This window comes from Podarcis filfolensis (assembly GCF_964270895.1).
Source record: "Podarcis filfolensis genome assembly, chromosome: Z".
Classification (NCBI taxonomy): domain Eukaryota; kingdom Metazoa; phylum Chordata; class Lepidosauria; order Squamata; family Lacertidae; genus Podarcis; species Podarcis filfolensis.
This window is the reverse complement of record NC_139617.1, coordinates 35,485,852-36,059,882: the sequence shown is the minus strand read 5'-3', so window position 1 is coordinate 36,059,882 and position 574,031 is coordinate 35,485,852. Positions and strand designations below refer to the sequence as shown.

The 574,031-nt window shown below is 45.0% G+C and overlaps 13 protein-coding genes and 4 long non-coding RNA genes across 49 annotated transcripts; 7 read left to right on the top strand and 10 right to left on the bottom strand.

Moving 5' to 3' along the window:
* Positions 1–5,100: 5,100 nt before the first annotated feature.
* RALGDS (ral guanine nucleotide dissociation stimulator) lies at positions 5,101–96,110 on the top strand. Of its 7 annotated transcripts, none has more exons than XM_083596339.1 (19): positions 5,101–5,817; positions 74,830–74,940; positions 75,888–76,081; positions 77,087–77,161; positions 77,852–78,045; positions 78,877–78,998; positions 79,782–79,997; positions 80,864–80,967; positions 81,750–81,834; positions 85,533–85,610; positions 86,446–86,532; positions 87,344–87,376; positions 87,898–88,019; positions 89,109–89,204; positions 90,554–90,758; positions 91,070–91,156; positions 91,274–91,519; positions 92,076–92,190; positions 92,921–96,110. In XM_083596339.1, exons 1-19 carry the CDS (start codon positions 5,797–5,799, stop codon positions 93,094–93,096), a joined length of 2,367 nt encoding a protein of 788 aa, XP_083452465.1. In that variant the 5' UTR covers positions 5,101–5,796; the 3' UTR covers positions 93,097–96,110. The 7 variants fall into 7 exon arrangements, with proteins under 7 accessions (XP_083452465.1, XP_083452467.1, XP_083452466.1 ...); XM_083596336.1 differs by lacking the exon at positions 5,101–5,817 and adding an exon at positions 19,959–20,323; XM_083596338.1 differs by lacking the exon at positions 5,101–5,817 and adding an exon at positions 28,194–28,683.
* A 1,256-nt stretch (positions 96,111–97,366) lies between these two features.
* Positions 97,367–112,006, bottom strand: CEL (carboxyl ester lipase). Its single transcript, XM_083596429.1, has 11 exons — positions 110,997–112,006; positions 110,436–110,586; positions 108,666–108,788; positions 106,776–106,973; positions 105,903–106,033; positions 104,651–104,758; positions 102,841–102,958; positions 101,483–101,669; positions 100,653–100,856; positions 98,527–98,724; positions 97,367–97,629 (listed from the first exon to the last, which is right to left on the bottom strand). The coding sequence occupies exons 1-11, from the start codon at positions 111,054–111,056 to the stop codon at positions 97,434–97,436; spliced, it is 1,674 nt and encodes a 557-aa protein (XP_083452555.1). The 5' UTR covers positions 111,057–112,006; the 3' UTR covers positions 97,367–97,433.
* A 149-nt stretch (positions 112,007–112,155) lies between these two features.
* GTF3C5 (general transcription factor IIIC subunit 5) lies at positions 112,156–128,504 on the bottom strand. Its single transcript, XM_083596446.1, has 11 exons — positions 128,189–128,504; positions 126,204–126,420; positions 124,961–125,159; positions 119,602–119,797; positions 118,583–118,687; positions 117,379–117,493; positions 117,085–117,165; positions 115,751–115,848; positions 115,182–115,264; positions 114,538–114,680; positions 112,156–113,695 (listed from the first exon to the last, which is right to left on the bottom strand). Exons 1-11 carry the CDS (start codon positions 128,366–128,368, stop codon positions 113,538–113,540), a joined length of 1,575 nt encoding a protein of 524 aa, XP_083452572.1. The 5' UTR covers positions 128,369–128,504; the 3' UTR covers positions 112,156–113,537.
* Positions 128,505–139,502: 10,998 nt separating this feature from the next.
* Positions 139,503–174,810, bottom strand: GFI1B (growth factor independent 1B transcriptional repressor). 3 transcript variants are annotated; one of them, XM_083596524.1, is made up of 9 exons: positions 174,705–174,810; positions 156,204–156,297; positions 153,158–153,544; positions 147,990–148,121; positions 147,521–147,682; positions 145,832–146,082; positions 144,867–145,004; positions 143,534–143,699; positions 139,503–141,721 (listed from the first exon to the last, which is right to left on the bottom strand). In XM_083596524.1, exons 4-9 carry the CDS (start codon positions 148,108–148,110, stop codon positions 141,543–141,545), a joined length of 1,017 nt encoding a protein of 338 aa, XP_083452650.1. In that variant the 5' UTR covers positions 148,111–148,121; positions 153,158–153,544; positions 156,204–156,297; positions 174,705–174,810; the 3' UTR covers positions 139,503–141,542. The 3 variants fall into 3 exon arrangements, with proteins under 3 accessions (XP_083452650.1, XP_083452651.1, XP_083452652.1); XM_083596525.1 differs by having other exon boundaries at positions 153,158–153,354; XM_083596526.1 differs by lacking the exon at positions 174,705–174,810 and having other exon boundaries at positions 156,204–156,695.
* Positions 142,005–143,085, bottom strand: LOC310754555 (peroxiredoxin-1-like). Its single transcript, XM_083596622.1, is given in 2 exon segments — positions 142,005–142,780; positions 142,783–143,085. Coding segments are annotated over 2 exon segments (597 nt in total). The 5' UTR covers positions 143,012–143,085; the 3' UTR covers positions 142,005–142,412.
* On the bottom strand, positions 168,404–169,986 carry LOC310753955 (nuclear ubiquitous casein and cyclin-dependent kinase substrate 1-like). The gene has a single exon (XM_083595287.1). It carries the CDS (start codon positions 169,759–169,761, stop codon positions 168,886–168,888), a length of 876 nt encoding a protein of 291 aa, XP_083451413.1. The 5' UTR covers positions 169,762–169,986; the 3' UTR covers positions 168,404–168,885.
* Positions 174,811–177,030: 2,220 nt separating the features above from the next.
* On the top strand, positions 177,031–209,444 carry TSC1 (TSC complex subunit 1). 8 transcript variants are annotated; one of them, XM_083596282.1, is made up of 22 exons: positions 177,031–177,735; positions 183,335–183,508; positions 184,936–185,039; positions 186,440–186,592; positions 187,887–188,031; positions 189,048–189,202; positions 190,448–190,521; positions 190,794–190,972; positions 194,291–194,376; positions 195,358–195,478; positions 196,056–196,156; positions 197,568–197,640; positions 198,229–198,333; positions 199,296–199,893; positions 201,388–201,431; positions 203,316–203,482; positions 204,241–204,423; positions 204,544–204,654; positions 205,032–205,154; positions 205,988–206,175; positions 206,527–206,685; positions 207,246–209,444. In XM_083596282.1, the coding sequence occupies exons 2-22, from the start codon at positions 183,403–183,405 to the stop codon at positions 207,718–207,720; spliced, it is 3,450 nt and encodes a 1,149-aa protein (XP_083452408.1). In that variant the 5' UTR covers positions 177,031–177,735; positions 183,335–183,402; the 3' UTR covers positions 207,721–209,444. The 8 variants fall into 8 exon arrangements, with proteins under 8 accessions (XP_083452408.1, XP_083452409.1, XP_083452404.1 ...); XM_083596283.1 differs by having other exon boundaries at positions 177,308–177,432; positions 198,229–198,312; XM_083596278.1 differs by having other exon boundaries at positions 177,308–177,432.
* A 4,144-nt stretch (positions 209,445–213,588) lies between these two features.
* On the bottom strand, positions 213,589–228,029 carry SPACA9 (sperm acrosome associated 9). Of its 6 annotated transcripts, none has more exons than XM_083596603.1 (5): positions 227,411–228,029; positions 223,769–223,924; positions 218,271–218,473; positions 214,972–215,119; positions 213,589–213,656 (listed from the first exon to the last, which is right to left on the bottom strand). In XM_083596603.1, the coding sequence occupies exons 2-5, from the start codon at positions 223,910–223,912 to the stop codon at positions 213,648–213,650; spliced, it is 504 nt and encodes a 167-aa protein (XP_083452729.1). In that variant the 5' UTR covers positions 223,913–223,924; positions 227,411–228,029; the 3' UTR covers positions 213,589–213,647. The 6 variants fall into 6 exon arrangements, with proteins under 6 accessions (XP_083452729.1, XP_083452728.1, XP_083452727.1 ...); XM_083596602.1 differs by having other exon boundaries at positions 227,733–227,989; XM_083596601.1 differs by having other exon boundaries at positions 227,623–227,975.
* On the top strand, positions 220,545–224,983 carry LOC310754579. The gene is made up of 3 exons (XR_014543886.1): positions 220,545–221,288; positions 222,605–222,753; positions 223,929–224,983. It is a non-coding gene; the product is annotated as an uncharacterized lncRNA (long non-coding RNA).
* A 29-nt stretch (positions 228,030–228,058) lies between the features above and the next one.
* Positions 228,059–322,751, top strand: AK8 (adenylate kinase 8). 6 transcript variants are annotated; one of them, XR_014543846.1, is made up of 14 exons: positions 230,332–230,492; positions 233,768–233,852; positions 247,883–247,932; positions 249,313–249,426; positions 256,722–256,790; positions 268,334–268,415; positions 270,130–270,201; positions 270,985–271,185; positions 272,337–272,468; positions 273,444–273,533; positions 293,905–294,046; positions 319,696–319,776; positions 320,899–321,825; positions 321,867–322,751. XR_014543846.1 is itself a non-coding variant. In XM_083596456.1 (14 exons), exons 1-13 carry the CDS (start codon positions 230,409–230,411, stop codon positions 321,152–321,154), a joined length of 1,458 nt encoding a protein of 485 aa, XP_083452582.1. In that variant the 5' UTR covers positions 230,332–230,408; the 3' UTR covers positions 321,155–321,177; positions 322,596–322,751. The 6 variants fall into 6 exon arrangements, 5 of the variants coding, with proteins under 5 accessions (XP_083452583.1, XP_083452585.1, XP_083452584.1 ...); XM_083596456.1 differs by having other exon boundaries at positions 320,899–321,177; positions 322,596–322,751; XM_083596457.1 differs by lacking the exon at positions 230,332–230,492 and adding an exon at positions 228,059–228,341 and having other exon boundaries at positions 320,899–322,751.
* On the bottom strand, positions 284,775–286,923 carry LOC310754590. Of its 2 annotated transcripts, XR_014543900.1 has the most exons (3): positions 286,801–286,923; positions 285,128–285,401; positions 284,775–285,039 (listed from the first exon to the last, which is right to left on the bottom strand). It is a non-coding gene; the product is annotated as an uncharacterized lncRNA (long non-coding RNA). The 2 variants fall into 2 exon arrangements; XR_014543899.1 differs by having other exon boundaries at positions 284,775–285,401.
* A 9,856-nt stretch (positions 322,752–332,607) lies between the features above and the next one.
* Positions 332,608–347,678, bottom strand: GTF3C4 (general transcription factor IIIC subunit 4). 2 transcript variants are annotated; one of them, XR_014543834.1, is made up of 5 exons: positions 347,214–347,621; positions 340,533–343,475; positions 338,917–340,408; positions 336,791–336,879; positions 332,608–336,032 (listed from the first exon to the last, which is right to left on the bottom strand). XR_014543834.1 is itself a non-coding variant. In XM_083596342.1 (5 exons), the coding sequence occupies exons 1-5, from the start codon at positions 347,619–347,621 to the stop codon at positions 335,968–335,970; spliced, it is 2,517 nt and encodes an 838-aa protein (XP_083452468.1). In that variant the 5' UTR covers positions 347,622–347,678; the 3' UTR covers positions 332,608–335,967. The 2 variants fall into 2 exon arrangements, 1 of the variants encoding a protein (XP_083452468.1); XM_083596342.1 differs by having other exon boundaries at positions 338,917–339,047; positions 341,652–343,475; positions 347,214–347,678.
* Positions 343,487–345,494, top strand: LOC310754610. The gene is made up of 2 exons (XR_014543922.1): positions 343,487–344,689; positions 344,897–345,494. It is a non-coding gene; the product is annotated as an uncharacterized lncRNA (long non-coding RNA).
* Positions 347,679–348,623: 945 nt separating the features above from the next.
* Positions 348,624–415,175, top strand: DDX31 (DEAD-box helicase 31). Of its 3 annotated transcripts, none has more exons than XM_083596389.1 (20): positions 348,624–348,906; positions 351,163–351,410; positions 351,953–352,028; positions 353,645–353,688; positions 355,105–355,175; positions 356,463–356,527; positions 356,977–357,021; positions 358,498–358,539; positions 360,258–360,322; positions 362,341–362,460; positions 362,799–362,905; positions 363,507–363,748; positions 364,697–364,858; positions 366,905–366,964; positions 375,155–375,205; positions 378,228–378,367; positions 385,951–386,032; positions 397,004–397,115; positions 404,391–404,568; positions 414,604–415,175. In XM_083596389.1, exons 1-20 carry the CDS (start codon positions 348,805–348,807, stop codon positions 414,743–414,745), a joined length of 2,154 nt encoding a protein of 717 aa, XP_083452515.1. In that variant the 5' UTR covers positions 348,624–348,804; the 3' UTR covers positions 414,746–415,175. The 3 variants fall into 3 exon arrangements, with proteins under 3 accessions (XP_083452515.1, XP_083452516.1, XP_083452514.1); XM_083596390.1 differs by having other exon boundaries at positions 348,671–350,672; positions 350,744–351,410; XM_083596388.1 differs by having other exon boundaries at positions 348,781–348,915.
* A 6,457-nt stretch (positions 415,176–421,632) lies between these two features.
* Positions 421,633–424,279, top strand: LOC310754613. Its single transcript, XR_014543925.1, has 2 exons — positions 421,633–421,744; positions 421,778–424,279. It is a non-coding gene; the product is annotated as an uncharacterized lncRNA (long non-coding RNA).
* Positions 423,274–456,631, bottom strand: BARHL1 (BarH like homeobox 1). 4 transcript variants are annotated; one of them, XM_083596533.1, is made up of 5 exons: positions 455,374–456,631; positions 447,790–448,012; positions 431,896–432,186; positions 430,233–430,377; positions 428,416–429,270 (listed from the first exon to the last, which is right to left on the bottom strand). In XM_083596533.1, exons 1-4 carry the CDS (start codon positions 455,834–455,836, stop codon positions 430,374–430,376), a joined length of 981 nt encoding a protein of 326 aa, XP_083452659.1. In that variant the 5' UTR covers positions 455,837–456,631; the 3' UTR covers positions 428,416–429,270; positions 430,233–430,373. The 4 variants fall into 4 exon arrangements, 3 of the variants coding, with proteins under 3 accessions (XP_083452659.1, XP_083452661.1, XP_083452660.1); XR_014543855.1 differs by lacking the exons at positions 431,896–432,186; positions 447,790–448,012; positions 455,374–456,631 and adding exons at positions 423,274–423,348; positions 430,966–431,826 and having other exon boundaries at positions 428,337–429,270; XM_083596535.1 differs by lacking the exons at positions 428,416–429,270; positions 430,233–430,377 and adding an exon at positions 437,112–437,254 and having other exon boundaries at positions 432,124–432,186.
* Positions 456,632–469,020: 12,389 nt separating this feature from the next.
* On the bottom strand, positions 469,021–563,444 carry CFAP77 (cilia and flagella associated protein 77). Its single transcript, XM_083596551.1, has 6 exons — positions 562,684–563,444; positions 509,363–509,462; positions 507,376–507,604; positions 488,352–488,457; positions 486,282–486,383; positions 469,021–469,329 (listed from the first exon to the last, which is right to left on the bottom strand). Exons 1-6 carry the CDS (start codon positions 562,867–562,869, stop codon positions 469,201–469,203), a joined length of 852 nt encoding a protein of 283 aa, XP_083452677.1. The 5' UTR covers positions 562,870–563,444; the 3' UTR covers positions 469,021–469,200.
* Positions 563,445–574,031: the final 10,587 nt, after the last annotated feature.

Sequence of the window (574,031 nt, the reverse complement as noted above, 5' to 3'; positions counted from 1 at the left end):
ATTCTCTTAATGCTTAATGGTTTCTAATGGGTTCCCCCCCTGTTTTCATATTTTATCTGTAAGCCACTTTGTGTCCCTGTCATGTGGAAAGGCAGGATATAAATAAATATGTATTCATCATCATCACCATCCCACTACCTGTCTGGCTATCTGCCTAACAGTGCAATCCTATGCTTGTCTACTAAATACTGCTGAGTTCAATGTCTCTCAGGTTGAAGGATATAAACAGGATCGCATTGCAATCTTTTGGGATCAGGGGAGTGGGGTTGGGAAAAAATATTATACTAGCTCCAATTGGCTAATGACCTTCTGATGGCAAATGTCTGAGATGCAGGATTGCAGAAGGAGGGGAACCGAGGCAGGTGATGATCTCACCGAAGAATGAGGAGTGGAATGTCAAAGATGACAGAATTAAGCAGGTCTTGTTTCCAGGGAAACGGCTCCCAAAAAGCATGGGAGGGAGGCAGGAGGATGTCGGGGGAAGAGGGAGATGGTGAGAAACAGAAATTCAATTAGGCAAAAGCACAGAGTGCAGAATAAGATGGTAAAATGGAGGCATGGTCAGAGTGTCCATGCCTGGCTACTTTATGTCAGTAAGAACCAGAATCCAAGACCCACACCCTGCCCCAAGTAAAATAACCACTGGAGCCCCCCACCATGTGTTATCAATGCTCAGCTGGATGACTGGGCCTGGCCACCTTTTATCTTTCCCAGAATGCCTGGATTACAGGTATTGTGGGAAAGTTTTATTTATTTTACTTTTTTTAAAAAAGAATTTATCACCTGACGTGTGTGGTTTTTTTTAAAAAAAATCTCTCTGTCTATGAAAAAAACCCCACTGAAAATACAAAATGCAAAATGTATGATCAAAACGTTGGAAACATTGGAACGTTCGCAAAGTGCAAAGCGTTCCTGAAAGAAAACCGTTTTAACCAGGCGCCTGAAAGCCAGTACGGCATAGTGATTAGAATGTCCTACTAGGACCCGAGGAAGACTATGGTTCAGATTCCCCCACTTGGCCATGAAGCTTTAACTGAGTGCAACTTTGCGGGCCCCTCACTGCCTCAGCCTAACCTACCCCACAAGGTTATTGTGATTAATTGAAGAGGGAGAAATATATATGGCATGCATATATATATATATATATATATATATATATATATATATATTGCAGCCAGCACCTCTTTTTCTAGAAAAATAGCATTGAATAAAACAATATTTGGAATGCATATATATATATATATATATATATATATATATATATATATATATAATGTATTTGGATAATAATACCATATATATACATATATACTTGGCGTGTGTGTGTATGCAATTAATGAATAGATACATAAATAAATAAGTTACAGATAGGTAGCCGTGTTGGTCTGCCATAGTCAAAACAAAAAATTTTTTTTCCTTCCAGTAGCACCTTAAAGACCAACTAAGTTAGTTCTTGGTATGAGCTTTCGTGTGCATGCACACTTCGTCAGATACCTGTATCTGAAGAAGTGTGCATGCACACGAAAGCTCATACCAAGAATTAACTTAGTTGGTCTTTAAGGTGCTACTGGAAGGAAAAAAATTTTTTTGTTATAAATAAATAAGTACATATAGTCAGAGCCTTCCCCACTGGTGAAATTAGGCTTGAACAATAAACTAACAGAGTGGCTCAGTCCAGCTGCCTGGTGCCTGTTCAGAGGGCTGTGTTGGATGCAGGGGGAGGCATAGGAAGGCCCTGCTAGGCCTCCGAGGCCCTCGCAACTGTGTGAGGATGCCAGGTGACAGCTTCAAATGGAACCATGATCCCAGTAAGCCACAACCCAGTACTGTGAGCATGAGCATAGCCAAGGGAGAGCCGGGGGGACGGGACAGGGAGGGGCACCTGCCCCCCCAATCAATAAAAATACATAAACGTACATAAATAAAAATACATAAAAGTACATAGCCAACTGAGGTTCTGCCCCCCCTCCACAAAAGGCCTGCCCCATGCAAAAAAAAAAATACTGGCTATGCCCATAACCGTCAGGTATGTGAGCCAGTGTGGTGTAGTGGTTGGAGGAGTGTTTGACTAGGATTTCGGAGAGCAGGGTTCAAATCCCACCTCAGCCATGTGGGTCACTGGGTGACTTTGGACCCAGCGCTGCCTGTTCTGGGGATTAAATGAGGGGGAGAACTATGTGCACCTCCTTCAGCTCTCTGAAGAAAAAAAAGTTGGGATATAAATGCAATCAATAAAAGCAAAATAAAGAGTATTGACGCTCACAGAAATCACTACCCTTAAGCCCAAAAATGCCGTGTGAGGCTATGACCAATATGTTAGGACTTTGGCTGGGGCAAGATCTGAGTTCAGATTCCCTGCATATGCTGCCCTTGGGCTGAAAATGATTCCCAGTCACAGGGCAGGAGTGCCAGCTTGGCCCCGTGACCATGGGTGCCCGGGGCTGTGGGTGCCATGCAGCGTGCATGGTCCTGGCACTGAAATTTGTGGGTGCCCAGCCCCTTCATGGGGAATTTTGTGGGTGCTCGGACACCAAGGGCCCCAGGGAGTTGGTACCTATGTCACAGGATTAAAATATTGAAAATATTGCAGTGTAGATTGCGAAACAAAAGAGACAGGAATAGCCTTGCAGCATCTTTGCCAGCAGATGGCGGACTATCCCTTGCAGAAGTCCATTGATGTTTGAGTTGTTTCTTTGCTGGCAGACCTCGCATGGGGGTGGGAATATGTTAATGTATGCTACCACAAGCTCATCCACGCTAAAGAGCAACAACACTGCATGCACTTATGGACCCAGAATCGCTTGTCTACTTGCAAGTAGTATATGAGGGTTCATAGGAGCCAACCCCTAGGACCAGAGGAGTCTTCAACACCCCCCAAAATATTTGAGTGACCCAGGCCCCTCAAAGTTATTGGAAATTCCCATTCAAATAGTGTGTGTGTGTTTGTGTGTCAGGGTTTAGCTGGGCCCCTCCAATATTTTATTCAAATTGGCACCCCTGTTAAGGATTCAAATGCCCACTGAGTGACCTTGGCCCAGCCTCTCAGTGTAACCTACCTCAAAGGGTTGGCGTGAGGTTGGCGTGAACCATGTACACCACCTTGGGTTGGCGTGAACCACAGGGTTGGCGTGAACCATGTACACCACCTTGCAGAAAAAGATGGGATATACGTGCAATAAAATAAATAAGGTGGGTGGGAATAGATGCTGACACCCACATCAATGAAAGAATGATAAGAAGGTGGTGTGGTGGGGGTTTGAGCTGCAGCCCACCCATACACTGGCCTAGTCTCCTGTGGTGGTTAAACCCCACCACCACCACGATTGCTGGCACCGGCTGAATCACGCTTGTCGCCATCCTCGACTCTTGAAACCCCAAATGCTCTTTTATGAAAAAAATAATAATATAGGCAGACTTCGCGTTACCAGAGCAACCCTCTCCACCATCGCCACCACCGCTGCTCTACCCTCTTCACTGCTGGCATGAAATTGATCAGGCAAGGCTGGTTCCAGGAGCTTCTGTTCACCTCCGCAGCATCCCCGGGGGTGCCTCAAAATGTTCAGGCTTCGGTGTGAATGGAGATCAAGCGGTTGGGGGCGGGCATTGCTTTATATGCCGTAGCCTTGCAGGGCGCTGGGGGGCCATTAATTGGAAGGGCCCTGCTGGGTCTTCTGTTCCTGTTAAGAGCACATGTTGCAGGCCCGGGGACTGAGCCTACAGTGGAAATATCCCATGCAGAGGACCTGGACAAAAAAACGTGTTCCACCTGTGGTGTAGTTGTTAAGGTAATGGTTCCTAAACCTTTTTGTGCTACCACTTTCTTGGTTCCATAAACTCGTCCCCAGTGCCCCTTACCCTACCCCATAAAAAGTATTAATCAGAATACTGGTTTGCATGAACATAGGAAGCTGCCTTATACTGAGTCAGACTTTGGTCCATCTTGTTCAATGTTGTCTACACTGACTGGCAGCAGCTCTCTAGGCATTCTCCCAGCTCTATACAAATTTAATAAATAATAATAATAATAACAGGAGTGACTGGTGTGCTCTGGTCCATGGGGTCACGAAGAGTCGGACACGACTAAACGACTAAACAATAACAATAATACCTGGAGGCACCACTAGGGATTGAACCTGAGACCTTCTGTATGCAAAGCAGATGCTGTACCACTGAGCTACAGCCCTTCCTCTAAAGATAAAGTAAGATTCTTGTGAGTCCTTACAGTTCTGCATTAAAGGCCGAATTAAAAAAGAAGCTGCCATCTACTGAGTCTTCGGTATTGTTCACACTGACTGGCAGCAGGTTCTCTGGGTTTGGGGCAGCGAACCTCTCCCAGACCTATATGGAGATGCTTCTGCATGCAGGACAGATGCTCTGCCACTGATCTATAGCCCTTCTAAGGAAGATAATAACAAAATAAAATTTGAAACAGTAACTATTAATTTATTCACAACCCAATTACAATTATTTAGTTTAATTACTTAAACAAAACATTATATATATATATATATATATATATATATATATATATATATATGCCTTGTGCCCATCTATATTTTGAAAAACAACAGAAACAAAAGAAAATTTCTGTATTTGCCTACATTGGTGCATCTTTATAAAAATCCAGTCAGGCACTCTGCACATGTTGAGAATAAATTTAGCCCTCAGATTATTTTTTTAAAAACCCTCCTTTGTTCCATTGTTGTTTGGCTGTTCTGTCCATGCTCAGAATCCTTTAGATCCCTACAAAACAACCCCTTTAATTTTCTCCCTGTAGGCCTGTCTGCAGCCAGTCAGGGTGCAGTCAACCACCAAGTCAACTGGAGATGCCTCCTTATTAGGCAAGCTTTATATGGGCTATATAGATTCCCCTTCGAGGAGGGGAAAGCACTCTGCACGCGCTCAGGGGCCTCCCACCCAACGATGCCTTGCGGTTTACTGTGTTTTGGAAACGCGAGGTGGCGTTTGCTAGCTTGGAAAAATATGTGGGAGACGGGGAGCAGAGTAAAAGCGAAGAGGCGATCTTTTAAAAGCCTGCTGGCGGCTGTTTGAGTCATTTCAGTCCCCCCCTCCCCTTCGCACGCTCACTACCCCCGCCCTTTGCAAATTGTTGCAAGCTGCGCGCAACGTTCAGAGCGCTGTCTCTCTCTGTCTCTGTCTCCAGACTCCCCAAAAGCAGATCCATTTTTTCCCTTCCTCTTCCTGCTTTCTCTTCACCCATGGACCTCTTTTTGCAGGAGAGCGACCAGGAGGGAAGAAGCGAGGCGCTCCTCTCCCCAAGCAGCGCGGGGAGACAACAATAGGAAATTGAAGAGGCCGGGGGAGGCGGAGGGAAGCGAAATTGACTAGCAACGAGACTGTGCTGGTGGCGAAGAGAAAAATAATAATTCCTCCTTTGCTGGACGCAAAAAGCGGCTGCCGTGTATAAGAGAGTTTTATGGAGCCGCCGGCTGGGAATCGCCCTAGTTCCGCCCGGAGAAGGAGATCAGGAAGACGGGATTATTATGGGCTTGCCAAGAAGACGCTGAGCTACTCCCGGGTGGTGGTGGCAGGGGTTGGAGCATCGCCAGGCTCGCTGGAGACCTGCTGCCGCGGCCGCCTTTCTTAACTGGGCTAAGCCAGGCAGCAAGGACTCTTGACAAGGCGTAAAAGAGGGAGAGCCCTTTCCTGAGCTGGATTTATAACCGCATGGCAAGCGACCAGTGAGTGACCCGGCGATCAGGGCAAGCGACCCTGCGTGGATTCCTCTTCTGCGCCTTTTCTCCTCAAACAGCCTTTGGGAACGATGAGCGGGAGATGATGATGTTGGATAGCCAGGTAAAGGACGCGCGCTTTTGCAAAGGCTAGAAAATAATAATCGTGATGGTAGAGGTGGAAGGGGGCCCGAAGGGGGCATCTAGTCCAACCCCCTGGTAATGCTTTGCAGCGCAAGCGAAAGAGCAGCCACCCCCCACAAATGGGGGGAATAATAGGCAGGTCTTCGCCCCCGAGAGTTTGCGATCTGGGGTTTGCCAGCAGGTGGAAATCGGACAGGTGGCTTATTTAGTCAGAACTGCTTCTTGTTGTTGTTGAAAGGAAACTGCCTTATATAGCTTAGTACTGTCTACACTGACTGGCAGCAGATCTCCAAGGGGTCTCTACCTGGAGGGGCTGGGGATTGAGCTCTACCTCTCTGCTATGACTTTCCCCCCTAAAAATGAATTAAGAAACTATTAAGAATGGCTCAGAATTAAAGGCTGAGATAAATAGGAATATAGCAAGGTGTCTTATACTAAATCAGCACAATCTATGCTGTCTGACACCAGCTCTCTGTGATTTCAGGCAGCAGTTATCACCCAGCCTTACCTGGAGACAACAGGGATTGAACCCAGAGCCTTCTGCATGCAGACCAAGGGTTCTACCACTAAGCTTTGGCATTCCCCCCTAAAAAAGGAAGTAAGATTCCAGTCCTCATGATTCTGAATTTAAGGAAGGGCTGGGGAGCTGACTTCTGCTGAAGTCAGTCCATTGACCCCTCTTGCTAAGTACTGCGTACACCGACTGGCAGCTGCTATCCAGGGTTTCAGACAGGGACTCTCCCCCAGCCCTACCTGTTGATGCCACTGGGGATTGAACCTGGGCCCCTCTGCCACTGAACTATGGCCCTTCCCCAGCTTATGCTGTGTGTGGCATCTGACAACATAACATAAATGAAAATGCTTTGGTCTCTGCCCCACAGTGCTTCAGTCTACAGTCGGCCAGGATATACAGAAGCTGATTGAATCCTTTTATGAGGAAGACCTTATCAGTCACCTCCCTGCCTTATGTTTGAGCTTCTTGGAAAGGGAGGAGCTAAGATGGACCTTTGGCCTGATCCAGCCCTTGTATTCTTACAGTACGATTAGAGAGGAGGAAGACAGGCTGACTGGTGGCTGTATGAGCTATGACAGCAAAATAGAACCTCCATTTTCAGGAGCAGTTTGCCTTTCAGTACAAACCAAGGGTTAGGTGATCATGAAAGGCTATTCCTCCAAGTCCTTGGTCCTGAGCTCTGTGATGCTTCTGACTAGCTGGTCTCAGATGGTTCCTCCCCCCCCCCCCCACTCTAATCCAGGAAGGCAATTCTCGAGTTGACTGTGGGTTGGGGGGGGAGTGGAGACCAGATGAAACTAAAAAAAGATGTACATGAACAATTGCAATTTCAGGACATTCTGGAAACGAATATATATACACAAGGGCTTCCACTTTGGAAGTGGTGAAGATCACATGAATTAGAAGGGGAGGCAATCTCAGAGGATGTGTCGAGTGCTTCCCACTAACACAGCCTTTGCCAACCCTCCAGAAGTTTAGAACTGGAATTCTAAGCAGCCCTAGCCAGCATGCTGGTAGTTGTAGTGCAAAACTTCTAGAGGGTGCCTGGTTGGCAAAGAAGGTGGCATCCCTTCCCCCAAGTGTTCTTAGGATTTAAAGCACATTACTTCCCCTCAATAATCCTGGGAACTGTATTTGCTGAACAATTGATAAGAATTTGGAATACAGAAATGGGAGGTATGAGGAAGTCGGGGAAGGAAGGTATAAGAAATTAGGATACGAAATGGTACATGTTTTTTGTTTCGTTTTGTTTTTGTATGTCTATGTATGTCGTGTTTACATGGAAAAACTTTTGAATAAAAATATTTAAAAAAAAAAAAAATAAAATAATCCTGGGAACTGTAGTTCTTTAAGGCTGCTGGGAATTGTACCACTGTGAGGGGGTAAAAGCTACAGTTCCCAGGATTCTTGGTGTGTGTGTGTGTGATGTGTTTTAAAACATATTGTGTTTGTTGCAACCTGCTTTTCAACAGGCCACACCAGTGGTTGAGTAGCTTCCTTGCATGTAGATTAAATCCTTGGCATCTCCAGGTAAGGCTGTGAGAGATCCCTACCTGAATCCCTGAGCTAGATGGACTCATACTGAATACTGAGCTAGATGGACCTGTGGTCTGTCTCAGTAGAAGGCATATTCTTCTGTTCCTAGGAACCAGCTCCAGGACTCGTGGATTAATAATGCTGATGATATAATTATAGAATGCCTCTGAGCATGTGCCGTAGGCCTTCCCACACCAGATGTACTCATCTAAATTTGGGACTGGGCTTCCAGCCAGCTCTGAAGCCCTGGCACTTCTAGCTCTCCCCCACCCCTTCCAGTTAGCCCACAAAAAAACATTTTGCGTAATGGGGTTGTTGATGCTTTTGTGGGTTTGCCAAATTATCACCTTCACCTCTGCCGAGAGGACGTGCTCTTAGCTGTATTACGCCATCCCTGCTTTGCTAGGGGGTGAGGGAATTCAATCTCAAGAATTTCATTTAATTCCCACCATGAGAGGGAACCAGGAGTTGCCTAGAAAGAAGAAGGTTACTTTCAGGAAACCTGTCTAACATGGTTTGAGATCCCTGTCATCCCTTCTCATGAATCCTTGCAGTGTTTGGAGGATGCTGGAGAAGTCACTTTTGTGGAGTGGGAAATTTGTGTCCCACCATGATCCTCAGCGACATAGGAAAAGAATATTCACTAATTTGGCCAGTTCAGGAGTATCCCAGAGCCTGAGATTTGAAACCTGAGATCTGGGGCGGCCCCGATGATGTCATGGGGGGAGGCCTCCTAGTGATGTCACGGGGTGGGCTTTGGAGATGGAGGTTAATTGGGAGAGGAGAGCAGAGGAGAGCCACCCCAGTGTGTCCCTTCTATAATTTGCAGTCAGCTCCTGCTGGGCTGAAGCTTGCAAGTTGTATGCACTGTCGTCATCATCATTTTTATTGTCATTATTACTATTATTAAAGGCCACCTCGCATACCTGGAGATTCATGCCAATCAGTTGCTGCCTGGAGACGGCCAGGCAAACTGGGAGACTTTGCGTCAGACCTGGAGGTCTGACAACCCTAGTAGGAAAGGATATTAACTTGTCTCCTACAGTTGGTCTGAGCAACCAGTGTTTCAGGAGCAGTAATGGTTTGTGCCTGTTTGGCCTGGTGGGGCAGAAGGCAGTGAGCCCAAGAAGTAGATGGGGCCAGTAATGAGTGGAGAAAGGGCCAATGGCAAGTGGAGGCAGAGCCAACTAATTATGGTTTTGTTCCTATCCTCCTCACTAATGAGTTCTGCAAGAGCAACTAAGAAGGAGGAGGAGGAGGAAGCTGGCAGTCTGTGCCACTTGCTGGACTGGTTGTAAGAAAGCAAGCCCATGCCAGGAGGGCAGTCAGTCGGGTACACTTGCCCTGGACCTCAGAGGACTAAGCTGGCTGGGGGCCCCACCAGGGACCGGCCAATTTTTTGCTTGAGTTTATAACTTTATTCTAACAAGACTCCCACCTTGGGCCTCAGATAAGCTCTGCACAAGGCTGAGAGAGGATGTTTGGCTGAGGGCAGACTGAAGTTCATAGGGCAGTGCCCATTTTGTCCTAATGGACCAGCCTCCACTGTTTGGCACAGCACCAGTACTGGAAATTCTCTCCCTCTTGTATATGTGTGTTACTCAATGCTCACTCTGTACAAGCTCAGAGGCCCCCTCTGTTCAATTCCAGGACAGTGTCATTGCTGGAGGACAAGCCTCTTTGGGATTTTTTACTCTCGTTTTAAGCCTTACGTGACTTAAGTAGCCAAAGGATCCAACACATTTTCCCAGCTGGCTGCTGGAAAACCCCCAATCAGAGCATGAAAGCAATATTCCTACTCAGATATCTGTCCCCACCAATGGTGCCATCAGGGAAGGATTTTGGGGTCCAGGGTCCAGAACTCCACTTGGCAAGGGAGATTCCATTTGGTGAAGGGCTGGTTTTTTCATATTTTGAAGCACAGAATACACATTACCATCTAAATAGCACCCCCTTCCATAATACCATTAAGTCCAGAACACAAGAAGAAGACGGCCACCAACTTGGATAGCTTTAAAATAGGATTAGACAAATTTGCAGAGGATAAGGCTAGCAATGGTGACTAACCCCAGTTGCTATGTTCTACCTCCTCTTTTGAAGGCAGTAATACTTTGAATTGCCAGTTTCTGCAAACTGCAGGAGGTGAAGAGTTGCTGTTGCGTCCCAGTTCTGCTTGTAGCCTTCCTTTTGGGGCGTCTGGTTGGCCACTGTGAGAACGTGATGCTGGACTAGATGGGCCACTGGCCTGATCCTTCTTATGTACAAAACTATCCCACAGGTGCCCAGTATTTCGTATGTTAGAGAGAGACTGCAGCTGTACCTGGAGGTTCCATTTAGCTATCGATTCTATTTCAGGAGAAAGGGGGTGCCATACTTGCTTTGATTTAAAGCCATACTGTGGAAATGAATTGGAAATGTTATATATTCCCCCCCTTCCTTTTACCTTCCTTTATGGGTATCTAAGAGGAGTATATTTAAAATAACCTTGGCAGGCTTATCAAGAAATATCTCTCTTTCACATCCTGCCTCTTATGAAAACATCTGGCAGTGGGCATGAGAGTCTTCTTTCCTTTTCTCTGGTGTTTGGTCTAAGGAAGTGTTTGTTACAAAACCTTCACTTTATAGAAGCACCAGAGTCTAGCCACAAGTTATCAACAGCCCTTATTCTGAAGGAAAGCGCCTGCCCTACTTGCCTTTGATGCAGATATGGTTGTCACAGGTGGGTCCAGACATTTAACTGTTGAACTGCTTCTGTGCTGCAGAAGCAGATGGTGTTCTGATTTATATGATCTGCTGTTGTACAGTAATGCGGTTGTGTAGGTGGTTGTATGTGTGAAGAATCAGTTTCATTCTTTGTGTTTAAGTCTTGTGGTTTGACTACAAGTCATGAGATCTAAATGCACTTGATTTTGTGGAAGTGTGGAGTGTTCAAGAAGGCTGGGGTTATGTCAGGTTTAAGGGACTGTGTGTAATGCAGAAGTGGAAGAAAGTCCTGATATCCAACACAGAGACACAAGTCTCAGAATGTGGTACAGTATTGGCATTCAGAGAACCTCAGCTTTCATTTGCAGGGAATCAAGTTTCTAGTTCTCATTTTATTTAGGATGCTGCCTTCTTCTGAGTCAGACCATTGGTGCACGTAGCTCAGTATTTTCTACAATGACTCCATGCTTTTCGTACCTGGAGATGCCCTTGGGGGTTTAACCTCGGACCCTCTGCATGCACAGCACTTCCCCAAATTAATTTATCTGTCAATTATAGTTCCCAAACCCCCTCCCTTTCTCAGCTTTCTCTTTTAGGTCTGTAAAATGGTCCTAGAATATTTTAAAGTAGATATTCATTTATGTCCATGTTTTTTGAAAAATAGCTTTAATATCTGTTAAAAGCAGCCATATTCTACCTTTCCTCCAAGGAATTCATGGCATACAGGCTTCTCTCTTTATCCCTGCACAACAACCCTGTAAGGTACCGTAGGTTAGGCCTGGAGAGAGTGACTGGCTTAAGGCCACCCAGTGAGCTTCGTGGATGAGAAGGGATTTGAACCCCACTCTTCCAGGTTCTTCACCTCTGCTAAGAAATGCTTGTGCCAATAATAATAATAATAATAATAATAATAATAATTTATTATTTATACCCCACCCATCCATCTGGGTTTCCTCAGCCACTCTGGGCTGCTCCCAACAGATTAAAAACAGAATAAAACATCAAACATTAAAAACTTCCCTAAACAGGGCTGCCTTCAGATGTCTTCTGAAAGTTAAATAGTTGTTTATTTCCTTGACATCTGATGGAAGGGCATTCCACAGGGTGGGCACCACCACCGAGAAGGCCCTCTTCCTGGTTCCCTGTAACCTCACATCTCACAGTGAGGGAACCGCCAGGAGCCCCTCGGCTCTGGACCTCAGTGTCCAGGCTGAACGATGCGGGTGGAGACGTTCCTTCAGGTTTACTGGGCCAAGGCTGTTTAGGGCTTTCAAAGTCAGCACCAACACCTTAAATTGTGCTTGAAAACGTACTGGGAGCCAATGTAGGTCTTTTAGGACTGGTGTTATATGGTCTTGGCGGCCACTCCCAGTCACCAGTCTAGCTGCTGCATTCTGGATTAGTTGTACAGTGGTACCTCATGTTAAGTACTTAATTCGTTCCGGTGCTCCGTTCTTAACCTGAAACTGTTCTTAACCTGAAGCACCACTTTAGCTAATGGGGCCTCCTGCTGTTGCCACGCCGCTGGAGCACGATTTCTGTTCTCATCCTGAAGCAAAGTTCTTAACCTGAGGTAATATTTCTGGGCTAGTGGAGTCTGTAACCTGAAGCGTGTGTAACCTGAAGCGGTACCACTGTAGTTTCCAGGTCACCTTCAAAGGTAGCTAGGGCTATGTCTGCTTAATTTTTTATTACGCATACAAGCCTTAAATAAAGAAAATCATCCACTTTAACCTTTTGCCAGCTCTGATCAGCACCACCCTCCCTGATCAAGGATTACGTCCCAATCAGCAATGAAATATGAGTTTCATTAAATGATTTTTTCTCCTTAGGGCAGGCTGCACCTGCCAAAATCCAGTCATGCAACAAGTGTGCAAAAGAGACCTTCCTCTCTGGCCATGCACAGTATGTATGTGTGCACTTTGTGTTGAATGCTTCGGACAATCCGTTCCCTTTGAGAGAAAGAGCTGGAGATTCTCTTGGAACAACTCCCAGGAATTATTCTGAGCCAGGAGTGGATAACTTTTGTAGGTTTACGGATGTTGCTGGACTCCAGCTCCCATCAGCCCCAGCCAGCATGGTCAACAGCCAGGGATGATGGGAGTTGGAGTCTAAAGATCACTAGAAGAACACAAATTCCCCAGCCCTGATCTGAGAAACTGCCTACAAGAGATGGAGGAATGCCTCTTATTTAAAAGAGGCCTTCCCTCATAGGAGAGAGAGGGGACAATGCCTCTCCTTAGATTAGAGCTGGGGAATCTGTGCCCCTCTATATGGTGTGGGACTCCAACTCCCATCAGTCCCCATCAGCATGGCCAACAGTCAGGGGACAATAGGAGTTGCAGTCCAGCAACATCTGGAGGCCTCCTCCAGCGGTCTTCCACTATAGATCTCCAGCTGTTGTTGAACTGAAACCCGCATCACCCCTGGCTGTTGGCTAAACTGGGTCTGGAGGATGAGATTTGTAATTCAACAACAGAGGGGGAAGAACACTGCTCCAAACAGAGGTCCTTGCTGCATTTCTGCCAGCCAGAAGGGGGAGCCTTCTGCTTTGTTTATATTAGGTTGTCCCTCCCTTCTCTTCTCACCAGGTTAAAGCAGTGAAGAGTCTTACGCCACTTCAGTAACTAACACATTGACTGTGTGGTGTAAGCTGTTTTGTGTTACAGTGATTTTGTATTCTTGTGTTCCCTCTCAAAACACTTCAGAATTCCAGGCAAGACTAGGCCTCTCACAGCTTACAGCTGAAGCCAAAGCAGAATTTCCCACCTAGACATTTTCAATTTGGCAAAATGTCACCGTTCTGATTTTGACATGCGCTGGCCTTGGTTGCTTTATGTTGCCTAATTCTCCTCTCAAGCAAGGCTTCACACCCTGTGTTTCCACAAGAGTGAGGACGAGTTATTAAGGGGGGGGGGGGAATCGAATTCAGTCCTCATTTAAAGGCAGTGCAACCTGATTTGTGCTTTCTGAATTGACACGAGAACCAAAACTCAGCCATCTTTCAAAATTCACACATATATGAATGTTACAATGCCAGTCTCCAACCAAAGAGTGTTTACAAAAATGCATATATTGAGGAGAAGTGACCATAAAAATGAATCTTTTAATGAAAATTGCATACGAATGTGCATTCTGTATGGGGAAATGGCTGCAAAAAAGTGTTATTGAGTCAAAGCTACATCCAAACATAGGTCCCTCTCTCTCTCTCTCTCTCTCTCTCTCTCTCTCTCTCTCTGTGTGTGTGTGTGTGTGTGTGTGTGTGTGTGTGTTAGGAGAAATTTGCACTAAAATGCTAATAAATTTCATGAGGATTTGGCCCTTTAAGCACCACGTCTACCTCTAGTTGAGTGTTATAACTTCTGCTTGGTGTGCAGAACATTCCCTGTTCAACTTCCAGCATCTCCAGATCAGGTGGGCTTCTGCCTGAATGCCTGTCTGCTGGCAGTCTGTGTAGATGACACTGAGCTAGATGGACCAATACGCTGACTCAGCAGAAGACAAGTTTCAGTGGGACTGTTTAAATCAGCCTTCACTGTATAGTTGTTGTAAACTGCTCTGGGTGTTTTTTTTTTAATGAATAGTGGAATATAAATATTTCAGAATCATGAGGACTGGAATCTTGGATTTTAGCTGTTTTACTTTTGGATCAGAGGTTCAGTGCCTAGGGAGGAGAGACTCCTTCCTGAAACCCTGGGGAGCTGCTGCCAGTCAGTGTAGACAATACTGAGCTAGGTGGACCAATGTTCCGATAAAGCATATTCCTGTGTAGTCATGACTTTAGTCCTGTTGATTTAAATGAGAACTCAGTGCAACTGATTTTGCCTGCAATAATAAAGCAGGGATAGGCAACGTGGTGCTCTCTAGATGTTGTTGGGACTACAACTCCCATCAGCCTCAGCAAGCACGATCAGTTGTTAGTGATGATAGAAGTAGTAGCCAAACAACTTCTGGAGGGCACCACGTTGGCCATCCCTGCACTAAAGCAACTCCACACGTGACATCATGTGCAATCAAACGTCTTCACTGAGCTTTTGTTTTCTCTATTGAATCTTCTCCACATCCATTTTCTTTTGTCCTTCCTGCCTCGTGCACCGTTTGGCCAGCGGTCAAAGACAATGTTTGTGCATGTAGGCTTGACGTCAAGGGTGACGGGCTGCATCCAGGATAAATTTCTTTTTTTCCAAAGGTTGCCGGGGGTGGGGGTGGGGTAAAAACACTTAACTGCAAAATAATACCAGCACCCTCTCTGATGGATAATTTGATAAATGGGTTGACCTTCTAGACAGGACTGAGCTCACAAAAATGGACAATACTTTTTTCTTTTTAAGTTTCTTGTGATTTGTGCCTAGGAGGAGCTGGTTATCTTTCTGCCTGCATCTCAAGTCCCTCTTGGAACTGGGCCTCACCTGTTCCGCAGGATGTCTGGGGCTTATTTTCGTTCTCTCAGTGGGAATGTCTGGACATCTTCATCTCAATTCTGTCAGTGCTGGAGACAGGAAATGGACATGATGAAGGTTGCCGTCTGACACCAAAGCATCAAACTGGCAGGCCTCATGAATTTGTTGAAGGATTAAATGGCAACGCTAAGCTGTGGTTTATTAAACCCCAAAGCAAACTTAATTCATGTTCTGTTCATGTGGCAGTTATGGGAGCTACTCTCAGGCATAGTTCAGATATTCTGGGGCCACATTCACGCCACATGTTTATGGTGCTACAACGGCACTTAAAAAAGTAATGGCTTCCCCTAAAGAATTCTGGGAACTTTAGTTTGTTTAGGGTGCTGAGCATTGGTAGGAGACTCCCCTATTCCCCCTCCTATTGCTATAATTCCCAGAGTTCCCAGGGAACAGGGATTGACTGTTAAATCACTCTGGAAATTATAGCAATAGGAGGGGAATAGCGGAGTCTTCTACCAACTCTCAGCACCCTTAACAAACTATAGCTGCCATGATTAATTTGGGGAAGCTGAGACTGCTTAAAGTGGTATCATAGCACTTTAGATGTATGGTGTGAATGTGGCCTGAGCTAGTTTATTCCAAGTACTGCTACCATCTAGCATTAATCCATCTAACTTTCCATTGAAATTAGTGGGTTTAAGTTACCTATGTTTGTTAATTTCAATGAGTCTACTAGCATTGGAGGACTAGCATTGGATATAGATCATAGTCTTCTCACTGACATATAAATTGTGTTCACATTCCCACTGACTCACCATGTTTCCAGTCCTGGGTTATTAATCTGTGTTCCCATGATGTTATCCAAACTGCATATGTATCCTGTACTTTGTTATAAAATACAACTGTGTGTTTCATTGTTTTCTCAAGCCAGCTTCACACTTACTGCAGTCTTCAAGCCGTTCCTAATTCATCTTCAGCCAAGGTATGAACACCTTTGCAGACGGTCAAGATACGCACACCCGTCAAAGACCCCTGGTGTGTAGACAAATGGGGAAAATCTGACTCTAATGAAGACATGCTGATGTGAACAGCTTGGAGGGGGGAGAAATTCGGGGGGACGGACGGACCTAACCCTGAATCAATTTCACTATGCTCTAATGTCGCAATGTGAACATGCCCCTAGTTTTCTGAGGGCTGTTCGATCACTGCAGTCATCTCCAGTAGCCAAAAGTGGTTGAACATGGGTTGTTGTACAGCTTTGTAGGCATATGGAACACTGTCTTATACAGAGCCAGCCCATTGGCTCATCTAGTTCAATACTATCAACATGGACTGGCAGAGGATTTCAGGCATGATTCTCTCTTGGCCCTATCTGAAGATTGAACCTGTGACTATCTGCATAGCCCTTCGTCCCTCATTTGCTCCTTGGGAGAAGCCCTTTACTCTCCCAGTGTCGTGATGAGTGATCCAGGCCTGAACTATTTCCTTTGCAAATAGCAAGTGGCAATAACTTGAGAATGGCTCTTGAGGGATTGGGTTAGAAAACGCCTTTCCCACCAAGGAGGACATTTCCCAATAGCTGTGACGCATTTGGCCCATGGGCCATCTCTGGAGACTTGACCCTGAAGTGCCACTGAGTTTTCAGGGAGTAGGATCTTGGCTTTCTTCTCAATCTTTCTCTTTCCCTTTGGAGGAAAAAGAGAGAGGCCATTTTGCTGTCAACACTGGATGGGAATCTTGAAGATGATTTATTTATGCAAACTCCTCAATGTATAGTAATGTCCATTGCAGATGTTTTGGACTATGATTCCTTTAATCCCTTACCATTTGCATTGATGGCTGGGGCTGATGGGAATTGGAGTACAAAACATCAGGATATTTGGGTGCTTGTATAAGCAAAGAGAGATAAGTCTCTGCTCAAAGGCGCTTGCAATCTAAACTCTGAATGTAACAACAAAGGAAGGGAGAGACGCTGGAGTAGTCGAGAGACTTCAGCTTATCGGCTGGTTATCTTTTTGGCCCTGGGGGAACATTTGGACTTTAATTATGCCTCTTGCTTGCCTGGGAGAAGGATCAAGAGGGGTGTGTAAGTATGTATAGGAACTAGCCAAATTAAATTCATGGCTCTGTCCCTTGTTTGCCTCTGGCTCTGCCCACCACTGGCAGGTGGCCCTCCAGATGTTGCTGGACTACAACTCTCATCATCCCTGACCCGTGGCCATGTTTGCTGGGGCTGGTGTGAGCTGTAGTTGAGCAATCTCTGGAGGTCCATAGGTTACTCATATCTGGTTTAGGCATTGTTCTCACAAGCTCATGTCCCGGTGGTGCGGGAATAGCTGTTGCATTCTGGGCCTCGCCTTCATATTTTTAAAAAATAATAATTCAGATTCCACCCTTTTCATCTATGTCCCGTGTACATTATCTGTAAAGATATGCCATGGGGCCATATCCCACATTGCCCTGGGGCTGTGGTCACAGCACTAGTAATGGCAGGGTGTTCTGTCTGAAAAGGGGCTCTGGCGTCACCTCCAGGGACCTATTTTTGCAGGGCAGAGGCTGGAATTCGGAGCAGGCCTCAAAGCCTGTCCTAGTTGCCATGGCAATATAGTGGGATTTTTTTTTAAGTTCGGCAGATGCATTCCGCCTTCTTCACAGCACTGACATGACAAACCTGGCAGAAGGACCTGGGGGCTTTGGGTATTGCGATCTGAGCTCCCGTTTGCCCCCTTGAATGAGGCCTGAATGTGCTCACAAAAGCTGCCTCGCCATTGTATGGTTGGTTGGCTGGGGATTCAACATGACATTGCCCCTTTGACTCCAAAATGGAAGCACAGACACTTGATTGGTGCTAAACCATGAAGCAGTGTTGTGCACCCATTGAATGTGTAGAATTCCTCCCAATTAATTAATAATAGTTGCCCACACAAGACAGTTTCTTGGTTTCAAAGAATTTAATGTAGTATACTCAGTGGTAATAGCATTTGCTTTGCCACAATAACAGCCATACTTCCAACATCTCCAGATCAGGTTAGGACTGTCCCCTGCCTGAATGCAGGTAGGCCCTCCTTTTTCTCACAAGTGAATGAGGCAATAACAATGCTTTCAAGTTTATGAGACACTAGCATAGAGGAATGTAGGAAGCCGCTAACAAACTGCAATTCCCAATATTATTTGGGCTAGGGATGTGCTTTAAATGTGCAATGTGTGCACAGCCTTGGATTCGTCTTGAGGGGCTGTTGTTGATCACTATACCTCTGGGATTTAGCCCCTTTAAAAACCAGCCACCTTTTCTCCCCAGCGACAACAAGGCCTGGAATATCTCCTGCCGTTTTCCATCTCTGAGCAGCTGAATTTCCTCTCTCCATAGTTCTGAGCCTCTAGCACCTTGAGTTTTATTCCAGGAATCCGGGCAGAGCTCCAGAAAGGGGCCCAGTCTCAGGCAAAATGTAGTTGATGCCGACCCATTAACAGGGAGGTCAGTCGAGGGCCTTTCCATGGCCTGGCATGTGTCCATCAAAGCAACGGAAAGCTCTCTGGGGATCCTGACCCACTTTCATCCTGAACACCCACCCCTCACTTTCCTTCCTTGTAAGTGAAATGGTGTGTAGAAATCCAGGCCAGCCCGGGGACAGGGAAAGGGATGTATATACCCTTGAAATGAACTTCCCTCTGCTTTCATTTCCCTCCCTGTGGGACAGCCAACTTGAGTTGGGATTGGAAGGAGGCCTTATGGAAGCAGTGGGGAGAGAGGCTGCCTTCCTCAAAGTTGAGGAAATGGAGGTTGAGTGGTTTCCTTATATAGCTATTTGCAACAATCCCCCTCCCCGCCAGGTAGCAGATAATACACCACAGATACCACTTTAAACAGCCATGGCTCCTATTCCCCTCACAGAGCTGTGATTCTCAAGAGTTCCCTTGGAAGAGGAATTGATTGTTAAACCATTTTGGAATTGTAGTTCTGGGAGGGGAATAGGGGAGTCTCCCAACCACTCTCAGCACCCATAGATATATTACGTACAGCTTACAGAATTATTTGGTGTTATCGCAGTGGTTTAATGCATGGTTTGAATGTGGCCATTCTCCAGCCACACACACATCCATACGTTCACACACATCTCTGTCCCTCTTTGAATATTAACAACATAAGAAGAGCCTTGCTGGATGAGGCCAGTGGCCCATCTAGTCCAGCATCCTGTTCTGAGTGGTGGCCCAGATGCCACAATGGGAAGCTTGCAAGCAGGACCTGAGCCTGACAGCAACTCTCGCCACTTGTGATTCACAGCAGCTGGTATTCAGAGGCATGCTCTGGGGGTAGATAAAACCAGCAGCGGATCATATGCCAACGCTACCCAGGACAGACGCACTCCTGAGGGGGGCAGGGCATGCTACCGAGGGTCACGGGGCGCAGAGGGTGCCCTCCCAGGCACGGGATAGCTGGTCAGGTGCATGGAGCGGCACACGCGCCCTGCAGCTGGGGGGTGGAGCGAGCCACCCACGGGGGGCAGAGTAAGCCGCCGGTGGCGGACATTCGGCGCGCCACCTGCCCGCGACTCCCAAGCCTCTCCCAACTCCAGAGCTGTCAAAACGATCCATCGAGGGAAGATGGGGAGCTGCGCCGCTTTCCCAGTGGCCTTCTCTCTTCATTTTGACATTTCAGGACTCAGGGAGGCTTGGGAGTCGCAAGCGGGTGGCACACCAAATGTCACCCCCCTCAGGGATGACACCTGGGTCGGACCACCCCCACCTTCCTCCGCCACTGGATGGAACAGACATCATGGCTAGCAGCCACTGACAGCCTTGTCCTCCTCTGTAAATTTATCAACTCCTCCTTGGTGGTCATCACTGCCTCTCATGGGAGCAAATTCCATATCTAAACTATGTGCTGTGTGAAGAAGTAAGGTTCCCCCCTCCTTCCCCCTGCACTTTTAAACATGTACCTCTTGCATTTAACGCTTCTGGAGCTTTTAGCTGGAGGGTTATGTTGTTGTGATAAACAGCCAGGTTGCCTAGTTCCTTAGCTCCTCCCTTGCCTGACTCCACGTTCCAGGTCACGGGGAGGGACATATTAAGCATGCTTCATCCAGGTGAGGCCATGTCTGTCAGGGAGTTTGAGTGCCGCGGTGGGGAGGTGGTGTTACTCATTGTTTTGGAAGGAGCGAGGCATGAAGAATGTGAGCGAGCTTCCTCGAGGATGGAAAATATCCAGGGCCAGGGCTACCCCACCAAGGAGGCAGGCATGTTCAAGAAAAGGGTCTTTTTGGAGGCGTTTCGTGAAGGGAGAGGAGACTTCAGTTTCCGTGATGTTCCTGAGGAGCTACCAAGGCAGAAAGAAGGTCAGATGGGCAGCTGGGAGATGGGTGTGAGTGTGTGTTTGGTTGCTCTATGTCATCATTTCCCTGAAATGCTGTCTTCAGGGTGTCTGGAGGCTATAATCCTATCAGCCCCAGTTAGCATAACTTATGGCAGCTGTGGTCTCCATGTATCTGGGGGGCAACATTTTGGGGGATGCTTCTCTACCTTGGATTTGAGACTTTGGGTTTGAATCCCCATACTGCTTAAATCCAGTTGATCCTTCTGTGGATTGTCCCAAACAGTTATGTGAACATCTGCCCGCCCCCCTGCAAATAAAAAATGGGGAAGGTAATTTCTGTTGGACCTTAGAAAGAGCTTCCATCTCTGCTACTCAGAAAAACCCTTAAGTGCTTTTCTATCAGCTGTTGGGGTAGGAACTTGGGGGAGGAGACCACTGTCCTCAGCACAATGGTGGATAGTCTCATCAAGTGCCCAGCAAGGGCGGAAAGGATTATGGTGGGAAGCTTAGCACAGAGAGCAAGAATGGCTGATTGGCTAGGGCAGGATTGGATCCGTTCCGCTTCTTACATAGGTCTGGTGCCGGAAGCCTTCAAAACCTCTATTCTGTTTTAGGAGTTGGCTGATAGCACAGCTCCAGCTCTTAGCCCACCGAGAGTTTATAGTTCTCAGCGTTGACAGTGGGGAAGAGGAGGGAAGGGGATGGCTATTCATCCTTCACTTCTCCATTTATTTTACCCTAAGGCTGGTTAGGTTTTATCAGCCTTTCCAGTGACTTCTGTCATCCTCCCACAAGTTCTCTGGTGTTGAGTCCTGTTGTTCAAAAAAGGGGTATGATTGAGAGATGTTCTTTTGTCTGAAACTCCCTCCTGAATTAGCGTGAATGAGCTGAGACCTGGACATGGATCTCCTCTGTGGGCAGAAAGCTGATCAAGATCTAGCAATAAATCTCTGAGTGATTTGAAGTAGATCAGCAAGTATTCTGAGCAGTGCTATTTTTCTAGGAAAAGAGGGGCCAGACTAATTCTGACTAATTTGTTTTGGCCCCTCTAGACTGGTGTGGGGTTTTGTGTGTGGATCTATTCTTTTATGAAATGTTATTGGCACAATAATAGCACATTAGTGGTGGATTTATACTGGACCATCAACACATCACCATCCACTGGTTGGCACCATCCACTGGTTGGCATCTCTAGGTAGGTGAGAGTGCCTTCTCGAACAATAAAAACCAATTAAGAAGACTGTGCATGCAGCCCAGCAGAAGCTGGTTGCAAATTATAGCCCACCCACCACCACATTAACCTTCATCTTGAAAAGCCACCCCATTACATCACAAGAGGCTTCCATCCATGATGTCACCAGAGCCCACCCTAGGTCTCAGGTTTGGGCCCTGAAATCTCACTGTCTGGCATGCTCCTGATGTGACAACCCTGTTCCTTACATTGGTTGTGCTATTTCTGTCCAAAGGGGTACTCTTGAGCTATACAGCATAATGAAACCAAGACAGAATGGATAAACTGGAACATCTGTGGGTTTATTGATTTAATTTTTTTAAAGGAGAAAATTAGGAGGAAGAAGAAAGCTTATTTTTTTAAAAAACCAAATCCATTGTGGCAATAAAAAAAACACCTTAGGAAAACTATGAAGGAGAGGTTGCAGAGTATTCTCAAAAGGTCGCAGAATAATGGCAGCGTCAAGCTTTTGTTCACACAATAAGGTTAAGGCTGAGACTATGATGCAGTCACAACTCTCCCTTGAAGATAAATGGATCATATACGCAAGGCACAGCATAAACTTCATGACACAACCTGTTAAGTTGCCAAGCATTGTTTTGACTTTGTTTTATAGGGCTCAGGCTGCAAAGGGTTGGCCTGGGTCATTTGAGTGCAAAGTATACACCTTCATCATGGAGATCTTTGGGGCCCTAGGGGGAGTCTCTAGGAAAGGGGTGGGAAATCTTAGGACTGGGGGCCCGATGTGGCCCTCGCTGCCTCTCTATTTGGTCCTTGGGACTCTCCCCAGGCCACACTCCTAAACACTCCTGCTCTGCACCCTCCTGGAGTGCTTTTGGCATGGGTGGATTGTGTCCTTGAACCATAACAATACCGCTCAATCTGCATGGTTCAGCTGAGGAGGAGCATTGTGGTGTAATAATAATAATAATAATAATAATAATAATAATAATAATAATATAAAAATAATTTTTTATTTATACCCCGCCCTTCCCGGTTCAGGAAACTGGGCTCAGGGTGGCTAACAACAAATTTAAAACACTCAATTGATGCTACAAAAAACAAAACAAACAAACAAAAAAACCAGCATAAAATATGATTTAAAGTGTAAATAACAATAAAATCAAGAATCAAAAATCAATTTAGGGGGGAAATCCGTCCAATAAACATTAGATGATCACCAGGGCTAGCTGGCTAAATTAGTCCCTCTTGGGCCAGCGAGGAGACCAGGGGAGAACCAGCTGTGGGATCCCAGAGCAGGCAATCTTCACAAAAAGGGGAGGGGGAGGGAAGGAAGGGGAACAAAAGATCAGGCCAGGTTCAAATTGAAAGCCAGGAGGAATAGTTCTGTCTTACAGGCCTTGTGGAAGGAAGTTAAATCCTGCAGGGCCCTGGTCTCCAGGGACAGAGCATTCCACCAGGTCGGAGCCACCACTGAGAAGGCCCTGGCCCTGGTGGAGGATAATCTAACTTCCTTAGGGCCCGGGACCTCTAAACTATGGTTATTCATGGACCTTAAGGTCCTTTGCGGGGCTTACCAGGAGAGGTGGTCCCATAAGTACAAGGGCCCTAAGCCACAAAGAGCTTTAAAGGTCAAAACCAGCACCTTAAACCTAACCTGATACTCCACTGGGAGCCAGTGCAACTGGAAAAGCACTGGGTGAATATGCTCCCATGGCAGGGACCCTGTGAGGAGCCTCGCTGCAACATTCTTCACCCGCTGGAGTTTCTGGGACAGTTTCAAAGGCAGCCCCGCATAGAGCGAATTACAGTAGTCAAGCCTGGAGGTGACCGTCGCATGGATCACTGTGGCCAGGTCAGGGTGGGAAAGGTAAGGGACCACCTCTTAATGCGGCGCAGGTGGAAGAATGTCACCTTAGCTGTTGCTGTAACCTGCACCTCCTGTGTAGTGGTTAGAATGTCAGATATGGACTTGTGAGACCAGGATTCAAATCCCCACTCAGACGTGAAGCTCTAACCTACAGCACAGGATTTTGTGGGGCTTAAATGGGGGGGGGGGCAGGAAAAAGTGTCACAAAGTGACATCTCTTGGGGTCAACCCCCAGTGGCTCTAATAGCACACAGCACAGTTTTATGTCTGTGTGTATGTGCCTGCCTGCCTGCCACAGATGACGTGAGATTCCTCTCTCCACGCCTGGAGGCCAAAGACATTCCTCAACATCAGCTGTTCTGCTAGCAAAGGCTTTCTGGATTTCCCAGCAAAAGGGGAGGGGAGTGGCTATGAAAACTTAACACATTCGGCATTCAGGGACACCTCAGGTGAAAGTCTGCTGAGTTGAACTGGTGTTATCAGGAAGGATGCAAAGAGATTGTGCTTTGGCTGCATGCTTGCCATACATTTAAACCATGCGGTTCCCCACAAAGTATCCTGGGAACCGTAGTTTCCCCCCTCATGAAGCTGCACTCCCTAGCAACTTCAGTTCCCAGGATCCATCAGATTGAAATAAGCAAGAGTGGGACCAGCCCTTGCCTTCTGAGATATGATTTGTTTATTTATGTGCCATGTAATTGCCAAGGTGACTTCTAAACTTTGCTCAGTTGTTCTAAGAAACCAAAAGATCAGTGGTTAAAACCAGCGCAGTTGATTCAGAATGCTATCCGACTGTATCCAAACACAGATGAAAAACTGTGTCTTGATCTCAGGAACAATCACACAAAAGTTGGTTAAAATCAGTGCGGTTCTGAAAGGTTCAGTCTCACATCTCGATTCAAAATGGTGTCTAATGGTTCTCTCCTCGTGTCATCCCGAGAACAACCACCCTGTGAGGTAGGTTAAGATGAGAGAGGCAGTGACTGGCCTGAGGGAACCCACTGAGCTTCGTGGCCGAGGGAGGAAGATTTGAACCCTGGTCTCTCCCATGTCTTAGTCCAACTCTCCAACCACTACACTATACTGGCTCTTTTTTCAGTTTGTTCCCATCTCACCTCTGATGCTAAACTGTACTGCATATGGTGTGCAGGGCAGCTGTGGCATGGCTTCTCTGAAGCTGCCTTGCGGACCAAATGCAGAAGCCTGGCAGGCCTGAGATTCACCATAGCTGATCTACTGATTAAATCCATTAAAGCCTGGAAGCCTAGTCATTAGAGGTGTTAAACGAGGAATTTAGCTGCTGGCTGTGCTCTCCAAATCAGCATCTTTACAGCCTCCTAGAGATTCTCTACCACCACCTGCAAACCAACTGATCTTATTGTGCACAAGGGGGCCGTATCCTGCATTGTAGTGTGCTCCATCAGCACAGCAACTTTGCATGTGGCTGTCTCCATGGAGACAGTACGTGGTACTCGCCTGGCGGATGGAGGGGAACTGGGGAAACCCAAAGCCGTCTGCATTTTTTTCTTTCCTGGAGCTGAAGCAGCAGCAGCCGCCAATGTCTGTAAGATATTTTGGTGCTGGTTGGCTTTGGATGGGGGTGGGTAAAAAGCCCCCCTCCTCCAGCAAGTGCTAATCATGCTTCTGAATCCTTGAGAAAAACCTAATGTGTTTCCCCCCTTCTTTAATGGTCGTTATCTGTTTGTTTTGCATTGCTAATTGGTGTCTGTACCTATTAAGAGGCCAGCCAGCATTGTGTAAGGTCTTGATTGCAGATTAATTTTGCATGCATATTCTGGACAGCATGGCAGTATTCCATTGGGGATTATGACTTGGAGTGGACTAGCAGATCTATTTGGTTTCCCACTCACCCTCCACCCCCTTCCTCTGCCCTTGAGAAAGGCCCAGTTCACACACAAATGCACATCACTCAGCAACCTACTGACAGTTGAGCGTGTGAATTGTCTCCCACTTTTGTGGGAGATCCAAAACTCCACCCATTGTCATATAATCATAGATTGTAGAATTTGCAGGGACCCCAGGAACCATCAAGACCACCCCTATGCAATTCAGGAATCACATCTAAAGACTCCCTGAAAGATGGACACCTAACCTCTGTTTCATAGTCTCCAATGAAGAAGAGTCCACCACCTTCGGAGAAAGTCTGTTCCACTGTGGAAAGTGTCTTGCCACCAGGAAGCTCTTCCTAATGTTTACTTAGAATCTCTTGTCATTTGAATCTCTTGGTTCAGCTGGAACCTCTGGTAGCTGTGGAACCACCATAGAGAAGGACCTTTCCCTTGTTGGCCACCCAGCCACACCAACCTAGGGGATGGGCACACTGGGAGACCATCTGAAACAGAACTTAAGGTGCAAGCAGGATGGTGTGGGAGCAGGTGCTCTCTGTGATGGTTGGTACCCGTTGCGAGGGAGGTAGGGCAGAAGGCAGGGAGCCCAACAGTAGGCGACACCAGGGCCAATGGCAGGCAGAGCCAACTAGTTCTAGTTTTCTCCCCATCCTCTTTCCTCCTGAGAAGTTCAAGGGGCAACACTTACACTAAGGAGGAGGAAGCTGATAGGCAGGGCCACCCCCTGGACTGGTTGTAAGAAAGAAAGCAGGCAGGTGGGGGCTGGCTGAGAGCAGACTAAGGTTGGTGGGGCAGTTCCCTCAGTTGTCCTAATAGACCAGCCTCCACTCCAATGAATGGATTGGGCCCATTAATATACTATACAAAAGGTTTGTTGCTAACCAAACTGTTTACCATGCAGAACAGTAGTTATAACAGAATAGTGACTGAGTGGATTCCGTGCCCAACTACATCTTTTTATAGCATGTTCAGGTCAGACAATGAAAAACAAATTTGCCAATGGCACTGCTTGGCTCCTGGACAGGATTATGTTCTATCCCCTTCCCACTGACCCACCTTGGAAGAAGGATGCTTAGAACCTCCAGACAATTCAGAAGGGGTGGGGATTTCCTCAAAACAAGTGCCCCTTGTTGCTTTTGGCCAAGTTTGTTTCCATAGCCCCCTTGCTTAAAAACCTTTTGATTCTGCCCTCTGACACGAGAGTATGTAACAGGGAGAGGAAACAGCCTGTGGATCATAACAATGCATTTGATGATGGAAATCCGGCAACATTCTCATTAAGACTACAGTCCTATACAACCACTTTACCTGGGAGTTAGTCCCACTGAAACACAATAGGAATCGCTTCTGAGCAAACAAATTGCGCTTTCAAGTTGTGGGGAGGCATAATCAGTAGTTGGGATCAGAATTCCCGTTCTGAAACATGCACTAAGCAAGTCACTCTCTCAGCCTCAGTTTCCCAGCTGGGAAATGGGTATGCCAATTACCTATTGTGGTCTAGTGGTTAGAAAGCCAAGTCTGTAGTGGATAACATCGAGTACGAATCTTGAGAATCGCGAGTGGGGAGAGTGCTGTTGCACTTGGCCCCTGCTGGTTGGTCACTGCGAAGGCAGGATGCTATCCTCTGTGAGTTTCTGGCCCAATCCAGCAGGGAATTTCTTAGTTCTATCTCCTCTGTATACCAAATTTAGAGAACTGCAAATAGGAATGACACTGTTGCAGTCAGGTTCTGCTTGCAGTCTTCTCACTGGGGGCACCTGGTTGGCTAGTGTAAGAACAGGATGCTGGACTAGGTAGCCCATTGGCCTGATCCAGCAGCCAGGCCGGTCTTCTTATGTTCATGGCTAATGGTCTGGGATGATGGGAGTTGTAGCTAAAGGTGGACAAATATGTCAATTTCAGCTTCTCCTTTTTGCAATCTTAAGCTGAGATCGCCACGTTTTTGCATGTTTGTGAATTCATTCTTTTCTAAAACTGCCAGCATTTCATTGCAATTTCTCTTAATAAACATGTTGCAAGTGATTTCTCCTAATGCAGCTGGTGTGTAGGGACCCGTTAGTGGGTCATAGCCTGATCCAAGGCTGGGCACAGCAGGGGCATTGCCACCATGCAAATATATGGTGGAAGATTAATAAATGGGTCTCCAAATACATGTTTGGGTTAGAAGTGGGTCCTAGGTCTGAAAAGGTTGATGACTGCTGCCTTAATATACTGCATTTTATATGTTATTTTAACTAATATAGTCAATTCTATGTCACTTTCCCCTAAGATGAGGCATTTTTGTAAACATTCTTCGGTTGGCAAACCACACTGCAAAATTTGGAAGAGTGTGAATTCTGAAGGGTTGCTGAGGTTTGGTTTGGTTTGCATATTATTTGAGAAACTGTGAATCCTTGTAGCTTCTCATTAAAATTCAAACTGAACTGAATGTATCCCTAGCCATAATCTGGCAACATCTGGAGGGCGATCAGTTCCTTCATCCCTGCTTGAGACCGAATGATGAAGGCATCTGTGCCATTTGCAAATGCAGTGCGTGTTTACAAAACTGGGTGCAAATAACACGTACATTTTTTTTTGGTGGACAATGCACCGTATTTGGGAATCTCCCTGGCCTTGAACAGGTATGAATTATTCAATCTTCTCCTCTCCCCACTCACCATGGTGCCCTTGGGATCTAAGGATGTGATCCTTTGGAAAACAATAAAAGGATGCACTGCGGAGAATGGAGGGGGCCGCGGGTGATGGTGGCTGCGTCGACCACCCCTCCCCTCGACCCCCTTTCCAGCTCTCCTGCTTTTGCCTGCAACGGAGGACTGCGGGGAAACCGCTGGGTCTGTTGCCGCAGACTTCCAACAGCCAACTGAAGGCGGGCGGGTGGGGGGACACCCAAACCTGTTGTGCCTTTGGAGGCAGACATTGCAACGTCTTGGTGCGATGCAAGTGCCAGGCATGTAGATGAGTACAGGGAGCTGCATGCAGTAGGCGCTTGAGCGGTAGCAGAGCGAAGGGACGGCAGGGCAGCCGGGAAGTGGGTGTGAGACGAAAGGGGAGCACCCTACACGCTTTGCCCAGAGAGGGGGCTCTCCCTCTCTCTCTGCGTGTGTGTGTCTTTGCGCCTGGACACGCACACGGAAACCTCTCCCTGCTGACTCCCCTTTGATTTGCCAAGGAGAGGAAATAAGAGGAAACCTTCGCTTGCAGCAGTTACAGACACAGCATATCGTTGATGAAGATGCTTCCACGGCAGTAAGGGTATCAGCTGCAGGGACCCAGAGGACTTTGGCTGGAGAAAAGCCATAACTCTGGGAGGTGGACAGGAGGAGGAGGAGGAGGAGAGTCTCTCACCCTGCTGGAAGATGGAGGCCAAACCTTTGTTCAATATGCAGAAGGCGCTTGTGCAGCCCTTCCAGATGTGCATGCTGGATATTCCCCTGAGCGTGCAGGACGACGACGTGAGTATTGCCCACGTGCTAGGTGGGGGAGCTCTGGGGTGGTGGTGGCGGCAGAGTTTGGGCTCCAGAGACTCTGGATGCTTTGGGGTGGCAAAGGGCTTGTTTGACTGCCTGGTTTTCTTTCTGTCTCAGAGGGTTCCTGGGTTCTAATAGTTGAATGTTGAAAGATTCAAGACAGATCAAAGAAAGGACTTCTTCAGACAGCTGTAGAACTCACTCCCACAGGAGGCAGTGATAGCTATAAACTTGGATGGCTTTAAAAGAGGGCTGGACAAATTCGTGGAGGAGAGGGGCTATTGAAAGCTGCTGTTCACAATGGCTGTCCACCGTTAGATGCAGCAATGCTTCTGAATACCAGTTCCTGGAAACCACAGGAGGGGAGAGGGCTCTTGCACTCAGATCCTGCTTGCTGGTTTCCTATGGGCATCTGGCTGGTAGCTGTGAGAACAGGGTGCTGGACTGGATGGGCCATTGGCCAGATGCACATGGCTTATGAATTTTGGGTGGAGTGATGGAAAATCAAAATTCCATACACATATTGGTGGATGTGCATCATGCTCTTGGGCAAAAGAAATTCCCTCTCACTTAGATCCATCCCTGCCCCATTTGCCTTGCTCTGGTGCCCTATGCAGCATTTGCAATCTGTTGCCCAAAGCACCTTGCCTCTTGGCCAACATTAACTTAGAAAATTACCAAGAAGCTCTGAGGGGTAGCGTGGACCTCTGTAACAGCAGGTGTCATTCTGCTTTGAAGTGCCGTCGTATGAGAGATATGGCTTTACTCTCTTAGAAAAGAAAGCCACTGGGAAGATTTCTCCCAGAGTTTCCTACGTTTGTAGTCACTACCTGAAGTGTGCCGTAGATTATGGAAACCAGGAATGTGCTTTGCACCAAGTCAACCCCTCATTGGTCTGCCTAGCTCAGTCTCTTGATAGCTGTCACTGGTAGTGCTCGTCCAAGTGTCAGACGGGGGGGGGGGGCTCTTTCCCAGACCTAGAGATGCCATTGGAGATTGAACCTGCAAAGCAGATGCTCTGTCATGGAATACAGCCCCTTCCTCTAACAATAGTGAGGTTCCAGTCCTCATGTTTCTGAAATTGAGAGCTGATTTAAGTAGGAAGCTGCCTTATACGAAGTCAGACAATTGCTGCATCCAACTCAGTACTGTCTACACTGACTGGCAGAGGTTCTCCAGGGTTTCAGGCAGTGGGTCCCTCCCAGCATACCTGGAGATGTCATTGGGGTTTGAACCTGGGATCTTTTGCATGCAGAGTAAATGCTCTCTACTACCTAGCTTTGCCTATTTCCCCCTGAGCGTGGCAAGTGTCACTATTTACTTCTGCAGCACTTGGGAGCATTCCCGTTTGAGCTGCTTGGAGATGGGCCAAGACAGGGTGGTTGAGGGAGTAGAATTTCAGAAGTGGAATTCTGTCCTCAGAGCAGAATTGTCCCTCCAGGCACAGCTATAAGTTACTTTCTTTTTGCTGGATCCTCTGCTGGACTCTTCTCCAAGCTTTGCTGCATTCTGCTGGTTGCTGCTGTATGACTTAAGGTGGGGAGTGGGGCAGGAATCCAGTTACTTCCAGCCCCAGATCTATCATGGTTATTAACTTGCAAGAATCCATGTCATTGTAATGGTGGGGGACAGGTGTCAGGAGGTGGTGGTGGTGACAGAGGGAAACCATGCATTTCAGTAAACTTCGGGAAGGGGGGAGTGCAATATGACTCCATGAGTGCTATGCATAAACACACATAGTGTGCTTTTCAGGAAAGGCATGGCCAGCATCAGGGTAGGAGGAAGTGAATGTGTCCATTTCAGTTTCTCGTTTTTCCAATCTGAAATTCAGTTTTTGATTTAAAAAAACAAAACAAAACCTAGTGGCTACGATTCTTTCTTGTTCCACTTGCCAACCCCATCTCCCCTCCAGCCCCTTTGCCAACTGCCTGTCCCCCAAACCCCCTCCTCTTCCACCCCCAACCTATCCCCTCACAGTTTCCCACAACTGCAACCCCTTTTAAAGGAGGGGAAAGTACTTTACAGAGCAGTTTGCCAAACTGCTTTGTGGAGCACCTTCCCCAGCTGTTAAAAAGCTCACTTGGGCCACCTGTAGTGCAACTGTAGCATGATGACAGCCTTACATTTCTATGTATACAGGAAGAAGAAGAAAATACTTTAATCAACATTTTAGTGTGAATTCTTCCTGGTATACCCTTTTTTGTATGGAATTTTACTGAATACAGGTAACTCGCAATTCAGCTTTACACACTTGGCAAAAAAGGAGGTAGCAGAAAGAGGGTGGGTGTCCAGGAAAAAAGACTTTGGCATTAGCAGTCCCACCCGCTATTGAACCCAATGTGTTTTGACTTTGTGCGATTCTGTCTTTACGTGCTATCCTCAGAATGTAACTCCCATTCGCCTGTATACACATTTTTGTATGACATTTCCCCAAATATGACATTGCTACTTTCAATAATATATGCTTTTTTTAATGCACACTTTACTTTACCATGTGCATTTTTTAAATGCATGACATGACTGGACAACTGCATTGTAAAATTCAGAGAAGGAATTTCAAAGGATGACTGTGTGTTCTGATTCATGTATTGTTTTGGCAGGTGAAAATTAGAAAGATGTACCTTTCAATGTGAATGGAAGCGAATATCTCCCCCCTCCCCCGCCATCAAGAGTGGAAGCACTAAGATTTCCATGCACCTATTCAGAGGGAGGGCAATTATTCTTGCCCTCTCTCTGAATTGGCTCTGTGAAAATACCAAGTGAAATCTGCCAAGCAGCCAACGCAGGACAAGATGAGTTTTGGCACAGGGCATATGAAAACATTTGACTTTTGGTGTGGCTGTACAGAGTTCCCTGGAAAGAGGGGTTTATTGTTAAACTACCCTGGGAATTGTAGCTCTGTGTGAGTAGGGAATAGCTGGTCTCCTAACATTTCTCAGCACCCTGTACAAACTACAAGTCTTAGGGTTATTTTGGGGTGGCGCGGGGGGGAGTGGGAAGCCATGACTCTTTAAAGTGGTAATGATACTGCTCTAAATGTATTATGCAGGTGAGGCCTGTGTTTTGCTACGAGGGTCCTCCTTTAATAAATGAAATTAGAGGAGTGAGAAAAATATACAGGCAGAAGGAGCTAGATTCAATGCCTGGCATTTCCAGTTCACTGGAAAGGGCAACAGGGACACCCCATACTCCCACTTCCAGTTAGAATAGATGACAGTGAGCCAGATGAGAAAATAGTGTGACGTCATAAAAGGAAGCATCCTATTCCTGCAGGAGCACTTCATCATGCAAGGGTGGGGAAAGCTGGCAGGACAAACAGAGGAGAAACGTCAGGCCTAGGGGCCAATGTGGCCATCAAGGCCTCTCTCTTTGGCTTTTTGGGACTGTCTATAGCCTATGCCCCCTCTGGAGCCACGCCCCTCACCTGCTTCATAAATTCACATTACTTGCTCCGCTCACTTTTGCCTCTGGCCCTGCCAACCACTATCATGTGGCCCCTGGAAGGATGCATGCCTGGATGGAAGATAGAGAGAAAGCTGTGTGTGCAGAAATTTACATATTGTACAAGAGTTTAAAAATCGCATTAGCTGTTTGGCCCACATGTGCCTTCTCTTCTGGCCTGCCACAGGTCATGTGGCCCCATGGTGGTTGTCCACAAAGGAATGTGGCCCTTAGGCATGTAAAATGTCCCAGGTTCAATCCCCAACAGCATCTCCAGGCCCAGGGGTGGGAGAGACTCCTGCCCCAAATCCTGCAGAGCTGCTGCCAGACAGTGTTGACAGTACTGAGCTAGATGAGCTGATTAGTTTAACTCAATACAAGGCTGGTTCCTATTTATATTAGCCCTTTGTTTAGAACCATGAGGCCTGGAACCTTATGTTATTTTTGGAGGAGGTCTGTGGCAGAGCAGAAGGTTTGATCCCCAGTGTCATTTGCAGGTAGGGCTGGGAAAGAGACGCCCTGTCTGGAAATCCTAAGGAGCTGCTGCCAGTAAGTGTACAGAATACTGAGCTAGATAGATGAATGGTCTTACTCCATCTATAAAGAAGCTTCCTATGTCCTTCTGCAATTCGTGTTTTTGCCTCCCCTGCCCGCCCTTCTCTGTAAGACAGAAACATAATGCATAACAGCATGACATCACTAAAAGCCCAACGAAGAGTTAATTGTCCCATAACTCCCTGTTTTGGAGACAGGGTGGTTCAAGCCCTAAGCCACCCAAAGGGCTATCAAACACCACACAATGAAACTGTTACTATAAATAAAAGCAACTTTTACAAAAGCTATCATTAGCAATACCTCTTGGGCTCTGGCTGGCTGAGATCATGGCAGCTGGGAGGATACCTGGCAAGCTGCTGATGACAGCACACCTGTCTGGCTTCAGTGTGGCTTGGCTATGCCTTTCTTACCACAACATTGAATGGTCTTGCTGCCATAACAAAGTGCTGCGGCTTTCTACACAGATAGATAGCTAGAGCCAGAGACCATCCTTTTGGTTTGGGATCAGAATGTGCTGGGTGGTATATTTACAGCATGTGAATTCACAGTCAAGTAGGGCAAGATCATCATTAGTTTGTGGGATGTTAATTCTCACCCAGCAAAGCTCTGGAGCCAGTTAAGCCTGGTTCAGTGCCGGAGCCCACAAATTAATGCTTAGGTTTTCCAGGTAAACCATGCAGGCTTTAAGAGTCATTTGCCAAGGGCGAGCAGAAATTACCTCCAAGTGATCAGACAAGGGGATATTATGGTTCTATGAGAATAGCTGCTGCCAACCACTCACAAATTATTCCAGATTTCCATGTTGAATATACATGGACCAGTTCCATCTAAAGATGGTTGAGGAATCCAGCTTTCTATATTCTGATGCTAACTGATCTGATCTGTGCCTACTGAGCGGATCAAAACCTACCTAATTACTTCACATATATTTCACATTCCTCAAAAGTTCCAATGTTCAGAGTATCTCAAAATAAATATTAAAAATGCATATCTTGAAAGAGAATGTATGGATAACTTGCATGCATGGGTCCACACATAAACACAAAATCACATAAATCCAGGAACACCCGGAAACACACAGCCCTACCACCAAGAAGGAGGGCTCTGGGAATCTTGTGGGAGGTAAGTGAAAAGCCTCACTTACTGGGCTTTGAGAAGGAGGTGCAAAGGCTCTAGGACAGGGGTCAGCAAAGTTTACCTCACCTGGGCTGGTTCACTCCTGCGGAGATCGCTCTGTGGGCTGGATCGCATCTGCGCAGATGCGGTTTTTGGCATCTCTGCAGAGGTGATTTTTGACGCCTGAGTATGTGCAGACATAATTTCCAACACTATGCAAGCGAGTCCCCGCTCCGCACTGTGCCGGTTCAGCACAGCATGTGGGGACTTGCCAAGCGGGTGGCTCGGTTCAGGGGTGGCTCGTGGGCCCTTTAAACGACCCCCGTGGGCAGCCTGTGGCCCACTGGCCACAGGTTGCCGACCCCTGCTCTAGGACCCTCCCAGACCCTCATGTCACCTTCCCAAAACCAGGTCCGCAAAGCGCTGCCTAAAGGAGCATGAGATTCGCGTTACCTGTATTCACACACACATTTTTCTAAGGATTATTTTTAAAATGCAGATTAACGTGGAACGTGGAATGAGACCAACCTTTGGTTGAACTAATGCCAAAAGCTGGAATGAGGCTCTTTGCTTCATCCATAGTCCCATTCTTCCACATGATGAGGCTGGTAGAATGCCCCAGAAAGAGAAAACGGTAACAGCTACACCCTGAATCATACGGACATCAAAAAAGCCTGGCTGCTGGATCAGGCCAAACACCCATCTGGTCCAGCATCCTGTTCTCATGGTAGCCAACCAGATGCCCGAAAGGGAAACCTGCAAGCAGCAGCACTCTCCCCACTTGTGATTCCCAGCAACTGGAATTCAGTGACTGGCTGCCTCTGATAGTGCAGGCAGAAGACAGCCATCCTGGCTGTTCAGGATGGGAAGGATAAGGGAAGAAAGAGTGTGAGTGTGTGTGTGTGTGTGTGCATTCTTTGGGAATCAACCCTGACAAAGTTGGTGTTGCAGAGACAGGATTTGACATGAATCCTTCCATCCTGAGCTGGTGGAAGTTGTAACTTGCTTCGCTGCGCTCCCAATAATAGGTGATTATACAACTGTTGTATAAAGATGTGAGAGGACAAGATAGCAGGAAGGGGGACGGGGAGGAGGAAGAAATGAGTGGTGAAGCCAGGAAGAGATCATCTTTTCTCGGCAAAGCCAGCACCACTAGAGTGCTGTCTCAGCAAGGAGCTCTCTGCCAGCTGCTGATTCACCCTGCCATGTCATGCTCCTTAGTTCCTGGAACCTTTTGGGAACATTGCTATGAATCTCTCTTTCTCTCTCTCTCCCTCTCTCTCGTAATGAGATGTTAACTTTTTGAGATTGTATTAATTATTTGTAGGATTTATTTACTTTTTGTTTAAGGCCATGTTCACACCCTGCGCTTAAAGCACGATGATGCCACTTTAAACAGTCATGGCTTCCTTCAAAGGATTCTGGGAGCTGTGGTTTATTAATGGTACTGGCAGTTGTTAGGTGGTCCCCTGTTCCCCCTGCCAGAGCCATAGTTCTCTGAGTTCCCTGTGAAGAGGGATTGGCTGTTAAATTGCTCTGGAAATTGTAGCTCTGGGAGCGGAGGAGGGGTCTCCAAACAACTCTCAGGATTTAAGGCGGGGTGGGGGGGGAGGAAGCCATGACTGTTTACATTTAAAGCTCCATGATACCACATTAAAGTGCAAATGTTATATTATTTAAAGCTCTTTTTTAAAAGAAAAAAAAGCACCAGTACTCACCATGAAGTAAGTGCCACATTTTTATCATGGGGGGGGGGGGGAAGGTACCAGTACTGTTATCCTTTAGTACCCCCGAAAAAAGCACTGGCCCTATTGATAGAAAAGCAGAACACAGATATTAAACAAAAGCAAACTTCTACACACACACACACACACACACTCCTTTCTATCTTTCATCCAAGGAAGCAGGAATCCTTATCAAAGTTTAAGAGCACATTCCAGCCAGGCAAACACACTCAAGGAAGATATGGCTTGGGGAAGTTCCAGGGGCTAGACAGAGAAACTTGGAGAGCCAGATTTGGCCCTCTGGATCAGAGGTTCTTCACTCCTGCATTATTTCATTCAGGTAGGTACATAATGGATTGTGGGCAGTACAAAGCAAAAGGCCCATGGAGCCACACCCAAGGCCACATCAGATCCAGAAGCAACTCATGTGACATTTGTTATTAGTGGAGCTATCCAATGTGGGCAGGGTTGATATTTTGTGGGCAGAATTATATGTGGACAGGGATCTAGCCAATTTCTGGCAGAAGCACTTCCCATGCCACATGCCATCCAATTGTATCTCGCAAGGCAGAGAGGGAAATTGAAGGATGTAAAGAAGAGGAAGATGTCACAGGAGGTGAAAGACTGTTTTAAAATACACACAAACCAGCATAGGAATCTACCTTGTAAGTCTGTTGGTGCATCTAGCTCAGTATTCCCTTCACCGATTGGCAGCAGCGTCAGATGGGTCTCCCCCAGCCCTATTTGGAGATGCTGGGAATTGAACCTGGGACCTTCTGCATGTAAAGCAGATGCTCTGCCACTGAGCTACAGCCCTTCCTTCAGCAAAGCATGAGTTATTTTAGATTTTCGTGCTACTTTCCTCCTTGTGCAGGCAAGAGGGAGTGGCAAAATAATTGGGGTGGCCTGGAATCTTGTGGATTTGCTCTCTGGCTGTACTTCAAAGGGCAATTTTTATCAAAAACTCATTCATCCTACATGTCTCTCTCCCCCTCCCCCGCTTGAAACAGTGGCCAAGCTTGGGAGAGAGTAGTTAGGAGAGTTCCCTGATCCAATAACTTGTTAAGGCAATGGATCTGGGTTTAATCTTGTTGAAGTCAGTGGACTAAGCTGCTTTAAATCCTAAAACTGGGGCTTATCTCCTTTGTGGAATCACCTAGAGGAGAGCGCGCAACTTTGGCCTGATTTTAGTAACTGTTTAAGGCTGCATACACACCAAATATTTAAAGATTTCTCTCTCTCTCAGAATCCTGGGAACTGTAGTATATTAAGAGTGCTGGAGATTTTAGTTCTGCGAGGGGTGAACTGTACTTCCCAGGATTCTTGAGGTGTGTGTGCTTTAAACGTGTATGTTGCCTAAGACAGTTCAGATCAGTGTATACAGTATAAAAATTCAGAATGTCAACTTTCTTGAGATAACAGAAAAGAAATGGTAAAATTTGATACAGGGAAGGGAGCCTATGATAACACATAATTCCTAGGCACATAATTCCTAGGAGTGGAAATTTGAACCCTGATATCCCAGGTCCTAGTATGACACTAACCGCCACACCCCACTGCTAGGGAATGCTACTGTCTAAGGCAGGGGTAGGCAAACTAAGGCCCGGGGGTCGGATGCGGCCCAATCGCCTTCTCAATTTGGACCACGGACGGTCCGGGAATCAGCATGCTTTTACATAAGTAGAATGTGCCCTTTTATTTAAAATGCATCTCTGGGTTATTTGTGGGGCATAGGAATTCGTTCACTCCCCCCCCCCAATAATCCGCCCCTCCCCCAAAGTCTGAGGTACAGTTGACCGGCCCCCTGCTTAAAAAGTTTGTTGACCCCTGCTCTAGACCAGGGGTCGGCAACCTAAGGCCCATGGGCCACACACAGCCCACGGGGGTCGTTTAACCAGCCTACGAGCCGCCCCTCAACCAAGCAGGCAGCTCAGTGAGTCCCCCCGCATTGCACTAAACCGGCGCCGTGCGGAGCGGGGACTTGCTTTTGTGGCCTGCGCATGCACAGATGCCGAAAATCACATCTGTGCAGGCGCAGGAAATCGTGGGTGCGCACGCGATCTGGCCCACGTAGGGATGTCTGCTTAAGTGAACTGGCCCAGACAAGGTCAACCTTGCCGACCCCTGGTCTAAGGTTAGGAATGGGGGGCTGGTGACCATCCTCCAACCCCATCCTCTCTAACCATTGCAGCGCAGATGGGAATTGGAATCCATTATCCAACCTTGCTTTTGCCCACAGACACCTATGCCACAACAAACCCAATCAGTCTCTAAGGTGAGCACCTTGTTAGAGACCCCAGCAAGACGCAGACTAGGGGAGAGGGTCTCTAGATCCTTCAGTAGCTGTAGGGATTAGCTGCTGGCAGATCGCCTTGCTGAGGGCCCCTTCCCATTGTCCTCTTGGAATCTGCAAACACAGGGAAAAACAATGGAGAGATTTCCTGCCTTCATCTCAGCAGGCTGCTAAGTTTCAAGATCAATCATCATTACTCAAGCGGCAGCTTGGTTAACTCTTTGCCTTCCCAACTCTTAACTCTGGTGAGTCTGTACCTCACTAAGAACAGCCTTGCAGCTAGATCTAGCCCAGGATCCTGTTCTTGTAGTGTGCATCCAGTTCCCTGTGGGAAACCAGTGGTTTGGCCTTTCTAGAGGAGCGGCTTGTTTTTCGATACATTCATTTGGCATTTATCAACATACAAACAGTAAACATAGATAAGCAGACCGTGGAAAAACGAGAGGGAAATAATAGTACACAGGCTCGGCGGGAAATCCCGAGGTCTGCAGAAGAAGAAAATATGTAGACAGCCATAAGACGCGTGCTCCGCAATCACAGAATGCTGGAGGGGCGAGGGGAACTAGGAAATACGGGAGTGGAATGCAGTGGAATGGAGCATCTTGGAAGAGGCACGACTGGCTGGCTGGCACCCTGAACGAAGGCATCCCACGTTGTAACATTTGGTTGAAGTTCCTATTTGTTGTTAATAATTAGTAACAATAATAATGCCAAGCAGTTAACAACAACAACACATGCTTCCAGTAGGGTTGTCCTCATAGCTGTCAACATTTCCCTTTTTTTAAGGGAAATTCCCTTACTCTAAATAGGATTCCCCGCAAGAAAAGGGAAAAGTTGACAGCTATGGTTGTCCTATTAGTCTGCTGCAGATCAAGTAACAAACAGCCGTGTTGTACCTTTAACGACATCCAGATTTATTGTTAGCATCGTCTTTCTGTGGCTTAAGAATCCAGGCTTCTCTGAGATGTGAAATCTTATCCTTAGTCTCACGGTTATAGTGGGGGGTGGGGGTGGGGAGAAATTGCAAATAGCAGCCCTGTTTTTTCTTTATTTAAGAACTGCTTATCTTGTATACACTTGAGCTTTGCCTACACGTGTCACGGGCCTCCCCTCCGTTGCATCTGATGGCCTTTCGGCCCCTCTGTTTACCCTCCATCCTACTTCCCAATAAACCCGTGTCTATTTGCCAAGCCACAGTGATAACCCTTCAATTCATCTGCGCGCAAAGCAGCCGCCGCAATAAATCCTTGAGCCTTTTAAAGTGCCACAGCTTCTGTGAGTGAACGAGTGAGGTTGTGGTTAATACTAATATTAGGATTATAAACGTTTCTCTCTCTCTCTCTCTGCAAAATAATAATAATAAAGTTCCAGCGGCGCTCTCCTTCTCGGCCTGCAGAGGGCACGCCTCTGCTTTCTTTCCTAGCCTCTTCCAAGCGGGAGGGGAATGAGAAGAGGAAAAGGCTCTGGTTCCGCTTTCGCTTGCCTCCCTAGCATCACCACACCGCCTTTTCAATCTTGCTCTCTCACTCTATCTCCACCCCTTTCCAAGCGGGTGACATAAGGGCTTGTGAGTGGGCGGATCAAATTTCCCCAGTGTGGAGAATGATGACTGAGAAGGAGCCGCTTTGCTGCTGAGCTCCAGGCGTAAAGGCGCAAAGAACGCGCTCTCTCTCCCAAGCCCAAGGTGCGCGTAGTTTGGAGAGGGGACCCTCCGAGCTCGTGAACTGGCGCCCCTCCTCCTTTAGCTCAGTATAATGGAAAGTTAGCAGGAGTTGAACCCTCTATTCTCGCCGCTCCATGGTGAACCTCATGTGGTCAGAGCTCCTGCAGGATGAACGCCCCAAAGCAGCCGCTGCCGCAGCCACCGCAGGAGGCGGCGGCGGCGGACGCGGCGGCATCCTCAGCCCGGAGAAAATGTTCGAAGGCTCCCGCCGGTTCCGGAGCTTGTGGGACGGGGTGAAGCTGGAAGTGGCGGCCGAGAGCACCAGCCCCGTCGTCTTGCACAGTTTCACGCAGCTGGATCCGGACCTGCCCCCGCTGGAGGTAAAGCCCAAAGTGTTGGGGGTGTGGGGAGCCCCATGCGCCGCGGGGATGGAGGTGGCGGGTTGATTATACGGCGTGTCTCGCTCGCTTTGCATGAATTTCAGGTAAAAGAAATTCCGCCTGTGCGTGCTTACTCGGGTGTAAGCCTCCGCTCAATGGGGCGTGCGCCCAAGCAAAAGCGTGCAGAGGCTTGTAGTAACGGGCTCCCAACCAGACGACTAGTTCTCTTCCCTCCGCGTCCGCCGTGTTTCCAAGACATGTTTAATTTAGGGGTGAAGCCTGACCGCATCTCTCTTCGCTTTTTTATACCGCGACCGCAAACTCCCAAGTTTTCTAGTTCTGGTGTTATGCGTGGGCACGCGGAAGGGTGAATGTAGCGCTGGGGGTCCCACCAACAAAGCTGTTTGAAAGTAGCTTCTCTAGGAGGCGCCTTACTTTTTGTCTTTCGACTGGTAAATTAGGTCCGTTTCTGATTCCACTCCATATACATACATTTAAAACCTTTTTGAAGCCGCTGGCTGCTCACAAAGAATCCTGAAGATTGTAGTTTAAGGATGCTGGGAATTGTAACTTGGAGAGGTTCTCGGGATTCTTTGCAGGAAGTCCTACGTTTTAAATGAGTGTTGGATGGGCTTTAAATTTATGGTGTTAATCTGTTTCATTACTGGTGTGCATGAGTGAGTATATGGGTCATTCTCTGCCTCTTTCCCCATTTCATCCTAACAACAACCCTGTGAGGCAGGTTAAGTGGACTGCAACTTCTTTTCATACTACTCGTTGTTTTACTCACGCCACAAAACGATGGTGCTTCCAATTTAGATTGCATTATTGAAAGATTTGGCAGATTTCAGAGGTAGTTTCGGTGGCTTTTTGCCATGACAGCAGTGGGTACTTCCAGATTGGGGTGTGTTGTGTGTGTTAATATAGCCACTCCACTTACATTGGATATTGAAAATAGGCCACTAGCAACAGGATTTTATTTTACTGTATAGGAATTCCCATGGAAAAGTAAATCTAAATTAATGGGGGGGGGGGAGAGATACAGGTTAGTATTTTTAGGCCAACAGTGTTTTGAGCATGCTGTGAAAAATGTGCATGTATAAGGAGCACTGATCCCATAATATGTACAATAAAATGCAGCATTCATGGTAGTATACCATTGATTATTATATGGCGAGAACACTATTTTGCATGCAGAAGGTCTCTGGTTCAATCCCTGCAATCCCTAGGAGAGATTACTGGTCTGAAATCTCAGAGTTGCTTCCAGTCAGTGTAGACAATACTGAACTAAATTGTCCAGTGGTTGAACTCTGTATACGGTATCATCTTATGATGTTCTCAGTGAGAGAGCATCTGCTTTGCATACAGAAAGTCCCAGGATCAAACCCTGGCATCTGGTAAGGCTGGGAATAACCCCTACCTAAAGCCCTGGAGAGCTGCTGCCAGTCAGTGCAGACGATACTGAGTTAGGTTTACCAGTGGTCTGACTCTGGATATTCAGAATGATGAGGACTATAACCTTACTCTGTTCTTAGGAGGAAAGGCTGTTGCCCATTGGTAGAGCAGCTGGTTTGCATGCAGAAGGTCCCAAGTTCATTCTCCAAGTAAGGTTGGCAAAATGTCCCCTGCCTGAAATCCTGGACAGCTGCTGCCAGTCAGAGTAGATAGTATTGAACTAGATAAACCAACGATCTGATTCTGAACAAGGGAAACATTCCATGTTCCTGTCCTGTACAATGTCACCTGAAATTGCGGCACATCATACAAATAGGGTGGGGGCACTTTCCCTACATTTGGGTTTCGGGTTTTAAAAGAATGAGGGAGGATATGATGGAACTTCGTAACCTTATGAATGAATCAGTGAACAAATGATGTACGTAGTACAGGCAACTCCCCATTTACATGGGGGTTAGCCACCGTGCATTGAATTGATGGAAAGGACATGACTTTACAGGAGCAGGAGGAACTAACTGAACTGAGCTTTCTGCATGCAGAGCAGATGCTCTACCACTGAGCTACAGAAATTCCCCTTTACAAAAAGCACAATTGGTTTATCTCTGTCTCTCTCTAATAAAAACACAGGGCTGTCATCATGCAGCTCCCACTGGAGGATTTGTAATGCCATATCACAACCCTCAATTTGCATGAATTTCAGGTAAAAGTGAAGACAGTGAAACTATAATTCCCATGGTTTTTTAAATATATAGAGAGAGGTGCTTAAATGTGGTGTGTGTGCAGCAAAAGGGTCACTGGCCAGACAGATGATCTTTGTTGTTCCCTTTCCATCTTCCACAGATATCTGCAATTCCCTCTTGCTCACATGATCACTTTGGGCTCAACTGGTCAGGCAATTATCTGTGTGGCTGGCAAGCTGCCAGGTTTGAGCATCTATTAGGAGAGGCGCTCTCTGTGGCGAGAAGCGCAGATCTGGCGCCTTTAAAGGATTTAATGAATGACAGCGAGCTTCCTGTTGCGAACCATTTTTGTGCCTTCTGTTCTCCTTGGAGCTGCTTGCCTAAAGCTCTCTGACCTGGCCAGGGATTTGGAGGGAGCCTGTAGCATCTTCTTCCAATGCAGAGAAAATCCTTTGCTGGGTGGGTCATGACTTATGTCCAAACATCTGTATGCATCGACTGTGGGAGCACCACAGTCTCTCCGACATTCCATTACAGGACAGTCAAGGCCCCTGTCAATAGCTCAGTGTACTTTGTGTAGCTCAGCTGTAGAGCATCTGCTATGCACGCAGAAGGTCCCAGGTCAATTTTTGGCATCCCCAGGTAAAGCAGGGAAGGTCTCCTGCTTGAAGAACTTGAGAGCCACTGCCTGTCATTGTAGACAGTACTGAGATAGATGAACCAATGATCAGATCCTATTTAATTTAGCCTGTTTAATATTTCAAAACAGTAAGAATTAGAATCTTACTTTATTTTTAGGGGATAGGCCATAGCTCAATAGCAGGACACATTCTTTGCAAGCGGAAGGTCTTGGGCTCAATGCGTGTCATCCCTGTGTTAGGCTGGGATGGTTGCCTGCTTGCAACTGGAGAGCTGCTGCCAGCCAGTGTAAAACAGTGCTTACAGCAGGTCTCTTCCTATGACACTGATGCTATATTGAATGAGCTTTTTTCATTCTTGGGACACAGGGCTTTTATCTTAATTGCTTCCCTTCGCCAAACTTTTTGCAAAGAGTTAATAAACCAGATCCAGTTTCCTATGCACACAAGGCTGCCACCCACAGCCCCTGGTTTCATTCTCTTGGAGATTGGAGCAAGAGAGATTGTTGCTGAAAATCCATCATCTGTTTCTCATTTCGTGTCTGGCAAAAAAGTATTTCAACCTCCCAGATTTCCTTCGCTGGGCTAGGAGGAGCCTTGAGAGGTGTGGTTTCAGAAGAGAGGCCAGGAAAGTTGGGTAGGGTAGGGGGAGAACCTGAGCTTTTCAGCTCCCTCCATTGCAAGGAAATAATGATTGAAAGGGTGGTGCAATCATTCCAGACCACCATACCTCCTTCTCCTTGCAGGCAGGAAAGAAACTGTGTTTCGCTAACCTTGGGCAAGTCTAGAGACACATTCATACCAGACATTTAAGGCACTATGATACCATCTTAAACAGTCATGCCTTCCACCAAAGAATCCTGGGAGCTGTAGTTTGTGAAGGGTGATGAGAGTTGTTAGCAGATCCATATGCCTCTCACAGAGCTACAATTAATTCCTAGCATTAATTGTTAAGCCACTTTTGAGAATTGAAGCTCTGTGAGGAGAACAACTCCTAACACCTCTTGGCACCTTCAATAAGCTACAGCTCCCAGAATTCTTTGGGGAAGCCACGACTCTTCAAAATGATACTGCTTTAAATGTATGGTGCAGATGTGGCCATGGTAGATGGTAGCTACTTACGGTTTTTAAGAAAATCATGTTTTGTCTTGGGCTGTGTACACACCATATATTTAAAGCACATTTCTCCCACACCCAAGAATCCTGGGAACTGTAGCTCTTTGAGAGATAAAATACAGTTCCTAGGATTCCATGGGAGGCTGCTTTAAATTTCAGTCCACCTGAACTCTTCCTGCCCCAGCTGTGCTTTGCACTTTTCAATTGTGCTTTCATGGATTAAGAAATGCCTTGCTGGATCAGACTTAGGGTTCATCAGCTGGCCAGAAGCTCCCAGAAAAGCTCACAAGTGGACAAAAGGCAGTAACTTATTGTCTGCACCCTCCCCTTCACCAGTGTTTTGTAGTTGGAGATATACTGCCCCTAAATGTGAAGGCTTGATTTAGTTATCAAAGCTGAGTGGGGGGTTTGAACCTGGGTCTCTCAGCTCCCAGGCTGGCGCTCTGACCTCTAGACTCTGCACTGCTGATAAACTTTAATTAGTTCTTTAACTCCCCTCCCTCCTAATTTTTTTTGAAACTGAGAGTTTGCTGCCTATCAGCACGTAGGGCTTAGTGGGCTAGGCATGGAGGCAGACTCTCCCACATGGCGGAGAGGCAACAGGTTATTTTTAAATAACAAAAAGCTCTGCAGGCCTCAGATGGAAATTAAGAAAAAGGAAAAAAAAATAAAGCACAAGTAATCTGTCCTGTTAATTACCAGGGATGCAGGCGGCAGAAATTGCCCCAGGGGCCTGATCTGCACAGGCTTGCAGCAGCTTTTTGTCAGGAGTGTTCGCAAATAACCTCTTCTTCTTTTAATAAATAAATGCAGAACCAACTCCGTTGAGTACAAGCTGGAACTGTGATGAGTGTTCAGGATTTCCCCTCTGTGATAGTCTCCTCTCCCCTTTGCCACCCTATCCTGTCATATTTGATGGATGGTGTGTGCTGTGTATTTAGTATCAGGGAGCTTTGTGGGGGAATACCCAGTTCCAGGCTGTTGGGGGGGGGGAGGGAAAGCTTGGGCAAAATGTGGCCCCTGCTTCCTCTGTAAGTTGCCCCTGGTGGCCAAGAGTACAGCCACCTGAACAGCAGAGAGTAGCCAGGCTTTGCCACTCTTTAAATTTCCCACAATGCCCCAGAGCAGGATGGGCAAGAGTGCAGTACTTTGAAACAGAATCCGTGGGCCTCACAGACCATTGTCAATTAAAGTGTTCCTCACATAGTTAATATTATTTAATAGGCACAATTAATATATACAATTGAATGTGCATAATTAATAGATTGAGCCCTTTCAGGGGCATTGAGTCCATGTCAGGATAAAAAGATGGGATATAGATAAATATAATAATAATAATAATTTAGAATAGTCAAGTGAACTCTCCAAAGGGCAGCCCACCTGCTCTCCAGAGCCCCAGGCAGCAGAGAGGCCTCACCAAGTCGTGCCAGCCAGCCAGCCCACCAATCAAAAGGCGGGGCCTCGAAATTTGGCACCTGTCTCTTCCCACTGGTGGGTTTTCAATTGCCCCAGCCCCCCCTCACCCATGTACTCTCGCCTTGTGGGCAGCATGTTGGACCACCCTGCCCCAGAGCAATGCTAGGGGTGTGTGGGATTGTCATGGACAGAGGCATGAATTATTTTTTTCGCAGAGTCGAGAAGTACTTATCTAAGCTTGGCAAAGATACAATATACGTATATACAAACAGACCCACACTCTTTCTTTGTCTCTCTCTCACACACAAGAAACAATCTGTTTTGCAAATTTGAATTCAAAACCAATCAACCTTCCACTGTTTCTCATATGTATTTTTGTGTGAAAAATCTGACATTAAAAAATCTTTCTGTGAAAACACACACACACACACACACACACACAGAGAGAGAGAGAGAGAGAGAGAGAGAGAGAGAGAGAGAGAGAGAGAGTTGTATCCATTGTTAGTCCTACACAGAATAAATGCATTGAAATGGATGGATATGGCTGGCTTAGGTTCATTGATCTGAATAGGTCTACTCTGGGTAGCACTTTGTTGGATACAACTCACTCTATGTTTCTGTGTGAAAAATCTGATGCAATTGCAACTTCGAATTCAAAATCTCTCATATATTTACACATTCTTACAAGAACACATTTTTAAAAATTATTTATTTCATAAAATTAAAACACTGATTGATTGTACAAAAAAACCCCTCAAATGGGTTTACAGAGAAAAAGGGGGGAAATGAAATTGTAAAAACAGTTTAAAAACAACTTTTTTAAAAATTCAGGAAAAATTAAAACCAACAATGAACTAAGATGAGATTAAAACATGCACATCAATGTTCTACATATCTTTTGTCTAGGCTAGCGTAAAGAAAAATGCTTTTAGCACTTCCTGACATTGATAGACACACAAAATATACATTCAGACACACTGTGTAAGAGACGGGGGGGCGGGGAGAATGAGAAAATATGACATCAGAATGCAAATGTGAGTTTGAAATATCCTGTTCAAAGTTTGGCTAGCAAAACTGACAGACTGAGAGCATCCCACGTATTCACCTTGGCTTCATAATCTGATAAGGGTTGATATTCTTTACTTGCACTGTTCTTTTATTGCATGTGCAACTGTACTCATTTTATAGTTTTCTTTTTCATCTTTTGATCTTTTAATAATTGCTCTCTCTGTTTTATATTCTTTATAAAGTGAAATATAAAATAAACTCTCTCTTTCTCTCTCTCTCTTCATTTACCTTGGGGACATATTCATAGTTTTACCAACCTACAAGTTACCCTCTCTCTGTGTCTTTCTCAGATATAGGATTTCCTTTCAGGTGTTTTGACATCTGTGCTTTTTTCTCTGCACTCTTGCAAATGGATGTGAGAGGTCAAAATAGGTCTATGAGCTTGAAGTGCAGAATTGCATATCAAATTTCATTCCTGTATCTCAGTCCTTGAGAGAGAGATTGTTGTTGTTAATATCGGGTTCATATCAGGAGGTCCTTAAGGTATTGTGGTTCTGAGCCATTTTCACTTTATTGGTGAAAACCAGCACTTTGAGTTGGGCCCAGAAGCTTAATTGGCAGCCAGTTGGGTCAGGATCAGTGTACTATGCCCAAACCGTCTTCCCTCGGTGAGCAGCCTGTCCACCAAATATTGCACCAGCTGAAGTTTCTGAACTGTCTTCAGAGGCAGCCCTACGTATAACACGCTGCAGTAATCTAACCTAGAGGTTACCAGAGCATAGACAGTTGTTAGTTTATCTCTGTCCAGATTACCTATCTACACACACAAACTCTTTGTCACCCGAACAAGGTAATCCAAAGCCTTTGCTTTGCCAAATAAGTCATTCTGATTTTCCTGCACACACAGTCTCCTCTGAAGGATTAGGCGTATGTAGAAGATTAAGACTGCCTGTTTTGAAACAAGCTAAGAAGTTGAACTCTGAGGACTGAGGCATTTTAAATCTGGATGGCATGACTATACAAAGGAGCGGCTCCTTAATCTGTGTGATCCTGCTTTTACTAAATGGATACCCTAGTTAATACAGATTAAGGCACTGTTTATCTACAGAACCATTTATCTTCCCACAGCTGAGCCCAGGGTGCTGCGAGTGCCACAATTTCATGTTGGCGGGAAGACACAGAAATGGATTCTGAGAATAATGGCTTTCATTTTAGTTTTTAAAAAACAAGTTTGTACTGTAGTCCTTAAGCTGTGACTTTAAGAGCAGCCAAAAAAGTGTTTAAAATTTAAACTCTGTCCTACTGCTACTGTGTTCTACTTCACACCTCAAATGTATACTAAATGGGTTTGGGGTGGGGGATTGACTAGTTTTACAGTAGTTTTCTCACTTGTTGATTCAAAAAGAATCTGCTTCTGCAACACATCCCAAAGGAGAATCACCCACTCTTGTGCATTTCTGCATGATTTGCTCAGTTTGGGTTAGGATTTGCTTTGGGTTTAGGAGGAATTCTGTATAGCAATGACTCATGAAGAGACTTTACAGAAAGTCACATCTGAAGGCAGGTCATGTCATGTCTCCTTGTTAGGAACGATTGAACAATCCCATTGTGGAGATTCAACAGGCTAACCCTCATCTAGCAGAGGCTGATTGGAAAGGAACATGCCTCAGGGCAATACATCAGACAGAGACACAGCGGGAAACCTCATGGGTAGACTCCCATCTGCCTTTGCTCGTTGAATTAATGCCCTTTTATTTTTCAGACTTATCTGCCCTTTCATGGGTGGCTTGGTGCCAGGAATGCTTCTCAGCTCCTAGACTCATCCCCACCCAACTCCAGTTTGCAATCCAGAGAGCAAATGTCACCTTTTGACATTTCCTAGATGGGTAATAGTGCCATCTCATTAGGGGCAGGACAGGGACTGCACTGAGCAAACTGAGCAGGAGGGTCCCCAGGTGCAGCAGGGTCCAGGTAGTCATATTTTTAAAAAAGATGAATTCTTGCATATAAACAAAGGGTACCCACCCCAGTAAGATCATTTAAATCCAGACTCTTAAAATCCCCTTAGCGACATCACAGCCCAGTGGATGAGGAGCTGGCTCCTTCTTCCCAAGAAAGCTGTGCCAAGGGAGACCTGTCACTCACAGTGAGGAGTTCCCTGTCAAGTTGCTGGGCAGAGTTTGGAGGATGGAGTTTGGAAGGAGCTTTTGCATCATCCTCCTGTTTCTCGACAGTTGTCCCCGCTAGGTGTCCATAGAAGTGCACAATACCTTTCTGGGTGTGCTAACTAGGTTTGAGGTTTTGTTTTTGTTTCCAAATAGGATTTATGACTGGATCGGCATCCCTGGGAACCAAACCATTTCCCCGATCCCTTCCTTGGTACTTTTCCAAATGCAAACAGGCTTTCGCCTAATCTGGGACCATCCAGAAGTCTTAGTTTTGGGTGCTCAGGAAGTCTAAATAATGAGTAGGAGAGATGAAACCTAAGGTGTAAAGGCACCCCCACAATAAGAGCCAGCGTGGTGTACTGATTAGCAGACTTCCATGCTTCAACATTTTGTTGCAGATCCCTTTGGTTGTTTTCAAAAGTATTTTAGTTCTGTAAACCAGTGTTTGCCAGAAGGGGGAACTCCTTGGCAGTATCTAACCAAAAACTGTCCAAAGGTAGATCAGCAAATCTTAGCTTGAAACCACGATTTTGTCTCAGTTCAGTTAGTTCCTCCTGCTCCTGTAAAGTCATGTCCTTTCCATCAACTGATGCTGAGCTATAAGGGTCCCTAACCCAGTCAAGGCATTCAGTGGAGACTGAAGAGAAATAAAAAGACAACTTCTCCGGTCCTCATGGTGACTCGAGTCGCGACGTCTTCTTCTCTCCGCTGCTGCGCACACTGTGCTCGGGCGGGAAGGAAGTCGGAAGATGATGTCCTACTGTGATAGGTCCAGGGTGGAGTCTGAAAAGTGGAGGGTGCCCCCCTGAGGAGCGCCAATTGGCGCCCCTGCTGGCCGAGGGTGGGGTCAAAAACCCCACCCCACCCATACCCAGGACACAGTCCGGCGCCCGCCTAGTGGGCGAAAATTTGAATTTATTTTTTTAAAAAAATCTTTCGAATTTTTCAATTTTTCCCACGGCACACCAGGCAACATCTCGCGGCACGGAACAGTGGTTGAAAAACACTGCTGTTAACTAAAGTGGCTTTGCAGATTTGGTCTTGAGAGGCAGCAGCTTCTCGCCTCTCCTTCCCACCCCCCTTTTACTGGAGATACCCTGCTCCAAATGATAGGACTTGCCCCACTGTTTAGGAATGAATCTAAGTGTTGTCAGCATAGAATCATAGAATTGGAGAATTGGAAGGGATTTCAAGGGTCACCTATTCCAATTACTATTACTATGGTCATCTAAAGCATCCCTGGTAGATGACCATAGTAATAGTAATAGTAATAGTAATAGTAATAGTATTAGTAATAGTATTAGTAATAGTAATAGTAATTTATTATTTGTACCCCGCTCATCTGGCTGGGTTTCCCCAGCCACTCTGGGTGGCTTTCAACAAAGATTAAAAATACATTAAAATGTTACACATTAAAAATTTCCCTGAACAGGGCTGCCTTCAGATGTCTTCTAAATGTCAGGTAGTTGTTTATCTCTTTGACATCTGATAGGAGGGCGTTCCACAGGGCGGGCGCCACTACCAAGAAGGCCCTCTGCCTGGTTCCCTGTAGCTTTGCTTCTTGCAGTGAGGGAAACACCAGAAAGCCCTCGGCGCTGGACTCAGCGTCCGGGCAGAACGATGGGGGTGGAGATGCTCCTCTGCTTAAAAACCTCCAAGGAAGGAGAATTCACCACCTTCCGAGGGGGTTAATTGTTCCAGTCTAACCCATGGGTAGGCAAACTAAGTCTGGGGGGGGGGCGGATCAGGCCCAGTCGCCTTCTCAGTCCGGCCCACAGACGGTCCGGGAATCAGCATGTTTTTACGTGAGTAGAATGTGTCCTTTTATTTAAAATGCATCTATGGGTTATTTGTTGGGCCTGCCTGGTGTTTTTACATGAGTGGAATGTGTGCTTTTACAGTGTTTAAAATGCATCTATGGGATATTTGTGGGGCATAGGAATTCATTCATTTCCCCCCCTTCAAAATATAGTCTGCCCCCCCCCCAAGGTCTGAGGGACAGTGGACCAGCACCCTCCTGGGGGACCAACCCCCGCTGGCTTTCAGTGCCATCTTGCAGCAGGAACAGGTGCAGTTTTCAGATTTTGCTGTAGGAATGAGGGAGGGACAAACAGAATTTAAGATTGGGGGGAAAGTGTAAAAAAAATCCACCATCCCTCCCCTCCTCACAGATTACTCTTTTGGGTGTGTGGATAAAGTCCTCCGCCTTAGAAGATCTCCTCTCTGCCTGTATTTCTGTTTGCTTTGGAATTCTTATTTCTGTCCTGTGGGGGACTCCTGAGGCCAAACCTCATCTCCTAAAGCTGGGAAGGGAGGATGGAACGAGATGTTTACTAGGCCGCAAGCAGCACAAGATATCCCTCAGTGGAGGAAACAAAAGGAGCGTTGTGCTGATTTGGTGCAGTTGTGTGTCAGCTGTTGTGCGCTTCAGCTCAGGGTTAAGAGAGAAAAAGGGGGGGTTCTTGGGCATGGAACAGGAAAATCCTCAAGTAGCATCCTCGGTCTGCTTGGAAATAGTGTACAAATCTTTATCCTGTGTTATTCAGTGGCTAGAGTGTTAGACCATGACCAGGGAGACCAGGGTTCAATCCCCACTCAGCCATGAAGCTCACTGGGTGATCTTGAGCCAGTCACTTGGTCTCAGCCTGACTTACCTCACAGGGTTGTTGCGAGGACAGAATGGGACAGAAGAAAGCTATGTATGCCAGTTTGAGCTGCTTGGAGGGAAATAATTGGGATATAAATGCAAGCAGATAAATAAATTCTGTTTTAAATGGTCTTGTTTCTATTCCCACCCCCACACCCCCAAGCAAGTTTAGCATTTTGGAGAGGTTGCTGGTTTGCTATTTCAACCAATTAGTATTTTGGAAGGGTTGCTGATTTCCGATTCCATTGCATGGCTGTATTCTGCTACCCCACCCCCATCCTTTTGCAAGGCTGTTGCTCTTAAAAGCTTGTTGCAGCTCTCCGAGATCCAGGAGAAAAGAGGGGAAGCGTGTTGCTAAGAAACGGATTTTGGATGCAATGCCGGCTGAGCTACAAGGGACAGGGTGTGCAATTCCCCAGGAAGCGTTGCATTCTGGGAAGTGGAATTCCAGCCAGAGTCATGTGTCACTGATGATATTGTTATCAGAGGACAGGTTGTAGCTTAGTGCTTAGAGCATCTTTGCCTGCAGAAGGCCTGAGGTTCAGTCCCCAATTGCATCTCCAGGTAAGGCTGGGAAAGACCTCTTCCCCAAACCCAAGAGAGCCACTGCCAGTCAGTGTGGACAGTACTAAGCTAGTTGGACCTAGTGGTCTGAACACTTATAAAGCCAGTGTCCAGTGTTTTCTGTCTCCTTTCACTTCCCCACTCTTATTTAGGAACATTGGACACTGCCTCCTGCTGATTCCAGAGACCACTGGTCCGTTCAGCTCAGTACTGTCTGCACTGACTGGCAGTGGCTCTCAGGGGTTTCAGGCAGGGGGTCTTCCCAGTCTGACCTGGAGGTGCTGAGAATTGAACCTGGGATTTTCTGCATGCAAAGCTTATGCTTTACCTCTGAGCTATGGCCCTTCCACTAAAAATTAATATTCTAGTCATAAGGACAAGAAACATACCGTATTTTTCCGTCTATAAGATGCCCCCATGTATAAGACTCCCCCCATTTTTGGGGATTCAATTTTCGGAAAATGAGGGGAGATAGCCCAAAGTTGTTGAGCCTCTCCCCCTACACAGCTGCGGGCAGCAAACACTCCCTAGATCATTTTCCATGCACAGCAGCATCGGGCACGCACAGGGAGTGCCCACCGTGCAGCGGCATCGGGGGAAGTTGCACTCCCGCCAACGAACTGGCTGGCGGTGCGCAGCTTCTCCCCCCCACAGCTGCAGGCAAGAAACACCCCCCAGATCACTTCCCGCTCGCTGCAGCATCGGGGGAGGCCGCACTTCCGGTGCGCCACTTCTCCCCCCCCCCCCATGCCACTATCCGTGTATTGGATGACCCCAGTTTTTTGACATGATTTTTGAGTCAAAAAACCCACGTCCAATACATGGAAAAATACAGTAGTTGTTGGGTTTGGTGGAGCCTTAAGACATGCAGAGAGGAAAGGAGGAAATAAATGCAGAGCAACAAATAGAACTCTCCCCCCTCCCCAGTAATTTGTGTGTGTATAAGACAAATGCCATGCCATGGGCTTTGTGAACCACTCCAGTGTCTTTGAATTCACTGGCCAGGACAACCAGGAAGCAGAAGCAGCTTGACTCCTTACCAAGGTGGGATACCATACCAACTGCATTCTCTCCCCCGCCCCCGCCCCCCAGTCTCAATCACCATATTTTTTGGTTTGGCTTAAATGAAAGCTGAGCATTCAGGGAAGGGGCCTTAAATATCCAAGCATGCAGGTCTGTACTCCAAACAAACCATCTCATATTGGGGAATGTCCAGCATGGTACTGAAAAATGTGTTGTGTGAAGTAGCTTGCAAGCCTTGCTTTTTATCCCCTTTTGAGGGTGGGTCTTTTCACCTCCTGGTGGGTCTGTAGTTAATTTCCGGTGTGGATGGGTCATGCGTTCGCTCCTTACGTTCTGGCAACAGCAGCAAGTCAGGCTTATAGAGAACTGGTCTTCATCACTAACAGCTGGGAATGGATTTCTGTTTCTCAAGGGGTGAGTGGAAAGAGGAGCAGAGGGGAGGGCCATTCCCCGATTTTTGCTACAAGATTTTGCTTATGGTGGGAGTGCGAGGTGTGGTCTGCCGTTGCTATGATGCCTTGATTTGTTGCCCCCTTTCCTTCTTTAAAACTCGCCTTTTCATGATGCTTTTAGCCTGGAGCACTGTCCCCCAAATTTTGTTAGCTGGTAGGCACCTCTTGCCCCACCCTGGATGAACTTAGGGACTGTTGTTATTCATTGATCTATTGTTAATTTAAATCAGTGGTCCTCAAAGTGGGTGGTGATGCTAGGGGGATGCTAAGATAAAGGGGGTGCCAGAGGTGCAAAGGACCATCAGGCTTTGAAAAGCTGGATCAAGTCCATCAGTTTTGGTGAATGAATTAAGCTAAATTGTTTTAATTGGATTGTGAATAAATGTGCACTTAATTGTTACTCTTTTGAATTTTATTGTGTTAATATCATCTTCCCTAGTGGGTCATGCAAACCTCTGTTCTTAATCATGCTTTTAATAGGGTAGGAGGCACCAGGGATGAATTGAAGGAACAAAGTGGGAGGCATCCGGAAAAGGCTTGGGAACCACTGATTTAGATATTGATTAATCAAAGCATATCTGTTTGAAAGCAGCCCCTGGCGGACATAATAGATTTTATAGGGTGCCAGGTCATGAGCACCTCAGATCCTGGAATTTTTCATTCAGCTACAGTCGTTAAGAGTAGGTCATTCAACTAAAAATTAAAAACCCAGAAAGTCTTAACAGATGAGCAAATATGTCACTGTATGGAAAGAAAGATAGAAACCGTTATTAAATGAGATGTTCCCTTCTCAGCAATGCAATGGGGATAATACCAGTCAATGTTGCAACACAATTTTGTTTATTGAATTTATATCCCGCCCTTCCTCCCTTGGGAGCCCAGGGCAACAAAAAGATACTCAATTTAAAAGCAAAAGCATTTTGAAAGTGATTAAAACATTCCAAAAACAATGGCAATTAAAAACATGAAAGCAATTACATTTTAAAACATTCCATCCAAATATCTCGGGTTGCCAGGAATAGTATTCTCCAGCCACCAAATGCCTAGGTAAATGGGAATATTTATGAATCTCTTCTGAAAGTTAATAATGACAGTAGGAAGTAGGGTTGCCAGACCTCCAGATCTGACCTGAAGTTTCCATGTTTGCCTGCACCTGACAGGTGGTCAGCTTGCATGGGTGAGGAGAGGGCCTTATGAAGACTGCATGAAGCTTACAAGCTTCAACCCAGCATAGACATTAGGGAGAGAGCACGAGGGAGGGGACTTCACTCCCCTCACCCAATTAACCAACGTCTCCAAGGCCTGTCCCTGTCATATAACCAGTGTCTGTTCTATGACATCACTTGGAGCTTCCCCTTGTGTCATCACCAGGGCAGCTCCTATGTCCCAGGTTTGGGCCCTGAAATCTCAAGGTCTGGAAGGTCCCTGACCCATCAACCGTGGGTGTAAGGATTGCTGAGAGAAGTTTAAAATATTAAAATACAGGTGCCACTTTTTGTCTCTAAACTGCCATCAAATCGGCTACCTAACAAAAAATGTCGAAAGACCTAAAGTGAAGTTGCAAACAGTATATCAGATAAAGATTAGCAGCATTTTATAATAAAAAAGCAGCAAAAGGCATCCAGCCCAATGTGTGTTTCCAGTTCTTCTTTACAAGTATTATTATGTAATCTCCAGGTGACTCAAACAGGTTGTAGTCTTGCAACCTGGTTGGCCTGGGTAACTTTGCAATGGTCACACCATGTATGTTTGCCAGGCCTGAAAGTGCTGGGTCATTCCTACATGCCAGGTGATTGCTAATTAGCTAACGAACATTGTGATCCCTGCTGCCATGGCAGTGTTGCCCCAACAGTTTTGACGGGGCAGTTTTACAGGGCAGTCTCTGTGGAGTTATGTGAGTTACCGGTTACCGGTCATAAGTTACCGGTTGCACTTATGAAGCCATACAAACTTGTAATCTTGTATGCAAAACTCCCAGAGTTCAAACCCTGGTGTGAAGGGCTGGAAATGTCCCTGACCTGAAACCTTTGAGATCCTCTGCCTGCCAGTGTTGACAGCAGTGAGCTAGATGAAGTAGTGACCTGGCTCGATTTAAGTCAGCACCCTCTCTTCCTGTTTAAATCAGCCCCTTTATTTGGAAACCATGAGGACTGGGATCTTAACTTTACTGAAAACTCAGGGTCTGGGATGCTCTTGATCTGGCAACAGTGATTTGTAACACAAGGGAAACAAATGAGCTAGATGAGTGGTTCCCAAACATTTCCGGGCCACCGCTGTCTTGGTTCCATCAACTCATCTCCAGTGCCCCCTATTCCACCCTATAAAAAGCAATATTCAGAATAGTAGTTTGCATGACCCACTAAGGAAGATAACACGTTAACGTTCAAAACGGTAACTATTAATTGCACATTTATTCATAATCCAATTGAAACTAATTTAATTATTTCAACAAAGTTGATTAACTTGATCCAGTGATACTAGCTTTTCAAAGTCTGATAGTCACTTAGGGAAGATATGCATCAGGTACAAGGGGGGAAAGAAAGATGGATCTGCTGCCCAGGTGGATTCTGCCGCCCAAGGCTGTCACCTCACCTTGCCTAATGGGTGGGCTGGCCCTGCTCTTAGCACCTCCCTAGACAATCCCACTGCCCACTTTGGGAACCACTGAACTAGATGGACTCAGTATAAAACATTCATAATGATCTGTTTCTCTCCCCAAGCTTTTTAGTTTTTTGTTGTTTTTTGTTGTTGTTATGGGGCTGGTGTGTTGGCTTTGTTTCCAATCCAAAGCATCAAACCTTGTTCCCCGAAGGAAGCAATGGACCATTTTCTTGCTGGTTGATGGGCACCCTTCGTGTTCTGTATCACGGATGCAGCTGTCAGCCCAGTTCCTATTTCTTCCTGAGGCCTTTTCTGCCTGTGCTTGTTCAAGGAAGCAGGAGTGTGTGTGTGTGTGTGTGTGTGTGTGTGTGTGTGTGTGTGTGTGTTGGGGGGGGCAGAGAGCTCAGCTTGGATTCTGCCAAACCAGGCCAAGTTTTGTGTGCGGTGTGCCGGATGTTGGCACGGGGGGGGGGGAGAGGGGAGTGCGAGAGAGTTCATCTTTGCTTTGACTTGCAAAAATTATAGAAGAATAGGCACAGGCGTCTGGAGGGGAACAACTGGAGGAGACTTAATCCGGAATGCCGGCTCCTCCTTTTATTTTTAGAGTGCGAGTGTTGACTACATTTTAATACCTAGCAGCTGAACAAAGTCGGAGACTCTTTAATGGGAAGGGAGAAGTCCTCGTTTGTAACTTCTTTCATTCTGTTTGTGAAGTTGAAAATATCAGCGTTGAAGCAAAAGGCACGCACACACATATATAAAATATCACAAACACACACACTTGTTTTCTTCCCCACTCCCCACCCGCTTTGGATCTCTTTCAGCCTTGCTAAACAAGAAGGAGAAAGGATGAATGAAGCATTGTGCCTGCTGGGTGCCATCATGAGGACTAGGAACTTGGCTTAAGTGGGAGCTGGGTTTCTGTAAACCTTTCCCAATTCTGCTTCCTGGGCAGTGAGATTGATGGGATGGTCCTTCATGGTCATAGTTTCTGGAACAGGCTTTGTCAACGCAGCACCTTACAGAGATTGTTGGACTACAACCTCTGGAAGGTGCCAGCTTGCCGAAGGCTGTTCTAGACTAGCAGGAGCTCAGTCATCTCACTTATGCCCACCCCCTACGCCCGCCGGAGTGAGGAATTCCTCTTTCAGAGAAGCAGCCGGACAGGTTTCTGGGTGGTGGCAGCACCGCTTCCATGCCCCTAGCAACAGACTTACGCTTCCTTATTGAATTCTTGTCTCTTGTGGTAAACTGTGTACCTTTTGTTAGAATGTTTGCTGTGAACTGGTAACTTAACAGGCCCTTTTGAGAGCTTTTGACAAACATTTGCCATACTGATCAGTAGCTAGCAGCCTCCGAGGCTGAACCTGACCCCCCTGAGTAGTCCCTTGTGGTCCCTTCGGGCAACCAGCTTTGGAGGTAAAAGAGCAAGGAAGAGGGCAACCATCCACAGCAGTGAGGTTTTTGCAGCTGCCTTGGGGGGCGGGGGATAGTGCAGCCCTTAATTCCCCCTTTCCCTCCTTTTGTCTCCCCTGCACACCTGTACACACAATCGCTTTTGGGTTCCCAGATGGCACTCAAAGCCCTTCATGCCTAGAAAGCTAGCATGTCAGGAAGAAGGCTAAGCCTCACTGCCTCCTTGATGCACTTAACCCACCATGGGAAGGGAATACTGCATGAGTCCTGCAGCTCAAATATTTTTGCGTGGCTGGAAATGTGTCCTTAAACTCTGACAAATGTCTCTGCCTTGCCAGGATGGAGGATACAGAGTGGGGTGGGGTGGGGGGGTGTAAACATGTGTATTTACCTAGAAAACATGTTTTAAAAAATGCATTCATTTCCCTGCCCTCTGTTTTCCCTGGCCCTTCCCACAGCTGGCATTTGGCCCTCTGAAGCTTGTCCGGAAGGGAAAGTGGCCCCTGGCTGCAAGCTAAGGTTCCCAATCCCTTGCCTAAAGTTGCTTGGTTTTATTTATTTGGGGTGCAGAAAAATATTTTGTATTGGTTTGCCCAGTACAGTATAAAGATGTTGGAATGTGGATGGCAAATATTGGCTACGTGTCCAGCATATTTGAAAGAAAATTTATTGGGAATGTTTCACCCTGGAATTCAAAGGGGGGATGCTCTTAGGGTCTGGCGGGGGGAGGGTGCGTGGGAGAATTTTGGAAAAAAAGCAAGCAAGCTTTGTCCCTGCTGGAGAAGGGACCTCACGTCAGCTGTGGCCGCTGTGGGTGGCTGTGTGGGTGGAGGAGAGATTGAACGTAGCCAGCAAACAAAAGCTCCCCTCTTATTCCCCTTGGTCTTTTCCAAACAGCTTCATGCTGGGTGCCTCAATCTATTCCTTTCAATGGAGACTGTTCTTGTGTGTTTCCTGCTTCAGCTGTTTACTGGGTCACCGTACTAGGGGACGACGACGAAGAGAGCGAAATCCCTTCCTCTTTTTCTGATTGGCCGGTCCATCTGCACAATGAGCTGCTTCTCCCATAAACGGAGGATTCGAACAGAGGAAACATTGAACGGGGTTACCGCCGTTCACTGACCCGTCTCTGCTGCACGGATGTCGGGACCTAGGTGTGGAAAAGAGACTTGGAAGAACTGACCCCAAATGACACCCATCTGCTCCAAATGAAGGAGTACATTCCAGAGAATAACGCATACCCACATACTTGGGAGCAGTGACCCAGTGGGGCCAACGCCCAGTTTGAGAAGGCCTTGGCCCAAGAACCCCTCCATCAGTGGGCCCTGGCAGGCTTAGCTGCTCGTGGTGACCCACCCACCAAGCTCCTTGACCCCAATGTGGTCAGCTGAGCATAGCTACCCTTCTAATACCCTGCAGTGACCCATCAAGACATTTAAACTGTAGCCTTGGGTTGGTATTTACGTTTATTATAATTATTACTAGTTCCATTTATGGGTCACTTGACACATAAGCTTGGGAGAGCCAGTGTGGTGTAGTGGTTAGGGTGTTGGACCTGGGAGACTAGGGTTCAAATCAGCCATAAAGCTCACTGGATGACCTTGGGGCCAGTCACGGCCTCCCTCAGCCTATCCTACCTCACTGGGTTGTGGTGGGGATTAAATGAGGCTGGGGGAGGGGGGAGAGAACATCGCATGCCATCTTGAGATTCTTGGAGAGAAAGGTAGGATATAAGTCTTAATACAAGTCTTAGCTTCCTTAACAAACTACAGTTCCCAGGATTCTTTGTGGGGGTGAGTAGAGCCATGACGCTTAAAGTAAAGAACTAGAGTGTTTCACACCATACATTTCTGGCTTTCTGCAAAGAATCCTGGGGGCTTTACTTGGGTTTAGGGTGCTGGGAATTGTAGTTCTGCAGCAGAGAAACTCTACTTTCCCATTATTCTTTTGGTGGGAGCAGCATGCTTTAAATATGTGATGTGGATTCTATTAGGTCAGATTGATTGCCTTGCTTCTCACTACCTGAGCCACCGTCCACAGTGGGACTGAGGGAACCTTTTTCAGCCTGAGGGCCACGTTACTTTCTGGGCAATCTTCTGGGGGCCACATGCCAGTAGTGGGCGGGGCCAGAGGCTAAAGTGAGCCAAGCAACAAATGAAAACATTGCCCTTGTAGAGTGTTCCAGTTTCTATACCCACCAACTCACACCCCTCTCTCTTCTCCATCCTTTGTGGTCACATCCATCCCCTACATTTTAAGCACTCTGGTGCCACTTTTAAACAGCCATGGCTCCCCCTCAAAGAATCCTGAGAACTGTAGTTTGTACAGGGTGCTGGGAAAGGTGGCCTCCTACCAACTTTCGGCACCCTTGAAAACTGTCGGTTGTCATAATACTTATTATCTCCCTCTTTTGGCCAATGCCTTGGGCTGGTGGGGTGGTCCCAGGTGAGACAGTGCCCATTCGATGCCCACGCCCTGCTTCTGCCAGGAAGACTATGAATGGCTCTGTGCTTTGAAAGAGGATGATCTGTTGGTGCTGTTGTAAAAGTGCTTTGCTGGCAGCAGCGGAGGAGAAACTCAAGCTTGCTGCACTGAGTGCTTCCTCTGAATTTCATCACCGCAGGCAGGGAGCGGTTTCTCAGAACGTGTGTCCTTTAAGCTGGAAGTGTGGCAGAAGGCTGTTCTTCCAAAAAGCGACTTGTGTTGGGGAGGTATTGGGAGGGGGGTGTCACCCCCCCCAGTACCCATGGGTTCAGCCTGGATGGCTACAATAACCCAGGCCCCAGTTTGTCAGTCAAACAGGACATTTTTATTAAAAACATTGCAGCGGATGCCACTTACTTCCTCACATCCTTTAGGCAGATAGGAGAGTGCCTTCCAGGTGAAAGGCAAAGCAATACATATTTATACATTTGTAGACAACAACTATTCTGTCTGGCTACGTCATGTGGTGCAGCTGTGGTCTTCTGACATAGTAATGGCCGCCACCCTTCTTCCTTCAGCCTTTCTGCTTTCTCCTCCAGCACTTTCTCCCGCTGAGGTGCTACTTTGCCTGTCTGTCACGATCCCCTTGCAAACACAGCCCACCTGCTGTACCCTTCTCACACACATTTCAGTTTCTGTTCTATAATTTCTGTAGTGTTCAGTAATTCTGCAGCACACGCGCCGAGATCTGTGCAGCTGAGTGAGCTTCACTCCCTTGCCTTTATTATCTCTGTCTCTCTCTGATGGGATTCCAGCTTTAAATTAAATGGAGCGCAATTGATGTCTCGCTTAGTCAGCGCGTGTGAATTGAAGGTCACAGGCGGGGGAGTCAAGGAATTTGCTTCTCTGTGGCTTACCCTCTGCATGCCTGGGCTGAATTTGGGGGCAGACTCACATGCAGTTGCTGGGTTCTGAACGGTGTATGTGTAAATGTGTAAATTTAAAATGCCTATATTATAGTCCTTAGGAGTTGTAGAGGTAGGACCTGGATAACCGTAAGCTGCTTCTCAGAAATAATTTCTGACTCCTGATGCAGTTTTCTGCCCACTGTCCCCTTAGTTGCCTTGATCTTCATTCTGGAAAAAAGTGCCTTTATTTTGAGCCGGATGTCTGCTCCATCTACCTCAGTGTTGTCTACACTGACTGGCAGCAACTCTCCTTGGTTTCAGGCAGGGGGCATTCCTAGCTCTACCTGGGATTGAACCTCGTAACTTTGCCACTGAGCTCTGGTTGATTTCTTGCACTGTTGCCTAGAACATCATGTGCAGAGAGTCATGATTAGAAGCAAAGAGGAGCCAACAGGGTCCTCTCAAGCTTACAAGCTAGCTAATGTGTAAATGTGCTGATAAGGCCTGTACTTTCCCCTTTTCAGAATGATCGTGCTGGGATCACTTTTTTTTACAACTAAAGCATAGTTGTGAAATACAGAGTTGGTGCTCAAAATCTGGCCTTGAGCTTGCCACCTCACTTTGTCTCGTGATACCAAAACTGAACTTAAGTTGTCCCAATTCCCCAAAAGACATGACATGTAAGGAAAAATGGGTAGGGAGGGAAAAGAAAAATGTGAACTTAGGCACCAGTTCTTTAAAGTTACAGTTCTTACTAAAACCATGTAGCCTAATATGTTTTAACTGTTTTGAATTCTGAATTTTACATTGTTGTAACCTGCCCTGGGGTCTGCTGGTGAAGGGTGGGCGCTTTAATAAATTAAAACGAACTGGAATTTTCAGGGTGCATAGGAGGCTGAGCATCTTTTAAAAGTAATTGCCCTTAGGTATGATGATGGAGGGCTCCTTTTGGTGGGTTTCATTTCTTTCGTGCTATGCCATTGCTTACCCTCTTGAATGGGCCTTTAAAACTCAACCTGACCAAGCTCCCTTAAAAATCCAGTTTTATTTTCCTCCAGTTTGCACCTGCAGGGAGGAGATTTAGCTCCTAATCCCTCTCTTCACTCAATGACTCATTTGATGTAAGATCACACGACTGCTTTTTTTTTAAAATAATCTGGTTTTTAAAAGGCCCTTCAGCTGCTGAATTTTCGCCCACCAAAATGAGAAGGGATGAAAGCATTGTGGGGGGGATGTTTATTTTCTTGTATACATCCGTGTGTGTTTGTTTGTGGTTGTTATAAAGTGTGGGGACAGGTCCAAATCAGCCTGCTGATATCACTCATAACATCATCTGACGGTGTGGGAGGGCAGAGTTAAATCCTGCATGTGGCTATCTCCCTGCTGGGAACTGGGGTGCACAGCAAAAGCAGGATTAAACCCACCTGCTCATCAACTGATGAGCAAGGGTTGAATCCTGTTCAGTTCAGCAGGATTGCATGCAGACCCCTTCCAGATGCAGAAAGGGGGTTGCATTGGAAACCCTGCTAAAGCTAGGGGGGAACCCCTTTGTTTTAGCAATGTTTTGTGAGGTGCTTTGAGACCCCAAGGTTCAGCAATGGCACATCCAGGTAAAACTGCCTGAAACCATGGAGAGCCACTGCCAGCCCGTGTATACAATACTGAGATTGATGGACCCAGTGGTCTGCCTCGGAATAAGGCAGATTCCTTTGGGGAAGGAGAGGTCAAGTTTAGCAGAAGGTGAATGGCAGATCTTGACTCCCACAGGATCCCTTCCCAACCCCGAAACGCGTCTTGAAAGAAGTGATCTATTGTGGTGCAATACTTTCTCCAGTTAGCTACTGTGCTCAGGGCCCCCCAAAACATTGGTGACACCCCCTCCCCCCGCGCCAGCTCATCACACCCTTGGATGAGTGAGCCAGCTGCATTGCGTTTGCAACTGAGCTCTCAAATATGCTAGCTGACCCCCCCCCCTTTATTCTGCCTTCTAAGCTAAAACATTTTAATAGGCCTTTTGGACTCTTCTTTCTTGGCTCCCAGGGCAGGAAGGAAGGCAGAACTGAAAGAATTTCCTGCTCCTATTTTGTTTAAAAATATGAAAGCCTTTTATGACAATACCCCCCGCTTACCTTTCTGTAACTTATTTCAAACCGTATTTTCTTGTCACGATAACAACATCACATGCCAGCCTTGATCTGGTTTGATTTAGCTTTTATGTGTTTGTTCCAAGAAGTTCTATTTTGCTATATAGATAAAGTTCAATAAAAATCCACTGTCTCTCTTTCTCTTTCCCTCTGAAGGCTATTAGCTCGGGGTGGGGGGTGGGGAAGAGAGGGGCTGCCAAGATGGAACCATGTATAATTCTGCAACGTTTTGGGTGGTGATATGGGTTTTGCCCCCACAGTCTCTTCTTGCATGTGCAACCAGCGTTTGCCCATAATTCTGGGTCTAGCTGGGGCTCCTTAATGGATATGCAGGTGATTTTCCAAGGACCTCCCCCTCATTTGCCAAGTCCTTCGGTGCTTATTGTGGCTTTTGTGTTAGCATTGATATGCTGCTACTGTTGAAAGATAAATGGTGACTGCTTGTTACCAAAACCCACCACAAACACAAAGAATAGCATCTTCCTTGCATGCGGAAGGCCCCAGGTCTGATCCCTGGCATCTCCAGGTAGGGCTGGGAGACATCCCTATCTGAGACCCAGGGAAGATTGCTCCTCAAACTACAAAGGCCTGGAGCAAGAGCAGCAAACCAAACCTTGGAGAAATGAACTTCGTTTGATAGTCTTGGGGAACAACTCATGGTTTCTGTATCAGACTAGACTGTAGTTTGTATGGAAAAATGTGGGTGGTTTTCTTTTTCATTTTTGTCAACACTGCAGGCTTGTTCCTATTTTGAAAAAGGAAACTTAGCAAATAGTTCTCTTTTTCTCTTTTCTCTTTAAATTTCTGTCCGAGAGAAAACAGACTGTTTTTTGTAAATTGAGTACACATTGTGTGGGTATTTTTGAAGCTATAAATTGAGTCATGTCACAGCTTATGTAAGAGCTGCTGCTGCTCACTGAAGTTTTCTGTCTCTGCGTTGAGTGAAAACTGAATCAGAGCTGAAGGAATTAGGGATGTGTGTATATCTTCCTATATACATAGAAATATATGGTGTTGTCACGCTTTGCAGCGTGGGGAATAGCAAGCAGGCCCAGATGAACTGTTCAGTGGAAGGGAGGAGGGATTTGTGAATTTGCAGCCCAGGAGGATTTTAAATGTGTGGGTTTTTTTAATGGCTTTTCGATGGCTCCGATCATTGTTACAGTTGGCATCACTAACTCCCTACACAGAGTGATGTGTCATCCTAAAAATACTGTCGCCGTAGTAACAGTCACTGCAGCCTGCAGCCATAGAGTAACAGCGGATGAAAGGTGCTAATCACAGTGATGGAAGCTTGATGGAACTTGTGATTCATCCAAGATGGCTAAGCCTTCTTTTCAGGGTTTTTCCCCCTCAGTGTCAAGGTGTTAGGAAAACAGAAGCAATACACACACAGTCTCGCAGGGGTAGTTCTGTCTCAATCCAAACAGGTGTGCATGTGTGATTTGAATCTTCCTGTCTGGAGAAAGCTATTCATCTTGGGATGTGTGTTTGAAACTACTAGCTTTCCACATGCAGGGAGGTTTTGACACACAGAGAAAACTGCTCTCAAAGGAGCAGTTTTCACTCCACCCCTTCCACATGTGTGTCTAAAACAGTACAGTGGTACCTCGGGGTTACATACGCTTCAGGTTACAGACTCCGCTAACCCAGAAATATTGCTTCAGGTTAAGAACTTTGCTTCAGGATAAGAACAGAAATTGTGCTCCGCCGGCGCGGCAGCAGCAGGAGGCCCCATTAGCTAAAGTGGTGCTTCAGGTTAAGTATAGTTTCAGGTTAAGAATGGACCTCCAGAACGAATTAAGTACTTAGTCCGAGGTACCACTGTACACATACACCTTTTACATTTGATTTGGCCTGTATCGACTTCAGGACGGAAGGAACAAACCTAATTGCAGCAAGATTTCTGTCTGGGTTGCTCCTCCACTTAAAAATAACCTCCCTAAGCACCTCTGTTGCCTGCAGGGTAATAATATTTCATTATTTGTTTTGGTGACTAATGGGCACTTAAGCAGAGCTCCAGCAAGGCCCACAATTGTCCCTTTAATAGCTTGCTTTCAATACACTGAGATTCTGGACAGAATCCACTTTAAAACCGCAGCTACCGCACCTGTATTACCTAGCCCCATTCCAAGCTCTCTCTTCAACATCAGCCATGTAGCCAAAATCGATGGTAATTATGTATACGGCCCCATCAAAGTACAGGCACATTGGAAAAATCTGGATATCTTTGCATTGTAGATCTAAGCGTTTAGGTCAGACTTCAAAATGTCTTCTAAACTCTAAAACTCTGTGATAATCCTTTTATGAGTTTCTGATTTTGGAAGCAGAATTCTCTTAAGTCGCATTCACTTAGAGAAGAGGGGGAACCTCGGCCCTGGGGACCAATATATCTGGCCTTAGCCTTGGTGGGATATGTCCTTGTTCTAATCATGCAGCTTGCTTGCCTGGATGCAGAATAGAGGGTGTGTGTTCACTATTTTTGCTCTCCCCGCATCTGCCTCTGGCCTTGCACACCACTGGTACGTGTCCTCCAGAATGCTGCCCGGAAGAGAATGTGGCCCTACGGTTGAAAAAGGCTCCCGCATCCTTGACATACACACCCACAGCCTTCTGAAACGCATGGCCTGTCAGCTGCAGTTCTTGGCTGAGACGTGTTGCCCTCTCTTTGTGAAATGCGCCTTGTGCTCAACATGCAAAGAGCTTTGTGTGGTTTATGCTGTTCACACCTACCAAACCCTCCCATGGTGAACTTCTCGCCTCTTCTCCTCCCCATTGAAGCTCTCTGGGAGAGATTGGGCAGCCACAAAGTGGCTAATGCCTTTTTTGCTAAAAACACTCTTGTCCTTCTGCTGCGCTGTGAAAAATTGAGGGAATCCTTGGCTGAGGCAGAAGAGACTTTAACTGGCCCAAGACTTTTGATCTTCCACCTGATGTTTTCTACATGGTATTTTTTTTTAAAAAAAATTATTTTTATTTTTAGGATGGACACTGTTTTCTTCAGCAGTGGTGAATGCAAACTGTCAAGGGGCTGAATTCAGAGTGATCCTGAAGTCCTCTTAAAGTTAACATGCCACCTGTTGGTTGTGACTAACTTACCATATAGGAAGTGCTAGGAGGTGGCTAAGTGGGTGGGTAATTTACCCTGCGAATTTGGAGCCTGACACTCATCCCCTAAGTGATGTCCCTGAGGGCATGGCGTCAACAATATAAACATTATAAAGCAAATTCTGGTCGTCTTACCTTAAGAAAAAAAAAAGGATATAGAGTTGGAAAGGTTTCAGAAAAGGACAACAAAAATAATCAAGAGGATGGTGCAACTCCCTTATAAGGAGAGGTTGCAGCGTTTGGGATTTTTTAGTTTAGAGAAAAGGTGACCAAAAGGTTACATGTAGGAAGTTTATAGAATTGCATGTGGTATGGAGAAAGTAGATAGAGAAAGGTTTCTCTACTCTTACAACATTAGAACTCGTGGGCATCCAAGGAAGATGAATGTTGGAAGAGTCAGAACGGATAAAAGAGCACATTGTTAAACTGTGGAACTGACTCCCACAGGAGGCATCGATGGCCACCAACATAGAAGGCTTTAAAAGAGGATTAGACAAATTCATGGAGGAGAGGGCTATTGATTGCCATTGCCCATGATGTCTGTGTTGTGGCTCCATGGTTGGAGGTGATAATGCTTCTGAATAGAAGTTGCTGGAGGTACAGGAAGGGAGAATATTATTATTGTGCTCAGATTCTGTTTGTGGGCTTCCTATTGGGGCATCCAGGTGGTCACTGTGAGAAAAGGATGCAGGACCAGATGGGCCATTAGCCTGATCCAGAAATCTCTTCTTAAGTTCTCAAGTGCGTAGGATTCACCATTACGAATATGAGCAGGACCCCTCACCCCTGTTGGCACAAAACCATCACAAGGCGACAGTAAGGGCAGAAAATAGTTCCTTTATGGGCAGTCCCAGATCAGAAATATTATCTCAGAATTGCAACTCAATGGAAAGCTGCCCAAAATCTTACACTGGACACTTGGTGCCGCTGACTCTGAAATAGAGCTTATAATGGAGAAAATTAGACATAATTTGAGGTTTTGACAAGGACTAGAACCTCCAAGCACTTCCTTCTATATCATTTGGCATTCCTTTCTTACATAGACAGCGGAAGGATCATTTTCAAGATGGCCTTCGTCATCAGCCAGGCGAATCTGGAACTACACTTGATAATCCAATAGCACTAATATTCTTTATATGCGGATAACATGCATCGTCACTTTTTTTCTCTCATGACTTGGATATTGTTATTTTAACCCCATGCCAGTTTTATAGTTTTGTTTTTCATCTTTTAATTTTCATCCATAGCTATAACTTCTATTTGTTTTATGTAAGTTATAAAATGACTTAAGGGGGGGGGGATCTTTACCCAGAAATATTATCTCAGGTGCCAAGCTGAGACTTCCAGCTGTTCCTGTTTCTCCTTTGTTTTGATTTCCCCATTTCTGGGAAGGAATCAAAGAACAAACATGCTCAGCAAAAGAGTTTTTGCTTGGAACAACCTCCCAGAAAATGAAGAGGAAAAACCCCAAGGCAAGCAATGAGTTTTGCCAGTATTGCGTGATGCTTGGCTTTCTTATTTTTCTATTGCTCTGTTCATTAACTTCTGTTTCCCCTTCCCTCTCTCTCTCTATATATATATGAATGAGCTGTGCAAATTTTGCAAAAGGGGAAGGAAACGGAGTGAGCACTTTTTCCATTCTGGGGCTTTTCCTCGCAGCCGGGGACCTCGTGAGGTTGAGCCTGCATCATAACTGCCGAGTCAACTTTCCATTCTTGCTTTCAAGTTCCTTGATAACGGCCTTTGCCAACTAAGCATTTGCCACTTCAGAGTGGCTTTATTAATAAGAACCTCCTTTTTAATTTCAATTTTTGCAACTCTATCAAGAAAAGGAAGAAGCGTTGTCAGTGGACACTTGACAATAAAAAAATAACTAGTTGATTCTGATTTATGTGTGTAAGTTAACATAGGCAGTCTGTATGCCCAAATAGGTGTCTAAATGAGATTGACAGTTGTGTGTTCAAATGTACAAAGGGCCACAGGATCTTCATAGCTCTAATAGGTGGTGGGTGTTTATCCTTCCAAACTTTAAATAGCTGTGATCCTGAGCATTGCAGGGGGGTTGGACTAGATTATTCTAAATATAAGTCTCTTTGCAACCAATGGGGTTCATAGAACTTTATAATTGGAAAGGACCCAAAGGGTCATGTAGTTCAACCCCCTACAATGTACGAATCTCAACTAAAGCATCCATGACAGATGGCCATCCAACTTCTGCTTAAAAACCTCCATTGAAGGAGAGCCCAGAACCCCCCAAGGGAGGTTCCACTGTCAAACAGCTCTTACTGCCAGAATGTTCTTCCTGATGTTTAGTCAGAATCTCTTTTCTTGTAACTTAAAGCCATTGATTCGAGTCCTACCCTCCAGAGCAGGAGAAAACAAGCGTGCTCCACCTTCCATGTGACAACTCTTGATATCTGATGGTGACTATCATATCTCCTCTCAGTCTCCTCTTATCCAGGCAAAACAGACCCAACTGTTCCCCATAAGGCTTGGTTTCCAGACCCTTGATCATCTTGGTCACCCTCCTCTGCAAACATTCCTGCTTGTCAATATCCTTAAATTAAGCTGCCCAGAACTGGACACAGTATACCAGGTTTGGTCTGAGCAAGGCAGAATCTAGTGGTACTATTACTTCTCTTGATCAGGACACTAGACACCTAGAATAGCATTTGCTCTATTTGCTGCTGCTGCATCACACTGTTGTCTCAGGTTCAGCTTGTGGTCCACCAAGACCCCATAGATCCTTCTCTCGTGCTGCTTCAAGGCAGGTGTCCCTCCCCCCGTCCTGGGGCCCACTTTCATTGTCCATCTCTTGGTCCTCACACCACACGTATAATTTAAGAATGCTTGAACCTCCACAAATATCAAGGATTTTTCCAAAAGCGAGTTAATGTGAACGCTACCACAGGACACAGGGACTAATTGCCAGGGCTGTTGTTGAGATAGGAACATAATAAGCTGTCCTCTACTGAGCCATTGGTATCCATGTAACTCAGTGTTGTCTACACTGACTGGCAGCAGCTCTCCTGGTTTCAGGCAGGGGTCTCTCTCAGCCCTAACTGGAGATGCTGGGGATTGAACCTGGGACCATCTGCATATAAAAAACAAGACACTCCACCTTTAAGTCAAAATGGAGACAGCGACTTATTGGGGAGCATGTTCCTATCTCAGACCTCTGGTGTGCACTGTATTGTGAAGTCATGGGTGATTTGAATCTATAACTTTTGGAATGCAGTCAGTTTAGACCAATGTGATTTGTTTACACAGTGTGGCTATACAGGAAGCTTATTCAGATTTTGTTCTGGAACATGTAAAAGCATTCAGAGATATTCAAGCTGTATCACAAAACCTTAGTTGTCTTTTCCCCCCTCTACAGTCTGTATTGGAGAGAGGGAGGGAGAGGGTCGATAAACACAATGAGCTTCCCTTAGTGACGACTTCATTTTGGTAACTGGGACCTGACCCAAAGGGACTGGCATTTGTCCAGAGGGTGGGGCCTGGCTTGTTGATTCAGCTTGACACCCACCCACCCACCCCAGATGTCTGATCACGTGTCTGTTTGTTTTTCCCTTTCCTGAACATACAAAGGCAGATTGCTGATCTGAGTTAGAAAAACAAGAACCAAGATGGTCTAAGGGTTAGAGCAGAGCTTTCCAAACTGTGTGTCGCGACACGTTAGTGTTTTGGCTTCAGTGTGTAGGTGTGTCACATAAATGCTCCCCACGCTGGAAAGGGATTAGTTTACTGTGTCACGAAATGATGCATGTCTAAAAAGTATGCCACCAACATGAAAAGTTTGGAAAGCTCTGGGTTAGAGGTTCAGACTTGGATGTGGGAAAGCCGGGTTCAGATCTGCCCTTCTCAGCTGTGAAGTTCACTCAGTGACCTTGGACTGGTTACCATCTCTCTCTCTCTCTCTCTCTCTCTCTCTCTCTCTCTCTCTCTCTCTCTCTCTCTCACACACACACACACACACACACACACACACCCTAACCTACCTCACAGTGTTTTTGTGGGGGTAGAAATGGAGAACCATGGATGCCACTTGACTCTGTTTAGAGGATACAAATGGAACACAGTAGAATACAGTGGTACCTTGAGTTATAGACACTTCAGGTTACAGATGCTTCAGGTTACAAACTCCGCTAACCCAGAAATAGTACCTCAGGTTAAGAATTTTGCTTCAGGATGAGAACAGAAATCATGCAGTGGTGGTGCAGTGGCAGCGAGAGGCCCCATTAGCTAAAGTGATACCTCAGGTTAAGAACAATTTCAGGTTAAGAACTGACCTCCAGAACGAATTAAGTTCTTAACCCAAGGTACCACTGTAATAAACTAGAAGTCCCCCATGACAGTTTTTGAAGCCAGCAAGAATTCCCTTTTGTCTCATTCATGTCTGTGTCCCATGAAGATTTACAGCCTCCACGATGGAAATTCACAGTTGGTGAAATGAGGGTTGTACAAGCAGCCTGCAAGTTCCTTCCTTCCTTCCTTCCTTCCTTCCTTCCTTCCTTCCTTCCTTCCTTCCTTGTATTTACAGACCACCTTTCTTTCAAGGAGCTCAAAGTGGTGCACATAGTTCTCCTCCTCCTCATTTAATCCTTATAACAACCCTGTGAGGTAGGTCAGCGTGAGAGTGAGTGACAGGCCCAAGGTGAGCTGCCTGGCTGAGTGGGGATTTAAACCCTGGTCTCCAGGTCCTAGTCACACACACTAACCACTGTACCAAACTGTTGACGCCAGTGATGAACCTGTGAGATGCTCTGATTTACTGTACCTGCAGCCTTGAGATATTGGCTAATGCTGGGCACTTTTAGCACCCTTGACAGCGGGCAAATCCTGGGTTTCTGATGTCAAGAGGGGGAAGTGATTGAGGCAAGAGCAGGTTTCATTTTCAGGAGTAAAAGATGATGTCGTGGTGAGTTGGTTTGAGAGAGATAGAGACCATTTCCCATCTGCCAACTCATCTGCGTTCTGCAGCTTGTGAGTCAGATTTTGTGTGGTCTCTTGTTTCTCTCGGTTACTCATACTGTATTCCAAATCTTCAGTTCACTCCTCCAGATTTCCACATCAATTTGCGGTATTATTTTTAAAAGTCCTCATTAAAACCCAGCAGCGTTTTTATGAAAATTGCTTCTACCGTACACATTTTTGTATGCAGTTTTCTTCTGAATACAGACAATTTTGCAGAGCTTCATTTCTTTCTCTCTTTTTTTTGCATTTATATTCCACAACTCCCCACCCCCGCCCCGCCCTCAGGAGCACAAGGTGGTTTACACAGTTCTTCACATCTCCATTTTACCCTCACAGCAACTTTGTGAGGTAGGTTAGGCTCATATTGAGTAACTGGCCCAAGGTCATAGGATCATAGAATTGTAACCCTGAGAATAATCATTCCAGTCCAACTCCTTGCAATGCAGGAATATGCAGCTGTCCCATATGGAGATCAAACTTGCAACCTTGGTGTTATCAGCACCACACTCTAGGCATAGGAGACCTTCAGCCCTCCAGATGTTTTGGACTACAATTCCCATCATCCCTGACATCTGGGCCTACTATCTAAGGATTGTAGGAGTTGTAGGCCAAAACATCTGGAGGGCTGAAGGTTGCCTATGCCTGCTCTAACCTACTGGGCTATATTCACCCAATGAAATTAATGGCTGAGTGGGAATTTCAATCCTGACCTCCCAGGTCCTAGTCTGGCATGCTAACCACACTCTTGGGGTTTTTTTAAATCAGGCTTTACATTTCAATTTTTACCTGTTTGGGATTTGTCATTAAGTATCTTTGACTTTTTAAATATATATAAAATGACTCCGCAAATGCTGCTGTGTATCTGTCATATTGTCATTTGATAAGAGGATATGGTCTGGACCCGGCTCAAGCTGCCACCTGCTTTTGTGCCTTCTCTAGAAGATAAGGGTTTTGTTTTTGTTTTTTGTTTGCCTTAAATGAGAGGTTTGTGTGTTTTCTGCCTTGGCCTTCCAGGAAACTGCCCACCATTCCCGTGGTTTTGGCTTCCTTCAACCTTCCTCCTCCTCCTCTGTCAAACAGCGCTCAGGGAACAGTTTTGTAACTTTCCCTGCTGTGGGGCTGATTCTTTTGCTATAGATGCATACTCAGTTCCTCCTGACGAGGTCTCCACCCCTCCTGTCAAGGGGTCATTTTTACTTCACCACTACCACCTTCCAGGACCTAGTTGAGCTCATACAGCGCTTTCCTGCCCAAGGCATGAATGTTTATGTTGTTTGAGAGATGCTGGCACCAGGGGCACTTCTGAGCATGGGCAGAGTTCCTCCCTTAGGGAAACATTTGCTTACTCCCACCTCTAAAGACATGAGGGCGGAGTGTGCATACACTGAGTTCATTATTAGGGAACAAACATTTTTTAGTAATTAAGTGGCCCTGTGGGGTCTCTCCCACTCTTAAGACTGTAGCTCAGTGGTAGAGCATCAGCTTTGCAAACTTTTCATGTTGGTTTCAGGTAGGTAGCCGTATTGGTCTGTTTTAGTTGGGGGGGGGGAAGGTCCAGTAGCACCTTAGAGACCAACTAAGTTTGTTCTGGGTATAAGCTTTCGTGTGCATGCACACTTCTTCAGATTCTTCAGTATCAAACTTAGTTGGTCTCTAAGGTGCTCCTGGACATTTTTTTATTTTTCATGTTGGGGGCACACTTTCTAGACATCCTTCATTTCGCGACACAGCAATTCAGTTTTACTAGCAAACTGGAGGTTAAACTAACTCCTTTCCAGCCCTGGTGGTTGTGCAGGGAGCATTCCAACGACACACCTACACACTGCAGCCGACACACTAACGTGCCGTGACACACAGTTTGGAAAGCTCTGCCATAGAGAGCCGCTGCCAGTCAATACTTAGGTGGACCAGGTGGTCTGAGTTGGTTGAAGGCAGTTTCCAATTTCCCACTCCCCAAAATCGCATCATCTATAAACTGGAGAAATAACACTGGAAAAGTCCATACACACATACTTTCCCAGTTTTATGTTCTGTTGAGGCATGCATGTAATTCATGCAGGAGGAGGGAAAGAATGGAGCATCCTGGAAGAGGGTGCGCTGTCTGGCTGGCATCCTGAACGTGAGCTCTCGATGCTGCAACTATTTGTTGCAGATTCCACTTCTGTGCTGTGATTTCTTCTTCTAAATTTACAAAAACTAAGCACAACACTTAAGTTTGTACGGATACATCAAATATAAAGACAGAGTGGGAGTGACAGTTTGATTACATTTAATGGCATTCATATAAGAAAGGATATTGTTTGATATATTTGACATAACCATTAAGATATTTATTCAAAAAGTTTGCTGATTATCTGTTAAAGGGTGAGGTTTTATAATGGAAAGAGAACAAATTTATTGTGGGGGGAATCATATAGTTCTCATAATAAACAGCTATAACTATATGTCTATAAACAAAGCGCTGAAAAAAATATAACAATCTTATCATTCCACTAATTTATAAATAAAGTCACTTTTTCCAGTGCACTTAATATCTCATGTGTTTTGCTGCTTTCTAAAATGTTATGTAAACTTTGTAAGATGTGCAGCTTCCTGTTGTTGTTGTCGTTGTTGTTTTAAAAATGCTATTTGATTGTTTTCCAGTTATTTTGCAGTGATTTTTGCAGGCATAATCTTGTGGTGATTGGTAAACTTAGATCAAGTTGTAGATTAAGTTCTTAATAACAATAGCAAGCTCTGATGCCGAATTGTGACAGCTCTGTTTCCAAAATGGAGCAAGGAAGAAATATGAGGAAGGTGTGTGGCATGCTCCTGGGAAATCTCAAGGCTTGCAGAAGTACAATAACATACCTTGAGGGAAACCCCCTCACACACAAAAACAGCCCAATGAGAACTGAGTATTCTCGGTAACCACAAAATGCTGTTTGCCCAAGGGGAAGGGGACAGAGAGAAAATTGAGTGGCGAGTAAAAGCAGAACAAAGTATCCAGGAAAAGGGCATGGTTGATTAGTTAGAAATCTATCTGAACAGAAACAATTCACACAGCAACAGTTTATTGTAGTCCCTGCTTTTGTGACATGTAACCCCAACCCCTGTTAAGTGGCAGTAGGTCATTCGCAACCAGCTTCCACAAATGAAAAGCCTCTGTGCGATACTTCTTTGCAGCCTGGCATATTGAGAACATGCAAATGATTTTTTAATTTTAATTTTTTTAATTGTAATGAAATTTATACACTGCTTGATGGCAAAAAAAATCATCATCATCACCACTGAAACAGTTTACCAAAAAAAGATAGAACAATAAAATTACCAATTAGCAACAATAATGTAAGACTTCTTAAACATTAAAATAACAATAACCTAAAACAGTATCCAAAGAAGTGTGTATACACACGAAAGCTCATACCTAGAAAGCTTTTACTTAGTTCGTCTTTAAGGTGCTACTGGCACATCTTTCTATATATATATATATATATATTATCTTTCATCATTGTTATTTACTAAAAACAGATTGAACTTGTTTCTGCTTCCTAAATATGTGGATAGGCTCATCTAAACAAAGGTGTTTTAAGCAGGTGCCAGAAAGAGTACAGTGAAGACACTTGCCTGATGTCAATAGGCAGGGAGTTCCAAAGTGTATTTTTTCCCCAGTCCATGAACTCAGACACTTATCTGTTAAAAGGGCATTTAGTGGTGCCTACCAGAGTTTTCTTAGATTTCCAAATGTTCTCCCAATTCCCCCAGCTCTGTCCTGGTTTGAAATTCAATGGCAGTGAATAGATTTTAAACTTTAAAAAATGTAGGCATGTCAAAAGCTGTAGCCCCTGTACCTCAGGATTTTTTGGGTATTTCAAAATAAGGGACATCCACCATGTTCTGTGGAGCTCTTGCGATCTGGACATTCTCTTGAAATATGGCTACCTTTTGGCTTCGGAGCCTTGAGATGGAGAAAACAGCTAATCCAGGCATAGGCAAACTCCAGCCCTCCAGATGTTTGGGACTACAATTCCCATCATCCCTAGCTAACAGGATCAGTGGTCGGGGGTGATGGGAATTGTAGTCCCAAACATCTGGAGGGCCGGAGTTTGCCTATGCCTGAGCTAATCCCTTTTGGACTGCCATTTTGTACCCATGAAGCTGACAAAAACAGTGCATACGCTTTATTTGCTAGGCCCACTTGCCCATCTCTTTCTGTTTCTTTGATCCCTTTGCAGAGCTCCACTCAGGAGATCGGAGAAGAGGTGGAAGATGGCGTGATCTATAGCATTTCGCTCCGGAAAGTCCAGCTCCACCACACAGCCAACAAGGGGCAGCGATGGCTGGGGGTAAGTGAAGGCTTCCAGCCTTTTGTAAGAACAGACAGGGCACTGTGGCCAAAAGTGACTTTTTTATGAGCTTGCAGGTCGCTAGTTCTGATGTGACCTCAGAACCTGTGCAACTTCCTGTCTCTGGTGTGGAGGCAACTAAAGTTGCCAACCTTACAGGGCTGTTCTGAGTGTTTGACCAGTGGAACAGGACTGTTCTTTGCTGGAGGCATGTAAGCAGAGGCCTTGCCTCTCAGATAATACATGGAAGTTGGACCTGAGATGCACTTACTCCTAGTGATGTTACCCGGTGCAACATCTGGAGGGGTAATGTCTCCCCCCCCCCCCACCTTCACAGCTCAATAATAATAATAATATAATAAATTTTTATTTATACCCCGCCCTCCCCAGCCAAGACCAGGCTCAGGGCGGCTAACAACCAATAATAAAAACAAGTTGATTAAAGTACAATTTTAAAAGATTAAAATACAACATTAAAACATTAGAATGCAGCCTCTTCACAGGACGAGAAAGGAAAAAGAAAGAGGGGGAGGGAATCAAACTGATTCTAAGCCAAAGGCCAGGTGGAGCAACTCTGTCTTACAGGCCCTGCGGAAAGAAATCAGATCCTGCAGGGCCCTGGTCTCATGAGGCAGAGCGTTCCACCAGGCCGGGGCCAGTGTTGAGAAGGCCCTGGCTCTGGTTGAGGCTAATCTAACTTCCTTAGGGCCCGGGACCACTAGGGTGTTGCTATATATGGACCTTAAGGTCCCCCGTGAGGCAAACCAGGAGAGGCGGTCCCGTAGGTACGAGGGTCCTAGGCCGTGAAGGGCTTTAAAGGTCAAAACCAGCACCTTAAATCTGACCCTGTACTCCACCGGGAGCCAGTGCAGCTGGAAAAGCACTAGAACGGCTTCCACAACTCCCCTTGAAGCAGCGGCTCATGTCATTCTCTGTCCCTTTCACAGTTTGAGAACGAGTCGGCCTTAAACCTGTACGAGACGTGTAAGGTGCGGACCATCAAAGCCGGGACCCTGGAGAAGCTGGTGCAATACCTCGTCTCTGCATTCAAAGGCAATGATTCCACCTACGTCACCATCTTCCTCTGTACATACCGTGCCTTTGCCACGACCAAGCAGGTCCTGGACCTCCTTCTGAACAGGTAATTTTCTGCCTTTTCTCTCCTTGTGGGGCTCTGTGGGGTAAGACACCAGTTCCTGAGTCCAAGCTACTGTCGGGAAGAGCAGTCAGTGGTGTAGCATGGTAGTCGCTGTGGACTCCTTCAGATACCTAAAAGATCTCCCCATACATATGCCCCCTGGCATAGTGGTTAGAGTGTCAGCCTAGGACCTTGGGGGGTCCAAAGTCCAAATTCCTATGGAGTCATGAAGCTCACTGGAGTGACCCTGGGCCAGTCACTCACTCTCATCCCAACCTACCTCGCAGGGTTGCTGTGAGGGTAAAATAGGAAGGTGGTTGTACCATGTACACCACCTTGTGCTTCTTGAAGGAAAAAGTGAGTTATAAATGCAATAATAGTAATAGTCAGCCAATCACTGCATTCTGCAGGAGAAGGCATTCTGCAGATGCCATCCTACCAGGAGGCCTGTCCATTAAAATTAGGCCATTAGTGGGGTGACACTCAGCTTTTGGAACCCCATTTCATTGCATATCAGACAAGTGCCTTTCCTACTGTCTTTTTGGCACCTGCTGACGATGAAAGCCTTCCAAAATCTTGAACCCCACTGGATTGATTTTTATGGATGAGCCATGGTTTTAAACCACTTTTATATTCATAATTGCTTTTTTGGTAAATCACTTCTGGATGAGGAGGAGCAATTTGTTGGTGAAATAAACAGTGATTGATAAAAATGGCAGTTATTACCTCAGAAAGGTTATTCTAAAAGCCCTGTACAAAATCCACTATGGATGAGGATGAGAGTCTTTATTCTTTTTTTACCCAATGCAATGTTGTTTTATTCTAAATTGCTTTGTGGGACAGCTCATGGGGGGTGATTCATAAATGAAATGAAACAATAATACAGTTTCCACCAGCCTGACCATGCTGGTAGTTGGAACTGTTTGGGGGGCAAGTGGGCGTCCAGTAATCCCTGAAACGTATATGTATGCATTGCAAAGCTTTGATTGGCTTTCCCTGGTCCTCTAGATATGGCAAACTGCACCTCAACGTCAACGGAGACCACCCCAGGCATGCAGTGGACGAGAGACTGGAGCTGAAAAAGTAAGTGTCTGGCCTGTGAGTGATGGCGCAGGGGGTAGCCAAGGTAGTACTCCCCAGACATCATTGGACCTCAACTCCCATCATTCCCTCACCATTGAACAAACTAGTAGGGGCTGATGGGAGTTGTAGTCCAACAACAACTGGAGGCTGCCATCTTGGATACCTTAGCAGGGATGGAGTGCTGGGCAACTTCCTCAGGTTTCTAAACAGCATGGCAATATTTTGTGTGTGAGAGAGAGACAGTAAAAGATTCAGAAGTGGTTTACCCCAGGACAGGGGTGAGGAACCCTTCTTCAGCCTGGATTCTGGGCATGGAAGTGGGGGTGAGGGATTGGATCCAGCCAGAGGGCCACAGATCCTCAACTTCCCATGCCTCCCCCCGGGGCTGCCAATCTGTCAGTCACCTGATACCAGCCCGATGTCAGATGCCCATGTGGACAATCAGCGACCATTGCCTCCTTTGGCTCAGTTGCAGAGTTACCTGCCCCCATACCTGGGGTGTCACATACATAGGGCATGGGACTTAGTCAAAAGGGGAGGAGCAATTAGGTCCATGGGCCGGAGGATCCCCACCCCTCAAGGCTAAAGGTCAAACCCCCCCTTTTTTGGGTGCAATGCAACCCTCTGAAACGCCCATTGGCCTGGCTTGTGGAGGAAGCCCAACTTCTTATTCTTCCTCCTCCTCCTCAGCACCATCTCGTCCATCCTGGGTGCCTGGCTGGATCAGTACTCCGAAGACTTCCGCAAGCCTCCGGACTACGCCTGCCTGAAGCAGCTGATAATTTATGTGCGGCTCAACATCCCAGGCTCAGACCTGGAGCGGAGAGCCCGCATCCTCTTCACGCAGTTCCAGCAGCAGGAGCGGGCCGAGGTGGAGGCGGAAGGTGAGCAGGGCTTCTCTCTCTCTCTCTTTCTCTCTCTCAGCTTAGCCTACCTCACAGGGTTGTTGTGGAGATAAGATAGTAAGCAGGAGTGGGTGGGGCAGGCTGCCTGAGCTCCATAGGCAAGAAAGGCCAGATTAAGATTAAGCAGCTGCATTCCAGTGCATTGGCCAGTCGTTCCACATACCCCAGGGCCACTAACTCTGACTGGCAGCAGCTCTGCAAGGTCACAGGCAGGCAGAGAGGATTCTCCCCCACCACCCCAATTCCGTTTATCTGGATATCCCGAGGACTGGACTTGGAGCCTTGCAGATGCAAGACTTTTGCCCTACAGCTGAGCGATGGCCCCCTTCCATCATACAGGCTAAACTTCACCAACCTGGTGCCCTCCAGAGATTTTGGACTACAGCTATCGTCCAAAATGGCCATTGGTGGGTGGGGTGGGTGGGACATGTGCAGGCAACCCTTGATTTGTGCAGGGGATGCATACCAGGACATCATGGAGCACACATAAGCTCGTTACGCCCCCGTTGTGGCTGATCCAAAAACGGCCCATGCATGCATAGTCACACGTTCTTTGAACACATGCAAAATCAGGAGTGCCTATAGTCTCTAGTTTGACTGGCAGCAGCTGCCTTCAGCTTTGGAGATGGTCTCAGCCTGACTCCATGAATTCTGCCTGTGAAGGGTGTTCTCTGCCACTTCCTTTTATAGCCCCTCTGATCTGTGCTTAGATTGGGCTGGGGGTCAGGGAGCGGTGGCAGATGCCCTGTCCTCTGCTGGCCTTCCAGCCGGTTGCTCCATGCCTTGACTCTGTCCCCTTGTCTCTCCCAGCTGTGGACCATGCCAGCTGCACCCTGCGGCTAGAAGAGGAGAATGGGCTAGGAGAAGGCAAGCTAGATTTCCTCTCTTTCTCGCCGGAGATGGTGGCCGAACAATTCACACTAATGGATGCCGTGAGTGTCTGATTCAGCCTGGGCGTGCTTTCTGTGACAATCCCCCCACCCTCTCTCTTATATAAGATATTACTCTGAGTTAGATTGCTGCGTGGGGCTGGCCTTGAAGACTTTTTTTGGAAACTGCAACTAATGCAGAGTTCAGCAGCCAGATTTCCCACTAGGACTAGATGGAATGAGCATATGACATGGGTACCAACCTGGCTGCGCTGGCTATCAGTTTCTTCCAGTTTCAATTCAGTTTGGGCTTATAAAGCCTTAGGCAGCTTAGCCATGCCTCTGGGTACCAAGTCGCTGGAAACCGCAGGAGGGGAGAATGCTGTTGTGCTCAGGTCACCCTTGTGGACATCTGGCTAGTCGCTGTGTGAAAAAGATGCTGGACAAGATGCATCCAGTAGAATGTTCTAATGTGCTTATGTTCCTCCTCCTCCAAAACCCTTGGAAAGGGCATTAAATTTCTAAATACAGTCATACTTCGGGTTATAGACGCTTCAGGTTGTGCATTTTCTGGTTGCACACTGTGCTGAACCTGGAAGTACCAGAACGGGTTACTGCCGGGTTTCGGCACATGCACGGACCCTCTAAATCACTCTTTGTGCATGCACAGAAGCGCCGAATCGCAACCCACACATGTGCAGACGTGGCACTGCAAGTTGCGAACATGCCTCCTGCATGGATCACGTCCGCAACCCGAGCCTCCACTGCAAATGAATGACATCTTGCCCTCTTCAAGCCTCCATCCTTGCTTTTCCTGATCCTTGTCTTAATGCCTCTCTGTTGCAGGAGCTTTTCAAAAAGGTGGTTCCCTATCACTGCCTTGGCTGCATCTGGTCCCAGCGGGACAAGAAAGGCAAGGAGCACTTGGCCCCCACCATCCGGGCGACCGTCTCCCAGTTTAACCGTGTCACCAACTGCATCATTTCAACTTGCCTTGGGGACCGGGCCCTGAAGCCACAGCAAAGAGCCAAGGTGGTGGACCACTGGATTCAAGTAGCTCGGGTAGGTTGCTTGGCTGTAGACCCCTCCAAAAAAATAAATAAATAGTATTGTGGTTTGAGATGGGACTCAATCCAAAGTATGTTTTGGAATGGGGCATTTCAAGAACATGGGTGGTTGTTGTTGGTTTTTTTGGGGGGGGGTGTTTCTTTTCGATCAAGTTTCTAGTCCTCACCACAGAAGACAGTGACTGCCACCAACATGGGTGGCTTTAAAAGAGGATTAGGCTGATTCGTGGAGGAGAAGGGCTACCAACAGCTACTAGCCACAATGGCTATGCTCTGCTTCCACTGCCAAGAGGCAGGATGCCTCTGAACTCCAGTTGCTGGGGATCACAAGCAAGTCCTGCTTTTAGGCTTCTCAACAGGGTATCTAGTTGGCCAGTGTGAGAACAGGATGCTGGACCAGTGGCCTGATCCAGCAAGGCTCTTCTTACATTTTTACGTTCTTCGCTACTAACGCTGCTGTTAAGTGCAGCAAAACTCAACATAGGCAACAGGTTTTTAGTTTGTTACCTGTAACCGGGGAGTTTTAATTTGCATTTCCTTTTGACTGCAATATTTGGGTCACCTGAATGCAAATCTCTCTCTCTTTCTCTTTCTCTCTCTCTCTCTCTTTCTCTCTCTCTCTCTCTCTCTCTCTCTCTCTCTCTCTCCCACACACACACACACACACACACACACACGTATATGCCACAGAACTTAATCCATTTCAGGAAATTAAGATAGCAGTTCAAATGCTGGGCAGAAGATCCAGGAAACAACTGCCTAGCCCTTAACCCACAATAAGGGTTTTTTTAAACCTCTGTGTGTGTATCTCCTCTTTCTAGCTCTTTCTAACGCCCACTGTTTTTCCTTGTGCTCCGCCAGGAATGCCGGATCCTAAAGAATTTCTCTTCCCTCCGGGCCATTCTCTCTGCCCTGCAATGCAACGCTGTTCACAGGTTGAAGAAGACATGGGATGAGGTCTCCCGGTGAGTAGGGTATGAAGGAAGAATTTGGGTGCAGGGGGAGAAAGTGCATGCAATGCAAATCCGTCTTGGGTGTTAGCACCACCAAGTCTTCCATCTCAGATCTTGCCTCTGCTACACATTCACTGAGCGGTTGCAGGCAAGGCAACTGTTATTTCAAACTCATACCTGCAGCACAGGGATAATAGCATCGGCTTGCTGCACAGTGTGATGGCTGTTGTAAGGATTTGTGAAATCCATGCATATCGAAGTGCTTCCTGGGAAGCATCTTGAAGCAAATCCACAATATGGTGGTGTCTATAAAAAACAGTGACATGGGAAATGTAGGAAGCTGTCTGATACTGAGTTGGAACAGATCCATCTAGTTCAGTGTTGTCTACACTGACTGGCAGCAGCTCTCTGGAGTGTCGCATTAGGGTTCTTTCCCAGCCCTATCTGGAGATGTCATTGGGGGTTGAACCTGGGACTTTCTGCATGCAGAACAGGTGCTCTGTAACTGAACTATGGCCTTCCTGTAATTGACTAGAGCAATCATGGACTTGTGAAATTGTGGAGTTGGAAGGGATCCCAAGGGTCATCTAGACCAACCCGCTGCAATGCAGTATTGTGTTATGTAAAAGTGATTTAAAACATTATGTGTATAAAATACAGTTAAAGCAATGGCATACGTAAAAATGTTTTCGAAACCAATATAGATACCAAGTGGGATATAAATCTCCAGTTTAGAAGACTTGTTGAAAGCAGAAGTACCTTGTTTTAGTGATACCCTTGTTCCCTCTTGACAGAGAAAGCTTCCGCACTTTCCACGAGCTGTCAGAAATCTTCTCAGACGAGAACAACCATTCCTTGAGTCGGGAGCTTCTCATTAAGGTAAGATGCCTGCTTTTAAAATACAGTGGTACCTATAGTTACAGACACTTCGGGTTACAGACTCTGCTAACCCAGAAATAGTACCTCGGGTTAAGAACTTTACCTCAGGATGAGAACAGAATTTGTGTGGCAGCAGCAGAAGGCCCCATTAGCTAAAGTGGTGCCTCAGGTTAAGAATAGTTTCAGGTTAAGAACAGACCTCCAGAATGAATTAAGTTCTTAACCCGAGGTACCACTGTACCTGCTAATAATAAAAAGTAAAGAAATCTGCAAGACACATGTGCTTGATCGGTTTGGTCCCACTGATGCCTGAAAGCTTTCTTTCATTTGCCCTGGGCAGGAATGTTGTGAAGTGACTGATCGATGAGATCCGTTACCCGTTTTGGGGTGAAGTCAGGTGGAAGATTTTATTGGGTGACAGGCATTCATTTGGAATATGCTTTTCTTTGCTGGGGGTGGGCAAGAAATGATGTCTACAGCTTCACCCTAAAATCCTCCTATGTGCAGCACTGATTGGTCAGTATCTGTACTGTTGGCATTTGGCTGTTTGCTTTATACATCCGTTGTCATGGAAGTTGCTAAGTGAGACTCCCACCCTCTTTCCATTACTCCTGTCCTCACCTTTAGAGATGTTTTAGTCTGGCAACCACTCCTCAGGGGTTTTTTACTCCACCAATTAATGGATTAAATACAAAGCAGCTGGATTCTGCAAAGACATAGCGAAGTTGTCTCTTAGAGGATCCGAAAGGGTTTTTCTAAAGAGGTAGGCCAAAAATCACCACTCACTTCTGTGGTCCATTTAGCCTCCATGAAAATGGAGTGGTTGTGTGATTTTTCCTCTCTCTCTGGCCAACTTGGAGATAGGTATCAAGCAATGGCGTAACTAGCTGCTCGGGTGCCCAGGGCGGCACACGGGCCCTGCACCTGGGGGCGGGGCATGCCACCTATGGGGGCAGGGTGAGCCAGGGCAGAGCGCACTGCACAAAACCTCTCCGCCGCCTCCCCCTCAGCTGTAGGGTGGCTGGGGGAGAGGCGGTGGGCAGACGCAAGCCCCACACTACTGTTTCAGGCAGCGCAGAGCCTGCAGGCACCCAAGCCACCGCGTCACTCCCAGGAGAGAGGCATGGCTCAGGCACACTTTAGGCCCCGCGGTAAGTGCCGGCCCCCGCAGTGTGGCGCCCAGTGCCAGCCACATTTAGTTGTGTTTGTTGACTGAACTAAAAAGTTTCGTGAGCCCAATTTTTATTTATTATTTTAAAAACTCATATTTTTGCCATTTTATCACACACACACCCCTCAGTGATGACACCCGAGGCGGCCCACACCCACTGTACCCCCCTTCCTGCACCACTGGTCACAAGGTAGATCAGGATTTCTTGGGAGAAATCCCTGGGTTGTTTGAAGTAGATTAGCAAAGATATCAGATAAAAAGACAGTTGTATAAAAAGATTAGCAAAGATACCTGAGTGTCTCAGACTAGGGCCTGGGAGACCAGGGTTCAAATCCTCCCCACTCAGTCACGAAGCAACCTGAGTGTGACCTTGGGCAAACTTCAAGGAGTAACTCTCAGTAAATAATGGACGGCATAATGCTCGGCAAAACAGTTATCTTAAAAACTCACAATAACTTGGTGCGGACAAATCAGGATGAAGGCTTAAGAAACAGGATGTCTGGAAGTGACCTGAGAACCAGAAGCCTTTTGTTGATCTACTGTAAATCCAGAGAGAGATCTTCCCATCCCCCTCTTCTGCTAGGGAATGGGTCGTGCCTCCTTTAACGCTGTTGCAGCAAACTGGACAGAGACAGCTGTTTTTAAGTTCTTCACTGCTTGGCTTGGACACCTCCTGGGCTCAGCTGCTAAGGAGTCCCCTTGTGAGGATGATGAGGGTGAGAGATAAGTACCAGGGAGGAGAAAATCATAGAATCGTAAAGTTGAGAGGGACCACGAGAGTCATCTAGTCCAACCCCCTGCAATGTAGGAATCTTTTGCGCAATGTGCAGCTCAAACCCATGGTCCTGAGTTATCATCTGCTTCTCTACTGATTGAGTCATCCCAGAGGGATTCCCTTTTCTTATCAGCAGACTGCAATCAAAGCTTTCCCAGAATTACTGCTCATCCATCTAAGCGATGGGCAGGGTTTGCGACCCGGAGCCTGGGTGACACCCTACCCTGTAGTCAGTTTTTAAATGCTCTCCTGCTTCCATGATTCCATTATTCCTGCAGTTGATCCAGGCTTTTCTTGCACAGAGTTTCTGCAGAGCGTAGATCATAATCTGGCCTCTGATCATTTGCTCTGATTTAATGGTGGTGTGCTTACACATAAGTGAGCATTAATCTGCTTGCACTGTGCGACTATGCATCTTAGAATCATAGAATTTTAGAGCTTAAAGGGTCATCTAGTCATACCTCCTTTAATCAGTTGTCCACACTTTTCAAAGCATTTCCCCATCACTTCCCTAACTGCAGAAAGCCTGATTCTTCAAGCCTGCAAACACTTTAATCTACTTTAAACGTACATGAACAATACAATTGCGTATATAAAAACTGTTGCATAGGAAATATAGGAGGCTGCCTGATACTGGTTGTAAGTCAGACCGTTGATTTATCAAGCTCAGTATTTCCTACGCTGACTGTCAGCAGCTCCCCAGGGGTTAAAGCAGGAAGCCTTTCTACCAGGGCTGTCCAACTTTTCATACTGGGTGGGCGGCAATACTATTTTGACATGGGGGTAGGTAAAGGTTAAAGGGACCCCTGACCATTATGTCCAATCGTGACCGACTCTGGGGTTGCGACGCTCATCTCACTTTATTGGCCGAGGGAGCCGGCGTACAGCTTCCGGGTCATGTGGCCAGCATGACTAAGCCGCTTCTGGCGAACCAGAGCAGCGCACGGAAACACCGTTTACCTTCCCGCTGCAGCGGTACCTATTTATCTACTTGCACTTTGACGTGCTTTTGAACTGCTAGGTTGGCAGGAGCTGGGACCGAGCAACGGGAGCTCACCCCGTCGTGGGGATTTGAACCACCGGCCTTCTGATCGGCAAGTCCTAGGCTCTGTGGTTTAACCCACTGCGCCACCCGCATCCCGTGACATGGGGGTACCATGGCCAAAATTTGAAGCCCCCAGCCCTCGTGCTACCTTCTCCAAACCAGCACATTGCTTACCCGGCTTTGGGAAGGCAGCACAACTTTTGGGGGGGGTGTTAAATGTTGCCAAGGGCTTCCAGAAAAGGTTTTGAGGTCCACCTGTGGCCCTTGGCTGTGCTTTGGGCCACACTAGCCCTACCTGGAGAGACCATTGGGGATTGAACCTAGGACCTTATGCACTCACAGCATATGCTGTAGCAGTGAGCATGGCCCTTCCCCTAAAAATGAACTAAGATTCTAGTCCTCGTAGTTCTGAATAAGAGGTTGAAATAAATAAGAAGCTGTCTTCTACTGAGTCAGATCCTCATTATACGGAATCAGATGCTCAGTCCATCTTGCTCACTATTGTCTACACTGACTGGCAGCACTTCTCCGGGGTTTCAGGCAGGGGCGGCATAGTCTTTTCCAGGCCTACCTGGAGATGCCACCAGGGACTGAGGACCTCCTGCCACTCTGGTTTATTAATAATTACTGCAGTCATCTCAAAAGAAAGCTGTTCACCCAGACTCTCATATTAATGGTTCCCTGTCTCTCTTTCCTTGGCAATGCAGGAGGGGACCTCCAAGTTCGCCACCCTAGAGATTAACCCAAAGAGGGCTCAGAAACGGCAGCAGCAGCAGCGGGAGATGGTGAGTCGAATATGGTGTTTTATAGGACACCGCTTTCTACCAGAGAGGCTGTGTGGTGTAGTGGTTAGGGTGCCAGACTAGGACTTGGGAGGTCAGGATTCAGATCCCCAGGCCACCCTAACCCACCTCACAGGGTTGTTGTGTGGGTAGAACAGGAAGAGAACTATGTATGCCACCTTGAGCTCCTTGGAGGAAAGATGGGATATAAATGCAATAAAGAAATACCCAGCCAGATTCATCAGTCTGTGCTATTTGGAGATATCAGCAGACTTTCAGATTCTTGGTTAGAGAAATAGGTTTTTCATTTCACCTTCTCACTTGATCCTTCTAAGCCAGGGGTAAGGAACCTCTGTGGCCCTCCAGAACTCAAACTCCCATCAGCCCTTGCTGCTAGCACTGGCCAATAATCAGGGATGATGGGAGTTGTAGTCCAGCAATGTCTGGAGGGCTGGAGGCCTGCTGATCTAAGTTGCAGCATTCCTTTCTGCTAGCAAAAGAAGGAAGGCTGCCTCTATAATGAGAGTGGAGGGAATACCTCTTCCTAGATCAAGCCCAGGGGACCTTGGTGCACTCCATATTTTGTGGAACCTTTGGTCCTGATGTATGGTGGTGGAAATCCTGTTTATTACAGGCGGGGAAGCTTTGGCCCTCCAGACATGGCTGAACTACACTTCCCATCAGCCCCTACAAGCATTGCCAGTGACCCAGAAACATAGGGAGCTGAATTCCAGAGGGCCAAAGCTTCCTTATCTCTCATTTTTTAACCATCCCATGTTGGGCCTTTCTGGACACGGTGGCTCTCTCAGTGATCTTAACCCCTCGGCTCCTGTTACAGGGCGTGATGCAAGGCACCATCCCTTACCTGGGCACCTTCCTCACTGACTTAGTGATGCTGGACACAGCCATGAAGGACTACGTGGATGTAAGTATCACCAAGCCTTTCCCCTTCTCCCTCTTTCAAGCAAACTAATCTTTCCTTTGCCACATTCCCTGTTGCGCTGATTTTTTTCCTGTAAAGAAATGGCACACCACTGCATAATGTTTCCATGATGGAACCTTATAAGGTCTCCCTAAGAGTCTCACATGAGCAGATATTTTTACCTGTAGTCACACTGCCCCCTGGTGGACATTTGTTGCTTCCTACAGCTTTTAAAGGGGTGCCTAAATGCATTTTTTTGTTATTGGGAAACCATTTCAACTGCAAGCCTAAACAGCATCGCCAAAACAAGAACAGCTGAAAATCTGAAATGCAAGTGCCATTGAGAAATGAGTCTTGTGGTTTTCTCCGTCATCTCTGACCATTACACAATGCTGCCTGGGCCTGATGCGACTCCAGCAACATTTGGAGGGCCATAGGTTCCTCACCCATGTTAAACATAGCACAGCAAAGGCTTGTGGCTCATTGGTAGGGCATCTGTGTTGCATGCAGAAGGTTCTGGGTTCAATCCCTGGCATCTCCAGGTTCATTTCATAATCCTTCTTTTTTACGAATCACATCATGCTATCATGCTTAGAACGCACTCCACTCTCCCTTCTAAAAAGCAACAATCCAGTGATGGTTGCAGAAAAGTAGAGTTTTCTGATTAGGTCCTTGAATCTGTTGTTTTTGCTGCAAACTTACCTATTCTTAAAGTTTTTCCACATTTTGGATACTCAGAAATTGAACCGGTGGGCAGCTGGGGACAGGGTGGGCAGTCCCTGGGTTTTAACAACCTGCTTTTCTTTTCTTTCAGGCTGGCCTGATCAACTTTGAGAAAAGGAGGAAGGTGAGAACTGTTGTTGTTTTTAACCAACTTTATGATGAATAGCAAACGTTTTATAGGTGGCTTTAAATTCTCAATAAAGTGCAGCAGCCATAAACAAGGGATAGAATAAAACCAGCATACCAAACTGAGGCTTTCAAGCACTGAGCATTCTCAATGGCCATAGAATTGCTCTATAGCTCAGTGGGGTTGAGGAACCAGAAAATGGAGGTGGGTAGGGGGATGGAATGGAGTATACTGGGAGGAGGGCATGGCTGGCTGGGGGATGGAACGGAGTATGATGGGAAAGTGGCTGGCAGGCACCGTAAACGACAGCACTCTGCCCTGTTTCATTAATACTTTTTATACGCTTTGTGACTTATCAGCCAGGTCTGATAGGAGTTGTAGTCCAGAAACTCTGGAAGGCTGTAGGTCAGTGAAGGGTGCTATAGGACCCCTTACAATGATATTTCTGGGCTAGCAAGGAAGTGTATGGAGAGCCAAGTTTAACCCTGCTTTCCCCCACCCCCACTCTCCACCTGCAGGAGTTTGAAGTCATCGCCCAGATCAAACTGCTCCAGTCAGCCTGCAACAACTACAACTTCACGCAGGAAGATCGCTTTGTGGTCTGGTTCCATAGCATCAAGCGGCTCAGTGAGGCAGAGAGGTGAGCCCTCTCCTTCCCCCTCTCATCTCAAATATTAAACCACATGGGGCTGCCCCCGATGTGCTTCCCCATTCCAAGCAAGTACCTTTGCTGAACACTAAAGATCACAGGTGGGGAGAGAATGGGATGTTGGACTAGATAGGCCATTGGCCTGATCCAGCAGGACTCTTGTGCCCTACCTCCACTGTCAGAGGTAATACCAATTACTGTGAATCACAAGTGGGGAGAGTGGCCGCTGTGCTTAGTTCCTGTACTGGGGCTTCACACTGAGGCCACTGTTTGGCCTGATCCAGCAGCCAGTCTCTTCTTACATCATGCTTAGTTGGGGTGCTTTCGATAGGAGGCTCCAGTTACAGCTTCGTCGCTGTTCCTCTTGAGGACCAGAAACTTGTCCTTTTTTTAAAAAAAGGATTACGTATCAGGTAGGGTAGGGGTGAGGGACACGGGTGGCGCTGTGGGTTAAACCACAGAGCCTAGGACTTGCTGATCAGAAGGTCGGCGGTTTGAATCCCCACGAAGGGGTGAGCTCCCATTGCTCAGTCCCTGTTCCTGCCCACCTAGCACTTCAAAAGCACCAGCTCCCTCGGCCAGTAAAGCGAGATGAGCACCGCAACCCCAGAGTTGGCCATGACTGGACCTAATGGTCAGGGGTCCCTTTACCTTTACCTTTAGGGTAAGGGTGAGGAACCTTTTCCAGTCAAGTGATGTGTATGATCATTATCAACCTCCCAGGGATAGCAGGTCAGTAGTGGGCAAGGCCAGAGGTGAAAGTGAGTGGAGCAACAGGTACCACTCTCACCTTTTACACTGTAGGCTATGCCCACCCCCACATCTCTCCATGTAGGCAGGCAAGAGGCATTGCCCCCTTTCCAAGAGCAGGGCTGGTGAGAGCCTGTGAACGGGAGGGCAGAGCCCAGGAAGAGAGTCTGGAGGGCCGGACAGAGAAGCCTGGGAGGCCACTTTGGAACCCCTGGGCCTGAAGTCTCCCCCATCCTGCAGGAGGGTGAAGAGAACAGCTCTTGAGGCAAGAAGCTCAGAGTTGATGCAAACACCAACCAGTGTCCTTCCCCCCCCCCCCATTCCTTCCAGCTACGGCCTCTCCTGTGAGATTGAGCCCCTGTCGGAGTCAGCCAGCAACACCTTGAAGGCGAAGAAAAACACAGGGATCATCAAGCGCTGGAGCGAGTGAGTCCTTGTGGATCGATCCCAAAGTGCAGTGTTGCTCCAGGGGCATCTCTGAGCCCTCATTTTAAAAGCCAGCTTAAAACAAGTTGGGGCTAAAGAGCAGCTTTCAGAGACACCCTGGCTGCAGAAATTGTTTATTATATATGTCTTTATTTAGAACACTCATACCCTGCTCTTCAGCCAAAATGGCTCCCGGAGCAGCTTATAACACAATGAAAACAAGACAGTCCCTGCCCACAGGTTTCCAATCTTCTTTAAACAAAAAACAGCCCTCCACAACACATAAGGAAAAAGGGACAAGGAGGGAAGAGGAAAATAAAAATCTAAACTCAGGCATAGACATTCCTATAATGACCATTTGGCACAGTTCAGGGGCAGGAGGTGCCCAGTGGAGCTGGCATCTCACACCAGTGTACCACTGCTGCAGTGGCTGCCTTCAGGTGAAATGAGGAGGCGTCATCAAGAACTTGAGGAGACAGGAAGAAGCTGCCTTTATATTGAGGCTAGCAGAAGTCTCTCTCTCTCTCTCTCTCTCTCTCTCTCTCTCTCTCTCTCTCTCTCTCTCTCTCTCTCTCTCTCTCTCTCTCTCTCTCTCTCTCTCTCTTTTGCTGCATGAGGCACAAGCCAAGAATGTACATTGGCCCCTTCCAGAAGCCAACTAGACTGGAGTTGAATTTTTCCTCCAACTTTGGGGATGGGCTAGCTTAGAGGGATAACTTGTAACAGTGGGTTGTCGGGCGTTGTTGGACTACAACGCCCATCATCCCCAGCCAGCTTGGTCATGGATGATGGGAGTTGCAATCCAAGCACATATGGGGACCCAAGGCTAGTTAATGCAATTTTAATTAACATCCTACTGGCTTGAGTACACTTGTTTTATTTTAAGCCCAAGGCCAGTAGGGATTGAACCTGGGACCTTCTGAAGGGGGAATATAAACCTTGGTCTCCCGGGTCTTTGTCCAACACTCCAACCACTACATCACCATGGCTCTAGCCAATATTACCTACACTGACTGGCAGCAGTCTCTGCCAAGCCTATCTGAAGATGCTGGTGATTGAGCATGCAATTTTCTGCTTGCAAAGTTCTGCATTCTAGAGCTCTTCCTTTAAAGACAACATAAGGTCCTAGTCCTCATGGTTCTGAACTGAAGCCTCATTTTAATAGACTACTGGCCTGGCTTAGAATGTTCCTATTTTGCACAATACGGTCTACACTGATGGGCAGCAGCTCTCCAGGGATTGAGGCAGGGAGCGTAGATGTCACTGGGGAGTGAACCTGGGGCCTTCTGCCTTGAGCCACCTGGGCCCCTTCCTGAAAGCTGCTTATTTGCTTTCCTTGTTCTTCCCAGCCGGCAGGCCCCCAGCACTGAATCTTCCTGTGCCAGCGGCAGCTCCCACTCCAAGTCCTTTGACCAGCTGAAGTGCGGTCCCTACCTGTGCAGTGGGGACATGGCTGACTCCGTCAGTGTCACGTCGGCCGGCTCCAGCAGCTCCGATGTAGAGGAGATCAACATCAGCTTCATCCCTGACTCTCCTGAGGGTCAAGAGAAGAAGGTACAAGACAGCGTCCCACTAGGCCCCGCTTGCACCCAGGGGGGCAGGTGGCAGGTGCGCCCCGTTGTCAGGGGAGCGGCCGACTTTCGCTTTGGGGGCGGGGGGCAGGTTTTGGAACGGGCAGGCCTGGAAATCCTTCTGTCCCAAGGCAAACGCCTGTAGGGAGCAGGCTTCAGAGGCTGTTGGCGGTGGGTGGGGCAGGTGGGCGGAGCTGATATGAGCCCCTCCCCCTCCCGCACTTGAGGTGGGAGGGGCCTGTGTCTTGCGAGGCGCCGCATGTTTCTGAAATGTAATTTATCCCGCCCCATTAGTGTTACCTTCCCGCCCTGGACGCCCAGACGTTCAACTCCGCTTCTGGCCAGGAGGGGGTGCCCCTGAGCACTGCCTGTAGTAGAAAGGTGATTTTTCTCAATAAGGAATACCTGGGGAGGCAGAAAAGGAAACACCCGCTCCGTTGAAGGAGGCTTAAATAAAGCCCTTTAATTCTCTCCCCTCTTTCTCTCCTCCCTCCGCAGTTCTGGGAATCCACCTCGCTTTCCTCCCTGGACACCTCTGGAATCGGCTCGAGTTCGAGCAGCGCCTCCTCCTCCTCTGTCTCTTCCACGCCAGTGACGGCCTCTCGCACCCACAAGCGCTCTGTCTCAGGCATCTCCAGCTACTCCTCTCTCTCCTTGCCCCTCTATAACCAGCAAATTGACGACTGTTGCATCATCCGGGTCAGCTTGGCCGTGGAGAATGGAAACATGTACAAGAGCATTCTGGTGAGGGTCTCTTGACGAGGAGGGGTCTTTCTTTTCTGTGAGGTGGGTAGTTGGGTGCAGTTAGAAATCCGGAGGGTTTTTTCGGGAAGCTTTTTGGGAGCAAATGTAAAGAGCTAGCCTAGGATATCCGTTCACCAAATGTTCTGTGCTAGTCCTTAGGAAGCTGCTTTAAACCAAGTCAGACCATCGGCTCATCTGCCTTTGTACTTCCTACACTGGCCAGCAGAGGCTCTCTAGGATTTCAGGCAGGGAGTCCTATCTCAGCCCTACTAGGGGATGCCAGGGGTTGAACTGGGACCTTCTGCATGCAAAGCAGATCCTCTGCCCACTGAACTCTAGATGCTCCTGATGGACGTAGGAAGCTGCCTTATACCGAGTCAGACCATGGGCCCATTTAGCTCAGTACTGTGAACACTGGCAGGCAGTAGCTTTCCAGAGTTTCAAGGAAGGTTACCTTCCTGGAGGTGCCATGGGCAAGTGAACCTGGGGCCTTCTGCATTCAAGAGTAGGTGCTTGCCTAAATGTGGGTTTTTGTTTTTACATTAATATTTTCCAGGTAACCAGCCAGGACAAGACCCCGGTTGTGATCCGTAAAGCCATGGCCAAACACAATCTGGATGGGGATCGGCCGGAGGACTATGAGCTCATTCAGATCATCTCAGAAGAGAGAGGTGAGGTGCCGTGGTTGCTTAGCCATGATTACGGCTATGTTTTCCCTCCACTGTCAGAGGCAGTGGGCCTCTGAACGCCAGTTGCTAGGAATCGCAAGTCGGGAGAAGTGCCACTGCAGCTAAGGGTCCTGCTCGTGGCTTCCAATTTGGGTACCTGGTTGGCCATGCTGACCACTGGCCATGCTGGCTGGGGCTGGTGGGAATTGGAGCTGTTCCCCTCTCTGTAAAGGTAAAGGGACCCCTGACCATTAGGTCCAGTCGTGGCAACTCATCTTGCTTTATTGGCTGAGGGAGCCGGCGTACAGCTTCTGGGTCATGTGGCCAGATTGACTAAGCCGCTTCTGGCGAACCAGAGCAGCGCACAGAAATGCCGTTTACCTTCCCACCGGAGTGGTACCTATTTATCTACTTGCACTTTGACATACTTTCGAACTGCTAGGTTGGCAGGAGCAGGGACCGAGCAACGGGAGCTCACCCCGTCGCAGGGATTCGAACCGCCGACCTTTTGATCAGCAAGTCCTAGGCTCTGTGGTTTAACCCACAGCGCCACCCGTGTCCCTCACCCCTACCCTACCTGATACGTAATCCTTTTTTAAAAAAGGACAAGTTTCTGGTCCTCAAGAGGAACAGCGCCACCCGCGTCCCCTCTCCGTAGCATCTCCTTAAAAGCCCAGTCCTTGAACCTGACTCCTCTCCCTCTCTCTCGCTTCCCCTCCCCTTATCCTCCTAGAACTGAAAATCCCGGACAACGCCAATGTCTTCTACGCCATGAACTCTGCTGCCAACTACGACTTTGTGCTCAAGAAGAGAGGCTTCTCCAAGGCCGTCAAGATCAAGCATGGATCGAGCTCCACGCTGCCACGGATGAAGCAGAAAGGCCTCAAAATTGCCAAAGGCATCTTCTAACCCCTGGGGCAGAGGGTCACCTGCCCCACCCACGGGCTTTGCCCCCTCACCAACTCAGTGCTGTTCCACTCTTGGCTACCAGTCTGTCTTAAACGCCATGGGGTTGGGGGCAGGTGTGTGAGAGATGATGTGATTGATCTCCCCAGCCCGGCAGCCTTGACCCGTTCCTCCATCTTGCCAAGGAGGTGCCCCAGCCGAAACCCTGGAAATTGGAAGCGGGATCCCTTAGCAGCAACGCCGCTCCTGCACGTTGCTCTTCGCGCTTTCTCTCTCTCTGCGTTGGCAGCAGCTGGCCCCCCTTGCCTTTTAAATCAGGTCTGCATCTCGTCTTTTTTAAAAACAACAACAACGAGGAGGACATTTTTATTTTCCATTTAAAAAAACAAAACACCTTTCCATGGTGCAAGCCAAGCTTATGTGGCTGCCTGAAGCCGTAGCCTGCCTTAGGTGTCTACACCGATCAGCGTGGTGCTGCTAAGGGGGTCTTGCTTTCTCCGTTCTCTGCTAAGATGCACCCGAGCAGAGGCTGGGGACTGGGAGTTCAGGAGATTGGGGCAAGCCCATGTGTGGGGCAATGACTGTCTTCATCTTCCATGCTCCTGGATACAGTTCCTTCTTGGTTGTCTTGGTCAAGCGAACTCACTGCCTGGAATTGGTCCAGAAATGCACTTTTTTGTCCTCAACAGGAGTCTGAAACTTTCCCCCACCGCTGCCTGTCCACATGGAGGGCCCTGTGGATTCCTCGTGTGGATTTAAGGCCACCAGCGAAGGTGGATCCTGTGCCAGAATAGGGTCAACCCACTCAAGACTTTTTTGAACTTTTCCAAACTCCTTCCCCCTCCCCTTTCTATTAAGAGCCTCCACCAAAGATCAAAAATGGCAAGCGTGTTTCTATGACAAAACGCCTCCGCTGGCCAACAGAGGCAGGAGTTGAAGGAAGTTGGTTTCTGTACAAAACACACTGTAAATAAGGACTTTGGGTGGAGAGAAGGATGAGATGGGAGGAGGGCTAAGTGATTTGCTCTAAAGGGTTGCAAGGAAACTGCCCCCCTCCCTCTTGGGAAGTGCCACTCCAGTTTTTTTCTTGTGTGTGTTTTAATGGACTAAGAACCTTTGACAGTGAAGTAGGGTCTGTGGACTATTGTCTGATGTGATCAGATTTTTTTTTTGTAAAGAGAATCTCAAAATGAATTTACTAATGTTCCACCCCACCCCACCCCACTCCCAATATTTATTGCTTGTGTAAATAGACTGGTTGGATTTGTACATTTTACTAACACTGTTTAAATATCCGTTAGCATGGTCAGTTTTATGTTTTTGAATTGTGTGAGACCTTTTGAGTGTGTGAATGGGGGAATATGCTACATACTCCTTTGGACATTTCAGACAGGGTTTCTTGGGTGGAGTCAAAAGTGCTTTAGCACAAGGAGGGTGAACCTTTGCCTTCCCCACCCCCCAAAGTTGCTGGACTCTTAACTCACATCGTTCCTGACCACTGCCTATTTTATCTGCAGGTGTCCTGCAACCCACCTCTGCCCCCTCCCCCACATAGCAAGGGAAAATGTCTTCTGATTTTATCTTTACCACTAAAATATTGCCACGAGCTTTTCACTAAACACTACGAAGAGGCCATGCAGATGCTCTTCAAGCTCCAAAATTCTGCTGCCTCCTTTGCGCTCTTTGTGAGCTTGCGTCTGTCTGTGTCACTGTGGTTATAGGCCTGGAGGGAGCAAACAGACCCACAGCACACTCATAATCATAAAAGTGACTAAGCTAGAGTCCTCAACACCTCAGGACTTCCATTGGAGCAGCCTTGGTGATACACTTGGTACAATCGACTAATGGGAAAGTTGTTTGTTTTAAAAAGAACCACAATGAGCACAGCTAGAAACATGGGAGTGGATGAGGTGTAAGTAATTGAGAATCTGCAACATCTTTCTCTGTGCAGGCTTTGCAATTTCTGGTTCTAGAGCTGGCCTATCTAAGGTGGTGCCATCCAGGTGTGGATTGGAGTCCTGCCTCCCATCTAGAGGTTGGGAGCCAACCATCAGCTAAAGGGCACCTTCTTGGCTTAGCCTTATGAGAGCTTCTCTTAACCTAATCCTCAGAAGTCATCTGCTTTCTTGCTCAGGATCTCATAGAAAAGAGGGCTGTTAATTCTCCAGTTGCCAGACCTGTTTTTATAAGCCCAGGGTTTCTGAGATTCTTTTAAAACACCCCACCCCCTACACCAAAACAGCATTATCTAAAAGGCAATCGGCTTTGCTCTGCCTATGAAGGGAGCGGATAGTCTCCTTGAGGGCAGCAGTGGGCTGTCTTATCTTTATCCCACATTTACTGTCCAATCTGCTTCTGGTGTTGATCCTGTAAATAAGGTTTTATTTCTTCTTGTTTAGACAAACGCTGGAAGATACTCCCCCATCCGTTTTGTAGAACAGCGGCTTCCTTGCGTTTTCGCTCTTGGTGGCTTTAAGCAACAGAATAGCTTCCTTTTTGTCTCCATCCCCTTTTGCTGCCGGCTGGGAGGATGGGGATCTGTGGCCTTTGTTGCCAGCCATTGTCAAGGACTCTCTCTGTGGATCAGCCAGTGCAGAACTTTTTGCTAGACCTGCACCAGGTTTCCTGTTCACCCACAAAATCCTTGTGCACGCAAAAAAAGGCCTCAGGCCTGGAGTTGTGACAGCTTCCCTGCTAGGCTTCCACTAAATCCTTTTTATACATGTACCTTTTCCAGAAACTTCCTCCCCACACCCAGTTCTTCCTCACTGCACAAACACTTCTTCCTGAAGCTTTTTTCCTTAACAGCTGCTGCTTCTCCCTACTTTTCATTGGAGTGTGACAAGAGTCCACAGCTGCTAGGGTGTGTGTGTGTACGTGAGTGTGTGGTCCATGTTGGTGACTGTAAATGAGGTATATTTTGTACCAATTTCCTTGAAGTAGCACACTACCTGGTGTGATTGTATACAGCAATGCAATTAGCCTTTTTCAATAAAAATGCTGATTTTGAGGCAAAGAACCAAGTTGTTCCCAGCTTCTTTGTGCCGTGAGCAAACAATTATTCCCCCCCGAAAGGATGTTATTGAACTGGAAAAACAGGAGAGGCTTTAAGAACTGGGATTTGGGTGCTTCCCTGCCACGTACGTAAGTTCATTCACTGATGCTCATGTGAGGTTTCCACAATGTCCTCTACAAAATGCTGTCCTGTATCCCCCTGCACTTAACATGGGAATAGGAAAACAATAACCACCAGGATGGTGTTCAGATGAGGGTGGCATGAACCACGCTGAGCCCACAATCAATTCTTACCTGGAAGCACCACTTCATTTAATAGAGTGGGGAGAGGCATGCTAGTTTTTAAAAAACTGCATGGGGTAGGTAGAAAGGTGTTATTTTCCTCCCCTCTGGTAACACTGTTAATTCAGGTGGGCTCATCCAGTGAAACTGATTAGCAGGAGAACGAGAAAAGGAACTGCTACTTTCTCTTATACTGCATAGAAATTGAAACTTTTGGGCTATAGATATATTTTTAAATTTTCAACAGTCCTGAAGTTAAAACAACAGTAAGAAATATGAAATAAAGAAAACAAATAATTTTTCATAGTTTCCTACTGGAATGTTATTGTAGGGTTATAAATAACCAGTACTTTTTTTTCTTTAAAAAATGTTTAGGGGTACTCTCATTTTCTTACTCATACTGAAATACTCCCCCTCAATGAGGCCAAACTTAGATTCACCAAATGCTTAGGGTTTTGCGTCCCCCTAGAAAAAAAGGACTGTAGATAACTGAAGTGATGCTGAAACAGACAGAATGGAACTAATGGGCCTAAGTCTAGGGACCCAGCAGACAACTCCTCTTTCAGGGTGAGAGTGTTGGATTTGTGTGGCCATACAATGGTCCTTGGAAGAACACAGATTGGCACATTCCGTCCCTCAGATATCAGAGATGTAGCCAGTTTACTTCCCTTCAGAGGGGCTGCTACTCTGCTTTCTGTCCATGAATCCCCTCCCTCCAAATAATGTGACTGGTGTGTGTTTTGTCTTCAGTGGGGCACCTCATTTGGAGCCAAGCAAGCAGTCATGTACAAGCATGGATTAACTCTTGCAGAGAGCAAGAGGATCTACTGGGGCTGGTGTCATGGCCAGAATTCTAAAGGTGAGACACAATCCTTGGAAGTTTGTAAGCAGAGGTTGGATAAATGGTCTATGAATAAGGGCAAAGAACAAATAAACTCACAATCTCTGCAAAGAGTTAAGATTTATTTATTCATTCTGAATCTGGGTTGGTTGGTTTGTTTTGGTTCTTGGACAAATGGAAGTGACTGTTTCCCAAGTAGTTTCTACTTCTCATCCAAGGTGACGGGTGCGTCTGGCAGGCTCCTGTAGGCGACAGTCCAGAAATTCACGAAAGGAGCTCTCAGGCCTTGCTTCGCTGACTCATAGTTGATGTCCTTGTTGATCTCCAGGTAGTAGCCATGCTGAATATCATAAGGCACCCACCCAATGGGGACTTCCGATTCCCCTTTGTTGGGGTCACTAGGAAAGGGTGAAGAATACAAACACACACTCAGTGGAAGGTTTGTGACTGGCACAGTACCAGCTTAAGTAATATAAGTCGCTAAGCATCTCATAAGATGAGGCAGGGAGGGCTATAACTCAGCGGTAGAGTCTTACATACAGAAGGTTCCTGGTTCAAACCTCAGTGGCATCTCTGCTGATAGTCAGTATATAGACAATACTGAACTAAATGGCCCCAAAGTATGATAATGGTATAAGGCAGCTTCCTGTGTTCCAAATTTAGAACAGAGGCAGCCAACATGGTGTAGTTGTTGAACTACAACTTCCATCAGCCCCGGCCATGGTTGGCCAGTGGTGAGGGAGGATGGGAGCGGTATCTTGGGGGCACCATATTGACTATCCTTGATTCAGACAAACAGGGACAAAGGTGTCAGAAATATGGGAAATAGTCCTTAAGCAGAGAAGGCTGAAGGGACTAGGTCTGTTCAGCCTGGATAAAAGGAGACATGGGACATGATACCACTAAGAACCCAAGAGCCTGACTGCTGGATCAGGGCAAAAAGGGCCCAGCATCCTGCTTTCACTGTGTCCATTGCAGGTGTCTCAATGGGAAGCCTAAAAGCAGCCCCTTTCCAGTTGCTCCCCATCATCTGTTATTGAGAGGAAGTCTGTTCTTTTTTCTGCCACCTGAGGATACAACCAGTTTAAATGGGCTTGTTACAGGAGGAGATATTTGGGTTGAAGATAGAAACCGCTCAGCAATGAGGTCAGTTGCATAGAGTGGTCTGACTTCAGCAATTTTCAGGTGGTTCGCAGTGGAGAGAAATAATAGGGTTTTAAAAGCTGGACAGGACTACGTCTCGTGTTTAGGGGTTTGGGAGAAAGACACTGGCAACAAAGTCGAGCAGGCCTTACCCTGTTCTGGCAAAGTTTGTCCAGTAAGCTATCATGTCCTTAGAAACCTTTCTGTGCTGAGCTCTGTAGCCCAAAGGAGTGGCAAAAGGTTTCCCAAAGACATACTGAAGGTCATCAGCATGGTCTGCACCAACCCAGCTGGGATAGACAGGCATTCGCGAATCCTGGGAAAACAGGTAGCTGTAAGTCTTGGCACTCCTAAAATGAGGGGGGGAGAGAGAGAGAGAAAGGCATGGTGAGTAAGGAAAGAAACAGCAAAATTCACTGGGACTCAAACTCCTAACATTCTTACTGGACATATTTTATATTATTTTAGCTTTCTATATTTTATCTGTCTTGTTTTTATTTGTGTAAGCTGCCTTGAGTCCCAGTCTGGATAAAAGGCAGGATATAAATAAATATAATATAAATAATAAGTCTTGCCCATTACTTTAAGTAGGTCTCCTGCAAGTTAGGACTAGTATCCAATACAATCTTCTTCGGTTTTGTAGTCAATGTTAATTCTGCTCAGGATTAACCCACTGAAATTAATATCCATGACTAACTTATGTCCATTAATTAAAACGGGTCTACTCATTAGGAGGACTGACACCCTTAATATTCATGTTGCTTAATGGACGTCAAAATTAAAATACACAATAAAATAGCCCCACTAAAAACATTAAAATATCAACACTTGTGGTTAACATGTTTAAACAGCATAGCAATTAAAACAGGAGACTTGGGGTCAAGAAATTAAGGGGAATGCAAAGAGGTACATCTTTAAAAGATGGCAGAACACCGGTGCAGATGGTACATCATCTTGTACATCAGCAGGGACAGCGGTCCATAACACTAAACTAATAATAATAAAAAAAACACACAAGCTAATAATAATTGGGCCTTGAAAAACTAATGTTATTAATTCATTTCTTATGCTGCAACCATCTCACTGAGTTGCCCCAACCACTCTGGGCGGCTTCCAACAAAAACACAGAGGGAAAGGAGAAAAAAGCTTCCTGAAACAGGGCTGCCTTCATATGTCTATGACAAGTTATACAGCTGTTTTAACTCTTTGACATCTGCCGGGAGAGTGTTCCACGGGATGGGCGCCATTGCTGATAAGGCCCTCCGCCTGGTTCCCTGTCACTTCACTTTTCGCAGTGAAAGAACTGCCAGAAGACTCTTGGAGCTGGACCTCAGTGTCCAGGCTGAACAATGGGGGTGGAGGGTTTCATTTGTTGATCTTAATACCCTCTCCGGGAAATGAAGAGGAAGTCTGCCTTTCAGAAAACCGAGGTTGTTATGCCACCCAGAAAAAGTGGTTTACATAAAGCAATGTAAAATATTCTTCAGAAAACAAAAATTTGTTTCTACAGTGTAAGTTGGTTTGAGGCACTTTAGTGGGAGGAAAAGCAACAAACATAATAAATAAATACTGATCATAGTACTGTAGAGTTGGAAGGGGCCTTGAGGATCATCTAGTCCAACTCCCTGCAATGCAGAAATATGCAGCTGTCCCATACAGGGATCGAACCTGCAAGCTTGGTGTTATCAGCACCATGTTCTAACCAACTGAGCTAAAGAAACAAGCTGACATAAGAAAATGTTAATCCAGATATAGGTAAAAATATATGTATTAAAATTACATGTCTGCCTAAACAAAAAAGTTTTGAGCAGGCATTGAAAACCGTACTGTGAATGGGTCTGCCTAATATCAATAGGCAGGGAGTTCCGGTGAGTAGGTGCTGCCACACTAATTCCATGAAAGTGCAGAAGAACCCCCCTAAAAAGGAGGACACAGGATGGAAATACAGTGGTACCTTGGTTTAAGAACAGCTTAGTTTATGAAAACTTGGATTAAGAAGCTGCAAACCCGGAAGTGGGTGTTTTGGTTTGTGAACTTTGCCTTGGAATAAGAACATGTTTCACTTCCTGTTGAGTGTGTTCCATTTGTAAATTGAGTCCCCCGCTGCTATGGGAAAGCATGCCTTGGTTTAAGAACGCTTTGGTTTAAGAACGGACTTCCGGAACAGATTAAGTTTGTATACCAAGGTACCACTGTAAGCAGAGATAATGACTGACCAGCAAGTCTCTCTCTCTGAAACCCTAGCTACCAACTCATTCCACCCTCCAGAAACACTCACTTGGCATTTTGGTAATGGAGACTAAGTGTCTGCTGGGTAGGCACCAGAAATATGTAGTCTGTCTCCAGGTCTATCACAGATCTTTTCATGACTTCCTGGTTTGTGTGGTCAGTCCACACCTGGGTATAGAGGGAGAAGGTTTCATTGGCTCCTTCCACCCCCTTCTCCACAGTCAGGCCCTGGGCCACACGGTACATGTCATCCCTGCAGAGAGGAACAAAAGCATCAAACAGCACATCAGGCAAGTTGGTTCTGGATCCTGGTAGGATGCAGTTAAACCCTTAAAAAAAACTTTTATCTATTAATTACAGTGACTAGCAAAACAGAAACTTTCAAATTCTTATAGCAAAATGTTTGAGCTTCCACCTTCATCAACTGTTCTCAGAACTGTTGAGAGCAGCTTCCAAGGTGGCAGTCCTAGAGTTTTGAGGGTGGACTGCTCAGGGGGGCTTCATTTGCTGAAGCTGAGCAATGGCTGGCACAATCCTCCAGGTGTTTGTGCGCCCATCCAAAAGTTCTCCCTTTTTGCTAATGTTGGATCTATTCCAACATAAAACCTGTCCAATAGGTTGCGGTTTTCAGCATTAAAGGGTTCAGCAACAAGTTGATTCACTCTTTTTGGTCAAAATTTGTGGTTTCTAAAACATGTGTGTATCAGTAGTTTTATCTACATACGGGATATGACCACCCCCCATTTTTTGCATTCAGTGATATAAATTAGGAAATTAGGAGCAAGGGTGTTCCCCATCTCTGTCTTATGCCACAGGACAAGGCTGTCCTCTCCTCCACCCACAGATAATCAGGTTTTGCTCCCCCACCCCAACCCTTACGCTGTGATCTTCACTAGCGGGCGGTTGAGAGCAGGCATGTCAATTGAAGCAAAGAAGTGCCCATCCATGTTGTTCACCCCTGCGATGTAGTCAATGTCAGCGGCATTGGCAAAGAGATTTTCTGGGTTATCTGGGAGGAAATCTCCGTCAACCACTGGGGAGAAGGCAAGGTAATGGACGAGAGGATCTGCAGGGGGGGGGAGAGAACCAATTGGACTGTTTAGGATAGGAAAGGGACGTCCTGCAGGTGGGATGTCATATGCTATACTACAGCAAAGCTACTAAACTGCAGAATTCTAGTCCTCATGATATATAGGCTATGGTGGTAAATATAACATGATATATAGGTGACTGGGGTTACGTTCCAGGGATCATGCCTGAAGTCAAAACAGAGTATAGTCAAAATACATTGGGTTTAACGGCAGGTGGGATTGCCAAAGTTATTTCTCCTGGACCCCCACCCTCACTTTCTACCACCTGTTAATTAAAAATAAATAAATAAGGCCAAGCACATGAAGCCAGATGTGCACAAGTTAAATGTAAGTTAACTGTATATAACTATCAGAATACCCATTGCTGGGAATCAAGAATTGGGAGAGAGCTGTTATGCTCAGATCCTGCTTGTGGGCTTCCTATAAATGGCATCTAGGTTGGCCACTGTGAATTCCTCCAAGGGACCTTGTTGAAAGAGCAAATCTTACACTTTGGGATGGGAATTAATACTCTGCCTGTAGCACTCATCTTCTTCCTTTTCTTATTTAATAGTAATTCCTATTTGAGCATGCTAGGTGACCTCCCAGTTCCTCTCCACTTTTCAAATCCTATGTGCTATCTGTGCATTTTTTTGTGTGTGTGTTGCAGAACTGGCCTTGTTACAGGCGCCACATAACGTTCATTCCAGATTTTTCAAAAATCAATGTTAAAACATGAGGGGACGGGGACCACACCATGAAACTCCCTGCCCATTGACAACAGGCTGGAGCCTTCGCTATACCCTTTCCAGCACCTGCCAAAAAACATTTTTGCTTTGACAAACCTATCGACAGACACGTAGCATGTTGGAATGTTTCTTAATCTGGTTTTTAGCTTATCATTAGTTTTAATTATTTGCTGAAGGCTTTTAATTGTTGCTTTTAACGGGGTTTATTTTTTAAGCATAATTTCATATATTTATTCTTTTCATAAACTGCTTTAAAAGTTTTGTGATATATAAAGATTTTACAAAATAAATAAATAGCATTCATTTTTAAAAGACACTTCTGTTTAGCTTTCCGAAGTGTCTGGAGAGACTGTTGCTCCTCACAGTTTACAGAGGCACCCATTCTCAGCCCCACCTCACCGCTTGAAGTCCAACTTACAGCGCAGATTAAGCACCTCTAGGTGGTAAGCAAGCGTCAGGGCCTTGGGGTCGGTGACCTTGAGGCAGTTTGCTAGCTTTGTGGTGTTGTCTGTTGGGCAGCCGACTTTCTGAGCTACCTGCAAGAAGAGTCAGAGGAGAAATTCAGGCAAGTTCACGTTCAAACGAGACCACTTCCCAATGGGCTTTTTCCGAAAACCATGTACAGTCATACCTCATGTTACGTTTGCTTCAGGTTGCATGTTTTCAGGTTGCGTCCCATGGTGACCCGGAAGTACCAGAAAGGATTACTTCCAGGTTTCGCTGCTCGGGCATGCGCAGACACACAAAATGACACCACGTGCATGTGAATCACGACCTGCGCATGTGCAGACGCGCAGACGTGGGTTTTATTCTCTTCAGGTTGCGAACGGGGCTCCAGAACGGATCCCGTCCGGAACCAGAGGTACCACTGTACCTCGCGAGCCAAAGAACACAGCCTATCCCTTCAAAATCCATAATTCTTCCGCCCGATAATAAATGCTGGAAATGTAAGGAGGTTGAAGGTACATTCTTTCGCCTTTGGTGGACGTGCCCAAAGATTAAGGCTTTCTGGGAAATGATTTATAATGAAATGAAAAAGGTATTTAAGTATACCTTCTTGAAAAAACCAGAGGCTTTTCTCTTGGGCATAGTTGGCCATTTGGTGCCAAAGAAGGACAGAACTTTTTTTATGTATGCTACAACGGCAGCAAGAATACTTATAGCAAAGCACTGGAAGACTCAAGATCTACCCACTCTGGAAGAATGGCAGATGAAGTTGATTGACTGTATGGGACTGGCAGAAATGACTGGCAGAATCCGCGACCAGGGAGAAGAGTCGGCAGAAGAAGATTGGAAGAAATTTAAGGACTATTTACAGAAACACTACAAAATTAATGAACTCTGAAAAGATGTTGGATTGAACTTTTGTGGTCTCTAGCTGTTATGATAAAGACAATAGGGATTAAAATTGTTTAAGTCATTAAATTTAAAATGTTGAGTGGAAAATAAGGCGTTACTTTAAAAGGAATGTTAAGAGATTAGGATTTGCTGGATTAACAAGTTGAACTAGAAAACAAGAAGGGGAGGTATGAGGAAGTCAAAGAAACATGTTATTGAAAAATTGTTACTGAAATTGACTTGTTCTTAATATTTTTCTTTTTTTTCTTTTTTCTTTTTGTGTTTGTATAAAATTGGAAAATCTAATAAATATTTATTAAAAAAAACAAAAAAAATCCATAATTCTTCCATACAACATGTAAAAAGTGCTGTGCAAAGGTTTAACTGTTCTATTAGTGACTCCTGCCCAACTGAAGATAGCACAACACTGGAGGCATCAGTAACCTTTTACTATCCAAGCCTGGGGAAATAAAGTATGGAATCAGGCACTATCTGAGAAAAGAACAAGAGCACAACAAGCAGGCCAGATGTGTTAAATCTGAAGATTATTTCTCAGTCACCTGGTACCTTTTCATTGAGTTCATCTTACGTTAGGAGAGCGAACATCTCCCTCCAGGTTCACAATGCCCATTATGGGGAGATACGATTCCCAATGAGTTTTGTTCCCCTGGCATAGTTGTTTTGTACACTTGTGTCTGCTTTGTTATCAGTTCTCACCATCATAAAAAGCACTCCATTTTATCTATAATTTTTCAGAATTCAATGCATCATAATTTCTTGTTTTGTTATTGTCACGCTACATGGATGTGGTTTTTGTGTTACTCCGGAAAAAAATTTGAAAAATCATTTTGAAAAAAGAAAGAAAACTCTCCAATTTGACATTGCATTACCTTGGTAGCCCAGTAGAGGGGGTTCTTCTGAATGGCCCAAGAGCAGAGGCCGACTCCACTCTGGCTGATAGCCCGCTTGATCAATCCTTTGTTGTAGGGCGACAGCATCTACAGTGCAGGAGAAGGGACAGAAGACAGTCATAGGAGATCATAGGAAGTTGCTTTATACCGAGTCAGACAACCGGTCTGTCGTGATGCTCGGCAGAAGAAGGACTTGATGATGATGATGATGATGATGATGATAATAATAATAATAATAATAAAAATTTATACCCCGCCTATCTGACTGAGTTTCCCCAGCCACTCTGGGCGGCTTCCAATCAAGTGTTAAAAACAATACAGCATTAAATATTAAAAACTTCCCTAAACAGGGCTGCTTTCAGATGTCTTTTAAAGAGAAGATAGCTGCTTATTTCCTTCACATCTGAAGGGAGGGCACTGATATCCAAGACAAAAAAAATAAAGCTCAGAAGGTGGTACTTGGTAAGAGGTTAGCATTCAGAAAATTTCAGCTTCCCTTTGGGGAGGGGAATCAAGCTTCTAGTCCTTATATTGTTTAGGAAAATAGGAAGCCGCTATCTAGGGTTGGCATACAGTGGTACCTCGGGTTAAGAACTTAATTCGTTATGGAGGTCTGTTCTTAACCTGAAACTGTTCTTAACCTGAGGTAACACTTTAGCTAATGGGGCCTCCCGCTTCTGCCGTGCCACCAGAGCACGATTTCTGTTCTCATCTTGAAGCAAAGTTCTTAAGCTGAGGTACTATTTCTGGGTTAGCGGAGTCTGTAACCTGAAGCGTATGTAACCTGAGGTACCACTGTATTTCAAAAAGTGAAAATCCGGACACAAAAGTTGTTGAGCTTGTTTTGGCGAAGTTGTTGAACCTGGGGCATTCTGAATGCAAAGTATGTGCTCCACACCACTGAGCTTTGGCCCTTTCTCCTAAAAATATAATAGGATTCTAGTCCTCAAAGTTCTGAATAAAGGGATGCTCTATACCGCTGAGCTATTACAGCCCTTCCCCAAGCTGATGTTTCCCAGCAGACCCTCTTCCCCTGTCCCTTGCTCCTCCCAGCATTCCACCCCACTCCCTGACTGCCACTCATTCTTCCAGTAGCTCTTTCCCCACAATAACAAAACCACATATTGTGACTCAACTCCTGAACCAATCAAGAGCCCCACACCTAAGAAAAATTAAAATTAAATTGAATTAAACCCTTAACAAAATGAAATAGAAAGAAAGGGCCCCGTACCTGTAAGGAGACACTGACGGCCCCAGCAGACTCTCCAAAGATTGTGATGTTGTCGGGGTCCCCTCCAAAGTTCTTTATGTTTCTCTTGACCCAGGCAATGGCCATGTGCTGGTCTTTGAGGCCATAGTTACCTGAAAGAAAAGAGCTGGAGTCACACACACACACACACACACACACACACACACAGCCCTAGGAGTAAGCCTGCAGGGCTGTTGTCAAGCAGAAAAGTGGGACATAAATATTTCAGTTAAATAAATACGCAGCTGGGCTTTTCTGAGCCAGACCACTGTGAGGCCAGACCAGGAAAAGCAACTCAAAGAACCTTTAGTATTAAAAAACACCACAAGATTTTGTAGATTAGATGTATTGTGTGTGATTTTCAGTTGTCAGGTACATATACACATGTAGGTGTAGATCAGGGATGGGAAACCAGGAGCCCTCCAGATGTTTTTGGACTCCAACTCCCATCGGCCTCAGCCAGCAAGGCCACCAGTCAGGGATGATGGGAGCTGTATTCCAGCAACATCTGGAAGGCTACAGATCCCCCTTCCCTGAATTAAGGAGGAACATTTCCTGCCGCATGCAAGACATGAAATGATGCCTCTGAAAAAGGCATTCCCTTATTAAAGAATCCCTCTTCTTAGATCAGGGATGGCACTCCAGATGTTGCTAGACTCCAACTCCCATCAGCCTCAGCCAGCATGACCAGTGTTCAGAGGAATGATGGAGCTGCAGTCCAGCAGCATACGAAGAGTCACAGGTTCCCAAGCCCCCAATGCAAAGGTTGGAGGGAAACAGCAAAACAAACGTTAACTTATGCAAGATGACTGTAGCTGTGGGGGGGGGGAATATCCCCCCAAAGAAAGGTCTTACCTGGAAGGCTAGCATCTCCTGTGCTGAGGAAACCCAGGGGTCCAAGGCGGTAGTTGAGCGTCACCACAATGACCTTTCCGCGGGTGGCAATCTCCTCTCCGTCGTAGAGGTAGTTGCTCAGGAAGTTGGGTCCCTGGCCGCCACCCCAGAGAAAGGCTCCCCCATAAATCCAGACCATCACCGGCAAGTTGGTGGAGACTGAAGCAGAAAGGGGAAGGGATGAAGAAGCAGAGGCGTGAGCCAGCAGGAAGCCAGAACTCAAAGATCTCTGCCTAAATATCCACTGATGACTGATGGGGGCACATTTAAAGCAGGAGTGCCGGAGCAGTTTTTTAGCCCAAGGGCTACATTCTTTTCTGGGTAACCTCCTGGGAGCCACATACCAGTGGTGGGCGGGGCTAAAGGCAAAAGCGGACAAAGCAACCAATGTAAATTTTACCTTTTGTATGGCAAGACTAGTTTCTGCACACGCTCACACACTGTTCTCTGTTCCCTAACCAGGAAAGCAAGATGCATTGTCAGAGGGTGCAAGGCAGGGTTGGTGAGGGATGTAACCGCAGAGTTTCCCCATGGCCAGAGAGAGGGAGGGGGCTGGAAGGCTGAGGTCTCCCTCCCACCCCAGTTTAAAGGATACAATGCCTCTGTGAGGAGTCCCAAAGATGCCACTCCTCCTCTCAATAAGTGGAGAGTGGGGAATGATACAGTCATACCTCATGTTACGTCTGCTTCATGTTACGTTCTTTCAGGTTACGTCCCGCGGTGACCCAGAAGTACCAAAAGGGTTACTTCTGGGTTTCGCCGCTCACGCATGCACAGAAGCGCAAAATGACATCACGCGCATCCGCAGAACCGGTGAATCGCAACCCGCGTGTGTGCAGACGCACCGCTGCAGGTTGTGCTCTTTTCATGTTGCGAACGGGCCTCTGGAACGGATCCCGTTCACAATCAGAGGTTGTATACCGATTTTGGCGCAGCAAGAAATCACATGACCCCACACCAGCTCTCATGCAAGCTGTTGTTCATTCAGTACAATGAAAGTCAAAAACAATAGCTCTCCCTCCCACAAATTAACACATGCCATTGCACAGCGAGGAAAACATCTGCACAAGGCCCCATGCTCTGCCCCAGCTATCAGCTAAAGAACATTGGAAGAGCCCTGCTGGATCAGACCAGTGGCCCACCTAGTCCAGCATCCTGTTCTCACCGTGGCCAGCAAGCAAATGGGAAACCAGCAAGCAGGACCTGAGCCCAAGAGCCCCCTCCTCTCCTGTGGTTTCCAGAAACTGGTATTCAGAAACACTGCTGCCTCCAAACATGGAAAGAGAGCATAGACATCACGGCTAGTAGCCATGAACAGCCTTCTCCTCTTTGCATTTGTCTAATCCCCTTCGAAAGCCATCTAGGTAGGTGGCCATCATCACTACCTCCTGTGGGTTCCATAGTTTAACGATGTGCTGCATGAAGAAGGACTTTTCTCTGCCCTGAATCTTCCATCATTCAGCTTCATTGGATGCCCATGAATTCTAGTGTTACAAGAGAAGATGGGTGTGTGTGTGGAATTGTCCACTTTCTCCATGCCAGGTGTAATTTTATAAACATCTGTCGTTTCACTTCTCACTCACCTTTCCTCTAAACCAGTGTTTCCCAAACTTGGGTCTCCGGCTGCTTTTGGGCTACAATTCCCATCATCCCTGACCACTGGTCTTGCTAGCTAGGGATGATGGGAGTTGTAGTCCAGAAACAGCTGGAGACCCAAGTTTGGGAAACACTGCTCTAAACTTAAAAGCCCCAAATGCTACCTTTTCCTCATAGGGGAGTCGTTTGATCACTCTGGCTGCTCTTTTCTGAAGCTTTTCTAACTCGACAATATCCTTTTTGAAGGACACTGACCTTCTTTTTTCCCTTGGGGGACCCAGATGTTGAGATAAAGACAATCTTGGGTGCCACGCACATCTGTCTGGGTGAGTGTGGACTGCATGCAACGATTCTTATACTCCTTGGCCTGCAGGGTGCCTGAGAGAGAAAGTGATGAACACACGTACAGGACTGTCAGCTTGGCATCCGGAGGGAAGCTTGTTTTGTTTTACATTTTAAAATAGTTCTGGTTGAGCTACACACACACACACAAAAACACAAAATCACAATACAGCAAAAGAAATATCAAAACAAAAGTGGGGGATTAACACAGAGAGAGGTAAAGCCAAAGGGCATGTAGTGTTTGACACCCTGGCAATTATCACTTTGAGCAGCCTGTTAATGTTGTTGCTCTTAAGTCATAAGAACTTAACAACATGCATGGCCGGAATGCCAAAGAAGTGCAGCCTTTCTAGGCGAGTTCAGTATGACAGCATCATACACACATTTAACTCGCATGACTTCAAGGCGGGCTCGTTGAAATGGCACAAATTAAATCCAAGGGAGGATTTTGGGATTACCTGGTGCAAAATGAATTTTCAAGTTCTCCTCTTCGCTCGTGGGGGCAAGGCCTGCCCAGTTCCTAGCTCTGGGAGGCTTCCATGAAATCTTGTAGGGCCACCCAAGTTCCCGCAAAATCTCATGCAAGAGTTCCAGAGTTGGTGCAACTAATGGGCCTTGCCCACCTTCCCACAAGAAAAGCAGAGAGCTTAAAAAGCTCTTTTTAAGCTGGATAACCCAAGCAGACTCAGCACAAAAAAGAGGATTTAAGCTCTCTGCCTTGCTTGTGAGAGATGCCTGCTCAGTGCACCAGCTCCAGGAGGCCAGAAAGTTCTCTTTGGCTCCAAAGGTTTGGGTACATGTGGTTTTTGTGCATGGACAGAACTCTTGAAACCAGCACTAGTTGCAATTATATTGTTTATCCTCTGATCTAAAAGTCTTTATTAAGCCGGAGATTGTTATAACACCTCAATTAACAGAGCCGAATCTGTTTCCGGGACCAAACAAGACCTCAGAATTGTATGGAGTTTTGTAGCAACTTTGGGTAGTGACAACTTAAGCTTGGAAGACAACGGGACAGGTCTCTCTGGAAAAATGCGACGGCTATGTTTGGCAAATCGCCTCATTAGAAAAATTAACTCAGACCCTGAATGCGGCAAGAGTGAAGCACACACATATATGTGTGTTTTGAATTATTTTATAGAGGTCAAATTGATGACCCAAGTCCTCCTGCATTGCACTCCTTTCCTCATAGGGGAGTCACTTCAGCTAGGCCATATGGTTAAGCTCAGGGTAAAAATGAGTTTAGGAACATTGGGATCTTCCTTGCATTGCTTCAAACCATTGGTTCATCTTGCTCAGTACTGTCTACACCAACTGGCAGCAACCCACCAGGGTTTCAGGCAAGGAGACTCTCCCAGCCGTACCTGTATATGTCACAGGAGATTGAACAGGTGAACTTCTGCATGGCAGCTCCAGTTGCTGTTTTCTCAATCTGAGCCCCACCCCACTGTAATTATGGACGTAACAACACTGGGGAACCGTACATGGTTCTTGTGAGGATTCCTAATATAACGATGTAGAAACCATTTTCAGCATTTGGAATGTTCATAGGGGGCATTGTTAGTAGTTAAAAGTGCAGACATAAAAAATAACGTAAAAAAAAAAGTGCAGACGTAAAAAATAAAATACATTTTAAAAAATGTTAAAAAAGGAAGTGCAGACATCCCCCCGCTCCCTCTTTACCTGGCCAGCCTGGGTGAGGCTGGGGGTCTTCAAGAGTCTTGGTAGGTGCAGCAAAAGGGATTCCTTTGAAGATGTCCACATAATCCCCGAAAAGGCCCAACTTTTTATTGACGCCTTCCACAAAACCTCCTTCCGTGTTCACGATGCCCAGCTAAACCAACAAAAAGGGAAGAAATGTATTTGAGTTTCATGTGCCATTACCTATATAGCCAAACCACACAAACACAATTTTTAGTTGGGGCCAGCAGAAGGAAATGGACACTTGGGCAGTGGAAACCCTCTAAGACAGCCAAATGAGGACTAAGCATAGTAGGGAGAAACAGAAAACTATCTAAGTGGGGGAGAATGGAATGGAACCGTTGGGAGTCTCAGACAGAGAATGCTCCATGCTGCAACACTTTGTAGTAGGACCCACTTGTATAACTCTATAAGAACACTTAAAAAAAAATTAAGCCCCTCTGATCCTATGGATTTAAGAGAAAGGTTCTTTGGATCCTGATTCCTGATTAGCAGCAGCTTGGTGGTGGTCCCTTAAGCAAATATTTTGATGCCCATGCTTACCTTTGCTGCCCCCACTGCGCCCAGGCAGAGGGCAAGGCACATTACTTCCCAGCGACCCATGGTGTGCTCCAAATGGGGCTTATTCAGTACAGGTAGGTCCCTTTATACCCCAAACCTGACTCAACTTATCTCTGCATGGGACAAGGGAGTGGCACTATCGTCATGGAAGGTTCCATGGGGCTGCCAAATAGATGGTGTAAACTTCCAAGGTAAATGTGGGGTGACTGGGGGTAACCTTGAGACTTACCTTGACACAGGCTGAGTTCTGTCCCCATCCATTCAACAGCTGGCATTTCTCTCACATCCAAACCTTGCTGTGAGTTATAAATGAGGAGGTGAGCACAGATGAAAAACTAGGATCAATCCCCACCTTTATGTTTCTCAGAAGGACTCAACTGGGAATTCCAACCTCAGCATACCCTTTAAAGCAAACATTTAGAACATTCCAAATGTGATCCACACAAACCATTCCTAATGCATGGAAAGAGAAGGCAGGACTCCTAACTCCTGCACTGTCCCCTCTGGCAGCCCTCGCCTCCCACCCACAATTTCACAACACTTCTTGACAATTTTATGTGGCCAGATGGAGAACAGAAGGTCTATACCAGTCATGTGACTTTTGTAACAGAAATACACCACTGTCGGACCAAGAAATATGGACTAAATAAGGACACTTACAAACCCCTTGGCTGCTACTTCTCCAAATCTGCACTTTTTTTGCTAAGCCAGTAAGCAAACTGTCACCACTAAGGCAGCCGCAAGGCCAATGGCCCCATTTGAAAGACTTGTAATAGCCACAGAAGGACAAGGCCCAGGTATAACATCCATAATCTATAGCATTCTGCTCAGTGCATCGGTGGGTTCACTTGACCCTATTAAACATCAAAGGGAATGTGATTTCAGCTATGAATTTGACCCAGGTCAATGGAATAGACATTGGACAAAAAAACCCTTTAAGTCTACATTGGCAAGCAAGAGAATTACCCTAAAACTCATATATAGGTGGTACCTAACACCCAGGAAGCTGGCAATGATCCATCCTGGCACCTCACCACTTCGCTAGAGGGGCTGCCCCACACTTGGTACATTGTCCATAGTCCACATGTGGTGGAGATGTAAAAAAATCCAGCCCTTCTAGAATTCAATTAACAATTGGAAGTCAAATGAGAATTAGTTTTATTAAATATATTACATGATCATCTGAATTTACATAATATAGAATTAACAAGCCATTTATTACAAGCAGTGAGATGCAACATAACCAGACACTGGAAAGAGCTTTCTGGCACAATGATGGACCATTGGTACAAAACACTTTGGGAAGCAACCCTCCTTGAGAGTGTTACAAATAAACTATAGTTGACACATGGAGGGATCAAAAAAGATGGCTTTACCCCAATGTGGTTTAATTTCATAGCAAATGCCAGTATTCCAGAAAATGAACAATTCCCCTGATCAGCATTTGGCTCAATTTGGTTGATCTAAATTTAAATTCAAACATAAATCATTATCTTCACTTTGAACCCCACTCCCACATTCATCAGTATACAAATACTTTATACTCTTTCATTGGCAACGTAAGAGGAAAAATTACTATTACTCAAACTTAATCTATGCACAGTCACAAGGGCTCCTGGTCAGGTATTTGGCCTTCAGGCCTTTGACCTCATCAACCGAAAAGGTAAGATGGCCACCTAAAGTCCACAAGGGAAGAAGAAGAGGAGTTTGGATTTGATATCCAGCTTTATTACTATCCTAAGGAGTCTCTTTGGCGTCGTCTTCAACCTGTTGTTCTCATATGCCTTCAGTTTGATTGAAGACAGTGTGTGCTGTGCGTCCATTCAAGGAGTGGTGGGAGTCCATTCAACCTGGCACATCTCCATGCCAAGGCAGAAGTGTGGCAAGTTCTTATCCAATATATATTGTTCATAGATGACACAGCCTTGACAGCACACTCCAAGGAAATTCCACAGAAACTCATCAAACATTTTGCCCAAGACTGTATGGAGTTTGGCTTCATCATCAGCCTGACAAAAGACTAAAATCTTAGGTCAGGACATCACCAGCACTCCATGCACCAGCCCTGGTGACCACACGTTTGAGGTGGTAGAGCTGGACAGGTGTATTAGTAAGGTGGCTACGGCAATGGCTTGCCTCTCCTAAAGGATATGGGAGAATGAGATGCTAACCAATGCCAAGATGAAGGTCTACCAGGCTTGTGTGTTAACCAGTTAGCTAAGCTTTCATTAGAGGAATATTTAGCAAAACCTCTCAGGATACAGTATCTCCAGCCCCATTACTTGCACATTTGCCATGTCTGCAGAGCTCAAGGATAAGCAGCCTTACTCATCACAATCTTCACCCCCAAATCAGTATCAAAAAGGCACACATAGGTGTCTATAAAGAACAGAACCCAAAGATGTGTAGAAGAGACATGGATGAGTTCTTGTCTCATTAGGCCTGGCTTCCTGTCTTGCCTGTAGGGACAAGAGAAGCAAAGGTCCTCGCCAGGAATAGGTCCACAGTGCCAGTTCTGGTGCATTACACGTAGTCCAGAATCTCTGTCTCCATCTCATTCTCACTTCCATCAGATGGTTCTTTGAACTCCTCCTCTTCTTCCTCCTCCTCCTCTTCCTCTCCGGACTCGAACGCCAGCTGCTCTTTCCCCTCTTCTGTGTTCGAAGTGCTTGTGAACAGAGCTGGAGCAAAAGATGGGGAAAGAGATGAAGATAATGTCAGGGATGGATGAGTGGAGGGATGGCTGAGGAATTCCACTGGGGCAAAAGGGGCGGGGTGGGGTAGCCAAAGGTCAGTCAGAATTACTCCCTCAGGGGTCCCATCTGTAGGAAACAGAGAGCCAGCAGTGGCAGGAAGAAACTGATTTCCATTGTAATTCCAAAAGCAGTTATTTCTCCCTCCAACAAATATGTGTATCTAGGGTTGTTAGTTGATTTAGTAAATCTTAATTGATTATGTACTGTTATTATTCAAATTTATATCCAGCTTCTCCTCCGAGGAGCTCAAGGTGTCTATTATCCTAAGACAACCAATGTGTGACAGGGATTAAGCTGAGAGAACTAAAGGCTGATCTAGTCCACGACTCTCTTTCTCACAATGGCCAACCAAGTGCCTCTTTTAGGAAGCCCAGAAGCAGCATCTAGGCACAACGGCACTCTCTGCACCTGTGATTCACAGCAACTGGCACTCAGAGGCATCATGCTGAGAGTGGAGACATGAGCTTTGGTAACCAGCCCAAGGTCACCTAGCAATGAATTTCAGTCAATCAAATGGATTGATTTCTATAAGCCTAAGCTACATTAATAAAATGAACTTGGGTGGAGGACTATATGTTTTCAATATATTGAAAAGACATCCCTAATCATACTTTAAAAAAATAAAAAACCCAATACAAGTAATTCAAGCTGCAAGTGGCAGGAGCTATCTTAGAAGAGCCACACAAGCTGTCCCAGGTCAGGTTAACATTTGTAAAAACCTGGATTCATTGCCAGGTTCCGACCTCCCTTGATTAATAGTATATTACCAGGCCTTTTGGAGCGGATGATCTGCTTTATCATCAGAGACATGGTATCCCGCAAGTCATCACTGGTCTTGGGAAGACACCAGCCGTCCCTCTCTGTACACACCATCTCCATGCCATCGTTCCGGCGAATGATCTTCTGCAAGCTGAACAGAGACTAGTCTCAGATTCTCTCTTCCCCAAAAGAACTGAACAAATTAGGTCTGATTGCCTTGTGAAGGTCGACCCTGGTCTCAAAAAATAAACTGAGGACAAAAAGACTCAGAGTCTGGATGTGTCAAATCATCAGTGGAAGAACCAACAAACCCATTAAATGTGGATTTTAAAAACCCTGCTCCCTGGTAATTGTGGGTTCCTGTTTCAAAGGAATGCTGGGAACTGCCTAAGAAGGGGAAACAGAGGTACTCTCTCCTGAAGGTTCAATGTTTAAGGAGTGCAAGCCTTCTCCTCCCCCTACAGTCAGCTGAATTTTCTATTATTGCAAGGGTACCCATGGAAAAATTCAGATCAGGTTTTGCTTGCAGGGCCACCACAGCGGGGAGCATACCTTTGAGGTTCAGACAGACATACAAAAGACATGCATGAACACAGACATAAATTGCCCCCCCCAAGTTACTTTAGAGCCCCTTTTGATCAAGCACAAGTACCATTCCACATTCAGGTCACAAAGCTGGTAGAACATCTGTCGATAAGGAGGCAGGGAACCTTCTCGGAAGATGTAAATTGAATCCTGAGAGAGGAAGAAGCAGAGGGATTGAAGACACCAAAAGACAATGGAACTGAAAGTAAAAATGTTTCCACAACAGGACCCTCTGTTGCTGACTTGACTGTTGGAGAAAACGCTTAGCTCCTCCAAAGTCAGATTGTCACCCCAACTTCCTCCTCTTCTCCAATACAGTCCTCATGGTTGTTATATTCAATCTCTTCCTCCCCAAACTACCACATCTCCATTTCCCAGAGCAGCCCTCTGGACTTGAACAGGGCAACTGGGTCTCTCTTGCATCAATCCCAAGGATTCCCACCTCCACAGTGGCTAAAGACAGGAGGATTAATTTATACTATTTTGCCTTTAAGCTGCTACCCATTTCTTTCACGTGACCAACTCTGAATTTCCCCAGAGGAGACAAAGTGTCTGAAGACAGATCTTCCTAGTACCCCACAAGAGGAGAAAAGGGTGAAGTCAGGAGGAAAAACAAGGAGGAAGTCAAATACCTACTTTAAGTTTATACTTGCTGAAAGCAGATTTCCGTGGACTGGACATCCCAGAGGTGCTCAGTCCTTGCTTAAGGTCCTGGATGCCAACTACATGGCTCGCTGCAAAGGGCAGGAAGAGATTCCCCAAATCACATGTTGCACAGTAACTTAAGAGCCTGGCTGCTGGATCAGGCCAAAGGCCCATCTAGTCCAGAATCCTGTTCTCACAGTGGCTGACCAAAAGCCTCTTCTAGGAAGCCCCAAAGCAGGACTGTTTGCAACAGCAACTTTCTCTACCTGTGATTCCTAGCAACTGGCATTCAGAGGCATATTGCCTCTGACAGTGGAGAAAGAACATAGCCATAATGACTAGCAGCCATTGATTAGCTTTATTCCTCCATGAACTTGTCAAATTTTCTTTTAAAGTCATCCAAGTTGTTGGCCACCACTACATCTTGCTGGAGAGAATTACATACTCAAACTATGTACTGTGTGAAAAATTACTTTCTTTTGTCTGCCCAGAACCTGTCAAGATTCAGCTTCATTGGATGGTACCCAAGTTTTAGTATTATGAGAGGGGGAAATTTAACTTCTCTCTATCCACTTTTTCTTGACTGACACCAAGGATGGAAGAACAAACTACAACATGACAACCTGTTGATCCTGTTTTATAATAATAAATAATAAATGCCCTGCAGCACCTGATAACTACTGGTTCTGTGTGCAACTGGCAAAGGAATATATGAAGCTGCCTTCTATCAAGACAGACCACAGATCCATCTGCCTCAGTACTGTCTGCAGACTGGCAGCAGCTCCCCAGGATTTCAGACAGGGCAGTTTTCCAGCCCAACCTGGACAGAGTGGGGATTGATAGTGGGGTCTCCTGCATGCAGAGCACGTGGTCTACCACACAGCACAGATGTCAGCATTCAAGAGGCAAGTATCTCACAAAGGCTGATGAACTGGCCCACCCACCAGAGGCCACTTTTGACAGGCAGATGAAGCCACCTACCTGTCAATCACCTGGTGTCATATGATGTCAAGTGATTCAACTTCAAAGGAAGAACTGAGAGTGAAATTCCTTTCTTCCTTTGCAACCCCAGCTTTAATTTCAAGCTGCATCTGAAAAGATCCCTGCTGAAAGCAGGACTTGCAATCAGTGCTGACAGCAAGCCCTGTTTTCAGCAGGCGTCTGCTCAGGAGCCGCAAAAGGGAGGTTCATCTCATTCAAAAATTGTACCAGGATCAGAGAGAGCCATAAGACACCCCTGCAAATTTATGGAAGAAATCACAATTGTTTAATTCACTAAACAAGATAAAGAAATATCTACCCACCCTCTTGCCTGTACCACATACCTGGTTTTTTCACGGTGATGGGCAGGCTGTAGTTGTAGGTGCTGCGTTTAGCTTTCACCGGCATGTCATTAGGGGCATACCCTAGGGGGAAATAAAACACGTCTGTGGAGGCAGAAGAGATGATGGAGAAGAGCACCTCTCAAAGAGAAACAGATTATACCAGGAATTTTAAATAGATATATATATTTGGCAGCTTGGTCCTTTTGTAGCCTAGACCTTTCCTCCACCCCCCACCCAAAAGGCACTGATAGTAAAGAGTACAACAGTACTCGGATGGCCTGCTTCCATTTTTACCGTATTTCATTCCACAGCGAATTCTGAAATCCAGGACCTGGTAGAACTTTGCTTCTGGGTGTTCCCTGGGATCATAACCAAAGCGGACCCACAGGCTCCTCCAGGGTCCAGTTAGCTACAGGGGCACAAAGAATTACAAGAATGTGAGGCTCTGGTTTGGATGCTTTTTTTTTTTTAAATCCTTACATCCGAACATAGGATTGAAATAACCTTTTTATTAAAAAGCACTCTCAGATTAAAAAACATTGCAACACCACAATCATTTTAACAACAGCTGCAAAAAAATGTACCACGATTTTGCTGCTATCAAGACCTTAAAAAGTAGCAAAGCTTTAGATTTTCAGGTTTAGGAAAATGGGAAGGAAAGGAAATTGTGCACAGAAAGGCCATTTATGGCTGGTCCCTGTCATTGCCACCATCTAGATTTTACTTCTAGAAAGTGGAGAAAAATGTCTCATTTAAAAACTTTATTTCAACGTTATTTCAAAACTTCCCAGAACACCAACTCTCGCACCACAGCAGAGGGGGTCTGTGGGCAATTTTATGAGTGCTGAATAAAGAAACTACTGTCCTGGCCTCCTTTGGGAGGGTGGGCAGGATAGAAACTGAATAAATAAATAATACAATTTTTAAAAAAACTTTTGATTCCTATTTCTTTTAAACTGCATGCTGTTTGTATTACGCTGTTTGTGCTCTGTTTACTTGTTATCTGCTCTGAGACCATTAAGTAAAGAAAAGGATATAAATGCTTTGAATGATTGAATGAGAGCTTTCTTGACAATCAAAAAATAGGGGGGAAATGACAATACCCCAATAAAAAAATTGTCCTACAGTTCCCAGCAACTTCCACTGACTTTTGCCACTGGCCACACCTCTTTGCCTCAGGCCCTGCCCTGCCCAGCACTGAAACGTGGCTCCTAAAGAGCTGCCTGTGTGCTAAAGTGCCCCCTGGGCTGAAAAAGGTTCTCTGCCTCTGATGTAAGTTGCCTAAGAAGGCCAAAAAAATGTTTACATTCTGGAATATATTACTGAGTGCCCCCCCACCAAAAATAATTCTTCCCAGCTGCATGCTTTCTGACAACTACATTTGATGACTACTGCATTTACTAAATAGTGAACATTTCAATCCATTGTCACTATATGAGCTGTTGGGAACTCTTTTTAAGAAAGCAACACACACACACACAAAACATAATGCACTCACCATGTAGTAAGCTAAGTAAGGCAGAAGGAACTTGAGCTTGTCAGGGTGGATGCTTATATTGGCTTTCACAGCATTACGAGACCAGACTGGGCGGACCTCAAACAGCTACAAAACAGAAACACATACAAGAAAGGGTCTAACTATAACCCAAGGCTGGAAGGATGAGAAGTATCAAAAGACTCTGTTCATTGTTTCCTTGGAAAAGTTAATTCATGAACTTAAAGCTGCCAAGATTTCTGGCTCTACCAGATCGGGAGGTATGTGTGAGTGTTCCATTTGGATAATAACAGTGCATCAAATAATAATAGCAACAAAACCATTAATGACAAATTAGGTTCCACAGACATTCTATACAAAAATAGAATGTTTTCCACATACAGTAAAGTAAATCGTTACTAACATTTTCAGCTTTGCCTTGTCTCACCATAAAGACATCATGCGTGTGAAAATTGTGAATACACTTTCTACAAAGCAATCTGAGCCTGCAGAGCTTGCAGCAAGACTCAGTCCTTATTAACACAGGTCAAGAAAAGACCGCAAACACTTTCAAATTTGTCTGCTTTGGCAATTCTTTTGCACTCGATGCCAATATGCCAAGCATTCAGGAAGAGCCATGTCCCAATATGGGGGCCTTTCTTGACTCATACAATGGATTGCCTCGTTCCAGCCAAGTATGACTTTATTTGAAAGAATTGCTGGACTGATCTAGCCCTTTGTCTCCCCCTTGGGGCCCTTCAAACTTTTTCTTTTCATGCTGTAGTCTCGTTTTTTGATGATTTGGTGTTGTTAGGGTTTCGTATGGCTTTTCTACAGAATATACTCTTTTGTCCTGATGCCCTTTTTATAAATGTTCTGTACATGCTATACAAATAAAATTATTGAAAATGGGGGTAAAAGATTTGCTTCTCAACCAAGAAAGGTACTCTCAACAGGGAGTTCCAGGCAACCCTGGCTCCGATGTCCCATGTTTCCAAACATGTCTTTCAGTATGTGATCGGACCCCAAAAAGGTGTGTCTACCTTCCTCAGCTCCTCTTCTGCTTTGTGATCCACTGCATTGCTGCAAACTCTCCTCCAGGTCTGCTCTGCAGCGTCCAAAGGCTTCATGGGGATCTCTTCGTCCTCAAAGTTGATAAAGATGGCGTTGTGGGGCCGACGGGCCCGGCTGAGACCTATCAGGTTTTCGCTGGACAACGTGGGGTTCTGATATCCTTCCCTGCAGGGGAGGGAAACAGAAATTACAAAAATGAATCCCATTCGACTCAGTTGTGTGAAATTTGGATAATGTTTGATTTTTTGTTTATGACAACTCAAATTCTATAAAAATTCAGTGGTGCCCCGCAAGACGAATGCCTTGCTAAATGAAAAACCCGCAAGACGAAAGGGTTTTCCGATTTTTAGCGGCTTTGCAAGACGAATTTCCCTATGGGCTTGCTTCGCAAGACGAAAGCCCATAGGGAAATCTCCGGGGACAGCGGGGAAGCGCAGCGCGCCTTCTCCTCTGTTCCCGGACCTGTCCTGAAGGCTTGCGGTGGGAGGTCCGGGAACAGAGGAGAAGGCACGCAGCGCTTCTCCTCTGTTCCCGGGGCTTGCGGTGGGAGGAGGGTTTTTCCTCCCCACTGCCAACATTCAGAACAACATTCAGCGCTTCTCCTCTGTTCCCGGACCTGTCCTGAAGACTTGCGGTGGGAGGAAGGTTTTCCTCCCCACCGCCAACATTCAGAACAGCATTCTGAATGTTGGCGGTGGGGAGGAAAGCCCTCCTCCCACCGCAAGCCTTCAGGACAGGTCCGGGAACAGAGGGGAAGGCGCGCAGCCTGTCCCCGGACCTGGTCTGAAGGCGGTCTCCATAGGAACGCATTAATTGATTTTCAATGCATTCCTAAGGGAAACTGTGCTTTGCAAGACGAAAAACTCTCAAGAAGAAGAAACTTGCGGAACGAATTAATTTCGTCTTGCGAGGCACCACTGTTTTTTGAAAAAAAGGTAATTTTCTTTCTATTTTTCTTTTCTGATGCCCCCTTTTAAACTGCTATCTGAACAGAGAATTTCTGAAGAGGCAACCATGAATCTGTTCATTAAAAAGACATGGGCTGATTGCCTGCATTTATATTTATTTGCTTTATTATTATATTTATATTGCACCTTCTCTTCAAGAACTTTAAGGTGATGTACACACTTCTACCACCTCTCCATTTTATCCTCACAACAACCCTGCGAGGTAAGTTAGACTGAGAGTGAGTGACTGACCAAGGTCACACTGCGAGTTTTATGGCTGAGCAGGTACTTGCACCCTGCTCTCCAAAACCCTAAACCAGCACTCCAAGCTCCATATCACACTGGCGTCTTCAACTGTGGAGCTAAGGATGGTGAGCATGGAGTTGCCATGTGTTGATGAGACTCAGAACTCCGCCCTTCCCAGATCTGGAACTTATGACCTCCTCAGAGGAAGAGCAGGGGTCAGAGACACACAGACCCCACTTCAAAGGATCTCCATATGATCAGTAGTACTGAACAGCCAATAAATCTTTGTCTCTATGCCCCAGGAGGCTCCCATACTAGTTGCCTGGATTCTCACACAGCTCTCAGAACCCACGCCCCGCCTTGACCACTTGGCCACAGGAACAGAGGAAGTGAGGCAGGCAGGAACTTAAGCACTAGCTAGTTCCATGAGTGGTCACTCGAAAGTAGGGGAAAGTGCATGTAAGCACATGCCTGGATCAGAGCCTGCCTGACAGCCAGGAATGGGTTGAGCCTTCAGCTCCCATAAAAGCTTGGTCTGAGCTGCTTCACTTCTAAAAAACTCCAAACTCGCTTGAACTGAGAAAATGGACACAGACCTTGTTAATATCAAGAAGACTGTTGTATCCATTTAGACAAAGCTCTGAGGCCATAAAAAAAAATCTTACACAACAATAAATCCACTGGGTCTTTAAAGCATCCTTAATTAAGATGTACAATCATACAAACAATAAAAAGCTTAACAACTAAAACAGTAACAAAAACCAGTTTGAAAAATAAAATCACAAGTTCTGTTCAGCATTTAATGTTGGATTTTGTCATTAAAGAACTGGAGAGAATCTGTTGGTCTTTTATACTGTAATTTGTTCAGGTTGCCTAGAGAGTTTCACTCTTCAATTATTAATAACTCTACCCAGTAGACCCACTAAAACTTGATAATTTTCTTCCCTTGTATTACTGAAAAGTTAGAGCTATATTTCTTCAACACAAATTATGAAGATACTCCTCCACACTGCCCAATGTAACCTGGGCCCAAAGGTACAGAGCCATGCCAAAAAGCACCAGAAACGAAGATTGAATAAGAGGAAACGAGAGATTTGAAATTTGGCCCCAACTTCCTATAAACCCTTAAACAAATCTACTCCAAGTCTTCAGCATTGTTCCCAGCCCTATCCTGGTTAATCCCGCTAGCCTACCACCCACAGTTCCACCATGCATCACAAAGTAAAGGTATGGCAAGCCTAAAAGGCTATACCGCCTAAAAGACTTGGCAACCCCACACCGTCACAAGAAATACAGAACAAACTAATGGACAACTAAATAGCCTGACTGACCTATCATCAACTACATGCATTCTTAAACAACCCAGAAATGAAGTCAGCAACCACTAGGCGATTGTCAACAGAGGGACACAGCAAAGGGACGGTATCAGCAACATATAAAATACAACTCCAAGACACTACAGGTTCCTCACCAAAATCAAAGACCAATGGGAACATGACATAGGGTACAAAATAAACTCAACCCAATGGTTGAGGCTGTGGACCAATCCCCTCTTTAATCCCTCAAAGGGAACTCACTTTGAAAGTTGTTTACAGATGTCCATTTCAATGGATCTACTTTTATCACCCACTGCGTTCGTGGGGCTTACTCCCAGGAAGTGTACATAGGATTGCAGCCTTATTCTGCCAGCCCTAAATTTTATTGGTTTATTACCATAATTCATTCATTCAGCTAGTTAAGGCAAATACCTTGCTGGATCAGATCACAAGCCACCTAGTCCCTCCTATATCCCTTCCCATAATACAGCACTTGAAATGGGTTCAAAACAGATACTGGAGGAGCAATCCTCACAGTTCCCTAGGAAGGAGGACTGATTGTTAAACCAGAAACTATTTAAATGTATAGTGGATATGAGGCTAAATAGATTCTCCTTTTTTTGTCAATTTGTGGGGAGTCTGGAGGGACCTAATAATGGGAATCTTGTTATCGTGAATTAACCTTATTTAAAGAGGGAAAAGTTGAGCTTTGCAATCTTGAATTTATCTGAAATCTTCTACAAGCAGTCATGGTTCAACTGAAAGCAGGCTGGGTGGGAAGACTACTGCTCCTATTTTTCAAGGCTCTTTGGAAATTACTTGACAGATAGCTGAAACTGGCAAGTTATATAACAGCCAGGGAAGGATGACAGCCAGATAATAACTGGCTTTTACAGCTAAAGGCACTTTTTATTTAACACAGGAAAGGGAAATGTAATGACAGTGTCCAACCATATGTTCTCCTTATTGTGAAAGGGAAAACCAAGATAACATTTTTATGTATGTTGTAGGTATTATTTATTGCAATAAAAATCACAAAAAGCAATCATCGCTTTAACTGTTTTTATACAAAATTGTTTTTAACTGCTTTTATATTAGAAATTGTTTTGATTATTGATGCTTTTATTGTTAAATTGCTTTCAGATACTTTATAGAAAAGTGAGCTATGAAGAATAACAGTGAGAAAAATCAAAGGTGTTAGCATGAGAAGAGTTCCAAATGTTACCTCTAATGAACTGGAAAGCACAGCCACCTCTTGTCAAATGTCAACAATGTGGCTGTCCCAACCCTGGGATCTGAACTGCACTGATGAATATCTAAGGAACACATGGACATCAAAGAGAAGTATGTATTTCACTCTCCAATACCTTGTTTCAACTCCTTTGTGCATGCAAACCCAAGTGAAATGAGAGCTGGGTTCATACCTCAATGCCACATATCCAAAAGCCTCTGCTCCTCCCTGCTGCCAGAAGAAGTCAGGTGCTGCATTGGGCAGGTAAGCAAGCCAGGAGAGTTACCAAGAAGGGTAGATAGGGGCTCTCTACAGGTGCCTGTTGCAGCTGTCAGAACCAATTGCCACTACAGTCAACTTGAGACTTCTGGGTGTAACGAAGGTTGCTCCCAGGTACAACAGGTGTGGGGCACTCTTTTGGTCTATGTGAGTAGCACTCTAGGGACTACATGCTAGGCAGTGGTGGCAGGGCCAAATCTAAAAGAGGGCAGGGCCTGCTGGTTGCAGCATGCTTGGCAGCTGAACAAGAGTGGAAGAATGTAACCAATATCAGTCTGGACAGATAGTTTTAAGAAGTTCTTAATTTTGCTGCCTCTGAAAAACTAAAACACCATCTGAGAGTCTGGAAAGATGAAGTGGAGCCTGAAGACTTTGCAGCCATCTGGTGAATCTTTATAATAAACAGGAACAGGCAGCCTTTTGCAGAACTTGGGCCAGCTGAATATGACTTTTATGTGGAGATATCCATTATTATTCTATATCTTCTTTCATTTGTACAGGGGACAATGGAAACAGTGTGTGTATCCCTTTGTCAATCTCCCATAGAGCTTCCTTTGTTATACTCTGGACCTACACTGCATAAGACACTATTTATTTTTATTTGGTTCCAATATGGTTATATTGTACTATTGAACATGAAAAAAGCTGTTTGTTGCCCCCCCCCAAAAAAGAATAGGAGTTCCCTTAACAGGGGAATACCACTTCTTAGATCAAGGGTTGCCCTCCAGATGTTGTTGCACACAGCTGAGAGGCAGGGTTGTGGAGAGGACAGAGCTCAATAAGCTAGTTAGCTGGATATGCATGCCAAGAAGGCTATGTCTGGCCTGAGGACTAGAGGTTTTTCCCCCTACCGTCCAAGTCCAACCCTAAACTGCAACTATATTCAGTCAACATAGTAGCTGGTACATATATTAATCCTGCCACAAAAGACCCCACCCATTGCTCAGCAGGTGGATTTGCCATCAACTACAAAAGAAGGTCGGCGGTTCAAATCCCTGCAACGGAGTGAACTCCCATTGTTCAGTCCCTGCTCCTGCCCACCTAGCAGTTCGAAAGCACATCAAAGTGCAAGTAGATAAATAGGTACCGCTCCAGCGGGTAGGTAAACAGCGTTTCCGTACGCTGCTCTGGTTCACCAGAAGCGGCTTAGTCATGCTGGCCACATGACCCGGAAAAACTGTCTGCGGACAAACGCCGGCTCCCTCAGCCAGTAAAGCAAGATGAGCGCCGCAACCCCAGAGTTGTCTGCAACTGGACTTAACGGTCAGGGGTCCCTTTACCTTTCACCTTTACAAAAGAAGACACTGACCTATGTTGTGTTTCTGGTCGATAGTAATAGTCCACAGGAGTGTCCAAGCGTGAGAAAATGGGTGGAGGGATATAAAGCGGAAGGTCACTCAGGAAGAACTCCTCTTTCTCTGGTTTGAGCATCAGGACTTTGTCATACATGGAGGTCTGCTTGCCATCTGGTCCAGAGTGCACTGCCAAATACTGGAAATCAGACATCCCTGGAGAGAAGAAGGCAAAAGTGTGCAGATCACCACAACATATTGTTCCCTCACTGCACTACTTAGTGAAACTTGCACAAAAGAAACAGGCATCTCATTCAGTACCAAATGAACATCTATTAATTTCTTTAAAATGATTGAATACTAACATTCTTTGGAACATACTGCCTATACTGAGTCTGACCACTGGTCCATCTACCTCAGTATTGTCTGCATTGACTGGAAACCACTTTCTGGTTTTTCAGGAAGGACTCTCTTTCAGTCCTACCTGGAGATGCTGGGGATTCTGCTTTGTAGCAACCCAAGAAGCTCTCAAAGTGGCAACTTGCGGAGATTTGCACAATGCAATCACATTCAAAATGCTTTGCACATGCAATCAGAAATAACATGGTGCCTGGTGTAGTGAAAATTATAGCATATGCTTTGATAGAGAGCCTACATGTGAAGAGATGTAAAAACTGTGAAATAGTGTGTGGAAGTGTATTGTTGTATTAAGAATGTGTCAAGAATGTGCAGGGGGGAAAACTCAGCACTAAGCCAGCTTGATAGAGAGTAGACATCCTGTTCTTATCGCTGAATCAGGGACTCAGATGATAATGCAGGCATGCTTTTCCTCTGAGTGTGTAGCCTAATTTCTACATCTGTGTATAGCCAAGTAGAGATAATGCCTCTATATAAACCCGTGTAATTTATAAGACTGTGGATTCTACTTTTGTGTGATCCCAAGAGGCTGCTGTTCTGATCACAATGGTGTGTTTACTGAAGAAATCCCTGGTTTATTCAGGCAGCCCCCCCCACCGTATTCATGGGGTCTCCTTGGTGGCACCAGACAGCACACCCAGTGAGAATCCCTGAGGCAAGGAAGTAGGGCTGAACTGAAATTTACAGAGCCTTATGATGGAAGCAAATCTTTCCTTACTGCAAAGGGGGTGAGATCCTCCAAATGTTGTTGAGGTACAACGTTCATCATCCCTGGTCCTCTCGCTATGCATCTGGAGGACCACAGAGGTTCCTCATCCCTGCCTTAGAGAAAGGAATCATTACCTTGAAACTTATAAACTGTGGTAACAATGCCAAGAACTTCTACTTCAAAACTGACATCTTCCTCAAAATCTCCTGCTTCTGTCCGTTTCCTCCTCGTTTTCTTTTTAACTTTCAGCAACATGGAAGATGTCGGGAAGCGGTTGGCACACACAGGGTGGCAGTAGGGGTCCTTGGGGCGGAAGTAGAGCTCGAGTCTTCGGCTGGGGTCAGTGTAGATCTGAAAAGTATGCACACAACCAATAACGTAAATAAAGGATAGGTCATTCTGGCAGCACATGAGTGAGGAGGAAATAGGTTTTGTTTCCTCCCAACCCAGCATGGTAATGCAGCAGGCTGGGGGCTCTCAGACAAGAGAGGGTGGGCTGGGCTGAAGTGAAGCTGTGGACCAAATGCACAACAAGCTGACCCCCAGGGGCCAGCAATTTCTCACCCTGAGTTGGATATAATCCAACCCCTACAATGTAGGGTTGTCATATTTCAAACAGTGAAAATCAAGACAGAAAAGTAATTGAGCTTTCCAGTGGTACCCCTGGTTACGTCCGCTTCATGTTACGTTCTTTCAGGTTACGTCCCGCGGCCACCTGGAAGTACCAGAAAGGGTTACTTCTGGGTTTCGTCACTTGCGCATGCGCAGACACGCAAAATGACGTCATGCACATGCGCAGAAGTGGCGAATCGCAACCCACGCGTGCACAGACGCGCCGCTGCGGGTTGCGCTCTTTTCATCTTGCAAACGGGCCTCCAGAACGGATCCCGTTCGCAACCAGAGGTACCACTGTACAGTCATACCTCGGGTTAAATGTGCTTCAGGTTGAACGTTTTTAGGTTACACTCCATGGCAACCCGGAAGTAACAGAGTGCGTTACTTCCGGGTTCCGCCGCTCACGCATGCGCAGACACTCAAAATGACATCACACGCTTGCCTGGAAGCGCAGGCGCGGGTTGCATTCGCTTCAGGATGGGAATGGGGCTCCGGATCGGATCCTGTTCGCATTAAGAGGTACCACTGTATCTGGAAAAGTTGTTGAGATGTGATTTAATTTTTTTGCCAAAGTTGCTGGGCTGTATGGTATGGGCTGACATACGTCTGGAGTTCCCCAGGCGGACACTGCTGCCGACTGCTATATTCTGTATATGGCTGGGAAAATCCAGGTGTACGGCAACCCTGTATGGCTTGCCCCCTCTTTCCACAATCACCCCCACCACGCAGAACAGCAATTCAGATCACCCTTTCCTTTTCAAAATGAGAGATAAAGAGAGTGTGAAGGGGATGTTAAGTATGAGGCTCCCTCTTGCCCCAGGTAGCCAGAAGCCTCTTCCGAGCTGAATGAGCTTCTGTAGGGGAAATATCTCAACAAAGACAAGGGACATTTCTGGAAAATATTCATTTATGATTAGCCATACACAAGCAAGATCCCCAACCTGCCACTTCTTTAAACTGTCATTAAGTTCTTGGAAGACAAGGGTTCAAATCCTGCCCTAGGGGGCAACCTCCCTCCCTGAGTTGTTCTGAGGAAATAACAGGAAGAGGGAGAATCATGTATGCCACCTTGAACTCCCTGGCCTGGGGGAAGGTGGGATATAGATGTGGCGATGAAAAACTGATGATGGTGATGAGCTATATGGAAATGGTGTGCCTGCTAACAGTAAAAGCACTCCTCAACTCCCATGGGGTCCAACTTTTCAGCCCTGCCTCTGGAGGCTCTGAGCAAGAAAGAGAGAGAGAGAGAGAGAGAGAGAGAGAGAGAGAGAGAGAGAAAGAGAGAGACTGACTCTGTGTCATGAAAACTCCCTGGGAGAGAAGAGTTCCACAGGGAACGTGCAAAGTGTCCGATGTAAGCAGGCACGGGTGCCGGGGCATCCGAATGCAGGCTGGTTTGAGACCACCACCCCCACCACCACCCCCGCCAGCACGGCAGCTTTGCCTCTCAGTAACCTGAGCAGGAAGAGCCATTCTTCAGAGGACGCCCACTCCCCATCCTTACCCTAGAGACCCCTTCCTCTCCGCCCAGCGTCAGCAGCGTCTTGTCCACGTTCTGCACAACGCCTGGGTACTCCACGCACACCAGCCTCTTGTCGCGGTTCAGCTGTGAAGTCGCCGCGTCCGCCCCGACGGTCGGAGAGCAGCAGCCTGCGCCTCCCTCAGCGCTGTCTCCCCCGACCATTTTCCCCGCCAGGAACCGCCGCAGTCGCTCTCTTCAAAAGCGTCCTCCCCTCCGCGTCGCGTAGCAACACGGTGGCGATCGCGAAGGTTCCAGGGAAGAAAGGTTCCGCCTATACATATACAGTAGATTCTATTTTTTCTTTTTCATTTTGGTAGGGGGTTCTTTTTTTGGGGGGGGGGACGGTAGCCTGCACGATGCCCGAGTCTCTTCTAATTTCTGGGGTCGTGGATCCAGCAAGGGATCTAAAAGTATTTCTTTTGCTGCCCTGGTGCAGAAAGCCACTTTGGCAAGAAGCAAAGAATGTTTGTTTTCTCTTTTTTTTCTTTTCTGAGGATTAGGAGAAGCAAAAGTGGACATCAATTTTTAAAATTAGTTTTGATTAAAGACCTTTTCTGTGGGGCTTCAGACATGTGGTTTATATATACAGTTATGAACATTTATTTTTATATATGACCTTAAAATTATTATACTGTAACACGGGTACAAGTTGACACCCTAACATCCAACTTTGTATGATCCCCTCCAAACCAATGCCCAAGTTTTGTGCTAGTTTTGTGCCATAAAGTAAGTGCTGTTTTCTGTGCCGTTTCCCTCCAACCTCCCAGGATCCATTTAAGGGTATTTAAAGATTAAAGGCACAAGGAGAAGGTGACAACAGAGAACAAGATGGTTGGACAGTGTTCTCAAAGCTACTAACATGAGTTGGACCAAATTGCAGGAGGCAATGAAAGACAGGAGTGCCTGGTGTGCTCTGGTCCATGGGGTCACGAAGAGTCGGACACAACTAAACAACAACAACAACAGAACTGCATCCACATAAAATCTGAAAAACGTAAGCTTTTAATTTTTAAAATTTTCTTACAACTGCAGAAAGAGTATTATATGGAGCCGGTTCCACATATCAAAGCAGCCAAGTTGGCAAATACAGTATTTCTGAGGGTCTGATAGTGTTGGCACATTTACTCTGCAGGAGAGAGAGGAAAAGGGTGACATCAAAGGAAGCCCTTTCTATTGGAGAGTTGATTTGTTCCCTTTTTAAGTCTGTTTATTCACTTCATGAACACCAGGGTGCACTATTTGACAACTATCAGTGACACAAGAGGCACACTATACAAGGGTTTTGTTTATTAAATACAGCAGTTGTTTTGCACATTATTTTCTGGTGCTGGTTCCTCATAAGTTTTTCAGGGGTCCTCAATTAGTAATGGCAGGCAAACTTACCGTACTTTACCCACTGTTACTGATCTTCCTTGAAAACCTGCTGAAACTGAGGGTGAAGAATGATGTAAGAATTCAAATGTAATGGGAGGGTTTGAGCACACATTTGCTAACACTGCACTTAAAATATAACAGTGGTACCTCGGGTTAAGTACTTAATTCGTTCCGGAGGTCCGTTCTTAACCTGAAACTGTTCTTAACCTGAAGCACCACTTTAGCTAATGGGGCCTCCCGCTGCCGCTGCGCCGCCGGAGCACAATTTCCGTTCTCATCCTGAAGCAAAATTCTTAACCCAAGGTAATATTTCTGGGTTAGCGGAGTCTGTAACATGAAGCGTATGTAACCTGAAGTGTATGTAACCCGAGGTACCACTGTATATCTATCTTCACTAGAGCTGATCATAAGAGCATAAGAAGAGCCCTGCTAGATCAGGCTAAAGGCCCACCCAGTCCAGCCTCCATAGGTGCTAACTCTCTGGGGCCCTGGGTGCCCAAAGCACCAAAAAAAATTGGTGCCAGGGCCATGCACGCTGCGGGCACCCATGGTCGCAGGCCCAAGCTGGTACTCCTGCCAGCATCTAGTCCCACAGGGGCCAACTAGATGCCTCTGCCCCTGGAGGGAGAACATAGCCATCATGGCTAGTAGCCATAGATAGCCTTATCCTCCAATAATTTGTCCAGTCCTCTTCCAGGTGTGTTCAAAAATGTGGCCATCACTGCATCTTGTTGGAGCAAATCCTGCCATTTTAACTGTGTGCTATGTGGTGAAGTACTGTGGTGTGAAGCTCTGCGAGGGGGCAGCTTTCTGGAATTCACCCTATATATGAGGAAGGAGAAATTTTACAGTTTTCTGTCCGCAGTGTCTGATCATTCTGCATAGTGCAGAAGCACTATGTCAGGGACCCAGAGACATTGTGGGGGAATTAAAATGGTAGGCTGCAGCCACAGCCACCAGCATACAGAGCAACTCAAAGCCCATGTCACTGTAGCAGCAGGGAAGGTGGTATCCTCTCCGGTGTATGTATTATTCATAGTTAATATAATTATTTCTTATTGTACACTGCTTCCATATATGCAGACTGTAAAGCAGTTTCTAAATGTGTAACTTAACAACAATTAACAATGTTTGGCCTGCTGTTTGTTTCCCATCTGCACAACCTGTCCCAGGTTCAATCCCCACTGCGATCTCAGGGCCAGGCTGGGAATGTTCTCTGCCTGAAATCCTGGAGAGCCACTGCCAGTCAGTTCTTAGCCAGATGGACCAATGGCCTGATTCAGTGTAAGGCAACTACTTACATTCTTAATTGAACAATTTATTTCCAGAAACATCAGAAGTCTCCAGTGCTCTCTTCCCCCACCCAAAAGGAAACCAACGTTATAAAAGTCAACCCCTGGAACTAGCTGCCACTTGAATGAGTTGTGTGCATGATAAGGTAAAGTGACCCCTGACTGTTAGGTCCAAACGCGGACAACTCTGGGGTTGCGGCGCTCATCTCGCTTTACTGGCAGAGGGAGTTTTTCTGGGTCATGTGGTCAGCATGACTAAGCTGCTTCTGGCGAATCAGAGCAGCGCACGGAAATGCCATTTACCTTCCCGCTGGAGCGGTACCTGTTTATCTACTTGCACTTTGACGTGCTTTCAAACTGCTAGGTTGGCAGGAGCTGGGACCGAACAATGGGAGCTCACCCCGTTGTGGGGATTCAAACCGCCAACCTTCCGATCAGCAAGCCTTAGGCTCAGTGGTTTAGACCACAGCGCCACCCACGTCCTGTGTGCACGGTACAATATTATTAATAAGTCTTGTTAGTCATGGTGTCCTGACCACCTAACTGCCCCCTTTTTGTATTTCAACTCTCCTCCCTTCCACCTTGGCAATCTGACCTTGTGATTTGTTCAATGTGGGGCTTCTGTTTCTTTCCTCAGAGAAGATTTTGCTGAATCACCAGGGGCGGAGAATCCAAGGGACAAAAAGGCAAATGGCAGGGAGCGATAACACGGTGGCCTTGAGGCTCAGTGGATAGCAGGTTTAGGGCTCTCAGAAGGATTTCAGCTTGACAGCTGAGGAGGCAGAGCGGGGATTTGCAGAGAACTGCTTCACAGCACATAAAATAAATAGTGCACCAATGATATATATATCATTGAATTGTTAACAAAAAGACTTGCAAAAGTAACAAAAAGAAAGAAAATAACGAGTCAAAAGATTTAAAGCATAGAATGTCACAGCCTAGGACAAAAGTACAAAGACACAACACAGCTCCAAATGGATAATAAAAGTTTTAGCTCATACAAAGATTCACTTTACAAGTAATAAAGATTTATAACAAAAAAGTATTCTCCGCCTATGAGAATAAAGGTTCTATGTAGACTTAAATGAGCCAGACATTTGCATACACTGAAGGCACTGAGTGACCACATGCCTCCTCACGTGTTTGTGTAAGAAATAAAATCATGTCATATATATTTATAAAAATGCTTGTTCAAGCTCTGCCCTTTAGTTGCTTGTAGTTTATGGGATATCTTGTAAGGGCAATTTCATTTTCTCATTTATTATTTATTAATTTACTGTAATTTATACCCCACCCTTCCACCCCAATAAGCCCAGGGTGACAGACAAAAGAGACACAGTTTTAAAACACATTCTAAATTTTATTTATTTATATACTAGCTTTTCCTCAAAGAAGCTGAAGGTGACCTACATTGTTTTCCCTTCCCTATTTTGTCCTCACAACAATCCTATGAGGTAGGTTAGACTGAGAGACAATGACTGGTCCAAGGGCACCTAATGAGCTTTAAAACTATCTAAAAACAGTTTCAGTTAAAAACATTCTGAAAGCACTTGTTATAAAGGTTATTCCATCCAAGGATAGCAGAGTCACCAGGAACAGTATTCTGCAGTCACCAAATGCCTAGATAAAGAGGAATGTCTTTAAACAGAAAGGCACATATTGCAAGGGAGGGCATTCCACAACCAGGGACCCACCACTGAAAAGGCCTTGTCAGCTGGGTAGCCCCCCCAGTGGTGGCACCACCACCTAGTCCTCACAGCTAGACTGGTGACTGGGAGCGGCCGCCGAGACCATATAACACCGGTCTTGAAAGACCTACATTGGCTCCCAGTACGTTTCCGAGCACAATTCAAAGTGTTGGTGCTGACCTTTAAAGCCCTAAACGGCCTCGGTCCAGTATACCTGAAGGAGCGTCTCCACCCCCCTCGTTCTGCCCGGACACTGAGGTCCAGCTCCGAGGGCCGTCTGGCGGTTCCCTCATTGCGAGAAGCAAAGCTACAGGGAACCAGGCAGAGGGCCTTCTCGGTAGTGGCGCCCGCCCTGTGGAACGCCCTCCCATCAGATGTCAAAGCGATAAACAACTACCTGACATTCAGAAGACATCTGAAGGCAGCCCTGTTCAGGAAAGTTTTTAACGTGACATTTTAGTGTATTTTTCATCTTTGTTGGAAGCCGCCCAGAGTGGCTGGGGAAACCCAGCCAGATGGGCGGGGTACAAATAATAAATTATTATTTTATTATTATTATTATTATTGAGATGGTTGGTATTTGAAAAGGGGCTCTTTTATGTACTTGGGTCCCATGCCATTTGGGGCTTTATATGCTAATACTAATACATTGAATTTGGTCTGGTAGTTCGCTGGCAGCCCCAGTAATATTTTCATTATTGGTGGTATATGGTCCCATCAGGCTGACGCAGTTTACAACCTAGCAATTGCATTATTCACCAGCTGCAGCCTCCAGTCTATCTTTAAGGGCAGCCCCATGTAATAGTTCAAGGAGAAGGTCAATAGAGAGTGGACAATTGAGGCTATATTTCTGTATACATAGGTCAGCTCCACTCATTAGTCCCAGAAGTGACAGTAAAATCACACCAGTAGGGATGAGGGAGAAATTAAATGTGGTTCACATTTAAAAGTGAATATTTCAAATTTGCACTTTCTGAAACCATATGGGAACCGAAATGCAGCACCTTTGAAATCCACACTTACCCTAATTTTGCATTGCAATTCTCCAAACAACCAATGTTTACAATCTGCATACACAAGTGGAATGTGTCTGTAAAAATTAATGTATTTGTGAAATCATAGTACATGAATGCATTGTTTTAGGAAAAACTCTGTGCAAAAATGTGTATTTTAGACAATACCGCTTACAAGAATGTGTTTATTAGGATAAATTTACACCATGTGGTCCCTAGAAAGTTAATTAGGAAGGAATGCAGCCCTCAGGTGGCAAATACAGTGGTACCTCAGGCTACATATGCTTCAGGTTATATACGCTTCAGGTTACATACGCTTCAGGTTACATACGCTTCAGGTTACATACTCCGCTAACCCAGAAATAGTGCTTCAGGTTAAGAACTTTGCTTCAGGTTGAGAACAAAAATCGTGCTCCGGCGGCGCGGCAGCAGCAGGAGGCCCCATTAGCTAAAGTGGTGCTTCAGGTTAAGAACTGTTTCAGGTTAAGTATGGACCTCCGGAACGAATTAAGTACATAACCAGAGGTACCACTGTAGTGTGTTCTCCAAGGTGTTACTGCACTCTTTGGACTTATCAAACACACGTCTCAGTTGTACAGGAGTGAGTGAGTCAACAGGTGGCTATGGGAAGCCGCCACTTGTGGAGCTGCTGTATTCAGCTTTGGTGGTGCAATGTTGCTCTTTAAAAATATGAAGAGACAAAAAAACGCTTTCTGCTCCAAGAGATAGTTTGCACTGAGCAGAAAGGAAGGGGATTCCGGCTCCTCAGCCACAGCCAAAAATGCAATGAAAGCTCCAAATAGAAAACAGTATAGGAGAGAAGATAAGCTGTCCAGTTTTTGAAATGACATGGAAAAGGAAGTGGCGGGGGTGGGGGGCTTGTCATTTACTGGGAGCAGCTTCCACATCAGCCAGTTTGCCATGGTATTCAAGTTTGTGTGTTTTGCAAAGAATTATGGGATATGCTCTATGACACACACACAAACACACATAGTCCGTGCAGACATATTTATTATGTCTGTTTTTTTAAAAAAAGATTTATAAACTTATTTGTCAAAATGAATGGTGCATGCATAATAAAACTGTACACAAAACTCGCTAAAACAATTAAAAACTAGTAATAATTATAATAATTTTTATTATTTGTACCCCACCCTTCTGACTGGGTTGCCCCAACCACTCTGGGCCCCTTCCAACAGATATAAAAACAATAAAACATCAAACATTAAGAACTTCCCTATATACAGAGTTGCCTTCAGATGTTCTCTAAAAGTTGCATAGTTATTTATCTCATTGACATCAGATAGGAAGGTGAGCACCTCTGCCTGATTCCTTGTAACTTCACTTCTCCCACCTACTTTATTTCTCCTGTATTATGTTTTGTCATGTTAATAATTTGAATGCTTTGGAATTCAGAGAAACAGGAAATAAAAGGATATATACAAATTGGTTCTCTGGGAGGGGAATGGGTTTGTGTGTGCACCTCCTAACAACTCTCTGCACCCATAACAAACTACAGCTGCCAGAATTTCACACGAAACCAGTTACAGTTTATAGTGGTATCATAGTGGTTTAAATGTATGATATGAAGGAAGCTTTAAAGAGGATCCAGTCTTTTTGTAATAACTACTGCTCTAAGTGTCTCCCGTCCAAGACTTTCCATGTTTCCCTGTCCTGCAGATTTTCTCACCATCGCCTTCCATTTTGCAAAGTTCCCCAGTTGCATAGTGGGCCCACTTTGGAAGACTTTCACCTCTTCCTACACTCCGTTCCCATGTCCTCCGCCTTGCCAATCTGCCTTTTGTTGTGGGGTGGAGAAAGCCCTTTTCTGGATCTCTGTGTTGTGAGACTGGGCTCTGATAAGGCCTAGGGTGACCTATCTTGCCCTGGTAGATCTTCCCCCTCCCTAACAGGCCTGCTTGACAGCCTTGGCAGTTGGCAGCTGGCAAACCCTGATAAACTTATCACCCCAAAGCTGAGCTCCACAAGCTGCCCTCCTCAACCTCAGATTTCCAGGCTCCCGTTTTCCAGGCAAACCCGTTTACTTTGTGTCAGGGTGAGGGGCATAAAACCAAAGGTTGCTTTAAAAAAAAAAAGCTCTCTCTTTGTATCCTTATTTTTGATTAATTTATTGCATTTATTTTCCAAGGAAGGGTGGTGGGTGAGGTTCTCCCCCTCATTTAATCCCCACAACATTGGGAGGTAGATCAGGCTGAGAGACAGTGACTGTTACTACTACTGCCTTTAAATTATTGTTATTATCATTATCATTATTTTATCATATTTATAGTCCATCTTTTCCCCCAATTAAAGTTGGTGGGCATGGTCCTCCCAATCTTCATTTAATCCCCACAAGCACCTTGTGGGGTTGGTTAGGCTGAAAGGCAGTGACTATTAATGCTACTTTCTTTAAATTATTATTATGTAGTAGTTAACCCTTCACAGAGCTACAATTCCTAGCATTCTTAACAAACTACAGTTCCCAAAATTCTCTTTTTGTGGTAGGAGCCATGTGATGTTAAGGTGTCCACTACAGTGTAACCTCTGGTTACATACTTAATTCGTTCCGGAGGTCCGTTCTTAACCTGAAACTGTTCTTAACCTGAGGTACTACTTTAGCTAATGGGGCCTCCCACTGCTGCCCGCGATTTTTGTTCTCATCCTGAAGCAAAGTTCTTAACCCGAGGTACTATTTCAGGGTTAGCGGAGTCTGTAACCTGAAGCGTTTGTAACCTGATGCATATGTAACCTGAAGCATATGTACCCTGAGATACCACTGTATGTGGACTTGCCTCAGGCAGTTGGGCCACACTGCCAGCCTCAGCAGCCATCCTAGCTGCCAGTCAATTAGGAACTAACCTAACATCGAAATCTCAACAAAGCTGGAGGAATGAAAAGCCCATTGTATCCTCTCCTGCCCTATCTTTCACCCCTCCCCACCTTAACACCTTCATTCCTGTGCTTGGGGGGGGAGGGGAGGGATATTTGGATTGCTTTGGTTAGCAAATTAGGGGCATGCAAAGCACTCCCTGCAGGGTTCTTCCAGGAGGGGCTGGGGGGGGGGGTTGCACGTTTGTGTATTCTTCCAGCTGTCTTCAACCAACAGATCTTGGGCTGATTATGAGCAGGAAGAGCAAAAATGTGCAATCTCCAGAAAGGTGAAAGCATTTTGTGTGGTGGCGGAAGGGGAGGACATGGGAAGCTGCCTTATACTAAGGAAGGCCAACATTCCTTAGCTCAGTAATGTCAACTCTGATGGGCAGCTACTCCCCAGTGTTTCAGACAAGGGGTCTCCTCTAGCCTTACCTGGAAATGCCATTGGGGATTGGAAATGCCTGGGCCTTATGCATGTAAAAAGGTGCTCTGCTCTAGTCCTGGATAAATAACTGATTTAAATAGGAAGCCTTCTACCAACTCAGATCATTGGTCGAGCTACTCAGTCTTGTCTACACTGACTGGCAGCTGCTCTCCTGAGTTTCAGACAGGGGTCTCCTCTAGCCCTACCCAGAGATGCCGGGGATTGAACTAGGGACCTTCTGCATGCAATTTTACAGAGTCAAAGCATTGGGTCCGTCTAGCTTGGTACTGTCTGTACTGACAGGCAGCGGCTGTCAGGATTGAATCTGGTGGGGATTGAACCTGGGACTTCTGCACTGAAGGTATGACACTGTTACTGAGCTGCAGCCCTTCCCCAACATCCCAGGAAGCTTTTTGTAGATGTAACTGCAATGGCCTTGCAAACCCCAGGTAAATCTGTAAATATCCATAAAAAGCAAATCAGACACCTGGCTTCTCTCCTATCTTGTGAAACAAAAGGCTTTGCGTCAATGACATTTCCATCACTATCAGTTATTCACATTACCTGGCTAGCCATGAGGCTGACTTACATAGCCCTGCTTTTGAATCTGTGTATCCTGAAACATTCTCCCTCCCCACCTCTTCCTGTTTTTATTTCCCCAGCCTCTCCTTCCATTCTAACTTATTTAGAGTGGCAGCAAGAAAACGTAGGGAGTCATGACTTCTGTTTTAAAACATCGGAGTCCAGGCCTCTCCCTCTGACCCATGAGGTTGTCCCCAGGCAGGCCACATCCCCATACCTAAGCCATGCCTCTCAGGTGGCCTCAGCTTTGTTATAAGAATTTAAAGTCTCAAATATATAAATTAAATGTACAAGGCAAACACGTACAGTGGTACCTCTGATTGCGAATGGGATCCGTTCCGGAGGCCCGTTCACAACATGAAAACAGCAAAACCCGAAGCACTGTATCTGCGCAGGTGCGCAGCGCGATTTAGCGCTTCTGCGCATGCGCGAGCGGCAAAACCCAGAAGTAACCCTTTCCGGTAATTCTGGGTCGCCACGGGACGCAACCTGAAAGAACGTAACATGAAGCAAACGTAACATGAGGGATGACTGTACATGAATACACAAACCACATGTTTGAAACAGTACAGGAAGACAGTCCTGAAACCGTTTTGACTCTCCCAAACTGATCAAATATTTCTCTGCAATGAGGGAGAAATAGAGAAAACCTCCCCATTGTCTCTGTGCTCACAAATCCTGCCTTAAGGGCACATTTAAGGTGTGAATAGGGTGAACCTGTGACCTGGATTCAGGAATTAAGTAGTTATAATAACAAAAGAGTGGCCAAAACCCAGATAATGCAACCAGGTAACCTGCCAGACAGGAGATAAACAACGCACTCAGATTTCTGTTGTAGACCACCTCTTCTGAGATGTAAGTATGATGTTTCTGGGAACGGTCTGGAGTTTGAGGATGGGCAATTTAAAAAGTCTATATAAGGGCGGGCACACCTTTGTTCTGGGTTCCTCTTCTTTCCTGCCTGGGGTGAGTGAGGAACTTGTTGCAACAGTTTAATAAAGATCAGGCTTAATAGCTGCTTTGCTTCTCAGTATTCTCTGGTTGGCCTCTGTTATTTCTCTTACCGATAGGGAACCCACTTAAGGACTCTATACAGGCTCTTGGATACCCCATAAGGTAAAAAGGGCAGATTTTGTTTACAACAGCTTGCCTCACAGGACAAATGGGGTGACCTGCCCCATGGGGCCACAGGTTCCCTACTCCCCACTCCTAGAGATAGTCATTTATTTTTATTTATAAAACACTCTCTTTGAAAGGTGTATTTATCTCCTCTTACCATTATCTGAGAGAAAGTCTGTTTACCCCCCAGCTCACGTGAATGTATGCTGTTTGGTAGAAGAATGTGGAATGAAAGTTATTGCAGACCCTCCAACTGTCCCTATTTTCCAGGGAGGGACCCGAATTTACAGAAGCCATCCCGATTTCTGACTTGATCCTAGAATGTTCTGTTTTTCATTAGGACGTCCCTATTTTCATCAGAAAGATGTTGGAGGATATGGTACAATGTTTTTATATGTGGGAAGCCAGCTAGAGTGGCTGGGGCAACACAGTAGGACACCCCTATTTTCTTCAGAGAAATGTTGGAGGGTATGTTATTGGCCTCTGTGTGGAGTGACAGCCAAGATCATAGGAGCCAATTCCTAGGGACCGAGGTCCCTTCGCCCCCCATAAATTATTTGAGGGGGCAGGTCCCCCCAAAGGTGATGGGCCATGGTTTGTGTGTGCACCACGACTTGTGATCAATTCTGTGGAGCAGTGCTTACCTGCCCCCCCCCATTATTTTATTCAAGTTGGCACCCACATGGCCTCTCCCCACCCTGAGAACTAATGTAGGAGTATCTGCAGTACCCCAAGAGATAGAAAGGGTGAGGCCCCTGGAAGTTTGAAAATTGAGCTTTTGGTCCAAACTCTAGGAAATCAATGTATCATGTGGATGATTTCTATACTTTTTACTTCCGTGTTAGGCGTTATTATCTCTCCTGTTTAATTCTAAGCTGTTTAGTTAGGTTGGTTTGTCTGTATTGTTTTATACAAACTTGTATGGATTGATTTTTTAAAAAAAAATGCATTTATTGATATTATGTACTGTATCATAAAGTTCATACAGTTTATACACCACTTATAAAAAACAACAACCTCAAAGCAGTTTACAAAAAAGGATAAACGATAGAATTATCACTAAGAAAATAATTTAAGACACTCAAAACGTTAAAATAACAATAGACTGAAAACAGATTCAATCTTGCGTCATGTTTCTAAGCATCCCGGTGGACTTGTCTAAACATCGTTTTTTTGCGGGTGCCAAAAGAGAGTACAATGCAGGCGCTTGCCGGGTATCATTAGGCAGAGCTCCAAAGCGTAGGTGCTGCCAGAGTAAAAGATTTATTAGAAATGTGGAATGCGTATTATGTGGCACCTGTAATAGTGGCAATTCCACTGATTGAAGCATTCAAGTGGACATGTGATAAGACGATCTCATAGGTTGTTTCTAATATATATTTTGAATTGTTATACTTGTTATACTTGTTCTGCTGGTATGTTGTGATCCACCTTGGGCACAATTTTGTGGGGAAATGGAGTACAAATAAACAGATGATAATTATATTAGTGGCATGGGGAGTTGGGGGTGTATGAATACTCCAAAACAGAGAGCAGAGAACCTCAACGCAAAGGTTTGTCCTCCAGTAACTATGTGCTCATAGGTGCTGTGTAAGGCATCTTTGCTAAAAACACCAGGGGTGGCATGATTAATTCAAAACAATATATACAATAAGATAAGCATAAATACATATCGACAGTGTTCTCTGAGAAGGCAGGTGAGGTTTTGCCGGGGGGGCGGGGCAACAAGGAGGGGCTCAAGCTTAGCCATTATGCTCTTCTTTTTTGCAAATCTTCTTCATGCAGCCTATCAGTGTTCCATGCTTAAAGTGGTTTTAACTGTTGTTCCTTCCTCCTAGGGCATCACGGGTACTGTAGTCCTGTTGGGGAAGACTACAGTGGTACCTCAGGTTACATACGCTTTGGGTTACATACGCTTCAGGTTACTGACTCTGCTAACCCAGAAATATTAGCTCGGGTTAAGAACTTTGCTTCAGGATGAGAACAGAAATCCTGCAGCAGTGGCGCAGTGGCAGCAGGAGGCCCCATTAGGTAAAGTGGTCTTCAGGTTAAGAACAGTTTCAGGTTAAGAACAGACCTCCGGAACGAATTAAGTTCTTAACCCAAGGTACCACTGTAGTAGGAAATGTCCTACTCTCAGTAACCTACATTTCCTAGGATTCTTTGGAGGAAGCCATGACAGTTCAGCAGATAAAAAAATTATCCCAGAAGGGCCTTAGCTCAGTGACAGAGCACTTGTTTTGCAGGCAGATTATATGGAACAGACTTAGGCTCCATCCGCACTGTAGATTTAAAGCTGTATCATACAGCTTTCAACTTTCATAGCCTCCCCAAAGAAATTATGGGAACTGTAGCTTGTTAAGAGTGTCAGAGTACTTGGGAGATCCATTTTCCCTTCCCACAGCTACAGTTTCCAGAATGGTTGAATAACCAATCCCTCTTAACTTTGGGATTTGTTGCTCTGTTAAGGGAATACTACTACTATGCACCCTTAACAAACTACACTTCCCAGGATTCTTTGGAGGAAGAATTCCCACAGTGGTTTAACAACTAATTCGCCATCCAGGGGAACTCCGGGAATTGTAGTTCTGTGAAAGGAGTGGGGAGTCTCCAAATTACTCTCAGCCTCCATAGCAAACGACAGTTTCCTAGAAGCCGTGGTACGAGACAACTTTAAACGTACAGTGCAGAGAGGGCCTCAAATCAAGTAAGGCTGTTGAGCTGTCTAGCTCAGTACTGTCTCCATTGACAGGCCTCCCTTGAAGGAGAAGAAAATCTACAGGTGGGGGAAACTGAGCCTAAGCAATGGGCCCTCTGGAGGAGAACAATGCTGCTTCTTCCTCTTCTCTCTCTCTCTTGACGGAGAACAGGATGAAATTCATCTTGGGCACACTCTCCTCTCTCCGCAAGGATCTCTCCTGATGTCAGCCATCTCCCCTTAGCTGAGCTCAGAAGGCTGCTCTCCTCATCTCACTTGAGGCTATGCTGACTCTCCCGGTGTCGCCGCAGATCCACCTTGCGCTGGAAGCCCTTGCCGCAGAGCTCACAGCTAAACGGCTTGAACCCAGTGTGCTTGCGGCTGTGCGTAATGAGGTTGGAGCTCTGGCTGAAGGCTTTGCCACAGACCTGGCATTTGTGTGGCTTCTCCCCTGGATGGCAAAGAGGAGACGACAAGAAGTAAAAATATATCAGCAGCTCTAATTAGTCGTATGGTCTTAGGAGCTCGAACAGTAATTGTAACTCAATGGGAAAGAGCCCAAAGTCTTACACTGGATGCTTGGTACTATTTACCTTGGAATATAGCTATAATGGATAAAATTATGTTTGACAAGGACATTCCCAAAACTCCACAGGTGCCCACTGGCCTAAGAGGTGTGGTGAACCACTACAGGGTCCCTGGGAAGCCTGTTACGCTTACATACCAGGAATAACTTCTTTTTTTTCCCGATTTCCCCCGAGTTTAATGACAGTACAAAACATCAGAAAAACCGACTGTTCTACATGCATCCCTGAGCCAATCATATACATGGTACTGGTCCTTTTTATCCACACTAGCACAAGGAGCAATTTCCCTTTCCTGGTTCTGATCAAAAGGACATATACTCTTAACAATAGCTATTAAGTACTGACCAATGTTTCAGTTCATAATACATTTACTCCAAAGCTGTCCTAGTAATGTAAATTGGATTGATCCAGAATAAATGGCATCTGAACTATAAACCAGTTAGCTCACAATAATTTTACTATTAAAAATAAAGGGAATTACAAGTACACGTCTGCTTTTACTTATACAGGTTACAGAATAGATGCCTTGTACAAAAAAACAATCACACAGCACATTTAGTTCTGCTTGGAGAAGTACTCTCTACTCTTCTGAACATCAGGCTTGATAGTGTCTTTCCCAGGATGCCAACCAGCAGGACACACTTCTCCATGTTTGTCTGTAAACTGAAAAGCCTGAACTAGCCGGAGTGTTTCATCAACTGAGCGACCAACAGGGAGATCATTGATTGTGATCTGGCGCAAGATTCCTTTATCATCAATGATGAAGAGGCCCCTGTAGGAAATGCCTTCATCTTCTTTTAATACTCCATACTTTTTAGAAATTTCACGGTTTGTGTCAGACACTAAGGGAATACGCATGCAGCCTAGTCCACCCTGTTTTTTGGGTGTGTTGATCCAGGCAAGATGGCAAAAGTGAGAGTCGAAGAAGCACCAATCACTTCACAGTTGATTTTTCTAAACTCCTCAGATCTGTCACTGAATGCAATGATCTCAGTTGGGCAGACAAAGGTAAAGTCAAGTGGACAAAAGAAGAACACGACATATTTCCCTTTGTACTGAGAGAGTGAGATTTCTTTGAATTGCCCATCTGGCATTACAGCTGTGGCCAGAAAGTCTGGGGCTGGCTTCCCAATGTGAGCATCTCCTGCTGACATTCTGACTGGAGCTAATGTGAAATTATCCGCTTCCTCAAATATCCTCTTGCCGCTCCCGGCTCGAAACAAAAAAAGATCCATACCAGGAATAACTTCAAGGCAAGGGAGAGACCAAACTGGCTTCTCTCCTGGATGGCAAAGAAAGGCGGTCAAAAGGAATTATTATATGTATTCATTAGGTCCCCAACATGGAACTCAGGGGCTCCAATGTAACTTCCAGTACCTGTGGATGTGGGTTCAAATCCCAACTTCTCCATGAAGCTCACTGGGTCATCTATTACTTTGTCTCAACCTAAACCTATCTTACAGGGTTGTTGTGAACATACTGGGGAGGGGAGAAACCACTTTGAGCTCCTTGGAGGAAAGGTGGGTCTAGACATATAATAATAAACAAGTAAAAAAAACCAAGTATTGCACATGCATGTGCAATAGACACATGCTGCAATAGACACATGAGTGAAATAGGCTGAACCAGCATCTCCCCATCCCACCAGCGGAGGGGGAGGGCACTCCTCCTCTCACCTGTGTGGATGTAAGTGTGTTTCTTCATGTCTGACTTCTGGTGGAAGCGTTTCCCGCAGTACTGGCAGGGGTACGGCCTTGTGTCTGAGTGGATCAGCAAGTGAGTGGAGAGGGTGGAAGAGCGTTTGAAAGTCTTCCCACACATTTTGCATGCAAAGCTTCTCTCCTGTAACAAGAAGATCAAGAAATCAAGACCAGAAGTCAGGCCAGTTGTCCAGAGATGGGAAACACCAACCCTGGAAATCATGCAAGTGAATACAAGCTGCATTTGCTTTTGTTGGGGTTGTTTTAGGTCTGCAAAACCTAAGTAAATGTTATTTCCAGTTTATGTCTTCCAGGTTTTCCTCAGGTTGAAATTGATCACATAACTAATGACATAATTAATTTTGCTTGTTTCAAGTGAATAGTGACTAGCGAGAGAACAACAATGTAGGTACTTTTTGCATTTGGAACTTTTTAATTTAGAGAAAAAGCAGGGAAGAGGTGACATGACAGACGTTTAAAGTTCAAGGACAGAAAAAAAGGAAGAACTTCTTCGCACAGCTCATAGTTAAACTATGGAATTTGCTCCCACAGGAGATGGCTACCAACCTAGATGGCTTTAAAAGAGGTTTGGATAAATTCATGAAGGGTAAAGCAGTTGATAACTATTAGCCATGATGGCTATGCTCTGCCTCTGCAGTTGAAGGCAGCACTGCTTCTGAATATCAATTGCTGGAAACCACAGGAGGGGAGAGGGACCCGGGTGGCGCTGTGGGTTAAACCACTGAGCCTAGAGCTTGCCAACCAGAAGGTCGGCAGTTCGAATCCCCATGACGGGGTGAGCTCCCGTTGCTCAGTCCCTGCTCCTGCCTCCCTGCTCCTGCCAACCTAGCAGTTCGAAAGCAGAGGTACCGCTCTGGTGGGAAGGTAAACGGCGTTTCCGTGTGCTGCTCTGGTTCGCCAGAAGCGGCTTAGTCATGCTGGCCACATGACCCGGAAGCTATATGCCAACTACCTCGGCCAATAAAGCGAGATGAGCGCCGCAACCCCAGAGTCAGTCACAACTGGATCTAATGGTCAGGGGTCCCTTTTCCTTTACCTTTACCTTTACAGGAGGGGAGAGGGCTCTTGTTCTTGAATCCTGCTTGTGGGCTTACCACTGGGGTCTCTGGTTAGCCACTGTAAGAAAAGGATGCTGAACTAGATGGGCTATTGGCCTGATCCAACAAGGGATTATTGTGTTCTTATGTTGTAGGTTTTCATGGAAGCCGAACAGTAGTGGAATGGAAACAGATCTGATTGTGAGAGACACGGGACAGGATGAATATTATTGCCTCCTCTCACTCCTGACCTGAGAGTGAATGTTGGCGTGTTGCTCCAGACTCACAGCGTGCCCAAACGTTTTGCCACAGGTGTCGCAAGCAAAGGGTCGTGTGCCGCTGTGGGATCGTCGGACGTGGACCTCCAGTCCATGTGGGGTAGAAAATATCTGAGAGGGCAAAGAGATGTTTTTAGAACTGTGGCAGTTCAGTCTGTCTCACGTTCTGCTTTTCTGCCTTTCCTTCTCATGGAGCAGGCTTTCCCCAACATGGTTCCAGCACCACCCCCACTGGTGTTTTGGACAACAAGTCTCATTAGCCTGTAGCAGGAGGCAAAGAGTTAAAGCCCTTTTCCATCCACCATACAAAGTTCCCACTCTAGATTAGATCTCCTTTACACCTGCAAATTTTTAAAACTTTTTTTTTTTAGCCATTCAGCAGCATGAATTATGTCTGCATCATCTAGGTTATCATGGCAGCTGGGTCCATGGAGACTATGCTGCCTGCTTGCTTCCTATCTGGTCAGCCTGTAGATTGGTAAATGAGCAATTTGTTTCAATGATGTAAAACAAACAACAACAACAACAAACCACCCTTGTGGGATTCTCTCCTTACAATGAAATAGGCCCCTATATTTGTTCTCTCATGAGAGAGAGGAATGCCTTTTCTTAGATCAGAATGGGGAACTTTTGGTCTTCCAAATGCCCAGCTTCAAACCTTTCTAGCCCAGATGGTCGTTAGATGAGCTGGGAACTGGGAATGTGATCCTAAGCTTGGTTATTTCCTCCTTCTTCCCAATTCATTTTCCTTTTGTGTCATGTCTTTTTAGATAAATGATCGGTAAGCCTCCATGGGAGCTCTCTTGGCCGAATGGTGGGGGTAAAATATTTAAATAAACTCCCATCAGCCCCAGCAGGTATGGCCGAGGATGATGGAAGCTGTAATCCAACATCAAAAGGGCCACAGATTTATCACCGATGGTCCCCGGGGAACTCACCTTGTTACAGATCACACAGTGGTATGTCTCCATGTCCGGTGAGAATCTCAGGCTGTAGTCAAGGGGTGGCTCTGAGGCTGGGAGGAGGTGGCTCTCATACAGGCTAACGGAATGTTCCAGAAGGGTAGAAGAGGTTGGCCTGTAGCTGTATGGAGGACGGAAGGCACTCCAAGCAAAATTGGGCTTGTAAAAGGTGGCCACACTTTCAACTGAGCCACTGTCTTTGGATTTCAGAGCTTGGACAGGCATCTCTGAGGTGAAATAGGATGAATCATATTATCAGCCTGCTCATAATTTACTTTTTTTGAACCTTCCAGGGCTGTGGGGAGCCTTTTTCAGCCCCAGGGTCACAATCCCTTCTAGGCAACCTTCCCAGGGCCACATGCCAGTGGCAAGCATGGCCTGAGGCAAAAGTGGATGGAGCCATATGTGTAGTGCTTTTTTCCTGGGGGTACGCAGGGGTACGCATACCCCTAAACATTTTGTGAATCTTTGTACTTTTGTCCATTTAATGTATTTACTTTTCCCGATCTGAACTATAAAATGGGGATTTTCTTGAGTCAAAATGAGAGTACCTCTAAACATCTTTTTTTATATAGAAAAAAGCATTGCATACATGTAAATTTTATCTTTGTAGAGCAAAGAAGCATACACACCCTCTCCATCCTCCACCGAGGCAAACAAGGGCACATTCCAGCCAGGGAAAAACACTCGAGGTACAAAGCAAGGGCTTAAATCAGCAGGACAGAAAGACTGTTTTAAACTCATTTCCCCATCAATACTTCTTCCTACATATCCTAAAAGCAATGGTGCAAATTTGACCACTGGGCGATGCTGATGTACAGCTAAACAGAGCATCACATACCGGCCTCGGTCCAGTATACCTGAAGGAGCGTCTCCACCCTCATCGTTCTGCCTGGACACTGAGGTCCAGTGCTGAGGGCCTTCTGGCAGTTTCCTCGCTGCAAGAAGCCAAGTTACAGGGAACCAGGCAGAGGGCCTTCTCGGTAGTGGCACCCGCCCTGTGGAACGCCCTCCCACCTGATGTCAAAGGGAACAACTACCAGACTTTTAGAAGACATCTGAAGGCAGCCCTGTTTAGGGAAGCTTTTAAGGTTTGATGCATTACTGTATTTTGATATTTTGTTGGAGGCTTCCCAGAGTGGCTTGGGAGGCCCAGCCAGATGGGCGGGGTATAAATAATAAATTATTATAATTATTGTTATTGTTATTGTTATTGTTATTCACTGATTCATTCTGACCCCCAGGCTTTGCAGCTCCCTGGGGCTTTCTCCCGGGCAAGTGAGTACAGGACCGCAGCCTAAGTATGTGAATATTGGAAGCTGCACCCTGGACTTGCATACCAAAGGGAAGACAAGGGGCACACGGCCACTCTATCCAGCAAGTTCAGCACTTCCTCTTCTCAGATTTCCACTCAAGCTGAACTGGAAACTTGACCCTGAGCTTGGTTATTTCCTCCTCCCAGTCAGTTTTCCTTTTGTGCTGTGTCTTTTTAAATAGTGATCTTGCTGCTGCTCTGGGAGCCTCTCTTGATCTCTCTCTCTCTCTCTCTCTCTCTCTCTCTCACACACACACACACACACAAATTTATTTTAAACAAAAAAAAAAGAGCACTGATTCTTACCCAGCCTGCTTCAAATAAAGTGCTGTGACCCACAGCTTGCTCACCTGATATTGGAGGCCCTGACACTGTTCTGGTCATACTCTGGGCAGGGAGAACATACTCTTCTTTGACTCCTTTGGGTTCATTTCCATCTTTTGGAGCAGGGCCTTGTGGGCAACCAGTGCTGAGGGCCTCGCTGTCCTTGGGGGTGTTGTGGCCATGAATAACTGTGATCAGAATGCAGGCAATAGTTTTATTTATTAAACTCGAGACCATCTGCATGGGAACCAGATGCTCTGCTGCTAAGCTGCAATCCTTAGCAGCTGAGGCAACCCAGTCAGATGGGCGGCATATAAATAATAATTGTTGTTATTACTATTATTATTATTATTATTATTATTATTATTATTATTATTATTGGAAGGTGACCCACAAATCAAACAAATAAATAAATATAGTGTCGCTATGATTAAACACTGGAGGCTTTCGCATAACCAGCGTGGTTCCTAGACAACCCAGAGTTGTCTGACCCACCTGCAGTGGAGGGCACAACTGTTGCTGGGTCCCATTTCGGAACCAGGAGGCCGTCATCCACAACTCGGTGCTGGTGATAAGAGTTTGCCTTCTTACTCTTCACTAAGAAAGACCTTGGCATTTCCTGTTCACCTGGGGAAAACAGATCCAGAAAGATAGGAGAAAACATTGTAAAACCAGAATTACACATTATCATCATCATCATGTGTTTTTTTCTTTAAAAATGTTTAGGGGTATTCTCATTTTCCTATTCGTATTGAAATACTGCCCCTCAATGAGGCCAAACTAAGATTCACAAAATGCTTAGGGGTATGCGTACCCCTGTGTCCCCCCCCCCAGAAAAAAGCACTGATCATAATTAAAACCACATGTGTGGATAAACTGCCATGGGTGACAGAGTAGCCCCTGATGCATTCCATAATGTTATGCAAATTTTATTTGCTGCTGCTGCTGCTGCTACTATTACTACCACTACTACTACTAATGTTGCCTCCCATCTGCTAAACCTGAACTCATGAAAAACCAACCCTGGGAAAAAGAACTAGCCTGGGGACAATACAAGCCTGCAACGTGAACATGTGTGCAATAGCACTTTCCTCTCCTGCGATTGATTCCAAGTAACTTTTATTCAGAGGCATGATGGCTCTGACAGAGGCAGTAGAACATAGACACTGTGGCTAGTCTGATGCTCGTTTAACAACAACAACAATAACAATAATAATAACAATAATAATAATTTATCATTTATACCTCGCCCATCTGGCTAGGTTTCCCTCGCCACTCTGGCCGGCTCCCAATCAAATATTTTTTAAAAAATACCGCATTAAACATTTAAAACTTCCCTAAACAGGGCTGCCTTCAGATGTCTTTTAAAAGCAGGATAGTTGCTTATTTCCTTGACATCTGATCGGAGGTTGCTCCACAGGGCAGCCATCCAAATGAACGCTCTTCTCTGCCTTCTGTGGGAGAAGGTTCTATAGACTAACTATACACTGCATGAAGAAGGACTTTATCTTATCTGTTCTGAATCCGCCAACATTCAGCTTTTTTGAATGTCCCTGCATTCCTAGTGTTATGAGAGAGGGAGAAAAACCTTTCTCTGTCCACTTTCTTCTTGCCATACATATTTTTATAAACTTTCATCCTGTCACCTGTTACTCGCCTTTTTTCCAAACCAGAGAGTCCCAGTCGCTGCAATATTTCCTCACAGAGGAGTGCCCTGCCTGAAGCTTTTCCAACTCTGCAACATCCTTTTTGAGAAAGGTCACAGAATTATGCCCTGATTGAGACTTACTACTAAGGGAGTGATTAATTCTTTACAGGAATCTCTGTGCAAAGAGCCAAATAACAGTACATGAGCCACAAATTTAGGCACAAGAGATTATTGTCTATTGAAAACTTCAGGAATTATTCCTAATTTTGCATCCGTACATAAACATTAGCCATATGCAAAGTTTATACAAATCTGTGCCCTCTTTTCTGGAGTTCCAAATGTCCTCCCTGGACACTGCATAGCTCTTATTTCCCACATACCTCATAAAATATGCACAAGCAAATCTCTTCTCCCCCCGCTAAACCCAGCTGCCTTGTGATAAGTAACATAATCCATGGAAGAACCTCAAGGTAACATACTGGAAGGCAATCAAGTAGTCTCTCATTTGCATGGTTGTTTGCATTTTCTCCTCCAGTTGCTCCGTTCAGTAACCGTACAAACAAATGTTATATTTTGCCTTGGGAAATATGTACTCAATCCAGGCTCTCAAGATTCTCTCTGCTCCCACCACTCCTGTCTCCCAGGTCTGTTTAACTGTAAAGATATTTTGACTGCCCTCGAGTCAATATGGATTGTAGCCAACTTAGACATCGTTCACATTATACATTGAAAGCACTTTTACACCAGTTCAGACACTCGTGGCTTCTCCCCCAAAATGCTGGAAGCTGCAGTTTGTTAAGGGTGCTGAGAGTTGCTCAGAGGCCTGTATTCCCCCCTCAGACCTAAAGTTTCCATAATTTCCTAGGAAGAGGGGTTGGGAATGTAGCTCTGGGACAGGAAATGGGGTCTCCTAGCAACTCTTAGAAAGTTAACAAACTCCTTCTCCCAGAAGCCATGACTGCTTAATTTGGCAATGTATGGCGTGAATATGCATTCTACTCAGAGTAGACCCACTGGAATGAATAGACCTAAATCAGTCATGTCCATTAATTTCCATAGGTCTACTCTGAGTGGAATTGGCATTGGATACAACATTTTGAAACAGCCCCATCTGGTTAATTTTTGTTGGCTTTAAAAAAAAAATACAGTGGTACTTCGGGTTAAGTACTTAATTCATTCTGGAGGTCTGTTTTAACCTGAAACTGTTCTTAACCTGAAGCACCACTTTAGCTAATGGGGCCTCCCGCTGCTGCCGCGCCGCCGGAGCATGATTTCTGTTCTCATCCTGAAGCAAAGTTCTTAACCCGAGGTACTATTTCTGGGCTAGCAGAGTCTGTAACCTGAAGCGTATGTAACCTGAAGCGTATGTAACCTGAGGTACCACTGTACTTATTATATTTATAGCTCATCTTTCATCCAAGGATCTCAATGTGGCATATATGGTTGTTTCCTCCCCCACTCCTTCTTCCATTATATCCTCTCAACAACCCGGTCAGGTAGGTTAGGCTGAGACAATGGTACTCAAAGGCACCTTCTCGTCCTCTCTAGCAATTGGCCTAGCAACTCACAATTCTGGCTGTCCCCCACCCAAAGTGTGAGAAAGACAAGAAGCACAGATTGTGGGTGAGTGTGGTTTTTTGAGAGAGAAAAGATACTACAACATCATAGCACATAATTGAGAATTTATCGGTGACAGGAGGTCATCTATGGTATGATAAGCAACAAAATTTAGTGTTGCTAAGTCCTGGTTTGGCAGGAGAGGAGAGCAAGTGTACTTGGAAGATTCAAGAACCATCAAAGAAACATCTAAACATTTCAGTGTAGTATAGTATACTTTCAAAATAACTTTTTTATTTGCAGAATATGGATAGCTATTTCTTCGTTATAAATCAGTTGTTGTTTATTTTTGCTTTCCTATTTATTTCTTATCAGTTAAAAAAAAAGGTGTGTCATGAACAAATATTTATTATGAAATTATGGCCCAGATAAAAAAGTTTGAGACCTATTATTAATTGCCTTTCACACATATGTCTCAAGGCTATTTACACAGTCACATCATGAAAAAGTTTTTTTAAGTATTTAAAACTAAAATGGTTTTAAAAGCAGTATGCACAAAACAACAACTGAAAATAGAATTTATAACCAATATAAAATGAGCAGAGAGAGGACCTTTTCCTTTTGCACTGAAATCCTCTGACAGAAAACTGTTCAGTGGCAATTACTCACAGCTGTTGACTAAAGGAGGGCAGCCTTAATTCTCTTCCAAATTTCTTTACAGTAGGTTAGGGTTACAATTCTTTACCTGCTTTACCTGAGACCGTCAGAGGAATTGCGCTTCCCAGCACCATCCTAGCAGTCCAACACTGTTTCCCAATAATTCCGTAATATGGCTTATAAAATCATAGATTTGTATAGTTGGAATGGACCAGGGGGACATCACATCCAACTCCTTGCAATGCTTTCTCTTAATTATTTTGTTATTTCATGTTTTTCCCCAAGCAGTAAAACTCAGGGCTATTAGGTTATTTATTTAAATGAAGGATCAACCTTATTTCTCCTGTGTTAACAAGGCTTAACCCTGGCCAGGAACATCTTGGGACAGTTGGGTAAAGTCCCAACCAAATTTATTGCATTTACTTCCCACCTTTTTCTCCAATTTACTTAAGGTAGCCTACACAGTTCTTCTCCCACTCTTAATTTAATCCCCACAACAACCCTGTGAGGTAGGTTAGGCTGGGAGGCAGTGACGGACCCAAGGTCACACCTATTGAGCTTAAAGGCTAAGTCGGGATTTGAATCCTGGTCTCTCCCAGGTTCTAGTCTAAAACTCTATACTACACAAATTCTGTACACAGGGCGGACCCATTGAAATCTATGGCTTGGAACCTATGAAGTCCTCCTCAGAGTTACCAGTACCTAAGTTAGTTGTGCCCATTAATGTCAATAGGTCTTGAGTAGAATTGAAGGTAGATTTAACCCAGTGTAGAATTATAGAATCATAGAATTGTAGAGTAACCCCACTTACCTGGGAGTCAGACTCATTGAATTTGGTATTTATTTAATGTCACAAGATTTACACACCTCTTGGTTGTAATAAAATCTCAAAGCAGTTTAGAAAAATAATAAAATAAGATAATTACCAGTAAAAAAAGAGATCACATTAAAAACAGGTTAAGCTAAAAAAAAAAAAAACCCAACCCACCTAGATTAAGATACATGTCAGCTTTCTACATGTCTGAATAGGCTTGCCCAAACAAAAATGTTTTAATGCAGGTTCTTTCCAGAGTACATTGAGGGCACCTACCTGAGGTCAGCTGGCAGGGTGTTCCAAAGTGTGGGTACAGCCACACAAAAGTATTGAATTCCTACAAGCGTGGAATGAGTATTATGGGCCAGTTCTGCAGATTGAAGCGATTGAGTGGGCATATATGGGGTAAAGTCATCTTGCAGGTAAACTGGTTCCAAGTTGTTCTAGTTTTATATACTTAATGGCAACACCTTGAAACTTGGACTGGTATCAAATTGGCAACCAGTGCCGGTCTCTGAGCAGAGGTGTTGTATGCTTTCTGCAGTAATTGCAGCTTCTGAATCCAATGCAAGGGAAGCCCTGCATGACCCTACTGAACTCAGTGGGGCTTTTTTACTGAGAAGACATGGTTAAGATTACCGCTGCAAGTTACTTAATTCCATAGATTTCAATGAGGTCTACTCTGAGTATGACCAGCATTAGCTCTCACCCATAACTTAAAAACCCCCACCATATAGTAACTTCTATCTGCAACCCTCTTCCAGCACAGCTTTTCAGAAGATTTAGTTTCTATTACATCAATACAAGCTTTAACCTAGCTCTTAGAAGTGAACTGTAGGTCCTACTCAGTGTTGGTCCTACTTAGAGTAGATCCACTGAAAAATATGGACATGACTTAGGCCCATTAATTTCAGGGGGCTACCTGGAAAACTTTGGATACAATCCTTTACAAAATTATTATTATTATTAGTGAAGGGGGGAAATTACCTGTTATTGCAGAATTGCTGAAAGTAGACTTGTTTTTTTCCTCAGGGACGATCCTCACAGTGAAGTTTCCTTCTCTATGACTTTTCCACAGTCTTGTTGTCAGCTGAAGTTAGACACATCTCCCTCTTTCTTCCCCTTCTTCACTTTACCTCATTCTCCTCCCTGATTTTTCAATCTGATTATACTCATGTCAAAATCTGGTGGTGAACCAGGCAGCCAATGAGGAACTAAACCCCTCCACAGAATTTGCTTATCAAACCCTCCCAGGCTTCATGGCCTTGAAGAGAATATTGTGTTGCTCAAGTCCCAAATGTGACACCCTTTCACAGACGGTTGGTGACTTTTTATTTTTTATTTGGCAGAGTGTTCTTTCAAGATACTGATTTTCTAGAAATGGCAAAGGAAAATATAATTTGCCCAAACATACACAACTGAAAAACATGCTGGGCTTTGTGAAGGAAAAGTAGTATTGCTATTTTTTCACTTAGGGCATTTATGTTAAACTCATGTCAGTCATGATGAATTTATTGGGCGGCTTTACAAAATCCATCCATTTCCTCAGACCCCCACCCCCACCCCATAACTAGCAATGTGGGGAATTATAATAATACCGCCTTGCCTTGCAAAGCTGAAATAATAAGAAGATAATAAGAGCTCTGCCGCAGCAGGCCAATGGCCCCATCTAGTCCAGTTCTCACAGTGGCCAGCCAGGCACCTGTAGGAAACTTGCAAGCAGGACAACAGCACTCTTCCCTCCTGTGGTTTCCAGCAACTGATATTCAGAAGATTGGAAGCAGAACATAGCCATGGCTATCTGTCTAACATTCAGTGTCATTGAATAATCACAAGTTCTGGTATTATGAAAGAGGGATTGGTCAAGTGCTTTGAACCCTCTAAATGGGAAACACTCCAATTGTATCTAAATACAGACTTAAAGCCGCTCCACAATGTCAAGGACCATTGTTCAAATTTGCTTGCAATCTTTTAAGAGGTGTTTGCATGCATAGCCATCAGACAAATAAACAACTTTCCAAAATACATAGTAGATTTACTACTACTACTACTACTACAATAATTTATTCATATATTGCTTTTCAACACCCCAGAAGTCCCCCAAAGCAGTGAACTACATATTAAAACAACAAAATACAGAATGGAGTACAGTGGTACCTCAGGTTACATACGCTTCAGGTTACATACGCTTCAGGTTACAGACTCCACTAACCCAGAAATATTACCTCGGGTTAAGAACTTTGCTTCAGGATGAGAACAGAAATCGTGCTCCGGTGGCGCGGTGGCAGCGGGAAGCCCCATTAGCTAAAGTGGTGCTTCAGGTTAAGAAGTTTCAGGTTAAGAACGGACTTCCGGAATGAATTAAGTACTTAACCCAAGGTAAAGATGAAGGGACCCCTGACCATTAGGTCCAGTCGTGACCGACTCTGGGGTTGCAGTGCTCGTCTCGCTTTATTGGCTGAGGGAGCCGGCATACAGCTTCCGGGTCAGCTTCCGGGTCATGACTAAGCCGCTTCTGGCGAACCAGAGCAGCGCACGGAAACGCCGTTTACCTATTTATCTACTTCCACTTTGACGTGCTTTCGAACTGCTAGGTTGGCAGGAGCAACAGGAGTTCACCCTGTCATGGGGATTCGAACCGCAGACCTTCTGATCGGCAAGTCCTAGGCTCTGTGGTTTAACCCACAGCGCCACCAGCATCCCTTCTAACCCAAGGTACCACTGTACAATAAAATGGCCTAACAGACTGATTATCAAGTGCAACAATTTTAAAAGAACAAAACCACACATATACGAGGGCCAAAGAAAAGCCCTCCCAAATGATGCTCCCACAAACTTCTATATCCCACTCCCAGGGCCTTGAAAAGATTGAACTGCTGCTTTGCTCTAGAGCAGGGTAGTCCAACTTTTCATAGCAAGTGGGCTGCAAGAGTTCTTTGACAGGGAACTTGCAGGCTGCCTTGTCGCTTTCGGAATGAGACATTAAGTTCTGACAGGGTCCTAGAGCCCTTCCACCTCATTCCCAAAGCCCAGTGCCTCACACCTGCGACCCACCCCCCACTCCCCAAATTCTTATTCAACATAGCTCTCATCTGGGCATGTACAATGGGTGTCTGAAACTTACGCATGTCAACTTAAGCATGGCTCAGGTTTTCAAATCAGATGGAAGGTGGGTTCGTGGGGGAAATGCATAAAACAACAGTATTTCTGAAGGAACTGCTAGATGCCTATGGATTGTGACTAATGTCATGTGGACTCAGCTTGAAACACCAGAGATAGGCACAGGTAATGCATACAACACAACCTAAGTTGTTTTTTTTTTTAATCAAGTAGCTGTCGCTACTGCCATCTACTGACAGAACGAAAAATTTCACATTTCTCATTTTATTGTTATTACAGTGGTACCTCGGGTTACATACGGTTCAAGTTACATACGCTTCAGGTTACAGATTCCGCTAACCCAGAAATAGTGCTTCAGGTTAAGAACTTTGCTTCAGGATGAGAACAGAAATCGTGCTCCGGCAGCACGGCAGCAGCAGGAGGCCCCATTAGTTAAAGTGGTACTTCAGGTTAAGAACAGTTTCAGGTTAAGAACGGACCTCCGGAACGAATTAAGTACTTAACCTGAGGTACCACTGTATTATTATTTTATTAAGGATTTTCTTGATTTACAAAAGTGTGTGCAATGTCTCCATATTATTGTTATTGATTGTGGCCCTCAGCCCTCAGACACATCACCTTCAATGCCCCCCCATAACCTAGAAGAGGTAGGATTCTCTCATGTTACATATGATCCTCTAGGACAGGGGTCAGCAACCTTTTTCAGCCGTGGGCTGGTCCACCGTCCCTCAGACCATGTGATGTGCTGGACTGTATTTTGAAAAAATAAATAAATGAACGAATTCCTATGACCACAAATAACTCAGAGATGCATTTTAAATAAAAGCACACATTCTGCTCATGTAAAAACACCAGACAGGCCCCACAAATAACCCAGAGGTGCATTTTAAATAAAAGGACGCATTCTACTTACGTAAAAACACGCTGATTCCCGGACCGTCCGTGGGCTGGATTGAGAAGGTGATTGGGCTGCATCCAGATCCCGGGCCTTAGTGTGCCTACCCCTGCTCTGGGATAAGAACATAAGAAGAGTCCTGTTGCAAAACTGTTACCACTGTGGCCAATCAGCACATTACACACCTGACGCACTGATGAGGTACCAAGGCCACAGCCTTGAGAGAGGTGCCTGACAGGTTTCAGGGCCTTTTCTGTCATCTGCCTCTGTCTCTCTCTTGCTGCTGCATCTCTTTCACAGCCTTGACATTTCCCTCTCTCAGGGAAGAGAGATGCAGCAGCGAGAGGGGCAGTTCATACCTAACTATGCCAACTTTGAACCAACCCCTTCTAAATTCAGTGACATTTACTCCCAGGTAAGGACTTTCAGGATTCCATGAAAATAAAGGAAACTGCTCTTACTCTGAAGTAGATGCAAATGAGCTCAATGGACCTTGCTCTGCACCCTTAAAATACATACATTGATTCCCTTTAATGATTTGAAATTTTATCAATAAATATTACAGTATAAATTTGTGAAGTCATCGTGGCACTTTTGCACGGTTGTTTTCTGCTATAGCACAACACTGCTACCCTTTTGGGATAATAAAATGATAGTAATAATTACAAGGCACACATCCAAGATGGGTGCACTGGATTATAGCCACAAATTGCATGCTGCAGTAAATCTACAAATCGTAGCTGTGGTTCTTGCAGTGCAGGGGGCTGGAATAGATGACCTTTGGATTCACTCAAACTCTACAATTCTACGAAGCGGTAATCTCTTGCAGGATCTCCCTTTTGGCTGTTGTGTTGATTGCTTTTTTCTTTTTGCCCAACATTGAAAAGTGTCCTTGTTTAGGGGAATTAGCAGCTGCCTAATCAGCCTGGAAATCAGCTTGCTTTCCTTATAAGGAGGGTTGATGTTCAGGGCCAAGCAACAGAGGCCATGCTAAACTAATTCCTAGAAAATCTTACATGCTTTTACTTTTTGGTCAGGCTGACCCTGCCTCATGTTCCCAGGGCTGCATCCTTGACTGGGGGCCTGTGGGAGGTAGCTGGTAGGTGTAATGGGTTTGCATTGGGGGGTATTTTTAATCAGAATTGGGAAGTCAAACTGTCCTATTTATTTATTTATTTATTTATTTATTTATTTATTTATTGTTATTAGGGGGCGGGAGGAGACAGTGCTGTTCTTTTTCAAACACCATGGGCAGTTGGAGGGAAGCCTTGAAGTAGCCACATCTGTGGGCGGTGCTGACCATCTCCATCTGCCCAAATGTCCCAGGCTGCAGGTTAATGGAAAGAGCTCAAAAAGCGCCCCCTTCAGCTCCCAGCTAGTCAAATGTTTGTTTTTGGTAAAAGTGAGAAACGGCAGGGCAAGGGGGCGCCATTTTATGGTTTGCTTCAGGCTGCAAAATGTATTTGGCCAGCCCTGGCACTCTAGCACTCTCTCTGTTAAGTTGTGGGTGAACATATCAGACGACACAGCGATTCTTCAAACAGCTCTTGTTTATTCGCAAGCCAGAACAGAACTGAACAGCAAACAGCTCAGCCGGACTGCTTTTATAGGCAGCCGGCCGTCAACATTGTAGCAACAACAACCCAGGGTTTCCCGCCTAAAATAACTGACGTGGACCTGAGTGAAAACTATCTACACGATACTCCTGGTGGCCAGGGTGAGAACTTCAATACATAACACTCTCCACTTATGAATCTCAGCAACAGGCATTCGGAGGCATGCGGCCTCAGGCAGTGCAGTGGAGGAGCCTCTGTCATAGCCACTGCGGCTCATAGTCATCGATAATCTGTATGAAATGGAAATGGAAACATTTGTAATCCACCAATATCTGGAGGGCAAAAGTTCTGCACTCCTGCACCACAACACTAGCCTGATGTTCAAGTCAACAAGGTATGCCATATCCACACCATACATGTGGTGCTCAGTTCCCCCAAACAATTCTGGGAACTGTGGTTTGTGAAGAGTGCTGGCAGTTCTTAGGAGACTCCTATATCCCTCCCAGAGCTACAATTCCCAGAGTGGCTTAATGATTTTTTTTAATAGGGTTTTACATTTATAAACATCAAAATATCACATTATATAACAATAACATCATTCCCCAGTTTCCCCTTTCCTCCATGCAACTTCCCTCAACTTCCTCTTCTGGTTTATTTTAACATAATGTCTTCTCCTGCTTATTCTACTTTTTTCTCAACTTTTTGGTATCTTTAAATCCTATTCTTACTGTTCTGTTCTCATATTAACGTCATATTTATAATTACTATATTTATTTTGTTAATTGTCAGTGTTTATTCAAAGCCTGATAGTATGTCCAATTCTTTGCCTTGTTTCTGTAAATATGCTGTAAATAGTTCCCAATCTTTTAAAAAATCCCTGTTGTCCTTATTTCAGAGTCTTTCAGTTAGTTTTGCCATTTCGGCATATTCCATAAGTTTTTCTTGCCATTCTTCTTTAGTTCATACTTTATCACTTTTCCATCTTTGTGCTAATAACATCCTTGCTGCAGTTGTAGCATACATAAAGAATTTTTGTTTTTGTTTTGGCAAATCTTGACCTAAAATACCTAACGAAAAAGCTGATGGATTTTTAACAAAAGTTATCTTAAACATTTTTTTCATTTCATTATATATCATTTCCCAGTAATCTTTAATTATTTTACAATTCCACCATGAATGAAAAAAGGTGCCTTCCTTTACTTTACACTTCCAACACTTATTGGTGCTGGTTTTATACATTTTAGCTATTTTCAAAGGTGTAATATACTATCGTACATCATTTTCATATAATTCTCTTTTAACAAAGTACAATCAGTAAACTTCAGATTCACTCTCTTTTTTTAAAAAATAAATTTTTTATTAATTTTCCAACATATATTAAAACACAATACAACTGACAATACATAAACAAACAAACATATAAACACGTATAATTTCATAACCTCTTTTTCTTAAACCTTATTTCAACGACTTCCCCATACCTCCCTTTTCTGCATCCCTGTTTTAAGATTCACTCTCCATAATTTCTCCCAGTCCTCCATTTGTATGTTGTGTCCTAAACCTTGTGCCTACTTGAGCATAATAAAAATAAATAAAAAGGGGTTTAGTTACACAGTATCTAGATTCCAAAAAGAAATTGTAGGCGAAAACACTAAGCTTTTAAAAAAGATGTGTAACATATTATTAGATTGGGAGACCAAAGACGAAGAGGTGAAATCTGTTACGATCAGAGTGGCTTAGTGATCAATCCCAGGGAACTCCGGAAATGAATTGCAGCTCTGGGAGGGGAAGAAGGTTTTCCTAATGGCTCTCAGCACCAGATTCCTGGACCTAGGATTCATTTGGACCATGACGATTTAAAGTGGTACCATAGGCTTTAATGGTATGGTGTGATTGTGGCCCAGATGACACTACTGCGTGGTCTGATCCAGCCAGGTGGTTCTTAGCGTCTTACTGGCTTTTGATGCACACTGCGCCCTCTAAGACATTACAGGCAGAATAAATAAATCATTAAAGGCCGTGGACTCATAAGAGGAAATAAGGGTAATGATATAATGGGGGGGGGGGGTTGAAATATTTTATGCATTGGGATTCTAAACCCACCCCTCCACCCCGTCTCTTTCCATTAACAAGCCCCACTTGCAAATACCCCTCCCCAGAATGGTGCGCCAATTTATTTATTCCGATGTAATGTTATGCAGATTAAGTCAAGGAGAAATAATATTACTAATTGCTTCCATCCATTCCTTTTCTGAAGCCCCATCCTAATTTAAGTTTCTCCCCCCCCCCTTTCTCTTCCCAAGGGAAGATTAAATAAACATGCCTCCAGCACAGCGGGGGGGGGGGGGGAGACTGAAATAAAAAATAATTGTAATTCACAAAGTGGGACAGGATTAGAAGGCAGTTCACATCAAGAAACTGATTCCCCCCCTCCCTCTGTCTGAGATGGGCTGACCTCTCGCAGGTGAAACTTCAAGGGAAACAAGCATGGAATCCCATGTGAAATATGCAGACACAATCCCAGATTGCAGAACCATCTTCAAAGGCTGTTTATGCTAGGTTTTATATCCTGAACCAATACCCTTCTGGTGATAAGAAAGAGCAGCAGTTCTGCAGCCTGACCTTTTGCAGAGTTAGGGCATGCCACTTAGGGGAAGGCTAATGATGGCTACTAATCATGGTGGTTGGAGGTAGTAGTGCTTTTGAACACCAGTTGCTGGAAACCACAAGGGGGGAAGCTCTTGTACTTGGGTCCTGCTTGCCAGTTTCCTGGCAAGACATCTGTTCGGTCATTGTGAGAACAGGATGCTGGAGCAGATGGGCCACTGGTGTGGTCCAGCAGACCTGTCATGTTCTTATGGGCTATAGCTCAGTGGTAAGGACCCTGACCATTAGGTCCAGTCATGGCCGACTCTGGGGCGTTCATCTCACTTTATTGGCTGAGGAAGCGGGCATACAGCTTCCGGGTCATGTGGCCAGCATGACTAAGCCGCTTCTGGCGAACCAGAGCAGCGCACGGAAACGCTGTTTACCTTCCCGCTGGAACGGTACCTATTTATCTACTTGCACTTTGACGTGCTTTCGAACTGCTAGGTTTTGCAGGAGCAGGGACTGAGCAACGGGAGCTCACCCCGTTGCAGGGATTCGAACTGCCGACCTTCTGATCAGCAAGTCCTAGGCTCTGTGGTTTAACCCACATTATTACCTGCAGAAGGTCCCAAGTTCAATCCCTGGCATTTCTGGTGTGCCCGCTGCCTGAAAACCCTGGAGAGCCACTGCTGATCAGCTGAACTACACATTTCCATCATCCCTGGCAATTGGCCATACTTGCTGGGCCTGATGGGAGTTAAAAGCCCATCGAATGTTCAATCAGCCAAAGGCCCGGTTATAGAGAAACATTTTTACCTGCTGCCCAAAGGTATGTAACGAAGGTGCTAGGCAAGCATCCCTGGGGAGAGCATTTCACAAGGTGGGAGCCCCCCCAAAAAATGCCCATTCTCATGTTGCCGCTCTCTGGGTCTCTCGCAAAGGACGAACACAAAGAAGGGCCTTGGATGATGATTGCAGCATCCGGGTCAGTTTATATAAGGAGATGTGGTCCTTGAGGTACATTGGTACCTCAGGTTAAGAACTTAATTTGTTCCGGAGGTCCGTTCTTAACCTGAAACTGTTCTTAACCTGAGACACCACTTTAGCTAATGGGGCCTCCCGCTGCCGCCACGCCATTTCTGAAACTGTTCTTAACCTGAGGTACCACTTTAGCTAATGGGGCCTCCCGCTACCACCGCACCGCTGCAATTTCTGTTCTCATCCTGAAGCAAAGTTCTTAACCCAAGGTACTATTTCTGGGTTAGCGGAGTCTGTAACCTGAAGCGTCTGTACCTCCCTTTTACTCTCCATTATGATTCTTCTCCCAGGCAATTTCCTAAATGGGAAACTGGTTTGGCTTGTATTTTAGCGCCTTGCTAAATCCAGTGTCTGGCAGTCCATTTCAGTCCATTGAATAAACCCCAACACTCACTAGACCCAGGAATTTAGAGGAGGATCTGGCACCCAGGAGTTTAGGGGAATCAAGCCCCGCCACAGACTCATAACAATATGAATCCTGAGCCAGAACACATCAGCTGTTTTTCCTGCATTGCTATAACTAGAGTGAAGTGTACTTCATCTTCTCCTGCCTATTCTGAGTGTGATGAGTCAACTTTACCATCATATCGGAAAGGATAGGAGGAGTCCTTGCATCCTACATTTTGGAGAGATATACCAAGGCAATTAATGATTGCCTCAAGTCTCTTGGAGAGATGGAGTTGATTATTCTCTGCAGTTTCAACTTTTCTGAGCAGCATCAATGAAAATCTACATTTCAGCTTCCACAGCCATTGCTGCCACTGAACATGAAGCATCTAGAATCCTGATGATGAACTCTTTATAAAGATCGAATCTATATCAGGCTCACAGGACTGTTGTTTCTACAACCAGAAATATTGTTTTAATGTCATTTATAATTTCAAGCATTGGAAAAAAAGTATTTGTATGGGTGGGCATTGTATTTTTATCATTTTCAATCATTTAAATACCTAATCTCATTTATTTATTTATTAAGTTTACAACACAAACACACACACTCATAAAACAAAAAATGAGACAAAAAAACAGGAGAAAACAATATCAAGGTAATGTACAGAAAAATTTCAATTCTTCATTTCTTCCAATTGACTTCCTCCATCCTTATGACGAATCTGTTTTCATTTGGTAAACTGTTTCCTTCTTATCTTCTAATCTCTCTTTTTTTTATTTGGCGGCTATTTCTATAACTATAGAAAGTGATTCAAATTGTAGGAAACAAACCAAAACAAGGCTTATGTTCTCCAGAAACAAATAAAGAAAATTATTGGTTATGCTTCGAGTGCAGGTGGGTAAAGAATGGGTATACAGCGGTACCTCAGGTTACAGGCGCTTCAGGTTACAGGTGCTTCAGGTTACAGACGCTTCAGGTTACAGACTCCGCTAACCCAGAAATAGTACCTCAGGTTAAGAACTTTGCTTCAGGATGAGAACAGAAATTGCAGCGGTGCGGTGGTAGCGGGAGGCCCCATTAGCTAAAGTGGTACCTCAGGTTAAGAACAGTTTCAGGTTAAGAACGGACCTCCAGAACGAATTAAGTTCTTAACCCGAGGTACCACTGTACATGTGTGTGAAATAACTGCTTGTTAGTACTACTGAGTCAGTTGGCCCATAATTTGTTATACGGGGCTCACCATCTGTTGTTGATACTATACTACACTTTGACCAGTGTGATCAGCAGAGTATGCACAGCTCCTGCAGAGTCTTCAAGCAGACATTAGAGTTTTCCCACTTTCCAGTACAGTGGTACCTCGGTTTACGAACTTAATCCATTCCGGAAATCCTTTCTTAAACCAAAGCAGTTCTTAAACAAAGGCGCGCTTTCCCTAATGAGGCCTCCTGCTGCCAGTGCCCTTCCTCCGTTCAGCTTCCGTTCTTGGACCGAGGTAAAGTTTTCAAACTGGGACACTATTTCCGGTTTTGTGGAGTTCATATACCGAATAGTTCGTAAACAGGGCTGTTCTTAAACCGAGGTACCACTGTAGTCAGCCTTTTCCAGAGTTCTGGGTTAAGAAAACACCTTGCCCACACGGTTCAGTTTTTTTCATTTTGGCCAGAGGTTTTTGTTTTGTTTTGCAGAAAGGGTACTTTGCATAAATAAGTGCCAATGTGGTGTTTTGTGTTTCATTAATGTCTTGAACAAAAATATATCTTCCATTTTAATCTCTCAATAGTTTTGTAGACTGAAATTTAAATAATGAATGTATTAATAAGGTAGGGTTGCCATATTTCAAAATGAAAATCTGGAAACACGTTGAGCAAATTTGCAATTTTTTTTGGAAGTTTTCCAGCTATTTTAAAGGAATATCACCAAAAACGACATTCCTGACATAGGTTGCCATACATCTGGATTTTCCCAGACACTTCAGAGATTTCTGCAAGATGCTGTTAACGAGGGCTGAATTCCTCCTATGTCTGGGAAATCTGGACATATGGCAACCCTAAATAAGGTCCACCCCTCTAGCTCTGTGGAAGCCACTTGCCATGAACTTTTGGCCAACCCATGACTGTTACACAACGGTTTTTTTTCTATCTGCTTTATGGGTTTCTTGAAAAAAGGCTATATATAGATCCATTTTGAACAAATAAGTTTTCATTCTGGTGCGTTTTATTGGATCTCCCAACCCCTTCACTGTTAAAGAAATTACATTAATATCTGTAGCTCATTTTGGCCATTAAGCAATAGTGTCCTTTGCCAATCTAAGCTTTCCATGTTTTTGAATTAACCCAAAACCTTTAGAACAGAGGTCAGCAAACTTTTTCAGCAGTGGGCTGGTCCACTGTCCCTCAGACCTTGTGGGGGGCTATATTTTGAAAAAAATAATAAAAATGAACAAATTCCTATGCCCCACAAATAACCCAGAGATGCATTTTAAATAAAAGGACACATTCTACTCATATAAAAAAGTGCTGATTCCCGGACTGTCTGCGGGCCGGATTTAGAAGATGATTGGGCCAGATCTGGCCCCCAGGCCTTAGTTTGCCTACCCATGCATTAGAACAGGGGTAGGAAACCTAAGGCCTGTGGGCCGGATGCGGCCCAATCGCCTTCTAAATCCGGCCCGCGTACGGTCCGGGAATCAGCACGTTTTTACATGAGTAGAATGTGTCCTTTTATTTAAAATGCATCTCTGGGTTATTTGTGGGGCATAGGAATTTGTTCATTCCCCACCCCCCCAAAAAATAGTCCGGCCCACCACATGGTCTGGCCCACGGCTGAAAAAGGTTGCTGACCCCTGCTTTAGAACTTACACCCTGGTGTGTGTCCTCTTTTAACAGTAGAGGGCACTCCAGTGCTACTATGGGTATAGAGAAAATCATAAGCATAAAAATCAAACTTATTTTAAACAAGTAAATGATGAGGTACATTAAAGTGGATATTTTCTTGTACATATCATGTCCCAACCCCTAGGTACCTTCAATATATTTATATTTTCCGGTCATTCTAGTTTAATTGCTTTCACTTCTATAGAAAATGAGCCTTTTTTCTCTTTTAAACAGCATTCGAGCTTTAGTTTCTGTTTAAACATAGTTAATAAGTTAACCATTCAAAGGTTTCTCCAAAGTTTCAAAACGTTTGGCCAAAGGTGAAGAGTTCTTTTGGATTCAATGGCAGTAACAACACAAGTGGAGGGAAGTTAGCTGCTTTTATTAAATAGCAGTCTTGACTACAGCACAAAGAAGCAGTGAAAGAGTCTTTAGCAAAATAACACAGCGTGAACAAAATGAAGCTAATTCTGTCATCAAGAGCTGACCAGCCTATTATCTAAATAGCTCCAATCTGTTAAACTAGGCCAATATACTGTACCAGGGAGGGACCAGGGGAACATGGTTTTATAGATTTGAAAAAGGAGCCTCCCTAAACCCTAGAAATTAGCAAATAGTAGGATTTTATTTGGAGTATTGAAGGGTAGATTGGAGGTCAGTGGAAAAGTACAGGTTAAGCTTCCTTCCAAGCCAGACACACACATGGGACAGAGGTGTTAGCATGACAAAAAGTGGCCCCTCTAGAAGGAATATTGGGCCTGGGCAGACAGAGGTTGCCATGCTGATGGTGTGGTGGTGGCCCAAAGGGCAACAATAAATGTGATAATGGCTTAAAACAATGGGAAGTGTGTTTGATGTGACAGGAAAAGAGAGGTTTTTAGAGCAAGGTGTACTGAACAGAAGTAGGGGAGAGCAAAGAGGGATACACCTTGAGCAGGCTGGAAGTCTGACATGGAGAGATGCCTTTGACTCCGGTGCTGTACTGCTTTTGGAACAAGCCCTGCTTGAGATGACCATGCTATAAGATCTGGACTCCATGAAGACTGAAGGTGTAAATATGTGAATATATCATATTTATTAAAGCTATGACAGTCTCCTCCACATCTTCAATTCTCCAAAGGGGCACAAACCCTGGGTGAGTGGAAAGTGGAAATCTGCCCAAAAACTTGCTCCGACCATAACGCTGTAAGGATGGAGATGAAGCAAATATCAACTGGCTCCTTCAGATGGAGGATGAATGACACCTTATTCTGAGATGAAGAAGTGTATAAAAAGGCCCAAAAAACTTTGAGAGATTATTTTGAAATAAATATGAACACTAATGTAGAAAAAAGAGTAATCTGGGACGCAAGCAAAGCTGTTATGAGAGGGTTTTTGATACAACAGAATGCAATAAAGAAGAGAAGTCAAAATGAGAAGAAAGATAAAATTTTGGAGAAAATAAAAGAAAGTGAGAAGAAATTGAGGGCAAAACCAAAGTCGCAGGAGATCTTGAGAGAAATAAAACTATATCAAGTACAATATATGGAAATGATGAATCAGGAAATAGAATGGAAAATTAAACAAATGAGACAAAAAACATTTGAATCAGCTAATAAATGTGGGAAATTGTTGGCTTGGCAAATGAAAAAAAGACAAAAATTAAATACTATTACAAATTTAGAAGTGGAAGGAAAGAACATACATAACCCAAATGAGATTAGAAATTGTTTCCAGAGGTATTTTAAACAATTATACTCACAAGGGCCACAGAAAGAAATGGACATAGACCGATTTTTGAAGACAAATGGATTACAAAAAATCTCTCAAGAAAGTAAATTAATGTTGAACTATAAAATATCTAAACAGGAAGTAGAAGATGCCATTCAAAATATGCAATTGGGCAAATCTCCAGGACCGGATGGGCTGACTTCTAGATATTATAGATCTTTGAAAGAGTGGTTATTACAACCTTTGAAGGAAGTCTGCAATGAAATTCTGGAAGGGAAGAGGGCACCAGAGTCGTGGAAAGAGGCGTATATTACACTTATACCGAAAACAGAGACTGAAAAGACTCAGCTTAAGAACTACCGCCCTATATCGTTACTTAATGTGGATTACAAAATTTTTGCTGACATTTTGGCCAAGAGATTGAAAAAAGTATTGATGGAAGAGATTCATAAAGACCAAGCGGGCTTTCTCCCGGGAAGACATTTGTCTGATAATTTGAGGAACATAATTGATATCCTGGAAAAACTAGAAGTGAATATAAACACTAAAGCAGTTCTGATATTTGTGGACGCGGAGAAAGCTTTTGACAATATCTCTTGGAGTTTTATGAAAAAGAACCTACAGGGGATGGGGGTAGGCCAAGGTTTTGAAAATGGTATAGGTGCAATATATTCTGAACAAAAGGCTAAATTAACTGTAAATAATGTGGTGACGGAAGAATTTAAGATAGAAAAAGGGACACGACAGGGGTGCCCAGTCTCCCCATTGCTTTTTATATCGGTCCTGGAGGTTCTGCTGAATATGATTAGAAGGGACCGGTTGGTTAAAGGTATACAGGTCGGAGCCAAACAGTACAAATTGAGAGCATTTGCAGATGATTTAGTATTGACGTTACAGGAGCCAGAATCTAGTACTAGAAGGGTTTTAGAACTAATTCAAGAATTTGGTCAAGTGGCAGGATTCAAACTGAACAAGTCAAAAACTAAGGTTTTAAAGAAAAATTTAACACCGATTGAAAGAGAGAGGTTTCAGAATGAGACAGGTCTGACTGTGGTCAAGAAAGTGAAATACTTGGGGCTTAACATGACAGCAAAAAATGGGAACTTATTTAAAGATAATTATGAAAAATGTTGGACGGAAGTGAAAAAAGACTTAGAAATTTGGTCAAATTTGAAGCTTTCCTTGTTGGGTCGAATTGCAGCTATAAAGATGAATGTATTGCCTAGAATGCTGTTTTTGTTTCAAACACTGCAAATTGTGGACAAGATGGATTGTTTCAAGAAGTGGCAGAAAGATATCTCTAGATTTGTCTGGCAGGGCAAGAAGCCCAGAATAAAATTCAAGATATTAACTGATGCAAAGGAAAGGGGTGGATTTGCCCTGCCAGACTTTAAACTTTACTATGAATCAGCAGCATTCTGCTGGTTGAAAGACTGGCTGCATCTTGAGAACACAGACATTTTGGATTTAGAAGGTTTTAACAATGTCTTCGGGTGGCATGCATATTTGTGGTACGACAAGGTTAAAGCACATAAAGCATTTAAGAACCATATTGTCAGGAAAGCTTTGTTCAATGTTTGGATAAGATATAAGGATTTATTGGAAAATAAAACCCCAAGGTGGCTGTCACCAATGGAAGCAAAAGCCCAGAAAAAGCTCAATATGGAGGCCAAATGGCTGAAATATTGGGAAATTTTGGAACAAGAGGGAGATAGACTAAAACTGCAGAGTTTTGAGAAACTAAAAAACAAAGTGCGAGATTGGCTTCATTATTATCAGATAATGGAGGCATATAATTTGGACAAGAAAATTGGCTTCCGGGTGGAAAAATCAAAATTAGAAACAGAACTGTTAGAACCCAAAACTAAGATTTTGTCAAGGATATATAACTTGCTGTTGAAATGGAATACTCAGGATGAAACGGGGAAATCTGCTATGATTAAATGGGCACAAGATGTCGGACACAACATTATGTTTGCTGACTGGGAACAGTTGTGGACCACAGGTAGGAAATTTACGTCATGTAATGCCTCAAACCCTGGGTGAGTGTCTGGAACTTAAAACCCATGATGGATTTCAAACTAATTCATATACTAATTATGTCAAAGGAAATGCAATGTGCAATAATATATTTGTTTTGGATTCAATTAAGCAACAGTTGCCTTAGAAGAATTTCTGCAGCTTTGGAAAACCTATACCATTAGTTAACTATGATTTCCAGCCTCATCCTTATTGCTTTACAACTGCAGTAAGCCTTCAAAAATATATCTTTAGTATGCTGTTAATTTAAATCTAAATGGCTTTCAAATTTGGTTGGGGAGAACGGAATGGCCAGTAGAGACTGTGACGTCAAATCATTATTGTGTAAAGGTTCTCTTAAAAAAAGAAGAAAGTACTGTACTATTAAAACAGCTAAAGTAAAGGTGGCATTCACAGCCCATGAGTCAAGCCACAACCAAAACCATGTTCTACCCCCTAAGTATATTCTCTTTTCCTTACTCTCTCTCGCTCTCTCAAAAAAAGTTTCTCTCCCACACCACCATTTAATCTTCACCAGAGGGGACGTCATCTTCAGACCCTTCATCCCCAGATTTGTCTGGAGGAGGACTAACTGATTTCTTCTTTCCTGGAGGACTTTCAGGCTCTTCGTCATCATCTTTTGGGGATAGGGTCTTTTCTTTTGATGTCTTTGAAGCTGTGGGACGGCCTCCCTTCCCTTTGCCCTTCACTGGACTAGGTGTAACTGTAGCCTTTAGCCTTGGTTTAGGCATTTTCTTTTCTTTCCTTTCTGGTTTGGATTTCTTAGCCACTTTTTTGTTCTTTTTTGAACTGCCATAGACACTATCATCATCATCTTCCACAAGGAAGTCTTCATCGCTGCCAGACTCTTTTTCCTGAAACGATGCCTCCTCCTCTTCCTGGTCTTCCTCCTCACTGCCCACATCATCCATGAGCATTTCTCGCTGCTTGGAAGCAGCTTTGGATGCTGCCTGTCGCTGCTGGCGCACATTTTTCTGATCTTCTTTCTCATCCTCACTGTCCTCTGCAGCCCTTTTCCTGGATTTGGAAGTTGCTCTTTTGTTCTTGTCAGGTTTCACTTTTTTCCCTTTTTTGTTCTTTTGAGAACTCTCATAGTCACTATCAGCTTTGCCATCATCTGCTCCTAAGTCATCCTCACTGCCAAAATCTTCATCCGCTGAGTGAGAATCATCTCTCTTTGTCTTCATATCTTTTTCTGAGTCTTCACTATCCTCCTGAGAATTCTTTCCAGACCGCCTCTTATTTTTTGCTTCCCTTGGTGATGAACGAATTTTCTTGGCTGGAGGGGCTGAATCTCTGCCATATTCTTCATCTGCATCATCTGACTCCTGAAACTGTGAATAGTCCACCACTTTTCTGTTCCTGACGGGCCTAGACATCTTGGCGGGTTAAATGGAGGCCCTGAGGCAGGCACCGGTGCCTAAGGAGACGAAAGAACCGAGCCCGGTCGGCACCGTTCTCACTCGCCCTCCCGGGGGCCGTCAGTCCCCGGGTCCAGCGACTCAGGCCGCCGCCCCGCACCCCAGATCTGGCTCCTGTGCGCCGTCAATCGCCACCACTCGCCTCTCCCCCCTGCAAAATGGTCGCACTTCGTCCAGTAGAGGGGATGCCGGGTGAGTGTCTGGAACCCCCTGGAATCTTGCTACCACTTAGCAGAGAGTGGGGGTGGTGTCCAACCTTTGTAACACTGGTGTCAGACGTGGGACCTGTGCTTCTGGAGAGAAAGACGTAGGCTAAGGGTCAGCAACCTTTTTCAGCTATGGGCCAGTCCACTGTCCCTCAGACCATGTGGTGGGCCGGACTATATTTTGAAAAAGAAAAAAAAATGAACAAATTCCTATGCCCCACAAATAATCCAGAGATGCATTTTAAATATGTAAAAGCACACACGCTACTCATGTAAAAACACCAGGCAGGCCCCACAATTAACTCAGAGATGCATTTTAAATAAAAGGACGCAATCTACTCAGGTAAAAACACGCTGATTCCCGGACCGTCCGTGGGCCAGACTGAGAAGGCGATTGGGCCACATCTGTCCCCCGGGCCTTAGGTTGCCTACCCCTGACGTAGGCGCAACGTCCACCTGAAGTAACAATGGAGGGGAGAAACAGTAACACCTTTTGAGCACAGATAGGTAGCCGTGTTGGTCTGCCATAGTCAAAACAAAAAAAATTTTTTCCTGCCAGTAGCACCTTAAAGACCAACTAAGTTAGTTCTTGGTATGAGCTTTCGTGTGCATGCACACTTCTTCAGATACACGAAAGCTCATGCATCTCTGAGTTAATTGTGGGGCCTGCCTGGTGTTTTTACATGAGTAGCGTGTGTGCTGAAGAAGTGTGCATGCACACAAAAGCTCATACCAAGAACTAACTTAGTTGGTCTTTAAGGTGCTACTGGCAGGAAAATTTTTTTTTTGTTTTGACCTTTTGAGCAGTTCGAGTTAGACTGGAAAAGCACCAGGAGCAGTGATTTGATGAAATGAGGCAGCTGGTGATATAGTGGGGGAGAAGTCTCCTTGCACAGCAAAAACGTGACTCCATCCCAGCAGTCAGCGGTAGAAGAAAAAGAGAAAATGGAGGTGCCAAAGAGCAATAATTACTACTAGTTTAATTCTATACCACATGTGAGGAGAGTGCCCTGCTGCGTGGTGAGATGCTACAAGGGTCAGGGAGTGATCTGGGAGCCTAGCTGCCAGACCGCCCAGGGTGGCCAGAAAGATCCAGAATGTGGGTGGGCAGTTGAAGGGCTTGGACTGTGAGGAGTTGCAGCCTACAGCTGAATGCAATGGAGACAAGTATGAGCTGGCTGGAGTGGGGGAACAGTTGGCTCCCACTTAGTTGGAAGTTGTTCCTGAGGAAATGGGAGAGGCGCCAGCACCTGTGAGGAAGGCAGTAGATACTGGTCTGTCTACCCATGGAAGAGGCAGCAGCTTCCTTTGTGCTCAGGGAGAAGCCAGAAGAGCAGTGGATGACTGCTGGATTGATACTTTCAGGGGGTACCAGGAGAAAGGGGATGTAATAAACGAAAATCTGCCCTTATTCCCTTATGGGGGACACAAGAGCCCTTACAGAGTCCTTTGCAGGTTCTCCATCGGTCAGAGAAAATAACAGAGGCCAACCAGAGGATATTGAGAAGTAAAGCAGCTCGTAAGCCTGATCTTTGTTGAACTGTTGTAACAGGGTGCTCCCCTCTCACACAGGAAAGGAGGAGGGACCCAGAACCCAGGTGTGCCCGCCCTTATATAGACATTTTAAATTGGCCGCCCTGGAGTCCAAGACCCACCCCCAGTCCACCCCCAGAAACATCATACCTACATCACACAAAGGGCAGTCTACAACAGAAATCTGAGTGCATTGTTTATCTCCTTTCTGGCAGACTTGTTAAGGGTCACTTGATTGGCTACCCTGGGGAGCCTGGCCAGTCTTTTGTAATGACAAATACTTAGTTCCTGAGCCAGGTCACAGGCTCACCCTATTCATACACAGACATACCCTTAAGACAGGATTTGTGAAGGAAAAGACAATGGGGAGACTTTTCCATTTCCTTCAACCTTGCAGAGAAAACATTTGGTCAGTTTGAGAGTCAAAATGGTTCCAGGGCTGTTTTCCTGTGCTGCTTCAGACATGTGGTTTATATATTTATGTACGTGTTTGTTTGGTACATTTATGAACATTTATTATACATATAAGACCTTTATTTTTTTATTTCAGGGCGCAGACAGCTGAATCGGAACAGGAGGCTTCAGTGCCTGTTGGATTTGGTGAGGGGGGAACGTTGGGGCTTTTGTCTCTTGGATGGCTCCAAATGGCCTTGAGTGGGAGAGGAAATGACCCAATGCTAGAAACAGTCCTTAAGTGGACTCTAGCAGTCAGAGCTGCCAAGAGCAATGCGGTCTGGGGAAGAAAGCCACTGGGGAAGTTACATGTCTTTGTTTAGCAGCAGGAGCAGGGCCAGATTTAGGTCTGATGAGGTCTTAAGCTACTGACGGTAATGGGGCCCTTTATATGTCCAGCTGTCCTTTGTTAACAACAAATTGTTGCTTTTTTTCAGTTGCATATATGCTATATGGTAATTTATGGACCTAATAGGTATCTAAAGCCATTTGCACATAACAAAATATGTATTTTATCAAAGTAATTGTTGAACTATATAAAGAAATGAGCAAAGCAGTGATATTTTAGGGAGCAGGCTAGCAGGCAGGGTCCATTACTTACGTCATAGGAGCCTACACAACCCAAAACACTGTTGCTGTATGTAGGTTTTATTTTATTTGTTATCTTATATTTTGGAAATGTACATCCAGGGGGTTTTTCCCTTTAAATTTTTTTGGGGCCCCCAATAGAGTGGGGCCCTAAGCTAAAGCTTGTTTTGCTTATACATAAATCTGGCACTGACCAGGAGTATGCAAAGAGGGTTTTTTTTCTGGACATCTGTGTGGGTGGGGCGGGTCTGGAGATTCCGAAGAAAGTACCCCCAGATAAAGCCTGGTGGCAAGATTTAGATTTGGAATATGGGGCAGGAGATGGGGTGGACTGGGCCCCAGGGAGGAGATTCCACATGTGCCAGAGAGGAAACAGCTGGGGGTCCTGGAATTGTGTTTCAAGCAGCTGCATAAATTGTTTTGGGGCTGCAGGTGTAAGTTTGGAAGCCCTGACCCACAACCCAGAAGGGCCCCAGGAAGACTGAACCTGTGGATTAACCAACAAAGACTGAGAACTTGGTTTGATTTACTCAATAGTAAGAATTCTGTGGAAACCCCAGGCAGGGTATTGCAACAAGGAGAGGAGGATGGGTTGCTGCTGACTGAACAGATTTACAAAGGGACTTTGCCTGCTGCAAGTTCAACAAAGGTTTTGAAGCGCTGTGGTGTGTTTTGTTTTCTTGAATGCAGTTGATGGTGGTGGAGCTAGTAAGTGTTTTGTCTAAATTACTCTGTTCAGCTATGTGCTTTTGCATGCTTGTGATAATGAAAACTGTTAATGATGTATAGGAACTGTGCTGATAAGAAATGGTGAAAATGTTGATAGTGATGACGAAGAGCCTCTGGGTTGAGACAGCTCTGGTTCTGAGGCTGGCATCATGACTTAAACATGCTTTGGAAACTCATAATATTGGCTGCCAAGTGTGGGTGACTGGGTAAGCTGCACTGGAATGGTTATCAGAGTATACCTCAAGAGGAAAGAGAAAGCCTGGAGGATTCCAGGGAAGCTGGAGGTCACCTGGATATTAACTGTTCTTGTGTTTTTAAACATGTCACTGCACTATTACCTGCTTTGATATGTTGCTCTAAATGCTGTAACTTTTCTGTTATTTCTTCTGCACGCCTATGGAAAGCTGATCTCTTTTTCTAAAAGGGTGGTAGTGTTATAGATTTTGGGGGACCTGCCTAAACCCTAGAAATTAGTAAATGGTAGGATTTGATTATTTGGCGTTTTGAAGGCAAGGCTGGAAGTCAGTGGAAAAGCACAGGCTAAGCTTCCTTTCAAGCCAGGGCCTCATCTGAGATAGAGGCATTGACATGATAAAAGGTGTCAATGACCCATCTAAGAGGAATCTTGGGCCTGGGCATACAGAGGTTGCCATGATGGTGGTGTGTGTGTTTGAGGTGACAGGAACAGAGAGGTTTTTAGAGCAAGGTGTGTTGGCCAGAAGAAGGGGAGAACAAAGAGAGATCCATCTTGGGCAGGTTGGCTGAAGTCTGACAAGGAGAGAGGCCTTTGACTCCAGTGCTGTACTGCAGTGGGAACAAGCCCTGCTTGAGATGACCATGCTGTAAGATCTGGACTACGACAGTCTTTGCCACATCCACCCTTCTCCAAAGGAGCACAAAACCCTGTATTCAATTCAACACGAATTTACTATCTAACGAGACCATTGATCCATAAAATGAAGGCAATAATCAATGTACTGTACTATAAAATAAAGAAGACAGTATTTTAGATGAAAAAATTTATCATTTTTTTTCCTTACGTGCACTGATGATAGTCAGTTTGGATGGGGGGCTTTTATCCATTTCTGAAGTCACACAATCAACCAGTAGCTGAAGTGGGTTCCACACAGTCACAAAAACAAGTCACAAAAATGAAGTCACAAGCCACAGTCACAAAAGCAAAGTCACAAGTCAGTCCCATAAAATAAAGAACAAGTCACAGTAAAAAAACCAAAAAAGCCACACAAACCAAAATACAAAAAGGAACCAGACAATGAAAAGTGACCCCTAAAACAGCAATTTTACATGAATTTTACTATTTAACAAGGCCATTGATCCATAAAATGAAATCAATAAAACAGTACAAAATGAAAATGTGATTTTTTTTCTTACCTACACTGATGATAGTCATTGTTTGGATGGGGGCTCAGGGTCCTCTTTCACAATCACAATCTACTTGGCTCCTGGCATTCACGGAGGCCTCAGAGAACTCCCGCGGCTGGAGCCCAGTCATGGAGCCTCTGCAGGCCCCGCGGATGTCGGGGCTCGGCTCCCGGCATTTGTGGAGGCCTCAGAGAGCTCTGTAGGCCCCACAGATGTCCACGCTTGGCTCCAGGCAGTGGTGAGGCCTCCAAGAGCTCGGACAACTTACTTCCGGGTTACAATAGTTTGTAACCCGAAAAAACGCAAGTTGAAGAGTTCGTAACCTGTTGTACCACTGTAAAATCTTTTGGCTACATTTTTCCAGTTACATTTTTCTATTCTAGTTACATCTTCTAGTGTAAGAAAACACTTTTCTGAAATATACAAAGAGGTGATACATTTGATAAGAAAAACACTTTTTAGAAAGATACAAAAGGGATACCTTTGATAGAGTCAACGGTTGGATTGCTCAGCTACATTCTTTAGTGGTATGACAGTGGTACCTCGGGTTACATACGCTTCAGGTTACATACGCTTCAGGTTACATACGCTTCAGGTTACATACGCTTCAGGTTACAGACTCCGCTAACCCAGAAATATTACCTTGGGTTAAGAACTTTGCTTCAGGATAAGAACAGAAATCGTGCTCTGGTGGCACGGCGGCAGCAGGAGGCCCCATTAGCTAAAGTGGTGCTTCAGGTTAAGAACAGTTTCAGGTTAAGAACAGACCTCCGGAACGAATTAAGTACGTAACCAGAGGTACCACTGTACAGTGACACAGAAGTAAAAGATACAAGTAAAAATATACATTCTTTTGTTAGCATAGAAATACGTAACACTGAGAGGTTCATTTATTAACTACCCTCTCTGAGCATGGTTTCTCTTATGACAGCTCTCAGTAGGTCTTTCCTGTGTCTAGCTATGGTATCTCCAGCTGCTGAGAGTGACCTATAAGTTCCTTGTCATGTACATGTGGGTTATTGTCCTGGAATATATTTAATTGTGCTTGTTCTGGAGTTACTTCTATTACCTGTTTCGTTATTTTTTATATTTCTTGCAATATTGGGCCACTGGCTTATAGCTGTCAACCTTCCCTTTTTTTGCAGGAAATTCCCTTATTCCAGCGCCGTTTCCTGCTGCTTCCCACTGCTATCCCGGATTGTTAGATATCCCGTAGACTGTCCCTGGAACAGGTGAGTCTGCTGATCCCTTATTTTCAAATCTGAAAGTTGACAGCTATGCATTGTGTCAGGGAACTGCCATCAGTGCCGGAGGGAGAGAGCAAAATCCAGAGGGATTCCAGAGAGCGTCCCGGGATTGGGAGAGGCAGCCCATCTTCTGGGGAAGAGAATCAGCATAGCACTAGTGGAGAAGGGGGGCAGATGGGGGAAGCGGCGAGGTGGTCCCATGACTCCTTGCCGGGGACCAGCGGGGAGAGTAGAGGTCCTCCGCTGCCTACGCCCTCCTTGCGCAGAAGGCTTTCGCGCAGAGAGAGTAGGAGGAGACTAGGCGTCAAAGAGCTTCTTTGCTGGAAGAAGTTTAAGAAACGCCCACTGACGGATTCTGCCAGCGATTGAGACAGCCATGGGTGAGTGGCTGTCCGGACAGAAAAGGTTCACTCAGGCAATACAGCCAGGTGTTTGCACCGGCTTACATACAAGCAACCCCTAGAACCATCACACATTGGCTTGATCCACCTGGCTCTTCCTAGGTTCTTATGCTGATATATACAGTGATACCTTGGGTTAAGTACTTAATTCGTTCCGGAGGTCCGTACTTAACCTGAAACTGTTCTTAACCTAAAGAACCACTTTAGCTAATGGGGCCTCCCGCTGCTGCTGCGCCACTGCTGCATGATTTCTGTTCTCATCCTGAAGCAAAGTTCTTAACCTGAGGTACTATTTCTCGGTTAGCGGAGTCTGTAACCTAAAGCGTATGTAACCCGAGGTACCACTGTAATAGCGATGAATGTTCTTGGAATAAATGTAGTGTTTTAAAGCAACCGTGTCTGCTTTCATGAGACGAATGGAAACTCAGATATTGCATAGAAAGACCAAGGGGTCTGCCCTTGTAGCTTTCCCCTCCAGTTTGCTGCAGGCCTATTCCTAGTTCTGACCATTTTCTAATTACGCGGCAGGCCGGTTCAAGTTGTCCAGGCCGCAGTTGCTAACGTAAACAGGGTGGGCGTGGCCCCCAGGGCCGAACCCGGTAGCACCTCCCTCCATCAGCCTTGCTTGTCCGTTTGCAAAAGTTTCCTCCCGCCTTGCTCCCCCACAGAGCGACTTCGCATCACATGACCCACCCCTAGTGCTGGAACCTTTTTCGCCGCGGGCCTCCCTCGGAATCACGAGACCTCTTGGTTGCTTTACGCATTGCCACCCTGTTCTGATAACCGTCCGCCTCCGCCCTAGAGCAAAGGACACCGGAGACGGCACACACCCTGCTCGGGTCTCAGTGTCCTAAGAGAAGGGGTCTTGGTTGAGGCGGCAAAAGGATGTGACACCGGCCGGGAGCGGGGGTCGCTTGTGTTGGGTGGGAGGGGGACTATTTTCTGAAGGAGGGGGCGAAGAAGAGAAAGGCGGCGGAGGGATATCTGGGCGGGGCAAGATGGCGGCGCCCTGTGGGCTTTAGGAGTCCTGAGTGGTAAACAGCTGAGCGTAGGCGAAGGAGGAGCAGCTGCCGGAGCAGAATCGGAAGGGTGAATATCTAGGTTTGGGGTTCGGTAAGAATGAATGGATGACAGTGGGGAAAGCAGGGGGGAAGGAAGAAGAAACGGGGGTAGCGATGAGAGGAATAAGGGGCAGTAGGGAAGGAGTGGTCCATCAGGCGAGAGGAAGCAGGGAAGAGGATGGAGCATGGGGGCAGGGCTGTCTGTGTGTGCATCGGAGCAGAAGGGAGGCGAAGAAACAATAAAGGGGCATCGTGCATTTAAATTGGAGCTTTTTGGTTGAGGGACGCCTTTTTGCCATTGCAACTTTATCTATAACAACGCCCCTGAGAGGTAGGTCAGGGAAAAGTGGTGTATTGATGGGGGGGGGCGGGAAGAAAGAAAGTGGCGATGCGGAGGGAAAGCTAAATATATTGTGGGGGAGGGTCCTGCGGGCAAAGAAATAATAGAGGTAATGCTTCTTTGAATTGAAGCTCTTGCTGCGGAATAGTGTTTGCCTAAAAACAGGGTGGGGAGAAAAATCGAGAAGATGAGGGGAAGATCAGTTCTAAGTATTATTTGGGGTAGGGGCCGAATGAGGAAGGGACACGGTGGGGGCGGTGTAGAGAAGCAGAATCATAAGACAGCTGCTAAATAATAGTTATAGTGCTTGTTTTGTGATCACATGCTTCATGTACATTGGGGTTGTAGCCAGTGCTAGTTCTATTGAAAGCAGACCTATTGATATTAATTCACCTAATTTACCCATGCATCTTGGGCATCAGTGGTTCTACTGAGTAGGACTAGCAGTTGATGCAACCAATTGTTTATTGTTTTAAAGCTATGAAGCAAGCCTTTAGACTGAGAAGAAATGGAGAATAAGGTCCAAAAAGGGGGAGGGAAGCAAGGGTAGATGGGCTGTGTTGTTATGTAAGGAAGGGTAAAGGAACAATACTTATTTCAGTTTTATAGCTTTTAGTGTTATTTGTGTGCTATTCCTGTGAGGTGGGCAGGGCTAAGTAGAGGTGGTAGTTGGTAGAGGGGAGGAATGGGGGGGGGAGGACAAAGACGTGGGTGAATTGCCTTTGTGAATATTCCCCAGTCTTGTGTTTAAGCTTGTTTTTGAAACGTCCTCTCCCTGCCCCTTGAACCAGGAAGGGCCCCTTTATCTGAGATACATTTTAACCAGTGTTTGGCAAATCTTGACTAACCTGTTTTTGAAAATGGAAAGTTGGCTAGTGTATATAGCCCCCTTTGGATCCTACTTGTGGGCTTCTCATAGGTATCTGTTTGGCCACTGTTTGGCAGGGTTTTTCTTACATTTTTTGGGGGGAAAGAAAATGCACCCTTCTCCTCTGAAAAACATCCTGTTGACTAGCTCTAATTCAGAGGGACCCACAAATAAAGGAACAAAATAGTCTTTTGTTTTTAGCTGGATTATTTCTGTTGCAAAGCTTTCTGTTTTTCAGGCACAGTCAGCTGGCTTGCTTATCCTATTGTTGTGGATCTCTGGCTTAGATTGAGAGGAAAACCACTCTTCCCAGGCATAGCTGTCAGTAGAGAGTATTCAAGGTGGCTGCATGCACTTAAAAATTCTCTCACATTTGTTTCTGTGTGTGTGGCTGGTGATGACTTCTGTAAAATTCTACTGACTAATACCAACTATGGCTAATTTGTCAAAATGGCAGGCATACTTGAAATACCTCAGGCTATCCTGTCTAATGAGCTTGTTACTAATAATACTCTCCATCACTTAAAATAAGATTAATTTTTCAGAGTTTATGAAAGTTATTCCTTACAGGCATTGATTGTCTACAGGCAGGGAGAAATTGTGGACTGCAACTTCCTCCAGCTGTAGCCAGTATGGCCAGTAATCAGGGCTGATAGCAGTTGTACTCCACACTGCCTGGAGGGTGCTATGTTGGTTCTGTGAGTCACTTTGGTCCAGCAGGTTATTCCCTGGTTGGCTTGGATGTGAAAACTGTCTTGAGCTTTCAGTCTATTTACTAGGTTTTTTGGGGGAAGTCATCTTTGAGGTCCTTGTCTATAGCAAGCCAAAGAAGAATCCACTTCAGCAGAATTTTACAGGAGGCTTTATGATAACTATTGTAATGTGCAGACTAAACTTTGTGTCCTGGTTGACTTGGCTGTGTGTGAAGGGAGATGACACCCTAAAAGTCTGCATTTTAAAAAAGAATGCGCTTCTGGATCAGAGTACCTTAAGGATCGCCATAGCCCTTATATTGCAGCTCAGTCACAGGAGTGCTGTTAGTAGCCCCCACCCCCCGTGTTACAGAGGCAAAGCTGGCCTCAACTAGAAGTCAGGCACTTGTGGTCGGTGGGTCCACACTGTAAACACCCTTCCAGCAGAGATTCGTCCAGCTGTCCTTTGCAGTTGCTTAACTTTTATTTTTGTTATTTATTGCATTTTTATCCCACCTTACTTCCAAGAGCTCAAGGTGGCATATGTATTTCTACACCTCCCTCTAAATTTTATTCTCACAACAATCTTGGGCTGTTAGGCTGATAGTGACTGGCCCAAGGTCACACCCAGTGAGCTCTGTGACAGAGTGGGGATTTGACCCCAAGCCATCGTCCAATACTCTAACCACTATACCACATTTCTAGTTACAAGTAGGTAGCCGTGTTGGTCTGCCGTAGTCAAAACAAAATAAAAAAAATCCTTCCAGTAGCACCTTAGAGACCAACTGAGTTTGTTATTGGTATGAGCTTTTGTGTGCAAGTGTGCAGGCATTACTTTTTTGAGCCATGAAAGAAGAAGCTTTAGATTTAAGTCTTACAGTTAGGTCTGGCTCTTTTGAGAGAGCCTTGATCACCAAACATGGCTTGAAATGACATCTTCATTCCTACAATTGTTCCCTGGTCATGGCTTCCTCCCAGAAATCATGGGAGCTCTAGTTTGTCATAGACTTTGAGGGGTAAGAGACACTGTAATCACCTCACAGAGCTACAATTCCCAGAGCTCCCTAGGAAGAAGGATTGATTTTTAAAGCACTCTGGAATTTTTAGCTGTGTGAGCAATATAGGTGTCGCCTAGCAACTCTCGGCACCCTTGCCAAACTACAGCTCCCATGATTCTGCAGAAGAATCCATGATTGTTGCAGGTGGTATCTTAGTGCTTTAAGGATGTGGCACCTGTGTACAACTTACTATTGTAGGGCAGGAGCAGTGGCCCTCTGGAAAGTCTCAAAATCAATCAATCTTTATTACGGTCCAGAGACCCAACAAATCATTACAAAGCAATGCACAATTCAGACAGCTTACCTCCAGATTAAACAAGCATTTTGTTCAGACTTAAAGATAGGGATCATTGGTTCTTGCAACCACTGATAAAAACTTTGCCACTGCTAATGTTCTAGCGTTTGTCCGGTCTTAGGGAGCCTCTGATTTTCCCAGGAAAGGTACCAGCAAGGGTAATATCAGTTCAGCCCTGGCTTGCTGTGCAAAATATGTCTTATAGAATCGATGTCTTGAGCACCCGAGCAAAGTCTGTCCTGGTAGGGGGCTCCTCTCCACCTGCCGTCCAACACTGCAGAAGGAAAGATGTTTAGTCTGGCTTTGGTGAATAACCTTTGATAATTTGGTACTACCAGGTTTTTAATGTAAGGTGTTAACTTAAAGACATGCCCATATTGTACTCCTACTGCCAGCGGACTACAGATCCGTTTGATCGAGATTGCAAGTCACTGTGTGTATTATCCCATAATCTTTGATTTAACGTCTTTTGGGCGCCTGCATAACCCAGGTAATAAAGTTGTGGGGGGTGACAGACCAATAGAGGTGGCTTTTTTAGCCATGGTTTTCTGCCATTTGCTGACTCCTCATTGGTCAGGTGTTGGTACAAACCCTTCCCTAGAGCAAACACTGAGATCCTGAGCCAATGTTTTAGGGCAGCCCACCATACTTTAGTTGAAATTGGGCATTCACCAGCTTCTAACAGTAGTATGGAGTTGGGGACACAGTTGGGTACCTGCAGCAGAGATCGTAGAAATTTTTCCTGAAAGTCATCTAGCTTAGGCAGGTCCCCATTATGCCAGACATTTGCAGTGTACAGGAGTTGGGAAACAGATTTTGCATTGAAAACCCTTAAGGCTGCTGGAACATATTTGCCGTCCTTTGTGAAAAAAAATCTGAGTATGGCTAGCTTTGAGATTTCCGCCTTTTGAAGGGAGGTTTGTCAGTGGTGCTTCCAAGATCCTGTATGATGAAATGTGAGCCCTAGATAACTGAAGTATTTAATCTGTTCAAGTCTTAAAATACAGTTTGTGGTTTTAGTTGGGGCAAATTGTTGAATGTAGGAGTGCTCAACAGCTATTTACTCATCATCCTTTATCTTTATTTTTCCTATCCACTGGTGTTAATGAAAAAAGTCAGATTTTCTAGCAGTGGAAAGAGAGTCAGCATTACAGTTAAAGAGTTCTGAACTTTTGCATTTTATAGATGTTTAAATTGCAGCCTGTTTTTTTCTGGAATGCTATTAGATGCTCTGCAAGTGTTTGGGATTAAAAATAATAATAATTGCAAATTTGATAGTTCTTCTTTGGTGTTGAGTGCCCTTTACTAACCCATATATATAAAAGCTGTATTTGATGTTGGATGGCAGTTGCCAAATGCCTTAAGGATGGTTTTGGGTTTTTGTGCTTGGGTTTGGCTTCTGCTTGTAAAATGGCAGCATTGCCTGTCAGCTGTCACAATCTAAACAAATCTCATATAACTTCCTTTTCTGTTTTCCCTGACGGTTCCAAGACTCTGGGAAATGGCGGTTTGGTTCTGCAGCAACAGCTCTTTTGTCAAAGAATTATTGACGCTGGGTCTATCCTGAAATTAAAGCTCTGTGCAAGATGTTGTGTACTATTGCTAGTAGAATATCAAAATAGCAGTGAAAAGGAGGTGATGACACTGGAGATGAAGACAACAGTGGCAGGAGTCCAGTTGACTTGGCACCAGCCAGCATGACTTGGCTTGAGGCATTCAGCCCAGTTCTTAGCATTAAAAGAAAAGCTAAAAACCTGCCCCCCCTTTTGCTGTTTGCTAGAAATCGGTGTGTTTGCGAAAATAGAATCCTGTAGGCTGTGAGGATTTCAATCACATTTTGAAAGGCAAAAATGGGAAATGTCCAGAAAGTCTGTTTAAAATGCTTTGTTAGGGGTAGTGGGACAGCTTTACTTTTTGAATCTCAAGACGGGCCTGGGTTCAAATATCAGGCCTCACATACAGATTCCTGTACAGTGGTACCTCGGGTTAAGTACTTAATTCGTTCCGGACGTCCGTTCTTAACCTGAAACTGTTCTTAACCTGAAGCACCACTTTAGCTAATGGGGCCTCCTGTTGCTGCCAGGCCGTCGGAGCACGATTTCTGTTCTCATCCTGAAGCAAAGTTCTTAACCTGAAGCACTATTTCTGGGTTAGTGGAGTCTGTAACCTGAAGCATATGTAACCTGAAGTGTATATAACCTGAGGTACCACTGTATTGTTTTAGCCAGCCTGCGATGTATCAAACTCAGTTTGCCTTCTGCAAAATAATAATAATGCCCTTTGTAAAATCAGGATAATCACCCTCAAGCTGACTATATAATCTGCTGGAAGCTAACTGTTAATTGGTGAGAACAGTGTACTCCAGTTATACTGGGAACAACCCCTGTATAAATAAAACGAGTATTTTTTGAACCCCACTGATTTTGCTGAGAGGGATTTAGGCATATGTTTAACTCATTTAAAGTGTTGAAGGACAGTTAATAATAATAACAAAATTTGCTGCTGGTGTACACCAGAATACTGTAAGTTTATTTCAGATAGTAGTAGTTTTCGTTTTCTGAGCATGCATATACATTGAAAGCATTGGGGGTTGAGGTGTAAAGAAGTCAGTATTTGGCTGAAGGGGAAAAAAGAACCCATTTCAAAAGCAGGGGTTTATTTATTTCTCTTGCCTCAGTAAGACAGAAGCAGTGAGAGTCAACACAGCCAGTGTGGCATGCACAGAAGCACTTTGTGTGAAGAAGAATGGCTCAGCATGGAAATATCAGCCATCTTCTGGCCGTACTGGATTCCCCACATCTGCCTGTCCTGGAAGGTGTAAAGACTGAGCTTAGAGAAATCCTAAACTCAGGTAAGTATCAGTCATGTCTCCAGTGATGTCCACAGAATTTCTGAAGTTCCTCACATTTTATTCTGAAGCAGCTGGCCCACAACTGCTGCTCAACCTAAGGTGGCCACGGAATACTGCTATTTTAAATTGTTGTTGTAGTAATAATATACCACCCTCTTAGAAAATATCAGGGCAGCATACAGCAGTATAAAAGCCATTGCAATCAGTAATGTAAGCCATTGCAATCAGTACAGAACAATCATTGAAACAACTGGCTTCTTGAGATTTAAACTGCATAGGCCTGCTGGCATGAAGTCTGCAAGAGACACCTGGAGAGTCAAAAGCGAGGGTGCATGCTGCATCTCTGCTGAAAGAGTGTTCCACAGCATGGGATTGGCTGCACCAAAAGCCGTACTTGTAGCTGAGGCTAATGGCACCTCTCTGATAAGGGGGGGGGGCGGGCACTAACAGTTCTCCATATAATCTCAGTGAAGACTGGGATAGAAATGCTCAGGAAGTTAAGATACCATGGGCCCAAGTTTTTCAGGGCTTTGTATAGCATCACAAGAGCCTTGAGCCTTGCTCAGAATCATAGAGGCAGCCAACAGATGTTTTAGCAGAGGTGTCTCATGTTGCTGGCCACTCAGTCTTCAATTAAATCTTACAATCCCCACTGAAAAATGTAAACTTGTCAGGTGATAATATTTTAAATTATATAGCAACTATATGGGGTATGGATCAGTGTAGATAAGGGGTAGTCAACCTTTTTATACCTACCGCCCACTAATGCATCTTTCTTGATGGTAAAATTTCCTTACCACCCATCAGTGCTCGATAGAAGGAGGATTCAGCTTGTGCTGTAGAACCCCCTACTGCACACCTAGAATCCTGAAACACAAACACCCACTAATGGGCAGTAGGGAGCAGGTTGAAAACCCCTGGTGTAGATAGACTTTCTGTGCCCTTCTGCCAAAAGACTGATACTTATTCACTGGAAAGATAATATCATGGCCCCCCTCAGTCAATGGATAGAAGTCATTACAATGCTTGCAGCATACAAGTGGATTGCTTTTAGACAGATTGTGTATGGATAAATAAATTGATATTTTGAATCCATTTATGAAAAATATAATTTAATAATTTTACATTTGGTGAAATAATTGTATTATTTATACACCCATATATTGTATTGTATTTCAGTTTCAGTCCCCCCTTTCTTTTCTTTCACTTTACTTCTTTACTGAAAACTTTCAGTAAAATATTAAAAATAAAGTAAATCCTATAATCCCCACAGGATAAATGTTAAATTGCATAGTACTCAGTGGATTTATTCTGTAACCTCCTATATAAGTTTCTTCAAATCATTTCTAACCAATACATCTTTTTTGTGTATGAGAATGCACTGATCTGTAATTGTGTTTTCTTTTGGTGGCCAATAACCACATCAGACCGCGGGCCAGTGCATGTAAATACCTTGGTGGATTCCTACTTGGAAACAAGTTCAGAGCAAGTCTTGCACGCCCTGTGCACTCTTCAAGAGCCGCACGACAAGGTAATGCACACGTATATTGTCATAAGAAATGTTTCTCCAGAAATTGAGAAAACACTAAATGGAAGAAGGGATGTTTGAAAAGTCTGCCATGTGTAAATTGAGCTGAAGAATTGCTGAGCTGCTTTAAAAAGCAACAAGACTGGGGCCCACTTAGATCAAAAGATGAGTGCGGCTGAATGAAGCCAGTAGCTCATCTAGTCCAGCATCCTGTTCTCGCAGTGGCCAATCAGATGCCCATTATGGAAAGCCTGCAAGCGAAACCTGCGTGCAGCAGCTATTTTCTCATTTGTGATTCTCAGCAACTGGTATTTAGGAGATGCAGCCTGTGACAGCAGAGGTGGAACATAGCTACCATGGCTAGTAGCCATTGATAGCTTTATCCTCTATGATTTTGTCTGATCAACTTTTTATTTATTTAATAAAACTTATAAAACTGCTTGATGGGGGGGGGGAAGATACATCAAAGCAGTTTTAAAAGCCATTGAAGTTGGTGTCCATCACTGCCAATCACTTCCCATGTGACTGTAGGTGCCTCTGAGCAGCTTCTTCCATGGTCCAGTCTTGAGCATGTATGAATGAAGCAACCTTGTGAATTGAGCCAGTTGTGGGTCTTTAATTGTGGTACTGTTCTTGAACCACAACCACTAGTTAAATGAAACTGCTGTGGGGTGTGTATGTTTTACATTTGCACTTGTTTGTATTATTTTCAGAATGTTTCTGAATGCCAGCCAACCATGTCCCTAAACCGATATTCTCAGCATTCAGCGGCCATTGAGTCAATATTGGACTGTTTTGGAGTTGTTGCCCTTTTATAACCTCCTTAATGTCTCCCCCAAAGATTGAGTGACTGTTCTGCAAACTTTGGGGTTCCTTCTGAACATGCTAATCTCCTCATGCTTTTCAGTGCCCTCCTTTTTACTATAATCCTGTTGGCATTAATTAGTTGCATTGGTTCTTGGAAGGAGAGATTTTTTATATTGTAAGCCACTTTGAGTTTATTTTATAGTGAAAGGTGGGATGTAGACAATTAAATATTTATTTCATTCAGTTTATATATAATATGATAAAAAAGCAGCTTTAAAAAAGAATAAAGCAAATTAACAGTAAAAACATTCAAATAATAACTGAAATCAGTGATAAGCTAAAAACAGGTAAAAACACATATTCTGCTTTCAGAATGTTATGTGGTAGCCAGTTTTGCAGATGGAAGTGGTCAAGTGAGCATATTCATGGGGTAAGGTGATCTAACAGGTGAACCAAGGCCGATGTTGTTATTTAGGAGTGCTTTGAGAGGCCTATGAAAGAGAGTGAGAGCAGGTTCAGTTATATATTTCGGCTTCCCTCCAGGTAAATTCTCCATTTGCTTTTATCACAAGTTCTCTCTTTTTTATTTCTCTTAGCACCTTCTGGACAAAATCAATGAATGTATGAACAGGTCAAGTACCCGTCTCTCCGCTCTCTCACTCCTTGGGCATGTGATAAGATGTCAGCCATCTTGGAAACATAAGCTTTCTCAGGCGTCTGTCCTGGTTACGTTGCTTAAGTGTCTTAAGGTACGGGTGCTGTGTAGTTGCAATTCTTGTTTATTATATGTTTCTGTGGAATGTGATGACATACAGTGGCCTCTCACAACTTGGTTTCCTCCAGATGTTCAGTGCTAAAACTTGCATCATCCCTGACTATTGGCTGTGCTAGCTGGGGCTGATGGGAGTTGTAGTCAAACAACATTTGGAGGGTGCCAGCCTGAGATACAGAAACAAAACCCTTTTGGACAGTTGTCACTGCACACTGTGGCTGCAATGCAAACCTTTATGAATGGCATCCAACCTAGAACTATTCATCAGGTAGGGCACATTCACATAACACCTTTACCACTTACTGATTTCTCTTCGATCATGCTCCTGCCATAGTGCAAGGACAGATAATGAGTCAAAGCCTCTTCCTATTCATGCAAGTTGAATCAGTTCCCCTCATTCATATCAGAATTTTCTCTTTTCAAGGGATGTAGGCTTTAATTCTGAAATGGATCAATAAAATCAGAGTGGTAAAGTCTCCATTATAAGAGAGAGAATCTCAAAACATGGTGAAAATAAATAACACCTCTTTCTTCACAGCTGGGTTTGGGGTTTTTTTTTGTTTTCATTGGGCTGTGTCCTACTCAGAGTAGAAAAGTTGAAATTAACAGACCCAAGTTAGTAACCTCTTACTGTTTTTAATGGGTCTGCTCTGAGTAGGACTAATATTTGATCCAACTCAGTGTGTTTTTACTATTGTCCCATTGTCCCAAATAGGGTCTTCACTGTTGGCTCCCCCCCCCCAGTGTAGCTTTGGCCAAGCCTCTCAAACATTGTTTCACATTTTAAATTTGGCACTTAACTCATATTCTGTTACTTTTATTGAACCCTGTTTATGTAAAAAGGAGAGTAGGGAAATTAAATAACCCTTTTTTAAAAAGGGAGTTTGTGAGAAATAAAGATTGCTTTAAATATGGTGGAATAATTCAAAGTCTCCTACAAGTAGAAAACTAGGTGTTGTGCAGAGGGACCTAAACCTTTCTACCTGACATGCTGCTTTATATGTAAAATGTTGGGTTTCCTTCATCTGTAGGAGCATAAAAGCATGTGACACTAGTGGTGGCGAAGTACTGCATTTCAGGAAACCATTTACCACGTTGTAAGGATTGTACAAATGCAGTCTCTGCTAAGGAGCGTTGAAAGAGCTATTGATATCCTAACTGAACCTACAGAAACGAAGGCAGTGGAGGAGAGGGCTTTCCTAATACTTGTGATGCATCTGTCAGGAAATCTTAAACCTCTGGATAACTGTCTCCCCCGCCCCCCTTTGCAGAGTGACGCGGATGTAGTGGTCCTCATCACAGGTGTGCTAGTGTTAATAACGATGCTGCCAATGATCCCCCACTCTGGGAAGCAGTACCTGCATGACTACTTTGGCATCTTTGGTCGCCTTGCTTCCTGGAACTTGAAGAATCCAGGTGAGATGCTAGAAAAGGTCTGCTGTGAACAAGCTTATCCTTGGGAACGTCTGTAGCTCAGTGGTAGGGCATCTGCTTTGCATGCAGAAGAGCCCCTGCCAGTCAGCATAGATCAGTGTTGTTGAACCTTGGGTCCCCAGATGTGAGTGAACTACAACTCTCAGAATTCACAGCCAGCTTAGCATGATGGTCAAGGATGGCGGGAGTTTTAGTCCACCCACATCAAAGTAACCCAAATCGAATAGCTCTCAATGTAGCCCATACTGAGCTAAATAAACCAAAGGCCTGGCTCAGAATAAGGCAGTTCACTAATTCTCCCAGCCTTGCTGAAGGTCCTAAATTCAGACTACAATTCTGGCCATGGATACACAACCCCCTGAAATTATGGCATTGTGTTTTCAGAGTGTTGGACCTGGGAGACCAGGGTTTAAATTCTGACTCTTACCTTGAAAGCTCATTGTATAACATTGTGTCACAGTCATTGTGTCTCAGCCTGACATTGTGCTTTACAAGAAGCAGCCCTTGAAATTGACTGGAAACTTCTATCAGTGCAAAATGCAGCAACCAGATTACTGGGGCTTCATTTTGATCTTTCATTGTCTGGGTTTTAAATCGGCTACATTGAAGACACACTTGCATTCTGACCTCTGACACCCGAGATGTAAATTTTCAGGACACACCACATTTTTGTGATTGTAGGTTATTTTTAATGTTTGCATTTTAAATTGTTGTAAAGATTGTCATCTAATCTCCATTTTAACAGATTGTCCCAGAGTGAGCCATGGAGTTTAAATCAGACTTGCACACAGTTTTCTAAAAATGAAGCTGTATTTTCCTAAGGTGCTGAACTCACAGCCAGTTCTGTTCAAAATTATTCTCTCCCCGCTACCTTTGTGCACCTATATAATTGTGGCACTTACTATGATAATATTTACAACACAGCAGTATTTTTAGGGGGATGGCACATGTCAATTATAGGAGTTATTGTCACCTGTTTCACGTCTTTCCCTCCCTAGGACACACGGCTGAGATCTACCTGGTCCACCTCCATGCCAGTGTGTATGCTCTCTTTCACCGCCTTTATGGAATGTACCCTTGCAATTTTGTCTCCTTTCTGCGCTCCCACTACAGTATGAAAGAAAACTTGGAGACCTTTGAAGAGATAGTCAAGGTAAATCTTTTTCTTTAAAGCACGTCTTGTTTGTGTGTACCTGTAAGTCAGAAAGACCTGGCCCAAGCTTCTTTCTCGGAATTGCATGATTGCTGGTATTTATTTATTTTTGTATTGGCCATTCACTGTACCGAAATGAATAACTAGTTGAACCTGCATCTGAGGAAGTGGGCTTCTAAAGAGAAACCGGAAGTCCAGCAATCAATTGGAACTGAAAATTAATACCTGCAATCAGGTGTGTATAGGGAACGGCCATATATTTGCATACAGAAGGTCTTGGGTTCAACCCCCATTGACATCTCCAGATGGAGGTGGGAGAGAATCCCTGCCTGAAACCCTAGAGGTCTGCTGCCAGCCATGGTGGACAGCGCTGAGCTAGATTAGATTAATGTTCTTAAAGACAAAGGGATCCCTAGGTGGCCAAGTCCAGTTGAATTTGCCTGTGGGGTGCAGTGCTCATCTCCGCTTTCAAGCCAAGGGAGCCAGCGCTTGTCTGCAGACAGCTTTCTGACTCATGCCCAGTATGACTAAACTGCTTCTGGTGCAACAGGACACCATGAGAGAAGCCAAAGCGCATGGAAATGGCATTTACCTTCCTGCTGCAGTGTACCTATTTATGGACTTGCACTGGTACGCTTTCAAACTGCTAGGTTGGCAGGGGCTGAGACAGAACACTGGGAGTTCACCCCATTGTGCAGACTCGAACTGCCAACCTTAAGATCGGCAAGCCCAAGATCGGCAAGCCACAGCGCCCCCTGCGTGCCACCCCCAGTCCTATGTTCATCACGTTTGTTTACTGCTACCCGGAAATAACAGAATTGTGTTGTAACAGTCAAATAGTCGTCTAGACTTCTGATGATAGAAAAAAGAAAGTATTCAACACAACACACAGCAACAGGATTTGCTTCCACAGTAGGCAGTGATGGCTAACTTAGATGGCTTGACAAGTGTTTTAGGCATATTCAAAGACAATCAGACTGTAACTGGCTACTGACCCTGGTGGATATCTTCGGCCTCCACAGTAAGAAGGAAGTATGCTTCTGAATACCAGCTGCTGGGAATCACCAGTGGGGAGAGATGTGTTGGGCTTGGGTCATGCTTGTATGCTTCCCATCATGGGCATCTGGCTGACCAGTATGAGAACAGTATGCTAGTCTAGATGGGCCTTTAGTGGTCTGATCCAACAGAGCTCTTTTTATGATATACCAAGATAAAATACCCATTTTCTCTCTCTGTTTCTTCCAGCCAATGATGGCACATGTGCGCATCCACCCGGAGCTAGTGACCGGATCCAAGGATCACGAACTCGACCCTCGGAGGTATGTACATTCCCATCCCTTTTGAAAGAGAGGCTGTGATTGAACATTTAGCTCGTCCCTTCTGAAATAAAAATACTACATTCATAGCATTCTTCAATGAACCCTTTCTAAAACCATCCCTAGGTTAGACCATAGTGACACCCATGTCACCCTAGGGTTGGCTTTCAAAAATCTTTTAAATGTTTTTGATAAATATTTCCTGTAAATAGAGATTGTATCATAAATTCTGTGACGTGGTGGAAATTGACTGGTGGTGCTTGGACCTAAAACAGGTGGAAGAGGCTAGAAACCCATGATGTTTTGATAGAATGTGCCCGTATCTCCCTGGACCCAGCCGAAGCTTCCTGTGAAGATGACTACTATTCACCTTCCCAGCAGATGAGCTCTTACGTTCAGCATCACTCCTCTGATTTTGTTTCCAATTCTTCTGTTGCTTTGCAGAGAAACTTTGGTAAGGTCCCCCAGCTCTTCAGAATGTCTATAAACAGCAGGCGCCATCCTTGAAGCACCTGCTAGGAGCAGATGTATTGCTCATTCTAGCAAACCAAGTTTACTAGTTCTCTCCTCAGAATGCCATTCTCTGGGGCTTCTTTTTTTTTTTTTGCCTTAACCATGTTTTCCTGTGACACATGCCCTGATGCTAAGCAGACCCTGTCATAAACTGGTTTTGCTAACCTTATCTAAACTGGAACCTGGCTAGTGTTGGTGTGCATGGTAAGTGAACTCATGTATGAGGCAGCAAGTGGAGGGATGGAAGCAGACACCGTGCCTGTGGTTGAATCCTGGTTTTTGCAAACCATGGTTTATTGCAAGCCAGAGTAATGGTTGCAGTGGGCAACCATAGCTTGCTCAAGACTGCTCTGGAATCTGTATCTATGTGTCTCATGTTCTGACATGCCACTGTCTTCCCTGTACCCCACTTGAGTTGCTTATACTGCTTTAAAGCAGTGGTTAGCTCTCTTTTGCTGAGCCCCTTTCAGAACTTCATGCTGTGCTGTAAATTTCCATTTCCAGCTGGTTCAAGAAAGCCCACCCCCATGTTCTCCATCCAATGAAAAAGGCTACTGCCAATCAGAGTATATAGTACAAAATGAGATTGACCAAGAATCTGACTTGGTATAACACAGCTTCCTATATTCCTGGAAGGGGCTGTTGCTCGTTAATAGAACATCTGCTTTGCATGCAGAGGGTCCCAGGTTCAATGCCTGACATCTCCAGGTAGGGCTGGCAGTGTCCATTTTCCGAAGTCTTTGAGTGCTCCTGGTAGTCTGTGTAGACAATACTGAGCTAGATAAAACAATGAACTGTGTATGCAGTTCAGGGGATGTTTTATCCCATGTTGATGGCCTTTCAGCTGATTTCCTGGTGGCCTGCTGGAATGTGGAGATAACCAGGGCTATTGACTGTTTGGCTCTGAAGTGCCCTCTCCAATTGCGTGGAGCCCGGACAGCCCCGTGGTTTTCCACGGAGCTGAGGACAATGAAACAATCGCTGAGACTGCTAGAGCGCCGGTGGCGGATAACTCATTCTGAAGCTGACCGGACACGGGTTAGAGCTCAATGTCAAGCCTACCAAGTGGCGGTAGCGACGGCGAAGAAGACTTTCTTCACCGCCTCTATTGCATTTGCAGAAAACAGCATCAGGAGACTCTTTCAGGTGGTTCGCAATTTAGCGAAACCACCTGCTACATCAGGGCCCAGTACGGGCCACATGATCTCCTGCAATGATTTTGCACGGTGTTTTTGCAGATAAAGTCACTCAGATTTGGGAAGAGGTAGACTCCACCGTGGGAGCAGGGCCAGGGTGGAAGAGTGCTAGAGTCCTGTCTAGTCAAGTTGTGTGGGATCAATCCATTCCAATCTGTTACCTCCGAGGATGTGGACAGGCTGCTTGGATGAGTGAAACCAACCACCTGTCTCCTTGATCCTTGCCCATCCTGGCTTATAAAAGCTAGCCGGGAAGGGCTGGGCGATGGGCTTTGCGGGGTGGTGAATTCTTCTCTCTGTGAGGGAGCCTTCCCAGACCTGCTAAAAGAGGCGGTTATCAAACCGCTTCTTAAAAAAACATCTTTAGATGCGGCCAATATGGTCAACTATCGTCCAGTCTCAAATCTGCCATTCTTGGGCAAGGTGATTGAGCAAGTGGTTGCTGAACAACTCCAGGCACTCCTGGAAGAAGCGGACCATTTGGATCCCTTCCAGTCGGGATTCAGGCCTCATCTTGGGACTGAAGCTGTCTTGGTCGCACTGGTCGATGATCTCTGGCGGGCTAGGGACAAAGGTGAGAGCTGTTTCCTAGTTCTGCTGGATCTCTCAGCGGCTTTTGACACCATTGACCATAACATCCTTCTGGACCGTCTAGAGGGGCTGGGAGCTGGGGGCACTGTTATACAGTGGTTCCGCTCCTTCCTCCTGGGCTGTGTTCAGAAAGTGGTGGTGGGGGATGAGTGTTCAGACCCCTGGGCTCTCACTTGTGGGGTGCCCCAGGGTTCTGTCCTCTCCCCCATGTTTTTCAACATCTACATGCAGCCGCTGGGAGAGATCATCAGAGGGTTTGGGCTGGGTTTTCATCAGTATGCGGATGATACCCAGCTCTACCTCTCTTTTAAATCAGAACCGGTGAAGGTCCTTTGTGAGTGTCTAGAGGCGGTTGGAGGATGGATGGCGGCTAACAGATTGAAGTTGAATCCTGACAAGACAGAAGTACTGTTTTTGGGGGACAGGAGGCGGGCAGGTGTGGAGGACTTCCTGGTCCTAGATGGCGTAACTCTGCCCCTGAAGGACTAGGTGCGCAGCCTGGGAGTTATTCTGGACTCACAACTGTCCATGGGGGCGCAGGTCAATTCTGTCCCCAGGGCAGCTGTTTATCAGCTCCACCTGGTACGCAGGCTGAGACCCTACCTGCCCGCAGAATGTCTTGCCAGAGTGGTGCATGCTCTAGTTATCTCTCGCTTGGACTACTGCAATGCGCTCTATGTGGGGCTACCTTTAAAGGTGACCCGGAAACTACAACTAATCCAGAATGCAGCAGCTAGACTGGTGACTGGGAGCGGCTGCCGAGACCATATAACACTGGTCTTGAAAGACCTACACTGGCTCCCAGTACGTTTCCGAGCACAATTCAAAGTGTTGGTGCTGACCTTTAATGCCCTAAACAGCCTTGGTCCAGTATACCTGAAGGAGTGTCTCCACCGCCATTGTTCTGCCCGGACACTGAGGTCCAGTGCCGAGGGCCTTCTGGTGGTTCCCTCACTGCGAGAGGCCAAGTTACAGGGAACCAGGCAGAGGGCCTTCTTGGTAGTGGCACCCGCCCTTTGGAACGACCTTCCACCAGATGTCAAAGAGGAAAACAACTACTAGACTTCTAGAAGACGTCTGAAGGCAGCCCTATTTAGGGAAGCTTTTAATGTTTAATAAAATATTGTATTTTAATATTTTGTTGGAAGCCACCAAGAGTGGCTGGGGAAACCCAGCCAGATGGGCGGGGTATAAATAGATGATGATGATGATGATGATGATGATGATGCAGCATCTTCCTATGTTCCTAATGCCTCATTTTTATAGCATTCCAAGTTTGTGTGTGTGTGTGTGTGTGTGTGTGTGTGTGTGTGTATTTAGACACACACGCACACACAAAAACACACTCTACAAATTTTGGGAGGGGGAAATCCTGCTGGATAGGAAATAATTTTTATACAGCTTTATTAATTTTGGGAGAAATAATTCCCTTTTACCCTTTATTTCTCCATCTTCTTTAATAAAAAATACAGGAACACCAACTTCTCGGCTGTCGCGAATGTCAGGGCAGCTACCTCAGATCTCGAAGTTTCAGTCCTCGTTTCTGGCAACTGAGCAGGTAACCCTGCTTGTGTTGTGACTGTTACATTTTTCTTTTACTGGTTACAGTTATGAATTGTTCTCCAGAAAGATCTCAGGAAAATGTATAATAAAAGATAACAGAACAAAATACATCAAATGAAAGAATGCATAAGCCATAAATACTGATCACTTGCAGTGGTAGAGCATTAAGCCAATTAAAATCTCAAATCTGTAAAGCCCTGGGAAAACAAGAGCATCCTCAAACTGTGTCTCAGTGTAAAAAGTGAGGAGGACAGACACTGCTCTAGAAGGGAGCTATGAGGAAGGGCCCCAGCTCAGTGTTGGAACACCGGCTTTGCCTTGCAGACGGTCCCAGGTTCAATCCCCAGCATCTCCAGATAGGGCTGAGAAAGACGTGTCTGATTCCCCTGAGAGAGTCACTGTCAGTCAGTCTTCATAGTACTGAGCTAGATTGACTGCATGGTCTGACTTCAGTGTATGGCAGCTTCCTGTATTGGGAGTGCCAAAGCTTGGGTGCCACCACAGAGAAGGCCCTGTTATGCATCCTTGAATCACAAATCCTAGCAGCGTCAATCAGCAGACACACACACCAGTCAAAGTTAATGATTGAGTTGGCTGGCCTTGTAGAAGGTGCTTCTGCAGAGACTTGAGTCTATAGCCATGCAGGGCTTTATTTAATTTGATACCAAGACTGACTGACTAACAAAAAATTTGATACCAATGCTTTAAATTGGGCCCAAAACCACACAGGCAGCCAGTGCCGGGTTAAAATGCTCTTGCCTTGCTGCCCTAGTTGATGACATGTTCCCGTCAGCTCCCCAGCCTTGTCAATGGGAGTTGGGAGCCCAAAGCATCTGGAGGGTACACCAGGTTGGTGAAGACTGGAACAGAGATGGAAGTTTAAAGTGGTGATGGCATTGAAAGTGGATGCAGGAGGTCTGATTTTCCCTCCTTTCTATTGGGTACACTGGGAGAAACCCTGCCACTCTTTTTCCAGGTGACCTTCTGGAGCCCTGCCGTTGCTTGTGGCATGACCACTCCCCCCCACTCCCCTGGAATTGTTTTGGAGACACCTTATACCACAGCCCAGACTCTCAACAGGACCTTTAACATACCAGGTAGGGCCAGCCATATTGGGGTTTTCTTTTCAGCACCCTGGCAGGTTTGTCAGCAACAAAAACTAGTTAAGTGCCAAACCATTGGCCTGTGACATTATTGCACAAGCCCCCGAAGCCTCTAAACGCTAAACTCTCATACGTGGGGGCCCAAAGCGGCCCTTTTGGCCTCTCTGTTTGGCCCTTGGGCCTTTTCCTAGGTGTGCCCCAGCAGCCTTGCTCTGTGCCCTCTTTGAGTACTTTTGGTTGGCCAGAATATACCCTTGGTTGCCTGACTGGAGGATGGATAGAGGTGAGTGTGTTTGGTGGGAAGAGAGATATATGTGGGTGTATAGAAACCTCTTAAATTCTGTATGGCTGGTACATAACCTGTGGTACAAAGGTAAAGAGTTAACTTTGCTCTACCTACTTTTGGCCTCTGGTCCTGCCCACTGGGACACGACACCTGGAATGTTTGCCCATGAGGGAGCATAGTCCTTGGGAAGCTGAGAAGTGCTCTCCCCAACCCTTGCTTTAAAAAAAGGGTCATGCATTAACATTTGTAACGGAATATTTTTTTCCCTGTATTTCTTTTAAACAGTCGAGAAAGGTGCCCGCCCAGAAACTGCCATCTCCCCACCTCCCTCATGCAGTTCAGAAGAAGTTGCTCATGTTTCAGTTTCCACTGCACCTCCTAAAAAGGTACCGTCAAAATTGATAACGTTTGGCAAAATGGGGATTCCACTTTTGAACTTGGCCTATGAGCAGATTTAAAAAGTAATTGATTATGGCTGTCTTTTATGAGACTTTCAAGGTGATTCTGATTCCCAGTTCATCAGAAGCAACCATAACATGACTTTCCCCACCCTACATTATGGTGCTGAAATGAATAAAGCTTTAAGGACTAACCATGGAGTGGACTTTTGGATGAAAGGACTTTGAGTACAGTGCTGGTTCTGAAAACTAATTCCACTACTCAAGAGGCATCCTCTTGTTTAATTTTAAACCGTATGTTCCTTGCACCTGGTTTTGTTTCATAGAACTTTGAAATCTAGTTGTTAAAAAAAGGGGCCACTACTAGCTCTGACCAGTCTGAAGTCTGCATAGCCCTGTCCAAAGAACTCTGCTTTAGGTAGGAGGCTACTTGCTGTTTCTTTGCAAGACTTACAGGCATTCCCCGCCTCCCCACATACATGTTCTACTAACGTGTGCCCTTGCATATGCATGGCACCAGGAAATTAATAAATAGAATCATACCAGGAAATGGGAGAGAGCTGGAGAGTTCCACCCTGGAGCCAAAAAAGGAGATACAGTGAGGGTGGAGGAAGAGACTGGAGGTTTTGTTTAGGCTGATCAGCCTCCCCACCTAACAGCTGACACACGGGGTAGCACAGCAGCAGCCACTACCGCTTTCCCACACATCTTCCAGCCTCCAGCCAGCCTCAGAGCTTCAGCTGTAGATATTTTGGTCTGGATTGGAGAAAGAGCAGGAAAGAGATCTGGAAAGCAGGGGAAAGTAGGTATTTCGAGGCCTTTTAGAGGGTGAACCCCACTTTACACAATTTTGCTTGTGTGCACCAGGGCCCAGAACGTAAACCCGTAAGTGGGTGGACACCTGTATTAACAGCCCATCTTTTCTTCAAGAAGCTCATGGTAATGTACATGGTTCTTCCCCACAACAACACTGTGAGGTGGTTACACTGAGAGTTGGTGATGGGCCTGTGATCACCCAGTGGGCTTCATAGCTGAGTAGGGATTCGAACACTGGTCTCCCGGGTCTTAGTTGGGCACTCTACACCATACTTGCTGCTGAGTCTCCTTCTTTCCCATCAGTCTTGGCTTGTGGGGGGCAGTCATTTTGTCAGTTCATTCCTAGGCACGGGCTGAATTACCTGCCCTTGGAGGAGGCACACCCGGAGCAGTGACTTGGGTATATGAGGGAAGCTCCTCCAGAAAACATGTATTATATTTTCCCTTGCACACACTCTTGGTGGTCCTGGTTTTAATTGGTGTGTGTGTGTTGGGGGTGTTCCTTTTCTGTTTGATTTTGGGGAACATGTGAAGCATTGTGATGGAGATGTGTCTGTTGCATGGAATTCTTGCTCTCTTCTAGGAGGGCAGAACCAATCCCGCAAGGTCTTCGTTGTCCCGACAGCCAAACATCACCCAAAGTTCTCAAGCTGTTGGTAAGCTTCACCTGAATTCCTACCTCCTAAATCAGAGGTCACCAACCTAAGGCCCGGGGGCCAGATGCGGCCCAATCGCCTTCTCAATCCGGCCCCCGGACAGTCCGGGAATCAGTGTGATTTTAATGAGTAGAATGTGTGCTTTTATTTAAAATGCATCTCTGGGTTATTTGTGGGGCATAGGAATTCGTTCATCCCCGCCCCCCAAATATATAGTCCGGCCCACCACATGGTCTGAGGGACAGTGGACTGGCCCATGGCTGAAAAAGGTTGCTGACCCCTGTCCTAAATCTTTATCCTCTATCATCTCTTACAAATTGGGAGTGTCATTTGCACATCATGTCTCTGCTAGTTCATTAGATGGCAGTCGATAAGTGTGGAAGTTCTTCCAGAGTGTGTGTGGGTACAGCCAAATTTTGTGATAATTTGGAGAAGAGGCCTTTTGGTGTGGTTTGAACTTGCATTGCAACAATGTTTGCCATAGCAAACAAGTTAAAATATTTTGTTTTCTCTCTCTCTCTCTCTCTCTCTCTCTCTCTCTCTCTCTTTCCCCCTCTCTTTCCCCCTCTCTCCCCCCTCCCATAAAAGATTCTCACAGCAGTAAAAGTTTGGTAACTTTAAGTGACCTTCCTGGCATCTTGGGTGACCTGGAGGCCTCTTCTCAAGACAGCGGTGAGAAGGACCGAGAGGAAGGTAATGGGGTAGGGGGCATCGGGAAGTTCAAGAACATCATGGCCAAGAGGGTGGACTCTGTGCTCATGAGTCTGCTTGTTGGGATCTCACCTTGTGTGGCTCCAGAGGGAATTGTATGCCTCTGTCCAGCTTTGGGTAGGAGCCGAATGAAAACAGTCTTTTTATAGACTAGCAGTTTAGGCATGGGCAGGGCAGTATGTGTGTGCACGTGTCATGGTTTCCCTGGGGAATGCAGAACTTAATGTTAGGCACCAGCTTCAGCTGCTTGAAGAAATCTCTCTTTTGAAAACAAGTAGTAGAGCATCTGCTTTGCATGCAGAAGGTCCCTGCTTCAATCCACCAACGTCTCCAGGTAGGGCTTCGGAAAGGTTCGCTGTCTGATACCCTGGAAAGCCTGCTGCTGCTGCTGCTGCTGCTGCTGCTCAGTTTGGACAATACTGAACTAGATGAGCCAGTGGGCAGACTTGGTTTAAAGCAACTTCCGCTGTCAAGTTTCTATCTGTCATGGCTGTAAAGAGACTGTTGAAAGTATGTAGGGCAATGCCTGCTGAAATCTCAGAAAGCTATTGGGCTGCATGAACAGGACTGCCAAGGGGCTAGAGCTTCACTGTCACATGCCTAGCAAACCCAAAATAAATTCTGCAAAATACCAAATGTGGCATTTTGTCCTGAAAAAACTTTTTTTAAAAAAAGAAATACTGGAATAACGTACATAGTTAGAGAATCCCAAGTGTTTTCTTTATTTGGAGTATGTATTGTCTTGGCATAGAATCTGCCCTGGCAGGTCTCAGACCCTAATAACAAAGTGATTCCTCAAGGAGTGATAACACCAGAAGGTTAAATTATTTTCAGTGCTTCACCTTTTGCAACAGCAGCTAAGGCGGGTGGATTTCCTGCCACTGATGAGCAAATATAGGGCAGCATGTCTGATCCATCCACACTTTGCTTTTCTCTGTCCTTAGATGCCATATCAAGAGAGATCTCAGAGATCACCACAGCAGACGCGGAACCTGTGGTGCCTCGGGGAGGTTTTGACTCCCCTTTCTACCGCCTGAATGAGGGTCTCCCCAGCTCGAAGAAATCCCAGCTGGCTGCCTCAAGTTCACAGGGGCATAACCTGGACTCCAAGCCCCTGGCGTTGTCACCCCTTGCAGCATCGACACCAGGTGTGGCCCAATCTGGGCTCAAAAGGTCACTGGATATGCCTAAGCAAACCTTCACGCCTATTGACCTACCCGGCCGATACTCCGAGAATCATCCTTCTGGTCACCAGCAAAACCAGGTGTCTCTGGAGTCAAACATTGTTGCCCCTAGCCCTTGCAAGATTCCTGCACGCAAGTGGATGGGGTTTGGGGATGAGCAGCCCCCTGATTATGAGCACCTCTTCGAAGTGGCTTTGCCAAAGACGGCCTACCATTTTGTAAGCAAGAAGACTGAAGAGCTTCTCAGGAATGTCAACGCAGGTCATGACAAAGTGAACTCTTCCTCCCCATCCCCCTTGGAAATGCTGGATCAGCTCATACAGCATGGAGCAGATGCCCACAGCAAACGGCTTGACCAGTAAGTGACGGCAGAGCTTGTATTCTTAAGGCTGGAGCTAGTGTGGTGACAAGAACAGGACTGAACCACCGTTTCAAGTTACTCGTCTGTTCCCTGTAGTGCTGAGGACTTGGGGCCAAATGCAACTCTCCAGGGTACTCTGGTTCTCTCCCCGCCCCCAAATGCTCCCTGGGCCACTGCCCTCCTTGAGTGTTTTTGCATGACCAGAATGTAGATGGTTCCTCTTGATTGTCTGAACAGAGGGTAGAGAGAGTAGTATGTAGTGTGTAGAAACTAGCCTGCTGTAGAAAAGTTGTGTGTGTGTGTGTGTGTGTGTGTGTGTGTGTGTTTGTTTTATATATACAGTAGGCTAGTTTCTACATACAACAGTCTCTATCCTCTAGTTACCTTTTTTCAGGAAAAAGAAATGCTAAGCGACTTACAAAAGAACAAACAAAACCCTGAAATATGCAAGTAACATATAAAAAAATATCATAAATGAACTTCACTAAAATATGAGCAAAAAGCTAAGATCCAAAGGCCTATTTGAATAAGAATGTTTTTGCCTTGTCACCTAAAATAAAATAGTGTGATGGTGCTAGGCATACGTCCCGCCTGGGGTGTGACTGTTCCATAAATGGGGAGCCACCACTGAGGTTCATTTGTTGCCCTATCCAGTTTTGCCTCTGGCCCCACCATTGGCATGTGGCTCTTGGAAAAATGGGATGGGGCTGTGGAAAGCTTGAAAATAGCTGTGTGACCTTCCTCTCGTCCTTTGGTCTCCTTCAGCACAGCTCCCCCCCCCCCCCTCGCCAAACAATTCAAAATCTTAATCACATTATGTAGAGATTGGCAAAACAGTGCATATAACCTGCATGCTCCACTTTAAGAACTTGCTCTGATTTTTTTGCCTTTTTTAAAAAAATTATGGCTTGCTAATTGCTACATTTCCCACGAAAGGTAAAGGGACCGCTGACATTTAAGTCCAGTTGTGACCGACTCTGGGGTTGTGGCGCTCATCTCACTTTACAGGCCGAGGGAGCCGGCGTTGGTCCGCTCCGCAGACAGTTTTTCCAGGTCATGTGGCCAGCATGACTAAACCGTTTCTGGCGCAATGGAATACTGACACCAGAACAGTGCATGGAAACGCCGTTTACCTTCCCGCCAGAGCGGTACCTATTAATAATCTACTTGCACTCTTTGGTGTGCTTTTGAACTGCTAGGTTGGCAGAAGCTGGAACAGAGAAACGGGAGCTCACCCCGTCGCGGGGATTCGAACCGCCAACCTTCTAATCGGCAAGCCCCTGGACTCAATGGTTTAGACCACAGCGCCACCTGCGTCCCAAATTTACCACTACATTGGTGTAATTGGTCACTCACGTAGTCCTGTACCTTAGGACAGTGAGAGCAGTAGGGTGATGCTTGAAACCACCTGGGGTTTATTGTTGCTTTAAAAAAAAACCAAACATTTTTTACTGCAATCCAGAAAACCCACCATTCTTATTTGTTCCTCAGATTACCTTTGTTAAGCAAATCAGCTGACTGGACTCACTTTGGAGGTAAGAGGTTGTTGTTTCTTTGAGGCATGTATTTTAATCCATGTGTTGGAGCAAAACTTTGCTCAGCTTTTATATCAAGCTGCTGTGCATCTTTCCTCACTGCACTGGCATCTTGCATTTGATGGTGCTCAATAGCTTCCAAGAGTGTAAATGGTGTATCCTCTATTCACTGGCATCTGGTAATCCATTGCAGTTTCTTCATAGACTTCATGAACCTGAGTGCAGTGGCATTTAACCTAGATGTTAACCAGAACATGGGAAAACTGGCCAGATCACACTTTTCCAAAACAGGGCTGCAGAGCACACACCAACCTGGTTCAAGGTGCTTTATGCTGTGGGCAATGCTTGGACATCCATCTCTAAGGCTGGATTGGACAGTCATTTCTGCTATGAAGAAACGTGGCAGCATTTGGGACAGTTTAGCTTAGAGAAAAGGCGAGTAAGAGGCAACATGATAGAAGTTATACATAGCATGGAGAAAGTGGATAGAGAGTAGTTTTTCTATAACTCGTGGACATCCATTGAAGCTGAATGTTAGCAGATGCAAAACAAATAAAGTTTTCCTTCACACAGCACATAGTTAAACCATGGAACTCACTACTACAAGAGGGAGTGATAGTCACCAACCTAAAGGGCTTTAAAAGAGAATTAGACAAATTCATCAAGGATAAGACTATTGATGGCAGTTAGCTTTTATGGCTATGCTCTGCCCCCACAGTTAGAAGCATCAATGTTTCTGAATAAGAAGAGGAGTTTGGACTTGATACCCTTCTTTTCATTCCCCTTAAGGAGTCTCAAAGCGGCTAACATTCTCCTTTCCCTTCCTCCCCCACAACAAACACTCTGTGAGGTAAGTGAGGCTGAGAGACTTCAGTGAAGTGTGACTAGCCCAAGGTCACCCAGCAGCTGCATGTGGAGGAGCAGGGAAGTGAACCCGGTTCACCAGATTACAAGTCCACTGCTCTTAACCACTACACCACACTGGCTCCTGGAAACCACAGGAGGAGAGAGTGCTATTGTGCTCAAATTCTGCTTGCAGGTTTCATACAGGTGTCTAGCTGGCTACTGTGAGTACAGAATACAGTGGTGCCTCGCAAGACGAAAAGAATCCGTTCCGCGAGTCTCTTCGTCTTGCGGTTTTTTCGTCTTGCGAAGCAAGCCCATTAGCGGATTAGCGCTATTAGTGGTTTAGCGGGCTTAGTGGATCAGCTGATTAGTGGCTTAGTGGATCAGCTGTTAAGCGGCTTAGCGGATCAGCTGATAAGCGGCTTAGCGGATCAGCTGTTAAGCGGCTTAGCGGATCAGCTGATAAGCGGCTTAGCGGATCAGCTGATAAGCGGCTTAGCGGATCAGCTGTTTAGCGGCTTAGCGGATCAGCTGTTTAGCGGCTTAGCGGATCAGCTGATAAGCGGCTTGGGAAAAAGGGGGGGGGAAGGGGGAAAAAACCGCAGGAACTCGCAAGACATTTTCGTCTTGCGAAGCAAGCCCATAGGAAATTCGTTTTGCGAAGCACCTCCAAAACGGAAAACCCTTTTGTCTAGTGGGTTTTCCGTCTTGCGAGGCATTCGTCTTGCGGGGCACCACTATACTGGCCCAGATGGGCCGTTGGCCTGATCCAACAGGCTTTTCTTACATTCTTATTCTTCAGCTGCAGACCTAATCCTTTAGGAGGAGGAACTTTAGTTTAAGAGTGCTGGGAATTGTAGCTCTGCCCAGGGGTAAACTGCAGTTCCCAGGATTCTTCAGGGGAAGCCCATGTGCCTTACGCATATTGTGTGTATGCAGCCTTGGTTGTGTGTCCTGTTTGCAAGGTGTCTTAGGCCTGCTGGTTGAATGGTGCCAGCATCTTTGCGTACCATTGTCTTCTTTCTGCCTTCCCCTCAGGTGCTCCTGCACCAGATGATTTCAGTGTTCTCAGAATCCAGCTCCTCCTGCTGCACAATGAACTGCTGTATGAGCGCTTCAAGAGGCAACAGCATGCACTGCGAAACCGGCGGCTCCTGCGCAAAGTGATAAAGGTGACGGCTCTGGAGGAACACAACGCTGCCATGGTGAGTCAAGGTTTCTACAGGGAGCCCCTACACTGCAGGCGGTTTACCACCTGCTGTGTTACTACTGGGGAAGGGGGATGGAAGGCAACTTTGGGTCTGGGAGTGAAGTGCAGGATTCCAAGACTTTCTTATGTGGCCCACATAATTCTCACACATTGCCCCATACAGTGGTACCTCGGGTTACATACGCTTCAGGTTACATACGCTTCAGGTTACAGACTCCGCTAACCCAGAAATATTACCTCGGGTTAAGAACTTTGCTTCAGGATGAGAACAGAAATTGCACGGTGGCAGTGGGAGGCCCCATTAGCTAAAGTGGTGCTTCAGGTTAAGAACAGTTTCAGGTTAAGTACAGACCTCTGGAATGAATTAAGTACTTAACCTGAGGTACCACTGTATTTCCAGGCCGTGCATTTCACCAACTCTGCTTTGTGGCTTCCTTGAGTGTTTCTGCACTCAACCTTTACCCAGATATTTAGAAAATTGGTATGAGTTTTAATCTGTTTCGAGTTTTGAGTTATTTTAACTTTTGAAAAGTCTTAAATTATTATTTCTATTCTTTGATTTTGTTGTTTCATCTTTTTTTTTTTTTTGCAAACTGCTTTGAGGCTTTTAAACAATGTATAGATTCTATGAAATAAAATACAGACTACTGACATGCAGCAGGCATGTCACATAAACACATTTACACTTTGCGTTTGACAAAACTTGCCCTTATTTGAAGTGGGCCCTTTTGACTGGTCTCTGCTTCCTGGCAGAAAGACCAACTGAGGCTCCAGGAGAAGGACATCCAAGTCCTGAAGCTCAGCCTGAAGATGGAGCAGGCCAAGTTCTGCAAGTTCCAGGAGGAACACGACATGCTCATGGCTCGGCTCCACAGCCAGATCCGCCAGTTGCAGCAGGAACGGGAAGAGTATTACAATCACAGCCAGGAACTGAAGGTACAAGAAGTGACTCTCTGAGTTGGGGGTTGGGGCCGGCAAGGGCAGGGGGAGGTGTCTCCCAAGGATATGGTGCCACTAACCAGCTTCACTAATATTGTTTGGGTTTCTTTTTACAAGATCAGACTGGAAGACTGCCACAAAATCATCGCAGGCCTGCGGCTGGAGTTGAACACAGCCAGCAGCAAGATGTGTCACACGGAATTGTTGCTGAGCCAGGTTTCTCAGAAGGTAAGAGCTAAATTTTCCTGTGGGGTTCCACTTCCCCTATTTTGTGTGCATAGGTGTGTGTCCTTGGTTTCAATAAGACTTCTTCCAGCTGCATCCCAGTATTGTGGACCCTGCTCTGTGTTTGTTTGTGTGTGTGGTTGGGGCTGGCGGGAGTTGGAGTCCAGTAACGTGGGGGAGGGGGGGTCTATTGGTTTGTTTTTGTTTTAGTATGCATTTTGTGTTGTGAGCAGCCCTGTGATCTTTGAATGAAGGGTGTTATATAAATTTAATACAAAATAAACATGAAGGGCAGCAGGTTCCCCATCTTCTGGTATAAGCAGTACTTTTTAAAAAAGATAATAGTTGTGTAGTCTCTAACTAAAACTTTCTCTTTTAAGCTTTCTAACTGTGAGTCGGCCCAACAGCAGATGGAGATGTTGAACAGGCAACTCCTAGTCTTTGGGGAGATGAAAGAGTTGTGTTTGAAACAGCTTCAGCACAAGCAGGCTGGCACAACTAAGGTATGCCTCAGGAGAGATGTGTGCCAGCAGTGTTGCTTGTGGCTCACATTGGGCAAACACAACAGGCTGGCCCTGCAGATGCCGCTGGACTCCAGCATTCATGAATCTCAGCCAGTGTGGCCTTATGGTCAGGGGTGCTGGGGAGTTAATCAGTGCCATAGCTACCAATGGGGGGGCACTAGCCAGGTTTTTTACTCCAGGTGAAGCCTCCAGAGGGTTGCCATTGACATTTTAAGCCTGTGTGTATGTGCACAAATGCATGTGTGGGGTGTTGGTGCCAAACTGGGTCTTTGAAATAAAGCCTAGTTTTGCAAATGAGCATGCATCAGATCAATAGACTGGGTGCTTCAGATGTTGTTGGACCCCTTTTAGCCCCACCGATCAGGGATGATGGCAGCTACAGACAGGCCTGCAGCTTGGAGGACCATAGGTTAGCCACTGCTGCACTACTTTGAACCCTGCATACTTTGAAAAAAGCATGTACTTAAAGAAGTACAGTAGTAATATTTATTTCCAATAAGAAAATGATGGCAGGCATTTCAATTTTCATCAAATTATCTGTGGCTGGGAGATTTTAAAAATACTTGCCAATATTTCAGCACCTGAAAATCTCACACCTCTAGGAAGAATGATAGGGTTGAATTGAACCCCAGGCATCCTTTGCCAGCGCCTACGATGAGTTAGTGGTTTCGCTAAACCCAGATCCAAGGTCAAAAGCAGCAATTCCTTAATTAGTTCTGTCATAATTCTGCCTGGCCTCTCTTGTTCCCTCTCAGTCTTCTCTTCTCCCGTCTACAATCATTTAGCTTTATTTAACCCCCTCCATCTTCCAGGAAGTGGAATGCCTGCAGATGGCCTTTCAGAAAGAACTGGAGAAAGCACATTATTGCATTCAGCAGCAGAGCCAGGAGCTGGAAGCTTCTCAGAAGCGAATAGGCGAACTGGAATATCAGCTAGCAAAGAGGGACCACCTCTTGTTGGAGCAGAAGAAATACTTGGAAGATGTTAAAATCCAAGCCAGGTAAACCCCCCCCCCCGCCCTTCAGCTCATTTTACCAAGCAAGGGAGTACAGAGGCCTCCCCCAAATCCCAATTTCACTCCTGTCAACCTCCAGGAATGTTAGGTCTTTGAGGCAAGCAAAGGTCTCCTAACAGCTCACAGCATCCTGCACAAACTCCATCTCCCAGGATTCTGTGGGGAAAGCTGTGACTCTTTAAAGTAGTATTATAATACTGTAAATGTATGGGGTGAATGTGGCCATAGCCTGGAGGGGAATACGTCTTTTTCCCCCTTGAAAGAGAAATGCTTTTGTACACAGAGGGGAAATGTAATGACATAAAATCCAGACACAGGTTTCTTTTCTTTTTTCAGTTTCCAACTCCAAGCAGCTGAGGGCTGGTACAAAATGCAGAAAAATATTACGCAGCTGTTTGAGGTGGAGATATTGAGTCTGCATGGCCAAGTGCAGAATGAACGGCTGTTGAAGAACCGTGAAGAAAACAAGGTGGAACAAGCTGAATCCAATGAAAGGTAAAGGGGCCAAGTGCAGCTGTGAGGCTTGCTGGCTGCTCATAATAAACCATTTATGTCTGATGCAGGCTTTCAGAGCTTAGGGGTTGCAGCCAACATTTGTCATATTCAGAGTAGACCCATTGAAATCAATGGGTTTGACACATGGGTCTATTCTTCATTGCATTTATAACCCCACCCCAACCCTTTCCTGCAAGGAGCTCAATGTGGCTTATATAGTTCTTCCCCTCACAACAACTCTGTGAGGTAAGTTAGGCTGAGAGACTGCCCCAAGGTCTCCCAGTGAGCTTCATGGCTGAGGGCGGTGGTATTAGAATCTTGCTTTCCTAGTTCCTAGTCTCTAACCACTATACCGCACTGGCTAAGTTTCACTAACTGAGAACAGGATGCTGGACTAGATGGGCCAGTGGTCTGATCCAGCAGGCTGTTCTTATGTAGGGGGAGTGAAATCTTTGGGTAGGTGGGGCAGTTTCCAGCCCGTGTGCTGCTGCTTCTGAAGGCAAACCTTTGGTCACTTGGGCTGACTTGTCTCTCTCCTCTCCCCTTGGCCCCCACAACAGGCTGCCTGGAGCAAATGAAAGCAGTGCTGACCCTACTATGGGACACAGTGAGGAACCACTGGAATGTAGCAGTGAGACTGAACTTCCCAGCACCCGGGGCAGCAGCAGCGAAGTGTCCACCCCTGAGAAGCCCAGCCAGCGCACTGGGCAGCTCAACAACCGCAGGGAGTCGTCTGCATTGCTGGAGCCCTCCTCTGGCAGCGTCCCCCCCACAGTGGGCTCCTTCCCAAGCTCTGAGAGTTTCCTAGGGATGAAGGCCCAAGAGCTGTTCCACAACAAGAGCAAGGGTCACTGCAATGAGGATGGGGTGGCCACTGGCAACGTTTGTGAATCTTTGAAGACCTGCAAAGATCCCAGCCTGGAGGTCACGGAGGCAGCCCAGGCACCCTCCCCTAGCCCCGAGGAACTGCCTCCCTCCCCCAGAACCCAGGACGCCAATGTTGGACAGCTTCATATCATGGATTACAATAGCTAGAAATGAGGAAAGGAAAATCAAAATCAGTATTAACATTTTCATATTTTTGGCATAGAACAGGGAGGTGTGGCTGCCCAATTTAACTAAAAGCTTTTGGGTTTTGTCAGTCCAGCACCCTACCAGCTTACACAGGCGGCAGTTCTTTTGTTGGACTTGTTTGCCGTAAGTGGATTTATGGGATGGCTGAGTTTCTGGGTCTAGAAGTGTAGGTGATCAGTCAAGGCCTTCCCTGAAACACTTCTGTCCCTCTTGAAGCCACTGTGTAGTACACACTTTGACGCAGCAGCAGCTAGGATTTCTCCAAACTTTTTGTCAACTCATCCACTTTTTTCTTGCCCTACCCCCCTGCTGAGAGGTTGGTTTAAGTGAACTTGTGTGCAATATGGAGCAGAGCCTCCCCCAGGGAATACTCGGGGTGTGCTCATCTGGAGAACTAAGCATCTGTTGTCTCCCCCTCCTGCAAGCAACTCAGGGTTACTCTTATTGAGAAACCCCTGGATTTGTTTTTCTCAAAGTGTTATCATATGATGGCAACTCAGTCTTTTCCCCGCCTTCAGCCTTCCCCCTCCCCATTCCCCCCCCACTCAACTTTTTGCATTTTGTGCATAGACTGGACTTCACTCTAACCGTGAAATGAGATAGAGTCCCCTCCAGCATTGAAAACCATACCCTCTTTCTCTCATCTCCCCTCCCCACAAATTTGCTTTTGTTGCTGGATGAGATGGTACTGAGCTGACCTCCAGTTGTGTGGGTGTTTATTTTTCCACCCTGAGTGGAAAAGAAAGCTGAGGCTTTTCTGTTGGAAACCTGTCCTGTGGAGATTTCTGGTTAGTACAGTGGATGCAGAACTTCCCCAGCAAAGCAAATGCCTCACCTTAGCTGAGACAATTTTTTCTTTGTGTTTGCTGCTGTGTCTGTCTTAAGAGAAAAGGGTGAGCTGATTTTTTTCTCTTCCACCCCTTCCTAAGGAGTGGTAGTCCTGTTTCTCATTGCCTGCCCAGATGCCACCCTGGTCGTCCCCCCCCAAGTTGGCCTATTTACATTTCTATTGGGGGGGAATGCTTCTGAATTCCCCCCCTTGATTTAAAAGCAGTGGGATTGGCTATATTGTGTCCTCCCCCCTTGCAAACTGTCCCCTTGTGGTTCATTTGCAAAATGGGCTTTATTTTCAACAGCAAAAGTACCCCTTCAGTTGAGAGAGCCTTCTCTCTTTTAAAGAGACAGCATTTTTCACTAAAAGGGCACATGATCACCTGCCAGAATCTCCCAGTATGTTCTCTTCCCACTGCACCATGGACCACAGAAATTATGGAGCATTCAGTAAATCTCTTGAATCATGAATGCAGCACATGAAAAGGCAAGGGGATGCAGGAAGATCCCGGTGGTAAAGCTGGAAATTATTTTGTTCCCTTAACAAACAAACAAAAAACCTGGCTGCTTTTAGTTAACCGTTTGTCAGAGAGCGATTTCTCTATTTAGATTTAACATTGATTCCTGCCTTGCTCTTTGTATAAGTAAATATTTTACATTTATAAAATGTAAAATGCCGTAAATATGAAATTGTAAGTAAGAAATGGTGCAATTCAAGATAAAGGAGTAAATTAAAGAAGAAAAAAACCCAAATGGATGAAAATTTGCTGTCCTTGCTAGGATGTTGTAATATGTCACAGCAGTTCCTTGTGTTTTACTGTGAACAAAAATAAAAAGAATTCTTTTGTACTATATTAGACTGAATGGTTTTTGCAAGTAAAATCATAAAAGGATCCTGTTGGGGGACCTATACTGGCTAACTGTTAATAGGAGTGTGCAGAAACTCCTTTTGTTTGAGAGAGTGGGCACTTTACTGAACAGCTGGATTGATTTTCTAACCATAGCAAGGCAGGGTTAAGGAAAGTGTAACCCTCCCAGAGATTGAGTGACAACTCACATCATTCTGGAGATTCCCACAATGTGAGAAGTGAAGCTACAGGGAATCAGGAAGAGGGCCTTCTCAGTAGTGGCACCAAACCTGTTGAATGCCCTGCCATCAGATGTCAAGATGATGTGCTTTTTAAGGCTTAATGTTTTACTATGTTTTTATATATGCTGGAAGCTGCCTAGAGTAGCTGGGGCAACCCAGTCAGATGGGCAGGGTACAAATAATAAATCTTCATCATCCTTGACCAGACTAGCTGGAACCGGTGGCTCTTCAGATGCTGATGGGACTCCCCAATTCCCTGTCTCCTAAAGAAAGGATTTTGGCATTTCACAGTGCATATGGTTTTGAGCATGGAGGTGTAACATTGCTTCCTCACAGTGTGTGACTTTTGGTGGGATTCATTAGACCAAGATCTGATTACTCTAGTTAATAGTTAATGGCAGCTTAATGGAACATCTCTTCTTCCCAGTATTCCTTGCTTCTGAGTTTCCCAGAGGCATCTGCCAACTTTTGGAGAATACTGAACTAGACTTACTCTGTTTAGTGTGTGTAGTATGCCTGGGGTATAGAATCTTAAATGTGACCCTCCAGGCCTCTGTATATGGCCCTTTGAATGTTTTCCTGCTTTCTGGCCCTGCTTTGCACCTTGGGGGTGTGGGGGTGTGTGTTGTTGTCAAGCATTGTAAAGAGTTTTCAAAGACAGGTTAAAAACTCTTGACAATGCTGCTTGCTTGTCTGGATGAAGAATAGAGAGATTTGTGTGGAGCTAGCCTGTGCAGAGGAATGATTTACATTAGTTGTTCTGCCCACTTTCAACTCTGGCCCAGCCCACCATAGCATGTGGCCCTTGGGTGAAAAAAGTTACCACCACCCTACTCTGGGTGCAAACCTGCTCCCCCCCTTTTATCAAAAGCCCTCAAGGCATCTCAAGTGGCCTGCCTAGCGAGATGATTCCTCTGTCCAGGGGTCCTTCTAGAAGCTCTGTGGCTGCTGTAGCTTTAGTTGCTTCCATTTTGAATGAAGCTCTGCCTGCCTTGGAACTCTGTGAAGCAACGTCTCAAATGAATCCCAACTTTTATGTACCTGTCTAGTAGGGATCAGCTACTAATAGCCAAGCATTGATCCAATAAGCACCAACCCAGAGTTGGGGGTTGGGCAGTCGGGGCAAAAGGCAGCTGGCCAGCAGTTCTTTTGGGTATGGGTTTGTGTATAAAATCTGAATTATGTAACCTGGGATTTTGTAAACCGCTAAGGAATTTGTAACTGGGAAGGGGGTTGCTGTTAAGAGATTCTGCAGGTGGCTTCCAGGAAAAACATAGAAAGCCCTGCTGGGTCAGGCCAATGGCCCATCCAACCCCCGAATCCTGTTCTCACAATGGACAACCAGACAAGATTCAAGCACAAGAGCACTCTGTTTCCAGAATCCAGGTTAATCCTCCTTCACCCTACCTCTCAATAATTACGGGTTTTTAACTCAAGAACCTGCGTGTGTGTGTGTGTGTGTGTGTGTGCACATAACTATTTACATGTAGCAAAGTGCAAATTTCCCATTTTTCACTCATGTATGCTGGCTAGAAACAGTCTCTTGTCAAGATTAGCCTTACCTTAATGGGGGATTTAAAATAAATACAGGCAATAAGGGGTGTTACAGGAAGGGTAGGACCTCTGGGAGGGGATACATTGTGCTTCTGCAGTAATTTGTCCACCTTGGTTCCCATCCTGCACTCAGCTCTCATCTGTTGCTCCTTGAAGCTGTCAGCATGCGACAGCAGCCACACCCTGGGAAATGGCTTTGACTGCCTGACTAAACCAGGTAAGAGTAGCTGATGGGTCTCAAACCCTCAGTAGGTTAAGGACTTCCCTGCATGAGAAGACAGGCTCCAGCATATTGAGCGGACGAGATAAATAGTGGGTCCAATGATCAAGAGGGGCGTTTCTGCATGTGTTGCAGAGGAAAGTGAGGGGCAGGTGAGGCTTGTCAACCTGGGAAGGAGAAGGAAAACTGGTCCTAAACCTTTGCTGCCTTGCAGCATGTCTTCAGAAGCAGAAAAGGCTACACATATCTGGAGAAGACGGTTGGATGGCCTGGCAACTCCTGCAGCCAAGCTGATGCAAAACGTATTGCTCTGTTTTCCTTTGGACCACACCAGTGAGGCCGAGGGGGCGGTTCCTGTCATCTGGGCAGCCCAGGACCACCTTACATACTGTGTCCTGGGGAGGTCACTTCGGTGCTGCTTACACAGTGGTTTGACGTCATCCCTGGAGGCATAATCCATTCTCTTGAGACAGATGGATGCCAATGCAATAGGCTATAAATGGTTAATGCACAATATTCGGTGTGCTATTGAAGCAATAAAAGGGTACTACTCTATATGTTGGGGTGTGTGAATGACTTGATAGGAATATGTTGGATTTCTTGCATAAATCATTGGCTGGGATGGAGGCTGGGTTTGCCTTAATAAATACAGAAGAAATTTGGCACTTGGAAAAATAACTTTTATGGTTCACTGCTGATTTAATATTCAAGGGGGGATGCTTCCCTACCTGGATCAAAATGATTAAATATGTATTATATCAGAGAAAGGAAGCCAGCAAGATAGAAAAAGAGAAAAATAAATTACCTTCCAGCGCTTTCTAGTGCTAAGCAAGAATGCTTTGGTAGGTCTATAAACACCACCATAAATAATAAACATTTTATGCCGAAAGAGTTGGGGATGTAGGTTGAAAGGGCTCAATTATTCATTTATTTTACTTCCTGAATGCAGAGTAGAAACTCAAACCCCACAGTGCATTTTAACTTGCTACCACTACAAAGGTGTTGGTGGAAAGTGATAGCTATCTTATCTTCCTCTTCTTTTTTCTATTCTTTAAAGAAAATTAGAACTCATCTGACATCAGAGGACCAGTGGTGGCTGGTGCTCATTGGGACTGGTAGGGCAGGAGGCAGGGAGCCCAACAGTAGGTGGCGCCAGAGCCAATGACAAGCAGAGCCAACTAATCCTACCTCTCCCCATCTTCCCTTAGCTGAGTTTTACAAGAGCAACACACAGAAGGAGGAGGAGAAAGCTGACAGGAAGTGCCACCCCCTGAACTGGTTGCAAACAAAGAAGACAGCTAGGTGGGGAGTGGCTGAGGGAAGACTGATGTTGGTAGGGCAGTGCCCCATTCACCCTAATGGGCCAGTCTCCCCTGCAGAGAACTGGGATTTGTTTCTACCATTCTCCCACTATTGTTGCAGCTTTTAAACCCACCTTTCTGCTCAGACTATCCCAGGCTAGTTTAAAGTCATGCAGTATTCTGAAAAGAATAACAGAATATGTTAGAATAACAGAAAATGTTAGAAGAGCCTGGCTGCTGCATCAGGCCAGCGACTCATCTAGTCCAGCATCTTGTTTACACAGTGGCCAACCTAATGCTCCAGTGGGAAGCCAGCAAGCAAGAACTGAGCACAAGAGCATTCTTGCCACTTGTCACCTCCAGCAACTGATACACAGTGGTGTACATATCTAGTAGTCATGATAGCCTTGTTCTCCATGATCTCATCTTTTTTTTTTAAGCCATCAGAATTGGTGGCCATCACTGCCTCTTGTGGGAAGGAGTTCCATAGTTTAATGATGCACTGTGTGATGAAATTCCTTTGCCTGTCTGGAATCTCCAAATGGGACAGTCAAAAAGAAGTAGAGGGAGGGTGTCTGGGAAGAATCTAGGAACTGGATTCGGGCCTAGATTTCCAATGTGTACCTTGGGGAGATGAAAAAAGTCAAGTTAATTAGAAGTGGGGGTACCATGTTGTAGATTTATAGGTTTAAAATGTGGGTGAGAATAGTCCTGGGTCTGGGGTTCAAGTTTGCCTGTCCCTTCTCTACCACCCCCATCCCCGGGCTCAGCATAATTTTCCTTTAGTAATTTGATCACGAAAACACCTCTATAATTCTAGCAACGAGCTGCACTTGCAGGGGAAACAGCTTTATTCAGAAGCATCTTCCGGCAAGAGGCAAAAAAACAGGAGCTAAGGATCCTGCGAGGAGGGGAAAGAAAAATAATCAGACAAAAGGAGTTGAGTTGTACTGACAAGATCTAATGTTAAAATGCTCCATTTCTTGAAAACAATGGACACTCCCTACCCCACCCCTGGCAGAAGTTGGTGTGAGTTTGCAAGAGGGAGAGAGAGCCTGGCATGCTGGAAATGTGTTTCCCCCCCCCCTCTTTTTTATGTTTCTGTGAGAAGTAAAGCCCTCATTTTTCCAGAGGTGCTTAATATTTTTTTTTAAGTGCAATTCTGCCTTGAAAAGTGGTCCAAGTCTCCTGAGGTGACCTGGAATCTTACTTAAGTACAAAAATACTCCTCTCCTGCCCTGTGCTTTTCCTTCTGTGTGTCAAAAAGCTTTACTCAACCAAATTCAGTTCTTCCAGAAACTCAGTGTATCCTGGTTTAACTGGTTCCAGGTAGTCGTGAGCTCTAAGTGGGTGTACAAGTTTTTTGTTTCTTTTAAAGGGTATTTCCACCCTCTCAAAAATGTCTGTGTGGATGGATCCTCCTTTCTCTGGTTGTTTTACCACCTCTTTCCCCCAGCTAAATAAGTAATCCATGTTAGAGTCATGATTTGGCCAGAGGTTCACACTGGGCAGACATGTAACACTCAAGCCTATAAGAAGTGCAGAAGAGGGGCAGCTGTCAAGGTGAATCAAAACCCTGTGCTCTGATATGGTGGCCCACTAAACCTTCCCCTGCCTCCCCACAACTTGAGGTATCATTAAGTGCCTGGCGGACACCACACCAGTATTTGGTGGTGGCCTAATTTCACCACAGTAGGCCATTAATTCTGTAGGCCTAGTCTGCTCTAAAGCTGGGATTACTCGAACACTGTTGAGTAGGCTAAAGTATCTTCATCTGAGGGTGACCTGCTCCAAGAAAGGGATAAGATAGATCATGCTTGTCGCTACCAAAGCAGATGTATCTCTTTCTTTTCCCCCTCAGGAAAGGGCATAACTGAAGCAAATATAGGGAGACTGTTTTAATCGCCGGATGCTAAGCGAGCAGGCTGCTTTCTTTTTCTTTTTTTGGTCTTTACTCTCTCTCTCTTTTTTTAAAATGCGTGTTTGCCAGGCGGTCTCCAGGGCCCGTCGAGAAACTTCCGGATGGCCCTGCCTAGGCCACCCAGTTGCTTTAGCTTAACCCTCCTGTCCTCCCTCTCCCTGGCCTTTTCTGTCAAGCTAATGTAGGTCTGAGTGCCCTCGGTGATGAAAGCGGGCCGGCCTAAGTGGTCGCGGTCGCCCACACGGCGAATGGGCAGCTCTGCCTGGTTGTAGACGGCGGCCTTCCGGGCACTCACACTGTGTAACATGTTCCGCGGGAGCTTCTCAGTGTGAGCCACCCACTCCTTCATGCTGTCGAGGACGATGGGGATGAGGCTCACCACACCGCCGTAATGGTTCCGGGCTTCATCGCAGCTGAGGTGGTTCACAACATCGTGAGGGTACCTGTTGGACATTTGGGGGTGGCGGGGAGGAGAAGGCCAAAAGGCATTGGTACAGTCAATGGCAGTTCAGTGGTTTGGGGTCGTGGGCAGGGCCACTGAGAGAAGATTTGGGCCCTGGTGGTTTTTTTTTTAATTTTTGATTTATTTTTATTTTTTGCACAGCCTCCAGCAAGGGCAGAGTGGCTAAAAATCTTTACAAGGGATATAAAAATAAACGTGTGATCTCATGTGTGTGTTAATAATAAATACAGTGGTACTTTGGGTTACATACACTTCAGGTTACATACCCTTCAGGTTACAGACTCTGCTAACCCAGAAATAGTACCTCGGGTTAAGAACTTTGCTTCAGGATGAGAACAGAAATCGTGCTCTGGCAGCGCGGCGGCAGCAGGAGGCCCCATTAGCTAAAGTGGTGCTTCAGGTTAAGAACAGTTTCAGGTTAAGAACGGACCTCCGGAACGAATTAAGTACTCAACCTGAGGTACCACTGTATAATATTCATGTGCCAGCTGAGAACATTAAGGTCCCAACAGCTAATATCAGTAACAGAAGCACCCACGTGATCTCAGCTGAATTAACCAAATACTTTAAATGTTAAACTTGTACAGGTAAGGCAACATGATGTGCATCACGCGACAACTTTGTTGTATTCACACAGAATTCACTTATGAAAACATACAGAGGTGACTGTGCATAATAAGATGAGGCTTTGTCGTCCTACTGTCAAAGCACAGAAGCTAATGTTCATACAGAGTCAGAAATAAGTGGGAATGCTTGGTTCACAAGCACAAGTTTGCAAGCGGTTTTTCAATGGATGTCAGAAACAATGGATAAATAATGATACAACCAAGACAAAAATATATGCAATATAGTCAGGCCCTGGGTCACCTTCTGACCCTCTTGTACTGGCTTCCCCTCCACCCTGGTCATGAGTGGCCCTGAAACCCATTACTATAGTCCTTGTCTTCAGCATTCTAGAGCTATCCAATCAGCATAAAAGGGGAACTTTTCTGGCACTGATAAAAAGCCTCTTTGTGCTGCTGATTGGAGGCCAATCAGAGTGAAAGGAGGTGAGTCAGCTGCTGAGGATGGTCTCCTAGGGTCCCTCTGGATAAGATGCACTGGAAGGACACCAAGGAGTTGTCCTAAAAGCTGAGCATTTAGGAGCACTGGGAAAAGGTTCCTCAGTTTTAAGAGAAGGATGTGCTAGTTCTGTTATGTACAATGGAATGTCAATAAAAACACAACTTAAGTCACTCCAAAATAAGATATTGAAGCACTCAAAATCATTTGGCTGTGTTCATGCACAGAAAACATGGAAATCTGCCCTGACTAATGGAATGCATCCATTATTATTATTATTATTATTATTATTATTATTATTATTATTATTTAATTTTACAAGATAATTTCATAATCTTAAAAGGGGATCCTGCATGAAGGGATCCTGCACTTTTTAATTTTCCACTACTCTACTGTGGCGGTTACAGAACAGTCCCCCCCTTCAACTATTTGTAGGCCTTGCTCCTTGGATTGACAACAGGTCGGAGTAGGGGAAAGCCAGGCCCCTTCTGTGTGATACACCTCTTCCTCCATGTGTCTCAAAGTTAGATCTCTGAGTGAAGCTCTTCAGGTAGTTCTGGGAGAGCTGCCTATATGGAACACTACACAGCCACTGCCAGTCAGTATAGACCAGCCTTTCTCAATCTTGGGTTCCCAGATGTTGTTGGACTATACCTCTCATCATTCCTAGCTAGCATGACCAATGGTCAGGGATGATGGGAGTTTTAGTCCAACATCATCTGGGACCCAAGGTTAAAAGATGCTGGTGTAGACAGTACAGTACAGTACAGTACAGTACAGTAGACAGTAGATGGACCCCAATTGTCTGACTCAATGTAAGGCAGTTTCCTACATTCTTATATAATGGGGAAGGGCTGTAGGGCAGTTTGGGCAGAAGTTCACAGGTTTAATTCCTGGTGTCTCCAGGTAGAGGCAGGAGATATCTCTACTTGAAAAGCTGAAGAGCTTCAGCCAGTCAGTGCAGACTGAGCTATATGGAACAATGATCTGACTCGGCAGACAACTTCTTCTTTACATGATCCTTTTATTCAGAACCAGGAGCACTGGAATCTTATTTAATTATGGGGGAAGGGCTGTAGTTCAATGGTAAAGCATCTGTTCTGCATGCAGGAAGTCCCGGGTTCAATCCCCACTGACATTTCCAGCTAGGGCTGGGGGAGGCATCCCTTCTGAAACCCTGGAGAGGCGCTGCTAGTCAGTGTAGGCCAGAGCTTTCCAAACTGTGTGTCGGCTGCAGTGTGTAGGTGTGTCATGTGAACACTCCTCGCCCTCCTCCTGGGGCTGGAAAGGGGTTAGTTTAACCTCTGGTTTGCTAGTAAAACTGAATTACTGTGTTGTGAAATGATACTTGTCTAAAAAGTTTCTCACCAACCTGAAAAGTTTGGAAAGCTCTGGTGTAGACAATTCTGAGCTAGATGGATATTCAACAGAAAGCAGCTCCCTACATGCCTATTTAAATCATCCTTTAATTCAGAACCATCAGGACTGGAATCCTGGCTTTCAGGGGAAATGCCACAACTCGGTGACAGAACATCTTGCTTTGCATGCAGACGATCCCAGGTACAATTCCTGACATCTCCAGGAAGAGCTGGGATATACTCTTATCTGAAACCTGAGGAACCTCTGTGCATCAGTGTAGACAATACTGAGCTAGATGGACCAAAGGTCTGGCTCTGTATAAAGCAGCTTCATGTGTTCATCAGGAGCACTTACAGCTCAGTAGTGGAGCACCAGCTTTTCATACAGAAGGCCATAGGTTCAGTCTTTGCCATCTCTAGCTAGGGCTGGGAATGTTTCCTGCCCAAAATCGTGGGGTGCCACTGCCTGCCAGTGTATACAATACTGAGCTAGATGGATCAATGGGTCTGACTTGGTTTATAGCAGCTTTTTATGCTGCTATTCAGAATAATGGGGACTGGAATGTTGCTTTGTTTTCAGATGAAGGACAAGACATATGGCAGTTTCCTGTGTTGCTATGATGGCATTAGCCAACTTGGCTCCCTCCAGATATTTTGGGTGATAGTCCCTACCAGCCCCAGCCAGCCCATGCTCTACAAATAAATACCTACTTGGCTCTGATCCCACTGAGGTCATTGCTGTGGCTCACCAACGTTTTGCACTTGTCCAAGAGGGCGTTGGTGACACTGTTACCAGGGTGTAGGGATTCCAGTCGTTGGCAAAGTTTGTTCAAGTCGCTGCAGATGCTGAGGAACAGGAGCAGGATACGTTTGTCAGTGGAGTTGTTGCAGTAATGGTCCGTGTAGGTCTGCACCTGCCGGACACACAAGGGGGAAGGAAGGCGAGTTATACCAAATGGCAAGGGCAGGGCCGGAACTAACATGGTGGAAGTCTATATGAATTTCAGAATCAGCAGCTCTTTTTTTTAAAAAAAAATGTTAACGGAAAAAACAAGTGCAAAGTTAATAAAATGGAAAGAAAACAAAGTCAAAAGTGTAAAACCATAAATCATCACAGCCTCCAAGGACAAAAGTACAAAGACACAGCGCAACTCCAAAGGGATAGTAAAGTTTTCACTTATACAAATATTCCCTTTACAAATGATAAAGATATATAGAGAAGAAAGGTATTCTCCACCTGTGAGTTCCATCATTATTGAGAATAAAGGTTCTATGTAGTCTTAATTGAGCGTGAGGTTAGGTAGGCAAGAGGCTTAGGTTCAGAGTAAAAGGATGCTTTTATGGCCAGGCGAAAGCATTCAAGGAGGATGCAAAGCAGGGCTATCGGGGAGCATGCTCGGGGGGGGGGGTGTCCAAGGGGCAGATAGAGTGGCCTAGGGGGCACACCTGGCCTCCAGGCCTGAGTTCCATACCCCTGTCCTAATGGGCTTTGGAAAACGTTCCTGGAACACACAGCCAAAGTTTGTGTGATTCATCTCCTTCCTTGTTTGGATGGGGCTTAACCCAGCCTTCTCTTCCACTGTATGCATGATGGCTGCAGCCAGAGATCCTTCGTCTCTCCGAAGAAGCTTGCAGTTTTTCTGGTTTTAGTTTGTGTTTGAATGATATATCTATATTAGTGTATGCATTGCTTAGAGATTTTTGAACAATTAAGCTTTGGGGAAGGACTGTAGCTCAGTGACAGAGCATCTGCTTTGTCATGCAGAAAGCCCCTGGTTCAATAATCAATAGCTTCTCTAAGTAGGTCTGGGAGAGACTCCTGCCTGAAACCCCAGAGAGCTGCTGCCAGTCATTGTAGACATACTGAATCAGACCTATTGGCCCATCTAGCTCAGTACTAAGTCAGCTTCCTATGTTCCTAAGCTGTATATAAATGCTTTTAAATAAGCAAAATAATCTAGGTGCCTTGGATAAAATGATCCTCAAAAAAACAATAAAAGAGAGTTATACAGTTCTACCTAAATCCAGGACAACTACCAGGAACTAGGACATTGAACCTGCAAAAAGGAGTTATTTCCTAGTGCTGACAATCATTTGGAGACAAATACTGTCACCTCTTGTGCTTATATTTTTTTGTTACTTTGCCTTTTCCACGCAAGAGAATGCAAACAGGGTGGGGTGGGGGGGTTGTTGCAGGGAAAAGATAATGGGGTGCAGAGGTTGCTGGCTTCAATCCGGTTCAGGCCGGTCACCTGCTGCAAATCTGTATCCTCAATTGGCTGCTTGGCAGTCTCGGGTCAGCCGTTAGTGGACAGGCAAGCTCACTGCGCAACAGAAGCCACTCGCAGTGGCTCTGCTTAATTGAGTCCCGGGATGACAGACTCAGCGGAAAAGGGCCAAGGTTGCCCAGGCAGGTCTGAGTGAACTCCCCTCCTCCTTCCTTTTTAAGTGGCCCCACCAGATTTTGAGCTCGGCCACACCGCCAAGATGGAGAGCTGTTGCCACGTATATTCCCTAATGGAAGGAATAGATCAAAATAACTGTGCATGTTACTTGCTGGAGGGTCTCTGAGGATGCCCGTTCCTTCCCAAAAGGTGGAAGGCAGATGCTTGAACCTTTGACCATTCCTGGTTGTTAAAGAATCCTTAGCTGATTCCTCACACCTGTGCTTTACTACTACTACAAAGTGCTTGTCTGAAGTACCTTATTTATCTTGGGGAACCTTATTACGACAGCCCGGCTTAGTAGGCCTGTGAGTGTGTGGCCCAACTTACAAGTGGGGAGTTGAAAGGACAGAGAGAAGCAGCACTTTAAGGCAGACTTTCCCCAACCTTGGGTCCCCAGATGATGTTGGACTACAATTCCCATCATCCACGTTCAGGGCTAGCTCCCTGATCACTTACCATGCTGGCTGGGATGGGTGGGTGGGGCTGATGGGAATGTAGTCAATAACATTTGGATGGCGCCACTTTGGCTACCTGTGACTTAAATACATATGTATTACATGTTAGGCCAGTCTTCTGCAACCTGGGAAGGGCTGTGGCTCACCTGCTTTGCATGCAGAAGGTCCTGGGTTCAATCTTTGGCATCTCCAGGCAGGGCTGGGAACCCTAGAGAGCCACTGCCAGTCATTGTAGGCAATACTGAACAAGATGGACCAAAAACATGATTCAGTGAAAAGGCAGCTTCTAATATCCCTGTTTAATTCAGCCTCTGCTGCAAATGACTTGAAGCAACGGAGCAAAGGTTCAGTCCCCGGCATCTCTAGGTAGGGCTGGGAGAGGCTGACTGTCTGAAACCCTGGAGGGCTGCTGCCAGTCTGTGGGGAGCTAGACAGACCATGTGTTTTTAACTTCTTAGACTCATTCGGCCTTTAACTTAAAAATATAATAATTTTGGAGGGAAATAAGCCGTTCACATTCCACTGTATGCGGGTGTTTTAATTTTTTTCTTAATCTTAAGTATATTTAATACTTTGGCAGATCAGCTTGCAACATTCTGAATATCGTTTTTTCTTCTTTCTGCCGAAGATCATTTGGATGAACTTGAACTGAGCTTGCTTGTTTTGCAAAGGGATGAAGATGAACAGAAATTAGTTCCTGTTTGGACATGCCACACCTGAACAAGAACTACTTGGTTTTCAAAGAATTACCTTTCCAAGTTCTGGACATCTAGAGTATGAGTATACATGGAGCGATGGAAGGCGAAGAAAAAAATGGATTTGAGCAGGTAGGAGGGGACAAATATACATGGCGACCCAGAAAGAAACAAATATTTGGATTTGGTTGGGGTGCAGGGAACAATATGCTGTTGCTTGGTACCTCCTGTCTGCTTGTTTCTGCACTTCTGCCTTAACTGTACATTTGTAAATAAGCAGATTATCACAAAGAGAATAAAGGGCTCCGTAGCACTTTCCTCTTTTTTTTTTTAAAGACTACTCTGTAAACATTGTAAAGGCTTCCCTTGGGAAAGGGATAACTTTGAAATGACTAGCAAGAGATCAGCCTGCTTTTAAAAAAGCATGTTGTTCAAGTGGAATGCTTATTATGTGACTCCCCTTCCCCAGGTCTAAATGTTATTGCGAACTGGAAGTGTGAAAAATGAGGTTGTTTTATTTATTTATTTTTAAAAGAGAAATATTCCAAGACTGATCACTTAAGAGCTGGCACATTTTTCCACGTTAGTACAACTCAGAAAGAATCTGTGTGTCCCCCAAGGAGGGAGAGGCAGGGTCTTCATTCATCATTCCACTTTTGACACATAGCCATTATTTTTAATAGGCAGTTTCCAAAGTTATAGTTACACCATGGGGACGCACACTGTGGGGTGAGGGAAAGTGGTGTGTGTGTCAGAGAGAGAGAGAGAGAGAGAGAGAGAGAGAGAGAGAGAGAGAGGTGGGAAAAGGCTGTTGCTATAATACATTATGGATTCCAGATTTACCAAGGAGCAGCGAAGGACAGTATGTCCTCAATCATCTATGAAAAAGAGATGGTTATGATGGATTAACTGCATTCCTTTCAATGGGCCAAAGGATTTATTAATTGCACTCAAGGATAGGTGAACCCAAAATCTATGTTGCTGGATACGGTTCCCAAACACTACTGTTGGTTGCTGGTTTGAAAACGATGGTTGTTGAGAAGAAAACAGCACATAGGGTTTATAATTTTCACTGTGAAGATGTGAAACTGTTTCCAACTCTCTTGCTTTCATTGTAATCAGGGGTCAGCAAACTTTTTCAGCAGGGGGCCGGTCCACTGTCCCTCAGACCTTGCGGGAGGCCGGACTATATTTTGAAAAATAATAATAAATGAACGAATTTCTTGGCCCACAAATAACCCAGAGATGCATTTTAAATAAAAGGACACATTCTACTCACATAAAAATACGTAGATTCCCAGACCATCCGTGGGCCAGATTTAGAAGGTGATTGGGCCAGATCCGGGACAGGGGCCTTTGTTTCCCTACCCATGATTGTAATGCTAGAGTTTGTGGGTAGACACCAAGTCTATGTTTTGTTTTAGTTAGCATACTATGTTTGTTCCTAGAATCAGAATTGTAGAGTTGGAAAGGAGCCCCAAGTTTCATCTAGTCCAGCCTCCTGCAATGCAGAAATCTCAACTAAAGCATCCCTGACAGATTGCCATCCAACCTCTGCTTAAAAACCTCCAAGGAAGGAGAATCCACCAGCTCCCAAGTGAGTCTTTTCCACAACCCTTACCATCAGAAAGTTCTTCCTAATGTTTAGTTTAAATCTCCTATTTTGTAATTTGGGTCCATTGGTTCAGGTCTTTATTTTGTGTTTGTATAAGTCCTCCCCCTTCCCCCAAAATCCAGTAAGGATATATAGGAAGGTTTGGTTGACATAGGCTCTCCTTTCGTTCTTACATGATTACGGTAACTAAAAAAGCAAACAATGTTTGAATCTTTATGTTAAAACCTTGTAATTTATTTTGCACTCAAACATCCATAATAGATATGTTTTAGAAATGGTATACACTACAGAAGTCTTGATTTATTGGTTTTTTTGTTTTGACAGCTGTAATTTTTTCTTTTTATGTGTTTTAAAATTTAATAAAGATTAATGGGGGGGGGAATCAGGGGGAAGAGAAAAAAACTAGGATGGGCGAATCTGTCCATTTCAGTGTATCTGTTTCAATTCTCACCATCAGTTTGCGATTATTTTTTTTAAGTCCTCATGAAAATTCATAAGCATTTTAGTGCAAATTTATCCTAATATATATGCAATTTTGTCTAAATATATGAATTTCCTCTAATGTGATGCATTTTGCATGCACTTTTCATTTATATAATGTACATTTATGCACTCTTCACCCTAGTTATGTCCATAATTTCTTGGCACATTTTTGGACCTGCATCACACAATTCAGAGAAGCACAGATTTTGAAGGGAGGCTGCATTTCAGTTTTCCAAAATTGCACTGGAAAGTATGCATTGAGTAGAGTCACCTTTAAACACTGAGAAACCTAGGAAGCTGCCTTACACAGAGTCAGGCCCTTGGTACATCACTGTCTATACTGACTGGCAACGACTCTCCAAGGTTTCAGGGAGGAATCTCTGCCAGCCCTACCTGGAGATGCCATGGCGGATTGAACCTGAGACCTTCTGTAACCAAAGCAGATGCTTTACCACTGAGCTATGGCCTGAACTGGATTTCTCCCTCATCCCCTAGTTCTGGGATCTCTCCATACCTGTCCGATGCTTGACACAGGCTTGATTTTGTCATGGGCATTCTCTCGGGTGTGTTCCAGTGCAGTAATGAAGGTGAACTGCTGTTGCTGGAAGATCTTGTAAGTCTGTTCGATGTTCCGCAGGCTCTCCTTGATTTCATTCATTTTCCCCTGCTCCTAGGATTTAGAAGAAACAAGGAGACATTTGTTCAATCTCTTCGCCCAGCTGTGAGTCGTAAAGGGCCTCTCCCTGCAAAGCCCTTTCCATCTGGCTTAGCGAGTGGGGCCCAGACTCACCAGCTCTACTAAAGAGGCTCCTGTGAGACCAGAGGGACATCACTATACCTGACAACAACTATTGGATTCTTTTGCCCCATCTTTTTGTGCCTGCCTAACAGCCGTGTCATGCTTATAATATTTTATTCTCTTGTTAATTATGCTGTTTTAAATGTGCATTTTATATTTGACTTTCCTTAGCAATGCTTTCTTTTGAAATGTTTAAGGTTTTTTTTGTTAACTTTGTTTGTGTTAAATATGTATTCTGTAGTTGACCTCCTTTGTAGTTTTATTTTGAAATCTTCAAGATATTTTAGTTTTCTGTTAATTATGTTGCTTTGACTGTATACTCTAACTTTTACTTTCCTCAGATTGTTTTATTGATGTTTTAATATTCTGTAAACCGCTTTGAGATTTTTCTTAAAAATATTAAGTGGTATAGAAATGAAAAAACAAACAAACAAACAAACAGGCTTTTATAAAGCCAGTACATGCCTTATAGTTGTGATCGCTATTTCCTTACATAATTACCTGCATAAATGTTGACACCTGCATTGTCCTCTTGCACTATCTGAATGGAATTAGACCTAGTACTTTTTATTATCTATTTGTTCATTGAATTATTATAGCCTATATTCCCCCTTCCCCACAAAAGGAACTCAAGATAGCATGCATGATACTTCCCCATCTCATTTAATCCCTACAGTAACCCTGATGGGGATGGATTGAGGATTAAATCCGTAAATAAAAATTTAAACCCCTTGTCCCATGTGTGTGGAAGAAATATGAGAGTAAACAGGCTATGAAGCCTTTTTAGCAGAGTAAAAGCACTTATGTGCTTTTGCAACTTACTGGAAGATAAGGATTTGACAATTACACCTATTATCCCTGTTTATTTTTGGTTTGCTGAGCATTCTTTCCTCTCTATCCCCATTGTTAAGATTGATTAACATTGTTAAGATTGATGTTTTAGTAAAAACAAAAAGGTTTACTTACATTTCAATGCAGGCAGCAAATACTTCAAAGTGGTATGCAGGTAATAATACTTAGTTACAAAATACAAAATAGGTTTCCAAAATGGAGTCAGTACATTTCCAAGCACAATTTAAAGTGTTGATGTTGACCTTTCAAGCTCTAAACAGCCTTGGCCCATTATGCCTGAAGGAGTGTCTCCACCCCCATCGTTCAGCCCAGACACTGAAGTCCAGCACCGAGGGCCTTCTGGCGGTTCCCTCACTGTGAGAAGCAAAGTTACAGGGAACCAGCCAGAGGACCTTCTTGGTAGTAGCGCCCGCCCTGTGGAACGCCCTCCCATCAAATGTCAAAGAGATAAACAACTACATGACTTTTAGAAGGCATCTGAAGGCAGCTCTGTATAGGGAAGTATTTAATATTTATTGTGTTTTTATATTTTTCTGGAAGCCACCTAGAGTGGCTGGGGCACCCCAGGCAGATGGGTGGCATACAAAAAAATAAAATTATTAGTCTACCTTGCAGGGTTGTTGTGAGGATAAAAGGGGGTAACTGTGTACACTGCTGAACTTCTTGGAGGAAAAGTAGGGTGGAAGTATAACAACAAATAATGATAACAAACAGCCCCATCCTGAGTTTTGTCTGTTGGTCATGCTAGAGTGTGACCGAAATGATAAAGAGTGTGGAATAGGCTTTTCCCCTTTCCCTCACATGCCAGGTTGCCTCCCGTAACTTCTGAATATACAGTCAGCAGATTGCAATCTTCTAAAATACTTAATATGTGTTTGCTTCATATCCCACCCATCTTCTCATTTGATGGAGAAGCTTGATCTTAACACTAACGACTTTCCGGGTGGTTCGATTATTGGTGCTTATCCATTTGCGGACACCCGAAGCTATCTTGCCATAGAAGAGCCCAGTTGCAAGATGTGTGTGTGTGTGTGTGTGTGTGTGTGTGTGTTTAAAGGGAGAGTGGGAAAGATATATCACAATCTAACTCTGCAGCCCCTGATCCCCAAGCAGTAAGTCAATATGGTTGTAATGATACAGCAGAAACAGACCTCCAGTCCAGAAAAGACTGACTGACAATCAGGTGTCATAAACCCTAGTGAGTCGATTGTAAACATAATGCGGCAATGCATCAACTGTGATGCCATGAAAAGACCGAGGGGACAGAAGCCTCCTCTCGGCTAGCATAAAACAGTAGCCCAAGTGACTTCAGATTTCCTCTTGGTCATTAAACGCAAAGGCTAGCTTGATGAACGTTGGAATGAAGGGCCCCTGCAGCTGATGTTAACCTTTGCTTGCTTGCACCTATTGGGGGAGACAGGATTCTAGAAGTGGTGGTGGCTTTTCTAGCATGGATCATGCACATTTCTAAGCTGAGACTGTGTTGGGGGACATTTATAGGATGTGCTGTGACTCCCTATCTAGACTGGTCTGGGGTTTAGGTTTGCCAGATCTTTGGGTCTGACCTGGAGTCTCCAGGTTTCACTGGCACCCTCCAAGTGGAAGGCGGAGAGGGCATGTGCATGTGTGTAGGTAGGTAGACAGGTAGGTATCTGGTGACACAGGGCAAGAAAAACTTCCTATTCTTCAGGATGGGGGGATGTAGGGAATATAACCTTGGCACAAGGGCCAGGGTTGCATATCAACTCCTTCAAATGTAGGCAGATCAGAAACTGAACACTGATGCCCAGAATGGTTTGTATAAGAATTAGCCAGTCTCATTCACTTACCTCCTTCCTGAGAGGAATGTCTAGGAAAGGTATGGGACATTGAACTGTTAGAAATTCAGACACACCAACAGAGTCTTTAATGGTGCATCTAAAATAGATCACTTCTATTCAATGTGGGATGTTTATTCTCTTATGTAAACTTGACTGGCACAGCCCACTGAACTCCCTGTTTTACAGGTAAACATGCAGAGAACTAAATTTACTGAGAACTAAGTTGACTCTTCTTCCCTCTACATGCAATAGTTGTTCTATGCTGCACTGCACACTATGTTGTTTCCCCCTCCCGTTCTTCAGTATCCTTAATTATTTTTACCATCGTTTTTGCTGCATTTTGCATTTGCTTATGTCTGCAACCCTTCTGTTATGAAAAATGACAATAAAAGTTAAAACTTTAAAAAGTTTTGTTTTAACAAAACAAAAGTTAAAACAAAACAGTAAAACAAAAAATAATAAGTTGCTGTTTTGAACATCTCCTGCCCCTGATTTGAAGGAGGTCAGCCCAGAGCAGTGACTTGTACAGAGACACAATAGACACCCACCTCTTAGAGCAAGCAAATCTGCTTTGTTCCTGCACCAGGAGGTATTGAATGCAGAGATATACCTGGTTCAGGGACCCAGCAGAGTTACCTAGCCCTAGCAGACGCAGACTGAATGTCAGCCCAGAGCAGCAACATACCCGACAGCCTTTTCGTTATTCCCCGGATTCCCAGGAACCTTTTGTTGTTTAACTTGTTTAGATTTACAGTTCTCTTCTGGCACACAAGTTTGAGAACTGGAGACCAACTGAATAAACTGAGTTACACCAGTAGGGTGCCCTTCTGGGCTTTGCAGTTCTTCCCAAAGAGATGGGTCTGTGTGTCTGTGTGCCTTAGATCAGGCTTCCCTAACCTGGTGCCCTCCAGATGTTTTGGACTGCAACTCCCATCAGCCCGGCAGGGGAGATGCTGGTGGTTGAACCTGAGACCTTCTGTCTGCCACGACGCCGCTCTGACACTGACCTCCGGCCCCTTTCCCGTTCAAACGCCGTTTTAGAATGTTCTCAGCGCAAAGCGCGCGCGTCAACTCCGCAGCTTTCCCAAGAACCCTGTGAGGTAGGTCGGAGACAGGAATGTCATTAACTTGTCTCTCCGACTGCAGCTTCAGGCTTCCTCCTCCCTCCGCTCCTTTCCCCGATTGTGCATGTCCCGAAGCCGCCTCCGCCGCGGGCGCTGGCTGTTGTTGGCACTCGCCGGCTCCCTGCTGGAGGCAAGCGGCCAGAGCAATTGTTACACGCGTCACCCCGGGTAACCGGGGTGGGTGTACGCGTGTGCACGTGGCCGCGGGAGGCTCTGCTGACGCAGCCGGCACGCCTCCCTGTCCAGGGCCACCCAACCCCTTCCTACCCTGTGCCAGTCCCATCCGACCCACCTACAGTTGGGAGAGGAGGGGGTTGGCTGCTTTTTCTGGAGATATTTTAGAGCGCGAGGAGATAGGATTTGGACGAAGCGCCGCGCTCCCAGTGGAGCCTCCACGCTCAGACGTAGTCTACCTGTGGGGACAAGCGACCGGGAACCTCTTCTTCCCCGACCCGCTCACCATGTGAGCTTTTTTTAGTCTATTGCAGGAAGGTAATGTGAAATTACAGTACAAAATTACAAAAAGTGATAGCGAAAGGGTTCGTGCGCTGGGAGCCAGCCAGCCATCCCTGCTTCCTGGACATTCCATGCTCCACGTTCCCCATCTTTTTGTGGCCATGGAACATTCTTGTAATCATTAGACTGCTTTGGGAGGTGGGGTTCCTCTCCTAAAGTGTATAATAATTAATAATTAATGCAGAATAAAGATTTGTTCGATTTCCATAATGTTGAACAGTCAGGAGAGGGAGAAACCATGGCTGTTTAAAGTAGTATAATTAGGGTTGCCATGTCAAAGGTTGTTGAGCTTTTTTTAAGGAACCCCCCTAAAAATTTATTGAGCTTTTTAAAGACAAAGCGCCACCCTTCGTCCCTCCTCTACATCAATTCCGCCTTTGATACTGCTTTAAATGTATAGTACGGATGGGGCTTGCCAGGATCAGAGACCCACTCTATCACAAAACTCATATATGACCTTGATCAAAATCTCTCAGCCTGACCTGCCTCAAAGGATGGCTGTGAGTATAAAATGGGGGTCAGAAGTACCTGCTGAATCTTCTGTCCGCCGTGGATCAGTCGGGATGGGGGGGAGGGGGAAAACTTGGGTGCCCAGCCAGAAATAAATTATTTATTCTTTATTTATTTCATAAAGTTTTAACACTGCTTGATTGTAAAAAACCTCAAAGCAGTTTACAAAAGTTAAACGGTAAAATCAAGAAAAACTCAGAACCATATTTCATAACATAGGAAAGTTAAAATACTAAAACAAAGTAAAATTACCTCAACTTTCAAAGCATCTGGGTAGACTTGTCTAAACAAGAAGGTTTTTAGCAATTGCCAAAAAGAGTACAGTGAAGGTGCCCACTTAATATCTATAGGCAGGGGGTCCCAAAGTGTAGGTGCTGCCACTGTAAACAATTGAGTTCTTACAAATGTGGAATAGGTATTATGTGGCACCTGAAGTAGTGCCAAAGCAGTTGAGTGGGCACATGTGGGGTAAGTCAATCTCATAGGTAAATTGGTACCAAGGTAAGGATTTTATATTAGTAACACCTTGCCCTGGTAGGAAGTCAGCAACTAGTGCTGCTCTCTGAGCGCAGGCCTCACTCCTGTCAGCAATCATGCTGCAGCATTCTGTACCAACTGCAACTTCTGGGGCAAGTGTGAGAGAAGCGCCACAGAGTACATTACAGTAATCCAGTCTCGAATGCATGAACAACTGTAGCAAGGCTTTCGTGGTCCAGGAATGGCTGTAGCTGTTGAACCAGCTGCAGTTGGTATAAAGCAGTTCTAGCCACTGAGGCTACCTAATAAAAACATTTATGGATATCCGAGGGAGTACTTAGACACCACACCCAGCAGGCACAAAGTCACCTCAACATGGTCTTTCTTATTATTTTGAGATATTTCTTCCGTAAACATAACCTCTAACCAACAGTTGGTTAGAGCACAGTGGTGTTAACACCAAGGTTGCAGGTTCAATCCCTGAATGGGGCAGCTGCACATTCCTGCACTGCAGCGGATTGGACTAGAATGATCCTCAGGATCCCTTCCAACTATACAATTCTATGATATAGTATTTATGTCTAAATTTGCATTTATACTAATGAATTAACATATGCAGATATGTGCCCTTCCCTTTCCCCTGTTTTTTGTGTGCGCACATTTTTTCTTTGTTAGTGATGCTTTAGTTATCCTAGCAGAACGATACATATTACACACACACGTATATCTATCTATCTATCTATCTATCTATCTATATTTATGCGTTTTAATGAGTAGCTGAAATTTCATGTGTAGTCCTTTATACACGATGAGGTAAATGGCCCGATTTAGAAACTATCTCAGTCTTGTAACCAGTTAGCCGTTACTGTCCCTTTAAAGGTTCAGGGAGTGTGATAGAGAAGATAGCTTCGTCGCTATCTGATGACATACACTGCCTTTGCACGAACTAGCAAGCCTAGATCTATACGAGGGGGTGATGCCAAATCTGGCGGCCATGGGTTTCGTCACTCTCTAGTGACGTTCTTCCTTTAGCGACGAGCTGTTGCTAGGGCAGCCATGGACGCCACTAAGAGACCTATACATATCCCTCCGCAGATGGGGCTGTACGCGGAGAAACACCGCCTTCACCAAATTATGCAGGTGAGGGGATGCTTGGCGCAGGCGACTTGAATAAACGGCCCGCAGAATATAAAACTTACAAGGGAGCTGTCCGAGCGGGACGGGATATGTGAGAGTTCGATAATTCCCGGCAACCACCGAAGGAGAGGGAGCCTATTAGACTACAGTTCCCAGCATGCTCTAGGGCAAAAGGGGAGACGTTCTACCTATGTTGGACTCCAACTACCATCATCCCCAGGTGGCATTGGTAATGGTGAGGGATGATGGGAGTTGTATTTCATTTCCCCCATTCCTGCTCTGGGGAAATGCAGTAGCTAGATTAGCATAGGGTATTTGTCCACCCTGCATATATAGGTCAGAGTGAGCGCTGGTGATTTGCTCTTTCATTTTTATTTTATTGAAAAAGTGTTATGAGCCTGAAGGTGGTGATGTGATTGTTATAAGCTGCACCCACAAAGGATATTGGGAAGTGTAGTTTTTTCTTCACAGAGCTACAGGTCCAGCTACCCTTAATAAACTACACTTTCCAGGATTCTTTGGGAAGGGAGAAATAAGTTTTAAATATATTGTGTGGATCTGCCTATAATATCCATAAAATATAAAAAAGTTAGAGAAATATAAGTCATCAAAATATTCAATATATAATAATAAATAATTGTACAGGCAATGGCCATTTCGCACAATGGTTCCATTCCCAGCCCCAACACATGTCAGTGGAGTGCACATAACAAGGTAAAAAAAACAAGGACGGTTTAGTCCAATCAAAGGTGACTGTGGGGTTGCGGCGCTCATCTCGCTTTCAGGCCGAGGGAGCCGGCGTTTGTCCACAGACAGTTTTCCGGGTCATGTGGCTAGCATGACTAAACCACTACTGGTGCGCAGAGGACCGTGATGAGTGCCAGAGTGCAAAGAAACGCCGTTTACCTTCCCGCCACAGCGGTACCTATTTGCACTGGCATGTTTTTGAACTGCTAGGTTGGCAGGAGCTGGGACAGAGCAACGGGAGCTCACCCCATTGTGGAGATTCGAACCACCAACCTTCCGATCAGCAAGCCCAAGAGGCTCAGTGGTTTAGACCACAGCACCACCCTGCTACTCTTTCTTTCCTCTTCCAGGTCCAAAAGGACTCACATGTTGGTAATCGCTCATCATTTGGACATGCCTAAAATGATTGCTGCCTATATATAAAGCAGAAGCATGTGATCTATTGTTAACTTGTGGCTCCCAGCCACAATAAGGAGAAAGGATAATGAACTTTGGCTAATGAACTGGAGCATCAGGGCAGTTATAATCCAGTGCTGGGAAACCTGTAGCCCTCCAGATTTTGCTCCAACTCCCATCACTCCCACTCAATATGGCTGATGCTCAGGGATGATAGGAGTTGTAGTCCGACAATATTTGGAAGGCTACAGGTCCCCATTCCTGATCGAAGAAGTAGCACGCAATAGATGGAAGAATCCCTTCATTTAGAAGAGTCATTCCCTCACGAGATGAGGGAATGCCTCTTCTTAGATCAGGGCAGAGAAACTGTTGACTCTCCGTACATTATTGCACTCCAACTCCCATCAGCCCCAACCAGCATGGCTGATAGTTAGGAATGGTGGGAGAGAGTCCAGTAACATCTGGAAGGTCAGAAGTTCCCCATTTATTCTCTCTTCCTTTCAAAGTTTACAGGCTAGATCTCTGGGGATGATAACCAATGATCCTGGTTTTATTGGCAACCTGGTGGTTTTAATAGTAGAAAATAAAATGCAAAAAAAAAAAAAAAAATAGCAGCTCCCCACCCAACTGCCTTACTCTCTTCATGTTGTTTGGAAATTGTAAACAACTTCCAAGAAAGGGGTGTTAAAGTGACTGCGGGTGAATGTGGAGAGAATGCAGCCTTAAACTGAGGAATAATGACATTAGATTATATGCTTGCAGTGCTGTCTTTGCCAACAAATTTGCCAATAAAAAGCTCAACAGCTTTTCTGTCTGGATTTTCACTGATTGAAATATGACAACCCTACTGTTTCCCCCTTGTTCCTTCCTTCTTCATGCAACTGAATCCAAGCAGAGGGAGCAGCAGGGTGACCTGCAGAGTTGTGGCTAATTTGGCAAGGCCACAGTGGCCTCTGCTGGCTATCAGCCACAGTTGCAGGTATAGCCTTTGTGATGAGAATGAATAAGGTGCAGGCACTTACTATCTAAATCCAATCCACCTTTTTCCTGCCCAGTCAAGAAAACCAGATCCAGAGTGTGGATGGGCCAATGACATATTGGAACTGAAGCCCTGAACCGCCACCCCCAATTTAATAGCTTAGGACAAGGATGTTGAAGTCTTCTAGAACCAAAAGACTGGGAGTCATCAGCACCCAGTGCTATTTTTCTAGAAAAAGAGGTGCCAGAACTCACCACGAATGCCTCCCTTGCTCTCTTATCATGGTAACGTTGTGCACATGAGAGGTGCCAGAACAAAATTCTGGTGAGTTCCAGCTGGAAAAAAAGCCCTGTCAACACTACTTTTGTCAGTTCATGCAGGGAGACTGCTGGATAGTGAGGTGGGTGGTAAACCAGCACCTAATCTGTCCTGATGATCCACTGTCAGGGACAAACACTCTAGATCTCCGCTCAACTGGCAGAGAGCCTGGAGAGAGAGATGGATTTTCTATGTACCACAGCTGTTTGGAGGAGTAAGTTCTTTTGTATGTTCTTGTGACTTATGTGTGTTCTTTTTTAAAGGAATGTTTTAATCGTATAATACGTTTTATGTTTAAACTCCAAAAGTTGCTTGGAGACTTTTGTGTAAGAAATGTTTAATGTCTAATAAATACCAGTAGTAATATTGACTGCATACTCACCATTAGCATTTAAGCACACACCTCCCCCCAATAATCCTGGAAACTGCAATTTATCCCTCACAGAGCTACAAATCCCAGCACCTTTAACAAACTACAGTTCCAAAAATTCCTGGGCAGGGGAAGTCATGCACTTCAAATGTATGGAGTGTATGTAGACAGTAGCAGTATTAATAATAGTAGTACAGTGGTACCTCAGGTTAAATACGCTTCAGGTTACAGATGCTTCGGGTTACAGACACTGCTAACCCAGAAACAGTACCTCGGGTTAAGAACTTTGCTTCAGGATGAGAACAGAAATCGTGCTCTGGCAGTGCAACCACAGCAGGAGGCCCCATTAGCTAAAGTGATGCTTTAGGTCAAGAACAGTTTCAGATTAAGAACAGATCTCCGGAATGAATTTAGTACTTATCCCGAGGTACCACTGTAATAATATTTCTTTTAATTTTGTTTTTAAAGGAAATGCTTCAAGGTTTGCTTATCCATAAACCGGAAGAGCCTTTAGACTTCTTGATCAAACAATTAAAACAAGACAACTATGATGGTGAGTAAAAGGAAGAAATAATTTTAGTTGAGGAATTGGGCAACTAGCAGCTCCTGAGCTGAATCCAGCCTATGAGAGGCAGCTCCTGCCCTACAAGTTGTTGACCTCAAGCCTGTCTTTCCCACCATCCTTTTTGTCTTATTGCCTACCCTCTTCCTACACATTTTCTCCTTTTATGGCAGCCACCAGAACATTTTGATCAGTTTCTCTAGGATGCAGGACATCAAGACAGCTGATCAGCCACCAACTATATATTCTGGCCTCCTCCCAAAGTGCAGGCAGTCCCCCCCCCCCACAATTTCTCTTCCTCCAGTATGGTCCTTCCAGCAGATTCCATCACCCCATGACTGAGCAAAGCATAGAGGCACAAGTGGGAAGCCAAAATAATAGGGGCACCTATCTCAGCTTTTAGTTCCCCACTTCCACTATGCTTGGCTCAGCCCTAGGGTCATGGGATCTGCTGGTAAGGCTTAGTGGTGATGGCTTAGTTTCAAGGGGTTGCTTCATGTAGAGATTTGGCTGACCAGCCCTAATCAGTACCCAGCAGTACCACTTTGCAGGGGCGTAGCTAACTGCCCCGACACCTGGAATGGTGGGGGTGGGGTGATCTGCGCATGGAGGTGCCGCAGCGATCTGCCCATGGGGGCTCTGGGGCGATCTGCCCAGGGGGGTGGCACGGTGAGCTGCCCACAGAGTCCGCCTGGTAGACGCAAGTCCCACGCTGCCGTTTCAGGCAGTGCAGGGCCCCGAGCCACCGTGTCACTCCCAGGAGACGTATGGCTCGGGTGCACTGCTGGCCAGGCCCCATGGTAAGTGCCACCCCCTGCAGTGTGCCGTTTTGTCACCCCCCTCAAGGATGACACCTGGGGTGGACCGCACCTCCACACACCCCTTCCTATGCCCCTGCCACTGTGCATGGAAACCAGAGGTAACATAACTCTAACACGTAACACCAACACAACACAACATAATGTGAGCCTGCTGGATCAAGCCAATGGTTCATTTAGTCCCACATCCTGTTCTCACAGTGGTCAACCAGGTGTCAGTGGGAAGCACACAAGTAGGACCTAAGCATCATCTGCACGATTGAGATGAAATTGATTAGGGATGGCATACCAAGAGGGCTATGCCTTTCAGACCTAACAATTATTTTCCAGGAGCACCTAGGTACGGTGGTGGCTGATGCCTGTTTTGACTGAAAGGGCAGAAGGCCAATGGGGGAAAAAACTAATTTCAGTTTTGTCCCCATCCTCCCTGCTGAGTTCTACAATGTCCACACTGAAACCTGGGAGGAGGAGAAAGCTGACAGCCAGGGCCACCACTCCCTGGATTGGTTGTGAGTAAGAAGGCAGGCATGTGGGGGCTGGCTGAGGGGTTGGTGGGGCAGCACCTCATTCAACCTGATTGAAAAGCCTTCCTAGATCAGGGTTTCCCAAACTTGGGTCTCCAGCTGTTTTTGGATTATAGTTCCCATCATCCCTAACCACTGAGCCTGCTAGCTTGGGATGATGGGAGTAGTAGTCCAAAAACAATTTGTGACCTATGTTTGGGAAACCCTGACCTAGATATTAAGAAACCCCACATTAAATACTCATAAAATAGCCATCAGTTTTGAACTTGACTGCATATGTATATATCTATATATCTCTAAGACAAGTTAATTGATCCTTGCTGGAAATTGTGTCCCACTATTGTAATCTCATAGCTCCCCTGTCCTGAAACCTCAAATGGCAACTTTGAAAACAAGGCTAGCTTTGTACACAATGTACATGTTTGTCTGATGCTGGCAGCAGAAATCATGCCAGTGAATATGAGTGGAATTTGCTATGGTCTCTCTTTTTCTTTCTGAGTCTGCAAAAATGTGATTTTCTGCATTATTTTTATGTTTCCTTTACATTGAAATGCATAGAAATTAATTATGTAAATAATTGTGTTAGTTTCAGACATAATATAGTGAGACAAACAGGATTTAGCAGGAGCCAAACTGTAGCAGAATGTAAACAGTGCTGATTGTGGCAAGTAGAGGACAGGACGGAAATCACTGCCTCCTTATGTTCCTACCTGTAGCCCACCATGTGCTAATTTCTAGGGTTTGTAAGATGCTTCAAGTTTCTTTTCCTGTGGAAAGCCAAAGAGAAAAGCGCATTAACAGATCCCTTAAAAAAAAAACAAAAACCAAGATGCCTTTCTTGGGAATGGCAGGAGTTCTTGTGTATCCATTATTTATACTCTCTGTGCCTCCGTCTGATAACTTCCTGATGTCATTAAGCTTGCTAATTACTCCTTTTGTCAAGTGAAAATTTGGCTTCTCAGCTCTGGCAGCTTTTGCCTGCCATTTATTTTTATTTTTAAATTACTTACTTACTTGCCACAGCTAATGACTTCCACAGCTCAACAGCTTCGCAGTCGGGGAAGCTGCAAGTGGGCTTCTTAACATGAGTGTGTGTTTGTGTGTAAGGCAGGCTGACGAATCGAACAGCCTGCGTTCCTGCCACAATGAAGAGCCGTGTACCCTCAATCAAAATTATTTGATTTACAAACTGTTCACCCTTAGGCGGATTAGATTTGGCTATGCACAACGGCACTCTAATTTTTCATTCCACATGAGCTGTCAAGGCGAGAATGGTGTCATGTTGCTTTGATGTTTCTGTAACGGTTTACTCTGGGTTGTTGCTTTTTTAAAACACACACACACACACACCAGACGTTCTGTTGTGTCACATCAATAAAATCTCTGTCACTAGAGACGTCTGGGGCTCTTTATGTTTTAGGGTTGAGATTCATATCAAGGCGAATTTGAAGCTAAATATTTGGGGTTGGTGAGTGAGGGGAGAAAAAAACAATTTGCATCCAGAAGCTGTTTCTGAATGTAGTTTGCACCCATTCTGATCTGTTTAAGAGAGGGTTTTTTCGTTTTGTTTTTAAGTACACCATAGAAAAGTTTTCATGTAAACCTTTTGGCTGCTGAAGCAAGGGCATGATTCAACTGATGATAATGATTGCTATTTTGATTTAGGGCATAATCGCTCTGGCCCCCAGCTCACGCCATGGCATGCCCCGCTCCCATGGTGTAGTAGGGTGTGCATGCACCTGCCCCAGGTGCCACCAGGGCTTCCAATGCTGCTGGTGAAATGTGACCCCTTTCACTTCCCCAATCTGCTCTGGATGGTTAGGGGAGCGATCAGAGAAGATTTTGGAAGGCGCGGGGGGGGGGCGGTTTCCTGCTCATGCAATGCAAGCCTCTCTGGGGAGAGCATTCCACAAATGTCTTGTGTTTGAAACCCTGGGGATCCACTGTTAGTCAGTTTAGATGATGTTGCACTACGTAGACCAGTGAGTGATGCAGTATAAGGCAGCTTTTTTTGGGAGAAATTCATCATAGTACTAAGGAGATTGCTCCAACATCCTGCTTGTCTGATGGAATGATCTTCCCTCTTCTCCCCTGTGCACTGTTCTGGAGTTTCTCCCAACCCCCCTGAGCCAATGTGGGGTGTGTTTAGGGATGGAGGAAAGCCCCACTGTGCTAGCAAAAGTTCTTTTAGCGGCTCCTGTTAGTGGAACCAGTTAGCTGAACTGTGTTTTTAAATTCTTGAGCTGAACATCCTAAATGACCAAGCTACAGTTTGTTCCTTTTATTTTTCAGAGTGGGATTTGAAAACAAAGCAAAAAGCTCTTGATTTTGAGTTTCTAGTAAAAGAGATTGTCTTTGGTTTAAATGAAGCACTGCTGTCTGCTCAAGTTCAGAGTATTCTTATTAAATAATGGAAGGAACAATGCTAAAAAGAGCTGTTGAGAAAAAAAGAAAGAATAGCAGAGGAGGAATCTTTAGCAATCTTGGTTTCTTTGTGTGTAAATGTGTGTGTGTTTTAAACAAATTTCTTGATCACAGAAGAAGGTACTGACTGAAGAGAGGGAGAAGCATTACCTTATTAAAGTCATCAGGAAAGCTATGAATTTTCATGATCTCTCCTTCCAAGGCAGCTTTCGCCCCAGAGAAAAATTCAAACAGAGATGTGGAAGGAAAAGAAAAAGAGATTGTATTTTTCCCAGGTGTGAAGGCAGAAAAGCTTTTAATTAATAATTGGTTCTAAAGTACTCCTTTAAGTAGTGTGGCGTGGGCGCGACGACGCTATACACAAAGATGCTGGTAATTTATAGCTCCAAACGACAACAGGCCTTGAGAAACTTTTTTAAAAAAATAAAAAATGAAAAACCTTTTATTAAGTACAGTAGCTAGAATGTCCATCTATGTTTATACAATGAAGCATGCAAAGTTAAAAACAAATATTCTTTAAGCACAGCAGCCTAGCAAGGTTGCACAAAAGAAACCATCAAGTAAGGCAGAGATCCCATCTTTGTAGGGAAAGCAAGACTTGCTCTGCTTGAAGGAGGAATTCCATTTAAAACCTAGAGGAGAGAAGCTTAGTCTCTTTTGCTATTTCTAAACAGAGCCTGTCGGACTCGTGAAACAAATTCCTGCTTTCTTCCGAAGCTCACAGGTACCAGGCACTGCCACTGTCCACCCTTTGGGCTCTAAAACTCAAAGTTCCCAAACTGAGATGAACGGTTGTTTAGTTTGGGCTGGGATTTGTAGCTAATCTGGTCATGTATCATCTGCTCCCGGCTCTTATGATCAGTGTTGAGAGTCCCAGCGTACCTTCACCATCCCTAGCTCCCACCACGTCCACCTCCTTGCGCTTCCTAAGACTCTCAAGTTCCTTGCGGGTGCCGTCAAACTCCTCAATGTCGTCCAGCTTCAGTTCCAGCTGAACAATCACTCAGAAAAACCCAAGGACAATGGGGTTGTATCCAGTGTCTTCCTCAGAGTAGACCCATTAAAATGAATGGGTATAACTAACTTGGGTCCTCTCTGAGTGGATACAAACCAATCAAAATTTATTTTTATTTCTTAAATATATACATTGCTGTTAAAAACCCCCCTCAAAGCAGCTTACAAATAACAAAACAATAAAACCATTAGTAAAAACAACTATTTAAACATTAAAAAAATAAAATCAGCAATAAACTAAAAACAGGTTAAAACATAGGATACGTGTCCTCTCTTCCTACTGGGTATTTTTGCTTTTGAAAGAAAATGGCACTTGGAGACTTAGGGAAGTTAAAAAGGTAAAATATTTTATTTTACAGCAAAATAGGCAAAAGAGAAGATGTGTCAGGGGACAGAATTATTTCAAGAAACAGTTACCAGTATCTTATCTATTATCGATCGATCGATTGATATCACAGTGGATGTCACAAGCTTCTAAACAAGATGGTAAATGCACAGATTATTTTCACTTTGGTTCATAGCTGCCAACGTTTCCCTTTTTTAAAGGGAAATTCCCTTATTCCGCATAGGATTCCTCGCAAGAAAAGGGAAAAGTTGACAGCTATGCTTTGGTTCATTAAACTAATTGCAGCGCTGTTTCAGTTTAGGTCATAAAACTAGGGTTCTGAAAATTTGACACTTTCTGTCAGTTTCTCCAACCTTTTACAAATCTCACCCCTGAGGCTCCTCTTTTGGTATACTAGCCCAGGGGATCAGCACACACTCCCCTCCTAACTGGTTTGGGATTACTTCTCTCTTCAGAAGGTCTTTCCCCTTTTTACTGAACTTGAGACCCAAGTAGAGTGTTTACTCACAACTCCACTTCTCCTTTTTTAAATTGAGCTTCCTGGTTCTCACTAGTCTATATATTCTTAAAAGACACCAGCCACTTTATTTTAATCTAACACCCAGCTCAGAGACTTCCTTCTCTGGCTGTAGATACTATTCTCAGGGCAAACTGCACACATTTCAGAGGCTATACCAGGGGTCAGCAAACTTTTTCAGCAAACTTTTTCAGAGGGACCACTGTCCCTCAGACCTTGAGGGGAGGGGCGGACTATTTGGGGGGGGGGAGTGAACGAATTCCTATGCCCCACAAATAACCCAGAGATGCATTTTAAATAAAAGGGCACATTCTACTCACGTAAAAACATGCTGATTCCTGGACCATCCGCGGACCGGATTTAGAAGGCAATTGGGTTGGATCTGGCCCCCAGTCCTTAGTTTGCCTACCCATGGGCTATATTATCCAGCTGAAATGCCAGGAACCCAGACTCTCAACTGCTATTCTTTTTCCAGTCACAAAGTTCTGTCTCCACCCACCTTCTGGCTAGCTGGACCTGCAGCCAATCAGAGTGAGTCTTCAGCCCTGCACTCTGCGAGCTACACCTCTCCTGTGTAGACCAGAATAATAAATAAAATCACTTATAAACTAAAAAACAGGTTAAACATACATAAACATGTCTGGGTAGGCTTCTCTAAACAAAAATATTTTAGCAGGCACCAAAAAGAGTGGTTATGTCAGGCAGCAGGGAGTTCCAAAGTGTGAGGCAGCCTGAACAGGGGCTTGTAATTGTGGAGGTATACAGTGGTACCTCGGGATGCGAACGGGATCCGTTCCGGAGCCCCGTTCGCATCCTGAACAGAACGTAAGACGCGTCTGCGCGTGTCGCGTTTTGCCGCTTCCGAGCATGTGCGTGACGTCATTTTGAGCATCTGTGCATGCGCGAGCTGCGAAACCTAGAAGTAACGCGCTCCGTTACTTTCGGGTTGCCGCGGAGCGCAACCCGAAAGTGCTCAACCTGAAGCACATTCAACCCAAGGTACGACTGTAGTTTGTTGAGGTTTCTAGTTATTTGAACCCCTAGGTACCTGAATTTGGTGTGGCCGAGGTTTTTTTGTTTTGTTTTTATGTTGGTGAATTCCTTTTGGGTATGCGGGGGGGAGGGGGGCAGTGTTGAAGCACATAGTCTCAGATTTTACTTGTAGGCCCAATAAGAGTTATTATGACTAATCATTATTTATTAGTATTCTGCCTTCCCCCCACAGAACCAGGACTCAAGGTGGCTTACAATTTATTCATTTATTTTTTAAAAATCGCAGAACGCTAAAAATATATAATGGTTAAAAGGTAAGCAACCTATAACGGAATTAAAACAATATAAAATATATTAGTCTGAAATTAGGGTGGGTTGAAAGAATTAAGAAACACTGAAAGTTTTTTAAAAGCCTGGGAGAATAAAAGAGTCTTGGTCTTGTGCCGGAAAGAGTGCAGTTAGTGTTAGGAAGCCCTTATAGGGATGGTATTCTACATTCAGGCAGGGTTGGGCAAATCTGTAAATTGTGGCTTCTCTCAGTTTTTCAGTTTTCTGTTTTTAGGTTCAGCTAGTTACAGTTCCACATCAGTTTGTGGTGTTCTTTTTTAAAACTCTTTGTGGAAATTCATCTGTGTTTTGTGCAAATTTCTTCTAATATTAACATTTTTGTATGCAAAGTCCACCAATATATACATGATTGCAAAGCAATTTCCCCTAACAGAATGCATATATGACTTCCACAGATGTATGCTTTTGTGCACACTTTACCAGGGCATGTACATTTTTTGGCATGCCACTGGGCTTGAGAACTGCACTGTAAAAATTAGGAGAAATGTAAACTCGGAAGGTTGTATGTCTGAGTTTTTTCAGAAAGTGAGAATTAAGCAAGTACATCTTTAAATGTGATCCAAATCAAATTTCATCCTTCATTCAATCCCCGTCCCCCTTTAGTAGTCACCCACCTCACTACATTTGGCAGCGGCATTCAGAAGGTACATTTTAGAGTTTGGATAGGAACTCACTTGCAGGTAAACTGATCCCTAGGGCTACTTTAAAGATTAATACTAGGAGTTTGAATTGGACCCAGGAGAAACAGCAGAAACTGTAGCACTAATCTGAATGTAAATTAGCTGTGAACAAAATAAAGATGATGATGATGATGATTATCAAAGCTGAATCTTAATCTCAGAAAAATGAATGAAGTGCCGAGAAGCAGAATCAGGTAGTGGTTGGATAACTGAACATGGATTGCTTATTCAACAAAGTCACACCTGGTTAGATAACAGAAATTTTGGAAGCCAAATCCTTGACAGCCTTCTGTGTTAAAATTTCCATCTTGGAAATGTATAACACTGGCATTTTAGCAGCTGCTTGGGGGGTAGGGGTGGTGGTCATGCCATAGCCCTAGTCCAAGAAGGAGTTAAGTACACAAAAATCAGTGGGATTCAGCTGGCATAACTCTCTGTTGAATGGTGGACTGTTGACTGTATAAAGGGATCGGTGTGCAGACCAGAAGGGTTAAACAGTCCATTACAAAGTTGCCCTAGAAACACTCTGCCACCCATGTGGTACGTTTAGGGACTGAGCCCCAGATGATTTTTACCGGTGTGCAGATGAGTAAATTGGCACATTTCTGCATTGGCACGTCTTCTGCCAGCTCCTATGCAGAAGGAAAAGCAGATTTAGTACAAAGTGAGCATTTACAGTAGCCCTGGGCAATATTAAAGCGTGATACGGTGTGTATAATGGTACGTTTCCTTTTTCTCCCCCCTCCTATCAAACGTTTGTCCAAAAAGCTGTGTATTAAAGCTTCAGTACCTCAGGGTTTTCTTGTGAATTTTAAATCGTGCTCCTTACTTAAACCTCAAAAGGATCTGTAGATAGAAAGGTTCGTGATATATATATATATATATATATATATATATATATATATATATATATATTGCTTTGAAGCGGGTTGAAGAAGTTGATTAGTGTTGGCACCACAGCACATTTCAGTGGCTCTGTTTATAAATAATTCCTCACTTACCAGGCTGGAGTTTCAAGGTGTTAAGATTTTTTATTTTTTTTAAAGGGGGATGGAGGAGAAAAAAGCCACACAGGTTTTAATCACATTATTTTTTTGAAAGAAATTAAGTGACAAAAACAGCTTGATGTAGCCTTTTAAAGCATTCTTTTCCTGATAATGTATAGCCTTTTCTTGGTGCTCTTACAAGAGCCAGTAAGAGCCCTTCCTTTAAACCTCCCAAGTCAAAGAACTTTGTAAAGATGAATTTGTAATTTGGGGGGTTCATGCATGATTTAAAATTTTCTACTGCTCAACTCCATACTGGAAAGCGGTTGCAAAGCTTTGGGGTGGACGGTGGGGTGGGGAATACACTTCTCTCTTTCCCTCGGCTCTCTTGCCAAGATCAGAGAGCATCGCTCCCTTTTGGATAGCAAGATCCAGCGAGGCTTGTCATTTTTTATTTGGGCCGGCTGGAATCTTCGACTGAAATTATCTCCACAGGTACCTTTGGAAAAGATGTGAGGGGTAGAAGGGAGCAGGCTTCCAAGAAAATGCACTGGGAGACTAGCCATCACAGTGCTTGTATATAACATGGCAGTGGGTGTGTGGGAGGGGGCAAAGGGGCAACCTCAAAGGGCATCGTGAAAATGGCAGGTGTCCAAATTTCAGATTTTAAACAAAGCTGAAAGATTTCAGGAACAGAGGGCAACAGAGTGAGGTTCAAAGGATATATTTGCTTGTGGATCTAATTAAGATTCAGTTGCAAACAAAATCTCCAAAGCAAGCAGGATTTTTAAAAAGTATTTAAGGTTGTTATTTTCTGTCTGTTTTATACCTGCCATATAATGCTTGTTCTGCACTTGCAATAAATTGGTCCTTTAGTGTAAGAGCACCTACACTTTGGAACTTCCTGCCCATTTATGTTATTACCTAATATCAATACACCTTCACTGTATTGTTTCCTGTGGTGCCAAAACCCTTTTTGTTCCAACAAGCTTACCCAGGCACGTAACTTTAACATGTCATATTGATAGATAGTTTTGGCTGGTTGCTTGGTTGGCATCTGTTTGTCTCGGGAGACGATGGAAGAATGTGCCTTTGAGGGTGAAGTCAAACCATTGGAGGGTTACAGCTCCTGCTGTGGTGGTAGAGACCGAAATGAAAGAGACATGTTTTGCTGCAGCTTGGGCAGATGATGGCATCTGGCTGTGCTGATGCAGGTGTACCATGGCATTTCTTCTTTCTGTGCTCCTCCCAGTGGTCATTCCTCCTTTAGTCACTGCTATGGATAAGCAACCTTACTGTCTCCAGGCATTGCGGTCATCTGCAAGGGATTCCCAAATGGAGGGGGTGATGTTGCCAACCTTCATGTCATGTTTACAGACATCTTTGTAACAAAGAGTTGGTCTGCTAACAGGCCTGGTGCCTGAAGCCAACTCCCCGTAGAGCATGTCCTTGGGGATCCCGCCATCTTCCATTCTGTAGACATGACCAACCCAACGTAGATGTCGCTGCGACAGGAGTGCAAACATGCTGAGAATGTGGGCTTGGGAGAGCACGTCTTTGTTTGAGACTCTGTCCTGCCATGTGATGCCCAAAATCTTCCTGACGCAGCACTTATGGAAGGCCTTGAGGATTTGCTTCTGGCGGGTATAAGTTGCCTACGACTCACTTCCATAAAGCAGTGTGATGCAGCACATCTTGGCATTGGTCGTTAGCATCACATTTCCCCATACTGTTTTGGAGAGGTGAGCCATTGCCATAGCTGCCTTGCCAGTATACTTGTTGAATGTACCAGGTTGGGGAAGGCTGCATTAAAACAAAGCATCAAAGGAGATATTAAAATAGTAAAGTTTAAAAGGGTGTGTGGAAACAAAAAATGTTTTTGTCTTTCCATAACCAAGCCCTGTCTCTTGCACTCAGGGAACTTTGAAAAGACTGACTTATACCAATAGTTACTCAGCCAGTTGAGTTGTACCCCAAGATATCTGTGTTTTCAAAGAATCGTCACAGGTGGGCTGAAATAAGAACATTAGACAAGCCTGCTGGATCACACCAAAGGCCCATCTAGTTCAGCATCTTGTTCTCAGAGTGGCAGACAAGATGCCCCAGTGAGAAACCCACAAGCAGGGTCTGAGCACAGAGACCATTCTCCTGACTTGCAGTTCCTAGCAGCTCTGATCCAGAGGCCTCTGACACCCCATACCACACCTCCTGAAAATGGGCATGTACACACTAACTCAGGCAAAGGCAAACTCGGCCCTCCAGATGTTTTGGGACTACAGCTCCCATCATCCCTAGCTAACAGGACCAGTGGTCAGGAATGATGGGCGTTGTAGTCGCAAAACAGCTGGAGGGCTGAGTTTGCCTATGCCTGCCCTAGATATTTAAAGTGCGTTATTTCCCTCAAATATTTCTGGGCACTGTAGCTTACCCTTCGCAGAGTTACAATTCCCAGCAAATCTTAACATACTAAAGTGCCCAGAATTCTTTGAGGGGAAAGAATGCGTTTCAAATGTGCTTTAAAGGCCTAGTGTGTACACAGCCTTAATCTCAGCCAAGAACTTCCCCAAGGCTTCCTGCCCCCTACACTCTCAACCCTTTGTTTCCCCTTTATGTCCACCTCCCCCTGCTTTTGCTAGACCATCCTTTCTGGTAATCCACCTCAACTTGATTGCCGTTTCCCAGCACCTGGGCCTCCTCTCTCCCATATTTTAATCATTAAAAGCCCGCAACGGTGCTTGAGATGGAAGGGCCCATTAAAACCCCGCACACGTCCGCGTAACGAAGAAGATGCGGGGACATATGTGCCGAGGGGGAAGGCGGCTGGCGCGCCATCCCTTTCTTCTTCTTCAGCTCCCCTTGCCTTTAATCTTGCTCTGAAACCAAAAGAAGGTTGTGCCACGGACAACCATGGACTCGAGGAATGAACAAGAAAAGAGCAGGGAGGAATCTGATATTAATGCTGTCCAGGGGGAGAGCGAGTGAGCAGCGAGACAAAAGGACTGAGGAGGGTGAAAACACACATGGAGTAACTTGTTTTTTCTCTCTCTAGCGGCTGAAGGGGGGGGGGGAGTTTTTGCCATCTTGCTCCAGAAGGAACCTGGGAAACGCACCTCGTGTCTCATCTTCCCCAGCTCTGCCCAGGAGGTAGCTAGTCTCTGGGTCAAGGAGACGTGAGGGGAAAGTGAAATGAAAACTATCTTCTTTATAAACTAGCAAAATACCTGCCGTGGTGCTGCTCAGACATCACACACATCTAGGAGGGGTGTGGTAGGTCTGTTCTCTTGACACAGAGAGTACATTGCACACACACACACCCCAGCACACACACACCCTGCCCCTCAACTCCAGATCTTTGTTGGTCGAGCCGGGACTGGCCAGGATGAGGCCTTGGAAGGCCCGCTTCCTCTTACAACACTGTTACATATTCCTTTTTATTTTTTCTTCCTTGGGAACAAGTTGCAGCCATTAATTTTTTGACTTATTTTTTAAAAAAGAAATGATATGCCTTAATACACCAAGCAAGGTAACTTTAACAAAAATCAATCATGGCTTTAATTAAAAGATAAATAAATCCATAGTCCACACTCTTGTTAAGCAAATAGTGTCCCGATTAAAAACCATGTAAGAGCATAAAACTAATAAGAGCATAGGACAAATAGCAATACAGCAAGCCCTCAAATTGTGCTTGCTTTACTTATATGATCGTAACCTTACGTCAGGCTAGGGTGGGGAATATATTAATAAATGGAGAGCCAGGTCCATCTCTGCTCTCCATTTATTTATTTTCCCTGCACTGTGCACCCACCAGATTTTGCAGGAGGACTCTGGCACTAGCATTCCAGGGTCCTTGTGGCACCTTCCCAAAGCTAGGTAAGTGAGGCACAGGGCTTTGGGAAGGTTTCACAAAGGCCCTGGGAAGCTTTCAGGACTCTTCCACAACCTTTCCAGACCCTAGTAAGCTGCTCTTTATCTTGCAGGGGTGGGAGGCAGTTCCAGGGGTTCCTGTCTCTGTGCGTGGACTCCTAAAACCGAACCTTGCGGAAGTGGTGGGCCCACTGTAATCAAAACAGCCATGATCAGTCACTGTTTAAAAGCATTGGAAGTGGGGGCAGTCACTCCATAATACAGGCAACATGACTGATCCAATCTCTGCCCCCTGAATTTGGAGCATGTAGAGGACTCTTGACCTGGATCTTAAATTCTAAGCATTTCTCAGAAGGTGTCCCAGGTGTTCAGGGCTTTGAAAGCCAGAAAAGTCAGAACCAGCACTCAGGGACACACAGGCAACCCGAGTGCACTCAACAGATAGGCTGCAGGTCTCCTGAAGTAGTGGGGAGGTCCCATATATGTTTTGGAATAGCAGCTGAACCTGTCTTTTACCCTAGGCCATTAGGTCCTCCCCACTCTGCTTGATATTGTAGCCTATCTCCTCAGAACAGTGACCAAAGCTTGCTTTTCTTAATACGATCTGTTGTTTACCACCTTCAGATACTATTGGACTATAACTCTCATTGTTCCCAGCCATTGGTCACATAGGTTGGAGCTGATTGGAACTAGGTCTAGCAGCATCTGGAGGGGCACCATGTTGCCTATCCTATGTAAAATAGCAGCATTCCTTCCCCACAATTACTAGTCCAAACTTGAGGTCTTCGTTGCTAAGGGGGTAAATTGTTGGCATCTTGAGTTAATCCCTGCTGGAGGAGCCTACTTTACTCTTGATTACCAAAATTATAAGAAAAGAGATTCTGACTAAACATTAGGGGGAAAATTCTGATGGTAGGAGCTGTTCAATTGTGAAATGGACTACCTGGGAAGGTTGTAGACTCTTGTTCACTGGAGGTTTTTAAACAGAAGTTGGATGGCAATGTGTCAGGGATTATTTAGCTGTGATTTTTCTATTGCAGGGTTTGGAATAGATGCTCTTGGGGTTCTTTCTAATTTTATGATTCTATGTATATAATCACACTGAGACTCTTTGAGTTTGGGTGGGAGGAAAGCTATGTTCATTGAACAAACTGCATGATTGATTGGAAAGGTCTTAGTTCTATCTAAGGTGGAGAATGCATGATCTTGCATCTTGGATGGTGAGAGAATCAAAAAGGTGTCTCCTCTCACCAGGGAGGCATGGAGAAGATGGAAGAGGAATTGGGTATCAGTCTAGCACTGGATAAAGTTCAATAGGTCAACATAAAAAGGACAGTCTAGGAAGGGGAATAAGCCTACAGTGCATCCCAGCATTTCCAACATTTAGACATATGCTAGTAAAAGGAACTGGAATGGCAATGGATATTGCAGTTATCTTCAGGAAATTACAAGGATTCTTAACAGCTACAATGTTGTGACATTCATGTTTTTTTCATTTCATCTACAGTTCCAAAGATCTGTATACTTGGACCTCCTGCTTCTGGGAAAACGACTATTGTAAGTGGATTTTTGTGCATGCATGGAAATGTTCTTAATGGATAGCAGATGTAGGACTCATTGCCTTTATTAAAGTCTATATTAATACTTAGCATTTTTCTGGACCTGGACAAAAAGCTCCAATATAGGTAAATTGTGGAATTTACTCCCATGAGATGTGGGTGACGGCCACCAACTTGGATGGTTTTTAAATTATACAAATGGAGGATAAGCCATGATTGCTATGTTCTACCCTGCACTATCGGAGACAGTGTGCCTCTGAACAGCAGTTGCTAGGAATCACAAGTGGGTAGAGTTGCTGTGCTCAGGTCCTTCTTGCTGGCTTCCCATTGGGGCAACTGGCCAGCCACTGTGAGAACAGAATGCTGGACTAGATGGGCCACTGGCATGCTCCAACAAGCTTGCCTTATATTATTATGGTGCTTCAAACCACCTGTGATGTTTCCGTGAAAACGCAGACATCTTGGCCTATGGCTTGACATTTTTAGTAATCATTGGTATAAATCAGTCTTTCCAAAGTTCCTTGAGTGCCTGTGATAGGGCAGTTGGCCGCAAGAGTCAGGAAACTCCCAGTTCAAACCTTTCGTCTCTTCCAGATTCTCAAAAGTAGCCTTAGACAAGAAGCCACTGTATACTTTCAGATTCTCTTCAGCCCACATCTTTGCAGCTATTCTGTTCTACCTCACAGCGGGGTTGTGCAATGTATGGGAAAGTGTTGGAAAACTTTGAAGCTGCGGTCCTCTACCCATCTGTCTAGGTATAGGATTGCAAAGTCAAGCCCTTCATAAACATAAAGTAGTATGATTAACACAGGCCTGTCCTTGCACTAAATCATTGCTCTCTCCTACTCTGCCTAAGGCTGAATCCTTTAAACTCTTTACAGATTAATTTTAATTTCAATAAATTTCTTTATTGATTAATTACCCTTCGTCGGAAGGAAACAGGTTAAGTAAGATTCCCTGTGTGTGTATAGGTTTTGCTGCTTATTTTTTCATTCCCTAGCAGTCTTTGAGAAAATCCAGGCATTGGGCTCTTCCAGAGGGAGGGGGCAGAAGGAGCACAGGTTTTAAAGTGACATCGTAAATGAAAACATTCCAGATCTCCATTGTGCTGAATTTCAAAATGGTCACTATATTCCTTTTAAAAGTGACAGATAACATATTTGCTGTTCCCCCCTCTCCTGTTACAGATGGTGCTTTCTTTTTCTACTTTCCACTTAAGCGTTACGAATTTTGCACACTCCGATGGAAAAACTGTGAAAATGCTGGTGTTATTTGTTTTTAAATTTTCTTCAAATTCACTTTCATTTCCTTTGGGAAGATACAGCTCTCTCTTATTCCTTCTCTCTCCCCCACCCCAAACACCTGCTTTTCCCTCCAGGCAATGTGGCTTTGTAAACAACTGGGAACTGCACGGATTTCTCCGGAGACTCTGTTAACCAGTGCGTGGTCAAACCTCACAGACAAAGTACAGGAGTATCAAGACACAAAACAGGTGCGTGGGCAGAGGTAACGATGCTATCTCTGCATGGAAGGGAAAGATAAGTTGTGGCATTTGCCGTTTTATTTTTCTGCAGACACAAACGAGCGATCCAATTATCGCACCTTGTTTTGTATCTGTGGTGATTTCAGAACAGACTTGTGAATTTGTGGCAGTGGGCTCCCTCCATTCTAGGGATGAAATAGCAAAGGGAGCTTTGCCATCCTCAGCTGAGAATAAATATTGAACTTTTCTGAATTCACAATCTACCCTATGCCATAGTTGTTACTAAAAACAAAGTATTAAAAACTCCTCCAGGTGGATAGAAATTCATGAGCACAGTGTGTCTGAATGTAATGCAGTCCATAGCTACGATGTTGGAGAATTCTTTTGGAAATGGGAGCAGAAATCATGACAGTTTGCATGCTTGACCAAGGTCAGGAACAGAAATCACACAAGCAAATATGAGCAGTATTCACTATTGTTGGTTTTTTCAGTCTGTGCCATTTTGTGCACCATTTTTGACATTTCCTTTCCACTGAAATTAATTACAGTACGTAATAACATTAGTTTCGGCCCAAAACAGATGAATAAACCGAGTTTTAGTGTAAACAGAGCGGAAACAGCACTGGTTCTGATGAAAGCAGGATGGGACAAAAATTGGTGCCTTCTTACATCCCTATTCACAACTTTCTTTTTTAAGGATGGGGGAGGTTAGGGTAGGGAGAGTGTCCTACTTATCACCCCACCCACCTGTTTGGACCATCCTGCAACCAGGTGGGGACTTTTTCTTAGGTAAAGGTAAAGGGACCCCTGACCATTAGGTCCAGTCGTGGCCGACTCTGGGGTTGCGGCACTCATCTCGCTTTATTGGCCGAGGGAGCCGGCGTACAGCTTCCAGGTCATGTGGCCAGCATGACTAAGCTGCTTCTGGCGAACCAGAGCAGCGCACGGAAACGCCCTTTGCCTTCCCGCTGGAGCGGTACCTATTTATCTACTTGCACTTTGATGTGCTTTCGAACTGCTAGGTTGGCAGGAGCAGGGACCGAGCAACGGGAGTTCACCCCATTGTGGGGATTCGAACCACCAACCTTCTGATCGGCAAGTCCTAGGCTCTGTGGTTTAACCCACAGCACCACCCGCGTCCCTTTTCTTAGAGGAAGACCCTATTGTCAGTTCCTAGCATATTTAGAAATGAAGTGAACAGAGCAGACCCTGACAAGCACTCCAAAGATCTTCTCCTCTGAAAGATGCCTCACCTGGTTTGGTCTCCTGCAGAGTCAGTGCCAAGGAGGGTGGTCCTGGGAAGACACCAAAATCAGTAGCCTTGAACCTGTAGAATAGGGCATGGGAAACCCTTTTCAGCCATGGGCAAGGCCACATGATAGGCAGGGCCAGAGGCATAAGTGGGCAGAGCAAGGGATGTAAATTTCACCTTCATACAGTAGGCTAGTTTCTACACACACGTTCACGCTTGCCCCTCTGCGTTCTCCATCCAGACAAGCAGGCCACATTATCAGAGTTTAAAGATACATTCCAGCCAAGCAGGAACACTCAAGGAGGGTGCAAAGCAAGGCCAATGAGGGTCGCTGCTTGAGGGGAATTCTGAAGCCTGGAGAGCCTGAGGTGTCTCACTCCTGTTGTAGAGTCCAGGGATCAGACCCTAATTGTTTATATTTTCTCTCTTCTCTTCTCTCTCTCTTCTGACACTCTACATTCTACAATCATTCCTGGAACTGAAAGTTACAGACCTTAGATTGAAGGTACACAGATTAAAAGGTACAGAGCATGATGACATCCATCTGTGATCTTTGGCCTTGGGGAGGAATGGTGAGCCCATGTTCACTGATTAGGGTCCTACGGATGCTCCAGGAAGAGCAGGACCAGGAATAAAGTCTGACTGTTGCTTGTGCAACTCTTCCTCTTCTGTCTCTCCTAGTCTTTTTCTCCACTTCTCACACTTCAGTTAGACAGCTCCCCTGCTGCCCACTCTTTTCGCCTTCCTTCCTTTCTCTAATTTAAAAGAGGTGAACTTGGTTTTATATATTCCCTAGCAGTGTACCTAGCATTTTCCCCGGGGATTCTAAGATAGCAAAGAATCAGTACAGTTTTGAATCTGAGGTTAAAATCAGTGCAGTTTTGAAAGATTCAGTCCGCCATCTTGATTCAAAATGGAATCCAGTTGTATTCAGACATAGACAAAAGTCTACTCTTTGATCTCAGGAACCACCATGCATAATTGGTTATGATATCTTCAGAGGTGTCCAAACACATAGCAAATGAGCATGTTTTGAAAATATAGATATACATTTGCAAACATTTATGTACTGTGAATGTCATGGCAGTGAACAGAATAAAACCAACAATAAAACTGCATTCATAAAACAAATGCGGAAATAAATCCTAAACTTTGTTCATTTTGTCAAAGATTATTTTTATTCAGTTGTGCAAGAAAAACCCCCACCACTGATTTGGAGGGAGAAAAATAGAAAGGAACACAGCCTCACGCACAAAAATCCCCTTTGGTTTAATTACTCTCATTATTAGCATACTTCAGGCTAATCAGCAGCACTTTCAAGGGGGCCCTGTAGGGTTTCCTTGATTATTATGGGGTGGGACATGAAAGTCAAGGAGATCTGGCAAGGAATCAGGCTGTATGGGGAGGGGAAGAAAGAGAGGGAAGTGGTGAAATCAGTGCAGTGCTTTACATGCTCTTTCGAGTTGGCAGAGTGTTTGCATAAGAAGATGTTTTTGGTTAAAAAGAAAACAAGTGTATTCTCTTTTTTTTTAAATGCAAGGTTAGCCTCAAGAGCCAGAGAGTAACCATGGTGGATAGGGACCATTGAGACTGGTGGAGCAGAAGGCAAAGAGGTCCTCAGGAAGTGGAGCCCATCTAGTTCAGCATTGTGTTCCTGTAGTAAACCAGCAATTAGGATTCTAGCACAAGAGCACTCTCTCCTCCTGTGGTTTTCAGTTCAGAAGCATTACTGCCTCCAACTGTGGAGGCAGAGCATAGCCATCGTGGTTAGTAGCCATCAATAGTCCTCTCCTTCATGGATTTTTCTCACCCTGTTTTATAGCCATCCACTTGGTGACCATTACTGCAGGGCTGGCCCAATAGATTTTGGCACCTGAGGCAAACCTCAAAATAGGGCGGGAGGCCCTCCTTGCCAGGGAAGGTGGGGTGAATGAAGATCAACATCAGGAGCAGTGGGTGGGGGGAGGACAGAATCTGCTGCCCCTAGGAATCGTGCTGCCTGAAGCAGTTGCCCCTTCTGACCTCATGGGTGGACTGGTCCTACATCCCTGCCTCTTTTGGGAGTGAGTTCCATAGTTTATGTGCTGCATGAGGAAGTACAGTCTTTTATCTGTCCTGAATCTTCCAACATTCAGCTTCATTTGATGTCCACGAGTTCTAGTGTTATGAGAGAGGGAGATATTTTCTTCTCTATGCACTTTCTCTATGCCATGCATAATTTTATGAACTTATATCATGATGGGTGCTCCAGGTAGGAGAGGACTCTTCTTTTGTGCATCATTGGAGAATCTGCAAATATTTAAGCTGAAAGTTCATTGAGTGATTTTTGCCTGGCCAGCTCCTGGCCACCGCTTATCACCCTGCCACCGTTAGAAGAGGAAGGAGCCAAATAGGTTTAAGTGGCAAGAGGGCTCAAAGATGCTAACCATATGGGAGGGGGAGACGGCGGGAGCTGACTGAAGAGGGACCTCCCATCTTACAGGGCAAAAAGTCTGGGGCTGGCTCTATAAATGGAAAATGGAGGAAAATTGACTCTGTGCCAAGCACCTGCATCAGACCCTGTGTTGCTGAGGACAAAGTACTGTGGCTCTGTGGCAGAGCACATTCTTTGCATGTAGAAGTTTTCAGGTTTGATCCCTGGCATTTCTAGGGGGGAGCCCTGTCCAAAACCCTGAAGAGTGGCTGCCAGTCAGTGTAGACAGTACTGAGTTAGGTAGACCACAATGGTCTGGCATTCTATAAGACAACTTCCTTTGTTACTGAGGTGATATATAGCAGGAAAGGGCTGTAGCTCAATGGCAGAGCGCCTGCACTGCAGGCAGAAGGTCCCAGGTTTAATCCCTGTTGTCTCCAGGTACAGCTGGGAATGTCTCTTGAATGAAGCTTACTGAGCTGCTGCCAGTCAGTGCTGACAATATTGGGAGAGTTTGACCAGGAGTCTGATGTGGTATAAGGCCGCTTCCAGTGCTCCTAACTTTGATGGAGGGTTGCAGCTCAGTGGTAGTATGCAGAACTTGAGTCAGAACAAAAAGCACTTAGAAGCCAAAGCTGGATCTGGGCCTTTGCAGTTTGAAAGAGCGGCTTTGCTCAGCAGCCCCTTTGCATTGTCTCTAAACGCCCCCTTGACTACTCCCACCCCCCAAACTCTGGTCAACAGAGGTGCTCTGCAGATTGCTCAGATTGCAAGGCTGCTAAAGGATCCTGTAGAGGACTCCAATTTAAATTGGCTCCTCAAGCCTTAGCCAGGTGGACCCCCTGGCAGCCCACTAGCCTCTCTTGAAATGACACATCAAAGAGGGAAGTGGGAGTCTAGCTGTTTCTGAGAGCAGCATGAGGCACCTTTGTAAAATGACAGCCTCAAAGCTGCCAGTCCCAGCTCCAGCCGCGAGAGGCTGCATGAGGCTTTGACGCATCTCCCTGCGGGACCTGCAGACTTGCAAGGAACACGTTTTATTTCCTTTTGCTCTTCTTTCCCCCTCACCTGTGTGTGCGTGAATGCGCCTGCTTTTGAGTGGGATGGAGCTCAGGAGATGTTTGAGAAAAGACCTAAGTGGGTCATTTTGTTGCTCCCTTGCCTGCCTGTCATCAATTTTCCGTTAGAATAATATAATAATAGAATTGTAGAGTTGGAAGGAACTCTGAGGGTCATCTAGTTCAACCCCCTGCAATGCAGGAATCTCAGCTAAAGCATCCATGACAGGTGGACATCCAACCTCTGTTTAACAACCTCCAATGAAACAGAGTCCACCACCTTCCAAGGGAGACTGTTCCACTGTTGAACAGCTCTTGCCATCAGAAAGTTCTTCTTGATGTTGCATTGAAATCTCCTTTCTTGTAACTTGAAGCCATTGGTTCAGGTCCTACCCTCCAGAACAGGAGAAAACAAGTTTGCCCCGTAATCCACATGACAGCCTTTTAGGTATTTGAAAATAGCTACCATATCTCCTCTCAGTCTCCTCTTTCCAGGCTAAACATACCCAACTTCCTCAACCGTTCCTCATAAGGCTTTGTTTCCAGACTGTTAATCATCCTGGTTGCTCTCCGCTGCACACATTCTTCTCAGGCCCTTCTTCATGTATCTCATCCACAAGGTCCGGAAGGTGGCAACATGAGTATGGGCCTTTTCTGCAGTGGAATATTCTCCTCAGGGAGGCTCAGCTGACGCCTTCATTATACTCCTTTAGGTGCCTGCCGGGTGAAAACTTTCCTCTATAACAAGGCCTTTTGACATGGATAGGCAAACTAATGCCCGGGGGCTGGATCTGGCCCAATCGCCTTCTAAATCCAGCCCCCGGACAGTCCGGGAATCAGCTTGTTTTTACATGAGTAGAATGTGTCCTTTTATTTAAAATGCATCTATGGGTTATTTGTGGGGCCTGCCTGGTGTTTTTACATGAGCAGAAAGTGTGCTTTTATTTAAAATGCATCTCTGGGTTATTTGTGGGGCATAGGAATTCATTCATCCCCCCCCAAAAAATATAGTCCAGCCCCCCTCAAGGTCTGAGGGACAGTAGACCGGTCCCCTGCTGAAAAAGTTTGCTGACCCCTGGCTTTTGACATGCCTTTTTAAAACATGTTGTGGAAGGGGATATTACTGGGCTGTCTTTGTTTTTGTTCTTATTATGTATTTTCTGTTGAATAAAAAAATAACAATAATTTGTTGATAGCCTCCATTAATTGTGACACCTGTTTTCTTAAAACCAGTCATGGAGTAGGGGCCTAAGCTGTCAGCTTCCTCCTCCTCAACCTCTGTATTCCCCTTATTGAACTAAGTAGGAAAGAGGATGGGGGCAAAACTGGAATTAGGCCACATTCTCACCATGCATTTAAAGCCATCTGGTGTTGCTTTCTACAATCATAGCTTCCCCTCAAAAAATTCTGGGAGCTGGAGTTTGTTAAGGGTGCAGAGAGATGTTGGGTGTCACCCTTGTTTTCCCTCTTAAAGCTGCATTTCCCAGTGGCTTGACAAGCAATTCCTCTGCCCAGAGAACTCTAGGAATTGTTGGTCGCTCTGGGAGAGGATTAAGGGGTCTTCTCACAATCCTCAGCACCCCAAAGAAGCTCCCAGAATTCTTTGGGGGAAGCATCGACTGTTTAAAGTATCATAGTGCTTTAAATATATGGTAGGAATGTAGCCTTAGTTGGCTCTGCCTGTCATTGGCGATTTGCCTGGTTTGGCAGGCGTACAAGGAGCATGGCCTTCTGTTCTTGCCTGGTCTTCTGAGCAGGACTCTGATATAACAGAGTTCAGTTTCCAGCTCAGATCTCCAGCTCCAGTTCCAAAAACTCACTTCAGGGGGACATCCAGGCCTGGAAAATGCACACTCCATACCTGGGGAAGGGCCATAGAAATGTGCTTTGCATGCAGAAGATCTCAAGTTCAGTCCCTAGCACCTGGAGTTGCCAGCATCTCCAGTTAAAAAACAAACCAAGCTGTAATCGACATAGGAAGCTGCTTTAGTCCATTGGTCCATCTAGCTCAATACTGTCTACACTGACTGACAGAAACTCTCCAGTGCTTCAGACAGGGAGTCTTTTCCTGGAGGTGCCAGGAATTGAACCCGGGACCTTCTGCACCCAAAAAAGCAGATGCTGTGGCTTTGAGCCACACCCCTTCCACGAGGCAGTGCTTAAAATTGTGTACCACTTTAGAGTAGGTGTTCCCTATTGTGCTAGAGGCAAGGAAGATTGCCTCTTTTATGATGGGGCTTCCCACCTGCAGTTTTTGAAAATACTTAAATTTAAAATAATGTGTGTGCATTTTATATAAAAATGTTGCCTGATTAGTCAAGAGTGTTTTTTAAAAAACCAGTTAACCCCACCAACTGTACATTTCAGTTCTACTGGTTGGCTGACAATGTGTTTCTTTCACTGGCTGGAGTGGTGGAAGCTTTCTGTTTTCCTTTTGTGTGTCATTTTCTTGCAAAGGGTTTGATCCCTCCAGCTGTTGTTTTTTTTTAAGGGGGGTATTCAAACACAGAAAGTGCAGTAATTCTCTTTGAACTGCTTTGTGGATATTAAACTCACCGTATTTCTTTCTTAATTTTTTTAGAAAATCCCTGACGCTCTGTGGGCTGAACTGATTGTGGAACGTTTGCAGATTGAGGACTGCATTCACAGTGTAAGTGTGGCTCTTGCTGGATGAGATTGTTCATGGGGTGTGGTGGGATAGGTGACGTGGGAGTTTGTGCTGTGGATGGGATTGATTCCCCAAGGTTGTTGCAGGGAATTTGGAGTGTGATTAACAGCATAAATGGGGAAGCTGAAGGTACACATATGTTAATTGTCTGGCTACCAAGACGACCAAAAGGGGAGCAGCCGTGTAGTTCTGTTGACTGCCGCAGGCGACTGGCAGAGTCCTGAGTGGGCAAACCTGTTACAAACAGGCAACATTAAGAAGCAAACAAGCAAACAAACCAACCATTTCATGGATCTTTCCCCCCCAAAATTGTGCATTCATTATAGTGTTGTTTATTTATTTATTTTTAATTTCATATCCTGCTCTTCCTCTTCAGCAAACAGATTTATTTATTTATTTATTTATTTCATAAAATTTATGCACTGCTTGATTGTAAAAAACTAAAATATCAGTGCAATTAAAAATTTAAACTTGCAAGACTATTTGGTACCTCCATATCTGGTCCTTGATCTGTGGGGTGCCTGGTCCTTCCTTCAAGGACTCAGTGTCTGGCATCAGGTCTAGGCTGGGCATGGCATTACTTGTGATTCCCAGCAACTGATATTCAGAGGCATACTTCCTCTGACAGTGGAGGGAAAACATAAGAAGAGCCTTCTGGATCAGACCAAAGGCCCATCTAGTCCAGCATCCTGTTCTCACAGGGGCCAACAAGATGTATCATGGTAGCACTCTTCCTGCTTTGGATTCCCAATAACTGGTCTTCAGGGGCATACTGCCTCCAGCGATGGAGGTAGAACATTCCTAGCTGTACTGGCTTCACTGGTCAGATCTGTGTGTCTCTGGACACACACACCTTTTAGAGGCACTTCAGATCCACTCCCGCAGGAGATGGCCACCTTGCTTTGCCTCCTGGTAGGGGCTGCTGTCTCCCTTTGCTCAAGGAGCCCTATTTAAATCAACACCAGTATCTTTGAAGGTATATTTATGTAACATGGTATGAATTAATAAAGATGTTTATAAATACCATAATGCATATTTAACTAAAGGTATGTTAATCAAGGAGATGGGATTTGTGCCAAGAAAAGGAAAATAAATAAGAATTTGGGGGGAGACCAATCAGAATGTTTATAATTAGTTCCTGCCATGACTTTCCCTCTCTGTCCCTCTAAGAGGTGATTGTTACAAAGAGAATCTAAAACATGAAGGCACCACCTTGCAAAAGGTAGTAGCCATTTACCAGCATACCTACCAATTTTGGAACAATTAAAATAAGAGGCTGTTCCTCTTTCCCTCAGCCTTACCCCACTCACCTAAGACCTCTTTGACTGTCCTTGAGTCCCAGCAGCCCTCATGAAAGGAAATAGGAAGAGGCTACTGACTAGATGGGCAGTCGGCGTATCCGTGTGTGTGTCACAATTCCCTGGTATTTCAGGAACATCAGTGCTGCTGGCTGAGGCCACTGGCCCATCTAGTCCAGCATCCTGTTCTCACAGTGGCCAACCAGATGCCTTAAAGGGAAATTTGCAAGCAGGACTTGAGCACAACAGCAGCTGTGTCTACTTGTGATTCCCAGCAACTGGCATTCATAGACATACTCCCACTGACTGTGGAGATTAACCTAGCCATCATTACCAGTAGACATTGATAGCCTTATCTTCCATGAATCTTTCCTCTTTTAAAGCCACACACATTGGGGGTCACCACTGCCTCTTGTAAATGGATGGAAAACGGATGGAAAGAGAGAGTTGAAGGATGAATTAAAATATTGGAAGGATAAGAATATTAGAAGAGGATAAAGAATAGAATAATGGGTGGCAATTTCTTTGATGATATGCAGCATAAAAAAGGGGAAATAGGAAGCCATGGGGGTGGGGGGCGGGGTCTAAAGGGAATGGATGGAAGAAAATATGTAGAACATGTATGTGTTGAAACTTTAAAAAATAATAAAGGGGGGGGGGAGAATATTAGAAGAGCCTGCTAGATCAGATGAAAGGCCCATCTAGTCCAGCATCCTGTTCTCATAGTAACCAGCCACAGTGACCAACCTTATCCTTGCACAACAGAACATTCTCTCCCTCCCACACCACCTAAATCTGTCCTGAGGGTTCCTTCAACCCTCCGGAGCAGATTTTGGCATGGCAAAGTGCACGGTGAGGGGAAAGAAAGGGGGAAATCCTGTTGGGTGACCCCTAACCCTTGGGCTACCTCAGGAATTTTGTTGAATTTTGCCCTGAGTCTCCCTGATCATTATTTAATACTCTAACCACTACACCACACTGACGTTTATTTTTACTTCATTTACAGATATTCATTTTGTAATAGGCTGCATCAAAGATATAAGAAAGCTAATTCTTTTTAGCTCATTAACTTTTAAAAGCCTTTTTCTTATCATGTGCTTTCTGTTTTAAAATGGCCAATCATTACATTTTTAGGGTGCCATTTTATACACATACACTCTCTCTGTCCCTCCCTTTCTATCAACTACAAGAAAATTGCATCAGTCCTTTTGAATTGTTCGAGGAAAAGGGAGGTGAGAGATTTGAAGGGAAATCTAAATGACTGGAAAGTGGTTGTCAGTTTGCCCGTACAAAATACCGTGCACCTTAATCCATAATTTATCTGCTCATTTTGAATTTGCAAAGTAGAATTAAACTTTTGCATTGCAAATGACTTGCGCTTGAATTATTTGGGTCTGCCTGATTTCTCTTAGAGCTCTTTAAAGCTGAGCTGCTTCAGTAATTTATCTGTTTATTTATCCTTCTCCCCACCCCACCCCTTCACTGATGATGAATAGATAGATATTTATCCCACAGGGCCAAATATCTAGTGTGGTTTTCTTGTATTTGCATAAATGTGTATTAATGCACACAGGAATTAGACCTCTGAGGCTTCATTCAGACATCATGCCAAACCATGGTTCAGGAAGCTTAATGATGGTTTGACATAATGTTAAGATTAATAAAAGGAGGGTTGCTTTGTGATACACTGGCAGAGCAGAATTAAAAAAAAAAATGGGTTGGCAAATGTCTGAATTGACAATTGATCCAGATTCCTAGAAGCCACCACACTCAGAGATGGATGGGTCGTTCAGATGGCAAACAAAAGGAGATAGACTCCTCTAAACCATGGTTTGCTTGGGAACCTGTGACTATAGTTTACAACTTTACATTCTAATCCATGGATACAAAACTGAAAGGACAATACGCTGCAGTGCTCACTGACGCAAAGCTCTTTCTTGTAGCTCAACGCAATTCAGGGCAAAATACTTCTTCAGGAACTATGAACAAAAACAATGGACTTGTTCTTCTTATTGTAGTGATGGCCACCAGCTTGAATGGCTTTAAGGGAGGACAAATTAATGGAGGATAAGGCTGTCTCTTACCAGAGGCAGTCTGCCTCTGAATAACAGTTGCTGGGAAGTGGGGAGAGTTGCTGTTGCATTCAGGCAGGCATCCCATAATGGACATTTGGTTGACCAGCGTAAGAACAGAATGTTGGATTCGATTAACCTTTGCCTGATCTAGCAGGGCTCTTCTAATGTTCCTACAATCATGGGTATCTGGCTCAGCCAGGCCTCAGCCCTGTTCAATATCTAGTGTGGTGCTTGTGACCTCAGCTCATGCTACCACCCCTGCCTCCTTGGACAACAGCTGTAGCACATACACACAGGAAGCGTCTTGGTGATTAGTGCCTTATAAGTGCAATTCTTTTTTGATAGCACTTTTTAAGTGTCCACCTTGAAGGGAAAACACGCTACATCTGGAGCTTGTGCCTTTCTGGAATAGAAAACCTCCCCCCACCCCACCTCAAAATATTTGAATCTTGCAGAGGCCGTCAGCTTGCTTCTTGAGCCAGATTTATGCTGCTGTGGTTCATAACACAAGTCAGTATATTATCCTGGAAAAAAATGTTAATAGATTGCCAGGAGTGGGCCACCAGCCCACTGTACTACCAGCTGTTTGTTTTATTTCTCCTGGTGGTGTCATTCGGCTGGCATTAATTGCCCAGCTTTCATCCTGCCGATGGTAGGAATGCCGGATTTTGTGTGCCGTTGTTTTGACACTCTCAGGTTTATAGATGTCGCTTGTGTCCTCGGAGGAACACGGTTTTATTGATCAATGGCTCTTCCGGGACCCCGTAGGGCTTGTTCTGCAAATCCAAATGCAGTTAGGGTGCTGAGGGATCATGCAGGGAGTGGTGGTGGTCTTAGCAAACCGAGAAAACTTATGGCAGGCATTATGTTCTAGAGCAAGCTATGTGTGGGAATGGGAACTGGGGCTGCTGTGCCTTACGAGGTTCACATAAGGTCCTTGCAGCCCCACTGGCTGTTCCTTGAAGCCACAGCTGTGCTGGTTTAGTGTGGTAGCAGAGTTAATTTATAGGAGCTGAAGAAGCCCTGGTGAGGAATCATTTGAAGACCTTCACACAAAACCTTGCCGAGTCCACCAGCGTAGTTATGGCCTGCTCAAAACTATGCTGTGAGGAAATAAATAGGTCATGTTCACACTATGCATTTCAAAGAACTCTTATATCAATTTAACAGAAAAAATATTGGGAACTTTAATTTGTTAAAGGATGCTGAGAATTGTTAAGAGATCCTCTTCACAGAGCTACAATTCCCAGTACCCTTAATTACATTCCAGTTAGAAATCTCTTCCCATGAAGCATCTCCAATTGATTTTACCATACAATAAGAAGTATGAAACAATTACATATATAAAAAGCATGTTTTTCTACAATTCTTATCTTTTCCTTCATTTGAGAAAAAGAAAAGAAATTGTATCCCAAACTTTCCAAAACGATGAACTCAGTCACCCCGAAATTGTGAAATGGAACAAATGCAGTAACTCGGAGGTGAGGTAGCTGCCCCAAAGAAACAAAGCATGGTGTATGTGTGTGTGGTAGAAGCCCACCCCCATCCTGCTTTCCCTAAGCTACCCTGCTTAGCTGAGGTGTAGTGGTGGTGACCAAGCTGTTGTCAGGTTGAAGTGGAGTCAGCTGACAATTTGGTTTGATTCTGCATGTAGGATGAGTGAGTGGCACTATTTTTTCCTTCATCTCCAGCACCAGAATGTCTTGGGTCTGCCCTATACACACAAGTGCCCCCCCCACCAGCTGGGTCCCTGCTCCCAACAACATGCAAGTTCATTCTGCCACACGCCATTGTTGCAATATTAGTGCATATCTTGCCTGTGGACTTTCCATTGGGGCATCTGGTTGGCCACTGTGAGAACGGGATGATGGACTGGATGGACCATTGGCCTGATCCAGCAGAGCTGTTCTTATGGTTTTCTCATGTTATCTCCTTTTTTGCAGAGGGATTGGGATGGGGGGGGAATCCAGATTGAGGGTGGGGAAAGTGTGGGGAAGACACTGACTTGGAGGAGAACACCATGTGTATAACGGAAAAATTAATGGAGGCACAGGAAGCTTACCATTCACATTAAACCACTATATGGATGATCTCTTAAATGACTGGGGTACTTGCATGGTGCCCTGTTTCAAAGTAGATCAAATGGGAGAGGCAGACAGACATGTGGGACCAAGTGTGAAGGATCTTTTATTCCGTTTATTCAAGCGTCTGGGGATTATTTGCCTGTGTGGGGAAGCATTCTCTCCCTCCCAATTGCTTCGCAAAGAAACAAATCCTTAGCTTGTGAAGGTACTAATTAGCCTTTAATGGCAGTCAGGAGGGCAGGAACGACCAGCATTTGCACAAAGCCTGACTTGCCTCGATGGACTCTGCGCTGTTCCTTCATCCTTGGCTCCCAAGCCACAATCCTTCCCCCTCTCCCCTCCCCCACTGTTGTCTTCTTATCCTCCCCCCTTTTTTTTATCGTTGACATCTGTTTGGAGCTTGTCCCTTCTGTGATACCATCCTACTTGCAGCTGTTCCAGACCTCCGGCTCTGAGCCATGTGCAAGGGGGGGGGGCGCCCTGAGCATACGGCCCTTTTGATGTGTGATAAAACAGAACTGAGCCACTGGGGGCATGGCGAAGGAAATGCAGCGGAATATCAATAAACCCTGTGCCGAGCGGAGCTGCACCTCGGCGGCAGGCTAGACATTTCACTGAAGTGTCAAGCCGACGGATAATGTATTCTAATTAGGGATTGGCTGGGGCCTTGGAACTGGGAAACCTTGGGGGGGGCTGAGGTGGAGAATGACCCATATATCTAACTGTTTTAGAGAGGGCTTATTTATAATGTATTAGCATGGCGCCTTAATTACAAGCAACTTGTTTGTTGAGCTACCTTCTTGGATTATTATTATTTAGTTATTTCATTTCATTTGTTGATGCTTTGCTTAGAGCCTTAAACTGTGAAATCACAAACTTTATAGACTGGGATGTGGGAACCAGCTTCATATGTGATCTCAGGGGTGGTGTGTTTCTACTTGTGGGGTAGCAAATGTGTGTTTGTTTGCGTGGAACTTAGTGGTCAAAAATCAGTGACCTCAGCCACGGAGAATTTTTGCAATCTCCAACTTTGGTCTCCAATTCTGAATTGAATGGTCTTTCGGTGAGTATTAGCCATGCTGACTTGGGACTGATGGGAGGGAGTTGGAGTTCAACAATAACTAGAGAGCTACAGGTTCCCCATTCCTGTGCTAAGGTGCATTACTTTGCTGATTTCAAAATGTGGTCAGCCAGCCCTGATGGATCTGGGAGCCCTCCTGTTCTGTTAGATGAGGCTGGGGACATTCACCCTAAAATCTTACACTGATGGCATCACAAATAAGAATGTAAGAGCCCTGCTGGATCAGACCAGTCTAGTCCAACATCCTGTCCTCATGGTAGCCAACTGGATGCCCATTATGGGAAGCCCGCAATCAGGACCTGAGCACAACAGCACTCTTCCTACTTGTGATTCCCATACTGCTTCTGACAATGGAGGTAGAACATAGTCATCATGGCTAGCTATTGATAGCCTTCTCCATGAATTTGTCTACTCATCTTTTAAAGCCATCCAGGTTTTTGTCCATCACTACCTATTGTGGGAGTGAATTAGAATGTAAGAAGAGATTCTTGCATGGCACGGGGTTGGACTAGATGACCCTCAAGGTCCCTTCCAACTCTATGATTCTATGATTCTGCTGGATCAGGCCAATGACACATAGTCGAGAATCTTGTTCTCATAGTGGCTAACCAGATGCCCTAATGTGAAGCCTGCAAGCAATGCCTGAACGCAAGAGCACTCTCTTCTCCTGTGGTTTCCAGCAACTGGTATTCAGAAACATTTACTGCCTCCAACTATGGAGTTAAATTAATAATAAATTAAAAAGTTTAATTATGCACTGTGTGAAGAAGTACTTTCTATTGTCTGTCCTGAATCTTCCACCATTCCACTCCATTGAATATCCACAAGTTCTAGTATTATGACAGAGGAAGAAAAACTCAATTGAAAACCTTAAAGTCAATTAATCACAGTAATAGTTCAGTGTTTATTTACTAAATCATTTCCTCCTTCCTTAAAATTACTTTGATTTATTTCTTAATCTACTACAGATGCTTGTGTGCTTGTGCTTGTACAGTTGAAATCAAACACTACAAAGATAATCTCAAGTGAACTGGAGCTGAACCAATTTGATTGCACAGGCTGAACCTTTATTATCTTGAACCAGAACCAAACTGGGACACCTTCAGTTGTGGCTGAACCAAAAAATAAAACAAAATTAATGGTTTGATTCCCTGATTAATTCTCCCCCCCCCCCAATGAAGTAGGTTTATAAATTTGTATTCTGTGAGAAAGTGCAGTAAAAGATATGTATTTAAACATGAAATCTTCACACAGATTTTTTAAAAAACACATATCAATGTGGAAGTGGGAGAGAACTTTTACAAATTATCACACAAGGAAATGGATGCAGACTGGAAACATCCATCCATCCCTACTTACAGAGAATGTGCTCCGTCACTGAACTGTGATTCATCTATGCAGTCTTATAAACAGCCATTTTAGATTGCTTGATACTATTTTCCCTCATCTAGCTGGTTCTGCTTGTCATTGGCTTTGGCTTCATCTATCTTTTGCTGTGGCTAAACCTGCTCTTTGACCTCCCTGCCTTCTGCCCTGCCAATTCCAATGGGCAACAGTCACCACCACCTGTCAGCCATATAGGATATGGACCATTCTTCTCCCCCACCTCTTTCAGATACTAGGACTTCCTTAATGTAAGTGCTGTTTGGTTGCAGACACGATGCTGGGAGGTGCAGTGGTGACAGTGGACAGTTTCCATGATACCCTTGCCTCAAGACTGTACTGTTTTCCCATTTCCTGAAGAAATCTGTGGCATAGCATGTTAGTAAAACTGGGCTAATTAGGGAGTTGCCAGCAGACAGTTGTGTTTTCCAGTAATTAGAATGTTTTGGTTTCTTCCTCATGGGATATGTTTCCCTTGAACAGTTCTGCAGCTTTTGGGGTCCCCTATTGATTACAGATTCAAGTTAAGGCAGGAACTGGTAATTATCAATGGCTTAATGCAATATTAAATATATATTGCATGGTACATGTGCACCCACACACAATTTTCTCCCATCTTCCTCTGAAGATTTCCTGGTAGTAATGCAACAGCAGGGTCAAGTCACCAAGCAGAGGGAAAAGTTTGGCCAGATTTAGCAGTCTTAAATGCCATCCTCCCCACTGCTCAGTGTTGCTATGGAAGCGAGCTGTGTTTCTGGGAGTTGAATGGGGCTGGCTTGTCAGGCATAAGTGGGTCCTTGGTATATAGCCACTGGTGCACCCCCCCCAGCAGTCCCACAGATGTTCATCACTACTCCTTTTCTGTAGCATTGCCTTTTAGCAGCAGACACTCATTCAAACACAGTTTGGATTTTCCCCCAAGAGATCTTTTGCAGTCACCATAGGAGGTATTGATGGAGATACTGGTGCCTGTGGGCATCATGCTGCTGACCCCTGAATTATAGGAAATTAAAAATTGAGGCTCATTCTAGTAAGAAGCATATTAGCACCACCAGGTAAGGCTGCATGTGTGTTAGTGACCCAGGTAAGTGGTGGTGCTGTCACCTGTAAGCATGGGGGCACTACTTGTGGCACCCACCACTATTGTAGCCACATGTTCTAGTTTACAGAGGACCATCTATTGCTGTGAAGAGCTGATCCTCTGAAGATGGCCTCTGTTTGAGAGTTATCCAGTCCCCAAGTCTGGTCAAGGAGCCATAAAAATGGCACATAGGAGCTTATCAGCAGTTGGGCTTACTTGGTTAGTAGGCACACAAGTCAGCTGGTGTGTGCCCCCACTGCAGCTTGAAGTATTGTGTTTCTATTTAAAACATTATTTCTAAAAGTGCATTGATACATATAAATTAAAATGTTATGTCAATTGAACCCCTCTTTTGTCCTTTTCGTGATGCGTATCCTCTTTTTTTGGAAATGTATGACTGACCACCCTACCAACTATGAGGAGCCCCAGTGGGCTCTGCCAGCACATGGGCCCCACAGCTGCCCAGCTCCAGCTGACACTGGTGCAACTTAGTCAGGCGTCAAGCCACTGAAGGATTTAGTTCAGCTTAGATTTGTGCTCAGCTACAATTTGGAATTGTCCTCCCTCAAGCTAGTACAGTCATACCTCGGGTTGAAGTAGCTTCAGGATGAATATTTTTGGTTTGCGCTCTGCGGCGACCCGCAAGTAACGGAGTGCGTTACTTCCCGGTTTTGCCGCTCGTGCATGCGCAGACGCTCAAAATGACGTCACGTGCATGCGCGGAAGCAGCAAAACGTGACCTGCACATGCGCAGACACGCAGTCACGTGTTACATTTACTTCAGGATGCGAACGGGGCTCCCGAAGGGAACCCGTTCGTATCCAGAGGTACCACTGTAAAGGTTCAGTAGGCAAGCATTCAGTAAGCCTGCAAACCTCCAGGACTGATTTGGTTCTCTTTGAGAGACACCATTCTTCTAGTCAGTGAGTTGTTACGATTTATTTTGAAATGCTAACCATTCTCTCCTCTCCACACCCAAGTTGTGTCTTCGTCCACATTCAATTAGCAATTCAAGATTGATTTGGTTGGCTTTCAAATAGTGATTCCAGTTGGTTTCCGATTCAGGGAGGTGCAGGGAGAGAGGTTTGGTTCAGTATTTGGCTCAGGTTCAGTTTGGCTTCCAGTCGGGTACAGTGGTACCTCAGGTTACAGATGCTTCAGGTTACAGATGCTTCAGGTTACAGACTCCGCTAACCCAGAAATAGTACCTCGGGTTAAGAACTTTGCTTCAGGATGAGAACAGAAATTGTGCAGTAGCGCCGCAGCAACAGCGGGAGGCCCCATTAGCTAAAGTGGTACCTTAGGTTAAGAACAGCTTCAGGTTAAGAATGGACCTCCAGAACGAATTAAGTTCTTAACCTGAGGTACCATTGTATTGCGTAAACCAGCTTTTGCCAACCAGGTGCCCTCCAGATGTTTTGGACTACATCTCCTTTCAGCCTCAGTCAGATCAATACAGATTCATAAGTATTTGTGTTTTTTTCCTGTTTTTTGTTTCGTCTTGTTTTACATAATCATAAAAAAGATCTTCAGTCCAGCACTTAGCTGGTTATAACAAGGACTTTAGGGAGCAAACAGCCCTTTTCATATATAGATCTCTTTAGCTTGCCTGCTTCGTTAGCTCTGGGGGTTTGGAGGCTTCCATTACAGCACATTTTCCTGTATAATTTGGGGGGTGGACATACACATATCTTTCCCCCTTTGTCCTCTTAAGCTTGGTTTCGCTTTTAAAAAGTTGGCTGCATGAGTTCACATCCTCCTGAATATTTCAAAAATACCTAGACTTCTCCTTCTCTTCCCATTTTTTTAAAATATTTCAATAAAGACTTATGTGCAGATAAAAATGGTTTAAGAGTTGCAAGGGTATCTGTCTCTATCTTTATATCTCTATCTCTATCTGTGTTCCTATAAAACAAGCATTCTTCCCATTGTACTGGGAAAAGTTGCTCAGAGGCTTGAAACTAGGGGTGGATGAGGATGTTATTTTTGTTTCTCTCTGTTTCTCTTTTTCAGTCTTTGGTTCTCCACATTGGGCTGTAAACCACTTTGAGGTATCCCCCCCCCCCCGCCTTTTACGAGGTGCATAAGTTTTATGCAATAAATAAAATAAGTATATTGGTCTGCAATTTTTAAAGAAGGTCTCATGAAAATTCAGCAGCATTTTAATGCAAGTTTCTCCAAACATGCACATTTTTGTATGCATTTTTCCTCAATATACTGCATTTCTGCAAAGCTATTTCTCCTAAGAGAATGCATCTCTGTATGTTATTTTCATGGATATAATGCATTTTTACACACCAGTTTGCTGGAAACATTCACTGCAAAATTATGAGAAGGATGGTTCTGTTTTGGTTGGTGTATTATTTCAGGAGGTGCAGATGAAGTATGAACTGAATCAAGTATCTCCCGCATCCCTATCCAGCAGTCACAAACCAGAGACCTTTCCTTCCATCACTCCCCAGCAGCGCGACCCAATATGTGCTTCATTTCAATGATCAGCTGTTATATGTCTTATTTCACCAGGGCTGGATTATGGAGGCTATTCCCCAAAGTCGAGAACTTGCCCGGGAGCTGCTGGCAATGGGCATCATTCCCAAGCACGTTGGTAAGAACATGTTTAGTTCCATTGTGTTTTTACAAATTCTTTCTGACTTTCTAATTTCTCTCTTCCATTTGAGAAAGAGAAAGAGAATAAGGAAGAGGCAAAGAGAACATCAGGTCAAACACAACAGACTGCCCTACCCCCTTGCCCCAGGGCTTCTTTACAGGATACATAATTTATTTCTTTAGTGTTTTAAACTTGTAAGCCTCATTGACAGAAATGAGGTAGAGAAAGTAGTATAGTGGTATAGTGAATATCATGGGGCAGAAGAGCACCCATGACTGATGAAGCTGGGCATTTCCTAATGCCCAATACTATAAAGGGGTCAACATCAGTGCTGAGCTGTACAGGCCTCATTCTGGAGCCAATCCAGGAGTCGCAGCTAGAGAATCAAGCCAGGAGTCAGAGCCAGGAAAAACTTTCACTGCCCAAATCAGAAGAATCACTCGTGTGGGTGGGAGGAGCCACTGCATTTCCATGGATTCCATTACTGTGTTGAGCAGTGGTGGCTAAACCACTGCCCAGGTCTACTAAGTCTCAGTCAACTTTCATGACCCCCAACTTTGTGCCCCAACACAGCCCAGAGCTGGTATCATGAGTCCTATGGAGGCATCTTGGAGAGAGTGGTCAGATTATGATGAGGAGGAGGAAAGTTGGAGGAGGCTGACCTGGGGGAGGATCTTTGTAAATTGGGGATGAGAATTTGGGGCCTCAGGAGTAGTCTGACCTGTGGGGGGGGGGCCCAGAGCTTGAGAGATAGAGAACTTCAAAAGGAAAGCACATGGGAGGGGCTGTCAAATTCTGCTTCAACCTAGTCATGCATTGTAGGTCTCTGCTGTGCCTTACCAATTTGAAACCTGTAGACCAATTTTGAGACTCTATGCTGACTTCATAAATATAAAAACTTCCAAGCATGGTGATACTTTGAGTTCTGATTCTGATGGAGAACCAGAACAGCTGGAAGGAGAGGTTCCTCTTCTCCTGGCACAGTGCCACTTCTCTGCCCCTGTGCCACTGAAATTAAGACCGGGGAATTTTGGCCAACTTTGACTACTTACGTGTCAATCATCTGATGTCATATTGACACTAGGTGACTGACAGTTGTGGTGTCCCACTCACATGTCAAAATTGCCCTGCTGGGATGAGGGAAGATAGTGCACAAAACTGGGTTGAACTCCCTGCAAACCAGCTCCAATCCTGTTTTCAGCAGCTGCATCTCCACCCACCTTATATTCCTATTCACATATGGCATCAGGTGTGAGTCAGATGAGTGTGGTTTCAGAAAAAACAGCCTGGTGGGCCAGGTTCGACCTGCAGGCTGGAGGTTCCCCAACCTTGCAATAAGGGTTGTGTGAGATAATTCCCTGGAGGAATTTGCCTCATGCAAATTAGTGTGATTGTAAGTCCAGCATAGCCTTTCACAACCTGCCAGCCTTTATGGGACTAATAGCAGCTATAGTCCAAAACATCTAGAGGGCAACAGGTTGGCACCAGATCTAGGAACTTCCCTGATACCTGAAGAAAAAGGAACACACACATATACAGAACTATATGTTTTAAAGTCCTCTCTGCACATCTGGAATGCATACTTTTAATTGTTGTTGTTGTTGTTGTTGTTGTTGTTGTTGTTGTTGTTGTTGTTGTTTTAATCAGGCTTCCAGAAAGCCAAATTAACTTCAGTTGTATTTGCAATTCTTTTTCCTTTCTTCCTTCCTAGTGGTGCTTTTCGCTCCAGATATTGTGCTGATTGAGAGGAATCTTGGGAAAAGAGTGGATGTTTCTACTGGAGGTGTGGCGTTGTTTTTGTTTTCTTGCTAACAGAAATGGGGAAGTGGTGGCTGAGAATGGCAGGATAAAGGTGGCGGAGGCCATGGAATCTTTAGCTCAGGGGATACAGTAGATTAGGATATCATCATCACCACCACCATCATCACATATTTATTAATCATCTCCTAAACTACTGTTTCAAGCCAATTTACACAAAAGATAATTAACAGTTAAAAGCACCAAAACAGCAAATACATTTGAAACAAGACTAAAACGCTAGGGAGTGGACACTTCTGATTAAAGATCCTTTTCATCCACCTAGGAAAGCTCATGGAACAAAAATGTCTTAATTTGTTTCTGGAAAGTGCAGACTGTGGGTGCCTGTTGTATCTCAACACAGTGGCGGAGCTTCATGCTCTGGCACCGGGGGCGGAGAGCAGACAGGGGCAGGGCTGGTATGTGTCCTGGGGGGGCATGATGTGTCATCCTGGGGGCGTAGCCACGTCCTGGGGGTGAGGCACCCAGCATGGGGGGACAGCCACAATGGCACCCTGCCGGGATCGTGCTGCTAGGGGCGATTTGCTCCCCCCGCACTCCTCTTCCTCCACCAGTGTCTCAACAGAACAGGGGCAGCCACATTTATGAGCCTGTTCCAAGTTACCCATGAGGGGATTAATTACAGTTCCAGGATGCTTCATTAGACAGGCAGAAAGAAGTCATATGCTTTTAATTATGCTTTGAATGTATGGCGTGGATGCAGCCCAGTCTCTGTTCAAGTGAATCTTTTCTGCCAACCCATTTCCAGAGGTGTACCATACAACTTTTGATTGGCCAACTGAGGACTACATACGGCAGCGCCTGAAGGTGCCGCATGGCATATCTGAAGTGGAGACCGCAAGGCGGATATTGAAATACCATCAAGACTACCCTGGGATTCTTCAGTCCTTTGGGAGTAGCATGAAGTTGATCAACGCTGACCAGCCATGCGCAGATGTTTTTGCACAGGGTAGGAAGAGATGGACAGCTGTTTGATTATGTGGTTTTGTCAACAGGGTCTGTTTCAGGTCCATCTTTTTCAGAGGGTGAGCATCATTTCTTTCCCACTTTGAAAATTCCTCTCCCCAGATCTCCTAAGATGAAATAGCCTAAAAGCCCTGTTTTGGAGTGGAACAATTCATGAAACAAACCCTCATCTCAACACAAATATATTTGTGATGTACCCTCATTTCTTTGGTTTGCTATCATGACTTTGTATATAAATGATTCCTTTCATTTGAGCTCTCCGTAGGGAAAATTGAGAAATTGACAGCCACAAAGCACATTTCTTCTTCTTTCTCTTTTGCTTTTTAATTGTCCCCTTTCCCAACAGTCTTTCAGTGGCCTGTTTTTATCACCCTGCTAATATTTTCATTTGGAAAAAGGGCCTTTCCTTCTAATCACGAGCGCCACACTTTGAGGTAAACAAGTTGGAGGTTTATATCCGGAATTTACAAAATTAATTACCTCTAAATTACTTAATTACATTTAAAAGTTCACATCATCATTCATAAACAATTCATGCCTTGAATTGTAAATATATGTATGCAGGCTGAATATTAATTATTATTAATTAATAATGCAGTGAAATAAATTGAAAATTGGAATGGAAAAAAAATCCTCTCCAGATCATCTCCCCCCATCTTTTTCTTCCAGTTGATGCATCAAGCAGCCAGATTTTTTAAAAAGAATAATTAGATGTGGAGACTGTCTGGGGGATCATTACTCCTAATTAACTTGGTTATTTACTGCAAATTAAGCATCATTTGTAAGCAGGCTGCTTGGCCTGTTATGTTTCTGCTGCAGATATGCTGGGCTGGGAAGAACAGCTTAGAGCTGTCTCTGGTTAGCTGATATTTATTTGGGAATAAATTATGTGCAAATGGACTGTTTCCCTCCGCTGTGAGTAGGGTTGGTTCTAATATTTGGGTAGCCCCGCTACCCGGCATGAAACCAACAGCAAGTCTCCCTAACCTGCAAGGTGCAAGGGTCCTACTGTTAGGCAAAGCAAAACAAGCAGATTTCAGAGGGGGGGCAGTGCTACCCACAGCTATTCCTCTGTGCTTACCTTTGGAAACCCTTTGAATATCCTAATTTTCCACCACTTCTATTGTTTGTCAGTCTTCACCCATGTCCAAGCTCCTCCTCGAACACTCGCCCCGTTTTCACCCCGGATTCTCCTTTGTGGACCGCCAGGCTCTGGGAAAAGCATGCAAGCATCGTTACTTTCTCGGAAATATGGCATCATCAATGGTTTGTTACCTTCTCTTTCTTAAATCCTTAGTTGGTCTCAGGCTGTCTCTTTCTCTGTCCATTGCTGAGGATGTAATATTTCTCCAAACCACCCCGTGCCTAAAGTGGCCACCACCTGTATAGTAGGCTAGTTTCACACACTCTCCCACACTCCTCTATCCTCCATCCAGATGAGTAAAAGGCACTATCAAAGTTCTGTACCAGCTGCTGGGACGCCAGTTGCTATGAATAACAGCTGTTGGGAAGCACAAGTGGGAAGAGTGCTGCTGTTGTGCTCCTGTCCCATAATTGGGCAGCCATCAAGCACTGTGAGAACTGGACCAGATGGCCCTTAGGCCTAATCCAGCCACTGTGCACTCCTTACATTCTTCCTATTTGTTTGCTCTTGGGGCGCTGAATTAGAGGGACCTCTTGAATCCTTTCCAGCTACTAACGTTCTGACACTGGCACCCGACAGCCCTTTGGGTCAGCTTTCCACATGAGGAAGCCAGGAGCTCCTCAACACCTCCAGCAGTAACATTTGGATGCTGTAACTTCCTCCTCCAGTAATTATAAGTTTATAACCAGTCAGAAACCCATAGACTCTCCCTTGACTTGCTGTTTTCCATTCTATATTTTGATTAGTATATTTTTCTTTTAAAATAAAAATGTTCCCAGCCAAATGTATTCTTTATTATCCTATATTTTTTCCAGCTTTTGTTTGGCTAGGGCAAAAAGAGGTGTGTGTGTGTGTGTGTGTGTGAGAGAGAGAGAGAGAGAGAGAGAGAGAGAGAGAGAGGTGAGATGGAGAAACCAGCTCAAGCCCCCATGTCTTTTATTTTATTCAGTGACCTTTTTCCAATATGCAGCTTCTTTGCCATTTCTTTCTCTCTCTGCCCTCCCCACAATCCACCTTTCCCCTCCCCTCTACTTTTGCTTTCTTACTTCCTTTTTAAAAATTAACCTTATGTCTTTTTTGTTCCTCGTTCCTCTCAGTTTGCTGCGGGCAATTGCTAAAGGAAGCTGTAGCCGACGAGACAAAACTTGGAGAACTCATTAAGCCGTATTTTGACAGTGGTTGGCCAGGTAAGGTCACATTTCTGCACTTCCCATGCAGTGCTTACAAATCTGTGGGGAGGCGGGGAAGTTGGGGGGGACGGACGACAGATGCATAATCTTGGGGTTTGGAGGGGGGTATCTTTGTGGCATGATTGGAGCTGAGGGTGCATCTCGTAAGGCAGGGGAAGAAATTTGGTTCTGTTCGCGAACTTACGTAGTTTACCCTTTCTGAAATAATGTGCTAACTGAAACCCAGCTGTCCTCTGAAGCCCTTGTACCCCTAAATTTTACTGTCTGGTTCTGTAGTCAAGTTGTGTGCGCAAAAATGCTCTTGCTAGAGAAAAGCATCCATGACAGTACTTGTAAAAATGATGTACAAAAAATTAGTTATATTTCGGGAAAACGCTTTGCAAAAATATATGTATACTAGGAGTTGTGCCCCTGCTTGATTCATTTGCCAGCCCTGCTACCATTCTCCCCACAGATTTCCACTTTGCTCCCCTATCTACCCTTCCCAATTCCTTCTCTTTGCCTCCCACCCATCACCAGAGGACTAAAACTCCCATATTAACCTGCCCTCTCCCTCCCCTGCTCATTTGTCACACTGTTTTCTCAGAGCCACCCCACTCCACTCCTGCCTTTAGAACCCTAGAAAGCAGCTAATGAAAACAGAGTGATAACACCTTACAATTTTATTATGCAGTAAGATTAGTCAAAATTATACTTGAAATGTGTGTTGTGTATTAGGAGAGATTAGCACTAAAATGCTGTTGAGTTTTCATGAGGGAAAATATTTTTTAAAAAATATTGCAAACTGATATGGATATGTGGAGCACCAAACTTAAGATTGGAACAATGAGAATCTGAGAGAAAGTGAAATGGATTGATTTGTCCATCCATGGCATCTACACGAGGCTTATTGAGTACCATCACCAGTCATCAAATAATAGGGAACTCTGTTCTCTCAAAGGAATCCCAAAGTTTTCAGAAGTAAACAAATAACCAATTTTTGGGGTGTGTGGGGACCCTAAGAGAAGGGGGAATTTGAAACAGCCAATGAGAACTGAGCATGCTCAGCAAACATAGAATGTTGGCTGATTATCAATCAGGCGAGGGCAAGAAAACTGGAGAGCAAATGGAATAGTGTTTGCTGAAAAGTGTCATTGCTAGCTGGCTGGAGCTGTGAACAACACTCCTCCTAGCTACCTTTTCTTGAAATGCCCACTGGTGATGGTAGTAATAATAGTACAGCGGTACCTCAGGTTACAAACACTTCAGGTTACAAACTCCGCTAACCTGGAAGAGTTACCTCGAGTTGAGAACTTTGCCCCAGGATGAGAACGGAAATCGTGTGCCGGCGGCACAGCGGCAGCAGCAAGAGGCCCCATTAGCAAAAGCACACCTCTAGTTAAGAATAGTTTCAGGTTAAGAACGGACCTCTGGAACGAATTAAGTTCATAACTAGAGGTACCACTGTAACAGTAATACCATCAACATCTAATAAAATGCTCATCAATATACGAAAGCTAGGATATACACAAGGGAGGGTTTTGCCTACTGTCGGGGGCCATGGAGGGGGCTGCAATGCCTGTGAGCTGTGCACACACAGTGGCATTTCCCCTCACTCTGGTATTATCCATCAGTGGTGGCTGAATCACACAAGGGTAAGAAGCAAGGCTTGCGTTTGCTGCATGTGTGGCTGCATACATACCATAAATTTAAAGCACATGTATTCTCCTATTCTCCCTTCACTGTTGGAGACAGCATGGCCCCTGAATAACCATTGCTGGGAATCACGAGAGGAGAATGTTGCTGTCACACTCAGGTCCTGCTTTCTGGCTTCTCATTGGGGCATCGGTTTGGCTGCTGTGAGAACAAGCTATTTGGCTGGATGGGTCCTCCTTTGGCATGATACGGCAGCCAGGCTCTTCTTATGTCCTTGCTAGATCAGGATGCAAGGGCTATCTTGTCTAGCGTCCCTGTTCCCCAGTGCTAGTGCCAGGCTATTTTGCACCCCTGACAAGGCTAGCAATGTGCACACATGCACACACCCCAAATTTCTAACTTCGATTTTCAAAAACAGATTCTTGTAGAAAAAAAGGGAAAGCACAAAACTTGAAACTGTTAAATTTGTTTAAAATTGCAGGAATAAGTAGTACAACAATCTTTTATTATCTTTCTCAAAAACAAAAGAAAGTGTTTTAGCATACAAATCGTTTTGAATAATCTTGTGAATTACGAAGTTAAAAATGAATCTCTTAAAAGTTTCAATTTCAGGCACATCAAAATCTCACTTTGTGTGCAAATTTTGTGACCAATTCCTTCTGGTCAAGAGCTGATGCTTGGGCAAGTCCAGTTAATATAGTTACGAAGCCAACTAATCTCTTTTGCAACATTATGTGTAAGTTTTTATAAGTTTGAGCTTTGAGAAACTGGAAGTGTGAAAAGGATCCTTAGAGCAACAGAACCATTAGGCACATTATCCAGGTGTTTTTGTTGTAGTATGAAGAGAAGTACTCCTTGTGGTGGTATCGACTTTGGAAGTCTTTGAGATATTGCTGTAAGTTCACAGCACAAACCTGAACTTACAAATTGCATCAGCAAGGGCCTTAGCTTCAATTCGGGAAGCATTTCCAGATAAACCTTTTAGGCTTGTGTCATCAAAGATCTCTATTAAAGCATCATATATACTTCTAAGATTATATCTCGGTGGTTTCAAAGCATCAATCTGACTCTCCCATCTTCTTTCGCTCAGCAGCTTAACAGTTATACCTAAGTCTGATACATGGCTAGTTAGAATTTGCCAACGCTGAGTCGATGCATAGAAATAATTATAGATCTGTTGATCTAAGCTGAAGAAACTTAATTGCTTTCAGACAACAGTGGCATCACTGACAACCAAGTTTAAAGAGTGTGCATTGCAGGGCACAAAAAAGGCACATGGGTTTATGTCCAGGACTCTCTTTTGTGTGCCATTTTCTTTGCCTTTCGCATTGCTGCACATTGACAATACAGATTCTTACTTGGTAATCCCATTTGCTCAAGCTGTCCAAAAGAGTTTCTGCCATAAAGGCACCTGTAGTCTCCTTTAGTGGAACAAATCCTGAGAAATGTTCTCTTCTTATAACCTCGGGCTCAGATATCTCATTATCTGATGGTTTGATTACATCAACAAAACATACAATCATTGTCATTTGTACAATATGACTAACATCAGGTTTGCAGTCCAAAATAATTGAATAGTATTGGGCTGCGTTTTCATGTGCTCCCCCCCCCCAGCTTTATAGTACCTGCTAGAAGCTGTATAAGCTCATTTTGGACATCTTTTCCTAGGTAGTGAACCATTGTTTCTTGATCTTTAACTCTGTGCAAATGTTCATTCATGATGGGATCAAAAAGGGCTAGATATTCTACAAACTTCAAAATATTTCCGCTGTGCAACTAGCACCATACAACTTTTTAGTTGTACCATGGAATGCCACGTTTTGCATGCCAAGAACTCTGACCAAAGCAATCAAGTGTTCCAAGATTTGCTCTCAATAATGTTCTTCTTGTCTAATTTTCTTCATGTTAATATCACCAATGTTTTTTCTTTAGATAAGTACAATTCAAGTTATTTCCAGGTCTGATAGTTTTCTAAATGGTCAGTATTCCTCTCATGTGAAGACAGAATTGCTTCAATGTTCTTCCAGTCTTTTGAATCTGTTTCTTGTAGAGGTAGTGCACGATATTTTTGCCGAACAACTTACACACACCATATTTTGAGGTTGAATATATCAACCTCAATTGATACTTCTGCACCATTTGCTATTCTTCTCTTGTAGTGTAAAGGAGAGAATTTATTCTTTTTTCTTTTACTCTTTGGGGAAATCATGTGATACAACCTGCTGTGGTCCATGTTGTATTATAAGCTGTCACAAATTATCACTACAATACAGTGGTGCCCCGCAAGACGAACGCCTCGCAAGACGAAAAACCTGCTAGACGAAAGGGTTTTCCGTTTTGGAGGCGCTTCGCAAAACGAATTTCCCTATGGGCTTCCTTCGCAAGACGAAAGCCCATAGGGAAATCTCCAGGACAGCGGGGAAGCGCAGCGCGTCTTCCCCACTGTCCTCGGACCTCCTCCGAAGGCTGGCGGCGGGAGGAGGTCTCTCCGCCCCACTGGCAGCCTTCGGAAGGCTGCTCCGAAGGCTAGCGGTGAGGCGGAGAGACCTCCTCCCGCTGCCAGCCTTTGGAAGTCTCCTCCGAAGGCTGGCGGTGGGGCGGAGAGACCTTCTCCCCGCGCCAGCCTTCGGATGGCTGTCCTGAAGACTTGCGGTGGGAGGAGGGTTTTCCTTCCCACCGCCAACATTCAGAATGCTGTTCTGAATGTTGGCGGTGGGGAGGAAAAACCCTCCTCCCACCGCAAGCCCCGGGAACAGAGGAGAAGCGCTGCGCGCCTTCCCCTCTGTTCCCGTACCTGTCCTGAAGGCTTGCGGTGGGGAGAAAAGCCCTTCTCCGCACCGCCAGCCTGGCAAGCGGTCTCCATAGGAACGCATTAATTGATTTTCAATGCATTCCTATGGGAAACCGTGCTTCGCAAGACGAAAAACTCGCAAGAAGAAAAAACTTGCGGAACGAATTAATTTCGTCTTGCGAGGCACCACTGTAGTTAGACCAGTTAGCAGGGTCACTGTAATTCAAGTCAGGCACAGTACCATCTTCTTTTACAGACTTGATGGTACTCTCACTTTCCTTGACATCCTATTTTTCCACTGTGTGTTTTCCATAAATATTTTCAATTTGTGAAACAATTCCAATGTATCAGTTACTTCAAAAATGATAAAATTCTTCAGAATTTAAAATAAAAGTAAAATATTATCAGAAATATATAAGATATAACAAAAACTAATCTCCATAAAACTGTGCTCCTCAAAGGTCATTACTGTGTCCCACTATTGTGTCCCACTGACACAGTGACCTACCTTGCCCCATCCTAAAGGGAAGCACACATGCAAGAGCTTAAGGCAATAGAATTTCCCTGCTAATTCTCAGCATCTCTTATCCAGAGGATGATTGAGTAGATCCTCCTCCTCCTTCTCCTCATCTATGAGCCCAGGGCAGCAAATACACAAGTAATAAAACAATCAAAACATCTGAAAAACAATTCCAATGCAGATGAAGGCTGGGAAAGATCTCAACTTTGAAATGCTTGTTGAAAGAGGGATGTTTTCAAGAGGTGCTGAAAAGACAACAGAGACCTGATATTTAAAGGGAGGACATTGCAAAGAGTAGGTGCCATAACACTAAAAGCCCAACAGACCTCCTGATAAGTTGGTACATCTGCAGAGGCCCTCACCTGCAGAGCGCAGTGATTAGTTGGGTAAATGGCCAGGTGTGCAGGGAGAGATGATATTTTAAATAGTCCTTTGGATCCTGGCCAATCCCCTTGGTTTAAATGTTAGGGTTCTCTATTAGGCAAAGATACTGTAATGTGGTCATAACGAATCCTAAGGACACCCATTGGAGCTTTATCTTCTGTCCACATGACCAATAAGTATCCCAGAGTTGTTTTTCTCCAAGTTTGTTTTGATATTTTTTTCATCTGTGTGGCTTTATGGCTTAAGTGGGGCATATCTTAGCAGAATGAAGGGATGCATTCTAGCCAATATTTATGCTGCAAGACAAATAATAAGTCTGATCATTTTGCTAATCCATTCCTCCTCAGGATAACAAAGCATGAATTTGCATGAGTAAACACTAACAAGAATTCATTAGTGGCTTTGCAGAAGACCTTGGGGGAAATGAAAGAGAGTTAGGCTACTTGGTGAACCTTTTTCTTTTTTTTAAAGTTATATTAGTCAAAGACTGTAGTACTCCTAACTTCAGTGCCCCTTCTTCTGTCACTCCTCTTCCACTCTTAAGAATTTTCCCCACACCTTTTTTCTGATTGTTAAGATCACAGGCTCCTCCAGGTTGCTCCCCCAGGTGTAGGTAAACATTTCTCAGCCTGAAGGCTGCATTCCCCTTTAGCCAGCTTTTCAGGGGCCATATGCAAGTGGCGAGCAGAGCCAGAAGCAAAAGTAGACAGAGCAACAAATGTTAGATTTTACCTTTGCAAGAGAGGCTAGTTGCTACACAATCATGCCTCTCACTGTCGCTCTTCCAGAAAAGCAAGAGACAAGAGCAGAGTTCCAAGGACACACCCCAGTCAGACAAATGCATCCAAGGAAGGTGCAAAGTGGGGCTGGTGAGGGGTGTAGGCTGGGGGAAAGGGGGCATGAAGGAGGCTCCCAAAGGCCAGAGAAGGTCTGGAGGGCCAGAGTTTGCCTCACTAATTGTGAGGTTTCCCAGCCTGATGTCTATTCAGAACCGATCTGGGGTCTATTCACCCTCTTTTTTCCAGTCGCTCCCCATCACTGGAGCTCGTGGACAGGCTGGGGCCTTGGCATGCTCTTAATTGGTGCTATTCACTTATGGTCAGAACAACTTTTAGTCTGACAAGAGAGATGAGAAAGGGTGGTATACAAATTTAATAGACAAAACAAAACAAAAGCAACAAAAAGAAAGATAAGGTCTCCCCCCATTTTTTGTCTCAAGCCCCATTGAGCTAGACACAAGCCCTCTGTGTTGGTGTCTTCCCCACCTCTGCTACTCTCCATTTATAAAATAGTAATATTTGAATCCATCCCAGTGGCTTTCTCTTCTTGCTTCATTGCCTGGGCGGAGGGAGAACAGGGAGGAGTAGAAGAAGGGGGTTTTGGGAATCTCCTAATTTCTGCTATTACTAACAAAAAAACCCTCAGTCTTTACTATAACAACATTAACTTTTCTTGTAGAAAAAAATGAATAAACTGGGATGTTTCCGCCCCTCTCCTCACTCCCCAATGATTTACTTTATTCTCTCTCTTCGTTTTTGCAAGTTTGGATGTCATGGTGGCCCCAAGATCACAGCTTTTCTTCCCCACCCTCATATTTATTTATTTTTGACAGTGAAATTAACATTCTTATCTCTAAAGTGGCAGCTTAAAAAATTGACAATAGAGCCTTCTTTCTCTTTCTCTTCTTATGAAGGAGAGTTGGGGGGTGGTAGCGGATCGTTTGCTATCCGTAAGTTGCAAATAATTTCTCAGTTGAAAAGCTAGGTAAATCTTTCTATCTGAGGAGATAAGCTCGGTTTTATTTCTTATTTTTTCAAAAACACACACACACCAGCCAGCCATCCTGCAAGCAGCCTGCAACATTGCCGGAGCATCCTTTGGGGGACCCTCCGCTGGTTTTTTTCCAAGCGCCTCTTCTCACACGTGTGTTTGTACTAGCTGAAGACGCGCACGCATGGCTCTCTAAATAATTTACAAGTTGATTAATAAACTCACAGGGGTATAATTAGGAGAGAGAGAGACAGCGGCTACGGTAACGGGCACAGCACTTGGGGGAGCTGGAGACTCTTTCCTTTTCCTGTCTCTCTCTCTCCCTCTTGCTCTTTTTCTCTTTTTTTCAAGAAACTTTCGAGGGTGCTGGGCGTTTGAAGATAAGTTGGGAAGCGCACAGTGCCTCTCCTCGTTTGATGTGGAAATAGGACAGTTTGAATCCGTCGACTTTAATTTTTCACAAGCTGTAGGGGCCCTGCAGAGAGCTACTTTCTCTTTTTTATTATTGGGGGGTGGGGGAGGATGGAAAATCCCTCTACATTTTTCTTTCATTTTTCTTTCTATACACACAAGTCCAAACAGGAACGAAAAATCAGATTAATTTCCTCTTCTCCTAAAGTTCTATTTATCCACCCGTTGACCAGCCCTCTTCGAGTCTCCTGGTGACGGGGGGTAATTTTGCGATGGAGTTATCCTGTAGCAAATGTATATATTAGGGGAAAGTGTACCTGAAAAATGCATATAATTCATGAAAAGGAAATACAAGAGTGCATTATATTAGGGGAAATCATTGCAAAATCATATATACGTCAAGGCGTTGAGGCCTTGTGGGGGGCACTGCCCAGTGGTCTTAGACCCATGGCAGGGTCTCCTCTGTTGGTTCCCTGTTTGTGGAATGCTCTGCTTTTTATGAGGAAGGTTCTTGGAAACTCTGAAATCACTGGTTGAGAGAATGTGGTTGTTTTTAGTTGGTTTTAGAATGTTTTTGGGGACGCGGGTGGCGCTGTGGGTTAAACCACAGAGCCTAGGAGTTGCCAATCAGAAGGTTGGCGGTTTGAATCCCCGCGATGGGGTGAGGTCCTGTTGCTCGGTCTCTGCTCCTGCCAACCTAGCAGTTTGAAAGCATGTCAAAATGCAAGTAGATAAATAAGTACCGCTCCGGCAGGAAGGTAAATGGCGTTTCTGCGCGCTACTCTGGTTGGCCAGAAGCGGCTTAGTCATACTGGCCACATGACCTAGAATGCTGGCCTCCCTCAGCCAATAAAGCGAGATGAGTGCTGCAACCCCAGAGTCATCTGCAACTGGACCTAATGGTCAGGGGTCCCTTTACCTTTACTAAAATGTTTTCAAGGGTGTTATTATTAATGTGTGTGGTTCCTTGCGCTCCTCTGGGAGGGCAGGTGAGATGATGATGATGATAATGATAATAATGATAATAATTAATAATGATGATGACGAAGACGACGATGATAATGATAATGCCAACAACAACAACAATAATAATAGAAATGTGCCTTAAAAGTCTGGTTGGCAAAGTCTCATAAGGGCTTTCTACAAAAATTTTTTTGAACAGAACTGGAAAAGTGGTGAGCTAATGTAAGTTGGGATGATCAGAACCTGAAATGGATAGGATGCTCCACCTTTAGCTCCATTGGTTGTTTAGCAGTGCTATAGAAGTAATTCCTTGCCCCCACCTGCTATTCGCTATTCTCACATCTGACATTTTGCACTAGGGAATTACTACAGACTTTTCTTCATGGGGCTATGTCCGTCCTCCAACCCTGGAGACAAAAACTGAGGGTTAGAGGAACAAATAAAGCATCTGCCAAGGGAACTTCCCTTCTCTCTGTCTTTATTTCTGTCTCTGTCTCTGTATCTGCTTCTCTCTCTCTCTCTCTCTCTCTCTCTCTCTCTCTCTCTCTCTCTCTCTTCAATACAGTACTAGCTTGCCTTAACTAGGCTGTTGCAAGGGTAACGAAAGCATTGTCTAAAATATGTGTTCCCCTACCCTATCCTATAGAAAGCATTATTCAAAAACAGTGATTTGCACAGCTCGCTAAGGACAATAATAGCACAATATAATTCAAACCAGTAACAATTAATTGCACATTTATTAAAAATTCAATTTAAAGTGTTTGGTTTAATTAATTCAACAAAACTGATGAACTTCATCCAGTAATGCCAGCTTTTCAATGTCTGATAGTCATTTGCACCTCTAGCACACTACCTTGCCTTTTAGTACCCCCTTTGTAATCCCACAGGGATGCGGGTGGCGCTGTGGGTTAAACCACAGAGCCTAGGACTTGCTGATCAGAAGGTCGGCGGTTCGAATCCTCGCGATGGGGTGAGCTCCCGTTGCTCAGTCCCTGCTCCTGCCCACCTAGCAGTCCGAAAGCACGTCAAAGTGCAAGTAGATAAATAGGTACCGCTCCGGCAGGAAGGTAAACGGCGTTTCCATGCGCTGCTCTGGTTCGCCAGAAGCGGCTTAGTCCTGCTGGCCACATGACCCGGAAGTTGTACGCCAGCTCCCTCGGCCAGTAAAGTGAGATGAGCGCCGCAACCCTAGAGTCGGCCACGACTGGACCTAAGGTCAGGGGTCCCTTTACCTTTACCTATGTAATCCCACAGCCCTACAAGCAAAGCGGTACTGTCCACTTAGGGGAACAACTGGTCTGAATGCTAAGAGTTGTTACTATGAACCAAATGCTCTTGTTGTGACAATTATTTTATTTTATTTTGTATTTAATTTCTATCCCATCTTTCCTCCAAGAAGCTTAAGGTGGCTTACATTTTATCCTTACGCATTTTATCCTCACAACACCCATGTGAGGTAGGTTAGGCTGAGAATGAGTGATTGACCCAAGGCGGGGATTTGAACCCTGGTCTCTCAGGTCCTAGTTTAGCACTGTAACCACCATACCACACTGGCTCTCATTGGGTGGGATTGTGTGAATAAAGGGTGTTCAGGCCAGAAGGGCCCCTTGTAGGGAAGGCCCAAGTGTGCCTTTACATGGTGGGAAATACTCATTGCCCCTCTCTTCCCCCATCAGAACATTACCTATGAAGGCCACTAGCCGAGGGCAGTCTCAGCATTAACCCTGAAAAGGGCAACAAATGGACACACTACCACCCACTGCAATATTTTATCAGTTAATGTCGGGGCAGGGAGCCTGTGGCCCACCTGAGTCCCACCTTTCCCAGATTAAGGCCGGCTCAGCACTGAAGCCGATATTTAAAAACATACTTAAGAACATACCAGCATCCTGCCTCACAGTGCCCAGCCAGGGAGAAACCAGCAAGCAAGAACACTCTCTCCCTGTGCGGTTTCCAGCAACTGGTTTCAAGAAGCATCAGTGCCTCTGCTTGTATTGACATTATGGCTAGTCATCACTGATAACCTTCTCCATGAATTTGTCCAATCCTCTCTTAAAGTTCATGGCCATTACTGCCTCCTGAAAGAGCAAGTGCCTTAGTTTAACTACGTGCTGCAATGCTGGGTAGCCATAGCTCTGATGTAGCAGCTGTAACTGTTGTCTACTCAACACACACACACTCTCTATCCCCTCACACCCTGTCTTGGGTAGAGGCATCTATTCTATTCTGTAAAATTCAGCTTTGCACCCAAAAAATGCACCTTTCTTCGGCGAGCACGGCTCCACATCGCAGCAACCATGTATCACCCGCAGGTGGCGCTGCTTAATAAACAAACTCACTTCGCCAAGAGGTTTGCCTCTGATCACCACTGTTCTGTTTATTAGTACATCATAGGCAAACGTTAGCAAGCTACATAACCAGAGCCTCCATCGGCAGGACTCAAAAGCTGTAAAAACAGCGGTGGTGTTAAGGAAATAATGATTGTCTTAGATGCCTCCTGTACTTATTATGTTAGCCACACTTTGAAGGGCCTGGACCTCAATTTCTAATGGAAACTGGAGTTTACATGAATTCTCATAATGCAGACTTTAGACCAGATGCAGCCTTAGATGTCATCTTCAAAGTGGGAATCTAGAAAAATCTTCAGACAAGAAAAAAGAAACACCCACACGTGAAGAGACAGAAAGTGGAGAATAAAAGGCAGCTGGACACGGGGGCAGGAAGTGGGGGGGGGGAGAAGAAAAACCTTGCAGACTAAAAGAGGTGCAAGTTTATCATCTTTATTCATGCAAGATAAAATCCCCACACTTAGAAGCTGAGGAGGAAGAGGAAAGGAATGCTTCACCAAGAGATTATTTCAGGCGCAAGGATGATCCAGACTTGGGTCTGTGAGAGGTGCTCTTGCCTGAATGCAAAAACAGACTTTTCCTGACCAGATGGTCTCTTGGAATGGAAATGGCGATGATGGATCACTGGATCACAACTGCCCTCCATCCCCAAAGCAATTCTATTGCGGGCTCCTCAATAACCTGGTTTAAAATAAGGTTCAACTTTTTAAAAATTGCTCACGATTTCCCTTGTAAGGAAGAGATGCAATGGCATTAGTTTCACACATACTTTTCTTCTTCCTTTTGAAGCATCTCACATCCATCTTTAGATATATGCCTCTTCAAGTTTTCTCTATTGTTCTCTGTTTTTTGCTTCTTGCATCAACATAGTTTTAGATTGTTTATCCATCGCATAGGTGGTTGTCTCCTTGGTCTTTTGAAATCGTATGGTCTCAATTTGACACAACTTTATTCAATTGGCCTGAAGGAAGAAGGGCCCATTCCAACCTGCAGTTTGGCCAGTTAAAGCTTTTTCATAATACAGTAGGATAAAAGAAGCTAATCTAAATAAAAACAGAGAAAAGAAAACACCAAAGGAAAACTTAAAAAGAGGAATAAAGAGAAGAACAAAAATAAAAAGGACTTCTGATTTTCCATCAGTTACATAAAAATAAATTATTCAAAATATTCACTCTAGAATGACACCCAACTGATCTACTTTCTGTTAGACAATATTTTCCCAATCTTCCAATCCAAATAGATTAATTCATTTTGGTTTTTTCCACAAAAAATTCAAAAGGGGTTCTCTAATTATTAATAATAATAAATGTCAGCAATAATTTTTCTCTAATCCAACATATCAACTTTATCTCCAGTAACTTCAACATATTAAACAATAATAAGTCTTTTCTGTCTTAGTCCATACAAGATTCTTTCTGCTGTGATTATACAGTATATTAACTATTCCATAGTTCTTTACTTATTATGCGTTTCTTAATTCACACCTAGTTCCATATCTTCCGTTCCCATTTCCTGTTGTATTTGCTGTGGTGTTCCGTCTTGATTTTTTTTTTTAATTCCTTTTCCATTTATGCTTCTTCCATTCTTTTCCCAAGGAAAACACTTAAGGTTTGATAGCTCTTTCCTCTGAATTTACTCCAAGTTGTAAACAGAGTCCTTTCTCTCTCTCAACTCTATCTCAGCCAGCTCAGGATGTCTTTTCATCTCTCCATCCATGGCTTCATTCCACTCCTCCAACATCTCTGCTCAACCATTTGGCTGTTTCAAATACCTGTATGGAGGACTTCTCCATTTCACCATCCGTTGCATCCATTTCACCCTCCTGTTCTGACAATCCTTCATCCATATTTTTCTCTGAAGTCCCTGTGTCTTCTTTAATGCCACTTTCCATTTCATCCTTCTCTGGTCTGCTTTCATTCACCATTTCATCAATCTCAGCTCTAATCACTCTTATTTACTCATCAAACCAGTGGCGTAGCGTGGGGGGTGCAGGGGGGGCCAGCCACACCGGGCGCAACATCTGAGGGGGGGCGCGCTAATCTAGTGGAAGAGACTCGAGTGCTAAAATCCATGGGTTAGGGGGCGCAAACTACTTGCCTTGCCCCAGGTGCTGACAACCCACGCTACGCCACTGCATCAAACAATTGCTGAAGGACACCAACAGCCAATGGAATGTCCAACAATTTATCTGCCATACTGAATGTTCTTGATATTAACAATTCAGTCTCCACTTTAAGATCTTCACAGTCTCCTGTCTTGAATCCCCTGTCATGACCTTAAGATCTATGTAACATTATCTGCTATCAAACCACATTTCTACAAAGGAAAAAAGAAGCAGCAACATTAGTTTTGATTTCAAGGCAACACTTTCACTGAGAAAACAGATTTAAATAAAATAAAAATTATTAGCATTCAAAACTCCCTTGATCGTTTAAAACTTACTTGGTTCAAACGGAGCATGCTTTTTGTTCTGGCTTCAGCCCTTTAATGATAATCTTTTCTTAAAGCCAGAAAGTAGCTCATACAACAGTTGTAAATTTCAACTGGCAGACAGAGAAACCTCTCTCAGGCAGGATCTAGACACACCAAAAAGGTGATTCAGTTAAACCTGTTGTAAACTTTATGCAGGGAAATCTTGTTGGCAAAAGATGGGACTCCATAGCGCCATGTGGTGTCACAGTGTTATAACACATATAAAGCACTTTATCTTTATGCATGTAGCTGAGTCCTCAATGGTAAATTATAAACTTCTGAAAGATAATTAGAGAAATGGAGGCTTTTGCAGACCCTATGCCCTTCAGGGCTGCTACATGGCTTTTGGGTACAATGTTTATTCCTGCGCTTTAAGTCACTCACCCCCATCTGGGTTCCCAGGAGCTGACAGCTTCTCAGTCTCTCAGTTTAGAAAATGGCTTTTTCAGAGTGTCAGAGGTTATTTCCCTGTTCACACTTTTCTGCAGAGTGAATTTGATAGCCAAGATTTATGTCATGGGTATCATTAATCACCGTGTAATTATTTCTGTTGGCAACCTGCCAGATGTGCCAACGTGAACAAAATATTGTTGGGGCCCAGGCAAGCCCCTTCCCACATAATTGATCACATGACACAGTCCATACACCATATGAATGGGAATGCCCCACCGGCCCCTAGGAGTTGTCTCCTTTGCAGCCTGCTGACAGAAGATGTTCAGTCCACCATGTTCCTCCCCTGGAAGTCAAGGCCTAATAACTTCAGTAAATTTTCCATCTCTCTCTCTCTCTCTCTCTCTCTCTCTCTCTCTCACACACACACACACACACTTCCATGACGATCTCATGCACATTCTGGAAAGCCAAGAGGGCCCCTATTCATCTATCTGTGGACAGATGTGCCATGCAACTCAACTATTTTTCAGCCCTAGCTCCCAAACTGACTATAACTGCCATGTTCCCACCACCACAGCTGTGTGGCTTAAATTGTGGTGCCCACATGGACCTCAACTCCCGTTGGCTCCAACCAGCATGGCTAATGGTCAGGGACTATATGGGAGTAGTAGTCTATGCCATGTTGACCTCCCCTGACTTAGATTTTCCTCTTAACCACAAGAATGGAGATTGGCCCAACTGTCCAACGATAGGCAGCTAAGCTAATTGATGTGTTGCAATGGCTAGGCACCAACCAAGAGGCTTTATAGCTGCCCCTGGTGCCTCATTCTTTCCTGGTGCATCACAACGGCTGTACTCAAGAGTAGGTTTCATTCTGGCTTCCTCTGAAGCAGGACTAGAAGGATGGCCTCATGCTACCATTAAATTGGCGCTGTGCCACCATTTTTGCTCCTGGCGGTGACGTTACAGTTTCTACAGCTGGAAGGGGACACACCAGTTAGCACGTTGGATTCCCTGGATTTGTCACATCCCTGAGTGGGGCACCTTCCTGGATAGTAAGTTCAGAGGGGTTTTCAGTTTCCACTGTCTCCTCTTTGAGCCCCTTATGTGATAAGAACCAGCAATGGGATCTTCCTTCTCTGAGGAGGCCTTGTCTGATTCTGGATCTGCTGCAAGAAGCTGTTGGGGCGTGACACTGCATACCCTCCTGAGCCAATCTTCCCAGATCGGTGGCTTCCATGGAATGTTCCAGCCCAAAGACTCATAACAAGAACAGAGTTTGGCCATTTGATATCCACTGGTGTGTCAGGGCCCATAAATGAGCCCTGGATTGCACAAGCAACATCACCACTGGCATATATATATATGTTCATTTATTTATTTTTAGGAGGAGGGCAATGGAGGAAGAGAGAAAAGAGAGAAAGATAGACAGAAAGAGTAACTCAGTCTCCTGTTGCACATTAGGATTATAAAATTAGGAAGACCAGTGGTCTGCCTCAAGGCTTCTGCAAGTATGAGGCTGGCCTCCCTAAGAAGACCCTATAAGCCTTTTCTCTGAAGATCCCCATTGTGTTGAAATGGATTGAATGGTTGAAATGGAGACCTGAGCTTAGGAAGCTCACTGGGAACATTGAAAGCTGCCTTATACTGAGTCAAGCCATGGATCCATATGCTCAATATTGTCTATCCTGACTGGCAGTAGCTGTCCTGGGTTTCAGACAGGGGTCTCTCTCCCAGTCCTAATCAGATATACTTGGACTGATCCAAGAGGGCTGGGCTTAAGCTTCCTCTAGCAGAGAGCCTTAGAATGAGCATACTCCTGAATGGCCACCAGAGTCTGGGTCATGAGAGCCAATGGGAAATTGCACACTCACCAGTTTGTGGACCACTAGCCAGTAATAGCTTCTGCCAAATGTGATATTCAGGTTGTTAATAAGTTTTGCTTAGTGAGTGTTTGTGTCATTATTCCAAAAGCTGAATCTCATGTGATGCAGCAATGGAAAGGTATCCAATTGTCTGCTCCCATGCTGTGCCTACTTTAGATTAGGCCAAGTGTTTACAGGGTGCTGGGCAAAGTCTGAGGGTGCTAGACTTGGAAGACAGCAGCAGTTATCTAAAATCCTATGAATAGCTTTCTGGATCAGGCCAATGGCCCATCTAGTCCAGCATCCTGTTCTCACAGTGACCAACCAAATGCCCCAAGGGGAAGCCCCCAAGCAGGACCCAAGTGCAAAAGCACTCTCCCTTCCTGAGGTTTCCAGCAACTGGTATCTAGGAACTTGCAACATAGCCATCATGCTTACCTGGTAGCAGAAAGATTTCTATGCAACAGGTCAGAACCAGGTTATTCAGGACCTAGGATAGCTCCCAGGGGTAACAGGTGTTGCTTCAGCAAAGGTCAGAACCCAGGTCTTGTCTAGTTTTGTCGCTCTTGGCTGGCCACATACTGTAACCAATAGACTATCCCTTCCTGAAACCATTTGTTAACAAAAAGAAATAACTCCTGCGAACTTCATGGTCAGCAGGAAAACTGGGGATTTCCCTGGAGGACTCAAATAATATTAAACCAATTTGACCTTTGTGGAATAATAAGGTATTCTGCTCTCACACTTTGCTGAATTTAGGGATGACAGGCCGATCCAGGGAAAGTAGCCGTTGGCGGTAGCTGGTATTCAGGGCAAGATGTTAACTGTCAAACCCTGAGATCAACCCTCAGGCATCTGAATTAATGTTGGAAGGCTTTAGACCTAATGGGGGAAGGAGGGAGAAAATATCTAAGAGGAGGGAAAAGGGTAAGTGGACAGCACTATCAAAGAAGCTTCTAACTTTCACCTGCTTAGAATGGAGAGCTCCCTGGACCTCCACCCCAGGAACGTAGTTATGTGTCTCTTGGATATTAAGGATTTATAGGTTTAGAGTGTAGGTCAATATATGTCAGAAACCTTTTCCTTTTTTTTCTAAAGGAGGCAAAGATATTGGGATAGGAAAGCTTCACATGTGAATGCATGTGAATTTTAGAAGTTTTGCATCCCAAGAACATTGTTGTATGGTTTTTGGATTATCAAGGATTTATGGATTTAGAGTGTAGGTCAAGAAGTGTCAGGTTGCTTCTTTGCTTTCTCCTTCTTTTGCAGGAAAATATATTAGGGTAAAGCCAGTGGGGTGTAATGGTTAAAGCAACAGACAGGGACCCAGAGGAGACTAGGGGTCAAATATTCCACTCAGCCATGAAACCCATTGGCTGACCTTGGGCCAGTTACTACCTCTCAGCCTAACCTACCTCACAGGTTTATTGTGGGGATTAATATCCCCCCATCCATTTTCAAGATGTAGTGATGACCACCAACGTGGATGACTTTTTAAGTGGATTAGACAAATTAATGGAGGATTAAGCTACTGGCTACAATGACTAGTATGATCTCCCTCAATTGCTGGAGGCAGTATGCCTCTCAGTGCCAGATGCTGGCAATCCCAAGAAGGGAGAACACTGTTGTGCTCAGGTTCTACCTTTCGACTTCCCATAATGGGCACCTGCTTGGCCACTGTGAGAAATGAATGCTGGACTATGTGGGCCTGTGGGACCTGATCCAGCAGCCAGGCTCTTCTTTCTGATCTTACATAGTCTTGAACATCTGGAGGGCACCAGGACAAAACAAGCTGCTCTGGGAGGTTGGTTTTTTTCTGGCCAATTTTGTTGCCACTTTATATTTGTTCAGGTCACACAGCTGAGGTCCCACCCATTTCTGCAGGGCATTCACAACTTGACAGGTAGCCCTATTTGTTTATCCAAGTATTTTATGCTTCTTCTTCTTTACAGTGGGTTTTTTAGCTTTCTTTTTTAGCGTCCTATTTCATCCTTATTATTAGCCACTTGGTGCTCTGTTTGAGGAAGAAAAAGAGAAAGGAATTGATTAATTAATTAATAGAAGGAGCATACAGAGATAATAGATCTAGGTAGCTGGCTTATAGAGTAAAGAGAATTTGGCAAGAGCTTAAGTGGTATTCTTCAGAAATTATTGTTGTTACTACATTTATTTATATTCCACCTTCAGGGAGCTCAAGGTATGGCATACATGCTTCTGTTCCCTCCTTATTTTATCCGCACAACAACCCTGTTGGGTAGGTTAGAGGAAGTGACTTCATAGCTGAGTGGGGAATTTGAACCCTGGTCTTCTGGGTCCTAGTCCAATAACCCAGGGGTGGGGAATCTCCAGACTGCAGGCCTCATTAGGACTTGCAGAGGTCCCAGTTTGGCTGAGGCCATTTTTCCAAAACTCATGCCCACCTGCCCCACACGTGACATTATATGTGGCATCAGGTGAGGGGCAGGTGGAGACATGGCATCTAGTCGGAAGGTTTACAGTCACTGCCAATCAGCTGATTGGTGGGGAGAGCAAGCCTGCTGGGATTGGCTGCACTACAGGTGCTGGCTTCATGCTCCCTGGGAGCTGCAGCCAATCCCAATTGGCTTGCTTTCACCACAAGTGAGCTGATTGGGCAGCCTCTGTGCATGGTAAGAATCAAGCATCTTGGGGATTCCCACAAGCCAGGATCCTATTCTTCAGTTTGGCTCATCTCCTGTGCACACACTCCTTTAAGATCACCCCTGATGAATACTCTCTTTTTATTTTTTTAACCAAACATTGCCAGCCATTGGGCCCTTTCCATTAGAAATCTACCTTTGGACTTCTCCAAAGACCAAAAACCTCTGTCTGTAGAGATTCCCTTACACACACAACCCCTCTAGCTCCAAGACAGAGGCTGAAGACTCGCAGACATTTAGGATGAAAGAGAACTGATGGTTTGAAATTCTCATTCATCATAATCCCCTTAAAGCAGGTGGATTGATGACTTCATCAGAAGGATTGTGAACTCAACTTTGCTAGCTAGTGGTACACTTGAGGCTGAGAGATCTAGGGCTAGCTTTTTAGTCTTACCCTAATGGCAATTACAGAGACTAGCCAATTTTCCCGACAAGGAAGCCCCATGTGAGAAGATCTACCATACATTACTGCCTCCTCATTTGTTTTAATCACAGGGAAATAGAAGTGATGTAGATTTCATCTCTTCTTCATCCTGGCCTTTTGAAAACCTGCTAAGATGTTTTCTTTAATGCAGCTGTTCTAAGTAGTGCAGTTCTCCAAATTCTCAAAAGATTTGTTCCCCTCTGAAAGTGGATTCTAGGGTTTTTATGTTTCTGTTTTATTTGGGGTATTATCTCATTTCTTTAGCAACCCTTATAACAGCCTTTTAAGGCAGGCTAGTATTTATTTATTTTGTGGATGGCCGGGCAAGGGGGAGAGTGGGTGGGAAGAAGAAATTTGATTTGGTTCACATTTAAAGTTGCACCTATGAATCTGCACTTTCCAAAACACGACTGTTCTTCAAAACATACACTTCTCTGAATTTTTACAATTCTCTAACCAAGTAATGTGCACAAAAATGAATATATTTGGGGAATGTGTGCATGAACAAATATGTATATTAGTGAAACTAACAGAAGAAAATGAATTCTATTGACTGATGGGAAGCCTTCAAGCAGGACCTTAATGCTAAAAGGAGACCTTGTTTCCACAAGTAAGGAGACTATCACTAAAAAGCATCTAGTCACCTGCCATCTTATCACATGATCCTGAGTGCTGGTGAAGCATTGTGTCCAAGAGTGTGAGTTTTTTCCCCGGGTTTGACTCTCACCCCAGGAAGTCCTGGGTTCAGATCTCATTCCAGTCACCAACGCAAGCCTAGTCTTCTGGGTTCAGTTCCTTGTCCCCTTGTACAGTGTGGGGATAAAAAATAAATGCTAGCCTGGCAGTTTGCTCCACTGATGATGATGATAATTCCAAAATAGCAAGCTATTTCTAGGCTCTGATCAGGGACAGATTAAGATGTGTTGAGGACTGACCCAGCCCTCACCTGGCACTAGTGTGGTTTGACACATTATGGACACCTGGCCTGATGAAAATTTGGTACAGGTATTTCTGCACAGGTTTATAAACACAGTATGACAAGAATATAACCACTAAGAATATTTTTGTAATATCAGAACGCTAATGACTGCTTTAGGGTCTGTTTTCTCATTTCCTTTATTTTTTAACCAGCTACAGCGGTACCTTGGGTTACATATGCTTCAGGTTACATACGCTTCAGGTTACAGACTCCGCTAACCCAGAAATAGTGCTTCAGGTTAAGAACTTTGCTTCAGGATGAGAACAGAAATCGTGTGGCAGCAGTGCGGCAGCAGCAGGAGGCCCCATTAGCTAAAGTGGTGCTTCAGGTTAAGAACAGTTTCAGCTTAAGTACGGACCTCCGGAACGAATTAAGTACTTAACCCGAGGTACCACTGTATATAAAACTTGATATTTAGCCATTTATGTGTGTTTATAGGCTTCTCACAATTCAAGCCCCTAAACTGTAGCTCACTTAGCTTGTGTATAAATTCATTACTTCCTCTGATATCTAGCCAGGTAAGGCTCAAGCAAATTCTAGTAACTCCAAAGCAAGGGCTTTAGTTAGAACATTGGTCTCTTCTTTGCTTTCATCGGTCCGGGGAAGGATCCCACCTAATTCACCTTCTCTTTTATCAACATAAGGTGCTTAGCTAGGACCCTTAATTAACTCTCCTGTGCTTTCATTTCCATGATGTCAATTTCCAGCATGTTCTCCCCAAATCTTTCCATCCAGTTGCAGACAACATTGTTGTAAAGATGCTGTCAGAGCGTTTGAACAGGCTGGACTGCCACATCCGAGGCTGGGTGCTCCATGGATTCCCTCGGGATGAGGACCAGGCAAAGCTGATGCAGCGTGCAAATATTAATCCAAACAGGTAACAAAGAAACTTTTCTTCAGGGACCTTCTGTGTGTGAGTAACTCAGAGGCAGAGCAGTGATCTTTCCTTCACAGCCTGCCCTGAGGCAGTGGTGGGTATTTGTGCTCCCATAAGAACATAAGAAGAGTCTGCTGGTTCAGGCCAGTGACCCATCTAGTCCACCATCCTGTTTCTTACAGTGGCCAACCAGATGCCTGTAGGGAACCTGTAAGCAGGACCTGAGCACACATGCAACCTGTCCTGTGGTTTCCAGCAGCTGGTATTCAGAGACATAATGCCTCTGACAGTGGAGGCAGAGCGTAGCCATCATTAGCCGTCTCCTCCATGGTCCAATCCTCTTCTAAATACACCTAGGTTGTTGACCATCACTACTTCTTGTCCTGAATCTTCCCTCCTGCCCTGCCCCCAAATCTCTATGTGAATACCCTCTGTTATCCCCACACTTCTTCCCTGCCCATGACAACCCTCCATAAGCCATGGCCCTCCACAGGCCACGCTCCTCCCCAGCATTGCTCTGTCTCTGAACTGTGACCATGGCTCTCGCTTACCTGTGTGGAGAATGGAGATGTGGGGTGGTGCTGGTGGGGTGGAAACCTCTGGATTCTGATTGGCTGGAATGTCAACCATGTTACAGGATGTATGAGTGGCAACTGTTGATCTGTCTGCTTTCACCTGTGGCCCCACCAACCACTGGCATGTGGCCCCTGGGAGCTTGCCCATGAAGGAATGTAGACTGAAAAAGGCACCCAGGCCATTCTCCAAGCTGTCATTCGTGTATAGACCTGTGAAGCCTCAGGAGAATAAGCCTTGCATGTGCAGAAATGGGACATCTAGATCCTTAAATTACAGCAGTCTGGATGTGCCTCTAGTTGTAGGGGGCACCTTTTGCCACAGGTAGGGATTATTGATGTGAATGCAGTGGTGTAATGCTGTGGGGTCAGTGGGGGCAGGGATTTCAAAGGCCTGTAACTATTTCCAGAGCATGATCCCTGCCTCTAGTATCCTAGAGCCACCCCATCAGCATGAAAGGGGATCCTTTTAGCCATTTTAAGCTCCAAAACTGAGCATTTAAGAGTACTGAAAATACAAAGCACTTAAGTTTCCAGAGAATGGAGTGCAAGTTCTGTTATGTAGACTAGAACTTCAAGGGAAATAGATCTTAAGCCACTCTGAAAGAAAATAATCTGAGCACACCAAATCATTTGGCTATGTACGTTCGCAGAAAATAGCAGATCTGGCTGAAAAGCAGCACATGGAAACCTGCATTTGTTGTTGCAATGCTTCTGTAATTATTGTTGTGCAGTTATAAGATTATTGCATCATCTCAGAAGGTTGTATAATCTTAGAAGGGGGCGTGGCTACGACTCCCACGAAAGGTCCCTGCACTTCCGAATTTGCCGCTACACTCCTGTATGAGTGTGGAAATTCCTAACTGAGTATGATGGGAGGGGTGTATGTGTTTTATTAGGGGACAGAGAAACTGATTTGATTCTGAGACTGATGCCTTCCACATACACACGCAAAGCTGTTGACAAGCACTGGGCGAGAGAGAAACAATCGGTGGAAGCACAGCTAGCGGCCTGGTGGAAGCTGGGCTGTAAATCAGTTGCTTCTGGCACAGGTTATAAAACACACTGTCTGCAATGGAGTGTGATTTCAGCGGGGGAGGGGCTGCGGGAAACCTAGATAGAATTAGTGCTTGGAAATCAATCTGGGAATGGAAGTGGAAAGGTATAAATCACAGCCTGAACCAATTGCATCTCCCCTTCTGCCTCCTCATTTTTAGGTGGGCTCAGGTTGATGAAATTAGATTAAAATAAATTTACATATATATCAAGTTTTATTATTAAAACCCCGTCACATCAGTAAACAAAGTTATTGGCGGAAAGGTCCGTTACTCTGTGCTGGGAACTCCGAGTAGACCTCTCTGGTTGATCAAAAGGCAGAATTATTGTCGGGACATAAACTTGTGAGTCTGTTTCTTAGAAGTAATAAATGGTTTAGTGTTCAACTACGATGTTTTATCTGACTTCCATCTCATAAACCTGGTGCAAATAATACTGAATTATATACCTTTGAGCAGTATCAGTCTCTTGGCTCTCCCGTCTTATGGAAGAGTAGAGGAAAGAAACTCAGTAATTGATGGCAGGGAAGAATGAAAAATCAAGTTATTTGAGAGGGTGGGGAGGAACACCCCCACCCCCCAAACTACAAGGAGCAAATTGGACTATAAAGTTCCTTAATATGTAATAATAAAAAAGAGAGATCTCTTGCAACCTCAAGAACAGCACCCAGAGATCTGCCCTTAAAGCAAAGAAGGAAATAATGTATTTCACACTGCCAACAGAGAAGGTATTAAATTTTGTTTAAATCAGCGTTGGCCCCCAAAGCAAGATGAACAGCGGCAGGCTCACAAAGGACATGCAGGCAACCCACATTTTGCACGGGGGTTACATTCCAGGTCATTGTGCACCTCGGTGGAGCATGCATAACCCCCCCTTGCCCCCGTTATGCCCTGTTATGCCCTTGTCACATCCTCCTTCTGGTCCGAAAACAGCTCGCGCATATATTGTCACCTGTTTTTGAACATGCGCAAAACAGGAGTTGGCTGTGCTGACAGACAATCAGGGAAGTACTTCTTCACACAGCAATGTAATTTTTAAATTATGGAATTCACTGCAATACCTGGTGATGGCCACCTGCCCCAAGGGCTTATAACAACGATTATATAGACACCTAGAGGATCAGTCTATCAAGCATAACAACAAAATGGAGCATCCCTATAAGGAAGTACTATTCCACTGAATGGGACTGGAGGAGGAATATGATTCAGTTTGCATTTAAAGGCGGCCTTACCAAATTCTCACTTCCCAAAATGAAACTTGAACCGATACAGAGCTATCCTTCAGGATTCACACTTCTCAAAATTTCCAAAGTGCAGTACTCTGGCCAAGTAATATGTGCAGCTGCAGCCATACTTCTGGAAGTGTGACCTGGTTTTTGGAAGTACGTCTGCAGCCGGATCTGGCTTCAGTGGATGCTTCGAAGTGGCAGTGGAGACCTTGGTCTAGTTGCTGTGATGGTGGCAGAGCGCCAGCAGAAGGAAGGTGCTGGGTGGCTGGGTGGGCAGGTGGTGGCATCAGTTCGAGGCAGTCTGAGCCACATTCGTAGGTAGGGGGTGATGGCGGCAGGGCATGCCACGTGGCACACGCATTGTCAGGATGAGGTGCACATCGTTGGAAGGAGGCCTCGTCCATCCCCTCAACATTGCGGGGGCTTCGTCCCCTGCTACAAATATTGAGGGGGCTGATGGCACCTATGCTTGGATAGGAGATGAGTTTGGCTCATATAGAAAAGCGGCACTGCCACTAAAAAGCATGAGAGGGGCCAGTGGAGAATGGCAGTGCAGCCAGTGAGGGACCCTTCCAAGCTCTTGGGGGCACTCAGCAAGTGCCCAAATGGGCTGGCAAAAGGCTCCAGGCCCAATTCCAATAAAATGTAATTTGTCTATACTTCTCTCTTAATATTTCACAGATTGAGCCAATATTAAAAGGCTCTGGTGGGTCTCTCTAATTGGATCACTCCCCTAACCCCCAGCATTTCTGCTTTGTTGGTAATATGTTCCACTTTCCCAAAACCAGATATAGGATGAGTGTTTTAAATTTTAAGAACAAATTTTAAGTGGTGAGGGAAGAGTGGGAATTTGGATGATTCTCCCTGCATTTTTTCTTTTGGTCATTATTTAGGCCTTCATCTTCCAGCATCTGATTTTCAGGTTGGATTAGGGATAATAAACAGCCTATTAATGGAGGCCTGAACTAGGAGATGGAGTTTGAACCAGCAGCAAAATTCAATGGCTGAGAGAGGTTAATAACTCTATTACTACCAGCTCTATTCTTTAGCCGTTTGAAGAGCTAGGTATTAGCCCTATCTTACTCCTCTATTAATTGAGCTAATAGAACCCCAGTGACCTTCACATGGTGCCATTATCCGTGAGTTTGCCAGACGTGGGCAGGAATACTTATAGCTGAATATGTATTCTGCGGATGCTCCCGTTTCAGTTGGAAGAAAGATTTTGGTTAAAGATCACCTAACTTCAAATCTTCTGTTCTTTCCTCCTCTTAACATTTACCTGCTGCTTTCCGTGGCCAATCGAAATAATAAAAAAAAAAAGTGGAGAGATGAAGGTACGTGACTTAATTAAGATCCCAACAAGTTAATGAGGGAAGTTTTTGGAGTCCAGAGTCAAAAGTGCTCGTGTGTATGTGAAAGAGAAAGAGAAAGAGAGAGAGAGAGATTATTTTTGATGGCTGGATTAATCAACACTTGAATAAATTTAAAACACTGGGCTCTTATCCCATGCTGTACGCTTGCTTTGCAAAATGGCACCACACAAAGATCAATGAAGAAAAGGAGAAATCATTAATTTTATAATTTACTGAGTTTGTAACCTGACCTTCCTCCTCAAGGATTGTAGGGCAGTTAATGGAGATACAATTTTTAAAAATGAAAATGAAATAAATTATAAAACAGATTTAAACATTCTAAAAACAGTTGCAATCAAAAGCATCTAAAAGCAGTTAGAGTTTTTAAAAAAAACATTGTAAAAGCAATTTCAGTTAAAAACATTCTTCCATCCTATGACCTCATGGTTTCCAGGACCAGTATTCTTCAGCCACTCAATCCCTAGCTAAATGGGAATGTTTTCACATTCTTCCTGAAAAGTTACTAATAACGGACACATGCACATCTCATTAGGGAAGGCATTCCATAATCTTCCATTATTGTTGTTGTTGTTGTTGTTGTTATTATTATTATTATTATTATTATTATTATTATTATTAATTATCCTGCCTTCCTCTCCAGATGGGATTCAAGGCTGCATCCAATATTTAAAAAACAACCTTATAAAATACAAAGTATAAAAAGAAACTACCGTAGTTAATAACAATAGTTAAAATACATGCAAATACATTTAGAGCCAGCCTTTCAAATCCACTTTGCCCCGACCGTAGCCCAGTGATCAGCATCACCTGCACCTTAGTTTCCAAAGGCTGGTCTCAACAGGTAGATCTTTGCCTGCCAGCAGAAGGAAAGCAAAGAGGGAGCCAGTCTGACTGACTTCTTTTGGGAGAGAATCCCACAATATGAGAATAGCCACAGAAAGGGCTCCCTCTCTTGTCTACTACTGAAAAAGAAAGAAACGAAACAAGAAGAAATGTTTCCTGATTGTAATTTTTCACCAGTATCAAAGAAATCTCTCCACTTTACAGTTTTTCTTTTATTTAAGAAAGAGAGGATGTGGGTCTTCATACCCACAAAGGCTTGTTACATGGCATTTGGGCATGATGTTGACTCCTCAGCTTGCCAGCTCATTCTAGCCCCCATCCAAGCTCCCAGGTGCAGACTCCAAAAAATGACCTTGATCAAAGCGTTTGAGGTTCTATCTACCTGGATCACTCTTATTTCTAGAGTGGTTTATAACAGTCAGACCATCTGTCTGACTGTCATCAACCACCACATAATTATCTTCTGTCGGCAGAGAGCTAGCAGAGAGACAGTCATCTGCCATTCCTTCTCCCCAGAAGTCAAAAGATGCCCAGTTTTTCAAACTCTTGGGGGAAATGGTGGTTTTCTTGGGGGGGGGAGGGCACAGTGGATCAAATCATCTCCCCAGATCTTCTGCTGGTCTTGCTGGAGTGACAGTGGGAGACTAGACACTCTCCAAAACTGGCTACCAGGATTATTCTCAGTTGTTGGCTCTTTTTGCTCATTTTCTCTCGTAACACTAGAACTTGTGGATATCCAGTGAAGTTGAATGTTCAGGGCAGATAAAAGGAAGGTCTTATTCATGCAGTGCAGACTGTGGAACTCCCTGCTGCAGGAGGCAGTGATGGCCAACAACCTAGATTGCTTTAAAATAGGATTAGACAAGTTCATGGAGGAGGAGAAGGAGGAGGAGGAGGAGAGGAGGGCTATCAAGGGCTATTAGCCATGATGGCTCTGCTCTGCTGCTGCAGTTTGAGGCAGCATTGCTTCTGAGTACCTGTTGTTGGGATCCACAGGAGGGGAGAGTGCTCTTGAGCTCCAATCCTGCTTGTGGGTTTCCCATAGGCATCTGGTTGGCTGCTGTGAGAACAGGATGCTAAACTAGAAAGACCAATTGACCTGATCTAGCAGTCTCTTCTTTTGTGCTCTGGGCTGCCAGCCAAAATGATCAGCCAGATTGGGTGGTGAAGGCCAGCTGCCCATTGAGGCAGAGGACTAATGCCCCACTTGTACAACACTTGTACCGGCCTTGCAGGATGTGGAAACTGAAACCTGGAAAGCGTTGGAAATTGGGTAAAGAAATATTAAATATATTATTCCCTGGCACCTTAGATTGAGAGAAACAATATAATGTGATAATAATTTCATATTTTAAATTAACAGCATCCTTTGGGGGTTTAAGACTCAGACTGGGAAGGTCAGGGTCTTTTTCGCACATTGTAGGACAGCGGCACATTGTAAATGAGAGAGGAAAAAGAAATATATGAGAGGGAAATGAAGCTGTCCTGTTATTTCTAAGCTGTTGACATTTGACTATTTATTTCCACTGTTTGTGCTTGTGCTGGAGGGCAGGGAGGGGAACTGATGAATATTATTATTCTGAGTAAATGTGGAAAGGTCGTTCTTGCTTCTTGAAGGGTTAAAACTTAGTTTAAGGAAGTCTGTTACTAGGTTTGCTATCTGCTTTTTGAGAGCTGTGGGGCAATTAACTTTTGAAGCAGCTACCTCAAAAATGTAAATTACCTTTGAACCTGGCCAGCTCCCAGGAACTTTGGGAATAAAAGCAGAAAGCCAGATTCTGTTGGCTAAGTGGGAACCTTAACTCGGGGAAGTTCTTTTAGAACAGATGGGACTTTGCCTGGATAAGGCAGCTACTCGGGTTGTGAACTGGGAATCCTTTCTCTGGCTGTATGCAAGTGTTGTAAAATTAGGAACATAGGAAGCTGTCTTATGCAGAGTTAGGCCCTTGCGCTGTCAAACTCAATACACTTGCTGACAGCAGGTCAGCTGGAGATTGAAGCTGAGACCTTCTGCATTCAGAACATGTGCTATATCTTTGAGTCTTTAATCTTTAATCTGAAAATAAAATAAGACTTCAGTTCTCACGATTCTGAATAGGAGATGCTTGAGGAGTGAACCTGGGAGCTTCTACCTCCATGGCTGTTCCCTGTATGCTTCAAAGTTTGCAGACTAGCCTTTTTCAAAGAGACAGCGCTGTTACTATGCACAAATTGCACCATAATACATAATCAGCAGTAGGGCAGGCTCTTAACATTGGGTAGGAAGAAGGAGGTGAGCTGTCCCCCCCGCCCACACACACAAAGGCTGCCAAATGCTATTCCTTCTAGGTAGTCAGATAGCCGTTAATTAATAAAACTGTCAGATTAATTGTCCCGGTCTGGACATCCTTATCCATTCTGTAATTCTACCTTGCCAGCATCACTCCCTGCCCCCCCCCACTACTCTTTGCCCTATAGCTTCCAGCTCAATTAACTTAATGCTATGCAAATGAAAGGCTCTCCTCATCATTAGCTTCTAGCCTGTGAATGTTAATAGTATAATTGGGTCTTCAGCAAGGTAATTAGACACGATTTCTTCCATTAGTCTTACAAGGCCTAATTATTGTTGATAGGAGAGAGGGGACCAAGTCCCACAGCTGCCAGCAAAGCGGGGGCATCTGGGTTAAAGCAAATATAGACAAAACATTGACAAGGTAAAACAACCGTTGAGATCTATAGTGGGGGTCAGATAGAGGGGGGTAGGGGGGAGAGCAAGACACTGTGCCACAAGCAATATAGTCATCACAGATGTTGCAGGAGCAATAGGACTTGGATACAGGGATCTCTGAAATCCCTAAGAATGAGCCAGGAAAGAGCAACGTTTTACCCACATGTTCTCTCCCTCTCCCCCACTTCTCTCCCCTGCCCATGGAGCTGCCACCTCTGTTCACCCCACTTACCTTCTGACCTTTTTTCCACTCCCTTCCTCCACCCCTTCCCAACCCCTCCTCCCTTTACACCTTACCAACCCCCTCCCTTTACACTTTCCCTACTCCCTCACAATTTGTCCCAACCCCTTTCAAAGGGTGGGGGAGGCACTTCAGAAAGTTTAATGGGGGGGACAGTTAAAAGAGGGGTTTGCCAAGCCTCTCTCTGAATCTTCTTCATTCTTTGGTTAAACAGCTTGCTTGGACCACCTGCCACCCATGCTGTTTCCTCACCTGCCTGCCTGTTGTTCATGGCTATGCAAACCGCATAATGACAACAGCCTTACACTTTTATGCATATAGGAAGACACACACACACTACACACACACCACCAACAACATTATTTTGCAGTCCAGCTCCAGCGGTGGAGGCTTGCACATTGGAGTGGGGGGGGGGCAACTCACTAACCTCAGTCTGCACTCAGTTGGACCCCACTTGCTTGCCTTCTTAAACCAGCCCAGGGGGTGGCACTGCCCAGCAGCTTCCTCCCTCTCCTTAGTCTCAGTGTTGCCCCTTGGAGGACATAGCAGGGAGGAGGAGGGGTGACCAACTACCAGAACCCAACTTTTATATTCCAGTTATAAGGCTATAATAATAATAGTTGGGCTGTAGCCAACCATTTAGCTGGGGCTGATGAGAGTTCTAGTCCAAAACATCTGGAGGGCTCCATGTTGATGAAGGCTGCATTAACCTCTGTACCAGAAGCAGAAAAAAACATAAGATAAGAAGAGCCCTTCTGGATCAGACCAATAGACTGTCAAACAGTATCCTATTCTCACAGTGTCCAACCAGACGCCTGTGGGAAACCCTCAAGCAGCACCAGAGCAGAAGAGCTTTTTCCCCTCCTGGAGTTTTGGATAGCTGGTTCTCAGAAGCATTCCTGCCTCCAGCTGTGGAGGCAGAGCACAGTAGCCATCAATAGCCTTATCCTCCAAGAAAATCAATTCCAGGCTTGGCTCACCCTGTATCGCATTGTGTTTATGCAACCAGAGCGCCTCACAGTCACCATCTCTGGCTGAGAAATATTCCTTGTCTGTGAACAAATTCTCCTGTAAGGGGTTCTGAAGCTGACTCGTATAAAGGGAGAGAAATGCCACATCAAGCTGAGGTTTGATGGAGCAAGAATTATGTTTTTTAATTCAGAGTTGTGTACAGAGTGCTCATAAAACCTTGATCATGATGGAGGGTTCAATAAACATTGGGGAGCCATAAATATTTCTCTGGGAAATGGCTTTGTGAAACATTTAGTTGTTGAGTAATAAGCAGATCAGAGGAAATCAGATGAGTGGGAGTCTCAGGGTACTAATCTTGATGGGTTATATATATGTTGCTGTAGTGATAGGAGGATTGAGAAAAAGGTTGTTTGTTTTTTAATATATATACAACCAAGGCAATGAGTTGCAGAGCTTTTTCCTAATGCTGCTGTACTGCCTGTGTTTGGATCCATCAAAATGGAGGGATGTTAGCTTTCAGATAACTTTTGCTCTTGATTTTTAATCTGGGCAGTTCAATGACCCATGAAAATTAAAATCTGACCAGACTTGAATTAGGCATTGTTAATGATGTTTTGCAAAATAAAGGCTGCAAACACGCTTTACACTTAAAGCACCCCCTACTTCTGGGAACTGTAGTTTGCTAAGAGTGTTGGGAATTGTAGCTCCATGGGAGGTAAACTACACTTCCTGGGATTCTTGAGTAGAGAGGGTGTACTTTAAATGTATGGTGTATCTCCACTGAGGGCCTTTTTATCTAGAGATGTAATTAGGCATGTACAATGATGAGGAGCGTGAATTGGCCATCGTGCATATGTACATAGCTATGTAAGGAGACAGCATTTACCATCCTATCTTGACTTTGCACCAACCAGTGCTGTTTTTGTTCTGCTGCACTTTAGCCTCCACTTTAACTGATGTTATTTGTCCCCAATACACGCTGTGGTTGTAACTTAACGAGTTACATAATGAACTTCCATGTATTTCAATGGAAAGGAAACGTCAAAAACAATACAGTAAGCAGCATGATTGTCTACCTATCATTTGCAGACTAAAAACAAATAGCCAATACCACTCATACTCACTTGCCTGATTTCTGTTCCTGACCTTGTATGAATGTGCAAATTGTAGGAATTTTCACTCCCATTTCTGTTTCTGATGCAATTCTCAGACATTCCTCCCCCAGCACTGTATTAAAGGCTTCTGGGCATGCAGTCTTGGTGGGGGTAGAGAGGGGCTGAAATATTCTTGGCATAAGGAACCTCAGGCCTGGGAACTAAATACAGCCCTCTAGGAGACCCTGCGACTCTCCCCAGGCCACACAGCATGTGAGCAATACCTCTCACTTTCCTGGATGAAAGATGAAGAAGGAGAAGCTTGGATGTTTTCATGCTTGGAATGTAGCTTTCTGTAAAAAGGTAAAATTCACATGAATTGCTCTACTCACTTTTACCCACCACTGGCACGTAACCTGCGAAAGGTCCCCCACAACAGAATGCAGCCCTAGGACTGAAAGAAGTTCCTCACTCCCATTCTAAGGCTCCTATCCCTATGAGGGGCTGATGATGATGACCGAGATCCCTGCCCAAATTGGGATGGAGATCTGCCCCACCCCCAGGTGCTGACCCAGCAAATAGGTTTCAGTCTTCACTCAGCCATATAAAGATTGCAAGACACGTGCCTGGCACCAAAAAAGCTTCTTCTTGGACAGTTTTTCTGGCTTTCTTCCCCAAACCAAGGACAGTTGGCAAACCCCAAGTTCCATCAAAGCCTCCTAGCTTCACATCTTGTACTGCACTAGAGACTGCACCAGGATGACGAGCCTCTTTTTCTCCCGAGTGTCCAAGCCTGCACGATACACAAGCAACTGTTACTAGAAGTGCAACCCTTTGGCACTAGAGGAGCGTCCTGAAAGATGGCAATGAAAAGACAAAAGGGTTTCAGTTCAGAAATGAGACATATTGGATGTGTTTGGGTGGAAATAACACTCCTCACAGTCCATCCTCGGCAAGCAGCCAGTGAGGTTGACTGTGTGGGAGGGTCTGGTGAGAGACAGCGGCTAGAGAGATGCAATAGAACAGATGCTGCCAAACCAGAACAGTAAAGTAGGCTAATGGACCAGTGGGAAAATCAGTATTTTCTCCCCCTCTTGCTCCCTCCTTCTCCTTCTCCTTCTCCTTCTCTCTTCCACCATAAGCACTTCTTCACACAACTAAATGACAAAATTTGCACCTGCAAGAGGTGTCGATGGCCACCAATTTAGGCGGCTTCAAAAGGGGATCAGACAAATTCACTATCAGTGGCTGCTAGCTACAATGAGAGCCAGTGTGGTTCAGTGGTTAGAGCATTGGGCTAGAACCTGGGAGACCAGTGTTCAAATCCCCAGCTCAACACACAAGGTGCACAAGGTGATCTTGGGCCAGTTACAGTCTCTTAGGCTAATCTCACAGGGTTGTTTTGAGGAAAAAAGGAGGGGAAGAACTGTGTACTCCACCTTGAGTTCCTTGGGGGAAAGGTGGGATATCAATGTTAATTACACACCCCATTTTCATTGTGTTTCTTTTGCATTTAAATGAATAGGGTGAGATAAAGTAATAGCAGTGAAGTTTACACAATTAATTGCATAAATTATGTAATCTCACCACAGCAGACAGACAGTTGATGTGGCTTTCTGCATCAGAATGGAAACAGGGCTGCAGGTGACGAATACAAGGAAGAATAGAAACCAATGCTTTCTTACACCCCTCGATACCATCCAGTGGAAAACCCAGTGGGTACCATCTCCTGCACACACACACATCCACTGAAGTGAATGAGACCTGTTCAGGAGCACTGCAATTCTTTTGAAAGAAGCCCCTGGTCATTTCAGTGATGTCCGTTCCAGCTGTCTGGTAGTGCCCCCTGATAATTCTGTAAATTATTTAAGTGCCATTTGGATTTTCTGACTTGGTCGCCAAAATGCCTTGCTTCCTCCCCATCTTGATTGTGTCTTGGGAACCATGAAGCTGAGAGCAGAGAAATGCAGCTAGCTGGAATCAAAGGAGCTGGAAGTTTGACCTTTCAAGATGAAAAATTCATCTCAAAAGGGGGAATAAACCTCTAGTAACCTCTTGGAGGGTCTCTTGATAATGCCCCTGTTCAATGGGCAATGGGAGACAACTTGGTCCAGTTTTGTCATTTGAATGCCGAATGAGCTCATTTGAAAACACGGCCATTCAGAAATGTTTGAGCTGTATACATGTACATGTAAAGTACATTTAAAAGCACACTACTTCTCCCAATGAATCATGGGAACTGTAGTTTACCCCACACATAGAGCTACAGTTCCCAGTACTCTTAACAGACTACAGATCCCAGGATTCTTTGGAGGAAGTTACATGCTTCAGATGCTTGGTATGTCCACAGTCCTGAAGGAAATGGAAATATTACAAGCAAATAGGAGATATTTTATATGAAAGGTCTTTGAAGAACTACAGAGATAATACATGTGCGTGGTTTTCAGCATTTGCAGAGAGTTTCGAGTATTTACGAAGAGTGCAATCTCTCTAGAACAGTTGTCTTATTTATTTATTTGTTCTCTTGCAATGTTATATATCCTTTTTTTTTTGCTGTCCTTGGATACATCCACACATGCACGCACGCTTGCAGCTGTTTAAATTGCCGCTGTCAGGGGCTCTCACATGCTCTCAGTTATGTCATCACAAAGTCGAATCCAATTGATAGCAGGAAGCTTTAACTGATGTCCAGTGACATATTCATGCCACATGTTAGGTTGTATTCTGCGCCTTGATGGGATGGGATGGTTCATTTGATATACAAAGAGGGGTGGGAGTAGGGATATGTATTTTATTTAATGAAATGTATATACCACTTGATTGTAAAAAAACCAAGCCTGGGTAGACTTGTCTAAACATAAATGTTTTTAGCAGGTGCTAAAAAAGGTACAGCAGAGACACAATAGGCAGGAGTTCCAAAGTGTAGGCTCTGTCACACTAAAATATTGATTTCTTACAAATGTGGAATGTGGGGGAGATGCCCAGGAATGATTATGTCAGCCTCCTGTTTCATTGTGCTGTTCTATATTGCACCGTTCCAAAGGGAGACTAAGATTGTCAGCATTCAGGACATTCGGGCTACGGTATTGTTTAGCTGGTTTCGATTTTGTTATTATTGCCCCAGTTGTCTAAATTGTTTTAAATTGTTTTTAACTGTTTCTATCTTGTATGTTTTTAAATTATTATTTTTTGTGGGATGTGCATGGGAAGAGAGGAGCTGGGGAGAGCAGCTCCTCCTCCATCCCAGTCACTGTGGTTCAGGGTAGGGGGAGGTATAATATGGGGCGGGGGTTTGAGCAGGCTGGGTAAGGGGCACACAGCACAGGCAGCCAGTGACTTTGCCATGTTCCACCCCCTCCTCCAATCTGGGGAATTGGGTTTATCTTATCAGCCAGCACTTGGCTTTGTGGCTGCTGTTGTTGAATGCCAGGTGGGCTTGGAGTAAGACCTCCCTCATCCATGATCTGATTGTGGATGAGGAGGCCAATCTGTTCTGCATCACTGAGACCTGGGTGGGTGAGCAGGGTGGAGCCAGCTGTGCCCACCACCTGGCACTCAGTACAGCAGCAGAGCAGATTTGAAGGGTGGGAAGGGGGAGTTGCTGATTCCATCTCTCTTTCCAGGATCTCTGTCCAGTTAGAGGGAACTAGAGTGTATGTTCCTGGTATTGGGAAACATGGACAGATTAGGGATTCTGCTGCTTTACCACCTGCCTTGGTGCTCAGCTGTCTCCCTGTCTGAGCTGACAGAGCTGGTCTCAGAGGTGGTGTTGAGGCCTCCCAGACTGTTGGTTCTGGGTGATCGTCAACATCCATACTGAGGTGACTGGCTCTGGGGTGCCTCAGGACTTAATGGCTGCCAAGATAAGCATGGGACTATCCCAACATGTCAGTGGCCCAACACTGTGGCAGGCCACACTCTGGACCTTGTTTTCTCAGCTTGTCATGGTCAGATCACTTCCTGTTGACATTTAGGCTTTCAGCATCTTTCCCTCTCTGCAGAAGGGATGGCCCATCCTTGGAGGCTGATGGATCCAATGGATTTCCAGATCGCTTTGGGAGATTTTCTGGCTGATATGACTGACACTCCTGTCAAAGCCCTGGCTGACCTCTGGAATATCTGAATGGATCATCCAAATGGATCAGACTGTTGACACAATCGCCCCTAACCTCCCTTTCCCACCTTGTGGAGCCTGCTTAGCTCCCTGGTATCCTCCAGAGCTTAGGGTGAGGAAACAAAATGGGAGATGGCTCGAATGCGAATGGAGGAAAGATCTGATCAAATGCAAGTGAACACTGGTGAGGGCTCATCATCGAGCCTACCTAGTGGCAATGAAGGCAGTAAAAGAGGCATACTTTTCTGCCTCCATTGCATCCTCAATATGTCATCTGGTGGCCCAGCTTCCCCCTATCTGGACAGGAGTAGCCTAACTAGTGTTGCCTATGCTCTGGTAACTTATAGGTCTGACTGCAGTGGTTGATTAGTTTCCATCCCCAATTCAAAGTGCTGGTTTTGACCTATAAAGCCTTAAGTGGTTCAGGACCACAAGAACCACCTCTCCCCACATGAACCAACTTGGGCCCTGTGTTCATCATCTGAAGCCCTTCTTGGTGTGCTTCCTCCAAGAGAAATCCAGAGAGTGGCAACACGAGAATGGGCCTTTTCTGCAGCGGTTTCCCATTTGTGGATTGCTCTCCCCAGGGAGAATCAGATAGAGCCTTCATAATATACCTTTAGGTGTCAGGTGCAAACATTCCTTTTCAACCAGGCCTTTGGCTGACTAACATCCTATACCCCTTTGTATAGGGGCAAAGACTATATCAAGAGTGTGCCGTGCCTGATGTGCTGAACCATTTGAGAGAGACCCCTGGTTGTCATTGAGGGCATGAAGTCCCGAGCTTACCCAGTGGTAGCCTCCACATGGATATTGAAGTCACCCGGGACTATCATCCTGGGGTCCTCCAACAATACCCTACAGGCCACTTTGGCCATGGATTCTCAGGGATGCTTCTGGGCAACAGGATGGTCAGTAAACCAGCAGCATCCCCAATCTCTCTCTATGGCTTGGCTTCCAAGTGCAGATCCTCCAATCCTGTCCCAAGATCAAGAGGCTTTCTGGTCAAGGGGGTAGTGCTTTGATGGACAATAGCACACCTCCCTCCAAGTCCCCCCCCCCAATTCTAGCCTAGCCTAGTGCTGTGCTGAGTACCCAGGTGGACACAGCTGCATAAAGCAAGACAACCCAGCTCACTTATCTAAGTCACACTAATGCAGACTAAATCAGCCTGTTCATCCATGATCAAGTTATGGATGAGCATGGTCTTATTATGGATTGATCTGGCATTTAGCAACAGCAGCACCAAGCCAGATTGCTCAGTGGATATGCTAACAGTACCTTCTAGAGGAGTGAGAAGGCTAGAACAAGGAGCAGAGACTAAACATCTAGGTCTGCATCCCAGATGGAAGTCAGACCCTCCAACTGTACCTCCCCCCCACTGAAATTGGAGTATCACTAAATAGTACGTCAGGAGAAAATGGTGGTACTTTCCAGTGTCATCAAAAGAAGGACTCTTTGCACAACCTATTGCCCCTGCCCCCAGAGAAATTCCTACCCCACAGAAATATCAAGTAGTTTTTGCTTTAAATTCAAACCAGCAGGCATTGGGGCCAGCTCTATTAGAGGAGAGCAAAATCCAGAAGTTATAGAAGAAATGCATAGGTTTCTTCCGAGAGCATAAACTCCTGGTGCATCTCGTCATTGCCTCTCAGGAGAGCAGTACTAAAATTCCACTCATCATTTTATCATTCAGCTCAAATCGTCTTGGCTGTTTTTCACACCACAACATTTTGTGTGAAAAGCGACATTCTTTTCATTCTCGTTAAGAACCTGTTTTCTCTTAAGCTTCTAGGGGCTGTGGCTGGTCAGCTTGAGCCAAGATGGCAGACTCGTTTTGCCAAGTGTCCTGTCAGTACAAAGAGGGGCGAGTGAGAAACATGCCTCCTAAACCAGCCAATATAGCAATTCCTTTGCCAGTCCACTGCATGTCCACTTTGCAGAGCTATTAGCTCAAGCATTGGCCCAAGACATCAGACATGAAAAGATAAGAAGGGCCTGCTGGATCAGGCCACCTACTCCAGTAGCCTGTTCTCATAGCAGCCAAGCAGAACCAGAGGCAGTGTATAGCTAGAATGAGCAGTAGCCATCAATAGCCTTACCCTCTTCCTAGTCTCAGTCTTAAACCCCCAAAGAATGCTGTTAATTTAAAATATGAAATGATTATCACATTGTATTGTTTCTCCCAATCTAAAATGCCAGGGGATAATCTATTTAATATTTATTTACCTAATTTCCAACGCTTTCCAGGTTTCAAGGCCAGTACAATTATTATTGTACAAGTGGGGCATTAGGCCTCTGCTTCAATGGGCAGCTAGTTCTCACCACCCAATCTGGCTGGTCATTTTGGCCAGGAGCCCAAAGAACCTAAGAAGAGACTGCTGGTTCAGGCCAGTGGACCATCTAGTCCAGTATCCTGTTCTCACAGTGGCTAACCAGATACCTGTGGGAAACCCACAAGCAGGATTCAAGCACAAGAACAGTCTCCCCTTCTGTTGTTTGCAACCACAGGTATTCAGAAGAAATGCTGCCCCCAACTGCAGTGGCAGAGCACAGCCATTGTGACTAATAGCCCCTGATAGCCCTCTTCTCCTCCATGTATTTGGCTAATCCTCTTTCAAACCCATCTAAGTTGGTGGCCATCAGTGTAAGCCACAGAAGGCTGTGCTTTCTGGAGTGATTTGAATTCCCAGTTTTTCATACCTTTCCCCGTGCCCCTCACCACCCAATCTCTGTTATTATTTTTTTTAAAAGGGGTGGAGGAAATGGGAGCATTTAGCAAACACAGTAATAAATTTGGAGAGAGAGCCTTGCAAACAAGCATCTAGAAAAGGCCACAACGGAAACGATGGCTGTGTGTGTACGCCACACTTTTTTAATCACGTAATTGCTGAGTGACATTCAATTCGGTGGCCTTAAGTTTCTCTCTCCCCCCCCCCCAAGTATCGGGCACCCGCTCCTCTCTACCTGGTGCACCCCCACATCCTCCACTTTGGCCTTTGAAGCGGGGGAGTGCCTTAACTACACCGAAATTTGGCCGGGCTTCTGCATCTTACAGTAGAGACACGCATGCAAACAATTGAAGTCTTTGAGAACAATGAAATATGCATGGCTATCTGTGACAGCCCTATAAAGCAGAGCAATTAGCCGCGTAATCCGAGAGAGCTGAGGCGGGTGGGCGGCCCGCGGTTCCCTATTAGTTAAATGCTTTTTGTATTTGCGCTTCCCATCAAATCAACTAACACTTCCTTTAATTGGTTCATGAATTATACAGCTCCTCCTGCATTATAATTTAATCACCAGTAAACATTCCTGGGGCCCCACTGTAAAATGGATCGCACTCATTAATTCGTTAATTTCAGCAGATGGAAGGGGAGAGTGCCGGATGTACGGTGTGGCAAAATACCGACCGCCTCCGGCAATGGAAGAAGGGGGGGCCGTTTAGGGTCTTTTTTCCCTTTTTTTTTAAAGGGCTGTCAGAAACTCAATCTGTGAGCTGTCAGCAGCCTGGACCCTTTCTCCCCCTGGCACCACTCCCCACTTTTGCTTCTGCCATCCCTCCCTTCTTCACCCCACCCACTGGCTGGAAGTGACTGACGGATTCATACGGAGCCTTGTCAACCCGTCTTTAAACATCAAGCCGGCGGGTAAACCGAACCCAATGTAAATTATTTCTTGTCTTAACGGGCGCCCGTCTCCCCCCCCCCCCCCGTTTCTCTGTCCCCATGAATATTTCATGGTGGGCAGCATAAATATTAATTCTAATAGCTCTGCACGGTGGTTATTATTTCTGTCTTATGACAAATATTCATAAAATATTCAGCACCCTTTTTTGGAACACTTACACACTTGATTGTGAAATTTCCTTTTCTCTGGCTTCCTGGGGACGCGCTGAACATATTGGGGTTCTCTTGATGGACTGCTTTCCTCCCCACTCTTTCCCTCCCTCCTGCCTCTTAATTAATACTATGAAATATAAATATTTAATCCGATTTATTTTGCGTTTTCCCCAGAAGCGAACCCTATTAGGCTGGAGAGGTTCTGTTTGACAGTATTTAAATGGGGGAAATTTATTCCCTATTAGGAAATTGGTTACTCTTGACACGTGTGTAAAGTGACACATCATCGGCTCTTTTCCTCCCCCCCCCCTTCTCCCTCTTTTGCATTTGCAATGTGTTTCCTTTTCTTCTTCAAAAAATTAAGACTATTCAAGGGCATAGATCTTGCCCCTGGAAAAGTTTCTGCCACTATCGTTTGGCCAAAGGGATTAACTTTGCTTTGTGGACACAGACAGTGTTAAAACACGCTATTTCTTTATACTAATACTTGGCAATTTAAATAGCATTTTTCAGGTATTTAAAGCAGGGAGGGGGGCGTTGCTATCTGAATGCTGCTGAATTACAACTCACATCAGCTCTCACTAAGCGCGGCTGATGGCCCAGGAAAGTGATGGGCCAAAGGAGTGGCTTACCAAGGCCAGTGGATGAGGTTGTGGCCGAGATGACACCTGAACCTGGGACTTCTCAGCTTGCATTTCAGCTGTGCCAATTATCATCTTATTTTGATGTTAATGTAGAAAATTGGCACAGGTGATGTAGCCAAAACAAACATCTGCGTTCTGATGCTGTTCGGTTGTCTTGACCTGCTTTTCCCTCACCTTATGGCTGTAGCAATGAGAGGTTGTCTACTGACCCTTGTGTGATGTCATCATATTTGTCCTTGACCAAACTTAAGCACTCAGGCCTCTTCAGACAGCATGGTAGGCTTGGAAGGCGTCTGTTGGGGCTGCCAACCGAGAGCCAGGCAGGTAGGGAAGCAAGCAAGCTAGCTGACAATTCAGTAGCAGCCCCAACTGCAGGGTAGAAAGTCTGTTGGGCAGCCCAAGGGGAACATAAGAAGCTGCCATAGTGAGCCAGAGTTTTGGTCCTTCTATCTCAGTGCTGTCTACACTTACTGGAAGCAGCTCTCCAGGGTTTTAGGCAAGGAGTCTCCCAGCCCTACCTGGAGATATTGAGATGAGGTACATCCCTTCCCTGTATGTGTTCAGGATCATTTGCAGCATCACAAAAGTTCTTTCCCGGCATTGTATGGGATCCAGATTATGCCTGTGGCTCCAACAGCAAAAGGCTGTGTCTTCTCTGCTCCCTTCCAAGCCACAGAAGCTCCCTCCTTGCCGAGACGAGCTGCGATTAAGCTCACAATTAGGGGAAATGGGGCCAGCTCAGTTGTCCACCGAAGGAGCTCCCTGCTGCTGCCATCTTTATTCCTGATCTGTGAAGTGCCATTGGAGCAAACTCTGGGGGGAATCTGACAATGATGGAATAACAAACGAGAGGAAGGAGGAGGCAGAGAATAAAAATGAGAGAGGTGGTGTGTGTGTGTGTGTGTGTGTGTTTGGGTGTCTGCATGAAGGGATGTAATGTCATTTCAGGAGCAATTGCTGATACCCCCAGTTCCTAGCCTCTTTCTTTTTTTAAAAGTGGGCCATTATGAGCAATTTCTCTAAAGAAACTTTATGGACATCTTGAAAAGCCTTTAAAATGTTTGCATTGCCTGTGCTTCCCCTTCCCCCATATGCTTATATAACACCCCCTCAGTGGATGATGGGTTGTATTCAGTGCTTTATGCAGAGCAGACTTATCAAATTAGTGGGTATGGTTAACTTGGATCTGGTAATTTCAGTGGGTTTGCTCATTGGCTACAACCAGATATTCCTGATTCCTAGCAGATTTAGTGACCGGAACGGGGTGGGGAGGAGGATTAGACTGGACATGTTTGCCCTGAAGCTGATTGATCCCCTATATAATATTATCAGAACAAAGTTGTATATGTTCAGGATTTGGTAAGATGAGAGAGAGACTTCTCCTGCATGAAGGCCATGTCAGTTTTTCCGCTTTGAAGTACAAAAAGCTGTGAATCAGTTGGGCAGACTGTGATGTCCTGAATAGGCTCTTTCCCCCTTCTTCAGTTTGCCAGTCATCAGACTCAGCAAAGAGGAGAGCCTTGTAACACTAAACTGTAGTTTGGCTGTAACCACAGTTACCAAGTTCCTACTGAGAACTGTGGTTAGTTTAAAAGCTGAAGCAGATTCTCCTTGCATTTTTGTATACATCACTTGGCTAGAGAGGACTGCATTGCAAAATTTGGAGAAGTGTGAATTTTGAAGGAGGGCTGTGTTACAGTTTATGTATTGTATCACAAAGTGTGGATTTGAACGTGAACTGCATCAAATCCTTCCTTCCTAATTAGAAGCAGAAGGGGCAAGGCAGAGCAGGAAGTGTGTCTGTGGGAACCTCTTAAGCTATTCACTCTGCAGTGTCACCGTAGATCAAGGGGGAGGGAGCCCTTGGCCCTCCAGATATTCCTGAACTGTTGTCATCATCCCAGGCCTTCCTGGCTAAGGCTGATGGGAATTGTAGTCTAGCAACATCTGGAACACCAAAGATTCCCTGCACCTGCCCTAGATGACAGCCTTACACGGCTAAGAAGGAAGACTGGATTTCACTGCCTCTTTCCTCTCTGTGGATATATATTGTTCTGGGGCCATGGCAAGGCATTTGGCAATTGAATAGTTAACAGCAGTAATCTCTCTCTCTCCCTCTCAGGTTTAGGCACAGCTGGGGGAAGTTGTGGCATTATCAGTTATGCTCCCATTTTAAGCAAGGATCAGCCAGTGCCCCCCACGCCCCCACCCCCCGCCGAGTGCAGAGCATGCAGAATGGAAAGCAGGCAGCTGGTCCCTGCTTACCAAGGGGAAGATGTATAGGCTATTTTAGCAAATTGAGAACAAGATGAATGGCCTTCTATTTTTGAAAGTTGCTGTCTCACAATAAAAGCAGAAGTTTAAAAGTAGCTTTTAACCAGAGGAGGCTGGTCCATTAGGGCATATAGGGGCACTGCCCCACCAACCACAGCCTGCCTGTGCCCCTCTACCCCACCTGCCTGCTTTTTCTCTTTAGGGGTTGGCTCTGCCAGCCAGCTTCTTCCTCCATGGTTTCAGTGCTGCCCTTGTAGAACTCATCAGGGAGGAGGATGGGGACAGAACTAGAATGAGTTGGCCCCACCTCTGATTGCTTCCAGCCTCACCTGTCATTGGCTCTGTCTCTGTCTACTGGCAGGGTCACTGCCTTCTGCCCTACAAGGTCCAATGGGCAACAACCACCACTAAAAACATGAGAAGAGCCTTGCTGGATGAGGCCAATGGCCCATCAAGTCCAACATCCTGTTCTCCCAGGACCCAAGAATAACAGCTCTCTCCCCTCCTAGTATTCAGAAGCATTACTGCCTCCAACTGGAGGCAGTTTAGCCAGAATGACTCGTAGCCATTATCTTCCTCCATGAATTTGTCCAATCCTCTTCTAAAGCCATCCAAGTTGGTGGCCGTTACCAACTCACTTCCTGTTGAAGTGAGTTCCATAGTTTAGCACCCGGGAGTCCCAACTTGTGCCCACAAGAATGTTCCCGTTCCATCTGGTCCACATCCAACAGATTTCCATTGTCCACCCCAGGGCCCAAATCAACATTAAGCATCCCAGTCTGATTGCATCCACTCCTGATATCTATGCAGATACCTGCTCTACACATGTAGAAAGAACACTATACATTTTTTGAAGGGAGGGCATTTATAGGGCACTTATTAACCATGCCCGCTGGGGCTGGTTCAAAAATTTTAAACAGTAAAAATACTAATGTAATCTGTAAAAGCTAAAACAACTGGGGAAGGGCTGTAGTTCAGTGGTAGAGCAAAACTTAGTTGGATACAACTCTTTGTAATTATTTTTTAGCAGACAGTGGGAGTAATATTGTAGGTTTAGTGGAAGCTGAACCCTAGCAGAATGGAAACAGTGCTGATTGTGAAGAACGGAGGACTGGATGGAAATTGCTGCCTGCTTACATCTGTATGCTCCCCCCCCCCCAAGCACCTGCCGCTCTTCCTAATAGTGGGGCTGGAGCTGTCCTCTGTTCTCCAGCTCCGAATCTTCTGCTCAGGAAACCAAACTGATTATCCCTGGAGACCAATAAATAGGATGGGCTGTGCAGTTCTGGCAGCATGGAAAGATGCCTTGTAATCCTCTTCAGAATGTGGTTGTTTGTTTGTTTGTTTATTAAATTTGTATACTGCGCTTCATCCAAAGATCACAGGGTAGTTCGCAACATAAAAACACAAAATGAAAACCCGAAACATATAATAAAATGAAAACAAAAGTGAACAAACCAATAACCCCTCTCCCACAGACACATTTAAATGGCCTCCTTCTTCAACTGCTGGGTGATGCCAGGATATAGTAGGGCAGGCTTCCTCAACCTCAGCCCTCCAGATCTTTTTGGCCTACAACTTCCATGATCCCTAGCTAGCAGGACCAGTGGTCAGGGATGATGGGAATTGTAGTCTCAACGCATCTGGAGGGCCGAGTTTGAGGAATCCTGTAGTAGGGGCTTGGTGATGGCTTGTCCCTTGCTTGTCCCATTGACCCTCCAGGTGTTACTAGACTACAGCGCCCATGATCTCAGGCCATTGGCCATGCTTCCTGGGGCTGATGGAAGCTGTTGTTCAGCAAAACCCGGAAGGCCAAACGTTCCCCTACGGCTGATTTAGGCAATGAACACGTCTGAGTCAGGAATTACCCACCTGACTCCCTACAACATCCCCCCCCTCCTTCCCTCTGCTTGTCTTTATTGCTGACACCAGACTGAATAATAAGACACACTTTCTCCACACACAAAATGTGTATTTCCGACAAGGCTCTTCCACTGTTCATCTTCCTGGCAGCTTCTTACGAGGGGTGGGTCTTTGGCTTTTCCTTCTCAGTTTCCTGCTACATTTCTCTTTTTCTCAACTTAGTGACTATGAGTAGCGACAAGGCTCCTTGATATGGCAGGTTATAATCCTTTCCTTCTTTTTTTGTTTTGTTTTGTTTATTTTGGAAAATAATAGGGGGAGCCGTATCAATTATCAGGACTGTATAAGCAGACATTGTTGCCCCCCCCCCTCGCGTGCGCCTTTCCCTGCCTTCTGCTAGAATATTCATCTCAATACACTTTATCACTAGTTACCCGTTGTGACAATCACAATTCTAGACGGTTGTTGGGCAACAGAAACAAAGCAGAAACAAAATGTTTGGAGTGTAAAGGATAAAAGACTGTTGAAAACTGTTATATTCTCCTCCTGTCTTTGGAATCATTGAGATCTTCTGCTTTTTTTATTTTTAATGCTGGGCTGAGGTGTGTGTGTTTTTTTGTGTGTTTTTTTTAACTCAATGCAAGTGGAAGTCATTATCTGTAAACATTTGAAGAGCCAGCGAGATGATTTTCATAACTTTAAGTTCTACAAAGGAGCCAAATAATCTTGCTACGTGCATGCCACGGTGATAGAACCCTCCGGCTTTCATCTGATCTGATTCTCCCCAGTAAGGATAAAATGTTCCCTTTGGTGAATGTCTAAAGCTTACACTAACCGGTCTGAGAGGCACGTGCATGCACCGCCCCCCCAATGAATTGAAATGAAATATAAAAACTAAGCAGTATAGCCTTGAAGCCAGCCGCAGGGAGAAATTGCATTCTGAGGAAAGCCGGCAAAATATCCTATTCCCTACCGCCCAGAATAAAATAAAAGTTCATTTCTACAAAGAATTTGGAGTGGATTAGGGAACAGGAGAAAGACAGAAAGCTAAATAATAAACAGGAGATTTCCCCCTCTTCCAAGTTACCTCTTCCAATATCCTTTCGGTAAAGATATTTCCTGCATTATGAAGTTTGAGGCATGAGAAATCCTGGGATGCACTTCATACTTCAGGGTTGGAAAGTGGTGGCTGTAGTAATGAATGAGCATAAAAAATTCCCCTTTGTATAGTAAAGAAGTGAGAGAGGGTTAACATAGTCACCTCCCTCAAGTGCTGGCCTTGAGGTAACACACGGGGGGCTTTGGGCTCAGGGGAGCATCTGAAAATAGGAGCACACAGAGTCAGTTGGGATAGCCCAGGAGTGTAAGTCTTGGTGCTTTTCTCCCAAGGGTCAAAATGATATACATGATGAATGAGTGGTGGAGCAGATTGCCCCTCTTCAGCCTGCGGGTGGAGCAGTTCCAGATTCAAATGCTCCTCTCAGTTCTTTCGCTTACACACCATGCAAAGAGAAAACTAGGAGATCAAGGACAAAAGTTAAATCATGGCCTTCGTTGTGCTCATTTTAAATAAATAAACAATATTTATGTGTGGCAGGGCATTTTTAATATTGGGGTGCATTTAAAAATGTGTACCGTATCTCCCTCAACTGGCAATGATACAGGCCAGATATCTTCCAGCTCATCCCTCTGTGTAGATTAGACTTTAAGGCATGCTCAGAAGCAAAATCTAGGGAAGGAGCCAGTACAGCACATCCTCTGTGGCGAGGTCTCCTGCCTTTCCTTCCTTTGAAACCCCAGGTTCAAATGGACTGAGCTTCCTGGGCTCCATGAGGGCTTACTGGTAATGCCTAAAGAAGGATAATAGCCCAACATAAGAACAGCCCTTTTGCATCAGGCCAATGATCCCATCTAGTCCATCGTCCTGTTCTCACAGGGGCTGAACAGATGCCCGAATGGGAAGCCAGCAAGTACTTGTGATCTCCAGCAGCTGGCATTCAGAGACATCACTGCCTCTGAGAGTGCAGGTAGCACACAGCCATCGTGGCTAGTAGACATTGATAGCCCTTTCCTCAATGAACCTGCCTGATCCTCTTTTAAAGCTGTCCAAGTTGGTGGCCATAACTGCCTCCTGTGGGAGCAAGTTCCCCAGTTTAACTCTTAGTTTCAGTTCCTTTCCTAATGATCCTTAGCATGGAATTCACCTTTTTCAAAGCTGTGACACTCCAGTTTGCCTTGAAGGCCACCATTTTAATGATGCTCCAATGAGAGCAATGTGGGAAATTAAAATGGCACCTAGACACAGAACTTTGGTGCTGCTGGGAACATTCCAGCCAGATAGCACCACAAGGGTCCCTTTGATGGAAGAGAAATCCTCTCTCTTAACTTGGAGGCTGATTGAGAGGGACCGCAGCATCCAAAAGGCTTCTGCAGGTTAGAGGACCAAGTACAGGCAGGTGACGGGAACAGACCCTGGCCTTGGACCGAGGCAGCTTCTTGTATTGTTAATCAAAGATCATTATTATTTAGGATACAGCAAGCCCGCAACTTGGGTGCATTTAATTTGTGTGCGTGGCAAAAAACAACAACAACAAAAACCCTATTAAAAATCAAAAAGGGGGCAGAAACGGGTGCAAATGACTTTGGCAGTCCCACCTGCCACAGAACCCAATGTGTTTTGACTATACGTGATTTTGGCGTTAGGCTTGATCCCTGGAATAAGTTGCGGGCCTACCGTATAGGAAGAATTCAGCTGTTCTCAAAAAACAGTCAGTGTGCTATTGCTAGTGGCATTAACTGAACATTTCCCCCTCTCCACTCTCTTCATAGGGTGTTTTTCCTGCACATCACACCTGAGTCCATTCTGGAGCGCCTGTGTTACCGTATGCTTGACCCAGTCACTGGAGAAAGGTTAGTAGCACCAATGCAAGTGTGCTGGGGACAGTTTCCCTGCTTTGGAAAATTTATCCAAATCTAGGGGGGCGGAGTGTTTTTTGTTTTTGTTTTGCAGAATACAGTTCACTTTTTGAAGGGATGTCTGGCCCAAATGCAATTCAAAGACAGCCCTGAGTTACCCTTCTCAACAGACAGCCTCACCTGGACAGCAGACTGAGCAGGCATATGCACCTAGTCACAGCCTTCGCCACTAGGGCGAGATGAATTTCCATTGGAATGACAGTAACCGTGTCTGCATTTGCATTTACTCCAGGGGTGGGTCACCCTTCTTAAGCTGAAAATCTGCCTCCCCTTCTAGACAACCTTGCAAGCACTGCATGCCAGTGATGGGAGGAGCCAGAGGCAAATGTGGGCAGATCAACCAGTGTCAGTTTTCGCATTTACACAGTAAGCTAGTTTCATCACACGCTCAACACACACTGCTCTGTCCTCCATCCAGACAAGCAAGAGAAAGGGAATTTACCTTTGGGGTTAGACTGTAAATTTGAATCCAAGACTTGCCATTTAAAAACAAAAAAAATCTTTGTTCAGGGGCCAGAAAACTGTAGGCCAAGCCTCCCCAGCTTTGGTTGGTTTAAGTGTGAGCACTTTTGCCAACAATTTTCTTGTGTTTTTAAAGAGTATTTTTTCTGAATTATAGCTATATATTGTTATGTCAGCATTGGGGGACCCGTGGCTCTCCAGATGTTGCTGGACTCCAACTCCCAGCATCCCCTGACCATTGGCCATGCTGGCTGGAGCTGGTGGGAGTCCCACAATATATGGAGGGCTACACAGTTGCTGATCGAAGAAGAGGCGCTCCCCTCTCTCAAATGAGAGACTGCTCTTCTAAAGAGAAGCATCCTTCCATGTATTACATGCAGTAGGGAATGCTGTTTATTAAAACAGGTGTGATGGACTCCGTGGCCTTCCAGATGTTGTTGTACTTCAACTCCCTTCTTCCCTGGACCATTGGCTGTTGTGGCTACAGGGGCTGGAAGGCCACAGGTTCCCCATTCCTGCTGTCACCAGAACACTCTTTAAAAGGTAGGGTAGAGCTTCGTCTCTGAGCTTTTTACTGTTCTGCCCCATTTCCAGGTACCACACACTGTACCAACCGGCAGCCTCCAAGGAAGCCAGTGAACGCCTCCTGATACATCCGAGGGACTTGGAAGAGGCTGTGAAACTCAAAGTGGACGCTTACTTGAGGATCGCTGAAGGCTTGGAGACTGTATTCGAAGATGCCATTTTCATCAATGGCGACCAAGACCCTCAGACAGTATTTGAGTACATCGAAAGCTACATTGTCAATCCCCGACCCACCACCCTAGGCTTCCCACTACAAATGGCTTGAAGTGTCTTCTTGAAAATGATTAGGCAAGTGCTTGGCTTGGCTTTGTTTTACGTTGTTTTCCTTTACTTTTTAAAAATAATTTTTAAAATAATTTTCAAATTTTGCAAACAACAATTAAAAAGAAAAACAAAACAGTACACATATCCCATTGGACTTCCCTCCCCCCTTTTGTGGATCCATATATATTTCCAAGAAGATGCAGGGGGGAAATATCTATCTATCTTTATATCTATATCTATCTATCTATCTATCTATCTGTCTGTCTGTCTGTCTGTCTATCTATCTATCCCCTTTTGTGGATCCATATATATATATATATATATATATATCCATATGTGTGTGTGTGTGCGTATCCCCTGCATTTTACACCCACCCACACCCTGCATATATATCTCCACAAAAGGGATATATATATATATATATATATCCCATGCATTATATATATATAATTACCATCCTTAACTGTTCCTTATTTCAAAATTTTAATTACATGTTTTACATCAATCCTGCACTAACCTTTGCTTTAAGCTACCCCACCCCCTCCACCCAGGAGGTTGCAGACACTCAACGGGGCCAGGAAACACAAGTTCCCCACAGCCTACAAAGCCCTCAATGGATTCCTTATAATAAGAGCGGGGAACTTGGGGCCCTCCAGATTGGTCAGGCTGCTGGTGTGGGGCTGATGGGAGTTGGAGTCAAACAATATCTGAAGGGCCAGTTTCCTCACCACTGACTTGGGTATCATAAACTTTCAGGATCCCCTGGGCCTGGTATATATAGCAGAACTGTGAGTGCTTCCTCCTGCCTTTGGCTAATCAGTGGAGCAGGGTCTTTTGGCTCCACCTACTCAGGTCACCAATCTCAGGGCTAGAGATAAGGCACCTTCCTGATCTAGATTTAAGTGTTGCTGCAAACAGCCCTGCTTCTTACAAGAGGGTGGGGAACCTGTAGCTCTCCATCCCAACCATTGCCCTGCTGGCTGAGGCTGATAGGAGTTGGGAGTCTGATAGGAGGCTGATAGGAGTTAGGAGTCCCATTTTGATCTAAGAAGAGGCATTGTCTCTCACATGGAATGCCTCTTCTAAATAGAGACATTCTTCCCCTCTCTGCATGCACTAGGGAATGCTGCTCCTTAGATCAGGAATGGGGGACATGTGACCCTCCAGATGTTGTTGGAGTTGGGTGTGTAACATCTGGAATGCTGCAGGTTCCTCAAACCTGACCTAAAATAGGCGGCGGCAGACTGCTAGTATCCATATGTTGAGAGTTAGACCTGAGAGCATCCAGTTGGACTAGAAACCCCCACCTCCTCCTGTAAATTTGATGTTTTGTTTTCCCAAGAGAAATTAAAGGGGTGGTAACATTCTTGATTATCAACCAAACAGGATTTTTCTCTTTTCTTTTTTTGGATTTTTGTGTCCTGCTAATTCCCATGATTCAGCGACAGAAGAAAAACCTCTCCCCCACCCCATCCTGTCCTTTCCTATATGGATGATTGTTCAAGGCAAGCTGTAAATCTAATTCCTCCCAAATTTTGCCTGATGTGTTCTTGGGTCAGAAGATTGTAGAACAGACTATTAAAAGCTCTCTGAACTTACGTTCCAGCCTCCTTATTGTGTGATGTTGGCCGACTTGCGCTGGAAGAAAAAAATTAAAAGGTGCCATTGAAATGTTGGGGGAAGGAGGAAAACAGAACATAAAAGCCTTTTATAAAGGAAATGATAAATAATAATGGAAACAAACAATGGGGCCATAATCCTGTCTCAGAGCCAGACATATTTGGGGGAAGGGTCTGTGCATCTCATAGCAGATGGCTGATGGACTCCAGTTATGCCCTTTTGGTGACACCAGGCGTCTTCTTTGGTGGAGGGGGCCAGGATCCTGCTGAGTCAGCAGATGTTTGAGTGGGACTCCAGAGAACCCATGAACTGTCTGTTTGAGCTAGAAGTCCCCTTTCCTTTCCAGCAGGTCGTCTCTCCGGTCTTTAGCCAATGACCTAAGGAATTTATCTACACACTGCCACATCGCTTCTGACCAAAGGAATGGAAAGCATGAATTGAACCATGCAGGCCCAGGCAGCCTTTGCACTAAAAGGCCCCCAATAGGTCCATCTTTCTCTATAGTCCACGGTTGGCTGTCTTTTTCAGCCCGAGGGCCACACTCCCTTCAGGGCAACTTGCTGAGCACCATGTGCTAGTGGTGGACAGAGTCAGAGGCAAATGTGGATTTTACACTTTGTGCAGTAGGCCAGTTTCTACACAGACTCACACACCCCTCTCTGTGCTCCATCCATGCATTAGTAGAGTTCAAGGATACATCCCAGCCAGGCAGAAACATTCAGGGGGGAGAAGTAGGGTCAGTGAAGGGGACAGTGGGTGTGTCTGGAGGACCACATCTGGCCCCTGGGCCTGAGGTTCCCTACCTCCTATTATAGCCCCCGGCTCTTTCTTATATTTGCTTCTAGCTCAGGCCTCAATGACTCAAAGTCCTCTTCATGTTTCCTGAAGGACCATCTTTGTCCCCAACCTCACAGGAAGCGGACCTGACAAAGCTCAATATGCTGCTTTACATTCTTACCCTCCCAGGCTGGTTACTCTGGCTTCAGCCCATTGCCATGCCTCTGTGCATGGGCTTTCGACTGCAGCTCCAGCCACTGCCACCTGGCTCTCCCTTTGCCATTTTGCTGTGGACGTGGTTGCAATCTCTGGCAAGGAGGCCAGGCTCCAGATCAGCAGTAGGCAAGGTCTTCTTTCCTTGTCCTCCCCAGCCCAACGGGTGTGGATGTGGGGGGTGTCACCTAGCAATCCCTGTGGCCCACTAGCCCCTGCTCACCTCTTGTTTCTGGCTGTGACATCAGACCAAGGGGAACCTTTGGATTGCTGGAGCTCAGCAGCATGACGTCAGCAGGCACCTGTGAAAGGGCTGCAGTGGCTCGACCCTGGGGCATTTCTGACGGGTTTCCCCTTACTGGTGGGATGCGTGGATGCTTACCTCAGCAGCTGCCTCCTCTCCAACCCCAGGCCCTGGCCCAATGCTTGTAAAGCTACACTGCCGCTCCCGTGCATAAATTGGAATGGCGGCTATTAATAATAAATGGAGAGTACATCTTGCTAATATCACCTCCATCAGAGTGTTCCTACTAAATATTGATAGGCGAAACGGCTCGGCCGCGCATTTAAATACTGTTTGCCGTGCAAGTGAGGGTACAAAGGGGACAGTGGCTCTTTAATTAGACAGGTACATCTGCTTAATTAATTTAGCCATAAAGCTATTCCCTCCCCCCCCTTTCATCTATATGCGTTGGCAATATTAGTTCCGCTCAGCCAGTCGCAGAGAAACCGAATGAGGCCGGCTCATTGAGATGCAGCCGGTGTGTCCGCCCAGAGAGTTCTCGGGTCAGTGGTCAACCCCCCAAGGGCTTCCGCCAGGCCTGGAGTGCAGGCCGTCTGGGTTAGCAGAACATGCTAATACTCTTGTAGGACTCTCCCTCAGAAACAACTAAAACAATTGACATTCATTTAATTACTGGGGAAACGAAAGAGGCCTTTGCATCCACTTTGCATAGTAAGAGGCCCTGTTAATGCTACAAAAGGTTCAGCGGGTGAGAGGAGGAATTACTTTTATAATTGGAAGACGATGCTTCAAAACCAATTTGGGAGCTGGGCTGGATTTGATTAGCATCTGATTCCAGCCAAATAAACATTTGGCAAGGAGAGCACAAGCACAAGAAAGCAAGCTAGGAGTGCATCAGGTGACAACAACTAGTCCTTGGATGTTTGTGTGGCCCCTAAAACATGCAACTCTTGTCCCATCCACCAACTTGCTACATTCTCAAGAGAAATGTTTCCCAGATTCTGCTAGCAGGCACACATCTTCCTATCTGATTTGGAACTGGAAGCGCATGCCATGCACAAAAAAGGGTAAGAAATAATCTGAATTCAGAAGGAGGCAACCTGTTTTTGCCCTGTGCAAAAACACATCACTGTTTGTGAGTGTGTCTCCTGACCAGATAGAGGAATGCCAAAGAGAATGGCCCCAGGCAGAGGCTGAAGAGGCAGCCAATTTGCTTACATGCCTGCATTATGAGGGCTTAACTGATCTCATCATGCCCTAGGCAGAGACATAGCAGAATCCTTTATGCAGCAGGGGCAAGGCCCGAACAAAGTCATTCAGAGTTGCAGCAGGCAGACTCCTCTGTGTGGGTGAGAGTTTTGGGCTCACAGGAACCTGCAGTCATGGAATTTATTACCCCTTGCAATCATGTCCCAGAATTCTGGTGGGAATTCCTGCTGAAGAGAGTGGGAAGGGGGAAAAGGCTTTCAGTAGAGGATTAGCTATGTCAAGGACTTCCCTTGCAAAGCAAGGCAACCATGGTTACTCACCTCTAGCCTTGTGACAATATGCAATATGCTCACAGCACAAACCATCATGATACCAAAACTGCCTAGGCTCAGTGTGCATAGGGCAACACCCGGTCCTGCACATACCTCCCCAGTCACACTGTGCACGAGGTTCAGTCATCAGATTGAACCAGATTGGCTTGGCCAATGTGTTCACACCACACCAATGTTACTACACACCTCCTGGTAAACGGCAGTGGCTCACATGCCAGGTCAGGGAAGAATCTCCACTTGACCAAGCCATGCAATGACTCAAGCAAGTCATTTAACAGGGATGGAATAAGATGGAATGGATACTGATGGGGTGGGGCTGAGTGTTCAGTCCTTAAACATTCTTCCTCTGGTTCTTAAAGTGGCCATTAAAGTACTGCTTCCAGCTCAGTAAGACTCTTTGTTGTCTGGTTTTCCTGGAGTCCTTGCTACTAGAGGTACAGCTTAATTCAAAATTTGGGGCTTATTTGATGGAATTTCTACATGCTGAGAAGCAAGAAGGACCTCTATCTAGTAGCTGAAAGGAGAATAAAGCACAGAGAAACGTGGCCGGAAGTGCTACTACTGTCCCTCCAGCTTTCTCTGTTCTGGCTCTGGGAGCCCCTTCAGAATCCTCCGTCTCTTCAGTCCCTGGGTTACCCATGACCTGATTGCAACAGCATTCTCCCTGCCTGAGGTTTCCAGCAACCAGCATTCAGAAGCTTTAACGCCCCAAACCATGCAGGTAGATCAGGCTTCCTCAGCCTCAGCCCTCCAGATGTGTTGAGACTACAATTCCCATCATCCCTGACCACTGGTCCTGCTAGCTAGGGATCATGGGAGTTGTAGGCCAAAACATCTGGAGGGCTGAGGTTGAGGAAGCCTGAGGTAGATCATAGCCATCATGGCTAAATGTTGATAGCCTTCTCCTCCTTGAATTTGTCCAGTTCTCTTTTAAAGCAGTACAAATTGGTCAAGAAATCAGCACAATGCTTAATCGGCCAAGAATCCAATGTCTGATCACCCATTCTCCTTCACTTTGCCAAGGCACCTATTTAAACACAATACACAAGTTGTGTGTTTCTTTATTTAGAAAGCGATTCATGTAACAGTGCTACTGTTGCAGTATACAAAACACATTATCCAGATTCTGTTTCACATTTACAAAAGAAGTCAACCATATATACAGCATTAATATTCACAGTAATGTACCATCCTCGAGGGAACCAGAGCATTTTCATAACACAGTCTTAATGCGGTCAGCTTGGTAACATAAGAACCAGCTAGTTGATTAACATTTCTTTTCTACAACACATTGATTTTGTTTTTTGTTTAAAAGCCAAGATGCAAAAGCCCTAACTGGATTAAGGAATGAACCCTTAATCAGACTCCCTTATTGCACCATAGCATTTTAAGAAATCAACAACGCATAGACATAACACATATTTTATATTTATGCTGAGCGGGTGGATAATTAATGTCTTTACAAATGACTATAATTTTTGATGGCTTTTCTCCTCGGAATTGATGGTTTGGTGTGTCAGACCTCTGGCTGTGCTACTATTTAACTTTTGTAAAACCGAGCCAGAAAAGGAGGTGAGCTTTTCCAACCAGAATCTACTTCAAAAGAAAATCTCAGCCCACTTTTATTTGGGACTGATATTGCGAGGGTTGGCCAATGTTCCTCCTCACCCCATTTCTGCAGAACAGCAACACAGAAAACATTTTCTCTTCTGGCTCCATCTTGCAGCGTCATCAGACCCAGCATCCCATATACCACCAAGGAGGGTTGGAGGGATATAGTGTTTTGGCGTGAAGGGTTCCTTCAAGACAGTTATTTCTGTATTGCAGATACCCCACCACCTTCTCTGGCAAAAACTTGCATGAAGTGCCTTGAAACAGAAGGAACTGTTCTTTTGCCATATGAAATATGCTGTTAAGGGTTAACTGTATCCGTGATGGGTAGTTCCCAAGGTTGCTCTGTCCCACTATAGTAGGATCTCCCAAAGTGGTCAATATTTCAATATTCACAAACATGGTCAATGGGACTGTGCAGTGGCTGAATAAGCAGTTGAAAGGGGGTCAAAACCTGGGGGTTGTAAAGAAGCCTGTGGGGTGTAGTGTGAAAAATCTAATTAGGAACTGTTGAGTCTCAGAAATAAAGGATGTGGGCATGTGCAGAGTGCACCCCTTCTCACCAATGAGGAACCTCTGGTAACATTATTTCTGCTTGTTTCACTTCCTTATTTTTACATGCTCTGACTCCCAGTAATGGTAATTAATAAATTAAAAAATGCTGACTATATATTGATCTTTCTTTATGTTACGAATTTGGGTTGGGTTGGATTGGGTTGGGTTGGGCTGGGCTGGGCAATGATCATAAGCTCATTGAGGCTGCATCAACAGAAGTATAGTGTCCAGATCAAGGGAAGTAATAGCCCCACTCTATTCTGCCTTGGCCAAACCACACTTGGAATACTGTGCCCAATTCTGCGCGCCATAATTTAACGTGTACAGAGGAGGGCAACCAAGATGATAAAGGGTCTGGAAAGCAAGCCTTATGAGGAACGGTTGAGGAAGTTGGGTATGTTTAGCCTGGAAAGAGGAGACTGAGCGGAGATATGGTAGCTATTTTCAAATACCTAAAAGGCTGTCATATGGACTGCGGAGAGTAGGACCTGCTTCAGAGAGTAGGACCTGAACCAATGGATTCAAGTTACAAGAAAGGAGATTCTGACTAAACACCAGGAATAACTTTCTGACGGTAAGAACTGTTCAGCAGTGGAACAAACTCCCCTCGGCAGGTAGTGGACTCTTCTTCTCTGGAGGTTTGTATGATCTAGTTGAGATTTCTGTATCACAGGGGGCTGGACTAGATGACTCTCACAGTCCCTTCCAACAATTCTACAATTCTGATTCTAAATGAACTTCAGGTTCACACTTTAATGGGACCACTGGGGGCTGGGACCAGATTAAGGCTCCCTCACAAGCCTCTGGTGCCATTCACACCCATTGAGAAAAGCAAATCTTTGTTTTGGGGAAAACCTACAGTAAAGACAAAGCTGCGCTTCACCCCAATATTAGGAGATACGTCTCACACTCCAACCTTCATTGCAGCTTTTTAAGCATAGATTGGAGAGCCATCTGTCACAAATGCTTTAGTTGAGATTCCTGCATAGCAGGAGGTTGGACTAGATGAAACTTGGGATCCCTTCCAACTCTACCTTTCCATGGTTCTATGGGTAGGCAACTTGCATCCCTTAGCTTAATTTCATGCAGCGCCCCTGAAATGAGTGCTTATTACTGGCAAGAGTGACCTGTGTTGTTGTCCCCCAGAAACCTTGCAGAGAGGGGAGGAAAAGCACAAGAGAGAAGAGGGGAGAGGAGTGGTTGCACCCACTGAGTGAATGTGGCCCTTGCCAACCTTGTGTTACAGCATCCTTGGCAGACAGAAGCCCTATCTCCAGACCCACCCTGTCCATCAGACTGGCAGGCATTGATTTCTACTTCATAAAAATAACAATGAAGCATTCCCCACCCCTGTCCTTTAATAAAGGGGATCAAATGTTAAGCTACTTGAGAATTTGCTACTTTTTGGAGCTGAACACAACATAATAGTCACCTCTGTGATTAAAACACCCCACCCCAAGGTGACTGGGCAGGTTTATGAACTCCATATTGCCTTTCAGAAATATCTGCCCTAATTCTTGCAAGAAACTCAGTTCTTTAAGGAAGAGCAGCCTGGCTTTGTCTAGACATTCAAGCTGTGCTGGCCTTCATTAAATCTTGAGCCAACAACTAGTGTTCAGAGAAAGTACTGGGAGCACAGCCACACTGATATTAATTCAATAGGCACAAAGTTCTGTATTCACCTGTTTCAAATGAAGTGTATGAGTCAAAAGAAATCTATTCAAGCTTTTGAATGTAGCTGGAAAGAAAACAGGAAACCCATTCCAAGATTACAGGTTAGATCATTCAGATATTCCTAGAGAAGGGGTGGCAAACCACTGGACCTCCATGTTGCTGCTGGACTCCAATTCCCATCACCCCTGAACACTGGCCATGCTGAGTGGGGCGGATGGGAGTTGGGAATCCAACATCTTGAGGTCCACAAGTTAGTCACACTTGCCCTAGAGCATTCATGTCCAAAGTCCGTATTGGGGGCCTAATCCGGCCTGCCAGTTAGTATAATCCGGCCCCTGTGGCAGTTTATTTCCTGGGGTAAGATCCTAAAAAAACCTCAGCAACTTCAATCCTAAAAGAAGCTCAACAACTCCAACCACAAAGAAAGCTCAACAACTTCAATTCACTTTGGGTAAAATAATAAAAAAAAAGCTCAAGAACTTCAATCCTAAAAAAAAAGGTGAACTACTTTGGTTGGCCCTCACGGCCCTTCACTTCTTCAAATCTGGCCCTCTTTGAAAGAAGTTTGGACAGCACTGCCCTAGAGCCTTTTGGGCTCATTACTGCTATCTGTATGAGAGCTTCCTGATGCCTGGCCAACTGTTGTCAGACCAGAGGGACCACTGGCTTGATCAAGCATTAACATCATTTAGTATTCTCATCTCTTGCTTCTAGTTTCTGGATTTTTAAAAGACTGAAACTCCAAATAACTGTTATTGGAGGTTGGTCCCATCTGTCCTCTGTGAGCAAGAGGAAAAAGTAATGGAAAGGATGGTTTTCATTTTCACTCTGAGCCTTGGAAGAAAGGTTGTGATCTGCCCCAATTTCATCTTCAACTTAAGTGGGATGTGATAAAGGGGAGCAGTAAAGGCATCCTCTTCTATTTGTCTATTGGTTAGCTTTTCTAGTAAGGCTGTTTCCCATACTACACCCTTGTGCAGATTAATTGAAACAAACAATGAATTTAAGTAGTTTATTGTACAGTACAAAACTCACATATATGTACATTAGTAATGGATATGACCTCCGCTATTTTTAAGCAGCATTTGAACACGGTTTGGCATGGAGTCTACTAGTTTCGAACAGTCACTGTTGATTTTCGGATCCCTGTACCACACTTGAATCAGCGCCTGAATGAGCTTCTCCATAGTCGTACAGTCTACAGCACGGAGGCAACTTATGAATATAGCCCACCAATTGTCAATGGGATGTACGTCTGGGGAATTCTCTGGCCAATCAAGTACCTGTATTTGCTGCTCTGTCATGAATTTCTTCACCACTTTTGATGTGTGACAGGGGGCTAGGTTCTGCTACAATATCCCAGGACTGTCAGGATACCTCTTTTCCGGCTCTGGAATAACTCTCTTTCATAGAACCTCAACATATTGTGGTGAGCGCATCATTTCTTCTATTGACTGCAGGCTTCCAACACCATAATGATCAACTGAATTTTCGTGTTTGTTTTGGGTACAGGATTACGAGTAAGATAGAAAACATGCTTTGTTTCAATTAATTTGCACAAGGATGTACTTGATACCAGTGTTCCATGTTTATTCCTGACAGGTCCTTCCAGTGTCTGGCTATGATGTCTCTGGCTGCTGAGGGGGTTAGGAGCTCTTTATAGTAGGGGGGGGCACCAGGTGGCGTGTTGGAAGATGGCCGACAATAACATCTCTCTGACCCATACGAGGTAATTAAGGGGCTGCTATGGGAAGTATGCAGTCTTCCTACCCCCCCCCAGGAGACGGGGGGCGCTGCCTTGCCAGCGGTGTTCACAATGCACCCCCTGATCCGAGAGATGGGGGTGCCGAACACTTGGCACGAGCCCTCGGTGAAGTCAGATCTTCCTGACGCCGATTCCAATTAGTGCGTGCTGGTTGCTTCAGCTCGGAATTATAATTGGAAACATATGATTGGAATGAAGCTGAAGCACATACATCAAGTAATGTTCAAGAGATAAGACTGCTGATTAATGGATCTCTGTAACCGGGAGTGACGGATGGATAAGTAAATCTTCTGATGAATCACCACTAGGAGACTGTATGTTTGGAATGAAGGGGGGGTGGAGGAAAAAACTTTTTTTTTCTTTGCACGATGTGATATTAATAACCCTTCACCCCAGATAGAAATAAGACCGTTGCGTTTTTATTAATCACAAGCAGGAATTCAAGAACTGTGTGGGATGGATTATAACAGGAGAGAGGATTGGTGAACGGTGAGAAAGAGGAAAATTTTTATGACGCAGTTAAAAAATGGCATCTCGCCAAGACAGGCTTGCCGGAGAAAGAAGGACAGGGGGAGGAGAATCAGGATCGTTCGAAAGAGAAGGAATGTTGGAATGCAAGCTTGACCTGACAGAGCCTCCTGATTCATTTGATTTATTTGGCAAGCCTGAGAAAAGTAAAGGACCGAAGATTTTTTTTTTTTTATGGAAGCGTTGAACAGACGCTGTCCCTGAGCGATATGATCTTTGAAGAGTACAAAACCCACACAGAGGATGCCTGTTTTCAATCTGCTTGTGAAAATTATCAGAGATCGCAAAGAAAGGAATATACGATAACAACAAGAAGAGAAAGAAAGTAATAAAGGACTATCTGGATTGAACTGGATAGAACTGTCTAATTAAAGCAGTAATATAAGTGATGTTTGGACTCGTTCGGAGTTTTGGACTCGTGTGGAGCTTGATGTATGGGTACCCCCAACAAAATTTAAAATTTGGCTGTATAATTTGGAACTAATGTGATTTGGATAATGTGATGTGATTGGCCTGTTAATAAAAATTATTTATTTTTTTTAAAAAAAGGAGCTCTTTATAGTGTGAGTGGGCATTGTTATCTTGGAAGATGTTCAGTAGGGCCAGTTCTGGGGTGACTTCTAGTACCTGTTTAGTTATTTTGCTTATTTCTTGTATGACTGTTGTCCCTACGCCACCCCAGCCTCTCTCACCACCAAGGAAACATAACAAGTAAATAGAAAGAGAACCTACCCAAGTGACACTGACACAAAAGCATACACTAAGTAAAAGAACATAAGCTTTACCACCCCACCCCCACCCCCTCTCCCATCTCCCATCTCCCTCTTTTCTTCCCAACTCTATACTGCATATAACACCAATGTCTCACAACAAATGTAACTTGATCTGTAGAAAACACAACCTGAAGAAAGAGACAATGCATGTGCTTTTGTAAACGAGGAAAATCTTTAATAAAAATTATTTATATATATATAAAACTAAAGTGGGATGGATAAACTCCTCCTACATTCAATGTGTGGGGGGGTTTTTAAACACGCACAAACACACAGCAGAAGTGGGAGTCGTTTGGTTATGAGGGCAGCAGTCAGGAATAAGTCACAAGACAGAAGACTTTGCTAAGTTGTAAACCCATTTTGTCAGCAGCAGACTGGTGCTCCTCCATTTTGATTCTACAATGTTCCTTCATCAAAAATTGGCCCCTTCAACTGCCATGGGCTTGAGTCAGCCACTTGACAAGTTTTGTCACAGTCAAGACACTTGAAAAACAGAACTGAGCCTGAACTCAGCTCTCATGTGCTTCTGAGGGTTCAGTGGGTTCCTCCCATTGTTAAATCTCTCTGCATCTAAAGAAACTGGGCATTTACCTTTGGAAGGAAGTAGAAAGTCGATAAAGGAAAGAATTGAAGTCCATCTAGTAGAAGTACAGGTGCTGTATTTTGCCTGCATATAACCTCCCACACAACACCAAATCTATTACAGCAGTTTGTGGAGTTCTTCAGTAGTGCTGATTGATAAGAATTCAGCTCCATACACTCCACTCTCTTGCTCAGCTTACCATAGCAAGAATACATTGTTCAATATTTAATTAGCCTTTTGCACTGTTTTAATCCAATTAACCCAGCATACTGCCTAATGCGTACTATTTAGGTCCTCTCAATAGGCTGAGAATGGGCTCCAACAGGCAGAGCTCGGGGTGGGGGGTGGGGAGTGATCACTGGGAAGTAGCACTGCCTCCTCCAGCAGGGTCTACTCATCTCCAGAATAAAAAACAAAACAAAAAGTAGATCACTTTGCCACCAACCTATTGAGCCCAGTGTTGTCTACACTGATTTGTAGTTACTCTCAAGACTGCACTCACTGTTCTATTCAAGATCCTTTTAAACTGGAGGAGACCTTCATGCTGGAGTTGTAGGGTGAGGACTATCATCTTGACCTGCTTACATGGATCTTACATACCCATAGTGTGAAAGACCTTCTTGGAAAGTACAAGGGGAGCAGTAGAGAAAGCATTAGAACAAAGTCATCAGAGGCACTAAAAACATCAGCCCCAAAGCACAAAATGATTAACATAACCAACAACATTTTATGATCCCTTTCGGTTCACCTTGCCAATAAATTCCTATTTCCATGAACTGGTTGATCAATCCAAATTGACCTCCACCTTTTAAAGTGCAGTATTTTGGTCAAGGACAACTAAAAAGTGTACCTACAGCCTATGAACGGAGTCCTAGAGAATTCCTGCTCACTCCCATGAGCATGTCCTCAGAGGGCTTAGCCTAAATATGCAGAAGAATACTTGATTTTAACCTGCAGGAACTCTTTCCTGGTGACTTTATTATTTACAGAGAGAAGTGCTACAAATGTGCTCCCCACTACACAGTCTGAAGTAGTTCTGAGGACCTCTTGATTTATTCTGCTGCAGCTTGTAAGAACCTAAGAAGAGCCCTGCTGGATGAGGCCAATGACCCATCTAGTCCAGCATCCTGTTCTCACAGTGGCAACCAGAAGCCCCTTCTGGGATGCCCATAAGCAGGACCTGAGTACAAGAATACTCTCCCCTCAGGGGTGCCATCTCCTAGGAGCCGAGTCCTTTTGCCCTCCCAATTTTTTTGGGAGAGCCCCCAAGTCCAAAAGCGGCAGAGGCGGCCAAGCGTGGCGTGGCTTCAGTAGCTGGCTTCTCCTCCTCCAGTCATGGAGCAGAAGGAGCAGGGAAACAGACCCTGATGTTGGTAACAGCAGCAGCAGCAGCAGCAGCAGCAGGAGACACAGCCATTGAAGCCAGGCTGCCACTGCACTGCTGCCATGTTCGGCTCTGCCCCCAGCTCCTCCGACATCCTGACATCATGTACCACGACACACTCCTCCATTCACCTTCAGAAGCTGGCACCTCTGTCTCCCCTTCCCTCTGGTTTCCAACCACTGGTATTCAGAGGCATACCACCTTTGACAGCAGAGCGAGAACACAGCCTTATCCATCTGTCTAATCCTCTTATAAAGATCTGCAAGTTGGTTGCCATCACCACCTCCTGTGGGAGGGATCCAGCTGCAGATTCTGCCACAGCAAGCTGTAAATGTTTTAATTTTATTTAAAACATTTACACCCCACCTCTCTGCAAGCAGAGCCCTAAGCAGCTAAACTGAAATAAGAAAATGGATTTTTACAAGTGTTAGTTCTCTGGCTGGATAGCTTCATTTCATAAGACAAGAGTGAATGGCCGCAGAACTCTGGTGGGAAAGTTAGACATTTGCCTGGTTGCATTTTCTAAGGTATTGACTGCCAAAGCCAACAGCTACAAATAATGTATCCATCTATAATGGGAGGAAGAAGAATTCCTGGCAAGCATAATTGTTGCTAAAAAAAATAAAAGGCACTGGCAAAAATTTGGGAGGGGATTATGCGATTAGAAGGGGGAACTGGGCTGCAAGGGGGTAAAAATTCACTGGCAAGAAGAGTTTGATCAAAAATGCTGATGCTCAGACTTTTAGAAAAGAGGCCCTGTGTGACATGCTCCATTGCTGAAATAGCTTGATTAGCCTTTTAAAACTTACCCTCCCACATTTGGCACAGAGGGATTAACGTTTCCTATAAGAAGCCACTGGACTTGATTGCCAACCTCTGTAGGAGTGAAATAGTCAGGATTTTCACCCTCTTGTAATGGGCATGCAGGACATTTTAAAAAATATTCTTAAACCCGCATGTTATTTCTAAATATTTAATTGTCTCTGGCACAGTGAGCACCATTTGTTCAAAACATTTATTGAAAAATAAATGAAAGAGCAAAAAGCAGGCTCAAATCCTGCTGTCCTATGAATTTCTATGAATTCCTATGAAGTCCTATGAATTTCTATGAAGTCCTATGAAGTAGTAGTAGCAGCAGCAGCAGCAGCAGCAGCGGTATCCCCCACTGCTGGGATCTTTGCACGAAAAGCATCCCATTGCCAAATGAAGCAGGCTGGAGGGTGGTGTGAAGTCAGCCCCGGTGCATTTCTCCAATTCCAGACCCTACTTGACAAGAAAAGAAAGGAGTCAAGTACCAATGCTTAACTGGGATGGGTCAGGGCTGTTTCCAAAGTGTCTGTGCTGAAGTTTTCCCAACAGAAGGCTTTTCTGCTTCCTCTCAGGTTTGAAATGGGATGCTGGACCACTAAGCATGTCCAGCTCACTGTCTTCTACTCAAAAGTTCCTTTCTGGGTAATTTACATGCTTGCACCTTCAGGCAGTTTCCAGGATTAGAGTGGTGCTTTGTGCGCTGGAAAAACATACATCAGGCTCTCAATCTTGTTCTTTAGAAAACAGGAGAGTCACAAAAACTGCAAGGCCCCTGCAGCAACCTCTTGATCCAATCAGGATCTGAAAATAAGAAAACGGGTTGTTGGAGAACTAATGAGGAAAGGCGATAACGAAAGAGAAGGCCAATCATGAGACAATAGAGGGAAATGCCTCACAGTACAGTACACAGAATACTACCATACTTTTCCGTATGTAAGACTAGGTTTTTTAACTAATAATAATGTTAAAAAGGGGATAGTCTTATACACGGGGGCAACCCCCCCCCCATTTTCTTAATTTTGAGTCTTATACACGGGGGCATGTTATACACAGATAAATACTGTCTAAAGTGTTTTGAAGAAAATAATATGGGGGTTAGGGTGGTGGGAGGCACCACAAAGCACATTGTTCTGTGGTCACAAATATTCTTCACTTGTGTAATTATTTGCAAACGGTTATTGGGGAGCACAGATTTGCTTCAAAACATATTGGACCAAAGAAACAGCATTATGTGCAACTTGCGATCTTCTTGCCTTTTCTTTCATGGATGACTTCAGTCTCATTATGATACACAAAAGAAGATGACTCCCCACTCCAAGAAGTGCAACTTCTGGAATGAAATCTCAAGTGGATTTTGAAATGGAGAAATGAGAATCTATGACCTAACAAAAAGGTTAAGGTAAATCAATATCTGGGGTGTTTAGGCCTCACCCAGCTGATAGGAATGCTTGATAGGTGCCTAGGGTGGATCAATGCAGAGCCTGCATCTTTGCCCAGATCAGAAACTCAGCCAGACTCTGCCGCATCATCCACTCCTAGGTCTAAAGGAAAGAGCTCACCTTCTGGGGTTGGATTCCGGGCAATGCTGTCACGAAGCAAGCATCTTCTGTACACCAGGCTTTGGCAGGCTTGATAGGTAAGGAAGCACCTGCAGAAGTGGGAAAAGAATTATGGAAAGGCCTTTGTGTTTAAAAGGATCAGATGCTTCTCAGAATGCCATCTGTGCCACCCTTCGGATCATAGCTGGAGGACATGCAGCCCTCCAGATGCTATTGGACTCCAACTCCCATCAGTCCCAGCCTATAGAGCCAACTGTCAGGGTTGTTGGGAGCTGGAGTTCTGTAGAACTCCACAGGTTCCCTAGCCCTGTTTCAAATGATACCAGGAAAGGAAATACTGGACTGGATGAAATTAATTGAATTCTGCTCCCATGGGAATAAACAGGACGGGTAATGAGTAACTTGCCCAATAATTTCAGTGGGGCCTAAGATGAACTAACTTAGTCTGGATCCAAACTCTTCTAAACAGAAATCACCAGTTGGATGTAAATGTATAACACAACTAATGAAAGCAAATCAGATTATCCAAGACTAGTACAGGAAAAATATGAATTTCTTGACTGGGCAGGAAAGCAGGTAAGACACATAATTCATCTCTCCTATAAAGTGGGAAAAGAACACATTTAACCACTGTAGCTACAATGATATGCTTGCCTCCAAATCTCAAAATTCAAAATTTTGTCAAGCAAAATTTCCACTAGTTCTGCCCTGAGGCTTCAAGATCAGTTTTGATGGCCTGGGCACAGAATGTTAGCATCTTTTAGCAAATACACTCAAAATAATGATTCAGATGACATTATTTTTCAAACATTGTTGGCATGGTAGAACTATCCTGCATAATCTGAGGTAGTGATGCCAGTTACCCACCTTACTGAAACTTCCTGGCAACGTTGCCCAGCTACCAGTATTTGAGACTGCCACATTGTTGGTTTACACACATGTTTTTAGGGGTATACAAAAGTTTTTAAAATGAGTACATTTGAAAATACTGGGAAACTGTATCAAAAAAAACTACATCACTGTCAGGGAGGCAATCGGGAAACACTAGTTTCAAATCAGAACAGCCAAGATTTAACAGCACATTCAAAGGCTTACAAGTCTATAATGACAGAAACTTTGGTGGAACAGAATCTATTTGGTCAGATCTACCACAGGTTTCAAATCAATCTGGCAGCAACAAACAATTCTCCAATAGAGTTTTACTTGAGCACAGGCAGGTATCATACTCCAAATAGGCTCAATATTCAGCTTCAGCACTTGTAGTTTCATGATCAGATTCCGATTCCTATTCCTTTGGTTAATTTCTTTCAACTTAATGAATCTATACCCTTTGTTTCAGCCCATCTTAGGCTGCCAAGGCAATTTCTTGAGATAAAACACATTTCACACACACCAAGAAACAAGCACAAAGTTAAAACCATTTAAAGTTCTGACACAATTTTAAAGACAGGTTGGGGGGTGCAGATTTACAGATCTGTCCAAAACAGCACAGGCTGGGAAACACCTCTGGGTGTTGAATGCCCACTTGCCTCCCAGGAACCTCAAAAGCGATATAGTGGTACCTTGGGTTAAGAACTTAATTCGTTTTGGAGGTCCGTTCTTAACCTGAAACTGTTCTTAACCTGAAGCACCACTTTAGCTAATGGGGCCTCCCGCTGCTGCCGGAGCACGATTTCTGTTCTCATCCTGAAGCAAAGTTCTTAACCCGAGGTACTATTTCTGGGTTAGCAGAGTCTGTAACCTGAAGCGTATGTAACCTGAAGCGTATGTAACCCGAGGTACCACTGTACACCACATTCCAGTGTCTGTTGTGAACAAGATGGCAATGAGGGAAATGGCAAAAGTTAGGCACTCAGGCACACAACTGCCAACAGGCTGAAATAGCATTGAAAAGGAATTTCAAACTGTCTGCCTAAGAGCCATACTTCTCCAGCCCTTGCAAGCAAGCACCCTGCCTGTTTGCAGACTTTCTCAGGCAAGCAGAGATCAACCTGATTCTAACTCTCTGCTCCCCTCGGCATGCAGAAAGGCATTTCACAGCCACGGATAAACACCTGCCCCCTCCCTCCACTTGGCTAAATCAGAAAGAAGGGAACCTGACAGCGCTTGCTTGAAGTTGGGCTTACCTGAGCCAAATGTGTCCATTGGAGCAAACTGCCTGCTTGCGATCTGTGAACGGCAGGATCTCTTTGCACAAGCTGCAGTGCTCTGGGAAAGTCTGTTTGTTCATTTTCTTTAAGATATGCCCAATCAGCACCTGGGAACACACAGCAGCAGCAGTCAGTAGCAGCACTTATAGGAAGAGACAGCTGCCTGCTGAAAGGTGGGGAAATCTCACAGGAGTTGTGAGGCGGGCTTTCTGAAGAACACAAGATGCAAAAGCCCAAGCCCTGCTTAAAAGGAATACAACAGAATGAAAAAGCAACAAAGGCGTCTCAGGCATGCAAAATGCAGAGTGAATGACTTCTCCGCATGCCGCTCAGGTAGTCTGAGGAACTTAATTGCCCTAACCCCCCATGCATTTCGGAAGAAAACTGATGGTTGAAGGTAAATCGAAAAGAGAGGAGCTTTGCCTCAAAGCGCATGTTACCACTCAAGAGAACATGATAAAATATTTTTGAACACTCTTTCTTATGTCAGCAGAGTTTCAAGTCTTAGCTACTTAGGAAGCTGCAGAAAAATACAGGATTGTGGCAACCACGGCACTGCACAATTGTTATTTATGTAGAACCATCAATGGAGGCAGGGCTCTATGGACCACCTGCTCCCACATCAACCAAGCAGAAAGATCTTTTGCTGTGGCTCTTAAGAGTTTTGCAATCATCACAGATTAAAAAGGAAACAAAAGAGAAGGCTTCTTCATCTAGGGTATCCCAAGCTGGGGAACTCTCCTGAAGCAGGAGTGGTCAGTAGGGCAGGGTGGTAGTGCTTACCTGGCTTCCCAATTTCAAGGTTGCTGCTAGTTAACAAGAGGAAGAAGGGAGGTTGGCATGGTGCAGGCATCAGACTGGTTGCAACCTCCCAATGCCAACCTCCTGGCCACCTGCACCCTTCCCCTGGTACATGGCAACAATCTTGGTGTTGGGAATCCAAGTAAGCCTTGCTGACTGCTCCAGCCTCAAGGAAGCTAACCTGGCCCCCACTTTATCATCTAGAAGGCATCAGCTTCATACATTTTTATTCTCTCAGACACTGTAATGGTTTGTACTTTAAGATCGTAATGGAAGGAGTATACATTTTAAAACCACTGGAATTGAAGTTGGGGTTGTTGTTTTTACTTTCCAGTTTAATTGCTATTTTGTGTACAGGCAGCCCCCTGTTTATGCACATTCAGTATGTCTGCTCATGTATATGCGAATCACACCGAACCTGGAAGTGACTTGGAAATGTCATAAAAACATCACTAAAAGGGTGGGATGAAGGCAGAGCCGGGGTGGAACATGGTGTTTGCAGGTGTTTTCGATGGGTTTCAATTACACCCCATTTCATCAACGTGTGCAGTGCCTTGGAACATAACTCTGCGTAAATGGGGGGCTGCCAGTATTGTGCTAATTATGTTATTTGTTACCTTCATATGGTTTTATTGCATATTTTATTACTGTTATGTTTTAAACTGTACTGTAAGCATCCAAAGTTGAAACACGAAAGCTCATACCAAGAACTAACTTAGTTGGTCTTTAAGGTGCTACTGGAAGGAAAACAAATTTTTTTTGTTTTGACTATGGCAGACCAACACGGCTACCTATCTGTAACTGCATCCAAAGTTGAATATTGTGAAGGACTGTATATAAATACATTAATGATAGTAAATAAATAAGACATAAACAAAAGGTCAGGTCCCCCGCCCCAAGGATCTTACAATTCATATGTCAACTGGAAAGGCAGCAGGGGAAGGCCCTAGCACTCCCTCCTAATAAGTGTGATGTTTTGACTTCTACAAATATTTACTGATTTTATTTAGGATATTAATATACCACTGGGTGACTCACAAGTTTGAAAGCAGTTTGTGAAAAAGTGGCTTACAAGTAGGTTTCAAGAAAGTTGCTCGCAGTCCAGTTTAGCATAAGTAAGCAGTCTCCTCTGCCTTACAGACTGTCTATACAGGTGCCACTTGTCTTGGGGGGACAAGCAACCCTTTCCCACCCCAACCCCGCCAGACCAAATTCAGGATCAGATAATGCCCAGACCAGGAGGACAAGGTAGCTTCTGCCACACAGTTCTTTCCTCAGACAGGTGATTTGATGGTAGTTAGAATCGTCACAGAAGGGGAGTGACGCAGAGTTGTCTGTGGTAGTTCTGGCCTTAGCAAAGAGCACCTCCCCTTTGCTCCCTGATGAGATCTGGCATTAGATCAGATCAACAAGTCCACGATATTTACAGAAGCCAGTAACAGAAGTTGTGATCCTCTGGCAGACCCTCAAGAACTATTAGGAATCCAAACTATAACTTGCTAATATGGGCAGGTGGGACCTGCTTTCTTTGACAGCAGCGCAGTCAGTGCTACCAGATCTGCCTAGTGAATAAGGACAGATAAACACTGAAGGGCATCAGAAGCCTGCACCAATGACCTAGACACAGTAGCCTTTGACTTTTCCAGATTAGAGACCATCTTTTTAAAATTTTAATATGCACCAAGGTTTACAGTTGGCTTTTGAATTGTGGTTTGTTTGTCACACATAACAAGAAACTATGGTTGCTTCGCTGATTGCACAAAGAGAGGAGCAAAGTGAGAGAAATGGGGCTGTATGTGCATACATGAAGCTGGTGCATATCCTGGTTTCTTAAGCCAGGATTTGATAGGGCAAACTAAGCCATGCTATCCTACTGCAACCCAACAGCTTTTATGCTGGGATGCACTTACCCTTGCTGTCCTGTCATCATAACTTTCATCAGACATTAAGAAGTCGCAGACTCCCCTCGTGGGAATGCTGGTGTTCTCCGTAATCCATGTGTGCAGGTAGACTTCGCCCAACACTTGCTTCATATGTTCCCGTGTCAAATGCATTTCAACTGCTTCAATCTGAGCTTGGATTTCAAGAAGCTTATCTTCCATTGGCTCCCGTCCTCCTATGTCACTGGAGTAGACAAGAGAGTCATCTGCCAGATCATCCACATCTGCTCCTCGGATTATGTCGCTTGGATTCTGCTTGCTGCCCTGTTTTGAAGTGCCTTTGTCTTGTTGATGATCTTCACTGGTGCCCATCCCAGGGGAATGTGCTATTAAGACTTTTGTGTCCTCATGGGTTGGCTTCCACAGGGCCTCAGAGGGAGCCTTCTGCAGTGACTGGTACAAAATCCGCAAGAGAAACAGTTTAAAGCGCCAAAAATAAGTGGACCCAAAGCTCTCAATCTTTTTCTCCAAGGCTTCCTGTAGGAATCGTGGAATGTGCTTATCTTTCAAGATCTTCCAGCGGACAAGATCCGTGAGGTCAACCTGCTTGAAAAGGTTTTGGACAGATGATTCTAGCAGCTGGGCTGCTGCCTCCTCAAATGTTTTAAGAGTCACAAACTGGACCTGGTAGCTCTTGGTGATAGGGTGGAGGCCATTGGTCATGCCTTCTGTGGTCACTACCGCCAGGTACACCCCACATGGGCTCACTGCGATCCCATGAGTCCGCACAGAGCCAAGCACTTCAGACAACTTTATCAGCTGGTGCTCAAACTTCAATGCAACATCTGTGAAGATGGGAATCAGCTGCCTGACCTTCCCATCAATAGAACATGTGTAGACAGTCCCATTCTGTTTGTCTGTTGTCATGGAAATGATTGGGAGAGAGTGGAGCCCTGTAACATGTGAATTATGAACATTTAAACCTGCTTTGGAGATTAAAAGAAGACACCAGAACACATAGCATCCTCTTGCGGCCACCACTAAGCTACAGCTGCATTTCTGATATGGGTGATAGAGAGAAATGCTCTTGATGCTGTGTACAGGCAACTGGTCCATCTCTTGCCACAAAACCACCGGTTGCCTGAGGGTGAAATAGCCCTTGACTGCTTTAAGGTTGACGGGGAGGATTTTAACGGGTCCAAAAGCACTCCCAACAATGAGACCACTCATCTTCCTATTATTGTGCTCATATTCCCACCATGACAATACACTGGGGGAAGTGATTCCTGATTCAATAGTATTGCAAGAGGTAATTGATTCCTTGCCCATAAATGGGAGCTGGAACTGCCAGATGGCAATATTGCCATTGTCAAAGATTCCGGCTAGCAGCACGCTGCCCACATCCCGACACTCATTATTATGCTTCACCTGTTGGGTGGTGCAGATTCCAGACCATTCCATGCGCACCAGGGTCTGCATGCTGTGCCTTCTCTGGAATTCGGAGAAGTCCCCTAAATCCACCCTGGGACCCTCACCCTTACAAAGCCGGTAGCCGTTCTCAAACAGGCGTTCTCCATAGAGCTCAGTCAGGTCAACCAACTGCACCCACTGAAGTCTGTCAAGGTTAGCGTGGATGGTCAACCTGTTGTCCATGGTTAATGCTGCCAGGAGGCACCTGCTGTTTGCATCACAGCCCAGCGGAGACCAACTGGAGTATCTGAAGCCTCGCATGGACGGCAGCGACTTCCCTTCGGGGTTAAACACCCTGTCCAACATAAACGTCTGGCTCACAGTTGGATCCTTAGAACTGGCAAACTTTTCCTTACATTCAGCAACTTCCTTTTTGGAACCAACCTGAAAAAGAATAAGTGTGTTAAAAAAATAACAATTAAACATTTTACTAGCTTGTTCAAAATGAAGGCTGGTGTAGCAGCTTAAAGGTATATAAATGAGCTACTTTTAGCAAAAGCCTGGTGCAATACTGGTGAAAACATCTGATCAAGCAAGCTCTTGCCACAACTTTGAACACTCTAGCATTAAATACCATAAGAGCAGCCCAGTAAGATCAGACTGAAGACCTATCTTATGGAGGTCCAAATTTTTATACCAAGTGGGCGGCTGTAGTAGTTTGACATGGAAACTGTGAGCAGCACACTGGATGTGGCCCTTGGGCTGCATGTTGGACCACTCTGGCACAATAGCCACCTGCTGTCATTGTTCCCCTGCAAATGGTAAGTATTCAGAAGCCTCTGAGCCTGGAGGTAATATAACCATCATGACAAGTAGTCACTGATAGCCTTATTCTCCATGAAGTTGACTAATTTCCTTTAAAATCAGTCCAAGTCAGTGGCCATCACTACACCATGTGACAGCAGATTCCATAGTTTAAGTACATGCTGCACCAAGAAGTCCCTCTTTTTGTCTGTCCTGAGTCTCTCACCATTCTGCTTTATTGCATGACCCCATTGGGTTCTATTCTTATGAGAAAAGGAGAATATTATTATAACTTATTCTTATTGCCCACCTTTGCTCCATAAAGAGGCAAAGGCAGTTAACAATGATCAAAGTAATAGAAATTATAGAAATACAAACTGTTATATTTAGCACATTTCCTTCTGGCTTTGTAAGAACAGAGCAATAGCCCTCCTGGATCAGACCCAATGCCATGCAATTCAGCATTCTGGATTGTATTACAACTTAGTTCTACTCAGAATACTCACTGAAACTGATATATTTATTTCATATTTTATTTATCTCATAAAATTAATACACTGCTTGATTGCTTTTTAAAAAAACAAAACCCTAAAAGCAGAGAGGACTAAAATACATTCATTTTATGGGATCTACTTTAAGTAGAACTAAGTTGGATACATTCCTCTGTTTCTTGCTGCAAGCAAGCCAAGGACACTCAGAAGTAGGATATGAAGACAATCACATTCTCGTTTGTCCTAAACACTCGATACTTAGAGGCAGTTATCATGACCCCATAGCCCTATCCTCCATGAATCTGTCCAGTCCTTGTCAGAAAGTAAGACAGTGTCAGCAGGATTGAACTAAAAGTCTATGGAGTCAAGCTTTCTGTCAACAGTAGCCACCCAAATTTATTTTATTTTACTTATCTTTTTTCATAAAAAAACATTTTTATGCCACCTTTTAGGCCAAAGCAATTTGTGACACACTGAAAATCAGTACAACAACTAAAACACTGTTAACAGAATCATTCAGAGACTAAAAAAGCAAGGAAAATGGAATGAGAATATCAACCGCCCAATCAGCCACTGCTGAACATCAGATGAAATAAAAACATTTCTAGCTGCCTGCCCAAAAGTCAACTGGGATTGGTCCAATCTAATCCTATTTGGGGAGCGAATTCTACGGCCAGTGAGCTGCTGAAGAAAAGGCCCTGCCTGGTATTCCCAACCACCAAAACCTGTTCAGAAGGTGATTGTAACCTATAAGCCATTGCAAATGAGAGGAAGAAGTCTTCCAGATATCCTGGCCCCCTTGAAGAGGGCCTGGAAACAGAAGCCATTGCGTTCCTATCACCATCAGTCCCAGCCACACTGGAAAATGGTCAGGGATGATGGGAGCTGTAGTCCAGCAAAATCTGGAGAGCAGTAAGTTTCCCATTCTTGATTTGACTAAAAGTCATTTGACATGAGCAGGAGGGAGGGACTGTGGCTTTCATTTAAGAGCCCTCTTACCATCTCTCCCCACGCCCAATCGTTCAAGAATGAGACTTGCAGTCAAGCCCACATCTTGCAGCAGTAAGTTCCACATGCTGGCCATGCCTTGTTCTAGATATGTAAAGCACAGAGGTGCACAGACTTCAGGTTTGTGGGATATACTTTGTTTTAGTTTTTTTTTTTAAAATAGAACTCTGAGTTAATAAACCAAACCAGCTATGATGTGGAAGACAAGCACAAGAAAATCTGAGCCCGGAAATGAAAAGAATTCCTAACTTTTCACCCCAAAATTCACTTCTGATTACCCAAAGTTTCTTCGCTTCAGTAGTAGCAAAGGGTGGGACTCATTTCACTGCTGCTGTTAAAACACCTGAAATCCTTCCAGAATTATTGCAAACCACCCAGAGATCTGGTGGTTCCACCTGGTACGTAGGCTAAGACCCTACCTGCCCGCAGACTGTCTTGCCAGAGTGGTGCATGCTCTAGTTATCTCCCGCTTGGACTACTGCAACGCGCTCTGTGTGGGGCTACCTTTGAAGGTGACCTGGAAACTGCAATTAATCCAGAATGCGGCAGCTAGACTGGTGACTGGGAGTGGCCGCCGGGACCACATAACACCGGTCCTGAGAGATCTGCATTGGCTCCCAGTACGTTTCCGAGCACAATTCAAAGTGTTGGTGCTGACCTTTAAAGCCCTAAACGGCCTCGGTCCTGTATACCTGAAGGAGCGTCTCCCCCGCTATCTTTCAGCCCGGACACTGAGATCCAGTGCCGAGGGCCTTCTGGCAGTTCCCTCATTGCGAGAAGTGAGGTTGCAGGGAACCAGACAGAGGGCCTTCTCGGTAGTGGCACCCACCCTGTGGAACACCCTCCCATCAGATGTCAAGGAAATAAGCAGCTATCCTATCTTTAAAAGACATCTGAAGGCAGCCCTGTTTAGGGAAGCTTTTAATACTTAATGCTGTACTGTTTTTAACATTTGATTGGGAGCTGCCCGGAGTGGCTGGGGAAACTCAGCCAGATGGGCGGGGTATAAACAATAAATAATAATAATAATAATAATAATAATAATAATAATAATAATAATCATCTACCAGGAGATCTACCATGTGGTGTAGTGGTTGGTGTTGGACTATGGAAGAGGTGCAGGAAACCCTTTTCATCCCTTCATAGGGAGGATATGACAGTGGTAGATGGGGCCAGAGGACAAGTGGGCAGAGCAGCAACAACAAAACTTTTGCACGTTCCAGTCATTCAAATATCAGAGGTTTCAACCATCTGACTTTTCTACCTAGGCAAGAAAGAGGCAGTTTGAAGGCACATTTCAGTGAGGCAAAAAAATGGTGTGGAGCAGGATATCTGAGGGTGTGTGGCCTGAATAGGGGGTGTGGTCTAGGGAGAGTTCCAAGGGCCAGATTGATTGGGGCCTGGGGCCACATTCATGCTCCTGAGGTCTCCTAACCCTAGACTAGGATCTGTAAGACTCAAATCACCACTCAGCCACATAAAGCTCATTAGGTGACCTTGGGCCAGCCTGTGTTTCTCTTTGCCTAACCTAACATGCTGGATTACTGTGAGAATAAGGATCGCTTACTTCATTAAGCAGAGAGTGGAAGAACCATGTTAAGCTACTTTGCTCCCCTTGCAGAAAAAGCAAGGTCTGCATGCGATTCCTGCACTGCAGGGGGTTGGACTACATGATGGGGGGGGGGGGTCCTTCCAACTCTATGCCATTTGAGAGCACAGGCTGCGCTTAACGTTAGTCCTACTGAGAGTGAACTCCTTTAAAACAGACACACCTCCGCATCCTGTGGCGGTGGGTTCCGCTGGTTGATCATGCACACGGCGTGCATGCCTAGACGCGGCCGCCCATCCCACCCTGCAGCGGTCGCCATCCATTGCCCACCTTGAGGTGACAGGCGGCGGCGGGGGCCGGCACGGCCGTGCGGTGGATGACGAGGTCAGCGCCGCTGCTTCCACCTCCTCCTCCTCCTCCTCCGCCGCCGCCTTGGACGTCGCTGAGCTGCTCCAGGACAGCGATGCTGCGGGCTGTGCAGACCGACACGCGGTGGTCCTCGGACCAAGCCAGCGGCTCCACACCGCTCACGCCGTGCTGCAGCCGCACTGCCGGCTCGCGACGCACCGCCGTCAAGCGGAACCCCGCGCTGCCGCTGCTCGGTCCCGCCGCCTCGTCGTCTTCCTCCTCTTCCTCTTCTTGAGGCGGCTCAGCCTCCTCGTCGTCGTCGTTCCCCTCTGTCAGCGGCGACGCTGCCGGCTCCACTGCTGGGCTTCCCTCAGCCGCCGCCATCGCCATCTTATCGCCGCCTTAAAGGCCGCGCGACCCTCCCCTCCACCCCCGCGACGCTCCACCGCCGCCAACCGTCACTGCCCACCATCCGAACACAGAGAGCCCATGCGCCGCCGCGCTTAGTGGGGCCTGAGAGGAAGGACCTTAGTTTATCTCTCGCGTGTGTGGCGGGGAGGGAGAATCGGTTCGAGGGGTGTCTAATTTAGTGCCTGAGAAAACGAATTCGGATTTTTGAGTGTGCGGGTGTTTTTTTGTATTAGCAGAGGATGGCAATTACGGTATTTTATTTTGTTTAGCATCCCTGGGGGGCTTTATCCAAGCATTAGTTTAATTTTTTGTTATTGTTACTCGCTTTTTTTTTTTACCAGGGCAACTCAAAGCGATGTACATACATTAAAATTGGCCTAAAAAGTAGAGAACAAAAGGAGTGGCTATCCAGGCGTTGCAAGGTTACGCTATTATTTTATGTTGCTTTTATTTATACCCCACCTACTTTTCCTTCTCCCCGTTTTGCCCTCACAACAACCCTCCGAGGTAGGCTAGTTAGGCTGAGAGTGAGTGGCTGGCCCAAAGTCACCCAGTGACCTCCATGGCCGAGTGGAGAGATTCGAAGACTGGTGTCCCAGGTTCTAGTCCGACACTAGATCCACTACAGCACACTGACTCTATTATTAACATTATCATTTATGACACCCCCAGCCTCAGGTTCTAGGACAGGTTATAACAATTAAAACGCTATGTTAAAAACGACTTGGAGTCACATAAGATGGGTCCTAAAATTACACCTTTCAATTGTGGAAAGCGCGCGGGGGGGGGGGAGAAAAGTTCCTATTATCATGTTTTTGTGTGTGTGTTGTGAGTGTCCGCAACCAAAGTAACTCGAATCAAACAGGAAAAACGGCCCTGCAGCACCTTAAAGACTAAGACACTCTCGATTATGTATAACTTTTCCTAACGCAGAATCCACTACACTTCTCCTTTTCTGCAAGGGATCTTATTAGACACCTATGTTTGGGGTCCTTCTCCTTCCAACATACGCACGTGGGTGCTGGTGGGGTAATGACTCAAGTGTGCAAAACTCTGGGAGTCTGTATTGGGAGTTACTACTGCTGTTCCCCTAAAAGCCTGGTATTAAATCGATTTCTGGGTCCCCTAACTCCCTGTCAGAAGTGCTTCGATTCAACCAGCCATGGAATGCGATGAGGGGCTGTTCATCAACGTCTGCCAGCGTCCTTCAGGTTTGCATCCCCGCACTCAGCAGAGGACAGCCTCAAAGCCACAGCATGGCAAGGCAAAAAAGGTATGCTTGTTTGAGGTTGCTGGTGAGGGAGAAAGCGTTTTGGGGGAAAGAGGGCCGCCAGAGTGAACGGAGTTGGAGCAGCTCCTGTACCTACCGCAGTTGGGGCGTTTTAGTTTAGGTTGGGAGTTAGGTAAGGATGTGGGTGAGTGAGATGTTTAAAAATATATATATGATCAAGGAGCTGGAGGAACTCCCCTAGTATTAGGAAAGGCTGCAACATGTTTTAATGGTTTTATTAAGATTTTACTGTGTTACAAAAGTACATACAGTGTCTTTGATTTAAGTTCGTAGAGTTGAAAGGCTGCAATATTTGAGGCTAATTTATTTAAGGGAAAAGGCTGAATAAGGGAGGACATGGTAGAGGTGTATACAATTATGCATGGTGTGGAGAATGGGTTTATCTACCCTTCTCATAAAACTAGAACGTGGGGTCATCCAAAGTAGCAGAAAGGTGGGAGATTCAGGGCAGACTGAAAGAAGGATTTTTTCACACAGGGCACAATTAAACTATGGGATTTGCTCCCACAAGTTGTACAGTGATGGTGGTCAGGGCAGTGATCTGGCCCTGGGGCACCAATCTCAATGGGGGGGTGCGCTCACATTATGACACTTGGTTTTTTGGGGAATTTGAAAAGTTCCTCAATATGAATTAGATCATCTTGGAGAGCCATTGTGGTGTAGTGCTTTGAGGTGTTGGACTAGACCTGGAAGACCAGGTTCAAATCTCTTCTTCTATGACTTGGGAGCCAGTCACTGCCTCTTGGCCTAACTAACCTACCTCACAGCATTGTTGTGGGGATTAAACAAGGTGGAAGAGAATCATGTACACCACCTTGGAGAAAAAAGATAGGATATAAATGCAGCAAATAAATTATTTGCATATCTAAGTAAATAAGAGACGTGATTTTGTAAAATATGTACAAGTTTTGTTAACCGATATAGAACATAGGGTCATAGAATCATAGTTGGGAGTTCAAGGGTCATCTGGTCCAACATCCTGCAGTGCAAGATTTTGTTCTGTACATAATATCAGCAGTCATGTTGCATGAAACTAAGGTTTTTTTCATCAAAAATGATTTCATATCACAGAAAAAGACTAGAAAAGAATCTGCCAAATTAAAAATATTTTGTTTGCATATGTCATAATCCTTTTGTGGCCATGTTTATTATAACGTGGTGCCTGAAAAGCTAGAAGTAATTTGGGGCTTTACTGTCCTCTGATAGGTCCTGGCAATGCCCCCAAACTAGGAGAGCTTTGAGTGGCAATAACATAATTAATAAATTTTCCCTCTCCATTATACTGCTGAAATATAATTAAGATTTTTAGGGAGCGGGGGCATGGATTTTTATGTGGCAGGATTGTGAAGTTAGTTTAAGTTCCGGTACTTAAGACAAATTCCTGAGCACCAAATTAATTTTATGCCTTTTGTATCAGGCTCTGGTTGGTGAATTTCAGGGTTTGCGTAAAAAAGAAAATGAAAAAGCCCTGCAGAAGTCTGCCCACCCTTGGTTTAAGTGAGCCAGATTCAGTATCTATAACAACACAACAGTAGAAGAGCTGTGCTCGATCAGGGTAGTCCAGCATCCCAGTCTCACAGTGGCCTACCAAGACACCCCAATGGGAAGCCTGCAAGCAGGGCCTGAGCACAAAAAGCAACACCAGGGGTCAGCAAACTTTTTCAGCAGGGGATTGGTCCACTGTCCCTCAGACCTTGGGGGGGCAGACTATATTTTGGAAAAAATATATGAATTCCTATGCCCCACAAATAACTCAGAGATGCATTTTAAATAAAAGCACACATTCTACACATGTAAAAACACCAGGCAGACCCCACAAATAACCCAGAGATACATTTTAAATAAAAGGACACATTCTACTCATGTAAAAACATGCTGATTCCCGGACTGTCCGTGGGCCGGATTTAGAAGGCGAATGGGCCGGATCCGGCCCCTGGCCCTTAGTTTGCCTACCCATGAGCAACACTTTCCCCACTTGTGATTCCCAGCAACTGGTATTTGGAAGTATATTGCCTCAGACACTGGTTTGAAGTTGTTGGTTTGCAACTAACCATACTTTCCATGAACCATGGTTTGTCAGTCCAAATGCCATGACAAATATGGTTAAGCAAAATCTTCTGAGTGCCAAGTCCCAGCCGCATGGGAGGTGGGAACCACACAAGCCTAGGCTCATTCCGACATTTGTTGCTGAATCTGTCCCCCTGTTCCATCTTGTTTTTCTTCCTTAAGTCTGGGCAAATAAAATTTGAATGCCCCCAGGAAGGGAATCCACTAAAGCGGAAGCCAGCTCCACCTTCGCCCCAAACCAGGAGACTTCAGAAGAAAGCTAAAAGTGGCATCAAAGAAGCAGGGTTGCCAAAGTTTCCTTCACAGAAGCCTTTAACTGATGCAAAGGACAGTGACGCCAGCGGTAACAGACCTTTTGTTAAGACTTCCTGCCTCTTCAAAAACAACCCTGAAATTCCAGACATTCAGAGGTACTTATTTTTAATCCCGCTTTTCTGATAAAATGTGGGTAACCAAAGGGAGGGAAAACTTCATGCTGAGGTGCAAAATGTGGCCCTCCAGGCCTGTCTGTCTGGCCCTAGGAGTTTCATGTAGACCACCCTCCCTAGCCACACCCTCTTTTCTTAGGCCGCACCCTTAACTAGTCTTTTTTCACAGCCCCCTTTGATGCTTTTGCCAGGCTTGATTGTGATAACTACTCTTGCTTGTCTGGATAGAAAGGGATGTGTGAGTGTGTTTAGAAGTAGCCTACAAAGGTTAACAAAACAACGACAATAACAACAACAACAATAAAAATAATAATAATACATGAATTGCTCTGCCTACTTTTGCCTCTGACCCTGCCCTACCAAAGTGGCTCTTGCCATTGTGGCCCTTGCCGCAAATGCATATGTTAGTCCCAGGTTTGGTGTACCTCTAGCACACTGGAAGCGCTCTCCCTTCTACAGACTTGGAACCATCCTTTCTAGCCATGTTTCAAGGTTGCGACTTAATAAATTAATTCCTTCTACAGAACATCAGTGAAGCAAGTGCAGGAGAAAGTTTTCACTTCAGACTCCTTTGATCAGCTGGGCCTCCATCCCCATTTGGTGGGTACTTTATTTCTTTGTGCTATGTCTCAGTAGGTGTAGGAGTAGTTAATGATATTTATTAAATGCCTTTCCTCAAAGATCCAGTGCAACTTTACAAAAGTTCCTGTTCAGTTCCCAGCATACAGCACTAAAGCATTATTTATAATGTCCGCAATACTATTTTGGTGTGCAGAGGGGCCAGCTGCCTCATTTGGAATTGTTGTTGTTGTTGTGCTAAATTAAATTTTTATACCACCCTGTATCCATAGCTGTCAACGTTTCCCTTTTTCAAAGGGAAATTCCCTTATAGGATTCCTCGCAAGAAAAGGGAAAAGTTGACAACTGTGCCTGTATCTGAAGATCAAAGATGGATACTATGTTTTATCTGGTCCAGGGATTGGAAATCTGAAATCCTCCAGAGGTTGCTGCGCTCCCACAATCTCTGACCATTGGCTCTGCTGACTGTGGCTGAAGGGAGTTGGAATCCACTAAATATATGAGGAGCCACAGATTCCCCAGCTGTATCACACTTTACCCTGTGGGGTGGGTTAGCTGGACCTTTCCCCTCCTCTGTTCCCCAGAATTAGATCATTATCATCATCGAATTAGAAGGGACCTTGGAGATCTACTCTAACTCTTTGCTTAATGCAGGATCAGAATTGCAGGATGCAGCATCTACAGCAGAAGTGGGGAGCCTTTGTCCCATGGGCCAAATTTTCCCATATGTTACTCCTTTAGTACAAAGTGGCTTGCATTGAAACTGCAGCTAAAACAAAAAGGGGTACTAAGCTCATCTTTAACAATGCCTTCTATGAAAACTTTGGCAGGTAGATGGGATGCTGCCCCCCCTGGCCCCCCGTCAATCATCTGAAGTTACTAGGGATTTGGGGGGGCTGGAACTCACTGGAACTGAGTTCTGCCACCTCTTTGTAGCATACTGGCTGCTGTGTCAGAGGTTTCAGGCTGCATGCAGCTCATTGCTTTGTGTCAGGCGCATTGGTGTTGATTGGGCAAAGAAGCATTTTTTAGGCTCCCACCCACCTGCCATAGTTGGCCCACAGATGTGGAGGCAGTCAAAATATCTGGTCCTGTAGGCCTAAAAGTTTCCCTCTCCCTGGAGAGATGGCCATCCAGCTTTTGATTATATATATCCAGCAAATGAGAGCCCACAACCTCCTGAGGGAGTCTTTTCTTAAACAGCTATTACACTCAGGGGTCAGCAAACTTTTTCAGCAGGGGACCAGTCCACTGTCCCTCAGACCTTGTGGGGGACCAGACTATATTTTGGAAAAAATATATGAATTCCTATGCTCCCAAATAACCCAGAGATGCATTTTAAATAAAAGGACACATTCTACTCATGTAAAAACACGCTGATTCCTGTACCGTCCATGGGCCAGATTTAGAAGGTGATTGGGCGAGATCCGACACCCGGGTCTTAGTTTACCTACCCATGCTTGAGAAGTTTTCCCCAAATGTTGACTGTTCCCGTTAAAATACTTGTTGCTTTTTCTTCATTCTCCTCTCTGTTTTAACATTTTTGACATGATACTGGTTTGGCTATTTCTGTCCTATTCTAGGATCAAACATATTATGCCCTAAATGTTTTATTTTTGTCTCTGCCTCCCCACCAGGTTTCAACCCTAATCTCTGTCTTAAAAATATCTAGCATGACCAGGTAAGTGTGTGGGTGTGTAATTATTGCATGAATAGAAGTTTTTATTGTAAGTTTCCTAGAGACTGCCCTTGGTTTGATGACCTAACAAATCAATTAATCAAATTTATTTTTGTTTGGAGAAAAGGCAGATTGGAAGAGACATGATAAATATGTAATTCTACATGGTGTGGAGGTAGTGAATCTCGTGATACTAGAAGTCGGGGATATCCAGTGAATGTTAGTTTTGGATGGCTGGCAAACTCTTCTTAAGATTTAGTCCCAAAGCCTGGGTACAGCACTGAGAAGGTCTTGTCCTAGGTCCCAACAGGGTGTGTTCCTGGGGATGTTGGGACACACAGGAGGAGCTTGGGAAGCGGTCTCAATAGGCAGGCGCATGGTCCTTTGGACATCCCAGTTACAAACAATAACGGCCTTTAGAAGTCATCACCAGCAGTTTGGGTTGGTGTAGGAAGCAAACAGGAAGCCAGTTTAGCTGTTTCCATAAGGGAGTTGCATGCTACCCATTAACAGCTTAGTCACAGCAATTGGGACCCTTTCTAATTTCCAGACTGGAGGTTCCCACTGCTGCACCACAGTATTTAAAGGTAGAGGTAAAGGGACCCCTGACCATTAGGTCCAGTCGTGACCAACTCTGGGGTTGCGGCACTCATCTCACTTTTTTGGCCGAGGGACAGCTTCTGGGTCATGTGGCCAGCATGACTAAGCCACTTCTGGCGAACCAGAGCAGTGCACGGAAACGCCATTTACCTTCCCGCCAGAGCAGTCCCTATTTAGCAACTTGCACTTTGACGTGCTTTCGAACTGCTAGGTTGGCAGGAGCAGGGACAGGGCAACGGGAGCTCACCCCGTTGTGGGGATTCAAATGGCCGACCTTCTGATCGGCAAGTCCTAGGCTCTGTGGTTTAACCCACAGTGCCACCCGTGTCCCTTAACCTATTATTATTTTAACAGATGTTAGTTACTTAACCAACTATTATGTATTGTGGGGGATTAGACTAGATCAGGCACGGGCAAACTGAGCCCTCCAGATGTTTTGGGACTACAACTCCCTTCATCCTTAGCTAACAGGACCAGTGGTCAGGGATGATGGGAATTGTAGTCTCAAAAACATCTGGAGGGCCGAGTTTGCCTATGCCTGGACTAGATGGATTTTGTGGTCCCTTACAGCTCTACAGTTCTAGGATTTTATTATTTAACTATTAACTGACAATTACTTGACAGAGTGACTATTATCTCATTGACTATTATCTAACTATTAATTAGCTATCATCTAACAGATTGAACCAGCATCTTTCTAGCTTACACTAATGACCAGCCAGCACTGTTAGGTGAACTAGCAACTGTTACATTCTTAATACTTTGACCTAAAATAGAACGTGTCTTGTTTTTTCTTAACTTCTCCTTTTGTTGCAAAAGTGTTCAGAAGCAAACTATTCCCATACTATTGCAAGGAAAAGATGTGCTGGTGAGATCGCAGACAGGTTCTGGTAAGTGTGGGGGAGGGGTTGTGTGTGTATATGTAGGCTGCTTGTTTGGGCTTTGCTTTAAAAGGGGGCCTACAAATAATTTTAAATACAGTCATACCTCAGGTTACAGCCGCTTTAGGTTGCGTTTTTTCGGGTTGTGGACTGCCAAAACCCAGAAGTACTGGAATGGGTTACTTCCAGGTTTCGGAAGTCGCACAGGTACAGAAGCACTAAATCGCGCTTTGCGCATGCGCCGAATCGCCGAATCGCAACCCGCGCATGGGCAGACGCGGGTTGCGAACGCTGTGGGTTGCGAATGTGCATCCCACGCTGATCACGTTCGCAACTCGAGCATCCACTGTATAGTATAAAGGAGTAGTAGGTGACCTTTGACCCTCCAGATGCTAGGCAGATGCTATTAGAGTTGTCTTTCAGCAACACATGGAGGGGTCAAAGATTCCCTGCACCTGGTGTAAAGTGACCCTTTGGTTGTACTGCATTATGTGATGGTCAGTTGTGTGGGCACTCTGTTGTCTCAGGGATCTGACAGAAGTAGGGCAGTTGATTGATTCTGGCCCACCATGGGGAAAGAACAGTGGTGATGTCATTAGCAAGCAAGCAAGCTCTGTGCTAGATTTGGGAAGCCACCTTTGATATGGCGTGTCAATGGCTAAATGTCTGGTGCAGGGACAGGGAACTTGCTGCTGCTGTCAGTTCTAGCCAGCATGGCCAGGGAAGATGGAAGCTAGAGTCCAACAGCATCATAGTTCTGTTGAGTCAATCCCATATGTTCCCACTCAACCGCTTCAATCACTGGAACTGGCAATGTTACAGGTGCCACAAAATACTTGTTCTGCACTTGTAAGGAATCAATCTTGTTGTGTGGTGGCACCTCCTGAGAGATAGATGGATGCAAAAGATGGAAGAATGCCTCTTATTTAGAAAAGACATTCCTCTCTTGAGAGATAGATGAATGCAAATGGTGGAAGAATTCCTCTTATTTAGAAGAGACATTCCTGAGAGAGACAGAGAGAAACGGGGGGAGGCTGTGGAACCTGTTTCCCCCTATGCATTGTTGGACTCCCAACTCCCATCAGCCCCAGCCAGGATGGCCAACAGACTGAGGATGATGGGAACTGTAGTCTGGCAACATCCAGAGGGTTCCCCACTCCTAATCTGAAGAATGAGGAGATATGTGAAATTGGTCTTTTATAAAGGCCTATGCTCTGGGTGTAGAAGGCAACTGTGCCTTACTCCACACACAGTTTTACTTATGACTGTTAAAATCTAATATCTTTTCTCTCAAAGGTAAAACTCTGGCCTATGGAATCCCTCTAGTACAGGCCTTGCAAAGAGCAGAGCCGAAAATAAAGGTGAGTGTGTTGAAATGGGCTTTCTCTCTCTCCACCTTGTAAAAAAGAATAGCCAGTTTTCTCAACCACTTCATATTTATCAGTAATTCTCACAACAACCTTGGATGATGTCTTTAAGGCGGAGAGCATCCCCCCCACCAGGACCAAGGACTGCTGTTCTTGCGCCTTTCACTTATGGGAGGAAAATGTTTCACTTATGTTTTAAAAATGACTATGAAGGTTGAGTTCATTGGCATGACTTGTGGCTCCCTCAGAGATTTTCTGATAGTCCCTAAAAAAGCTCTTCTGGAAGCACCATGTGAGAAAAGAGAGAGATCCAAGCAGACTCTGGCACTGCGGGGAATTGTGGCATGCTGGGTCAGTCGAAGATGACAAGGGCTCTTTCCCTTCTATCTCGCGTTCCTCTGTGTCCAATGTTGCCACTTACCCTATGCCTCTTGTTTCCATAGCGTAGTGATGGTCCATATGCTCTCGTACTGGTCCCAACCAGGGAGGTAAGTTGCTGGGCATTTGTGGCTAACTCCTAACCACACCGGTTTCATGGTTAGTAATGTTGCTAGGGGGGCAGCAGGCAGCCTTCAACCTATTTGCATGTGGGTAACAAGGAGAGAGGCATAGAGAGAGGGAAGGGGTGGTTGAAAGGGGGGAAGGAGGGAGAGAGAAGGGGTGGTGAGGAGAAGGGGAGGGAAGAAAAAGAAGGGTGGTAGAGGGCTTGCTCTGCATTCAGAAGATCTCAGGTTCCATACCCAACAGGTCCTGGTAGGACTGGGAAGGATTCCCTGCCTGAAACCCTGAGGAGCTGCTGCCAGCCAGTGTAGACAGTGTTGAGCAAGCTGGACCCACTGGCCTGACTGGGTATACCACTGGAAGGAGTGCAGAAAGCAGAAATGCCATGGTGCATCTGCACTAGTGAAACCGAATACCTTCAGTGGCCCCACCTGCAATAAAACATGTCTCTCTCATATTGGCCTCTACAGCCATAGCAGACGCTGTAACTCACCAATGGTTTGACTTTACCCCCTATGGCACATTCTTCCACTGTCTCTTGAGACAGACAAATGCAAACCACAACAATAGCAAGAGAGCCGATGGCTTTCAACCATTTTGAGTCCATGGCTGCCTTGACCAACTCCATTCCTTCTGTGGCACCCTGTGCAGGTCAGGAGCCCAGTTATGTCACCCCTTGCGTTCAGAGCTGTCGGCCTCTCACCCTTTTTCGAACACCCTCCTTTGTGGAGTGTTCCCTCAGCCTCTTTTCTTCTCTATTCTCGGGAGTCCTCCGGGCAGCTACTGTTACCGCCCTTGATCTCTGAGCTCCCCACCCCCTCCACCCCAAGGAGAGGTACCTCCTCACACTACCCCACAACGACCTGCGAAGAGGATGCTCACAGCCTTAGTGGCCCATCAGAGATTGACCAAAGGTTAACATGGGCCCAGCACCTTACCTTGGGTGGCAGCAGTGGGTGCTGCTGGGCCTGGCGGAAAGGCTCCCTTTCAGCACCAGGCACTCAGCTCCCAGGCAGGCCATGCACACAGCAAGAACAATAAAGGCCAGCCCAGCACCTGCCTGCCTGCTTGCCCGGCCTCCCACTTGTCTCTTCATTCCCAACAGCAAGGCTGGTGGCTGGCTGGGTTCCCTCACCCGCTTGCTTACTCTGAGGCCGCTTCAGCTCCTGGCAACCAGCACCCCCTGGCCAACCCCAGAGGCACCATTCACTTAGGGAGCTTGTAGCCAGGGCAGCTGCAACAAACAGCTGTGCAAGGCAGAGATGAGAGGGCACTGAGGGAGGGAAGGAAAGAGGGTCAGAGGCCAGTGTTGCCCAAGACACCCCTGGGCATCATTCAAGGCACCCCAGGGTGCCACAGCACACTGGTTGAAAACCACTGGTTTATGCCAAAGGAGAATGGTGTTTTAATGCAAATTTTGTGTGAATGTGTATTAATTTGGTTTAATCCCTTCTTTTCTCCAGCTAGCTCTGCAGAGCTTTGAAACTGTCCAGAAACTGTTAAAGGTAAAGATTTACTTTTGGGGAAGTAGGAGTCATTTTAAGTTCTGTGTTGTTCAACTTTTGATTTCCTGATGTTGTTGGACTGTAACTCCCATCGTCTCCAGCCAGCTTAGCCCAATATTTAGGGATGATGGAAGCTGTGGTCCACAGGTGTCATGAGACCCATGGTTGAAGATACTGTTTAGAGAAGGAGATACGAGATAATTAGAGAGAAGCTTGGGGTGCAGAGAGGTAGCCAGAGGTTCCTCAATCTTCTTCAGCTTTCCCCGTCTGTCTTGGGATGGGGGATTCTGAATGGTCAAATTCAGCATACATTGGCCATGCTTGCCCAACAGAATGTAAAGTTTAGCAATGGTTCTGATACTGTACAGCCTTTGTATAGCACTGTATTAACATATACGATAATGGGTGCATGTGTCTCTCTGTACCTACAATAGTTCCCTGGTCACTTGGAGACAAATGCATGCTTGCCGTAGGTGATCAGCTGTGCTGTTTGGGGGTGAGGGGTGCATGTTCATGTAACATTAAGCCATTGTTTAGCATTACTTCCTTACAAGACCAACATCATGGACAAAGGTGGGATCCTGTCCGCATTGACTTGTCCGCTAAATAATGGTGGCTGGTGCCCATTGGGACTAGTGGGAAAGAAGGCAGGGACCCCATTCTAGTTTTGATCCCATCCTTCTCCCTGCTAAGTTCTGAAAGGGCAAAACTAAGACCCAGGAGGAGGAAGCTGACAGGCTAGATGAAAATAAGAAGGCCGGCAGTGAGGGCTGGCAGGAGGAAGATTGCAGAGGTGGGGCTTGAATTTGTTTGCTCTGCCTGTCTTAGGCTTTGTCTCTGCCTACAGTTGGTCTCCCTGCCTTCCACCCTACCATTCCCATCAGCCACCACTGCCTGGCTCTTTACGTCTCTGTGTGTACTGGCCATGCCTCCTGATAGAAAGGAGCACATGTTAGATCAGTGACATACAGAGATACAGCAGAGACACTCCATTGTGGATAAGTGCCTTGCGCTTATGTTATTCTACAAGGGGCAACACTAGAGGCAGAAGCTTACAGCCAGGGCCACCTCCCCTGGACGGGTTGTAAGGGAGAAGACAAGCAGGGGTGGACTGTCTGGGAGCAGACTGAGGTTAGTGAGGCATTGCCCCATTCATCCTAATGGGCCAGTCTCCACTGCTTTGAAATAACCCCTGAGGATTCTGGAGCACGTTCTAGGGCACCCACTTGATTCACATCACATCCTGGCCTGTGCCCCTTCTATCTTAAGCTGTGTGAACTGAGGGGGCTTGCTAGAACATATCCAACTCTCCCCTAAGCTTTGCGGATGGCATGTCGATCATATATAGAGAGCAAGTGGGGTGGGGGGTGTTTGACCCTCCAGATGTTCCTGTACTACAGCCCCCATTATCTTTGGCCAGGCTTGCTGGGGCTGATGGGAGTTGTAGTTCAGCAGCAGCAGGAGGGCCAAAGGTTCCCCACACCTGATAATAGAGTCAAAAGGAACTTCAGAGATCACGTGGTCTCCTGGTCAATGCAGGAATCAGTGCAAGAAGACCACTAGGGTGTTGCTGGACTGTTTTTGTTTTCGAAGGAAAGCCTTTCTGCTTCCTGTCGCTCATTGTCGAACTCCCTGCCTTTGCAACTTGGTTTGAAATGTGAGTGCCCCACTTTCTCACTTATCCACCACTCTTCCTTCCTTCCCCCTCCTCCATTTAGCCCTTTACCTGGATTGTTCCTGGCGTGTTGATGGGAGGAGAGAAGAAAAAGTCTGAGAAAGCCAGGTAGGACATCACTTTCATAAAACCTGTAGGGTTTTTTTTTTTAGTTCACTCTTTCTCCTCCAGTCCCTTTCATCTGTCACTCTCTCTCTCCCAGGGTGCCTTTTTTTTATTAGTGGGGAGAGAGTGACTTTGGATCAGGCTGTGAGTACCCCCCACTGTGGATCTTACAAAAAACGGACAGCTGAGCCAGCAGGAAGTGTGTTCATCTTTCTCTCTCTGGTTGTAAAATGTTGATGAGCTTCTTTAGCCTGTGATCCCTGTCGGTGTGTGTAAGATTCTTTCTCTACTCTTCTCCGCTCCCCTCACCCCCAAAAAGATCTGCTGTTCCACCCAGGTCTCTTGCAAGCTCTTCTGTTTGCTCAGCTGATGGGACAGGGAAGGACCATAGCTCAGTGGCAGAGAATCTGTTTGGCATGCAGAAGGTCCTTTCTTCAGTCTGCAGGTTGGACTGGGAATGTTCTCAGTGTCTGATACTGAGCTAGATGAACCCAATTGTCTGACTCTGTATAAGGCAACTTCTTATGACAAGAACTGGGATCTTGGAAGTTATTTTTTTAGAGGAAAGGACTGTGGCTCAGTGGTAGAGCATCTGTTTTGCATACAGGTAGTCCCCCGTTCAATCCCTAGCATCTCCAGGTATGGTTGGGAATGTGCCCTGCCTGAAACTCTAGATGATGCTCAGCTAGAAGGACCAATTGTCTGACATGTTTGGAACCATGTCATGCTTTTTTAAGAGGGAAGGACTGCACCAACAGTGCTAGAGCATCTGTTTGCATGCAGAAGGTCCCAGGTTCAAACCAGATGGGTTTGGGGATGACCCCTGCTTGAAATTTTTGAGAACTGCTGCCAATCAACGAAGACAATACTGTGCTTGAACCAGTGATTTGGCCTCTGTATAAGGCAGCTTCCTATGTTGCCATTCTGCAGTAAGAAAGTGTGTGTGTGTGTTCTTAAGAGTCAGAAAAGGGTAGCGTAGATTATGTGTCTGGAACTACCTTGGGATTCCACTCCCATTGGGCCCTTCAAGCATGACTAATGGTCAAGGATGACAGGAGCTCTTGCACAGCAACATCCAGGGGATCACCATGTTGGGTATCCTTGCCTTAGATCTTCTGGGGAAATTCTGCTTGTGCAGAATTCTATGAATATCACAGGGCGCTGAACAAGAAGCAGCCACCCCTGTACAGACACCCTTCCCTCTGCCATTTGTGAAGCAACAGCCATGAGCTGCTTCAGACATCTTGTGAAGACTAATCTATATCCTGACCCATAAGATTGGACCCCTTTAAAGTTTATCTTGAGTTCCTTATTTTTAAATTTGTTTTTACATGCTTTCATGCTACTGTTTTACTGATTTATGTCAATTTTTTCTTTCAACCATGATGTTTGCTATCTTTATGCTGTGTTCTACTTAGAGGCTCTTTGGGTGGGGGGTTCCCATGTTTGGAAAATGGGAGAGTTACCTGTTCTGGATGGGGTTGTGCTCCCTCTGAAGGACTAAGTTCATGGTTTGGACAGGGGTAGCCTCACCGCTATAGTCCATGCACCAGGAACCTTGAACCTAGATTACTGTAATGCGTTCTATGTGGGGTTGCTCTTGGATCTGATTCGGTAGCTTCATCTGCTGCTGAATGCTGCAGCCACATTGCTGATGGGAGTTTTGGGTCAAGAACATGTGACACTAGTATTAAAAAAGCTGCACGGGCTGCCTACCTGCTACTGAGCCAGGATCAAGGTTCCTGTTTTGATTTACAAAGTCCTGAACAACTTGGGTCCAGGATACCTCAAGGATTCTGGTTTGGAAGCAGAACTGAAGCTGGCTTGACTCACCTGTGATACGAAATCCATGAACCTTGGCAAACAAAGAGGTTCAGTGTTTTGTATGTGTCAGGATTAGAGATCACAAAGGGAGGGAGGAGCTTATGAACGAGGTGTGATCTTTTGTTAACAGTTAGCCTGTTTTACACATATGTTCAATCACTCTTCTTCTATTTATTTATTTTTTTAATTTAAAATAGATTACGCAAAGGAATAAACATCCTAATTGCCACTCCTGGCCGCCTGGTGGACCATATCAACTCCACCAAATGCATTCACTTCCGCCACATCCAGTGGCTGATCCTGGATGAGGCAGACAGGTAAGCAGTCCTGGCTGCATCCTCAGTTGTTGGAAGTAGCTGCCCATGAGGGAGGTGGGATTTTTGAGACAACACACAGCAGGTAAGAACATTGGAAGCTGCCTTATATGGAGTCTGTCTAGCTCAGCACTGTCTACACTGACTGGGGGTGGCTCTCCAGGGTTTCCCCCCAGCCCTTCCTGGCAGGAGATGGAAGGGACCAAGCCTGGGGCCTTCTGAGGATGCTCTGCTACTGAGCTCCCATAATGCCAGGTTGCCACCATGAACCAGGAAAGTTGGATCTGTTGCTTATGCTCATGCTGTTCCTTTCCCCCCCTTATCTCTCACCTGTGTTTCAGGATCCTGGATCTGGGTTTTGAGAAGGCAGTCACTGCAATACTGAATGCCATAAATGCTGACGGTGAGAAGCGGCAAAACGTTCTTTTGTCGGCGACGCTTACAGAAGGTAAGTGCTACATTGGGGCTCAAATTTACATTGCAGCAGCCACTGTGGGAGAAGGGGCAGATGGGGAAGTTGACCAGAAAGTCATTGCTTGCAGGGAACTTCTTCCCCCACCCCTACCTGCACCCACGCAAGAGACCTAACTGGGCCCCCAGCAGCTCTGGCAGGGGTGAGGGAACTTTTTTCAGCCCGAGGACTGAATTCCTTTCTGGGCAGCTTTCTAGGGGCGACATGCTAGTGGTGGGTGGAGCCAGAGGCAAAGTGTGGGCTGAGCGCAAATGTAAATTTTACCTTTTTAGAATACACTAGCTTCTACACACACACATGATCAGAGTTCAAGGATACATCCCAGCCAGGCTAAAGCACTCAAGAAGGGTATGGAGCAGAGCCAGTGAAGGCTGTGGTCTGGGGAGAGTTCCAAGGGCCAGACAGAGGCCTAGAGGGCCACATTTGTTCCTGGCCCTGAGGTTCCCCACCCCTGAGATACAGTTTTCAACCAGTATCTCATTAATATTTGCAAGCTCCTCTGGGGTCCATTTCATGTTGAAGAAGAGGATAAAGAAAAAGTGATACTAAATAAATATTCCTCCCCTGCCTGAAACAGGAGTCTCGAGGTTAGCTGACATCAGCTTGCAAGATCCTGTTTACATTTCCATTGCGGAAGGATCACTGGGGTCAAACACTTCCAAGGCAGAAGCGTGTGCTAAGGAGGATGCCGGTGTCGCTCCAGTGAGCCTGGAACAAAGAGGATTTGCTGTACCGGAAAACCTCCAGCAGAATGTTGTGGTTGTCCCAAGCAAGCTAAGGCTTGTGACGCTGGCAGCATTTATCCTTGGGAAGTTGAAGGTGAGGCTCTAGTTCTGTTGGCTGACAGGTTAATGGGTGGGCCTTCCCCATATCTTTTCCTACAGTAGACTTAACATGATCCCTCTCTTAAGGGTTTGTTGTTTAGAATGTAATAACATAAGAAGTGCCTGATGGATCAAGCTAGTGACCCATCTAGCCAGCATCCTGTTCTCATGGTGGACAAAAATGAGGTGCTATCAGTGAGAAAGGACCTCCTGTGAGCAGGACCCAAGCACAAGGAGAAGCCCATCCTGTGGCTTCTATCGACCAGTATCCAAAAGCATTACTGCCTGTGACCATGGAGGCCAAACATGGTCATTGTGATTCGTAGCCACCAATAATAACCTTGTCCTCCATAAATTTGTCTCCTCCTCTTTGAAAACTACCCCAGCTGGTGGCCATTGTTACATCTTGTGAGAGAAAACTCCATAATTAGAGCACTGTGCAAAGCAGTCCTTTCTTTCGTCTGCCCTGAATCTCCCAACATCAATTTCATTGGATGTCCTTGAATTTTAGTATTACAGTGGTATCTTGAGTTCCAGACGCTTCAGGTTACAGACTCTGCTAACCCAGAAATAGTACCTTAGGTTAAGAACTTTGCGGAAGGCCCCCGTTAACTAAAGTGGTACCTCAGGTTAAGAACAGTTTCAGGTTAAGAACGGACCTCCAGAATGAATTAAGTTCTTAATCTGAGGTACCACTATATGTGTGGGGGGGTGTCTTTTTCCACTTCACTTCAATCCAGCTTGGATCAGCCCTGTGGCCCATCTAGTCCAGCATCCTGTTCTCACAGTGGCCATCCAGATACCCATTATGGGAAGCCCACAAGGAGGACCTGCAGTTCCCTGCAGTTGGTATTTAGAGGCCTACTAGTAGCCACCAATAGCTTTATCTTCTGTCAGTTCCACAGTATGCTCAGCCCTTGATTTGTGTCTGTTATTCCCACAGTTTGAAAAATGCAACAAGATGATTGTCTTCTTCTCCAGCTGTGAGCAGGTGGAGTTTCACCACACCCTCTTCCACAAAGTCTTGGCTGCGGACCTTGAGCAGCCGTGGCTTCCTCCTTCGCCCTTGACGTTCGCACGCTTGCATGGTGACATGAAACAAGAGGTGAACTGCCCACTCTCCCAACACCCCTATTCAGGAGCCGGCCAAAATTGGCTGAAGGTTTTCAAAGGCAATCAGGAATCCTGCTTTTTCCACGTGCCATTTTTGGCAAATTGTTCTTTAAAAAGAAATGGGGCTTAGTCCTACTCAGAGTAAACTAACGGATAGCCCTGACTAAATTAGGTCTATTCTTTCAGTGGGTCTATTCTCGGATACTATCCACAGCCTAATAGTGAGTAACTAGCTTCAGTATTGACTGACTGGCAGCAACTCTCCAGGATTTCATACAGGGCACATTTCCCAGCCCTACCTGATGGTCCCTTGGGACTCTCTGCATGCAAAGCAGCTGCTCTGCCACTGAGCTGTGCTGCTTCTTGTGTGTGAGAGAAGGAGGAAATGTGAGAGCTCTTGGGTACTGGTTAGAGAGCCAAGCTAGGGCTAAGGAGACACTGGGGTTCAAATCCTTACTCATCTATGAAGTTGTCATTGGACAACTTTGGTTTTCGAAAGGACTTGAGGGGCCTCAGTGGGGTGCCTAAACAGGAAGAGGCTCTGTCACATTTCCAAGTTGTGTTGTAACTGGTACAACTTGAGAAATAAAGATGCTGCAGTTATGTCCTCGTCTGCTCCTTCCCTGTGGCACCTGGAAATGTGCTTTTCTTGCCCTTGGAATTCCCAACCTCTCTCCAACCCGAGACAACCAACATACCATTCCAAAGCCAGCAGCAGAAGGAAGATCCTGTCTTTTAGGGCCCAATGTGCAATTAGACCTCTGTATCTTCCAATTAAGGGCATTAATGGAACTAAATTGTGCCTCCCATACGGCGCTGCTGGGCACAAGCTGGTCTCATCAATACAGGGTCCTTTGCTTGGGGTTTGAGGGCAGCTTGGCCTAGTTGCTTTCTTCAACGCACACTGGTGCATCTAGTTCTATCCTCTTCCATGCCTATTCTGCTCTCATTAATGATCAGCCCCCACCCCAGCTGACAGAGTTTATTTATTTTTAAAACCTCTGCACTTTAGGTGCAAAAGTGCCTTTAATATGATATGCAGATTTAGCTCTTAGGAAATTGCCTTATAATATATCGAGTGACACCATTGGTCTGTTAAGGCTTTATTGTTACTGCCAATGGACAGCATTAAGTAATCAAGAACAGGTGAGGTCTCTGCAGACTGGAGGTAGCCAAATGTTCCCATCTTCGAAAGGGGGAGGGAGAAGACCCAGGTACCTACTGACTTTTGAACTTGGCATCAATACCAGGAAAGGTCCTAGAACAGTCGGTCTGTGAGCACTTAGAAAAGGATATTGTGAATACTAAGACCCAGCACAGATTTCTCAAAAACAAGTTACGCCAGACAAATCTCATTTCTTTTTTTTGATGGAGTTACCAGCTTGGTGGAATTCTGTGGACATAGTATATCTTAATTTCAGTAAGGCTTTTGATAAAATCCCCCATGATATTCCTGCAAAGAAGGTGGTAAGATGTGAGTTGAATGAGGTAACTTGTTAGGTGGATTTGTAGCCAGAGCCCATACTAGCCCTTGAAGGCTAGTGTGACAGTAAATTAGTTAATTTATAATCTACCAGTCACTATTAGAGGGGAAAGCCATGTCTGAGAGTTCTTCTTTCATCCCCGTTGCAGAACTAAGATAGTATCTAACCAACAAGTTTTCCCATTGCCCAGCCCCTTGTGTTGAAATCCCCCTCAGTGATTAACTGATTAAATGGCTTTAATTAATCTACTTATTTGTGTAGCACTATCCAAGCACAGTTTTTGTTAGAGCAGTATAAGATAGGTCCCTGCTGCAAGGAGCTTACAGTATAAATAATTTAAAAACCAATTAAACATGCATCATATTTGGTTATTTATAATTAGTTTGCATAATCTTTTTTTCCTCAGCCTCTCACATTGACAGGTCTCATAGGCTCTATCCAAAACCCCAAATCCTTTGTGACCTTTCATGATCCATGTCCTGCCCATCTACAGGATTCATTTTGCTCATGAAGCACATGGATGCTTGCTTCATAAATCCCTTCATTTCTTTTAGGAGAGGACATCTGTCTTCCAGGACTTCTTGCAATCAAAGACGAGCATTTTGCTCTGCACAGTAAGTTACTGGGTGATAAGTTGACAGGAGCGGTTGAGCAGTATATCGTACCAAGTAAGCTGGAGTTAATTCTACATTAGCAAAACAGGATCTGCACAGGAGTGTGATGTCTGATGAGCACAGCAACTCAGGTCTTGTCCCCATGAGGCAGTTACTGAGACTAAAGGTCCTGCCTCCCCACAGCCAGTTATGTCTCCTCCTCTGCAGGGTTTTTCCCCAAGTGGTCAGAGACTGTGCCTGCGTACCTGTCTTTGCTTCTCCCACTTTATGCCTCTCCTGGTTCTGGGAGACCGGGGGGGGGGGGACTTATCGCAGCAGGAGGGGGAGACACTCATACCTCTTCACAAGCCTGACTCATCTCCACTTCTTTGCTTCCCTCCTTTTCTACTTCAGCTTCTACCTCTGAGTCTTCTCCCCAGCTGGTTCCTCCCACCATTCTTTAGCATCCAACCAGTCCCTGGCATAGCTTTGAATATGAGCAAGTATAATTGACACCCAGTTTATCTTGTCATCTGGCAGGGAAGGGCATGGAATGAATTCAGGGTAAGAGGAGTCCAAAATAGAGGAGTGAGGACCGCATGCCCAGTGGATTTCCAGTTGCCATGTCTGTTGTCTGTCTAGTCCTGATTAACTTAGAAAACTAAGAATACTGAGATCAAAGCACAATAACCTGTTTTATTATAAACTCAAACTCGCTTCAAGGGCGGATAGAAGACCATCACTGCTTGTGGGATGCTAGTAACCTTTCTCTCTACTGCTTCAGACTGCTGCATCACTACACAATTTGCTCACTTAGCCATGGCAGCTGTTAAGCCTGGGAAATCTGTGTGTCTCAGTGATGGCTGCCTACCATAAATGTGTAAATTAACAGCAATCAGGAGCCGTTGGAGCTGAAAAGCTCTGGCCACCTCTGACGTTCTGGGTTGCATTAACGTGGCTTTGCTTGATGATTTTTTTTTTAATTGGAAAATGGTTGCAAGTTTTGGGAATAGGAGCAAGGTGGGCATCAAAGAGTCCTCCTGGATCAGGCCCAAAGGTCCAGCAGCTAATTCCCTTCTACTGCTGATAATTTCCAGTGCCTTTAGTTGCTCACTAACCAAACAGGAAGAGTGTAGCCTTCTCTTCTTGTCTGTCCTCAGCATCCATATTTAGCAGCAGACTGCCCTTGGGTATAGCAGCTGTATTTCCAATTGCCAGAGCTGTAATGTGGCTAGTCCTTATGGATTTCCAGTTGCCATACTTGAGGTCCTGTTTGCGGGCTTCCCATTGGTTGGCCGCTGTGAGAATGGAATGCTGGAGTAACCTGGCCTCCCTTGATTTGAATGAGCAGGCTTGGCCAGCCGTACTGTTTGCGACCGCTTGGTGCAGCTACAGCAGTCTACCTCCAATGAAAGACTTTTTGTGTGTTTTTTTGTTTTGATTTTGCATTCCTTTTTTTTTAATGATATTTTATTCAAATTTCGAAAGCAGATTACAAAAGTAATAAGATAATAAAAAAGAAAACAAACAATAGAAAATACAGAGTAGGAAAAAAGAAAGTAGAAAAAACAGTAAAAAAAATAAGTCCATCTTTCAATTTCTTACTTTTCATTCACTTGTTTCCCTGACCTCCTCACACCTCCCTTTTTTGTATTCCATTTTGAATGGTTAATTCAGCAAATCCTTTCCCTCTTTGTTTTTATCTTAGTTCTTTGTCTTAACATATTATAGCCTTATATTTTCATCTATTAAGCCATTTTTACATATTCCTTTTTAACATTGTTGCTAAAACCGCTTCATTTCATTCCGACATCATTTTAACATTCATTAATTTTACAATGTTTCTGTAGATAGTCCTTAAATTTCTTCCAGTCATCTTCCACCGACTCTTCTCCTTGGTGTCGGATTCTGCCAGTCATTTCCGCCAATTCCACATAGTCCATCACTTTCATCTGCCATTCTTCCAGAGTGGGTAAATCTTGTGTCTTCCAATACTTTGCAATAAGTATTCTTGCTGCTGTTGTGGCGTACATAAAAAAAGTTCTATCCTTCTTTAACACCAGTTGGCCAACCATGCCCAGGAGAAAGCCTCTGGTTTCTTCAAGAAGGTATATTTAAATACCTTTTTCATTTCGTTATATATCATCTCCCAGAAAGCCTTAATCCTTGGGCACGTCCACCAAAGGTGAAAGAATGTACCTTCGGTCTCTTTACATTTCCAACATTTATTATCGGGCAAATGATAGATTTTTGCAAGCTTGACTGGTGTCATGTACCACCTGTATATCATTTTCATAATATTCTCTCTTAAGGCATTACATGCCGTGAATTTCATACCTGTGGTCCACAACTGCTCCCAGTCAGCAAACATAATGTTATGTCCAACATCTTGTGCCCATTTAATCATAGCAGATTTAACCGTTTCATCCTGAGTATTCCATTTCAGCAGCAAGTTATACATTCTTGAAAGTATCTTAGTTTTGGGATCTAACAGTTCTGTTTCTAATTTTGATTTTTCCACCTGGAAGCCAATTTTTTTGTCCAAATTGTAAGCCTCCCTTATTTGATAATAATGAAGCCAATCTCGCACTTTATCTTTTAGTTTCTCAAAACTTTGCAATTTCAATTTATCTCCTTCTTGTTCCAGAATTTCCCAATATTTCGGCCATTTGGCCTCCATATTGAGCTTTTTCTGGGCCTTTGCTTCCATTGGTGACAACCACCTTGGGGTTTTATTTTCAAGTAGGTCCTTATATCTTATCCAGACATTAAACAGTGCTTTCCGGACAATATGGTTTTTGAATGCTTTGTGTGCTTTAACCTTGTCATACCACAAATATGCATGCCACCCAAAAACGTTATTAAATTGAATTCCTGCTATCTGAGTATGAGGAAAGCTGCTTGGATTTTCTGCCTTCAGGTCCCAAAATTATCTTCTCCTGAGGAGTATAGAGCCTATGCTTCAGACTTTCTCTAGAGTGCATGAGTCCCATGAGCTTGTGTTTGCCACTTGTCGTCCTAACTAGTATGTTTCCCCTGGATCTCCTATTTATTTCCCTGTGCCAGTTTCTACGGCACAAAAATAACAATGGCAATCACACCCCCTCCAAAACCATGGAATTAATAGTAGAAGCCAACCTTTATTTGACTAGTGGGCATTTTTCAAATTTTGAGAGTGTTGAGGGTGCCAGTTAAAAAATGGCTGCCATGGGGTGGGCATGTCATGACACAAAAATGACTTCTGTGGAGCACAGCATAACACAGAATGAATAGAGAACCACCCCAATAACTATGCTTACCATGGGAAGTCAGCTATGCCCTGTTGGTCCTGATTATGGACACAGACAGACAGACAGACAGACAGACACACACACACACACACACACACACTCTAACACACACACACACAGTTGCTGTCTAATAACAAGGAGCATTTCTCAGTATGAGAAAAAATATAGGAGGTAGCCACACAGAAATCGCTTAGTGTGTGCCTGCACATTTTGCCGTATAACTTTCTTTCTAGAAGGGCTAGAGACTTGCTTTTTGTAAAAATAATAATGAAAAATCAGTCTGGGGCACCTGGCCAGAGGCAGCCCTGAAAACCTTCAAGGTTGATAACCCCTGGTGTAGACAATACTGAGCTAGATGGCTCACCATAACTTCTATGCTGTTCCTATGCAGTAATTGTAATTTTTTTCCTAAACACGCCAATTAACGTTTGAAAAACAGACCAGGGCTTCTCTTGCGAAATGTCTGTGCTTTCTCCTTCACTGAAGTTCTTTGCTTGCCTTTCTCAGGGAGGTGCCTCTGCTTTTTTTAAGGGGTGGGGGAGCAAGTTCAGTGAGAGGAAGATCATTTTGGAGATTTGTTTGCCTGTTAACTCCATCACGCTAACTCATCCTGCCAGTTTTCTGGCGGGCGCGGCCAAACGCTTTCGCCCTCTGACAGCTTTCTGCGCTCTCCCCCTCTCCTTCCTCCTCCAATCGTGCAGCCCAATCTGTCACTTGGCCGACGGGGGTCCCTTCCCCGCTGATGGCTTTCGACACTCAGCTGTAATGACTCTTGGCAGGCTGGGAAGTCATGAGAGCTCCTACCTTCCGCTTGGCCCTCTCTCTCCCCACCCCCCGACTCTGCCTCTCTTTCTCGCTTCCCCCTGTTTTAGCTAAAGCGCTTTGTGTGTGCCTCTTTTTGGTAAATAAATGAGTCATTTTAATCCAACTGACAGCCTGGCACCTGAACGAGCTGCCTTCCATCTGCACCTTCTAGGCCTTGCGGAGGCTGCCAATTGTCAAGACTAAGGCCTTCAAGGCCTCACCATTGAGTGCCCTTTCAGGAACGACTTCATCAGATTTCTTTCTCTCTCTCCTGTCCCTAAATCTTGGGGGTGTTGGTGGGTCCTGAACATTGGGGTTGTACACAGGATCCAAATTTGGAAAGATTTTTAAAACACCCCTGCCTCAACTCCAGAGCTCCAGCGGTGGAGATGGAAGTGCAGCAAAGATAGAAAACTAACTTTGAGCCCTTGCCATTCAGGGTATTTATACCAGGCCAATCTAGAGGCTCATACTACTGGTAAGACATGGGTGCTGCTGTTCCTTTCTCCACCTAATGGGGGCTTTATGTGCACATAGTCCCAGTCACTGCATGTAGACACCCAGCCTTTGCTCACAAGGGACCTTTTTGATCGCAAGGTTGCTGATAACAAATTTTGTGGCCTCTTAAGCCACCAGGCTCACTGATTTTTGTTTTACTTCCTGTGCAAAAACTCCGGCCTATGGGTCTGATCATTGAGTCTCCCTAGCTCCACCCATTCACAAGCTGCACCCTCTTTTCCCCAGGCCACACCCTCTTTTCCTGCAGGCCACGCCCTCTCAGCAACCTTGCTTCAAATCCTTGTCCAGTGTTTTTTACCTGGCAGAGATGTGTCTTTGAACTCTAATAGTACCTTTGCTTTTCTGGATGGAGGATAATAAAGAAATTAGCCAGCTGTACAGTAGTAGCTCCAGAAGGGTATCTCTTTAAATTCTCAGCACCTATAACAAACTAGAGTTTCCATCATGCTTTAAGGGTGCTGAGAGGTTTCCAGAGAGTCATATTTCCCTCCTGGTGCTACAGTTCCCAGAGTTCCCTAGGAAAAGGGACTGATTGCTAACACATACTGGGAATTTTAAGTTTGGAAGGGGAATTGGTGGGTGGGTGGGTGTTCTCTAACAACTCTCAGTACCTTTAACAAGTGACAGTTCCCCCAATCCTTTGGGGGAGGGCTTGACTGTTTCAAGTGGTATGATGTTGCTTAAGTGTATAGTGTAGATGGGGCCAGATTCTCTGCGAACAGCAACAGCACTCCCATAAAATGTTATGAGACTTTAACTTAATGGTGTGTGTGTGTGTGTGATATCACACACCAACTGAATCATCTCATTTGGCTAAAGTTCCCAGGAGAAGAGAAGGTGGCTGGACACTGGTGGCGAGAACTTGGGTTAAATGAGCATTCCAGGTAATCAAGATCTCTGTCCTACCACCCTTCAAAAAAGGCACAAAACCACCAAGGAGGACGAAGCCTGAGTGAAGCCTTTAAATGAAATCTGAAACAGGCCATCAGGGCCCCATTCCCTCAACCAGGCAAAGGCAGAAGGGATCAGGACTCTGGTATTTATACCAGTCCAGCCAACCCAGAGGATACGTTGTGCCAGCCTGGGGTAGAAGGTGCTTCTCAATTAACCTCCTCCTCTAACCCACCAATCAGGGCACTGATAGTGGGCCTGACCGATCTAGATGCTTCAAACAGCTAGCCAATGGTAGGAGCTGGAGTTGTAGGCTGCTGTTCCCTTCTGTGCCTGATGAGGACTCTGAAGCCCCAGGGCACATAGTCCATGGCATGAGTTTACTGGCTGAACCCTCTTCCTCTCTCTCCAGCATTACACTCACTGCTGAGACCGCCCCCCCCCCACCTGAACTTTTGTTTAAGAGGAGGATACAACTTCCAGGACCACTGAGTGCACCATTTTTAGCAAGGAATGAATAGATTGTGTCTCATTTTAGAAGCCAGTTCCTGAAGGGTGGTGTGTGAGACAACAGGGTCTAGCTGCTGCAATGCTCGTTCAAGATTCCTTGTCTTGTTGCACCAAACCAGGGACAGGAACCCAAGGGCCATTTTCTCTTCTGGACAAATGTTCAGGGGCCTTGTGCCAGTGGTGGGCAGACAAGGAGTACAAAAAATTGCCTTTGCCTGAGAGCCCTGGGAAGACGAATTGATTGTTAAACTTCTCTCTGGGAGGGGGAATAGGGTTTTCATAACAACTCTCAGGACCCTTAACAACAAACGGATCCCAGGCTTCTTTGGGAAATGTCATGGCTGTTTAAAGTGGTATCATAGTGCTTTAAATGTGTGGTGCAGATGTGGCTCCACTTGCACCTGCAGAATCAGAATGACCGTGCGTGAGGGGTGTGAGTGAATGCAAGTGCGATTTGTGTTGGGAGGCAGCTGGTTTTAATTGCAGGAGAAGAGAGCGAAAACCATGCTGGCGAAGAGCTGTAACCAGAGATGATATATTTGCATACTCATTACGGCTTTGCATGGTGTTGTGCCTTGATCTGCTTAAACTAATAACCTCTTTTGGCAGTGTATCTGCTTCATCAAGTGGACTGGGAACAGGCGGCGACTCGACGCCGGTCGCGGCTGGGTGTAATAAATCCCCCTTCTTAACTTGGCAGCTCCTTAAAACTAAATCCAATATCTTGGCATAATGGCATCTAATAAGCTGAAGCGATCGGTCAAATCCAATTTAAATCCCTTAACCCACCCCCCTTTTTTTTGGCGCTACGAAAGGAAAGCTCAACTAAGGTTGGGTTGGACCTGGATGGAAAGTGTTATTTTATAGTTACGCTTTTTTATATATATAAAAACAAAATTTGGAAATCCTCTTCCAACACTTGTGATCGCTAATTGCAGTTCCAGTTGGAGAGGGCTTTTGTGGTTGGATCCTGCTTGTGGGTTTGCTAGAAGCATCTGGTTGGCCATGTGAGAAATTGAGGCTGGTCTAGATGGGCCATTGGCTTGATCCAGCAGGACTTTTCTTGTGTTCTTATTTGGCATTAGGGATTTTTCACCCTCCAGTATAGGTTTCCATGCTGAGGAATGCATGAGCCCCAGATTCTGCAGCTGTTAAGATCCCAAGTTCTGTTGGCATATGGCTGGAGCAAACCTTTAAACAGACAGTGTTCAGGCTGAGACTCAGTATGAAATAAGAAAGCTTCTGTTTATTAAAGGAAGTTCATTTTTTGATAGGAAGTCTCTGGTGCTAGCTAACTAATCAGGAGAAACAAATGAGCCAGTTTGGAAGGTACCCTCAGGAACGTATATCCAGGTAGACTTCACAGCTAGAGGTCCAAGAGAAAGTGGAAGAGGGTGCAATGTAACTCATACAACTTGGGCTTCAGCACAGAGATCAAAGGGACAGATACAGGTTAGGACTCACACCTCTGGCTTGGTTCAGGTGTAAACTTTTGTTACTCTGGGAACAAGTCCTTTGCTTGCACATACTTCCCCTTTCCTGCTTGGCTTCAAGAGAGTTAATTCCTAGTAAACAGTGGTTTGCACTTTGCCTTGCAAAATCTGCTTTTAAGTTAGTGTTCAGAAACAAAATGCAAACCATAGCTGCCGGTTCAGATGTAGTGTGTCATTTGTTGAAATCAAGCATGTAGGTGGAGAAGGGTGTTAATGAGCATAGGACTCATTCTTAATATTACACTTTTTTCGTATTTAAAGGGCTGTGGATATGCATTCTTCATAGTGCATTGGGTTGAAATATCTTTTTATATAACAACTTATGAACATATGGTCATGCATATATTTATTTGATTTAATTATCCAACTTATTGGGAATTGTTGTTCACGGGCCCTTGCTAGCATTTTTGTTTAGCTCTTTCATTTTGTGGGTCTATAGGGGATGTTCTTATTTGAGTTTAGAATTGTTTCCTTCTTTGTTGCAATAGCTTTTTGGAGGTTAAGGTTCTCCCCTTTCTCCCCCCCCCCGCCCCAATTTCCCATAGAGTGCCAAACCCCAGTTTAGTGTAATATCTCCACTGTTGATTGATTGGAATTTGCTCCTGAACACCTTGGATGAATGACAGGATAAACCATAATAAATGTAGTGAATATAAACCTTTATAAAAAAAACTGAGCTCATCGTACATTGTTCCTTTTCAAAGGACGTTGCTGCTCGTGGATTAGACCTGCCACAGGTTACCTGGATTGTACAGGTAAATTTTTCTTCCTTTATTTCCTGTGCATGTGTGTGTTGTGTGATTGATGGGTGGAGGGATCAGTCTTCAACATCACGGAAACCTGGTGCAGAGCTCTGGTATGCTCTAGGTTGTGCATCAGGAGTGGGTAGGCATCAGGCTTGTTGATTCTACTTAGGTTTTTAGCTAGACCTCTCAAGATCTAAAAACCAGAATCAGCCTCTGGCATAATTCTTTCCCAAAGGTCATTTGCTGTGCAGGATGGTTCTTAACAAGAGAGACTGGAAAATTGAGCCTAGGACTTTCTGCATGCAAAGCAAGTGCTCTGCTATTGAGCTACATCCCCTTCCCAAGGCAGCGTATGGGGGGGCGGGGGCGGAAATGAAATCCTGAAATCTTGTAGATGTGCTGCCAGTCACCAGCTAGGTGGACCGAATGCTCTGATTCAGTGTAAGGCAGTTTCCTATGCTTCGAATCAGAGCAAGGACATATCCCAGCTAGGCAAAACCGCTCAAATCAGGGCAAGTGAGGGGTGTGGTCTGAGGAGTGTCCAAGGGCAGAGAGGCCTGGGAGGCTGCATTCAGCTTCCCTACCTCTGGCATACAGGCACACACTTGCCCCCATGGATGAGCATGCACATCTCACCAACATACCCCGCTAAACATACCGTAAATGCTTTCGCCAGTCCTAACAGCAGGTGTTCCACTGGCCTGTAAATAAGAGAGCAGTGCTTTTCTGCCATCTGATCAAGGGTGGTTTAGAAATTTAATAAATAAATAAAATAAATGCTGCCTCCTTCCCAAATGGTCATGCCTCTTTTCAGGTGCAGGATTGGCTTGCAGGTTGACCCCCCCCATATTAGATGACAGTGTGTTGGAGACCCTGGGGAAGTTGCTGCTTGTCCAGAAGGCTTGGCTCGGTCATCCGGATAAGCCCGAGGAGAGACCTGTTGGAACCAATTAGATTACTCTCTGTGTGTCTCGGGTGGCCCTGCAGCCTGTCGAAGGCATGCCAGAGGGCACAGGGAAAAATGATGGAACGGGGCTGTCGTGATCGGTCTTTAGGTTTCTGATGAGGGAATAAGGAAACGGCAGAGTAAGCTCATACAGTGGTACCTCTGGATGCGAACGGGATCCGTTCCGGAGCCCCATTCTCATCCAGAAGCGAACGCAACCTGCTTTTGCACACTCGCGTGACGTCACTTTGACCGCAAGCGCGAGTGGCGAAACCTGGAAGTAACGTGCTCTGTTACTTCTGGGTCGCTGCAGCGTGCGGCCCGAAAATACTTATTCTGAAGCTACTTCAACCCGAGGTATGACTGTACTAGATAGGAACATGGGAATCTGCCTTATTCTAACTCAGGCCCTTGGTCTAGCTAAGTACTGTTTACACTGACTGGCAGCAACACTTCAGAGTTTCCAGCAAGGGGTCTCTCCCAGCTCTAGCTGGAGATGCCGTTGGGGATTGAACCTGGGACCTTCTGCATGCAAAGCAGATTCCCTGCCACAGAGTCTGTGCGGTGCTTTCCAGGAACATAGGAAGCTGCCTTATATGGAGTGAGACCCTTGATCTATCTAGTGCAGTGTTGCCTGTACTGACCAGCAGCAGCTTTCCAGGTTTTCATTGATTCATAAAATCATTGAGTTGGAAGGGATCCTGCAGGTCGTCTAGATTCCAATGCAGGAATCTCAGCTAAAGCATCCATGGCAGATGGCTGTCCAACCTCTGCTTGAAAATCTCAAGTGAAGGAGAGTCCACCACCTTCCAAGGGAGTCCATTCCACTGTTGAACAGCTCCTACTACCAGGAAGTTCTTCCTGGTGTTTAGTCGGAATGTCCTTTCTTGAAACTTGAATCTATTTGTTCAGGTTCTAGCCTCCAGAGCAGCAGAAAACAAGCCTCCATCTTCCATGTGACTGCCCGTTAGATATTTGAAGATGGCTATCTCCTCTCCCCTCAGACTGCGATATCTCCCAGCCCTGCTAGGAGATTCCGAGGATTGAACCTGGAAGTTTCTGTGTGCAGAGCAGATTCTCTGGCACTCAGCTACATATAGTCCCCCCCCCCCGCCAAAGATGGCAGTTCAGAAATTAATTTAATAAATATGGTGCCGCTACAATATGACACTCACCTTCAGGTGTCATTTGAGTTCTCTACCCTTGATTCTTTGCTTGCTAATTAAAAGCATAAACTGGAACCTGTTGCAAAAAAGAGGATGTGTGTTTTGAAATGATTTGGGGGGGGGGAGCAGGCAACCCGATCAGTCTGTCTGCGAAACCCGATTCGCACATATGAGTGATTGCCCCGTGTTGTAGTCCATCCTAAGGAATTGACCTTGCATGTGTGAAGCGGTTCTGCAAGTGTATGGAATGCAGCTCCCCCCGCCCCGCCCCCCGTTTGTCATTTTTTTAACATTTTTGAAGTGTGCACTCAGTGTACGGTACATATACGGTAGCAGTGTAATGTGTGAATCAGCCATCAAATGCCATGACACTGTAAAGCTAAGCCTATGTAAATGCATCTCTCTGCTGAGTAGCAGGTCTCGGAAAGCTTTAAGCAAGCCAATTACTGTATACTTAAGCCAATATAATTTTAAGGGAAACCAACTCAGGTGCGCTCTCTGGGTTTATTTGTCTCGCGCCTATGTCGACCAGCTGATGCATATTAAGAAAGGAAGCAAATAGGTCACTGATGCCCCCACCCCCCCGCATAGAAACAAATTTTGTTTTTTTAAAAAATTGGTGAGAAGACAGCTTGGCCAATGTGTCATATTCATATGTCAAAAAAACCCTTGTTACCACTGTAGCTGTGAATGATGGTTGCGGGGATATGAGGATGATGGGTTCTGATAAGCCATTTCTTTCCTTGGAAAAGGAAGCTGATATGACCTGGAATTTATTTTTCTAAATGACCTCAGACACAGCACTCTCTCTGATAATTAACCACCCATGCAATCTGTTAATTCCTTTTCTTCCCCTCCACTCTCCAAACTTCCTGTCTCTCTCTCTCTTGCACATTATTTTTTCTTTTCTTTTTTAAAGTATAATCCTCCAGCTTCGCTTGCCGAATACGTCCACCGTGTTGGGAGGACAGCTCGGATTGGCAGTCACGGGAACAGCCTGCTCATCCTTGCACCTTCAGAGGCGGAATATGTCAACTTCTTGGCTTCTTGCAAGATTAAGTGAGTCACAAACTCCCCCCCCCCCCGCACTCCTCTCCTCTCCAACCAAACTTCCTAGCTAAACCAATAATAAGGTATCTGCACTGCTGTGTCTCATTACAAATGGATGGTAGTTGCTACCTTCTTTTTAGAAGGATGCTTTTAATGACAGCCGAAGTATGATTCTCAAAGAGATTTTTTTTAAAAAAAAATTCATTACAAAAAAAGAATTAATGAAATTCTCAGTTGGTTGGCATCCTTGTGTCTCAGGAGACAATTGAGGAGTGTGCCTTTGGGGGTAAAGGCAAGCAAATGGAAGGTTGCAGCGCCTGCTGTGGCTGTAGAGACCGATACGGGAGAAATGATGATGATGATGATGATGAAACCAGTGCTAGTCCTACTCACAGTAGACCCACTGAAATTGGTGGACATGACTAATGTGGGCCCATTAATTTCAGTGGGGCAATGCAGAGTAGAACTTAGTTAGACACAACCGATTACTTATAATAATTAATTGTTATTGTTATTAATAGTCCATTAATAGAGACCATTGCATGGAAGCGAGAAGGTTTAAAACAACAGGAGAGGTTTGAATAGATTGGGGAGGAAGAAATACTGATTTATTTATTTAATGTTTTAACAAGGAGATATAGTGGAGATGGGTACAACACAGAAACCAACACCAAAAAGCTTACACAACAAAGCTGTTCTCAGTTCCCTTCTAGCTGTACTGAAATCTTGCTTAAGACCACCACTTTATTCCTCTCAGTGTTTTTCTATCCATGCCTTATTAAAACCTCTGCCGTTGTTTTATACAGTCATACCTCAGGTTGAAGTAGCTTCAGGTTGAGTTTTCGGGCTGTGCTCCGCGGCGACCCGGAAGTAACGGAGCACATTACTTCCGGGTTTCGCTGCTTGCGCATGTGCAGATGTTCAAAATGACATCATGTGCGGAAGTGGCAACACGCGCAGACACAGGTTGCGTTCGCTTCAGGATGCGAATGGGGCTCCGGAACAGATCCCGTTCGCAACCAGAGGTACCACTGTACTGCAACTTTTTCCTTCTCATTGTCCTTCCGTCCCTGCTTTACTCAAAGCTCCCCCTCTTCCTTTCCTCAGCTGCCACATGGGTGAGTGATAAAGTAGTGCTAAAATATCACTTCACTCCTGGTAGCAAATGTTGCCTTCAAGATGAAGTTCCAAATAGAATGTAGTAATTTACAGCAAGTATTTTATTAACAAGCAAACACTCATGTATGCACACCATCCATCACTTAGCCTTCTCTAACTGAACGAGCTTGCTTTTAAGATGCTATTCATCTTAAACTTGTAGGAACATAAATCTGCAGATGTAGGAGAATAGGGAGGTGGTGGTGTGGAAATGGTGGTGGTCTGTTTGCAAGGGGTAAAAGGAGGCAAAGAGGAGGGGGAGAAGGTGCAGATGAAAACGGGGGAGTGCAAAGGAGGAGATGCAGAAAAGGACAGCAGGGGAGGCGTGCAAATGGGGACAAAGATGAAAATGGAGGTATGAGAGAGGCTTCAGAATAGGAAGAGAAACAGAATAGGAGGTGGCCTTCATAATTGAGTAAAAAGCGAAGAGAGTACTCAGTAGTTACAACATGTGGTAGAGCAGGAGACTTGTTGGGTTACGCCTTCTGGGTTTGTGTGTGTAAAGCTTTTCTGTTGATGGGAGGCCCCATCTTCACTGATGCGATAACTTTTCCCCCATCTAAGTGGAACCTGCAACAAAAAGTTGCAGCGCGGTGATTTCCTGTTCAGGGTGCCAGCCAGTTAGCCATGTCCTCTACCACTATAATCCATTCCATCTCCCCAGTTGGTCTCAGTTCCCCATCATTTCCCACCAGGAGTCAGTCACCAGAATTCCATGCCCCCTGTGTGTGTTTGGAGGTGGGGGGTGGGTTCTTCTTAATTATTTATTGTACTCCTGCAGGTCTTGAGATCTCACCAAGCCTGCTGCTACTTCACTCTTCTTCAAAGATGGTGCTGTTCGGCTCGATAAACTGGCCTAGGATAATCAATTTGCTGTATAGGATTAGGTGGTTCAGTAGCTCTAAAGTGTTCCACAATTTCTATAGATAATGCTGGGATTTCTGGCAGCTCTGACAATTACTATCAATGGCAGCAACAGTAACAGAGAGGGGTGTGCAAGAGAGTGTAAGCTAGCCTATTGTACAAAGGTGAATTTTTGCATTTGTTGTTCCTCCCACTTTTGCCTCTAGCCCTGTTTGTCATGGGTGTGAGGCCTCTGAGAAGTTGCCCAGAATTGAATGTGCCCTTGAGCTGTAAAAAAATTCCCCACCCCAGTTAGAAAAGGCTCCCAGTATCTCCCAGGAGGACTGGGGGAAAATCTTAAGGGGACACGAGTCAGGACCCCTTTGTTGTGGGACAGGACCTTGGGTTAGTGGAGTGTTTATAAAGTCCTCATTTCAGAATCTATGAGCCTAATTAAGACAGGTAGGTGCTTCTTACTGTGTGATAGTTATCTATGTGGAACTGGATTATCCCTGTGTGTAAGTAAGAAGGGACTGATAGCAGGCTGTGGGCTTAATGGATTACAGATCAGATCCGGATAGACAGTTCCAAGCCCAGGGCAACACGTGGCATCAAATCTAATTGCCCTTTCCGTTCATAAATGGAGCCTGGTGGAAATTTATCCTGACAATTTCAGTGTGGGAAACGAGGCAGAAGAATGGCCATGTGCTGGTCTGGCGCATAAACTATTGTGCTTTGAAAGCAAAGCTGTTCCGCCACCTTCTGAAAGGTTGGTCGCCTGCCTCGTGTCTCTTTTTTCGCATGCCTCTTGTCTCTTTTTAAACTAATAAGCTTAATGAACTGATGTAACTGACAACAGTAATAATACGATTTGGGCACATTCATGGCAGATAGCAATTTGCTCTGAGCTAACTAACGCGAACAAATTGCTTTATGTGTCTGACAAGGTGGTCTCTAAGTCCATGAAAGCTTATGCTGTAATAAATTTGTTAGTCTTTTTATTTATTTAGAGCATTTGTGTCCTGCTCTTCAGGTGAAAAGAGTCCCAGCACGATTTACATACAATCAACTAAAACATGACCACTCCCACGCAAAGATTTAAAATCTAAAAGATGCAACACAAAAGGAAAAGGTGATGGAGAGGGAAGAGGAAAAAAGCAAATTTAGGTACCACTTTTGTGGACCAGAGCTCACTTCATCGGATGCATGAAATACTATTATTATATTGACAGATACATTGACATGGGTGGAGGGAGAGAAGATGTTAGCAGTGTCATCATATGGATATATTATACAATATAGGAAACACAAGACTGTCGTAAATGCTCGTTCTGCTCAGAGTAGGCCCACTGAAATTGATGGACGTGACTAACTTCAATGAGTTTGCTCTGAGTAATGCAACCCACAGACTGTGATAAAGCTTAAATGTACATAAGAACATAGAATGAGCTCTACTGGATCAGGCCAATGACCCATCTAGTCCAGCATCCTATTCTCACAGGGGCTAACAAGATGCCTGTGGGAAACCAGAAAGCAGGACCTGGATAGAAGAACACTTTCTCTCCATGTGGTTTCCAGCAACTGATACTCAGAAGCATTGCTGCCTCCAGCTGTGGAGGCAGAGCATAGCTGTCTTGGCTAGTAGCCTTCTCTATGAATCTGCCCAATGGCTAGTAGCCTTCTCTATGAATCTGCCCTATGCTTTTTTAAAGCCATCCAAGTTGGTGGCCACCATTCCCTCCTGCAGGAGTAATTCCATAGTTTAACTATGAGTTGCATGAATAAGTTCTTTCTGTCTTTCTAGTACATTTTTTGTAAAATTATATATAGTCATTGCTCAGAAAGCCGCATCATCGCTTACATACAGGCATTGGTAAACCAATGAATACCTATAGCAGGATTTAAAAACAGATTCAGGCCACAGGTAATGGAACTGAACTTCTTGATAAGCTGTAATTCAGCAGTTTTACATGGGAAACCCCCTCCCCTTTATCTTGTTCAAGACTGGCTTCTAGCAGCAGAATGTTCTTGCAGGATGAAATGTTAGCTAGGAAACTGCTTTACTGAGTCAGACCCTTGCTCCTCCCTCTGGCTCACTTTTGTCTATGCTAGCTGACAGTGGCACCCAACGCCTCTTGTCCCAATATCAATTACAAGATCTTCAGGTGACCATGAAGATGGATAAGAGGCACTTAAGAGACTGTCTCTTTAGGTCCGATGCAGAAAGGGATCTAACTGTGATTGCTTCTACCAAGAGTTCACTATGGTTCCCACTTATCAAAATGGAACATGCCCGAGCCAGATACCTGACAAAGCTCCCACTTGCCGTTCTAAGAATCGCTTTTACAGAACTACGATTCCAGTTGATGCCCTCGGCAGTGTTGGATGGACGGTACAGCAAAGTACATTACGAAGAGAGACTCTGTCTGTGTGGACAACCCTGTGTCGAGGATCTGTGCTAGCTGGCAGCAGCTCTTTAGGAGTTCAGCCAAGGAGTATTTCTCCTATCTGGAGATGTTGGGGATTGAACTTGGAACCTTCTGCATGCAAAGCAGGTTCTCTACCACTGAGGTGCAGCCCTTCCCCACACAATAGTCCTTATAAAGAGCTGCATTAAATAGGAACATGGGAAGTTGCATTGCACTGAGCCATACCCTTGGTTCATCTAGCTCAGTTCCTGGGAATCAGTAGTGAGAAAAGGACTGGTGCCCTTATGCCCTTGCTTGTGGGTTTTCCAGAGGCATCTGATTGCCATCGTGGAAAGACAGTGCTGAACTAAACAGACAATTGGGTTTCATCTCGCAGGGCCCTCCTTATATTCTTAGGAGTTCATAGCAGAGGCAAGAGACAAAACCAACAACTTTGTGATTCATGGCACAGGCTAACCTGGGGAAGTAAGGCCCACTGAACCTGGCAGGACTGCCCTCTGAGGAAACATGGTCCAGATCCATCATTCCTCACTACTGCGCTAGATCTCAATAACCCCCTTTTGGTTCTTCTTGATTATATTAAGTCATAAAATTAAGATATGAATGGCAGAGTGCTTTTCTTTCTTTTTTTAAAAAAAGAAGAAGTGGTGTTTTCCCCACTGCTCTGACACATTTGTGAATGAAAATGTCAAAGCCTTCCCCCCACCTCCCCACTTGACAGTGATTTCCTGGAGATATAAAGATAACACCCCCTCCCCCAAAATTACTCCTGCTACCCCTGCCATTTCTCTCCTCACGCTTGGCATGCTGCCAGCTTGCAACCTTGCATATAAGCGAACTTCGTTCACTCAGCGGGGAGCACGTCACAGAAAAAGGGGCTGAAGCTGGTGTGTGTGTGTGTGTGTGTGTGTGTGTGTGTGGCTTCATGCCTTCACGGGGATCCGCTTTCTTTTATAAACTTCGTTAGGCAGCTGTTAGGAAATAAAGCAATTGTCTGATGAGCTGTCGGCGAGGAAGCCCCTGTGCTGTTCTTACAACAATGCAATCCTTTTCAACCCGTCTCCCCCGCAACCCCCAAACAACCGCAAGTCTCAATCGAAGGAACCAAGAGAGACATAAGCAAACACACACACACAGCAAAATAAAAATTACACTTTAGAGCTGAGTTCCCCTCCACTTTCCTTGTCTATTTCTCCTTTGAAATGTCAGTTTCATTCCATGTGGATGCAAAAGGAAGCTAAATTTTAAAGGTGTGTGTGTGTATATGAGAAACCGGGGGGGGGGGGGGGAGAAGAGGCAGGATTGTACAAAATGCTATCATGGTCTTAAGGGAAAGGTTAATGGAAGATAATCCAAGGTTCAGATAACAGCTACAAAACCCAGTTGCACTGAGTTGATACCCAGGACACTGGGTGAAGGTTTTATGGATTGGTCTCTTGTTTGCTGCTCTGGGCTCTTTAGGGAGGAAGGGTGAGATAGGAAATGAGTAAATAATAATAATTTTTAAATGATTATTGACTATATGGAATTGTGAACAATTTTGTTTTTCACACGTCATTTGCCTCTCATAATATTAAAAAGGAATTATAGTGGTACCTACCTCGGGTTAAGAACTTAATTTGTTCTGGAGGTTCGTTCTTAACCTGAAACTGTTCTTAACCGGAGGTACCACTTTAGCTAATGGGGCCTCCTGCGGCCTCCGTACCGCCGCCGCGCGATTTCTGTTCTCATCCTGAAGCAAAGTTCTTAACCCGAGGTACTATTTCTGGGTTAGCGGAGTCTGTAACCTGAAGCATCTGTAACCCGAGGTACCACTGTATTATGAATCTGTAATTTTTTAAGCCTGCAGGTGCGCCTGCCATCATTGATGAGCAGCAAACCGACCAAGCTGCCATCAGTGGTGGTTCTTACCCTCTGTAAAATGGATGCAGGGTCTGTCCTCAGAAGGATTGCTGGAAGGAGGAAGGGAAGAGAGGGGATTTCTTGGTGGCTAGCCTGAACTTAAAGCAGGAGTTGTGGGATTCAGTGCTAGCAACCCTACAACAATAGCCGCATTTCAAAGACATTCCATCCCTCCTACTGCACAAAAAGGGAAATATTCAGAAACCATAGGTAAACATTTTGGCCTCATTTATGAGGAAGGACTGTAGCTCCTTGCCCTATACCTCTCTCTTGGTCCTTCCCATCTGCAATAGGGAGATGACAATATTGGTGTGCCTTACAGGCTCTTGAGCATTTCGGATTGAGTGTGTGTGTGTGTGTGTGTGTGTGTGTGTGTTTATGTGTGAACACATGAAACCAGGGCAAGATGGTTTGAGCAAATAATGCCAATCCTGACCTGACTGTAATGGCTGCCAATTAGTTTCTGAGCCCAATTCAAAGCCTTAAAACATCTCAGGAGCTCAATACCTCAAGGACCGCCTCTCCCCATATGAACTGGCCCGGACCCTGTGATCATCATCTGAGGCCCTTTCCTTGTGCCCAACCCCCATGAGGGGCCCAGAGGGCGACAACATGATAACAGGCCTTTTCTGTAGTGGCTCCCCATTTGTGGAAGTCTCTCCCCAGGGAAGCTCATCTGGCACCTTCATTAAATAACCTTAATCACCAGGCAAAAACATTCCTCTTCTCCCAATCCTTTGGCTGATGAAACAATCTATGGCCTCTTAAATGTGTCTGGTGCGTGTGTGTGTGTGAGGGGAAGCTATTGGTTCCCCTCCCCTATTATGTAATGTGTTTTTATGTTGTAAACCGCCCTGTGATAATAGATAGATAGATAGAATAAGCACTTGGTAATTTGTGTGAAATACCTGGATGGAGGATAGAGAAAGAGTGTATTTCTATAGAAACTAGCATACTGTAGAAAGGTAATGTTTATATTTGTTGCTTTCTTACTCATGGCCCCGCACACCACTGGCATGTGGCCCTCAGAAGGTTTCCCAGAAGGGAAATGTGGCCCTCAGGCTGAAAAAATGAAGCTACACACCTTCATTATAGCCCAGCAGAACCTGAATGGCATCGCCTTGGGCTACCCTTGATGTAGCACTATTTTATTTTATTTTAAAAGTGCCATTTCCAGACATGATTTAATAATTATTAAAAATATGCGCCAAAAAACCCAAACATGAGTGATCTTTCCATCCCTTGTTTTTTGCCTTCCAGTGTTTCAGAGATGAAGATGGAATCTGTCCTGTCCAGCTTGATGAAAGATGACCGTTTCAAGGGCAGCCAGAGGGGAAATAAGGTGAGTTCTTATGGAAGAGGGAACCCCTCTCTCCCTCCATGTTTCCTTCCTTTCTAGAGAGGAAAGTTAAAAGGTTTGCAGTCCTTTCTGCTAGTCACAAGAGGCATTACTTCCTGGGATGCTCGATGAGAATGGACCTAACATTTGGTCCACCAGCTCTGCTCTTATACTCTTCACTTAAACCTGGGTTTGAGGATTAGGTGAATGACCTGTTATGGAGGGAGATGGGCCTCTGAAGGACCAGGTTCACAGTCTGGGGGTTCTCCTCCTCCTCTTCTTCCTGCTGTTGTTGTTGTTACTTATTACCTGTCCTTTACCAGCAGATCCTGGGGCTGGTTACGGCAATTCAAAATTCAAAATTTAAAACAGTCTAAAATGAATTGCAGTCCCAGGAATACGGTGGGCCCTGAAAGCACACACTTTTCAGGTGTCTAAGGCATAGCAAAGAGGTGCATCTTCAGCATTCACTGAAAGCTGTATGGGAAGGTGGCAGCCACACGTCTGTGGTGAGGAGAGTCCACAGAAAAAGTCCTCTGCAATCAGTTAATGGTGAAGAGTGGGATCTAAATTTGACATTTCATCACCTGAGGATGGTAGTGTTTGAGGAAGGTATAGTGGGAAAGATTAGTAAATGTCTTCCCTGCTACACACCTTCCTTAAGTGTTTCTACCTGGCTGGAATGTGTCCATGGAATCTGGTAATGCCTTTAGCTTGCCTGGATGGAGGATTGTGTGTGAGTGTGAGTGAGTGTGTGTGTGTGTGTGTGTGTGTGTGTGTGTGTGTGAGAGAGAGAGAGAGAGAGAGAGAGAGAGAGAGAATTATCATTTGTTCCTGCACCCACTTTTGCTTCTCCCTCTGCCTACTGCTGGCATGGGGCTGCTAGAAGGTTGCCTAGAATGGAATATAGCACTTAGGCTGAAAAGGGTTCCCAAACCCTGGTGTAAAGCAAATTATTTGCTTGCTCATCTGTGGTGAGTCAGAAACTCCATTTAGGAGATGAGACTTTGAAGGCATTGCAAAAGTGGCTTTTTTCTTTTTGGCCCAAATGGCTAGCATCCGTACATGTTGTCCATTGTTAGCTACTGGGGATTGCCTTGAACAGCTGTGTTCCAAAGTTGACCTTGACCTTGCAGCAGATCAGAAACTTATTATTTCTACAGAAGGGTCCCTGTCCCTGGTATCCTAGAGCCACCCAGTCAGCATGGAAAGGGACCTTTTTTAGCCACTGAGAAGAAGTTTCCTGGCCCTTTGTGCTGATTAGAACTGATCAACTTGGAAACTGAGTGTTCTGCCTTCTTCCAGTTCTGTGCTGCTTCCAGTTTTTTCAGTGTATGAGGCTTTACCAAATGAACCTCATCATAGCTTTCTCTCCTTGCAGAAGTCTTCACTGATGTCCATTATAAATACCCCTTTAGAGTGTGTGTGTGTGTGTGTGTGTGTTTGGACTTCTCTGAGGAGCTGATGGAGGAAAAGATGCCGAAAGCACCTGTAAAATGTATTTTTTATCTTTAGGCACATGAAATATATATGCGGCCGCGTCTGGGTATGTGAATGTTCACCGGCCTACAAAGAGAATACATTTGATCTGCCTGCACTTTTTCTGCCAGGCTTTGGGAGGCTCCGAGCGGGGGGCACGCTCTGTGTGTGAGAGAGAGGCTTGGAAGGTGCAGGGCAAAAAGTTGCTAAAACCAAAAATCTTCGTTTTGTATGTATGCCTTTAAAAAAAAAAATCAAGAGAGAAGGCATTGCAGTTCTCACCTTGCTTCCTGCCCACCACCAACTGGAAGGAAGATGCCTCCCTTTTATAGTCAGGACAAATAAAGTCCTTCATGCAGCGCATAGTTAAACTATGGAACTCACTGTCACAGGAGGCAGTGATGGCCACCAACTTGGAAGGCTTTAAAAGAGGATTAGACAAATTTATAGTAGAGGACTTTTTAATAAAATAGTGTCAATCAGTTCCAACAAAACCTGTACATGGTTACATGCTTACTTCAGTCGCATCTAAAAAGAAAAGTTGAGTAGGGACTCTTAATCCAATAACTGAATCATTGAATGTAAGCATGAATGGCTGGAGGTTTTACATTTAATGTCATGTCTGTTTACTTAGCTGATATACAGGGACCATACCTTATCATGATATATATAGCTATATTATTATGTGAGCCAGTGTGGTGTAGTGGTTAAGAGCGGTGGACTCATAATCTGGTGAACCGGGTTCGCGTCCCTGCTCTTCCACATGCAGCTGCTGGGTGACCTTGGGCTAGTCACACTTCCCTGAAGTCTCTCAGCCCCACTCACCTCACAGAGTGTTTGTTGTGGGGGAGGAAGGGAAAGAAGATTGTTAGCCGCTTTGAGACTCCTTCGGGTAGTGATAAAGCGGGATATCAAATCCAAACTCCTCCTCCTCCTCCTCTTCTTCTTCTTCTCAGAGTGAATGTATTTATTTTGACCTCTGCCAACCCTCCTGTGTTGCATTAGGTGCTCAGAAACAGCTGAACCCCAAACACCATCAGAGATGGTCCTTTGGAGTCTTTCCAGTGGGAGGCTATATCTAAACAGGCATCTATCCTAACTTACGGATCACAGCAGGGTATGAATGCAGGGTCCAGCTACAGCAGGGGTGGGGAGACTCAGGTCCAGGGGCCAAGCCACACTCCTTACTGGACCTGCATCAGGTGTTTTTGCCTGGCTGTGTCCTGTGATGTGACCTAGTTCCTTGACAGTCCCTCTTCAGTCTACCTAGATGAAGGACAGATGGGTGAGTGTGTGCAGAAACTAGCCTGCTGTAGAAAGGTAAATTCTACATTTGTTGCTCTCCCCACTTTTGCATCTGGCCCGGCCCACCACTAGCATGTGGCCCTCAGAGGGTTGCCCAGAAGGAAAAGTGGTCCTCAGGCCATAACTGGTTTCCCATTCCTGAACTGCAGCTTCCTGACATATGATTTTAAACTGGTTGTCTGCATTGACTGGCAGCATCTCTCCAGGGTTTCAGACACGGAGTCTCTCCCAGCCCTACCTGGAGATTGCCAAGGATTGAACCCAGGACCGTCTGTATGCAAAGCAGTTGCTCTCCCATTGCTTTGTGGCCTCTCTCCCCCTTAGGATATATAAAGCTACCTTATATTGAGTGAAACCCTTGGTCCATCTTGTTCAGTGTTGGATACATGGGCTGCCAGCGCCTCTGGGGTTTCTGGCAGTCTCTCCCAGCCCTAGCTTGCAACGCCATTGGGGATTGTACCTGGGCCCCTTCTGCACGCAAAGTAGGTGCTCTACCACTGAGCTATGGTGCTCCCTGAACTAAGCTTCTAGTCCTCATGTTTCTGAATTAAAGGCTGTTTTAATCTGAGTCAGAACCAACTGAACATCTAGTTCGGTATTGTATATGTGGACCAGCAGCAATTCTTCAGGGTTTCAGAGATATCGGGGATTGAACCTGGGACATTCTACTTGCAAGGCAAATGTTCTGCCATGAAGCTGTGGCCCTTCCCCTAAACTGCAGGTTCCTGGTCCCTATTGTAGAGGTTCATACCATAATGTGAATACTTGGTGCTTGTGTTTATTTTTCCTGCAGTGTTAAGTGCAGCTTTAGCCAGTATTTCTTTAGGTGTGCGCCTATGATGTGTCAAGCATATACCTGGAAGTTTGAGGTCAAGTGCGAATGCAGCAAAAGGGGGTTGGGGTTGGGGGAGGGTTACAGGTGTGGTCATTGGCTACAACTCTACCCTATTTCCAGGGTGGCAGGTAGTACTTTGTGTGTCTGTGTCCTGCGTATTTTCCCTTTTCAGCTCTGAGTCAGTTTTTAATTTTAGATTTTTCTTCCTTTCCCCAGACCAGCCACCCTGGAAGGCAGAAATCAAAACATGCCCATTAGAGTGCAGTTTTTAAAAATAAAATCGCTCCCGGGGGGGGGGGGGATGAGAAGATGTATAAAGAGACTGGTGGAACTGTGTGTTGGCGGGGGGGTTGATGCTAGTGGCGTGGGTTTTTTTAATGTGTTGTATCTCCCCCCGCACTATTTCCTTCTCTTTTCTTTTTTCCTGTTTGTTTGTCTCTCTCTGACCCCCAAACTTGCTTCTCTACCTGCTTGTACATAGGGGTTTGTGTGTGTGTGTGTGTGTGTGTGTGTGTGTATACACCCTTGATGAAATTGTTTTTTAAATAGATATATATAAACAAGTATTCCTCCCTTCTTTTTCTGGAAAAATGAGAGATGCCTCATTCTGAAACCTAAAAGGTGGGAAGATTTTTTTGGTGGGGGGGGAGAGGGAGAGGAATGGTGTGGAAGGAGAGAGAGAGAGAGAGAATGAGGAGTCCTTTGTAATATATTGCCATATTATCACTAAATCCCCAGACAGTTGTGGCATAGAAGCAAGTCACCTGTCACTTAAGTTTGAGGTCTCTTTAATTTTCTCCTGGAATTCGCGCCGGGCTGTCTTTAATTTGAGGCCTTTATTGGAATTCGGGAACCTTTCCTGCCTTCCCTGGTGCTCAGATCTATTCTGAGCTCAGATACAGAATGTATACAATAACCATCAGAGGGATTTGGAGAGGGCTGAAGCGCTGTTTATTTAACACTCTGGAGGGATTTTCGGGGTTTATGCCGTCCTCGCTGCCCGCTTTCAATAACGCTTTTGACAACCGTTCTGCCCTTCTCATTAATTTTAAACAGTTAAAACACCGGGAGGGGGGTGAGAGGGGAGGGGGGAAAGTTTTTCATTATTAAAGTGCTTTACTTTTTAATAACAGAGGATTCTGTCCACCGGGGGAAAGGGCAACTCGCTTAATTTCACATTCATATTAAAAAGATGGCAGGAGGGTGACACTCTCTCGCCACCCAGGAGGCTTAAGGAAAGAAAAAAGGTGGATCGGGGTGGTGTGGGCGAAGAGCGAGGGGGGAGCAGGGGGAGAGAAGGAAAGGAAGTTTTTGGTGTTTCTCAACAGCTGAGACTTGACTCGCTTTAAAAATAATAATTGTATGTCGCTTGTCCACCAGAATGCACAAGGAAGTACATAAATGGACATATATTCATATATATAAATAAAAGAACATTGGGTTGCAACTGGTCCTACTCAAAGTAGACCCATTGAAATCAATATGCATGACTTTTTGTAAAAACCAGTGTGGTGCAGTGCAGGTAGAGTTTTGGACTAGGACCTGGGTTCGGATCACCACTTGGCCATGAAGCTCCCTTACCTGACCTTGGATCACTGTGCCTGCCCTTTGGCCCATGACCTGTCTATCTCCTGGGGTTGTTGTGGAGATTAAATGAGGTTGGGGGAGAACCATGTACATCACCTTAAGGTCCTTGGAGGGTGGAAATGGTGGGGTATCCACTAAACAAGCAAACCATGTTGTGGTTTTGTTGCCATCAGGAGGTCTGGGAATCCTATGAAATAAACAATAATGTAGGCTCGTTATTTTCAGTGGGTCTGCTCTGAGTGGAACTTAGCTGGAGACAACCCATTGTGTCTATGCAGATAAAGGCGTAACAGTAACATTAATAGTAAAAACATTTTTTAAAAAAGTCAGGACTAACACATCATAACTTTAAACAGCTGTTAAAAACAAAGGTTTACTGGAAAAAAGCACCATCAACAGGTCACATGCAAGAAGGGGTAAATTATCTGAACCAAGGATGGGAAGGTTGTGGCCCTCTAGTAGTTGTTGGACTATGAATCACATCATCCCTGACCGTTGACCATACTGGCTGGGGCTGATGAGAGTTGGAGTCCAGCACCTGTAGGGACGTAGGAAAGAAGGCTGGTCCATTAGGGCAAATGAGGCATTGCCACGCCAACCTCAGACTTCCCTCCAACAGCCCCTACCTGCTTGGATGCCTTCTTACTTCCAGTGCTGGCGGTAGCTCTGCCTGTTAGCCTCTTCCTCCTTAGCCTCAGTGTGGCCCCTTGTAGAATTCAGCAAGGAGGAGAGGATGGGGCTGACCCTGCTTGTCATTGCCTCTGGTTCCTTCTACTGTTGGGCTTTCTGCCCTGCCAGTTCCAATAGGCACCAGCTGCCACAGGTTAGTCACCACTAATTTGAACAGGGCAGATAATTCCACATATGGGGCACTGCCCAAGAGGAGGTGCCCTTTGTACATTTATTCTGCTCATGAACTGTCACATTCTGTATTTAATCACACACACACACACACACACACAGAGAGAGAGAGAGAGAGCAGCACATCTAACACTTCCACCCCTTTAACTCCATATTTTGGTATATATTGCAAGACTTTTTCTCTTTTCCCCCCCCAAATGATATTTATTAAGATTTCAAAAAAAGTTACAGAAGTAACAAGAAAATAAAAAAAAAGAAAACAAAAAATACAAAATACAGAAAAGAAAAAAAAGACAATTAAAAATAAATCCATCTTTCCATGTCTTGCCTTTCATTTACTTGTTTCCCTGACCTCCTCACACCTCCCTTTTTTGTATTCCATTTCGAATGGTTAATTCAGCAAATCCTTTTCCTCTTTGTTTTTATCTTAATTCTTTATCTTAACATATTATAACTTTATATTTTCATCTATTGACAATCCCTTTTTACATATTCCTTTTTAACATTGTTGCTAAAACCGCTTCATTTCATTCCGACATCATTTTAACATTCATTAATTTTACAATGTTTCTGTAGATAATCTTTAAATTTCTTCCAGTCTTCTTCCACCGACTCTTCTCCCTGGTCTCGGATTCTGCCGGTCATTTCTGCCAGTTCTATGTAGTCTATCACTTTCATCTGCCATTCTTCCAGGGTGGGTAGATCTTGTGTCTTCCAATATTTTGCAGTGAGTATTCTTGCTGCTGTTGTAGCGTACATAAAGAAAGTTCTATCCTTCTTTGGCACCAATTGGCCAACCATGCCCAGGAGAAAGGCCTCTGGTTTCTTCAAGAAGGTATATTTAAATACCTTTTTCATTTCGTTATATATCATCTCCCAGAAAGCCTTGATCCTTGGGCACGTCCACCAAAGGTGAAAGAATGTGCCTTCATTATCTTTACATTTCCAACATTTATTATCGGGCAAATGGTAGATTTTTGCAAGCTTGACTGGTGTCATGTACCACCTGTATATCATTTTCATAATATTCTCTCTTAAGGCATAACATGCCGTGAATTTCATACCTGTGGTCCACAACTGTTCCCAGTCAGCAAACATAATGTTATGTCCAACATCTTGTGCCCATTTAATCATAGCAGATTTAACCGTTTCATCCTGAGTATTCCATTTCAACAGCAAGTTATACATTCTTGATAGTATCTTAGTTTTGGGGTCTAACAGTTCTGTTTCCAATTTTGATTTTTCCACCTGGAAGCCAATTTTTTTGTCCAAATTGTAGGCCTCCCTTATTTGATAATAATGAAGCCAGTCTCGCACTTTATCTTTTAGTTTCTCAAAACTCTGCAATTTCAAGCAAGACTTTTTCTCATTGCTAAACAATGTAACCAAGCACCCTTAGGTGTTTGAAATCTGAATTGGTTTCAGCATTGCATTGTAAACAAAGTAAACGCCACACAGAAATTGCCCATTTAAAAGCATACTCCTCGAGCCATTGCCACAGAATGTGCTTTTTGGAATATATGGAATTGGAAGTGTCTGAGAGTGTAAAGATTTTTCCACTTTTGGTGAAACCAGCCAGCAACCTGGATTTAGTTGGCACAGTTAATGCAGTCTCCTCACAAACGATGGTTTGCAAATCCAGATCTAGGCTCAGAAATATGCACTCGCTCCTGAGTAGAAATTTATGCTTAGTTCAGGCAAAATGCAGCTAATAATCATGTACTTCAAAGTCCTCCTGATAAATCAGTAGGATTTGGGTTGCAATCCTATACCAGTTTACCTGGAAATAAACCCCACTAAACTCAGTGGGACTTACTTTTGGAGACATGTACATCAGAATCTGCCTTATATGGCATCAGAATGTTGTTCCATCTAGCTCAGTATTGTCTACACTTACCAGCAGCAGCTCTCCAGGGTTTTGGGCAGGGGGCATTTCCATCCCTACCTTGAAATGCTGGGAGTGAAGCTGGAACTGTCTGCATGCAAAGCACAATGTTCTACCACCAAGCTACGACCTTTCAACTGTTAAGCTCCTACTTGGCCATTCCCCATTGCACTCAATGTGAACTGTTAAAATTGTGTTCAGCTTTGGTTGACGCGTGCCTTCCTACAGGAGTAGCCCACTGTCTTTTGCTCAACTTTAACCTCCTTCATCCCCTGGCCATTGGCCATGCCATCTGCTGGGGGTCCTGGGAGATAGAGTCCAAAATATTGTCTGTCGCTCCGCAGCTATATTGTGAGTGACACACACTTCTGTCTATCATGAGGGACCATGGAGTGCACCTCTGAGGGTCAAACTGCTGGAGAATCACAGCACCTGCTGTGGCTGCAGAGGCCGGTAGCTCATAATTGCTGCCTCACACATTATTTCTGCAGCTGTAGCAGTACTGAAGTGACTCTCTGGGGTGCAAGCCTGGGCAGTGTGTATAGAGGTCCTTGGCTGTCCAGATGACAATTACCCCCTCTCAGCCTCACTGATGTGGTCCAAAGGAAAGCGGAGCAATACATTTTGCACCAGCTTAGCTGCAGGAGTTGCCGGAAGGAGGCATACAAGACACCATCCAACTGTCTTAGGGACTCAACTCCAGATTTGTGTAGGATTTCCTCCTTAGCCTTTCCTTCTCCTGAAGATGTCCCACAGGGCAGCGGGTACAGATTGTTCCTCAGGGTTTCCTCTCAAAGTCTTTCTCATGAATGAGTGTAGTTGCAGGGCAGCGGAGGTTTAGGAACAGTTTTCCTTCTCCAAAAACACTAGCATTTTATTAAATGCTTATGTAAGAAAACCATTCAGACAAAATGGAAGCTGCTTAACAATTAGATTGCAAAACCCTTAGCTAAACCTTCCTTGCACTTGTTTACATAGGGATGCATGAGAAGAGCCTGCTGGATCAGTCCAGTGGCTGACCAGATGCCTGTTGGAAACCCACAAGCACAAAGGACTCGTCGTCCTGCAGTTTCCAGCAACTGGCATCCAGAAGCAAACTGCCACCAATGGTGGAGGAAGAACATGGAAAGAGCCTTTCTAAACCACGCCAAAAGGGGTCCCATTCAGTCCAGCATCCTGCTCAAACAGTGGCCACACAGATGTGAGAAGCCTGGAAGCAGGAGCTGAGCACAGTAGCTCTCTCCCCTCCTGTGGTTTTCTAGCAACTGGTGTTCAGAAGCATTGCCGCCTCCAACTGGAGGCAGAGCATGGCCACTGTGGCTAGAAGCCATTGATAGCTTTCTCCTCCATAAATCTGTACCATCCTCTTCAAGCCGCCCAATCCACTAGGCCACTTCAGAGCAGACCCACTGAAATGAACAGCCATCACTAATTTAGGTGCTTTAATTTCAGTGAGTCTGTTCTGAGCAAAACCTCAGTTGGATATGTTCTTTCATTTCCTTTTCCTCTTTCTACTTCCGTAAGGTTTTTATCTTTCCATTCCTCTTAACAATACTGGCAGTTGCATGCCAAAAAATGGTGTTGGTGGGGGGCATGGAAGAGACACAGATTTAACAGGGAATATGTTAATAATGGCATAAATGCTTATTTAGCAAAGGATTAAAAGATGGGGGGGGGGCCTACCGTCTTTGGTAGATTGGCTTCAAAGATGCTGACAGGTTGCTATGTTATGTAAAATTGCACCATAGATATGGTTAGGGATGCTGAAGGCCATGTAAGTTATTTTGGAAAGGTGGAAGGTGATCTGTGAGGGGGTTTTGCTCTGGAAAAGAAGAAATATGTTGGAAGGTGTGCATCTCGAAGATTGTCAGTTCTGCCCCTAGGATGAGCTCAGGAGAAGAGTGTAAGAGTGTGTGTGTGTGTGTGTGTGTGTGTGTGTGTGTGTGTAATATATTATTTTTAATTGATTCAATTGGTATCCCACCCTTCCTCCTGAAGGAGCCCAGAGCAGCAAACGCGTCAATAATATAATTTTTTTTAAGCGTTCTAAAAACAGTTAACAGTGGTCACATGACTCCAGGAGCAGTGTATTTCAGCCACTGAATGTCTGGGTGATACAGGAATGCATTTAGATTCCTCCTTGTTCTGATGGAGACAGGCACATCTTAACAGGGAGGGCATTCCACAAATAGGGAGCAGCCACTGAGAAGGCCCTGACACAGGTCACCGCTAACCAAGCAGCCCCTAGTGGCAGCACCAGTAACATCATCTCACCTGCCAATCATACAGACCATGGTGGCTCTGTCCAACCTTCATGGTGTTCCTCTGAATATCCAGCAGGTTTTTATGATATTGGGGAAGGGGCTCTTTGTTTTAGACATTTTTGCTGTATGGTTGAATTTGGCTAGCTTCATTCACAACTCAGGAAGGGGAGGGGAGTTGCAACCCCAGAGAGCTTGGGGGCTATCAGTGCAAACTCAAGGATAAGACAGCACAGGCCCTGAATGTGGCCCTCTGGGTCCCTCTCTGGCCCTCAGGAATCTCCCCAGGCCACCCCTCCCCTCCCTGGCCTCAAATATCTGAAAGATATTCTTCCCTACTGATACTTTCAGGCATTAAGATCAGCAGAGGGGAACCTCTTTATTTGTCCCACCACCTTCTTCAGCTTGGGCTGATAATGATAAAAATTGATTGGAAAGGCAGCCAGCTCATAAAGCTTTTTAAATACTAAATAACTGATCTGTTTTTTCCCTGGAAGTCTGGTAACCTGGAAAGGGTGGCCTCTGCTTGGGACATTTAATATGTGACTTCCTTAATTGGCAAACACTTTTGGTACATTTGATCTGTTTTAATGGATGTTTCGTTTCAATGGTTTTTACTGTGCGTTTCCCCCATCTCTGTCCCCATGACAGAGCGATTCATAAGCTGAATAAACAGAACTGAAGAACTGGGTATAAAATCTCTTTCAAAACTGCTTCATTCTTTTTTCTTCCCCTGCCCCCACTTTCTTTGTCTGCTATAGAAGTTCCACAGCGATGACCCCCAGGAAGTGCGACGCAGAGCCACCATCTTGCAGACTGAATTCGAGAATTACGTCCACTCTAATGCAGAAACTGTTCAGCGGGCCAAAAAAGGTTAGGAGTCTTTTTGTTTTTGATAATCTTAGAATGTAATCCTTTTTTTTTTAGTTTTAGCAGGAGAAGAGGGGGTGATGAAAAACATTTTTTACTATTGCATCATTGAGTGGTGTTTCTTAAAATATTATTATATTTTATATTCCATCCTTCCTTCTGAAGGAGCCCAGGGCAGCAAGCAGGGTAACAGAACACAATTAAAACTCACAAAAACTGTTTAAAAACAACCTTCTAAAACCAGCTAAAACCTTCTAATAGGTTTAGGTGAAATGCCATAGTGCTAACTCTGTCATAACCAAGTTCAGCTTTCAGCAGCCAACCCTATATAGGGCAAGGACCATAGCTCAATGGTAGAGCATCTTCTTTGGATGCAGAAGGTCTCAGGCGCAGCCCTCAGCATCTCCAGGTAGGGCTGAGAGAGCCATATGTCTGAAATCCTGGAAAGCCACTTCCAGTCAATGCAGAGAACGCCTAGCTTCATGGACCAACGGTCTGACACTGTATAAGGCAGCTTCCTATGTTCCTAGATGTACACCCTCCCTTCCTCGGCACGAGAATGAATTCCACCCTCTTGCTTTAACCACAGCTAAGCTGAACACTGCAACTAAACTATGGTTAGTTGAAATCAGAAGCAAAATCATATTTTCCTGGGCATCTCGGAAACATCTTTCCATCATGCTGCTATGGTTCAGCACAAGGGTAGCTGAACTTTTTGAGCCCAAGAATGAATCTGCAAACATCGCAGTCACAATTTGCAAACACAACAACCAATCACAAAAAGCAACATATTCTACTGGCTGCAAGAGAACACTGCTTTCAGGCCCATTTTCAGCAGGAGGAAGAGCCAGGAAGAAACCTTCTAAAGTTTGATCCCAAGGCCACTCCCCCCCCCCCTTTACTTTTTCTACTCTGTTGTGGAACCATTGGCACACAACCAGTCCGGAATATGATTTCTCCCCTCACATCCCATTTTACCGACAAGGAAGCAGTGACCCTCCAAATTCTTCAGGATTTGCTTAGTGGGACTGGGCATAATTGACCAGCAGGCATCTTCTTGGCTGTGTTCTACACCATCAACAGTGGCATGAGATATCAAGGGTGGGGGTGGGGAGAGGCTCTTACATTACCAAACCCATATTGGTGCTCGCAGTTTATGCAGTTGAGGGCTCCATAAAGGCAGATGTGATTCTCTTCTTCCGTGCCAGAGCCTGAACCTTTATGCAATGCTGGATGACTGCAGAGGGAGAGATACCAGCCCTGCATTTCCCATGAATATCTTAAACGCTTCCCTTTCTCTCTCCCTCGCCCTCTGTGTTTTCCCAGTTTTGCGTCCCATGCAAAGGTGGCTCCTCCTTGCCCTTCCTCCACCGCCCCATCTTTCTTGCTGTCTGCATATGCAGGATTTCCAAACGCCGGCTGGCTTCCATAAACCTCCCTCCATTCTTCCTCCTCTGTTGAAGCCAAGGATGGTGAATAATTAACGCGGCAGCTGGCTCTCCTGTTTATGGCAGGAAATCAAACGGAAACGATGCCAAATGCACAGTTCTCTCTCTCTTTCTTAGCCTTCTCTTCCCCACCCCAAGCTCTTCACTTCAATTTATGTTTTGACCTGGTCGATGTTGTTGGTAGCCAGTGTTGCCTCACAGAACCCCTTCCCAAAGGAGCAGCTACTTTTTAAAAATATCTGGCTGTTCATCCTCACTCTGTTCTTTAGGAAGGGCCCATAGCTCAGTGGCTAGAGCTTGGATGGAAACCCTTCTTGCAGTCCAAGGGCTGTGTTTCCTCCTGTAGAACTTTTCAGGGGCCATGTGGAGACTTGACCACCACCGTTTTCCTAACTCTCTTTCCCTTGTGGCTGTGGGGCACGCGGGTGGCGCTGTGGTCTAAACCATTGAGCCTCTTGGGCTTGCCGATCGGAAGGTCAGTGGTTCGAATCCACACAATGGGATGAGCTCTCGTTGCTCTGTCCCAGCTCCTGCCAACCTAGCAGTTCGAAAGCATGCCCAAAAGTGCAAGTAGCAAGTGCAAGTAGGTACCACTCTGGTGGGAAGGTAAACTGCGTTTCCATGCGCTGCTCTGGTTTCGGTGTTCCGTTGTGCCAGAAGCGGCTTAGTCATGCTGGCCACATGATCCGGAAAAACTGTCTACGGACAAACACCGGCTCCCTCAGCCTGTAAAGCTAGATGAGCGCCGCAACCCCAGAGTCATCTGCGACTGGACTTAACTGTCAGGGTACTTTTTAGAGCATCTGCGTTGCCCACAGAAGGCCCCCAGAGTTCAATCACCAGCATCTCCAGATGGTTGAGAACTCTTGTCTGAAATCCTGGGGAGCTGCTGCCGGTCAATGTAGACAGTGCTGAGCTAGATGGACCAGTGGCCTGACTATGAAGGACCTTCCTACATTCCTGTTTGAAGCACCATGGCTTCATTTCAGAGCACCTGCTTTGCATGCAGAAGGCCCTGGTTTTAATCCAGGTAGGACTGGGAGAAACCTCCTGTTTGAGAGTTGCTGGAGAGCTGCTGCTGGTCAGTGTAGACAACACTGAGCTGTATGAACCAATGGGCTGACTCCGTATAAAGCACTGGGAATTGTGAGGGCAGATTTAAAATGGCAGGCACTGTGATTCTCCCAACGGTTTGACTTCACCCCCAGAGGCGCACTCCATTGTCTTTCAAGACAGACGGATGCCAACAAGTAAAAAAGCGGGGGAGGAGAAGAAGAAGAAGAAGAAGAAGAAGAAGAAGAAGAAGAAGAAGAAGAAGAAACCCAAAAATCTGAAAGAGATTGATTATACTCATTTTAGCATGGATTGGGAATGTGCAAAATCAGCAAACTTACTCCAAACCTTGATGACAAATTGACAATTTCAACTGCTTTTCATACATTTGATTTTTACGTGCCCAAAGATAATATGCAAAGTTATGCATTACAGTGGTACCTCAGGTTAAGAACTTAATTTGTTCTGGAGGTTCGTTCTTAACCTGAAACTGTTCTTAACCTGAGGTACCACTTTAGCTAATGGGGCCTCCTGTTGCCGCCGCACGATTTCTGTTCTCATCCTGAAGCAAAGTTCTTAACCCAAGGTACTATTTCTGGGTTAGCAGAGTCTGTAACCTGAGGTACCACTGTATAGCTATACTCCAGATTCCACAGAACCACTCTGACAGAGGTGAAGTTACTTTGAATTGCATATAACCAAGTTCCACTGAGAGTGGCCCTATTAAAGTTCATGGACCTAAGTGAGCCATAGCCATTAGTTTCAATGGGGCTACTCTGAGTAGGATTAACATTGGATACCCCTCCCTCACCCTGCAATTCATGGGACCTGTCATATTAGCTACCATTAGTAGTTGCTGCCCTCTCTGCAAAGGTTGACCACGGCATGCTCAATTCTGTGTTCTGGTGGGATGCACATTCAGACTGGGTGCAATGAGAAAGGGGGGACCATTTCAGTCATGGCTCCAGAATAACCTCCTAAAGGAGGTTTGCTAGCCACGTAGCTTCCTTACTATTCGGGTGAGAGTCTCTATGGTAGTTACCACATAGCTCATGTGCACTAGGAACTGTGCCTTCATTATTGTAAATCCCCCTTCCAGCTGAGATCAGACACCCCCCCCCCCGCCTCCCTGCTGAACTTCAGACATTTAATGTAGACCTTTCTATTCAGAGTTGTGTTGTGCCTTTTTATGGGATGGGGATTACCTATGAACTTGGGTTGTTGTTTTTTAAATGCCATATTAATCTGATTGATTAATTGTTTTATTGATTGCTCTGTAAGCCTCTTGTGACCATCTACGGTCAGGCTGTTGAGTAGGGGAGACAGTGGTACTGAACCTGCTGGCTGCTTTTTTCATAGTCCTCTGCCTCTGCCTTTTTAAATAAGGTTTTTAGATAAAGGTTTCCCTGATGTTTTCTGAATTGTGGTCATTCGCCTTGAGCTCAGGAGGGGAAAACACAGGTGTGCAAACCCACAAAAATGGCAGACTCTGACTTGTGTTTCCAGTTTTTTTCCTCCTCCCTGCCCAATATGGACTAGGAACTTGCTTTGTGTGGTGGAGCGGGAAAGAAGCAGAGACATGTAGGCCAGCCCGGAGCATTTCTGTGCTTTGAACCGAGCAACTCTTGTCCATGTGGCTTTTGAACCACCTGTATGATGAAGTCGGGCCTGAAGTCGTGACTGAACATCTTAAAATATCAAACATTACCTTTAGAAAGGTTGGCAACTCACCCCCCCGCCCCCGCCGGTAATTTCCCCTCTCTTTCTTCCTGTGTTCCCCCTCCCCCGCCAGACGGGTCTCTAAAAAATTGATGATGTGAAATGAGAAGAAGGGGTTGCAACGCTCTCTCCTTCGTTACTCCCTCATTGATTGGGAAATGGTGTTCGCTTTGCTTGGCAAACAGAGCTTTGATGGATTCCCAGAGTCCTTCCAGGAACTGATCTCGCTAAAATGACATTTTTATTACTGTTCGTAAACCCCAATCTCCTGCCACCCCTGAGAGATTAGGCTTAAGCTGTGGGCAAACGTGCTGGTCTACTGACTCAGTGAGGAAGGGCAAAAGAGACTGGTGGGGGAGCAGTGTTAGGTTTCGATGCAGTTAAGGGACTGGGGTGGTCTGAGTGGGGAGGCAGGGGTCTGAGATGAGGGTAGGGAGAGAAAGTGGGGAGGGGTCCTGAGCTGCATCGCTGGGATTTATTTGAAAACCAGAAATGTGAGAATTCTAAGGTGAGAATCGGAGGGGAACGAGAACTGGGGGCTAACCCTACAAAGCATGAAATCTTTAGTGGTCTCCTTTGCAAGTACAGCCATACCTCATGTTACATCCGCTTCATGTTACATTCTTTCAGGTTACGTCCTGCCGTGACCTGGAAGTACCGGAAAGGGTTACTTCCGGGTTTCGCCGCTCGTGCATGGGCAGATGCGCAAAATGATGTCACGTGCATGCACAGAAGCGGCGAATCGCAGCCCGTGCGTGTGCAGATGTGCCGCTGTGGGTTGCGTTCTTTTCATGTTGCGAACGGGCCTCCAGAACGGATCCCGTTCGCAACCAGAGGTACCACTGTCTACGTACCTACATAGTTTTATTTGTATGCCAGCTTTCTACAGTTCAAACCACGCTCAACGCGCCTTACAGCATGAAAAGAATTCATAACTACAACATAGCAGAAGTAGTCATGAACAATAAATAAAACATTTTTTAAAATACACAACCGGACTGAACAATTTCCACATAAATTACAAGATCTAAAATATTTTTTTTTAAAAAAAAACCTCAACAGCGACAACCCCCCAAAACACCCCAGGCCAGGAATCTGTTAAGCAGCCTCAGCCCCTGTATCTTATCTGGAGTTGGGCTATACCTCCAGGCCAGGAGGAAAATGGTGTGCAAGTCTTCCAGGACTCATAGCCAATAGTTTAGAAGTGCTCAGTGGACGTTGCAGTAGCTGTCCCTATGGTGGCCTGCAAGAGTCACACAAGGCATTTGTTTGGGTTTTTTAAACTTTTTAAAAGAAGTGTTTGTGCTGCTTTACAGCTGCTTTTTCTCCATCTGGGGTCAACAGAGAGGGAGGGGCAAGCCCCAGAATGACACTAAAAACTGTAAGACAAGGATCCCCAAACTATGTCCATGAGCTTCATGGTGTGTCTGCAGATCTCTGGTTGAAGACATTAGGCGGACCTTCCATCACATTAAACATTCGTATTGATTTTTAGTTGCATTATTATTTCTCCTTTTATTTCTTCTTGTTGTATTTTATCAAATCACAGTTTGGAATTGTCTGGATTCTGTGGGATACAAATCATAACACAATAGAATTCAATATAGAAGAAACAAAAGGAGCAATAAGAATACAGTTGAAAACCATACAGGCTCTAGCACACCGCTTTGCAATTGCTACAACAGGCAGAAAAATTATTAAGTCGCCTGCCAAGACCTTCAGCGATCTTCAAGTTGGGTGGGGTGAGTTTGGGAGCTACTGATACAAGGGATTTTAATAAAAGTAGTAAGCTGCCCAATACCTTACAACGGGAAAATGACAGATGATAATTCAAGCATTCAAATAAACAATTCATAATACAGATTGTAGATAATATGCATAGGGCTAAATTTTACTCTTGAGTAGACCCAATAAAATTAACACACCTTAAGTTGGTCATGTCTTTCGATTTCAGTGGGCCTACTCTGAGTAGGACTAACATGGGTGACAACCTGCTAGCATGAATTATTTGAGACAGATCTCTCTCACTCACACACACACACACACATATGTATATGAATACAGACAACTTCCCATATGTGCATGCTGTAGAGTGGTACCTCGGTTTAAGTACTTAATTCGTTCCGGGGGTCCGTTCTTAATCTGAAACTGTTCTTAACCTGAAGCACCACTTTAGCTAATGGGGCCTCCCGCTGCCGCCGCACGATTTCTGTTCTCATCCTGAAGCAAAGTTCTTAACCCGAGGTACTATTTCTGGGTTAGCAGAGTCTGTAACCTGAAGCGTCTGTAACCCGAGGTACCACTGTATTTGTGCAGGAACATGCATACATGCAATTCTGGGAACTCAGAAGTGGATCCCAGAAATGGGGAGCATCCTGGAGAGTCCTCCTGACTTGCAAGCCTGGAAAGGACATTCTCTTCAAACTTTGGGGAGGGTCTCCTCGTGAGCAGGATGCCTCCCCGCCTAGCAGCTGACGTGCGGGTTAGCGAAGCAGCAGCCACTTCCTTGCACCTCAGCTGTGCAAGCCTTGCTTCCCCTCCGGCTTGCACATGTGAGCTGGATGGACAGCAGAGCTTGCACAGCTGATGGGCAGGGAAGCTTCTGTAATAAAATTAGTCCCTAAGCCATGCCAATCAGAAAAAAACCCAACATCAAATCACATCTTACGCACTTGTGGGTTTTTTAAAGCAATAAAAATGTGATCCTTTATGTGTCTACCCAGAAATAAGCCCCGTTGAGTTCAAAGGGACTCTTTCCTTGGTATATTAATGTAGAATTGCAGACAGGTTCTGAAAACCACCCATGTTTTAACTGCTGTTGTGATACACAAATGTTGCCCAGTGCAGGGGATTTATTTTGGTAATTTGATGGTATGTGACTGGCTTTCTGCATATGCTTAGTGGACATTACATCTGTTTTGGAGGTGAGCTTGAGCTCAAATGAAGAGTGTCCCAACAGGGAGATAATCTCACCTGAGAGGCGATAGCACGTAATCCCTTTTGCAAAGGAAAATTCCCAACAGCCACATTCATTTTTCTTCTTCCCTTTTCCCTCCAGCTCTGCAGTCTTTCATCCGGTCGTATGCAACCTACCCAGCCAGCCTCAAGCACATCTTCCACGTCAAGTCTCTCCATCTGGGCCATGTGGCAAAGAGCTTTGGGCTCCGGGATGCCCCTAAGAATCTCAGTGCCACCTCTGCCTTCCCAAAGCAAGCAAAGAACCAGAAGCAGAAAAGGTAAAGGCTTTGCTTTCCAACTCAGTGTGCGGGTTTGACATAGGAATAATGGGAAACCGGTGGCCTTCCAGATTCGCATCAGCCCTTGCAGCTAACATGACGAGCCGCCGGGGAGAATGGAAGCTGAAACGCAGGAGCCTGTGGAGGGTCACAGTCTCCTCCATTCCAGATTGAAGCAGCAGCATTGCCTACTGCATACAGCAAATGGAGGGATGCCTCTTTTTAGAAGAGACAATCAGGAAAAAGGGAGGATACCTCTTCTTCGATTTGGGGTGGGGAACCTGCAGCCCCTCTAGATGTGGTTGGACTACCCCAAGTCCCAACTGCACCAGCTAGCATGGCCCAATGGCCAGGGGAGAATAGGAGCTTGGAGTTCAATATATTCTAGAGATTCCCCAGTTCTGCTTTAACCTGTAGAGCCATTGGGTGGCCTGGGCAAGACCCTTCCCCATTTCAGCTGTTCCTCCTCTCAATACAGCAATGTGCATCTACCCAAAGGAAGCCTTTCTGTGTTAACACTTGTTTTGTGTGCTTGATTGGTGCATGAGCAGAAAGGACCCCACACTCAATGCCAGACACATGCACTCCTCTCTTCCGCCACCAGGAGGAGATCTTTGCCAGAGTTAGGAGTGCAGGAAGCTGCCTCATACTGAGTCAGACCATTGGTCCATCTAGCTCTGTATTGTCTACCAGGGGTAGCCCTAAGTGTGGTGCTCTTCAGCAGTTTTGGATGTCAGCACCCATCAGTCCCCAGCCAAGATGTCCAGTGGTCCAGAGTGATGTGTCTGCCTCTCCTTGACCTGCTGCCTGTCAGTGTCATTGGGTCACCTCAGACTCCACCATCCAGTGGATAAAATCCTAAATAACTTAGGCCAAAAATATCTGAGGGACTGCCTCCTTCCATACAGACCCTCTTGGGTGCTGACATTGGCAGAGGGGACGCTCTTGGTAGTTACACCACCAAGTTGTGACGGGTGGCAGCCGAGGAGAGGGCCTTGCTTGTCTGTAACAGACCCTAAGCTGTGGAACCCCCTCCGCAAAGGGGTGAGTCTGGCTTCTTCATTCTACAGGCGAATGCTGAAGATGCATCTCTTTACCCTGAGACACCTGAGATGTGCCTTTTCAGGGCCCTGCCATTCCTGTGACCGTAATCTGTTTTAAACTTTTGAATCCTGAGTTTTAAAGTGTTGCAGCCTGCCATAGGACCTGCTCTTTGTCGTCGTCATCATCATCATCGTTTTGGAGTGTGAGGAAATCCAGTCTCTCTGCACCTTTCTGAATCCTCACCACTCTGCCACCACATTTATTCCCAAGCCATGAATCCTCTCCTCTTTTAACGTTCCTGTTTAGATAAGAGGGCCTATCAGATTGCTTTTTTAAAAAAAATATTCAACTGTGAGGTGTTCTTTTCAAGTGTGCTTTTCTTTTTCTAAATCATACTTTTTAATCCATGCATATATACTGCTCTCTAAGCCACCTTTGCTTTAATTCAAAGAAAACCATGGTAAGAAACAACTCCCAAACTACTTTCTTCCTCCTCCTCCTCCTCCTCCTCCTCCTCTTCTTCTTCTCCTTCTTCTTCTTCTTCTTCTTCTTCTTCTTCTTCTTCTTCTTCTTTTCTTCCTTCACCTTCTTTCAATTTCTTCCCTTTCTCTTTCTTTGCTGTTTCATTCTTGTCCTTTTCTCCCAAGCCTGCCTTCCTTTTTGCAAATATCTGTGTTGCTTTTCTCAGTTTTTCCTTTTATTTCTTTCCTTGGGTCCCTCTCTCTTTTTGTATATACTCCATTGCTGTAAAATTGTTTCAAAGAAACAACAACGCTCCAGTCTGCGCAAAGCGTCGGCTGTTCAATTATAAAGGCCCCCTTAATCCATGTCACGATTTGCTGGGGCCGCTGACATCTTTAGCTCGGGCCATCCGAGAAGCAAAATTAAAGAAACGAAGTATGTTTTGGGGGGGTGCAGGAGGATTGGGTGGGGGACGGGACCCACAGAGCAGTTGTTGGGAGGGGATTCAGGACGAACCGCATTGTCCCTGCCTTTTTTCTCCCTGCGGACTGCTTCTGCTCACCCTCACCAGCAGATGGGCAGCAGGACAGGAATGCCCCAGCGAGCAGGGGATTTAACGGAGCTTTATTTAGCTAAGAATAGCCTGATTAGCTGATAAAGAGCATGTAAGATGGTATGGGGCAGGCTTTGATGTCTCCTTAGCCCAGCAGGGAATGGGGTGATGACTGACACCAGCAGTCTCACTGGATTACAGCAGGTGGGAACAATGTCTCCCTCTGTTCCTGAGATGTTGTTTCTCTGTTAAAGCTATCCCCCCCCCACTTCTTTTCCAGAGGTTGCGTGTTAGGGGGCCCTTTCCATCCCTCCCAATTGTGGGGGGGGGGAGAAAAGCTTGCAGTGCCATTTCCACAAACTTAGCAGAGAGCAAAAACTGGACAGCAGCTGGGGAGCCATCAGGAGAGATGGGGGGTGATTAATGTTTCCAACCAACCCCCTTCCTGATCTAAAGAGAGCCAGTGGGTGGCATCTTGGAACAAAGAGACCTACCAAGTTCAGATCCCTATAACCAGTGCTATTTTTCTAGAAAAAGAGGTGCCGGAACTCACCCTGAACGCCTGCCTCGTTCTCTTAGAATGGCAATGACACCCACCCGAGAGGTGCCGGGACAGAGCTCTAGTGAGTTTCTGGCCAAAAAGAAAGCCATGCCTGTTATACTCCCCTGATCTGCCTATCCTACCTCACAGGGTGACTGTGAAGATTAAAGGTGGGAGAAGCAACTCAACATTCCTGAGCTCTTTGGGCAAAGAGCAGGATAAAAATTAGGAGAAGGGTTATTATGCCCCATCCCCCTTCTTCAAGCTGCTGTTTCGTCCCACTGGGAGAGACATTCATGGAAGTACTGTCATTCTCCCTACAGGAATATAGTACGGTGGTACCTCAGGTTAAGTACTTAATTCGTTCCGGAGGTCCATTCTTAACCTGAAACTGTTCTTAACCTGAAGCACCACTTTAGCTAATGGGGCCTCCCACTGCCGCTGTGCCGCCAGAGCACAATTTCTGTTCTCATCCTGAAGCAAAGTTCTTAACCCGAGGTACTACTTCTGGGTTAGTGGAGTCTGTAACCTGAAGCGTCTGTAACCTGAAGCGTATGTAACCCGAGGTACCACTGTAGATTCATGAGGGGTGTGTACTTTTGATCAAAGGTGTTTCCAGATTGATCTTTTTAGTGCTTTCGCTAGGGCTCAGTACATTTATTTTCTTTAAAAAAAAAACAGATTAAAACATTAATGGCAATGGGTCTAATGGATTATGGGATTATATCCAGTCGTATTTTATTCAAAGTAGACCCACTGAAATTAATGTACATAAGATGGTCGTGCCAATCAATTTCAGGGGGTTTACTCTTGAGGAGGGCTTACATTAGATCTATTCCTTTGCTTTGGGGGTGAGGGCGCTGGGCTGCTTAAAAAGATACGCAGCATGATTTATATACCACTTAATCAACAAAACCCTCAAAGCAGTTTAAGGAAAACAAAGCTTTTAATCCTGATGAATTTTGCCTCTGACCACACCCTTCCTTGCAATGCACCCCCTGAAAGGTTCATTGGGTTTAATACAGCCCTGACATTGCAGGTGGTTCCACACCCCTGACCTAAGGGGGTCCCCCTTCCTCTCTGCTTGTCACTGTCAGAATACCAGGTACTGATAGATCCACCTCATACATTTGAAGCACATCCAGTGTGCATTTAAGGCACATTATTTTCCCCAGAGGATCCTGGGAACTGTAGTTTAAGAATGCTATGAATTGTACTCTGTGGTGGGACTGCAGTTCCCAGGATTCTTTGGGGGAAGCAATGCACTTTAAACATATGATGTGGATCTGGTTGTGTCACTGTTAAGTATTATGGAACTATGCTTCCCCTTCCACCCCATGAGTAGATTTTCATTTTTTAATTCATATTCAAGTAGATGCAGGTTTTAATTGAATTGTTAATAGATAGACAGTCTAAGACTTGTGATTAATTGATCTAAAATTTCTTTTAAGTGGGTAACAGTACCATTATTTAAAAAAAAATATTCTGGAGGGTATAATTCGAAGCTGAAAGGTCTGGTAAAAAAAACCCTGTTGCTTGCTGTTTTCGTTATTTTTACAGGATTTTATATTCTGAAACTTTTGCTGCTTTGCATAATTTATTCTGCACAGGGTGGGGGTGGGGAGAGAAACTAGTCAGAGGCATGAAACCCCACACTCTGAAAACATATTCAGTCCCCTATCTAGCTGACTATATATCCCAGCTTCCCAGATCTCCCTACATATTGCTCACAGGTTTGGAAGTATGCCTAATTTATTTTATTATTTAGGTAATTTTATTTATTCATTCATTCAGCCAGTCATAAAATTTTAATACTGCTTAATATAATAAGTCTCTATGCGGTTTGCATAAAAATATACCCAATAACATTTAGTAAAAAATCCTAAAAACTAGATTAAAAAACAGAGCAAAGTTCTACATCACTCTCTCACACACAAATAACAAATAGTTTGGCCTCCGTAAGGACTAGAAACTTGCTCAGTTTTTATTATTTTTAATTGTTTTAATGAAAGCAGATATTCTTAAGAAGCTGCATCCTGCACCCAAAACCATATTCTGTGGTGTTGGTGTTGGTGTCTACACAGGTAAGCCTGTGTGGAGTTGGCACAGCTGTGGAATGTGTAATTTTTCTGCCTGTGTTAAGAATCAATACCTCAGAAAGGCATGATCCGTGTAGTACAGAGTCCATTTCTATATCTGAAATCTGGCCCTTAAATTTTGCCTGATTATTCTTATTTTTAAAAAAGAAGAAATATGTCCAAGACTAGGCATATTCTACAAGTACAAAAACAGTGGTTTGTCTCCAGTTAACATAGAGTAGACCCATTAAAGTTAATGAGCCTAAGTCAGCCATGTCTATTAATTTCAACCGGTCTACACTGAGTATAACTAACACTCTGTACAACTCAATATTTCTTCTCAAATTGTTTTTTTTTTAAACAAAACAAAACAAAACCAACAACTATGGGTTTATAGTCCTTCAGCTTGCATGATCGAAATGAGAGCAGGCCTCAAATTTTAGCTTTTGCAGATTACTCCCTATTGCCCCCAATACAGAACGATCAGGTCTAATTAAACGCAAGTCACACACAGCCTCTTCTGCATTGCTTTTTGAGTAATGAGAGAAAAGTTGGCCCTTGTCGGGGACAAACATGTGGAAGAGGGTTGTGAGAGAGAAAGAGAAGTACATTGCATGAGCAGACCTAACATCCTAACGCTCTTTGAACTTTTCTCTTTGGCCAGATTTTTTTTGGGGGTTGGGGGAGGCCGGCACAGCCCCCTTAGAGGACGGGCTCTCTCAGGCAAAGAAGCCTTCCCAGGCCAAGCTGCAGCTGCAGAGCTTTCTCCCTGCAAAGCAATCTCCTCGTCATCAGATTGGAGTCCTTTTTCAGCTGCCAATTTCCTTGTGGCATTTGCCGCTTCCTTAATATCACTTAATTAGTGGCAGGGAAAGCTTGGAGCCTGGCCCAGGGAGGAATTTGGGGCGTTTTTCCCCCTCCTCTGGATGGTGCTCTGCTGCGGAAATAAATAGAGTCCGGCGGGTGGGGGGAGCTTTGAGACTAGAGAAGAGTTGAGCCAAGTGCAAGATCAAGAAAGGGGTTCGTTTTGCAAGGGAGAGGCTGGTATCATGGAGGGAGAGGGCTATCAATGGCTACCAACCATGGTAGCTATGCTGTTCCCCCACAGTTGGGGGCAGCAATGCTTCTGAATGCCAATTGCTGGAAACTGCTTAAGAGAAAGTGTTCTTGTGCTGGGGTCCTACTTGTTGGTTTCCCACAGGCTTGTAGTTAGCCACTATAAGAACAGGATCCTGAACTAGATGGGCCATTGGCCTGGTCCATCAGGCTCTTCTCATGTTCTTACGATATAAGAGACTTGATGGGTAGTTTGAGACAGAGGTGTAGTTAGGGGGGCGAACATGGTGCCACACTGCATGGGGCAACACTTACCGCGGGGCCTGCAGCGCACGCAAGCCACACGTCTCTCCTGGGAGTGACACAGTGGCTTGGGCGCCTGCAGGCTCTGCCATGCCCAAAAGGGCAGTGTAGGGCTTGCGTCTGGCCCGTTGCCTCCCGCTCAGCTCCTTGGAGGCTCCACGGCATGCCCCGCCCTATGGGTGGCCTGCCCCGCCCCTGGGTGCAGGGTGCATGCCACCCCTAGCTACACCGCTGAGCCTCAGTAGGGGACCCACAGCTCTTTTTCGTCAGCGCATTGCTTTCTGCCTAAACGTTCTGCTTCATATTTTCCCCTTTCTTCACCCTTTTCAACCTGGATGAGGAATCTGCAGGTGTCTACATCATGGGCAGTCCAAATTTTCAGTCCCAAAACTCCCACCATCATCCTTGACTGTTGGCCTGGGGCTGAAGGGATTTGGAGTACAACACCAGGATTGGGCCACAGGTTCCCTATGTAATGTTCTCAACTCTATTTCCATTATTTTTTCCCTAGACTGCACCTCTGCTTGTGCCCTTCAGATGTTGTTGGATTCCAACTCCAGTCAGCCCCCAAAGAGCATGGCCAGTAGCTGGGGATTATGGGTGCTGTAGTTCAGCATGGGCCTCTGAGGCCAGGCGATCCCAGTTCAGGAGTGGCCTAAACTGGGCATAAACACTCCTATTTACAGAAGTCACAAGACTCCAGCGACAAGATGTAATCTAGGAGCACAGCCAGACTATATAGTTTCCCCCTTCAAAACGATGCACAGCCCCTTAGAGCATACCTGGGCGTTGACCAGGTTGGCCCTCACCAAGGGCCCAGGCCCAGGGTGTGTGTGCAAAAAATGTGCTTCTTCACCTTGGCTCAGAGTGGCTAGGAACCCACTTTCCCACCCGTGCACTCCCTGCGCTGCTCTGGGCAGCCAACATGTCCTTGCCAAGGCGCAGTGGATGGGAAGGGGATGCACTGATACAGCTCCTTGTGAAGGGCGCATGGGAGCCTAAGTATGTCTCTGCTTCTGAGAACACGTTCTTCATCTAATTCCCAGAGTCACAAAACACCCTCCAACCGTACGACATCAGGTTTGTGAGGAAACAGACTCTCAGGCCAAGTTTGGCCCATGGGCCAGAGGTTCCCCACCCCTGACCCTAGGAAAGGGTTGCAGATTGCAGCATTACTGGACCTTTTGCCCTGCAGGCTGCCCCTTTCGCCTCCACCAGTGTGTTGATGCTGTGTCCTGATTTCATGAGATCATAGTTTTTTTAAAAAAATCTTTCCGAGATATGCCTTTCAGCATCAGCCAGCGTTGCCATGTAGTGGAGACATCTGCTAGGTTGTCTGAAGGAGCATATCTCAGTTGATAGATGCTATGCCCCACTCCTACACTGCTGCCACCAACCCTCCCCATAAGACACTCCCACCCCCACCCCCCCTTCACAGCACACATCAGCCACAGATGGCTCATTTGACTCAGTGGGTAGAAAAGCAGGTGTTCAGATAGCATTAAGCCAGAGGTATCGAAGCCTCATTGCTTGGCACTGCCAGCCACCGGATGGGGCAAGCAGTGAGGAACCTCCGTCAAATGGATTGACGGCATGATCCGTGTTGAAAACAGTCCCTGATAAATGGCGGCCTCTTCTCCAGAGACGCACCACGGGTCCAAGAGGGGCGAGTGCCACCACTGTGATGAGTTTTTGGCAATTCAGGGCTGGCTGTGTTGCATGTGCATCAGCAAAAAGAGCGTTTGAGCCCACCACAGGGCTGTTGTCTCTTCCCACCCTTATTTGGGCAGTCTGTTTTTGTTTTGTTTTTAAAGCCATTTTCTTTCATTCAGTAGCTAATATCTGCCAAAGTAGTGTACAAAACTACATTTAAAGACCATCAGTAGTATGTGATGTTAGACTTAGAGCAGACCCATCAACTAACCTGGGTAAATTAATTTCAGTAGATCTACTCTGGGTAGAATTTAACTTGAATGCAACCCTGTAAATCCACGTAAAAATAAATGACAACTCGAAAGCATCAGAATTAATATCCCAGCCAACTCAAAAGCTACTTGGGAAATAATGGTCTTGACCTGCCTTTTGATAGGACAGCAGAGAGGGAAGGGAAGGTCATTCAGGCCTCCTGGGGGAGTTCCAAAGCAAGAGGGGATGCAACTGAAAAGACCCTGCAGCCTGCTGAGGGTCTCACTCTAAAATCTGCTAGGAAGAGATTGCAGTGGTATATATTTATTTATTACATTTACATCCCAGCTTTCCTCCAAGGAGCTCAAGGTGGCATGCAAGGTTCTCTCTCACCTCATTTCATCCTCACAACCCTGTGAGGTACGTTAGACCTTGGGTCTTTTTACCCAGCAAGTTTCATGGCTAAGCAGGGATTCAGATCCTGGTTTCCTGGGTCCTAGCCCAACACCCTAACCACTGGCTTTCATGCGTGTTGCCTCCATCTTCTCCCCAAAACAAGCGTGTGGGGTAGGCTGAGGCAGGTGTAGCACCCATGCCTGCCATTCCTGGGCAATAGCCAAGACCCCTCTCTAAGCCTATTTAAAGAAAATTCAGCTAGGCACTCCATGCAAGATCTGACTTCCCATTTTCATATCGCACCCTCTCCTCAGTGTAGTGCTGCTCCACAGCACAGATGGAGGAACAACTGGTCCTCCAGATGTTGTTGGACTCCCAGCTCCCATCAGCCCTAGCATCCAGCATGGCCAACAGTTGGGGATGATGGGATATGTAGTCCAGCAACACCTTGAGGCAGCACTTTGGCTGTCCCTTCTTCTCTTCATCACTGGAAGAACAGTTGTTCTAGGGAGGCAAAAATATTGGTCCTGCCATTTTGAGAAAGCTGAAAAATCCATTTTACATTGTTTGTTGTTGTATTTATATACTCGTGCTTCTTCCAAGATGGGATCAAGGCAGCTTCCAACATTTAAAAACATCACTATGAAATGCAAAGTGATAAAAAGAAACTAGTTAATAACAATAGCACATTTAGAGCCAGCCATTCAAACCCACTTTGCCCCGACTGTAGCCCAGTGATCAGCATCGCCTGCACCTTGGTTTTCAAAGGCTCATCTGGACAGGAAGGTCTTTGCCTGCCAGCAGAAGGAAAGCAAAGAGGGAGCCAGTTTGACCTCTCTTGTGACGGAATCCTACAATATAGGATGTGCTCCAAACCCAAGTCCCTCTTATAACAGTTCCTGAACAAGAGAGCTCTTTTTTAAAACATGAGAGTTGAGTGAAGATATGAAATGTCTCCATGGTTCAGCTGTGCTTTGCTTTTTCCTCATGTATGACCTCTGTTCTCTTTCACCTGCACACCTGTTGTGCATTCACACCTCAAGGGTGTCTGCTATAAGGCTTGCTTTTGAAAGAGGGAGCTGTATCTTACCATCTCTTTTGAGAGAGAGAGAGAGAGAAAGAGAGAGAGAGAGAAAGAGAGAGAGAGAGATTAGGATTCTGTTGACCTTAAGTGTATGACTACTCAGGAGATGGATTTTCAAGGTAAGAACTCAAGGAAGGAGACTCAGCCAGTGGAGTCCAATCCGTCAGGATGTATGGAGCTCTTTTCCCCGCACCAACCTTATTCCAGCCTTGGCCATCTCCCTACCTGGAGATTCTGGGGATTGAATCTGGGACTTTCTGCTTGCAAAGCATGTGTTCTGTCACCACATTATTGTTCTACATCTAAAAATAAAGTAATGTTCCAGCCTTCATGATTCTGGGATCTTCTGCATGCACTGCCAAAGTCCTGATCTCCCCCATCCCCACAACTGCTATTTAATTTTAGAAAAACAAACAAACTTGGATATGTTAATCATGTAATGAATGGCACATCTTGTTTGGCCCAAAATTCCACTAAGTTTGGTGAGACTTTCTTCAAAGTAGGAACGTTGAGTGCACACTAAATATTTAAAATCCAACAGTATCTCCTTGTAAAACCAAATCCTTTAAAAACAGTTTTCTCCTTCCTTATCTCTCTCCTTTCTTTTGCCTAGGCGTGAGTTTCTTCTCAAGAAAACTCGGGGCAAGCGCCGTCTGGCTGAAATCTTGCAGTCTGAATACTCGAGTGGCTTGGACATGGTTGCATCTAAGGTCAAGAGGAAGAAAAAGCTGGCCAGCCTGGGAACTGAAAGATGAGCCAGAAATTCTCAGCCTCTCCCAAGACAGCTGAGAGGTAGCTGCAATCTGGGAGTATCACCAAAAATTGAGGTGCTTCTTCCCCCACAACCCCTTTTTCAAAGCCTGCTCCAGGGGAAGGGAAAGCAAAATTCAGAACAGCATTGTCCTGTATGAAATTTAAGGTGTGTTGGTTGTAACAGCTTCTAACCAAAACTTTCTTTTTTGGGGAGTGGGGTTATGAATGCAGAGTGGAGCCTGCAACCCCTGAAACAGTGGGAATGGTGAAAGCAGTGGCCCTTCTAATTATACTCATTGTAATTTTTTAATATATTCACCTTACATGAGCCGCCTTAGGAAGAACTTTATTCTTGAAGGATGCTGTAGAAATATATTGAATGAATGAATAAATGGAAAAGTGTGTGCGTTCACACACATATGTGTAAACCTCTTTGACTTCTTCAGTCTGCTTTACAAAGGATGGATGGCAGACTCCAGCTCCTATCAGCTCCAACCAGCATAAGCCAATGGTTCCCCATTCATTGTACAAAGATAAGGGTTGCACCCATTGCTCTGCCCATGCCCATTACAGTGGAACGTCTGAACTTACGAACTTAATTCGTTCTGGAGGTCCGTTCTTAACCTGAAACTGTTCTTAACCTGAGGCACCACTTTAGTTAATGGGGCCTCTCACTGCCGCTGTGCGATTTCTGTTCTCATCCTGGAGCAAAGTTCTTAACCCAAGGTACTACTTCCGGGTTAGTGGAGTCTGTAACCCGAAGTGTTTGTAACCCAAGGTGTTTGTAACCTGAGGTACCACTGTACTGGTATGCCACAAGGGGAGTGTGGTCTTCTGGCAGTGAAAACCTTTCCATGCCGCTGTTTATAGAGCTTGAAAAGATGAGGAAAAACCATCAAAAATATCAGAGGGCTGAAGGATGTTTATTTATCAGACGGATGGGCTGTCCAACTGTGACACACAGTGCCTTGAAGATGGTGGGCTCTTCTTGGCTAGAGGTTTTTCAGCAGAGACTGTGACACACAAACCCCGCCCCAGTCAGGGTACTGTAGCCAGTCATACAGAGATACACCATGAAGCCTCCTCAGAGGACAGATTATTCTTTGCATCTTTGAGGGTGATTTGAGTGATTCAGGTATACAGATACACAACAGAACTGTCCTAGCAGAGGCAAGTTAAAGGGCCTTATACTGAGTCAGACCATTGGCCCACCCAGTTCAGCATTGTCTACACTGACTGGCAGTGGCTTTCCAGGATGTTACACGCAAAGCAGAATCTACACCACTGAGCTAGGGCCTTCTCCAAGAACAGTGAGTTAAACAGAAATGCAACTGACAGCATCTTCCATGTGCTTGCTTTTGTGTTTCCATGATTTTTCAAATCCATTTATTTCTTGTGGCTCAATAGTTCTGGAATTTGTGTCCCATATTATTTGCAACTGTCCTGTTAGCCTCCAAACTCTTTATCACAGGACATGTGTTCATCCAATGCTATTTGCTACATATCTTCACAGAAACAGTAAGTCCCATTGAGCGTTTCAACCTTAGACTATTTTATCAATTCCTATTACCTTCAAGTTCATATTTTGATTTACACCAGCAGCTTTGGTCAGTAACCTTTTTTTTTCTAGGGTTGTATGCTTTCACCTACTATATTTCAAATTGATTTCTTTTTTTTTTAATCCCTTTGCCGAAGTGAAACCTTTCAACTCATTTCCAAATGTGTCTTGGCGAGGACAAATTTCAATCTTGCCATTTTCCTGTCGTGTTAGAAAGGGTTGTCGTTCATTAACGTGCGAGATGGCATCGGCTGGGAGCTACAAGGGCAATTAAATAGCACAGAACGTCTTTGATTTGCATTTCTGGGCTGTGTAAATGTAAGGAAGGCCGTTGCTGGATTATTCTTTCTCTCTCTCTCTCTCTCTCTCTCTCTCTCTCTCTCTCTCTCTCTCAATGAAAAGCGCAAGTTGTTCCTTTGATAGATTTTTAATATGATTTTAAAAGAGTTTTGTTTGGCCTCATTCTTAGGCAATGAGATTAATTTAAAGCACTTATCCCCTGGGTTTAAGTCAATCCATGTAGGCCTTTGGACAGAGGGCTTCTTTTAGGGGGGGGGGACTTTGTTTGCAATGCCTCTGAAAGAGACTCTTTCCCCACTTTATTAACCCCAGAGCTGGGGACAATCCCCTCCTCCGCCCTCTCACACCCTTCTTATACACATACACACACACAGAAAAAGAAACCCTAGGGATTTACCAAATTCAGCCCCTGACCTGGGCTTCTGGGCTTCCTTTCTTATGTAAAATCAACACCTTTCAAAAGGGAGATGTTTGACTTAATGAGCTGCTTCTGCTTCCTTGTTGTGCGGTTTTTTTAAAAAACAAAAAAGGCAAGAATCCACCAAGTAGAGCACCAGAAAACTCCATTCTTAAAAGAAAAAGCGACAGGGGAACTTTTAATGGTAATCTAAGGCTGCATATGCACCATGTATTTGAAACACCATTATACCATTTTAAACAGGCATTACTTTCCTCCCCCCAAAACCCCTGGGAACTGTAGTTTATTCAGAGTGCTGAGAATTGTTAGGAGACCCCTTACTTCTCACACAGCTGCAGTTCCCAATATTCCCTGGGAAGAGGCATTGGTTGTTAAACCGTTCTGGGAACTGTAGTTTTGTGGGGAATAAGAATCTCCTAACAACTCTCATTTTGAGCTCCTTGGATGGAAGCTGGGATAGAAATGTCATAATAATAACAACAAATAATTATAACTAATTATATATTTCATATGAGATCAGTTTTTCCAATATCATTCCAATAATAGCCTTATTAAAACAATGCCAGTTTTATCTAATTAATACAATTATTTAAATACAATTTAATACAGTTATTTAAAGTGGCCCCCTCATGTGTTAGATTTGATGGCTTCCTTCCTTAATTATAATTAGTCCAGGGGGTGGCACTGCTTGTTAGCTTCCTCCAGTCAGTCTAAGTTTCGCTGTTGCAGAACTTTGTGAGGAGGAGGAGGGTGGGCATAAAACTTGAATGAGTTGCCTCTGCCTGCCATTGGCTCTGGCTCTGCCTACAATTGGTCTCCTTGCCTTCTGCCTCACCAGTCCCAAGGGCCACCAGCCACCACCAACACTCCACACCTGTTGCAGGCCCCATTTTGTATTCTTATACAAAACAGATAGGCAAATTCATGGAAGATGGGCCAGGCAACAGTTGCTTGCAGCAGCAGTTAAATGGAACATTCATATGCAGAGACTGTCTACCTGAGACCCCTGAATTCTCAGGAATAAGCCATGGGAGGTGTTTTGTTCTGTGAGCAACCAGATACATCTTGTCTGGCTGCAACAGGAGAAAGGCTGGGCTTCATTTTAAATTAAGTTATCCATTGATTTTATTATTCTTTTACACAGCCTTTATGAAAATCAGTATGGTGGTGTATAACAAATCAAAACCTAAGAACAAACCATAATATGAACTAATAAAAAATAAAACATTGCAAATGTTAAAAACTCAGGTTTTTAAAATAATGTTTATTCATTTTCATTCTTCACGTCACACATAAAATGTAAGTCAAAACACATCAACCACGTTGCTTTAAAATATCAAATAAAATTATTACAAATCACTCCAAGAAATCTTTCCATATATTACCATGAAAACTCAGTCTTCTTAACCCATATCATCCAAAAACGGTTGCCACACAATATAGAAAAGCTGTTGGTTAGAATTCCCTTTGGTAGCACAAATCTTGCTTATCAGCTTTTCAGCCAGGGCTATTGTCCATGCAATGGAGTATCACACTTCAGTTTTCAGGCCCAAGAGCATGGCTATTTCCATGTTTTCCACTGTGAGGAGGAACATTAAAAGTTCTTCATGAGCAATTGGTGGAGTAGATATGTCCTTTATTCAAAGTAAAGCAAGTTAGAGGGTAAGGTTGTAGGTCCACTTTGAATATTAAACTCATTTTTTAAAATATCAAAACCCAAAATGGGTAAACAGATTTGCAAAACCATCCGTATGCATGTAAGATCCAGTCTCCCCACTTCCCTTCCAACAGGTTGATGTTGCCCCTGGTATCTTGTGGGATATTTGCAAGCAGAAAATATATCACCTATGTATGCATTTCAAAGAGAATTCCATTAATTGGTCCGAAACTGTTTTAAAACATCCTCTGCCCCCCAACTCAAAGTGTTTTCCATTTTTCATTAGAGATTATTACTTCAAGGTCCATTTCCCAGGGAATTTTTGTGGTCATAAGATGGCCAAATTCTACCTCAGTTAATATTTTGTATATGGTTGGTACTCCACCCACTGATGTAGCAGGAACAATTTTTTCTCCACACATTTTATTTTAATAGATACTCATCAAAAGATGTACAAAAGTTTATACCTAATACAAAGCATCTTTTTGTTATATACCAGAATAAAAGAAATATTTTTAAAATTAATTTTTAAAAAAACAGGAGCAAAGAGAAGGGAGAAGGAAAAAAGAAATAAAAAGAAAATTTAAAAAAGGAAAAAATAGAAAAAGATTAAAAGACTTCTGATTCTCTTGGCAGCTAAATATAGCAACTAGTTCAAAGTATTCACTGAAATTGACATCCAACTATTCTATTTTCTATAAGCCAACATTTTCTCAATCTTCAAATCCAGATATTATAAGTTCATTTTCACTTTCACGCAAAAAGTCCATAAGAAGTTTCCAGTCCTTAATAAATGTCAACAAAGATTTTTCTTTGATTGTTCTCTGTAGCAGGAACATTGACCATAAGTTGTTCAAAAGCAGTCAACTCTCGGTCTGCTTGAATGGCTATACATGGTTTTAACAGAAAGAAAAACAATTGATTAAAATTAGACCATGACCATGTTACATTGGGAATGTTAGCCAAAATCTGCTCTTTATGTAGTGGGGGGGACGGGGACTCTTTACATTAAAATCTCGAGTCTATGGAAAACTGCTTGGTTTTTTGTTTTTGTTTTAACTGTGCCTTGATACCTTTCCTAATAACAGAGACGTGGGTGGGTGTGATTGCATTCCTTCATCTGGGGGTGATGGAGGAAAAAGCTCTCCCCCACGTGCCTGTCAAGTGGGCCTCTGCTGGCAGTCATATCTTCATAAGGGTCTCTCCTGCAGCTCTTAACAAGGGGGCAGGTTCATAATGAGGCATGCAGCCCCAGAGGAACTAAGCCGCTTAGGGCTTTAAACATCTTCTCCTGAGCCTGGGGAACAATTGCTTGGCCATTACATTTTGCATCATTTGAAGCGCTGCACTGACCGGACAGTCTTCTACGGTAGCTCCATGTAACTCAGTTTGCAGTAATCTGAACAGCAGTGCAGTGAAGGCACGGGTAACTAGTGCTAAATCAGACTGACTCAAGAGATGTGATGGTTGGTACACTAAATGCCCTGGCGTAAATGTACTCCTTGCCATCACAGCTTCAAGGCTCAAGGGGAGTACAACCCTTTCCACAGCAGGCCAGTCCCTGAGGCAGACTGACGAAACAGCACCTCCATCTGTCAGGGGTTATTGGAGTTGTCACAGAGCAACATCCAGAGGGCCACAGTTTAGCCTCTTCTGATGTTTCCCAAGAGTGAATGGCTCTGACCAAAAGGGACAGTGGTGGAGCTGAGGTATTACTTTCAACCAGCAACAAGAGGGGTGGGCAACCTCCAGAAAGTGCTGGAGTCCTATAAGATCAGGCCAAAGGGGGCCCATCTAGTCCAGCATCTTGTTCTCACCATGGCCAACCAAATGCTTCAGTGGGAAACCCACTAGCAGGACTGGAGCACAGGAGAACTCTCCCTTCCTGCAGTTTCCAGCAACTGGTATTCCACGGGATGCTGCCACAGGGGTGCAGCCACCATGGCTTGTAGCAGTACTAAATTCAGGGCCTTTTTTTCAGGGGGAACTCACAGGAACCTGGTTCCAGCACCTCTTAGGCATACCCTCCAACATTTCTCCAATGTCCTTGTCCCATTCCATAATGATTATTCTACTATATATACCGCACACATCTTACTGGGTTGCCCCAGCCACTCTGGGCAGCTTCCAACATATATAAAAACATAATGAAAAATGAAACATTTTTAAAAACTTCCCTATACAGGATTGCCTTCAGACGGCTCGGAAGCCAGATAACTCCATACCCTCCAACATTTCTTCAATGAAAATAGGGACATCCTAAGGAAAAGTGGGACATACTGTCCCTGACAGCTTCTCAAAATCAGGGACATCCCTGGAAAATAGGGACACTTGGAGGATCTGCTCTCAGGTGAGTTCTGGCACCTCTCAGGTGCGTGCCACTGCCATTCTAAGAGACTGAGAGAGGCGTTCATAGTGAGTTCTGGCACCTTTTTTTCTAGAAAAATAGTACTGGCTACATTTACATACATACTGAGGAGGCTGCATCCCAGGGCCTCATAATCTAGGAGGGCCTCGGCCTCTTGCCCCCCCCCAATTCTAAAAAAAACAGGCAAATTTTACAATCTAGGCCCAGTTCCTTAGTAACATTAAACATGTGACACACGAGTCTATGACAAGTGAATACTTATTGTTTAGTAAATTTGTGGAGGCTTTAAAGCTACTCAGAATCAAATAATATCGTCCACTACGAAGCAGTGCAAGTGTTCAGATCACTGTCTATCATTACAGTGTGTGTTTTAAGAACAAGTGAGGATGCTTTTATATCACTGTGAATCACCTTTTTGTGAAAATAATGAGCAAGCAATATGAAAGTGGTGCTAGTAAATGAAAGCGACGAAAAGAACAGAAGGAAGTACTCACAACATTTAAAGCCAATCACGTCATACGGCTTTGTACAGCCGGCAAAAACAGCCCTACATAATCCCTCAGATACAGAACGTTCGTGTTTACAAATAGAAGAAAATCAAGTAGACGACACTAAGCAGTTTGAGCAGAACAACCAGTTTATATACAGAGCGCAGCCTCCCAAGAACTTTGAGAACTGTTTTCAGTGACTACAGCCACAAGTACAGAAAATTCTAAGGAAAGTGGCAATGAAGTGACTGGACCTACAAAGACTAACACAAGGTACCAGAGGCAGATTTAGGGGAGTGCAACTGGTTTGGTCACACTGGACGCAGAGCCTTGAAGGCACCACAAGAGATGCTGCAATTATGGTGTAGAATGGAGCAAGATGGGTGGGGAGCACCAAATCTTGGTGTTGCACAGGGCACCTCTGAAATTTGAGACCTCATGGTCCGCCACTGAAGGTGCAGAAGGAACATGCCACAAGATAGTTACACCAAAAGAAGCAGTTCAAGCTCAATGCAATCTTAAAGAATTGGAAAACAAAGCAAATGATCTCAGCGAAAACCCCAGCACCGCAGACACAAAATTACTAACTAGTTATTTCAGAGACAATAATGATGTAGGTTTATGGACCATGTTGAATAACGAGGAAATATTCTGGATTGATTCTATTCCACCAAAAGTAAATTGAAAAACCTACCCTCAGGAATGGCTAATGTATTCTCCCACAACAGGAAAAGTCTACTGTTTTGTGTGCAAATTTTTCTCTAACCTAACTACCTGAACTACAGCTTTAGCTTCTAATGACTTTGATTATTAGCATCACACTTATCTTGTTTGAACCCACAAAAACTCTAAAAATCATATTAACCCTATGCTAACATGCTTAACAAGAAAGCATGATCACATGCTCACATCAAAACGAGCAGGATTACCGGAGGCACGTACTTCAGTGAGTTATTGCACTGATTTCTCTTTTGGCAGAACATGGCTTGGCATTTAGGGGAAATGATGAAATTCAGGAATTCGGTTCACCAAATAATGGTAACTTTCTGGAATTGCTTGAATTAATTGCCAGATTTGATCCCTTCCTGTGTGCTCACATAAATCGGTATGGAGGTAAAGGCTTTGGTCACCCTTACTTATCCAAAGCCGTATGTGACGAGGTTATCCAGGTGATGGCTAATACAGTTCAAGAAGCAATACCAAGTGACTTCAAATAGGCAGGTTATTTTAGTTTATCAGTCAATTCAACCCCTGATGTTTCCCATGTTTATCAGCTTACTGTCATTGTTAGATATGTTTCTCCCCACGATGGATTACCAGCTCAATACTTTCTGAGTCTTTTTGAACTGAAAGATCACACCAGTGAAAGTATGGCTGAGCTGATCCTGAAATAGATTTCAGCAAATGTAGAGGACAGTCATATGACAATGCAGCCAATATGGCTGAAAACTGTAACGGCAACCAACCAAAAATGCTGGAAAGGAACAAGTTTGCAAAGATTATTCCATGCATTGGACATTCCCTAAATCTCTTTGGCTGAACTGCAGTTTATTCATGCCTGGTTGCAGTGATTTTTTACCAAAATAGATTAACTTTATTGCTTTTTCTCAGCTACTTCAGAAACATGGGCAGTGCTAAAATAATTCTTGCTTTTGGGTCAAAAGTTCCTAAACATTTATCCGACACAATAAGAGAGGCTCATGGCAAAGCTACTGCAGCTATTAGCAAAAGTTATACTTACATTGTTGAATTCCTCAGTCATATTTACTGTGGTGAAACCGAAAAAGGAGATACTAGACAACAAGCTGTAAATCTTCTGCAGAAAATGGAAGGATTTGAATTCATGTTTATGTTCTACCTTTGGACAGTTTTGCTAAAGTTAGCAAGGCACTCCCAAGCTTGCAAATTTTATTGAGCACATGTGTAAATATTTACAGCTCACTATTATAGTTTGTATCAAACAACCAGGCTAAGTTTGATGAAACTGAACAGCAAGAAAAATTTACTCTACCAGAGGTAGAGTACAAAACTGTCAAAAGAAGGTACTGGCGGGGGGGGGGGATGATGGGACAGCACCTGAAACCTTAAACAAACTTTCTCAAAGAGTTACGGGTAAATTCATTTATACCTGTCATGGACACTCTTAAGGCCAACCTAAACAGAAGGGCAACAGTGTATAGGAGCTGGCAATTTTTCTTTTGTGGTGAACCTTCAAGCAACCAAGGAACATATTCACAATGGCATTGTGATTTTGGTGCAAAGTATCCAAAGGATGTTGACCTTAGTCTAGTCAATGAATTCTTGCACTTCTACCTGTATGTCAAACCAGCTCACCCTGAAAAAGAAAATTTCACCCACCAAGATATGTATCAAGTAATATTCCAGGAAAAATTCAGACAGCTTTTCCAAATGTGGAAACAATTTTCAGATTGTTCCTGTGTTTAATGGTTACAAACTGTACTGGCGAAACATCATTTTATAGACTAAAAAGGCTACAGAATGATCTACGCTCAACAATGTCCCAAGACTGATTGTGTGATCTAAGCATTCTCTGCATATAAAATGATAAACTGTGACTTACTGATTTTAATGATATAATTAAGTTTGCACCCAAAAGACCTTGAAAGAAACTGTTCTGACCTTGTACATAGTGCAATGTTGTAGCTTTGCTATAATTTCCGCTATGAAGGTTCTGTGTGGATGTCTTCATTAATTCTATAAATTTATAAACAATCTCTTAATCAGTGCTAAAATTTCAGCAATGTTCTACTTTCATTGAGTTGATAAAGAAGAGAACGAGGTTTTGTTTCTCATGATCAGATGCTATTCAGTTTGGGCCTCTCAAGATCTCCTAGCCTGGCACCTCGAGTTGCTTTCATCTGGGTCTGCCTATTAGCCACTGATAGCCTTTATCTCCATTAATTTGTCCAGTCCTCTTTTAAAGACACATTTTTAAAAAAGGTAAAGGACTCCTGACAGTTAAGTCCAGTCATGAACGACTCTGGGGTTGCGGCGCTCATCTTGCTTTATTGGCCGAGGGAGCCAGCGTCCAGCTTCCGGGTCATGAGGCCAGCATGACTAAGCCGCATCTGGCGAACCAGAGCAGTGCACGGAAATGCCGTTTACCTTCCCGCCGGAGCAGTACCTATTTATCTACTTGCACTTTGACGTGCTTTCGAACTGCTAGGTGGGCAGGAGCAGGGACTCACCCCATCGTGGGGATTCGAACCGCCAACCTTCCAATCTGCAAGCCCAGGCCTCAGTGGTTCAGACCACAGCGCCACCCGCATCCCTATGATGAAAGACATTATAGGTGGTGGCTATAACTGTCTCCTGTGGGAGAGAGTTCCATAGTTTAACTACGCACTGTGTGAAGGCCTTTCTTTTATCTGTCCTGAATCTTCAAACATTCAGCTTCATTGGATTTCTGCAAGGATCTAGTGTTATGAAAGAAGGATGGGGGAAATGCACCCGCTGTCTCCAATCCATGCATAATTTTATAAATTTCTACTGCTTCGCTTCTTGCCTTTTTCCCCAATGAAAAAGTCAAAAATACCGCAGCCTTTCCTCATAGGAGAGTTGCTCCAGGATGGGTGCTGCAGTCATGCAACATCTGAAGGGCTGCAGACTTCCCAGCCCTGAGTAAGAGTGAAGACAGAGACCACATTCACACCATACATGTAAAGCACTATGATGCCACTTTAAGTAGTCAAGTCTTCCCCCCCTCAAAAAAAAATTATGGGAGTTGTAGTTTGTTAAGGGTGCTGAGAGTTCTCAGGAACAACTTCCCCACCCATTACCCTCAAAGCTACAATTTCCAGAATTCCCCATGAAGACAAATTGATTGCTAATACACTCTGGGAATCGTAGCTCTGTGAGGGGAATCTTTTATCAACTTTCAGCACCTTTATGAAACTACAGCTCTCAGAATTATTTGGGGAAGTCATGACTGTTTAAAGTGGTATCATGGGGTTCACATTTTGCATCACAGTTCTCCAGCCTGCAGGTACAGAAATGCATGTACTGGGGCAAAGTGTGCATAAAAATGCATATAATAATGAAAATGGCATACACAAACGTATCACACTGGGGGATATAGCTTACTAATAAATGTATATGTTAGGCAAAACTGCCTACAAAGATGAGTCTATTAGGAGAAATTCACACTTAAAATGCTGATGAATATTATCATCAACATCACAGATTATTCACTGCCTTCTAAACCACTGCCTCCAGGAGATTTACATATAAGATGACTAAGAACAGTTAAACTAAAACAACTGATACATTAAAAACAAGACTGAAACCCTAACAAGTGGACACTCATGGTAAAGACTGAGGAAGTTTTCATGAGAACTTTAAAAAAAATGGACAGTGGACAGTAAAACAAGAAATGGAAAGAGAAAAACAAAATTGGCAAATTCTCCCATCCCCAGTGAAGCAAACATTTTCTGCAGCTCCTTAGATCATTTCTATGCCTGTCCATTTTCAACCCCAGGGCCCTCCTTCTCTCCTCTCTGCTGAGGATCTCTGCATAGCTCTTTCATTTATCACCATTTGTTGTCCCTCCGCTTGAGTGTCTGACCTGCATGCATATATTTTTGCAGTCTGGCCTGCAGGTTGGGGAGGAGATCTGTGTGTGTGTGTGTATTTGTGTGTGCAAAGGGGGGTGGGTGACGTTGGTCTGGCAGAGGAGGCCTGGTTCTGTGTAAAGAGCTAAGCCTCGCAACCCATCTGTCAGCTTCCCAAGACAGAGAGCAGCTCCCAGGCTTGTCCCGGTGACCAGCTGCTGGGGGAGATGCAGGCCAAAGGCAGATGAGCAACTTAAGTCCTTTCCTTCTCTTGTTCCTCCCCTTTCCCCTTTTCATTATTGCTGGAGGGTGGAAGGCACTCTTTTTTGTTTTTTCACCAAAGCGATCATTTAAGGCCATTATCTGTTTGCAAGATGAGCGTTAATAATTCACTGTCGCTGGCAAGGTCCCCGCCTCCCTGACCCTCTCCAGCTTTCCGACTCTGCTTTCAGAAGGTACAGAGGGCAGAGAAACAACAAAAATAAGCCCCACTGGTGGCGGCTGGTCTACTGGGCCAAGTGCCCTACTAACTGTCAGCCCGTTCTCAGCCACTCCCTGCGTGCTTTTTACTTGCAATCATTCCAAGGGTGGTGGGGGCTCCGGCTGCCAGCTTCCTCCACCTTAGTATTGTCCCTTGTAGAATAACACGAACCCCAAGCACCACCCACAGAGGAGAGCCTCTTTCGCAGTTCTGCATGAGTCATTGGTCTGGCCTAGGCTGCTTTCTGTAGGGAGGGACATGTTCAGATGTGAAGAGCCAGGCCATAGTGGCTGGTGCCTATTCAGAATGATCATGAGGAAGGCAGGGTGGCCAACAGGCAGAGTCAACTAATTCAAGTTTTCTTCTCCATCCTTCTCCAGCCTGCCCTTACATTCCTTACTTATATCCAGTCCAAGGAGTAGTCCTGCCTGTCCGCTTCTTATTCCTTCACCTCTGTGTTGCCCCTTGTTGACCTGGCTCTGCCTACTCATGGACTCCTTGCCTTCTGTGCTCCTACTCCCAGAGCGCACCAGCCACTGCTGGATATCATGCACTTCCTGGTACTAAATCTACATAACCCCAGGATAACCACTATCAAAGGCTTTTGCCACAGCTAGGCACTGCCACCTTTTACCGTGGCAAATGGTTTGACTGCATTCTCCATGCTTTCAGTTTGTTTGGGTTTTCTTTGGGAACAGAGCATAGCCACATGGCTAGTAGCCCATGGATAGGCTTCTCCTCCATGAATTTGTCTAATCCTCTTCTAAAGCCGTCGAAGATGGCATTTCAGAAACAGCGAATTAGCTAAGTTCCACCTGTAAATAAAACCAGGATCGAATTTCTTCTGCATACTTGCCTGCAAGTTGATGGGTCACTGTATGATGGAAACCAGCAACATATCAGAAGGCTTACCTGAGCTGCTTTGGTTTACTTTTATTTTACACAAATGTAAAATGTTGATAGGCTAAGATCAGATACACACAGCGCGTAGTTCAACGACGGAACTTCCTCCTGCTGGAAGCAGTGATGGCCACCAACCTAGATGGCTTTAAAAGAGGATTAGGCAAAGTCATGGGGGAGAGGGCTATAAAGGGCTACTAACCACGAGTCAGCAATGCTTCTGAATACCAGTTGCTGGAATCCACACGAGGGGAGAGTGCTCTTGTGCTTGAGTCCTGCTTTCAGGTTTCCCACAGGCATCTAGTTACCCACTGTGAGAACAGGATGCTGGACTAGATGGGCCGTTGGCCAGATCCAATTCTTAAGCCACCAAAAGCATCCTTCTGGGCTGAAAAGCAGGGTAGAGACATTAAACTGATTCCTTATCCACGCAACCAGAATTATTTTTCCCTCCAGCGAGAATTTTAGGGGCTTCCTCTTGCTTCTTCTCTCTCATTGCTTTCCAGCATGTTTTGATGTCTCTGTAGCGAAGTGGGGTGGGTGAAGAAGGCTAGGAAATGACTCAATCTGTTTGTAAAGAAGTTTATTTCCACATTTAAAAAAAGAGAGGGGGAGAGGGAAAGAGAGCGAAAGCAAGAGAGGAAGCTTTCCCCTCCCCCTGATCTCTTCTAAAGCAAGAATCCTCCTTTTCTTCTTCCTCATTACAAAGTCCGGAAAAGAGAATCCTACAGATATACAGACTTACGAGACTCACTTACACAAATACGCCCTCTGGGTTCACCAATAAATAATTCATATACATTTGTGCACCAAAGTTATTTACAAAAAGAAAAAAAAATTAAAGTTACATACTTTTTGAAAATTCTTGGTCTAGCATAAAAGGAGTCCTCTTGTGCTACAGGGAGATAAAACATAGTTATTTCTTTTGCTCTCTGTGTGTGTGTGTGTGTGTGTGTGTGTGTGTGTGTGTGTGTGTTTGTGTGTGTGTGTGTGTGTGTGTGTGTGTGTTGGAGGGAGCAATCTATACCTTTCTGTACCTCGAGCCAGGCTGGTGGTCCGCCAGCAACTAATTTCCAAAATTGGAAGGCCTAAAACAGAAGTAATCCCTGCTGGGTTTAGTGGGGCTTACTCATAGGTAAGTTTGCAAGCCTAGTCTCATCTGCTGAAATCAAATTGGATTCTGTTATTTTAACCCATTCAACGTGCCTATTGTTTAGTTTTTTTACCTGTTGTAACTGTTCTCTCTGTTTTATATACACTATAAAATGAATGCTTTTTTAAAATCTTTACGTACCTTCTCAAAATTGGGCTGGTAAGTGTTTCACATCCCAGGAATACAGAAATACTAAGTCAGACCATTGGTCTTCTTAGCTCAGTAATGTCTACACTGACTGGCAGGGTTTCAAAGAGAAGACATTCGCATTCCTACATGGCTATGCTGTTGAAGGATTAAACCTGGGACCTGCTGTACCACTGAGCCAGGTCTCATCTCCATTTAAATATATATTTCTTAAATGATTTTAAGAATCAAAAGAAGTAAAACACAGATATATAGAGTTGTATAAAACCAAGAGAAGGCCAACTGAAATGATGTAAACCACTTAGAGGTGCTGGTGATTAAATTGTATGTTAATCCTGCTGAACAGAATAAAATAAGTTGAAACAAATGGACCTGTGTTCACTAAGTTCATGGACCTCGTGTGCATTGATTTCAGTGTGTCTGCTCCGAGTGTAACTTACATACAGACATCTCTTTCCCCTTTATGAGCTCACTGTATCCCTTTTCCTGCAGTGAGACAAAAGGACGAGTCAGCATGTAACGTCCAGCATGTTTTCTTGGTGTGGCTGGACCGGGTAGGAGAACAAACTGTAAATGTGTGTGTGTGTGTAAAAATAAATAGCCATCAATAACCCAGATCAGATATGTCTGCTGCTGGTTTTGTGGCTGGGGCGGCAGGGCTGCCAAGGTGTGAAAAATTCTCTTATTCTTGTCTTGCCTCTGAGGACACCTCCCAAACAATTAGCTTATTGGTGTGGATGTGACCTCGGTCTCAAAGTGGTAGAGGGGCTGGGGTATGTTAGAGTGCCATGAAGAATATCATATATATTAAGTAACTGAAAAGCCAAACTCATTGAGGAGTTGCCTGTGGTATGTCTGTATCAATTACTGCCCTGGGCTTAGCCCCTCTTGAACAGGAAGTGCCCTCCAGGAAATGACAGGCAGAAGGCTGGGCTGCTCTGCGGGTGGATGCATGTAAAGCATGTTTTTCCTCAAAAGAATCCTGGGAGCTGTAGTTTGTTATGGGGTGCTGGGAATTGTAGCCCTATGAGGGAACTACATTTCCCAGGATTCTTTGGGGGAAGCTGCCTGCTTGACTCTATTCACTCCATCTGAAAACAAAGGGGCATTTATTATTATTATGTTTAAAAGCTGCTTAACTTTGCCAGACCATGCAAAGGAAATCAAGCAATGATGCAATAGTACAGAAGGGCCCTGTCAATGTGTTATGATGTGTGCGTGTGAGATGATACGTTCTCTGGTGGGCTGCATGTGTCCATGAAGCCATGCGTGTAAAGGGTGTTTGGGCCTGTATGCAAAGCAAGGGTCAGGCTCTTCACATGCGGCCCTCCAGACCTGTCTACGTGGCCCTCAAAATTATCCCCAGGCCATGCCCTTCACAGGCCTGGCTCTGCACCTTTCTTAGATGCTTTTACCTGACTGGAATGAGTCCCTGAACTCTTGCTTACCTGGCTGGAGTACAGATGTCCACATGTGCGTAGAAACCTCTGGGGTTTGCAGCACCCCTGTGGTACAAAGGTGAGGGCCCCTGGCCCTGCCCATCACTGCCATGCGTCCCCCAGAAGGTTGCTTATGAGGACAAGTGGCCCTCAGCTGGAAAAAAAAAAGTTTATTAGGAAAGGGGGTGCTATCAAACAGGTGGGGGAGAGAATATAAGTCCATCTTTGCCCACTTAGAAGGGTGCTGAATGCTCCGCTGCGATATCAAATCGGGAGAAGTTCTCCCTGCAATCTGGGGGAGGGGGAACTGCATCTGCTGAATCTCTACCTATTTAAAAAATTGAAGGAACTCTGGGAAGGGGTGGGGAGGTTGGCAACTTCAGGAAAGAGGGAGGGATGACCCTCCTCGTTCTGCTGGAAAGGACTGTGTCAGGCCCAGGCACAAACACTTGTGCACATGGGTAAACAGAGTTTATGAAAGGCAATGGGTCTGAAGAGCAGGAAACCCCATGCAAACAAGAGGCAGCATGGGAGAGACCGTCTTTTGTAGGGGTTTATTATTATTATTATTTTCACAGGGCCCTTCTTACTCCTGCGGCTGTAATCTGATTTAACTGTTTTAAAACTTTTTTTCCTATTTGAAATAAATTTATTGATAATATTTTGTCTATTTGCTGCTGCTCGGCTTGTAGAGGGAACAAAGCACCGTCCCATAGGTCGTGTGAAGGAGGCAGAGGCGTACTTAGGGGTCAGCCATGTTGGCCCCCGCCAAGGGAGCAGACCGTGGGGCGGAGGCGCGAAAATAGTGCCCCTCTTTCGGCGCGGCGTGGAGGCATGGGCTGTCGCAGCAGCCCTGCAGAGCCCCCTCCCCAGAGAGCCGGCAGTGCTGCCGGTTAGTTTGTGCAGCGGAGCTCCCCGTGAGGACGCCGACGACGCCAAACGTCAGGCGAGGCTCTTAATTTTGCAAAGCCGAGTCCCTTTCCCCTGGTTTCCTTCCCGCTTTGACCAATTTCCAGCCCGCGCCGCTGCATGTTTACCCCTGAGAGCAAGGGCCATCGACGGGGCTTAGTTCCGAGTAAAGTGTGCACTTAGGGCGCAGCCTCCAAGTGGTGCCATAAGAAACAAAAAGGCAAGCGAGGTATTGTCAGAAGTTGCTGCCTCTGACTTGCCACCTTTAGGCTGCAGGCCGGGGTACCCACTTTCCTGGGAGTAAGCCCCATTGAACTCGGTGGGATTTACTTTTGATTAGACATTTATAGGATTGGGCTGTTAAACGCCCAGTTTAAGAGTAATTTGTGACGATTGAATTAGGCCAATTAAAAAAAAAATTATTTTTTTTTTTGCTGGAGATGCGGGGGGGAGGGAGGGGGCGCGCCGATACCGCTCCTTGCCAAGGGCGCAAGGGAGCCTAGGTACGCCTCTGGAAGGAAGCACTAAAACGCGTGCATCGTGGTATATCCCCCAAATAGGCTCTGATTTTCCCTCCCGTTTTCAAGAGTCAAACTGGACCAAATTTGTTCGCTTGCATGTGTGGTTGATGGTGCGTGCGCGTGCGTGTGTGTGTGTTTGAGCAAAGCAACGCCCGTTCAAAAGAGGGATTTCCCACCCACCCCCCGGCGTTCCCACGTTGTCTCTTCCAGAAGCTGCGCCCGGTCCCTCCTCCTCGCCTCACCGCGGCTGAGCCGCCCGGGGAAGGACTCCGGCCAGGGGGGGCAAGGGCGGCGGGGGCTCGCTGCCCCCTTGAAGTCCGTGGATGAGGATCCGGGGGACCAGCGGCCTCTGCAGGGCCGGCGGCGGGGCGCTGGGCCCGCGGTAGAGATAGAGGGCAGCGCCCGGATCCAGGTTGGACACCAGACTCTGCGGGTAGAAATAAGGCGACGGGAACATCCTCTGCAGCGCCGAGTAGTTCCCGGCTTCGGCCAGCAGCTCCAGGCCCACCGCGGTCTGCCTTTTCCATTTGGTCCTGGGGTAAGGGGAAAAAAAGTTTCGGGGGTCAAGACACTTGGATCACTTTTATTGACCGTTTTAAGAAAATCCATCTCATGTGTCTGCGTTTGACAAAGGGATTGCTCTCTTTGGGGCGGGAGTTCCACACGTGCACTTGCATAGTCTCTGCACCGGTGTGTACAGCTGCACGTGGGAACGGACCCTCTTGGAAAGGCTGGTGTTTTTAAGTGTTATTAATCATCATACTAAATGATAATACCATTTTTTATTTGTTCCCATACCAGACTGTATTACAAAAGTAATACTGTTTAAAGAATAAATATAATTAACCCGCCCCCTTTTCATGATTCAAAGTATATTTCTTTAAAGCACAAAATATTCTACAAATAGGATTAAGACTCTTATATTTAGCATAATATTCAACCTGCAAGGGCTATTTGCTTCACTAACTTTCAAGAATAGAAGAACAGAATCTCACTGAATGGACCGACCTTGTTGGCTGATTGCATCAGGGGAAAACAAAACAAAAACCATTGTGTTCTAAGTGGTCATCAGAGCGTCTGCCTGGGATGTTAGATCTGTGGTGGCGGATTCACATGTTCAAGTCACCACCTGATGAACAGGCAATTGAGGACCTGCTCAGCATGTGGGGATTAAGCAGGGATTAAAAGACCCAGCACAGAGGAGAAGCATAATTTAGGAGGACAAAATCATGCTCATGTTCACATTAACTGAAAGAATTGTAACAGGCTGCTTACTTACACATATGAAGTGTTAATGACAGATCTGACACCACAACTTTCCTATCGTGCTGCTTCTCGTCCAACTAAATCTGAGGCACTCAAATTTGGCGGCCACACATAGAATCATAGGCACCCCAAGCATCAACTAGTCCAACCCCCTTGCAATGCAGGAATCTCAAGTAAAGCATCCATGACAGATGACCATTCAATCTCTGCTAAAAACCTCCAAAGGAGAGTCCAGAACTTTCTGAGGAAGTCTGTTCCACTGTTGAACAGCTCTTACTGTCAGAAAGTTATTCCTGATGTTTAGTCAGAATCACCTCCCAGTCTCCTCTTTTCCAGGCTAAACATACCCAGCTCCTTCAACCATTCCTCATAAGGCTTGGCTTCTAGACCCTTGACCATCCTCGTTGCCTTCCTCTGCACACGATGTAGCCTAGAATAGCATTAGCTTTTTTTGCTGCTGCATCACACTATTGACTCATGTTAAGCGTGTGTTCTACTAAGACCCCAAGATCCTTTCCACATGTGCTACTGGCAAGGCAGGTGTCCCCCATCTTATATTTGTGCAACTGGTTATTCCTGCCTAAGTGTAGAACCTTACATTTGTCCCTACTGAAAATAATTTTGTTAGTTTGGGCGCAGTTCTCCAATCTGTTAAGATCATCTAGAATCCCAATTCTGTCTTCCATGGCATTAGCTACCCCTCCCAGTTTGGTGTCATCTGCAAATTGGATGAGCATCAAGTCATTTATAAAGCTGCTAAACAACAACAGGCCCAGGACAGAACTCTGTGGCACCCCACTTGTCACTTTTTTACAGGATGACAGGAACCATTAGTGAGCACTCCTCGGGTTTGGTCAGTCAACCATCTACAAATCTACCTAACAGTTACCTCATCCAGCCCACATTTTACCAGCTTTCTGCAAGAATATCATGGGGGACTTTGTCGAAAGCCTTATTGAAAACAAGATACCGTACACCCACAGCATTCCCCTGATCCACCAAACTTGTAGGTCTACTAAAAAGACAGAGAGAGATTTGTCTGGCATGACTTGTTTTTGAGAAACCCATACTGGACCTTAATAGCCACAGCATCCTTTTCTAAGTGCTCACAGACCAGCTGTATAATGATCTGTTTTAGGACATTTCCTGGTATCGATATCAAGCACACCAGTTGGTCGTTACCTGGGTCTTCTTTTTTCCCTTTTTTGAAGATGAGAACAACATTTGCCTGCCTCCAGTCTGCAGGGACCTCACCTGTTCTCCAAGAATTCTCCAAAGATTATAAACAGAGGCTCTGAAAGTACATCAGCAAGCTCCTTTAGTACCCTTGGGTGCAGCTCATCAGGCCCTGGAGATTTGAATTCATTTAAAGCAACTCAGTGTTCCCATACCACCTCTTTTCCTATCTTGGGCTGCAGCGTCCTTCTTGCATTGTTTATTCTGTTATCACCAGGCTGGGCACTGCTTTCCTTTTGGGTGAAGACAGAGGCAAAGTAGGTGTTGAGCAGTCCCACCTTTTCTCTCTTACCCAACAGCATTTCTCTGTCTTCTCCATGCAGAGGACCTACTACTTCCTCGGTTTTTCCTTTTGCTTCGAACATAGCCGTGTGAACAATGCAATATGGACGAGCGTTTGGGACTCAAAGAAGCAAACCAACACATTCAGTTTGCAGAGGATCAAGTAGTCAGAAATCAAACAAAATGTAGGCGCAACATCTGTGCAATGTTCAACCTTGGCCACAACACACTACTAGGAACAAAGGAACATAGTAAGCTGGTTTATGTTGAGTCAGATCATTGGTCCATCTAACTTTGTATTGTCTACACTGATTGGCATCTGCTCTACAGGGCTGCAAACAAGGGAAGCTTTCCCACCCCAACCTGGAGATGCTATTGGAGATTGACCCTGCAACCTGGTTTATATAGAGCAGATACCCCACTATTGAGCTACAGGGGCCCTTCCCCAAAGGCCAAAGTGGAGAACGTGTGGCCCTCCAGATGTCGCTGGATTACAGCTCTCATCATCATAAGAAGAGCCTGCTTGATCAGGCCAATTGCCCACCTAGTTCTGGCTCCAGCATCCAGTTCTTACAGGGACCCTCTAGAAACCTGGAGCCAAGACATGAGCACAAGAGCCCCCTCCCCTCCTATAGTTTCCAGCAACTGGGATTCAGAAGCATTTCTGCCGTTGACTGTGGAGGCAGATGATAACAATTGTGACTAGTAGCCCTCTGTCTAATGCTCTTTTAAAGCCATCCTAGTTGTTGGCCATCACTGCCTCTTATTCTATAGTTTGTTCTGTGTGAAGAAGGGCTTTCTGTTATCTGTCCTCGGTCTTTCAACATTCAGCTTCATTGAATGTCCACAAGTTCTAGTCTTATGCGTAATTTTATAAATGTCCATCATATCACCTCTTACTCTCCTTGTCTCTATCCTTTATTTGCCCTGAATATTCCAACATTCCTCTTCAATCATCACCATGGTCATCAGCATCATCCTTAAGCCTTGAGCGTGCTGGCTGAGGCTGATGGGAGTCGAAATCTGCAGCATTAGGAGGTCAGCGCATGTCCCCCTTCCACGCTGTAAAAGAGTGCTGGCCTTCCAATTAAAAGATCCCCACTATCTGACATTGATGCAGCCCAAAGCACGATCAATGCAACCAGCATCGACAGAGCCACATTCTTACTTGTGAGGAGCAGCTAATACCAATTGAAAACTTCCCTTCAGGGGAAGTTTTCTATCTGTAGACTGTGCTCCATAGCCTCTGCTGTAAAGGCTGCCTCTGCCCGATAAAAGCCTACACATTACCTTTGAGAAGTTCAATCTTAAATCTGGGGAAGTGAGGCATAAACAGACAAGTGTAAGTGACTTCCTTGTCTGTGTAGGACATGACAGGAGGTGCCATGTCAACCGAGGATTGTCATCAATGTAACATGAGCCTTGTGGCTCCACACACAAGGATTTGCCGTTGAACATAATGATCGCAAATTGTTGTTATTTTTATTACGTACTGGCAGGTGCTTGTGTGATGCACACATTCAGTGTAGCTGCAAAGGAGGTTGATCTGTTTGGGCAGATGGGACATTGCCCTGCTTACCTCCCTCTGCCCCCCACCTGCCTGCCTTCTTGCTTACACCCAGTCCAGGGGGTTGCCCTGGCTGCCAGCTTCTTAGTCTCAGATTTGCCCCTTTTAGAATTGACAGTGAGTTGACAATGGCAGAGTGCATGGAGAAAGCCTTTGTATATTACATATTGGGCCCCCAGCTTGATTTCCAAAGCCTCCTGCAAGCTGTCACTCAGAACTCTGACAGGAAGGAAAGACGGGCAGAAAGAGAAATGGGTTGGCAGAGAGGGGAAAGGGGTGTCCTCTCCCACTGCTGCCTTCAGCCCCACCCACGTAAGCAACCAATAGCTGTGGACAGGATCCAGGCAAAATACTTCTGATTTCAGTAGGAAATGATCCATCCTCAGATGTGCCAGTATGGTGTACCCTTTAGTACCCCCAGAAAAAAGCACTGCTCTTGGGTAATTGTGCCTGAGTCTGCAGCTTTCAGACCCATTGCTTTCAGTTTTGGAACCATGCAACTTGCATGTTTACTCAGAAGTAAGCCCTACTGAGTTCTGAGCATATGTAGGAGATTTCAGCCTTAAGTATGGACTTAAATCTTTCCTTAAAAAAAACACTTTTTTATTGTGGCAGGATCAAACTCTGGGAGCTCTCAGATCCGTATAGTTATAATCCTATGTATCCACGGAATGAGAGAATCAGTCCATTTCACTAGTTGTAAAAGCCTGTTCCAAGCATTCTGTCACGTTCTACTGCGACCAAGAGACAGAGCTTGAATAGACATTTTCCTGGAGAGAAGTCCGGTTAAGTCTTTGGCAGCAAAAGCAACTAAAGCCAGTTGTCTGTCTGTCTGTCTGTCTGTCTGTCTGTCTATCTGTAGAACATCTGCTCTGCATGTAGAAGGTTCCAGGTTCAATCCCCAGAAACATCTCTAGTTAGGGCTGGGTTTGTTTCCTGCTTGAAATCTTAGAAAGCAGCTGTCAGTCTGTGCAGACAGTACTGAGCTAGATGAGCCAATGGTGTGATTTGGTAGAAGAAGCTTCTTATGCTCCTTTATGAAACAGCCACATACTCAGAATGTTAAAGATATGTCACACTTTGGACTGCAATGGAATGCATATTCACCTGGAGGTATGTTTCATTGAGCTTAATGGCATTTACTCCTGAGTAAACTTTGCACAAGCAACAGTACTTCTGAAGAGTTGTGTAGGTTTTTCAACTGTTCATAATACATCAGAAAGAGATCGAGAACAGCATTTACAAGAGCTCTGAAATTCAAGTTTGAAATTTTAAAATAAACATATCATTTCCCCAAGAGAACCGCAGCAAAGCTCCTATTTTTGAATGTGTATTATCTGCATGGGTTACTGATGCCCTTCCAACATTCTTCCTAGATCATAACATGGGACCAAAAATGGCTTTATAGGCACAAATGGAGTGCGCTTCCAGGGGTGAAGTCAAACTTCTGAAGAATCACAGTACTTGCTGTGGCATGCAAAGAGTGGTAGCTCATAACTGCTGCCTCCCTCATTGTTTTTGCTGTGATAACAGCACCAAAGTGACCTCTCCTAGGCACACACCCAGGCAGGGTGTATAGAGGTCCTGGGTGACCAAGAGAAAAAGACTTCCTCTTAGCTTCACTGATGTGGTCCAAAGAAAAACAGAACAATGCACCACCAGCTTGGCTGCAGGAGTTGCCAAAAGGAGGTGGACAAGACACCATCCAACCATCTTAGGGACTCAACTCCAGATTTGTTTAGGGTTTACTCCTTAGCCTTTTCTTCTCTTGAAAAGATGTCCCACAAGGCAGGAGTACGGATTTCCCTCCAGAGTTTACTCCTGAAGCCTTTCTCATGAATGAGTCTAATAGAGTTTACTTCTGCTAGATGGGCTACCTTACCAGGTTGACAAGCCCCATCTGGCTCTCACTTCCCTCTGCAGCTTCTGTAGAAACTGCCTTCTTGACCATTGGGCCCACTATTGGCCTTGTCAGCTCTATCCACCAGAGACTGTCTTCACGTGCAGGGGAAGTCCCGAACGCACCAAAGATTTGAGACCTTTGGCTACCCTCACCTGGTTTAACCGGCCAGTCAAATATGTATCTGGGGTATAGCCACTGTTGCTTGCTGACAGCTTCTAGAAGCCACAGGTGAAAACTGAGTGCAGGGTGGGGTCTAAAGGTGGACTTCCCCAGAAGGAACATGAATTGCCCCCCACCCCTAACACCCCATGCACCCAGAGTAGACCCATTGTAATTAATGGCCCTAAATTTGTCAAGTCCATTAATTTCAATGGGTCTTCTTTTATTAGGGCGAACATTGGATGGAAGAGAACATGGTATCAAGTTATCCATGGCATGGAAATTGGGTTAATTTCTGTCCCAGTATGTTGGGTCAAGATGGGGAGCACTCTTCTGCAGCACTTTGCTACAGAGCAAAGGACTGGACGCTTTGGAGGTTGAGCCAACACAGAGAGATAACTTACAGAGAATGGAGGCATACCAGAAGCTTATGAAATTTTGAACGGCACGGAGTGAGGAATATATCATTCTCTCCCCAAACAGACTTTGAGGTTAGCCAATGACATTGATGGAGATTGTGGCCCCAGTAAGGTTGGTCTTTATGGTCCCCATTCAGTGGGAGGAGCTGGGGGTGGGGTGGAAATGCAGCAGTGCATTTTGAAGCAAATTAAATTATATGCATTACCATCTAAAAGAGAGGGGCTCCACAAGTCAACTAAGTTGGAGTCTAAAATTACATAACTGGCATACTGAAAAGGGAGTTCTTACAGGCCAGCCAAAATAAAAGTACAAGGCAGAATTAATTAATTGAAATCTGCAGCAGAAGAAGTGATAATAGCCACTAACCTAAGTGGGCTTAAAAAAAATAATTAAAGGAAAAATCAGCATGGGTTGAGCAATAGTTATTAGGTATGTGCTAATTCAGGTAGAACTTCCACATCCAGAGGCAGTCTACTTCATAATATCAGATGTTAGGAACAAAAATAAGAGGAGGTTTTTTTGCCTTCTCAGATGCCTCTGGCCTCCTGTTTTAATAAAATGCTGGTAGGGTGGGAAATATGTTGTTACGTTTCAATTAGACATAAAAGTCTGGTTCGAAGAAGCGAAACCAAATTAAAATAGTTGTTACAGTTGTTCTGAGTTCAAGACACAACTGAGTGAGATGGAAACCAGCTCATATAATTTGTAAGGAGTTTTGATGGGACAGTGGAACTGGAATCTATTTTTTTTTCCATTTTAATGTAACTTAAAAAAAATAAATGCTTACAGGCAGCAAACTGCATTTATGTGGCTGTCAGGTTCAATCTATAGGAAGAAATTCAAAATAAACACTGTACACACACATGTCCACACAGAAAGAGAGGAATCGATATCCAAAGGAGGAAGCAGCTTAATTGACCCATCTTCAGTTTCTCACTCAAAAAAGCATAGCAAATTATTTTTGTTTGAATTTATTATTTGCAGAGTTCCTATTTGGGGGGGTCATCAGAACCCTCTGATCTCTCCTCAGCCCAAAGCCCCCCAATAGATCACTTTATCCCATCAAACATTCTGATTAATTTGCAATCTGATCTGATACCTGCCGGCTGGGGCATAAACTCCACTTTGTCCATTGGGATTCCATTCAGAGCAAATATATGCACCTTTGCTGCACAGCAGAACCACATTGGAGAAGCAGAGTGATGAATCGAAAGAACACACAAGGAGAACAAACTAGGGTTACAAATTGTAGGCATTCCACACTTGTACGAAGGCGGTAGCTCAGTGGCTGAGCATCTGCCCTGCATGCAGAAAGTCATAGGTTCAGTTCCCAACATCTCCAGGTAGGGCTGGGACAGAATTCCTGTCTGAAGGCCTAGAGAGCCACTGCCAGTCAGTGTAGACCAAGGGTCTAACTCAACAAAAAACAGCATGCTACATTCCTAACACAGCAATCCTAATGATTTATACTTGGAACTAAGTCCAGTTGAATTCAGTCAAGCTTACAGGTAAGTGGGTTTAGAATTGCAGCTAACTCCTGTTGGACTTAATGGGGTTTAGTTCTGAGGAAATCTGCACAAGTTTTAGATAAATACCTAATGGGTGGAGCCTGTGATTGACTTTCTGTTATTCGTTTGTTTTGCTTCCTGCATGGATAGGTTGGCACGATATCTTTACTGTGTTTCTATCCCACCTTATCCCCGAAGATGCTTGGGGGGTATGTGCACACATGATTCTCCTCCTCCACAGCCTCACAACAACTGCATGATATAGGTTGGCCAGAAAACTTTTTCAGCAGGGGCCAATCCACTGTCCCTCAGACCTTGTAGGGGGCCGGACTAGATTTTTTTTAAAAAATAAATGAACGAATTCCTATGCCCCACAAATAACCCAGAGATGCATTTTAAATAAAAGCACACATTCTACTCATGTAAAAACACTAGGCAGGCCCCACAAATAACACAGAGGTGCATTTTAAATAAAAGGATGCATTCTACTCATGTAAAAACACGCTGATTCCTGGACCATCAGCGGACCAGATTTAGAAGGCGAATCGGCCAGATCCAGCCCCCGGGCCTTAGGTTGCCTACGCATGGGTTAGACTGAGGGCTGGTGACCGATCCAAAGCCATCCAGTGAACTCCATGACTGGAGAATTTGAACCCTGGACCCCTTGGTCCTACTCTGACACTCTGTAACCACTACACCACCGAGAGAAGAAAGAAATCTAAATCTGCAGTCTTGCCACTACATTAAGCTTGGCTCTGATAATGTAAGAACATAAGAAGAGCCTGCCTGCTGGATCAGGGCCATGGCCCATCCAGTCCAGCATCCTGTTCTCACAGTGGCCAGCCAGATGCCCCCACGGGAAGCCCACAAGCAGGACCCGAGTGCGAAAGCAGCACTTCAGTTGCGAATCATCAACCAGTTTTCAAAGAGAACAAAGAGAAATGTGTATGTGTGAATCACACACACACTGCCAGCTACGACCCCTTTTGAACAGAGATGATTTGGCCACTGTATGCCATGCTCTGGTAACTTCTAGACTGGATTATTGCAACGTGCGCTATGTGGGGCTGCCCTTGAAGACAACTTGGTAACTTCACTGCGTCCAAAATGCAACAGCCAGATTACCGGCTGTGGTTCCATTTAGACATCACATAACTCCTGTTTTAAAACAGCTGAACTGGTTGCTGCTCATTTCCGGGCCCAATTCAAGGTGCTCACAGTCCTAAATGATTCAGGTACCAAATATCTGGAAGTCTGCCTCCTTCCCTAGAGACCCTCTAAGGGCTGAGATGGGCAGGGGGAGCCCTTTTGTTAGTTCCTCTGCCCTCAGAGGCTGGGGGCAGGAAGGTGGCAGTCCAGGAGAGGGCCTTCTTTGTGGTGACCCCCAACCTGTGTAACTCCCCTGTGAATGCTGAAGGCGTACCCCTTCACCCCAGATTTTGACACTTGAGGTGCATATTTTTAGGACCTAACTTATTTATGTGATTGTAGGTTGTTCTAAACTGGTTTTAGTATTGTGTTTTTATGCTGTTATCCACTCTGGGACCTTAGGGTGAAGGGTGGATAATTAATAATAATCATAATAATAACTTTTGTATGTGAGAGAAGGACCATTTGGACATCTTCTTTATTGTGCATACACAATTATTTGTGCTCATGAGCACAAATGAGCTCCCTCATCAGGTGGTTATGCACAACTGAGCTTTCAATACCCTTTGTACCTACAAAAGTTTGGGGGTGGACATACTGATTTGTTTCCCGTCTATGCCTGTAGCTTCCGGGTGAAATCCTTTGACTTTCTTCATACCACAAATACTCTGCTTTATTTTGTTTCGTTTCGGTTCTGCTTTTGCAGTGCTATATGGCAAGAGTGCCTCTCCAGCACAACTGTGACGCAATGGCACTGGGAAAACAACCGTGGAACAACTAAGAAAGTCGTGACCTTCAGATGGCCCGGTATAAATCCATCGCCAATGCGCTATTATTGTCAGTTGCAAAACAAAAAGAAAAACGGAACTCCGATCAATTGCGGGGGCGGGGGGGGGGGAGGTGGCGCAGAAAAAGCAAAGAAGCAGGAAATCGTGTGAACGAGACACAGAGAAATCTGTGCGTCTGAGAGGAAAGGGGGTGGGGGGTGGGGAGCGGAACAAATAAATCGCTTGTGTTTGTCGCTTATAGAGGGGCTGGAACGCTCACAAAACGATAGATTAAATGGACCAGAGTTGCAACCCAATGGTGAAACTGACCGGTATCTTCCGGACTATCTGTTGCCCTGTCTGTGTATCCCACGCGTTGAGATGCGGCGGTGCCAAAATGGGAAAACTCTTGTTCTTTTACTAAATGGAGCTGCGGAGCGCAGGCCGGACGGTGGCTAGGAGCTCGGGAGCCGCCGCCTCACATCAAAAGCCGCCTCCACAATCCCTTTCTCTCGCCGTTTTGCTGCGGAAGAAGCGCTTTCAGACCTATTTTCCTGAGTAAATTATTCATCATCATAATAATTGTGTAATTACTGTAACTGCTCTTAATTATTGATGCCCAAAGCAGTAATTGGTATTTATTATTAATGGGCCAGTGTGTTATGTGCAATGTTGTGTGTGTTTAGCTTAAAAAAAAAAAAAAAACAACCGGGAGAGTTTTGCTCTCTCACCCACCCACTCGCGCCGCTCTTATTTTCTCTGCCCTCCCGAATTAAACGACTAGTCTCGGCTGTGAAATAGTTTCTGCTTCTAGGGGAAATGCGGGGATGGGAAGATTGGGGGTGGGTGGGAGGTAAACATCGGGCATTAAATAATTGCGATTGGTGGGAAGAGATTTATTTACAAAAACAGATTTATTTACAAAAATCGAACCTTAAAAAAACTAGAAACAGAAACTGGTGGAGGGAAGGAAAGGATTGAAAAAAACACGTGTTGAGTCTCGAAACCTGTCTGTAATGTGGGAAATGGGTATTTGCACGAGGCTGAGTGTTCAACTTCTTCTTTTCTCCATATGCCAAATAACAATAAAAATAATAGTAACTATTATTGCTGGGTTCTACTCAGAGCACGCACAGTGAAATTATTGGATTTAAATTAGTCATGTCCATTATTTTTTGTGGATCTACTCTGAGTGGGACTAGCAATGGATACATTATTATTATTATTATTATTATTATTCCTTCTAAACAACTGCACGTCTATTTAAACTGATGGACTTAACTAATTTAGCAACAGCCATTTCGACAGGGTCTACTCTGAAAAGGACTTCGTTGGATAGATATCCCATTATTGGGATTTTTTTATGAAGAGGTTAGGGAGGAAAGTGGGCAATAAATAATTTAAATAATAATGATTATTTATTTATATAGCACCATCAATGTATATGCCACACCCCTCCTCTGAGAGTCACTAGGAAATGTAACAGGTCTCGTCCCTCAAGAGCTTACAGTCGGCATTTAGGCACTGGGGAAAGGCCCGAGCCGGTTAAGAGAGAAATATTGGTAAATGCAAATTATGTGTAAACTAGTTTCTTTTCATAGGGGTTGAAGACTAAAGGGTTAAAGCCACAGGTCTCTCAGGAAAAGGGGCATTTTTGAGGAAGGGAGGCAATTGTGCTCCTAGGCAGGCTTACTCGGAAAGAAGCCTCGTTGTTTGCCAATGAGATTTAACTCCCGTGTCAGCTCCCGTGGAGAGACCGTTCACACGTTTAACTTGCTATCTGCTCATCGAGTGATGCATGTGCACATGTCAACGGACATTTCCTTTTCCATATCGCAGCATTCTACACGCTTTCTATAAAGGCCTTTATTTCCTTTTGTTGGCGTTCCATTTATGGTTTGCCGTGAGGTTAATACTGGACTGGGAATCCGTGTTCTCCAGTCTTGGTTAGCGAGAAGGCGACCTCAATAAAAAGAACCGCAGCGTTGGCTGCAGCCATATGCCCGTTTTCACATGGAACTCAATGGGACTTATTTTTTAATAAACCGAGTTGGAACTGCCCCGCAAATCCGCCAGAAGGTCTCTTTTTCTGACTGCCTGCATACCATACGTTTAAAGAAACTGGGAACTGCTGATTGTTAATTGTGCTGGGAAGTGTAGCACCGTGGTGGGGTAAACTATAGTTCCCAGTATTCGTTTGGTGGAAGCCAAGCGCTATAACAATGCAGTTATTTTGACGCCTGCCACTGCCTAAAATCTCTTACTTTATCAACCTCTAATTTTTAGACTTAGTTCCCGGGCGTGTTAAGAAGTCCTATTGAAAGAGGAAACTCGACGGAGTCAGATATCCATTGTGAACAGTGAAAATTTAAGTTTGACCTTGATTTAAATGTTCTTTGACTGATATACTTTGATTTAAACGACTTTATTCCTGACGCAGATGTGGGTGTTCTCTTACCTTCGAGAAGAGCACACCTTACATGCTCAGAGGCGCCCTCGCCTGCCATTCCTCTTTTATAAATTGCTTCTGCATTCAGCAGTATTCCTGAAAATATTGGATAGTATCCTGCTGAGTTATACTCAAGGTGGACCCACTGAAATTAATGGACCTAAGTTGGTCATTAATTTCAATGGGTCTGCTCCGGGTATGACCGAAGCTGAAACAGCCCATTGGCTCAAATTAAAACTGGAACAAAATGAGACTTACTTCTGAGTAAACCATATCTAGCCTCGCACTGCGTGCCCCTGATTCCATGTAATGAGTTGCCACCTTTTCTCGGCCACCCCTGCTCCTCTGCCCTTTGGCATCAACCTGACTCCCAAACACACCTTAGGTATGTATACCTTTCCCTGGAAGGGTGATGGCTGGTGGGAAAAGCTTCCTCCGTCTGGGTCCCTGAAAAGCACGAGAGCAGCTCTAATAAAGAAAAGTTAGCAACCCTGTATGGGTGTTCTCACACTCCCTGCAGAATTAATATTCCTGCAAAGGAACTCAGCGTTGAGGAATGGGAAGGAAGGGTATTTTAAGATGAACAGTGAGGACGTTCGTATGAGGAGAGAGAGGTTGTAGCTATTTTCAGGTGGAAATTCAGCTACCTACTAGCCAGTTCAAGTCAGGCACACAATTATAGCTGAACCACTTCCCGCGAAATGTATGACTTTTTGAGATGAGGAAAGTAGGGGAAGTGAGCTGAAAATCGTGTGAATGGGACTTGCTTTGGAGCAACGTCGTCTCACTGCCGTGCAAACAAATCAGAATTAATGCTCATTAAAACAGGCGACCTCGTCTAATCGCCCTGCAAACAAATCAATAAACAGGTTGTGTTAATGTCCCCCAAAATCAGAACGTGGTACCGTCCTTGGCTCATTTACAGCTGAAATATAGCCTCCGATATGTGCAAAGAAAAGGACAGTTCTAACCAAAGAATGCAATTAACTCTTTTTTAAAAAAATCTACATAATAATAAGAGGAACGCACCTTTAAATTTGCTAAGTGCTGGTTTGAACCTCTGGCTAGCAAAAGGTGAGCTTGGCAACAATCTGAGCCAGTTGTTAAAGCGCTAATTTCCAAATGGGGAAATCTCGCTCATTTTGAAACCAGGCGCTATTTCATTTCAGCATGTCTGGATTTAATAACACGCAAGCTGGTGCCAGGTAGGGAAAGAGATGGGACTAAAGCGTGGGATGATTTGCTTGCGCCTGTGAATGAATTTTACATTTATTTTCGGGATCGGACCCAGACTGTTTACAAACACCCAAACTGCGGGGAGAGAGAGACGTTATGTTTTAAGGGGCAAGCCAGAGGTATGAGAAAGCTTTGGTTCTCCAGACGTTTGCTGGACTCCAACTCCCATCATCCCAGGACAAGTAGCCAATGTGATATGTGATATATGACTGAAGCAAAGCTGTGTGGGGTGGGGGGGCGCGGATTAACATGCAGAGACACAGAACTGGCTGCTGTTCCTTGCCCAAACTCGGGGTTGCTGGAAGGTAATGTGTGGAACGACTTTTTGCGTTGTATTCCACTAACCTTTACTCAGAGTAGACCCACTGACAGTGACGGGCCTACGGGAGTCATGACCGTTCAGTTCTGAGCAAAAGTGAAGATTTTGTGTCAAACTTTAGACTCCCAAAGTTACCAATATGCATGGTCATCGCTGCAGCATCCAGCCAGCCAATGAGGATCCAAAACCATGCGGAGGACCTCAGAATCACCTCCGACGCCATTAGAGTTGGCAGAAACCATTCACACGTTCAGGTGCAAGTCAGCGAAGGCAAAATAATCCGGGGACTGTGCGTGCTTGTGTCTGTGCGCGGGCGAAGGAAGAGATCGAGGACCCATGTTTGGTCTTTTAAAGCAACCAACACAATCAGGAGACCCAGATATTGACAAGCTTTCTTTGAACGTATCAGGGCTGCACAGGTAGATATCAGGAAAAGCGCGTTTTGCTTCGGGGCCCAGCAGTTTCAGATCTGTGGGTGTTTGTGGTTTACCTGGTTACTAGACAAAACAGGATATAGGTAGCTCTGCTAATTTCACCCTCCCCGGTTCCTTCCCGTTCGCCCTTCTGGGAGTTTGATCTAGAATGTTGAGGAGGAGGAAAGGGTTAAACAGCCCTCTGTCCCCCCGGGGGTGAGAGAGAGATGGAGATCGTTGCCCTCAAGGATTTTAATTAAAATACAAAGTAAGCGACGCCACACTAAAATGTAAGCGTGAAGTATTTTACATGCCCTTGGAACGTACAGGCTGGTTTACCTTTGCACAAACGTGGGGGAAAGACCCCCTTTACGTTCCTAGATCCCCCCCCGCGCTCCAAAAAAGACTTGTAGCCAACTTTGCTCTGTCTATGCACGCACGCAACTAATATTTCGCTTGAAATACAGCTGATCATCAAACTTACCATTCATATAGCGCTTTTAAAATGTTTGTATATCTGAATCTCTTCCAGGACACCTAGAACCCTTTTCCTTTATTTTATTTATTTATTTAAGAAGACCTTTAAGAAAATTAGTAAACCAACTCTTTGGGCATTCGAATACTTTCGCCTAATAATCTGACCAAGAGTCTTGTGTAACCAAAAAACCTTGCACGCCTTTACTGTGGTACCTTGGAAGAGCTCTGTGTAGCTTAAAAGTGTGCAAGTGTCACTGCGGCATTGAAGCTAACTATATTAAAAATTATATTTTATTAGGTCAGGGGAGGGGAACCTGGTCCTTTAGATGCAGTTGGACTCTGATTCCCATCAGCGCCAGCCACCACGGTCAATGGACAGAGATGATGGGAGTTAGAGCTGGAGTACAAGGGGGGTGGGGTTAACTCACCCAAATGCGATATATATATATATATATATATATATACACACATGCATCTTTCAAAACTAGATTCCTTCAACTAAACTGAAGCAGAAACATAATTTTTCTCTCTCTGTTAATTACTTTCGTAACAGCTCGAGTTTGTGGATTTGATTTTTTCCCGTCCAATGTTGGGGAGGCACAACATTTTGCCAAAGAAGTTTAAAGTAAAGGATGACATTTTTTATTATTATTATTATTATTATTATTATTATTATTATTATTATTAAAAAGAGTAACCACACCCTTTCCTCTGCTTTTTGCAACCCCTGAAGTAGGCTCTCCCCCCAACCTTCACCCAAAGATTTAGGATGTCATCCAAAACAAACTTTCCTGCAAGCGACAGGATTTAATTTTCGAGCATAAACTTGCATAGAACTGCGGTCTTCGAAAACCAGAGTGGGAGGAACAATACACTTTCCCAGGGTAACTAATCCGAAGTAAGGGAGGTGAAAGATGCCCCGCCTCCTCCTCCTCCTTGCCTTGCCACCCACCCACCCCCGCTCTCTCCCCCGCTCTCTTTTTACCTTCTGTTCTGGTACCAGGTCTTTACTTGGGTGTCTGTGAGGTTGAGGGACGCAGCCAGCTCCATTCTGTCCTGCACGCTCAAGTATTTCTGCCGCTCGAAACTCCGCTCCAGTTGGGCCAGCTGGTGATCCGTAAAGGCTGTGCGGGCCTTGCGCGGCTTTTTCAGCCTCACTGGGGGGCTCTCTCTGGAACTGGAGATCTCTCTGTCCCCTTCTTCTTTCACTGAGCAGGGGGGAAGGGCGGAAGAGAAAAGGCGTTGCCACAATCAGTGCAGACAGATTAGAAGGGAACGTCCCCTTATCAAGCGCGGGAGGGAAGACAAGTAAAGAGACCAGACGCCTCGGCGAGGGGCGCCGGGCGCTTGCTCGTTTCTCTTGCGCGGGCCCGCGCCCCTTTCTATGAGATCCCTGTGCCTGTTTACTCGGAAGTAACTTCCATAGCTTTCTATGGGGCTTCCTCGTCAATGAAATGTGGATAAGGTTGCAGCCTTAAGATCCTTCTTTTAGGTATGTTTACTCAGAAGTAAGGCCCATTGATAAGTCAAAGAAGTCCGTTCGTGAGCCCAATTAGGAACAGCGTAACTGTATTCTAAACCGAAGGTACTTGATTTTCATGAGAACTAGCTACTTAAATTCGAGATACCCTCGACCTGAGATACTGAGGAGGGAGAAATATATCAATATATACCAAGATGACAATAAATTTAACTACACACACAAATATCTATATGCATGCGTACACATTATTTATTTTATTATTAAAATTATTTATAGCCCGCCCAATATCATATCGACCTCAGGGCTGGGTTCACAGTCGTCGGCGTCAGCGATCCAGTTCAGCCTGATTTAAGTGCCAAAGAGTTAAGCAAGCCCTTGAAACATTTCCCCTTAAAATTACTTATTTATTCAAACATATTTCTAGTCCCCAAGCCTTTTAGTGCAAACCCTGAAATTAAGGGGATGTCACAGCTTAACTTTAGGTGCTGCCCAAAATGTTCTTCACTGAATAATATATAAATATTGATCTTAAAGGAAAGATCCAGCCTGGGAAGACATTCATACAAACTATCCCCACCCCCGCTTAAATAAAATAAACTCGGTGTTCATTGTGTCATTCTGGAATAGATTGCACTGTTACTTCCAGGTAAATACGGGTAGGATCGAGATGCGCATCAGAAATGCCAGGAAACTACTACTGAAGTTAGTTTTTTTCACAAAATATAGATTGCATCCTTCGGGCAAACGGATTTTTTTTTTTAAAGAAGTCCAGACAACTAGATAAACAGGAATAAACATATGGGCTTGAGATGGAGTCTCAACACGATCCGTACAATTTACTCACAAGTAACAGGGAAGACGATAGGCAAGGAAACGCCACTCAACCCAATGGGAGTTGTAAAACATGCCTAGGGTCGGGATATACGAAACGAACCTGGAAATTTTAGAAAATATCTTATTCCTAACAAAGAGTGTCAAAAATTATGGGATGCCGGATTTGCACTCTGGTTTAAACAACAGGTACAGTACTTTAATTCGTTTTAACTGTGATCTGTAGTCAACGTTACCCATTACAGTACTCAGGCGGGACCCACTGAAATTAATGAGAGTGACTAGATCCTTTGATTTCGGTGAGGCTACTCAGAGTAAAAACTAATTGGAGACAGCTCTGATTTTGTTCTCTACAATGGAAATAAATCCGAGGTTTTTGCAACTGGAATTAGTGATAATCTGAATTAATGAATGCTAAAGTAAGTAACACACCACCCTAAATCCATACAGATTCAACAAAGCCTTTGGGTTTCAGCCAGCTAAATTCTACTCAGAGTAGACCCATTTAAACTAATTATTTTCAATAGGTCAACTCTGAGTAGCACTACCTTTGCATACAACCCAGAGAAATTTCGGTATCTGAGGCAAACGAGTCTTCCTTTTGCGGGGTTAAAAGCAGAGGAATAAACCAAACAAGTCAAATTGAATTGAATTTTAAAATTGACATTTTAATCTTGGTTTGAGGGTACCCGCGTTGTCCTTCTGAGGACGCAATGCGGACAAAACTGAGCACTTTCAAGGGCGCCAGCCTGGTTATGCACTTCTACCTGGGAGTAAGTCTCAGTGAAGTCAATGGTGCTTTCTTCCCGGTGAACACACTGCCCGCCTCCCACTGATTTCAAACCAGAGCGAAGCACGTGCTGTACGGCCCCGATTCTGTGCACGTTTATTTGGGAGCGAATCCCACCGAGATCTGTCAAGCTTATCTCGAAGTAAACGTCAGGATAGGACGCAGCCTAAACCCCCTCCCCAATATTTACTGCAACCCTAAAATGCCTTGTCAGAAGTAACCCTCACTGAATTCCACGAGAGTTCCTCCCAGGTAAATGGGTAGAAGACTGCAGCCTAAACGTGCGTCATTTTAGTTGCTTGAGAAATGTCCCAGCGAGTTCTAAGGGATTTATGCCTCTATCAGTGTGCTTGGGTCTCTGACTTTTCTTAAAATTAAAATTTCCTCGTTTCCCCCACAAAATCCTTATTTTCCTCCATGGTTTTATTGACTGGGTTCCGCGCCCCCTCCCCAGACTTTCTCACCTCCGCTGACAATAAAGTTTCCATCCCTGAACAGTAAGCTATGCCACCCTACCTGGGTTTACTCAGAAGTAAACCCACTGAGTTTAATGGAGCTGACTCCACCAGGTAAGTGATGTCGGATCGCGGTTTTAAATGTTGAGAATTATGACAGCACCCAGATTTTGTTGCTTCAGGGATTAACTCTGAAAGAAGTCGGGGCTGATCAGCTTCCTCAAATTCATAGAGAAACTTCCAAAAGAAATGGTATTACAGTTGTTGTTGTTGTTGTTAGTTTTGGGATAAAACTGGCATTAATCCATGTATTATTGCCGCCGTCATCACTACATTTGAAGCCCGCCCTTGCTCCGAAGAGTTGCGTGTGGTATCCAACTTATCCTCACATCATCCTGCGAAGGAGGCTTGACTCAAGTCCTACCACAGAGGCCTGACTCAGGATTCGAACCCACAGCAGCCCGCTAAAGACGACCACCCCAAAGTAGGCGTTCCTGAGGCTTTCCATCCCAAAACAAAACAAAAACAAAGGATCGCTTATCTATCCAAGGAAAAAGAACAAACGACTCCCTTCCCTCCTTTCTCTCTCCAGATATTTTATATATATTGAGAGGTGCAGACTTCCCCCTTCCCCCCCCACCCCCAAACAGCAACCCCCCTCCCTCTCTCAAGGCACATAAAGGAAAAGAAAACTGCCTCAACTTTCTGGGTTGCCCGAAAAGAAGGCTTTCGGTAGAGCTAGGTCACAATTGGAGCGCAGCCCATCTCTCTGATTGATTCACAATACATTTTGTATATATTCGGAGTAGGCAGGGAGCCTGGTGTTTGAACGGGCAACTGAACCCAATAAGGGCAGTTGTCAAATAAAAGTAGCAAGGGAGGTCAAACTTCTGCCTTCTCCCCTCAGCTCTGATACCCCCCCCCATTATCCCTTTCTTTCTACGTTAAACAACAGCGAATTTAAAGTGGTTTCACACTGAGCCATTGGAAGGGGGTACTAGATATTGCCAGAAATCATTAGCGCTCCCCTCTCCTTCCTTCCCTTGAACACAGATTTACTTTTCCCCCAGATCGCACGGGAGTCAGTCCTGTTCAATCTGGATTGAAACCGATTCCCCCCACCCCCCATGGTGCAAGACATATCCCTTTCGATAAAAAGGGCATTTCGGATTGATGGAAAGCAAAAATAAAGGGTGAAAGCTGGTAACTCTGAAAGAAATGGCTACGGCCTGCAGTTCCTCCCCCCTTTCTCTCGCCCACCCCCTTTATCTCTGTTCTTAAAGAGATTATGTTTATCTATAGGGTGGGGGGAAGCTGGCTCCGGTTTATATAAATTGGCCGCATTAGCTTTTTTACAGGGGTTTATGGTAAATTTCATTGTGGCAGGGTTTAGGAGCGACAAAGCTCAGCCTCCACGCGCGTTGATTTCTCTCTGTAGGAAGACAATAATCCACTTAATTGAGCCACCAGGGATATGGGAAACCCTTCAACCAGAAACCGAGTCCAGATAGGCATGAATATCTCTTAAACATGAGATGCTCTTTCATTGATGGATGGAAGGCGCAAACAAGTCTGTTTCTTCTCCTCACCCCTCCTCTCTTTATAAGAAATAAAGGGGGTGTCCTGGAATCAGTGGCACTGACCTCTACAGAATGTTTACTTTGGGGGGGGGGCGGGCGGGCGGGCGGCAAATAAATGAATTTGATATTTGGAAAGCTAAATAAGAAATCATTCCCCTCTCTCTCAAAATAGACCCCTCTTTAGGCTTTGATGTTTAGCTTAGACTAACTAGGGGGCTAGGACAGAGAGAAAGTTGGCGCTGTGTACCTGAGGGAAAGGTGGGGGCGTTAAGGGTAGGGCCGTCGCTCAGCGGTTAAGCACCCGCTTCGCTCAATTCCTGGCATCTCTCCATGGAGGGCTGCGAATTATCTCGTGTCTGAAACCCTGGGGAGGCGCTGCCAGTCAGTGCAAAGAACTGTGAGCTTAGGAGGAAGAACCTATGTTTTTAAGGGTGATGCTGTTGGCAGAGAACCTGATTCTGGAGTTGTGATGAGGTGGGAAGAGGGGAGAAGAAGGGAGAGACTGAGAAAGTGGAGAGAGGGGTTTGAGGTTCAGGGAAGTTCCTCTGAGGAAGAGGGAGAGAAAAAGGAAGGGATGAGAGAGAGAGAAGAAAGCGGATGAGAGAGAAGCGGGGGAAGAGAAAAGGAAGAAAAGGAGAAATAAAATAAATGTGAAGAAGGAAACACCTCTTGATGTTATAGTTCCACGCTTCTAACTATATCCTTGATGTGGCTCTCACTGTAGCAACTCGGCCTTTAAAAACAGCAAGTAAAGAGCAAAAAAAATGTTGAATGGTAATGTAAAATGCTTTTTGGGGGGGCGGTATATGTTTGTGGCTGAAATCCAACACAATTTACGGTTGGGGCGGGGGGGGGAAATGAAGAAGGTTTTAAAAAGAATTTCCGTCTCTCTTTCTTAGCAACTGAAATTTTAATTGGTTAATGGGGGTGGGATGGGGGGGGGGTTGGAAACAGAAAAGACCTGGACTTAAGGGCAGGAATTCCCCAGTGGGGGACCCTGCCTGGGTCCAGAATACCACCTGCTTTTTTCTACAGGCCCAGCTGTTAATCCTGGATGCGCCCACAAAATTGGAAAAGGAGGAGGAGCGCGTGGCCAAGATCCGGGCCTTTTGTATAAACAGGCCGAAGATGGAATTTTACTTTTTATATTTTTTTTTTTAATGTTATTGGTTTTATTTTATTTAAATTAAACCTGCATTTACTGAGCATGTTTACGAGCAAGGAAGCTACGCATTGAACCTCGCGTGCGGGAGTTGCTTCCGAGTAAACCAGCTTCGGATGCGGCTGCAAGTCGGAAGTTTTGACCGCGTCCGCGCAGAAGTGAGTCCGCTTGAGTTCAATAGGGTAAAGGGGTATCTGGATCGCAGCCATGCTTGGGAGCCAGCCCCACTGAACAAAGTAGGTCTTAACTTGCAACACAGGAGTAATCGCGCTATTCAGAGCTACAGGAAAACCGCTATTGAAAGGGATGGCCTCCCTCGATCCAACGACCTGATCTTTACCTGGGCCGCTTTTCCATTCTGTCAGTTTCTCCTTCCAAAGGAAACATAAAACCCACCAGGAACTGCAGAGGTCTAGCTCGTTGCAGATCCTATTCTGGCCTGGAGGAAAAAAGAGCTTCCGTTTGGAAGTCTCATCCTGGGCCGCGTTGTTTACTCTGCATCAAGCCTCCTAGATTTCAGTGAGATTTGCTCCAGAATAAAGCTGCGCCTTTTTCCGTTCCACGCAACTATGTCTGTTTCGGTTCCTATCCGGCATTTCTGTATATATATCTATATCTCGGAACAGGCTTTCTTCCTGCTTTCAGTGACTTCTGTCTAAGGCGACAAGCCAAACCGCAATGCTTGAGAGTAAGCCCCCCCCCCCCCGCCCGCGCAACTCAATAGGATCTTACTTCTGAGTTGGCGTAGTTAGGTTTGTGCTGTCATTAAACTCCAACTCAGTCCAATCTTACGGCTGTTTCACTGGTAAATTATTCTCCACCGCCCTGGATATCAGCTGGACTTACACGCGAGTAACCACGCGGAACTAAAGTCTTACGGAGTGGAAATTGAACTCATTGACGTCATGGGGGGGTTGCTTCCAAGTAAACCTGAAGAGGAATGAGGCATTAAATCTCTTGAGGGTGTTACTTCTCATGGCGAGGTGGGGCAAATGGCGGGAGGAAATGACCTGGACCGGGTGGCTTTTGCGGTTAGAAAAAGCCGTATTTGTCAAAGAAAGTAAAAACAATTATTATCAGAAGGAAAGTCATTCTCTGGCGAGCACCCCCACCAACTGTGAAACTGAAGACCTGCTTTTGCTTTCGACGTCTCTGCAAACACCAATGTATTTAATTTCGAGCTATTTCCCATAGCAGATTTTTTTTCCAAAAGTTGTCATTTGCTTAACGGGACTGGCGCCATTCAAAGCCTCCTCGGCCCAGTGAACTAGGAGCTTGAAGGTCGCCGCTGCGTTATTACGTGTTCTCTCGTCGAAAAGTTTTCTAGGGGGGGGGGCAGACTCAAGGGGAACCACCGATCATTCAAGGGATGATTACGAATGATAGGAAATCAGATAGAGGCGAAGAGGCGAAGCTTCTGTACTGAGGTTTGGCCTTCTTTCTTATCTGCCTGACAACTTGTATTGATCTGTGTGTCAAAAATCATTCGTGTCGCAACCTAACGAATTTGATAATATTGGTACCCCGTCCATCTCATTTCAGTAAATCCAGTTTATATGGAGTGGGGTCAGAATGCCTTTTCTCCAGAGTAGAATCAACTTTAAATCAGAATGCAGACCAGAATATCCTGGTGACTATAGAAACACTCGGGCTGCAACCCTTATACCCACTCTCCTGAGAGTATATCCAATTGAGCTCAATAGGTTTTGCTTCTGAGGAGACATGGAGGAGGATCGCTGCCGCAAATAAGATGGAAATAACAATCGAAACAGGCAAGTGGTTGGGTTATGCGGAGTTAAATGCGCAAATAAAGAAGTTTCGTATTTATCTCCGCCAGGTTCTCATATTAGCTTCCTTCCCTCCAAATATAATATTTTTAGCAGAATTCGGAGCTTTACAGATTGAACTGACGACAGAAACAAACAAACAGAAAAAGAGGAAATATCCCAAATCAGGCCAACCGAATGTTATCCTGTCCTTCATCCTCGAACCTTCCGAGAGAGAAAGAGAGGGAGGGAGTGGGGATAAGAAGAACTTGCATGTCCACATGCACCTCTGAATACCAGATCCCGAGAACTAGCAACACGCGGGTTTGCTGTCCGGAAGCCGCTGGTGAGCTAGATCGACCAGCTTTGGTTCTTAGGAGATACCCCAACGGGAAGCGAAAACTCTATTTGTATGTGCGCGCGAGTGTTACTTGTTCAGAAATAGAGGGCTCATTCAGAAATCAGCAGGCGCTGGTATGGAGTTAGGAGAAACTCTCCTTACCTTTGTATTCTGTGTCCGAAGAGGAGTTGCTGCTGTTGTTCTTGTCCATCTTCTCCCGGAAGTCCTCTCCGGATTTGGGGGGAATCCGAACCGGTGCCTCCTGCGCGCTCTGTCCATTGCTGCTGGAGTAAGGGGCGCAGGCTGCCAAAGGCTTGCAATCGGCCAAGATGTCCCTGATTAAGAAGGAGGAGGTCACTGTTCTGGATTGTGAAGGGGCCAAGATTTGCCCCGCTTGGAGGTGAGACTCCAGCCCCACTGCCACGCCTTGTCTCTGGGCTACTGCTTCCAAGCACTCCCTCCCGGGAGAGTGGGGCGACGGGCAGCCGCTGCTGATTTCGGAGCGGGGACTAAGTTCCAAGGGGGAGCGTCCTTCCCCCATGAGCGGTTCCCCTTTGGGCACGGCGGGGCTCCCGGCTCGGTGGGACAGGATGGAATCGATCCCAAATCCGTTGGCACCTTCCATGCCTTTCAGGGTGACATTGACCAGCCGGTGTCCGGATTAGGCTCGAGAAGAAGAAGAGCGACCTTGGAACTGCGGGATTTCGGATCCAAAGTTAGTGCAGCAACAATCGCCGGTCCGTATTACGATCCAAGGCGCTGTCCCTCTTGAAAACCTGCAGTCAAGCTAGCTGCAGAGATGAGGGGAAGGAGACAAGGGAGAGAAAGAGGGGAAGGGAAGACAGGAGCCAGAGTAGGGGTGGCGAAAGTGAAACTTTGCTTGCAGGGAGAAAGATCCCTAATCTGAACTATTCGCAATCGCCACCGCTAATCATAGATCCATCAGCCCTAAATTATAGCAAATGACTTAACCAAACAATGAACTTTTAAAGAGTCCATAACAAGATTTTCTTTTTTTAAAGAGCAGTGAATGAGGCAAGCGAGAGGCACGGATTACAGAACGAAGAGCGAGCTCTCCTTTTCGTACCAGCGCCTAAGGAAAGGGAGGTTTCAGGACCGCGGACAGCGCAGGCGATCTGTGTTCGAGGTCCGTCTCTGCTCAAGAAGGCGAACGCGCCAAAAACGGCAGGTTGGAAGGACGTTTCAGCACCTTTGAAAGCGCCTAGACTGGAGGGTCGGGACCGCGGCCGCGCCACCGGCTCCCATGGTCGCCTTCCGAAGCCGCCTTGCCTGCAAAAGTCCCTAACGTTGGAGCCGAAGTAGGAACGCCGCGTTGCTTTCAGGACCAAGGACAGCTCAGCTCCGCCCCGCGGAAAGTGCTTCCCTTTTTAATCAGCGCTCACACCTCTCAACTTGCTGGGTTTAGTTTGGAATTCTTCTTCTCCTTCTTCCTCCTCCTCTACTTTTTTTTTTAAACCAAGAACCCAAGTTCACGTGCCTCACTGCCTCTCTCCTGATTGGCTGGCCAGCTTTTAGGGTGATGTCACACACATGCCACACACCAAGGAAACTTGATCGCTCCTCGGTTTGATTAAAAGAGACACTGAATTAATTACAGCCCAGATCCAACTGTTAACCGGCAATTTCCACCCTGTTTCCTATCATTACGCCACTGATGAAGTTCTAAATAGGGTTATTAGCAATGCGGTGTGCGTGCGTGCGGGGGAGATCTAGTGTGTGTGTGCGTGTGTGTGCGTGTGTGTGTGTGAAGTTGGGTGCATTTTTAAAACTGCTTATTTTAGGTTCACAATTAGCTGAATCATTGTCTCCCTTTATGCGTGCTGATGAAAGTTTTTTTTAAAAAAAAAATATTACCGTGTGCGCGTTTTCACAGAAAAAGGATAATTATATAAGGACTCAGCAAAAGCCAGGCAAGCGATTTTTAATTTTAAAAAAAAACAAACTTAAGCTCTTTGAAATTGTTCTAACATTCCCCCACCCCCACCCCCGCCAAAAAAATTTCCATTTGGCGCCCTTACCTTTTCCTCAGCAAAACATTTTCTGTAATCGGCGACACTCTATCTGGCCTAAATTGGAAAGATTAAGAAGAATCCTATTGATTATTGTATTCTTAAAAGAGCGAGCGAGCGTTGAATTTCGCAGCTCTATGTATTGTTACTCGAAAGAAAATCCCCCGGACTGGGGTTGGCCCCAACTAAGTCGCTTTGGATTCCAGCCTTAGCTGGTGTTTTGTAAACGGATGGTAGATGCTTCGTGGTTTGTGTAAGAATTAAAGCTACGCGTATACGCGTTTACCTGGGAGTAAATCCCACTGGACTCAGTGAGTCTTGTTTCCAAGTAAATGCATACGATTTGGCTGTGTTTATTGGCAGTGGCTGGTTCATACGGTGGTAATAATACTTGAGGAAAAATCCAAGATTTTGATCCTAAATTTGAACTTAGGAACGAAGCATTCTCCGACAAGTAAATGTATTTATTTAGTTATTTATTTTTGTATCCACACATTTCATTTGCACAGATGTTCTGTTGAACCCAGAGTGGCATCAATCACACACCAATAACAAACACACGGTCGGTTTGGAAAAGATAAAAAGTCCCAAGAATGTCAAGGGAACTTGTTAAAAAAATAATAATAATCGGGAAAATTTCCAACCTAGTTTGTTGAAGTTATTGACACTCTGGTGGTGAATTCTCAGTTCAGGATTCTTAACGAGATGCCCGTTCATTTGAAACCAAGAAGGCTTTACTAAGGGACTAGAAAAGATCCAGTTGCGTCGACAGAAAATAAAAAGATCTGTGGGGTCTTTTACTGTAATTTTTAGATGTCTTAAACTGAATTTAAGATTGGAGGAGGACCACTTCCATTCAGATCATCGCTTTCTTCCACGTTTTGAGATACCGGTTATACACCACCAACCTTAACTACGGCCACCCCTTTTTTTACAGCCTTGGAACCGACTACGTTCCGGGGCGCTTTCCTCTCAACTCCACTTCAGAAGGCGCGCCTGAGACGCCGCCACGTCGCTCAACCTCTCTGGAAGACAGCTCGAAGTCAACGAAAAATATGGCTACATTAAAGTCCAAAAGAGCCTTTGCGTGTCCGCCCCCGAATAATATCCTCTCAGGAAAGAGACATCAGATCGGCCTTCTCTGGCCTGATAAAAGACCTACCGGATTCTCCCAGGAAAGTTCACACGCATAGAGATTCCAACGCATTTTTAAAGGGGATGGAAAAGAACAGTAAAGGCATGAGAGGAAAAGGGCATGTTTTTGGGAGGACCTGGATTGTTAAAACGAACAAATAAACAAACTAACAAACAATAATAATCCACGGTAGAGCTTTTATGTCTCTAGGGTTGTAAAACACACATCGAAATGAACACCAACCCCCCTGAAATTGACCAGATCCCAGAAGGAATGAATCCTAAAGCAGTCTCCCTCTCTATATAAAAAGGGTGATTTGTGTTGCTGTTTCCTGCCCACAGGCCAATCCGAGCAATGTTTTCCCAAGGAGTAAGTCTCGCTAAATTCAATGGGATCATGGCGGCGTTAAAGCCTCCTGAGTTGACGTGCAGAGTATCACTGAACCCTAAACCTTCCTGGTTCTTAATAGTGTTTACAAGGAAGTAAGCTCCATTGATCCCAAGGGCCATGCTCCCCACTAGAACTTAGGGAGTTGTGTTTTTTTTAAGTCAGCAATCCTAACTCCACTTACCTGAAAGTAAGACCCATTGCATTCAGTCAGACTTACTTTTGAGTATACGTGGTTAGGATTGCGCTGCAAGGCCTCGCTGAGACGTACTAACAAGTGCTTAGAACTACAGCCCTGGATCCGATCGTGTGCTATGATATTTCTATTTGGCATTCACCCCCAGGCTGTTATTTTATTTCGGTCCCCACCCCCCACCGCCCAATTCTCAATTTATCTTTTTTAAAAAACATTTCCTTTCTTCCTCTTCTCTCAATTTATCTTCCCCTTCTTTCTCCCTCTTTTCCTCTGGACTCTCCGCCTCTCCGAGACGGTCCCTTTCGACTCAGCAGCTTGCGAGCGGCCGCTGGAGCGGCCGGGGAGGCGCTCTCTCGGCGGGAGTTGAACTCTTTCCCTAGAGGGGGGGCCCTAGGACGGTTGCAAGCTGTCGGAGGGCGCGGGGAGGAGGAGGAGGGGAGGGAGGGGGGGGAGCCCGGCACCAACTGACGGGCTGTTGGAAGTTTCTGCTCAGACTTTTTTGTTCCTGCAGACAGACCCTCCATCCATAACCCCTTAACACAATAGGAAAAAGCGCGCGGGTGTGTTGATCCTTCCTTGTCTTGTGGAGGGGTGTGTATGTGTGTGTGTGTGTGTGTGTGTGTGTGTGTGTGTGTTCGTGTGTGTTCCTACATTCTGGATCTGCCCTTCCAGCTGAATCACGACCTCCGCTTTTCAGCTCCCCCTTGATCCACAACGCAGTAAAATCCACAAAGCCACGCCTTTGAAACTGACAAGGTTTTAATAAATTTCAAAGCTGTAACCTAAGCTTTTCTTGATGGCTGCATTTAATCGTCGTCGTCCCCACCCCGCTCTCTCTCTCTCTCTCTCTCTCTCTCTCTCTCTCTCTCTCTCTCTCTCCTGTATCCTTGCTGGTTGAAAGTGGATCACATGAGCCGCTTGGGAGGGCAGGATGAGACTCAGCCCGAGGAACAGGATCTGAGCAGAAACCACCGTAGCTCAGTGGCAGAGCACCTGCCTTGGAGACGGAAGGTCCCAGGTTCTAATCCTTAGAGCCGTCTCTAGGTAGGGCTGGGAGGGATCCTGCGCTAGATCCTGGGAGGGAATACTGAGCTAGATGGACCAATTGTGGCACTCGGCCAGCTTCTTCCTATGTTCCTATTTATAATCCTGCACTTCGGATTCTTGGCTCCGCTGTTGTCCTGTAAATGAGACTCTTTTCTTAGGGACTTTGCTCTTCAAGGAAAGCAAGTTAAGTTGTGGCCTGGAACTGTAAGTTTCGTGAGGAAATAAAAGTGTAATCCATTTCAATTTTTGTTCTCCCCAAAGAAAAAAGGGAACGTGAACAAGACGTTCCCCAGCCAGCTCGGGACTCAACCGTCTTCAAGGCACTTGCGATAATAATAATAATAATAATAATAATAATAATAATAATAATAGATTTGCTTTTATAAAGAGGGTGCGTGTGCCAAAATTCCCTTCAATTCCCTTATACGCACCAAATAAAAGCAAATATTTTCCGTTGATTTAGCATATTTCAGTCCTTTGGACTTATACGTGAAGTGGTTTTTTTAAATATATAAAGTAAATAATTTTTGATTTTTTGGAAATCCTCTTCCACCCCAAATGTCATTAGGCAGCACAACGCGGTCTCCCCAAGTGGCAGTTCAGGTTAAGGAACTTTTCCGACCGCAGGAGTTTGCAATTCTAGGCGCATCTAATTAGAAGTAAGTCCCATTGTATTCAATGGGGCTTACTCTCGGAGTACGTGGGTATATTTAGGACTGCAACCTCAGAGTCTAACTGAACTGCAAAACTCTTCCGGTTAGTGACCGTTCCTGCACCTCACGCTTCCCCCCTGCCTAATCTTATATACCGCTTAGTACTCTAAATGGCTTTAAACAGGGTAATAAGTTGTTAGCGTTTCATAAACTACCTCTTTTTACTTACTGCACATAATATTCCTCTTAGTGGGTCTTACTTCTGAGTAATAAGCATCCGGTATATATGGTATTATAGTACTAATATACAGGGTAATTAGCAGAATGGGATTCTATTGAGGGGTGGGGTAGAGAGTTATCTTTTTGTGAATCCTTATAGACTGGCTATTAAATAGGTGTATATTACAAGTTTATCATTATCAATATTTTCATCATTATTACGTTTACTACTTGCCCTTCAGCAGGTTCCAGGAGTGGTTACAACAATTTAAAATCGAAAAATTAAAAACAATTAAAACAGATTACAATCACAGGTATAGGGTGTGAGCCCTGCAAACACAAATATCAAATGTATAGTAAATGAAAATATATCACGACATTTGGTCCAGTGCCAAGACTTCTCCGATGTGTGGAGGAGTCATGTTAGTGATTATAGATTTGTTCCAGTCCGGGCATGAATGAGAAGGCGCCCCCTCCTTTTTCTAGGCTAGACAGGAGGCCAGCTAGGCTAAAGCTCTGCACTCCTGGTGGAAATATTTTTCTTTTTAACTGGGAACGACCAAGTCAAGGACTTCTCGAAAAGAAGTTCTACTTGCCTGGGGTAGACAGCGCCAGGATCCCAACAGACCGAGAGCTGCTTCGGATGTTGTGGGGAGGGCCATAGCTCAGTAGTAGAGCACCTGCTTTCTATGCAGAAGGTCCCAGCTTGTCCCTTGTTCTGACCGTTTCCAGTCAGTGTAGACAGTACCGAGTTAGATAGAGGAATGGTCTGACGCGATAGAAGGCAATTTCCTTACCTTCTTGTATGAAGAGGAGAAACAGCAAAAGAAGCAGAAGTTGAAAAGTAGGGGAGAGGAGAAGAAAGAAAACGGGGGAACAGAAGGGAGGGAGAAGGCGGGAGGAGGAAGAGGAGGAAGAGCAAAGAAGTGAGGGAAGAAAGAAAAAGGAAGGAAGCAGGGAAGGGAAGCTGCTTGGGACTGAGCAAACTACTCATGGCGCTAGTTCTCAATGTCCCACTCCAGTGTCTCTCTGGGTCTTAAAAACTTTTAGGCTGCAACCCGAGAGCCCTGACACTTATTGGGACTGACTTCTGTATAGAATGGCATGGTCAGATTTGAAATCACTGTTAAAGATCTGATCTAAGAATGCTCATCATAACTCAAGTCATTGTTTTTGTAGCCTCCAGTTCTCCCAGTGGTGGGAAAGTTCAGGGACAACTTTACACAGTCACTTTCTCTGCAAGGAGAGAGTTTTGAAGACCCCTGGGTTTTGGGAGGGAAAGTACTGTATTCACAAATGCACACAAGGCACCATCCATAGGAAATTGGGAAGGTGCCTTATTACAAGTCAGACCACTGGTGCATCTAGTTCAGTGTTATCTAAGAACATAAGAAATGCCCTGCTGGATGTTTTCACAGTGGTCAAGCAGATGCCCTAATGCAGTGATGGCCAGACTTGGCCCTCCAGCTGTTTTGGGACTACAACTCCCATCATCCCTAGCTAACAGGACCAATGGTCAGGGATGATGGGAACTGTAGTCCCAAAACAGCTGGAGGGGCCATCACTGCCCTAATGTAAAGCCTGGTAAGCAGGGTCTGAGCACAAGAACATTGAAGCATTTGCTGCCTCCAGCAGTAAATAAAGGCAAAGCATAGCCATCAGGGTAGCTAGCAGCCATTGAAAGCCTTACCTTCCATGAATTTGTCCAATCCTAATTTTTAAAGCCATCCAAGTTGGTGGCCATCACTGCCTCTTGTGGGAATGAGGGTTTTTTTTATTTAAAAAATAATAATTCTTTGTTTTTGGCAGTTCTTGCATCTATAAGTAGCATTGAGTATCATAACAGGAAAAGGCAGAGTATAAATAAATAATCAAATAAATAAATATATTATAATAATAACTAATAAGGATTATGGTATATTATCCACCATCAAAAACCATGATTTAAATCTCTCCTCTCTATTTGTCTCACTATCTAATTTCTGAAGCATTAAACGGCACTTCTGACAAGTTTGTTCTAGATCTTGGAAGGAAGCAATTAATGACCAGAAAACATATATTTATTATAGTGACTAACATAACAGGGACTAACATTGCAATGACTGTTATAACAGAGCAGCACAATATCCTAAAAACAAAACATTTTTGGTTTCCATCTTCAGCTGCTGCGATGTGCATCAAAGGGCATATTAGCCAAAGTGCCACCATATCTGGTGTTCCTTGATTTTTTATATATATATATAATAAGAACCTCCCTCTCACAATTTCTGCGTGTGAGAATGTGAGGGTGGAAGTGTTGTTTTTCAAAGCTAAAGAATATGTTTTTATTATAATGTAGCATTATCAGATTGTGTTATTTCCAGAGGGGTTGCAAAAAAAAAGGGGGGGGGGATGTACGGTATGTCTTGTGACTCCTGAAAGATTAACACATTTATTAAGGCATGTAAGCTTTCAGGGACTACAAATGTAGACTATGTTACGTTGTGTTTCAATAGGTTCAGAACAGACAAATTCATAATCAGCTTATGGAATTCATTCCCACAAGACAGCCACTAGCTGATAGCTTTTTTTTTTTTAAAAAAAATCACATATATTAATGGAGGATTGATCTATATATTTCTATTAGCCTGGGATCATTGACTGAAACTTCCATATTCAGTGGCAGGGTACCTCTGAGAAGCAGATTCTGGTCAAGTGGGGTGGATTTAACTTTTCCTGATATGGGAGTGACTTCAATCCTTTTCATCATCTTGGTTTAAGAAGCTTGTGTAGCACAGTGACCAAGGGACAGAGGAATGAGCTTTGAAATTGCTGTTTGCTCCATCTCTGCACTTGCCTTACCTTTCTTACCTGCAGTATGGTCGTAACAGCAGCACCCCACCTTACAGGGTTGTTGATTACTGATAATGTTTCTTTACCAGCAGCTGGGTCACTAACCAAGAAGTCTCAGGCCTTTTTTGGTTGGCTGGAATATTCATTCATTCATTCATTCATTTAAAAAGACATTAAAAAGCCATTTGAACCCTTAGCCAGGTATAGAATCATAGAAATGTAGAGTTGGAAGGGTCATCTAGTTCACCCCCCCCCCCCCGCAATGCAGGAAACTGAGCTAAAACATCCATGACAGTTGGCCGTCTAACCTCTGCTTCAAAACCTCCAGAAAGGAGAATCCACCACCTCCAGAGGGAGACCATTCCACTGTCGAACAGCTCTTACTGTCAGAAAGTTTTTCCTGATGTTTAGTCAGAATCTCCTTTCTTGGAGTGTGAAGTCATTGGTTCGAGTCCTACCCTCCAGAGCAGGAGAAAATAAGCTTGCTCCATCTTCCTTTAGACATTTGAAGATGGCTATCATATCGCCTCTCAGTCTCTTCTTTTCCAGGCAAAACAGACCCAACTGTTCCCCATAAGGCTTGGTTTCCAGACCCTTGATCATCTTGGTCACCCTCCTCTGCAAACATTCCTGCTTGTCAATATCCTTAAATTGAGGTGCCCAGAATTGGACACAGGACTCCAAGTGGGGTCTGACCAAGGCAGAAAAGAGCAGTACTATTACTTCCCTTGATCTGGACACTATACTTCTGTTGATATTTGCATGCTAATGTACTTCATCCTCTGCTCAGAGTCCTCTTGAGGGTTCCCCCCCTGAAAAAAGCTTATTTCTTTGGCATCTGGAGGATAGTCAAATAGCCATCCAGAATATGATGTCAGCAGTCTTGAAATGACCAGGATTGCCTTCCTCTGGTGGGTGGGGCCAGAGGCAAGAGTGGGTGGGGCACTGGATGTGACTCTCATAGTAGAGTATTTTCCAGCCACACAAAAACCAGAAATTTCTACACACCTCCCCATCCAGATAGATGGGCTGTGAGGCTGTAGCTCAGGGGTAAAGCATCTGCTTTGCATTCAAAAGTCCCAGGTTCAATCCCTGGCATCTCCAGGTGTGTAACCACTGTGATAATAGGATGCTGGACCAGATGCATTATTGGCCTGACTCAGCAGCCTCTTCTCAGGTTCTTATGTTCTAGTACAGGCATAGGCAAACTTGGCCCTCCAGATGTTTTGAGACTACAGTTCCCATCATCCCTGACCACTGGTCCTGTTAGCTAGGGATGATGGGAGTTGTAGTCCCAAAACATCTGGAGGGCCGAGTTTGCCTATGCCTGTTCCACTGGTGGAAGAGGAGTGTGGGGGGAGCGCACTGCCTCCGGCAGCACCATTTTGGCAGGGTGCCATGACAGCTGCCCCCCCCCCCCCACGCTGGGTGCCCCATCCCCGCAGGTAGCACACCCCGCCCCTGCCTGCTCTCTGCCCCTCGGTGCCAGAGCATGAAGCTCCGCCACTGGCCTGTTCTAGTACCTGCAATGATACGCAGAGCCACCATTAATTCTCAGAGTTTCCTGTGAAAAGGGATTGATTGTTAAACCATTCCAGGATTTGTAGCTCAGGGAGGGAAATGGGGGGCGGGTTCTCTTAACAACTCTCAGCACCCTTGACAAACCATAGTTCCCAGAATTATTTAGGGGAAGCAATGACTGTTGAAAGTGGTATCACAGTGCATTAAATCTATGGTGTGAATGTGGTCAAGGTTTCATGGCAATAAAAGGGGTGAAAGGGTGTCAGAAATATGATTTTTAAAAGGAAAGGAGAGCCAGCTTTTCCATATAAGTCATTCACCTCCAAAAAAAGAGAGAGATGAGAATGTAAGGAAGGGAAGAAAAAAACTTGGTTGATGGGAGTTTGAAATGACATTGGAGTTACCAGTGGGTGTCACTACAGGACAAGGAGGCATTCGTTTGTGTGTGTGTATGTGTGTGTGTGTGTGTGTGTGTGTGTGTGTGTGACTTGAAAGATAAGAGGCAAGCAAGAACAGTGACTATCCGATTTGGGAAGTGGGATGTTTCACGGAAGGCATAAGGGAAGCCCAAGCTTCCCTCCGTTACAAAATGCCCAGGCAGGGAATCCCTCCATAGCAGCTGTTAGCAAATGCAGTGGTGGGAAGAGGGAAGAGTTTAAGTTTGGAGAGGAGTTCCCAGAAAACTTGCCTCTTACAGGTAGACTGCATTTCAAAAATTGTATGTGCGAGTCACATGCCAGAATTACTAAGCTATTGAATTTTGTTGCCACAAGAGGGAGTGACTGCCACCGATTTGGATGTCCTTTAAAAAGAGGATTATTGCAAATTCATGGAGGATACTATTCACTGGGATGGCCACTTACTACCACCATGGTCAGAGGCAGAATGCCTCTGAATACTAGTTGCAGGTGGGGAGCTTGCTTGTTGCACTCAAGCCCTGTTTGTGGGCTGGACTCGATGGGTTATTGGCCTGACTCAGCAGTCAGGCTCTTCTAGTGTTCTACATCCACTTCTGGAGGCTGTATGCCTCTGGGCTAGACCACGCTGCTTTCCTCGCTGCTTTCCCCCAGAAAAGCCTGCTGTTTCCCTCTGAATCGGAACGAACAGAAATTGTTTCTTTCCTGTAGATTGACGTTTGTTCCAATTCTGCAGGAATCAGTGGGTTTTCCTGGGGATATAGCAGCAGGACAATTTTTTTTTTAAAAAAAACCTGTTCATACTCATGCCTAGAAAGCATAGGAGGGGGCAGAAAACCCAATTGCTGTCATGCTTTCTAGGCATGGGACATGCAGAAGTGTGGACAAATCCTCTAAATAACAGCTGCTGGGAATCACAGGTGTGCAGAGTACAGTACTCTTGTTCTTGGGTTCTTATTGTGGGCATCTGCTTGGCCACTGTGAGAACAGGATGCTGGACTAGATGGGCCATTGGCCTGATCCAGCAGGCTCTTCTTAGGTTCTTACTTTGAGATCGTCTGTTGTGGTTATTTTCTTTATTTTTTAAAATAAATTGCAACTACTCTAGTGATACTGAAAGACTAACAAACTTAGGTTTTGGGCCTATACAGTGGTACCTCAGGTTACATACGCTTCAGGTTACAGACTGAACCCAGAAATAATGCTTCAGGTTAAGAACTTTGCTTCAGGATGAGAACAGAAATTGTGCTCCGGCGGCACAGCGGCAGCAGGAGACCCCATTAGCTAAAGTGGTGCTTCAGGTTAAGAACAGTTTCAGGTTAAGTACGGACCTCTGGAATGAATTAAGTACTTAACCTGAGGTACCACTGTACTTTTACTAGTTTCCTTTTACCAGAATGCCTTTGATGATGTTCTGCTGTTGAATGTCTAAGAAAACATTCCATTTCTTAGAAGCTACACACAAGCCTCACTTTTGAGAGGATCAAAGCATTATCTTGATTTTGGGCAGGGCTGAGGAGTCTCTCTTCTGTCTGGGCATCACATTCTCAGGGTGGTAATCTGTCAGGGGCCATCCTCCCCTCTCATTTCCCTCCCTTTCTTGCTGCCACTCATTTTCTCTCTCTCCCTGCCTCCTCTTCCTTTTCTCTCTCACTGCTACCTCTTTCTCTTTCTGTCAGACCTTTCTCTCTCTCCTCTATCCCTCTCCCATCCTATCTAGACAACTGTCAGAGAAGGAACAGAACACTATTGTCAAACGCCTTCCAAAACACCTTCCAAACTATAGAGGACTTACCCCTCTCCACCTTCCATCACCCCGTTTCTTTTGACTTTCTCTTCCTCCTCACCCCACCCCTGCCCTCCTCTGGCTCTCTCCACCTTGGGAGAGGAGACCCCATTCTTAGGTCTCTCTCCCTTGCAGAGATGAAAAGCAAGCACTCCAGCTTAGCTGGATAGAACTGGGCATCTTTTTCTACCAAGTGTGCGTTTCCTACAATAAACTTAAATTTCTTACTTTCATACTCAGGTGTGATTCAGTCAGGGTAAGGTGTGCTCCAGATGGATCTATTGCTAAGCAAAGTGTCCGCTAATACATATAAACTCCAAACGCTATTAGGGCATGACCTAGGGAGAGTTCTGAGGGCCAGAGAGAGGTGAGGCTGCCTCTGGTCCCCAGGTCTGAGGTTCCTAACCCCATTTTAGATAAAGATCTCGTTGCTGTTGATGCTGCTTCAGAAATAAAGCAGTCATAGTCTCCATCCAACCCCTCTCATGATAGTTGGCTTGCAAGAGTGTGGGATGTTGCAGTAGCTGAACCAACTGCAGGGTGCTTAGGGGACACAAGAGATTTAACCATTTTGATGTTTGCATGATTCCCTTTGCAAGTTTTATTAATAAAAATAGTAAATTACATAGCCCCCTGGCAGAACACATTATCAACTGTGTTATAGCCCGCCCGATCATATTATCATTCTTATCCTCACATTATCCCCCATGTTTGATTGATACAGCTGTAAGAACATAAGAAGAGGCTGCTGGATAAGGCCATGTAGTGCAGCATCCTGTTCTCACAGTGGCTAAGCAGAAACCTGCAAGCAAGAGCTCTCTCCCGCCCTGTGGTTTCCAGCAACTTCCTCCAGCTGTGGAAGAAGAGCATAGTTAGTTACTATCATGGCTAGCAGCCATTGATAGCCTTCTCCTCCATGAATTTGTCTAATCCTATTTTAAAGCTGTTGAGGTTGGTGGCCATCACTGCCTCTGGTGGGAGCGAATTCTGTAAGCAGATCATTGTCTTCGTGATGGAGAGGGTACTTGGTCTCCATGTGACTTTACCCCGTCTCTTATGGTACGAGGCACTCTGAAGGCAGCTTCCTCCAAATAACCTTCTTGTTGTAATACACATAACTGAATTACACCTTTATTTCTACAACTGGCATAAGTGCTCCACTATACGTGCTTTTTTTGTTTCATGTATTGTTTATTTTACTCACATGCTGCCTTTTCTGAAAAACCAATAAACTTTTTTTGGGGGGGGGTCATGTTAAGCACACTTCTTTAAAAGCTGTGAATGACATAGTGTTGTTTCGTTATCTGCTTCTTTTATTTCACAAAAATTATACACTGCTTGATTGCAAACAGAACCTCTAAGCAGTTTACAGAAAAAAACAAGAAACCGAAACATTCAAAGTGTCAGAATGTATTTGCAGTATGAACTCTGGGCTATTAGATTTGTAAGGGGCTTGGGGCAGAGACTGCCTTGTTCATTCCTGACCTTATGCAAGCTACTACAGTACCATTTTGGGGGTCAACAGCAGAGTTTTTTAAAAATAAAATACAATACAAAATGCTTCCAGTGAATTAACTGGCAAATGAATTAACTGAATAAATGTTTAATGTAGAGACAGAAGGTGCTGAGTCAATTATGAGCTTAATGAACTTCACAAATACAAACATAGACCTGAAATCTGAAACATGCAATGGAAGATTATAGTAGGATGCCCAGGCTGTGCAGAAGCTGGAGCTTTTATTCTCTGTTTTTTCCTCTGGATGATCCTTAGCAGGCAGTGGTGGTGTAAAGGCCCTGTGCCAGGGGCCCAAGCCTCACAGGGATTTCTGACTGGAAGGCCTTCAGAGCCCTCTGGTACGATTCCTTGTCTTGGAAGGTGGAGAGGTGTGGACATATCTGGAGGGAGATGAGATGGACATTGGTCATATTATTGTTGTTGCTGCAATGATTTTTTAAATTTAATTTTATAATGTGCATGAAACAGAGAAAACAATTATAATGATGGATATTAAAAGATGAAAAACAAAACTATAAACTAAGCACATAGAATAAGTAAAGGACGCGTGTTCTGTTTCATCGCCTGAGGCGAAACGGTAATGTAGCTGCCCTGCTGTTGCCTCGCTTAACTGGGTTGTGTGTCACTGGACTGCGAAGTGGTGGCAGTAGCTTCCACTGAGAGCTTGCAAGATTTCACCAGAAGCCAGTTCTGCTGCTGCTGCTGCCAGTGGTAGGGTGGGCAGGGTCCCTATGGGGCTGCTGCCTCTTGGCCTTTTGCCACCTTAGGTGGTTTCCTTACCCCACCTGATGGGTGGGCCGGTCCTGAGAAAAAGGTACACTTGCATATGGGTTGAATGACAAAGTAGCCTTCACATAAAGAATTATTATTATTATTATTATTATTATTATTATTATTATTATTTTGCAGATTTGCCAGGCTGCTGCTGAAAGTTGTCTTGAAATCATGTTTCCACTGTATATGTAATAAAGGAATGCCAAATCATATAGAAAGGTTCTAGTCCCTGTCACAATATCAGATTATGCATAAGTTTTTTCCATTATAAGTTGTATTCCAATATGAATGGTACCAAGTGTCCCATGTAAGATTTGGGGCTGTTTGCCACTGAGTTGCAATTACTATTCGAGCTGCCATGATATTATTATGCTTATTATTATTATTATTATTACTTATTAGTCTCTTTTCTTACACAAAAGAAAGTGACTTACAAACATTCATTAAAACCAACATAAAACAGAGTTAAAGCTAAAATCTAAAGCACCTCCATATTCAGAAAAAAGGCAGGACTAAGACATCCCACTCGGAGGCCATAAATGAGCCATGGAAGACAAGAGGATATTTGTGTAACTTTTCAGGTGGGTTTTCGATGTGTATCTACTAACGTCTTTGGTACAGCACAAGGTGGCGAACCTTTTCCAGTCTGAGGGCCACATTCCCTTTCGAGCATGCTTTCAGGGGCCACATCACAGTGGTGGGTGGGGCCAGAAGCAAAAGTGGGTGGAGCAATGGATGGGGTGTGAGTGGGAGCTTACTGAAAGTGGCTTGAGTTACTGTATGGGAAAAGTGACTAAATAATAATAATAATATTAATACAGCTGCCAGGTAACATTTACATTTGTTGCTCCACCCCCTTTTGCCTCTGGGCCCACCCACCACCTGCACGTGGTCCCTGGAAGCTTGCCCAGAGGGTATTATGGCCCTCTGGCTGAAAAATGTTCCCCACTCCTAAGTCAGGCAGAATGGAGAGCAGGTAATGGAACAGAATAGTTTCTGCCAGTGTCCCTTGAGGGTGGCTGCTAGACAGAGTAGAAAGCACTGGTCTAGATGCACCAGCTTTCAACCTGGTCTGAGGCAGTTCCCTAGGAGAGGTCCAGGAGAATTAAGAGGCCGACCTATTCTTGCCTGTTTTCAATGGTGTTTCCTTGCCTCTAGCTATCCAATCTGCCCATGAGGCTTCCCACCCTCTGGGAATGGTTGATTAAGTCCTTTGTCTCGGGTCCATTTGGGGAACCTTATCCTACCATCATCAACAAGGCTTAATGAACTACTCCGATACCAAAGGCTAATTTTCTGATTGGCAGACGAACCTCCAGCTACAAAGATAATTGTGGACATTCAGGTATTAAGTCCTCAAATCTCATTAGAGCAGATCACTTGGCATTTTCCAAGTTAGATATCTAAATCCATAATTAGACTCCTGTATAATCAGGCTTTCTTTCTTTCTTTTTTTTTTTTGAGGGTGAGGGTGGTGGATCTCCCTTGGCTCCCTTCGAACTAAGCAGATAGACACTGTTAGGTTCTGCATCAATGTCATTTTCAGAATACGAATTCCCAAACTGTCTGCTGTGTATGCTAAAAAAAAAGGCATTGTTAGAGCCTTAATAATTAGAATAATGTAAGCCCAAGGCGTCATTCGCAGAGGGAAGTCTCTGTTGCATCTCTGTATGAGTCCCTGATCCGGCCTGGGCTCCTTTTTGCCAGGAATCACACCCAGTGCATGCTAAGATATGAGGAGTCAGGTAGTAGTTGTGGGTAATTGGGAGTCGCGGGGAAGAAGGTAGGGAGGCCATCTGTAGGTGGAGTCAGAGCCAATGACAGGTGCAGCCATTCCCCTCCCCCTCCATCCTCCTCCAGCTGGTCCTCATCTACCTGCCTTCTTACATCTAGTCCAGGAGTGGCCCTTGTCTGTCAGCTTCCTCCCCCTTTGTCTTATGAGAACATCAAGAGAGCTCCGCTGGATCAGTCCAATGGCCCATATAGTCCAGCATCCTGTTCTCACAGTGGCCAACCAGATGACTCAGTTCAAAACCCTCAACCAGAACCCAAGCACAAGAGCACTCTCCCCTCCTGTGATTTCCAGCAAACAGTACGCAGAAGCATTACTGCCCCTGACCATAGCAATCATGGCTACTGTCCATCAAAAACCTTCTCCTCCATGAACTTGTCTAATCCTCTTTTAAAGTCATGTAGGTTGGTAGCCATCACTGCCTCTTGTGGGTGTGAGTTCCATAGTTTAAAAATGTGCTGCGTGAAGCCGTACTTCCTTTTATCTGTCCAACCTCGCTGGATGTCTACGAGTTATCAGGGTGGCCCTTGTAGAAATTGGCAGGGAGGTGGATGTGGAGAAATGCTTCCAAGGCAATAGATGAAAAAGGCAACCGTCAGGCTTAGTATGAGCAGCTGGCCTGGTGGAATGCCTCTAATACAGACTAACACAGTGAATCACATCCAGCCATGAAACCCTGCTGTATAGGCAGTGGTGGGAGAAGGTGGAAACTCTTTTACTCTGGCCAGATCATGCTGATTAGAAAGCACCAGATAGCAGTCCTATTGTTGTTTTGATACAATAAGGTCTGAAAAGGTTAGGTTTATGTGAGCATCTGTGAGCCTTTCAGTAGTAGATACTCTCTGGCTCCTGAGTCTGCCAAATAATCTCCAAATCAGTCCAGTTGTATTTCCCACATTATACTCTTGTTTGAGATTTCTCAGAGACAGTTTTTTCTTTGAATTTGTATGATCTGGTTTGTTTCTTGGGAGCAAAATGCCTGCCTGGGCACGAACATTCCTAGTCTCAGCACCAGAGAGGAATAATGCCATTTATTTATTTCTCTGAAAAAAAATTAGAGCTTCTCTCATTATTAGGGGCACTTGAAAAGTATGGATTAATCCCAGGTCAGTCGTTAAAGCCACAGCAAGGGAACTTGAGGTTAGAGGTCTGTATCTGACAGCAGAAAGCGACAGGATTGTGCATTAAAACTGTCAGACCCTAATCACCCCTTGTTCTGCTTCTAAACTCTGTATTGGAAAATAAAATGACATTTACTCTGTAACCCTTCTCTCCCCAGCTGTGACACACACACGTATACCCTGCCAAATGTGTTGGTGGGATCCTGAAATCCACAGCTCTGGCTGCTTTGATAGTGGACACTCAGGGCCAATGGTGTAAACCACCCGTCTCTTCTTAACACAGGAATGTGGAGGTGGGCTTTTTTCACTGATAGCACCATTGTTGTGCAATGCCTACCCTGCAGAAATGGGAGAGCCCCATCAGCACTGGCATTCCCCTGGCTATTGAAGTCATGCCTGTTTAGACAACTGTTCCCCTGACCTCCAACTTGACCTGAACCTCCTCACTGAATAATTTCAATTGTTGCATTGTCTTGCTATGCTGTTTAAAGGTTTGTTGTACTGTAAACTTTAATTTTTGAGGTTTTAAACATTCTGACAGAATTTTTTTCTAGTATATTTTAATTACCTGCAGATTTATTTTTACCAGTGGTTTTACACTTTTAAACCTCTTAGAAGCCTTTTTGGCATGTAAGTGATATATAAATTAATTGTTGTCATCATTCCGACCATGGCTTCACTGTGATTGTTGGCTTTCACCACTGGAAAATCCCACAGAACATTCAGGAATCCATCAGGTTCCATCAGTCTCCTGGGAGATGGACCTTCCAAACAAGGGGTGTGATTGCCACCACCAATCCAAATTTTGCCAGATGGTGCTCAGACCATAGCAGTGTGACACCAGCATCCTGTACCCTCAAGCCATCCCTCACATCACTCTGGGCAGAGACTAAATCATGCCCGGCACAGTGTTTTAGATAGATGACAATCTGAGACAGTGTAATGGTTGCCATGAAGACTGTGAAGTCCTGAGCTGGTCTAGCAACAGCCTCTGCATGGATGTTAAATTCACCCAGATCACTGACCATAGGTGGGCAGAGTCAATCACCTGTTAATGACATTGACGGCTGCCATGATATTAGGTAGTCCACTTTCCTTTGCAGTGGAGGTTGTACTCAGGCTGGTTGTGTAGGAAGTTCCCAGCTAGGATTGGCTGCCTGTCAGAATTCCCAGTTCCCTGGAGTCCTGTGGATCCCAGTAAGGCTGGGACTCTAAGAGGTCAGTTTGTATTAGAATACAAACAGATTAGAGTCCATGGGCACCCCTGGTGTTAGGGCCAGAACAAAGTACCAGGAGCATGAAACACATCCCTAAGCACCCCTGTACTTTAAAAAAAAAAACAGTTGTAGCAAAATAATGCTTTAAAATGATAAAACAAGCACACCCCAGGTTTGAATAAGACTCCGTCAGTCAATATTCGTGGTTTTATTTTTCAGGAAGTCTAAACTTGTTGCTGGCTTTGGAACAAGGATATTTGAGGGTGCCTAACATGGAGAGCTTTCGATTTCTGGTGAAATTTCTGCAGGATTTTAACCACTCTCATACGCATTTCAAGGGTTGGACTAGAATGCTCTTTGAGTCCCCTCCAATACCTGATTCTATGATTCAAGACCAAATCAAATAATCTCATCAAGTACATTATGAAAATAAACTTGTGTGTGTGTGTGTGTAAATAATGTGTATAACATTAATCATGATTTGGGTGCAACCCCTCCTCCCCAAAATCAGGCATTCTAGTATGTAACTGAGTCAAAGTACAACTGCTTCTCCTCAGTGGAGGAGTTAGTTGCATGGGCGCTCAGAGTGGGGGCCATGCCATGCACCTGGGGGGGGGCGAGCTGCTACGCACGGGGTCAGCGGGGCGAGCCCCCTGCGGTGTGCCTTTTTGTCACCCCCCTCATGGATGACACCTGGGGCAGACCGCCCCCACTGCCCCCCTTCCTACACCCCTGCTTCTCCTCTTACCCACCCCTATCAGAGATTTAACACCTGTACACCAGGGTGGGGTGGGAGTCACTTAAGAAGCCAGTGTGGTCTAGTAGTTTGAGTATTGGTCTAGGACCCAGGAGAACAGGGTTCAAATCCCCACTCGGCCATGTAGCTCACTGGGTGATCCTGGGCCAGCCACTGTTTCTCAGCCTAACCTACCTCACAGGGTTGTTGCAGGGATTAAATGAGGAGGGGGAGAACCGTGGATCACCTTGAGATCCATGGTGGAATGGTGGGACGTAAATGCAATAAATACAGGCAACTCCCTCCTTGTGCGGGAGTTGTGTTCTGTTTCATTGTGCACGTCAGCAGTCGTGCGTAAGGCCATTCCACCCCTGCCCTCTTCCGGGGCCAAAAACAATGTGAGCATCAGTGGTCACGTGTCAAACAGACACACACAGAATGGTCACCGCCTGTAAATTAAATAAATACATAAACTCTGCTACTGCATAGTAAGAATGAAAACAAAATCTCCCCCTAAACAAAAATCAGGAGCAGTGTTTTGTTTTCGTTTTACTGGGAACAGGAATGCCAAAATCTAGGAAAATCGCTCTTCTAGGTAGGTTTGCGAATTTTTATATTGGATCATTCCTATACAGATTGACCTGACTTGCCCCCCTCAGCCTGAAGTGCAAATGTGATCTTAAGTATGCACCAGGAATCACAGTTACGACAGGCTTAAGGCAAACACACATGCAAGTGGTGCGATTTGGCCCTCCCTAGACCATGTCAAGGCAGGAGAGCTGGGAATGGTGTGCTCTGAATATTTTGTGCCAAATTCCCTTCTGATGTCTCAATGCACGAGGAAGATGCACAGCCAGACAGAAAACAGTGAAATGGTGATGTGCCCCTCATCCCACAAAACTAAACAAAACAAACCACAGAAAAAGTAGCAGATTGTGAAGATAAGCCAAGCTAGATCCTGACTTGGTGACGTGCTAGCTTTCCCAGGGCGGTGAGTTTTTGATGTGGCGGGGAATGCACAACTCCCTGCCTCCTGCATACCATGAGCATTCCTCCTGAATGGAATGCATACATTGCTCCGGAGTGCTTGAGGCCCTCTGCCTCTGGCCTCATAGGGCTGGCACTTGTTGTGAGTGTTTTGTTGCTGTTGTTGTTAAAGCACCTACTAATTTCAGTTTCTTCCCTGGCAAACCCATCTCTTATTTTTGTGGCCTGGGGGAGTTTAAAGACACGAGGCCTTTATCGGAGAAGGGAACAACAGTGTCGCCCCTGGAACCCGGAAACACACAGATGTGCTCAGGTACACACCCTATACCACATCTCTCTGTATATATACACACACACACGGATGCAAATGATATCCGCAAAAGCCATCACTTGCGAGGCTTGGCAGAAAATAATGAGAAACACTAAATCTTTTATAAGGTCAACACTCGAGCAGCTGTCAAACAAGAAAAGATTTTAGCGGGAAAGGCGGGAGGAAAAAAAAAACTTCCATCGCCTCATTAAGCCCTACAAGCCTGGGCCTGGCGTGGTGAGGAGACGCCGGGGCGCCTCCGTTTTGTGTCAGTAATTTGTGGCGGAGGAGGCGGAGGTACCCTGCAACAGCCAGTGCCGAAGGGGCCTAGGGGGAAGCTGGGGGATCGTTAGCGCGCCAGGCGCGGCCTCGGTTCCTAATTGGAACCATTGGGCATTATCAACGGAGATTTTGCTTCGGATGCCTGACAGCTAGCGTGGCCCAGAATGATCGCCCACTTGTCAGTGTAAAAGACCATTAAAAACAGACCATTTTGATTTAATTGGAGGCGGTGCGCTGGGGGGCTCAGGTGAGGAGCCTCATCAGCTGATGGCGGCTGCGGAGGTCCTTTTAAAAAAATCCTTGGTATTGATGTGTTCTCAGCCTTCTCTACCCTGCCCCCCCGTCCCTTCAAACCCCCCTCCTTTTCATAAACTGTCTGGGAGTGAAAGATCGGTCTCCATCACGCCAAGAGCCACCTTCAATAGGGTTGTCAACAAATGCTGTGACAAGTGGCAGAGAGCGTAGTAGCAGGTATTTAAAAATATATATATTTGAGAAAGCTGATGTTATCTCTGTCTGCAACAGAACCAAACTCAGGAAAAGTACACGTGATCAGAGGGCCACCGTTGGTCAGTCCCTCTCTCATAACTGTACCCTTCTGGGCACCTGATAGAAGCATTTTTGTTTAGGCAAGCCTATTATAATCTATTGCATTTATATCCCACCACTTCCCCCAATGAGGTCACGGTGGCATACATGGTTCGCACCTCCTCATTTAATCCCCACAATAACCCTGTGAGGTAGGCTAAGCTAAGACGCAGTGACTTGCCCCAAGGTGAATGGGGATTTGAACCCTGCTATTCCAAGTCCTAGTCCAACATGCCAACCATTATGATGCACTGACTCAGGTGTTTAGAAAGCTGATGTGAATTTAATCTGCTTTTTTTGTCTAAATTTTATGAGATAAATAATAGTGAATAATGCCAGAACTTGAGCATTGGAAGTTTCTGGGTGGAAGAAAGGCAATACTTGTTCACACTTATACTATGGAATTCACTCCCTCAGTAGATAGTGATGGTCACCAGGTTTGGATGGCTTTAAGAGAAGATTATACAAATTCATGAAGGATGATGCTACTGATGACTAATGTGGCCCCTGCAAGGTTGCCCCGAAGGTAATGCCGCCCTTGGGCTGAAACAGGCTCCTCATCCCTGAAACAAGAGGCCTGTCAAAGCAAACAGGACATATTGACTGCCTCATGTGTTTCCTCAATATCCACAAACTCCCCTTACAAATCTTTTATATGAGATGGCTTGTCAATGAGTCCCCTTCTGAAACAGTTCCATCATGTAGAAAGAAGAGAAAATGCAAAATTCCAACAGTAAGCAAGACAACCTATACTGACCCACGGTGTAGCAACTCCAACTCATTTTAAAACAAAATACCCCCAGACTTTTAATTTCCTGACAGAACAGGCCCAGGAGGATGGTGTGAGCTCTGCTTGTTGACTGAGTTCTAAAATATCACACCCCTCCTTCTGAGAAATTAAGGAAATGTAAAATACATTCCCTCTCTCTCTCTCTCTCTCTCTCTCTCTCTCTCTGTTAAACCTCCATTGTTTGTTTTCAAGAAGAATGCAGATGTGAGTTAGTATCAGATCCTGCAGTGGGTGTCAAATTCTGATGACTAGGATTGTTCTGGAAAAGTTGATAGACCTCCCTCATCCATGACCCAATTGTGGATGAGGAGGCTGATTTGGTCTGTATCACTGAGACTTGAATGAATGAGCAGTGTGGAGTTGGTCTCAGCCAGCAGTGCCCACCTGGGTACTCAGTACAGCATCAGGGCAAACTTGAGGGTTCAAGAAGGGGAGTTGCTGTGGTCTATAAAGGTTCTTGTATCCACTGGGAGCTTGATTCCGATGTTACAGCAAATGACTCTCAAGGGGTGTCCAGAACATTGTCTAGTCCTGTTGAATTGGATGAGTTTCAGGTGGTAAGGTTTGAGGATGTGGGTAAGGTACTTGGATCAATCAAGATAACCACATGTACAATGGACCCTTGCTGCTCTTGGCTGATAAAACAGGAGGAGACAGCTAGCCAGGAAGGTGATGAATGCCTCTTTGTGAGACAGAGAGGTCCCTGCCTGCTTGAAGGAGGCACTGGTTAAAACCACTCCTTAAGAAGCTCTCCCTGGATTTGGAAAATCTAAGTAATTACCAGCCAGCTGACAATCTCCCTTTCTTGGGCAAAACTCTTGAGTGGGTGGTCATGGACCAGATGCAGGCACTCTTGGAGGAAACTGATTTTCTACATACACGTCAATTCGGATTTTAGCACAGAAACCACTTTGGTCACACAGTATGAAGTCAGGAGAGATACAAGGGAAATGTGTCACTATCAATTGTCCTCGTCTCTTAGCAGCTTTCAATGCCATCAACCATAGCATCCTTCTGGAGCAACTACCCAAGCTGTGGGTGGGTGGGTGGCACTGATTTGCAGCAGTTCCAGTCCTACCTGTTAGAGGGTGATGCTTGGGGAATGCTCTTTGGTCCCATGAAGCCTTTAATGTGGGGGTTCCTCTAGGTTAAATTTTATCCCATATGCTGTTTAACATCTACATGAAACCAGTGAGTGAGGTCATTTGGAGCTTTGGAGTACATTGTCAGCAATATGCTGATGACATACAGTGCTATTCCTTTACAACTGCAAGTGAGGCAGTGGATGTGCTGGACTGTGGTCCTGTCTTGGCAATGGGCTGCCAACAAACTGAAGCTCAATCCAGATACGGCACTGTTAGTGGGTGGTTCCCTACACTGAATGGATGGAAGGTTTCCTGTTCTTGATGGGGTTACAGTCCCTCTGAACGAGCGGGTATGTAGCTTGGGGGTACTTCTGTCACTTGAGGCCTGGATCACCATGGTCGTGCAGAGTGCCTTCCATCAGCTTCTGCTGTGCCCCTAAATGGACAAGGATTGCCTAACTTCTGTCATCTTTGGTCTGGTCACTTGTAGGTTAGATTACTCCAATGTGTTATATGACTCTGAATACAGTCTGGAAACTTTAGTTGATGCAGAATTCATCATCCAGGTTTGAGCATATTACAGCAATCCTGGCCTGACTGCACTGGCTGCCAATTAGTTTCTGGATCCAATTCGAAGTGCTGGTTTTGACCTATGAAGCCTTAAACAGCTGAGAATCACAATACCTCAAGGACCGCATCTCCACATATAAACCAGTCTAGTTGTTGGCATCTGTCGGTCTCAGAGGACAATGGTGGAATAGACCTTTGGGAATGAAGTCAAACTGTTGGAAGGTTGCAGTGTCTGCTGTGGCTGTAGAGACTGATACAGGTGACACATGTTTTGTTGCAGCTGGGGCAGATGAAGGCGCCTGGTTGTGCTACTGCAAATGCACTATGATGTTTATTCTCTCTGCAATCTTCCCAGCGGTCATTCCTCCTCTGGCTACGGCTATGGATGTATGAACCGGTCTGTCTGCCTCCAGGCATTGCGGTCATCTGCAAGGGATTCCCAAATTGAGGGTGTGATGTTGCCAGCCTTCATGTCATGTTTACAGACATCTTTGTAACATAGAGTTGGTCTGCTAACAGGCCTGGTGCCTGAAGCCAGCTCCCAGTAGAGCACGTTGTTGGGGATCCCACCATCTTCCATTCTGCAGACATGACCAATCCAACGTAGATGTTGCTGAGACAGGAATGTGAACATGCTGAGAATGTGGGCTTGGGAGAACACATCTTCATTTAAGACTCTGTCCTGCCATGTGATGCCCAAAATCTTCCCAACACAGCAAATATAGAAGGTGCTGAGGTGTCACTCCTGGCAGGTGTAAGTTGTCCAAAACTCACTACCAGACTGCAGCATGTTCAACATGTAAGCCTTGGTAGACCTTCACTGGATGTTAGCATCACATTTTCCCATGTCCTTTTGGAGAGGCGAGTTACTGCTATAGCTGCCTTGCCAATGAACCAAGACCCTGCAATCATCACCTGAGGCTCTTCTTTGTGCATCACCTCTGTGATAGCTGCAGAGGATGGCAGAATGTGAATGAGCTTTCTCTGCTGTTGCTTCCCACTTGTGGAGTACCCTCTCAAGGGAGGTGCACCCAGTGCTTTCATTATGTATCTTTAGGCAGCTTTGACTGATTAAACATTCTATGGTCTAAATGTGTTTGTAGAAGGGGGTTATTGAGTTGTTATCATTAATTTTTAAAATTTCTATAGTGCTCTTCATTTGAAGATCACAGGATGGTTTACTATATAAAAACACAAAAATGCATACTGTCATCTGTCATGGATGCTTTAGCTGAGATCCATGCATCACAGGGGGTTGGACTGGATGACCCCTGGGGTGCCTTCCAACTCTACAATTCTATGATACCATAATAAAAAACAAAAACAATACCCCATAGCTTGTTCAATTGGCCAAAGGACTTTATATGTAAGCACTTATGCATTGTGTGTTCTTGTTTTGTATTTTTATGTTGTGAACTAGCCTGTGATATTTGGATGAAGGACAGTATACAAATTAAAAGAACAAACAAACAAACAAACAAACAATAAAGCATTATCATACGACTTTAAGCAATCATGGCTTCCTCCAAAGAATTATGGGAGCTGTAGTTTATTTAGGGTGCTGAGAGTTCTTAGGAGGCCTTGTTTCCTCTCACAGAGCTACAATGGCCAGAGATCACCAGGAAAAGGGATGGATTCTTAAACCACTCTGGGAACTGTACTTTCTGAGGGGAATAGGGCCTTCTAACAACTCTCGACACCCTTAACAGACTACAGCTCCCAGGATCCTTTGGGGAGAAGCCATGACTGGTAAAATAGTGCTTTAAATGTATGTTACAGAAATATGTTACACAGAGCTGCTTTGCTTTCTTTCTTGGAGGTTGTTAGCCGGAGTGGACAGGATGCTAATTTTCTCCTATTCCCAAAGAGTTATGTGATGCTAAGCAATTGCTGCTGTGTCTGTACTGGCAGATATACTACAGTTCAGCAACTTTTGCTAATCCAGTGCACCTTCCCCCCGCCTGTTCCTGTTAGGTCAGTGAACTGGCGGGGAGGCAAGCAAGCCCCGTAGGGTCCCAGGAGGCACAAATTAGGGCTATTTTCCCGCAAAGAGACGTCCAAATAAGAACCAAATCGGAACGGCGGCATGAAAATCCTGTAAATCAAACGGTTGGCTTAATAGCATGTGCCATTATTCTGGGGCACTGGGGCCTGAACTCTGCATCCGAATGCGAAAAAATATTCAATTTGTCTAGCCTTTAGTGACTGAATGACTGTGTAATGTCACAGAGGCTTGGCCCGGAGGGCAGGAAAGGTGGACAGAGAGCAATTAAGTGGGCAGTGGGGTGGGGGGCAGGAGAAGGGTTTCCGTTGCAGAGAAATCCTTCTGCGTGGTCCAGGAGGATGAATGAATGGTTTGTTTGTTTGTTTGTTTGTTTGTTTGTTTATTGCATTTATATCCCACATTTTCCTCAAGGAGTTCAAGGTGGCACACATGTTTCATCTCCCCCACGATTTAATCCCCACAACAACCCTGTGAGGTAGGTTGTAAGCTGAGTGAGGCAGTAACTTGCTCAACATCACACCCAGTGAGCTACACAGCCAACTGCAGTGTGTGTGTGTGTTGAACCCCAGTCTCCCAGATCCTTGTCTTCATTTAATCCCCACAACAACCCAGTACAGTAAATTAGGCTGGGAGTGAGTCACTGGCCCAACGTCACACGGTGAGCTTCATCGCCGAGTGGAAATTTGAACCCTGGTCTCCCAAGTCCTAGTCTGGCACACTAAACACTACACCAGGCATGGGTGAAGGCAACTAGAGTGATGCTGCCCCCCAGACAAAGGGAAGTATTTATTCGCACAGTGCATAGCTTAGGAATGCAGAAGCTTTTACAGCCCAAGGGCTGCATGCCCCTCGGAGCAACCTTCCATGGGCAGGAGGGGCATGTGTTAGTGGTGGGTGGGGCCAGAGGCAAATGTGGGCGGAGCAATGGATGCAAATGTCATCTCTGTGCAGTGGGCTAGGTTCTTTACACACTAAACCCTACTCTCTATCCAGGGAAGCAAGAAGCATTTTCAAAATTCAAGTACACAAAAAGGAAGGTGGTTTGGAGCATGTGGCCATGTGGTCTGGAGAGAAACCTGAGGGCCCCACAGAAAGGCTTTGAAGGCCTAAGGCTTTCCCAGACAAAACTATGGATTAGATAACAAGACCAATCACCAACTTGCATGGGAGCCAACCCCTAGGGGCCGAGGGGGCTTCAGCACCCCAATAAAATATTTGAGGAGGCTGGCCCCTCCCAAAATGGATGGGCATTGCGATTCCAATGGTGTGTGTGCACCGTGTCATATGATTGATTATGCGGGGTGGGGCTTACCTGGGCCCTCCAATATTTTATTCAAGTTGGCACCCTTGCGAACTTGGATGGCTTTGGAAGATGGAGCCATAGAGGTTATGGCTTTCAATGGTTATTAGGGACTGCCAGACTCATTATATCCTGTACAGAGCATGGAGATCTTTGTGGGAGTCACTGATAGCAGTCCCTGATGGCTTGAACGTGCAACTCATATCCTCCAGGAGCCATGCATTCAGTATGGTGGGCCCAGTCTCATGGAACTCCCTACCAGTTGAGGTCAGACAGGCCCCCTCCCTAGTGAAATTCCAGCAGCTACTGAGACTTTTTTAGTATTATTTCAGCAGGCATCTTAATTTTAACTGATTATTTCAATTGATTTTTTTTATTAATTCTCACTATGTTGAATTTTTCATACTCTGCTCAGAGATGATTGTAGTTAACTGGTATATATAAATGGTCTAAATAAAAACAAAATAAAATCAGAGCAGTGCGTCTCTGAATACCAGGAATAGGGATGGGAGGACCTGTAGTTGCAGTTACTCATTCTTTCCCCCCATCTTAAATTCAGTTTTCCACCTATCCACATTAAGTTTGTGGATTTTTTATTTTTTATTTATTTCATTTTATTTTTGGTCCAGATGAACGTAATTGGGTAAAATCAAAGATGATCTATGAGCTAAAAGACTTGTAAATAATTTAGCATCTGCATTTATCAAAGAAATAGGCCTATGTGAGTCAACGCATTCAAGGTCTTTCTATGGTTTAGGGAATATTATTATAGTTGAAGTCTTCCATGTTTTGGGGATCTGGCCTTTACTCAGTCTCTCTAGAAAAAGTTTGAAGAGGAGAAAAATTGTATCTGTTCATTAAGAGGTTTTATTTTAAAAGGCCCATAATTTTAAAAATAAAAAGTCCTCATGAAAGTTCACCAGTATTTTAGCACATTTGTTTTTGAATCTACACATTTTTGTATGCTAATATACAAATGATTCCAAGGCAATTTTCCATTATGCACATCTTTATGTTATTTTCACAGATATATGCATTCTCACGCATGCTTAACTGGCACCATATGCATTGCCATACATCTCATTTGGCGGGAGAAGTGCATTGCAAAGTTCAAATAGCGCAAATTTCAGGGAATGACATCATTTCCGTTCATATCTCACTTAGGAAAACAGCGAATTGGGTAGATTTATTGCAAAATGTAAACTGAATAAAATCCCCCTCCACATCCATTCTGGGGAAGAACAGCAGGAGAGGGCTATTCTGACCTCTTTGTGACTTTCTCAGTGACCTCTCATTGGCCTCTATGAGAAACAGGCTAGTGAACAAGATGCCATTTTTATCTGATCCAGCAGGGCTATTTCTATGATCCGATACAGTTTTACCTTGGATCCCGAACGCCTTGGTAATCAGACGTTTTGGCTGCTGAACGCTGCAAACCCAGGAGTGTTTTGGTTTGTGAACATTCTTTGGAACCCAAATGTTTGACGGGGCTTCCGTGGCTTCTGATTGGCTGCAGGAGCTTCCTGCAGCCAATTAGAAGCTGCGCTTTGGTTTCCGAATGTTTTGGAAGTCAATGGGACTTCTGGAACGGATTCCGTTCGACTTCCAAGGTTTGGCTGTACTAGCTTTCTGCATGTGGGGAGTATTAAAAGCAGGTTCAAAGATGTAGGCAAGCAGTGTGTGTGGGGGGGTCTTCTTCAATTCTGGGGGCCACATGCCTGTGGTAGCCTGGATAAGAGGCAAAAGTAGGCACAGCAACAAAGGTAAATTTTACCTAGTTTCTACACACATGCACCACTCTCTATCTTCCATCCATGCATGCAGGAGGCATGGTCAGAGCAGAGGCAGATCTTGAGGTCTCAAATTTCAGTGGTGCCCTCTGCAACACCAAAAATTGATGCCCCTCTGCCTCTTGCACTTCATTGTAAATCATAGCTGCGGTGTCCCAACAGCACCTCCGAGGCTCTGCACCCAGTGTGACTTAACCAGTCACACTCCCCTAAATCTACCTCTGATCAGAAAGGCAAAATAATTCTTGAGGAGGGTGCAAATGAGGGCTGGTGAGGCGTGTGGCCTGTGAAGAGGCCCAAGGGCCATGTAGAAAGGCTTCAGGGACAGCATTTGGTCCCCAGGCCCGATATTCCCCATCCCTGATGTAAACACTGCCACCACCAGGCTGAACTGGCCACAATTCAAGTGAAGACTTTAAACCGCTTGGTTTTGTTGAACGTATCATACTGACTCAAACCGCCGCAAGCGTAAGAACAGGTGGGCGGTGGGATCAGTCTTCCAAGAAAATCTGGGCCTCCTCTCCTCTCTTGGAGGATTTGGCAAAGGGCCCGGAGGGAGTGAAGTTAGCAAGCAAAGGCTCCCAACCCCGGCTTGTGAGTGAGCGATTGCAATCTGTTTGAACAGCCCCTGGGTCGTGATCTTCCACTGACACACACTGCTGTGGCAGACCCCACACTGACAAGTAGCTGGGATAAATTATTACTGACATATGCAAATGGATATGCAGATGAAGGTAGGGGCATAAGTGGAGTACAACGAGGCCGAGGCAAGGAAGGATGGGGGAGAGAGAAAGTTAAAAAAACCCAGCCACACTCATTTCTGATCAAAGCACTGTGTTTGTGATGGCATGGAGTGGCCGTTACAGGAATCCACAAGCCCTTTTTTCTGTCCTGAGAGTAGCATTAAATGGGAAGCTGGGATGTGTGTGTATGGAATTGCAAATATATGACACCCCCACTCCTGGGACAGCCACTTGATCATCAGCAAAAGTGAGAACAACGAGGGCAGAGGTTTCCATTAAAAATGTGCATGTGCTAATTTACAAGGCGTAGGGGTAAATGTAGAAGTAAACGGCTATCATTTCAACAGACACATTTGCCCAGAATAGGGAAGAGGATGTGCGGGGAAACTGTGTGCCTGCTCAGGCTGCTATTGAGATGCTGCTGATAGTTGATGTGCGATTTCGAGGCTCTACCTGCTTTTGGTTCTTTATCTCTAAACTAGATTTAGACACGGCATCTCTTCAGACGAAATGGGAAGGGGAACCTCCAGCCCAAAGGGTGACCGTGGCCCGCCAGGGGTCCAATTTGGCCCATGAGGCTGTTTTGCTCAAACCATGCCAACCTGTCCATCAGGTAGCATCACTGGGAAATGGGCAGAAAGGCGAGGATCAGTTCTATATTGCCTGCACCTACCACTTCCCTGCAAAGGACTGGTGCATGCCTCTAAAGTGGGAGGATTTAGCCGTAACTTCTCAGCTGATAAGCAAGAGGTTATGTCCTCCTCAGACCCCTGCAGAGAGCAGGGCAGAAATCGCCACTCATCAGCTGACAAGATGAGAGTTCAATCCTGCTGGGTGCTATTTTGTCAGCCCTACCAGAAGATGTTGGTTATTGAGCCTGGGACCTTCTTCATGAAAAGTGAATGCTCAGACAACTGAGCAATAGCACTTCCTAGACAGGAATAGAGGAATGTGGCTTATACTGAGTCAGACCCTTGGTCCCTCTAGCCCAGTGCTGCCTACGCTGTCTGGCAGTGCCTCATCAAGGTTTCAGACAGGGAGTCTTTCTCAGCCACACCTGGAGATATTGAGGACTGAACATGGGATCCTCTACATGTGAGGCAGATGCTCTGCCCCTGAACTATGGCCTTTCCAGAGGTCTGAGTAATGTCAAGGTGCGAGCCAACTCTTCAGGACCTCTGTGATCAATGCTATGTTCACAAGTGAGTCAAGGCGACAAGTCTGTTTGTATCTCCAACGTACCTTCTGAAAGTGGGGCATTTTCCAAAGAGGATCTGCCTGCATCGGAGGCAGGAATCTCCTGAACAGCGTCGTGCGTGTGTCATATGTCTTTCCTCTGCGTTTCTAAAAACAAGTACGGCACACAGATTAATGTGCTGCCAACCAGAACGTTGCTGCAGCAGAGATTCTCTTGGTACTGCATCAAGTGACAAGGGCCTAAGAGAACATTAGAAGAATCTGGCTGCTGGATCAGGTCAAAGGCCAATTCTAGCCTAGCATCTTATTTTCACAATGGCCAACCAGATGCCCCAACGGGAAACCTGCAAGCAGGATGTGAGCATAACAGCTCTCTCCATTTGTGATTCCTAGCAACTGGGATTCAGAGGCAGCAGAGAGGCAGAAGATAATAAGAGTCCTGTTGAAGTAGGCCACTAAAAGGACCACTTAGTCCAGCATCCAACCACAAGCAGCATCTAAGGGCATCAGCAACTCTCCCCCCTTGTGACTTCCAGCAACTGGTCTACAGAGGCATATTGTCTCAGACAGTGAAGGTAGAACACTGTCATCATGGCCAGAAATGACTGATAGTGTTAGAGTCAATGAATTTGTCTGAAATATCAATTTTAGCAGAGACATATTCACCCGAAGCTTGCAAACAGACAGCTGGAAGAGAACTCAAAGGTCAGTCCAACACCTCCAACAGGGAATCCACTGCTAGAGTTCCTGATAGTTGGCCATCCAGCCTCCTTCAGATGAGGGAGAGTCCATCACCTTCTAATGTTCCTCCTAATGTACGCATGTATTTATTTCAATATTTATATCCCAACTTTTTCTCCAAGGAGCAAAAGGTGGCATACTTAGCTATCCTCCCTCTCATTACAACAACCCTATGAGGTAGGTTAGGCTGTGAGTGAGCAATTGGCCTGAGGTCACCCAGAAAACTTTGTTCTAATTTTGCACTTTGGAGAAAACACATCTGCTTCATTCTTTGTGTAAAGTATGAGCCTTGGGAGTACCCTCCAAAAGAACCCTACACCCCAAATGAGGAAACAAGTTTTTAAAAAAGAGGTAAAAATTATACTGAAGCAGTCCAAGACAGTAAAGTCCAATTCCTTCAAACAAGCTTTCAAATAAATTACGAATGCTTGTGGTGTCACATGTTAAGCATCTCTTCTCCAAGCTAACGAAGAAGAAGAAGAAGAAGAAGAAGAAGAAGAAGAAGAAGAAGAAGAAGAAGAAGAAAAAGAAGAAGAAGAAGTAGAAGTAGTCACCCTTTACCCTAAGCTCCCCAGTGTGGGTCACAGCAATTTTAAACACAACATTAAAAACAGTTTTAAAGAAACTACCATTTATGGGGTTCTAAAAATACACACCCCATACATCAAAGGCTAGGGTAAAGAGATGAGTCTTCTTATTTTCCCCCAAAGTATATAGGCACAGACCCATCTCTGTGGGAAGGGAGTTCCACAACTTAGAGGCTGCCACCCTCTCCAGGGTCACCACTATTCCATGAGATTCTGAAGGTGGTGGCTCTACCATGAAGGCCCCCTCTGCTGATCCTAACACCCAAGGAAGTCTGTAGGAAAGGAAGTGGTCTTTCAGATATTTGGGGCCTAAGTTGTTTATAACTTTAAACACCAACACAAGCTCCTTAAGTTGGGCCTGGAAATGAACAAGCAACATACCTCCAATCTTTCATCATGGAGCCTGGCAAAACCCACAAATCTTCAACCAGCTGCTGGAAACCACAGGAGGAGAATGTGCTCCTGCTTAAGGATTTCCCATTGAGGCATCTGGTTGGCACTGTCACAACAGGATGCTAGACTAGATGGGCCATTGGCCTGATCCAATAGGCTCTTCTTATGGAGATCTATTATGATAGCAAAATCTCCATACCCAGGAACAGTCTATCTCGGAATACCAGATGATGAGGAACAACAATTGGAGAGTTGCTGTTGCATTCAGGTCCTGCTTGTAGGCTTCCACAGGCATCTGGTTGGCCACGGTGAGAATAGCACATTGGACTAGATGAGCCATTGGCCTGATCCAGCAGGCTCTTCTTAGGTTCTTATGCTCCAAAGGTCTGCTCACCTTCTGCTTTTTTTCTGCCTTTTCGGCTTTGATGATGGCTCTCTGCTCGTCCATCCACATCTCTTTGTATTTGTGCTGCAATAGATCAAAGAATGGCGTGGAGGGCCTGGGGAAAAATGGGAAGGGAAAGATCTCATGGAAGAAGGAATCTATAAATGAATCTCTAATAATCAAACGCCATATAACTGGATCAGATCAAGACCCACATGTGCCCTCTAGACATTGCTGGACTCCCAACATCCTATCAGCCTAGGGGCGGGTGGATGTATCAATTTCTGCTGTCTAAGTTCCTCATTTTTTGCAATCTTTGAAGCCACTTCTCCATAGCTCCACCTCAATTGATTGATTTCTTAAATTCTTGGGAAAATCCACCAGCCTTTTAGTATGAATTTCGCCTAACAGACACAACTTTTTATATGACTTTTTGACTAACATCTCCACCTGTTTTGCAATTTCCTATAACATAATACATTCTTTTCTACATCATATTTGCATATATATATATATATTCACATGTTTCCCGATAATGTATACATTTTGATAAACATTGTTTGGATGGAGAACTTCCAACCCAAAATTTGGAAAAATGTAAATTTTGAATAACAGCTTTGTTTTCATTTGAGAAGTCTGAATTAAGTAAACAAAACTGAATTTCCCTACATTCAACCCCAGCTGGGCCAATGGTCAATGGTGGTGGGAGTTGTAGTTCATAACACTGGGAGGCCAGTAGATTGTGTGGTTGGACTACAATTGCCATCACCCCTAACCATCGGCCATGCTGACTGGGGCTGATGGAAGCTGTAGTCCAACAACATACAGAAGTCACTAGGAGTGGGTCCCTACCTAAAGTCATTGTTGGGCAGCTATAAAATGCCTTCTTCATCATAGCCAATGCTTTAAAAATAAATAAATGGTGGAGGTTGCAGTCATTTCCCTGTCATGTATGCAAGTGGTCACTCTTCCTAAATCCCCCTCCCCTAATTTATTTTGTTCCTACCGTGAATTTTATTACTAATTATTGCACACTGCAGGCTTCAGAGGAGCCTTTGCTAATGATGTTATTGTTGGATATTTTCTCTCTGTGTGTGAGAATCATTTGTTCCAGAAACAGAGAAGAACACAGAAGAAGTTTCAAGAAGCAGCAGAAGGCTGAGATTGTTTTGTTTATGCAAGGACATTTTCTATGGGAACTCTTCTTTGGACACACACAGTATGACACTGCAACTTGTGAGTCTCTTGCTTACGCCTTGCGGTGAGAGAAGCAGAGAGAGAGTCTTGGACTCTTGTTGGACTCAAGCATGCCTTGACCATGGAAGTGGTGAATGTCTGTACATATTTGCTACCAATATGCTTTTATGCCTGTCAAGTAAACCTCTACACTTAACTGAATCTTTATGGCGTCCATGAGTGTTTATTGCCTACTGTGTGTACCTTGAACGCCAAAGACGCTTCCAAGGAAGGAGCTGCATTGAGATGTAACTCTGCTAAGTATAGATACTGGCACACATGATCAGCGAAAGTGATGCTGGACCCAGTTCTTCTAAATCATCCATCAGAGGTTGATGGATTGATACAGTACAACAGTTATCATACCCTCCAACATTCTGCAAGGCAAAATTGGGATGTGTGCAGGAGCCAGCTGACTTGCATGAGAGCATCCCCACCCCATATACATGTTTGCAGTTGTAGCCACAAAGTTTTCCACGGCATCTTCTGCTTTTAACAGAAGCATGAGACAAAAACAACAGAGAGCTTTTCAGTTTTGTCAACTTCATTAAATACAAAAGCACTCGGTGACTCTCTTACAAAAAAAGAAAAGAAAAGAAAAGAAAAGAAAAGAAAAGAAAAGAACAACAACACCAAAGCAAATAAGAAACCTAAAATTTATTTTCCACCTTGTGGAAAATTTCTTCCCTGCAAGTACCACTATTTAATTGAGCAGCAAACACATGCATTTTTAAATGGAAGGGGCAAAAAGCGGAAGTGACACATTTTTTGTGCTATGCAGTCAGAAGACAGTTCTGGGAACTAGAATAGAAAAGGGAGGAAATGCAACATATGCACACACACATACCTGCACAACCAGGTTTTCCCCACGAGCCTACTTCTCCTGTGCATGGGAATGTTGCGCTCTCTCTCTTTTAATAAACCTGTTAACAATTACTGCTTCCCCCCATCTTGCCCTCTCACTCCTCCTAACTGCCACCTCCTTTAAATCCTTGGACTGTCCTTTTCTGCTCCCTGCCACCCAATGCTCCCACCACACAGCCGCCTCCACCTTCTGGCTCACCTAAGCCGCTACTTTCCAATTCTTCCGGGTGGGGAATGCTCAGGGCTTCAGAACTATAGACCTAAACCACAGACAACCATAGAGAGGAGAGAGAAAGAGAGTGTGTGTCTCCTTTGAGCACCATAGATATATACCTACCAAAAAAATCCAAAAACCTCTCACTTCCCATTCTGAGGAGAATCTCCCTCTTCTTTCTAGGTTGATGTGAAATTATTTCAAAGCACGTCATTGAAAAGCGGCCTTTTGGTTTAGGCAAAATCTCAAAAAAGGAAGTTCTTACTTATTTTTTAAGAAAAGAACACACACACAAAAATCAGCACTTCTGATATGGGCTGCTATACACCCAGATTTCCTAGGACATTTTTGCCGCCTTTTGAAAATTCTGCCCAGACGCCATTTTCAAGGGACGAATCCTGATGTCTGGCAGCCCTACATTTGGTTCTGAAACCCTGAGCATTTCTCACCCAAAATACTTTGGGAAGTGGCGGCTTAGATGAGCCAGTATGGCTTCTGTAATTCTGGGATGTCCCATTTAAAGTGGGACAGTTGGGAGGGGGAGTGGTATGTGCTATGTGCATGATCTAATGCTATACATCCAGTGTGGCCGTTCATATATAAAGAGACCATCATTTTTGGATGTGTGGAGCTGGGCTGAAGGGGATGGTATGTCATAGATCACAGGGACTATGTCTTATGGGCATCACCACATCCCTGATTTGGGGCCAGCTGTACCATTTGATAGGCTGACACAGCCCATCTCAGAGGGCAGCGTAATGCTGATTATAATTTAAGCATGATGGGAGATGCTATTTGGATTTTCTGCTTCAGGTATAGCAGGGATGGGGTCAGGAGAAGGGACAATCGGGTACAAGGAGCAGTAGGCCAGCTGATGCCTGCCCCAAACCGCTGTTGTACTCATGTCCTGATTGTGGGTTTCCCATTGAGGTATTTGATTTGCCACTGTGAGAACAGGGGCCCCCTTCAGCCTGATTCAGCAGTCAGGATCTTCTAATGTTCTTAATGCTTACCATTCAGTTATATGAGAGAATGTAAATGATGCATCTTGGCACCCTACTGGAGAGAGGAGTTATACCTGCCCTTATTATCACCCACTCCTGCCACAGTGTCAGGGACCAGCACTAAGAATGTAAGAAGAGATTTGTTGGATCATGCCAATGGCCCATCTAGTCCAAGATCCTGTTCTCATAGTGGCCAACCAGGTGCCTTTGGCAAGTCAGCAAGCAGGATATGAGCACTAGAGCATTCCCCACTCCTGTAGTATCCAGAAACTGGCATTCATAAGCATTACTACCTCCAGCTCTGGAGACAGAGCATGGGCATTATGCTCAGTCAGGTTTCTCTTCCTGCTACAGAACTCGGTGGGAGGCACTGAGAACCAAGCCAGCCTATTTGCATATCTCTCCTCTTCACCTGCATATCTCATTCCCTGATGCAATGCAGGAAAGTTGCAGAATACCATACTTTTCCGTTTATAAGACACCCCTGTGGGGAGCCAGTGTGGTGTAGTGGTTAGGAGCGGTAGTCTCGTAATCTGGGGAACCGGGTTCGCGTCTCCTCTCCTCCACATGCAGCTGCTGGGTGACCTTGGGCCAGTCACACTTCTCTGAAGTCTCTCAGCCTCACTCACCTCACAGAGTGTTTGTTGTGGGGGAGGAAGGGAAAGGAGAATGTGAGCCGCTTTGAGACTCCTTCGGGTAGTGATAAAGCGGGATGTCAAATCCAAACTCTTCTTCTTCTTCCCTGTGTATAAGACTATCCCTATTTTTGGGGACTCAAATTTAAGAAAATGGGGGGAGATGGCACAGAGTTGTTGGTTGGTGAGCTTTTTTGAGAAGGATTGCCCAGAGTTGTTGTTGAGCTTTTTTTGGGGGGGGGGATTGCCGAAAATCTGCCTCCCGTTGCCACCCAACCAACTACCACAGCGTCAGCCAATCAACACCACCCATTAACGCAGCAACCAATAACACGCACAATAGCTGTGGCAGCAACCAATCAAATGGCAACCCTGTGAACTATCCATGTATAAGACAACTCCCACTTTTAAATATGATTTTTATACACAAAAAGTATGGTGTGTATGTGTGTACGCGCGCACACACATATACAGAGAGACACATAAACATTTAGGAGATTATTGGCAGAACTCCTTTTAATGTTGCCTCTCCTTAAATATCTGCAAAGCAATTCCACCATCTATTCAAAAACATTACTTTCAAAGGAACATCTCTCCCTCCCCAAACTGCCACACTTTTCTAGATTTTTTATGTACTCTGATGCTAAATTGATTTCCAAGACCCAGGAAATATTTCATTTGAAAGAGAAGCAAGCTCCTGTTCAGCTTGATTGTAAGATGGGTGCTAGGCTGCTTCTCTTGGAAAGCACACCTGCCTTCGAACTAGAATATGATCCTTCGCTGTGAAAAAGTTTTAACTCTTTTTTTTTTGTCCATATGGCTTTGCAGGATTAGGTGAGCAGCTGATTTTCCTCTTTTGACCATCTTTCACTGTCACACACCTGACATCATATATGACCCCTGGACCACTTTCACACTATGCATTTAAAGCTGAGATACACTGAGGTCCAGCTCCGAGGGCCTTCTGGCGGTTCCCTCACTGCGAGAGGCCAAGTTACAGGGAACCAGCAGAGGGCCTTCTTGGTAGTGGCACCCGCCCTGTGGAACGCCCTCCCATCAGATGTCAAAGCGATAAACAACTACCTGACATTCAGAAGACATCTGAAGGGAAGTTTTTAATATGTGACATTTTAGTGTATTTTTCATCTTTGTTGGAAGCCGGCCCAGAGTGGCTGGGGAAACCCAGCCAGATGGGCGGGGTACAAATAAATTATTATTATTATTATTATTATTATTATTATTATTATTATTATTATTATTATTATTAAACTGTGATACCACTTTAAACAACCATGGCTTCTCCCAAAGGTTCCTGGGAAGTGTAGTTCATTAAGGGTGATGAAGGTTGTTAGGAGACCACTATTCCCCTCACAGAACTACAATTCCCAGAATTCCCTGGGAAGGAGGAATGATGGTTAAGCCACTCCAGAATGGGAAGAGGGAGTTCCCCCTCTCAGCCCCATCCACAAACCACAGCTCCCAGAATTCTTTGGGGGAAGCCACTACTATTTCAAATGGTATCATAGTGCTTTAAATGTGTGGTGTGAAGGTGGCAGGTGGGCATGACTTGGCCAAAACTGCCTTATGTGCCAAATGGGGAGGCTGGGAGTGCCTAATTAAGGCTCTGCGGGCTGGATCTTTCCCCCCCCTTTTCTTTAAAGGATAATGAATTATTAACACTATTTTAAAATCAAAACTGTGTAGGCCTTAAACGAGCTACAAACTCTTCCCTGTTGGATACAAGCCTATGGCATGTTTGTGACAGAGACTAGGAAATCAGGACTTCTCTTTTTGAAAAAATAAAAACCCTAAGGTATTTGGTGGGGAGGACAGTCAACGCAAGGAACGATAATTATAATTTGCAAATATAAGGCTGACATTTTTCGGCTGTAGGTATGTATAAATCCTGACAGGCGTGATTCGCCCATTTGGCGAAACAGTTCTCTACCGAGAGCAGAACAGCCTGTTCTCATGATGGCCCGTCACATCCCTGCAGCTCATTAAAACTTTTTATTTTATTTTTTATATGGAGGATTAAACTTCCCCAAAGCATCAGAACCTTCTGAGGGACTTTAAGTACACACCGGTTGAAAGGTGTTTCAGGGGAAAAGCCTTGGGTCTGACAAACTGGATTTTTAGTAACGGCTTCCCGTTCACAGCGGGGCAAAATAATTGGTCATCAGTGACTACTAATTTGGTTGAATAGCCAGAGGCGGGTTTCCCCCCCACTTCCTGGAAAATCAATGACAGCTCCGAAGTCTGTTCAGCAGAAGACAGAGAATTTCTTTTTTTTATTATTAAAAAAAAAACCTTTTCAGATGTTGATGATCCTTTTGCTGGAGACAGCTGTTTTGTTAAAATTAAAATCTATGCACAACGCCGACCTGTGAGCAGGCAGCCAGGGACAAAGTGACAACACTGTACTCTAGGGTGGTGTGTCAGTTTCCTCTGAAAACTTTTCCCTCTGAAAAACTTACAAAATTCTATTCTGCTTCCTTCTCCCCATGCAACATAACCCTCTGATACCTTCTCTGGGCATTATGAACATATCCAGCCCTGCTGGATTAGGTCAATGGCCCATCTTGCCCATCATTCCCTTCTCAAAGAAAGGACCCTCTCCTAGCCCAGCCTGAATGTGTTAGGGATTGAACCTAGGAACCTGTTCTTTCACTTAGCTGCAGCCTCATGCCCCAAAGAAGAACATGCCCAATGGCTAAGAAACCAAGAAGAGCCTGCTGGATCAGTCCAATGGCCCACCTCACCCAGCATCCTATTGTTACAGAGGCCAACCAGTAGCCTGTGAGAAACCTGCAAAAGCAAGACCCCAGCAAAAGAGAACCGCCCTCCTGTGGTTTCCAGCAACTTGTGTTCAGAAGCATGCTGCCTCCAACTCTGGAGGCAGAGCATAGCCATCATGGCTAGTAAAAAAAAGGTAATGGACCCCTGGACGGTTAAATCCAGTCAAACTTGACTATGGGATGTGGCGCTCATCTTGCTTCAGGGCAAGGGAGCCAGTGTTTGTCTGCAGACAGCTTTCAGAGTCATGTGGTCAGCATGACTAAGCTGCTTCTGGCGCGACGGGACACCATGACGGAAGCCGGAGTGCACAGAAACGCTCTTTATCTTCCCGCCACAGTTTTACCTATTTATCTGCCTGCAGTGGTATGCTTTTGAACTGCTAGGTTGGCAGGAACTGGGACAGAGGCTCAGTGGTTTAAACCACAGCGTCACCTGCTCCCCCATGGCTAGTAGCCATTGATGGCCGTGTTCTCCATGGATTTGTCCTATCCTCATTCAAAGCCATCCACATTATATATATATATACAGTATACATCAATACCTCCTGTAGTACATTATTATTATTATTATTATTATTATTATTATTATTATTATTATTACTTCCACCCCGTTCCACAGTTTAACTACATGCTGCATGAAAAAGTCCTTTATATTGTCCATCCTGAATCTTCCAACTTTCAGCTTTGTTGGATGTTCATGAATTCTAGTGTTAGGAAAGTGGGCGGAAAACTTCCCTTTGTCCGCTTTCTCTATCCTGCACGCAGTTTCATAAACTTCTGTAATGTTGCCTCTTACTTGGATTTCTCTAAATTGAGAAGCCCCAAATGTTGCAACCTTTTCTCATTTCATTTATTGCATTTATATCCCACCTTTCTCTCCAAGGATCTCAAGGTGGTGCACAACTCCCCCATCTCATTCAATCCCCATTACACCCTGTGAGGTAGGTTAGGCTGAAAGGCAATGGCTGGTCCAAGGTCACCTAAATGAGCTTTACAGTGGTACCTTGGGTTACAGACGCTTCAGGTTACAGACTCCGCTAACCCAGAAATAGTACTTCGGGTTAAGAACTTTGCTTCAGGATGAGAACAGAAATCGCACGGCGGCGGCACAGCAGCAGCGGGAGGCCCCATTAGCTAAAGTGGTACCTCAGGTTAAGAACAGTTTTAGGTTAAGAACGGACCTCCAGAACGAATTAAGTTCTTAACCTGAGGTACCACTGTATGTCTGTTTGGAGATTTGAACCCTGGTCTCCCAGGTCCTAGTCAGCTGTTCCACCATTCCCTGATCGGTGTTACCATGCTGTGCAATGCTAGGGGCTCCTTTTCCCCATTCTACCTCTATCCCAAATGATAACCGATGAACAGCAGCTGACCAAGTCCCCTGTGCTTATTTCTCCTGCTCTCCTTGTCCCAGCAGCAAAGAGAATGATGCATCCACAGATTCATGTCTTTCCTAGGCAGCAGATAGAGCCTGCTGTTCCTTGAACCTTCCTTCTTTCTCCCTCCCTCTCTTGCTGGCTTTAATTGTTCCCATTTGGGTAAGGGACCTGTCTGGTCTAACAAGGCCTGCAGAAAGTAGGAGGGGGAAGCAGAGAAAGAGGAGAGGGAGGTAACTGAAGCACTTAGCTCCCTTCCATAGCCCTGGTGCTCACACCTTAATTAGGAAAGAGGACTGCTGGGCATTTGGTTATCTTTTTTAATTGTTTATGGCCTGGCGAGCATAAAAAAGTAATGGCAGGGGAGGGAATGTGGATGCAAGTGGCCGAGGGCCTCAGCTTCCAAGTCAAGCTGTAAACGCCCATTTGCAGTTTGTTAGCTTGTTAGTATCCCCTCTTCCAAAGAAGGGGCAGATTCAATTAGTAGCAGAAGGGAGCCTTTGTCATAGGTGGCAGTGGGGGAAAGGCGGACAAGGAATGCAGAACTATAAAGGAGCTGTCCTTTGAAGCCGTATCATGCAGCCCCCCACAGCTTTACAGATAGGCCTCTAAACAGACCCCAGAAATAAAGCCACTGAGAGGCATGGAGGATCATTTTGAAAATGATCCCCATTTGTCCTCATTTTCCCTTCCTCAGAAAAAGAAAGAAGACCCTTCCCCACTGACAAATCCCAAATGTGTAGGTGGAAAACATTTGGGAATCTGGATCCTGAATGCCAGCAAAACTACCCAATCAAACCAATGGTTAGCTTGCATGCATTTTAAAGCACACCAAATTAAATTAAAATGCCTTATCTTGGGTGGAAAAAGTGACTGTGGTCCTCCCCGCCCCCCGTCCACCACAAAAAGTGCAGATGACCTCAGATTTCCATACGCCTTCATGCCCCCGCCCCCAGTAAATTGCAAGGAGGGGGAAACAGTGATATAAATTACTTCTCTGTGGGCAGCCAATAAGGAAAATGCTTTTTTCTAAGAGTCGGAAGATCTGTTATTTGACTCAGAGGGCTCATATGAGCTGATGCCGTCAGAAGAATAAATTCTCTTGTAAACAGAACGCTTAAAAAGATTTATCAGATGTTCATTGCCATGCTTAGAGGAGTGTGTGTGTGTAGTTATGAGTGTGTCAAATTTGCTTTGCTCTTGCTGAGATGTGTCTGAAGCAGAGTACAAAGAAGTCTGGGGAAGGAAGGGCAGCAGCTCAGTGGGCCGAGCGGAAGGTCCCAGGTTCAAGCCCCAGTCACATCTCCAGGTAAGGCTGGGAAGAGCCCTGTCTGGAACCCTGGAGAGATGCTGCCAGTCAGTGTAGACAGTACTGAGTTAGATGGACCAGGAACTTGTACTGAGCTGACTCAGGACAAGGCAGCTTCCTGTGTCAATTGGCTGTTTATTCAGAATCATGAGGACTAGAATCTTACTTTATTTTGAGGGGAAGGGCCATAGCTTAGTGGTGCAGCATCTACCTGGGATGCAGGAGGTCCCAGGTTCAATCTTGTTCATATCCAGGTTGCGCTAGGGAAGTTCCCTGTTCTGAAATGATTGAGAGCTTCTGACAGGCAGTGTAAACCAGGGGTGCAGATCTCACTATCTGTCTCTTGGGACACTTCCTAGACCTCATCCCTCTCTGACCCTTTTCCACATCCGCCTTAGGTGTTTTTGCCAGGCTGGGATTTGTCATTAAACTCTGATAAATGATCAGTGTTTGTCTGCATGGAGGATAGAGAAGTGTGCATGTGGAAAAACTATCCTACTGTAAAAGATAAACTTTACATTCATTGCCCCAGACCACTTTTGTCTCTGACCCTGTTCATCACTGGCACATGCCATCCCCGCCCCCTGCCCTGAAGTTTGCCCAGAAAGGAACAATACTAAGTTAGGTGGACCAGCAGGTCTGACTCTTTAAAAGGCCATTTCCTGTGTTCCTAAATTGCTGGTGTTTTCAAGGAAGCTGAGTAAAGAACATATAGGCCACATTAACATCATATGTTTAAAGAAGTATGATACCACTTTGTAAACAGCCATGGCTTCCCCAAAGCATCTTGGGAGCTGTAGTCTTTTAAGAGTGCTGAGGGTCTCTAGAAAATGAACTGATATTGATTTATATATATTAATGTAACATTTTTATATGAAACTGTGTATTATTGCAATATTTTGTTTATCTGTTGTTGCTTCAGTTTTCTATACACCACTAAATCTTTATAGCAGTCCAAAGACCCATAGAACAATTTCAGAACAAAATGCAGTTAAGAAGGCCAACCGCAAAAGAGAGAGAAACTGAGATGGTCATTTTGTTTTGTCTCAATGATCTTTGTTTCTTTTATCCACTTAGGGTATTTTTATATATATTAAGCTGTATAGAAATTAAATAATCTAATTTATTCCCCCAGAGCTACAATTTCCAGTTCCCTGTGAAGAGGGATTGACTATTAAACCAATCTGGCAATTGTAGGTCTGTGAGGGGAATATAGGGGTCTCCCAGCAACACTCAGCACCTTTAAACAACTGGAACCCCCAGAATTACTTGGGGGAAGCTATGACTGTTTTAACGTGGTATCACAGTGCTTTAAATATAGGGTGGCTATATGTATGTGGCTATATTTGCAAAGCTAAGCAGGATCCGGTATTGTTTCAAAGTGGATGGGAGACCACATGTTGGGATTCTTGCATTGTAGGTGATTGGACTAGAAGACACTTGTGGTTCCTTCCGATTCTATGATTCTATGATTTGTCTATGATTTGTTTAGGGAAATATCTGGGGAACACCAGTTAATCCTGAAGTCCCACTTGTGTGAAGAACTACCAAAAGAAAAAAATGGTTGATTACCTGAATTCAAAAAAGGATGCAGGGCTTGGCTCACTCTTTAATGAAAATAGCCCTCAGCAGAGTTTAAAATACAGATTTATGCAGCACTTGGAAAGCATGAGAAATATAGGTTGTCAAACTTATAAACATTCCATTACTAAGCACTTACAATTCTCCCCTGCCTCTCCTCTTCTCTAAGTGAATAGACCACAAACTTTAGTAAGTTTAAATGCTTTACTTACAGTAATCACTAGTCTCATGTATGCATCTCAATGCTACAGCAAAAACAACAGAAGTAAGGCATTCTTGGGTTGCAAAATACAGAAGTTAGTCACAAACATGCGGTCCCAGCCTCAGATGTCTGCTCAGCTTACATGGTTCAAACAGAAGAGGGAGAAAGAGGAAAGGCGGGGGTGGACAATACTTCCTTGCTCCCCCAAGGTGAGTGAGCATGACCTGGCCATGCTTTCTCTAGCAATTTACAGTTTTGTGGTCCTTAGGCCTTTACTTACTGGTGGTTATGCACAGTTATGTTTGGCTGCATAAAATCTCCCACTGTTTGGAGGCGGTGGCTTTTCCTTTGCTGGAAATGCATAAGCAGAAGCTATCCAGTTTTCCAGCTGTCTGTCAGCATGGGACAATGTAATTTAGGGTTGGAGAACCTGTTGTCCTCCAGATAAGGAAGAGCCAGGAAGCTTATACAGGAGTCTGGGAGAAACACACAATCCACTCTGGCCTATTAGATGCAACTATAGCAAGGCTGGGAAACTTGTGGCCCTTAGCTTTTATAGGAGGGGCACAACTCTCCAGTCTATTGGGTAGGGTTGTAGCTAACTAAGTTATACTTGGAGTAGACCCACTGAAATGAATGAGCCTGAATTAGACATAACCATCAATTCCAGTAGTTCTACTTTGAGCAGGATGAACACTGGATACAGTGTGATGCAGTGGTCAGAGTGCTGGACTAAGACCTGAGAGACCAGGGTTCAAATTCCCTCTCATCCATGAAGCTCACTGGGTAGCTCTGGGCCAGTTGTTGCCTCTCTCAACCTAATCTACCTCATAGGGTTGTTGCTCTGAGGATGAAATGAGGAGGGGGGAGAACCATGCATGCCACTTTGAGCTCTTGTGCGGGGGTGGGGTAAGGTGGGACATAAATGCAATAAACAAACAGATATAAATTCAATAAACAGACAGACAGGTGAGCAAACTCAGTAGTCTTTAAAAAATCTGATTAATCATTGGGCCCTTTTTAATCAAAATGGTGTTTGATACATTAATCTAACCAATTTACTAAACATTAAAGTCACACTGTATGTGTGCAAATGCATGCTCTATCTCTCTTTCACACACACACACACACACACACACACACACACACACACACACGGCCCTACTTTCGCTTGAAAGCAAGGCTCGGAGGATGAGAGCAGGGGTCTCTTGCATGAGAGCGTGGATGTAGCAGAGTTATCTGTTACTGAGGCGCTCTGCGCTCTGAGGGCAACCTCCCTGCGGCATAACCTGGTTCACAGAAGGCAGCCCTTGTAAAAATCAGAGGATGGAGTGCGGATCCAAGCGATCTGATTGGAGGATGCCCCATGGGGGCGGCCGGGGACCCCACCACATCCTCGTTAGCGCTGACCTTGGCAGGAGTGCCGGCTGCTGATGAATGGGCTACAGTCCTGGACAACGCTCCTGGGAGCGGCCATATTATCTATTATTGTCCCATCAGCGCCTTCCTGAAAAGCCCCTCCCAGCTTAGCACACCACAGACCTTAGGAAGGGAATAAATCTATGTCTGGGATGAAGAGAAGGGGAAGGAAAAAGAGGAATGAAAAATGTCCTTTTTATGGCTCTTTGCAACAAAAGGTGGCCACGTGGCCTGTGCAAAACAAGTTTCCTGGGGAAGGAGAGGGAGGTGGAGAAAACATACACACACACGCACACGCATGCACGCACACACACACACACACACACACACACACACGTTGAACAGCTCCTCTAATCATGATGCAATGCCTCTTGTCCTAAACTGGTGCATGACCTTCCAAGGTAAATAGCCAGTTAAAGCCGCCTTACCATTTTTCTTAAGAACCTATGAAAAGCCCTCATGGACCAGGCCAAAGGCCCACCTAGTCCCATGGCCAACCAGAAATCCTGGTGGGAATCCAAAAGCAGAATCCAAGCAAAAGAGAGCCCTCTCTCCTGATGTGTCAAGCAAGTGGTATTCAGAAGCATTGCTGCCTCTGACTGTGGAGGCAGAGCATAACTGCTGTGCTTAATAGATATTGATAGCCTTCTCCTCTATGAATCTGCCCAAAGAGAAAGCTCTTTTAAAGCCATTCAAATGGTCATCATTGGCTCCTGCAGGAGTGAGTTCCATAGTTTAACTATGAGTTGTGTGATGAAGGACTTTCTTTTACCCATCCTGAATCTCCCAATATTCAGCCTCATTAGATGTCCCTGAGTTCTAGTGCTATGAGATAGGGGGAAAAACATTTAGCTGATGGAGGGGGATACCATTTCAGATAGGGATGACTTCCCCTACTGGAGACAGACAGGGTCTTCAACTTGCAACTTCCTCTCGGGAGGGGAGAAGTCACCCTGTCTCTCCAGACTGACCCTGCCTGCTGCAAGGGATGGTTGCGTTTCTCCATGTAAATATGTGAAGATGGGGGGAAATTGCATGTTTGTTTTTGTGATTTTTTTCTTTGTCTAGTCCTCTCCTTCTTCTTGTTTGTGGTTCGAGGACCCAACCCCCGCGATGTGAAATGAATACACAAAGACACGTGATATAAGGTTAATGGGCAAGAAAAGGCCACAACTTTATTGATTACAGCAGTGAAAAGGTATTGGCTTAGGCATTGGATGTCTAAAACGAAGGGGTTTATTCACCAGTAGGTGGAGCCTGTTGATGCTCATCCAACTATAGGCTCTCTCCTGATGTCACCGAGGGTCGTGCCATGGCCTCCCGCCAAGCAGGCATCGGACAGAATACACGACCGCCAGATTCCTTTAACGGAATACCCAAAATATTGAAGGCATAGGCAATGGCCACACCTAGCTCTTCGACACCACAACACATATTTCCAATGCCTAACCTACCCACCAATACCATGAAAGTTGTGACGATTGCTACGAGGTAGGCGAAAAAACCAAAAAGCCTAATGCCAAATGGAAAAATTCCTACCAGGCCCTCCGGACAACCAGGGCAACCAACCTAAGGTCCATAGCAAGGCCAAGGAGAGATTAAGACCCTGGGTGTTTTCATTGTGTTTCCTGTTGGCTGCCCTGCCTCCCTGTTTCTTCATTTCTACTTCTCCTTCATTCTCTTTCTCTCCCCCCCCCACCCCTGTTGTCTGGGGAAGGGGAAAATGTAGGGGGCAGATGGATTCTGTCCCAACTGCCGGGCAGGCATAGGAGAAGTCAGCAGGGCCAGGAACTTGCATTTCCCACCTCACTAGGGCTGCCACCTTTGGTCAGGCAAAATAAGTTCCCAACAGCTCAGAGGAGGAGATTTATGCATTTGGAGATTCCAGACAAGCAGCCTTTGGTGATTCTCTAGGTTCTTTGCCAGAACAGGTGGGGGTAAGTATGGGGAGCCCCCACTCTGATTCTGAGGCTTTCCTTAATTCAAAAAAATTCCCAAAATTGCTTTCATGGGTGATGGGGTTGATTTCCTTGGTGGTGGTGGTAGGATTTACACCCAGACCTGCTCAATACACTTCATCACCATAAGAGTAAACACAAACACAAGCAGTCCACATGCAGGCATAGGGAAAAGTGGATCTATTCACAAGACGGGGCTTGATAACCCTCTTCCTCCTGCTGCTTGCACCTGAGCCCTGAGGACCCAGGACTCCTTTCTGGTTAGGCCTCCTTTGCCACAAAAATGGGCTAAAACGTCTGTTCCTCCCATTCAGGCGGTAGGTAGGTCAAGAGGGAGAGGCCCCTCTTAGAAGAGGAAGTGGCTGAGGTTAAGAACCAACCTTGGTTGCTCTCTGCCAAGGCTTTCCAGCCTTTATTAAGAAAGGCTCGTCAGGTGCTGTGATTGCTAGAGGGAAACAAACACCTCCCCTTGAATCCTCTGCAATGTCTTTCGGAGGGGTCAGTCTGGAGGTGCCCCAAGTAGTGACCATGACATCTGATGCAAGCCTGTTCAGATGTGGGGCACATCTAGGGTCCCATGTGGTTCAGGGTGTCTGGTGGTTCAGGAGACCCAACTCAACTTCAACGTGCTGGAGCTCAGAGACATTCAGCTAGGGTTAAAGGCCCGCATCATGGTTCAACGCATTGCAGCATTTGTCAACACTAGAGGCGGTTGCTGTTGGTTTGCAGATTGGTATGGAGAGGAGCCCTGGGGTGTTGCCTTTTGTGTTTTTGCCAAACTGCTTGCTTGTGTGCATGTGTCCTTCCTTTCTTGTACTGAACTCCAGTGATTTGTTTGATGTATGGGCGCCTGCTTGATGGTTATTCTGCTCTGCTGCTACTCAGTTTGGAGAGACACTATGACTCCACCTCTCTAGAGAGGAAGTTGCAAGTTTAAGACTCTGCCTTTTTCCAGTAGGAGGGGTCACCCTTATCAGAAATGCCTATAAACTGAAATTCAATGTAAGATTCCCCCCCCATTTTTTCTCTATACACTTTTCCATGTCATGCATCATTTTATCAACTCTACCATGTCGCATCCTATTCACTTTTCCTCTAAACTAAAATGTTCAAATACTGCAGTCTTTCCTCATTTTGCATTTATATTCCACCTGTTCTCCAAAGAGCTATACTATACATGGTTTTCTTCCTCTCGTTTTTATATCCACAGCTTTGTGAAGTAGGTTAGGCTGAGAGTGAGTGACTGGCCCAAGGTCACCCACTGAGCTTCATGGCTGAATGGGGATTTGAACCCTGGTTTCCCAGGTCTTGGTTCTAAACACTAAACCATCCGGGGTCTCAGTGGGATGTTTATCACAATTAAGGTGCCCTCAGAAGGCTAGAAACACAATTAAACATTTTAAACTGATGCTGTTCACTGTTTTATGGCTCCGAACTGCTTTGAATATAGGAATAAAGAAAGATTCCTTAAATTGAGTCAGATCATTGGCCTATCTAGCTCAGTGCTGCCAACCCTGACAGGTAGCAGCTCTCCAGGGTTTCAGAAAGGAGATATTACTAGCCCAGCCTGAAGATGCTGGGGATTGAATTTGGGAACTTCTGAAAGCAAAGCAGATGCTATGCTACTGAGCTACTGGCCCTTTCCAGGAACATAAGTTGCCTTATGCAGAGTTGGTCCATTGGCCCATCTAGCTCAGTACTGTCAGCACTGACTGGCAGTGGCTTTTCAGGGATTCAGATGAGGGTCTTTTCCAGCCCTACCTAGATATTGAGCCTGGGACCTTCTAAATGGAAAGCAGATACTCTACCACTGAGCTACGACCCTTCTTGGAAACACAGGTAGAGGCTTTATACTGAGTCCAATCACTGATCCCTCTAGTTCAGGGGTATTCATTGTGGTGCCTTACACTGTGGTCATGGATGTGAGAGTTGCAGTCCAGCAAAATCTGCAGGGCTAGCCGTAGTCTGCCCTGACTGGTAGTGGCTCTCCAGGGTTTCAGGTGGGATGTTCCACTTCCCAGGTCTACCTGGAGATGCCAGCTATTGAATCTTGAAGCTTCTGCGTGCACGGCAGATACTCTACTGCCACACTACCTTGAGTCAAACTATCAATCCATCAAGATCAGTATTATCTACACTGACTGGCAGCAGCTCTCCAGGGTTTCAGGCAAGGGAAACTCCCACCCCGACTGCGATTGAACCTGAGACTTTCTGCATGAAAAGCAGATTCTCTGCCTCTGGGAGACAGCCCTTCCCTCCACTGCAAATAAAGTAAATAAGAATTGTGTGCAAAACAGTTGTTTAATTAAGGGTGCCAGGAACTGTAGCTCTTTCCGGGTAAACTATGGTTCCCAAGATTCTCTGTAGGGAAGGCATATGCTTCTGAATGCCAGTTACTGAAAACCAGAGGAGGGGAGAGTACTTTTGTGCTAGAATCCTGCTTGTGAGTTTCCCACAGGTCTCTGGCCAGCTGCTGTGAGGACAGGGTGCTGAACTAAACATTGTCCTGATCCAGCAGGGGTGTCCTTATGTCCTTATGCTTTAAATGTGCTTTTAAATGTATGGTGAGGATGTGACCGGCATCTGGCCCAGCAGGCACTTCTCTCCATTGGTGGTAACTCTTAAACCTGCCACTCAGAAGAGGAATGGGTTAAATACCACCCACCCCAGTTTTCTTTCCTTTTTAACCTAAAGTGGGTCTAATGAGCCAGTAATTTGATTTGGTCTATAACATGCTTTTAAAGCGAGGGGATAAATACAGCTGGCCTGCATAAAAGGTAGCTATTAAAGGCGATCCGGGATAGGGCATAATAACTTTAAATTAATAGCTCCCCCTCTTCTCTGTCAGATCCCGCACTTTGGCCTTACTTGGGGATTTTGCCATATTTATTCTTTAAAAGGGCGGGCGGGGGGGGGGAACAAACTTTCAAACCGTGCCTGCTGGTCTCTCGGGCAGCCATTTAACCTCCGTTTATGAAGAAATAAAGGGAAATTGATGCTGATTCCAGCCTGCTTCGGGGGATCATTGTGCGGTGTAAGAGCTATTCTGCCTGCAATTTACCGGTCGGCCTTGTCATCCCCATGACGGCTGCTTCTGATCAAGATAAAGCTTTATAGCCAGGGCATTTGCTGCTAACAGCAACCTAATGCTGCATTTTCATTTGGCTGCAATTAATGTTAATGCCTGCAACGAAAATTGTCATTAAAGACCATTTTAAAATCCATTCAATTTGCATAGGCGCAGCCCATTTGCTATCGGGTAAAATACTTGCTGTCGTTCATCACATCTTCCTTTTGCAGCCATTTCCTCCCCCTCCCTCCCACCTACTCCCTTTTTTAAATAGAAAAACCAACTTTATTAGCAGTTTGCTCCCCCCCCTTTAAAACGTGAGATCTGTAACATCACAGCTGATCCGGCACCATGCAAGGAATAATATTAATAATAATAATAATAATAATAATAATAATAATAATAATAATAAGTTTTTAATTACCTGTATTTGTAACCCGCCCATCTGGCATTTTACAAGGTATGCAGAATATAAGAAGAGCCTGGCTGCTGGATCAGGCCAATGGCCCTTCTAGTCCAGTATCCAGTGGCCAAACAAAATGCCTCAGTGGGAAACCCATAATCAGGATCTGAGCCCGAGTACTCTCCCCTCCGGTAGCTGGTAAGAGATTGAACCTGGGACATTCTGCATGCAAAGCTCTTCCACTGAGTTATAGATGCTTCTGATAAACACAGGAAATCTGTCAGGCCATTGATCCATCTCCCTCTGTGTTGTCTGTACCAGGAGCAGGGAACCTTTAGCCATCCAGACGCTGCTGAACTACAACTCCCATCAGCCCCAAGAAGAATTACCAGACTATATCTCCACTCCATTTGCCATGAATTCATACCAATCTCTGTCAGCGGGGATGTCAGTGGAGTTCTGGAGTGCTGCAGCAGCCCTGTGGGAGCTCAACAGATCCCAACCTGGAGTTCCCCTGACCTCACCACTTCTGGCTCACCCTGCCCCATCCTGATGAGTGCAGCCTTGCTGGTACTGGGAAGACACTACAGTGGTACCTCGGGTTACATACGCTTCAGGTTACATACACTTCAGGTTACAGACTCCGCTAACCCAGAAATATTACCTCGGGTTAAGAACTTTGCTTCAGGATGAGAACAGAAATCATGCTCCGGCGGTGCAGCGGCAGCAGGAGGCCCCATTAGCTAAAGTGGTGCTTCAGGTTAAGAACAGACCTCTGGAACGAATTAAGGTCTTAACCCGAGGTACCACTGTACTGGGTTTGCCCAATCCCCCAAGCCTCTATTATATGAGATTGGAGCATACAAAAAGAGAGAGGTAAATAACAGGGGGAATAAAATCAGTTTCTCCACCACTACCCCTCTGTGGAATCCCTCAAGGAGGTGCCCCACTTTCTTCTGCTCACCGTGCTGGCCGCCCATATGTCATGTCCACAGGTACTTTCGGAGGCGTCTTCTTGAAGCGCCTCTCATCATCCTCGCAGACGCGGATGTCCTTTTGCTTGCGGTACAGGTTGCTCTCGTGTGCTGTGACAAAGCCGGCCTTGACGGCTCGGCTGTTGCAGGCCTTCTGGTCGCGGGGCCTCTCCTTCTCCGGAATGCTCTTGGGCTTCATAGAATTCCAGTGGCCAATGGCTATGGGGAGACAACAGTACAGTCAGACCTTGGTTTTTGAACACAATGCATTCCGGAAGTCCGTTGAACTTCTGAAACGTTTGAAACCCAAGTCGCAGCTTCTGATTGGCTGCAGGAGCTGCAGGAGCATCCTGCAGCCAATCAGAAGCCGCGGAAGCCATGCCAGATGTTCAGCTTTCGAGGCAAAGTTTGTTTACTTCCGGGTTTGCGGTGTTCAAGTTCCAAGTTGTTCGTGAACTAAGCTGTTCGAAAACCAAGGTATGACTGTATTTGTGTTATGTAGTGAAGAGTATTTGTGGAAGCTGTTCCTGTGCAGAGACTGGCCAGGCAGACAGGGTGGTGGTTGTGGTTAAAGCAGTTCATGAACTGTATAGCTTTCAGGTTGAGGACTGTGTGTTTGTATTTGTGTTTATATATTTTGGAATTTTTGAACACCCTACCTGTTGACATCAGGCAAGTGCCTTGAGTGAACTTTTTTCAGCATCTGCTAAAAACATTTTTGTACGGGCAAGCCAATACAGATATATAGAATGCTGACTTGTTTTAATCTGGTTTTTAGCATTGGTTTTTTAAAAAAATGTTTCAAATAGCTGTTTTAAACTTGATAATCTAAATTGATAATCTCATTGTTTTAATCTATTGATAAGCCACTTTGAAGTTTTCCCTTTTGTTTTTACAATGAAGTGGTATATAAATTTTATGGTGTGTGTGTGTTTGTGTGTGTGTGTGTGTGAGAGAGAGAGAGAGAGAGAGAGAGAGAGAGAGAACTTCCAGCACATAGAAAGCTAGTTGTCAGTGAGAAGCCTAAGCTAGAGACAACCTTCCTGAGGCTTCCGCCCCGCCCAGGGGTGGACCTGGTTTCCCACTGTCGCATCATTTGTGTTGTGTGAGATATATATATGGGTGGGGGTGGGGGTGGGCGAGAAAGAAATCATCCATGCAGTGCCTGTATACATAAATAACATCCCTTCTACTTTAGCCCTAAGAATGGGGAATACCATGCACAGTGAATGGCCTCTCAAAACTAGGGTCTTTTACATGGGTGTTTGCTACAGTATACCATTAATGCAATAATAGCGTACCCCTGCTGGATTCATACTGGGCATCATTTCACATCATTAGTTGTACCACAACACTTCCCCACATTACCACATTACAGTGGTACCTCGGGTTACATACGCTTCAGTTACATACGCTTCAGGTTACAGACTCTGCTAACCTAGAAATAGTGCTTCAGGTTAAGAACTTTGCTTCAGGATGAGAACAGAAATCGTGCTCCGGTGGCGCGGCAGCAGCAGGAGGCCCCATTAGCTAAAGTGGTGCTTCAGGTTAAGAACAGTTTCAGGTTAAGTACGGACCTCCGGAACGAATTAAGTACTTAACCTGAGGTACCACTGTACTACCTATGCCCCTCGCCCGCTGCCTAAACATTTATGGTACAAAAAGTTACAGGATTTCAGCAGAAAGTACACTGACTGGGAATGAAGCAGTGCATCCTCCCTTGAACTTTAGTAGAGCATTGAAAATGGGATGGTATAGCACCTCCCCGTTCCCAGACACCACTCTAAGTTCAATATCATCCATGAATGCACAATTTTTAAATGATGTTTTGGGGGCCCAGGATAATGCCACATGAAAAGAGAGATCCAGGAAATCACAAAAATACAAAAGACAGCACACTTTCTTCCTCCGAAAAGTGTGGAAAGGTGAAAATATATCAGCGGAAATTAACAGGAAAATGCATCCTTATGGCCCTACCTTCAGCAACGCCTCCATCCAGCCCATGCAAATATAACCCATAGTTGAAAGCATAGCCGGGGAGAGTATAGCAACTTCTGCGGGGTTTCCCAAGCTCCGGCTGCAAAGAGAAGTAAAAACAGTCATCTTAAATATTCTACCAGCTAAATAATTTATTTATTTGCAGTCATGAAACCCTCATTTTCTGTGAGCAGAATAAATCACACAAAGTAAATTCACATGTAGAAATGCCTGATTAGTGCCAAGGCTCTGATTCAGCATAGGAAACTGCTTTATATTGAGTACTGTCTAGTTCAGTATTGTCTAGATTGACTGGCGGTGGCTTTCGAGGATTGCAGGCAATACCTATCTTTCTCAGCTTTTCTTGGAGATGCTGCTGGAGATTGAACAAGCGACCTTCTGCATGCTGGGCAGATGCTTAACTGCTGCACTATGGCCCCTTTCCAATAGGAACAGAGGAAACTGGCTTACACTGAGACCAACTTGCCCAACCCCGCCCCAGGACAGATCAATCTAGAAAGTTTGGCAAAGTCCAATCTGTGATTTTGGCAGTTGCCATTCTTCAGGATTATCAGTAAAGTATTTTATAAAAGTATGCCATATTTCATTTGTAGCATTCAATGCATTTAATCTCTTTGTTAATTCCTCTGATACAGCAATAGACCATACAGTCTGTTTCCAATGAGAGATACACAGATTTTCCCATCCTTTCGAATTCTGTGCCACTAGTAGGCGTGCCACTACTAAAAGAAAAGTGATTAGTTCATTATAACAAAGGTCAGATTGCCCTTGTTTGAAAATAGTTAACAATTCCAGATTTGGAGTACATTCCACATGTTGACCCATAATAAACCTCATTTATGTAAACACCCTCTGCCAGAGGGCTTTATATGTTCAACACACCCATCACATGTGAAATGTTGTACCTATACTATTGCAGGCTCTCCAGCACTATGGTGGGATAGTTTTATTAATACTATGTAATGGTGTCAAATGCCATCAGTGTAGTAATTTAAATGTATTTTCTCATATCCAGGTTGATACTGATTTTAGTGGGTTTTTAGCACACATTTTATTCCAATCTACCTCTGCAATCTCTATCCCTGACCGGCAGTGAATCTCTACGACTTTAGACAGGTCTCCCAGCCCTGCTTGGAGATACCTTTAGGGACTCAACCTGGGACTTGGGACCTTCTGCATGTAAAGCAGGTGCTCTACCACTGAGCTACAACCCTTCCCGGCATCTGTTTTCAAATATTATTTCATGGCATGAAGAAAGCGGATATAGAATTTTTTTTTCTCTCCCCCTCTCATTAACACTAGAACTCAGTTGACATCTGAATAAAGCTGAATATTGGAAGATTCAGGACAGACAAAAAGGACTTTTTCACAAAGCACAAGATTTAAAGATGGAATTTGCTCCTGCAATAGGCAGTGATGTCTGCCAACTTGAATGACTTTAAAAGAGTTGGCCACTATGATGGACTAGATGAGCCATTGGCCTGATCTAGCAGAGCTGGAAAATAATCTCCAAGGGTTTCTTTGGGTTGGTGGTCACCATTAGAAGCAACAATTTCACAACAGCTCTCTCTTTCTTTTTTGCACTCTCTCCCTCTCCATCAACCTAGTGTTGTCCTGAGAGATTTGTGTGCATGGGTTCATATGTATGGGAAATGGTGGTGTCCACACAGAAAAATATGGCAGAGAATATTTAGATGAAAATCTGTATTATGGCTGCATTTCCCCCTAGGACAAAAGAGAAAAACCTTAAAAGAAATATTTCCAGAGAAACTGTCTAACCCACACAAGATCTGCAAAATTTGTTTATTGCATTTATGTCCCACCCTTTTTTCTCCAAGGAACTCAAGGTAGTATACAAGGTTCTCCCTCCGCTCCCCATGATCTGGGCAGCGGTTGGCCCAAAGTCACCCAAGTGAGCTTCACAGCCGAGTGCAGGACCTCTTCTACGTCTTAGTCAGACACTCTAGCCACTTCATTACACAGCCTCTCCTCACAAAATCCGGGCTGGTCTTGATCCAAAGCAGCTAGACCCCGACTCAAAGATTCCCCTTGTAGCTACAACCCTACAAAGAAGACCTCCAAATTGCTCTGGAACCGTGAAAACATTTGTGTGAGTCCCTACAAAGGGCCCACCCTTCACAGGCAGAAAAAGTCACTAAAATACCAACTGATGGATAAGTTGAAGCGGGGGAAGAAGGACAATATGGGGGTGGCCAGAGGAAGGCTCAAAAGAGGGCATGGGGGGGGGGAATGGGCACACAATAGCTGGCCTCTTTTTATTTAGTTTTAAAATTAACTCCTTTTATTCCCTTCTGTGTACCCTGGCTTTGTGGTGTCTGTGGGATTAACTGACCTCTGATCACGTCTTTGTGCCTTGACCAGGATCTCCATGGTGAAGCCAGCCAGAGATTAGCCCTCATGATGACATCATATTGTCTTAAAGGGGAGGGCAGGGCTGGGGAGAGCCAGACAAGACCAGAGGCTTTTGGCGGCGTGGTTTGACAGGAGGCCTGGAAGGGCAATGCCTTCAGGATGGCCCATGTTTCGTGAATAGGGATAGAAGGATCTGTCAGTTTTAGTGTCTCATTTTTCCAGTCTTAAATTCAGTCTTCCGCCTTTCTGCAGCAATTTGCTTAAAAAAAAAAAAAGTACTTATGAAAATTTGGCAGCATTTATTCAAATCAACAGAACTTTGCCATTTTGACAAATATATATATATTTTGCAAGCAATTTCTTTTAATATGCATTTTTGTACTTATTGCATTTATATCATACCTTTCCTCCCAGGAGCTCAAGGTAGTATATGTGGTTCTCCCACTCCCCTTTTAACCCCCTGTGAGGTAAATTAGACTGAGAGGCAGTGACTGGCTCAAGATCACACCCAGTGAGCATGATGTGCCTGTACATTTCATCCACTTTGGCCAAAAGCAGAAGAAAATTACAGCTGCAATTAGATTCCCCGTTATTGTTAATGGGGAAACTTGGAACTTTGTTTTATACAGGGCAGTTCAGGAACCAAATTGCAGATCAATTATGAGAGCATCCACAGTGACCCAGGAACACTGCAGAATTTTAAGAGACGCACAATGTAGTGATATTTCCGTTTCCGGTTAGCAAAAAAGCTAGTGGGTTAATCTTTAGCATCAGTGAGATGTGCAGAATGGCAGAGGGAAGTACTGCAATGTGACACAGGGTGGCAGCCTTCTTTCCATCCACATCCACCACCTCATCCCCTACAGCAGCCTGGCCTCATCTTCATCTTTTCACCAGCTTTGGCTAGAATGCAGATTCCCCCGCTTTCTTCTCCTGACAGCTGTCCCCACCAACAGACAACTTCATTAAACCTAATTAAGATGTAATTTCGCTGCCTTATTTCCACTCTCTCCGCTGTAATTAAAACCCATTTCTTGCTGTCTTCCAGGCGGGCCTAATAATTTTCTCTGGGCACCTTCTGAAAGCTTTGCTCCCTTTATGGCTTCGATGATGGCAATCGAGCCTCCTAAACACTATTTATATGGCCACATTTGGAGACACCCTGCCTCAAATGTAAAAGGGGACAGAACCTTTAGGGAACCTAAAATTTAATGCCAGATTTCCACTGTTTATTATAGGAACACAGGGTGCTGCTTTAGATTGTTTTGCTCAGACCAGGGGTTATTCTCGCTACCTGGAGATGCCAGGAATTGAACATGGAACCTCCTGTGCTCTTAGCTTCAGACCTTCCAGTAAGACACAGGAGCACAGGAAACTGCCTTATACCAACTCAGACTAATGGTCCAAGTGGCTCAGCATTGTCTAGCAGCAGCTATTCAGGGTTTGGGGCTGAGAGGCTTTCCAAGCCCAACCTGGAGATACAGATGACTGAACCCAGGACCTCTCTTGCTCTCGGACCTGCAAAACTCCAAGGGTCAGCTACCTATCCTAATGCATGCATATACAATTCTTTGCAGTTGCCCGTTTACATGTACAAGTGCAATACAATGTTGGGGTATGGAGTATGCCAGCCAGTCCATTCCATTCCATTCCCTCTCCTTTATTGTTTGATGCAGGTCTCCAGCCTAGTAATGGGTGCAAAAGTTCATATACTGAGGTGTGCCTTAAAAACGCACACATTCTTGAAAGGAACATACCAAAAGAAAACAGAAGAGAAAATGACTTCGCAAAAGATTTGTGTTGTAGGCAAAATGTGTGCATGTGAGGAAATCCTCAAAAAGGCTGTTTCTAGATTTGCAGTGAGTGCCCCCAGACTAACAGCTCTCTGCAGCACTATTTTGTAGCTGCTACAAAATTAGGGGTTAATATTTGGAGGGAAATAAAAAACATGAACAAACGAATGAAAGAAAAGCAAATGAAATCAAGTGGGTCCAGGATTTCAAATTTATATATATATTTATTTATTATTTGTAAAAACCACCCTTCATCTGAAGATTTGAGGGCAGTTCATAGCATAAAAGCACAAAATACATAATAAAACAAGAGGAAAAACAAAACAAACCCATAACCCATCCAAATATGTCCTGTAGGCTGCTGCAACCACTACTGCTTCCTTGAAAAGCGACCTTGTGTACTTGTGGGGTTGGATGCAGTGGCGTAGCGTGGGGGGTGCAGGGGGGGCGGGCCGCACCGGGCGCAACATCTGGGGTTAGGGCAAATCCATGGGTTAGGGGGCGCAAATCCACGGGTTAGGGGGCGCAAATCCACGGGTTAGGGGGCGCAAATTACTTGCCTTGCCCCGGGTGCTGACAACCCACGCTACACCACTGGTTGGATGTTCAGAAAACGGGTGGGGTGATCCCTCTATGATGAAAGGTTGCAGTGTTTGGGACTTTTAGGAAAGGTGAGTGAGAGGTTGTGCATGGTATGGAGAAAGTGGATAGAGAAAAGTTTATCTTCCTCTCTCATAAAACAGTGGTACCTTTGGTTACAAACTTAATTTGTTCTGGAGGTCCGTTCTTAACCTGAAACCATTCTTAATCTGAGGTACCACTTTAGCTAATGGGGCCTCCCACTGCTGCCGTGCCACCAGTGTGCGATTTCTGTTCTCATCCTGAGGTAACGCTCTTAACCCAAGGTATTACTTCCAGGTTAGCGGAGTCTATAACCCGAAGTGTTTGTAGCTGAGGTGTTTGTAACCCGATGTGTTTGTAACCCGAGGTACCACTGTGCAGTGGTACCTCGTCAAGTATCTGGGATCCATTCCGGAGCCCCGGACGCTCGATGAAAGAGATGCTTGACAAAACGTCGCTCTGTGCGTGCCCATGGAGCAGTTTTGCACTTCTGCGCAAAGCAGCAAACCCAGAAGTAACCTGTTCCAGTACTTCCAGGTTTGCCACGGACGTCCGCCGAAATGGACGATCGAGGGGGCAGATGTTCGTGGAGATATGACTGTATTAGAATTTGTGGGCATCCAATGAAGCTGAACGTTGGCAGATTCAGGACACATTTTAAGAAGTCCTTTATGCTGCTCATAATTAAACTTGGTTAAACGTGTTTGTTTGTTTTTAAAGTAAAATGATTTAATATGCATTAAGGTTACTTTTCGTCTTTTTTTGAAATCAATAGTTGTAATTGTTTTGATTTCTACCATGGAACCTTTTGTAATCACAAACTGCACATTCTTTTCCTTCTGGGATGTTTTACTATAAACTCAGTAAATCACACAGCTGTGTCCTATATTCACTTATTGGCAATTGTATCAACTTAATATTCCTAAACTATTTTTCTTTCATTTCCTTTTTCTGTAACCTGTTATTAAAATTCAATAAAATATATTTCGAAATAAAAAAAATAGTTGTTGGATGCCCCAGAAAGGGAGAGTGCTCTTGTACTCAAATCTTGCTGACAAGTTTCTTGAAGGCATCTGCATTGCTACTGTGAGAATAGGATGCTGGACTAGATGGGCCATTGGCCTGATCCAGCCAAGCTCAGGACATTCTTTCTGCAGAGAAGGCCTCAATGAAGGCTCAGGAGGGCTCAGAACAGCTATGGGGGGAGTCTGAATAGGAGATGGTGACAGCAGTTGAACACCTTGTCAACTAAAACCAGACAACGCCTTTGCAGAGGGAAACAGACCCACCCTCTCTGACAGAGCTCACGTTCGCAATCCCAACACCAACATTTCCAATGATGTGTGTGCCCCACCTTGTATTTAAAAGTGTCGCAGGTGGGTGCCGAAACTTGTTGGGACATCTTAATTGCTTCCATCCACTTCTTGCCCTGCTGCTGAAGTGTAACTTCTGAGCACTATGTCTGCTGCTGAGCCTGCACCATCATCTGACTGAATACGTATCTCTTTCTTACTTACAAGGCAGAGCCTTTGTCTGCATGTACTGTCTGGGAGAAGGATACCAGGGTTGAGATTTGTGGTGGTAGTGAGGAAAACATGTTCTGCATGTTTGCAGCAATGGCCAGAAGCTAGTGGTTGGTGTGAGCTGGCTAGTGCCCCTTACATCACCAATTCACTTTTCACTAATCCCCAGAGCATTGTTGTCACTATTTTTAAAATGTTTTTTTTTTTAAAAAGAAGAGGCAAATGATGAAACTACAAACTGATAAATGCACATGATGAATGTGGAGTGTTAACATTTATTTATTTATTCTTAAAAATGCAAGCAGCCTACCTGAAGTATGGGGTTAGGGTGCGTGAGACTGACAACTGACTTAGGGTTGCTGTGTCTGATGGTAACAGACCCATTGAAATTCATGGGCCTGGCTAATTTTGAAATCCATGGATTTCAGTGGGTCTAATCTGAGTAGGACTAGCATTGGATACAGCCCCTAGCGCTCAGAGTGATGGAAAGCCTATCTGCCATACATGTTACGAAGTCAGGAGGCAGCCATGCTCACAGTGTGGGTAAAGAAACTGCTCCAACATCTCTTTAAATATGACGTCTTTCTTCACCCCTAAATGGGTCTGTCTCTCATCAGAAGCTTCTGCAAGCCATGAGGTCACACCATTCCTTAACCTGTTCAAGAGCCCTGCTTGTTTCCTTCCCTTCTGCTCTGCTTCGGGTGTGTTTTTATTATTTCATTACACTCCCTTGCATAGTCAAACTCCTCATCATGCTCCCATTACGATTATTATTTCTGATTTACGGGTCCATGCCAGGCGGAGCAAAGGCCCGAAGTCTTCCCCCACCCACCCCGCCTCCTTTCCTCCACAACAGCTTGAAATCAAGCCGTTCATTTGCATTTACATGATCTCGCTGCGCAGCTTATGAGATGGAGAGATTTATTTGCTACTTAGCTTGATGTTTGATTACACTTGGAGAAGGCGGAGAGCTACAAAGTGTGGGGGTGTGGAGAGGCATGTGTTGGAGAGCGTCCCTGAGGGAACTGTAACACGGCACATCGGGTTTAGTTAGATGATGAAGAAGGAAAGGTTTCATAGTTTGGAAGGGGACGGTCGTTTTATCAAATATGCGGGCATAAAAAGGGAGTGTGTGTGTGTGTGTGTATGTGTGTGTGGCCGCCACCGCATGTTGTGTGTTGTTTAAAAGAAGCAGTTCTTTATTACTGCTGCTAATATATCCTTGTATTAGGGAGGGACAAATCTCTTAATATTGGTTTTCCTCATTTTCTCATGAGTTCACTTTGCCATGTTTTCACCTTGGCTTCTAATCATTATTATTTTAGAAAGCTCTGGTGAAAATGCACCGACATTTTAGTGATGCCCTCTTAGAATACACATTTTTGTGAGTATTCCCCCCATATTATAATGAAATTTTATATGCATTGTTTTCACAAAGATGTCTGCAAACAGGACATGAAGGCTGGCAACATTAACCCCACCATGTGGGAATCCCTTGTAGACAACCACAGTGCCTGGAGACAGACAGACAGTCAGATCATGTATCCACAGCAGTGACCAAAGGAGGAATGACTGGGAGGAGCACAGAAAGAAGAAATGCCATGGTACACCTGCATCAGCACAACCAGACACCTTCATTTGCTCCTGTATCAGTCTCTACAGTCATAGTATGTACTGCAACTCTCTAACGGTTTGACTTCACACCCAAAGGCACACTCTTTTATTGTCTCCTGAGACAGGCGGATGCCAACCAGTACAAATATGTAGTCCAAGTATACTTGGAATACTGCGAACAGTTCTGGTTGCCTCTTCTCAAAAGGGATACTGTAGGTTTGGGAAATGCTGAGAAAAATGCAACTATGATTATCAAGGGGTTGGAGCAACTGTCCCCCTTTGAGGAAAATCTACAACATCTGAGTTTGGGAAAAGAGAAAAGGTAAATAAGGCAGGACATAATAGAAGTGTATAACATTTGTTCATAGTCTGAAGAAGCTGAATAGAGATAAGCTTCTAGAACCCAAAGGCATGCAATGAACAAGAACATTGGAAGATTCAGGACAGGCAAAAGACAGTACTTTACACAGTGCGTAGTTAAACTATGGAACTCATTCCCACAGTATGTAATGATGGCCACCAACTTGGATAGCTTTAAATGAGGATTAGACAAATTCATGGAGGAAAAGGCTATCAATGGTTACTAGTAATGTACTACTAGCTGCAATGGCTATGTTCTCCCTCCACTGTTGGGAATTGCAAGCAGGAAGAATGCTGTTGTGCTCCTGTTCTACTTGCCAGCCTCCCATTAGGGCATCTGACTGGCCACTGTGGGGACTAGATGGGGCTAATGGCCTGATGCAGCAGATGGCAGATGAACAATCATCGTCCATATTCGATTGTGTCAGAAGAAAATAGTTGGAATTTAGCTCCGAGGCTGCCAAATTACCAAAAGATCCGCTGCCTTAATGAAGTGAAATTACTAAAAGGCTGCCTTGGCTGAGGAGTAGCCTCACTGCCATTGGAGAGACTGCCTAGAGGATCACAGACTTAATTGCTGAGGGCTTACAAAAACAGAATAGCCCATTATGGCTAAAAGAACGCTTGTTGCATCCCCCTGTATCCGACTCTCAAAACTGGCAGGCTTATTGCGGGCTGGCTGAATCTTGCCTCTTGTCTATATCACACTGAGCACAAGCTCTTGAATCTGAAGTGAACATTTTGAGATGGGGTTGGGTGGGAATGACTAGACCAGGCTGTAATTACTGAGGGGGGGGGGGTGGCGGAGGGGGGGAGGAGAGAAGAGTGAAAAAGAACAGCGGGTTTTTCTAATGAATGACAAGCTACTGGGTGGAAATCTAATTTGGTCTAATTAAGCAGCCTTTGTGAGGATTTGTCTTCAGATGAGAAGGAACCAAAGGAGATCTAAATGCAAATGAACTCTTAGGAATTCGGTTTTAAAGGGCCAGCAAGACAGAAAAGCACTTAAGAACAGGTTCTTTCTGTGTGTTTGTGTGTATGTGTATGAATAGGAGAGGGGATTGGTAAGACTTTAACTTCCTACTTGAAAACAGGGTGTTTCTAAGCAGAAATAACTTTTTAAAAATATTTTTGTACGCCTAGTGTTGTGCACTGGCAATTGGCAAGGTCTGTGCACCGGAAATTGACAGCAAGACTTTACTATCTAGGCCCAGTTGCTTAGTAACTTTAAACACGTGATGTACAAGTCTATGATGGTATAACAGTTGCACAAGTGCATACTTGCTGTTCAATAAAGTTTGTGGAGGCCTTAAAGCTACTCAGAACCAAATGATGATAAAGCCACCTGTGTAGCAATCTATCATTAGAGATCACTGTCTATCATTAGAGAGTGTGTTTCGAGAACAAGTGAGGCTTTTATATCATTGTGAATCACAATAATATTTAATCCTTACTTTTTGTAAAAATAATAATGAGTAAGGGATATGCAAGTGGTGCTAGTAAACAAAAGCAGCAAAAAGAGCAGCAGGAAATACTTCAACGTTTAAAGCTAATCCCGTCATATGGCTTTGTACAGCAGGCAGAAGCAGTCCTACATAATCCCTCCGATACGGAAAACTCATGTTTACAAACGGAAGAAAATCAAGTAGACTACACTGAGCAGTCTGAGCAGACTGAAGAACAACCAGTCAGCCATTTATAGAATGCAGCCTCCCAAGAACTTCGATGAGAACTGTTGCCAGTAACTACCACTACAGAAACTTCAGGAGAGGAGAAAATGACAATGAAGTGACCTTTGACCTACAGTCAAAGAATTAATACAAGGTGTAGAAGGAACATACTACAAGATAGTTACACCAAAAGAAGCAGTTCATGTTCATTACCGTCTTAAAGAATTAAAGGAAGTCCAAGTGTTGCAGACACAAAAATACCAACTGTTCATGCTACTAGTGACATTTCAGAGACAATAATGATATAGGTTTCTAGACAACACTGAATAACGAGGAAATATTCTGAATTGAGAAAGGTCCATTGGAATGGCAGCACTGGGATGGACCTCCTACCTAGAAGTGAACATACGGAAACGAAACCCAGTTCTGCTCAAATAATTTATTATATTCCACCAAAGTAAATGGAGAAACCTACCCTCTTGCACTTCCACCTGTACATCAAATAAGCTCAACCAGAAAAAATACATTTCAGCCACCAGTATATATATCAAATTATTGTCATGGACTGATTGGGCTCAGAGGAATGGTGGAAGGAACCAGCTGGGGAACCACCAAGAGAGAAAGGTTTAGAGCCTGGGGACTGGTGGTGGGACAACGTCGAGTGTGCATGGTGTAATTTACAACCAGCTCACTCCTGACATATTCTAGGAGAAAATTTGACAGCTTTTCCAAATGTGGAAACACTTTTCAGATTGTTGCTGCGTTTAACTGGTTACAAATGGTACTGGCGAAAGATCCCTTTCTAGACTAAAAAGGATGAAGAGTGATCTGTGGTCAGCAACGTCCCAAGATCTGTTGTGTGATCTAAGCATTCTCTGCATAGAAAACAATAAATTGTGGCTTGCTGATTTTAATGATATAATTGATAAGTCTGCATCCAAGAGAGCATGAGAGAAACTGTTCTGACTCTGTATGTAGAGTATGGTCTATGTGAGTGGTCCATGTGAACATCTTCATTAATGCCATACTTTTGTTAACTTATTAAGGGTTATAAATCTATAAACAATCATTTTATTAATGCTAAAATTTCAGCAATTTTCTATTTTCATTGCATAGGTAAAGAAGAGAATGTGGTTTTGTTTCTTATGATCAGATGCTATCAGGTTTGGGACTCCCAAGGTCCCCTAGCCCAGGGCCTGCAGTTGCTTTAATTTGGACCCAGATTGCTCCAGATATTGCACCTGTGACTGTGTTTGCCAGGTCAGTCAGAGAAGTGTCTGGGCAGCAGGGTGGGCAGTACACCAGCTATAGGGGTGGGTAAATCAAGGGAGTTTGAGTAAAAAGTAAGCAAATTCCATATAATGGGAAGAGCTTTGCTTGATCAGGCCAATAACCCATCTAGTCCTGCATCCTGTTCTCACAGTAGCCACAGTAGTCAGTCTGTAGGAAACCCACAAGCAGGACTCAAGCACAAGAGCCCTCTCCCCTTCCTGTGGTTTCCAGCAACTGGAATTCAGAAGCATTACTGCCTCTGACAGGGAAAGGGAGAACAAAGATATTGTGACTAGCAGCCACTGATAGCCTTCTCCTGCTCCATGAATTTGTCTAATCCTCTTTTAAAGACATCCAATTTGGTGGCCTCATTGCCTCTAGTGGGAGCAAGGAGCATGTAGCAAGCTGGCCAGCCAATGGGTGCGGCTTTGGATCCTGACCGTTAGTGTTTTATTAACATAACAACACTGGCAGAGGAAGGACCCCGCCTCCAGCAGCCTTGTACCCCACAATTCCCATAAGAAATCAAATATAATCCTATTTAAGAAGCTTTAAATAATTTTGAGCTTTCATATTGACTTATTAAAATGCAGCTTACAAATGCGCCTCACTTGCAATCCTTTTACAAGAAAGGGGTATTTTTTTATTTAAAAAAACCAGATGGAAAGAAAGATGATTGGAAAGATCAGTGAGTGAGAGAAATAGATATTTTCTTCTCCAGTCCTTGTGAGATCCGTTCTCTCTCTTCTTCTCCCCAGCACCCCTGGCACCCAGTCCAGTCCCAGACAGCTGTATGACTCTGGCTGGACTATTAATAGACACCAAAGCCTTTGGGGAGGTGTTATGGAGCGGGTTATATCTCCCTGCTTTTGACAGTCTCGTCTGTGCAGCGCAAGAGGCTCCGGGAAGTGGGGACAACGAATGGCAGACCAAGGTTGGGGAGCCTTGCTCAGAGCTAAAGGGAGACACTGTCTCCGTGCAAATACCACCTGCCCTGCCCCTTGCCAAGTCCCTGGATTTTGTGCCACAGTGTGGGGACAGGGGCGAGAACAGCGAGAGGCAAGCAGTCCCATGGGGACAGATCACCCTAGTATAGCAATGAGCCCAGTCCTTGTCTGTTCTAATACAAGGTGTGGAAAGAGCAGACTTTATGGGGGGAAAGACATCCGCTAGGATTTTTTAAATTTTGCTTTTTGGCAGGGTGGAACATGCCCCTTTCAAAGTGGCATCTTGAATCTTCACCCCCAGGCATGCTTCTGGCTTGGGTTCCTTAATGTAAATTGGTCTACTCTAAGTAAAACTTGGGACGCGGGTGGCGCTGTGGGTTAAACCACAGAGCCTAGGACTTGCTGATCAGAAGGTCGGTGGTTCGAATCCCCGCGACAGGGTGAGCTCCTGTTGCTCGGTCCCTGCTCCTGCCAACCTAGCAGTTCGAAAGCACGTCAAAGTGCAAGTAGATAAATAGGTACCACTCCAGCGGGAAGGTAAACGGCATTTCCGTGCGCTGCTCTGGTTTGCCAGAAGCTGCTTAGTCATGCTGGCCACATGACCTGGAAGCTGTACGCCGGCTCCCTCGGCCAATAAAGCGAGATGAGCGCCGCAACCCCAGAGTCGGTCACGACTGGACCTAATGGTCAGGGGTCCCTTTACCTTTACCTTTAAGTAAAACTTAGATAAAACATGTGAACTTGCTGGATCAGGCCACAGGTCCATCCAGCCCATCATTCTGTTCTCACAGTGGCTGACCTGTGGGAAGCCTGCAAACTGGACATGAACCCTTCTTGAAGAGGGCTCTGATGTCTGATCTCACAGTCAAAGGCATAGGCCAAAGCCTTAGACCACAATTGATTCAAGGCAACAGTTGCTCATCTCTTACGGCTGTATGACTGAAGTAGTGGGAAAGCCTGTTGTAGTTCCACCAGTGATATTTCAGGTAGACCTTGTACCTTCAATGGAGGTAGCTGCAAATCTGGAACAGGGCTCTCCCTGTTACCCCAGTGACTGGCCTTTCACGGCCCACGCATCAGTCAGTCCATCAATTGGTGCTGCAAATCTTAGTAGTTGAGTGTTAAAATGTGTGTGTGTGTTAAATTGACTCCCTGAAAGCAAACCAACTTACAACCACTTAAAAATTTGCCCAAGGTTTAATACTGACATCTTCGTGGAACTCTGCTTTATCTCGCAGTCCCTAACTTGCAGGCATAACAGAAGGTCTTGTTGTGTCAAAATCATGGTGTGCATGTGTGTGTTTTTAAAAAAACATGGAGAGAAAAAAATGTCACACACATCCTGTGACAGCTGCAACCAAAGTCCAACCCTCAGGCATGAATAAAAAAGTTATTAGTTGCATTACTTCCCCGCGAAGTGGTTTGACATATTAGAATGTCACGATCACTAAAAAAGGTGTAATGAGCAGGGTGTGTGCTGTTGCCCATCAAGCTCAGTCTGTGAAATTTTGGCATGTTGAACGTACATTGCTGTGGGGTATGGCGTTGCAAGCATAGGCGGAAAATGAGACTGTGTATTCCAGGGAAGTGCAAGTCTCAATTTAATGGACACAGGCAAATTTATTGCATTTTAGGAAGGTTTAGGGTTGCCAGTTCTAGGTACAGAGGAGAAATTAAATTCTTTTTGCATTTTGATGAGGAACTATCTAATTCACACTTCTTGAACCAATATGTGAAGCAATCTTTAGAAATTTGCACTTCCCTGAATTTTTACAGAGCAGTTCTTGGACCCCAAATAATGTGTTTATTAGGGGAAAGTGTGCATGAAAATACATACAGTGGTACCTCTGGTTACGAACTTAATTCGTTCCGGAGGTATGTTCTTAACCTGAAACTGTTCTTAACCTGAGGTACCACCTTAGCTAATGGGGCCTCCCGCTGCTGCCACTGCACGATTTCTGTTCTCATCCTGAGGTAAAGTTCTTAACCCGAGGTACTACTTCCAGGTTAGTGCAGTCTGTAACCTGAAGTGTCTGTAACCCAAGGTACCACTGTATATCGTTGGAAATAACATGCAAAAAGGCATTATGCAAGGAGAAAGACTCTGTTTTGGTCAGAAAGTAATGGCTGTTTCCACCTGCCTTGCTCCACCCTCCATCCACAGACACCTTCACAAGGGAGCTACCATGGGGCGTGGGTTGGTTTAATCTGTGCTGCCCACCCTCCAGTGAAAGATTATGAGTCATGGGGGTGTGACATAGCTGTCAAAGCTTCCCTTTTTAAAGGGAAATTCCCTTATTCCAAATAGGATTCCTCGCAAGAAAAGGGAAAAGTTGACAGCTATGGGGTGTGGAGAGTGTGTGTATGAACTCAACAGTGCTTAGTTTATTTTTGGCTGCTAGTTTGTTAATGTTTTTAATATTGTTTTATAGATTATAAATGCTGTATTGATTTGTTAGTTATATAATATGACTTTTGGTTTAATTGTGATGTTTAACTTATTTTTCAATGTCCTCTACATTGTGATTGCGTTTGAAGATCCCCAAAACCACCCCCAAATAAATACACAATAGACACAGAATTTTAGTTTGTTTTGGCAATAATTTTGGCCACAACTTTATTGATTACAGCATGTGTGTGGTTGCTTAGGCATGGTTCCAGGCTACCTGAACCTGCACTGTGGCAGGAACAGGACTGACAACTGGGCACCACCAGAGGTCAGTAAGAGAAAGCATTCTGGGGAAGCACAAAACTGGCTTCAGTCTCCCAGCTCACCCCAAATGCTCCCAGGGACTCTGGCATGGCCCTAGCCCCCCGACAGGGTTCAGACAAAAGCAAGGCGAGCCCCTGGATTCCTTTAATGGAATTCCCTAGTAGCAGCAAATGGAGGGGCAGGCACAGCCAACCACTTTCCCTCCGAAAACAATGCCTAACCGCCAACCTTACAAAGTTGTGACAATTTGCTACATGGTTGGCAAAAACCAGAGGGCAACAGCCAAACAGCCAAATGACAAAATTCCTACTGGGCCCCTGCTCCAAAACAGATGACCCCTAGACAGGCACAGCAAGGCCAAAAGAACAGCCCTAAATATAGGGAGGGAGGGCAGGTGATCCGGTGCTTGTTGCAAGGAAGAGGAAGCTCCCAGCAACGTGCATCAACATAAATAGCCCATCGGTAGCCAATAGACAACCCAAGAGGCCAAATTTCTGCCCCAGCAACCCAGGGGCAACCAATGGGGTGTTGTGGCTATCCAAATGGTCCCGCCCCACAACAAGGAGGCAGATCTCACCGCAACACGTGCTCTCCATGATGGAGGACACAATTTGTTTCACTGATGATTTGTTAATTATTCTATATGACTTATGCTGTATGTGTGATGTTCTATTACATTCTATAATGTTATCATTATTTATTGTTTGTAAGCCGCTGTGGAATTCATTTGAATAAAAAGCGGCATAGAAATATAATAAATCAAATCAAATTATACCAAGGCTTGAAAAATTCAACAACATGTATATTGGTCACAGTAGAGGTGGAAGGGACCCCAACCAAGGCTGGAATGTTTGTTGGGAGAAATTCATACTTAAATGCTGATGTATTTTTGTGAGGTTTTGTTTTTTTTAATAGGGAAGATTTAATTTAAGATTGGGGGAAAACAGAAACTGGGAGAAACAAACAAAAAGTACATATTTGTCCATCTCTGCATCTCACTCTCATACATACTTGTCCCTTTAATAGGTCACTTTTAGAGCACATGCTTTGCACTGAAAAGGTCCCAGATTTTAAACCTGCAGGCTGCCAGCGACCAGAGATTACATTTAGAGAATACGTTTTGTTAGTTTGACTCATACATGCACATAAACAAGCAAGGACTTCTGTGTTGTGGCCAGGCATGCCAATTCTAGGGGGTGGAGGTATTGCCAGCCTCCTCGATATTCCTTAGCAGGTGGCTCAGCCTCCCCCACGAATATTGAGGGGGGTGGAGGAGGCCAAAGCATTGCTTCGAGCATGGTTGGTGTAGCATCAATGGAAGGCTGCACCGGCCTGTGTGGTGTCAGGAGTTGCTGTGCAGGTTGGTGCAACCTCATGCCAGGCCCACACTGGTCCTCCACATATGACGTCACACACGTGTGGCCTGTGGCACCCCTGAATCTTGGGGGCAACCCAGCGCTGTGGCCGTGGCACCCGCATTATGAAACCATATTCACCAGGCTCTTAATTGGCATAGTTTTAGGTACCAATTTAGAAATGCAGTTTTTGCTCAGGCTCTTGATAAACAGCAGTGCTGAATTTTTACTGCTGCGTCTGAATATTGGGTTGTCGCCAACTAAGTACCCATCTGCGCTACACATTTAAAGCAGTGTCATATCACTTTAAAGTCATGGCTCCCCCCAAAAAGTATCCTGGGAACTGCAGTTTGCTAAGGGTGCTGAGAGTTGTTTTGCAACCTATTCTGCACACAGAGCTACAATTCCCATAACTTCCTGGGAAGAGGGATTGATAGTTAAACCACTCTGGGAATGGTAGCTTAGGCAAACGGCATCCCACTGGTACATTATGTACCAGCTCATTAGCGAAGCAAAGTGTAAGTAAACATTGCATGCGGCTCGCCTAACTTATTTCAGGCGCAGAATTCTCAGGGTAACCTCGGAGCAGAATGTGGGGAGTTTGTGGCTAGGCCTATTCTAACAGTCACTGTAGCAACCCAGCATTGGCCCTGCTAAAGTTTCAGGTCCTTGAAGCTTGGGCGGCCAAGAAACGTCTCCTTCACACGCCTTCCCCACCTCCACCCTTCGCGAAGCCTCATTCAGCTGGTGTGCTGTTTCCCTTCATTACGTTGGTGCCTCCAGACTGTAAACCTCTCTAATTTTCTACATCGCCGCTATTTATTTAAATGCTAACTCGCATTATGAAGTGATAATCCACCAGCGCAGGAGATAATTTATGAAGCATTTAAATTAAGAGAAGCAGCTAATTGGGAGCATGTGTCTTATAAGCCCGGCTAACACCAGAAGACTACAAATTAGGGAGGAAATGGAAGATCTGTATTTCTTTATTTATTTTCATCTGAGCATAAAGGCACGGAGGGCCAAAATAACAACATCATATATATGTGCGTATATGTGTGTGTGTTTTATATATCTATATCTATAGATATCTATATTAAAAAATGAGGGGATGAATACTCAGTCATAGAATCAGAGTTGAAAGGACCCCAAGGGTCATCTAGTCGAGGCCCCTGGAATTCATGAATCTCAACTAAGGCACCCAAGACAGATGGGCAGACAAGAGATATGGCCTTGTCTTTCTTATGTGTGAGGTCATGTAATGTAACATCTATCCTGCTGTTTTCTTAGTTCATCTTTTGCCAACCCTCTGCCCTCTAGGTGTATCAAAGGGGAGAATGCTCTTCTACAAAACAGGGGCCACCAAACTGAAGGCCCTGCTCCAAGTTACTGTGGAGTAGGCTTCTGAAATCTTTGGGACTTCAAGAGAAATGATATTGCAGAACACAGTGACCTAGTATGTTTATGTAGGGATTTTACTGGAAACTAGTGAATGCTCTAGTGGTTGTACCCCATACATCTGATTTGCCACTTTCCCTTCCTGCCATCCCAAACTGATCACCTTTGCATAAGGATGTGTATGGAGATAGTGGGTGCAGTCTGAGCCACTTTTGGCAGCTATGTGGTTCAGACTGTGCACACTTTTCCCAATTTGCAGTGAAAAAAACAACAGGGTAGGATCAATATGTTTATCTGCCCAAGGTGAGGATGGGGCAGGAATTAAAAATTAACTGCATTTAATAGATAGTATTTCACACATTCTGAAACAACATTCAAATCAAAGCACAACCCTTATTTCACAGAATCATAGAGCTGGGAATGTGCCCCCCCCCCACCAATGATCATCTAGCCCAGGCATCTTCAACCTCAGCCCTCCAGATATTTTTGGCCTACAACTCCCATGATCCCTAGCTAGAGGACCAGTGGTCGGGGTGATGGGAATTGTAGTCTCAAAACATCTGGAGGGCCAAGGTTGAGGAAGCCTGATCTAGCCCAACCTCCCTGCAATGCAGAAATCACAGCTAAGGAATCCTTGACAGGTGCCCATCTGACCTCTGTTGGAAAAGCTCCAGTGAAGGAGAGTCCACCATTTTCTGAACAGTTCTTGCCACCAGAAAGTTCTAATGTTTAGTCAGAATCATATTGTAATTTGAATAAATGAAAACATTAGATTAGTCTGCCCTGGAGAGGGCTTTGCACTGACTATTGGGTTGGGCTTGCTCGGAACAGTTATGGGGGTGGGGAACCAAATACCCTTCATCCAAGGAAAGCCATAAATCCAAAACTTCAGTTGTGTCTTTATGTCCGTTCAGCAAAGGAAAGTGGGAGATTTATTCAACAAAAAAGGGAATGGCAGGGGGTTATTGCAGGAGCTATTGGTTTAGCTAAGAAACAATAGTTCCCCTGGGTGTCTCTGGAGAGCATCTGATGTGTGTCCATGCCATTGACAATAACAAGGCAATTACAAGGAACAAGAAGATGGACAGATGGGTGGCAATGGGATTGTGTATGTGTGTGTGTTGTGCATGGGCAGGCAGTGGTGGTGAGGGGAGAGTGTGTTCAGCCTTTGTTGAAGGTTGCACAGCAGTGCCCAAAGTGAGACATTTTGTCTGATTCAATACTTACCTTCAATATTTTTTATTAGCAGCCCAGGACTCTGAGGACCGACAGCCAGTGTTTTTCAAAATTCTTGTTTTCCCCTCATACTGTTAGAGATCAGACATGACAGAGAGCATCATGGAAGAACCACCCAATAGCAAAATGGAGGGGACGCCTCTCCCTGCTTTTCCCACCACAAGACCCTGGGCACTAATAAAATCTGTATGGTTCACTCGTAAATGGAAGGCCCATAGCTCAGTGGGAGAACATTTACATTGCATGTGGAAGGTCCTGGGTTCGTTCCCCAATGGCATTTCCAGGTAAAGCTAGGAGGGCTCTACCCCAGAGAGGCACTGCCAGTCAGTGCAGTCAATACTAGCTAGATGGACCAATGGCTCTGCCTTAGTGTAAAACTGCTTTCTATGTTAAAAATTAAGATAAGCCCTTTTGTCTCAGGCCACCTTCAGGCCATCTATTCTCACACTCCTTTTCCAGTAGGTGTTCCAGCTACATGCCTCTGGAAAGCCTACCTGAAGGGCAGGGATGGAGACTGAAAATAGGATGCAGACCGAAAGGCAGACTGAAAATTTGCACTGCTCTGAATTTTGCAATGCAATCCTGCAGCCAAATAATATGTGCACATTATTATTATTATTGCATACACTCAGGTAAAGTGTGCATATAATTGCATATGATAGAGAAAATTACTAATTAAGAAGACAGGGCTGCAAGGTAGGCGGACAGAGAGGGAATCTGGTTAAATTAAAGTTTAAATGAATAATAGGCCATATTATAGGGCCCTAAATATTCCTGTGAGAGGCAGGACCGCAACTCTTAAAACAGCCGATTAATTAGATAAAAAAAAAAGGTCAAACCTGCACACTCCCTTAATTAAAGGAAGGAAAACGTTGCACTTTTCATTTTGCAAAAGAGCAATCGCCAGTTTATTCCCAGTGGCATTTCCTTCTATGCCACTGCATTGCAGGCGTCCCATCACACCCCTGCCTCCTCCCACACCGCTTTGCTTTCTTTGTGAGTCATCACAAGCGGCTTCACCTGGGCCAGCAGAAGAGGAAGTTTTGAAATATTACGGAGAGGGGCAGGGGACATTCCCTGTGGTCCTGCCCCTGGTGGCACACAGCCAGACATTTAAACAAAAAACAAAAAACAAGCAACTACAAACACTATCAGTAACCTGTCGCCAAAGCCCAGCTCCGAGGCAGGAGTTTTCCTCCCTGCCGTGGCTGTTAACCACGATGTATATCTTTCGGCACTAAGCACCGTCTTTCCTGGGGCTGCATTAGAATGATTTATAAACCCCATTTCTGTGGCAAACTAATAGATCAAAGCGAGAGGGGAAGGATGACGCCGACAGCTGGAGAAAAGCAGTAGGAACAGGGAAAAACTAGAGGATGAAAAACTAGATGGTGACACCACTGCGCCTCTCCACGCTGTGGTTTTATTAGAGGGGGGGGAGGAATAATAACAGGGGCAGCTGTATTTTAACCTCCTCTAATTCTTTTTCTTTTAAATGTGTGATCCATCTGAAGAGCTTATTCTGAACAGTGTACATGCTTGTACATGGGAAGGGGGGGGAACGCATCTGTGTGATTAAACCAGAACATTTGTGTTGACATTTTTCAGCCCCAAAGGTGGCTTATCGCCAATACTTCAAAGCCTTGTCCACATGCTTGACACCAGGTGGCAGACACCAGGCCTGGTCTGATAGCAGAGCAGTGATGTCAGGCCTTAACCAGAGTCAGAATCTGTCAGATCATAGTGCCAGGAGAGGGCTGTTGTGCCCTGATCCTGCTTGCAGGCTTGTCACAGAGGCATCTGGTTGCTCACTGTGAGAGCAGGAGTCTGGACTGGATGGGCCTTTGGCCTGATTCAGCAACCGAGCTCTTCCTATTTTCCGCTTCCAGTATCAGAGGCAGTCTGCCTCTGAATACCAGGGAATCACCAGTGGGGAGAACACGGTGCATGCATCTCTTGCTTGTTGCCTCAACATTGAGGCATCTGATTGGCTACTGGCAGTGCTTTTTTCCTTAAAAAATGTTTAGGGGTACTCTCATTTTGACCCAAGAAAATTACCATTTTATAGTTCAAATTGGGGGAAATAAATACAGTCAGTGGACAAAAGTACGATTCACAAAATGTTTAGGGGTATGCGTACCCCTGCGTCCCCCCAGAAAAAAGCACTGCCTACTGGGAGAACAGGAGGCAGGGCCACCTGGTCGTTTTGCCTGACCTACTAGCCAGGCTCTTCTTATGTTCATAAACCTGTTTCCAATGCCATAGATTACACCTACGATTCCCAGATTTTATATCTGGATGCAGGAGCAAGAGGTTGAGGCAAGCTGAAATGTCCCTTGAGAAACCAAGTCACCAAGGTAGCTGCACTTATGTCCTCCCCATAGGGTCATAAGCTGATCTACTGATGACCATCACCTTGGAGGATTAACACAAATTCATTGAGAACAGCTACCGGCCACCATGGCTATGTTCTCTCTCTGCTCTCTGAAGCAATATGCCCCATTGATAGGAACCATTGGAGGGGACATGCTGTTGTGCTCTAGCCCCTTCTTGTGAGCTTTCAAATGGGGCACTTGGCTGGCCACTGTGATAACATGATGCTGAACTGGGGGGGCCTGATCCAGGCCAACTCTTCATTTCCCAAATGCATTGGGATACCCTAATGCAGGCTGCAAGATAACCAGAGCCCACCTGCCCATGGAGCAGGGGGAGGCGGCTGCCTCAGAGTGGTACTCAAGAGAGGCCTCACTGCCAAATGCCACCCCTTGCCACTGCTGCTTTACATGGTTGTTGCTGAACAGTGGCCTCTAGTGCGGAGAGCAGCAATACCTCATTTTCACAGAGAGAGCTCTGTGCAAAAACAATGAGGCCTCCATTTTGCTGAGGCTGGAGAGGGGTGGCTTTGGCTGATTAGGAGACACAACTGCCACAGTTTTATACAGCAGGCATGGCCAAAAAAAAAAGAGGTGGCATTGTTGCTGGCCAGGGAGTGTGTTCAGCAGGGCTGCCTTTGATATCACTGATGTGCTAGGTTCCCTGCCCTCCCACTAACTCAGTGAGTGAAGCTGGGATGTTTCCTCCTTTTCCTCCTGCTCCTGCAGAGAGATGTACTCAGTTCCTAATGCATCTCTGCAGGGTGATGATGGGAGAACTTTCTTTTTGGAGCAGCAGTTGTGTTGCTTCGAGGATGGCAGCCCCGATCTGTGTAGTTCACCAGGCAGCTGGTACCTATCAAGATTTATACAGGAGAAAGTCCCCCCCCCCCCCGAGTGCTCACTGGAAGGACAGATCCTGAACACAAGGAGAAGGGGACGACAGAGGACGAGATGGTTGGACAGTGTTCTCAAAGCTATGAACCTAAGTTTGACCAAACTGTGGGAGGCAATGGAAGACGGGAGTGCCTGGCATGCTCTGGTCCATGGGGTCACGAAGAGTCGGACACGACTAAATGACTAAACAACAACAACAAGTCCCCCACCAAGCATACTCATAAGGACTTTTGCCAATGTTCCATGGAGTAATTAAGCATTTTTTAAAGCCAATGTTAATTGGAGAAGGTGCTAATTGATTACTGTGCTCCAATTTAGGGTTTTGTAAGGGCTGCAATTGCTCCCCTGCGCCCTTCTCCTCTCAGGTGCCAGACCCTCCAGACCCTTGTTGGCTGCGATCTTGGGTGTCCCATTTGGGATCATCCAGGCACACCTTCCAAAGGAAACCCTGCCACAATGCAGGGACATGAGGCAGATGCCCAAACAGAATCCTCAGATGTCCTTCCACAAACAGCTCCCATCTCCCCAACACAACCAATAAGTTATAGGGTCTTCTTAGTTATTTAACTTGGCAGCTGTTTAAACTCTATGGAGGTGCATTTAGCAGGGGGATCCTTTAAGCAGGATCAGTCCATGCAGGGAAGTTAGGCACATCACCTGATCTAGCCCTGCTTACTGTGATCAAAGGGGCTTGAACGCTTCATGTTGCAATATATGCAGCATGTTTGATTTGGAAGGTGCCCCCTAACTCAATTAAAAGAACTTCCAATGATCCTGAACAAAGTCTACAGACTTGGGTATACAATTAGGTGGCTGCAGCCTGATTGGGATTGAGTGAAAACTTGCAGGATCCTATCTCAACTCCCTTTGAAACCCCTGGGGTTTTGATTTCACAGGTGTTGGCAAGTTTAATGGGGCTTACTCTCCCGTAAGTCTGCATACCTTATATTGCAGCATGAAGCATTCAAGCCCCTTTGATCACAAAAAGCAGGGCCAGATTAAAACAACTGGAGGCGCAGGGCTAGAAGACCTTGGGAGGCCCAAGTTTAATTGCATTTGATCATTAGAAACAAAACCTTGTTCTCTTCATCCAGTCAATGAAAGTAGAACATTGCTGAAATTTTAGCATTGATAAAAAGGTGGTTTATAAATTTATAACCTTTAGTAAGTTTACAAAATTGTGGAATTAATGAAGACATTCACACAGAGCATTTGTAGGGGAATCATAGCTGTTATAACATTATACTATATACAAACTCAGCACCCGAGAGGATCTGTAGGGAAGGAAGTGCTCTTTCAGGTATTTGGAGCCTGAGTGGTTTATGACCACCCAAAAAATAATCACAAACAGTGAAAGCACATTGCATTCACAAGAACGGGGTGGGTCCTGAAAGCACACACTTCAGGTGTCACATAATCGAGAGTAGGGAATCCTCCTAGCCTAACGTCAACAGAAAGTGTGCTATGGTCAAGGGATGGTCTGTACAAAAGAAAATCAGAATGAGTAGCTGGAAGCTTAAATTTTCAGGAAAGAGCTGGGAAAAATCACTTGACCTTCTCTGGCCCATCCTTAATTATGTTACAAGTGTCGTAATACTTGTTCTGCATTTAATGTGGCAGGACCCACACTTTGGAACTCCTTGCCTATTGACATCAGGCAGGTATCTTCATTTTATCCTTTTTGGCACCTGCTAAAAACATTATTGTTTAGGCACAGCTTCCTAGACATGAATAATGTTGACATGTGCTTTAATATGGTTTTTAGCTTATTGTTGATTTTAATTATTATTTTGAATGTTTTAAATAGTTGTTTTTAACTGCTTTTTACTGATGATGATGGTTCTGTAAACATTAAGATTTTTTAATATAAAAAATCAAGTTTTATATATATCTTAGGAACTAAATAAATAATAAGATTAATGATCCAATCGTTTAAGAATTCATGCCTGAGTTTGATTCCACCCTGCTTTCTTCCCTCTCCATTTTTCCTTGTGTGTCATAGAATTTTTGTTTAGATTGTAAGCCTATGGGCAGAGACTGCCCTGGTTCAACTAATTGTATGTAAACCACTCTGGGAACATATTTAGCTGAAGATCAAGGTAAAATGCTCTAATTCATTCATTAACTGGCCTGGGTTAGCTCCATGCAGTTCACTGCTTCTGCCAGCAATGGATGGTGGTTCATAGACTGACTCTCCTTCTTACGCCCTCAAGCCACTGGTTTGAAACCTGCCATGGGCTCATCTCTAAGGTATGCTGAGAGCTCAATATCTTGATGATCAAATATCTTTCTGAAGCAGGTACCCTAACAACTAACTAGGTGCCACTTTCTACAATAAGGTGTGTATGTGTGTGTGTGATTTTCATTTGCTCAGAGGCTTCGAAAGAGGCTTTATGGCTTGCAAAAACACAGCTGCCCTGCCTCAAATTGGATGGAAAAAATGAAACCTGGTAATTTATTACTCTCCTAAATGTGCAATATTGTATCCATAAATTACTCACCCCCACCAACCCTGTTTCTGAAGTTGGGGAAAGGAAGCAGAAGGGCTGTAGTCTGGGTTTGTTTGCAATGTACTTATTAGTTTCATAATTTATTATTATTGCGCTCCTGCCGCAAACGTGCCAGCCAATAAAAAGCCAAATCTATTAAAACGACTGCGTTGCTTTCTCCAAGCTGCCAAGGGACACCACTCCAAAGGAATTGGGGATAAATTGCTAAAGGCAATTCCCACAGCACTGATGTTACAAAGCAGTGGTTAGCAAGCATGCAAGATGCGTGTGTGGTTTTTAAAATAATAATAAATACGAAAAACAAAAATGTAGGTGGGTTAATTCAGGATTCAGCAGAGAGGAGCTGGATGAACTAGGAAGTAGTCTATAAAACACCTCTCTCTCAATTGCACTGTTGCAGCAAGGAGGAAGAGTTATTTGATTCCAAACACCAATTGATTCCAGTGGAGATGGTGGGTGGTGCGGGTCAGGGCTTAATAGGGTAGAAGGCTGCTAGCCCAACAGTAAGTGGCACCAGAGCCAATGGTGTGCAGAGCCAACTAATTCTGCTTTGGTTCCTATTCTCCTCCCTGCTGAGTTGTATAAAGACAATGCCAAGGAGTAGGAAGTGGACAGGCAGTTCCACCCCCCTCCCAGAGTGGTTGTAAATAAGAGGGCAGGTAAGGGGTGCTGGTTGAGAGGAGACTGGGGGGTAGTAAGGCAGTGCCTCATTCACCCTAATGGACCAACCTCCACTAATGATCCAAGACTGGAATAAGATAAGAAGAGCCGCATTGGATTGGACCAATAACACATCTGTTTCAGCTTATTTTCCCACCTGCCTGCAATGGCCAAAAGGATGATCCAGGGAAGTAGGATGGGTGGTGGTGGGAGAGTAGTCCTATTATGACTGCTTGTCACCAGTTCTGAAATCTGGATGTGCTGCTTCTGTTTAGCTAGCATTATAACTAGGTAATAGCTGTTTGTGTTCTTGAGCAGTGGTTGAGACCCAACCAAAATGGGTCTTTTTAGTTTAGAGCCACAAGAGTACTTCGATACGAAGCCCGCAGGCTGCACACTGCCTTGTCATGAGGGGGTGGGAGAGATAGCCCAAAATTTGATAACGCTAACACCACCAGCCCTCATGCTGCCTTGCCTAAGGCAGCTAACCTAGGTGAGGTGGTGGCCTTTGAGAAGGAGGCACAAGGCTCTGGCAAGGTCCTAGACCTAGACCTAGACCTAGACAAGGTCCCACCTCCTTCATAAAGCTGGGAAAGCACTAAGTAGGCTTTGGAAAGGAGACCAGAAGACACTAGGACTCTGTGAGAGCCCTCACACTTCTTTCCCAAAACCCAGCACCCTGCTTACCCGACTTTGGGAAGGCAGAGCAAGGGCTGCGGTGTTGCTGAGGCCAGCCAAGAAAGGCCTTGAGGGACTCCTGTTGGACCACCCTGTGATAGACGTTTATCTCACCGTGGCTACTCAGCTGCCTGTTGGAAACCTGCAAGCAGGCTTCGAGCACAAGAACACTCCCTCCTGCACTGCACCCCGTGGTTTCCAGCAACTTGTATTCAGAAACCTTATTGCCTCCAATTGTGGAGGCAGAGCATAGCAGAGACTTCTCCATGAATTTGTCCAAACTTCTTTTAAAGGCACCCAAGTTGGTGGCCGTCTCTGCCTCCTGTTGGAGAGAGTTCCATAGTTTAAATTTTGCACTGAATGAAGAAGGGTTTTCTTTTGCATGTCCTGAGTTGCATTGGACATCCCTGAGTTCCGGAGGGGGGGTATGTTTCTCTAGCCACTTTCTCCAACAATGCATAATTTTTTTATACACCTCTTTTGTGTTTCCTCCTACTCATTGCCTCCTTTAGACTTGCAAAGCCCCAAATGTTACAAGCTTTCCTCATAGGGCAGCTACTTCATAAGAACATAAGAGCACATCTGGTCCAGCATCCTGGCCTCACTGTAGCAAACCAGATGCCTGTGGGAAGCCCACAAGCAGGACTCGAGAACAAGAGCACTCTCCCCACCTGTGGTTTCAGCAACTGGAATTCCGAAACGTTACTACCTCCTACTGTGGAGGCAGAGCATAGTCATCATGGGTAGTAGTCATTGATTGCTTTCTCCCCCATGAATTTGTCTAAATCCTCTTTAAAAGGCACCCAGTCCTCTGATAATTTCGGCTGTACCTTTCTCAGCTCTACAGTACCCTTTCAGAGGTAAGGCAAATGGGGAATACCTGATTGAGGTTCACTTGGTCATGATCTCCCCTGTCTCTGAACAGTCTCTACTAGGAACAGATGGAAGGTTTATGGTCAAGTTTCTGTGGTCCCTTTTAAAGGCAGGTGGTACTCTGAGCCATTTGGAACAGATGGACCGAACCGGGGATGGGGGGAGGTCAGAAGTTAAAGGCATCTGTGCACAGGTACAAGCCGGGCAGAAAGTTCTTACAAAAGCTGTTCTTTCAAAAGAGGAAAATTTGTAGCAAAAACATCTAGAAAATAGAATCTCCAAGGCAACCCCCTTAGAAGAGGGAAGAGAGGGAGGGAGAAATGCATTTCTATGCACAAGCATTCATCATTTATGAAAAAGTGAGAATATTTCAAGGAAAATGGGGGTGATCCATGCATGACAAGGTATCTATGGGCCATGCAAGGTGCAGGAAAATTGTGGGGCACTTGACAGCTTGTTACTGTAGAGTTGCTATTCTGCTGAAATACTGCAACCTGGTAGTTCGTTTGTTTATTTTGTCTGAAAAGTACAAGACGTCCCCTTTATTAGCTGTGAATCAAACAGAAATCACACATGAGACAGCACAGATGCAAGAGGAGAGGTTTGCATGTTTCTCCCAGCTGACAGAGCTACCCCCCCAAAACAAAAAGGGTTGGAAACCTCATTAGTATTCATAATTGCCTGGGCTTATGACAAATAGAAAGTGATGTGCTTGTACAATGGCTAGGGTTCCGTTTAGATTTCATATAACACCTGTTTTAAAACAGCTGGGCTGGTTGCCAGTTTGTTTCTGAGTCCAATTTAAGGTGCTCATATTTGTGTTGAAAGCCCTGAACAACTCAAGCCCCCAATACCTGAAAGAGCACATCCTCCCCTACAGAGCTTCTTGGGTGCTAAGATTGGCAGAGAAGACCTTTTTGGTTGGTCCACCAGCCTCAGAAGCTTGGAGCAGTGGAGGTTTGCCAGGAGAAGGCATTCTCCGTGGCAGCCCCTACGCTGTGGAATTCCTTCCTCTCAAGTTGACACTTGAGTGCAGGGAGGAAGTGAGGGCTGTTGCAGGAGGTTTAGAAGGCTGTGGTCTGATGGCACATGATGCCAATTTGGTCCTAGTTCTGAATCGGTGCCTAGATGAGAGACCACTTTGGAACCTCATGAACACCACCCGTGTTCCATGACAGTAAAAAGCTAGGAAGGAAATAAAGGTAATAAATAAATGAAGTTCTTTAAAAAATAAAAAGTGACAATGGATCTTCCATTAAGGTACCTTCACGCATTACAAACAGGCATGTTTAAATAGTAGATGGCCACCAATTTAGAGCAAAATGATCAAAGGGGTGGAACAACTCCTCTACAGGAAAAGACGGATTTTACTTTAGAAAAATGGGAAGTAAGAGGTGACAGAAGTTTATAAAATTATGCATAGAATGCAGAAAGTGGACACAGAAAAGTCCCCTCCCCAACATAACTCTAGGACTTGTGGCTATACAATGAAGCTGAACAGGAGTGCCAACTTGGGCCCACAACTGTGGGTGCCTAGGGCCATGGGTGCCATGCGCTGTGCATAGCCCCAGCACTGACATTTGTTGGTGCCCGGACTCTTCATGGGGAATTTTGTGGGTGCTCGGGCGCCCAGGGCCCCAGAGAGTTGGCACCTATGAAGCTGAATGTTGGAAGACTGAGGACAGATAAAAGACAACACTTCTTCATGCAGCACAGAGTTAAACTATGGAACTTTCTCCCCCAGGAGGCAGTGATAGCCACCAACTTGAATGGCTTTGAAAGAGGATAAGACCAATTCATGGAGTAGAAGATTGTGCTCTCCCTCCACTCTGATTACCAGCTTCTGGGAAATGCAGGTAGGCATAGTGCTGTTGTGTTCAGGTCCTATTTTTGGTTCAGGTCCCACAGGCGTCTGGCTGACAACTGTGAGAACAGGATGGACCTTTAATAATAGTAATAGTAATAGTAATAGTAATAGTAATAGTAATAGTAATAATAATAATAATAATAATTTATTTGTACCCCGCCCATCTGGCTGGGTTTCCCCAGCCACTCTGGGCGGCTTCCAACAAAGATTAAAAATACATAAAAATGTCACACATTAAAAACTTCCCTGAACAGGGCTGCCTTCAGATGTCTTCTGAATGTCAGGTAGTTGTTTATCGCTTTGACATCTGATGGGAGGGCGTTCCACAGGGCGGGCGCCACTACTGAGAAGGCCCTCTGCCTGGTTCCCTGTAGCTTTGCTTCCCGCAGTGAGGGAACTGCCAGAAGGCCCTCGGTGCTGGACCTCAGCGTCCGGGCAGAACGATGGGGGTGGAGACGCTTCTTCAGGTATACTGGGCCGATCCACCCGTCAGACTCTTCTTATAGGCCATCTCTACTGTCATAGCCCGTATACGTCTGAATACCATGGGCTTGTGATCACAAGTGGGGAGAGCACTGTTGCACTCAGATCCTGCTGGTGGGTTTCCCATACATATCTGTTTGGGAGCTATGAGAACAGAATGCTGGACAATGCTGGACCCTTTTGCCTGATCAAGCAGCCATGCTCGTCTTTTGTTCTTAGTTGTAGTTATTGCTTTTAAGAAACCAAGCCAAACAATTCAAAAATAGTCCCTAAGGGAGAAATACTACCAATGAAGTTTAGTAAGTAACTTTGCCTGCCAGGCCTCTTTCTAGCCAAGGGAACCTGTTCATGAATTAAGCCATCCATCTTTTTCTCTGCCCTTCTCCTCACAGGTGGCAGGGTCTTACCCCACTGTAGGACTTCAGGGGTGGCTAAGGGATGTTTTTCAACAGTCAGAGAGTGGAGATACATTGTAGGAGAGATGAAATGCTTGCCAAATCTTTTCCTTCTCATTAAGTTTGTTTATGGTCTGGGACCACCTTGGCTTAGCTGGATTTTTCTATCTCATGAACCCTGTGTTGAAAATATCCAACATTCATAAAAAGAAAAGTGGAAAGAAACAGAAATGCTACCAAAGCCCCTCCCCCCTCAATCCTCCTTGTCTACTTTGGGAAAAGTGTGAGATGAATTTTGTAAAGCAACGCAAACACGCTCACAAACGTGCTCTGGAAGACAAAACATCAGGCTAAACTAGGGGATGTGGAATCTTTTTCGAGACTAAGGGCTACATTCCCTTCTGGGCAGTCTTTTGAGGGCTACATGCTAATAGGAGGCAGTAGCCTTGTCCTCCAAGGAATTTGTGGGGCTGTGCTTTTTATAGCTCTTTGGTTTAAACCTAAACTGGGCACCCCTTCATAAGTACATAGGAAGAGCCCTGCTGGATGAGGCCAAAGGAGGCACATCTAGTCCAGCATCCTCTTCTCACAGGGCACCCCAGAACTCTCCCAAAGGGAAGCCCACAAGAAGGACCTGAATGCAGGAGCAACTCTCTCCTCACTTGCAATTCCCAGCAACTGGTATTCAGAGTTATGCTGACTATAAAAGGGGAGGAAGAGCACAGCCATTGTGGCTGGTAGCCACTGATAGCCTTATCATCCATGAATTGTCTAATGCTTTGTTAATGCTCTCCAAGTTAAGTAGACCAGACCATCAACAGTGGGCACCTTGGACAGCAATCTGAGCACAGACCAGTGTGGCGTAGTCACTGTCTCTCCCCAACATGGTGATATCTGTTGTATTTTTTACTTAAATTATATTATACTTAAATTATATTTCTAAATTTGCTCCTGTACATACAAATTAGCCTATGCAGATTTTATGCAAATATGCATACCTTGGAGGGAGGTGAGATGTGCGAAAGGCTAACCTACCATATTTTTCTGTGCATAACACTGAAGCCAAAGAGGCAGATGAAACAGATAAACTAACTTTCCAAAGCACCCTTCCACAACTATTTAAGCAAATCAATTATTGCAAACTTTTGATTGGTTGACAGCTGAACTTAAGGGGTTTGAACAAATAACTCTTTATTTATTTTAAAACCCTCCAATACTTTCAAAATGGCCCCTTTAAATCCAGATGAAGAAAATCGTAGCACAGCACCATAAACAACCATGCCCTATAAAAAAGGAGTCGCCATTAGGAGGAGCAGCTGTTTACATAAAATATAATTAATCCGTTACAATACTATCCCCATCCCCTTTTTAATGTAGCCATATGCTGATTTGTTTAACGACGATTCCCAGCCATCTTGATGGGTTAACTTTCTTTCCTTTTTTTAAGGCGAGGCAAACCATATTTTCTCACTCTGCTCGTAATCACTGTTATCACCTCATTAGTTTATTTGGATGGTATAATTTTCAGGAATGATTGTTGAGGGGGGTGGCCTTGTTCCTCCTCTTTCCACATGCCTTCCTCATCTGACAAACCTTATTAATTGCAGACTTGGCATCGGTAATGGGGATGGCTGCTCATGCTCTTAGTGGAGTTTTAATTTCCCCGTGGCGAGTCAATATTGACTTAAAGTGGGGTAATGTCAGCAAAAGAGACGCTTGCTCTCCCCCTCCCCTCCCTGCAACAAACACAATAATCGAATGGCTGAAGGAACAATACATACAAATGACTCTAGAGATGAAGGCCGTTTTATGCAACTCCCTGTGGTGACTGTCTTCATGGGATTCGTCGCCACTGAGGGACTTTCCCCCCCACCCCCCCATGCCAACAAAACCTTGATTTCTGGTAGCATGGAAAAGGGCTGCATATGCACCATGGATTTAAAGTTTTATTAGCAAACTACAGTTCCCAGGATAATTTGTAAGGGTGACATTGACACCATATATTTAAAGCACTGAGATACAGCCACCTTAAACTGTAATAGTCACTTCAAACAGCCATGGCTTCCCCCAAAGAATCCTGGGAGTTGTGGTATTATTAAGGTGCTTAAAATCATTAGGAGACCCCCTATTCCCCTCACAGAGCTAAAAAAGAGCTTAAACTTGTCATGGTGTGGAGCACATCAATTCATCGTGTAACAAAGACAACTTTGAAAGGCCAACCCAAGATGTTCCGCTGCCTGAGGCAAGACAAGATGGTGCCTCCCTCTCTCCTCTCCATTACCAAGTACAAAAGCTGACCGACACATTGTCAGTGTCCTCTATTGCACCCAAGGATATCAAGCTAGCATAGGGCAATGGAGGTTGGTCCATTCGGGCAAATGGGGCACTTCCCCATGAAGCCCAGTCTGCCCTCACTTGCCTGCCTTTCTTAAAACCACTACAGGGGGTGGGACTGGCTCTCAGCTTTGTCCTCCTCCTTGGTCTCAGGACACACACACACCATACATTTAAAGCACTATTATTCAGCTTTAAACAGTCATGGCTTCCCTCAAAGAATCCTGGGTTCAGTAGTTTGTGAAGGGTGCTGAGAGTTGTCAGGAGACCCCCTGTTCCCTTACATAGCTACAGTTCACAGAGTTACCTGTGATGAGTGACTGATCATTAAACCACTCTGGGAATTGTAGCTCTGTGAGGAGAATAGGGGCCTCCTAACAACTCTCAGCACTCTTAGCATACTAGAGCTCCCAGAATTTTTTTGGGGGGGAAGACAAGAGTATTTAAAGTAGTATCACTATACTTTAAATGTGTGGTGTGAATGTGTCCTGTGTACGTTTTATTTTCTCTCTGTTCTGAGAACTTGTGGAGAGAGAATGGTAGAAAAGAGCAACAGACAACCACTTTACCTCATGTATGTACTGACGATGGCCAGTTACCAACTGATAAATAAGTGTATTCACCCATTGTTTTCCTACAAATGTGCTTAGGGGCTGGAGTGCACCAGAGAGATTTGTGGTAGAAATGCGCCTAATTTATCTTTTCAAATTCTGTGTCAACGGACACAGGAGGAGCCATTTGTTAATGACACAATCACATTTTAGGCTGATTATAATTTTGTAACAGTACAACGAAATGATGGCCGCAAGCAGGAATTCACATGTTTTGTAAGCACACTGTTCTGAGACTGATGGATGCCATCCTTCTCCCAGCCTTCCTCTTTCACAATCTCCCCGATCATAATAAGTCTGTCCAAAAGTGATGTTGCTCATTCCGTTGAAAGATGGTTTCATTTTCTACTCAAAATTGCTATGGAGAAGGAAGGGGAGCGGGGGAGGAGAAACAGCAACCCTAACTTTGGTGAATGAATGTTGCGTACAAAACCTGACAGATTCTCTCTCCTGACAGAAATAAAATATAACTCTGGGTAGCGGAGCTTAAAACAGATTTAACAAGGCAACTGAGACGGAAGCAGAACATGTTTCCTTTGAGGAGGCAAGAGAGGCAGGATTAACCAGGGTGTTGTATACGCTGAAGAGTGCATAGGCCAGAGCAGTGAGTCACTCAGAGTGGCAGTGGGCAGCCTTCCCTGTGGGTGGGGTACTTTAGGCACCTGGTGCATATGTGTGCACCTTTTACTATTTAATTTATTTAAGGGGGGCAGTGTGGTGTAATGGTGGGAGTGTCAGACCAGGAGCTGAGAGACCAGTGTGCAAATTCCCACATGGCCTTGAAGCTCACTGGGTGACTTTTGGCCAGTCATTGCTTCTCAGCCCTAACTTACCTCACAGGATTGCTATGGGGCTCAGATGAGAAGTGGAAGAACCATGTATGCCACTTTGAGCTCCATGGAGAAGGTGGGATACAAATGCAATAAATAAATGATAAATAATTCTTAGAGGACACTGGTTGTTCCCTTGTAAACACAACACATAAAGCCCCTCCAAAGTGGGTTTTTTGGCAGGTGTATTCTGAAATGTGTCATTCATGTAGTAATAGCACGTTAGTGATGGTATTATGAGTTTGCCCTGTGGATATTTCCCCAGTGTTACTACATTATTGTCTGGAGCGGTAACTCTTGTGCTACAATACAATAAAAGTGAGACTAAAATAAAATAAAATAAACTGGAGCATTTGCAGTATGAAAAGTTACAGATTTTCATCGGGAACTTACAGGATGTATACCGATTGCAAATGAAGCAGGAAGTCCACCCTGAAACCTTTGCAGGTAGAAGCAGTAGTAAAAGTGGGAATGCAGATAACTGCCCCCATATCAGCATGAGCACTAATTAATGCACTTTTTAAAGGATGTCTAGAGGTGCCCATAGTTTTGGAAATCACTGCCCCCACCACAGGCCCAATGAAAGTAGAACATTGCTGAAATTTTAGCATTGTTAAAATGTTTATAAATGTATAACCTTCAATAATTCTACAAAAGTATGGAATTAATGAAGACATTCACACAGACGTTCATAGGTGAATTAGAGCTATGTTATAACTATGCTATATACAAAGTCAGAGCAGCTTCTTTCGAGCTGTTTGGGATGAAGACTTATCAATTATTTCATTAAGTAAATCACAATTTATCATTTCTATGCAGAGAATGCTTAGATCACACAATCGATCTTGGAACATTGTTGACTGTAGATTTTTATCCTTTTTAGACTAAAAAATGATATTTTGTAGGTACGTTTTGTAACCAATTAAACATAGTTGGAAAAGCTGTCTGAATTTTCTTCTGAAATATTACTTGATACATATCTTGGTGGGTGAAATTTTCTTTTTCAGGGTGAGCTGATTGATGTACAGGTAGAAGTGCAAGAGTTTGTTGACTAGACTAAGGTCAACATGCTTTGGATACTTTGCACCAAAATCACAATGCCATTGTGAATATGTTCCTTGGTTGCTTGAAGGTTCAGCACAAATGAAAAATTGTCAGCTACAGTTGTATATACTGTTGCCCTTCTGTTTAGGTTGGCTTCAAGAGCATCCATGACAGGGATAATTAATTTTCCTTAAACTTGTCTTTTGGAGAAAGTTCATCTAAGTTTTCAGGTGCTATCTCACAATTTCCCCACACCCCTAGAATCTCTGCTTTCTTTGACAGTTTTGTCTACTCTACATCTGGTAGAGTAAATTTTGTTCGCTGTTCAATTTCATCAAAATTAGCTTGAATGTTAGATACAAGCCGCAATAGTGAGCTGTAAATATTTGCTCAACAAAATTTGTGAAATTTGTGAGTGCCTTGTTAACTTTATGAAATTGGTCCAAAGGTGAAGCATGAATTCAAATTATTCAATTTTCTGCAGAAAAGTTTCAGCCTGTCATCTACATAGTACAGTGGTACCTTGGGTTACAAACACCTCAGGTGACAAACACTTCGGTTACAGACTCCGCTAACCCAGAAATAGTACCTTGGGTTAAGAACTTTACCTCAGGATGACAACAGAAATCGCACGGTGGCAGCAGGAGGCCCCATTAGCTAAAGTGGTACCTCAGATTAAGAACAGTTTCAGGTTAACAACAGACCTCCGGAACAAATTAACCCAAGGTACCACTGTATCTCCTGTCATATGTCTGGATTTTCCTGTAAATATGATTAGCGATTCAACATTGTTAGCATAACTTTTGCTAATAGCTGCAGTAGCTTTGGCATGAGCCTCTCATCTTGTGTCTGATAAATGTTTAGGGACTTTTGACTCAAGAGGCAATTTTTTTTTTTATCATCGCCCATCTTTTTGTAGAAGCTGAGAAGTAAAATAAACCTTGCAAACTTGTTTCTCTCCAGAACATTTTGTTGAACTCTGTTATCCTTGCCAGCCATATTGGCTGCATTGTCATATGACTGTCCTCTACATTTGCTGGAATCTATTTCAAGTTCAGTATCAGCTCAGCCATACTTTCACTGGTGTGATCTTTCAGCTCAAAAAGACTCAGAAAGTGTTGAGCTCATAATCCACCATGAAGAGAAACATATTTAACAATAACAGTAAATTGAAAAACATGGGAAACATCAGGTGTTGAATTGACTAATAAACAAAAATAACCTGCCAGTTTGAAGTCGCTCAGTATTGCTTCTTGAACTGTATTAGCCATCACCTGGATAATCTCTTCACATATGGCTTTGGATAAGTATGATGAGTGACCAAAGCCTTTACCTCCATACTGATTTATGAGATCACACAGAAAAGGTGGCAACTAATTTAAGCAATTCCAGAAAGTTACCATTATTTGGAGAAAATAATTTCCCCCAAAGTGGCTACGTTCTGCCAAAAGAGAAATCACTGCAATAACTCACTGAAGTACGTGCCTCCAGTAATCCTGCTCTGCTTTGATTTGCTCTTCGAGTTTTGATGTGAGCATCTGACCATGCTTTCTTGTTAAGTATGTTAGCGTAGAGTTCATATTTTCTGAGTTTCTCTGGGTTTGATGAATCCAGTAGAAGCTAAAGCTAGTCTGGTTACAAAAAAAGTTTGCAAAAAAGTAGACTTTTCCTTTTGTGGGAGAATACACTAGCCATTCTTGAGGGTAGGTTTCTCCATTTACTTTGGTGGAATAGAATAAATTATTTGAGCAGAAGAAGGCATGGCTTGCTTCAGAGTAGTAAATGGTCTATCCCAGTGCTGACATTATGATGGACCTTTCTCAGTCGAGTATGTATTTCTCGTTATTCAATGTGGTCCATAAACCTACGTCTTTATTGTCTCTGAAATCACTAGTAGCATGAACAGTTGGTATTTTTGTGTCTGCAGTGTTAGGGTTTCCACTGAGATGATTTGCTTTGTTTCCAAATAATGTAAAACGGTAATGAGCTTGAACTACTTCTTTTGGTGTAACTATCTCGTGCCGTGTTCCTTCTGCGCCTTGTATTAATTATTTGTCTGTAGGTCTTGCCACTTCATTGTCACTCTCCTTAGAAATTTCTGTATTGTAGTGGTAGTTACTGACAAGAGTTCTCATCAAAGTTCTTGGGAGGCTGTGCTTTGATATAAACTGGTTGTTTGTCAGTCTGCTCAGACTGCTCTGTTTCGTCTACTTGATTTTCTTCTATTTGTAAACATGAATGTTCTGTATCCAAGAGATTATGTAGGGCTGTTTTTGCCGGCTGTGCAAAGCCATTGAATATTTCCCTCTGTTTGGGTTTGGGGGTTTTTGGGTCACTTTCATTTACTAGCACCACTTTCATATTGCTTACTCATTATTATTTTCATAAAAAGTCAAAAATAATATTGCTATTCACAATGATATAAAAGAATCCTCACTGGTTCTCAAAATGCACGCTATAATGATGGACACAAGTGATCTGAACACTTGTATTGTTTTATCATTTGATTCTGAGTAGCTTTAAAGCCTCCACGAACTTTACTAAAGTATGCACTTGTGTAACTGTTATAAAATCATAGTACATAGGAAGCTGCCTAATACTGAACTGTTCCACCTAGCTCAGTATTATCTACACCAACTGGAAGCAGCTCTCTGGACTTTAAGATAAGGAGTCCCTCCAAGCCATAGCTGGAGATGCCAGAGACTGAACTTGGTGTCTCCAGCACACAAAGCAGGCACTGAATGTGCATAGTTTTGGGGGGCTTGGATAGAGTGCAGATTGATTTGATGTGTGGTGTGGGCAGTACCAGATTTACATATGGGCTGAGCAGGCTGCAGTCCAGGGCCTCATAATCGATGGTGGCCTGGAGGGTGTGAATGGTAGTGTGGTGGGGATGGGCCTTCCAAACCCTTGGGACCCTCAACCAGTGCCCAGTTTGGCTAACTGCTGGAGCCAGGCCTGCTTATAAGGAATGTAAATGGCAGCTAGAATCAGGCACCTGGTGCTTCTCGGACCATTGTCCACCCATTAGGACCCTATTGGCATAGCTCAGTTGGTAGACCATAAGACTCTTAATCTCAGGGTCATGGGTTCAAGCCTCACATCAGGTGAAAAGATTCCTGCATTGCAGGGGGTTGGATTAGATGACCCTTATAACCCCTTCCAACTCTACAATTCAATGATTTTATGACCCATCAAAGGACAGTATCTTTGCCTACCCTGCCCCTGAAAACCTGCAGAAGCATATGTGCATGGGAGTCTGTTCATGCAGCCTTCTGAATGCATGGGTGTTGGGGTGTGGGCTCCAGATATGACCCTGCTCTCCTCTCCTCAATGGTGCATTTTCTCACCTTAGATAGTGTTATAGGTTTGTGGAGGTCAGTCCAGATAATGCACATGTGATCACAGGTCAGTATCTATAAGAGGAAACATGCTAAACCAGTCAGACCAATTTCCATGGAAGTTCAGTGCTGCCATGTACATGTCTAAAAAAGTTGCCTGTTGCCATCAAGATAAATAAAGGTAAACGTAAAGGTACTCCTGGCCGTTAGGTTCAGTCATGGACAACTCTGGGGTTACGCGCTCATCTCGCTCTATAGGCCAAGGGAGCTGGCGTTTGTCCGCAGACAGCTTCCTGGGCATGACTAAGCTGCTTCTGGCAAACCAGAACAGCGCACAGAAACGCCATTTACCTTCCCGATGGAGCGGTACCTATTTATCTACTTGCACTTTGATGTGCTTTCAAACTGCTAGGTGGGCAGGAGCTGGGACCGAACAGCGGTCGTGGGGATTCAAACCGCCAACCTTCTGATCGGCAAGCCCTAGGCTCTGTGGTTTAGACCACAGCGTCATCCACATCCCTATCAAGATAAATAGGTGGGCCTTATCCTACCTCACCTGGCTCAATGCCATGCCATCAAAGCCTGAAGACCTACATGCGAAGGGGGGCTGTGTGAATTTTGGCTGATGCTGGAAGCTGAAGAAACAGAGACTTGCTCTATGCTGGACCCCAAAGCTATGGGTGATCTTCCTCAAAACCTAATGGGGAGAGAAGACCTATGGAGTGTTAATGCTGTGACCCCCGCCATCCTAAACTCAGGTTGTATATATACGTAAATAAAGCCACACACCCCAAAGACACCACAGGCTCCACTGACCTTCTCTCCAAGGAAATCAGAGCCAGTGTGGTGCAGCAGTTAGGATGCCAGACTAGGACCTGGGAGACCAGGGTTCAAATCCCAACTCAGTCATGGAACTTCTCTGGGTGACCTTGAACCAGTCACTGCCTTTCAGCCTAACCCACTTTACAGATTTGTTGTGGAGATTAAAGGGGGGGGGGTGGACAACCATGTAAGCCACCTTGAACTGAACTCTGGGTAAGCATTGGAACCCCTGGAGTTGCTTACCACTCAGAAATTGTAGTTTGTGAAACCATAAGAAAAAGCTTTAGTTGCCTAAGATCTGTACAGATTGTTCTAGTTTTGCTCTTTCCAAAAGTTTTCAGCAGTAGAATACTCACACTCCCCCCCCCCGCTCTTATGGGGGGGGGGCGCAGAGAAGTGATTCAAAGGTGTGCTTAAATATAACCACGGTAAATGATAGCTGTTTCATTATATCGCCCATCACACCATCTAAGCGACTTCTTTCCCTATTAAAATTGTTGATTGAAGGTGGTTAGCTGTTTATCAGCTCTAAATTACATTTCTTCTCTCTTAGGGCCCTGTTGGTTGGAAAACGGGGAAAAAAATCATCAACAGCCCTCCTAGTTAGTCACAAGGAAAGCTTCCAAAAGCTGGATTTTCAGGGAGTGGGGAGTGGGGTGGGGGAGATCGACAAACACAGATTGCACCTCCAAATCTCCCTTGAGACATCATGCTTTCTTTGTTCTGCTAAGAAAAATTAACCTCAATCTTGGCTCAAGGTCCCCGGATTGATTATCATAGTCATTTAAATACTGTAATCTCATTTGCAGCATCAAGGAAAGGGAGCGAAAAGGAGAAGGAATTAGAAAGGGAAAAGGAGGGGGGAGGAGACCAGAGAAAAGAGTGAGCAGGGCGGGTGGTGTCTTTGGGGGGGAAGAAAACCGCATAAATTATCTGACAAAAAGAGAAGGCTTTTGGCTTTCTGCTTATGGACCCCATTTCAAGATCTTTCCACTTGATTGAAAAAGTTGATGAAGTTTAAATGAAGCAGAATTAGGAAGCGGGGGTGGACGAGTATTGACGTCGGCCCAGCTGAAGAATGTACAATTCAATAGGGCTGGGAGGGATTTTTTTTTCTCCTCTCTCCCCTTTTCAGTGGCAAAGAGGGGGAAAGGCCTAAATGGTATAATCTTCAATCAAATCTAACATTGAGGATGACAAGGCAGGGGTAATGAGAAGAGGCCAAAGCAGGCGTGTTGGTTAAAGAAATTAATCCCTCTTGCTGAGCCCAAGAGTTCAGGCTTTGATGTCTATTGTGTAGCCGTGGTGCCATCCTATCTAAATGCTAACTAACTAGGAGAGGGATGTGGGACTGTGCTTTTCATGGCGGAGGCTAATCTGATAATAACTATTTTATCCTCTCGATTCATACGCTCCAACTGTCCCCATTTCCCAGGGAAGGTCCTGTTTGTTTCGTCGTCGTCCCCTCTCCTTGTACCTGATCCTGATAAAATACTGTCCTCAATTTGAGGGGCCAAAAAAAGAGAGTTTTAATTCTGGCTTGGAAAGAGCTGCTCACTTTGTATGGTTGCCTGGGGCACACAATTTCCTTCAGGTAACCCAAGTGCAAAAGTTGACAACACCTAGTTCTTGGAGTGGGGATGTTTCCTCTTTTAAGCCATAATTCAAGGACAAACTGCACATGATGGTGGTTTGGGGGCAGGCATCTGTGTCTAAACTCAGGTCTGCCCCATTCACTGATATAGCAGAGTACAGGATCTTTCTGTTAAAGAGTCATGTGGTGAAGACTCTTGACTTAATGGTTCCTTCTTTAGATGCTAAATTTTCAAAGGTAATAAGCCAGCCCTGTTGTGTTTGGAGACCCAAGTGGGGCTCTAGGCTTCTGCCCCAGGCTACCACCCTTATGATGCCACTACCTCCCAGCTCTCTAGAGATGGGGGGAGAATGTGTTCCAGTTCACGTTTAAAGGCCAACCTACCAACTTCGCCGTTTCCAAAACTATATGCGAACCAAAATGCGGCCATCTTTCAAAGTTCACACTTCTCCAAATTTTGCAATGCAGCTGCTCAGCCAAGTAATGCTTACAAAAGTGCAAATCCCAGAGTAAAGTATGCATAAAAATTCATATATTAGTGAAAATGACATATAAGAATTCATTATATTAAGGAAATTTGACTATTAAGTATTCAATACGAGTCCTAATCAGAGTAGACCCATTGAAGTTAATAGGCATGGATAACTTATAGAATCATAAACTTGTAGAGTTGGAAAGGACCCTGAGGGTCAACTAGTTCAATCCCCTGCGATGAGGAATCTCAACTAAAGCATCCATGATAGTTTGCCATCCAACCTCGGCTTTAAAACCTCCATGGAAGGAGAGTCCATCACCTCCCAAGGGTTCCATTGTTGAACAGCTCTTACTGTCAGAAAGTTCTTCCTGATGTTTAGTCAGAATCTCCTTGTTTTGGTCCTACCCTCCAGAGCAGGAGAAAACAAACTTGCTCCATCTTCCATGGGGCAGCCCTTTAGATATTTGAAGATGGTTCTTATATCGCCTCTGTCTCCCCTTTCCCAGGCTAAACATACCTGACTCCCTCAACCATTCCTCATAAGTCTTGTTTCCAGATCATCTTGGTTGCCCTCCTTTGCACACGTTCCAGCTTGTCAATATCCCTTTTAAATTGTGGCGCCCAGAACTGGACACAGGACTCCAAGTGGGGTCTGACCAAGGCAGAATAGAGCAGTACTATTACTTCCCTTGATCTGGACATTAGACTTCTGTTGATGCAGCCTAGGATAGCATTTGCTTCTTTTGCTGCTGCAGCACACTGTTAACTCATGTTAAGTTTGTAGTCTACTAAGACCCCTAAATCCTTTTCACTTGTACTACTAAGTGCACAATCTTACATTTTCCCTGTTGAAATATACAATGCTACCTCGGGTAAAGAACTTAATTCATTCTGGAGGTCCGTTCTTACCCTGAAACTGTTCTTAGCCTGAGGCACCACTTTAGCTAATGGGGCCTCCCGCGGCCGCAGCACCACCACCGCACGATTTCTGTTCTCATCCTGAAGCAAAGTTCTCAATCCGAGGTACTATTTCTGGGTTAGTGGAGTCTGTAACCTGAAGCATCTGTAACCAGAAGTGTCTGTAACCCGAGGTACTACTGTATTGTGTTAGTTTTGGAGAACTAGGGTTATCCAATCTGTTAAGGTAATATTGAATCCCAATTCTGTCTTTTGTGGCATTAGCCACCCCTCCCAGTTTGGTGTCATCTTCAAATTTGTTAATTTCAGTGGGCCTGTTCTGAGTAGGATGTGGCCAAATGCTACCTTAGACATTCAAAGCATGTGGCTTCCCTCAAAGAACACTGGGAACTGTAGCTTATCAAGGGTGCTGGAAATTGTAGCTCTATGTGCAGCAACCCATAGTTCCCAGGATCCTTTGAGATAGTCATACGCATTAAATGTTGGTGTGTATGCAGCGATAACTCTTTGATGGCCCTCAGACACAAGAGGGAGGGAATTGTATTTCAGTGCATATCAGTGCTTTAAGGCACCATAATGTATGGTCATTATCCTGTCATTTCAGCCGGTCTTGAAACCACATAGAAGGGACTGACAGATTAAAATAACTTACACTCGTCACAGTGGAGCACATAAATTCATTGCATAACAAAGACAACTCTGCAAGAATAGTCCAAAACATTTTGCAGGACAAGATGACGTATTCCTCCCCTCTCTCCATTTCTATGTGCAAAAACTGACCACACTAGCTGCTGAATCTTCCTTCAGCATCCTCCATTGCACCTGAAGGATTCAGCTTAGGGCAGTGGAAGCTCATATGTTAGGGTATATGGGACACTGCTCCACCAAGCTCAGTCTGCCCTCACCTGCCTACCTTACTTAAAAACAGTCCAGGGGGGAAGCACTGGCTCTCAGCTTCATCCTTAGTTTCAGGCCACACTCACACTAAACATTTAAAGCACTAAGATACCACTTTAAAACGGTCATGGTTTCCCCCAGAGAATTCCGGGAGCTGTAGTTTGTGAAGGGTGCCGAGAGTTGTTAGGAGGCTGTGGTGTAAACCACTGAGCCTAGGGCTTGCCGATCGGAAGGTTGGCGGTTCGAATCCCCGCAACGGGGTGAGCTCCCATTGCTCGGTCCCTGCTCCTACCAACCTAGCGGTTTGAAAGCACATCAAAATGCAAGTAGATAAATAGGTACTGCTGCGGCGGGAAGGGAAACGGCATTTCCGTGCACTGCTCTGGTTTCGCCAGAAGAGGCTTAGTCATGCTGGCCACATGACCCGGAAAAACTGTCTGCGGACAAACGTTGGCTCCCTCGACCAGTAAAGCAAGATGAGCGTCGCAACCCCAGAGTCGTTCGTGACTGGACTTAACTGTCAGGGGTCCTTTACCTTATTCCCTTCCCAGAGCTATATTTCTCAGAGTTCTCAGGGAAGAGTGACTGATTGCTAAATCGCTCTGGGAATTGTAACTCTGTGAGGGGAATAGGGCCCTCCAAGCAGCTCTCAGCACTCTTCCCAAACTACAGCTCCCAGAATTCTCTAGGGAAAGCCATGTCTGTTCACCATGGTATCATGGAGCTTTATATGATGGTCTTCTTTTTGTCCTTTATATAACTCATCAGGAAGGAAGATGGAGACAAAATTGAATTACCGTATTTTTTACACCATAACACTCACTTTTTTCCTCCTAGAAAGTAAGGGGAAATGTCTGTGCATGTTATGGAGGGAATGCCTACGGGTGGTGGCGGCGGGGGGGAGGTCTGCTGCAGTCGTGAGCAGAGGATCCATGGTTCCCCTTCCTTCCCTCCTCCGTGGCTCGCTTTGAAACAGCAAAGCGGGAGAAGAGCCACTGAGTGGGGAGGAGAGAGGGACAGAGAGCCTGCTTCTTTAAAGGAGCAAAGCGGGAGAGGAGAGGAGGCGCTTACACGAGTGTAAACAGCTCCTGTCCGGTTGGTTCCTTTAAAGCAAGCAGGCTCTCTGTCCCTCTCTCCTCCCCACTCAGCTCGCTACATAGCAGCAAAGTTTTTCAGCTCGCTAAGCCGGGGATGAGCGGGGAGGAGAAAGAAAAGCAGAGCCTGCTTGCTTTAAAGGAGCAAAGTGGGAGAGGAGAGGAGCCTTCTCCCCTTATAGCCCTCTTCTTCATTATTAGCAGAAATCCTTCTCCACCCACCCAACGCGTGCTCCTTGTCCCTTGAGTGCTTTTCCTTCCCTCCCCACTTAAAACGTGGTTACAAAGCACAGATGCACATGGATCCTCAGGATTTTTGCACTGGGTCACCCCAAATTCACCATCAGATCACATAGCATGTCCATGGCTACATCTTGCACCAAAAAAATCATGCACCCACTGTTGCCTGGGGCAGCAGTGGTGCAAAAACGTGGTTACAAAGCATGGATCCACATGGATCCTCAGGATTTTTGCATTGGGCTACTCCAAACTCACTGTCAGATCACATGTCTGTGGCCACAGCATGAACCACAAAAATCATATATCCACTGTTTCATTTAGAATATTTTTTTCCTGTTTTCCTCCTCTATAAACTATGTGCGTGTTATGGTCGGGTGCGTGTTATAGAGCGAAAAATACGGTAATTGGTTCTGCCTGTCATTGGCTCTCTGGCACCATCTACTGGTAGGCTCCCTGCCTTCTGCCCCACCAGTTGCAAAAGCCACCACTGGATTAGAGGCTGTACAACCGGCTGCAAGGCACATGAACACAGACACAGAACTCTGTCCATTCAGCACCATTCAGCAGCTGCCACATGAGGCAGGGTAACTTTCAAGGGGCGAGGCCAGCTAAACAACAATAGCACAGGCAGCTCCAGTTTGCTCACTGCTTCTGTATCACTGAAAAAGAAGGCACCCTGGTGGTAAATTAGTCTAACCCTTTGCTCAGTGCAACTGCCACAACCCCACCAGGTGGGTATTCAACATCTTCTAAACTTCCATGTTGTTCCACTATTGAATAGCTCCTCACATTAAGACAGGGGCGAGGAACCATTTTTAGTATTGGCTAAGGCGGATGTCAGCTATAGTCCCAAGGAAGTGGAGGCACCAGATTGGTGAAATCTGCCTTACCTTTTGATTCTGAACCCAAAGGACAGAATCTAACTTTGTGCAAGGCATCCAAGAAAACACTGTGAATATTTCAGTGGTTTCCTTTAATATTTCAGGGTGTTTTGAGGATGAACTATGCTTTTTATATATAGAAATACAGTGGTACCTCACATTAAGAACTTAATTCGTTCTGGAGGTCCGTTCTTAACCTGAAACTGTTCGTAACCTGAGGCACCACTTCAGCTAATGGGGCCTCCCGCTGCCGCCGCGCCGCTGCTGTGTGATTTCTGTTCTCATCCTGAAGCAAAGTTCTTAACCCGAGGTACTATTTCTGGGTTAGCAGAGTCTGTAACCTGAAGCGTCTATAACCTGAGGTACCACTGTAATGTGGAGGGTTTTCACTCTTCGAAATATCAGCATTTCCAGAAATGTTACATCTCTAGATAAAACTGTTTTGATTGCTGACCATCTGTACACTGGACAGATCACTGGGTATTTCCTGTTCATTCTTATTGGAGAAAGGGAAATGGACATTCTTGTCTAGGGTACTGCCATAACCCCAGAGTCCGGCAGCTGCCAGGATCCTGACTCAGTTGGATCCCCACCAGGTTCTGGGAATTTTTTTAATGGCAATTTATTTGTTTTTTAAAAGTTTATATCCCGATTTTCACTGCATCTGACTGGATTAGGAAAATAAAACAAATCATAGAAAAAGCTAGAAAATAATGCAGTGTAATTGTTAGCATGCTGTGCAAATTTAAGTATAAAGGGTTGCCACCAACTTAAGTCCTTCTCAGAGTAGACCTACTGGAACTAATGGGTCTAAATTAATCATGTGCATTAATTTCAATGGCTCCATTATTTCAATGGTTCTTCTCTGTCCCCTATCCCCCCTTTTTAAACATCCCATCCACTTTCTCAAGTGCAGCGCATAAGAGGCTCTTCTCTTGATATAATTGCATATGGCTTTGCTTTGGGAAATTACACTACCCTGATAATTCAGTCTGGGGTAGAAAAAGGCCCCCATAATATTGCCTTGGTCTGTTTCTTATTTTATGGATCTGAGGATGGATGTACCACTCAGAACTGCAGTCATGTTACAGTTTTAAGCAACCCTTTCCAAATTCTTTCATTTTATGATCAGGCCAATCCCCCACCTTGCCCCCAGGATGTAAATATATGTAAAAGCAAGGACAGGGAACCTATGCCTCTTCAGGTGTGGTTGGACTACAACTCCCATCATCCCAGACCATTGGCTATGTGGCCTGGGACTGATAGGTGTTGTAGTAAAAAAAAACAACCCATCTGGAGGGACACAGTTTCTTCCAGTCCTGTTATAAGCAAACTTTTCTCTTTTTTAAAAAACGGCATCTTATGCTATGGATAAAGGCAGTGAAATAAGGAAACTTATGAGAGGTTGCCACCTAGAGGAGGAAGAAGAAAGTAGGTGCTGCAGAAAAGGCACGCTTGGTGTTGCTAAAACAGAGGGTGGCAGCATTGCCATAAATATATTTATTTTGGAGGGATGAACAGAAGAGGCAAAGTGATTTTTTGAGGACAGTGAGGCATCATCCCACAGACTAGATTTCTAAAAAGGAGGTAACTGGATATGCTCTGATGTCGAAACACATTTTCTGCAGTGAGTCCTGCTAAATTTTGATGGGGTTGAGTTTCAAGAGAGCAGTGTTTGGTGGGTTTCAGCCTTGTTTTAACTTCTAAATTGTAATCTTGTTACACAGTTTGTATGTGGAAAGTGCAATCTGATGGTGATGATGACTAACAGGCTTGGCTTCAGCAGTTGGCACCCTTGGGCAGCTAACAGGACACATCCTCAGTATGGGCTATGACTGGAAGCTGCAGGCATGCACATATTGTACGGTGTAGTGGTTAGAGTGTCAGACAACGGTGCCTGGGAGACCAGGGTTCAAGTCTTTCACTCAGCCATGAAGCCTGCTGGGTATCACTTAGGCCAATCACCGACTCCAAGCTTAATCTACTTCACAGGGTTGTTGTGGGGATTAAATGAGAAGAGGCAGAACCATGCATGGCATCTTGAACTCCTTGGGAGAAAAGGTGGGATAGGAAGGCAATAAAAATAATAGAATAGTCATGTTACCTAATAACACTCCTGGTCATTAATCTTTCAGATGTTATTTAACAAAATGTATACAGAAAACCTTTAAGCAGGTTTACAAAAATGAAAAAATAAAATAAAATTATAAACAAAAAACAGTTAAACAGGTACTTTCAGTGTTTTTAAAGATGATTAAAATCAACAGTAGCTAAAAAGAAATAAAACACTCATTAACATTCTACATTCTGGGGAGGTCTGCCTAACCAAACAGGAGAGCACAGTGAAAGTGCCTGCCAGATGTCAATAGGCAGGGAGTTCCAAAGTATAGGTACTACTGCATTAAGAGGCTGATTTGTTAAAAGTGTGGAACAAGTATTGTGTGACACCTAAAACAGCGGCGAAACGATCAACTCCCCTATAAAGAAAGGTTTCAGCATTTGGGACTTTTTAGTTTAGAGAAAAGGTAAGAGGCAACATGATGGATGCTTATAAAATTATGCCTGGCATAGAGAAAGTGGATAGGAAAAAGAAAAGCCTTTCTCCCTCTCTCCAAACACTAGAACTCCTGAACGTTAGGACCAAAAGTACTTCTTCACACAGTGCATAGTCAAACTATAGAACTCACTCCAGTGATGACAGTTATAACTACCAACATAAAGGTAAAGGGACCCCTGACCATTAGGTCCAGTCGTGACCAACTCTGGGGTTGCGGCGCTCATTTCGCTTTATTGGCTGAGGGAGCCGGCGTGCACCTTCTGGGTCATGTGGCCAGCATGACTAAGCTGCTTTTGGCGAACCAGAGCAGCGCACGGAAACGCTGTTTACCTTCCCGCCGGAGCAGTACCTATTTATCTACTTGCACTTGACGTGCTTTTGAACTGCTAGGTTGGCAGGAGCTGGGACCGAGCAACGGGAGCTCACCCCGTTGCGGGGATTCGAACCTCCGACCTTCTGACCGGCAAGCCCTAGTCTCTGTGGTTTAGACCACAGCGCCACCCACGTCCCTAACCACCAACACAGACAACTTTAAAAGAGGATTAGACAAATTCATGGAGCAGGAGAAGGCTATCAGTGGCTACTAGCCACAATGGGTATGATCTGTCTCCAAAGGTGGAGGCAGCAATGATTCCAAATACCAGTTGTTGGGAACCACAGGAAGGGAGAATGCTGTTGCACTCAGGTCTTGCTTATGGGCTTCCCATAGGGCCATTTTGTTGGCCACTATAAGAACAAGATGCTGAACAAGTTGGGCCATTGGCCTGATCCAGCAGGATCACCTTACGTTCTTATGCCAGTTCTGCGGATCAATGCAGTTGAGTGGGCATGTATGGGTTAAAGCAATCCCAAAAGTAAACTGGTCCCAAGTTGTTAAGGGCAATGCCTTAAACTTGGCCCACTAACAAACAGGCTACCAGATCTCTTTGTAGAGGTGTTATAATAATATATATTGCTATAATATATATTGCTATCACTAGGCCTAGAGATTTCTGCTCCATACTCTGTTGGAACCAGCATAGTGTAGTGGTTACTGTCATGAAATTCTACTCAATATTGATCCAGAGCTGATTCCAACGTTTAGTTAGCAGAGTAAAAACTTAAACATGTTGCAGGATTCCCAAAAAATAGACCAGAGGGAATTGAATTTCATCCAGCAGAGCTTTTCTGCTACTGAAGGCAAATGAGCATAATGGTCACAAATCCGTTCAGGATTGGCACTGGCCATAAGAAATCCAGTTGCAGCAGACTTAATTTAAACTTACAACAACTTATAATAAGACTAAACCTTAACACTATATGCAGTCATACCTCAGGTTACAGACGCTTCAGGTTGCGCATTTTCGGGTTACGGATGCGCCGAAACCCGGAAGTACCGGAACAGGTGACTTCCCGGTTTCGGCACTTGTGCATGCGCAGAAGCACTAAATCACGCTTTGCGCATGCGCAGAAGTGCCACCAGGTGGCGCATCGGAAGATGGCTGACAATAACATCTCTCCGACCCACACGCGGTACCGTATTTTTCGCCCTATAGGACGCACTTTTTCCCCTCCAAAAATGAAGGGGAAATCTGGGTGCGTCCTATGGGGTGAATGCAGGCTTTCGCTGAAGCTTGGAGAGCGAGAGGGGTCGGTGCGCACCGACCCCTCTCGCTCTCCAGGCTTCAGGAAGACATCCGCAGCCTAGGCAGCCCTGCGGGGGTTCCCGCAGGGCTGTCTAGGCTGCGGATGGCAGCCTGCTTCCCGGAGCGCCGGGCGCGCTGAAAGCAGAGCGCCCGGCGCTTCGGGAACACATCCGCAGCCTAGGCAGCCTGCCGCCCGGCGCGAGTGGCACCCTGAAGCAGAGCGCCCCTCGCGCCGGGCAGACATCCGCAGCGTGGGGAGCCCTGCAGGAGTTCCCCGCAGGGCTCCCCACACTGCGGATAGCAGCCTGCCGCCTGGCGCGAGAGGCGCCCTGAAGCAGAGCGCCCCTCGCGCCGGGCAGACATCCGCAGCGTGGGGAGCCCTGCAGGAGTTCCCCGCAGGGCTCCCCTCGCTGCGGATAGCAGCCTGCCGCCCGGCGCAATAGGCGCCCTGAAGCAGAGCGCCCCTCGCGCCGGGCAGACATCTGCAGCGTGGGGAGCCTTGCAGGAGTTCCCTGCAGGGCTCCCCACACTGCGGATAGCAGCCTGCCGCCTGGCGCGAGAGGCGCCCTGAAGCAGAGCGCCCCTCGCGCCGGGCAGACATCCGCAGCGTGGGGAGCCCTGCAGGAGTTCCCCGCAGGGCTCCCCACGCTGCGGATAGCAGCCTGCCGCCCGGCAGGCAGGGCGCGCTGAAGCAGAGCGCCCCGCGCGCCGGGCAGAGATCGGCCAGCCCCACAAGCTCGGGGGACAGCAGGGAGGCGCAGTGCCGCCATCCCACTGTTCCTCGACCTGGTTCGGTTTCCCCGACCTGGTTTTGGGGGGGAAATAAAGAAAAATAAATTTTCCTTTATTTCCCCCCCAAAAAACTAGGTGCGTCCTATGGGACGGAGCGTCCTATGGGACGAAAAATACGGTATTTGGAGGCTATGATGGGGGTAATTAGCCTCCTTAACCCCCCCAGGATTGTGGGGGGGACGGCCCTTGCCTGCTGTGCCCTATACCACCCCCGAATTTGTGGGGGTGGGGGCACTAGGCACAAAGCCCTCCTGTGGGATTCCGGCACTCCTGGACGCCGTCCCTGATTTGCGCCGCTAGTTGCAAGCATCTTCAAAAGAAACAATTTGGACGAGATAAATTGCACACGCTTCAAGGAAAAAGGGGAGTAAAGACTGCTGACAGAAGAGATCTCTGATAACAAGACAAGAATAAAATATGAGAAGATACGTCAAGATACGGTATGACTGAGGGGGGAGGGGGGGAAAAACCTGCCTTCCTTTTTCTTATGTGATTTAACAAGAATCCCCTCCCCTAATGAGTCAGAAACTAAGGACTTAAGCTGTGGATTTAAGGCTGTGTGGAGATAAACTTTCGAACCAAAGCAATGTTTCAAGATGAAGCTGGAAAGCTAAGAGTTTTGGAATGACGCAGTTAAAAATGCCGTCGCCATTTTGGGAGGCATTGTTGGAGCTCTTGGGTCTGGGAGGAGAAAGAGAGAAATAGAGTTGTTTACATATCGTGGATCAACTTCTCGGTGGGACTTAAGAGCGACAAATGCCAAATTTATGATGGAAAGAGCGATGTTATCTACGAAGGAGATATATGGAAACCATCTGGACTTAGTGGAGGAACGGGAAATCCACACAGGATTATTATTTTGCTTATCGGCTTAAGGAGACTAACAGAAGAGATCGTAAAGGAAAAATAGAAATTATATGAACAAGATATGATGTGGAAACACCAAAATAAGACTGGATAGAATTATGAATTTTGTTTGGACATTGGGACTGATTTGGACATTAACGCAGTAATAAGAAGATGATCTGAATCCCCCTTTGGATCTTGAAGTATGGGTTCCCCCAACAAAATTTAAAAATTCAAATCGTTACCCGTGCGTGCGTGAGCAGACATGGCGCTGCGGGTTGCAAACGCTGCAGGTTGCAAACATGCCTCCCGCACAGATCATGTTCACAACCCGAGCGTACAAAACACCAAAGCAAAAGAGATAGAAAGATAAAGTTAAACCCACGCTCCTTCTGTCCTTATTTTTATACTCAGCATGGCCTTGACTGAAAGGGACAGCAGAGCCACTTTAAGCCCGCTGTAATCAACCCAAACATCATGAACCTTCTGCTTTTTCTTTCACACAGAGAAGCTTTCATAACCCTCTTTTTTTTAATAATGTATTTTTATTAAAAAAAATTCTTGATTTACAAAAGTATGTGTAATGTCTCTCTCTCGTATTTTTACCATGTAACATTTTTACAAATCAGTTTCATTTGTTGAGACATTAGGAAGAAAAGGGGGAAAGAGGTGGAGGAGGGAAAGCTGGGTGAGGGTGGGGTGGGGATGTTTCTATTTTACTTAATGTATGTAAGGTTTGGTGTCAGCATTGCTCGTGCAGGTTCTCTGCTGTTCACTTGTGTTCCTTTGGTGGTGAGAGAGGTTGGGGTTGTTTGTTTGTGATTGGCTGTGGTGATCTTTGTTTTTGTGTGTGAGGGGGGTGGGTGGGTGTTCCATAACCCTCTTGAGTTAATTAGAATAGGAAAGGTCTTTACACATCATATCAATACTTTCTGCACTAAGAAATGCAAACTGACAGTTACAGTGCCATACTCCATACCTGGGAGACCAGAGTTCAAATCCCCAGTTGGCCATGAAAGCTCAATGGGTGACCTTGGGCCAGGTACTGCCTCTCAGCCTAGTTAGCTACACAAGGTTTTTGTGAAGGTTAAATGAGGATGGGGAGAAGAACCAGGAGCAAAAAGTGGGATATGAATACAATAAACAACTGTGCAAAGGAAACAGAATCTCAGCTCATCCTTAAACTATTGATCACATGCTTCCCTCTAGTGTTTAATCTGGCACCTGCAGGCACCCACACTTCTAATTCTGTGTTATCATCAATATTCAAGGCCACTGGAACTTTGCTGTTTACTAAAAGTAGTCAACCTGCATTCCCTTCCATACCAACCAGTTTATCTTATTAGCGAGCAAATCCTGATGTCTGCTATTTGCTAACAACCATCCCAGACCCTGCACTCATCTCTGAAGGGTGGCAACAGGAGAGGGAGACTTTTCTGTGGTGGCTTCCTGTTTGTGGGATGGTCTCCCCAGGGAGGCTTGCCCAGTGCCTTCATTACATATCTCTGGGCACCAGGCAAAAACATTCATCTTCATCCAGGCCTTTGGCTAATGAAACTGTATATGGGGCAGAGTATTGTTTGTGTTTGTTACTACGTTATGTATTTTTGTATTTTAAACTCCCTGTGATCCTTGGATGATGGGCAGTATAGACATTTATTTAATATAAACAAACAAATAAATAAAAGCATTTATTGGTGTTCCTTTTCTAACATATAGGAGAAAATTGGTGGCAAACTGTATGTTCCCTGTAAGGCAGCCTTGAAGCACCTTAAAATTATTATTCCAATCCAGTGCAGTGAGAAGACAGGAAAATACACACACACACACACACACACACACACCACACACCCCTAATGAAAAGGTCACATCTAAACAAATGATACTGGACAGCATGTATGTAAACGTGCTTGGCATCCACAATTTAAGGGGCAGTCCTTATCAACCTATCTGCCCGCCCCAGGCAGCTGCTGGAGACCTTGCACCCTCCCAAGACCACCACCATGTGGCTTCCATGTGAGCCCCTGCACCATGAAGTTGGGTGTGAAAGCTGCCATTTTGAACTGCCGCCACTCCATATCACTGTAGGAAAGTAAAATTCCCTCAGTGAGAAGCTGTGAATAGGTGTGTGTTGATCTTCACTTTCTCTACGGTTTATTACTGTAGATTAAAGACTGGCATAACTTAATATGAAAACAGGTTGCCATGGTTGCCAGAGAGCAAAATAGAAAATGGCTACTGCTACAGTCAGGCTCAATGGAGGGGAAAGAGCTGTAGTTTAGTGGTAGAACATCTGCTTTGCAGTCAGAAAGTCCCAAATTCAACTTGCTGGGGTTTGGTAAGGCCCCTATCCAAAACCCTGAAGAACTGCTGCTACTCAGTGTGGACAATACTGAACCAGATGAGCCAGTGGGCCTGACTTAGTTTTATGGCAGCTCCCTGTGTTCCTATTTTAATCAGCCTTTAAAACACAATGAGGACTGGAAACTTGCTTTGTTTTTAGTGCTACAGCTCAGTGGCAGTCCCTGGTGCCTCCAGGTAGAGCTGAGGAAAGTTACTCCATAAAACCCTTGAGAGCTTCTGCCAGTCAGTGTAGACAGCACTGAGCCTGATGAACCAATGCTCTAACTCTATGTCCCAAAGCAGCTAGGGTGGGGGTGCGAAGGCTGTCAGAGGTCACTTTGCTGACAGTCCCATCAACTTGTGAAAATGCCACATACACAAATCCCAAGAGGTCCCCAAAAGCGGCCTGGGGACCTCCCTCCAGTCCCGCGCCATAGCCTCCTCACCTTAGCGATGAGATGGTTCTGGAGCATGCTCTCGCGGGCCACTCCTAGCCGCTCGTTCTCACAGCCTGGGTGCAACTCTGCCAAAGTCATTGGCCTCCGTGGCGGAGGACAGATTTGGCTGACGCTGCGGCGCCGGGGCAGGCGCACCTTCTGGGCGGTCTTCTGCTCAGGGATGGCTGCTGCCATGGCTACCCACTGGTGCCACACTTGAGATGCCCACCACTGCTCTGGAACAAGAGGGATCTTGCAATGGCTCCCGGCTCTTTTTGGGCTGCACCACGTTGGAGGGGAGAGAATGGATGTAGAGGCAAATTGAGTAGAGAGACGCCCCTCTGGGTTATGTCAAGGCCTTGAAAAGAAGGAAAAGAAATCCTGAGGAACCAAACGTACACATACACTCTCTCCTTCTCCTCTCTGGGGAATGGTGAGGCTGGTTGTCGCGGCAACAGGGGACGCTAACCGTGTTTATAAAACAATAGCCAACAGCAGGGTAGGGCGCAGCAACACCACACCAGCGCAAGGGGTTGCTAAACAACCGAGTGCAAGAAAGCACACACACACACAGACATATCAAACTGTAAAACCCTCTGGCTGATAAGATGGGCCAGCAGTCATGAAGTCCCAGGGCAACTTTGCATTTAGGAGCATGTGCCAGTTTATGGATTGTCAAATCTGCCATGAACTTTCAGGGCCATAGGTGCCAACTCCTAGAGGCCAAGACAGCCCCCCCCCCATGTATTTTTTGAGCCCGGCCACCTCAATGTTCAGAGGGTGTTCGGCTCCACCCCCTGGTTCCTTGCGATGTCATACATGCGATGCCAGGATGTCGCACAACATTGCATTGGGGCCCCTCAATAATCTGGAGAATTAATGCCTCTGTTCTGGGCAAATCATAATCCAAACACATAAACAGCTATTCAAGCTATAGTGCTCAAGAAACGAAAAAACATTCATAGTTGTTCAAGAAAAGCTCAGTTAAGTGAGTGGAGTGCTGGGCCTAGGAGAGACCAGGATTTGAATCCTCACTCAGCCATGAAGCTCTCCTGCTGACCTTGGGCCAGTCACTGCCTCTCTGCCTGACCTTCCTCACAGGGCTGTTATGGGGATTAAATGAGGTGTGAACCACGTGTGCCACCTTGAGCTCCTTGGAGAAAAATGTGTGCAATAAATAAATGGAGTAAAAATAATTTTAAAATGAAAAGTAGAACATTTAAATCAAAAATAGTATACAAATGCAACTTTGCATTCATTATTAGAAATATCTTGACACAGCTTTTAAATTAGATTAGTTACATTAAAAACAACAACAGCAAGGTTCTTTGGAGATTAAAGGTTGTTCTTTTAAAAAGTGTGGTGGGGGGAGACCTGGACAAAGCTGCTGTGATGTGGTGTGTGTGTGTGTGTGTGTGTGTGTGTGTATGTAGTTATGTATTTATTTGGCAAAAGTGTCACTATGGGGAGTTGCTTTGCAACTATGGGAACCTGGAACAGATAGAGGAGAAACTGACCAATCACCAGGTGAACTAGCGGTAATTGCAGGTCTCAACAGTTATGGGTCACTTCATTCTACCATTTGTGAGAACAAGCAGTCATGGATTTTACTTAAACCCATTAAGGGGGAGCTATGACAATCAAGGATAGCCCAAGTTTTTGAAGCTAAAAATCTAGAATGCTCTAAACACACACACACACACACACACACACACCCCATCACAGCCAGAAGGGAGAGGAAGGCCACATTAAAAGCGTTATGCTACCACTTTAAACAAACATGACTTCGAACAAAGAATTATGGGAGACGTAGTTTGTTAAAGGTGCTGAGAGTTGTTAAGAGGCCCCTGTTCCCCTTACAAAACTACAATTATTATTCATTTCATTTCTATACCGCTTTATATTTTTAAGAAGAAATCTCAAAGCGGTTTACCACACATTAAAATATGAAATAAAACAATCTGGAATAAAGCCTTAGTGAAGAAATTCAAACATAAAGTATACAAAAGACTCTACCCCTCCATACTTCCTCCCAGACAAAGTACAGTACTAGAGCTCTCCGCTCCTCCCAAACTGAACTTAGTGTGGCCTCTGAGAAAACTTTTATCTCTCAGCAAAATTGCTTCTTGGGGTCACAGAATGGAAGTTGGGGAGGAAGGGAGAATCCAAGCACCTGCTCCAAGCAGTAGTTAGGCTGAAAAATCACTTGGCAGCAGTCTTGGCAATCAACTGTTATTTTGAAGAAAGGAGATACTCCCTTCCTTTTTCATCTTAGAATAAACTGGATGTGTGAGCGGGTGGGTGGGTGTGAGGAATTAAGGTATGAATGCAGTAGACAAATTGGTCATCTTGTATTTCTCTCCTTTGATGCTCTTTTCTACTTCCCTATGCGCCAGAATAGCCCCACCCTCACAAATATGAAGTAGCAAGCAAAAATTGCAAGGTCCAGTAGCTGTTGAGCATATCGGAGCAGTTTATTTTCATCAGGTGAAAATGAAATGCCTATGTTTGGTAGACAGAGCGTAAATATTCATATCCGCAAAATGAGCAGATCATTTACATAGAAAAGTCTCCTTTAACTTGATGTGCGTGGAAGAGGCACTGATTCTGTTTAGCGATTAAGGTTGCATTAGGATAATACATAGGCAGGCCACACTCAGGACTGCCCCCATTACAAACACTTTGCACCACAAAAACCCATTACTTGATAAAGATAAATCACCACCTGATTAATTATCATTGCTTTCTCACACTGCTGGTGCATAGCACTGGCCCACTTGTTGTGTCATTTTGACATCTTGGATTGATTTCCGACATCAGAATACCAGCACAAGTGACAACAATGGCTATTTCCCACGAGAACAGTTTCCCTGTTGATTACAGACCTTTCCCATACATGTTATCACCCCACAACTCTTATATACAAGCCAAAATAAGTTTTCCATCAAAACATCCTGCACATGTGAAGTGTACCTTAACTACTGCAGCATCACAAATATTTACTAAGAAGTCTTATCAGTTCAATTTCCTTTCAGTGAGGGTGCTAGTCTTATTTTCAAAGCCAGCTCATCTTTGAAAATGTTTGAAAATACAAAGATTTAAAAGGGCAAGGAAGTATTTCACTCACAGCTGTTACCACAGTTCCTTATGAAGTGGGATTGTTAAACCTCTGTAAATTGCAGCTCTGTGAGTGGAACAGGAACCTCTTAACAACTCTCAGCACCCCTAACAAACTATAGCTCCCAGAAATCTTTTTTGGGGAAGCTGTGACTGTTTAAAGTGATAGCATAGTGCTTTAAATATACAATTGAAACAAGAATATTGAGGGGTCCCTTCAAGGGGTTCAGCTTCTTAAGGAAGACTGGACCTTCGGAGAGAGTGTACCTTTTAAGGCTCAAACCAGTCGGGAAATGAACAGAGACCAGACCAGGATATACGAAAGCAAAGCGGCTATTAGCCTGATCAATGGGTTACATCCATATTTCAAAGTTTCCCATAATACATCTCAGGATGCATCATTGCACTGAGATCCAGCACCGAGGGCCTTCTGGCGATTCCCTCATTGCGAGAAGTGAGGCTACAGGGAACCAGGCAGAGGGCCTTCTCGGTAGTGGCGCCCACCCTGTGGAACGCCCTCCCATCAGATGTCAAAGAGATAAACAACTACCTGACATTCAGAAGACATCTGAAGGCAGCCCTGTTCAGGGAAGTTTTTAATATGTATTCCTGTAGTGTTTTTAACACTTGATTGGAAGCCGCCCAGAGTGGCTGGGGAAACTCAGCCAGATGGGCGGGGTATAAATAATAAATTATTATTATTATTATTATTATTATTATTATTATTATTATTATTATTATCAAGACATCATAGATATGTCGCAGAAAAGGTGTGGTCTCAGGTAGAACCTGAGATCCAGGTATGCTGGTCACTCAAATATAGTCTTTCATACTTACTCCATCACAGTACAAAGGACAGTATTTATAGTTTCCAGATCCCTGAGTCAAGTCAAATACCCCCCTTTGTCTTGACTGGGCTTTGATATAATAATAATAATAATAATAATAATAATAATAATAATAATAATAATAATAATAATTTATTTATACCCCGCCAATCTGGCTGGGCTTCCCCAGCCACACTGGGCAGCTTCCAAAAAAATATTAAAATACTGTAATACATCAAATATTAAAAGCTTCCCTAAACAGGGCTGCCTTCAGATGTCTTCTAAAAGTCTGATAGTTGTTGTTCTCTTTCACATCTGGTGGGAGGGCATTCCACAGGGCGGGTGCCACCACTGAGAAGGCCCTCGGCCTAGTTCCCTGTAACTTGGCTTCTCGCAGTGAGGGAACTGCCAGAAGGCCCTCGGTGCTGGACCTCAGTGTCCGGGCAGAATGATGGGGGTGGAGACGCTCCTTCAGATATACTGGACCGAGGCCGTTTAGGGCTTTAAAGGTCAGCACCAACACTTTGAATTGTGCTCGGAAATGTACTGGGAGCCAATGTAGGTCTTTCAAGACTGGTGTTATGTGGTCTCGGCGGCTGCTCCCAGTCACCAGTCTAGCTGCCGCGTTCTGGATTAGTTGTAGTTTCCGGGTCACCTTCAAAGGTAGCCCTACGTAGAGCGCATTGCAGTAGTCCAAGCGGGAGATAACCAGAGCATACACCACTCTGGCGAGGCAGTCCGCAGGCAGATAGGGTCTCAGCCTGCGTACCAGATGGAGCTGGTAAACAGCTGCCCTGGACACAGATTTGACCTGTGCCTCCATGGACAGCTGTGAGTCCAAGATGACTCCCAGGCTGCGCACCTGGTCCTTCAGGGGCACAGTTACCCCATTCAGGACCAGGGAGTCCTCCACACCTGCCCGCCTCCTGTCCCCCAAAAACAGTACTTCTGTCTTGTTAGGATTCATCATCAATCTGTTAGCCACCATCCATCTCCAACTGCCTCCAGACACTCACACAGGACCTCCACCGCCTTCACTGGTTCTGATTTGAAAGAGAGGTAGAGCTGGGTATCATCTGCATAGTGATGAACACCCAGCCCAAACCTCCTTATGATCTCTCCCAGCGGCTTCATGTAGATGTTGAAAAGCATGGGGGAGAGGACGGAACCCTGGGGCACCCCACAAGTGAGAGCCCAGGGTTCTGAACACTCATCCCCCACCACCACTTTCTGAACACGGCCCAGGAGAAAGGAGCGGAACCACTGTATGACAGTGCCCCCAGCTCCCAGCCCCTCAAGACGGTCCAGAAGGATGTTATGGTCAACAGTATCAAACACCACTGAGAGATCCAGCAGAACTAGGAAACAGCTCTCACCTTTGTCCCTAGCCCGGCGGAGATCATCGACCAGTGCGACCAAGGCAGTTTCAGTCCCATGATGAGGCCTGAATCCTGACTGGAAGGGATCCAAATGGTCCGCTTCTTCCAGGCGTGCCTGGAGTTGTTCGGCAACCACTCGCTCAGTCACCTTGCCCAAGAATGGAAGATTTGAGACTGGGCGATAGTTGGCCATTGTGGCCACATCTAAAGATGGTTTTTTAAGAAGCGGTTTAATAACCGCCTCTTTCAGCGAGTCCGGGAAGGCTCCCTCACAGAGGGAAGCATTCACCACCCCACGAAGCCCATCGCCCAGCCCTTCCCGGCTCGCTTTTATAAGCCAGGATGGGCAAGGATCAAGGAGACAGGTGGTTGGTTTCACTCGTCCAAGCAGCCTGTTCACATCCTCAGAGGTAACAGTTTGGAATTGATCCCACGCAACTTGACTAGACAGGACTCTAGCATTCTCCCACCCCGGCCCTGCTCCCACGGTGGAGTCTACCTCTTCTCGAATCTGAGTGACTTTATCTGCAAAAAACTTTGCAAAATCATTGCAGGAGATCATGTGGCCCGTACTGGGCCCCGATGTAGCAGGTGATTTTGCTAAATTGTGAACCACCTGATAGAGTCTCCTGTTGCTGTTTTCTGCAAATGCAATATAGGTGGTGAAGAAAGTCTTCTTCGCCGTCGCTATTGCCACTTGGAGGGCTCGACATTGAGCTCTAACCCGTGTCCAGTCAGATTCAGAATGAGTTATCCGCTGCCGGCGCTCTAGCCGTTTCAGCGATTGTTTCATTGCCCTCAGATCCATGGAAAACCACAGGGCTGCCCGGGCTCCATGCAATCGGAGAGGGCGCTTCGGAGCCAAACAGTCAATAGCCCTGGTTAACTCCACATTCCAGCGGGCCACCAGGGAATCAGCTGAAAGGCCATCAACATGGGATAAAACATCCTCTACCACTCTCTGGAAACCATTTGGATCCATTTAGTGGCGGGGGCGGACCATCTGAATCGGTCCCACCTCCCTGCAGAGGGGAAGGGTCGCGGAGAAGTCCAGTTGCACCAGGAAGTGATCTGACCATGGTACTTCTTTAGTTTCGCTTTTACTTAGTGTCAGATTACCAACATCCATAGAGGTGAACACCAGGTCTAAGGCATGTCCGTGGCTATGAGTTGGGTCAGACTTATTCAGGGACAGCCCCATGGAGGCCATGCTTTCCACGAAGTCCTGAGTGGCCCCTTGTAAGGTCGTGTCGGTGTGGATGTTAAAATCCCCTAGGACAACCAAACTAGGTGTCTCCAGGAGACCATCCGCCACGACCTGAAGCAGCTCGGGCAGGGAATCCTTGGTGCAGCGGGGAGGTCGATACACCAAAAGGAATCCTGTTCTGCCCCTATTGCCCAACTTCCAGAACATGCACTCAGAGAACTGGGTCTTCCCAATAGGACGCCTGGTGCAAACCAATGACTTCCTAAAAATCACTGCAACCCCCCCTCCCTGCCCACAAGGCTGTGCGTAAGATAAACCTGGTGACAAGCAGCGGCAAGGACAGGCCCATCTGCTTCATCCAACCAAGTCTCTGTTACACATGCCAGGTCAAGTGCCCCATCCACGATCAAGATATAAGAAAAAAACTGCTCCTTTTCCCTTATGGGGTACCCAAGAGCCCATATAAAGTCCTTTTGTAGGTTCTCTGTTGATAGGATAAAATAACAGACCAACCAGAGAATATTGAGAAGCAAAGCAGCTAGTAAGCCTGATCTTTTATTAACTGTTGCAACAGGGTGCTCCCCTCACATGCAGGAGAGAGGAAGAGGACCCCGAGCCATGCGTGCAAGCCCTTATATAGACATTTTAAATTGCCCACCCTGGAGTCCAAGACTACCCCCAAAAACTTCATACTTGCACCACAGAAGGGGTGTAGCCCAAGACCACCCCCAATACATCATACATACAGGGGCAGGCAAACTACAACAGAAATCTGAGTGCGTTGTTTTTTCTCCTGTCTGCTAGGTTACTTGATTGGATTACCTGGGCATCCTGTTCACTCTTTTGTTTTCCTGAATCAAGGTCACAGGCTCACCCTATTCATATCTTAACTGTGCCCTTGAGACAGGATTTGTGAGCAAAGAGTCAGCAGGGAAGCTCCCCGTTTCCTTTGATCTTGCAGAGAAATATTTTAGGTCAATTTGGAAGAGACAAATGGTTTCAGGATTTTTTCTGTGGGTCTCAGACCTGTGGTCTATACATTTATGTATGTGCTTGCTTGGTACATTTATGAACATTTAATATACGGTGGTACCTCGGATTACATATGCTTCAGGTTACATACGCTTCAGGTTACAGACTCCGCTAACCCAGAAATAGTGCTTCAGGTTAAGAACTTGGCTTCAGGATGAGAACAGAAATCGTGCTCTGGCGGCGCAGGGGCAGCAGGAGGCCCCATTAGCTAAAGTGGTGCTTCAGGTTAAGAACAGTTTCAGATTAAGAACGGACCTCCGGAATGAATTAAGTACTTAACCCGAGGTACCACTGTGTGTGTGTCTCCTGAGAAATCTCGATGTGGAACAAGAAGCTACAGTTAGAACTGGATATGGAACAACTGACTGGTTCAAAATTGGGAAAGGAGTACGGCAAGGCTGTATATTGTCTCCCTGCTTATTTAACTTATATGCAGAATTCATCATGCAAAAGGCTGGGCTGGATGAATCCCTAGCCGGAATTAAGATTGCCAGGAGAAATCTCAACAACCTCAGATATGCAGATGACACAACATTGATGGCAGAAAGTAAGGAGAAATTAAAGAACCTTTTAATGAGGGTGAAAGAGGAGAGCGCAAAATATGGTTTGAAGCTCAACATCAAAAAAACGAAGATCATGGCCACTGGTCCCATCACCTCCTGGCAAATAGAAGGGGAAGAAATGGAGGCAGTGAGAGATTTTACTTTCTTGGGCTCCATGATCACTGCAGATGGTGACAGCAGCCACAAAATTAAAAGACGCCTGCTTCTTGGGAGAAAAGCAATGACAAACCTAGACAGCATCTTAAAAAGCAGAGACATCACCTTGCCAACAAAGGTCTGTATAGTTAAAGCTATGGTTTTCCCAGTAGTGATGTATGGAAATGAGAGCTGGATCATAAAGAAGGCTGATCGCCAAAGAATTGATGCTTTTGAATTATGGTGCTGGAGGAGACCCTTGAAAGTCCCATGGACTGCAAGAAGATCAAACCTCTCCATTCTTAAGGAAATCAGCCCTGAGTGCTCACTGGAAGGATAGATCCTGAAGCTGAGGCTCCAATACTTTGGCCACCTCATGAGAAGACTCCCTGGAAAAGACCCTGATGTTGGGAAAGATGGAGGGCACAAGAAGAAGGGGACGACAGAGGACGAGATGGTTGGATACTGTTCTCGAAGCTACCAGCATGAGTTTGACCAAAATGCGGGAGGCAGTGGAAGACAGGAGTGCCTGGCATGCTCTGGTCCATTACTCTTACGTTACTCTTGTGTCCCCTGATGTCGCTGGACTGCAACTCCCATCAGTCCCAGCAGACATGGCCAACAGTCAGGGCTGATGAGAATCCAGGCAGTATCTGTGGAACCCAAGACTGAAGAGCACTATGCTGACTTACTAGGGTGGGGACTACAATTCAAATGCAACAGAAACTTAAGGCAATTTGATGCCTTGCAAGATGTTCTGACTACAATTCCTATCATCCCCTGACCATTGGCTATGTAGGGTGAGTGTCCTGATCCAAAGGATGCCCTGTATGAGTGGTTTGATGCTAAAGGATGCTGAAACACCAGCCTGGTCAAGTCACAGTGCTTCATTATAAGAAAGGGCAAATTTACAAAAGCCTGCAGAGTCTTGCTGCCTTGACTCAGGGCAAAAAACAAGAGAGCAAGTGTTCATCATGACTGTCTGCACCCAGGCAAGCATTTTTTTTTATTGCTTACACAAAAAACATTGCATTCCAGCTGGCCAATTAAAGCCACCTTTCTGTGAAGACCTAGGTAGCAGGCCTCCAAGCTGAACTTATAACTTCCCTCCCTAGCCAAGTGTCCCAAGCCAAGAGATAAGCATAGAATCAAAGCAAACCAATAAGCATAAATCAAAGCAAGTGGATAAACGTGTGCAAGCTCATTCTTGCAGTGAATAACAATTAGTCCAACATGGTGTTCACAGGCCTTCCATGACATTTTAAATTGTTTGGTTCTACACACTGAGGCCAAAGGGAGAAGTCTAACAATATGAGGAGAGTATGTTGAACCCCAAGTGAACTGTTCTGGAAGCTCTGCATATACAACCTTGGTAGTCAAGATGACCCCACAATTAATTGGTAGTTATAGCACTGAGCTCGAATGTTTGTATTAACTTGCTTTGATATAAGCTAATTGGTTTTCTTGGTGTTATCCTTAGTTGTGGTCTTAGAGTGCTGGGCTCTGAGCCCAGGAATGGGAACTATTTGTAAGATTTGGCTATTTACCACCTGTGCCCTCATCTAATCAGATGAAGTGAAGGGAAGTGCTGGCCTGAGTGACTTAAGCTGCTTTGTGTATAAAGAATGCATGAACGTTTGCTTGGCCTTGGACAAGCCATCTCTTCCTGTGGTGCCCATCAAACGTCTATAAAGGCTGTAAGACCTGGCAGGTTGATTTACTGCAGGTTTACAACTTTCTTTTAATAAAGCACTCTAGTGGTATCCCTGCAGCCATCCACTTCCACGAGCCCTCCTTTGGTCTACGGTTCAGAACAGAGGGACACAGGTTGATGGGCTTCAGAGATAACAAAGGAGTTTCATGGCCTTACTGTGAAGCTGCATGTGTGAACAAGAGAGCCATAAAACTTGCCCAAGAGGCAACTGATGTGCTCAGGAGGCAGCAAAGCCCACACCAATTGCTGTTAACCCTGCTTGGCTTAAGCCAGGGGTTAGCAAACTTTTTCAGCAGGAGGCCGGTTCACTTTCCCTCAGACCTTGTGGGGGGCCGGACTATTTTTTTGGGGGGGAGGGATGAACGACTTCCTATGCCCCACAAATAACCTAGAGATGCATTTTAAATAAAAGGGCACATTCTACTCATATAAAAACATGCTGAGTCCTGGACCGTCCGTGGGCCAGATTTAGAAGGTGATTGGGCCAGATCCAGCTCCTGGGCCTTAGTTTGCCTAACCATGGCTTAAGCTATAAGGCAGGCAAGAGGAATCTTTGGTGCACCTGAACTACAACTCATATCATCCCTGGCCAATGGCCAGATGTTTGCTAGGACTGGTGGGAGTTGCAGTTCAGCAACATCTGGCGGGTCTGACTAACTTCTACATGGATGCTAATAGACCTAGCCAACATGATGCCCCCAGATGTGTGAACCAAAGTAAAAGGAACCATCACCATTATGAACTCAGGGTCTCACACACTTTTAGGCAGAATAAAGGATGCTTGATGCTGGCTGAGAAGCAGGAACCAGAGACAGTCAGAAAGTCCATATTTATTTTCTGGTACAGGGACCCACTTTTTAAACTGCTAAAGGGGCTCTCCTTTGTTTTCAAATATTTGTCTTGCTTATCTGATGTTATTTCGGGTGTTTAAATGCAGCCATATGGTTTCTTGGGTTCCCCCTTGCTAATCTGCTGTAGCTACAGAAGCTCTTTTAGTGAGAAAGTTGTTGCAATTGTGTGCGTTGTTTTCTTTTAGCCATTCTTGAACCTTGCGTCATCCATCATACAAGGTGACCAAAGCAGTTTCTGTTTTAAAACTTGTCCTAAACTCCACCTGCTCAAAAATCTTGCCCAAGAAGGGAACAGTGGCAACCGGACAGATGTTTCTGAATCCAGGGAGGGTTTCTTGAGGAGTGCTCTATTTTACCTCTTTTTTAAAATAATTTTTATTAAGTACAAATTAGAAAACATATATATTTACAACAAAAGAAAATACAAAGGAAAAAGAAAATACATATAACCAAGGGAAAAAAATTAGAGAATACTTTGCCTATTTTACCTCTTAGATAAGCAAGGAGGAGTCTGTACTTTAGTGGGAACTGA

Excerpts from the sequence above, each read along its gene's own strand:
- RALGDS (XM_083596335.1), top strand. The coding sequence starts at position 39,625 with ATGGTGAACCTCATGTGGTCAGAGCTCCTGCAGGATGAACGCCCCAAA. Across the intron at positions 80,968-81,749 it reads ACATGGGATGAGGTCTCCCG|AGAAAGCTTCCGCACTTTCC; the intron begins GTGAGTAGGGTA and ends CCCTCTTGACAG. Across the intron at positions 87,377-87,897 it reads ACTTTGAGAAAAGGAGGAAG|GAGTTTGAAGTCATCGCCCA; the intron begins GTGAGAACTGTT and ends CTCCACCTGCAG.
- CEL (XM_083596429.1), bottom strand. The coding sequence starts at position 111,056 with ATGGGTCGCTGGGAAGTAATGTGCCTTGCCCTCTGCCTGGGCGCAGTG. Across the intron at positions 106,974-108,665 it reads CCCCCAAGGGAAAAAAGAAG|TCTCCACCAACTTGCCGGTG; the intron begins GTCAGTGTCCTT and ends TTTCTGCTTCAG. Across the intron at positions 101,670-102,840 it reads AGAGGTGCTTAATCTGCGCT|ATCCTCTCGTCCATTACCTT; the intron begins GTAAGTTGGACT and ends CCCCCCCTGCAG.
- GTF3C5 (XM_083596446.1), bottom strand. The coding sequence starts at position 128,368 with ATGGTCGGGGGAGACAGCGCTGAGGGAGGCGCAGGCTGCTGCTCTCCG. Across the intron at positions 119,798-124,960 it reads CGACCAGAAACACAACATAG|GGAAGGATATCAGAACCCCA; the intron begins GTCAGTGTCTTC and ends CCTCCCCTGCAG. Across the intron at positions 115,265-115,750 it reads TCAGCAAGTATAAACTTAAA|GATTCAATTTACATCTTCCG; the intron begins GTAGGTATTTGA and ends TTCCTCTCTCAG.
- GFI1B (XM_083596524.1), bottom strand. The coding sequence starts at position 148,110 with ATGCCAAGGTCTTTCTTAGTGAAGAGTAAGAAGGCAAACTCTTATCAC. Across the intron at positions 147,683-147,989 it reads AGTTGTGCCCTCCACTGCAG|TTATTCATGGCCACAACACC; the intron begins GTGGGTCAGACA and ends TTCTGATCACAG. Across the intron at positions 145,005-145,831 it reads ACTGTGTGATCTGTAACAAG|ATATTTTCTACCCCACATGG; the intron begins GTGAGTTCCCCG and ends TTGCCCTCTCAG.
- LOC310753955 (XM_083595287.1), bottom strand. The coding sequence starts at position 169,761 with ATGTCTAGGCCCGTCAGGAACAGAAAAGTGGTGGACTATTCACAGTTT.
- TSC1 (XM_083596282.1), top strand. The coding sequence starts at position 183,403 with ATGGCTCAGCATGGAAATATCAGCCATCTTCTGGCCGTACTGGATTCC. Across the intron at positions 190,973-194,290 it reads TGCTTTGCAGAGAAACTTTG|GAACACCAACTTCTCGGCTG; the intron begins GTAAGGTCCCCC and ends TAAAAAATACAG. Across the intron at positions 203,483-204,240 it reads AGGAACACAACGCTGCCATG|AAAGACCAACTGAGGCTCCA; the intron begins GTGAGTCAAGGT and ends GCTTCCTGGCAG.
- SPACA9 (XM_083596600.1), bottom strand. The coding sequence starts at position 223,912 with ATGAATGAAATCAAGGAGAGCCTGCGGAACATCGAACAGACTTACAAG. Across the intron at positions 218,474-223,768 it reads CTGTGTCAAGCATCGGACAG|GTGCAGACCTACACGGACCA; the intron begins GTATGGAGAGAT and ends TGTGTCCGGCAG. Across the intron at positions 215,120-218,270 it reads CTCAGTGGGATCAGAGCCAA|GTACCCTCACGATGTTGTGA; the intron begins GTAGGTATTTAT and ends AATGTCCAACAG.
- AK8 (XM_083596456.1), top strand. The coding sequence starts at position 230,409 with ATGGACGCCACTAAGAGACCTATACATATCCCTCCGCAGATGGGGCTG. Across the intron at positions 247,933-249,312 it reads CTTCTGGGAAAACGACTATT|GCAATGTGGCTTTGTAAACA; the intron begins GTAAGTGGATTT and ends TTTTCCCTCCAG. Across the intron at positions 272,469-273,443 it reads GAAATATGGCATCATCAATG|TTTGCTGCGGGCAATTGCTA; the intron begins GTTTGTTACCTT and ends CGTTCCTCTCAG.
- GTF3C4 (XM_083596342.1), bottom strand. The coding sequence starts at position 347,621 with ATGGCGATGGCGGCGGCTGAGGGAAGCCCAGCAGTGGAGCCGGCAGCG. Across the intron at positions 339,048-341,651 it reads ATGATGACAGGACAGCAAGG|GTGCTGATTGGGCATATCTT; the intron begins GTAAGTGCATCC and ends GTGTGTTCCCAG. Across the intron at positions 336,033-336,790 it reads CCGGAATCCAACCCCAGAAG|ATCCTGATTGGATCAAGAGG; the intron begins GTGAGCTCTTTC and ends TCTTATTTTCAG.
- DDX31 (XM_083596388.1), top strand. The coding sequence starts at position 348,805 with ATGGAATGCGATGAGGGGCTGTTCATCAACGTCTGCCAGCGTCCTTCA. Across the intron at positions 375,206-378,227 it reads AGGTTACCTGGATTGTACAG|TATAATCCTCCAGCTTCGCT; the intron begins GTAAATTTTTCT and ends TCTTTTTTAAAG. Across the intron at positions 378,368-385,950 it reads TTGGCTTCTTGCAAGATTAA|TGTTTCAGAGATGAAGATGG; the intron begins GTGAGTCACAAA and ends TTTGCCTTCCAG.
- BARHL1 (XM_083596533.1), bottom strand. The coding sequence starts at position 455,836 with ATGGAAGGTGCCAACGGATTTGGGATCGATTCCATCCTGTCCCACCGA. Across the intron at positions 448,013-455,373 it reads TTCGGACACAGAATACAAAG|TGAAAGAAGAAGGGGACAGA; the intron begins GTAAGGAGAGTT and ends CCCCCTGCTCAG. Across the intron at positions 432,187-447,789 it reads ACCTGGTACCAGAACAGAAG|GACCAAATGGAAAAGGCAGA; the intron begins GTAAAAAGAGAG and ends CCCTTACCCCAG.
- CFAP77 (XM_083596551.1), bottom strand. The coding sequence starts at position 562,869 with ATGGCAGCAGCCATCCCTGAGCAGAAGACCGCCCAGAAGGTGCGCCTG. Across the intron at positions 488,458-507,375 it reads ACATATGGGCGGCCAGCACG|GCCCTCCACGCCATTCTTTG; the intron begins GTGAGCAGAAGA and ends ATTTTTCCCCAG. Across the intron at positions 486,384-488,351 it reads AGGCAGAAAAAAAGCAGAAG|AAACGCAGAGGAAAGACATA; the intron begins GTGAGCAGACCT and ends ACTTGTTTTTAG.